Source organism: Typopeltis vanoorti, chromosome 5 (genome assembly GCF_054136105.1).
Source record: "Typopeltis vanoorti isolate ZY-2024b chromosome 5, IOZ_Tvanoo_1.0, whole genome shotgun sequence".
In the NCBI taxonomy this organism is placed as follows: Eukaryota; Metazoa; Arthropoda; class Arachnida; order Uropygi; family Thelyphonidae; genus Typopeltis; species Typopeltis vanoorti.
Window position 1 is genome coordinate 81,432,070 of NC_143553.1, and position 543,309 is coordinate 81,975,378.

Consider the following 543,309-nt stretch of genomic DNA (forward strand, 5'->3'; position numbering starts at 1 on the left):
TACATGCCAACTGTCGGATTCAAATGCACGAATTATTGGTTAGAAGGCAGAAGCGCTATTCACCCAGCAGCAAATATAAATCCTAAATTCATCTGCCTGTAGAATATTGGGTGTCATACCAAAAACTCTTAAATACTGCATGCAGTCCAGAAGATAACATTCTTGTTAATTGATAACGTGCCTCTCACGTAATTCCAAATATTTTCAAGAATAATCTGTGTGAAATTTCTACTTTGTCTCTTCTATTGGTATTTTCATTGACACTGTTCTGCTGAACTGATTACCATCATTTCTCCTGTTTACTTTAAGCCCGTCGAAACGCCAATACCGATACATATAATAAAATCTGAAGTACATACAGGCCCTTAAGACTACAACGCGGCCAGATAAGGTGGTTACACCTAAACATACATTCTATGTGTAAATTGCCTTTGTTCTCCTGACCAGCTTGCTATGCTACGGGACAAATACACGATTTTCTGGGAGTAGGAAACCCCCTACAACTTCGTATGAGATAGCATCAATTGAAAAGCCCTGATAAGGATTTGCCTTCTAGATGGGATTTAAGCACAGACCTTTCCAGCCCAAGGACCTCTTCGAAATCGACTGACGTACAGAACCGCTATGTCATATGCTAATAGCAGAAGGAATCAGCTATAAATCAGTGGCGTAGCTAGAGCTTTTGCCACACAAGGCGGTCCCTGAGTTTCCCCCCCCCTCTCAATACACGCCAAAAATACTACAAAAAGTCAAAACGACGTATAGGGAAAGAAATTAAAACACCATGTTTATTTTTGAAGTAAAACTCTAATTTCAAAATTCTAAAATGTTATTTTCTTGCTTTTCTGTTAGCAAAATCGCCGATGACATTGGCGAAGTCCATTTCATAGTAATGTAGGTAATTCTTAATCAATTTTATTTAGAAAAACTCCTCTCACAACTAGCAACACTTACAGCAATTGTGAGGAAAATTCGCAGTAGTTTTACAATATTTGGAACTGAGTTCTCGAGACTGTATTTTAGAATTAACTGCAAAAGTTCAAAAAGGTTCAAAATGTCGCCCGGGGCGGACCCTCCCCCTTTCCCTAGCTACGCCACGCTACTGCTATAAATCCAATAAAGGTTTTATTAAAATTTAAACCTGTCTATTTAAATTATACATATTTGGTCATAAAATACTTAAAAAACGAGACTTTTTTGCGGTTATGAGACCACAGGTTCTCTAATAATACATATATTAGTATAATCCCGCCTACTAGTTTCAATACTTGTAGGCGGGATTATACTAATATATGTATTATTAAATAACCTATGGCCTCATAACCACAAAAAGTCTCGTTTTTTAAAATTAAACCTCCTTGTGGCAACATATGCCATTAATTCCCATAACGAGTGAAGTACATACTGAGAAAGAATTCTTAGAATTGTGCTATGGAGAAGCATAAAACTAGAATAAAAATTCCAATGCAAAATGTTATTGAAATTGAAACGGTAGTAGAGAAGATTATCAAAAAATATAGCACGTTTGATCATATATCGATAGATATTCAATACGTCAAACAGTGACCACTCAATTTTTTTATTGCACATATGATATTAAAAGTTTGTGTGTATGAACGTCAGCCTTTTTCCGAAATAATAATAGTAATAATAATGTAATAAAAATAATAATAATAATTTGTTTGAATATGAATTTTAAATTTGTTTGAAAATGTAATTTAATTGGGATAAATGTGCAATTAAATGAATACCTAGGAATATTAGAAGGCAGTGATATTCTGCACTCGAAAGTTAAACAACAAGCAGCAGCAGCTGTGGTCATCAAAAAAGTCAGGCACATTCTAAGAACAAAACTTAATGGTCTGAATACATTTCGAGCAAGAGCAACGAACTCTTGGACTAAACCAGTTAGCCGATACACAGCTGTCATAATAGATTGGACAAAAGAAGACCTGTAAAAATGCGACCGCCAAACTCCAGAATTAATGACTTCAATCAGGCATTACAGCCACGAGGTGATGTTGACCGGCTGTATCTACTAAGAAGAATGGGTTGAGCGGGTCTGCTGCAAGTGAGACAAACTGTAAACAACAAGAAGAAAAATTTAATTAAAAAAATTACATCGAAATAGCACTGAGCAAATGCTTCAAATCGTTTCAAAAGAATACCTTCTAAAAGCAAATAGGAAATAAATCCCATTACAAAAAGAACAATAAAATAACCGATGCGTGCGCTGGAAAAATAAACCAATGCGTGGTCATTTTGCAAGACACGAAGGAGAAATTTTAAATCACGAAGACGTGGTAATGGCCACAATATGGGTATATTAAAGAAACAAACAGAAAATTTTATTCTAGCTGCTCAAGAACAAGCGTTACAAACTAATGTAATTAAAGCAAAAATTGAGAGCATTAGTAATAACAGTAAATGCATATTATGCGATCTGAAAGATGAAACTCTACAGCATCTGATCAGTTTCTTCAGCAAGATAACCCATATCGATTAAAAATACTGTCATGACAAGTAGTTAAGATAATTTATTGACATCTATACAAAAAAATATGGTTTTCCTATTTCTGATAACTGATGGCAGCATAAAATCGAGACTACTGGAAAACAAAACAGCTAAAATTATCTGGGACTTTAGAATACAAATTGATTGGCGTTTGTACTACAATAAGCCTAATATGACAGTTATTGAATATCGACAAGTTTGTAGTATTGACATTGCAGTATCCTGTCATAACAACATCAGCAACAAAGAATTGGGGGGGGGGGATACACTAAGAGATGTGGACAATCGAAGTTGGCTGGCTGTGGCTTAAACAGACCAAAGTCATCATATTTGTTATCGGTGCAGTTTCTAACTATTTACAATAATTAAACATCTACGAGTTAATCACGTATGAATAGCGTTCATATACATCCCATATTTTACGGGATCGTCCCTTATTACGAGTTTGTGTCCTGGCGTCCCGATAAAACTCTTCAGGACGCAGAATTGTCCCGTAATTTGTGGATTTGTGTTTAACATTCCCATTCTTAAACATAAAACATGTAATTGCCAAAAAATCGATATTAGTTATTGATCATAAAATTGTCTTATCAATTGACAATACTGACATGTTGCGAGAATAATGCAACTACCGGGCTTGTAATAACTAAGCACGGCTTATTTTTAATATGACACAGATCTGTTATGAAACGTAATTAGTTTTATTATTTTATATGCCTTTAAAATGCCGAAGAGAAAATGTGTTCTCACAGAAAAGCTAAGGACTGAATACCCTTTTATTATACAAGTAATTGTGATGGCAAAGTCGACGAGAAAGTGAAATGTACACAATGTAATGCAATATTCAGCATACAACACGGCGGTCGGTCAAACATCACGCAGCAAATCGCTACGAAGAGACACAAATTAGCAGAAAATGCAAGTGTAAGTAGTAAAGTGTCAGATTATTTTTCTAAAAAAACAATGGGTGAAATGGAAAGAAATCTTGCAGCTGATGAAGCTATATTTGCATATCATGTATGCATGCACAACCAGAGTTTCAGTTCGATGGACTGCACGTCGAAAATAATCCGGAAACTATATGACAAAAAGTTCACTTGCAGTCAAAAGAAGACTCAAGCTAAATAATCCGGAAACTATATGACAAAAAGTTCACTTGCAGTCAAAAGAAGACTCAAGCTATAGTTGTGAGTGTATTAGCACCTTATGCAATGGCTAAAAGCGGCCATCAAAACTATGGTTCTAGAGTTTTTAGATTTACCGTGTGAAACTGCAGACTAACTTACAGAATATGTGTGGCAACTAGTGACAAAGTGGAACATTGAAAAGAAAGTTGTTGCCTTGTCAGCAGATAATACTAATACAGATTTTGGTGGAAGTTCCAGAAGAGGAAAGAACAATGTTTTTCATAATTCGAAATCAATATTGAATCGTACATTGATAGGAGTTGGTTGTTCATCCCATATCATAAATAATGCTATACAATGTGCAGCTGATACATTGCCCATGGATTCAAGCTGTCATTGAAAAATTATATCAGCATTTTTATATCTATACTGTTAGAGTGCATACACTCAAAGGTTTTTGTGACTTTTTAAATACTGAGTACAATATTGTTAGGGCACTCAAAAACGCGATGGTTGTCTCTGTACCTTGCTCTCGAAAGAAGGAATGAGATGTACGAAGTTCTCAATTCATGTGTTCTTTCACTTGATAAACCACCATTGCTTCTAAACATTTTCTTTAGTAATCCAGTTTCAGAGCTAATAGTCACATTTCTAGCATGCCGATATGAAATGTTTCATGCAACAATTTGTGCAATTGAAGGTGAGAAAGTCACTCTTGCTGAAGCAAAATCCATTATTGAAAGCCTCTTAGAGAAACTTCAGCAGAGACGAGATAATGATTTTGCAACAGGGAAAGAACAGTCCTTACTGAAGGCATTAATTGAAGATGGACTGAGAAGAATTATGGTAATTATAAAAATGAATTTTATAACACCTGTATAGAATACATCCAAGAATGGTCTTCTGACACTCTTACTTTTGAAAGTTTGTCTTGGATTTTATTGAAGAATCCAGAAGCCAGTCTCAGTTGGAAAAGTGTGCAAAAAAAGTGAAACAACTATTGAAGAGGTCTGCCCAAACACAAAAATCAATGAAACTGAACTGTTTGATGAGGTGATGATCTTGAAAAAAGGCAATTACAGAGAAGAAAGAAGAAATTAAAGCAAAATCTACAGGAGAAATTTGGTATGACAGGCGTAGACTTCTGTGGCTAATTGTTTCAAAAGATATATTTCGGCGATTACACCACATTTTTTTATTCAGTTATTCAGTTATATAAAACACTGAAATAATAGTTCCCGACGAGTTTCGTAAATCGTCGGATTTACATCTTCAGGGGTTAAATAGTATAACTTAAAATTTAAACAAGAGAATTAATAAATACAAATCATAACCGTCTGGCTATTCATAAAACTCAAATAACAGAATGCAGATATATACCGTTATTGACGTTGAACAATACTGGACGATGTCACGTGTTCTTGTTCTCGTTCATACAGTCCGAGCTCAGATTGAGGTAGATTTTTTATTAGAGCTGACCACACTTGACGGAGAATTAAACCTTGATTTTTATTGCATTGGGTTGGGTTTTTTAACATATTAGCAGCTTCTTTAAATTTTCTTATATAACTGTTGTTTTCTATGTATGACATCGTGGTTTTTTTGCCAGAGTACATCGTGTCCAGTGAAAGTGGTATGGAAAGCAAGACCTGTTTTTTGTTCTCTTTTGTATTGTACGTCTTTTTGGTGTTCAGCCATGCGTATTTCTCCAGATCTTCCTGTCTGTCCTACGTAGCAAATCCCGCAAGAGCAATGGATTTTGTGGACTCCTGGTTTTTTAAGAGGATGATGAGGTGGTTTTGGTGGATGTAGGAATCTTGAGATTTTTTCCATAGGAAGAAAGGCTACTTTTATGTTGTGTTTGTTCATTAATTTGGCTAGCTTATCTGTAACATTTTTGATATAAGGAAGCGAGATTGCGTTTTTGTAATCCTGTTTTATTGTGTTGTTAGCTGGAGGCATTTTGAGGATTCTCTTGATGGTTTTTGCTTCATATCCATTCTGTTGGAAGATTTGTGTTAAGTATTTTAGTTCTTCATTACATCTTTCTTGTGTGCTGGAGATATTGTATGCTCTGTCTCGAAGAGTTTTAATTAAGCTTATTTTTTGTGAAGGATGGTGGTGTGAGGTTGCATTTAGAAATCTTCCAGTGTTTGTCGGCTTCCTATATACTGAGAAGGAGAGTTTACTTTCTTCATTAACTTCTAATAGAATATCCAGAAAAGGAATTATCACCGGTATTAGCAAGCCTATTTATGGAAAATTTTGAAAACAATTCTCTTAAGAATTACCATAAAAAACCAAAAATATGGCTACGCTATGTGGACGATATTTTCATCATATTCAGTGGAACAACGGATGAACTTATCAATTTCAAAGATTATCACAACAATTTGCACAACACCATAAAATTCACTTTAGAACAAGAAAAAAATAAAAAACTTCCTTTTCTGGATATTCTATTAGAAGTTAATGAAGAAAGTAAACTCTCCTTCTCAGTATAGAGGAAGCCGACAAACACTGGAAGATTTCTAAATGCAACTTCACACCACCATCCTTCACAAAAAAATAAGCTTAATTAAAACTCTTCGAGACAGAGCATACAATATCTCCAGCACACAAGAAAGATGTAATGAAGAACTAAAATACTTAACACAAATCTTCCAACAGAATGGATATGAAGCAAAAACCATCAAGAGAATCCTCAAAATGCCTCCAGCTAACAACACAATAAAACAGGATTACAAAAACGCAATCTCGCTTCCTTATATCAAAAATGTTACAGATAAGCTAGCCAAATTAATGAACAAACACAACATAAAAGTAGCCTTTCTTCCTATGGAAAAAATCTCAAGATTCCTACATCCACCAAAACCACCTCATCATCCTCTTAAAAAACCAGGAGTCTACAAAATCCATTGCTCTTGCGGGATTTGCTACGTAGGACAGACAGGAAGATCTGGAGAAATACGTATGGCTGAACACCAAAAAGATGTACAATACAAAAGAGAACAAAAAACAGGTCTTGCTTTCCATACCACTTTCACTGGACACGATGTACTCTGGCAAAAAAACCACGATGTCATACATAGAAAACAACAATTATATAAGAAAATTTAAACAAGCTGCTAATATGTTAAAAAACCCAACCCAATGCAATAAAAATCAAGGTTTAATTCTCCATCAAGTGTGGTCAGCTCTAATAAAAAATCTACCTCAATCTGAGCTCGGACTGTATGAACGAGAACAAGAACACGTGACATCGTCCAGTATTGTTCAACGTCAATAACGTTATATATCTGCATTCTGTTATTTGAGTTTTATGAATAGCCAGACGGTTATGATTTATATTTATTAATTCTCTTGTTTAAACTTTAAGTTATACTATTTAACCCCTGGAGATGTAAATCCTACGATTTACGAAACTTGTCGAGAACTATCATTTCAGTGTTTTATATAACTGAATAACTGAATAAAAAAATGTGATGTAATCGCCGAAATATATCTTTTGGTATGAATTATTTAACAGTGTTGGAGTAAATGAATTAATAAATTTGAAGAAGATTGTTGAGTTCTGCTGTATTCCTGGCACAAATGCTAGTATTGAAAGACTGTTTTCCCGGATGAGCTCTTTATGGACAAACGAAAAGAATAGGTTATCTGTAGAAACTGTGAAAGCTATGCTCATTGTTAAAGTGTTTTTCAATAAGGACTGTGTGGAATTTCATAACTTGGTAAAACATAATCATTCTTTACTTGAGAAAATACAGTCATCTGAGAAGTATATCACAGGCAAAGATCAATGATTTAGTATTGTTTAAAATTCAATTTTGAGATTGCTATAATTAATTAAATTCTTTTTCCTTTGCTGATGTTCGTAAGTAAGAAAAGCAAAAATAAAAACATTTTGTTGGTTTATTCAAACTGAAAGTGTCCCGTATTTTTTTTTTCAAAAATATATGAACCCTACATATGAATGACAAACAAAAACCACCATTACTTGGAACAGTTCATATTTTACGACGCTGACTCACAGACAATTCTTAGATAGAATTTGAATTGCACTGTATCACCAGTCAAATTGTTGCTTGAACGATATCTTATTTTTGCTGTATTTCATTTGTGATGATGATGATAATATGTTCTCAGTTGTGCCTTGTATGAATCACAAAATGTTGGCAATAAGGAATTTTTAAAAAAAAGTTTGTATATAAACTTTGCTAAACACCAACATCTGACTTAATATATCAAGACAATGAAACATTCAAAATATGAAGATAAATCTGGTTTCATAATTTGGAAATATTAGTGCAGAAAAGAATGCCACTTCTTAATTAATACTTTCATTTACTATATAATTTGATTATTGCTGCAAAAAAGGGGGAGAAAGTTAGATACAGTATTATACTGAGTAATATTCGATTTTCGATTGCTAAAGGATTTAAAATGCAGAATAAAATTCTAGGCATCCTTGACTTATATGGACTACTTTGTGAGCGAAAGAGTTCATAGGGATCTAAACGCTATCTACACAGATGAATCTAATTACTATAATATTAATAACTAAAACATAGATACAGTACTTAAGCAATCATTCACGTACGGTTTCATTATTTTCTAATAATAAAAAAAAACTAATTCCTAAGAATTCTTCGGTTCGATTCTATTATGAATTTCAGCTGAGAAGGATCGTCTACCTTATAAACAGTGTAGGTTTAAGTAAGAACTGCACATGCTATTTTGTTGGAAAGTCCTGGGAGTTTGAAACTAGTTTATAAACAAGAAACATTTATAAGTGCTTTCCACGTCATAAGTTAACAGACTTCATACGGACATGACAGTCTTCAGAGTTCTCTTTAAAACTTGGATTTTTATTCCTGTACGACATAAGGTGACTTGAGGACATGCGTATCTTTTTTCGAAATCCATTTCTTTCCATTCTTAAACTGTCGGGTAAGTTATCGCTCCATATATATGGTGGATGCAAATGATCATTATGATACATATTTACAAATATCAACAATTTGATCTAACAAATAATAAATGCAATTATTTTCTAATTAGATAGAAGATGGAATTTTATCGCAGACAATCTGCAGCTCAGCAGATACAACATTAGCAAGTTTCTTTTTCTCTGAGCATCGTACCCATCCCCCATTTTGGTCTCTAGCATATTATTATGTGCTATAGGCTGAACACTCTCATATAGGATTGCCATAGAACAAACAAAAAATGCATTGCATTTGTAGATTGAAGTCAAAACTGACTTAATGCTTTAATAAATTTCGAAAAGCGTATTATATTATCTGGTATTTTGCCGAAAGTTGTTATATTTCAGTTCAAATTGGAAAGTGTGAAAACGAATTTATGCAGAATTTTAAAGTAAAATGATTTTTTAATCGAGAAATATTACAGAATAAATTAAAAATAACATCAATCCCTAGTGTCTTTTTAATTTCCCAGAGGGGCAGTACGCAGAATGCTTTTAACCCTAACGTTGGTAATCGACGGGCAACCAGTCTTCATTTTTTATCCATGAAAAATAGCTGAGTTCATGGTTATTTGCTGATTTACAAGGAAACGCGGGAGAGACACAGCAGACAACTGCCATCATTTCGTAATTCCGTTCTCCAGTCACGATCATTTTTTTTTCTTGTTTTGACTTTCACATCTAGCCTATTTTGGCATTAAGACATCATATCCATATCCTACTCAACCTCCAAAGCTAGTGGTGATCACTTTCATTGAAAGCGCTACTTCACTTTTATAACTCCTAACACTTTATAAATCCGTAAAAAATATACGGCGGTTAGAATACTGATCTCGCTTTCGAGGTGATGTGCCAGAAACTTTCCTAACAATGAATGCTCGACGCTATCCGAAGAGGACAATCCACTTACTAGATGGTCCCTCCTTACAATCGCTTCATCACCAATACTCTCTGTTTGCATTATGTTTTTTTTTTAAAGGTGTTTTCATGGGGCAGCTTCAGGGGCGCGCCGGCCATATGTGCGACGGTAGTAAAGGCGCCAAAAGGAAATACTTAAAAAAACCGTTTTTTTAAAGTGATTTTTTTTATTGGAGCGAGGGGATAGGGGCGCCAACTAAAGTTTTGCATAGGCGCCGGACACTACTGGCGCGCCCCTGGGCTGCTTCACCTAATTGGCCAGCAGCATTCCTTTCATTCTACTTTAATCACATAAGAACATCCATACACATTTCAGTTCTTCACCAACTTCTTATCTTTTTCATTTCATCTACGTCTGCTGTTTGGGAATAGCTCTTCCCCTACCATGTGCCTCATTGAATATGATCTCCAGTTCTTCCAAAAACTCACCTAAAGATTATTTTCTAATTATTTGCGTGTGCATGACTATTGTGGTATAGTTTATCGTTACTTTTCGTGTGTAGAACTGGCATACATAGTTTAATATTTATTAATTTAGTATAGCTGTTACGATGAATTTTATATTTGAATTTTTCAATGGAGGAGCGTAGCGCCAACACCGCTTAGTGGTGTGAACTTAGAGCTCCCAATCATGTGTTTTCTTAAGTTGTGCTGCTAGTATGTCGTAGATTCATTTTAGGCAGTATAATTAATTTATCTTGGGTAATATAGTTTTAAACGTGTTTTGTGTTTTTCATTGTATTCGCTTAAAGATGCCTGAACCGAAAACGAGTCCGCTTAAGAACTTTTTTGCCGGTGGATTTGGTGGGATGTGTTTGGTAGCCGCTGGTCATCCACTGGACACTATTAAGGTCAGTCTCTCAGGAATAATTATTTTGTTTTAAAAACTGTAGAAGTGTTTTTTTTTTTTTTTTGACTTAGTGTTAAATCTTGCTTGTGTGAATCACATTAATTGAAAGAGCCGCTTGAACTAGCGAGAGTCCATATGCATTTGGTATCTGATGGACAAATACGAAAAAGTAATACATTGAACAGCAGAATCGTGGAGAAAGTGACTAGTGATGTGATGCAGGGCTCTCTGTTTTGACCGCTACTGTTCAATTTGCGCATAAATGTTAGAAAATGATTTGAAAGGAAATAGTCAGTTGTTTGTTGATGGTGCAAAATTAGGTAGAGTAATCAAGATGATATGGAGAGCTTTGTAGGATGATTTAAATAGGCGATCACTATGAACAAAATATAATGGGGTGTTAGTTTAATGTGGAGAAATGTGAAGTATGCATTTTGGGATAAATAGATTACAAGCTGTATACCCCTTGAATGAACTGTACTCCAGGAAATTGATGAAGCTAGGGATTTTTCTGGAGTGGCAGTAGATAGAGCTGAAGTTTAGAGGGCATATTGCTAATGTTGCCAAGGTTGCTCATATGATTACTTGGTTCTTGAAGAACACAGCAACAGGCAGAGATTTATAAGGCCTTAATACATCCACACCTAGTTACTGTGCTCAGGTCTGTTCAGCTGGGTTTCTTGGAGATGAGGAAGTAGTGGAGAGGATCCAGGTTACTTCTTGGTAAGTGACCAAGGTGGTGAGGGGGACTGTGGAATGCTCTCTGTGAGATTAGATAAAAATTTGGTTGATAGGCAAAAAAGAGTGAATATGATATGAACATTTAAGTTGCTTAAAGGGTTTTACAGGCTGGATGCAGGGAATGTTTCAGCACTTGGCTAAAGGGACAGAACTAGGTGTCATTCTTGTAACTTGAGTAAGAGTGTGGTTAGTAAGTATGAGGACTAGATTTTTTACTTGGAGACTATGAATGAATGGGTTGCCAGAATGTAAGTGCGTCATCTGTTAAAGAGATACAATAGATTGTGTGGATAATTTGGGTCATCAAATGATGAGTCTTCAGGCCTCATGGAAGTGCCCTCCCATAATAATAATAATAATAATTTGTTTGTACATCAACATAAGTTACACTATTTCATAATAACCCAGTAGTATTATAGAGTGACTTCTTAAGCATTAGTTCAGTAAAAGTATTAACATTTACGTTATTTTTAGATGTCAATACTGTATATCATTTCTTTCTATATCTATGCATACTAGATCTTTGGTGCACTAATTATCACCTATTTTGTTCTTGAGCATAATTTCTTGACATTATTATGCTGTTCACAGCAAAACCTAGACCAATATCATCCAGCTAGAATATGAAGAAAGGATCCAATTTTCCATGGATGTATGCCACATTTTAGCCATAAAATTATATTTTAAAAAATTATCTCATTGTAGCATGTTCAGAAACTCTAATGTTAAAGAAAAAGTATATGCAGATTCCATTCCAGATGATTTACAAATTTGCGTCACAACTTTTAAGCAGTTATATGCTTTAACCCCCCAACTGGCCACAACGTCTATAGACGTTCAGCTAAATCTGGATATGAAGTTCTAAAAACCCATTGAATAACACAGATAAGAAGTGCAATTTGGTGTCACTATTTCATCCACATCGGCCGGTAGGGAGGTTAATATATAGTTTATATTAAGATTCTGTATGATATACTATATTGACATATGTATAACTGAAACAATATTTGTACTAAGAAACTGCTTAGTTTCTTAGTACAAATTTCACTTAGTCAGGTTCATAGTATAAATATTGTTTTTCTTATTATTTTGACGGCTATTTTTGCCTGTTTTCGTTTAGGAGTGTCCCTTATTTTAAAAACATTGGCTTTTTACTCAGGAATTCTTAGGGCATTGAAAGTGTATTTTAAAGGTAAATATATGCAGGCTAATAGAGGAAGAAATTTTGCACATGCCTTGTTTGGATGTTAGGTTGTCTTGGTTCTCCATACTTCTGCTGTTAGGCTGTTAAAAGGGGGAGGTTAGGAAACGTGGGGGGGGGGTTGAAGCAAGGTGGAAAAATTAATTAGAAAACCCGGGCCTTTTTAAAATAATATATATATATATACACATTATTATATTTAAGGGCACTTCTTTGGGGAAGGGTTTTATGTGAAACAGGGGCAGGTGGTAGTTTTTCTTATGTTCTTTCACCTACCTTGGCTACTGTAGCTGCTTGTTTTTGTCAGACAGCAGCCTTCATATCTCAGCTGTTATGTTCTGTTTTGGACAGTATCTGATGTCTTGTGCATTTAGATACATACCCTCAGAGTATGTACACACACACCAGTTGTACTCAAAAGATCAATAGTCATTCTATAGTACATCAAAAGCAGTCATAGCAATCATTTGCCATCCTTTTGAGCTAGTGACATACCTGAAAATGACTGTTTTTCTGTTTATCACACTGTTTTTGATATATCTGAGACACTTATATAAGATTATACTGTCAAAGCATTAGTTTTGAAATACTTTCACTAGCTTGTCTGACTTAAATCGTCATCCTCTGTTCCATCACTCAGATCATGACTCTGTGGGTTGTCCATTTACCAGTAAGATAACTTGTTATGACAGGTAAAAAAAAAAAAAAGTTTTGTGTGTGTGTGTAAAGCTCAAAATTAATACATGTTCAGGGCTGGCTCTACCGATGGTGCATTTGCACGGGGCGGCAAAATTGGCATAAACTATACAAAAAATAAAGAGGAAGGGGTGGTAAAATTTCTAGGGGCAGCCCTGTACATGTTGTGTTTATTATTGTGTTTCTGTATTTCACTTAAGTGACTCCATCATTTTTTTTTTTTTTAATGTACAGATGTAGAGGCAGAAGCAATGGAGAAGTCATATTTATCTATATGAGTTGCCAAAAGGTGTTTCACCTTATTATTAAATTTCTCTGGATTCAGAGAAAGATGTTGGAAGTTTTTTCCTACTTGATTAGACTATAATAAATTTAGTTTAATCCTTTATCTAAGTGTAAGCAAATTAAGTTTGCACCTGAAGTATCTTCAGGACTGAGGCAACTCATGGTAAAGGTGGACCAAGCTCTCATCACTCCCTGTCTTAGTATCTCCCATAATGCAAAACACATCTCCTTGCGGATATGTATAATGCTATGCATTAAATTTCTATGCATCTACCCAGACCAGTTTCGACCTTTATTGAGGTCTCGTCTAGATGTTATAAGGTATAATGTTGGAAATAAGTTCTTGTGAAGGGGAATTACTGTGCTGAAAAGTTTTTTTTTCAATCTCAGATGGATATGGCCTCATTTGAATAAGATGCAAGTTTCCCACTTTTAGCTCTTTCAAAATCCGTTTTGGATGAGTTGAAAATTTTCGTATAGTATTCCATGCTTAGTATAAGCAGCAAAGGAAGATGGAGTTTTGGATGAAAGTCAGGTGTGGTATGCTCACAGTAAAAGTTTAATGGATTGAAACAGCACTAGGAAACCATTAAAAATAGTATTTAATTCTTCCAATATTTCATCTCAATTACAGAAACATCGTCAGGGAGTACAAAATGAGACTTATAATACACATACACAAAGGAAGCACAACAACTAACAGGCATGTGGATGAAAGACTAAAGTAGTGAAAATAGTAAAGAATAGTCAATTAATGAAAGACTTCTATGGATACCTGTTAGAGCCTAGGATGTAAACTGGGATCTCAAAGTATTAGTGTTTTCCATATTTTGGGAAGTTTTATGCAATCACATTTATTCAAGTTAGGCTGATTGTTAAGAGCAGCAGCAGATTGTAAAAACAGTCTTTCTCTTCTAAATTAATGTGATGGAGCATGATGGTCCTTTTGCATTTGATTCCGTGAGCTTATCCAAAGCATGGTCTGCAAGGCCAGATTGACCATAGTCATTACTGCAGATGTATTTTTCATGTTCTTCCATTCAGATGAGAGCTGGTCCTCCTGCATAGGCCAATCTTCTTCCTAGAAGAGTTCCTTCTAGGAAGAAGGAACTCTATATACACCTGAAATTGAGGGGGAGGAGTTTGTCTTTAGTGGAGCAGATAAGGATAGCTAGTTTTAAGTAGGCTTAAAGGTGGTACAAAGGTTGTATTTCTCTAAGATTCTGGACTTTCATCTGATGCGCCTCGGACATAGGAATTTTGGTGATAGCATCACTAAAATCCCTCTGTGAAGAGAGGGTCATGGATTGGGGGAAGGACTGACCATTTTCTGACACTGTGCTAACCACAGCCATTATATAGAAAAGTATGTGGTTCATGTGATTGAGCCTCACTGCAAGTTAGGTCTCATTGAAATAAAGGTTATAAGCTCTATGGGTTAGTGTTTTTATGACAGCACACTGTCGAGCGTGGGGGGGGGGGATTGGAAAGTCTGTGAATGCATCTGCTTGTGTGAGTGGGTTTCCTGTATACTGAATATACTGAAGCCTTAAAGTACAAGCCATTAGGAAAAAGAAAACCAGGACGTCCTCTTAAACGATTCAACGATGACTTCTAAGGCCGGAACAGGCCATACTAGGCCTAAATCCTTGATACGTATGATGATGAAAAGGATAGGTTATCATCAGATAGGTGTGTGACTAAGGTGTGTGTCCATTGTAAACTGGATTCCAGAGTGAAGACCATTGAGATGAGAGAAAAGTATTATCATTATTATTACGGGCTACTTCCAAGACATCCTTAGACATATCAAGAGAGAGGTCCTAAACATCATGTCAAGAACTATCCAACATTTGTGCAGTATCTATCATACTTTGCTTTGAACTCATTCACAGTTATGGCACCCACATCAAACCCTATTCCATTCATTCACTACTCTCCAAGCAAAAAAACCACTAGTCACAGGCCTTCTTTTGGACTCTACTCCTGAATACACTACTCTGATATCTCTCCATCAACCACCTTCCTACCATCTCATCAACCCTATATCCATCACCATGTGCTGCAGTTTACTGATTAGAATTCCATGTGGTATCCTGTCAAAGGTCTTTGTAAAGTCCAGCAGTATCACTGTAAACCCATTACCATTATCCAACTGAGCTGTCACTGTATTATAAAACACGAACAAGTTACTGAGGCACGACCTACCCGTCACAGAACCATGCTGCTCCCCATACAGTATCCTATTTCCATCTACCTATTCCTGTATTTTTCTCTTGACCAACTTCTCCAGTACTTTGACAACAACTCCTGATATGCTGATCGGTCGGTAATTTGCTATATCAGTCTTGGAGCCACCTTTATGCAATGGAACTATTTTCCGTTCTAAGCACATAGTAAAGTATCCAATGTGTCTGGGCCATGAGACTAAATAGAAAGGATATCATCTGCATATCCCAACCAGATAGAAGGCTTGAGAGGCACCAAGTCAAGAGCTTGTCTTTCAAAATCTTCCATTAAAAAAAAAAAAAGTAATCTGGGATGAAAGGGGAGACCCCATAGAGGTACCATCTGCCTGTGTATAAATTCTGTTTCCCCCCCCCCCCTCCCAAGAGAAATAACCAGAATAAATAGCAAAGGAAAAGAGGTCAGTGATATTAAGGGGAAAAACTCTTTTTAAAACCAGTAAGGTTTCCCTTTGGTGATACCTTACTGGTTTTAAAAAGAGTTTTGACATCTCATTGTTCACTAACAATGAGATGTCAAAACTCACTAGGATATCAGTATTATTAACAGTTATATTTGCAATGAAGCTTTTAAAATGGAAAGAATTTTTTATGTATGATTTGGCATGACTAGTAATGGGCAAAAGATTTTGCTAACCATTTGGATAATTTATAGAAGTTGCAAAGATCACCCCACTTGGCATTTTTATAATGTCAACACTCTGGTAAGAGTAGCTATATGCATGTTGGTCCATGGGGAAAGAGATCAGTACTAAATTATGGTGTGAATTACCTGATGAACAAGTAATAATCACAGAGTAGTTAGAAGGTCGCTATTAAGGAAGAGGTCCAGAGTGTTTGGAGAATGGTTAGTGTTATATGGTATTTGAGCAGGTGTGTGAACTATTTGCATAAAGTCATTCATGATAGGAAATGTCCTAGCATCTCAACTTGTTTGATCTCTGTAGTTAGAATAGAAAAAACAGTTGGTGTTGTGAACATTAAAATCCCCAAGGAAAATGACCTTGTTAGGAAAATTGGGGTGAAGAAAATTGATAATTAATGAGAGGAAATCAAAAAAGTTTGAAATGATTAATGACATTAGGAGAACAACAGAGACAACAGGTCAGTTTGATATAATGTGCTTCCTGTTGGAGGCTTAATGGATTTTTTACAACACTCAAAAAGAATTAAAATAGAATTTAATACTTCCTATATTTCGTCCTAGTCACTAGGACATCTACAGGGATTACAAAAACAATTAATGTAACATATGCACAAATAACTCTTTAATTAATTCTTTTTGAGTGTTGTAAAAAATCCATTAAGCCTCCAACAGGATGTCCTCACAGCACTTAAGCCTCTACACACGTATTGATATAATGTGGTAGAGATTTTCAACCAGAGGAGTTCAAAATTGAGAGATTCTAAGTTGGTCTTGACATGTTATATAAGAGAAAACATATGCACATGTTCTACCTTTGAGTCAAAGAGTGCATAATTAGAAAAGTTGAGATAAGCAGTGCTTATCTCAGGGAACTGCAATTTGAGTTTCTATTAGGAAAATTAGGTGAGATTTTGCAGACCAGAGATGATAATGGACATTGTAGTAATAGTATGGAAACAGCAAATTTTTTTGAAGCATAAGCAGCATGTGATGGAGAATGTGATCTTGAGGTGGCCAAGCAGGGGATGGTTATTGTCAAGAAAGAATATAAGTGGCATTGTATGTTGCAAGTGGCTGTGGAAAGCTCAATACCATTAGTTGTGATGAGCTGTGGGAGAAAAGAAATAAAAGTATGGGAATTGATTGGTTGATTCATCTGACACAACAGTGTATAACTGTATACCAAGAGTTAAATCAGTAAGTCAGTAGGAGTGAAAAGGATGAACAATGAAATCAAGAGCAGTGTGAGAAAAGCTGTTATGGAGCAGATTCAAGAAGATGGTGTTCAGATGCTTGAGGTTTATAAAACATAGGCTAGAAAAAGTGATAAGCATGGTAAAGAAACAGAAAGTGAGAGGAGATTATTTATTATTATTACGTGACACCTCCAAGTAGTCCAGAGACTCATCGAGGGAGGGGACCCACTCTACAGTTCTGTCTCTATCACTCAGTCCACCAACTACAGCGAACCGCATCATCTACACTAACACCATCTACTGCCTACTACCACCACCACCAGTATTTTCACGGACAATCACAAACATCCATTCCCATGGCAGGATTCGAACTCACAACCTTTTGGCTGGAGAGTGGATATGCTAGTAATTGGTGTCAGTCCAAGGAAAATCCAAGGAATTCTTCTCTTATGTGGTAAGAGGAAGAATAATTACCAAAGGATATTGGTGAATGGTTATGTTAGGATGACCATAGCAAAGGATGTAGTGGAATTATTTAATGAGCACTTTGGCAGTGTATATCATACTACTGGCATAAGTTATGCTATGCAGTACCTAGATGGAAGGCAAATCATTGAGGGAATAGAGGTGAAAGAATCAAAGGTATATTGAATGAGTTGGATGTTAATAAGATAGTGAGAATAACTGACACATTCATACGTTTTTAGGAAATATGCAAAAGAGCCTGGGTTTTATTCAAGTCTTGAGATGGGAAGAAATAGAAAGAAGACAAACTAGTGCCAGTACACAAGCATGGTTCCAGGACAAAAGTTGTAGATCAGTATGCCTATACTGATCATCAGTTCTTATTAACCTTTTGAGCAGTAATGCTGCATGCGTGCGTGCACACACACATAAAGTTACCAAAGGTACTTGAAATCTGCTATAAAAATACTTGCAGAAGAAAGAAGCCTAGACTTGTGGGAAGAAGAATGGAAACTATCAAAAAAAAAAAGGATCATCAATAAAAGAATTCTTTCCTAGCATCAGAAGCAAACTCCGGCTGAAAAAACATGCTATTTCTTCAGGTGTTTAACCATGCTACTAACAGGACATGGAAAACTAAGACACTACTTACACAGATTCCATATCCTGTAATCACCATGTATTTGTAGTTCACAACTTCAACAGACTGTTGACCACATACTTTACGACTGCCAGCTACTGGACTCCATATGGATGCCCCTAATGCAACACGTCATTACTTCTGGAGGCAAGTGGCCAGTGTCAAAACAGAGACTTATTGAAAAGTATTACTCAGAACCAATTAAATTTGCCAATAAGATCAACTACCAGTCGCTGTAAAGTAACATAAATTATTGATATTGTATGGATTATGTAGTGTAAATATATGTATATATAAAAATATAAATATGGATGTAAAAGTTGGAATATGTACATATAGATGTAAAAATATAAATGTAAATATGAATATTAATACAAAATTGGAAATGTAAATAATATTAATACAAAATTGGAAATGTAAATATGAATATTGATACAAAATTAGAAATGTAAATGTTAATCAATATTTGGAAGCTACATGTAATATATGCATTGTATGCGGTGGAGCATGTAGGAATAAATTACCTCCTGGTAGGGTTATTATTGGGAGGAAAATGCAGAAAACACACACACACACACACACAATTTGGAGACTCAGAACTTTTTTCAAGTGCTTGAAAAAAAGTTCCATGTTTGGTCTCTAGAGCAGGGTTTCTGGATTATATAGAAACTAAATTAAAAATAATAATAAAAAAAAAAACATGCATCTATTCCCAAAACAGTGTCAACATATACTGTATTTATAGTATTTGGACACCTAGCTATGGTCAAAAAATGCATTTTAATTACATTTCTAGTACTGAATGGGACCTCTTTTGGCCTGAATGACAGCAACTACCCTTCAGGGCATGCTTTCAACCAATTTCTGATACATCGCAACAGGAATATTCTTTCATTGCTGATGGTGGCTTCTGTGGTCTGGAGCAAATTCATCCCAAAGGTGTTTGAGGAGTTGAGGTCAGGCAGTCAGCCAGTCCAACGCTTTGTTTTGTTCAAACCAGTCTCGTACACACAATTCTGTATGGCATGGAGCTTTGTTGTGCTGAAACATGCAAGAGTCGCTGCCGAAATATTTCCACAGCATCAGAAGCATGAAGATGTCCAGGTAGTGATAAGATGTCATAGTTTTGGGCATGTTCACCCACAGACCAATCCCCATCCATCTGAAACACCCCCATACCATTACTGAGCCTTCACCAAAGTTGACAGTTGGAATGATTCAGTCTTGCTGGAACTATTCTCTGGGTAATCTCCAGATCCAATTGACCATCAGAGTTAAACATTTGGAAGCATGATTCATTGCTCCACAGAAATTATGGTAACCTAAGACATTATGGTAATCTGTCATGGTAACCTAAGGCATACAACTCTCTGTAGACAGTTCTAGTGCTGACAGATTTTACTGCAGCATTTTCCAAATCAACTGGAAAGCTGTTGGAAGTTTATTTTGCACTTGGTTAGACTATAATAAATTTAGTTTAATCCTTTATCCAAGTGTAGGCAAACAAAGTTTGCGCCTGAAAATATCTTCAGGACTGAGGCAAGGTAGTACATCTGTTGGCCACTCATAGCAAAGGTGGACCAAGCTCTCATCTCTCCTTGTCTTAGTATCTACCTCAGTCCTGAAGATATTTTCAGGCACAAACTTTGTTTGCCTACACTTGGATAAAGGATTAAACTAAAAATTTATATACTATAAATTTATTATAGTCTGACCAAGTGCAAAATAAACTTCCAAAATCTTTCTCTAAATCCAGAGTAATTTAATAATAAGGTGGTACACCCTCTGGCAACTCGTACAGGTAAATATGACCTCTCTATTGCTTCTGCCTTGGTATCACCACTTCTGGGTCTGCCTCCCACTGACAAGACCTCAATAAAGGTCGAAACTGGTCTGGGTAGTGACTCTTCCCTTAATGCATAACATTATTCATGTCCACAAGGAGATGTGCTTTGCATTATGGGAGATACTAAGACAAAGAGAGATGAGAGCTTGGCGTGTGGAAAGAAAACACCCTCCTGGGGTATTTTCTTTCTTTGCTACGAGTGGCCAACAGATGTACCACCTTGCCTCAGTCCTGAAGATATTTTCAGGTGCAAACTTTGTTTGCCTACACTTGGATAAAGGATTAAACTAAATTTATTACAAATGGAAAGCAAGGGCTGCTTCTTATGAGGTGCAGGATTCTTGAACATTCTGAGACACAGCTCATCAATCTCAGTCAGTGAGTGTCAGTGGCCTCCTGGGGTGTTTTCTTTCTGTGGTAGCACCATCAGCTTTCCATCTAGATTTCAGTATACTGAGATGATTAGCAATGGCACGAACAGACTTACGTGACATTACTGACTACCATCCCGTGTTGGTAGTCTATCAGTTTAGCTGAATGTGGCATCTTGACATTGAGTAAAGCGCAAAACTTGCAGCACATCCTTTTATTACCAGACTTAAGCAAACACTTCCTGGATGGGATTCTCTTTAATGATCAGCATGGGTTTGTGAAGTATGGAGTTTGCTTTTAGCAGTCTGCCTTTATTTTATGATAAGGTGATGAATGCATTGGTTAAGGTAGATGCACTTATAATGATATTCTTGGCTTTTGCAAAGGTATTTTAAAGTTTTATTTTTATTGCAAAATGACAACTAGTGTACAAGCTGGAGAAGATAGGGATGGATAATAGATTGAGTAGATGGATTGATGATCAGCTCTCTGAACGATGCCAACAAGGGTGTTTGAGGAAAAAAAATAACCAATTGAGTGCTGCAGGGTTCTGTTCTTGTTCTCTGCTGTTTAACTTATTCATTAATATTTCATTTAGATTTATAGGGGATCTTCAGTTGTTTATCATGATGTGAAGTTAGGGAAAATTTTAAGAAGAGATGATGCATTAACTCCTTTTTGGGAAAATTTAATTGATCTTTTAGTTTGGATGAATGAATGGGATTATGGCTGAATGTTAGAAACTCTAAGGCATTATACTTTACTTTGTATTGCTTCAGTATAGTACAGTACAGTACACAATGCTGTATGTACTGTATTTGTGGAACTGAAGATTGACTCTGAACAATCCAGCAACTTAGTGTATGGGAAGGGAGGGAGTGTTCCAGGAAAAAAAAAAAAAGGTAACTAGTAGTGTACTACAAGGTTCTAGTCTTGATCTCTGCTGTGCTTCAGTAGATGGGTGAGATTTGAGATCTGGAAATGATAGTCGAGAGCATCCAGAAGTTCAGAGGGCATATTACAAGTGTTGCAAAAACTGTGCTATGAGCAACAATGTACTCTACATTGTTGCTCTAAGGATTGCGTTGTCAAGTGGATTAGGGAGCTGGTTGTGCTTCTATATGAAGCATTGGACAGATCACACATACTGTTGTGTTCAGATTTGGTTGCTTAGTTTCCGTTATAATGTGGAAACTCTGGAGAGTATCCAAATGCTAGATAATTAAAGCAGTATCAGACTCTGGCATGTTTGTTAATGGGAAAGGTTGAGAGAATGTATATTTCAGAGATTAGTGGATAGGCAGAAAAGAGGTGATATGATAGAAACATTTTATTTATTACTATAATATTTTATATTATAATATTATATAATATTAGAGAGGTTAGTAAGAACTCACATACAGAAATGGGTTGTCAAACAAGTTATACTTTGCAAGGAGCAACATGGATATACTAAAGGAAGGTCATCTTTTGGCAATTTGCTCATATTTTATAACTGTTATGGCTGAGTTGAATAAAGGGAATGGATACACTATGATAATGTTGGATTTTGCTAAGGCATTTGATAGGATACCACACAAAAGGCTGTTGCATAAACTGGAGAATATGGGATTGGAATGTAAACTCTTGACTTGGATCAGTGGAGGTTGACAGAGATATCAAAAACTGGTATATATATTATGTATATATATATATATTTATATGTTGGGTGTGAAGCTGCCAGATTTAAGGTAATCAGTGATGTATCTCAGGGTTCAGTCCTTGGGTCACTGTTGTTCAATCTATACATTAATGACAGTAGAAAGGGTCTAACAAGAGATGTACAATTGTTTGCTGATGATACAAAGGTAGGCAAAGCAATCAGGGATGCTATTGATATCCAGCACTTACAAAATGATTTGAATAGGCTGGAAATTTGGGCAAATGAAAATGACTGCCAGTTTAATGCAAGTAAGTGTAAAGTTATGCACTTTGGCATGATGAGATTTTCAGCGGAATATTACGTTAGTAGGGTTATGCTACAAGAAACTGAGACTAGGGATCTTGGTGTAATGGTGGATAGGAATTTGAAATTCAAAGATCACATAGCAAAAGTTGCAAATGCAAGTCTGAGAATAATTGCGGTGTTGAAGCGAACCTTGACAGGTAAGGATTAGGAAGTCATTTTACCCCTTTATTAAGCCTTGATAAGATCAACTTGGATTATTCTGTGCAGATTTGGTCTCCCGAGTTCCAAGGGGGATAAAGAAGCTGTGGAAAAGATGTAGAAAGAGTTACAAAGATTATATCTGGATTATGGGATTTTGATTATGAGGACAGATTACAAGTATGTGGATTATAGACTCTGTCAACAGGAGAAAGAGGAGGTGATATGATAGAGGTCTATAAACTTTTGAATGGATGTTATAGGATATTGTCTGATGAAATTTTTCGTTATATGGAAGGAGAGAACACGGGAGGGGGGGGGGAAGAGATCCATAGAAGTTAAGTTTGTTTGCAGTCAAGAAAGAGTTAAGAGCTAGGTTTTTCTCTCATAGAGCAGTGAGTGAACAGAATAGTTTGCTTTTAGGGGTAGTGAATGTATATAGTGCGAATGAATTTAAGAGAAAGTGTGACAGCTGGTAGCCTCTCTCAATGAGCCCTTGACTCCCTGGATGTCTCAAATAATATTTTATGGAGGATGATGATGGAGTACTACTTTCTGATGTTATATTAATGATGGAGTACTAGTTTATAATTAAGTGTCCATCACTATTAAATTATTTCAGGAATTTACAACATATACTAGAATATTAATTAAAAGAAACTTTAATAAATACTTCTATATTTTGGCAATATCACATCGGCATCTTCATGGGAACATAAAACTATGACACGTGCACGCAGGCACTATAAAGAGTAAATGAGGCAGAAGAGAGAAAACTACTGTTGTTCCTAAAGTCCTAAAGGTGCTCCCTAGCAGGCTATATTGGGTTGTCTTGGCTGTTGGGCTGAAGTTCTCAAGATGCAAGCCTCCCAAATTTGGGGCAGTCTCATGCACCCAATTTGTTGAGATGTGGAAAGTTTTTAGAGCTGAGGCTGATTCCATGAACAATCTTTCATATTTAAATTTGCTGCAGTGTAATAACGTGGCTTTCTTCCAGCGTATTTTGTGGCGAGTATACAGAGCATGGTCTGCAAGCCCAGAGTGGCTGTATTGGTGAAACCGCATGTAGTCTTTGTGGTCAGATATCCTGATGATTTGCTGTCCTGCCTGTTTGACCAAAGTAGGACTGTTTATAGCTGCAAGGGACCAGGTAGGTCTAGGGGAAATGGCTGGTCTTTGGGGGGAGCAGATAAGGGATGCCAATTTCTTATATGGTTTGTAACAAAGTCAGGTCATATTTTTTTAAGATTTTAGTTAACTTTTCAGAGGTGCCTCAGATATAGGGAATGGTGATGGTTTTACTATTTTTTTGGATTGTTTGGGAGTTGAGTTGTAGCTATTGGCTAAGAAAGTGTTAAGGATGTGGTTTAGTTCGGTGGTTAGGTCATTGTCATCTGAACAGAATAAGTTTGCCCTGTTATATAGTGTTTTTATAACCCCATATTGTTATGAGGGGGTGGTGGGATTGTTGTTGGTCAATGTATCTGCCTGTATAGGTAAGTTTTCTGTAAACAGAGAAAGCCAAGGATCCATCAGGCGAGTGATTACAGTGTCTAGGAAAGGGAGACTGTTGTTTTCTTCTTTTTCCAAGGTGAACTGAATTCTGGGGTTGGTTGTTTAAGTGTGTTAAGGAGTAGAGTGCATCTGAGCCACATGGCCAAATAGCGAACACATCATCAACGTAGTGTAGCCAAACAGTGGGTTTTTGTGGGAGCTTTCTCTTCAGAAGTCTCCATAAAGAAGTTGGCCAGGGGTGGGTAGAGTGGTGAACCCATGGCTCTCCCTTCTATCTGTTTGTAGAATTTTTCTTGCCAAACGAAATAGCCTGAGTTCATTGTGAAATGAAATAGGGCTGAGATATCGGGAGGAAATTTGGCTTGGATGAACTCTAATGTTTCCTTGAGTGGGACATTTGTGAATAAGGAGGAGATGTCAAAACTGACCATTACATCAGTATGTTGGAGTGAGAGGTTTTCTATACCGGCTTTGAGGTGGGCTGAGTTTTTTGTGTGAGATGCTTGCACATGTCATAGTTTTATGTTCCCATGAAGATGGTGATGTGACATTGCCAAAATATAGGAAGTATTTATTAAAGTTTCTTTTAATTAATATTCCAGTATACATTGTAAATTCCTGAAATAATTTAATAGTCATGTGTTACCAACTACAAGAATTAAGTGTCCAGTTGGCAAAGATGACTGATTTGTAATATAAGCCAGTAAATGTGTGTGTGACCCAATATGAGTTGCCGAATAATATTATGTACCAAAATTTTAAAATGTTTGGAATTTTCTAGGTTCGTTTACAAACAATGCCAAAACCATTACCTGGGCAGTTGCCAATGTATTCAGGAACCTTTGACTGTGCACGCACCACAATAGTTAAAGAGGTGAGTCATTGTTTTTGTGCTTTGAATGGTAGTATTTGCTTATGAAAGCAGTTTTGATTATGATGCATACATTGTTTTATTTTTTGAGCCAAGATACACAAAAACTTGCTTGGTTGTTTGGTGGTGGAGACTTATATAATTTTGTAAAAGCACTAATGTAAATAAAAATAAGCTGTTCATTTATTATTTGTTTCTGTACATTTTTATATTATGACTATTTTGTGAAATCAGATATTCACCTGAGAAAACAATTTTGCTATGTGAATGAACACAACTCATTCTTTTCTGCATCAATGTTGAGTTCAAGTGACCTGGCTTGATACTTTGAGAATGCTTGAATATCAAGAATCAACCAATATTATTTTAACTAAGAAAGCAAAATTACTATGTAGCAAGCTTCATAATTTATAGATCATCAGTAAGTGATTTTCTTTAAGGCTATTTCCAAATACAGGTGTTCCTCACTTTACACAGTTTTGAATAATGTGTTTTTTAAATTAACATGGTTAATAAATTGATACCGCAGTTTATTTAACATGGGTTAAAAATCCACTTAACATGTTCCATTCATGAAATACATTTGTTAACATCCTCTTATTTTCAGTTTGCAGAAAATGTCTTTGGAGTGCAGAAACCAAGTGATTTATGTAAAGCAGTTTTCAATAGCAAATAAAGATTTATATATATGTATACTTGAAATCAGAATTGCATATGCGATTTTCTATATCATTAAGACAGTTTACAAATAAAGTAATCAAAACCATTTAAACTAGAATGCTGTATACTTTATATTGAAAATGTAAGAATGCATCCTACACATATTGGCCACTGAATTAGAAACTTTTATTTTATGTATAGGCATGCAACTGCCAATACTGATCCTCTTCAATTCCTTGCACATATTTCAGTGAAATGTGTTGGGAACAGTCTTCAGTAAATGTTTCGATCAATTGTCGCACACAGGAAGTTCTGTTTGTTTATACAAGGCTTCTCATATAATGGCAATCTTATTCCCTGATAGTCTGTCTTAGGAGCTTAGTTTACGCCCCTTAGACAGCAATGTGGGTTATTTTCCTACTGATTAAACACCTGGGATATCTCAGCTTTTGAGAAACCAGTCTGCTCTGCTGTTTTCAAAATCGTGTCGCCAGCCAGATAGCTCACAGTAAGCTCTTTATCAAACTATGAAAGATCCTTTGTTTTTCCCATTGTGATCAACATTATTGACAATTACTGGCCAGTAGCATTCCTAAATAGTTGCCTAGAACACGTGGTGATGCACACGACCAAGTATTTTGCACATATATTGCATAAGTGACATTTACGTATATCTGCATAAAGGTTTCTAACTCAGTGGCTGATACATCTATGTAGAAGGGACATAATATGCTATCAAGGAAATTCCTGCTTCAAGAAAAACATGGGGAAGCGCTGCCCCATCATGAACCAATTCATAGTGTTTTTTCCAAGAGTTGCTTTATAATTTCAAATGACAAGATTTTGTAACGGAGTGTGAACATACATACTGTATATATGTACTGTAAGTATTGCGGTTCAAGCCACCATTAAATAAGCCCATGTTGACTAATTGTCTACTGCCTTGTTGTAAACATTTTTGATATTAAATTATCTTTCAACATAAAAGGAAGAGTGAAATAATGAATCTCAGTGATAAAAAAAGAATTGAAAAGTTATCACTTTAAACCAAAAATTTGAATTAAGTAGTGATAAGAAATTAAAAATGGCATGCAATTTTAGACTGAATGAAACAACAGTGTGAACTCTTGCATCATTCAGTAATTGTTAAACTTGCATTCAGAAGAACTGAGTGATAATAACCACATTAACATTGAACAAAATGTGTATGAAGTACAAGGTGACTGTGATACAGAAGAAAATGCACCAACAAAAAGACATAACTTTAAAATAATTTGAATCATTGTTTTGAGCTGTAAAAACTTTAAAAACTTATGGATATTGGCTTTAACCTCACAGTATGCAGGTCTGCTGGAATGAGCTGTTACCATGAAACATACAGAAAAGGAAACAGCGAATTACCTTATTTAAATATTTCTCGTAATTTTCTCTTAAATACAAGTTATTTTTTAAATCTTTTAAAAACATTTTATTATATTTTATAGTTATATTAGCCAACCTAGCTGACTGAGTGGTTAGCATATCCGCTCTCCAGCCAAAAGGCTGCGGGTTCGAATCCCGCTGTGGGCATGGATGTTTGTGATTGTCTTTGGAAATAGGTAGGTGGTGGTGGTGGTGGTTGGTATTGGTGTAGTTGGTGGACTGAGTGGCGGAGACAGAGTTGTAGGGCAGGTGCCCTCCCTCGATGAGTCTTTGGACTCCCTGGAGGTGTCTAATAATAATAATAATAAAAAAAACAAATGTATTTAAAAAAAACTAGTAAAGATTTCGAAAGCCTATGGATGAGTTACAATTTTTTTCATTGCTTATATTTGATAAACATGGTTTCACTTAGCATGCCATTTTCGTGGGATACATTAACTGTGTAAAACAAGGGATTTGTGTAAATATGGTTAAGATACAGATTATATCCAGATCTTGGAAAAATTTTGTGCTGGGTCACCCACCATTCAGGCAAATATCTCGCTTGTCAGCCTGGGTGGACTCTACCATGTTTGCCACAAGTACTAATGTTGAAGCAAATATGTTAAATAATATTAGTGTGTTTATCAGTTCTGTGAAGAAAACTTTCATGCATTTTATATCATATAAGATCATTTATCATATTTTTTTATTAATAATACAATTTTTCCTTTATATTTTTGTTTCTAACACTTTTGTCTTGAATTTCTTTTATAAAAAAAAGCAATTTCTTCTCTGCCATTATAAAGTAAATGTTTAGAAACATTCAGCGTCATAAAAACTCAGTAAAATAAAATGCACATACAACTACATTAGTCCATTTCTGAATTCTGATTGGTTCTGAAACATTGTCAGTTGGACAGGGTTAGTGATGTCATATGGGGGCAACTTGAAAAAGAATTTTAAAAAAAATGAGGTGAGAATTAACATAATGAAATATTTTTTGAGAAAAAATAATTTTTTTTTTCAAGTTTTAATAATCCATTACTGACTATCAAATTCTGCATGTTCCATCATCAGTTGAGAAATAAACTAATTACTGATCTCTGCTACATATCTGTTTTAGGTTGCTGTGTTGCAATTAACTGGTGACCTCACGGTATGCATGGTGTGCTCTTTTAAGAAAAATGGTACATACGTATCCTATCCTCTTCAGTCATGTTTTATTGCTACAAAATCAATGATAATCGACAAAACAGATATTTGTAATGACCAGCATTTCCCAATAGATGTGATAAGTAAATATGCTAAAAACTAATTTTAAAAACTAAACACAAGGAGAGGGAATTTGTTGAGTTTCTGCAGGTAACTATCTAAAGCAGCATGCGATGCAAGTAACACGAGGTTTATCAGTGTTACATTTGGCGATATCCTCACAGGATGTAGTTGTGAATGAGGTATCAACACTGCCACCTGTTGGTGAAAATGAACATGAGGTATTGGTTTGGAATGTAGTCAAACAGGAAAATGTTATCAAGAAGGTCTATATGTGGAACTATAAGGTGGGTGATTATCAGAAGCTCTGTAGCCAACTAATATCAATACATTGGGTTGATGAATAGTGCAGAAAAAAATTGTTGACAGTGCATGGGAAATGATAAGGCACTATCTGACACAAGCAATGCATAATTGCATATCAAGAGTTAAGCAAATAAAGTAGGAGTGAGGTGGATGAATGTGAAATCAAGCAAGCAGTGTTACAAAAGAAGTTTTGGAGGAAGTACAAGACAGTTCGTAGTGAACAGATGCATGAAGAATATAAAGTGCAGGCCAGAAAAGTGACAAGCATAGTTAAAAAAGAAAAAGTAGAATATGAGAGGAGATTGGCCAGTCATGTCAAAGCTAATCCAAGGGAATTTTTTTGCTACATGGCAAGCAAGAGGGAAAAATAATAATGGCAGGTTGATACTGGTGGATAGTTACGGTAGCAGAGTAACCATAGCAAATGATATAGTGGAATTATTTAACAAACACTTCATCAGTGTATATTGTGGTGTGAATGATTCTGTGCAACATGTACAAGGGAGGCAAAAATTTGGAGAATTAAAGGTGAAAGAATCAGAGGTGTATCAAGTGTTTCTTGGATTAGATGTTAATGAGGCAGTGGGAATGGATGACATCGCTACGTATTTTTAAAGAATGTGCAAAAGTGTTAGGCATGCCCTTGTCCTGGTTATTTAATGAAAGTCTTGCAGTGGGGAAGATTCCTAAGGAGTGCAACGAAGGCAAAATAATACCTCTCGACAAGCATGGTTTGAGACAGGGTTGCCAGATTGGCCATTTTATGGCCAAATTTCAAAAATTTGGCACTTTTTTGAACTCTGGGGCCATGAAAAAATCAGTTTGGCCATTTATGCAAATATGGCCACTAATTTGACCATTTTTACAAAGATTTCAAATCATATGAATTATTTACTTAGTTTAATATTGGTGTCGCATTGTTAGGCTAGCTGTTGGTACCCCTTTATCCGGCATTTGGTTGGCGGTGACGCGCTTGATGCAAATTGACTGTTACTGAAAAGGTTTGTTCGATAATGTCATAATGAGCCTTTGGTAGCTGACTTATAGTTTGTTACTATGACTCCCTCAATAACACCAAGCATGCTTGAGCTTCATTCTGTACTTGTATAAAACAAGTACACAAAGCTCCCGCTCACTATTGTTGCTATAAACTTGATCCAGTTCTGTTGATAAATACCACCAAACACGATGCAGCTTTGTTTTGTACTCGTATAAAACACGTACGCAACAGCCATACCAGCTTGGGTCCATGTCTGTTTTGATCATCTCTAGTTAGTTATGGCATAGACTTTGTGTTGCAAGTGTTGTTCCGTTGCGTGATATCAGACATTTGGTGCTCTCTGGTGATAGTTCTATCAAAATATTCCAGTATAAGCTTTCATACTGGAATATTTTGCATAAACTTTACCTGCATTGTGACAATATGCAAGGAATATGTTCAATTTCGTAAGAATGGTAATTAAGTGATTTTAGTATAATTAATGAATATTTTTTAATATCGTTTATAGACTCGATCTTTATCTTGCTTATATTTTTGTTATTTTACCTTTACCAGATTGGTGTTTGCTGTGCCAGATTAGTATTTGTACTTCAAATTCTGTAGTACTATTATCTATAATTTTTTTTTTGTTTCTTCATTTTCTGAATTGAGATATTTTGTTTTTTTCAAGCCTTTTAAAATGCCTAAGTACAAAAGTGATAATAGAGGTGGAGGAAAATATATAAAAGAGTGGGAAGTAAAATATTTGTGGCTGAAATCTTCTGATGATGGACAACATGCATATTGCACGTATTTCAAAACTAACGTAATGCCAAAACTTTATAACGTATCTGTTCACGAAAAATCAAAGAAACACCAATATAAATCTCCCAGTACATCACAAACAACTCTAGATAAAGTTATCAAATCATCCATGAATGACCAGGAAAAACAAGAGAAATAGAACTTAGCCTTGCAATAGCATGTCATTCCTCAATTCGTGCTGTAGATCACGTAGTTGAAGTAGTTAAGAAACATTGCCAAAATAGTGTTCTTGGTGGCATTAAACTGCACAGAACCAAATGTATTGCAATTATAGAACATGTAATTGCTGTTTCATTGAAAGAGCAACTGAAGCATGATTTAGAAGGTGTAAAAAGTATGTATTACTAGTAGATGAATCAACAGATATTGCAATACAAAAGCATTTGTGCATAGTTCTTAGATTTTTTTGCAATGAAACAAATAAAATTCACTCAGCTTTCTTGGATCTTATACCTGTTGTAGAGACAACAGCGGAGGTTTTATTTAATAAAATTTCAGAAGTGTTAGCTTCATATAATCAAACTCTTAAGAACTGTGTTGGGTTTCTAGTGATGGTACTGCTGCTATGGTTGGAAGTAACAATTCCCTGTGGACTAGGATTAGAAATGAAAATCCGAACTGTATTCAAACGAAGTGCATTTGCCACTCTCTGGCAATTTGTATACAGCATGCATTTTCAAAGCTGCCATCCAATGTTGGATTCATTTTGACTGAAATTTCTTCATGGTTTTCAAATAGCAATATGAGAAGAGAAGATTTTAAGGCTCTTTTTAAAGTGATGAATTCAGCAGTTGAAGATGACCAGGAACGAGATATACCTCTTCCATTTATGAAATTGTCCAAGACAAGGTGGTTAGTGAGAGGTAAAGTCTTCAATAATATACTGCTAAATTGGGAAGAATTAATTGCCTACTTCACCTGCTGTGAACAATCTGGAGGTCAGGATACAAGGTATAAGGCATGGTTGATAAAAGAGATGCTACAAGATAGGATGAATTATTTTTACTTTGTATTTGCTACTCCCATTGTTAAAGAGTTCGAAAGACTTAATGTTTTGTTCTAGCTTATCCTTACGATCTTGCCAAAGAACTGCGCGCACACAGAGATAGTCTTTATCAAAGGCTGTACAATGAAGATGGAACATTCAAAATAGTAGAAAATGTAGACTTTGGAATTAAATTTGATCAAGAAATTAGGACGTACTTGATCAGCTTTAGCACTTCTCCTAATATGGAACAAGAAAATAATAAAATAAAGTCTGTGAAATTTAGGTGCCAAGCCATGCTTCAAGAATCATTGAATCAAGTGAACAAGCGGCTCTCTGAGTCAGCTGATATATTTAAAGGTCTGTCACTTTTAAATCCTACTGTTATTCTAAGCCAAACAGAAAAGGGAAAATTTTCTGATCTGCCATTTTTCTACCTAATAAACGATGTTGATGTAGTCGAAGACCAATACAGAAAAATTAGCCTTGTTGCATGGAATGAAGAAGAAAACTTCAAACAAGTTGGAATCCCTAAGGAAGCTTTAGAATTTTGGCAAGCAGTATCCAAACACAATAATTTTAAAGAACTGTGTTTAAAGTGCCAGCAAGTAATGCAATAGTTGAACGAATTTTTTCTTATGTAACATCTATCAAAACTAAACCCAGAAACAGGATGCAAAATAAACTGCTGGATTCAATTGTAAGAATCCGTTCATTCTTAAGTGATAACAATATGTGCTGCCAAAACTTTAAATGTACTCCCAAAATGCTACAAATGCACAACAACAAAACTCTTTACGACTTGACTGCAGAAAAAGAAGAACAAGATATTCAGTATCTTGAGGAAGTGCTGTCAAATTAACAGCTGAGTTTCACTGTAAGTATTTTAAGTTTAATTAAAAGTATTTTTGATATGTAATCGAATATATAGGCATAATTTATGCATACTTAATTGTTGGCAAGTTAATTCACACAATTCAATCATTTTATATCTTTGGCCATATTTTTGGCCTAATACTTTTCCAAAGTGGCCATATTTTCTTTAAATTTTGGCCATAAGCTGTTGTGTTCATCTGGCAACCCTGGTTTGAGAACAGAAGTTTCCAATTATAGACCAGTCTGTATATCTGTAGTTGTTATCAAAGTGTTGGAAAAACTGGTTAGAAATAGAATACAGGATTGGGTTGATCGACATAAGATTCTCTATGATGGTCAGCATGAGTTTGTGAAGGGCAGGTCTTGTTTTAGCATTCTGCTTATGTTTTATGATAAGGTGACAAATGTGTTGGATAAAGGAGAATTATATACAGTGATATTCTTGGACTTCGCAAAAGCATTTGATAGATTGCCATAGATAAATTGGTGTACAAGCTTCAGAGGATAGAAATAGATAGTATATTGGTTAGATGGATTGGAGATTGGCTCTGAATAATACCGACAAGTTGTGTATGACAGAGCAGAGTCTCAAAAAAAGGAGGATAGCCAGTGTGGCATGCCCCAAGGTTCTGTTCTTAAGCTCCTGCTGTTTAACTTGTTCGTAAATGATATATTATGTGGGCTGACTGGAGATCTTCAGTTGTTTGCTGATGATGCAAAGTTAGATAGATAGAATTATCAGGAGTAGTGCTGATGTTAATTCTCTTCAGGAAGATTTGAATAGACTTTTGACTTGAACAAAGGAGTGAGGTTGTAGTTTTAATATTAATAAATGCAAGATGTTACTTTGGGATACAGAGATATAAGGCTACATACTGTACTGGTGGAGCAGTACTTCAGGAAGTGGATGGGATTCGGGATCTTGGAATGATGGTAGACAGTGAAATGAAGTTCTTGTGGGGGGGGGGGGGGTGCAGTCTTTGCAACTCATGCGATGAGTTGCAAAGACTGCACATTGTATTGCTGCTATGATAAAAAGTACATTGATATGTAGGGATAAGGAGGTAGTGGTGCCTTTTTATAAGCATTGGTCAGATCACATATGGACTAGTGTGCTCAGATTTGGTCATCTAGTTTTCATTGTGAAGTGGAAACACTAGAGAGCATCCAAAGATGAATAACCAAAGTGTTATTCATCTTTGGATGCTCTGGACTCTGGACTCCAGAGTCCAGATATCTGGACTCTGGAGTGTTGGTTATGAAGAGTGTTTGAGAAAATGTAGATTACAGAGGTTGGTGGATAAGAGGAAAAGAGGAGATATGATAGACCTTCAAGTTAGTTAAGGGATTCTATGAGATTAATACCAAAGAAATTGTAAAAAGAATGAATATTAAGATGGCAAGAATGAGAGGTCATCTCTGGAAGTTGTATAAAGATGTGAAGAAGGCTGTGAGGAGTAAATTTTTTACATGCAGAGTTGTGAGTGGAATTCATTGCCTGAGTGCAGGTAGTGTAAATAACTTCAAAGCACATTATGATAGACATGTTGCTGGTTGAGTGGGCCACCCATAATGAGTCTGTTGACTCCATGGAGGTTACCAAATAATTATTAAAATATAATAATTATAATGAATGAAATAGTTAGCATTACTAAAATAGTTGATTAAAATCCTTCTGATTTTTTTTTTACTTGTCAACTAAAAATCTTCTAGTCACAGACAAGCAGATCAGTGCATTCTTCTTCAACTGTAACTGATTTGAGAATGGAATGTTAAGTAATTGACATATGTATCAAAAGATAATAGAAGGACCTACCTTCAGAGATTGTAGTAGCATTGGTCAGATCACAGGTGGCCACCACTATTGCCACTCGGAACTTGCTGACCACACTTTGGGTATCTGCCATAGGATATTATTATCTGAGATATCCATAGAGTCAAGAACTTGTCGAGGGGAGGCTATACATCACCTAAACTAGCTATCATACCTTCCCTTAAATCCATTCACACTAGATACACTCCTAGGTTTTTCTCTCACTGCCCTGTGAGAGAAAAACCTAGTCTTAATTGCAAATAAACTTAACTTTGATGCATGTCTTTGTTTCTCTCTCCATCCTCCATATAATGAAAAATTTCATCAGATATCTTATAACACACATTCAGAAGCTCCACCAAAGACCAACCACTTCCCCTAGACCTACGTGGGGTATACCAGGTCCCTTGCAGCTGTAAACTGTCCTACTTTGGCCAAACAGGCAGGACAGCAAATGTCAGGATTTCGGAACACAAAGACTACATCCGGTTTCACCAGTACAGCCACTCTGGGCTTGCAGACCATGCTCTGGATACCCACCACAGAGTACATTGGAAGAAAGCCACGTTAATACACTGAAGTAAATTTAAATATGAAAGATTGTTCATGGAATCTGCTTCAGCTCTAAAAAAAACTTTCCAAACCTCATCAAATTTGGGTGCATGAGACTGCCCCAAATTTGGGAAGCTTGCATCTTGAGAACTTCAGCCCAACAGCCAAGACAACCCAATATAGCCGGCTAGGGGGCATCTTTAGGACTCTAGGAACAGCAGTAGTTTTCTCTCTTCTGCTCATTTGCTTTTTGTAGTGCCTGCGTGCACGTGTCATTGTTGAATGTTCTCATGAAGATGGCAATGTGACATTGCCGAAATACAGGAGGTATTTATTAACGTTTCTTTTAATTAATATTCCAGTATACATTTTTAATTCCTTAAATAATTTAATGGCCTATCTACAAGAAACACATTTAGAAGTTTATAAACTTGTCATATCACCTCTTTTTCCTGTTAACCAGCGTCTGTAGTCCACATCCTCAGTCTCCTCATGATTTAAATTCCATAATCCCGATATAATCTTTGTAACTCTTCTTTGCAGGAGATGAAATCTATGCTTAGTAGTCCAGGTGTAGTCTTATCAAGGTCTTGTAAAGAAGCAAAATGACTTCCTGATCCTTATGTATCAAGGTTCACTTCAACATTGCAATTATCCTCCGAATTGTATTTGTAATTTTTGCTATGTAACGTTTGAACTTGAAATTCCTATCCACAATTATGTCAAGATCCCTAGCTTCCATCAGTTTTTTTTTTGTAGCATATCCCCCCCCCCTCCCCCCCAATATCATATACTGTTATATGCTGGAAAAAAGCATCTTACTGCGTTGTAACACATACAGATATACAAGAGAGGCTATTCTTGAAATTTGCTGCAGCATTAAAATTGCAGAAATTACCTCTAATTTGGGAAGCACTCATCCATAGAACTTCAGCTCAGCAGTGAAAAACCTGACTCAGTCCACTATTTAAGACTTTAGGTCCACACTTAATTGCCATACTTTGTCAGTTTCCCAATATAGTTTTTATGTGCATGCAAATGCACATACAAATTAATGTATATTTGCATGCACATATTAGTTTGTATATTCTGACTGCAAAAATATCAGAAGTATTAATTATTCTAATTAATATATATTTTACATGATGACTGGATTATTCTGTATCATTTATTAAATTGTGGTTTATTCTACTTGATATTGTTAATTTTTCTTTACCTTATATGTATAACTGCATGGTTTTTATGTTCATGGTCTATTACTATCCAACTCAAAACAGAATAAACAATAAGAACTGATCATAACTACTACAATTTCTGAAAGTAGGTCCTTTATTGTGTTATCCTTTGATTTATATATTAATGATTCAGCCAATCCAATCTCAAATGCTTATTAATACTTAGTTATGACTTATGCCTTAATCATGTCCATTTGAAAGTAGTCTTAAGGAAGATTACTTTGCTAAATTATTAATCTTGCTATATATTGTGTAGAAGTAAGTAGGAGCAACATGAACTTCATGTCCTAAAAACAAGGCATAATTAATTTAGACAGTGTTTGCATAACTAACCTACTATCATATATATCATTTTTCATTCAGCACTGGGTTGCAGTGTTTTTTATGTGGAAAGTATTCTCATAAATGTTAAGTCAAGGAACTAGATGTAACACATAGTAAATACCTAACAGAGAGATGCTGCACTGTCATATAAACTTAGGATCACATCCATACAATAGAGTTAAACTCTTATCCTTAACATTTAGCCTCCTCGTCTCTCTCTCTCTCAACATTAAATGTATTCTTCAAACTCCTTAATAACCAAAACAACAAGTATATTCATTTACATTAGAAATCAAGAAATGTATGTACATTTCCCTTTTTGCCATCCTTTTCCTGTAATATAATAATTGTGGATATGCATGAAGCAAAATCTAAGGACAAATGAAGAAATATCCAGATTCACTGTAAAGGAAGAATAACTGTTGTCCATCATTTGAATCAGATAATTCAGAGTTAAGAGCAGTTACTACTTGGTGCATCTATTACATACACAGTTCATTGTTTTGATTAGCCTCTAGGCAGTTGATGGTATAGTTTAGATCAGCTGTGCTGTATGGATTAAAAAAAAAAAAAAATTCAGAACCTCATGCAAAATGAGTCCCTGGTTATTGTTCAAACTACCATTTGAAAACTACTTTGCTGGACTCTTTGAACCATTGAGACTGGAAACCATTGTTGTCATAAAGCAGAAATGCTGTCATAGAAATTGTGACCCAATCTCTTTTTATGGTTATATATGGAAGCATGCAGTTAGGTCTGACTTATTTCTTCAGTTTTGAGTGGCATCACTGCAGTTTCACTCTCCTAATTCCATAATTCCATCACTCTCCTCTTTCCTTTCTATATAAGCTTCCTATGTAGTATGTCTTGGGTTATTTCTTTTTAATGGTATTAACTTGCAGCAACATATGAGAACAAAATAAATTGTGCAATCTCTATTACCTTCACTTTCCTCTTAATGTGTTAAGGACCAATGGCATGTCACAGCCAAGCAGTATAGCTTCCTGAACAGTTGTTCCAGCATAGTCTGTCCTGTTGCAACAGTTGATGATGATGATGTTAAGCAGATCAAAATTTCCACATCTCTTTCTCTCCTCTTATGTTCTTTTTTTCCTGAGCCTTATTCCAGTTAAAATGTCTTATTTTTTTTAAAAAAAATCTTCTCTCTTATCTAGTCTTGGCATCTTTTCTGTAGTCTTCCTCTTTTTTATCCCCACCCTTACATTATTTCTGGTATTCTTTCTAAATTTATTCTTTTTACATGTCCATATGACATCAATTGAGAATTGACAAACATTTCTTCAATACTTAAGTATAAAGAGCTAATAAGCTTCATTTCGGCAATGAAAACATTACTAAAATTAAGGGGATACTAAATCCCACATAGGAAATGTGTTTTTACATTATGGAAAATACCTAAGAATAGCGATCTGAACTTTACTCACCTTTGCAACGAGTTGCCCAAGATTGTACTACGTACTAGGATCACTTGCATTGGCTAACGCTAGTGTTCGCCGATACTTTATAGTTTACTATATTCGGCAAGAAACTCTCTGATTCCAATCTTTGAGTTTCTTATTCGGTTTTAAAACTATGTGGGATTTAGTATCCCCTTAATTTTAGTAATTTCTTCAATATTTTCTAGTTCAAATACTTTCCCAATGTCCATACTTTTTATTCTATTTTTTGCAAGTATTGTCTTCAAAACTTTCATTTCCATTGCCTATATTCTATTTTTATCTTTTTTGCCCAACTTTATGGGCCAGAGTGACATAAAATAAAAATAAAAACTGTTCTTAACTTTATTATCAACTCCTGTGATTTACAGTGGTCTAGTATGTATTCACAAAGTTTAAACTTGTGTTACAGATACTATGTTGAAAGTTTATTTTTCACTTGGTTAGAGTATAATAAATTTAGTTTAATCCTTTATCCAAGTGTGAGCAAACAAAGTTTGTGCCTGAAAGTATCTTCAGGACTGGGGTAAGGTGATCCTTACCCCAGTCCTGAAGATACTTTCAGGCGCAAACTTTGTTTGCTCACACTTGGATAAAGGATTAAACTAAATTTATTATACAGATACTATGATGCTATCTTTCATTGCATTATTTCATTAGACCAAACATATAGTAGCTGTGTTCTTCAAACTGGAAGAACTCTTCATGACTTATTTTTCACTGTATTAACAACACCACACAATTTTATCAACGCGATGTTTTATTAACGCTTATATTTTGCTGATTTTCAACTCAGCATCATCAGCGCACAACACACTTGTGCACGCGACAGTGAGTGAAACAATATAATTGCAAAAGACAAAAGATCTAAAGTCCTATTTTGGCACCCTCTAATGGAAAAAAATAATTTTTTTTAAAATAAAAAAATAAAAAACAACTATGCAGGAGTTTTTCTTAGGATAACAGTCTCCCAAATTAATGCAACCATATTTGTTAAGGTGGGGAGAATTCTTCAAAGCCATTGCTGACTCAAAAAATAATCTTTCAGATCTATAATGACTCCTAAATAGCACATTCATTTTCCTCCATCTAATCCTGTGTGAAGGAGTGTCCAAAGAGTGGTCTGCCAGTCCCGACTTGCCATAGTAATAGTAGTGAATGTATCTTTCATGTTCTTCCAGGTGGATGTTCACTGATCTTCCTGTTTGCCCATAATAGGCCAAGTCACAGTCACAAGGAACTTCATACACTCCTGGGTGTGCTAAAGGGTAAAGTTTATCCTTAGGCGAGCGGATCAGAGTTGCCAGCTTGACATGAGGTTTGAAAGTGGTGCGAAGGCCATGTTTCAACAATACTTTGGCTATCTTTTCTGATGTACTTCTGATTATAGGGAATAGAAATGGTCATGTTGTATTCTTGTGTATTAGGGGAGGGCAGAGTAGTGGGCCTATGTAGTATTTTATCTATTTTGTAGGGATTATAGCTGTTGGCTAAGAACATATGGTGCAGATATTGGAGTTCTATGGTCAGAGCTGTATCATTAGAACAAATAGCTCTGGCTCTGTGTGTAAGTGTTTTTAAAATGCCATACTGTTGGACTGGATGATGATGATGTGATTGTTTATGTAGGTGTCTTCCTGTGTGTGTGTAGGCTTTCTGTAAATAGAAAAAGATAGTGATCCATCTGAAAGGCTGGTGACTAATATGTCAAGAAATGGTAAACAGTTATTTGATTCTTTTTCTACTGTGAAGTGGATTTTGGGGAGTTGGCTGTTTAGGTAGGTGACAAATGCATCCAAAGTGTCTTGTCCATGGGGCCAGATGGCAAACACATCATCTACATAACGTAACCACACTTGTGGCCTGTATATAGCTGTGGTAAGTACTTTGTTTTTAAAGTGTTCCATGTAAAAATTTGCTAATGTGGAGGAGAGGGGAGGGGAACCCATAGCAGTCCCATTAATCTGTTTGTAGAATTTTCCTCCCCATGTAAAGTAAGCTGCATTCATGGTAAATTTAAATAATTCAAAAATATCAGGGGGAAATTTAGACTTGATTAAATCAAGAGTGTCTATAAGTGGTACATTGGTAAATAAGGGGGGTGACATCGAAACTAACCATTATGTCTGAATCTTTTAGGATTAGATTTTTAATCAGTGTTTTGAAATGGACTGAATTTTTTACAAAAGTAGAAGAATTGCCAGTAAGGGGGGCAAGCGACTTGGCTAAATGCCGGGCCAGTTTATATGTGAGACTATCTATGCTATTGACTATGGGACGTAAGGGGATATTAGTTTTGTGGATTTTTGGTAATCCATAAATACAGGGTGGTTTAACATGAATTGGTTTTATTTTCCTGATAGCCAAAGTATTGTTGAAACATGGCCTTCACACCACTTTCAAACCTCATGTCAAGCTGGCAACTCTGATCCGCTCGCCTAAGGATAAACTTCACCCTTTAGCACACCCAGGAGTGTATGAAGTTCCTTGTGACTGTGACTTGGCCTATTATGGGCAAACAGGAAGAACATAAAAGATACTTTCACTACTATTACTATGGCAAGTCGGGACTGGCAGACCACTCTTTGGACACTCCTTCACACAGGATTAGATGGAGGAAAACGAATGTGCTATTTAGGAGTCGTTATAGATCTGAAAGATTATTTTTTGAGTCAGCAATGGCTTTGAAGAATTCTCCCAACCTTAACAAATATGGTTGCATTAATTTGGGAGACTGTTATCCTAAGAAAAACTCCTGCATAGTTGTTTTTTATTTATTTTATTTTATTTTTTTATGTTTATTTTTCCATTAGAGGGCACCAAAAATAGGACTTCAGATCTTTTGTCTTTTGCAATTATATTGTTTCACTCACTCACTGTCGCATGTACAAGTGTGTTGTGCTCTGATGATGCTGAGTTGAAAATCAGTGAAATATAAGTGTTAATAAAACATCTCTTTGATAAAATTGTGTGGTGTTGTTAATACCATGAAAAATAAGTCATGAATAACCATCAACACCTAAGCTTATCTGTTAGATGGAAGAACTCTATCTGATTGTCAGGCTTATGATGGCAAAGTCAATTGCCATCATCAGTGAACAATGTTGGAAGTTTTTCCACTTGGTTATACTATAAAATAAAGATGCCAAGAAATTATATTCTTGGTTTAATCCTTTATCCAAGTACAAGCAAACAAAGTTTGCACCTGAAGTAACTTGAGGACTGGGCAACTCGTATATAGAAGCTAATGACTTCACATCACTTGCCTAAGTCTCCCATAATGCAAAGCACATATCCTTATGGATGTGTACAATATTATTCATTATGGGAAGGATCACTACCCTGCCCATAATTGGAAAAACTTCCAACAACTGTCTCTAATCCAGAGTATTTTAGTAGTAAGGTATGACACCTTTTGGTTACTCGTATATGGAAATATGACTTCTGCATTACTTCAACTTTGGTATCACTTCTGGGTCTGGCTCCCACTGATGAGACCTCAGTAAAGGTTGCGGTGTGGGTAGTGACCCTTCTCATGATGCATACCATTATACATGTCCATAAGGATGTGTTTTGTATTATGTGATAGTAAGGCAAGTGATGTGAAGTCATTAGCTTCTATATATGAGTTGCCGAGTCCTGAAGTTACTTCAGGTGCAAACTTTGTTTGCTTGCACTTGGATAAAGGATTAAACCAAGAATATAATTTCTTGGCATCTTTAATTTATATTTATATTGGGAACAATGTACAGAAAGGTACATGCAGGTAGGCCTCAAGTCCTAAATAGCTTACTTAGCTGATGATCTGAGGATGAGTGTTTCCCATATTTCAGGAAGTTTTGTACATCCAAATTTGTTGAGTTTTGGATAGTTTTTTTAAAGCAGAGACAAATTCATTCCAGTTCATATTTGTATTTGCTGTGGTGAAGTAAGGTGGCCTTTTTCCAGTGCATCTTGTGGCAGGTGCTCAAAGCATGGTCTTCAAGTTCTGAGTGATCAAAGTGGTTGAAGTTTGGATGTAGTCCTTATGTTTCTGATGTTGAGATTCCTATGTTGGCTGTGCCTCTTTGCCCATAATAGACCATCTTACAAATGGGAACTGAAATGTCAAAGCAGTAAATGACATAAATCTAAGAGCTCTGTTAATGATAAAGTCAGAACAAAGCAAATTGATGTGGTCTTCTTCAGTACTGGTCTTCTTGTCTGACATATGCTGTTCTGTGGAGTGGTCAGTATCTAGTACTCTGGCCCTTTCCTTAAGAAATTGCATTTCAAACATTTGTGAGACAACTTTACCACAAAAACTGAGATCATTTCAATGCTATATATATATATATATATATAGATAGATAGATTTGAACAACTCAACTTTCTCTTTCTATATATAATATATATATAGAAAGAGAAACAAAACAAGGGTCTCTCTCTCAGAGCGAGAGAGACCCTTGTTTTGTTTTATAGTCCATGTGTGAAAGACAGAAGAGCCTATAGCAAACAGATGGCATGTGAGGGATGGGGTAGACTAGATTATGCATATGTGAAATATAAAGCTTCTATTTCTAATGGGCAAACTACAAAATATTGAACAGATTTTACCATAAACATCTTTGTTATCAGTGAGTTTCGATGGCAGGTCCTAGAGATTACTATACTTCAGCATACTAAGGTGGAAGTGAGCATAAAACTGGGACAGAAATAGTAATGAACAGTTATTACACTTCAAATTCTTAAAAAGTTTCTTAGTCCATCTCAGAACATAATTATAGTAATCCCTCAATTATCAAACCATGGCAGGAAAGCTATTTGCTGGTTAGATAATTGAAGGATTGGATAACTGAAGGTACAATTGAACAGAAAGTCATTAATACAATTAATTTTTTTTAAAAAAGATAAAAAAAAAATACAAACCTAAAGACACTGTTCCAGAAGTTATTTGACAGATTGCTCATTCAAAGGTTAATAATTTAATAATTGGTTAATTGAAAGTTCATTCATTAGCATCTTGTCAGATGTCATCTCCTTTCGGGAGATTGACCACCATGTACAGTTTTTGTGCTTCTCTTTTACATTCTTCATGGGACAAAAAGGTCCAGTCCTTAATATTTCCCATCCAATCTGTTCTTTGTCTTCCTTTTCTTCTTTTTCCTTGTATCATTCCTTCTAAAAGTATTTTTTTGTAGGGATTCATGTCTTGGTATGTGACCAAGGTGGGTGGTTTTCCTTTTCTTAATGGTTTTCAACAGAGTCCTATCTTCTCCAATCATCTCTAATATATCTAAATGAGTTTTTTTGGCAGTCCATGGGACTCTAAGAATTCTTATGAGGATCCACATCTCAAAGGCTTTTAGTTTATTTTCACAATATTTTGATATTGTCCAGGTTTCTGCTCCATATAGCAGTGTTGACCATACATAGCATTTGGACAGCCTAATTCTTGTTTTTGTGTGAATTTCCCTTGAGGTCAAAATGCTTTTCATGCTAATGAAGGTTGATTTAGCAATTTCTATTCTTTTTAATATTTCCTTATCACACTTTCCATTCTCTGTAATTAGTTCACACAAATATATATACCTCTCTACTTGATCTAAAGTATTTCCTCTGATCTTAATATTTATATTGGGTATTTTCCCTTTTTCTCTTGTTACCAGCATGGTTTTGGTTTTTTTGAAGTTGAAATTAAGTCCATATTTTTACTTAGTTTCAATATATCTTCTAGTAGGTTTTGAAGATCTTTTTTTATTTTCAGCTAGCAGTACTGTATCATCTGCATATCTTAAGTTGTTTATATTTCTCTCTCCTATTCTGACTCCTTTAAATTCTTCTAATTGCTGGAAGATATTTTCAGAATAAAGGTTGAACACAGTCTTGTCTGACACTCTTCTTTACTGGGAATTCATCCGAGGTTTCTCCTGATATTTTTATTGAGGTAGTTTGCTCCTAATAGAGATTTATCAGTAATCTGGTATCTTTACCATCTACTCCTAATTTTCTGATGCAGTTGATTAGTTGTTCATGTTGTATATTGTCAAAGGCCTTTGTGTAGTCAATAAAACATAAGTAGACTTCTTTCTGCTTCTTCAGATATCTTTCTATAATAGTTCTAATGTTGAAGAGTCCTTCTCTAGTTTCTTTATTTTCCTGTTAATTTCCAATTTGATTTTATGTTTATTTCTTTCTAGGATGATATATAACATAACTTTTGCTATCTGACTGATCAGACTGATTGTTCTGTACTCTTCACATTTGATTGTCTTCGATTTTTTAGTTATTGGTAGGGATGTCGAGTGCTTAAAATCTTTTGGCAGGTGTCCAGTTTTGTATATTTTGTTACGTGTCAATTAGTGATCTTATAGCCTTATCATCTAAAGCCTTTAGATATTCTGCCATAATTCCATCCATTCATTAGTGGTCAGATAAAATCACTGTATTGTAATCATAATCATACAGAAGACCATACCATTCAGTTTATGTGTATTACAAAAATATGTCCCTACTTCAGATCTTCCAGATTATAAAAGCTGTAAAAAAAAAAAAAAAAGATACAGGGAGTATAAAAGCAAATAAAATCAGTTAAGTTTCTTGTAGTAATGCTGACACAAAAGGCAAATTAAGCAATGAATGATATGAAAATATAGTGAGATTTGGACTAGAGAAAAGAAAGGATATGCTAAACTGAACTTTTGCAAAGAAAGTGATTAATAATTGGTTTATGAATCATTATGTAGTTCATATGTCATTAAGATGACTTACTTTATACATAGAATAGCCTGGAGGGGGGGGGCTGACAAGGAGTCAGATTGATTTTGTAATGATTGCAGGATAATGACTTAAAAAGAGAAGTTAAAACTGATGTTGACTGCAAGCCTAATAGTCAAAATAGAAATAAAATTGATGTTAACTATTTGTTACTATTTTTTTTTTACTTTGTTACTATTTGTACTATTTATTAATTATTTGTATTAACAAAAAGTTAAGGCTAATTGGTTTAATAAGCAGGCTTCGGATAAGTTTACACTAGAAACGGTTAATTAATTTAGTAAATTGCTTCATTGCAAAAATGTCGAACTGGAAAATGAGGGAAGGTACTATAATGAAGATTCGGAATAATTTCAGGAAATAATCAGAATATCAGAAGATGTAATACCAAAGAAGAGAAATAAAGAAATGAATGGATGACTAATGAAATTATACAATTCATTTTTTTTTAAAAAAGATAAAAAAAAAAAAAACCAACACAGAAACTAAACATAGAAAATTAAAGGAACAGCATGAAAATCTAACAAGACAAAGGTGACATAGGTGAAGTAAATGTGAAGCAATTAAAGACTTAGAAATTTTCCATTTTGTCAAATATGATGAGATACAGGAGTTCACAGGCAAGAAAAAATAGGTAATTCAAATGGTATAATGTGATAAAGATGTATTCTTTAAAGAGACACTCCTCCTGTTGTTCCAGCAGACATTCCTTACACCGCTGGCAAAATTAGACCTATGTTGAACAATAGAAAAGACATAGATCTTCTCTAAAACAGAATAAAAAGAAAAAATAGTGTTTCAGTCTTAATTGGAGAAGTAAGAAAAGCACATATTATTATTATTATGTGACACCTCCAGGGAGTCCAAACACTCATCAAGGGAGGGCTCTACAAACTCTGTCTCTACTACTCAATCCACCACCACCATCTACTGCTCACCACCACTCCTAGTATTTCCACAGACAATCACAAACATCCGTGCCACGGCGGGATTCGAACCTCCAACCTTTTGGCTGGAGAGCAGATCAACTAGGCCAGCTGAAATATTATAAAAAATATATTAAGAAAATTTAAAGAGAATATTAAAAAAAGAAAAAAAAGATTAGCTACCAATTAAATGTTGAAAAAAAATTAGGATATAAAGGTATAATTTGTTTAAAAAAATTGACTCAAAATATGATAATATTTTGTTTAAAACAATAGAAAATCTGATAATCATCCTTATACTGAAAAATCATTTACTTGCTGTTTTGATTATAGAGAAATTGGCCTAATGAGCAGTGACATGAAATTATTTCTTAAAATAATATTGAATAGAGGTCATAATCTGATAAATAATAATAACTAAAAATAATATGCCTTCAGAAGTGGGGAAAGCCAAGCATTATTGCACTTCAGAATTTTGTGAGAAAGATTAATTGCTATAAAAAAATGAATGAATAAAAATAAAACTGGTCTACCTCTGTTTCATAATTTTGAAAAAGTATTTGATATTGTTTCTTATAACCTTATAAAAAGCTATGTTACATTAACCTCTCCTCAAGGAATTTAAGAATAACATATATTGGAATCAAGTATTTGCAATAGAAAAAGCACACTTTCACAATATATAGATTTCACAATATAAAAGGAGTCCTGCAAGAATGTGTGTTAAAATTGTTTTGCATCATTTCAGATCTTCTTAGAAATGTTCAAGAAAATGAACATATTGACAGCTCAGTTGGTGGAAGAAACATAAATCACCTAAAATATGCAGATGACATCCTTTTCATCACTGAGAATAAAGTAGATCTGTGAGGTACACCTAATAAACTTATCATAGCTATGAAAAATTAAAAAAAAAATTACCCAGAAAACAAAAACAGTCATAATCAAAGGAATAGATGAAATATTTCCACATGACAAAGTAGTAGTTAAATTGGAACAGATGGAGTTGGATAGTACATTAGTGCATTGAATTGAAGATTGGCTGTCTGATAGGTCAACGGGTTGTGTATTGGGGAGTGATATCCCAGAAGAGGAAAGTCATTAGTGGCATGCCCCAGGGATATGTTTTGGGGCTATTGCTGTTTAATTTGTATATAAATTACATTGGAAAGGGCTTAAATGGTGATATACAGTTGTTTGCAGATGATGCAAAGTTGGGGTTAGTTATGAAAAGTAGAGCAGATGTTGTAGCCTTGCAAGAGGAATTGAATATTTAGATATGGGGAGAACGAGAGGCCATCTCTGGAAGCTGTATAAGATGGGTGTGAGCAAGGGGACAAGGAGTAGATTTAGATTTTTTTGCATGGAGAGTGGTGGGTGATTGGAATGTATTTCCTGAAAATGTGTTCAGTGCAGAGACAGTGAGTGCATTTAAGTCAAGTAAATGAGCTGTGCATGTGAGAGTGTGACCTCCCAAAATGAGTCTTTTTACTCCATGGAGGTCTGTTGATAATAATAATAGTAATAAAAACTAAACATAATTTTAAAAGGCCAAATAGAATAAGTAGATAGATTTATTGATCTGGAAAGTCTAATCACTTGTAATGGAAAATGGGAACGAGAAATAAAAAGAATACAAATAGCCAGTACAGTTTTTCTTCATATGTACAAAATACTAACAGAAAAATTAATATAAATACATGATTGCAACTGCTAACTTGTTCTATGTTGGAAGTTTTTCCCTTGGTTATACTATAAATTAATGATGTCAAGCAATTATATTCTTGCTTTAATCTGATATCCAAGTGTAAGCAAACAAAATTTGTGCCTGAAGTAATTTCAGGACTGGGAAACTCGTATTGAGAGTAATGACTTCACATCACTTGCCTTAGTATCCCATAATGCAAAGCACATATCCCTACGGCATGTATAATGCTATGCATTATACGAAGGATCACTATCCAGACTGTTTTTTTTTTTTTTGAGGTATGTTTAAGTGCAGGTATACTTCTCCAAAAACTCATGTGATCTCTCAGCTCGCCCAGTAGTGAGTGACCCAAAGGAGCATTTAACTCAGTGGTAGTTCCACTCAGTGACAGCTCACCCCCACCAACAAGAAGAACCATCAGTGGTGGCACTGCCCAATAGCAGGCTCACCCCACCACTGAGCACAGCTGCTCAGGGAAAGCAACCACTTCAGCACAAAAGTATATCAGTGGATGCCAGACCCAGAAGTAATACCAAGGTTGAAGTAATGCAGAAGTCATATTTCTATATATGAGTAGCCAACAGGTGTCTTACCTTATTACTAAAATACTCTGGATTAGAGATAGAGTTGGAAGATTTTCCACTTGGTTATACTATAAATTAAAGATGCTAAGAAATTATATTATTTTTTAATTATAAAGTTTGCACCTGAAGTAATTTCAGGACTGGGCAACTTCTATATATGGAAGCTAATGACTTCATAATAATGCATAGCATTATACATGTCCATAATGATATGTGCTTTGCATTGTGGGATACTAAGGCAAGTGATGTGAAGTTATTGCCTTCTATATATACGACGACTTGCCCAGGCCTCAAATTACTTCAGGTTCAAACTTTGTTTACACTTGGATAAAGAATTATGCCAAGAATATAATTTCTTAGCATTTTTAATTTATAACTTATTCTATCTATTCATTGTTAATATAGTGAACAAGCAGAGATGTGCACTGTTAACAAATGAGTGGAAAAAGAGACTGAGGACTCTAGATATATGGTTAGTAAAGAAGAATGATGGATGATCAGTTGAATAGAAAAAGTGGTATAAATCTATAAGTACCTGAAAGAGTCAAAAAAAAAAAAAAAAAAAAAAAAAAGAAGAAGCTTACTGAATGAAATTGTAAGTAGTAAATTAAATTCTTGGTGCATGTATTATGAGAAAAAGTTAGAACTACAAGAAGAAAAAAAGATGATCTAGACATCATTATATAGACATAGAGCACTGCTCAGGCACAGTATTGTCCATTTCTTTACAGATATATATATATATATGATGATGATAATGAGAAATTATCCATGGTTGCCAACTTCCGTGTCAAGATCACTTGATTGAGCTACAGAAATATGCTAAATATCTGTGCTTATTAATATGATAAATAAGAAGTGATTATGTCATTGTTTCTATATATTTTATTTATTTATTCATTTTCTTAAATATATGAATAATAGAAATTCTTACTTCCAGGGAGTTTTAGGACTATATAAAGGCATGGCAGCACCATTGGCAGGGGTATCTCCAATGTTTGCTGTCTGTTTTTTTGGTTTTGGAGTGGGTAAACGTCTTCAGCAGAAAACTCCAGACGAGGAGCTGACGTAAGTTTAAACTAAATACAGTATTTATTTACATAGTAAAAGGGTCATTATAAAATGGCCATTTCATATAAAAAAAAACAAACTTTGATTTAAGCATAGAAATAAATGCAAGGTATTTTAAAGGTCCAACTACTTATTTTTGATAAAATCAAAAATTACTGGAATATATATAGATGATTGTTTGGAATATATTTTACTTTTAATTATGCTTAATTTAATGACACTTTACTACCTGATAAAAACTCTTTGGATGATTTTTATATATATGTGTGTGTGTGTGTGTTTACTCACAATGATTGAAGTAAACCACCTCATGAATATCTGATCTGTTTTATGCGTCTAATACACAAAATAGCCACAAAACCTAATAGTATTTTAATGGTTGGGGGGGGGGGGGGCAAGAGACTAAGAAAAAAATCTGCCGATGTCTTTCTTGGAAGAACAATGTTGTAGTCTCTTGGGAAGACAAAGTAAGAGAAACTGTTCCAAATTACAGAATGAAAGAGGAGGAGAAACGGTGAGTTCAGTAAGTTTTTAAGATATCATCATCATCATCATCAAATTCCTGCCATGTACCCTCAAGGGGTGTACAGGATATGACACAAAAAAGTTTTTAAGATATCATCATCATCATCATCAAAATCCTGCCATGTACCCTCAAGGGGTGTACAGGATATGACAGTACTACATGAAAAAATTACATCATTACTAACTTCCTATCTACAATTTTCCTCCAAATCAGTCTGTTACTTGTCAAGACTCCAACATTATCAGATCTTATATTTCTATCGTCTAAGGCACTTTGTACCGTATCAATCCACCTATATCTTGGTCTTCCTCTGGGTCGTTTTCCTGCCAACCTGGCAGAGAACACTTGTTTTGCTAATCTTTCCTCTCCCATTCTATTTAAGTGACCATACCATCTGAGATTAGCTCTGCTAACGCATTCCTGGATGCTGACAATGTCAAGTTCTTTCCTAATATCCTCATTTTTAATATGATATTGCCATTGATGCCATCTGTTCACGCGTCTAATTTTTCTCAGGACTCTCATATCTGCGGTCTCTAGTCTTTGGTCAAGTGTTTTACTTCTGACCCAGCTCTCAGATCCATAAGTTAAAATTGGTTTGAACACAGTCTTGTATACAGCTAATTTAGTGTTCCGACTAATTTCTTTCTTATTCCATATGAATTTATTCAATTGACTTCCCACGATACCAGCTTTGCTGATTCTGTTGTCTATTTCTATATTTAATTTACCATCTTCAGTAAAAATTGTGCCTAAGTAGCTGAAATGTTTTACTTGTTCCACAGGTTCTCCATTCACAACACAGTTGACATTTTCAATGATTCTGCCTATTTTCATTGTCTTTGTCTTTTTATTGCTGACCTTCATACCATATCTATTACAACAGCTATTCAATTTAGTCAGAGAATCTTGCAGACTTGTAGCGGATTTATTTAGAAGTATAACATCATCCGCATAAAGCAAAGAGCTGACATTAACATCTCCAATTTTGATATCAGGTTTAATACCACATTCCTTCATAATGTGATCCATATAGATAATGAATAACAGAGGGGATAATGTACATCCTTGTCTCACACCAGATTTAACATTAAACCATCTTCCTGTACTTCCTTCAATTCTAACTGCTGACTCACAACTCAAATAAAGACTAAGTATTGCTTGATATAATGCCCCATTGACACCATATAACTGCAGCGTATTGAATAGCTTCTCTCTTGGCACCTTGTCATATGCCTTTTCCAAATCGACAAAACTTAAATACAGATCTTTGTTATATTCCCATGCTTTCTCGACTATTTGTCGTAAAGTGAAGATCTGATCCTGACAGCCTCTATTTGGCCTGAATCCAGCTTGTTCTTCACCAAGCTTTTCTTCCACAATTCTTCTCAACCGTTTCTCAAGTATACTTGCATAGATCTTGCCAGGAACACTCAGTAGGGAAATACCTCTGTAATTCTCACATTCAGTTTTATTTCCCTTTTTATATATGGGTACTATGAGAGCTCTACTCCAATCATCGGGAATTCGTCCCTCTGTCCAGGCTTTCTGAACTATGCAGTGCAGCCACTGTAAGACTCTTATACCACCATACTTCAGCATTTCTGGTCGAATATCATCTACTCCTGCTGCTTTTCCACATTTCAAGCCTTTGATGGCTTTTTCTACTTCAAGTATGGATATGTATTCCTGACTGCATGCCTGGTCAGTGTTTTTTATCACTGTGCTGTCATCACTGCTTGTTTCATTTAGCAGCTTTTCAAAGTAATTACTCCATACTTCAAGGATATCTTTTTCTCCTGTTTTCATTTCACCTTTATCATCTCTAATTCCTTTTATAGCACTCTTTCCTCCATTCCTAAGCTTCTTCAACAACCTCCAGAATATTTTGCAACCTTCTTGATATTTATTTTCTATATTCTTGCCAAAATCCTCCCATGACTTTTGTTTAGCTAGTTTTACACACTGTTTAGCTTTCTTACATTTGTCTCTGTATTCTGTAAGATAAAAGCTGACTTATTTGCCAGGAACTTTTGATATGCTTTCTTCTTTTCCTTCACTGCCTCTTTAACTTCCTGTGTCCACCAGGGAGTTCTGATTTTTTTATCCTTACAGACAACCTCACCACATGCCTCTCTGGCAGAATCAATCAATGTTTTCTTCAGAGTTTGCCACTGAATCTCCAAGGTTTGATTCCTGTTCTCAAACTCTTTCATTTTTTCTTCAATAATCTTTGTGTATTTTAGCCTACAGTTCACATCTGAGAGCTGCTCAACTTTTATTCGCTTTAAAACTTTCTTACATGTTATTCTTTTCAATGTGAAATTCAATTTTATCCTGCTCAAGACTAAATAGTGATCACTTCCAATTTCAAATCCTCTGTACACTCTGGTGTCCTGCACCAGGGAGAAAACATCACTATCAACAATAACATAGTCAATGAGACTTTTCTTATTCCTAGCCTCTTCTCTCCATGTGAATTTGTGCACATTTTTATGTTGGAACATGGTGTTAGTAATAACCAGTCCATGTCCTGAGCAGAAATCCAACAGATATTTGCCATTATTATTAGCTTTGCTCTTTTCTCCAAATTTTCCCCAAATATTTTTGTATGTCTCACAATCATTTCCTACTCTGCTATTTAGATACCCAACAAGGACCAACTTTTCATTTTTCATTGTGTCAGTTGCTTTTTCTAAAGCCTCAAAAAATTCCTCCACTTCTACCTTAGTAGAACCTTCTGTGGGACCATAGGCACAAATAAGTCTCATTGTCCAGTTCCCCATTCTCATATTTGCCCACATTACTCTACTTGAGACTGACTGCCATTCAAGAAGATTAACCTCGTATTTTGTGTTGAATACTATGGCTACTCCTTCTTTTCCTTGATTGTCATTGCCTGAATATAACATTTTGTATTTATTGCTCAGAAAGAGCTCACCAGTTTTGGTCTTTTTTGTTTCAGTCACCCCTATTATGTCGATCTGGTACTTATCTAATTCCTCAGCTAGCTCCATTTCTTTGCCATTCAGGCTTCTTACGTTGATAGTACCGATCTTTAACTCTGGTGATGTTGAGTTGGGGTTTGTTTTCAGATTTGTTCCAGTAGCTGACTTTTCGCTGTTCGCCCTGGTTCCCTGGCGAAAACAACGGGGGGGCCTTGTTTAACCGGGCGACGCCCCAGCCGGCATGAAATTTTCTCATGTTGTACCATCATTCTATATTTTGGTTAACCAGTAAGAATACAGTTTGGTCGGCTAAATCCCAAATTGCCAGCCCATCCTCGTCTGTTCAGTATCTAAGTAGATACCCAACAGGGTGCACCACGAGAAGGTGAGGATTGGACATTAGGTCAGAAGCCCTGGTCGGTTCTCCGCATTCCTTTAAAGGCTATGTGGAGGTCTCCTCTCAGTTATACAGCTTTGACCCTTAAGCACCCCGATATTATTATTATTATTATTATTATTATTATTATTATTATTATTATTATTATTATTATTATTATCTGAGACCTCCAGGGAGGCTGTAAATTACCCAACCCAGCTATCATACCTTCCCTCAAATTCATTTACACTAGATGCACTCACTACCCCTAAGGGCAAATTATTCCACTCACTCACTGCTCTCTGAGCAACATCTATTAAATGGATGTTGCCCATGTTTTTACACTTATGGAAGAATGCAGAGGAATAATGGCCTTTTTTTCATAACATAAGGAAGAAACAAAACACCATGAGAGTGATTGGATTGAATTTGTGTGAGATAGAGGTTATCGATTAGCATCAAGTACTGTTGGAGAGGTTTTAAATGCATCATCCCAAATGTGTGAGAAGCATTCAAGATTAACCAAATTTGATATTTATACAGTGTTAGCAGCTGTAGTGAGAAGTAGTCTTGAGAAGAAAAGTACAGCCTAGTTTTTAAGGGTCTGAAGAAGCTATGGCTGATAAGGATTTGTGTCAGGAAAGGCTGGCATAATCAGCCCATGAAAAAGAAATCTTATTCTGTTTGAATATTCATGACTTATTTTTCACGGTATTAACAACACCACAAACACTTTTATCAACAAAGATGTTTTATTAACGCTTATATTTCGCTGATTTTCAACTCAGCATCATTAGAGCACAACCCACATGTAAACGCGACAGTGAGTGAGTGAAACAATACAATTGCAAAAGACAAAAGATCTAAAGTCCTATTTTTTGGTGCCCTCTAACGGGAAAAAAAACAAAAAAAAAAACAGCAGCTATCCAGGAGTTTTTCTTAGGATAACCGTCTCCCAAATTTTTGGCAAATTAATGCAACCATATTTGTTAAGGTTGGGAGAATTCTTCAAAGCCTTTGCTGACTCAAAAAATAATCTTTCAGATCTATAACGACTCCTAAATAGCACATTCGTTTTAGAGGGCGCCAAAAAATAGGACTTTAGATCTTTTGTCTTTTGCAATTATATTGTTTCACTCACTCACTGTCGCGTTTACATGTGTGTTGTGCTCTGTTGATGCTGAGTTGAAAATCAGTGAAATATAAGCGTTAATAAAATATCTTTGTTGATAAAAGTGTTTGTGGTGTTGTTAATACCGTGAAAAATAAGTCATGAATAACCATCAACACCTAAGCTTATCTGTTAGATTAATGATTCTGTTTGAATATTTTGATATTATCAAGAGTAAGGGGGGGGATCAACTCACTAAGAATGTCATGGAGAACACAGTTTAAAGTATTATTATGGAATTTGGCTAATGATTGTACAGTGATCAGCATAACTGTGGATAGGATTTGAAATCAGTAAATGAAGGTCAGTTACATATAGGAGGAAGAAAGTGGATGAAAGTACAGAGCCTTGGGGATACTAACTCAAGCAGTGCTGGGGAAAGCTGAGGAAAGAAAGCCATCACGTATGTGTAGTGAACCAAACTACCAGAAAGGAAGCAGGCAATTTAATAAGGCAATTCAGTTCAATTCAGAAAGATAGAAGGTACACCATAAAATGATAGTTTGCAGAGCAGGTCTCTATGCTAGATCTATCAGGTGCCCTATAAATATCAAGAACAACCACTTTGAGTTTCTTCAAACCTAATCATGGCTATGAAATTGGCTGTGGATCAAGAGTGGTGAGTCTGTATTACTGGTCACTGATTAGTTGGTGGACCTACAAATGAAGTTGTCTGGTTGATCATCATCATATTTGTGAGAAATGAAGTAAGAGCAGTTAGATTATAAATTGTTATCACCCTTTATCACCTTTTTGGAAAGGACTGAATTTCCATATTGCAGGAAATGTGGTGGTGTCTAAGCTATTCACAATTTTTCTGATTTTTTCTCTTATGAAACATTTGAGGTGGTGGTGGGGGGATATGAATGAGCTGTTCTTGGCTAAGTTTCAGTTGGCTAATTGTCATCAATTGTAGGCATTGGAAGAGAAGATATTGCCTGCAGGTCAGCCTTGTTTTTGAGTGATGTTTACAATAGCAGTACCATCTGGATGTGAGAGAAGCAGAAATATGTATGGCCAAAAATTACGCCCAATGTTCTGTGCAAGGGAACAGAAAGCTTGTTTTCTGCATTTGGTCTTTTCGTGATCAGATTCAGATATAATGATGGATTTTTTGCTGAATTTGCATGTTGTATTATAGGTTAGTGTGAAGCTGGAGTTTTGTTCTTAATCCATTGCAATGTGTTGAATGTTTTTCTCAGACTGCCTTGATACTAATGATGCTAGAGTCAGTTCACACCAATTCATAAGAACTTGTCTTTTGAATTTGTGATGATTCATTGAAAACTTCAGATTTTTGAAGGTTCACTGAATTACTGAAAAAATGTTAATTGTTATGCACTGACTGGCCACTTGTACTCTGTTCTTATAATTTGTGCTTTTACCAACTGGGCAATCCAAAGTTAGATTTGCTATCCCATTGTTGAGATATTAAGTTTATACATTCTTGGTACACATGAAAACCAAGGGCTAAGATAGTGGCCAGGAGTTTTGGGTGGAATGGGGGATAAAAGCCTTCATTCATGTAAGAATTCTTTCGTTATTTGGTTTTGGCTGATGTTTAGATGAAGTAATCATCTAAAGAAAAGGAAGAACAGATGTCATCCAAAGGATGTGAGTTGAAATGCTGAATGAAGGGTGTTCTGTAATAAAGGAGACTTAGATGAGGTTATGGTCTGAATTATCAAGAGGAGATCTGACACTTGCAGTGTACTTGGAAGGAGAGCTAGTCAGTGGTGACCAGCAAAAATTTTAAATGGGGGTGCTGCATATACAAAATAAGAAAAATAATTCATTTATTCCTAATCAGTAACCAATTTATTAATAAATAAATTTACATATTAAAAAAATTGCTTTATTAAAAATATTTCACCCTCACCACGAACACACACCAATAAGTTTCGTATACAAATAACACGCGCAAGCATACAATTTATCTGTAGCAACACTGCTCCATGAGCAGTGTCTGATTCACTTGTTACGTGCAGTGACAAATGCAAACAAATATCGGCAAGTCTAGCTGCAATTGGCCGAACGTGATAATTTCGATACTGCATTAGATTGCAGTGCATTTGTTTTGTGTAACGATAATTGAGAAAATATAATTCTTTTCATATTTTCAACAGTGACGCTCATCATAATTCAGTCTTGTATCTATAATAAATAAATAATTATATGTTATTTTAACAGAATAAAATAAGATTTACCAAAAATATTTCACCCTCACCACAAACACACAATAATAAAAGTTTCGTATACAGAAATAATGTACACAAGCATACAATTTATCTGTAACGGCACTACTCCACGAGCAGTGTCGGATTCACTTATGTGCGGTGACAGGTGCAAACTAATATCAGCGAGTCTAGCTGTTGTTAGGATTGTTATTATTTATAAACACAAATAAAATTTAATTTTTTCATTTTTTTCCTTGGGGACGTTGCAGTGTCACAGTACTTATGTACAAGCCACACTGGAGCTAGTTAAGAAATGGTTAAGAGTGTTAGCAGGATGATAAGGGTTATCTGACATGTGATGGAATATCTATGTTAAGCCACTGTTGATGGTAGATTTCTTGGCATCCCTACTAGATTGATCAGGAGGATTGGAGAAGGGAAGTGAGTTTGAATAGTGGATGTTGAAGTCCTCAAGGTAGATGATCTCACTTTTTGAGTATTTCAGTTGCAGAAACTTTAGAAATAGGTTATCAAAGGATTCAGAGTGGTTATCAGAATTTAGAGAGATAGAGACATTGAATGAAACAAAGGTTGATATGGAAATTTTTGTGATGTGCAGTAAAATTGAATTTAAATATTGTCCTTCATTGTTGTTGGGGAGAAAGAGTTAGAGTAGTGGCATGCAATTGGAGATGAGAGATTCATGAATACTGAGGAGTCCAGTCTCTTCTCCATGGCCTCAACAGTTCTTTCCTGCATGTCACCATATTTGGACTTTCTGTCTTTACGCACAGTCTAGTCAAGTGCCAGTAGGATTAGAATATACAATAGCTGGTCTTTGTATTCATTACTGTGGAACTGTTTTACTGCTGTATCCTTACATGAGAGGAGAGTCTCTATTCCTACAGTGTTTTTGGCATATCCTTGAAGAGTTACTTGCATTATGGAAGAATGGAAAACAAACTAGAGCCTTGCTTTGAAGATCAAACATGGCAGCAAAAACCACTTTAGGCCTCTAAGCAGAAATCGTAGTGTTTCCCTGGTGGTCATCTATCACCTAGAGACCTAGTTAGTGTTTGCATCTTCCCTCCAACTAGGGAAGATGCAAACATTTATGTTTTAGATGTTAAATGTAATATTAATTTGCGATTGTAAGTTTCTGTGGTTTAGCAGTTCTGTGGGAAGTTTTCAATATTGAGACCACATTATGATGTAAATAAAGAGTTTAATAAAAAATAAGCAATCAAACCCCAACAAGTTTTATAAGTCATAAGATATCATCAGGGGTACTGGTATAGAAAAGTTTTGCAAAACAAAAGCCCATTAACAGTTAATTGCACATTGGATGTTTTGATAACTTCACAACTGTTACATATAATTGATAAATCAGAATACAAATGGTAAATTCATTACTGTATGCACGTTGGAACATTGCTAGTTGTTGCTATCATGTTCTGTGGTATCATGCATGTTATATCCTAGATCCATGGCAGTTAAATTTTTCATGAAAGCAGATCATACTCGTTGTAAAATTAATCCTTGAGTTTTATTGCATTATGTAGGAATCCTAAGCATTTGCAAGGCTTCTTTAAATTTTCTTGTAAAACAGTTACGACCAGTATATGACATTTTTGTTTGTTGCCAAAGTATTTGATGGCCTGTAAGTAGTTGTGTGAGATGCCATGCCTAATTTATACTCTCTTCTTTTTTCGACATCTTTTGTGTTCAGATATGTGAATCTCTCCCAACCTTCCTGTCTGGCCTACATAACAAATGCCATGAGAGCAATGAATCTCATAAATGCCTGGTTTTTTCCAGAAATTTTTGTATCCAGAAATGACATAGTGGATGTACTTGTAAATCTTTTCCCACCAGACACTGTAGGACTATTCGAAACTGTATGGAAAACACTTTCTTTTTCATATTTCAAGACAATTATTGGGAACAAAAAGAAGGGTTTGCCCTGGGTTCCCCTTTCTCCAACCTGTTTATGGCAAATTTCGAAACTAATGTGTTAAAAAACTGTCAGAAGAAACTAAATATGGTTATTGTGTTACATTGATATTTTCGTTATTTGATCAGGAATGGATAGAACTCTGAAGAAGTCATTGACTGATTCAGCTAGGGAGGTATGTGATGAAGTTGTCTGCAAGGAAAGAAAAATAAGAACACTATAGTGGACACAAGAAGTTAAAGAAGCAGTCCTGCAGATGCCCTAAAAGAATACAGAGAAAAATGTAAAAGAGCTAAGCTGTGTGTAAAAGTAGCTAAACAAAACTCATGGAAAGACTTTGGTAAGAATATAGAAAATAAATATCAAGAAGGTGGCAAAATGTTCTGGAGGCTATTGAAGAAGCTTAGAAATTCAGGAAAGAGTACTGTAAAAGGAATCAAAGATGATAAAGGTAACATGAAAACTAAAGATAAGAATATCCTGGATGTCTGGAGTAATTAAAAAAAAGAAGATAAAAGAAATTTTTCTTAGAAAATAACATGTTTTGTAAAATGTCTTCCAAAATTCAAGTACTTGCTTATTTTACTATATTTATAATCAGTAAGAAAATTTGTTAAAACATAAATACTTATAAAAACTTAATTTCTCTTGAGTGTGTCAGAAGAGACATTCCCTATTACTTTGCACTACTACCATGATGTATGAGTGGAACTCATCATCATCAAATTCCTGCCATGTACCTTCAAGGGGTGTACAGGATATGATAGTACTACATGAAAAAAAAAAATACATCATTACTAACTTCCTATCTACAATTTTCCTCCAAATCAGTCTGTTACTTGTCAAGACTCCAACATTATCAGATCTTATATTTCTATCGTCTAAGGCACTTTGTACCGTATCAATCCACCTATATCTTGGTCTTCCTCTGGGTTGTTTTGCTGCCAACCTGGCAGAGAACACTTGTTTTGCTAATCTTTCTTCACCCATTCTGTTTAAGTGACCATACCACTTGAGATTAGCTCTGCTAACGCATTCCTGGATGCTGACAATGTCCAGTTCTTTCCTAATATCCTCTTTAATATGACATTGCCATTGATGCCATCTGTTCACGCCTATAATCTTTCTCAGCACTCTCATATTTGCGGTCTCTAGTCTTTGGTCAAGTGTTTTACTTCTGACCCAGCTCTCAGATCCATAAGTTAAAACTGGTTTGAACACTGTCTTGTATACAGCTAATTTAGTGTTCCGACTAATTTCTCTCTCATTCCATATGAATTTATTCAATTGACTTCCCACCATACCAGCTTTGCTGATTCTGTTGTCTATTTCTATATTTAATTTACCATCTTCACTGAAAGTCGTGCCTAAGTAGCTGAAATGTTTTACTTGTTCCACAGGTTCTCCATTCACAACACAGTTGACATTTTCAATGATTCTGCCTATTTTCATAGTCTTTGTCTTTTTATTGCTGACCTTCGTACCATATCTATTACAACAGTTATTCAATTTAGTCAGAGAATCTTGCAGACTTGTAGCGGATTTATTTAGAAGTATAACATTATCCGCATAAAGCAAAGAGCTGACATTAACATCATCCAATTTTGATATCATGTTTAATACCACTTTCCTTCATAATGTGATCCATATAGATAACGAATAACAGAGGTGATAATGTACATCCTTGTCTCTCACCAGATTTAACATTAAACCATCTTCCTGTATTTCCTTCAATTCTAACTGTTGACTTACAACTCAAATAAAGACTAAGTATTGCTCAATGTAATGCCCCATTGACACCATATAACCGTGGCATATTGAATAGCTTCTCTCTTGGCACCTTGTCATATGCCTTTTCCAAATCAACAAAACTTAAATACAGACCTTTGTTATATTCCCATGCTTTCTCAGTTATATGTCGTAAAGTGACGATCTGATTCTGACAGCCTCTATTTGGCCAGAAGCCAGCTTGTTCTTCAACAAGCTTTTGTTTCACAATTTTTCTCAACCGTTTCTCAAGTATATTTGCATAGATCTTGCCAGGAACACTCAGTAGGGAAATACCTCTGTAATTCTCGCATTCAGTTTTATTTCCCTTTTTATATATGGATACTATGAGAGCTCTACTCCAATCATTGGGAATTCGTCCCTCCGTCCAGGCGTTCTGAACTATGTAGTGCAGCCACTGTAAGACTTTTATAGCACCACACTTCACCATTTCTGGTCGAATATCATCTACTCCTGCTGCCTTTCCACATTTCAAGTCTTTGATGACTTTTTCTACTTCAAGTATGGATATGTATTCCTGACTGTATGCCTGGTCAGTGTTTTTTTACCACTGTGCTGCCATCACTGCTTGTTTCATTTAGCAGTTTTTCAAAGTAATTACTCCATACTTCAAGGATATCTTTTCCTCCCGTTTTCATGTCACCTTTATCATATCTAACTCCTTTTACAGCACTCTTTCCTCCATTCCTAAGCTTCTTCAACAACCTCGAGAATATTTTGCCACCTTCTTGATATTTATTTTCTATATTCTTGCCAAAGTCCTCCTATGGCTTTTGTTTAGCTAGTTTTACACAGTGTTTAGCATTCTTGCATTTGTCTTTGTATTCTCTAAGAGCACAAGCCGACTTATTTGCCAGGAACTTTTGATATGCTTTCTTCTTTTCCTTCACTGCCTCTTTAACTTCCTGTGTTCACAATGGAGTTTTAATTTTTCTATCCTTGCAGACAACTTCATCATATGCCTCTCTAGCTGAATCAATCAGGGCTTTCTTCAAGGCTTGCCACTGAATCTCCAAGGTTTGATTCCTGTTCTCAAACCCTTTCATTTTTTCTTCATTTTTTTGCATGATGGTATTCTCTCCTGGAATTCCTTCATTTTCAGGAAGAAGTCCAAGAGAGAATGAATTTTTCTGTGACATTGTGATCATTGATCTGTTATATTAGAATAAGGTTAGAATAATATATTCATAATTAAAGGTAAAAATTAGATACAAATATTTTGGTGTTTCTTAAGACACTATGAACAAAGGAATTATTATTACTTACAGCATCTCCATGGAGTCTGGAGACTATCACAGGAGTCACAAATCAACCATCATTCGCACAAATCCTATCATGCCTCTTCTGCAATCTATTCGCCATTGGGAACTCGTAACAAATTCAGGCAATCCATTCCACTCGCCAGTCTCCGTGCAAAACATTTGGTCTGCACACCCTTACTAACCACATTCTTACACAACTTCTGGATGGCCTCTAATTCTCTGACTATTTGACATATATTACAAAATTTCACTTGCGTGAATTTTATAAAAACCCCTTTGATATCTTAAAAGTTTTTTCTATCATGTTCCCTCTTTTCCACGTATCAACTAAACTTTGTAACCCACAGACAGTGGTGAGTGAATGGAATGGATTGCCTTGCCTTCAACCTGTCTTCGTAGGAAGTGTTCCACAAACCTGTCACCATCTTGGTCACTTGTCTCTGATTCTTTTCGACCACCTCTTAGTCCCCAAGAAACTCTGCACAGTAGTCAAGAAGTGGTTGAATCATAGCAATATTAAGAGGAATAATAACTTCCTTATCTTTGCTTGTTAGCATGTTTTTCAACATTCAAGTAATTGGTTGAGTTATTTTACTAACTTTTGCAATAAGCCCTCTGAACTTTAACTTTGTCCACCATTATCCCCAAGTCCCTGCTGTCCAATCACAGATGCAAGAACATTGGCCTGGCACAATGCCAAGAAGAGTCAATTCATGTTGAAGTGGAGAAAGGAATAAAGTGATGTACGAATTTGTCACCAGCACATGAAATCACATACTTTGTATGTAAAATTTTCCAACCATTGTAAAAGCAAAATAGTTACCACTTTAAAAACTAGAATTTTAATAAAAGGAAAGCTAATTTTCCGACGTATAATAAGTTGAAGCCTGACTGACCTTCAGGCTTCAACTCCCTGAAGGTCAGTCACTCCACACACACACACACACACACACACACACCATTCATCCATCTCATTGATGGTCTATCCCTTCCTATTATCAGAATGGATTCGCCTTCTGCCATATGCACAACTGTTGAGGGGGCCTCACATCTGTGGTCAGACAGTAGCCTCATCAATTTCTTGCAAACCATTATTATCCATATGTTCACCAGGCATTCACAGATTCCATATGGTCACTCCAATGTTTGGTGATGTACTGCACCAGGCCTTGCCATCTGGTCCTGTTGTATGCTTTTCTGGAGGCTTCAACTCCCTGAAGGTCAGTCACTCCACACACACACCATCAATCCATCTCATTGATGGTCTATCCCTTCCTCATTTTTCCAGGAACTTTACCTTCTATTACTGTTCTGAGTCATACTTTCAATGTGTCCATAATATTTTAACTTTCTTCTGTCAATATCCTTAAGGAGCCCTAAAGTTCTACTGATCTTTTCTAACCCATTCATTTGTACCTTTCAGCATATGATATCCTCAACAGCCTTCTGTAACACCACATCTCCAAAGCAGCTATCCTTTTCTTATCTGACTTCTTTAGGTTCCTAGTCTCACATCCATAAATCGCTGTTGAAAAAACAACCACATCCAAAATACTCAATTTTTCATGTGGAGATAGATCCATCCCAGATTTTAGACAAGTCTCTGACTTATTTTAGCCATTCTTAATCTTCTGATGTCTTTTGAACAGCAATTCTTCACATTAATAATGGATCCCAGGTACTCAAACTTGCTGACTTCCTCAATTCTTTTTCCATTAAGATATACTTGTTTCTCAAGAGCTTCCCTGTTTGTATTTCGTTTGAGAACCATAATCTTTGTCTTGCTAGGATTGAGTTGAAGTTCTCTGTTATAACTGATCTCGTTAACTTTGTCAAGAATTTGTCCTAGTTCTTCTTTGTCCTCCAAACCAATATCATCAATATGATACACCATATGCAAACTTTTCAACCCAAAGCATAACCTTACATTTTGTAACATTAACACTTATTATCCTTTGCCCACAATCCAATTTATTTAAATCATCTTGCAGAATATCTACATCACCTTTATCAACTATTGCTCTCCCCAGTTTTGCATCATCAGCAAACAATGAATATCCCCTCTTAAATCTTTCCCTATGTTATTGATATACAAATTAAAAAGTAGTGGCCCTAGTACTGAACTCTGAAGTACTCCACTAGTCATAATCATTCTCCTAGACTCCACTCCACCATATACTACTCTGGTGTCTGTCTGTCAGCCATGCCCCTATCCATACTACTAGTCTCATATTCCCATTCTCTCCAGTTTTTATAAGTTTTCCATGTGGTATTCTGTCAAATGCCTTGGCAAAGTCAATCAGTATCCTGGTGTAACCATTACCTTTATCCAATTCTGCTATCACATTTATAAAATGTGAATAAGTTACTAAGAACAGGACCTACTCTTTACAAAGCCATGCTGCCCACTATAGAGTATCCACCTACTGTTGTAATTTACCTTCCACCAACTTTTCTAATACTTTAACAACTGCTCCTGATATATTAATTGGTCTGTAGTTTGCCATCTCTGTCTTGGAGCCACCTTTATGTTGTACTATCTTACCCTCTTTCTACTCCCTTGGAACCCTGCCAAAGCTGACTTAGATTTGAACAACTTTGTCAGAGGCAATGCCAATTCTCTTGCACATTCACATAGTACACAGGCTGATATGCCATTCAGTCCCACTGCTGTGTTCACATTCATTTTTTTTTAATATGCTGCACACCACCTGTTCATATACCTCAATGTTGATATGCATCTCTGTAAATCAGAAACTGTAAAATCACCACCTGGACGATACATCTTTGCAAAATGATCACTCAGCAGCTCAACTATTCTTTTTGGTACAGTCACTTTCCTATCATGAGCATTGTTTCAAGTCATTCTACCATAGTCATTTTCCTCTTGCTGCATAATAAAAAAACTCTTTTGGGTTAAATTGGGCCTGTTTGGCTAATTCTCTCTCATAGTCTGATTTGGCCTTCCTTACCATACTAGTCACACTTCTTACTTGTACTTTGTACTGCTCATGGGTATGCTGATCACTCTTTTCTTTATATTTCCTCCAAAATGTTTTTTTTTTCTTTCCTTTCTTTCCTTTTCAGCTCTTGCTTTATATTCCTACTCATCCACTTAATTCCAACTTGGTTTATCTTCCTGACCTTGGGTATGCAGTCTGATACTGCTACTCGCAAGCAATTTCTGACTACTTGTCATGCACTACTGACATTCTTTCCTTTTAGCTTCTCAAGCCATTGCACTGTTCCATGACTCCTTAATCTCTCATAATCACCAGCCTTGTAGTTGAACATAAACCCTTTCTTGACAGAGAACTCTATGTGTTTAGCTACTTTCCAGAACAAGACCACATGGTCACTTTCCCCCAATTGGAGGCAGAATGTCTACCTTGGTTATTGATATATCTTCTGATGCTGCTGTCAGATCCAACACTCTCAAACCCCTTGTCCCCTCTTTAAGATGTTGTTTCATATAATTATCTCTTAGCAACTGTATAAATCCCGTTTCCATCTTGCCATGCCCCATTTCCTCCCTCCAATCAACGTCCTCATATTAAAGTCTCCCATAATAGTTTGGCCTACACTCATTGTGCTGATTTGCCAATACATGGCATCTTTCTGTGAATCTCTTGGTCTATAGCAGCACCCAACAACATATTTTGAACTAAGAAGAACCATCTCCCTCAGACCTAATATCCTCTTTAACTTCTAATTTTATTGGTTGCAATTCTGCAAATACAATACCCTTTACATTCTATCCTTATAACTATATCATTTTTAGTCAACTAGGTCTCACTGTTGTCTATAATTTTTGGCCAAGTTGAGCTTACCAATGCCAAAAACTCCTCGCCCTTATTCTTGATACTTCTTGCATTCACGTACATGCATTTCAACTTCCTTTTGTACCCATAGTTGATTGATTGATTGATCTCATCCATCCCTTTAGGATGGGTAGAGTCCCCTAATGAGGGGTTCATGATGAAATTAATACGGTTGGTTCGTCACTCCTTGCTGCATCCCTTAAGGGTAGTGTTCGTGACTGTAATCTGTGTGCGTGTGTGTTCATGGGGCTGGTTTGCCTGCTTGCAGGATAAAAAAAACTCAGATAAGCTGGCGGAAAAAACCCTGCTGTCCACACCTAGGATCGGCTGACTTGGCTATGGCTGAGGAAAATCCTTGAGCTCCTCACGTTCGTAATGTCATTACGAACCCATTTAAATTGGAGACCTGTGAAATCCCATTCGGCATTCCATAATCATTGTACCCATGCTTGTTTATCACAGGCATGGTCAGACACATGCTTGATTTTATCTTTCTTGATATCTGTAGTTTCTCTGGTTTTGCACTATTACAACAACACTTTCTCCAAACATCTAACTCCAAAATCATTTAAATCTAGTCCTTCAGGCATATAGAAGTCCTTTTGTGCATTAAATTCACTCCATACATCAATAAGCTGCACACCATTCTTCCTGCACTGCACAATCTTATTGGCAATTATGGCTCTTCTTCTCAGTTCTGTCCTATCCTATCATACCGAGGCAGCAGACTCACAATCTTTACTTTTGAATAATTGAAAATTCAAAAACAACAATGCAAGTGCATGAAGAAAGTATCTTTCTCTGTGTAATTACAACAGCACTAAATTACAATTGTACTATTAAGATCCTCTATACACACACACACACACACACTAAAAAGCATTAAAAAATATAATTTTTAATAAGTTTTCCATATTTTTGGCATAGGAAATCCATCTTTAAGATTTGGATGATGATGAACTTCATACTTTACTGGAAAAGTCATTCAAATATGTATGTTGCTTCTATGTAGAAGTTTAACATTATTCTTATGGTTTGTGTTATTAATTCCATGTTCTGTAAGGCTTTACTTATAATGCTTGTTTAGTTCAAATAGGATTGATGTTCAGAAAACATATATATGGATGATATTTTCACCATCTGAGAACACTCACATCAAGAACTAGAAACCTGCTTCTCTATTCGGAACTCTGACAAAATTTATTTATTTTAGCTGCGCCAGCCAGAGTCCTAGTACAGAAGAGTTCTTGTACAAAGAAACCTTCCCAGAGTTTTAAGTATTATCTAATCTTATTAAAGTATTAAGTGCCTATAGAAACTTCAACATTGCAGTCATGGCCTAAACTTTCTTTTCTTTCCGCTTATTCACAGATTCGAACTTTAGCGAGTGGTAATTTCAATCTCATGCTCAGACAGACTCAGACTTACATAGGAAAAACATGTTTATTAATTATCAAGATTACATACATTAAGCTTCCACACATCAAAGATATGTCATATCAATATTCTAATTTACTAGCTAAACAATAACGAACATTCTAATTATCAAAATACTCTAATCTTACATCTCTAGGTTAAATAAGTACACATTCATCATAAAACACTAGTTCAAATCCTAAATAAAACTTGCTAACAAAGATCAATTCACATTCAACTAAGTGTTGCATGCTCTCATGTTTTCAGACTACTAGATCAATATGACTAACACGTATATTCAAAGCTAATCAAGATCAATAATAAAAATCAGGTAAAGCAAGGCAGTGGTAATTAAACAGGCAAGTTATTTATACACTCTCATGATTCATCTAAATCACAAACATGGTTCCCGATATCAAATTAAATTAGTGCTACTAATGACCCATACACATTAACTAGGGTTTAGACAATCTAAGAACGTAGACTACCAGTCCAATTCAATCAACTTAACACATGAAACTGTCTCTAAATTTTCACTATCTTCTTTTCTAATCTCTGTCCATTTTTTTACACTCATCACTAATAGATAATACAAAAAAATGAAGATTTTGTACGTTACCACCTTGTTAGGCGATTTCTCGATCCTTCCGTCTGTTCTTTGTTATGGATTGTCCCTCTGTACGGTGATCTGCCGCCACGTGGAGTCACATGCTCATCCCGATTTTTTTTCTTTTGTTTCTTCTGGGCTTACGAACTTTTCGCAACGCTGCTTTTAACACAAATTATCTTCAAAGGGATTCCTTTGCTGCTTTCTCATTGGTTAGAACCAGACCGATGGTTGAAACTCGAAACAATGTCGTCATCTCGTGCTCAACTTCTTCGATTTGCGCCACTTAGCAACTAGAAACATGTTGCCGCCATGCCATCTTATCGGATATCAGCCATGCTGACCTGCCTCGGAACTACGAGCAATAAGCTCGCTGCTGCCCTGCCATCTTATCAGATATCAGCCGTGCTGACCCGCTTTGGAATTACAAACCATAAACTCGCTGCCGCCATACCGTCTTATCAGATATCACCGTGCTGACCTGCTTCGGAATTACAAACCATAAACTCGCTGCTGCCATGCCGTCTTATCAGATATCAGCCGTGCTGACCCGCTTTGGAACTATGAGCCAGTAACCCATGGTGGGGGGGGGGGGGGGCACACCACAGGAACCAAAACCAGAAACGTAGAAGGAGCCAAGAGAGAGCCTCCAGCCCCGTGAGTTTGTTTTTAAACTCTTCTATAGCGCCCTCTTCCGTACTCCAAGCTTGTCTATGATGCTTTCCAATTGGCTGTCTCCTCCTCGCTGAACGAGGATCGCTCTCTTCGGGGAATGCGAAATTCGAGCGCCTTCCACGAATGCCTACCCATCGTTTGTTACGTCATCTTTGGTGGTCACACAGCAACCTTTGTACTTTTGTTCGCACGACAATACGCAATTTTATACATGGCATAGTTTAATATTGGTGCTTTTGAAAGTTTAAGATTTCCATCTATTTTAGACAATACTCTAACCTCCCAACCGGCTAATGTGGATGATATAGTCAGCTCTCCCTAGCTTTTTTCATGGATCAAAACTTCGTCGGCATTGTACCTTTTATCATGCCATTATCTTCCTCCGCCGTTAATCTCGTTACGGCTATTCTATAGCCATTAGTGGATTAACTGTTGCTGAGTGACCTTTGTGTCCCCCTGTCTTTACGTCTATTGTGTTGCTTAGAATTTCATTTACTGTCCTAAGTTATTTGACCTTTCTTGCCTCTAAAATGATTTATTGTGTCTCTTCCCAAAAATTGAAACGAATTTCACATATGTGAAAAAAATCAATCCTGAAATGACCACTGATCAGCTTTTGCAATGAATCTATTTAGCGATAGTAAATTTTGTGTATTTTATTCTACAAATCAGTGCACCGGAAGAGTTGCACTGATTGTTCTTTCACTTTACATATAAAATTGAATAATTTTTTTTCGAATTTCAGAATTTTCAAATGTTTGCTTTGAAAATATTATGTCAAATATTTATTGAAATAAATATGTTCTTTTGCTTTCGTTTCTAGCCAAATAGCATTATATGGATCATCATATTTCAGTTTTAGAAACGATTTTTTGTTATTCATAAAGACAAAATAAAAACAAAATGTTAAAATGCTAAATTGCATTACTCGGTTTCCAATTGTGTCTTTTTGGTATCAAAAATTTATATCAAATGATATTTTAGCAGTGATTCTTCGCCTTGGTCTTTTATTTATTTATTTATTTGTATTATGCATATTACAATAATATCTAATGCATATCCTCGTAGATATGTTGAAAATATGTGAAAAATATCATATACGGAATGATTCAAAATTTTTGCTCATTTTGAAGATTTTCTAATGCTCCCCCCCCCCCCCTCCTTATTCTCTCCCGGAACTCAATTGCATAACTACTCTAAATTTCTATACAGGTTTGAAAGCTTTTCTAGGCAGTATTCAAAATCAATTACTTCATTTTACCATTTTGACAAAAGATATACGGCAATCAGATTGTACCGTGAAGCTTCTAATTCTGTTCTATTTATTTGCAATCTAAAACCAGCTGTTCTACTGTCCGCTGAAATTATGTGAAATTTTAGAAATAATATGCTATATTTTCACCATACAAAATTGTTTATATGCATACCACACAAAAGAAACTTCAGTAGTATTATTTTTGTTATGTGAAATTTTAGAAATAATATGCTATATTTTCACCATACAAAATTGTTTATATGCATACCACACAAAAGAAAGTTCAGTTGTATTATTTTTGTTTGTTTTTCTTTAAAAAAATCTAAATATTACTTCTGCTGCTGGAAGCTATTTCTGAAATAATCTACGTCTTATAAATACTTGGTAATATCCTCTTAGCTGGAGGAAAAGTTGAAGGCTTATTACTCTCAGTGCTATTGAGAAGAAAGGGGGAGAACACTAAAGTGCCTTAGGCTGTAGTGCAGAATATGTCAAGATCTTGTTTCCTTTTCAATTGTTGATTACCTATATCCTAACAGAAATACTGACATTTCGTTTACATGCTTATACATTATTGATGCCAAAATAATTGCTTAATTTATAATGATCAGTTTCACTTTTATTATCGAAAAATTAGAAATTAAATCAAACAATTATCTTGAAAAAGAGGATTTGAATTATTTTCAAAGAAAAGGTGCATATGCGTTTCATAATCTTCTTTTTTTGGGGAGGGGGGGATATAGACCTAATCAATCTGCGGATATTTCAGATAATTTATTTCATAAATCGTTCGCAAGACAGCTGTTACAAACGTAAATCACTTGGGGAACATACCCATTCATTTTAGTGTAAAATAGTAGCAAAGGTTCAGTTACTTTAGATATGTAATCTAGAAGAAAATGTTATGTCTGCTGAGATTAGAATCTTATGTGAATAATTTTTCTGACATGATTTCTCTATTCGTTATAATGTAACCAATTTCCAGATTTTTTCCCTCATACAGACTCCATGTTATATGCAGTGATTTCTTCTTTGTACTACAAGAAAAAAAAAATCAGATAACAGAAGAAAAATATGTAGTATTTTCTTTTCCACTGGCTGAATTTACAATGTTCTTTCTTTGTGTTTTGAAGAGAAAGTGCAAATGACTTTTTTCTTACTATTTTTGCCATTATAACATCTCATATAATTATAAGAGTGACATTTTTACCGTTTTTCTCCCACATGAGAAACAGAAATAAGGTAGCAATAATATTGTTGATTATGTCAAACTTCATTGTAGCAGAACTTTTTATTACAAAACTTTGTAATATATATCTCCGAAACAAGAAATTTGGAACCCATATCACATCAATGTTGAGTGTTGGCAAGGTGAAAATGTTCCCATTATTATTTATATATTTCATTTAACTAAGGGGGGCTATGCCCAACCCCCCCGTGTTCCGGTCTGGTAGGCCAGTTCTCCTTCAATTGTGATAACTCGAAAGGGGGTTCTGCCCCTGAATTCTGATGACTCGAAATTTGAAGACTCGAAACTCAGGGTAGCCCCTGAGTTTCAAAATGTTTCGAAAAACATGACATAAAAAGGCTTATCATTTTATATGTATATAGGGTAGATTTTATTTACTTATTTTTTATTGTTTTGGTGAAATACTTTACCTGGAATACTCTTATATTTTATTCCTTCGAAAATATCATTCTGTGTCATAAAAAGAACTTAAAAATTCGCCTTCAAGATGAAAAGGAAACAGTTCATTCAGGTATCCCTCTATCAATATTTGTAGTCCTGAAAACGACTGTTTTGATGGCCTTGAAAACAAACATTTTTTATTTCATACTGTTCAGAATTTAAAATTCTTGAACAGTGTGGAACACCTTGAAGCAAGGGTAAACACACAAAGCAGTTTTACACTCAAGGCACCAGATTTTTGTTTCCTTTCTGATATTTTTTTATTACATACATAACATTTGCGTGCAGGTTTTTTTTTATTAGCTGTTGGTGGTAGATTTTCGGGAAAATGGTTGGAGTTAGCAGCGTTCAGCCTCAGATGTCTGGCAGGATTTCCTGTTTTTCTGCTTGCTGAAGAAGGCGCATGTGCATGCAGCAATGCTTTCGCAATTTCTATTCTGTATTCTAGATATGTTATGGTAGACAAACATTTTTCTTGTGCAGGAGGAAACTGTTCCAAATAACAAAATCTAATACATGTCCAAACACTTTTTTGTAATATTTTTTTATGCTGTTTCCTCATTACAGAGTAGAATGATAGCTGCTGATTGCACCTGTCGACTCCACCCTTAGTGTCGTTCTATGCACACACAGCAGTGGATTTTTCTTTCTTCAAACCATGCTTCTCCACGGATTCCGTTGATGGATTGTGCAGTGAAGACAGCAGAAAAACATCTTTTTTGTCTTTCCATCGTAGTGCAAAGACTTTCCCTCACTGATAAGCTCGAATTTCCCCTTTCGATAGCTTTCCTGAAGCCAGATCTGGAGGCATATCTCGCCTTTTTGCATTTACAGTACCATAACTATCTGTGCAATGCTGTAAAAGCAAATCAGGGAGTTCAGGACACATAGTAATTATCCATTGCAATGCAGTAACCTTTCCCCAGTAAAGGGTCTCTCAATATCAGACAATATACATAAATAATATGTATATTGTCTGATTTATAATTTGCTAATTTATAATAATCATCACATAGTTTTAGTATCGAAAAATTAAAGTTATGTGGAATAATTACTAGAGAAAAATAACGAATTAAATAAAAACTGTACCTATGTTTCATAACAGTTTTCGGGTGTGTGATAGTAATGCCACGGGGGGGTTAAACTATCAGAGGCGAAATAAAGTTCAATTCTATTGTGAAAGGAAATGAAATTTTGATATACATATTTTGAATGATAACAATAAGCAAATGTATCGCTTACTTTAAAAATTGGAGAATTAATTTCATTCTGTAATGACCAATTATACAAGGAAACCGAGAAAGTGAAAGTACAAAGAACAGTAAGATCACTATACAACATGAAGAAAAAATTTAGTAATATGATTAAAGAATTTCATGATATTCTCTATAAAGCAAGGTTGCTCAAGCGTGTCCTAAAGGAAATCTGTGAAGTATTATTTGATTTCGAAGGTTTTGTACAAAAATAAAAATAATATAAACTGAAACGTCTGCAGCCGGTTTTCTTTTCTTTTTTTAAAAGAATATTTCAAATAATTATCGTGAATTAATTTCTTCAAGAACAAAGAAAAATCTTTTGTCTAGTAAGCGATTAGAAAAAAATTAGTGCAAAAAAATAAAAAATTAAATTGGTTCTCCAAGGTAAGGCTTTGTTCACTTAAATATTTTTAAGTGAACAAATTATACAAGATCTTTATTTTGTCCAGACATTAAAATTCTATTGTACAATAAAAAGAGAAAACAAAAATATAAATAATTTCTCTATTTTTAGTCTATCCTATATAACTAAAATCCAGTTGACCAGCATGGAACAAGGAAGTGCGTTTCTTGTTATAGGCAACTGAGAGGCAGCTACGAACGTGAGATAATCCGATTAACCGTTCTCTTCAGCATGAGGGTTTATCACACTTTCTAATGGACATGACAGTCAAATTGCACTTCTTATCCAGGTTCTTTAAACAGGTGGGCTGAAACATGTCCAGATTTAGTTGGACGTCTATAGACGTCCTAGCCGTTTGGGAGGTTAAACATAGTACAATCTAATACTTATTTCCTTCTTCAATTTCATTTTAATTTAGGATTCAGTTTCTTCCTTTATATTTTAATTCCCTTCTTAAGCAAAGTTAACATCTGCATTTTTACATATTATGTCTGGTTTGCCAAGAATACAAATGTGCTTTTGCTTGATATGGTTGTTCTTGTTAAATCTTGAATGGAGCAGTTCTATTCTTGATAGAACCATCATTCAAGGTCTAACACCACCATCCTTTTCAGGAAAATACGATATTATCAAATCCTTAATGTCAAGAGCCTACATAGTGTGTTCTTCAGTAGCACTATAAAAATCTTACGTAATCGTGATTCACTTATGTTTATTTTTTAGAATAGTATATAAATTGTTTGTAAATTTCATAAGGAATAAGCTTTAAGTAGATGCTAAAACATGTTTCCCCCCCTCCCTCCATTTAATTGCTTGTATTTATTAATGTAATTGTACTCCTTAAGATTACCAGAACCACAGTGTGGTTAAGCAGTGGCATAACAAAAGTGAACTCAAATATATTTTAAGCAGTCTTATTCACCTTGATGTAATCCTAAGAAAATTACATAAACATGATGTTGTATGTATATTATTTTGTTTATTTATATGAGTTTTCCTGTGCAATATACTATTGTAAGATGCAGTTAGGGTATACTAATGGCAGCCATTTTGTCACTTAAGTTTCACTTTGAATCTTGGTAATAGGCTTGTGCACATTAGTTTTTTGAAAATAGTTGTTGCTGGGAACACCATCCAGCAAGCAAGAGAGAAAAGAGAAAAAAGAGCGTGAAAGAGAAAAAAAAAAGAAAAAGACAATACAGTGTATCAAGCCTTTGTATAACAGTGAGCATGTTATGTACGCAATTGGGAAGCAAGAGGCACTTAAGTATATAATGTAGAATCTGCATTACAGTTATTTTTCTTGAAAGTTCATATCAATGTTATGCATATCAATTATAAATGTTCATCAGAACTATCCTCAATAATACTCCCTACCTTCTACCAAATCCATTGAAATGCATGCAGCTTCCGCCCATTATCCCTTCACAGTCAAACTCCATACTCATAGAACAAATTTCCCTTCCTCATTCCTACTGCTGATTTATTGTGGAACAGCCTTCCCTCCCATGTGTTTCCCAAAGAATATAATGCACAGGCCTTCAAATCCAATGTGAACAAGTTCCTCATTTTCCAATTCTCTTTCGATACATAGTACTAATAAATACTGTAGGTTGACCAACCAACCTCTCCTGTATAGGCTCAACATAAAAATAAAAAAAAAACTGCTTAATTAAATATACTCTATTGTCCAAGCAATTATTCTTCATGCTTGCTTAAGGAAATGAAAAAAAAAATTTTTTTTTTTCATTAAACCTGCTTTCTTAGAAGTAGATGTATTCAAAGATAATAATAAATTGAGTTTACTCCTTTATCCAAGTGTAAGAAACAAAGTTTCCGCCTGAAGTATCTTCAGGACTGAGGCAACTCATGGTAAAGGTGGACCAATCTCTCATCACTCCTTGTCTTAGTATCTCCCATAATGCAAACCATATCTCCTTGCAGACATGTATAATGCTATGCATTAAGGGAAGGGCCACTACCCAGACCAGTTTCGACCCTTATTGAGGTCTGATCAGTGGGAGCCAGACCCAGAGGTGGTGATACTAAGGTGGAAGCAATGATGAAGTCATATTTACCAATATGAGTTGCTAAAAGGTGTTTCACTTTATTATTAAATTACTCTGGATTTAGAGAAAGATGTTGGAAGTTTTTTCCCACTTGGTTAGACTATAATAAATTTAGTTTAATCCCTTATCAAAGTATGCAAAGATAATAGTGGAGTGAGATCTTTAACTCTTTTTGTATTCCAAGCAATTTGAGAAATAAGACAGTGAATGAATGAATAAGTGGAAATAATTTTAAAAATATATAAAATTAAGGAAAATAGAGGACAGTGCTGAGATAAATGCTGCATCCCATGTAGGCTAGTGAAACTATAGAACTTTCATCTAAATGCTGTATTCATTTTTTTGTGTGTTTGAAGTTATCCCTCAGAATTAAATTTCATTGTGAGAATCAGATTGGGAAAGCATTTTTTGAGCTCATATATCTTTTGTGTGTAATAAGAATTTATATATAAAGAATATTAGAAAATTATTTTTTTTTTTTTTCAGATTTCATTAAGAAGACAAAAATGAACAACTTAACATACTGAATTATATCTATTTGTATATGTTTAGTAAAGATTTTTATTTTTTTTTATATTGATCCCATACACTAGAGGTCAAGAGACCTATAAGCACATCAGTGTCATGTGTGGGGGTGTAGATGAGGACTGATGTAGAAGTTTATTGGTGTCTTTTTTGAAGAGCTGCAGGGTGTAGTTTGGGAATACTGCATGAGAAAGGCTGTTCCAGAGGACAGAGGAAGAGTAGAAGTAGGTTCGGTGTGTTTGCAGTTGCCCAATAAAGGAATGCTTGGCAGCTGCTGTTCTTATATTAACAGGTGCAACAGAAAGTGGAGAAATTATTGTTTCCAATTCACTGGAACAATGATCATGAAAGTACCTGTAGAATAGACACAGTGCTGAAACACTGCATCTATGCGATAGAGGCTGAAGTGAATCTGTAAGATATGATCATAAATGAGCCTAATTGTTCACTCTGGACAACATTAAGGATTTTAAGGAAGTTTTAGATGTGCCACCCCAAACATGTGAACAGTATTCTAAGCATGGGCAGATTTGGGATTTGTAAATAGTTAGGAATTGATTGAGTGTAAAGCCTCTTGAATAAAAGAGAGTGCCTGGTTTTTTAGATGCCGAGGACGCTATTGATGTATGTATGCCAGGAGAGACTAGAAATAAATGTTAGTCCAAGAAGAGATCTAACCTTGTCTGGTGATTTAGGTATTACTGAGGGTAAGGGTAGGTAAACTGAGATCTCTTTTGCAAGAGAAAAGGCAAAACTATGTTTTGGTGTTATTGAACATCACAAGGTTGTCCTTGCCTCATTGAAAGATAGTATGGAGATCAATGTTTAAGGCACTGGTTGTAGATGATTTTGTAGCCTGGGATATCAGGGTACTGCATGTTTTGTCAAATGAGTAGGATGAGTGGAAACTACTATCATTTGCAAAGCGGTGGATAGGGTTAGTGGTGATTGAGTAGGTCATTTATGAACAAAGGAAAGAGAGTAGGCAATAGGACAAAGCCTTGAAGTACTCCAGCATTGAAAGTAAAGCTCGAAGAGAGGGAACTATCTACCATGACTTGCAGATAACAACCAGAGAGAAAGCTGGCTACCTAATTATAGAGGGTGGCAGGGAGACCAAAGGATGGCAATTTGTTAAGGCCTCAATGTTGGAAATGTTGAGGGCGACAGCACAAGTTTCTCGGAACCTTTTCACGGCACTTTTCCAGTAGTGGGTGATGTAAACTACAGGGTCAGCTGTGGATCTTGAATGGCAGAATCCATACTGGTCACTTATTAATTGGTGGGCCTCTAAGTAGTGGAACAGTTGGCTATTGATGACTTTCTCCTTTATTTTGGAGAGGACTGAAGTAATGGCAATTTGTTGGTAGTTTCAAAGTAGACTTCTATGACCCCTTTTTTGGACTAGCATGGATATGAGATTGCATCCATGCATTAGAATAAGTACCAGATATATATAATAGATTGTAGATGATGCAGGGCAGGTGTTAACTCTGGAGCACAGTACTTGAGAACAATTGGACGGATGCCATCAGGACCAGAAGACGTTTTAGTATCTGAATTATTTAGCAGTTTTTCTGAGTTATTTTTGACGAAAGACTAAAGGAGGCATACAGTACTTGGATTGCAGTATGGTAGGAGGTGATTTTCCTTGGTTGTCTATGTGGGAGTTTGAGGAAAAGAGAGATGCCAGGTGATTAGTTTTTTTCTTCAGGATAAGAGAGAAGTGGAAGTGCAGGAGAGCAGAAGTTGTGTCCAATGGCCTTAGCGAGGGAGACCAAAAGGCCCAGCTTCCATTTGGACAGGAGGCATGTTTTTTGCTTTATGAAATGAGATTTGAATCTGCTGATGACTGACTGATTTGCATATATTGCATGCTTTGGTATATGCAGAGTATGGAGCTGAAGTTCTTGAAACGAGCTACATGTGGTAAGCTAAATTTTTTCTTTGACTGCTTTGATACACTTTTAGTTGAATTAGGGCTTTGAAAACAGATGAAGATGATGGGTTGAATTGGGGATGAAGGTCTTCATGCCAGTGAGAATAATTTCTGTAACTTGTTTGCAACAGGTGTTAGGGTCAGATGAGTGGAAATAATAGTCAGACCAAGGAAAAGGAGTATAAATTCTGGAGGTCATCCCAATTGACTTCTTTGTGACACTAGAGCATGCAAGGTTGGGAGTGGTTGGAAGAGGGGAAATTCTGTGAGAAAGGAGAACTGTACAAGATTGTGGTCCAAGTTGCTGAGGGGAGAGGTAACTTCTCTATGGTATATCTGGAAGGAGAACTGGTCAAAAAAGAGATTAGAGCATTTGGAAAGTGAAGTAGATTATCAGGAAGAGTAGTTAGATGTATGATTAACCTTAGGTTGTTACTTATAGCAGAGATTCTGCTTCTTCTCCAGCTTGGTTGGTGTTGTAATAGAGGAGCCTGTTGGAATTATGGACATCAAAGTCTCCCAGGAAGATGACCTCACTATTCAGATAGCTTGATTGCAGATGGTCATGCTTCGTGGAAAGGAATGTGAATAAATCTGAATGGTTATCTGTGTTTGGAGAGCAGTAAATGCAACAAATGAAGTTACTAAATGGAGCAAGGAAACAAACCTTGAGCAAAAGCAGAGGATTCTAAATTAGCCATTCTCAGGCAGTTATGTCGGATTTCACGAAGGCACAGGTACCATTCCTGTGGCAAAAAAGAATCATAAAGTGTGTACTGTCCTACCACAGATTCGAGACCCTAGTCTGGCAACTTGCCAAGAAGAGTCAATTCATGTTGAAGGGGAAAAAGAAATAAGCTGATGTATGAATTGGTCACCAACACGCAAAACCATGTGCTTTATACGTAAAATTTTCCAACTGTTATACAAGCAAAATAGTTACCACTTTAAAAACTACAATGTTCATAAAAGAAAAGTTAATTTTCCGACATGTAATAATAAACAACATATCCCACAAGACGGATTGATTACCCTATTATCAGAATGGATTTTCCTTCTTTTGACATGCGCAGAAGTGTCGAAGGGTCTTTTATCTGTGGGCGTACAGTAGTTTGGGCATTAGATGTGGACAGTAGTACATGAAGCTGCAATCTGTGTTTCTGTCAGGAATAAGATGTCTGGTCTGGAAGACTGCAAGTGGTGGTGAATGTCATTTATGTTTGTGTTAATGCCACAGATGTTAGTAAAGTGGATATGAAAGTGAGAATTTTGTGAAGGGATTCTGGCATGGTTTGTATATTGCATCTGTGATGTGACTTTTTTTCATGGGATTGGTTTATGAGAGAGATTCAGTTTTGTTGCATACTACTGTCATGATCTTCGTTCTTTGAAATTCACAACATGCTGATCCTTGAAGTCAATGCACAAATCTGAAAGTACAAATCTAAAATATTCTAACGAACTAGTAAACAAAAATAAAATTATCAGCTGCCTTCTCTAAAGCTTTGAAATATTCCTCCACTTCTTCCTTAGCAGAACCCTTCTGTGGGTCCATAAGCAAAAATAAGTTTCGTTGTCCGAATTATCTATAAATATTTAGATAATTTAGACAATGAAACTTATTTGTGCTTATGGACCCACAGAAGGTTCTGCTAAGGAAGAAGTGGAGGAATATTTCGAGGCTTTAGAGAAGACAGCTGACACAGCGAGAAAGGAAAAGCTGGTCCTTGTTGGAGATCTGAACAGCAGGGTAGGAAATGATTACTCGACATTCGAAATTATTTAGGAAAATTTGGAGTAAAGAGAAAAGCTAATAGTAATGGCAAGTACCTGCTGGATTTCTGTTCAGGACATGGATTAGTTGTTACTAAACTATGTTCAAACATAAAAATGGGGCACAAATCCATAGGGAGAGGTAGGTACAAGAAATAAGTCTCGTTGACTATATTATTGTGGATAGTAATATCTTCACATTAATTCAGGACACGAGTATACAAACGATTCGAAATTGAAAGTGATTACCATTTAGTTTTGAGTAGCATGAATATCATATTGAAAAGAGCAATACATAAGAAAGCTTTAAAATGAATTAAAATTGATCACTTTTCAGAGGTGAACTGTATGCTCAAATACACAAACATCATTCAGGGAGAAATGAGACTTGAAGAAAAAGAAAGAAAAAGAAACAAGCCGTGAAGATTCAGTGGCCAACACTGAAGAAAATATTGCTTGATTCATGTGCTGAGGTTGTCTGCAAGGATAGAAAACTCAGAACTCCATGTTAGACTCAGGAAGTTAGAGAGCAGTCAAAGAAAAGAAGAAAGCATATCGAAAGTTCCTGGCAAATAAGTCAGGTTGTGCTCTTAGAGAATACAGAGAAAAATGTAAGAAAGCAAGGCACTGTTGAAAAAAGCTTAGAAATGGAGGAACGAGTATGGTAAAAGAAATCAGAGCTAAAGGTGACGTGAAAATTGAAGATATTCTACATGTCTGGAGTAATTTCTTTGAAAGGTTGCTGAATGAAACAAGCAGTGACACCATGGTGGTAGAAAACAATCAAGGGGAATGCTTCAAGTATGTAAACGCCATTGAAAACCTGAAATGCGGAATGGCAACTGGAGAAGTAGATGATAAAATCGAAGAATATTCAACCAGAAATGCTCAAATATGGAGATATAAAAGTTATACACCTGTTGTACTGCATAATTCAGATAGGCTAGTCACATGGTCAAATTCCAGATGATTGGAATAGAGCTCTCATAGTACCTATCTATAAAAAAAAAATGCAAATAAAACAAAGTGAAATCATTGAGCAGTTGCCAGAACACTCAGTTTCACTACCTGAGTAGTGAAACTGAGTGTTCTGGCAAGATTTAGGCAAAGTATACTTGAGAAAAAGCTGAGAAAAATTGTGGACAGGAAACAAAACTGGATTCAGGTAGTATTGGAAGATGGTTTGATGTTAAATCAGGTGTTAGACAAAGGTGCACTGTATATGGATCATATTATGAAGGAAAGTGGCATTAAACCTGATATCAAAATTAGATATGCTAATCTCAGCTCTTTACTGTATGCAGATATTACTACTTAAAGTCTGCAGGATTCCTTACTAAATTAAATAAGTGCTATAACAAATTTGGTATGAAAATAGGTAGAAACATTGAAAACATGAACTGCATCTTAAATGGAGATCCTATAGAACAAGTAAAACATTTCAGCTATTTTAACACACATGTTTAGTGAAGATGGCAATAGACAACAGAATGAGCAGAACTGGGTTGTCATGATTATTAAGTACTTAAGGAATTGACAGCATATACTAGAAATATAAATTAAATCAAACTTTAATATATACTTTCCAATGGGGCACCATCAGGACTTTAGGAAAACTGTAGCTTCTTCGCTTCGTTTCTCATTTGCTGTTGTGTAGTACTTGCTTGCACATGTCTTTATCTTAAGTTCCCATGAAGATGGCAATGTGACATTGCCGAAATATTGGAAAGTATATATTAAAGTTTGATTTAATTTATATTTCTAGTGTATGCTGTCAATTCCTTAAGTATTTAATAATCATGTTTAACCAGCGTATAAGCCTTTCTACAAGAACTGGGAAGTCGATTGAATAAATTTATATGGAATAAGTGAGAAATTAGTCATAACACTAGCTGTATAGAAGGCATTATTCAAATAAATTTCAACTTATTGACCTGAGAACTTGGCTAGAAATAAAGCATTTGATCAAAGATTGGAAACCACAGATATGAGAATTCTGCAAAAGATTATGGGAGTGAACAGATGGCAGTATCATATTAAAAATGAGGATATTGAGAAAGAACAATATCAAGTGGTACTGTCACTTAAAGAAAATGGGAGAGAGTAAGCTAGCAAACAGGTGTTCTTTACCAGAATGGCTATGAAGAAAGACCAAAATCTAGGTGAATTGATATCTTAAGAAGTGCCTTAGAAAAGAAAAATATAATATTCATTTGGTTGATAGGAAGTAAGCAATGATGTAGTACTACCATGATATCCTGTACACCACCTCAGGGTACATGTCAGGAATATAATAATGATGGCGATAAACATATAGTTCCTCTTCACAACTGACTTAACATAAAATGTTGGATATAGACAATGGTGAATTAGGCATCTTTTGAAACAGCAAATCTCCATCATCAAGATAACTTCTCTAAATGGCTATGGCTGCAACTCCAGAAGTAGACAAAATCATCAATCACTTTTCTTCCAATTCTGCAAGATCACTTGCCTACTACAGCAAGTGATGTGAAGTCATTAGCTCTACATACGAGTTGTCCAGTTGTGAAGTTACTTCATGCGCAAACTTTGTTTGCTTAAACTTGGGTAAAGGATTAAACCAAGAATATAATTTCTTTGCATCTTTAATTTATAGTATAACCAAGTACAAAATTATCACAAAAAAATCATAAATATTATTAATTGGAATTTTGCTGCAAGTAGTTATTGAAGTTGAAAACAAAGGGATAGTGGTATATATTGAGTTGAAGTTTAGAAACCGATTGCCAAGGTAGTTAAAACATCAATTTTGGATAACTGCAACGTTGAAAAGAATGCTAACTTGTTGGAATAAGGAAATGATTCTCCCATTTTACAAGGCCTGGATAAGATTGCTCAGATACAATCACCTGGATTCCATGAGGTTGGGGAAACACTGGAATATGTCCAGCACTGCTTAACCTGAAGCATATCTGGTTTGTAGACATTTGAATATGAAGACAAAGTAAAGGAGTGGCCTTCAAAGTTTTGGTAATGGAAGCAGTGAAAGATATATTATAGAAACATACAAGCTAGTAAGGGATCTTACAGTATAGATTCTTCCTTCTCTCTCTATTCTGTTTTATGCTTGTATATAGATTGTACCATGCTGAAACTAGATCTGATGAATAGGGAGAGGGATTAATCCTTATTCCAATTGTTTCCTATGTCTATTGTGTATGTATGTTCTGGCTGGTTTGCCTGTTTTTTTTAGGATGAATAACCTATGTTTCAGGGAGAAAAAACCCTGCCATCTTTGTATGAGACTAACTTGCCTTAAGATGAAAAGCCTGTACAGTTCTTCATGTCCTAGATGCAATTCAAACCCAGGTCTTTCCATCCAAAGGGCATCATCAAAACCTACTGAGCTATGGATAAAGATGAAATTCTACAGCTTATGGCAGGTGAAGTAGAACTTTGGGGCAGGGCATCCTTGGAAGCTGAGTAAGGGTGTAGTCAGGATAAGAATATAAGGGCCAGGTTGTTCACATGACTTTTAGTGAGTGAATGGAATAAACTTCCAGTAGACATTCTTCAGTGAATGTTTTTAAGGAGTGGTATCAAGGAATTACACCTTCCAAGTGTAATGCTTATTTTCTGTAGTGTACTGATTTTGAATTTTTCTCTACTCTGTCTTTTTATGTGAATCCCACCCACACATATCTTTGGTACCATTAGTACCTTGGATAGGTTAATTGCTAGACAATCTAGTAGCTGTACTCTGGATATTAAACCTAGAACTTTTTTTGAAGCCATTTCATGTCTACTAAGAAGAATGATCTCACACCAGGTGATAAAATTCATCTGTCACCTGAAGACATTTATAAACATCCATGTTGTGTTGGGATTTGAACTCATGACCTGCTGGTTGGAGAACAGAGATATTATCCACTTTCCACTAGTCAACCAGCCAGGCAAATCCTGGAGAATGAAAAATTGCCTGCAACAATTCTTTGCCTTTTGTTGTACTGATTAAAAAATAAGAAATATCAGAAAAAAATGAATATTGATTAGTTTTATGCATTTATCTGATCATCACTATCTGGTTTATGCAGAGAGATTAACATGTTCTCAGACTTTTCTTTTTTTAATGTTTTGTCTGTAAACATCACCTAGCACATTCTAATTTTTAGTTTACACAAAGTTTTCATACTACCTTTGATATATTTTCTTTTCTTTTAGGCTAATAATGATTCTTTTGCATTTTAGATTAGTCCAACTTTTCAATGCTGGGATGTTGTCAGGGGTGTTTACAACAGCTATAATGACTCCTGGAGAAAGGATAAAATGCTTATTACAGGTACTGAATATTGTGATATTTCACAAAAATTATGTGATAACATGTTGATATACACTGAATAGTTAATTTATTAGGTATTCCCCAGCACCTACACAATCAACTGATTATAGACTTACAGATTAAATTGCTGGCTAGAGAATAAACATTATTACCAATAATATACTTTAATTCTTCTGCCTCCATGTTGAAGCCATCTTCAGAAATATATGTGCAGATCCATAAGCTTAGATTTTGGATCTGTACATCCTGGATCATGACTGTAGACTGTGAGAATTCCATTCATCATTGTATATTCATACAACAAGCCTGCCTCCTGAGAGCGAAAATTTTTTAGTTTAAAATTGGACTCCTAAAAAAAAAAAAGCTTAGTATATAAATTAAATAATATCATCATCATCAAATTCCTGCCATGTACCCTCAAGGGATGTACAGGGTATGATAGTACTACATGAAAAAAATTACATCATTACTAACTTCCTATCTACAATTTTCCTCCAAATCAGTCTGTTACTCGTTAAGACTCCAACATTATCAGATCTTATATTTCTATCGTCTAAGGCACTTTGTACCATATCAATCCACCTATATCTTGGTCTTCCTCTGGGTCGTTCTGCTGCCAACCTGGCAGAGAACACTTGTTTTGCTAATCTTTCTTCACCCATTCTGTTTAAGTGACCATACCACCTGAGATTAGCTCTGCTAATGCATTCCTGGATGCTGACAATGTCCAGTTCTTTCCTAATATCCTCGTTTTTAATATGATATTGCCATTGATGCCATCTGTTCATGCTTATAATCCTTCTCAGGACTCTCATATCTGCGTCTCCAGTCTTTGGTCAAGTGTTTTACTTCTAACCCAGCTCTCAGATCCATAAGTTAAAACTGGTTTGAACACTGTCTTTTATACAGTGTTCAAACCAGTTTTAAGCTAATTTAGTGTTCTGACTAATTTCTCTCTTATTCCATATGAATTTATTCAATTGACTTCCCACCATACCAGCTTTGCTGATTCTGTTGTCTATTTCTATATTTAATTTACTATCTTCACTAAAAATCGTGCCTAAGTAGCTGAAATGTTTTACTTGTTCCACAGGTTCTCCATTCACAACAATGTTGACATTTTCAATGATTCTGCCTATTTCCATTGTCTTTGTCTTTTTAATGCTGACCTTCATACCATATCTATTACAACAGTTATTCAATTTAGTCAGAGAATCTTGCAGACTTGTAATGGATTTATTTAGAAGTATAACATCATCTGCATAAAGCAAAGAGCTGACATTAACATCTCTAATTTTGATATCATGTTTAATACCACTTTCCTTCATAATGTGATCCATATAGATAATGAATTACAGAGGGGATAATGTACATCCTTGTCTCTCACCAGATTTAACATTAAACCATCTTCCTGTATTTCCTTCAATTCTAACTGTTGACTTACAACTCAAATAAAGACTAAGTATTGCTCGATGTAATGCCCCATTGACACCATATAACCATGGCGTATTGAATAGCTTCTCTCTTGGCACCTTGTCACATGCCTTTTCCAAATCAACAAAACTTAAATACAGGCCTTTGTTATATTCCCATGCTTTCTCATCTATTTGTCGTAAAGTGAAGATCTGATCCTGACAGCCTCTATTTGGCCTGAATCCAGCTTGTTCTTCACCAAGCTTTTCTTCCACAATTCCTCTCAACCGTTTCTCAAGTATACTTGCATAGATCTTGCCAGGAACACTCAGTAGGGAAATACCTCTGTAATTCTCGCATTCAGTTTTATTTCCCTTTTTATATATGGATACTATGAGAGCTCTTCTCCAATCATCGGGAATTCGTCCCTCTGTCCAGGCATTCTGAACTATGCAGTGCAGCCACTGTAAGACTTTTATACCACCACACTTCAGCATTTCTGGTCGAATATCATCTACTCCTGCTGCCTTTCCATATTTCAAGTCTTTGATGACTTTTTCTACTTCAAGTATGGATATGTATTCCTGACTGTATACCTGGTCAGTGTTTTTTACCACTGTGCTGTCATCACTGCTTGTTTCATTTAGCAGTTTTTCAAAGTAATTACTCCATACTTCAAGGATATCTTTTCCTCCCATTTTCATGTCACCTTTATCATATCTAACTCCTTTTACAGCACTCTTTCCTCCATTCCTAAGCTTCTTCAACAGCCTCCAGAATATTTTGCCACCTTCTTGATATTTAATTTCTATATTCTTGCCAAAGTCCTCCTATGGCTTTTGTTTAGCTAGTTTTACACAGTGTTTAGCATTCTTGCATTTGTCTTTGTATTCTCTAAGAGCACAAGCCGACTTATTTGCCAGGAACTTTTGATATGCTTTTTTCTTTTCCTTCACTGCCTCTTTAACTTCCTGTGTCCACAATGGAGTTTTAATTTTTCTATCCTTGCAGACAACTTCACGATATGCCTCTCTAGCTGAATCAATCAGGGCTTTCTTCAAGGCTTGCCACTGAATCTCCAAGGTTTGATTCCTGTTCTCAAACCCTTTCATTTTTTCTTCATTTTTTTGCATGATGGTATTCTCTCCTGGAATTCCTTCATTTTCAGGAAGAAGTCCAAGAGAGAATGAATTTTTCTGTGACATTGTGATCATTGATCTGTTATATTAGAATAAGGTTAGAATAATATATTAATAATAAAGAAGTTTAGTTAAAGGTAAAAATTAGATACAAATATTTTGTGTTTCTTAAGACACTATGAACAAAGGAATTATTATTACTTACAGCATCTCCATGGAGTCTGGAGACTATCACAGGAGACACAAATCAACCATCATATACACAAATCCTATCATGCCTCTTCTGCAATCTATTCGCCATTGGGAACTTTGACCAATTCTGGCAATCCATTCCACTCGCCAGTCTCCGTGCAAAATATTTGGTCTGCACACCCTTACTAACGACATTCTTACACAACTTCTGGATGGCCTCTAGTTCTCTGACTATTTGTCATATATTGCAAAATTTCGCTTACATGAATTTTATAAAAAAACCCTTTGATATCTTAAAAGTTTCTATTATGTTCCCTCTTTTCCACGTATCAACTAAACTTTGTAACCAACAGACAGTGGTGAGTGAATGGAATGGATTGCCTTGCCTTCAACCTATCTTCGTAGGAAGTATTCCACAAACCTGTCACCATCTTGGTCACTTGTCTCTGATCCTTTTCGACCACCTCTTAGTCCCCAAGAAACTCTGCACAGTATTCAAGAAGTGGTTGAATCATAGCAATATTAAGAGGAATAATAACCCCCTTATCTTTGCTTGTTAGCATGTTTTTCAACATTCAAGTAATTGGTTGAGTTATTTTACCAACTTTTGCACTTGCCAGGAACACTCAGAAGGGAAATACCTCTGTAATTCTCACATTCAGTTTTATTTCCCTTTTTATATATGGGTACTATGAGAGCTCTCTCCAATCATCGGAATTTCGTCCCTCTGCCCAGGGTTTCTAAACTATGCAGTGCAGTCACTGTAAGACTCTTATACCACCATACTTCAGCATTTCTGGTCGAATATCATCTACTCCTGCTGCCTTTCCACATTTCAAGCCTTTGATGGCTTTTTTTTTCTACTTCAAGTATGGATATGTATTCCTGACTGCATGCCTGGTCAGTGTTTTTTACCACTGTGCTGTCATCACTGATTGTTTCATTAAATAATATTGATTCCTGAATTGGTTTGTGAAGAACCTTGCTTTCAGCAGTTGTGGTTCCAAACCCATACCTGATTGATGTTTGAACCTAAAGATATAATTTTAGCAATTTGCACTGCCACTTGAAAGCAGTGGATAAGGATAAACTTAAGGTGGCAAATTGAGCACTTGTTAAAGAAGAATATTTTTGTAACATAGTTCTACAATATAAGTATGTGTTGCATCTGAAATATTTTCAGGAGTGGGGCAACTTGTGGTAAAGGTGGTATGACTTCACAACACTTGCCTTATTGTCCCATAATGCAAAGAAGCACATCTCCTTCTGGGCATGTATAATGCTGTGCATTATGGGAAGGATCACTACCCAGACTGGTGTCGACCTTTATTGGGGTCTCTTCAGTGAGAGCCAAACCCAGTGGTGATACCAAGGTTGAAGTAATGCAGAAGTCATATTTTTCTATACCATTTGCCAAAAGGTGTCAAACCTTGTTATTAAATTACTCTGGATTAGAGAAAGGTTGTTGGAAGTTTTTTCACTTGGTTATACTATAAATTAAAGATACCAAGAAATTACATACTTGGTTTAATCCTTTACCCAGGCAAGTGAAATGATATAAAGTCAAGTGATGTGAAGTCATACCACCTTTACCACAAATTGTCCCAGTCCTGAAAATACTTCAGGTGTAAACTTTGTTTGCTTACACTTGGGTAAAGGATTAAACCAAGTATATAATTTTCTGGTATCTTTAATTGATAGTATAACCAAGTGAAAAAACTTCCAACAACCTTTCTCTAATCCAGAGTAATTTAATAATAAGGTGTGACACCTTGGTATTACCACTGGGTCTGGCGCCAACTGAAGAGACCTCAATAAATGTCAAAACCGGTCTGGATAGTGACTCTTACCATAATGCTATGCATTATACATGTCTGGAAGGAGATGTGCTTCTTTGCATTATGGGACACTAAGGCAAATGATGTGAAGTCAATACCACCTTTACCACAAGTTGCCCCAGTACTGAAAATACTTCAGGCACAAACTTTGCTTACACTTGGGTAAAGGATTAAACATAAATAGGTGTTATCGGAGCCTAAACTGTGAGGAACAAAGCACTTTCTGAAGTATACTGTTGAAGATGAAAATATTTACTTAATAAGTATCCTTATCAATTCTTGAAGTATTATGCTGGTTAGGTCTTGTGGTATATAGCACTGGTGAAGATAAGTATGTGAAAATTTAGTATCTAAATTTTCAAATCTTGAGAGTGTCACGTTTATTAAAGTTGGGAAAATTGTTAATGACCTCACAATTTTCTTAAACTGCCATATCAGAACGTCATATGGTGTAACAGTTGAGTTTCTTACCAGTCAGTCATGTGGTTAGCATCAATTGCATTGTCTGACAATCTTGATTTTCCTAGGTGGAGATATCTGATATGGCATTTGTGTTCCTTTTGTTGGGCTGTTGGGATAAAGAGTGACTTATGCATGGTATGACAATCATTGTTAACTTTGCAGTGCAGGCATTGCAGGTATTGTTGGAGTGTTCATGCATACAGTAGGTTTTATAACCTTTCATGCATGGGATAGTTATTTAAAAATTATTGACATTCACTAGTTGGTCTCATAAATCCTTAGGTTATAGAGATAGCACGTGAATCAATAGACCTATCATGTCTGGTGACTGTGGCAGTCATACATTACAGGTGAGGAATCTTTTCATGATGCTAGTAGAGTGATGTAAGAATCCCTTAATCTTTTTTATTTTATTTATTTTATTTTATTTTTTTTTAATATCAGCTTCATATATGAGAGGTCCCAAGACTTTTGATGACATGACAGTGCTGTGTGTTGTTAAGTGATTAGAGAGAAGAAAAGAATTTGTTGATGTGTTTCTTGAAGAGCTGATGGTTATAATCATTTGGGGAAATGGTATAGGGAAGACTCTTTCAAAGAGTGGAGGTGTTAGTGAATGAAGGAGGATGAGAAGTTGGTTTGATAAACTTGGAGCATACTGTACTGTATATGGTTGTTGACCAGCAACTCTTGTGTTTGTACATGATTTAAGGAGAGTGGAGGAATAATGTGGTCAATTCATTGGAGCAGTATCCATGAGAATACTACTTATAGAAAATGGAAAAATGACTACAGGAAGGGAGTGAGAGAGAGAAAGAAAGAAAGAAGAGGAGTCATTGTTTAAGCAAATAGCTCACTTCTGAATGTACAAATACTCTGAGGGATATCCTAGGTGAACAACTCCAATTGTGAGAACAATATTCTAAGATTGGATAGGTTTGAGATTTAATAAAGTGTTGTTATATATATATATATATATAGAGAGAGAGAGAGAGAGAGAGAGAGTTGAGCATGAGAAAAGTATTGTTTAGAACAAAAAAAGAATACCAACCTCTTTGGAGGCCGAACAGGTTATGAACTTCATATTTGTACCACTACAGGCTCTAGCTAGATGAAAGTCAACCCATCCAATCCTGGTCAGCAAGCAGAATATTGCCAGAAGTGAGGGACGATGAAGCATGGTCTTTCTTCTGGGATATGAGATAAGATTAACCCCCCCAACTGGCCACGACGTCTATAGACGTCGAGATAAATCTGGATACGAAGCTCTAAAACCCATTGAATAACATGGATAAGGATAAGTTTCCAAGTTTGGGTAGATGTCAGATGATTATGACAGCTTGAAGAGGCAATACAAGATGGGTGTTATTTCAGGCATACAAGCTTTTAGCTTGAAGAATACTATTCAGTCCAGGAGATTTATTGGTATCAAGGCTATTGAGTATTTTTCTGATTTCCTGTTGGCAAAAGGTCTGAGGAGTCATATTGTGGATAATTCTTGCAAAAAACTGATGCTAAGAGGTCATTCTTATATTTAGGAGATGTTACATTATACTCTCTGGATGTGAGAGGTGGAAACATGGAAGGGAAGAAGTGGAAGGTTTTTTGTTTATTTTATTTTACGAGGATGGTCTGAAAAGTTCTCGGCCTAACAATGAAAGAGCGAATTTATAATTTCAAACTTATTTTTATTTTTCAACATAATCTCCCTTAAGACTAATACATGTATTTCAGCGATGAAATACATGTATCCTGTCCCTATAGTGGTTCTCAGTAAGATCTGCAAAATACCCCTCTACAGCTGCAATCACCTTTTGATTCGAAGACAAATGCTGACAGCGAGGAAGAGTTTTAGTTTTGGGAAGAGATAGAAGTCAGAGGGAGCCAAATCTAGGGAATAGGGTGGATGTTCCAACAATTCATAGTGTAGATCCCTTAATTTTCCCATTGCCAAAACACTTGTGGGCAAATGCATTGTCCTGATGAAAGATGATTTTTTTTTCTTCTACAAACCGGGTCTTTTCTGACGAATTTTTTCATGTAGTGTGGTTAAAAGATTGGAATAATATTCCCCGGTTATTGTTTTACCTTTTTCAAGATAATTAATAAACAAAATGCCTTCAGCATCTCAAAACACTGATGCCAACACCTTTCCTGCTGATGGAACCAACTTTGTCTTCTTTGCCAGCTGAACAACTGGCTTCTGTCCACTGTTTTGACTGCTGTTTGGATTCTGATGTGTACTGGTGAATCTAAGTTTCATCCATAGTAATAAATCAGTGCACAAAATCAGTTTTTATTCTTGTTAAAACGCTCCAAGCACTGTTCACAGATTTTCATGCGAATGCATTTTTGATCTTCTGTGAGCAAGTACGGCACCCATCTTGCGCAATGCTTTTACATATGCAATTCTTCATGCAAAATATATCCTACACTTTCTTTTGAAATGCCTGTAGTCTCAGCAATTTCACACACTTTGACTCGCCAGTCATCCAGTACCATATCGTGCACTTGATCAATGATTTCTGGTGTTATTTCACTTTTTGAATGTCCTTCACGTGGATCATCTTCAAGGCTGGTACGGCGACGTTTAAACATGGCAGCAAATTTCTAAATTGTCGAAAAACAAAGGAGAAAAGTGCCCATAAACTTTTATGAACTTGGAATGAATTTCTTTTGGCATTAAACCTTCTTTTACAAAGAATTTTATAACCGAACAATTCAGTTTTATCCATTTCAAGGGATACAGACAACACTTTTGCTTCAGACAGTTGTATAAAACAAACTACTTGATTGAATGACCTGCAATTTCACATGTATGCTTATGACAGATGTACCAACTTAGAAAAAAAAAAATTTGCTGTCTATGTTCGAGACTGAGAACTTTTCAGACTACCCTCGTATTTTGTTCTGAAAGAATGAAAATATAATTATCAGTAACATAGTCAGTAAGACTTTTCTTATCTCTTGTATCCTCCCTCTCTCCATGGGAATTTATACACATCTTTATGTTCAAACACTATATTTGTAATGAGTTGTCCATGTCCTAAACAGATAGTAGGTAATTACCAGTATTGTTAACTTTGCCTGTTTCTAGAAATTTTCCCAAAACATTTCTATATGTCTGGTATTCATTTCTTATTTAGATTGTGATATTTAGATCATTACAGGGACAAGAATTTTTATTTTTTTACATATGTTAAGTGTTCTGTCTTTTGACTTGAAAAAAATCATCTTTTTTTCAGTAGAACTTATGCGACTGTAAGCAAAAATTAGTCTCATTGTCCAATATACCTTTCGGAATTCTTCAGATTTCTTGCCTCAGATTCCAAACCTCAGCTTGCACAATCGGCCAACAGCCAAATCCCAACACAACAGACTACTTATAGCCTTCCTGAGCATAAAAAGAAAAGAGAGGAAGTTTGCATAATCATGTTGATGCTGAGTTTGTACCTCAACTTCTTGTCTTCTGTGCCTGATTCACCTCAGTCTGTTATGAATACTTTTAGATCGTTTTATTATCTCGATATTATTTACTCTGATTGTTCTTGGGTGACCTTCTAACTGTTGTTCTGCATCACCTTGGTCAATTACCAACTTAACGCTTGATATTTGGGGTGTCTCATATTGATCATTCTCATTGGAGGTAGAAGCCTTTTCAGAATTAATCTGATTGTTAGCGGAACTCTCACTAGCTCCATTATTCTGCACTATGTTGCTTTCACATTGCATTCCTTCTCCATGTGAGTCTTCATTTTTATCTCTGCAATGAAAATTTTGACTCCTTCTACCAGATTGTTTTCTTCCTATAAGAAATATCTCATTTTGTGAGTAGTCACATGAAAACTTGTATTTTTCTAGAAAGTCATTTCCAAAAATTACAGGAACGTGTGGGCGAGATGTCTTAGGTAGGACCAACAACTCATGCCAAACACACCCATCAAATTCCAGTAGGTACAATTTCACTCTAACCTTTTTGGTCGCATAAATTTTAGATGTTGATAATCCCGACAATCTGATCAGTCTCCTTAGATTAGAAATGCCTTGCCATACACGGGATCTTATTTCTTGAAAATAATCTGTTATGACAGAGGCCTGAGAACCAGTATCTAACAGGATGTCACAATGAGATCCTTGTACCCTTCCCTTAATAATCATTTTAGACTTTCTTTGTTGTTTATGATCCCACTGTCTTCTCTTCCATGGTTTACCTTCATAATCATGAGGAGTCTGCCCATAACTCGTCTTATATCTACTTCTTCTATAGGAGGGTCTTTTGTTCTTAAAACAGTTGTGAGCTATATGTCTAATCTCATTGCAACTGAAACATTTAGGAGGCTCTCTTCTGGTCTTTATATCATTAGTCTCCTCAGTTTGCAGTATGGTTGACTCAGAAGTCTTTTCTGTAACTGCCGCCAGTTGTTTCAGTACAGTTTCAATACGGCTCACCATCGGTTGTTGTAATCTTTCGACTTCTTTTCTTATTATCTCATCAGTCTTCTCTGTTTGAGTTATAGTTGTTTGAGAGGTCCATTCAGTTATTGCCGCCAGCTGCTTAAGTGCGGCATCAAGACTGTCCATTATGGGCGGTTGTAATCATTCAACTTCTTGTTTAATCATTGAACGTACTTCTTCAATATCAGATACCCCTACTTGTTTTGGGTTGCACATTTCGCAGTCAGTCACTAGATTGACGTTGACTGATCCTTGTCTATCTTCTTCACTATTCCTCTGATCGTTAGTCCTTCCTTCATACATGCTAGGTTCATTGTTAGTCTTATTCTCACTAGCAGAATTATTCGCCTCCTTAATCACGTTAATATAATTGGCTGCAGATGCGGGATGAATGTCTCCGAGCACCTGTTCCTTCTCTTTCACTGCGACATAACATTCCTCAAGATTTGTGATCTTTTTCTTGTAGGCGGTTTCTTTTAACTCTTGCTTCACACCTTGCCTAAATTGATGAAACACTGCCCAGTCGAGGTGAGGTTTATCCTCGTTAGAAACGCTCGGTCTGTTTGCAATGGTCAACAATCTATTGTAGTAATCAGTCACGTTCTCCCTATCCTTTTGAGTACTTCTCTGTAATTTCCAGATGTTAGGGCCTAAACTTCTTACTCTAGAGAACTGAGAGATGAGGACTTCCTTAAATTTTTCGTAGTCTAGGGTCTCCTTTAGTATGGGGGAAGAGTAGAGGAAGTTCTTAGCTTTTCCTACCAACTTACTACGCAACAATATTAGGAGTTGGAAGTCCGTCCACCTGCCTACTTTCTTCAACTCCTCGATGTAGCTAAAAAAGCTTAAAACGTCATCATTCTCCTCTCCAGAAAACTGCGGAATAACCTGTTGAGGGTTGATGGTCCTGAAAAACTCATCATCATTGATACTTGTATATATAGGCTTACAAAATTACTATCTTAATTTCACACACAATACTGCTAAATTAATTCCTGCACCAAAATTGTCTGCTTTCAAGCCAAAACCATCTCACCTTGATATACTAACTTAATTTACTTTTTGTTTAATTCAGTAAATCCAATCCTGTCTGCTGCGTCATTGTAACGTCATTGGTTTCCTATATATATGTTGTTACTTATTGATCAACTCTATTCTATTCCTTAATTATTCTTACCTATCGAAATCTTGTCTTGTTACTACTCGAATTAGGTTCTTATCCGCTGCGCTTTTTCTATACCCCCCCCCTGTGGCCTATCCTTCAAAATTTTGAAATGTGTGCAAAACTCAAACAAAGAGAATGCTTCAAGTTAGAGCCAAATTCTCCCTGATTGAAAATCCGAGGTCAAACCCTTTTCGGAATTAAGAAAATTTATTTGTTTTGCTGCGCCATCTTAATTCCTATGCAAGAGATTTGACTTACAGACTATCACGTTTTCAAAATCTAACAAAATAAATAAATCCTTACTATACTTATTTCAGACTACATTGCAGTCATAGCCCATTCTTATCTTAAACTCCCACACTTCAACTTATTCAGGTTCTAATTTTTTTTAGCAATAGGTGCATTGACTTGAAATATCAGACACACATTTTGGGTAAATAAAACAGGAATGTTTATTATCACTAAGGCATGATACATGTTAATCAAACTAAATGCTAGGTCCCAAAAATACAATACTACACAAGCAGACAAAGTCTATTTTACAATCAGCATATTATGTTGAAAGACATTAGCAGAGACAAGCAATCTTATTCCCATTCACTTAATTCAACCTCATAGATCATTATCTTTCTCTCCTCTTAGATGTTAAAATATGACACTCTAGATTTGACTATTAACAATATCAGGAACAATTTACTTCTAGAATTAACACAATTCCTTACTGGAGGATTAATCTCTAAAGTCCTAAGATATATCAACAGGTTCCGATTATTAGAAATTTAGCACTTTCATTCACAGTGGTCTAAGAATACAATACAAGGATATAAAAACTTAACATTGCCGACCAGCTTAGACATTCAAGAGACTCCTCTTATCTGATCCTATTTCAGGCTTTCTTCGAGTAGGTGCCTTGTCTTGAGATCGGTCGTCCTCCGTTTTGACTTTCCTGTGAATATGGTCACGATTCACTTAAACCTCTCGTGCTGAAAATTTTCTAATGGAGCTTTGCGGACTTTGGCGTTCGCTGGTCATCTCGTTGCATTGAAGAAAATTCTTGGACGGAACTGCTATTAGATTATCGTCGGCGCTAACCATTTTTGCCCCCTCTACAACCCACACTTGAACCCGAACTTCTAAAAAAACTAGAGAGAGAGAGCCCTCTCTGCTCGCATCGCCAATTCCTTTTATACTCCTCGCATCTGCTCTCCCTATTACGTCATCGCTTGCAGAGACGTTACTTAAGCATTTTCTGCACACAGCACCTTCTCCGTTCACTAGCATCCTGCACGTGTCCCAACTTCGCACGCCGATTGCCTGGGGTTATGTTTACAATTCGATTACATTTATCTATACTTTGCTCTAACTTTCGTAATACAACACAATCTAAACAATGTTTTGTTTTCTGCCTGCTGTTTATAGGACCATTTATGAAATAATACGTAGAAAAATACCAAAATTATTATTAGCATATTTATAATTACAAGCATTTACAAGCATTTTTTCTTTTGAAATTTTGCAACTCAGTTAAATCCTGAATGAAATGCTTAAGAATAAATTAAGCCCTTCATTCCAGATTTAACAGCTCTTTGTTTAAACAAAGAACTCAGGGCAGATATTGTCCAATTAAATAAAGCTAAATGTGAAGGCAATGCCCAAACAAATATTGTGATATAACGTGATGAGATGAAATGTAATAACGTTATATCACCATATTTGTTTGTGGTTTAAACCAATATAGAATTCAGGTTGTTCAGCTAAGTTTGAAATTGTTAGCCCATTCTCTTTCATTCAGTATCTGAGCAGATACCTAATAATGGGGCATGACATATGAAGATCAACACTGGACATCAGAAGTGGTTAGCCTCTCTGCATTTCTTAGACACTGTGTGACTATCTCCTCCCATTTATCTAGCTTTGACTCACAACTGGACTACTGCATGCAGATCTGGTCACCTGGATTCTATGATCCTGTGGGTATGAAGTGGTGGAAAGGATCCAGAGGCAAGTAACAAAGGTTGTGGCAGATCTTTGGAATGCTTTCTCTATGAGAATAGATTGAAGATCTGTGGGCTTCAAAAACTAGCCAATAGGTAAAAAAAAAGAGAAGATACAAAAGCATATAAGTTATTAAAGGGGTTTTATGAGATTATTGATGTTGAAGACTTTTTTTTTTTTTTCAGTACATGGCAGAAAGGGAGAGAAGAGGCATCACTTGTGGAAATTGTGTGAAAGTGTGGTTAGCAAGGTGTTAGGACAAGATATTTTGCATGGAAAGTAATGAATGGGTGGAATGAGTTGCCATAGGTAGTTAAGTACTTCGCCAGTCAATGAGTTTAAAGAGAGGTATGATAGGTATTGTGTGAATAAGATCTTCTGCGATAAGTCTTCTGACTCCATGGAGATACCTGTATAATAATAATAATTAACTATATGTAACTCAAATTTTATGTAAGTCAGTTTTAACCCCCCTTCACCCATTAATCACTCCGATGCTCGGTGATGTGCCACACAGTCCTCACCATGTAGTCCTGTTGTATGCTTTTCTGGAGGCTTCAATTCTCTGAAGATCAGTCACTCCACACATACCATCCATCCATCCATCCATCCATCTCATTGACGGTCTACTCCTTTCAGTGTGTCCAAAATATTTCATATTTCTTTTGTCAATATCCTTAAGTAGCCTTAAAGTTCTACTGATCCTTTCTAGCACCCATCTATTTGTCTGCCTTTCAGTATATGATATTTTCAACAACCTTCTGTAAGCAGCTATCCTTTTCTTATTTGACTTCTTTAGGCTCCAAGTCTTATCCATAAATCACTGTTTAAAAAACCACTGCATCCAAAATATTCAATTTTGTTCATGTGGAGATAGATCCATTCCACATTTTAGACAAGTTGCTAACTGTTATTTTAGCTATTCCTGATCTTCTTCTGACATCTTTTGAACAGCAATTCTTCACATTAATAATGGATCCCAGGTACTCAAACTTGCTGACTTCCTCAATTCTTTCTCCATTAAGGCACACTTGTTTCTCAAGAGGTTCCCTGTCTGTATTTCTTTTGAGAACCATAATCTTTGTCCTGCTAGGATTGAGCTGAAGTCTTCTATTATTATTACTGATTTTGTTAACTTTATCAAGAATATGTCCTAGTTCTTCCTTGCCATTACAGAGGAGTACAGTATCATCAGCATACCTCAGATTTCTGATCAATCTACCACCTATATTAATTCCTGTCTTGAGTTCATCCAATGCTTCATGCTTGATGTCCTCAGCATAGATACTAAACAATAAAGTAAACATCCTTGCCTAACTCCCTTTCCAACCTGAAACCAATCAGTTAATCCAACACCCTGTTCTTACCATGGCTTCTTGCTCCCTGGACACATTAGCTATCAACCTGATAGTGTGTTGAGGAAAACCCATTCTTTTCATTACTTCCCACGGTTTCACATGCTGAACACAGTCAAAAGCTTTAGAGTAGTCTAAGAAACACATTACCATAGAGAGTCTAAATTCTTTATACTGTACTTTTCTATGAGATGTCTAAGGCAAAGTATCCAATCTCTGATACTCTTACCTTTTCTAAAACCTGCTTGTTCCTTGGGCATCTCTGCTTCAACTTTGGCATTAATCCTATTTAGCATGATCTTCCATAAAATCTTGCTTGCATGAGTGTTATAGTTCTTGCAATATAGTTAAAACAATAGTGCTATAGTTTTTGCAATCCTTATCTCCCTTCTTATGTAGTGATATGAAAACTGATTTTTTCCAGTCTTTAGGCCATGATGCTGTCTCCCATATCCTTGTAATCAACCTATGAAACACTCTTATCCCTCCATCTCCTGTGACCTTAATTAACTCTGCTGGTATTCCATCTGCACCTGGGGGCCTTATTGCTGTTAAGCTGCTTAACTGCTCTTTCAACTTCAATCCTAGGAGGAGGTTCCAAATAGAAATTTTCCTGAGAGGACTCTTCCAAATTTTCTTTATCCACTCTGTTGTACAGTTCCTCACAGCATTCTTTCTATCTGTTTTTGATTTCCAATTCTTCTGTTATTAGTGCTCCATTCCTCTCTTTGATGACATTCAATTTGGTCTTAAACTTGTGCTTTAGGTCATGAACTAAATGAAACATACTTTTATAATTGTGCCTCCTCATCTGAAACTCTATCTCTTCACATTTATTAGTACAAAACTTTTCCTTGTCCTGCTTGATGGCTCTTCTGACTTCTCTGTGTAATCTCTTATATTCTTCAGTCCCTGTCTCTTTGTTTTTCCATCCTTCTTTTGATTAGTTCTCATGTTGAATCTGATATCTATGGATCTCTTGATCTTCTTATTGGGCCAAGATACTTCTTAGCTGTATCCTGTATTATCATCTTGACTCCTTCCCAAAGCATTAGTCTCCAAAAAATCATCCAACCAAATTGATGCTTCTTCTGTGAATCCACTAGGAATTACTCTAGTGGGTGTGCCTGACTTGGAAGTTTTCAGAGTCTTAGTCTTACTTTGGCTTTTACTAGCTGATGGTCTGTACCACAGTGTGCTCCAGAACAAGTATGCACATCAGAGATGCTTATCTTCCACTGCTGGAGAGCCAGAATGTAATCAATCTGGTGCCTTGACCTATCACTGTACACTATATACATAAATACATGTATATAGTAGTAATTATCATGTGTCAAAGGTTGTTTCTGTTAGATTCAGATACAGAATTCACACAAAAATTGGATTTCAGTATGTAATTATTAGTGCAAAGTAATGTAATACAGTATAAATAGTATGAGAAAATAGAATAATTTAAACAAAAATTCAATTTGGCTGTTCAACCTTATGAAATTTGACAATTGTCAAGAGATGACTGAACAGTAGCTTCTTCTTCTTTTCATAAATCCCTCCATAAAAGGTTAATGTGTCAATTATTTATGTGTTTAAAGCACTGGGAGAAACTCATGTTAGAAGTTTGATGGAGTGAAACAGCACTAGAAAAGGATTAAAAATTAATGTATTAAATTCTTTCAATATTTCTGTCCATCCATAGTGGACATACAAGAAAATCAGCTACCATCCGCATGCAAGAACATAAGAAATACATCTGCATCATGACAATGGTCATTCGTGTCTTGCACACCTTGCTTTGTATACGGCTCAAAGAATCAATTGGAAAAAGACTACCATGCTCCATCACAGAAAATTTAGAAGAGAAAGACTGTTTTTAGAATCTGCTGCTGCTCTTAAAAATCAGCCTAATTTGAATAAATATGATTGCCTAAACTTCCCAAAATATGGGAAACACTAATACTTTGAGATCCCAGTTTACATTGGAGGTTGCCCCATCTCATTAGGATTCTAGGCTTTCATCCATGTGTTTCACTTAGTTTTTGTGTTGCCTTTGTGTGTATGTGTTATAATTCTTATATTGAAGAATTAAATATTATTTTTAATTCTTTCCCAGTGCTCTTTCACTCCATTAAAGTTCTAACATGACTTCTAACTTCTATTTCTCTTTGAACTTTTAAGAACCATGAGGCATTTGGATCCATGCAAACACTACAAATATGCATCACTATAAACATAGCACTCATGTTGAAAGCAAGACTGAGAAAAGTGTGGGCTATGTGCGGTTCGCCACAAGAACCTTGTGGCGAACCGCTGTTAAATGGCATGCAAATAATGTAATCAGTTTCATTAAAATTTATATAATTCACCATTTTTCTAGTTCTTACTAGTCCTTTCACATTAATTTGCTTAAGTCTATATTTATGTAAGTCAAATTTACATTGGTTGGGAACTGCCTGTATATTATCAATGTAATATACAGTCAGATTACTGCAGCCTTTGCACAAATAAGAAATTTCTACTTATACACAGAAAGTTGCTTTTATGATTTTCATTGATAAAATTTTACAGTATGTTGTTTGTCACAATTGTGTTTCAAAATTAACTTATTTTTTTTTTAGATTCAGCAGGCTGCTGGAGGATCAAAAGAAGCCAAATATGCAGGTCCTGTTGATTGTACTAAAAAACTATACAAAGAAGGTGGAATAAGAAGCATTTATAAGGGAACTGCTGCTACTTTGCTAAGAGGTGTGATGATTCATTTTTATTATTTTTTAATGGAAAAATCATTGTTTTTTTAATAACACTCCCATGTATGCAAGAGGCCTGGGATCTAGTAAACAAATATCATGTGGAGGACATTTACCTGAATAGTTCAGTTTATTTCATTCACTTTTGTGAATATAGCTATCATTTTTCATGCTACTGTACTTTTCAAAATGCATAAGCACTTGTTAAATTTATATTGTCTATCTGTCCAGATGCAAGCTGTTCTTGTACTCTGAAATTCTGTATTTCAGTAACACTGTTCTGGCTGAATGGAATTCAGTAAAATTTGGGATTTAGGATTTACATACAAACATGTCTATGTCATTGGTTTCAGTAAGATCATTTTAAAAAATTTTAAAAAATTTCACACTGGCTGTGGAATTTCAGCTATCAGTTGAATTGCATAATCAATTGAATGAAGTTTAGTAATTAGAATCTCAAATCAAATTTGTTGTAATCATTTCAGTTATAGTTTTGATTGAACTATTTGTTGCAGCAAAATTAGGCAATACAAAATTCTGCAATGCATATCTAAAAACTTTCGACTTTCATGAAATGCTATAAAACTTTCGACTTTCATGAAATGCTATAAAACTTTCAACATGCTCATTGAATGTTGTTCATGTTCTTGTGAAAATGAATAGAAGTGCCAGTCAAAAATTCAACTGAACAAAGTATGTCAAGGAGTTAAGAGCTGGCTAGCTAAGTGTATATTTGGTCACATGCACATGCATAGTAAGTTTCAGCCTTATGCCAAATCTTATGACAAGATTTTTGCTGGATTTGGACTTTTTGTTGGCAAAACAACTCAAAATAATAATAGTAATCCCTGTCTGGTCTGAGGAAATGTAATGACATTTAGTATTTAGGATCTGTATTAAAAGTTGTCCAGTCATTCCAATTTTATTTTCATCAGGTTTGATTGTTTTAGTAGCAGAATTATGCAAAACAAAATTCAAAAGTGGCATTGATTTGTTGACTTGAATGGTCTCACTATACAAGAATGCTATTACTGCTCTTTTTTTATGATTTCTGCAATTATTTCCTTATTTGTTTTTATTATCAATGTCTTTATAAATTCTTTTTGAGCTTTGATTTCCCATGCAAGTGCTAGATATGTAGTAAACTACATACCTTATTGCCAAAACATCTGGCAGCTCTTATACTGCAGAATTAAGCAAAATCTGGGATGTCAAATCCTTAATTGATAGAGCACATAAATTTGCTCTTCTCCTTCATTCTTACAACAAGAGCTTCTCACTTTCAAAACTTTAATAGAATCAAATGACTATAACTTTTATCAAATTCAACAGGTAATTGATTCCTGCCCTAAAGGATACTTCAGTAGAACATAGGGTTCCAATTCCATGTGTTTCTGGTATCCCTGAACTTATTATAGAGAACTTAATTTCACTTCATATGTACATGTTTTCTTATTGAAAAATTTTTTAATCTTCTACAAAATATAAACTTTTGCCTCTGTCTCTTAGTTGGTGTGTACCAAATTTCTTATTAATGTAATCTAACACATTTTGGACAATAGAGGCTATTCTGTGAAAAAAAAAAAAAAAAAGAATTAGCAAACATCAAACACTACATTGAATATCTTAAACCTCAAATGTCTAGTTTTGCACAATAGTATTGATAAACTTTCATATTTCATATTTGGTATCAATAGTATTAATACCAAATAACACAGGATCCTTTGGAATGAGTCTTGCCTTCTCCATAGAAGCAGTCTTAAATATGAAAGTCTCTTCAAAGAAAGTTCTGAAGCCCTATGTAGCAGGGCTTCAGAACGTTCTTTGAAGAGACTTTCATATTTAAGACTTTGATATATTTCATATTTAAGACAGAATGCTTGCCTTTCTCCTGAAAGTTTGTTTTGGAGATTCTTATCATATGCAAATATTCAAAATGATTTTTTTACTTTGACCCTTCTAGTACACAGCAACTATTTCATTGGTTAATTGATTGTCATATTTAGTTTGTATTCTGTCTCATTGAATTACTTGTTGTTCCATATATACACTTATGACAGACTGTTAATTTCATTATGAAATATTTGTGATATTTTCATTGAAGTTATTTACTGTGTCTAGCATATTTGCTTTTCATATGTTATCTGCTAGTCATGTCTACTACGGGATTGTGTTTACTATACTTTGCCATTAGTGAACAATTGAAGATAACTGCAGAATTGGAAGTGATTGGAAATTGTGCTAATTGTGTAACCTAAAGCAAAATACAAAACTGGAAAAGAAAAAAGTATATTGTTGCTGTAAATGCACTGGTAGTGAGACAGTTTTTTGTAGCCAGAAACGTAAATATCTCAAAATTTAAAAAAAAAAAAAAAAAAAAAAAAGAAGTGAATAGGTGAGTGGGAAGTGACAATTCAGTTGTGCAGTTTGAAAAATATGCCAGTTATTGGCATTAGCAAAAGAATAGAAAAATAAGTACTCAAATACTCTTATGTACGTGCATACATTTATATCCGTGAACATACTTTTTTCCTGATTTTTTCTCTTAAGATAGGTGTGCTGATTATTCATTGTTATATAATATTTGAACTCATTTATAATACAGGGTGTCTACATTGGACCTCCCTAGTTTCAAAGTGTTAGTACTACTTAAGTGTATGGACCATTATGTCGAAATTGTACAAATGAGAAGGAATACTCACCAAATTTTTGTAAAAAAAAAAAAAAAAAAAATCAGTACACTTCCATGTGTGCTCCTTTAGTAGTAGCATGCACAATGTCGAGTCGATAGTCTATCTCTGATCAGGTTCTCTGAAGCATGTCAAGGAACACAGCAGCAGCAAGAATGTGATGTTTCAGGTTCTCTAGACTGTCCACTTTAGTTGCATAGACCATGTCTTTCTCATACCCCCACAAGAAAAAATTAAGTGGGGGTAAGATCCGGTGATCGGGGTGGCCAGGGAATCGGTCCTCCATGTCCGATCCACTGCTGAAGGAAGACCCTGTCAAGAGTTGCATGGACCTCCAAAAATGCCAGTGGGGTTGATGCACTATCCTGTTGAAAGACGATGTGCAGTTGAGTCTTCAAGTTGTAGAAAGATGAAATTTTTCAGCATGTTGAGGTAAATCATTCTGCTGATATTGCTTTCCATGAAAAAAAAAGGCTGTTTTTAAAACTATGACAGCCCTGTCCAGCATTGCCACCGCATCACGACATAGGAAAAAATTCTGGATGAAACTTGTAGAGTCTCTGGAATGTTTGAACAACCCAAACTTTACATATTTCTGCATTTCAATTTTTTACCATTCTTTGAAACTAGGGGGTTCCAATTCAAACAACCAGTACTTTTTCCAAATTAGATTATTTCATTTTATTTTTTTAACAAGAGGTTGGAAGCAGTCCTACCCATGAAAGGTTAGGAAACCACCCAGAGTACTATATGAACTTAAGTTCATATAGTACTCTGGGTGGCTAAGAGTTAGATAATCAAAGAACATTATTCATCATTATTATCAAATTCCTGATATGTACAGTGTGCAGTTGTCAGATGTGATACCACTACATGAAAGTTTAGAAACTTCCTATCAGCAGTTTTCTCTCCACACTAGTATCTGTCAGAACTTCAGTATTGTCAAATCTTATATATCAGTCTTCTAGGGCACTTCTAATTGCATCAGTCCACATAAATCCTGATCATCCTCTGAATTTTTCCCTGCTATCCTGGCATCAAACACCTGGTTTTGTTATTATTTATTATCAACCTCTAGGATGTCGAGAACTGTTGAGAGAAACTACACCTTCTCTTAAATTCATTCACCTTAGACTCTCACTTTCAACAGGCAAACTGTTTTTCCATTCACTCACTGCTCTGAGAGAGAAATATCTCACTCTTTTCTTAACTGCACACAAGCTCAGCTTCCATGAATGTCACTGTGTCCTCTCTCCACCATCAACTGATACCTTATAACACCCTTTCACAAGTTTATAAGCCTCTATCATATCATCTCTCTTTCTCCCATTTATCAGGTGTTCAGTCCATATGCTCTTAATCTTTTTTTTTTTTTTTTTTTATATTTTCATGTTGGGCCCATACACGAGAGGTTGGTTGTTCAACCTATAGTACATTAGTACTGTATGTGAGTAGTAAGTTGGAAAAGGAGAAACTTGTTTGCATTTGATTTAAAAGCCTGTATATTGTATTCCTTAGGAAATAAACCAGGGGAAGAGGGAAGATTGTTCCCTCATCCTTGCTGCTGTACAGCAACAGCAAGGATGAAGATTGAGGAAAAGAAACTTGTTTTGCGAGTTTCAAGGTGTACTGTGAAAGGATGTTGGGTAGCAATTGTACATGTTCCAATGGGCTTAGTACTGAGTGGGAAAATTATTGATGCTATTTCAGATGAACATTTGCCGTGGAAATATTTATAGAATACACATGTCGCAGAGACCAAACGTGTGTGAAAGTGGGAAGGGAGTGAGTTGGTAAGAGATGGGTCATTTATCAATCTAATTGCTCTCCTCTATATTGAGTCAAGTATTTTGAGGGACCTTTTAGGAGCCCACCCCAAATGTGAGAGCAGTATTTGATAGCTGGGCAGATTTGTGACTTGTATAAGGCTAACAGCTGTTCAGAAGTGAAGTAACATCTTGAGTGAAGGAGAAATCCTAGTTTTTTGGAAGCTGAGGATGCAATGGTTGTGATGTGTTTATGCCAGGAGATGCTTGATGTCAGGGTAATTCCAAGAAGAGAAATCTCATCTTGTCTGGAAATTTGAGTGTTATCAAAAATAATACTGTGAGAAATAAGACAGAATTGGGTTTTACTAGCATTGAAATTGACGAGATTATCTGAACCCCATTGGAGGATGGCTTGGAGATCAGAATTGGTGGCAGTGGTGGTTTTAATGTTCTGTAGGTTGAGGTGAGTTGTGTGGAGTAAGATTTATCAAAAGAAAGAGAGGAGTGCAATGTGCTGTCATCTGCAAAACTGTGTATTGGGTTGGAGGTTGATATACAGAAGGAAAAGGATTGGTGAAAGAACAGAGCCTTATAGAACCCTGGCATCAATTGGATGGTGAGAGGATAAGGAACCGTCTACCATCACACACACACACTGTGCATCCAGAGAGGAAAGCTGGCAATTCAACTGCAGAAGTCCTGAGACAGTCCAAATGATAGGAGTTTGCTTGGCAAGTCTTTGTGCCAGACCCAGTCAAAAGCTTGGAGATATCAAGTGCAACCACTTGAAATTCACCAAATTTCTCCATGGCATTTATCCAGAGATGGGTGATATATGAGAGTGGATCTGTTATTGGCAAACTGTGTATTGAGTTGGAGGTCACTGATATACAGAAGGAAGAGGGTTGGTGAAAGAACAGAGCCTTGTAGAACCCTGGCATCAGTGACAGAATCCATACTGGTGGTCACTTAATAGCTGGGTGCCTCCAAGGTAGTGTAGGAGTTGGGAATTGATGATTTTTTCCATCACTTTAGATAGGACTGAGGTGAGTGAGTGAGTGAGATAGAGCAGTAGTCAGATGGCAGTAATTTGTCGCTCTTCTTGGGAATGGGTTGAATATAGGCCAATTTACAGTTTCTGTGGGATAGATACCAGTGGTACATACTCTCTTGCTCCACTGGTATCTATCCCACAGAAACTGTAAATCGACCTATATTTAACCCATTCCAAGAAGAGTGACAAACAGTGCCTCATTCTCTATTCTATATCTGGCAGTATAGAATAGGAGTCACTTCTGTTGTACAGACCTTCAGGACAATTGGAGGAATGCCATCTGGACCAGGAGAGAATAGAGAATTTTTTGTGTCTAATTTAGACAATAGGTTTCTGATCTCTTTCTGGCAAAAGGATATAGGGGCATTGTATGTTGGGCAGCTGGAATGGTGGAGGAGCATTTACCATTGTCAGTTGTGTGCATTGGAGGCAAAGTGTGAATCCAGAAGATTGGCTTTTTCTGTGGGTGATGATGCAATAGAGCCATCTCGATATGATGGGGGGGGGATAGTGTTGGGCAAAAGTTATGACCAGTTGCTTTGGTAGGAGACCAAAAGGCACAGCTGTCATTTGGGCAGGCTGTTTTTTTTTTGCCCATTCAAATTGGTATAAGTTGAAGGATGGAGTTCTTGATGTAAACCAGTTGTGCTATACTTGATTTTTCATTTGTACAGCCTTGGCACATCTTTTGGAGAACCAGGGTTTAGTTAGGGGACAGCAGTTCAGAGAAGTGTGGGGAATGTATGTTTCCGTGCCAGTGAGGATTACTTTGGTGATACGTGGGATAGATACCAGTGGATACCAGTTCAGTGCATAAACTGGTATCCACTGTGTTATGCACATATGTTTGGATTGGACTGGAAACAATAGTCCAACCATGGGAATGAGGCATAGTAGAAGTCATCATGAGACACTGTTATAATGCCAAACTACTCTTGTATGGGAGTGGGTGTATAAGTTGCATGGGGGGGAGGAGATGAGCACTAGATTGTGGTTGGAATTACCTAGAGGCTCATTACATTCACTGTGTATTTGGAAGGATCAATGGTGAGGAAGAGATGTAGGATGTTTGGGGAGTTGTTTGAGTTATCTGGTATTCTGGTTGGCATGTGAACAAGCTGTGTAAGTTCAATGGTGATGGCATATGTTTCAGCACCTCTGCCTGCAAGATCTGTACAACTGGAGAAGGAAAGCCAATTGGTGTTGTAGACAAAATGATTTTGCTGTTAGGAGAGTGGAACTGGAGAAACTCAGTTTTTAAGGAGAGAAAATTAAAAAGCTCAGAGTGGTTGGCAGCATTAGGAGAGTGATAGAGACAGCAAATGACTTTAACTGAGTGAGGAAGGGATATTTTCAACCAAAGAAGGTCAAAGTTGGATGATTCTAGGTTAGGTGCTCTCTTGCAAGGTATGTCAGGGCAGATATATGCGCAAGCGCCACCCTTGTTAAAGAGTGTGTAGTGTGGAAGGTTGAGATGGGTAGTGCTCTGGGAAGGTGAATTTGAGTTTATGCTAAAAAGAGTTGGTGTGGTTTGGTGGACTGAAGATGGTAGTGGACACTATTAAGGTTGGAGTTGAGGCCACGGATGTTGGTGAAGTAGATGTGCAAGGTTCTGTGGGGCATATATTTGACCACAAGGGTCTTGCACATTTCCTGTGCAGTGCCTGCATACTGGTCTCCATGGTGACTGCTAGTGGTGTCACTTGATTTTTGCACTAATTTAACTTGTTTGTAGTCGATGATCCAATCCAACTGTTGTCTCCATTTTGTTGTTTTTCTTCAAGTTGTCTTTGAAGATGGCGTCCTTGTTCCCTCTGGGAAAATATTAAGTCAGGTCAAGCAGTATGCACGATTAAGGGGAAAGTGTCCTTGAACTTGTTACTTATCACTATTATTAATTTGGATGTGCTTGTCGGTGTGTCACAGATCACTTTCACAAGACGTGGAAAGTTCTTTCCGTCCTTTCTTTTATTTATGGGTCCAAAACAATATCATCTGATGATATTTCTGGTATCGAAGTTGCCTTCTCCTGCTAATTTGGTGATGTTTTGTTTAATGATTTACCATTTTCCATTGGAAAGTTCAAAATAGCGGAATTGAGTCTCCTGTTTTCAGCCTTGATCAAGTCATGTACCATTGATGTGATTAGGTCATGGAGTTCATTAGTGGACAAGGATGCACTTGAGATGCATTGCTGATCATCTAACACCTCGAGCTTAGTTTCCAGCATCCAGATTTTGGAAGAGAAAGTTTGAATCATAGTATTAAGGTGTTGCTCAGGTTTTCGATTTATTTGCTTAAGTTTAGAAGCTGTTTTATGGAAAGGAGGCACAGTGAACAGAAAAAAAGCTGGTTGAGATCGATAAAAAGCTTGTGTGCCTATTCATCTATTTTTGTACAGGAATCATGTAGCCAGTGGCAACAGAAATCACACAATATACCCTTATTTATCAGTAACTTCAGTTTTATGGCTGCAGCACTTCATATTGTCATTGGGTTTGTTGGTGATCTACAGCACTACACTGACGAGACTTGAGATGCTCTTTCATCATTGATCTTTGTTGCCGCCATCTTTACTTTGTACGTTATGCATAGTTGGTGCTTGCACATGGCTGTTTTTTAATTGTATGGATAACTGATTGATGGACTGCAGGTACTCAGGTTGTGCAGAAGTAATCGGCACCTTAGTATCTACTGTTAGTTCTCTGTTTATGGATTATTTTGCATGAAAAACACTTATTATAACGATAAAATGTGGGGACACAAGTTTAGAGTAGCTTATTCACAGGGCACTACCTGGTATCCGCAGTTCAAAAATTATTGAATTATTGCCAGCAGCACCCAGGGTTCCCAGGTGGGCTCTGGTGCACCTCTTCATATTTGGATCCATCTCCAACATCCAATACTTTATTCAAAAGTGGTCTGGATGATGTGGAAACTTCAAGTGTTTAGGCTTAGGTGCTGGTTTACATTCATGGTGCACTTTAATGGAATAATCATGGTTAGCTTTGATGTTTCCTCAAATATCCCCCTTTCTGACACACTAAATTTACTGAAAAATGCTTTCCCCTCCTTGACATTATTGATCTATTTAATTTTGTTATCCATACTGATTACTTCTAGAAGAGCACCTTATATAAACAGATAGAAGATACTTCCATGGACTCTTGTCCCCTCTGCTAATTTCTATATGGAGCATTTTGAAAAAAAAAAAAAATGGTTTTGATACTACCAGTCTCAAACCCTTCTGTTTAGTTAAGATATATTGATGATATATTCTCTATTTGGTAACATAGCTCAGACACATTACTGTTTTTTCCTCCACCTCAACAGTCCGCACCCCAGAATCCAGTTCACTATTGAAAAAGGGAGAAAAAAACAGCTTGCCTTTTTTAGATACTGTAATCACACATCTTCCCAATGGTATCCTTTCTTTCTCAGTTTACAGAAACACCACCAACACAGGTAGATATATACATAAACATTATCTTCCCCCTTCTCAATAATATGGGGGTTATCAAAACCCTTGTCAACGGTCTCCAACCTCTGTTCTACTAAAGCTTCCCTTACAGCAAACCTTCCTGCCCAATGGTTTTAATGCCAAAAAAATCTACAAATTATCTGTCCCTTCTACCTCCCCACATCCCTCCCAGCATAAAGAATACAGTAATGCCATTACTATTCCCTATATCCAGAGTACTTCAGAAAAAATAGCCAGAACTTTGAAAACATAATCTATGCACTACTTTCAAACCTCATTTGAAGCTGGCTTCCCTTCTCTGCTTTCTCTCTTTATTCCAGGCATTTACTAGGTTCTTTGTTCTTGCAAAGTATCATATTATGGTCAGACTGGAAGATCTGCAAACACCCTCTTAGAAGAACACAAAAAATACATCTGTTGCCACAACTATGGTCAATCAGTTCTAGTGACCATGCCTTGGTCACTAGAACTATACAGAATCAGATGGAAGAAAACCACCATGCTCTTTATAGCAAATGCACACTTGAAAAACTTTTTTAGAGTATACAGCAAACTTAAAAAAACAGCCTAATCTAAATAAATATGGTTGTATTAAACTTCCAAAAATTGGGGAAATTTTAATTCTCAAGCCTCTCACCCAACAACTAAGGCTAGCCAACAGAACCCACAGAGGGTACCCCTTATAGTATTTTAGTCTTTATTCTATTTTTTCCACTTATTGTTTCTTGTGTGTTATTACAATTTTAACACTGTATTCCTGGTGATGTCTCTGTGACTGAAACGAAATATTGCAATCCTTTAAACCTGTTTAATTATTTCTCTTTGTTCTGCAAGTTATTTCATTAAAGTGCAACATGAATGTGGAAACTTCCTTTAAAGATTTGTTGTTAAATTCTGGTCTGACAACTTTAATCACTTCGCATTTAGATTATTTTGGTTTTCACTCAACCTTGTCACTGATTCATCTCCTTTGATGAGCTTGTCAGCATGAGATTATGACAAACATTCATCATTTCCTGCATGTCTGTTACCTCTTTTTCAAAGTTCCTTGTCTTTTATTCCTTTCAAGATTTTACAATCTAAGCTACTGCATTATTCATATTTTGAGATTCTTATATTATTATTAACCACTTTGGACCAAAATTTTTGTCAGTACTCATTAATGGTAGATTATTTTCCTTCTGTAACCAGCAATGTTATATTTCTTCCAGCTTCAGCCTTACAGTTGAGCTTTTTCCCTTTTTCATTTCATGTAGTAGACTGGTGAAGGTTTTCCTGATGTATCCTAAATATGACTACAAATAAAATTGTCTGTAAATATTGACTGATTTTGCCTTTTCAGTCATTTCCAACCATAGGTGACTTCGTAGGCATTGCCCACAAAGTATTCCTGGTGGGACTTTTACAGGGTAGTTCACCATTGCCAACATAAAAATGTGCACAAATTCACATGGAGAGAAGAGGCTAGGAATAAGAAAAGTCTCATTGACTATGTTATTGTTGATAGTGATATTTTCTCCCTGGTGCAGGACACCAGAGTGTACAGAGGATTTGAAATTGGAAGTGATCACTATTTAGTCTTGAGCAGGATAAAATTGAATTTCATATTGAAAAGAATAACATATAAGAAAGTTTTAAAGCGAATAAAAGTTGAGCAGCTCTCAGATGTGAACTGTAGACTAAAATACAGAAAGATTATTGAAAAGAAAATGAAAGAGTTTGAGAACAGGAATCAAACCTTGGAGATTCAGTGGCAAACTCTGAAGAAAACATTGATTGATTCTGCCAGAGAGGCATGTGGTGAGGTTGTGTGCAAGGATAAAAAAATCAGAACTCCCTGGTGGACACAGGAAGTTAAAGAGGCAGTGAAGGAAAAGAAGAAAGCATATCAAAAGTTCCTGGCAAATAAGTCAGCTTTTGCTCTTAGAGAATACAGAGACAAATGTAAGAAAGCTAAACAGTGTGTAAAACTAGCTAAACAAAAGTAATGGGAGGACTTTGGCAAGAATATACAAAATAAATATCAAGAAGGTGGCAAAATATTCTGGAGGTTGTTGAAGAAGCTTAGGAATGGAGGAAAGAGTGCTGTAAAAGGAATTAGAGATGATAAAGGTGGCATGAAAACAGGAGAAAAAGATATCCTTGAAGTATGGAGTAATTACTTTGAAAAACTGCTAAATGAAACAAGCAGTGATGACAGCACAGTGATAAAAAAACACTGACCAGGCATGCAGTCAGGAATACATATCCATACTTGAAGTGGAAAAAGCCATCAAAGGCTTGAAATGTGGAAAGGCAGCAGGAGTAGATGATATTCGACCAGAAATGCTGAAGTATGGTTGTATAAGAGTCTTACAGTGGCTGCACTGCATAGTTCAGAAAGCCTGGACAGAGGGACGAATTCCCGATGATTGGAGTAGAGCTCTCATAGTACCCATATATAAAAAGGGAAATAAAACTGAATGTGAGAATTACAGAGGTATTTCCCTACTGAGTGTTCCTGGCAAGATCTATGCAAGTATACTTGAGAAACGGTTGAGAAGAATTGTGGAAGAAAAGCTTGGTGAAGAACAAGCTGGATTCAGGCCAAATAGAGGCTGTTAGGATCATATCTTCACTTTACAACAAATAGTTGAGAAAGCATGGGAATATAACAAAGGTCTGTATTTAAGTTTTGTCGATTTCGAAAAGGCATATGACAAGGTGCCAAGAGAGAAGCTATTCAATACGCTGCAGTTATATGGTGTCAATGGGGCATTATATCAAGCAATACTTACAACTGACTTACAACTCTTTATTTGAGTTGTAAGTCAGCAGTTAGAATTGAAGGAAGTATAGGAAGATGGTTTAATGTTAAATCTGGTGTGAGACAAGGATGTACATTATCCCCTCTGTTATTCATTATCTATATGGATCACATTATGAAGGAATGTGGTATTAAACCTGATATCAAAATTGGAGATGTTAATGTCAGCTCTTTGCTTTATGCTGATGATGTTATACTTCTAAATAAATCCGCTACAAGTCTGCAAGATTCTCTGACTAAATTGAATAGCTGTTGTAATAGATATGGTATGAAGGTCAGCAATAAAAAGACAAAGACTATGAAAATAGGTAGAATCATTGAAAATGTCAACTGTGTTGTGAATGGAGAACCTGTGGAACAAGTAAAACATTTCAGCTACTTAGGCACAATTTTTACTGAAGATGGTAAATTAAATATAGAAATAGACAACAGAATCAGCAAAGCTGGTATGGTGGGAAGTCAATTGAATAAATTCATATGGAATGAGAGAGAAATTAGTCGGAACACTAAATTAGCTGTATACAAGACAGTGTTGAAACCAGTTTTAACTTATGGATCTGAGAGCTGGGTCAGAAGTAAAACACTTGACCAAAGACGAGAGACCGTAGATATGAGAGTCCTGAGAAAGATTATAGGCGTGAACAGATGGCATCAATGGCAATATCATATTAAAAATGAGGATATTAGGAAAGAACTTGACATTGTCAGCATCCAGGAATGCTTTAGCAGAGCTAATCTAAGGTGGTATGGTCACTTAAATAGAATGAGAGAGGAAAGATTAGCAAAACAAGTGTTCTCTGCCAGGTTGGCAGGAAAACGACCCAGAGGAAGACCAAGATATAGGTGGATTGATACGGTACAAAGTGCCTTAGACGATAGAAATATGAGATCTGATAATGTTGGAGTCTTGACAAGTAACAGACTGATTTGGAGGAAAATTGTAGATAGGAAGTTTGTAATGATGTAATTTTTTCATGTAGTACTGTCATATCCTGTACACCCCTTGAGGGTACATGGCAGGAATTTGATGATGATGATGTTCACCATTGCTTTCCCCAACCCTCCCAATTTTATCCAGGCTCGGGACTGGAATATGGCTGGGATGTATTCATGGTCAGGGGGCCTGTTTTCGGGAGAAAAAACCTCAGATAAACTGTGGAGAAAACCCTGCTGTCCACGTCCAGGACCGGCTAACTTGGTTATGTCTGAAAAAGACACTTAAGCTCCTCACGTTGGTGACGGGAATTGAACTCAGGACACTCCTTTCCCAGGCATATAGTTGCTAAGCACATAGCCACTAGACTAACCACGTGGACTGCAAATAGTGAACAATTTCTATATCTTTAACATTGTCATTCAAAGTAAATAGTTTGTTCTAATGAATACTTATTTGCCTGGATCCTTATTTACTTCTTTTTTTTATTAGCTTCTTCTCAACTGTAAATAAATCTTATCCTGAAACATTGAGTAGGTAAATTATTCTATAATTCTCACATTTAGTTTTATTTCCTTTTTTTTTTTTTTTTTATAATTGGATACTAATGAGAGTTCTAGTGATGTGGGTTTTGACCTTTTGATATGACTTGAATAATTCATTGTAACACTAGAGAAATCATAAAAATTATCTTCTCTTAGCTGCCTTTCCTACTTTTCTGATTTCTGCTAGCATTTTATATCTTCAATATGGAAATATATTTATGATTGCATTTCTTCTGGATATTTTCAACCATTATTCTGTTGATACTTATTTCATTTAACTTTTCAGAATAATTATTTCAGACATCCAGAATTTCTTTATCTTCATTTTTTATGTCATCTTTGATTCCTCTTGTAGTACTTGCTTCTTTATTAAAAATATAGCAAAGCTTATTTAATTGAATGAAACTGCCCTTATGTAGCCTGTTTATAAGCTACATGTTAATGGCATGTTACTGAAAATAAATTACTTTAAAGAAATAGTCATTAATTGAATTTTATATATTAGAAAGCATAAGGTAGAACACACCTGAATTTTTTGATATAAAGATGATGCTCATTTGGTACTGAATTTGATAATGATGCATAAAATAGTATTAGATTGGAAACAATGTAAAGATATGGAACCAATAAGAAGTTAAAATGGTAAAATTGTGTTGGTTTGAGAGTAATGGGGAGTAATTTATCTTATTTAATTGCTGTGAGGGCAAGATTAGATGGGGGTTTTTGTGTTTATAGTGTATTGGTTTTGTTCTTTTAGCAGTACATTCATAGCAGTAATTTGCTTTTGTTATCTTAGAAATCAATAATAGTGACCTCTATTTGAGGGGTGTGCTTTGATTGTATAGCATGTAACAATATTTCAGTGGTGGGATATTTGTTTATATTGTTTTCTTTATTTTATTTGTATTTTATCTTTGTTATTGCATATAAATAGGGATAGATATTTACAATTGTGATAATGTTCAATTAAGTGTGATTTAAAAAAAACAGATGGTGGAACAATGTAAGAAATGTCATAGCTAGATTGACAGTGAAATTTATATACGACTTTATGCCATAATAATAGATTAGATGCTGTTGTATATGCTTTAATAAGTTTTGTAATTTATTACTAGTGGTAAAGACATTTGTAATTTGAATATGTGAAAATGTGTTTAATAGCTTTGTAGATACTTTGTTTAATGGAAATTTTAAGACTGTACATATTTTTGATATTTTGTTTTGGGACGATGGGACATGGTTTTGAGATAGCATAGTTTGTTAGTTGTTGAGGATTATTTATTTATGTTATTTGCTGTCTTGCCATTTTATCTTCTTATTGTTTCCATATCTTCACATTATTTCCAATGTAATACTATTTTCAGCATCATTATCAAATTCAATACCAAGTGAACATCATCTATATCTCTAAAAATTCAAGCATGTTCTAACTTATTATGCTTTCTAATATGTAAAATTCAAATTAATGATTATTGCTTTAGTGTTAATTTATATTCCATAACAAGCTATATTAACATGTATCCAATACATGTTATTTTTGGCAACTTTATTCCATTTAAATTTGCTTTGTTATGTTTTTATATCTAATTTTTGGTGCTACATGAAATGTTTTTCAGAATCTTACATACCTGTTTCTCTATTTTTGCACTTCCTTATTAAGGTCTCAGAGTTTCCTACTGGTTCATCACTTAACCAACTTAGCTTTCTACATTTCTCTCTCGATTACAGCTCTCTCGATTTCACAACATGCTTTCCTGACTGAGTTAATATATTCTTCAGATTTTACCACATTTATTACCAGTCAAACTCTTTCACTTTTCCCTCACAATAATATTTGTATGTTTCAGTCTACAGTTTACACTGATAATTGTTTTACTTTGATTTTTGTGAAAATTTTCAGTGCTCCTTTTTCTTTTTAAGTAATATTCAATTTTCATCCTATTCAATTCCATTTTCAAATTCAAGATTGTTTTATGCAACTGTAACAAAAAAACTAAGTTTATGGTACAATAGTAAGTTTGTAAGCTAAGGATTAGATAATCCAGTTTCTACTACTGTGAAGACCAAATATGGAACTTTTTCCATGTTCTGTTTCTAGATATCTCTTTCCTATAGGCAAAATGGTGATCTGGCACAAGGGAGAAAAATATTCTCCTACATAAAGACTCATATGCAACTGTGCAACAGTAGTATGCATACACTAGAGTATTAGTATTATTTCATGGCATCACATGACTCCTTGTAGGTGGCCAACATCTGTAGACCACAGTGCATATTATACCTTGCCTTGAAGATATTCAGTAGTGGAGCATTCTCCACTCACTCTGCCAATGCATTCTATTCATTCACCACTCTTCATGCAAAAATTCTTTCACAGATGATCCAAGGATGATCTCTCAATTCTCCACTGCCTCTTACATTATGTAGTGTCTATCCTAGGCTCTTCTCAACTGAGGGAGTGTTCTCTGTAGAGCTATATGATGCAGACATATAAGTTGGCAGAGAACACTCCCTCAGTTTGTCATATTCAATGTTATACAATCTGGTGACAATCTTAATTACTCCCCTCTGGACTTTACCTGTTTCTTTATCACCCAGATTCAGTGTCCTATACAATTCACTGTCAAGAAATGGAATGGGGTGTACTGTACTGTATTGTATTGGTGGATAGTGAAGCTCAGGTGATACATTGCAAAGGTTGTAAAATTACTCAATTTTACAACCTTTGCAATGTATCACAACAATCAGAAAATTGCCATAATGTGAAGGACAGTGATAGATAGAAATGACAATTTTCTGAGTAATTTTACAACTTTTGCAGTGTGTCTCCTGAACTTCAACTCACTATCCACCAAACTCCAAGATCTCTCACCAATACAATATACAGTACACCCTATTCTATCTCCATTCATCTTCTCAATAGCATTAACCTATTCAGATTCTCTTGTAGCAAAGCACATCATCTCTGTCACTAAACTGGGGAGTTTAGTGCATTATCTACAAAAAGCAGAATATCTCCTCTCTCACCATGAGCTATATCATCGATGCATAAAATAAACAATGCCCCCAGAATGTAACCCTGCAGTAAACACTTGTCGCCACTCTTTGAGATATTACACTCTCTCTCTCTCTCTCTCTCTCTCACACACACACGCGTGCGTGCACACACACACACACACACACACACACACACACACACACACACACACACACAACTCATTGGCTTCTGTTAGCCAGCCATCCTTGTATCTATGTTACCAATTGATTCTCCATCCCTGTCCTTTTTAGTTTCAACAATAGTTTGCCATTTGTATTTTATGAAATGCCTTGCAAAAGCTAGAAAAGTCATTGTATATATAAGCACCCCCCCCCCCCTTCGATACAGTTGTCACCCTATTATAAAATATGAGTTTTTTAAACAACTTCCCCTGAACAAATACACATGGAACTACTCTTTGGAAAAATTCCTCTTCTCAAGAATCCAGGTTTGTATTCTATCTTTAACCAGGTATAAACTGGTTAAAGGATTACAATATATAAGTGATAAATAGTTTATCACTATTTGTTTGCATGCTCCTTTTATGTGGCATTAATTTTCTCCTTCCTCAGGACTGTTTTCCTGTTCCTAGACCTCTTATTATACAACCAAGTCAAGGGCACTGGTATCCTCCTTTGCATATTTCCTTAATGCGTATGGTGATATATTATATCATCCAGGTAACCCTTCTTGTTTGAGATGCCCTCTAAAGGATGTTTCCAGAATTCCAAACACTTCACTTTCATGAACTGCCAACTCTGTTCTTTCTTCACAATGTGCATTCAAGTGCCTACTTGAACTTAAAATACACTGACAAACTACTCACTGAACATTATTATATCTTTGCAGATACCAGTCACATTTATGATCTTGAGCAACTGAAGTCACTCTTCTATATATTTGCTCTTTCTTTGCTTAGCCATATACTTGCACAATTCTTCTCTAGGATGTTGCTTTCCTGCCTCATCAAATTTCCTTTTATATGCCAGTTTTTTTTTTTTTTAATCATCGTTATCACCTTCATGGTCTATGCTTTATACTCTTCATGCAGGTAATCATTATTGTTTTCTTTATTCCTCTACCATAACATCATCTGCAGCTCCTGCATAATCTTTTAAGTCATCCATTTCACTCTCCTTATTTATCCTTTTACTACAGTAATATAATCTAACACTGCCATCAGTTAGCTGATCACAAATTGAGAGCTAAGGCACTTCTGAATTTCCTCCCCTTTAAGTGGTTATGCCACAGAAAGTCACTTTCACTAGTGTTTCACTACTCTTCTTTCACTTTCACTAGTCTCTTTCCTAAGTTTGTCATATTCTCCTGCTTTGAATTTCTACATTTTTTTTATTTATTTATTATTTTTTTTTTATGAACCTTTTACTTGCCTGACATCATCCCATATCAAAATAACACAATCATTTTCACCTATTGTGGTATCATGGTGACTTCTTAACAGTATGTTGAGACATGTATTGTTACTCACTTCATCCATTATGTGGAAGTAATTATCACTTAACTCAATAGAATTAATTTACCTTATTCGTGTGATGTGTTCTTTGCTTCCAATTAACCACACTACTGGCCAAGACATCTATAGATGTCAAAGTTATCATGGATGCAAAGTGCAAAAAAATTGTAATACCATTGATATTACATTGAAATATATGATGGATACAAAGCATATGAGGATGTGTATTTGATCCATAATGCCGGTAAGGTGGCTAGAAAACATTAGCCGGTAAGGTGGCTAATGTTTTCTAGTTCCATTATTATCATGTGTCTCTCATCTGCATGATGTTATTTGAGATCATGTCTACAAGACCAGTGTATTGTCTTTTAATTCTTTGGGTTCTTCTGGCTGGTTTGTTTTGTGGGATGAAGAACCTAAGTTTCTGGAAAGAAAAACTTTAACATCACTGTAAGAGACTAATTCAATTTCACTTGAAAGCTTTGATAAAGATTTTCAAGTGCTACATCCATTATATGCTATTCCAATCAGTTACTCATCCATCACCCTTGTCTTGCTGACACCATTGACTTGAAGAAACCAAATTTGGTCACAACACACACTCTATTTATTCTTAAATATTCCTCACATTGCTATGTCATGCACAATAGCATGTTTCTAGTTCCATCCTTCCTGCATCCATCCTGTCATTTCACAAGGCCCTTTGACTTGCTACTTCTATTGAGGCCATCTCTGCAGTTCTATTTTTCATTTCACCATTATTTCATCTCGGTCTATTCTGATGAGTTATAAAATTTTCCCCACTTAATATACTATTTTAATATTATTGCAGTGATAAAAGTTGATCAACTTGCTTTGTTTCTTTGTACAAACGTATTTATAAAAATAACTCTGGAATGTGTTTAGATACATGTTGTGTGTGTTAGTAATCATTGAGTATTGATGATGAAATTTATGTGCTTTAAGGACTGTTATTATAAAAATCCGTTTTTTTTTTTTTTTTAATGTTTCTAAAACATCTATTTAAAACAAAATTGCTGTTACAAAACTCATTAGCAGCAAACACATTAAAAATATTATGCGAAGGCATATTCATATAGAAAGATGAGGAATGTCTGAATATATTTATTATGGATATAAGGCATTGTCATTCTAGTATTTTCCTTTATATATATATTATAGTTTTTTTTCTTAGTGAAATAAATTGTAAACACCACACTTTTCAGCAGTAGAATATTTCTTGGAATATGCAGTTAGCTCACTATGGTGAACTCACTGGAAGCAAAGGAATAGTTTGCTATAATGAATTTCCCTCAGAATGGTGTTTACTTCAGTGAACATTAACTGTATTTAGTTTTACTTCATTTACTGTAGCAGGATTTAATAGTTACTAGTCTTAAATATATAGTAGTATCCCCTTATCCATGGGGAATACATTCCAAGATCCCCAGTGGATACCTGAAACCGCAGATAGTACCGAACCTATATATACTATGTTTTTTCCTATACATACCCATGATAAAGTTTAATTTATAAATTAGGCACAGTAAGAGATTAACAACAATAACTAATCATAAAATAGAACAATTATAACAATATACTGTAATTAAAGTTATGTGAATGGAATATTAGCAGCCTCGTCATATGATTTTTTTTCTTTCCTTATGAAGTCAAGAACTTTAACCTTCTCACTTAAAGGAAGCACATTATGGCTTCTCTTTGGCATATCCAAATTGCCATCAACACTACTCTTGCACTTTGGGGACATTATTAAGTAAAATAAGGGTTACTTGAACACAAGCACTGTGATACTGCAACAGTCAACCTGATAACTGAGAACTACTCAGAACAGCGCAATTTAAAACTTATGAATTGTTTATTTCTGGAATTTTCCGTTTAATATTTTTGGACCTGAAACTGTGGAAAGCAAATCTGTGGATAAGGGGGATGTGGAACTACTGCACTGATATCCTTTGATAAATGTGAAAGCTGTTTTAAATAAACAACCTAGTACATTCTGCTGTATATTATTGCCATCATCATTGGTATCCAGACTGTTTGAGTGCACAGATCCATTGTGGAAGATATTAAATATACCTATCAAGCAGGACCGTTAATTCAGTCTATTTAAGTTTACTATTTGTTATTATTACAGCCAACTTCCATGCAGTTAGAATTGAATCACATGGATTCATCGTGGAAGGCCAACTCAACAAGCAACATGTCTTATATTGAACTTTGAAATCATTTACACTCCCTGCATTCACAGTACACTCAAACTGTGTACTGTCTGAGTGTACTCAGTGTAGAAGTACACAGAGTGTACTCTCCATGTAAAAAAAACTTCTCACAATCCTCTTCACCACATCTTTATACAACTTCCAAGAATGGCCTCTTGTTCTTCTCATCTTACCACCCACTCCTTTTATAATCTTCTCTTTTTCCTCTTCAGTGTTTCCACATCACATTGAAAACTAGGTAACCAAATTTGAGCACAATATTTGTGTGGGTTTGACTAATTATGTGTAATTAGAAACACTAATAGCTTTTAGTTATGTAAACCTTCAGGATAAGGTATTTATAACTAAGCAAGGATATGTATATAAATATGGTATGTGAGCAGCCAGTATGTAGATGAAGAGAATACAAGTTAAGCATCTTGTAAAGACTTGCTGGCTATAATTTGAAGGTATAAAGTAATTTTCAGGCCAAACGTTTTTGAAGATTTTATTTCACATGATCATTATATAACTAGGATATGTAAATAACAACAATGAAAAATTACTTTGCTGAGCATGTTATTTTTGAAAATGTGTTCTTTAAAGTGTATAATATATGTAAATATTTTTACTTTGGAAGAAATAGATATTTATATGCCATTATCATTTAGAAGATAGCATAATCCATAATGCTTAAGTTTCATTAATAATAGTAAAATTGGGGACTCTAACTTGTATAAGTGATTTCCACATTAAACTATTGTAATTTGGGTAGGAATTGTACACAGAGTATAAATTGTCACATTAAAGAATAGTTTAATATCTAGATTGTGAGGAGAAGTTTTTTTACATGGAAAGTAGTAGTTGGTGAGTGGAACATATCGCTGAGTGTACTGTGAATGCAGGGAGTGTAAATAATTTTGGATGTAGGTTGTAATTTCTAGTTTAATCTGGAATTGTTTTTAAACACTTATGTTATATAACATTATCAAATTCCTGATATGTAACCTCAGGGTGTATGGGATATTATGGTAGCATGAAAAGTTTATATCATATAAATGCAATGTTATATATAACCCAAATGTATATTTTATGTTGAAGGGTGCATTCATAAAGGTTTCATTTTTAGAAATTAAATTTTTCAATAGTTACTGTCCTTATTTTAAGTAATAATCAGTTTTGAATGTATTTACAGTTACATAGGATGTCTTTCCAGTATCTCTATTAAAACTAATTTATATTGAGCTTTTTCTTTTAAAGATGAAACGCAGTGTCCCTTTCTTTTCTCTTTTTTCCTTTAATTGAAACAAATAAAGCATATTAGCAATATTTATCTGGCAGTGCTCATGTTGTATTTCTGTAGTTTACAGAAGAAATTATTTCCATTAGGAAGTAGTTAATCAAACTTCCTGTTTTGTGGTTTCCTATAGTACTACTAAATTTCCTGTGTAATCACTTCTTCCTTAGTGTGCCAGTAAGTCATCATGAGGTCAGGGTAAAATATTAGTATTTTTTCAGTTTCTGATACTTTATCTTAATTTTTTTTTCTTCACTCTAATATTTTTTGCAGAAGTTTATTAAAATCATAATTAAAATTTACAGAGTTAGTATGCTTATTGGCAATATATATATATATATATATATATATATTGCCAATAAACATACATACATATATATTATTATTATTTTCAAGAATTCTGTTGTCTAGCACTGCATCTCTCTTATCAAAAAGTATTTTAATGCAATTGTGAAATACTTGGAGATTCTAGTAATATGGAATTATATCAAACAAGCATTTCAGATTTCAGCAAATTTTATCCTATGATAGGATATTTATGTTAACATGCTCTTCTGATGCAAATATTTATATAATTGGATTTGAATTATTATATGATTTGTTATGAGATACTGTAATTCGTTATTATATGACATTCTTACCTGTCAGTGCTTGGGTAGCACCTCATGGTTCTGTACCATCACACATTCTTCCTGATATACATCAATCCACTTTTCTCACTTAGCCTCAAATCCTGTCCATAGTTTTTGCTGATAACAATACACATCATTCCTCTTCGTCATTCAAGAAATACTATAATGCTCGAATGACTTAAGTTTCAAGATCTTCTTAAACCATTACCTTAAAACTGATTTTTTTGCCATTCTCAAGCAGTGTGAATACAGTCTATGAATTTCATTCCTATCAAATCAAACATTCCTGTCTTATTTGTCTAAGCTGTCATTATTGTTTAAAATTGATCATATTTCAATCACCACTCAAAATTACTTTTTTTCTTATATTAATTTTCACATCTAGCCTTTCCTGACACAAATACAACACATCCATACATTAGTGTTGGCTATTCATAACAGTGCTTCATGGTATAAACAACACCAAAAGAAGCAATATCATTAATTTATTAACTTGCTAATATTTTGCTGGTTTTCTACACAGCACTCAACTATACAGTTGAAGAAACAATTCAAATTGTAACTGAAAGAGAACTGATGTCCTAACAAGGTGCCCTACAGGGGAGGGGTAAGATAAACATCTGGATCTCCAAATCACCTTTAGAGTTCAGAAAATGGCTGCCTCCCAGTTCTTTGGCAAATTAATGCAACCATACTTGTAGTTGGGGGGAGTGTTTCATAGTTGATGCTAGTTTTAAAAATAGTTTCTTAGACCTATACTTATACTGACTTCTGTGCAGTAAAGATGCCTTCCCCCATTTAAATTTGTATAACAATACACATCATTCCTCTTCGTCATTCAAGAAATACTATAATGCTCGAATGACTTAAGTTTCAAGATCTTCTTAAACCATTACCTTCAAATTTTTTTGATTTTTTTGCCATTCTCAAACAGTATGAATACAGTCTATGAATTTCATTCCTAATTCATGGTCTGCCAATCCTAACCAGCCATACATATGATCATGGATGTCATGTTTGTGTGTTAAGGCAGATGTTAACTGATCTACCAGTCTGTCCAAAGTAGGATGAACTGCAGGCATAAGAACCTTTACAAGAGAATGAAGTTGATCCTAGGGAGAATGGATGTAGGTAGCTAGCTGAATAATTGATTTGAAAGTGGCATGGAGATTATATTTGTGGAGAACTTTAGCTATCTTATTTGCTGTATCCTGAAATATAAGAGATGAGAATAATTTTGCTGTGATCTTGTGTGTTATTTGCAGGATGAATTGGGGTTTGTGTAGTATTTTATAAGGGTTGTAGCCATTGGCTGAAAACTGTCGCAATAGTACCTGAACTCAGTTTCAAGGGCTGTGTCATTTTAACAGATAGCCGTGGTTCTATGTTTAAGTGTTTTGAGGATGCTATTGGAATGGGTAGAGGGTAGTGGTGTATACCTTTGCAAGAGGTATACACCACTTTGCAAGAGACCCTTAACATCCCCCCCTCCTCTCTGACAAATTTGAATTATTTGGATTCATCATTTAATCCAGTTATTTTTCATGGAAAGGAAAAATGTGCAACCAGCTAGATGGTACTACAATGGGATCACCTCTTTCCCCCTCTCCCTACTAGCCACTTTCTGTATGGAATACTTTGAAAACCAAGCACTCAATGCAGCTACACATAAAACAATAATTTGGCTATGCTGTGTTTTTTATGTAGCCTCATAGTCTAGACACATTGGATGCATTTTTAGCGCATCTAAATAACATCCAAAAATACGCTTCACAATAGAAAAAGTAACAGTTGTATCCTTCCTAGACACACTACCGACATGACTTCTTAATAATTCATTATCCTTGTCCATTTATAGAAAACTCACACATGTGCAAAGGTACTTACATAAGCAATCACACCCATCCCAACAGTATGGCATTCTCAGAATAGTTACATGGAGCCCAGGCTATTTCTTCAAATAACTCAGCCCTTGAAACTGAGCTCAAGGTACCTTCACAATAATTTTTTTAGCCAATGACAGACTGTTGATCGCTTAACATCTACCTTGAATAACACAAAAATTACATCCTATAATCATCTTTATTACTATTACTATTATTACGGGCAACTCCAGGGAGTCATTAGACTCATCGAGGGAGGCCCCAAATCATATTCATCACAACTATTTCACATTCATACAGTATCTATCATACCTCGCCTTAAACTCATTCACTGTCACAGCATCCACTACAGACTCAGGGAGCGCATTCCACTCATTCACTACTCTAAAAGTAAAGAACCCAGCTCTAACACCTTTACTAACCACACTTTTGCCCAGTTTCCATGGATGTAAATTTATGACATTTATGACAGATCATGCTCTGGATATTTTGTCATACATGATTAAATGGAAGAAGAAGGAGACATCTTTACTACATAGAAGCCACTATAGATCTGAGGGACTCTTTTTAGAATCGGTATTGATTATGAACCCCCCCCCCCCCCCCGATGTCAACAAGGATAGCTAAATCAATTTGCAAAAGATCTGGGAGACAATCATTCTAAGACCAAATATAGCTTGACTTTTCCAAATTAACTATGGTTATCCAACCCCTAGAGGGCACCTTGTTAGGACATTAGTTCTCTTTCAGTTACAATTTGAATTGTTTCCAAACTATTTAGTTGAGTGCTGTGTGCTTGTTACAGTTGTAATTTATGCTCTGAAAATGTTATGTAGAAAACCATCAAAATATCAATAAGTTCAATACACTAATTATAATTTTTCTCTTGGTGTTATGTCATGAAGCATCCACAACCTCCTCAGCCTACAAAAAAAAAAAAAAAACTTGGCGTCATTTTCATTCAAAACATTATTTTTCTTCCGTGCAGTTCTTAGTGCTTTATAAATGTGCCCAAAACTTCCTTCAGAATGCTCAGTTATATCTGAAAGAAAATCAACTTAATAGATGATTCCTCTCATGAACTCTTCCAGTTTATATCATGGGTGCTGCTCCACCAAACTGGCCACCACTGTTTCTCCTCGTTTCTCTAATCATTCAAGAATGCAGTTAGCCACTGGTCATCATTCATGCACAGTCAAACCTTAGCGAACAAACTTTTCATCCTTTTCCTTCATTCTGCTGCTGTTTGTTGGAACAGCCTTCTCCATTCCATTTTCTCCAGTGAATATAACTTCCAACTCTTAAGAAGCACATTAACAGATTCTTTCTTGCTCCCTAACCTACTAACTGCCTACTAACCACTGTTATAAGTTTTGTGCTCTCTTCTACATGTGGTTTTGATATTAAAAAAAAACTTCATTAACTAGCACTCTTAATTGTATCAACCTTGTTAATGAACCGAATTAACAGCAGGGTGAATACAATTAATAGCACTAGACTGAAATGTAGGTAATAAATTTCAGTTACACAAGTTGTTTACATTCTTTAATTACTTTGACTACACCTTACATTCTGCTCAAAACTCAGCCCCCCCCCCCCAACCATTCCATCATTCTGTGTGCAACCCCATTGTTTATCTGACTGACTGCTAGCTCAGCTGACAGTGAGCGAGTTCAAGGCAAGGTATGATAGATACTGTGAGAGTGTTGAATATTTGTATGAACATGATGAGTCTAAGGACTCCCTGGAGTAGCCCGTAGTAATAATAATAATAATAATGATATAATTTCTTGCCAAGTTTTTTTTTTTTTTTTTTTTTTTTTTTGCATGAACTAATTTCCAGTCTTTGATAAACTTGGAAATTTAAGTGGTTGCCTTGTATATGTATGGCATTTAATTGAATCTGACATTTACAAAAAGCTTTCCTTTCTGGTTATACATTTAAATGTGATTGCTGACAGATCCATGTACTCAAACTTTGCAACTGATACTGGTGTACCACATTTCAGGGTTCATTTCTTTCATACACTTTCTCTAACTATAAATGTAATCCAGTTTTGCTGATATGTTGTTTAATTTTGACAGTATAAATCAAAACACAGAATTATAAGTAAATAATTATTTATTGACTTATTGCTGATATTTTGCTGGTGTTATAACCAGTATCTTCAGAGCACAAACACATAGTTTGTCACAGTATGCGAGACTACAACAACATGGTGTAACAAAGGGACTAGTTTAAAAAAAAAATTGTAGCAACAACACAAACTAAAGTCCTAATTAGGCACCCTCTATCTAAAAAAAAAAAAAAAAAAAAAAAAAAAAAAAAACAGAGAGAGAAATCAGGTGCTAGTTATGTCTTATGACTGTCTCCCAAATCTTAGGCAAATATATAATATATACAGCCATATTTGTTGAGATTCGGAGTATGTTTCAAGGCTTCTGTTGCTTCTAAGAACGATCTCTCTGACTTGTAAAAGCTTCTGTACAGTACTTTTTTTTTTTTTTTTTTTAGATAGAGGATGCCTAATTAGGACTTTAGTCTTTGTGTTATTGCTACAATTTTTTTTTTTTTTAAACTAGTCCCTTTGTTACACCATGTTGTTATAGTCTCGCGTACTGTGACAAACTGTGTTTTTGTGCTCTGAAGATTGTGGTTATAACACCAGTGAAACATCACCAATAAGTGAATCATCAATAAATAATAATTATTATTATTATTACGGGCAACTCCAAGGAGTCCTTAGACTCATTGAGGGAGGCCCTAACATCATGTCAAGAACAACTATTCGACATTCACACAGTATCTATCATACCTCGCCTTGAACTCATTCACAGTCATGGCACCCACAACAGACTCTGGCAGCTTATTCAACTCATTCACCACTCTCCAAGTAAAAAACCTAGCTGTAACACTCTTGCCCAGCTTCCACGTATGGCCCGTAATTAATCTTATAGAAACCCTTTTGTAATTTGAATGTCTTAATCATATCACCCCTTTTCTGCCTATCAACCTATTTCTGCTACCCACAAATCTTCAACCTGTTCTCATAAGGTTCATTCCATAGACCTGCTATCATCTTGGTCACTTGTCTCTGAATCCTCTCCGCCTCCTCCCCATCAAGAAGAAACCCTGGCGCCCAAATCTGGGCACAGTAGTCTAGATGGGGTCTTATCAAGGCTCGATACAGAGGAACAATAACCTGTTTGTCTCCTTGTTAAAGTATTTTTCAGCAATCAAGTGATTTGATGAGCTGATTTAGCTCACTTTTGCGATGTGCCCCCTAAACTTCAACTCCCTATCCACCAATACTCCCAAATCCCTGGCCTCGTCAATCTCCTGGAGTACAGTTCCACCAATGTGGTATACTGCTGTTAATCTTTTCACCCCAAAATGCATAACCTTACACTTTGCCACATTAAATTGACATCCATTCTCCTTAGCCCAGTCCTCCAAACTATCCAAATCATCTTGCAAAATTTTGATATCTTGTGCACTCACTATTGCTCTACCCAACTTTGCATCATCAGCAAACAAATGAACACTTCCTCTCAGATCCTTTCCTATATCGTTAATGAACAAATTGAAAAGTAGTGGTCCAAGAACAGAACCTTGCGGCACTCCACTAGTCACAGGCCGTCTTTTGGGCTCTACTTCTGAATAAACCACTCTTTGATATCTCTCCATCAACCACCACATATTCATCTCACCAACCCTATATCCATCCCCATATGCTGCAGTTTACTGATTAGAATTCCATGTGGTATCCTGTCAAAGGCCTTAGCAAGGTCCAGTAGAATCACTGTAAACCTATTACCCTTATTCAGTTCAGCCGTCACTGTGTTATAAAATGGGAGCAAGTTACTGAAGCATGATCTACCCTTCATAAAACCATGCTGTCCCCCCATACAGTATCTACCCAATCCTGTATTTTTTTTCTTGACTATTTTCTCCAAAACCTTGACAACGATTTCTGATATGCTGATCGGTCGGTAATTTACAACAGCAGTCTTGGAACCTCCTTTATATAGCGGAACTATTTTCCCCTCTTTCCACCCCCTCGGGACTATCCCAGACTCAAATTAAACAAAATGGTCAAGGGCACTGACAATTCTTTAGCCGCTTCACGTACGACATGAGCTGGTATACCATCTAATCCCACAGATGTATTGACATTGAGGTTTTGTAATAGACTATTCACCTCCACTTCATTCACCACAATTCCCGTATAAGCAGTAATGAATGAACCAATTCCCGTATTGGTTCATTCATTTCTGCAATGTCACCACCTGGAAATTTATTTACTTATAATTTACTCATTATTTACTTATAATTCTCTGTTCTGGTATATACCGTCAAAATTAAACAACATATACGACGAACACATAAGCCTTTCTACAAGTTTTACTGATAATATGCACTTTCTTATTTGACAACCCTTGCACACAAATACAGTGAAGTTTTTAGATTCTGATAACTTCATTAACTTCAATTCTAGTAAAACAATTCTCTTATCCCACTCTTACTATTGATAATACTCAAATGAATAGGTGTCACCTCTTCAGCATCCAGGAAACTAAGCTTTTTATTTTTCTTCAGCTGTTGTTTTAGTTTTGAACAACTGTTAATCATGTTCAAATTACAAATCTTACTATTCAATACCATTCTCACATCTAGAATGGAGCTTCTAAGCTCTGTCAACATTGCACATGAGAATAATCAGTACATGAAAGAGTTGTAGTCAGACCAAAGGAGAAGATGTTTTAGACAAACATATAAGTTTGTAAGGGAGTTTATAATATAGATGCAAAGTAGATTGACGGATCTCTTACACATATGCTTTGTTTCTGCACTTGTATTTTCTACAGATATTCCATGTTTCCTTGTTTAAAAAGACAGTTAACCATTTTCTCTCTGAGTTTAGATGAAGTAAAACTACTTATATTAATTTATATGGAAAATTGGAGCTGGTTAGGAATTATTTATTTACAACAATTATTTATCTTTCCTTTTCAACACGTAAATTTTGCAATTTTTTGCTATATAATTAAATAATTAAAGTATTGTTTATAATTTTGTCTTTTAATTTGAAAATATGTTGTTCATATATAGCGAAGCTATTAAAGATCCATCATCTTTTTAGCCAAATACAATTAAATTTTAAAAAGTTTCAAATTTTTACCAGAGCTTATGAGAATATAATCTTTGACATAGGAGTTGTTTTGGCTTGCATTACTTAGACATGGATTCCGCTCAGCAGTGAGTCCATATATTTGCAATTTTTTATTTATTTATTTTTTTTATATATATTTTTTATTTATTATTTTTATTTTTTAGTGCATTGAAAGATCAGGCAGAAACTCAAGAGGGCAAAGACCCTCTATTCAATACCATGGATGTCCCATATCAGAGAGTTATATTCTTCACGTGACCTCTCAGTAGGTACATAAGTGCAATATTATGTATAATAGTATAAGTTGAATATTATATCCATGTACCTATCCATAGTTCACTTATGAACAGTATAACTCTCTGATATGGGACATCTATGGTATTGGATAGAGTTTTACTATTATACTATGTGTAATAGATAAGTATCGTATTTGAGAGGATTCTGTAGAGTTTTTTGTCCTCTTAGGTTTCTGTCTCATCTTTGATGAGAACCAACTGTTCTAAACAGCTGCCAGGCCAGTAAAACCTGTATGATGCTGTGCTGTTAGATGAACATATGGGCTCATGGGCAGAGGTGCCAGTTTGTTGACATTTTAAGTAGTGGAAGCCAAGGCAATTCCTGTGGTGAGGGTTACATTCCCATAAACACTCTGGTAAAAATTTGAAATTTCTTAAGTTTAATTTTATTTGCATATAAAACGATTATGGATCTTTAATATCTCATTGAGCGTTACTTAATTTGCCAGATTTGAAAAGCCTTTATGGTTCTATATCCTCATATATTGTTCATCGTATCAGTAATGAACAACATAATGATGAGATTTCTAATTTAACTTGATTGGCATTTATTGATCTTGTCTGCTAAAAATAAAATTTAAAAAAAATTAAGAATTCTAATTTTTTTATCTTTATTTCTATTATTTGAATAAAGGTAAAAGTAAAAACCAGATTTAATGAATACAAATTGATTATCTCTTCTTTTATAAACTCTGGTAAAAATTTGATTTATTTAGTAAAAATCTGATTTGTTATATATAAATTGAAATGCTCAAGAAATGTTTCATCTTATATTTTGTATTTACAGTTAATGAGAGATATAAAATAATCATGTGGGAATAATTCATTTTAAATTATTTAATGTTCTATAATTGCAATAATTCTTAGACAATTATTTCACAGATTATCTTTTTAAAAGAAGTGGTTAAGGATAGGCAGTGCAATCCAGTACATTTAGACTTCTTCCCTACTAGAGATATTCACATATTGAAGTTAGTTGTACATTTTCAGAATATATCATTTGACTTGAAGGCGAACAGTATTACCATTTTTCAGCCACATTATTCCATGTGCTACATTCCAGTATATTTCTGGTCACTTCAAATACTCCCCTACCCCGAAATCGTAGAGGGTATTCACATCGTGGAGTTACTCGCAGATCTTCAGAATACATTGTTCGATATTCAGAGCAGACTGCATTTCCTTTTGCTGGACAGGGACTTGGGATTACTTGAGGCATTTTTAAAATAATATCTTTATCCCAAATGGCCATTTCACATGTACAGTTCCATGGATTTGCATCTAATCTCATGGCTTTCAGCATGACTAGTGTGTGAAATACTGTATCTGGGAGAGTGTGGAATCGGTTTTCACTAAGTATCAGTTCATGTAGGTCATGTATCGGCTCAAAAACATCCTCTGGAATTTGTGTGAGATAATTAGATGAAAGATCTAGAGAAATTAGATGGCCAAGGCTGTGAAAAGCATCTTCATGAATTTTTTGTAATTTACAGTCATGTAAGACTAACTTTTGCAAAACATGATGAGCACCATAAAAAGCCCATTTATCTAGAACCAGGATGCGACCTTGCAAACTTAAGTGTAAAAGCGATTGAAGTCCATAAAACATATTCTTGATCAAAGCATCATTATCAACATTTGGCAAGTGTAAAAATAATAGTGAATTCAAGCCCATGAAACTATATTTCATCAGATGTACTGATTGATGAGCATGACCAATAGTTAATCGCTGAGTTCCATTCAAATACAGAAATGAGTAGGGAAAGAGAACATGAATTGGGTTGTTCTTGAGTTCAAGCCATTTGAGGCGAGGAAGCGGTGGAAATGTGATGCTTGATATGTGATCTAAATGATTATTGCTGAGGTCTAGATATTCCATTCTGACTAAACCAAGAAATGCACTTGCTTCAATAAACTGTAAAAGATTGTGTGATAATATGAGACGACGTAAATTTGGTGTTCCATAGAATGCAAAATCTCCAATGGACTTGATTCCACTTTGAACTACATAGAGTTCCTTAAGTGAATTCATACCATTAAACATTTCCCATGTAAGATTACCCATATTTGTATTAACAAGCTGAAGAATTTCCAGTGAATTTAACTGTGCAAAAAGTTTTGCAGGATTTATAAACTCAACACGCTGCAGAGATAGGTACTGCAGTTTATTTAACTTGTGGAACGTATCAGTGCCAAATGATAACCTAGATTTTCCAGTAATGCCTTGCACATCAATGCTTATAACATTCTGTAAATCATTTAACTGTACACTTGAAATGTTAAATTTTGGAGTTTGAGGTGCTTGTAGAATAGTCAAGACTTCACTATCATTTGGAAGCTTTGAAAATAGATGTTGAAGTTTGGTGTCCCTTTGAAAAACACAGAGAGCTGCTTGAACATTTTCATGGCTTGAAACCCACCTTGATAACAGTGTCTGTGACATACTTATTTCTTGACAGTGGCACTCTGATGGACACTGATTTCCCCATTTAGATGATGTCAGATCAGCCTAGAAGGCAAAGAAATAATTAGCTAAATTTGTAAACAATTCATGCATCTTGAATATTTATATATGCATGAATATATTCAATAATATATTCATGCATATATTATAAATTATATAATATATGCATGAATGTTTACAAATGTACTTTGCATAAGTTAAGTAAATTTCTTAAATTATTGACAAATATTAAAGAAGTTTGATTCAACTGTAGAGTTGAAATTTAGGGACCACATTGTTAAGCCAATAAATTCATGAGAACAACTTTTGTAGAAATAAAGAGACATTGGAAGAGGTCTAGAGGAAATATCGAGTAATATTGGTTTTGTTGATTATGGAGATAGATTGAGGGAATATAGGCTTCAAAATTGCTTAGTCAAATTGAATTGCAATCTATCCCACTCATTCAAAGTCATGAAAAAAAAAACCTAGACCTTACATTCTTATTCAGCTTTGAGGGATAACCCCATCTCTTCTTCACACACTGAAAAATCTACTTTGCATCTACGCTACAAACCATGAAGGATATGGATCCACTGAATAGCTGGGTAACTAGTAAGGGCAGACATTATTTTCCTTTTCACTTGTGAAATGGATTTTTCAAGTGCTGGTTGTTGATGTGTGCTAAGTATTTCCAACGTATCCCAGCCATGTGGCCAAATGGGGAATATGTTGCTAGCATAACATTGTGGATTTGAGAGGGTGAAGTTTAGGGCCTATTTTCAAAATGTTCCAGAAGGAGATTATGGAGGAAAGAGAGATAGCCCATACCTGTGGTACATGATGACACCTCCAGTGCGTCCAAGGACTCATCAAGGGAGGGTACCTACTCTATAGCTCTGTCTCCACCACTCAATCCACCAATACAACAACGAACCACAACTACCATCATCATCTACACCAATGGCATCTACTCCCCCCCCCCCCCAACCGCCAGCAGTATTTTCACAGACAATTGCAAACGTCTATGCCCATGGTGGGATTCGAACCTGCAGCCTTTTGGCTGGAGAGCGGATACGTTAACCATTTAGCCAACCAGGCCAGCCTTCACTGATAAGTAGAAATTGAAGAAATATAAGAACTTTGATGACATTGGATATGAAAACATTGCAGATTTCAAGAATTATCGTTAGGAAATATATGAGGGAAAGAACAGCCATAGGAATGAAAAAGTGACAAGAAATTTTGTGTGTGTGTGTGTGTGTGTGTGTGTGTGTGTGTGTGTGTGTGTGTGTGTGTGTGTGTGTGTGTGTGTGTGTGTGTGTTAATTTAGTGTTGAACTGTGAAGAAATGGTGTTGACTAGCCACTTGAACATGTTTTAACAGATTTATAGGAGAGTGGAACAATACCAGTCTGCTGCTTGCATTTTCTACAAATTCAGCATGCAGAAACTGAATGACTAGGTGAAATAAAGTATAGTGAATCGGCAAGAGATAATTAATCCTGCAAGATTCAGTACAGAGTCAAGGATTTTAATGGAGATCTTAAAGACACTGCCCAAATGTGAAATGTATTCATTGGTTGATTGGACAGATTTCATCATCATCAAATTCCTGACATGTTCCCTCAAGGGGTGTACAGGATATGATAGTACAGATTTGTGCTTGATTAATATTTAAAGCTAAAGTAAACAAACTGGATAGGAGCTTACTTAACAGGCCTTTATTTCAATCCCAGTTAAGTGTAAGATATTAAAAGCAACTTAGTTTCGTCTAGTTTTATCAATGCATTTGTCTAAAGATAGGTAGCATAAGCAAAGAAGTCTTCTGTTAATTAGCAACAGCAGAATTCATACTGTTGGTTGTTCATTCGTTGAGAAATTTCTGGATAGAATATCAGTTGTTTGTTAAAAAAATTTTCTCCATTACTTCAGAAAGAATTGAAGTGAAAGCAGCTGTGTGATAATTTAAGATTACATGTTTATTTTCCATCCTATGAATAAGTTGGATGTGGACTATATCCAAGCTGTAAGATAGATGTCAGTGGAATAGTAGAGTAATGCTGAACAAAACAGGAAGTTAACTCTTGGAACATCAGATTGGACATAATTTTGTTGAACTTCTTGTGAATAGTTAGAGGTGAATATTGAATGTTATGAATTTGGAATGGTAGAAAGACATATACCAAGATCATCAGTAAGCAGCCAGGAGATTAGCTTTATTTCTAGGTAATGATGTAGGAACCATTCTGGAACAAAAAAAAAAAAAAAACGCATTCTATGTAGCCTCAGGTGGTGTACAGGATATTATAATAGTACTGCATTAAAAGTTTACATTATTACTACTTCCTATTCACAATTTTCCTCCATATTAATCTTGTCTGCTAGGACTCCAATATTATCAGATCTTATAATTTTCTCTTTTAAGGCAGCACTTCTTACTATATTAATCCACAATCTTGGTCTTTCTCTTCAACTTTTTTCCTGCCATCTTGGCAAAAACACTTCTTTGGCTAATATTTTCTTCACTGTTCTCTTTAAGTGACCAGTAGCATCTTAGATTAGCTCTGCTGGTGCATTCCTAAATGCTAACAATGTCAAGTTCCTTCTTAATATCCTCATTTTTAATATGATTCTGCTGTTGATGCTATCTGCTTGCTCTCATAAGTTAAAATTGGTTTGAACAATGTCTTGTATACTGCTAATTTAGTGTTTTGACTAATTTCTTTCTTATTCCATATAAATTTATTTACTCCCTATGATATACTAGCTTTGCTAATCCTGTTGTCTATTTCCATATTTAGTTTGCCATCTTCACTAAAAATTGTGCCTAAATAGCCAAAATCTTTTACTTGTTCTATAAGTTCTCTAATTGAGGATTCAGTTGATGTTTTCATACAGAAAATCTCTTTTTTTTAGGGAGTCTTGCAGACCTCAACTGGATTTCTTTAGGCATATATTTGCATAAAGTAAGGGGATGAGTTGAATATCTGCAATTTTTTAATTTGCGGATATTCAACTTTTTAATCTCTTTTAGTTAGGGAATCTTGCAGACTTCAATTGGATTTCTTTAGGCATACATTTGCATAAAGTAAGGGGATGAGTTGAATATCTGCAATTTTGATATCAGTCCTAATGCCACTTTCCTTTATAATGTGATCCATATACATAAATGAACTATGCAGATAATCTGCTCTCCTTTCTCAAACATGATTTAACATCAAACCATCCTGCACCTCCTTCAATTTTAACTGCTGACTTAGCAACTCAAAGTAGATTGTATTGCATTGTATAATGTACCATTTACATAGTTAGCATTTTGAACAGCTTTACTCTTGGTACCTTGTTATGCCTTTTCCAGATCTACAAAACTCAAATACAAGATCCTTGTTATATTTCTGTGATTTCTCAACTTTGTCTTAAAATGAAAATCTGAAAGCAGGTTGGTTTTGACTCCATGAAATGATTATACTAAATTTACATATAATAAAAACCTTTTAACTAAATATATATATATATATATATATATATATATATATATATATATATATATATATATATATATATATATATATATATATAAAATCATTAAGTGGATGTTTGCAATGTGTTTCACAAGTATTGAATGGTATTTCAAAAGTATTGAATTATTTCATATATTACAATATAAAAATATTAGTTGTATTAAATGGTGACTATCAGATATAATTATTGTATAATAATCAGAATTGTTGGGACTGTTAGTTTATTAATTACACTGATTGCTCACTATGTCATTCTTTATTTTCATTTTTAATCATATTAAAAAATAATAGAAGAGGTAGGGGTATACTGAAAAATAATTATTGGTTTTAAATTAAAAATACCAAGAAATTATATTCTTGATTTAATCCTTTGGAAGCAAAGTTTGCATGTGAAATTACTTCATGACTAGGCTACTTGTATATAGAGGCTAATGAATTCACATTAATTGCCTTAGTATACCATAATGCAAAACACACATCCTTTTGGGTGTATATATAATACTATGCATTATGGAAAGGGCCACTAATCAGACCAGTATTATCTTTATTGAGGTCTCATCTGTGGAAGCCAGACAAGGTTGAAGTAATGCAGAATTCATATATATCCCATATACAGGTAGTGAAAAGGTGTAACGTAACTCCATTTGAGTTTTTTCACTTGGTTATAAATTAAATTAAAAATGCCAAGAAATTGATATTCTTGATTTATCTTTATCCATGTATAAGCACAACTAGGCTACTTGATCAAAACTGGTCTTGGTAGTGGCCTTTCCCCATAATGCATAGCATTATAAACACCAGAAAGGATGGGTGCTTTACATTATGTGATACTAAGTTCAATTAATGTGAAGTCATTAGCCTCCATATATACAAGTAGCCTAGTCGTGAAGAAACTTCACATGCAAACTTTGTTTGTTTACATTTGGATAAAGGATGGAACAAGAATGATAATTTCTTGGCATTTTTAATTTAATTTATAACTAAAAATTCACACCTATGCCATGGTAATTAACTTTTTAATAATATGCAAATGTGTAATTCCTATTGTTTTAATAACTGTACTGATGATGTCTTATGATACTTAAGACGAAATATTTACATATTATTAAAAAATTAATTACTGTGGCATACGTGTGAATTTTTAGTTACGAATACTCCACAGGTTTCACTATATATATATATATATATATATATATATATATATATAAGAAACAATTTATAACTGATAATTCTAGCAACCGCAGGTTGCTATAATTATTAGTTTTTTTGTTTTTTTTTAGCATTTCCTGTTTTTTTTTAATCATCATTTAATTTTTAATTTTTCTTAAGGATATTTATTTTAATTTTATTTGAATTATAATTCGAGAAATGTATATATGTCTTTTTGGTTATTTAACTGAAATTTTACATATTTTCCTCTGATCTCTGGGGAAGTGTTGTCCCTATTTCACCTTCCTGGATATACCACTGTTAATTGTATCTGAAATATTGAATTTGTAAATTGCAGTTATGGCTAGCATGCTAACTTATCAAGATTATTTTTGTGAATGTTTTACTGTACTTTAGTGACAACTTTTTGCACTTTTAAGCCACATTGCATCTAGCTTCATAATGAATAGAAAGAAAAAAAAAAGTAGTTATTAGATGTTAAACTGATAATGTTAGGTAACAGGGTCAGTATAAATCTATAAAAAGTTTCATATTAGATATTGAAATTATTAAGAAAATTCTAGGTTTAGAGTGTGATTTTCAAGGATGAATATCCTATGTGAATCTGTGATACAGTTTTAAACTCAATGTAGAAATATATGCATGTAATAATGCATCCATAAGCTGTAAATTAAAAATTAAAAGAGTAATAACTTAGTCTATTAAGTCAATTTTAATAAGAATAATTCTCGAGTCTATTCAGTAAAAATATTAAACATAATAAAAACTAACTAGAAAATACTCTAATAGGTTTTATACACAGTTCAAGCAGACTTCATTTTTCTTTTCCACTTGTTTGAAAAATACTGGGTTCTGCAGGCCACTAATAGTTGTCATATAGTATAGATATATCGATAATATAGTGTAGAAAAAATTAGGAAAAAACACAAATATAGATGTACAGAAAAAGAAGGCAGAAAATATATATACATAAGGGGGAAAAAGTTGAGAAATGTATAATTTAAAAAATAAATGGTTCTAAAAATAAATGTCATATAATTTACTTATTTTACTAATAACTATATTATTGCATAAATATAATTCGTTTTCTTTATGCTATTATTATTATTTTGTTTGTTTCTGGCCAGACAAAATGTTTGTTTTCCTCTTAATTTATACTAAAATTAAAGGAAATATTGATTACTATGAAGTATTGATTTGACATAACAAGTAATATAAATATTTACTTATATTCAAATATAAATAAATCTCATACTCTCACCCCCCCCCCCCAAAAAAAAAGACGAAAGAAAAGTTTTTTTGGGAAAGAATAATATGAATATCTTTTCATTGATAAAATTTTAAATTGAGGTCTACATAGGGAGAGGGGAAGGAATAAGTCAGAGGGATGAGGCATGAAAAGTGTACTTACCAAGACCAAACAAGAAGCTATAATGTAGTAGTAAGGGTTCCATTTTTGGTTGCATGCCATTTCTGCTTAATCAGCACCACTGTAACTTAATTATTATTATTATTATTTTTTTGCTGTGAACTATTTATGTATAAATATCATATCACTCTGAATTATGATGGTAAGCCATAATTCATGTTTATAGCAATTGCTTTCCTCATGCAATTATTTGTTTCTTCTGGCCAAAGAAGTAATATCATCATGTTCATGTTGCTTTGTCTGCAAAAGATATCTGTTCATTAGTCACATGGTATGATTCTAGCCAAAACAAATGCTAAAGAAGAATTCATCTTTTATTTCAAAGAATGCAGACTTTACACATTACAGAGTACTTGTAAATGTTTGTCCTTTTGGTAAGCCCAATTAAATGTCACGCCTCCTTCCTGCTTCTGCTGATTGGTACCTACTATCTACAGCTGTACTACCCTCTATTTCTGGGGGGGGGGAATAGTACTAGAAATATTGTAGAATGGCTTGCTTAATTATCTAATTAGAACAGCAGGCAGTAATAATTGGAAAAATGATTAAAGAAGCCTTGCAGAGTTACTGAAGTTTACCCTTCTTATCATCTATTAATCTAGTTTATAATTCTTAAGTGGGCGGCAGTTCTTAATAAGAAAGAACATTGGAGGTATTAAAAAAAATGTACATAATGTTCATTACATTATCTGCATCATGGGTACAATCCTTCAGTTGTTTTGGAAGGTCAAAGTTCATGTATAAGATGACAGAGATAGATTTTGTAAGTAAACAGGCTAGATAATTAGTGGCCTTGGTAGTTGAATTTTTATAGTACAATTAAAATCAGTTCTTAATATCTGCTCAAAATGTCTGTTATTTTTCAAGTGGCTTACTAGAAAATGATTAATAATGACAAAACATTTGAGTAGTGCATATTTTTAATTTCAGTATAGTTTAACCTTAGGAACCACATGGTTTTTCATTTGACTGTATGATCCTTTTTCAATTATATTTAGAGTATAAACTGTATTTGAAAAGGAAATTATACATTCTTCTATGTATGCCACTACAAACTAAATTCATATTTTAGTAGTTAAAATTTTGAGACTTAAAAAATAAATATTTTAATTGTAAATATAACAATTGATTCTAATTGCATACTTGTTTTGCCTTAGCTTACTAGACTTTGACTGCGCTAAAGGTAATGAAAAAATTTACAAATTTTTATTAAGAATAAGATTATGTGAAATTTTGCCATGAAATTCTCTGTGGTTTTCTCTTTTCAAAATTATTATAATTGATGAATAAATAGATAATAACCATTTTGAATGCATCCTTGTAACCTTATAACTGTTTATTATAGCTCCAATTATATAATGCTACTAGAGTACAGATACTATATATGCAGAGAACGAATATGAATAATATGAGTGAATAATAATCTATATTTGAGCAGACATTAACAGTATATGATTCAGATAAAGTTTACATTGAAATCTGTCTTAGATCTTGCCAGCCTGATTTGTTGAGCAGTTGCTTTCTCCAACCAACAGGCTGTGCATTCAAATTCCAATGTTGGGCTTGATATTTGTGAATGTCTTTAGGTGGATAGATGAGTATAGATTATCATCCTTTCCTGGATGGAATTCTCATAAAAAATGTAATAAATACAGTTTATAAAACTGGGTTACGTAAACCATTATGAACTTTTGTGAACCTTTACGTTTGTGTTGTGCTTATTCAGAACTGAAGGTAATTGCACTAAATCTATAAGATTTCATTCAGTGTTGTTTTGTTATTAATTTTCTGGATTTCTGGCCAGAGAACAGCATATCAGTCTGTCCAGATAGCAAATCTACTATCTATGGATGATATTCATACTAATTTCCTGCTCATCATCCCTCCCAAAATGATAGAATAATTAAATCTTTGTTAACAGAAGCTCACAACATATGCCCTTCTGAATTACTTCAACAGGAAACTTCAATTCTTAAACCTTTTCTCTCAAATGACTGCTGCCCAAAGGTGACTGAAAAAACTATTGATCATCTATTTCTCTACATCCTTCAAACCAAGATGAAATGTAGAATTCCTAATGTACATAAGTGTGTATAAGTGAAAGGTGCCTCCAAATATGTTGAGGGTTCCCAGACATTTTAGCTCATTACCACATGCAAACCTATCATTCAGATCTGCCAGTTGTTGACTTCTTGCCACTACAGATATTTACCATATCCCATGCCTTTATGGCTTAACCTGCTTTGATCAAATAGACCATTCAGTTGAGAAATTCTGAACTTCATAGATTTTTATTAGTTTATTGTGGAGATGTAACATATCTATAATTCGTTGGCTGTGTTATTGCTATATCCTTACTTTCATATAATGTTATTTCGTAAGTCGTAAGTTCAATCTTATTATACATTAATTTACTGTCTCTAGAATCTATCCTTTTGCTTACTCAAAACTGTGTACAATCAAAGTCCTACCGGCTACTCTATTGTTATGTCGCTATCTCTCTATATTATATCTTATTCTACCTCTATAACAACTCTCCTTCTAATCTATTGTCGTGCTCCTAAAATACCAATTCAGATTTGTTTCCTCTTCGGATATTGGCAAAATTTATATTTCGCTGTGCCAGCCAATGTCCTATAACAGAAGAGACTCTTGTTCAGGGAAATAATTCAAAATTTAAAAGGATACACACAATAATTTATCTCATGCTAGTGCTGTGCAGATTCAGTTAGCAGTCATAGACCGAATCTCACTTAAACAATTATATCTAAATTCCTTCCAGCCAAAAGGGTTCAATTTCATAAGTGGTGGTTTGAATTCGTAATCAGGCATAACTCAGGTATAAGGTACAAAGCATGTTTATTGGAAAAACATAAAACATTTTACAGTTATTTAAGTTTAAATACTCAATGGATCAAAATTCACTCTAAGTTAAGGGTTATACTAAATCACAATGAATCAGAGCAAGTTAAATCCTTCAATTATGAAAGGACAAGATTAGGTTTAAGCAAAATACTACTACTATATAATTCCTTTCACAAGTTACTCACAGAATACTTATTGAACACTTTCATTAATACTCTATCAATGATTACCTTAATTCTAAATTTCATTTAAGCAAGCCTAGCCATTCACAAATCACTGCCTATTTAACAACTCTTCTTTGTTCCACAAGGGCTTAATTAATTCAGTCAAATTCTCACTAAAAGTTCTCTACTAGTGTCCTTTAGTTACAACACACACACAAATTTCTTGTTCTTCTAAACAAATTTTTAACATAGAACAAAAACTCTTACATTACCGGATCCTTTCAGATTTCATGCCGCCATCTCATGTAGGTCTGGATTACCGTACTGCACATTCTTGGGCTGTCTATGCACCTGGCGATGTGCTACGCTTTTTCTTCTAATCGTTTCCGACTGCTGCGTGCTGTCTACTGCTCCGCAGGAAACTTTCTCCAATGGGACATTCTGCTAAGGCTCGATTCCACATAGGCCGTCATATCACGATCAGCTCCGCTTGAAAATCTTCAAGCATTCTCAAGAAAAGAACCTGCCATCCATCATTACTGTAGCCGACCCACCGCTCTCTCCCGAATCCTCCGACAACCCCCCCTAAAAACTCGAATCTGGCACTCGAAGATCAAAAGGCCCCCTAAAACGGTGTGCTTCGTCTTTTATTCGCCATATTTGGGCGCCCTCTATTCAATACGGTTTTCACCCACGAACCCCATCGTTCATGCCCCTTGGGTGATCCTACACTCTCGCTAACCTGTCCGGTTACATTATTCTAGGAAGGCGCTCTGACGTCATATTTCCGCATAGGTATAGCCTCCATCGCTACGCTCGACTCGCACCGATTATACGCGATTATTCCGGATTACTATTATAAACTTTTCTCGGAATTTCGCAAAGTACTAGACAGCTTACTTGGGAATTACAAATAACTTAGCAATAACTCTCACTATATCGCACACATGGACCATACATTATTACAAGACATAAAACAACACTTTATAATTATTAGCTGATGTGCAGATATCTCCTTAATAAGTATTAGTTTGTCATGTTAAATCCTGAATAAAGAATTTACTTGTAAAGCTCGGCATTCAGGATCTAACAAAAGTCTCCCATAACAAAAAAATTTTTTTGTAAGATAAAATTTTCTTTAAGCAACTCTTATTGTAAGATTGTTTTCTAATTTTCTATAATAACTCCCTTTTGTCTCTCTCTCAATTCTCTGGGGATGAACCTTCCATTCTTTCTGGGCCTTAGTACGTATCTTGGTTCATGAGACTGTATTGTTTCCTCATGATATGACTCAGCTTGCTCATTCTCATGATGTATATTCGGTGCTTCTTTTAACGTATTGGATCTATTTATTCTCCATTATTTTTACTCATAAAGCTTGCACAATCAGTTAGTAAGTGTGCACCCTTTGTAGCAGTTGCTAAATTCCAACACAACAAACCACTTATAGCCTTTCTAAGCACAAAAAGAAAACAGAGGAAGTTTGCATAATCAAACTGCCGTTGATGTTGTATAATAACTTCATATTTTCTGTACTTGTTCCGTCTCGGTCTGTTATAGGAATTTCTAGTTCTATTAACTATCTCAGTGTAGTTTACCCTGATTGTTGTTGGACAATCCTCCCCTAAATTTTCTTCTGTAACACCTTGGTCATTTGTTAATTTTACACTTGATTTTTGGTAAGTCTCAGATTGACTGTTCACTTCTGAAGTTGAAGCTAATTCAGAATTAGTCTGGACATCTGGAGACACTTCATTAACTCTGTCAGTTGGCATGACATTTCCTCTTCCCTGCATTCTTTCTTCAGGAGATCTCTCATTTCTATTTCTAACCTTAAAATTTTCGTTCCCTCTTCTGAACCGTTTATTTCCCATTAGGATTATCTCATTTCTAGAGAAGTTGCAAGAGAACTTATGCCTTTCTAGAAAGTTAGTTCCTAAAATTATCTGAACGTGTGGGCGAGATGTCCTAGGGAGGACCAACAACTCCTGCCAAACACACATGTTAAACTCAGGTAAGTATAATTTTACTCTAACACTTTTTGTTGCACAAACTTTAGATGTCGATAACCCTGATAATCTGATCGGTCTCCTTAGATTAGAAATGCCTAGCCATACATGGGATTTTATTCCTTGAAAATAATCTTCCGTTATGACAGAGGCCTGGGAACCAGTATCTAACAACACGTCACAATGTGTTCCCTGAATCTTACCCTTGATTATCATTTTATTTCTTCCTTGTTGTCGTGACTTCTTTGTCTACCTTCATAATTATGAGGAGTTTGCCCAAACTTCGACTCATTTCTGTTATTTCTTGTGGAGGGTCTCCTGTTACTAAAACAATTACAAGCTAAATGCCCACTCTTGTTACAATTAAAACATCTAGGAGGCTCCCTTCTGTCTCCTTACTCATTATTTCTCTGCGATTGAGGTAAAGACACCTCGGGTTTCCATTCTGACACTGCCGCCAACCTTTGCATTACTTCTTCCAGACGGTTCAGCATAGGCTGTTGAAGCCTTTCTATTTCTAGTCTAATTAATTCATTAGTCTTCTCTGGTTGAGGGATAGATGATCTTGAAGTCTTATCTGTGACTGCCGCCAGCTGTTTCAGTACAGTATCAAGACGTTCCATTACGGGCTGTTGAAGTCGTTCAACTTCTTGCTTAATTATAGAACGTACTTTTTCCATATTTGATAGCCCTACTTGTTTTGGGATGTTCAATTCATTTTCAGTTACTTGACCAACGTTGACTGACATTTCTCTTTCACTATCCTTTTGATCATTAGTTTTTCCTTTGCTTGTGCTAAATTCCTTCTCAGTTCTATTCTCGCTAGCGGAATTATTCACCTCTTTTATCACGTTAACATAGCTGGCATTCGATGCGGGACAAATGTCTCTGAGCATCTGTTCCTTTTCTTTTACAGCAAGCAAACATTCCTCAAGATTTGATATATCCTTTCCGTATGCTGTCTCCTTAAGATCTTGTTTCAATCCTGCCCTAAAGTGCTGGAAGACGGCCCAGTTTAGATGGTGCCTGTCATTGTCCGAAACACTTAGTGTGTTGGTAAGATCTAACAGCCTGTTATAGTAATCGGACACGCTTTCTTTGTCCTTCTGTACCATTCTTTGGAGCTTCCACATATTCGGTCCCAGGTTCTTTACCCTTGAGAACTGTGAAATAAGGACTTCTCTAAATTTTACATAACTCCGGGTGTCTTTCAGAACCGGTGAGGAATGGAAATAGGTCTTAGCCTTTCCAACTAGCTTGCTACGTAGCAGAATGAGCAGTTAGAATTCACTCCACCGACCAATTCTTTTCAATTCCTCAATGTACTCAAAGAATGCAATCACGTCATCAGATTCATCACCCGAAAACTGAGGGAATACCTGTTGGGGATTAATCGTTTTAAAAAACTCTGAGTCATCTAACGTTGAGTTTGTAGGTAGGGACATATCTGCATTCATCTTACAATTCAACACAATGTAATCTTCTTAAATTCTAATTATTCCAATAAATGCCTGATTGCCTCATACGATATCAAAAACCAACTTACAGTGATTAAGGATGTGTCAACTTTAATTCTAGGGCCCCTAATCACATCCTGTCAGCTGCGCCATTGTTATATCCTTACTTTCATATAATGTTATTTCGTAAGTCGTAAGTTCAATCTTATTATACATTAATTTACTGTCTCTAGAATCTGTCCTTTTGCTTACTCAAAACTGTGTACAATCAAAGTCCTACCGGCTACTCTATTGTTATGTCGCTATCTCTCTATATTATATCTTATTCTACCTCTATAATAACTCTCCTTCTAATCTATTGTCGTGCTCCTAAAATACCAATTCAGATTTGTTTCCTCTTCGGATATTGGCAAAATTTATATTTCGCTGTGCCAGCCAATGTCCTATAACAGAAGAGACTCTTGTTCAGGGAAATAATTCAAAATTTAAAAGGATACACACAATAATTTATCTCATGCTAGTGCTGTGCAGATTCAGTTAGCAGTCATAGACCGAATCTCACTTAAACAATTATATCTAAATTCCTTCCCGCCAAAAGGGTTCAATTTCATAAGTGGTGGTTTGAATTCGTAATCAGGCATAACTCAGGTATAAGGTACAAAGCATGTTTATTGGAAAAACATAAAACATTTTACAGTTATTTAAGTTTAAATACTCAATGGATCAAAATTCACTCTAAGTTAAGGGTTATACTAAATCACAATGAATCAGAGCAAGTTAAATCCTTCAATTATGAAAGGACAAGATTAGGTTTAAGCAAAATACTATATATATAATACTACTATATAATTCCTTTCACAAGTTACTCACAGAATACTTATTGAACACTTTCATTAATACTCTATCAATGATTACCTTAATTCTAAATTTCATTTAAGCAAGCCTAGCCATTCACAAATCACTGCCTATTTAACAACTCTTCTTTGTTCCACAAGGGCTTAATTAATTCAGTCAAATTCTCACTAAAAGTTCTCTACTAGTGTCCTTTAGTTACAACACACACAAATTTCTTGTTCTTCTAAACAAATTTTTAACATAGAACGAAAACTCTTACATTACAGGATCCTTTCAGATTTCATGCCGCCATCTCATGTAGGTCTGGATTACCGTACTGCATATTCTTCGGCTGTCTATGCACCTGGCGATGTACTACGCTTTTTCTTCTAATCGTTTCCGACTGCTGCGTGCTGTCTACCGCTCCGCAGGAAACTTTCTCCGATGGGACATTCTGCTAAGGCTCGATTCCACATAGGCCGTCATATCGCGATCAGCTCCGCTTGAAAATCTTCAAGCATTCTCAAGAAAAGAACCTGCCGTCTGTCATTACTGTAGCCGACCCACCGCTCTCTCCCGAATCCTCCGACAAACCCCCCTAAAAACTCGAATCTGGCACTCGAAGATCAAAAGGTCCCCTAAAACGGCGTGCTTCGTCTTTTATTCGCCCTATTCGGGCACCCTCTATTCAATGCGGTTTTCACCCACGAATCCTATCGTTCATGCCCCTTGGGTGATCCTACACTCTCGCTAACCTGTCCGGTTACATTATTCTAGGAAGTCGCTCTGACATATTTCCGCATAGGTATAGCCTCCATCGCTACGCTCGACTCGCACCGATTATACGCGATTATTCCGGATTACTATTATAAACTTTTCTCAGAATTTCGCAAAGTACTAGACAGCTTACTTGGGAATTACAAATAACCTAGCAATAACTCCCGCTATATCGCACACATGGACCATACATTATTACAAGGCATAAAACAACACTTTATAATTATTAGCCGATGTGCAGATATCTCCTTAATAAGTATTAGTTTGTCATGTTAAATCCTGAATAAAGAATTTACTTGTAAAGCTCTGCATTCAGGAACTAACAAGATGATGCTTGTTGTATACAGTATCTTTTGGAATAACACCAAATTGCATCATCAAAATATCTTCAAATATAAGCAGCTGTTCAAAGAAAGCTCTGAAGCCTTGTTACATCATTTTGGATCTGTATATTGTCATACATTATAGGTTGGGTCACGACCGAGACTGGTTTTGACCTTTACACATCAGTGGAAGCCAGGCATGTGGATAGAGTATGTTAAAATACTCTGAATGAGATAGTTGTAGCAAGTTTTTTTTTATGCCTGGTTAGAGAGTAAGTAATGCTTAACAAAAATCAAAAGTATATCTTCTTGTTTTTATCTTTCACTCAGGAATGAGTGAAAACAAAAGTTTGCATATGAATTAACTTCACATCTAGGTTACTCTGACTAGACTATTAGTGATGAAGTTACATCTAGTAACCTAGATACAACTTCACATTTTCCATTTTCCTACTTATGTATAGAAATATGACTTCTGCCATTGATTTATCTCTCAATATCTGCATAGCCCATACCATACCATAATAAAGGGTCAAAACCAGTCTGGGTAGTAGCTCTTTCCATAATGCATGATAAGTTCAAAAAGAAGTGTACTATGCATTATAAGATAATGCATAAGACAGCTTGATATGCAGTCATCAGCCTCTGTGAACAACTAGCTAGTCATAAAGTTACTTCATATGCAACATTTTGTATGCTTACACATGCATGGAGTAAAAATAAAATCAAGTAAAAAAAACCTCACTGTACATAAAAAATTAGTTTGGTCATTTCATTGTTGCACCTTGTAGATGCACTAATAGATTAGCCTAAAAGAACAGCTGCTTATTCAAAATATATTTAGCATTTTTTAAGCTAGCAACAAGGACTACTAATCTACTACTCTTTCTTATGGAATGTTGTGATATGTTATCATTTTTTTAATTATTATTATTATGTGTGGTTCCCACCCATGAAAGGTTATAAATCTGCAGTACATTTTTTTGTACTGTGGGTGAGCTGAGGATTTTTTTATTTTTGCCATTTTTATCAATTTTACATATCTGTCTCTGTGTGTGTGTGTTATTTTTGCAATTATTTATTTTTACATAGTAATCTGGAAACCTTGCTCTAGAGACCAAACATTGAACTTTTTCAAGCCACTTCATGCCTCCAATAAGGGAGGGGGGGGGGTCTCACACCAGGCACTGAAATTGATATCCCACCTAAATATAGATTAGTAGATAATATCCTATCCTATGATAAGTTGAATATGTTGGCTTGGTTTGACTCAGTGGATAGTCCTTCCACTCTCTAATCAAATGGTTGTGGGTTTAAATCCCACCAGAGATGTGGAGATTTGAATGTCTTTAGATGGTAGATGAATTTCATCACCTACTATAAGACCACCACCCTGTTTATCAGATACCTAAAGCAGATCAATAAAGTTCAAAGTTTGATCTTGAGAGAGGATTTCCAGATCATCTAATCCCTACCTATGGTACTGATATATAATGGCAATACAACCTTTATTTAAAAAATATTTTTTAAAAAGTGTATTTTTTGTATCACAGAATATAGAATTTGGATCCTGATACTATTAGTAGTGCGACTCTTTTTGAATGTTTATACAGTGTCTTCATAGATGCTTTAGCATAATAATGGTTTCTGAAGACAGTTGACAGGACATTGTCTATTAGAGTTACTTTGCAAAAATGATTAGTGTCATAAATTTGTGGATTTTTCTACAGAGTGCTGATGCACTGAGTCAGGTTATTGGCTGAAGGAGAGTTCCTGTTCTCAAGTCAAGTAATGACTTTGCTCCACCCATGTGATAAGGACAGATGTCTTCCAGTAGCAATAGCAAGTGATGCCTAAGTTTTTTTTTTTTTTTTTTTTGAGCAATAAATACAGTACACAAATTTCATTTTATTTATGCTTTTCTGCCAAAAATCTAAATATAAATCTTTTTTTCTCTCAGTATTTTCCAATCATACAGTGTGCAGATTATTGGAATTGTATAAATATGACATTTTAAATTTGTTTTTATGGGTTCTCTTAGTTATTGTCTGACCACAGATGCAAGAACCCTGGCTGGCACATTGCCAAGAAGAGTCTATTCATATTGAAGGGAAGAAAGGAATAAGACAATGTATAAATTCATCACCAACAAATGAAATCACTTGCTTTATACGTAAAATTTTTGTACAAGCAAAATAGTATAACCACTTTAAAACTAGAATTTTCATAAAAGAAATGCTAATTTTCCAACATATAATAATAAACACTCATCCCATGAAACACATTGATTACCCTATTATTGGAATGGATTCACCTTCTTCTGCCATATGCAAAAGTGTCGAGGGGTCTTGCATCGGACAGTAATGCTATATTTCACAATTTCTGAAGAGTATTTTTATCTCTGCTTGTCATTTGTTTGTGCATTTCACATTAGTCCTCTGTATAATGTTAGAATCTAATCTTTGAAAGCAAATGAAAATGCTGTTGTTCTTTTCCATCTGTAAAGAGAAAAATGTAAAACTAACTGTTGAAAAAATTCAGCTTAATATCTCAATTTGATCTTTCATAGCAAAACCTCATTTCAAAAAGTTGATTTTGTCTTACTGAAAAAATTGGTCATAAATAGGCTATACACATTAGAAATAGAAAAAAAAATTGAAGGGAGAAATATGTTTATTTATCATTTATATGTATATATATGTATATATATATATATATATAATTAAAAAAAAAAAAAACTCCGACAAAAAAAATCATAAAAATGCTTCCGTGTAATCCTGAAAGTAATTGATTTTCAACTGAAAATGTATGGCTTTCAGTTATTTTCTTCCAGTCCAAACTAATAAAACAGTAATATCATCTTTGAAGATTTTGGTGTGTTCATAATTCAGACTGGTTTCCCCTTCTCCAACTTTCAGAGATCAAGCTGGAAGGGAGGCTGAATTATTTGCTGTTGGTAATGATCTGACATTAAATTGTTCACCTACCATCCAGAATACCACAAATACCTTGCAACTATTCTTAACCAGTTCTCTCTCCAAATATTCCATTTGTGTTGGTTCTGCTCTTTTCTGTTCTACCATAGTAGTGCCAGGTGGGATGACTTCTGGGATTTCTGTGCCTCTTTTCCTGTGAAGGGAGAAATATGTTTATTTATCATTTATTTATATATATATAATTAAAAATGGAATCAATAATTAATCATTATTGATTCCATTCTCCTGATCCAGACAGCTGCTATGAGCAGATAAGTGAAACAGTTATCCTTGCCAGAGTGAGGGCCTTCTTTATCCACTCCACACAATCCCCCTCCCCAACTACTATCCAAGCTTTGATTTGTCAACAAGTATGCTAAAGCAATCCAGGATTAAAGTTCGGCATTCCTTTAATGACTCAAGTCAAAAATCTAAGCTTCACACCTAGTCTACACTATGGTCCACGATATCTGTAAAAAAATCATCAATAAATCCAAAGCAGATTGTAAATGCAAACTTGCCTCTTACTCAAAATGCCACTAAGGCTATTGGATGTAACTTCTCTGCTGTTTCTGCTATTCAGGTAGTAACATTATAAGGCTGACCTCTTAGCATCAATCTTTCTCTCAAGTTCTTATATACATGACCAAGGAAAATCACTACTTTACTATGAACAGTTCACTGCATTCCTCCCCAAATCTTTTGTCTTTTAGAAAGATATTAGAAAAATCTTCAATCTAGATAATGATAAATCTCCTGATATTAGATGGTATCCTTCCATTTGCACCAAAATCCTATGTTCCAAAATTAATTCCTATCCTGTGCATGGCCTTTAGAAGCTTTGACTGGAAAGGTCTAGATACACATCTCATCTAATATGGGAAGAACCTTTATAACAGCATTTCAGTTGAAGATGAGTTAGCCAGTTTTATATGGTGGTGGTAATTTTTCATCTCAACTTAAACCCAGTCTTACTTCAGGCAGGGTTCAGGTAAGTTGTGATGAAAAATAGCTCCATTGCTTTAGTTGCTTGGTTCTTATCTGGTATCTACTCAACAACATGGAATCAAACCTTTAGACTGCCTAAATCTTTCTCGAAATCCCGAGTAATGTAATAATAAGGTGGTACACTGGTTGTTAACTCGTATAGGTGAATATGACCTCTCTCCTTTGCTTCTGGCTTAGTATTGCCACTCTAGGTCTGCCTCCCACTGACGAGACCTCAATAAAGGTCGAAACCGGTCTGAGTAGTGGCCCTTCCCTTAATGCATAGCAGTATACATGTCCACAAGGAGATGTGCTTTGCATTATGAGAGATACTAAGACAAGGAGTGATGAGAGTTTGATCTACCTTTGCTACGAGTTGCCAAGGGATGTACCATCTTATCTCGGTCCTGAATATATTTTCAGGTGCAAACTTTGTTTGCTTACACGTGGATAAAGAAGTAAACTGAATTTATTATAGGCTAACCAAGTGCAAAAGAAACTTCCAACATTTTCAGGCAATATTTGGCCATCTGTCCTCATTCATTCATTCTTTCTACATTGTTTTCCAGTTTTTTCTGTAGTTTGTGATGTCTTCTGTTATGTGTTATGTTAATTATGGATAATTGTTTTCTTTTTCGCTGCCATATTTCAGAATTAGTTTGGCTATTGTTTTATATAGTTTTGTTTGGGTTGTTCTAGACATCTGTTTTCTGAAGTGTCTGTTCAAAGTTCCAATGACTGCTAGGAATTTTTGTTTTTTATTTGCAATGTCAATTTCTCCATTGGAGCTTATATAATTTTCTAGGTATTTAAATGTATTCACTTGTTCTATTACTTTGTTGTGGGTGACCAGGTTTGCATCTTTTAATTTCTTTACCTTTGTTAGATCCTGAATGAAGGAATCTTGCAAAGAAATCATTCATTCAGGGTCTAACATACTAAACTACACAGGCAAAGAGAAATACCTGCACATCAGCTGAAATTAAAGTGAAACTTCTTCGCATATGTATAAAATTGCATTAATTTTATGTACCATCTACTTTAATTTCTTGTGATCATACCAAAATCGAATTAGAGAATGTCTTAAAAGAGGAATTTGTTAATATTATTTTAGCCTCGCTTTAGCTGTATAGAATGATTGTGAATCACCAGGTAGATATTAAGTCACAATTCATAGAAGGTATACAACTACATGTATCCACCGGAGGCAGGAGCTTACACGGAAGGTACGTTGACGCGAATTCCATGAATACAAGAGTATAACAGCAAAAGGGAGAGCTAGGGATGAACCCAAGGGGAGTAAAGATATAGGTCGTGTGCAATGGGGACTCTGAAAAAGGGGACGCTTGAACGAAGAATATCAGGGAATGAGCGCCGTATCGGCTCGCTCTTGTCTTATCGTCTTCCTGGTTCCTGTTCACAAGTTAGCTGGTGGTTCAAGTAAGTGGGGGGTGAAGTGTCAGTGCTACGATGTCGGACGGCGAGCTTTCCTGAGAATAGGGTAGGATTCCACGCAGAGCTGAAGGCGAAATTTCCAGTCCTAGCAGAATCGAGCCCTCGCTGAAAAGTCCCATCGAGAGGAATAGAGATGTTTCCTGAGATGCAAAGAATTGAGTCCATGTTTGGCAGTAATTATGAAGATAGCATAGCCCCTACACTGGCATAAGGATAGCCAATAGACAAGAGGTAACCAGACGTACATTACATGTGGTGTTGAAGGACATCGGAAAAGGTTCGGTAAAGTAGAATTACTCTATTTTGTGTTTAGAATTCCTTAGAAGAGAGAAAATTATTTGTGAATGTAAATTATGAACATTATTCTAAAGACTTTGTGGACAGACTCTAATTAGATAGTTAGCCTCTTTTTGAGAATAAGAAGAATTATTTGGAAGAGATCTTTTGTGTTGTATGTGATTGATTTAACATAACGAGACTGGGATTGAAGATTTATAGTAACTGAATAACATTAAATGTTTTGTATATTATCTTATGAATTGCTTGCAGAAAAGACTTTTGGTTAAACACCATATCATTTGCTATCTATCCCAATTATCAGTTACTGTTTATTATATGCTTTATAAGCTTTGATTTAAACTTAAAGTGTATTGATCTTTTAACTTGAGTTTCCTTATTTAGTATTGAGATGAATTGAATTTGAATGCATGAAATTTTAGTGTATTTTGCTCTGATATTCCAATAAACATGATTTATTTGCCTAAACCTGACTATGATTCCGAATTACCACTTATAAAAATAGAACTTCTTTTGGCGGGAAGGAATTAGAAAGTGTATATAATCATAGATTTAGGTCACGACTGCAGTCTGAATCTATACAGCCGTATTAAAGTAAAACATTGTGTAGGAGAGCCTCAGAATCTAGTATTGTCTCCCTGAGTAAGGATATTTTCTGCTATAGGATACTGGCTGGCGCAGCATAATATAAATTTGCCAGTATCCGAAGAGGAAACAATCCTAGATGTAAATATATTAGGCCCGATATCTGAAGAAGTAAAATAGCGATTGAAAGATAGAAAGAAAAGATATAAATAAGAAAAACGACATAGCACCTTATAATGCTATTAATTTAGTTTTATTTATTGAGATTTTCATGTCATACTGTTCTGTTGTTTTGTTCAATATGTGTAGATTTTTCTGTAATTGGTCTCCATTTTCAGCAAAAATAACTTGATCATCAGCATACAAAAGGCTGGTTAATTCTTTATTTCCTATTTTAATTCCTATGATTTAATTTTTCTTCCACTTTCTTGAAATTTTTTCCATATATATATATATATATATATTGAAGAGTATTGGTGATAATCCACTTACTTGAATGAGACCTGTATTGGTTTTAATTTTTTCGGTTATTTCATTATTAATTTTAATTTTAATATAGCTTTCTTCCATTATATTTGTTATTGCTTTGGTGGTTTGAGGTTGAGTTTCAATTCACTCAGTATATTAATTAATTTTGTTCTGTTAATTTTGAAAGTTTTTTTCACTTGGTTAGACTATAATAAATTTAGTTTAATCCTTTATCCAAGTGTGAGCAAACAAAGTTTGCGCCTGAAAATATCTTCAGGACTGGGGTAAGGTAGTACAACACCAGGCAACTCGCAGCAAAGGTGGAGCAAGCTAACATCACTCCTATCTCAGTATCTCCCATAATGCACAACACATCTCCTTGTGGATATGTATAATGTTATGCATTAAGGGAAGGGCCACTACCCAGACTAGCTTCAACCTTTATTGAGGTCTCTTCAGTGGGAGCCAGGCCCAGAGATGGAGATACCAGGCAGAAGCAATGGCAGGTCATCTTTACCTATAGGAGTTGCCAAATGGTGCGCCACCTTTTTTTTAAAAAACTCTGGATTTAGAGAAAGATGTTGAAAGTTTATTTTTCACTTGGTTAGACTATAATAAATTTAGTTTAATCCTTTATCCAAGTGTGAGCAAACAAAGTTTGCGCCTGAAAATATCTTCAAGACTGGGGTAAGGTAGTACAACACCAGGCAACTCGCAGCAAAGGTGGACCAAGCTAACATCACTCCTATCTCGGTATCTCCCATAATGCACAACACATCTCCTTGTATAATGTTATGCATTAAGGGAAGGGCCACTACCCAGACTAGTTTCGAACTTTATTGAGGTTTAGAGTATTTGTATGGTTCTAAATTTATTCTGTCTTCTCCTGTAGCTTTTAATTTTTTAGTTTTTCCAATATTTTCTTTAAATCATTAAACTGTATTAGTTCATTTGTTTCTTGACTTATTACTTGTTTTATGTCCATTTGATTTTTATTGTTTAGAAGCTGGGTGTAGTGATTGGTCCATTCTTTTGTGAGGGGCCTTCTAATTGTAGATTATCCTTTGTTTCTTGAGTCATTTTTTTATAGTTGAAGTCCAGTTATGTCATGCTCTAATCTTGATACAAATTTTTCTCAGTCTTGTCTTCTGATTTTCCTGGTTTCTCTTCTTGTTATTGCTCTAATTGTTTTATATTCTATTTCATTTCATATGGTTCTGTCATTTAACCTTTTAAGCTGTGTTTCTTTTTTTTCCTTTTTTCTTATTGAAGATTCTATTTCTGGGTTCTGAGTCCTTTTTCTTCACAGTTTTGTTCCTATGGCTTCATATGATACTTGTTTTACTATTTGTTTAATGTTTTGCTATTCATTTTCTGTATCTGTTTCTTCATTTATTTTCTTTGTGGGATTGGCAAGTCTTCTTTGATATAGTTCTAATGCTGTAATAAATTTAGTTTAATCCTTTATCCAAGTGTGAGCAAACAAAGTTTGTGCCTGAAAGTATCTTCAGGACTGGGGTAAGGTGGTGCAACACCAGGCGACTCCTTGCAAAGGTGGAGCAAGATACTATCACTCCTATCTCAGTATCTCCCATATAATGCAAAACACATCTCCTTGCAGATATGTCTAATGTTATGCATTAAGGGAAGGGCCACTACTCAGACTAGTTTCGACCTTTATTGAGGTAGAATGGGAGTTCATGCCTTTCATCACTGGCCTCTTTAGATTTAAAAAAAAAAAGTTGTGCTGAGAGTCAGCCTGATAGTGAGAGAGGAGAGGAAAGGTAGAGTGGATAGTAGTAGATAGTTAAAAGAGGCCTCAGTCGATCTACTTGGCCTGACTTAAATGTCAGCACCAAGCAGATCTCCGACATTATCTCCCTCCATCCGTTCTTTTCAGCTTTCCCCGGTCAGTCACCTCTTCAGGTGTCTGCCCGAGGAAAGTGGGGAAAAACAAATGAAAGAAGCACCACATGAAAAAGAGGAACTAGTAAATAACATTAAAAATTACATATAACAATTTGTGAGAAACTAGGTAAATTCTGAAATTTCAACCTGAATGACCAGTTTAATACTGAGAAGAGCGGAGGAAGAGCCTGGCCTGGGTGATGCAGCCCACAAGGAGCTGCACCGCCTCGGTGTAAGCCTTCGCAGCCCAGGTTCTCAGGATACCCCCTCCTGTGTGGAATAGACAGACCTTTTTTACAACAAAAATTCTAATCTGAAAGAGGACAAAAAGAAGAAAAAACAAACCAGAATTTTTTTTTTATTTTTATTTTATTTTTTTTTTTCCCCGCTCTGGCAGATCGATACTAGGAGTCGACTGACTTGTTAGGCGAGGTTTAACTCCTCCTGCTGTCTATTGTTATGGGTTTTAATGATGAGATCTGCTAATTTGTCTCCACGGACGTGGTTTAGCATGTAGAGGCCTCTGTGCAGTGCTAGTCCCACGTCGTCCTCTGCATCGATAAGACCAATGATCTTTTCAGGAGTGATTTCATTTATATTATCGACAAACACATCGTTCCATTTTGCACTGACGACTCTTGGCCCGTTTTGTCCTGTGAGTATCAGTTGAATGTCTCCGAATGTTTCTATTGCTTTTCGTAGTCTCGCCGCCTCCTCGGGGAAATCTTTTAAGAGATGCAATATAGGTGCATTGGCCTTTGCATGAGGGAACTTTGTGGGTTCTGAAGTTGACTTTATATTTCCAACTTGTGCCGGACTTCCTTGTTTCGATTTTTTAATATTTACTTCTTCGGGGCTGGCTGGCCTCTTTTGTGTGGTTTCTGCATTGTTGATTTCCATATCTACTGCCTCCATGTCCTCGTCTATTGTGACTGCAGTGATAGTTCCGTTTTGTTGGTGCTGCTGGTTATTTTCGGTTGCTACGTCTGTAGTGGCGGTTTGATCGGTGGCCAGTTCCTCCTGCCCTTCATCTCTCCTGGTTGCAGGCTTCTCCATTGGTGTACTTGGCAGTGTTTCGGAGGTGGCGGCATGATTCTTTGTTGTTCCCTCATGCGCGGCCTTCAGGGTGGGGAAATCATTCGGCTCTGCGCCGATAACATTTTGGGCTGTTGTTTCCTTGTTGGACGTAATAGTGCCTCCCAATTTTTTGGCCAGATTTCTGTCCGGACAGGTGTCTATTTTATGGCTGTTAATGCCGCATTTTAGGCATGCCGATTGGCACTGTGCTAGTGTATGACCCGCTGTTAGGCAGTTCTTACACTTTAACTTCGGGCACTGGGCCCCGAGATGAGTCAGGGCTCCACATTTAAAACATTGCCTCTTCACTCCCGGGTAACTCACCATTACCCTGGCCGATCCGATCATTACAAAATTCGGAACTTCTGTTTTCATCGTTAACGAGAACGTGACTTCCCCCGACATCCATTCAGGGTAGTCAGCGTCTTTGCCTACTTGGACATCTCGTACGGTTCCCCATTTCGAAAAGACTTGATTAATTATGTCGTTGCCTCCTTCTAGGTATTCCAGAGGGAATCGCTCTATTCTCATCTTTTTAGAGATGCTACCAACGACAAAAGGATGGCAAAGTTTCCCTTGACACTCGACCCCTTTGAGTAGTTTCTCCCTTGTTGTTGTATTTTTACAAACTACTTGATATCTGCCACCCCCATAGGGGGTAAAGCCAGAAATATTATCTGCCCCTACGTAGTCAATTAGCGCTTTCGCAAACGTCCTCTTGTGTACACTTGCGTCGATTTCAAACCCGGGGGTTCTTACTCTCGGTAGAGCCGAAGACATACTTCAAAAAAAAAGGGGGGGGAGAGTAGACCCTTGTACGATCCAAGTCCACAAAAGGACAGACCTGTAGAAAAGGCCAAGCTTTCCCTGTTTGCAGATAAGAAAAACCTGTTAAACTTAGGTACAGGGGGAACACAAAGAACCAAAGAAGAAAAAAAAAGACAAAGGGTTCTTACCAAGGCAGCAGGACTGTAATAGGAGCTCTCTCTCGGGGTCTGGAAACTGGAATCTAAGGCTGGGATACTTTCACTGCAGAGCTGGAACATGGAGCTTTCTCTCGGGGTCTCATCGGTGAGTAGTGAGTAGCTAGACCTAGTTCTCTTCAGTGGGAGCCAGGCCCAAGTGGAGATACCAGCCAGAAGCATTAGCAAGGTCATCTCTACCTATAGGAGTTGCCAAATGGTGTGCCACCTTTTTAATAAATTACTCTGGATTTAGAGAAAGATGTTGAAAGTTTATTTTTCACTTGGTTAGAATATAATAAATTTAGTTTAATCCTTTATCCAAGTGTGAGCAAACAAAGTTTGCGCCTGAAAGTATCTTCAGGACTGGGTAAAGTGGTGCAACACCAGGGCGACTCCTTGCAAAGGTGGAGCAAGATACTATCACTCCTATCTCAGTATCTCCCATATAATGCAAAACACATCTCCTTGCAGATATGTCTAATGTTATGCATTAAGGGAAGGGCCACTACCCAGACTAATTTCGACCTTTATTGAGGTCTCTTTAGTTGGAGCCAGGCCCAAGTGGAGATACCAGCCAGAAGCAAAGGTCGAAACTAGTCTGATTTTTTGGAGGCTCTTACTAACCCTTCTTCACACATTATGTATCATACTTCTCCTTTATCTTGTTCATTGATGAAGCACAACTGCCTCTGGCAACCCATTCACCACCCCTCTAACAAAAAATCTAGACCTTACACACCCTTTCCTGTGTGCACTCTTTCCCATTTTCCGTGGGTGACCTCTTGTTAGCATTTAATAAGAGGTTCTTGTCATAAAAGATCAAATTGTTGACACACACACACACAGAGAGAAATATGTTATCCATAAATTATTCACATGTTGTTATACATTTTCTTAATATTTTCATTAGTCCTTAAACATGACCGTGTTCAAATGTTATTATAATTTTCTGCAGTGAATTATATTTATCCCTTTTGTACCCCATTAGATGTACCTGCAAGTGGTATGTACTTCATGTCATATGAATGGCTACAGAGGACACTAACACCTGAAGGAAAGAGGTATTCTTTATTAAATAAAATAAATCCAAGAATTTTGTTTGCACAGTATTCCATTTTAATATTCCATTCTATGAATATAGAATGAAATATCAGAATGCAAGCTTAGACCCCTCCCTCCATATGAGTGATATTCTCTGCAGTTCCTACTTGCACTATTTTTATGTGCTTCTATGAAGTTGTAAAGCTTTCTTCTTTAAATACATTGGTGTATGGCAGAGTTTCATATTTATTGCAATAAACTTCTTTTTAAAAATGTTATCCCTGAACTATGAGAACCACTTTGAAAATAAGCATAATAAACTTTTTTTATTATTTATTTATTTATTTTTGCTGTTGGTGTTACTTCAGTATGGAAGAGAAATGGTTAGCAGGAAAAAGACCAATAGGAAGGCCAAGATCTATGTGGATTAATTCAGTCAGGAGTGCTGACAAGTAGTGATAATATACTAATTTGGCAGAAAACTATTGATAGATGATTAGTAATAATGTAAACTTGATCATGTGTTATTGCCATAGTAGCCTGTATATCTCCTTTTTTGAGGGTATACCAGAAAATTGATGATCATGGTTACTTCGGTAATCACTGTGAAATTTAGGATTTTTTTTAAAAAAAAAAATCTGTAATGATTATTCCAACTTCACATATTAATCCGAATGGCCTGTTACTGAGAAATTACTTTGCCTTTAAATAAATTCTAAATTAAATTCTAATTCTAGTTATGATAGGACAGTTAATTCTATTCCTATAGTCTGTTGTGTTGTTGTGTTCGGTGCTGATTTGTCTGTATCCCCCCCCCCCCCCAAAAAAAAGAAGTTTCCAGAAAGAAAAACTTTTGGCTTCTTATTAAACTAGTTAACTCATTTTCAGCTAAGTCCTTATAAATATTTTGTACTAAATGGCAAGTTCCCTACCACCACCACCACCACTAGGGCTTCAGACATTTGTCCACGTTCTTCCTCCTATGTGCTGTCTTGACATTTGTAAATATCAGATCTTATATTTCTGTTTTCGAAGGCACTTTTTACTCTCTCAGTCCACCTAGATCGTGGTCCTCCTCTGTGTCTTTTTCCTGCCATCTTAGCAAAGAGTACTTGTTTTCCCTCTGTCTCTTTCTGTTTAGGTGTCTTGTCATTTGGCAGTATTATCAGATCTTACATTTCTATTTTCTAAGACACTTCTGACTGCATCAATCTACCCTCATCTTGGTATTCCTTAGGTCTTTTTCCTGTCATCTTGGCAAAGGATCTTATTTCAGAACTTCTCAAAGTGTGGTGTATATATCAAAGCTTACATGATCAGGATATTCTATAAACCTCAGGATGTTTGTAGAAGGGATTGTGATTTTTAGGAGAGCTAATTAGACTCCGTATAGTAAAAATAGCCTATTTATTTGCACAGCATTTGTTTGATATTAGCTCTTCTGCCTTTCATGTGTGGGAGAAATATAAAATAAGTCACCCTAATATGAGGTTTGTGGAGACCAGGAATCTTGATTTAAAGTTGCCATTAATTACTGATGTAACTAATAGCAACTGAGTCTTTGTAGTGAATATCACAATTTTGTTGTGGAGTAGGATTAAAGAAAAGCAATATTTGGGTGAGTTTTTTTGATTGTCTGCTCTGAGTTAGTTGCTGAAGTAGAATTGTATCTCTTCATTAATTTTCTCCTCATATATTTTCAACAGCACTTACACACATAAAGGTAGGGAAAAAAAGTCATAAGTGCTGTTTTTGCTTAAATGTTGTTGGTGTTTTCTTTAATATAGCAATCAATAAAGCAATCAGTTGATCCTTTTCTATAAACAATTATAGCAGTAAAGTCTGATACTGATATTTTATTTATTTCATTGATATTTGCACTTTTTTGGGGGAATACTTTTTACAGCATTATACATATATTCACAAGTATGTAATGTTTTCTTCTGCTCTAAAGGACAAGTTATTTAGTGATTATTAACTTTTATATAGTTAATGTACTTGGATAACATCACATGTTTATATACAATTTAAAATCTGGCTTAGTTGTTGAAGTTGTTCTGCTGTCCAATCAATAATCCATGGATTGAAATGTCACTGCAGTCACAGTTTGTGTCTTTTTAGGTGGTAGATAAATTTCATTGTATGGTAATCAAGTGGCTTGGAAAAGTGAAACAGGGTTTCCAGATTATCTATCGTTAGCCCTTTCTCCATGAAGGGGTTAAGGGTAGGTAATCTGGTAGATAAAGTTTGTAGCTTTTCTTGGGCGAGATCTGTTAAAAAAAAATACATAATTGAATGCTTGTTTTCCATAACAAATTAAAAAAGATTTAAAAGTTGCATAAAAGAAATTGTTGTAAGGTTGTAAAGATATTCTCATTCAGTTAATGAGACAAAATTTCTCAGTTTCTTTGAAGTCATGACATTATAATAAAGTAGCTTTCAATCCATTATACAAGGAAGATAAATTTCATTGCCTGGCGTGAAACCATCATTCCTCACTTATTAGAGGCCTGATGTGGCTTGGCTTGAAAAAATTCCATATTTGGTCTCTAGAGCAGGGTTTCCAGACTATGTAAACAAAATAAAAATACAAAAAAAATTTTAATTAATTAAAAAAATAGAAAAAAATCCCTAGCCCACCTACAGTGTTTACCATAGGTTTAATACTATACTATAGGTTTACCAAATAACTTTTCATAGGTGGAAGCCACAAAAAAAAATACAGGATCTTCAGATTCTTATGGCCTCTGAAATCCTCCCCCCCCCCCAAGAAACCTCACCTGTTCATGTAGTATGTTCTATATTTGTCAAACAGGGTGTTTCAGTGAAATCCACATCAGAACATTTTAAAGATTTTGAAAAAAAAATGCTGTATATTGAACTGTTTTGTTATGAAATTTAAAGAAGCTTCTGAAATGCTATGCACTCCTGCTTAATGCTGTAAGAACTAAGGCAATTGTCCTGCATTAAGTTTGATCTTCATCCATCAGAAATCTTACATTTATAAATCTTGTCTATGATGCTTCTTATTGTAGAACAAGACAACAGCATCTGGTACACCTACTTTCAAGCATTGTTTAATTTTCATTTACGAGGGTGGTCTGAAGAATTCTTGGCCTCGACCATAGATGGCAACACCATCAGCAAGATTTTTTTTTTTTTTCTAAGTTTGTACATCTGTCATAAGCATCCATATGAAATTGCAAGTCATTTTATCAAGTAGTTTGTTGTATACAGCTGTCTGTATAAAACAAACAGTATTGTCTATATTCCTAGAAATGAGTAAAATTGAGTATCGTGCGGTTATAAAATTCTTTGTAAAAGAAGGTTTAACACCAAAAGAAATTCATTCGAAGTTCATAAAAGTTTATGGGCACTCTTCTCCTTCATTTTCCACAATTAAGAAATGGACTGCCGGGTTTAAACATGGCCTTACCAGCTTTGAAGATGATCCACGTGAAGGACATCCAAAAAGTGTAACAACACCAGAAATCATTGATCAAGTGCACGATATGGTATTGGATGACTGGTGAGTTAAAGTGCATGAAATTGCTGAGACTATAGGCATTTCAAAATAACGTAGGATATATTTTGCATGAAGAATTGCAAACGAAAAAGCTTTGCACAAGATGGGTGCCGCTCTTGCTCATAGCAGGTCAAAAACGCACTCACATGAAAATCTCTGAACAGTGCTTGGAGCATTTTAACAAGAATAAAACTGATTTTGTTCATCTATTTATTACTATGGATGAGACTTGGATTCACCATTACACATCAGAATCTAAACAGCAGTCAAAACAGTGGACAGAAGCAGGTTGTTCAGCACCAAAGAAGACAAAGTCAGTTCCATCAGCAGGAAACATCATGGCATCTGTGTTTTGGGATGCTAAAGCATTTTGTTTATTAATTATCTGAAAAGGGTAAAACAATAACTGGGGAATATTATTCCGATCTTTTAACCAGACTAGATGAAAAAATTAGTGAGAAAAGACCCAGTTTGCAGAAGAAAAAAAAATCATCTTTCAGGACAATGCACCTGCCCACATAGGTGTTTTGGCAATGGGAAAATTAACGGATCTGCACTATGAATTGTTGGAACATCCACCCTATTCCCCAGATTTGGCTCCCTCTGACTTCTTTCTCTTCCCAAAACTAAAACTCTTCCTCGCTGGTCAGCAGTTTTCTTCGAATCAGGAGGTGATTGCAGCTGTTGAGGGGTATTTTGCAGATCTTACTGAGAACCACTACAGGGACAGGATAATGGCACTGGAGCATTGCTGGAATAAATGTATTAGTCTTAAGGGAGATTATGTTGAAAAATAAAAATAATTTTGAAATTATAAATTCGTTTTTTCATTGTTAGAACGTTTCAGATCGCCCTCGTATTGTATTATTTTCTTGCTTATACTTCTTGGCACATGAAACTAGTCAAGCATTTTAGGTTTAATAAGGTGTTTTATATTAATTCTCTCAACATGCAGACTAATTATTGATGAATGCAGCTGGTTCAACATGAACTTATATAAATATCAGCAACATAAGCTATACAAGCATAGCTAAAGTCCACAGTAAAAAAAAAAAATCTCATTGATAAGAGTCCTAAGGTTTCACATTTGCTTTTATACTTTTAAGGTTGCAAATTATCATGCAATAGAAGAATGTTCCTAAATCAGGTCAACCTCATGTTAGGTTGCAAACAATGAACTGTCTTTAGAACCATAATAAATTTAGTTTAATCCTTTATCCAAGTGTGAGCAAACAAACTTTGCTCCTGAAAATATCTTCAGCACTGGGGTAAGGTAGTACAACACCGGGCAACTCGTAGCAAAGATGGACCAAGCTAACATCACTCCTATCTCAGTATCTCCCATAATGTAAAACACATCTCCTTGCAGATATGTATAATGTTATGCATTAAGGGAAGGACCACTACCCAGAATAGTTTCGACCTTTATTGAGGTCTCTTCAGTGGGAGCCTGGCTCAGAAGTGAAGATACCAGGCAGAAGCAATGGCGAGGTCATCTTTATCCATAGGAGTTGCCAAAAGGCGTGCCACCTTTTTACTAAATTACTCTGGATTTAGAGAAAGATGTTGAAAGTTTATTTTTCACTTGGTTAGACTATAATAAAATATTTTTAGGTGCAAACTTTGTTTGCTCACACTTGGATAAAGGATTAAACTAAATTTATTGTAGTCTAACCAAGTGAAAAATAAACTTTCAACACAATGTGTTTAAAACCATTGGACTCGGTGCTGGAGACGGTTTCCTAAACTTGTTTTTACTGATTGCCGTCTGATTTCTTGTTAGAATAATGGACGTGCATTGCAGATATAAAAGAGAAATATTTATCTGCTATCACTTTTTATGTCTCAGAAAGTTAAAAAAAAAAAAAAAACTTTTCATTTTGCAGTAAATATATCACAATCATATCGCATATTCTTACCTTTACTTCCTTATCTCTAGATGTCTTTATTGACATGTAGAGATAAGGAAGTGGTTGTATTACTATACAGCTGATCAGACCATACTTGGACTACTGTGCTCAGATTTGGTGTCGTGTCGACTTTCCCTTAAAATTACCTATTCTTAATTTTCACTAACCCTTATGGCCGTACCTTTGATAAGAATGAAGCTGAGGTCTTGTGAGACAAAGAATTGCTAATGGCGGATGCCAACTTCTTTGTCTCAGCTCTGGTACTATCTCCCCTTTTTAAACTCAAAGAAATTTATTTGTTCGAGCTGCACCACTTTGAGTCCTAGGATAAATTGAAATGAAAACCAGGGAGTTAGAAACCAGTGAGCATTCGCTCTTCTCAATAAAATTTTTGTACTTTGCAATTGACCTGATCCTTAACTGTTTCCTGCCATTACTAGGTTCGTTTAACTTTTATGAACAGGTGCAGTAGCTCTATACATAAGGAAAACTAACTTCATTGTATTAAGCAAAACAATTTAATTTCACTGAATGAATCATACAAGTCATTTATGTAAACTTAGTCAATCTTTCATTCAGAATACACACATATATATTATCTCACTCTTGTACACATATTTAAACAAAATACTTGAAAATTCATGTTTAAGAATACCAATTCTAAATTATATATCACAGAAATACAATACTTTAAAGCTCATGTCACTGAATACCAAGGTTAAATCTAAGTTACTTAGTTTTCTCTCTCTCTTAAATACGCTAGAATTCAGTCAAAACTTTCCTTAATAGTCCTATCCAATTTAACATTTTTATCTCTTTTCCAAGATGTGAGTAACATAAATAATTCTCTTACACATACATAACACAAAAAAATGTCATATTCCTTTGCTTTATATTCGGCCACAGTTCTAGGATTGTCTTTCTCCACACACTTCAGATCCTCACTATAACTTCACTAAATAGGAAATACAAAGTTCACCTTACCGATTCACTGCATTAATTCTCTGGGCCACTTCAGAATTATTTCATCAGACTAATACCTTGACTTTCCCTCTGATATTTCAACTGGAACTCCTCATTCTTGTTTTCCACCATTAGGTCTGCTGGGCTTTCTTTGTCTCCGACTGGTAGTTTCCTTTGTCATAAGATTATACTTTCCGCTAACGAAGGGAGCCACGTGGAAGCTTCCTACCAGTCGGATGATCCATCGCATAGCAGCAGGAAAACTTCTCCGAAAAAAAAAAGCCTTGAACGTAGCGATGTACTCGCTTTTAAACTACCTTCATTTCCCACTGTCGTTGAACGCTCATGCATGATACTCTCCTTGCGTTTCTCCCAGCACATGGCACCACTCGCGGCAACCTAACCAAACTCTTGTACTTTCCATAAAATGAAGGGGGGGGGGGAAGCACAGTTCTTCACAACAGACTTACTGAAGTTGGCCATACACATTTGGTATATTATTTTGATTTCTTTTCTAACAAAATGATTAGTTGTTCGAATACAAAATTTCCGACTAAGTAGCTATTATATATTTTATACACTGAAATTTCACAATACTAAATTAAGATTATACAATACTATATTACAAAATTATACATAAAAGTTCACTTCTGGTAGATTATTAATTTCTTATTTTAAACAATAATGTTATGTCTTCTGACATAACATTGGTTACCTGGTTTTCATTGTGATGCAGAAACATTGGAGAATTTCCAGAGATGAGTAACAAAAGACAATATCAGGACTCTGGAGTGTTGGCTATAGAGAGCAGTTAAGGGAATGTTAATTATGGAACTTAGTGGATAAAAGGAAAAAAAGATGATCTGATAGATAACCTTTTCATGATCACCTTGCATTCACAATCTGATTTGATTGTGAATGTAAGGATTTTAAGGTTCAGTATGATAAATATGTCGTCAGTTGAATATAATGTTGTCCAGTCTGCTGACTTCATGGAGGGTGTGACAATACTAATATCATAAACTTTTTTGTTTCAAGCAAGATTTTCTGGTGACTATGCACACTTTAGCAGAGATTCTTCTTCTTATTATTTTATTAGTCTAGCTAACAGCCTTTCAGGGAAGATTGCTGTACCATTGGTGTATTTTTAATGGATTGTAAAATAGTACTCTTTTACATGCTCATTGCTTCATTCAGCAGTAGCAAGAAGGGTGACCAGCATGGTGACTAAAGCCAAATCAGATAGAGAGGAAATTAGTTGAGCAGGCTAGAAGTCCTTTTGCTGATATGGTGAGTAAAAGGAAGAATAACTATGGAAGGATAACTTTAATGAGCACTAATGGTAGTGAATGACAGAAGCAGACAAAACAGTTTAGGTACTACTGAATAACCACTTTTCAAAGTCCATCATCCAATTGAAGATATTGCTGTGATTGACATAGAATTTGATGGATTGGAGGTACTTAGCATATCGCTGATTCTCAATGCAAATAATAATACAAATAGTGGGATTAAATGGGATAATAGCTTGCATATTAAAAGAATGTGCAAACGGATTGTTGTTACCTGTGACTTGGTTATTTAAATTCTTTATGAAGGATAAGTCATGCATGGCTTAGTAATTTAGTAATTTTTTTTTATAATAGAAGTATTGAGTTGGGTAAAAAAAAAAAAAAACTCCATGTTGATACAACTAGATTTTGCAAAGGCATTTGACAGATACCACATGGAACTCTGTTACACAGGCTGGATATGAAGCTGATATGGATACAAAGGGGCTAATAGACAGTTAATAAACAGCAGTATATGGAGGAGCAAAATCCAGATGAAAACAGGTGACGACTAGTGATATCCTGCAGGATATAAATGATATAGGAAATGATTTGAAGGAAAATATTCAGTTGTTTGTTGATTATGTAGAACATAGTAGCATAAATTTAAAGTGATTTATAGAGAGCTTGAAGAAGTTAAAGTTATGCAATTTAGGATGAAAAGATTACAAGGCTGTGCATTGCACTGATGGAACTATACTCCATGAAACTAGAAATTGTGGGTGTTTGTAAATAAAGGAAGTTCAGAAAGCATATTGTAAAAGTGTCCTAGGCAGCTCATAAGATTACTTGGTTATTGAAGAACACACAAGCAGAGAATAGAAAGTTATCAGGCCCCCTTTATAAGGCTGTGCTGTAGCTGCATCTAAATCACTGATCTGATCAACTGGGTTTCTTAGGAGAGTGGAGAAGAGGATCTGGGGTGAACATCCAAGATCATGGGTCATCTGTGAGATGCTCCTTACTTGGTAAGGGTCAGAACAAGTAGTAATCACTGGAAATTTAGAGTATCATTAGCAAGGACTAGATTTTTCACATGGAGAGTGGTGAATGAGTGGTAGGGATTGCAGAGTCTATTATGATTGCTTTGTTGGTTAATGCATTCAAGGAGAAATATTGTATATATTGTATGTGTACATGTAAAGGATACACAAAGATAAAATGAAGAAACTATTTTTTTAACTACTATCTTGATTTCTTCATAGTAAGATAACACCTAGCAAAGCAAGTTTTTTTTTTTTTATTATTATTACTTTTAGTGTAAGATGGCAGAATTTATTTGATTCCCCCTTCCTTCAGTATTTCTCTTTATGGAGAGTTGCAAAGTTGAATTTGAGACTTGGAAAATTTTGGGATGAGCACTTAACATGGTGAAATGTTTGTCATAAAACATAGTAGCTGATCATTAGGACAATCAGAGCAATTAATAAAATCAAGCATAACTGAATTTTACAAATATTTTGTTAGGCTTTGCATTCTTACATTACTTAGATTGATGAATTCTCAAAAAGCAGCTGCTTGGATTATTCATAGAATGATAGGAAACATTTTATTGCACTCACAAAAAATAAATAAAATAAAATGTAAATTATTGGTGATGTTTATGGAAATAATAAATAATTTTGGAGACTGGAATTTACTGTTATTTGGAAAGGCTGATTATACTAACAAGCATGAAAATATTCATCGTAGTCTATATATATTTTTCAATTGGAGCCTTAGTCATTCAGAGCATGGGATCACAGTAGACCGTGAAGTCTACTGAGATCCCACCATGAAACGACAATCTTGTCATGGCATTTGTAGTTCTTTGGGTAATTCTATCAAGCGATATTCTTTTATTAACTAATTAATTGGGAATTACTGTGTAGTGTTTTTTTGTTGACAGACGAATGGCAGTAGCTTTTTTCATCATCATCATCAAATTCCTGACATATACCCTCAAGGGGTGTTCAGGATATGATAGTACTACATGAAAATTTACATCATTACTAACTTCCTATCTACAATTTTTCCTCCAAATCAGTCTGTTACTTGTCAAGACTCCAACATTATCAGATCTTATATTTCTAGCTTCTAAGGCACTTTTTACTGTATCAATCCATCTATATCTTGGTCTTCCTCTGGGTCGTTTTCCTGCCAAATTGGCAGAGAACACTTGTTTTGGTAATCTTTCCTCACCCATTCTGTTTAAGTGACCATACCACCTGAGATTAGCTCTGCTAATGCATTCCTGGATGCTGACAAGGTCAAGTTTTTTCCTAATATCCCTGTTTTTAATATGATATTGCCATTGATGCCATCTGTTTGTGCCCTAATCTTTCTCAGGACTCTCATATCTGCAGTCTCTAGTCTTTGGTCAAGTGTATTACTTTTGAACCAGCTCTCAGATCCATAAGTTAAAACTGGTTTGAACACTGTCTTTTATACAGCTAATTTAGTTTTCCGACTAATTTCTCTCTTATTCCATATGAATTTATTCAATTGACTTCCTACAATGCCAGCTTTGTTGATTCTGTTGTCTATTTCCATATTTAATTTACCATCTTCACTAAAAATTGTGCCTAAGTAGCTGAAATCTTTTACTTGTTCGACAGGTTCTCTATTCACAATGCAGTTCGCATTTTCAATGCTTCTGTCTATTTTCATTGTCTTGTTATTGCTGACCTTCACACCATATCCATTACAACAGTTATTCAATTTAGTCAGGAAATCTTGCAGACTTGTAGCGGATTTTTTTAGAGGTATAACATTGTCCGCATTAAGCAAAGAGCTGACATTAACATCTCCAATTTTGATATCAGGTTTAATACCACTTTCCTTCATAATGCAATCCATATAGATAATAAATAACAGAGGGGATAATGTACTTCCTTCTCTGACACCAAATTTAACATCAAACCATCTTCCTTACTTCCTTCAATTCTAACTACTGACTCACAACTGAAATAAAGATTAAAAAAGTATTACTTGATAAAATGCCCCATTGACACCATATAACTGTAGCGTTTTGAATAGCTTCTCTCTTGTCATATGCCTTTTCCAGATCTACGAAAATTATATACAGATCTTTGTTATATTCCCATGATTTCTCAACTATTTGTCATAAAGTGAAGATCTGATCCTGACAGCTTGTGTTTGACTTGAATCCAGCCTGTTCTTCCCCAAGCTTTTCTTCCACAATTCTTCTCAACCGTTTCTCAAGTATACTTGCATAAATCTTACCAGGAACACTCAGTAGGGAAATACCTCTCTAATTTTCACATTCAGTTTTATTCCCCTTTTTATATATGGGTACTCTGAGAGCTTTACTCCAATCATTGGGAATATGTCCCTCTGTTCAGGCCTTTTGAACTATGCAGTGCAGCCACTGTAAGACTTCTATGCCTCCATACTTCAGCATTTCTGGTCGAATATCATCTACTCCAGCTTCCTTTCCACATTTCAAGCCTTTGATGGCTTTTTCTACTTCAAGTATGGATATGTATTCCTGACTGTATGCCTGTTGAGTGTTTTTTACCACTGTGCTATTACTACTTGTTTCATTTAGAAATTTTTTGAAGTAATTACTCCATGTTTCAAGGATATCTTTTTCTCCATTTTTCATGTCACCTTTATCATCTCTAATTCCTTTTACAGCACTCTTTCCTCCATTTCTAAGCTTCTTCAACAACCTCCAGAATATCTTACCACCTTCTTGATATTTATTTTCTATGTTCTTACCAAAGTCTTTCCATAACTTTTGTTTAGCTAGTTTTACACAATGTTTAGCTTTCTTACATTTGTCTCTGTATTCTCTAAGAGCACTAGCTGACTTATTTGCCAGGAACTTTTGATATGGTTTCTTCTTTTCCTTAACTGCCTCTTTAACTTCCTGTGTGCCACCATAAAGTTCTGATTTTTCTATCCTTGCAGTCACGACGTTCCTTTCTGGCTGAATCAATCAGGGTTTTCTTCAAGGCTTGCCACAGAATCTGCAAGGTTTGTTTCCTGTTCTCAAACTCTTATTTTTTTCTTCAATAATCTTTGTGTATTTTAGTCTACAGTTCACATCTGAGAGCTGTTCAACTTTTATTTGCTTTAAAATTTTCTTACATGTTCTTCTTTTTAAAATGAAATTCAGTTTTATCCTGCTGAAGACTAAATAGTGATCGCTTCCAATTTCAAATCCTCTGTATACTCTGGTGTCCTGCACCAGGGAAAAACATCACTATCAACAATAACATAGTCAATGAGACTTTTCTTATTCCTTTCCTCTTCTCTCCATGTGAATTTGTGCACATTTTTATGTTTGAACATGGTGTTAGTAATAACCAGTCCATGTCCTGAGCAGAAATCCAACAAGCATTTGTCATTATTATTAGCTTTGCTCTTTTCTCCAAATTTTCCCAAAATATTTTTGTATGTCTGACAATCATTTCCTACTCTGCTATGTAGATCCCCAACAAGGACCAACTTTTCCTTTTTCATTGTGTCAGTTGCTTTCTCTAAAGCCTCAAAAAATTCCTCTATGTGTAGCTCAGTAGAACCTTCTGTCGGACCATAGGCACAAATAAGTCTCATTGTCCCGTGCAAGTTGCCCACATCATTCTACTTGAGACTGCCCGCCATTCAAGAAGATTAACCTCATATTTAGTGCTGAATACTATGGCTACTCCTTCTTTTCCTTGATTGTCATTGCCTGAGTATAACATTTTGTATTTATTGCTCAGAAAGATCTCACCAATTTTTGTCTTTTTTGTTTCAGTCACACCTATTATGTCGATCTGGTACTTATCTAATTCCTCAGCTAGCTCCATTTCTTTGCCATTCAGGCTTTTTAATGTTGATAGTACCGATCTTTAACTCTGGTGATGTTTTCAGATTTGTTCCGGTAGCTGACTTTTCGCTGTTTGTCTTGCTTCCCTGGTGAAAACAACAGGGGCCTTGTTTAACCGGGCGACGCCCCAGCCGACATGAAATTCTGTAATGTTGTACCACCATTTTGCATTTTGGTTTAAGCCAATAAGAATACAATTTGGTCGGCTAAATCCTAAATTGCCAGCCCATCCTCGTTCGTACAGTATCCAGGTAGATACCTAACAGGGTGCACCACGAGAAGGTGAGGATTAGACATTAGGTCAGAAACCCTGGTCGGTTCTCTGCATTTGTTTAAAGGCTATGTGGAGGTCTCCTCTCAGTTATACAGCTTTGACCTTTAAGCACCCCCAGTATTTTTTCCCCTCCAAAATTGAATTGAATCTGTTCTTTTGTTTGAGTGTTCTTGATGATGCTAATAAAACATTTCTTGGCTAAAAACCAGTGGCAACTTTTCTTTGCAAGTCCCACCAAACTACCCATTTTTGGGTGGTTTGGTGGGACTATATTGGCGTATTGGTGCTATGAGTGGGCTAATGGTTAGACACTCCGAAACCTTGCTTTAAAGAACAAATGTAGAACTTTTTTGAGACACTTCTGGCCTTACAGAGTGAGTGGCACTCTAACATTAGCAGTGAAATTCACCTATTATCTAAAGACAGTCATGCCCCCACACATTGAATGGAGCAGAAGAGACACTATCCACTGAGCCAGCCAGGCTTGATAGGGGATGATAGGTTGCCATTTCTTGCAGTAAAAGGGTTTGAGGGCAGATGATCCAAGATTTTTTTTGTCCTTTTATAAGTTTGTCCAAGGGAACACTCATCCGGTTGGACATTTCATCCAAGAAGGCATGTTATATCTTGTTCGTTCTGCCTCTGTTCCTCCTTCAGGAAATCGATGAACCTCCAAAGTGATGGATGGTACACTGCCATCAACTTTAATCAACATCAATTTGTCTTATTGGTCATTTTGTCCAACCTCAATTTGTCACTATATATATATATCACACTTGTATATCACTATGTCCAACCTAGATTTCTCCACTCAGCAGTGAAAACGCAAGAGTGATTCTGAGCTACTTGTTTTAATTTATGCAAATTTCTACAAGATATGTATGTGAGCATTTAATTCTAACAAATCAAATAAGGAAACAAAAGAATTAATTCGGAAATTGATGCGAAACGTTTAGTGAAAACGAGATAATGGATTTTGAAATCTGCAGAGTTTGGATAATTTAGTCTTCCTCAGCTGGGTTCACCTTCAAATGATAAGCGATTGACCACAGGTACGTGTTGAGTGTGTTTTCAGCCCTGTACTGAGGATATTGCTATACTAGAGAGAAAATGTGTTCTTGGTTATGTAGGTATCGGCTATTCACAGGAGTCCTGATGTTTCTTTGACCTCCAAGAAGGCGTGTTATATCTTGTTCGTTCTGCCTCTGTTCCTCCTTCAGGGAATCGATGAACCTCCAAAGTGATGGATGGTGCACCACCATCAGCTTTTGGAATTTGTTATGTCAACCTTCTACAGAATTGTTGGTTCTCTGTGTCCCAATAATGACCAAATCATGGACATTCCATACCTTGGGTGGAAAGTGAGGGTTTTCCATCCCCCTACACCCTCTAGCTCGATGCCCTCTGATGTGAACAAGTTCAACATACTCTATTATTCCTTCCAGGTCTTCTGAAACACTTTGCAATGTAGTCAAATACCTCGAGTAAGTCGTCGATCGGCATGAATGGCAAGCCGAACAGCATTGATTCTTCTTCACGTATAGGACTTCTGCAACTTTATACTGCTGTGACAGATCCAATGGTGCCATATGTCGCCAAAGGGCCTGAGAAAAGTGAAATAGACAACACTTTATCCTTTCTTTTAAGCTTATACGGTGATCCGAATGCATTTTTAAAAATTATGGAGACAACCACCGTGTTTGAATAAAAACTTTAGTTTAATATAACTAAAATCTACATTCAACGTTTCGACCTTTATGTCAAGGTCATCTTATGGAGCATACAACTATACACAGAAAACAAGCTACACTACAATCAAACTGGTTCGTTAAAGATACTGACCAACCACTACAACAATTGTTGGCCTTTTTTTTTTTTTTTCCACCAGAGGTCAGGCCAACAATTGTTGTAGCAGTTGGTCAGTATCTTTAACAAACCAGTTTAATTGTAGTGTAGCTTGTTTCTGTGTATAGTTGTATACTCCAGAAGATGACCTTGACATAAAGGTCGAAACGTCGAATGTAGATTTTAGTTATATTAAACTAAAGTTTTTATTCAAACACGGTAGTTGTCTCCTTAATTTTCAAAAATGCAGACAACACTTTATATTTGCATTACGAAATATCTCCCGTGCAACATTCATATTCGCCAGCTCGAAATACATCATAACAGTATGTGGATTCACGATTCCTGCTTGTTTTGTGGTGTTGACAACATGCTGGTATATTGACCGATATGTAGTCTCAGTTTATGCAGGAATTAGAGCGTATATCAGAGGCATCACATGCTCTCAAAATATTCCATGCATAGTAAACAACTGAGCAAATTATCAGGGCACAGTTTTAAATGTGCCATCGGAGAAGATAATGTCACTTGCTCCAAGTCATCTTAAGTTCTCCATTGTGGCAAAAACAAGAAGACGATCCTCGTCCTGTACACAGAATCATAAAAAAGAAATCTGTCATGATTTAACGTTGCTTGATATTCTTCCGGTATCTCAACGCCAACCAATCTTGCGAGAGTACAAGGCCTCGCAGTATTCTGCCATCTATTGACTTGCTTCCGTAAACTATTCCTTTCCGGCAACATAAATAATACTTCATCTTGCTGAACTTGTCCTATAACCATACGCATAGCATGTGAGGGTGGACCATGCATATTGTCTTGCGCCCTTCTCTTTAGATTATTTTTAGCTTTCCTAACCTCTCCGTCCATGCCTGATTCATGTTGGTGATCGTCTTTGTACACCACGATATTATCTAAACTGGCAGTTGTGATGCACCTAGCATTGCAATTGTCATGAACCTCACATCGCCAATACTGCCTAGTCTTATTATTATTATTATGTGACACCTCCAGGGAGTCCAAAGACTCATCGAGGGAGTGTGTGCCAATAGCATCGAATGATTGATTCCCTTCCAACTACTAACCGTGCTCAAACTTGCTTAACTTTTTGCGAGCCATTAGTAGCAGAGTCTTATTCTTGTTATAAAAGTGAAAATGATAACAATAATTTTGTAGATAAAGTATTGGTTTACCCCTGTCACTCATCACAATTTCCACCATATTCGGCACTGAAATTATTTTCAATTGTACAAATAGCATTGGACGAATAAGATTAGACGAAATGTCCTACTGGACGAGAAAAGTAATGGACGAAAATAATTGAATGAACTGCCCTGAAACCAGTAAAAGAGTTGCACTGCATCCGTGAAAACATTCCATAAGGACAGACGTTATTAAGAACAGTTTTTGTTTTTTGTTTTTTTTTACTGTATCAGCCAACAATGCATGTTCAGCTCTGTTGACCCAAGTGTGTCATTTCGAGGGGATGCCTTCAGCTTAAAATGTTTGCAAACATCTTATGCATGAAATTAGAATGCCTTACATGATAGCTATTTAAGAACTGATCATATGTATTGAGACCTGACAAGCAGTAGATCAATTTAGGGTGGTGGGGGAGAAGTGTTGATAGGATATCAATAACGACTCCTTTTGTTTAATTATCACAATATACAGTAAAACCCCTTTTTTACACTTTCCAGGGAACTGATGGGAAAAAAGTGTAAATAGCAGGAAATGTAAAAAAACATTTAAAAAAGGCTGAAAGATGACTTACTGCTAGTATGTGACTCTACATACTAGATTACAAAATTTAATAACTGAAAATAAATGAATTTACAATTACTTACATTTATCTATTTAAAAAAATCTTTAATCATTGATTGTTTTTGCTTTTTCTGCACGCTTATTAAAAGTTCCACCTACCTCTCCACAGTGTATAAGGCATTAAATGCCCTATTGTCTCCTGATGCACTTGCAATATACCTCCACAAAACAGAGATAGCTTCCATTGCTTCTTTACTAGTAGGGACGGCAGGTTCTTGATCACAGTCTTCTTCAACCATTCTTCTTCATGAAGGTCGTTGGAAAGGATGTCTTCTACACTTGGTACCATTGATCTGATCACACCAGCATCAACATAGTCTTGAAATGAGGAAGCCTCATCCATCACATAACAGTTGTTAGGCTCTGACATATCTTCTTCCTCCTCCTGTAGTTGTTCCTCCTCTTCCACAAACGTAACTCCTGCCTTCCGGAAATAGTTGGATATGGTTTCAGGAGTAACATGCAGCCATGCTTTGGCCACATAATGCATGACATCAAGGATTGATTATGGCCATTTGTTTTGGATCCATACCATTATCATGCATAAATACAGCTTTTTCAACAAGCATTTTTTTATATTTCTGTATTTGCTTTGCATTGAGTTCAGTGCTTGACCTGTTTTTTTACTAACATGTTCAAAGTGAACATGGAGAGGCCAAGATCTTTTGCTAACTACACACATGTTCTGACATGCCAATCTACACATCGCAGAATTGCCATATTTTCTTCTACCAAAATACATTTTCTGTCTTTTTTCTCCATGTTACTAACATGGATCATCCACCACCACAACTTGAAAGCAACTATCACATGCTAAATTACGTAGCAGAAATTCTGCAAAAGTTGAAATGCTTCTGAATTGCAACTACAAACACCAACACTGCAAGCAAGTGAAGTGATATTTCACGAACTGTGGTTTCTTCATTGATATCTAATATTCACAAGTAACAACTGTTACTTGGTAGAAGTGTGAATGTGATTTCACAATTTGTGTATGATCCTTGTTCATGATTTCAATACAGCACTGTGAATGTGAAATCGCATCACAACATATTACGGGTGCCACGAGCTACTGACAGTTTAAAATTACTGATATGAAGACTTCACGGTATTAATTCATACTGATTGAAAAATCACAGTATCACTACATCACTGCTGCAAGCATGCAAGTCACCATGATGGCAGAAATGAAACTACAGCCGAAAGCAATGCCATCTGAGAACAGAAATGCGCTGAAATCGATTTGAATTAGAGGAAATCGATCGAAAATCAGTGTTGCCAACCTAGAAAAAAACGCAAATCACGGGAAATAACATTCACATCAAGTTGTTAATGTATATCATAAGAATAGGCCTTAAGATGGGACCAACAGAAAATGACGTGAATGGCAGAAAAACGTAAAAATGGGGTTTTACTATAGATGGTGATGATGATCATAAAACTTGCAATTGAGCTTATTCTGGAATTCTTGCGAAAGTATTTGGCTAATCAGCTAGTTATGCATGGTGGATAAAATAAAATCACCACCACCATGCTTTTAAAGTTTGTATATTGTAATAAACATTTATTTATAGGTATATCAAATAGGTATGTGCACAAATTCACATGAAGAGAAGATGCAAGAAATAAAAGTCTCATTGACTATGTTATAGTTGGGAAAAGCAATCTTTTTCCACTGGTTCAGGACACAAGCGTATACAGAGGATTTGAAATAGGATGTGATAGCTGTTTAGTTTTGAGCAAAATAAAATTCAATTGCATTTTGGAAAGAAGAGCATGTAAGAAAGTTTTAAAATGAATCAAAGTTTAAGCAGCTTTCAGAGGTGAACTGCAGACTCAAACTCAAATACTAACGTTTTTAGGACATAAAAACCAAACTTTGGAAATTCAGTAACATACCTGAAGAAAACATTGACTGATTCAGGCAGAGAGGCATGTGGTGAGGTTTCTGTAAGGATAGAAAAATCAGAACTTTATGGTGGACTCAGGAAGTTAAAGAGGCAATCAAGGAAAAGAAGAAAGCATATCAAAAGTTCCTAGCAAGTAAGTCAGCTTGTACTCTTAAAGAATATGGAGAAAAATGTAAGAAAGCATAGCACTGTGTAAAACTAGTTAAACAAAAGTCATTGGAAGACTTTCATAAGAACATAAATAAATATTTTGGAGGCTATTGAAAAAACTTGGAAATGGAAGAAAGAGTACTGAAAGAAATCAGAGATGATAAAGGTGACACAAAAACTGAAGATAAAAATATTCTAGATGTCTGGAGGAGTAATTATTTTGAAAGGCTGCTAAATTGAAACAAGCAATGACAGCATGATGGTAGAAAACTCCCAACAGCAATACAGTCAGAAATACATATTACTTGAAGTAGAAAAGCCATAAAAAACTTGAAATATGTCAAAACAGCTGGAGTAGATGTTATTTAAACAGAAATGCTGACATCCGGAGGTATAAAAGATTTGCAGTGGCTGCTCTGCATACTTCAAAAGACCTGGTCAGCAGATTGAATTTTGGTGATTGGAGTAGTGTTCTTGGTATACTTGATATATATTTATGCAAGTATACTTGAGAAATGGCTGAGAAAAATTTTGGAGAGAAAGCATCTTAAAAAGTAAGCTGGATTCATGCCAAATAGAGGCAGGTTGTCAGGATCAGATTTTCACATTAAAACAAATTGTGGAGAAGTCATTGGAATATAACAAAGATCTGCATATAAGTTTGTGGAAAGAAGAATCCAGTTCGATTCACTTGGAAAAAGGCATATGACACAGTACCAAGAGGAAAGTTGTTTTTTTTTTCAAAATGCTACAGTTATATGGTGTAAATGGGACATTATATTGAGCAATACAAAGTCTGTATTTGAGCTGTAAATCAGCTGTTAGAATTGAAGGAGTTACATAAATCAAGTGTGTGACAAGGGTGCACATTATCTCCACTTATTCATTAGCTATATGGATCACATTATGAAGGAAAGTGGTATTAAATCTAATATCATTGGCCATGTTAATTTTAGCTCTTTACTTTATGCAGGTGATGTTATACTTCTAAATAAATTCTATTTATAAATTCTAAAATAAATAAGAAAGAAATTATCCAAACACTAAATTAGTGGTATGCAAGACATTATGCAAATCAGCTTTAACTTATGGATCTGAGAGCTGGATTAAAAATTAAATACTTGATCAAAAAATTGAGACCACAGATATGAAAGTTCTGAGAAAGATTAAGGGAATGAACAAATGGAATCAATGGTAGTATCATATTGAAAATGAGGATATTAGAAAAGAATTTGCCATTGTTAGCATTCAGAAATGTGTTAGCAGAGCTGGGAGGAAAGATTAGCAAAACAAGTGTTCTGTGCCAGGTTGTCAGGAAAAAGACCCAGAGGAAGATCAAGATATAAGTGGTTTGACACAGTAAAAAGTGTCTTAGAAGACAGAAATATAAGATCTAATAATGTTAGTCTTGACTGATATCTGAATTTGGAGGAAAATTGTTGATTTTTCTCCTACTCTTTCATATAGTACTATCATAATATCTTGTACATTCCCTGAGGTACATATGAGAAATTTGATGATAAGGTATATTGAATGTAATTAATGTGGATACATCCATCTAATGTAAAATGTAATTGTATTCACAGATAATAAAACAAGATAATTGATTATCATGTTTTGGTCATAAAAAGATTATTTAATAGATTAAAAACTTGATGTTAGCAGAGGGCTATTATGCTTTTCAACTGCAAACAATGGCAATTTCTACCAAATGGGCATTCCTCCAAATATCTAGTTGGGCCTAGGTTTCAACTACAGCACACTAAACAAAAAAAACCTAAACTTTTACATTGCTCAAAAAAACTTCACTAATTTATGAAACAGAATTTGTTTTTTTCTATTTAAGTGTTACATTTTATATATATATATATATATCTTATCACTGCCATTATGCTGAATTCACTCACTTATAACTAATTACGAAAAATTTCAGCCATCTCACGTCATTAGTACCATTCTCAAGGAAATTCATTGTAAAAAACCTTCTTTTGTAACAAATATCTTAATATGTAAATTACCCTTTCTACCCATATGTTGAGGCTTAAGTGCTGTGAGGACATCATGTTGGAGGCTTAATGGAATGTATACAGCACTTGGACCCCCCCCCCCCCCAAACCCTTGAAGTTTTTGACCAAATTTCTTAAGCCCCGATTTCAAGGTGACTAATGTGACAACGGCATCCAATTTTCCAATGAACAGTCATAGAAAGAAATCAACCAATGCTACTGCATCTCGGACTGTAGTCTGGGCTCCTGATGATAAATATGCTACAAGGACTCATATTAACATTTTGCAACTCAATATCAATGGTACTCAGAGAAAAATGGATGAACTTGAATACATGCTTTACAAAAACAATATCCATATTGCTTATCTACAAGAAACAAAACTGAACAAAAATCTAAACTTCAGCATCAAAAGATACACAGTTCTTAGGAAGGATAGAGAGGAAAGAGCAGGTGGCAGGCTTGCTATCTTTTGAAGACCCCAGAAATCAAATTCAAAGAAATTATTCTCAATCAATATTTAAATAATAACAGTTCAACGGAAGCTCAAGCTGTTGAAATACACCTACCAAACCATTCTATTTCAATCACAAACATCTACCACCCTGATAATACAGATAGTGATACAGACATCATTGAAAAGCTTAGCAAAGCTCCAACTGATACAACCATCATACTTGGTGACCTAAATACAAAAAGCCCAATGTGGGGGCTCCCCCGATTTAGACCATAAAGGTCAACAATTGGAAGACCTCTTTACACATTTGGAACTCACAACAATTAACAATGGACAGAGCACCTATCTCTCTAAAACTACGAGAACTGAATCTGCTATTGACATCACAGCTATTAATTATAGCATTGCATCGAGTGCACAATGGAAAATTTTGGGAAATGCCATCAGTGACCACAGACCCATAATAACAACACTAAACTTCAAGATTGATCAAGAACAGCAAATCAAAAGGACATGGAACTTCAGAAAAGCTGACTGGACAAGGTTTACTCAAATCCTGGAGAACCTCTGTCAAGATGAACCTGTCTCTGGGAACCTTGACAGAAAATTATAAATCCTTACTTCACACATCAATAAAGCTGCCAAAGCAACGATACCAAGGGGCAAATGGAAAAATACCTGGATACCATATTGGAACGATCACAATATTGATTCAGTGATTACAGAAAGAGACAATATCAACGAATAATTCAGAATTAATAAAAGTGATGGACGTAACACACAAAATCGAGCAGGAAATTTGGAAATGCAAACAAGAGAAATAGGCAGAGCTTTGCAGTAACCTGGGCCCAAGAAAAGACAGCCAACAGTGGAACATTATTAGAATCCTAGACAACAATAACAATATCAAAGACGAGAACCAACAGAAAACAAACTTCATCATAAATGCAGGGAAACAAGCTATTACAGATCAAGAAATTGCAAACACACTGGCAAAAACCTATTCAAACAACTGCAAACTTCAGTATAACAGAGAGAGGACAAGACCCTCAATAAACTCGAGTAAAATACTAAAACAAGCAAAAACATACCAAACTAATGACATCTTCTCCGAAGAATTTACACTAAGTGAACTAAATTCATCAATCGAGAAAACTGCACCTAATAAATCTCCTGGTAATGATCTTATCTTTGGTCATATGATCAAACATCTTAGAAAAAATGCCAAACAACTTCTGGACATTCTCAATACCTCTTGGCGAACAGGCAAACTTCCAAAAGAATGGAAAAAATCAGTTACCCATCCTGAAACCTGACAAAAATGCTGCAGAATGTCAAAGCTATAGACCTATCTCATTAACTAGCATACTCTGTAAAATTACTGAAAGAATCATACACTCCAGGCTCATGCACTGGCTGACAAAAAATAAGAAAATTAACTACTACCAAACTGCCTATAGAGCCCATCATTCGACAACAGATCAATTATTCCACTTCTGTCAAACAATAATAGATTCATTTCAGGAAAAAACCATAAAAAAAGACAACTGCCATATTCTTTGATATGATTGCTGTTTTTGATCGTGTTTGGATCAAACAATTAATACAAACAGTACATGATATTGGAATTAGAGGAAACGCTTTAATCTGGATTGCTGATTTCATTAGAGGAAGAAAGATCAAGGTTAGAATCAATGCAGCAATATCAAAAGAGCTGAGAACCTGGGCTGGTGTTCCCCAGGGCTCAGTCTCTTACTATTACTTTTATATGTCAATAAAATTTATTCCTACCTTATAGAAGACACAAAAGTAGTTTGCTATGCAGATGATATAGCCATCTGGCACACTAGTACTAAAATCAAAGAATCAGAGGAGATTCTAAACAAATCCATGAGAGGATTAGAAAAATGGTCAGATGAACTTAAACTCAAAATCAACCCAGACAAAACAACACTAAGCACTTTTAGTAAAGACAGGGAAAATAGACATTCCTACAATCCCAAAGTCATTATCAACAACAAGCTAATTGAAAAAGTTGCAAATCCAAAATACCTTGGTATTATGCTTGATCAGGAATTACGTTTTGTACAACACATCTCTAACACTTCCAACAGAGCTCTAAAAAATTAAATATACCGAAAAGGCTTTGTGGAACAAATTGGGGCACAAAGCCAAAAATCCTCAAAACTACTAACACTACACTAATAAGGCCAATAATGGAATATGTAGCACCTATCTAGTCACCTTCGGCCTCATCGGTAAAGGAAAAATTAGACAAAAATACAAGGAAAAGCATCCAAGATTGGTGCAGTCTCATCCACTAACAACATCAGAGCCTAACAGGGATGTGGACTTGACCTGCTGGAGGACAGATGAAAATTTGCCACCATAAAATTCATAAATAATATCAGAAGCTTTTTTTTTTTAAGTTAAGGGGATAATAAATTCCTCATTATTTTCAGAAGCTACCAAAGCGATCATATCTACCTAAAAACTTATGAACATTGGAATCAAAAATGCAGACTTCACAGATCATCAACTTTACAATATGATGACACTTCTTCAACCTTTTGGTTCTGTCCACTGCTGGACGAAGGTCTCCCCCATGGTTTTTCAGATCACTCAGTTTTCTGCCTCTCCCATCCATCTCACTCCTGCAATTTGTTCCGGTTCATCTTTCCACCTTTTTCTTGGTCTTCCTCTTTGTCTTGCTCCATCCATTGGTCTCCACTCTGTTGTTTTTCTAGTCCATATCCCATCACTGCATCTGGCAATGTGGCCAGCCCATCTCCACTTAGCCTGTTTAATGTGTTTGAGATCTTATCCAGGTATTTGTCTTCCTATCTCTTAATGTTATTTTTAGCATACTTCTTTCCATGCGATGTTGTGTTGTTCTCAGCTTTTTGTTTAAGGCTTCTGTTAAAGTCCATGTTTCTCCTCCATATGTTAGGACAGGAAGTATGCACTGGTCGAAAGCTTTCCTTTTTAGACTCATAGGGATATCACTTCTGAATATGTCTCTCATTTTCCCATAAGCCATCCATCCAAGGTGAATTCTTCGTTCAATCTCTTTTCTTTGGCACGCCTCAAAGGATAACAATTGGCCCAATTCTATTTCATGGTTTTCAACTTTGACAGTTCTATGGTTAATATATTTATTCATCATTATTTTTGTTTTTTCTCTAATTGTTTTTAATTCAATTACTCTGGAGGCTTCATTTAGCTGATTTAGCCTTTCTTCCAGATCTTCAAGATTATTTGCTATTAGGACAATATCATCTGCAAATTTCAGATGATGCAGCCTTTCTCCATTTATGTTTATTCCTTTTGTTTCCCAGTCAAGACTTCTAAAGACTTCCTCTAGTGCAGCTGTAAATAATTTGGGAGATATGGTGTCGCCTTGCCGGATGCCTTTTTGTATTGGGAACCTTTCACCGTTTTTATATAATTTAATTACAGAAGTTGCATAATTGTAAGTATGTTTTAGTGTTTAAGTATATGATTTCTCATTCCCCTGGGTTTCAAGTGCTTTTAGTGTTGCAGATGTTTTAACTGAATCAAATGGTTTTTTGTAGTCTATATAGGCCAGACATAAGGGTTTATTGTATTCAATTGATTTTTCACTGAGCTATTTTAATGTGTGAATATGGTCTGAAGTATTGTAATTCTTTCTAAATCCAACTTATTCACCGGATTGCATTCCCTCTAGTTTAGATTTTATTCTATTATTTATAATTTTTGTGAAAACTTTATATATGGTGGGGAGTAGGCTTATAGTCTGTAGTTTTTAATTTCTTCCTTATTGCCCTTTTTAAAAATTAATATTAGAAGTGAATTGTTCCAATTTTTTGGAATTTTTCTCTGTTTTAGGCATTTATTAAAGAGTTTAGTCAGCTGTTTGATGACAGGGCTTCCTCCCAGTTTTAAGAAGTCTACCATAATTCCATCTTCTCCTGGGGCCTTTCCATTCTTCATTTCTCGCAGTGCCATTTCCACTTCGCCTTGTAAGATCTCAGGGGCATCATGTTCTTCCTCACTCGAGTTATCCATAGATGATTCTTGGATGTCATCATGATAATGACACTATCAGGAAGGAAATAGGTCTTGATCAGCTAAATGCCCACATAAACAAAGAACCTCTATTTTCCAGTCCTTTACCTCCAAATACCTCCATAAATCCAAACCTTATCAAACTCTGTACAAAAAAAGAATCAAAAGAAATGCTCCAAGAAAAGGCCTAAATGCTATCAACCTTCTTTCATCCTCCAAGCAGGTTATTTGTTATACCGATGGATCGTCAGACACCAATATGATTAATGGAGGCACTGGTGTTCTCCTTCTACTCCCTAAAGGTGAAAAACTTTCAATAAAAGTTGGATCTGGGAGAATTGCTTCCAATTTTACGAACTTTATGCAATAAATAAAGCACTCGAAGTCTACTTAAAATTATCATCATCTCAACAATCTGAGGGAATTATAATTTAAAGTGACTCAAGATCAGCTATGGAGGCAATCAAAAATGGCAATACCAAGCTCACACAAGACATCCATAAACTCTTAAATCAACTAAAGTGTTTAGGAAAAAGTTGCATTTTACAATGGATTCCTGCTCATGTAGGCATTGATTATAATGAAGCAGCTGATAAATTAGCAAAAGAGGCCAGAGAACTCAACCAAGAAACTCATGTGATAACTCTTGCTGATGCTAACGCACTAGCAAAAGCTAAACTAATTCGACTGAAATCAGTGATACAACATCAAATTCCCGAAATCAGTGCTGACAGAAAGACCTCCACCACGATAGCAAGACTACAAACAGGACATTATAGAGGAATGAAGATCAATACAGATGATACGAGAACATATAGAAACTGCAACAACTGCCCCAATACTGAACTGACACCCACTCACATCTTTACCTGTTTAGCAATTGCAGCAGCCTTGCAAGAAATAGATCCTAATCCTGAACAACAGCTCTATACAAACAAAATCATCGACATAGCAGTTCAAGGAGCACATAGAAACTCGAAGACTCTTCAAAGGACAAGACAACAACAGCAGCACTCGGAAAGGATTAAAACAGATTTTAATACTTCCAATATTTCGTCTCGGTCAGTGGCGCACCGAGGATTTAATCTTGGGGGGCGAGTTGAATGGATAAAATTATTTTTAATACAATGAATTTGCATTAATAATATTTTTATCTGTTCAACTAAAATTCGTTAAATTTCATTCGTTCAATAAAATTCATTAGGTGATTATAAAAATTTATAAAATCCAGTTTTTTATTTTTACAAAGCACTTGAATTATTTCAGTAGTGGTTACATTAATCTCTCTCTATGTGTATATATATGTATAGCAAAGTCAGTCCGTTCAATCGTGATTGTGTCATGATAGATCTTGAATAGGTTTTTAAAAGGCGTAAGTTAGAAAATGACCTTTCACTGACACATGCTGTTACCGGAAGCGTTGCAAATATTTTTAATAAGTTATAGATGTTAGGATATATCATTTTGTCACACTTTGAAACTGCATCAACGGCATTTTTGCATGGAGCTATTGCAAACTTTTTCAAATTTCGTATACCACAACTTGAATTCGGCGTTCAAAATTGCTGGATTTGTATAAGGCAAATCACCTGCATAAAATTCACATAATTGACGAAAATCTTCCATTGCGCTTGCTCTTGGAGCATCTTTTCCATTTGGTAGAAGAGAAAAAAAATATATTTCAAAATGTTGCGGTGCCGAGTGAAACGTTTATGAAGTTGAGTCAATATTTGGTCAATAAATGGAATGAAATAGTTCTCCTGAAATACACTTCTTTTTTATATCTACGAGTTCTTTAATAAAAAATAATGATTGCTGATTTAAGCCTTATTGGTCTCACTTGATCTGTAGTCATTAGAATATGATGCAGACAGAAGACTTCAAATGTGTGAAATCTTTAAATCACAAGGGAGATTCAGCATTGATGTTCAAGAATATATGGTCTGACGAAGTCTCATTTAAATTTAGTAGCAAAGTCAACTAGTGCATTTCTTTGTATTACTCCTTAGACTATCTCCAGTATATTACAGGAGAACAAAAATTAAACCAGCCAGGAGTGAATAATTGGACAGTTTTTTTTAAGGACACACCTATGGCATAAACCCACTGTTACATGTTGTACATGTTGGAGTCTTACCTTTTCTCAGCACTAAAAAGTCAGCAGGACTGTAACTCGTCAATCATTATGCAGGACAGCACACCACCTCACCATGTTGTCAAAGTATATTTCTTGCTTGACACTTTGTCAGAAGGTTGAATTGGTAGGCAACATCCATTTGAGTGAACACTTTGTTCCCAACTTTATCCTGTGCATTTCTGTGTCTGGAGAATGCTGAGGAATGAAGTTTACAAGGCAAAGCCTAGGACACTTATTATTATTATTATTATTATTATTACGGACGACTCCAAGGAGTCCTTAGGCTCATCAAGGGAGGCCCTAAACATCATGTCCATCACAACTATTTCACATTCACACAGTATCTATCATACTTTGCCTTGAACTCATTCACTGGCATAGCACCCGCAACACTCAGGCAGCTTATTCCACTCATTCACCACTCTAAAAGTAAAAAACCCAGCTCTAACACCCTTACTAACCATACTCTTGCCCAGCTTCCATGGATGTCCCCTGGTCCTCCCACCACCAGTCCTGTTCTCAAAAATATCCTCTGAATTAATCCTATAGAAACCCTTCAGCAATTTGAATGTGTCAATCATATCTCCCCTTTTCCGCCTATCGACCAATTTCTGCAACCCACAAATCTTCAACCTGTTTTCATAAGGTTCATTCCATAGACCTGCTATCATCTTGGTCACTCGTCTCTGGATCCTCTCCACCTCCTCCCCATCAAGAAGAAACCTAGGTGACCAGATCTGGGCACAGTAATTAAGATGGGGGTCTTATCAAGGCTCGATACAGAGGAACAATAACTTGCTTATCTCTGCTCGTCAAAGTATTCTTCAGCATCCAAGTGATTTGATGAGCTGATTTAGCCACTTTTGCGATATGCCCCCTAAACTTCAACTCCCTATCCACCAACACTCCCAAGTCCCTGGCCACATCAATCTCCTGAAGTACAGTTCCACCAGTGTGATATACTGCTGCTAATCTTTTCACCGCAAAATGCATAACCTTACATTTTGCCACATTAAATTGACATCCATTCTCCTTAGCCCAGATCTCCAATCTATCCAAATCATCCTGCAAAATCTTGACATCTTCTGCATTCACTATTGCCCTACCCAACCTTAGCATCATCAGCGAACAAATGAACCGTTCCTCTGAGATTCTTTAATCTCATTAATGAATCTATATTAACCTATATCATTAATGAATAAATTAAACAGCAGTGGTCCAAGAACAGAATCCTGCATCACACCACTAGTTACAGGCCGTCTTTTGGACTCTACTCCTGAGTAAACTACTTTCTGGTATCTCTCCATCTCACCAACCGTATATCCATTCCCATATATTGCAGTTTACGGATTAGACTTCCATGTGGTATCCTGTCAAAGGCCATAGCCAGGTTCAGCAGTATCACTGTAAACACATTACCCTTATCCAGTTCAGCCGTCACTGTGTTATAAAACCTGAGCAAGTTACTGAGGCATGATCTACCCTTCACAAAACCATGCTGTCCCCCATACAGTATCTCATTTTCATCAATTCATTCCTGTATTTTTCCCTTGAAAAATACAGGAATGAATTGCATATCAGGAGTCAATTATCACTAATTGACTCCTGATATGCTGATCAGTCAGTAATTTGCAACAGTAGTCTTGGATCCTTCTTTATGCAGTGGAACTATTTTCCCTTCTTTCCATCCCTTTGGGACTAAACCAGACCCAAGACTCAGATTAAACAATAAGATCAAGGGCACTGACAATTCTTTAGCCACTTCATGTAAGACCTGTGCTGATATACCACCCAATAGCACAGATGTATTCACATTAAGGTTCTGTAATAGACTATTCACCTCCACTTCATTCACAAAAATTCCCATATAAACTAATGGTTCCTTCATTCCTTCAGCGTCACCACCTGGATGATATACTCTTGCAAAGTGCTCACTCAGTAATTCCACTATATCAACTGATTCAGTGACTTCCCTACCATCAGCGTTCCTTAAAATCATTCTGCCATGTACAGTGTTTCTTTTTCTTTAGCATATTGAAAGAACTGTTTGGGATTCTTTTTAGCTTGCATGGCTAATTTCCTTTCATAGTCCGTTTTTGCTTTATGGAATATGGTATTAAGTAAAAAAAAAAAAAATAGAAAAACTGTGTTAAGGTGGAAGGCTTACATTTTGAATATCTTCTTTAGGCTAGTCATTTTAAGGTGCAATTTTAATTTAGTTTTTTGTTCAATGACATGATCAATAAATTTAATATAAATGTTTTAAAATATCTTCGTTTGATAAATCTGACATTTTCAAGATTTATTAATGAATAAATTCATTAAATTTAATGTCATTTAATGTGACTTTTGGCCACCCCATGTGTGTGTGTGTGAGCGTGCGCTCGTTCGTTCGTTATCAAATGTGGTCAATTTATGATCTTTTATTAGCCCCCCCCCCCTAGTGTGTGTGTGTGTGTGTGTGTGTGTGTGTGTGTGTGTGTGTGTGTGTGTGTGTGTGTGTGTGTATTTTTTTTTAATGAAATTAAATAAAACTATTTGGATCCAAGGCCTAAAAAAATATACTTGGAGATCTCCTTTATCTTTGGAGGATAAATTCATTCTCTCACAGACTCATTCTATTATTTGTTCGTTTAAATGCATTTAAGCAGTGTTCTTTGGAGTCCTTTTTTATCAAGCCTTATCTCAAAATATAAAACTTTCTAACTTCTGTGGGAGTGTGCAGTATTTTGTTATTTAGCATATATCATTCCAATCATCCTCACTGTTTCATTGAGTGTAAATATTCTTGCCTCAGGCAATTTAATTACAAGAAGCACAAACCACAATTTCTTTACCTTGAGACAAAAAAAAAAAAAAAAAAAAGTTTTTCATTTAGCATTTCTTCAAACATTTAAATAGCATGTCTACTTATCTCCTTGTCTGAGTTCTCAAGCTTCCATTCCCTCTTCTTGTTGTTTTCTCTCATTACCAAACTTTCTTCGTCAGCTATCAATCACCCATCAGTCTCCTGGGTGAGCATGCACACCTGTTCCACTATGTAAAAAGCCAGTAATAGCTGACATGTTTACAGATATGCCATATGATGAAATTCGCTGTGAAATGGTGGTTCCAGACCACTGTTGTAATGTGTTGTCTGACTGGGGTAATGCCTGTATAAAGAAAGTATATCACTCAAGAAAATTAAAAAGATATCTATAATGCTTCTCTCTGAACTTTCCAAGTTTTCATAGCTATTATTAATAGTTCAAATTCTGCATATTCTGTCAACAGTTATGAAATAAGCCAATTACTGCTGTCTGTTACACTTCTGTTTTTAGGTTACCCACTGGCTACTTTGTGATATGCCTGAATGCTTTCTGAAAATAAGATGATGCAAGAGTATTTTATCTTCTTATGGTTGTCATTTCATTATAACAAAATCAGTGATAATTGACATAAACAGGCATTTATAATGACCACTATGCCAAAATAGTTTTGATAATTAAGTAAAAATACGAAAACTATTCAGCTTAAAACAATTCTCTACATAATGCCAATTCCATAAATAAATTAAACTGAAGGGCCCTTACCTCCTTATTTTAGTTATTTTTTTGCATTACTCATCAATTAAAAAAAATTCTCACTTATCAAGGACGAGCACATTTTTCCACCCCTGTATATGATCAATAAATTTAATATAAATGCTTAATAAATTTTTGTTTGATAAATGACATTTTTAAGATTTATTACTGAATAAATTCATTAAATTTAATGTCATATAATGTGACTTTTGGCCATCTTGTGTGTGCGTGTGTGTGTACATAGGGCTTGAAAAATGTGTTGGCTCACTAGTCAGGCAAATATGTGACACCACAGTCACTTAGTATTATAATTAGGTAACATTACTGGAGTTGAGCTGGCCTAGTTGGCTGTGTATGTGTGGTTTATATTTTCTGTTTCTCCTACCCATTATGAATATAAATTTAATGAACTCTGTATGCCATAAGACTCATGCGGGAGTAGCTTTCAGGAACAAGGAACATATCACTTCTCTGTTCATTTTCCTGACCTAAACTCTATTGAACATTTATGTGATGAACATAGAATTTTAGCAGTCAAGTACTGTATATTGATTTATCCTTATAACTGTATTCTAGTTCAGAGATAATATTTTTCTTCATGGGCTAGCATTTCTGCAGAATGTTTCATCATTTTGTGAGACTCGAGATAAAATGTTATAGTTTTGAGAAGTTACCAGGGTTCTATTTGATATCAGGCAGGTGTTCTTAATAAAGTGAATATATCACTACTTTATTAACAGTTTAAAAATGGGGCGAAGATATTAAAACTCTCATTTTGTTTCCCTTTTTTTCCTTCGTAGTAATTTTGAAGTTCACTAATAGGTACTGAAAAAATATGGATCATGGAGAGGTGCATATATAGAAATATTAAAAGAATTTCCTTTCAAGAAAAGTATATTTTTTTACTATCTCTAGTAGATGTGGTAGTATTACCTGGAATAACAGCAAGCTACCAAACATGGCATTTCCCATAGAAGCTGTTTACATGCTGACAAAGTTTGTGTTACATAAAAATAGCAACTTTCATTTTTCTTCAGATTTTCATTTAGCAGTTAATTTTCAAAGAGATAAATATAAATTCTAGTTATTGGCAGTGAGTCTTTTATTAAAAGTTCAATTTGACAATCAGATTCTGATCATAATCACTGAAAACATTGCAGATGTCAACTCATTTGTCACATTTGCAGGTTTTCATTTTATGAATAAGCCTTATTTTTTAAGCAACTTACATTTATATATTAATAAATCAACAAACTACTAATTTCTTAATTCTTATCTTTTATAGTCGAAGTGATTTAAGTGCTTGGAGAACAATTCTTGCAGGGGGAACTGCAGGTATCTGTAACTGGTTGGTTGCTATTCCTCCTGATGTCCTGAAATCACGTTTGCAGACTGGTAAGATATTGGGTTTAAAAGTATGGAAAAATTCTTATAAGAAATCTATATTATAATAAAGCACAGTTGCATTTATCAGGAGATTTGCTAACGTGGTTGGCTGAGTGGATAATATATATGCTCTTCGACTCTTCACCTAACAGACTGATTTCAAGTCCCACTATGTCCATGGTTTTTTTAATATTTTTAGATAATAGATATATAACTTTACTTATGTGATACTACCCTGTTTACTGGAAGTCTAAAGTGACTTAAAAAGTTCTGTGTTTTATCTCTACAGCAGAGTGAATTATCTACTCCTTAGCTCACCCTCAGTAATATGGGATTTATATAAGATCGTTAGTGGGTAGGATTTTTTTTTTAACCCTTTGATTTAAACAGAACTTACCACAGTTTATGTTGGAAGTTTTTTCCACTTGCTTAGACTATAATAAATTTAGTTTAATCCTTTATCCAAGTGTAAGCAAACAAAGTTTGCGCCTGAAGTATCTTCAGGACTGAGGCAACTCGTGGTAAAGGTGGACCAAGCTCTCATCACTCCTTGTCTTAGTATCTCCCATAATGCAAAGCACATCTCCTTGCAGACATGTATAAATGCTCTGAATTAAGGGAAGGGCCACTACCCAGACTGGTTTCGACCTTTATTGAGGTCTCGTCAGTGGGAGCCAGACCCAGAAGTGGTGATACCATGGTGGAAGCAATGGAGAAGTCATATTTACCTATACGAGTTGCCAAAAGGTGTCTCACCTTAATGCAGAGCATTATACATGTCTGCAAGGAGATGTGTTTTGCATTATGGGAGATACTAAGACAAGAAGTGATGAGAGCTTGGTCCACCTTTACCACGAGTTGCCTCAGTCCTGAAGATACATCAGGTGCAAACTTTGTTAGCTTACACTTGGATAAAGGATTAAACTAAATTTATTTTACCACAGTTTAATTGACTTAGTATTCAAGGATCATGAAGTCTGTAAATAAATCCAGTATGATTTGGAGATCCTAAATTTTACTTATTATCCAAGTTCTGAGACTCCTCTTCTTACAGACTATTATAACTTTCTTTAACTCTTCCTCCTCTTATTGCATCTAAGAATAGGAGTCTCAGAATCTGGATAATTCTTTCTTGGTTCCAGCTGCAGACATAGCCAAAATACCTCACTCTCCATATATGCTGGATATAGCATAATATAATTTTTTCCCTTAGTATATGGGATTCTTGGAAAAGTAAAAGATTTGATGATGATAAATAAAAGCCACCAGTTAAATAAAAAAAATTAATGAAATACATATATGCTACCAATACCAAAAACTGTTCAGAGAGTTTCCATCAGAAAAAATATTGAAACAATTGCAGATGGAGCCTGCTTTCAAGGAAATTAACTCTTCCCTACTCTGTCATGATTGTAACATTTTGATTTTTTTTTTCTCCAGAGCATCAGTATCAGTACTTTTTTTTATCAGACTTTTGAGTTTGTTTTTACTTATTAACTGTGTATTTTTATTGCGTTTGTATGAAAGAAAGTTGTCACCAAAAATGCACTATCTCATACACTACAGAATAACATGCTTGTAAATTTTGAATACTTGATACATATATATATAATATACATACGTGTGTGTGTGTGTGTGTGAGAGAGAGAGAGAGAGAGAGAGAGAGAATGCCAATAATCAACATTTCAGGTATTGTCAGTAGTGCACTCAGTAAATCTCATATAAGAATGAGATATAACAAAGTGATTTGAACTATTAATCCATAATAATTAATCTGAGCATGATCAAGTTGAATATAGGAATTTAACCAGTTCTTTAAAACAGTGTTATTGATTTGTTTTTTTGTTCCTTAAGAGGACATGGGCAAGAAAAATTTCAAAATTATAATATGAAACTGTTATCCATTCACTTTAGGAATTAGCTGGAATCTAGTAAAGAAAAGTACAAAATGATCCTTGATAAATACTCATGCCATGAAAGAGCTAGGACATGACAAATCTTTATCAAGACTTTTTAACTGAATGTGACTTAGGTGATCTCATATGGAGGTGGCAGGAGTTTTTTCCTTCTAGAAACCCAAACAAACTTTTCTTTCCACAGAACATGTTAATGGTTGTTTCTATGGTCAGTTTATCTGGCCATAGAAACACACGATTAACAGGCATAATACACTTCCCTCATAACCTGAGATGTTTTGGCTGTAATGCAGAAATAATCTAATCCAACCATGATAATCTTTGCTAGTTCAAGCTAGTAGAGATTGCCCATTGTATCAGGAGTCTGATTAGCTCTTTCTTATGTTGACTACATGTTGCTCTGTACTTTTCATGAAGAAGGGAGGATTCTGAAGATCTTGGTGACTAAGAAGTAAAAACTATGTTCTTTTTGTCATCTTGTTTCCATGAATGACAAATTTGTCTTATAAATACACTACCTTTTCAATAGAAAAAGGGTTTGGTGAAAAGAATAACAAATGACTGTAATCTATTTTTTTGTTAATGGATTATGTTGAAATCAACTGTTACCCCTGACACTTCTTCAGTGCATTTAATTAATGCACTGATATTGGCAGATAAGAAAGTGGTTGGAGCTAACATTCCAAAAGTACTTAGTGTCATTTACTGTCACTTGAATTAACAAGACCAGAAATAGCTCATATTTCAAACACCCATGTCATATTTATCCAGCCTTGTAAACCACATCTCACTATGACAAACTCATAGGTACAGAAATAGTCTATCAAATAGCGGGCTACAGTAAATTCTGTTTAGCATAGTATCATACCTATAGGGCATTGGTTGGGTCTTGTCAGTAATTCGTTAGTGAATGGATTTGGTATAGCATAATTCATTTCCACCTATTGATTATTCCATGAACTATGCAGTTATGTTATTTCATAAACTAACTTTATTTCCCTTAATTCCTTTAATTTAATTTCATTTCACTTTACATTCATTTCTTTTATCATAACAGACATAAATGAGACTGGATCTGATGCCAAAATAACTTAAATGCAAAGTTCACTTAGGTTGATACAATAATGAATATTTGAATGTGAGACATCTAGAATATTTAAAGTGAAGCATTTATTGAACATATGGAAAATTCATTGGACACATAATATTTATCATTGTATATTATTCAAAGAAATGTTAGTGTCATTATTGAAGTTACAGCTATTCGCTGTTTCAGTATTAATATATTTACAATTTGAAGAATGGTTATAAGGAGTCATTAAATTATTTGCTTCTTTTACTGTATTTTACAAGTAGTTCCTAATTACTTTTCAAAGAGATATTTGTATAGAAAGTAGCTCTCTCTCTCTTTTCAGCACCAGAAGGTAGTTATCCTAATGGAATTCGTGATGTGTTTCGCCAGGCTATACGAGAAGAAGGAATAAGAGCTCTCTACAAAGGAGCAACACCTGTTATGCTAAGAGCATTTCCTGCTAATGCTGTAAGTTTAACTTTTATGAAATGTAGCACTTATGGATCATTAAATAAAATTTATATAACATTCAATAAATGTTTCTGCTACTATGTTTTTTTTTTTTAAAATAAGAATATTACATTCATCTCTCACTATAGTGACTAGGACTCCAGAAATCCACTTGCCGTAGGCAAGTTACCAGAGACAAGTGGCAAGTGGATTTTAGTTTCATTCTAAATGCATTCAAAATATATTATTTTCTTTGCATAATTTATGCTTTTTTTTTTTAAACATCTCCTTCACTGTCAGGTTATTTTATCATCGCTGACTGCCAGTGAATTTATTAGAGAGGTTTTATTTCCATAGAGTTGGAAATAAAACTTCTGGATCTGAAACTCTTAAAGAAGTCATCTTCACTTTCTTTTATCTCCTTTAAGGTTCAGAACTTTATTTTTCTTTCTATATAAAAGACTAAGAAAAAAAAAAACCGAACAGTTATTAAACACTTAACCTGTCATATCTTTTAACAACAGTTCTCCTGTTGTCTTTGTTGACAGAACTCTTGTAACATATGTACTTCAGCCATAACATAACTCATAAATATCTGCTGCTGAGTTTTAAAAATCTCCCTCATTTCTCTCTCATATTATAGTATTATAGTGTTCTTTTTACTCTATGCATGCTCCACTATGCATCACACTTCCAGTTTTCATTTCAGTTGTAAAACAAGAAAAATGAGCTGCCATTACATGTTACTACATCGCTTTAATTGAAAGCAGTATAATAAATTTAGTTTAATCCTTTATCCAAGTGTATGCAAACAAAGTTTGCACCTGAAAGTATCTTCAGGACTGGGGTAAAGTGGTACAACACCGGGCGACTCCTTGCAAAGGTGGAGCAAGATACCAACACTCCTATCTCAGTATCTCCCATAATGCAAAACACATCTCCTTGCGGATATGTATAATGTTATGCATTAAGAGAGGGGCCACTACCCAGACTAGTTTCGACCTTTATTGAGGTCTCTTCAGTGGGAGCCAGGCCCAAGTGGAGATACCAAGGCAGAAGCATTAGCAAGGTCATCTCCTCCTATATTAAACTAAATTTATTATAGTCTGACCAAGTGAAAAATAAACTTCCAACATCTTTCTCCAAATCCAGAGTAATTTAATAAAAAGGTGGCACACCGTTTGGCAGCTCCTATAGGAGGAGATGACCTTGCTAATGCTTCTGCCTTGATATCTCCACTTGGGCCTGGCTCCCACTGAAGAGACCTCAATAAAGGTCGAAACTAGTCTGGATAGTGGCCCCTCTCTTAATGCATAACATTATACATATCCCCAAAGAGTTGTGTTTTGCATTATGGGAGATACTGAGATAGGAGTGTTGGTAGCTTGCTCCACCTTTGCAAGGAGTCGCCTGGTGTCGTACCACTTTACCCCAGCCCTGAAGATACTTTTAGGTGCAAACTTTGTTTGCACACACTTGGATAAAGGATTAAACTAAATTTATTATAGTCTGACCAAGTGAAAAAAGAAAAAAAAAAAAATTTGAAAGCAGTATATTTTGCATACTTGGTGTGAAAGAAAACAAGTAAGTTTTTCATGTATCATGAATATATTTAAATTAAATGACAGTTATCGTTTCCAATAAATGAATTTTATAATCAAATCAATGCATATACAGTAAGCACTACATATGTAATAGACATTTTTTTTTTTTAAAAAAAGTGTGCTTTTCTCACAATATAATTTCATTAACAAAATAAACCAGTAATTATAACACAAATCAAAATTGGCACAATCTAATCAAATACTGTATTTGATTAGATTATGTATTACGTCTACACATCATATTTCTTGTTTTATTCATCTTGCACCAGTTTTTAATTTATTATTATTATTTTTTGTACATATTTATACACAGACGTAACAGTACCATTGTGTACACCACTGCTAAATTAGATAACCATTATACATATATTTTGCTTTAACCTATCATCTAGCCATTTCACCTAACTAATTCTGCCTTAGATAATTCACCACTTCTATAACCCTTTAGGAAAGTCCACCTTTCATACCCTGGTAAAAAGAAAAAAATGTACTTCATATATTTATTCTAATGCTCTTGACTATCTTTTTATTATGCCCTTTGGTAGGGCCTGGTTCAGCCAAATGCAGCAGGCTGTGTATGGGCCTTGAACTAACTTATAAACTTCAATTAAATCTCTTCTCAATCTCTTGTTATGTAAACTCATCTGATTGCAACTAGCCAATCAATTCTCATAATTACCATGATACAATTCCTCTACACTCTTAGTGTCAATCTTCTGTGAATATCCTTGATTTTCTTCACATCCATTAACCACCTTAAACGTGTTGCTGGATAAAATATATGTCATTTTAAACTTTGTATCCATGTTATTCCAATGGAATATCAATGGTATTCATAATACAATAATGGCCTGACTAAAGACTTTATCTAACAATATCATTACTTCCTTTCTCTGTAAGATTTCAAATTTTAAGTACTGCACTTATTTTGCTCAGAAAATATAAAAAACTTGCAATTTTCTGTATAATAAAACTTTCAGTTAAGGAAATTTTTTCCTTGCCTGAAAATTTATTTAAATTTTCAGGTAAGGAAAAGAACTTAATAAGCTCTCCTGTTTGTACAAGGAGAGCTTAGTAAGTTTTATCAGCAGTGTGAAGTGAGTTCATGCATATTTAGACATTCAGTTAGCTGGTAACTGAATGAAATAGAATTGAGGGAGTAAAAATTTATGGAATGGAACATAGAGCAATAAATTTATCTGAAAAATGGTGAACAACTGCCAGAAGATAAAAAAATCTAAAGAAAGCCTCTCAAATATTTTAAAGGATAACTGTAGTATATTTGAAAGTTTATTTTTCACTTGGTTAGACTATAATGAATTTAGTTTAATCCTTTGTCCAAGTGCGAGCAAACAAAGTTTGCACCTGAAAATATCTTCAGGACTGGGGTAAGGTAGTACAACACCAGGCAACTTGCAGCAAAGGTGGATCAAGCTCTCAGTATCTCCCATAATGCAAAGCACATCTCCTTGCGGACATGTATACTGCTATGCATTAACTTTGTTTGTTCACACTTGGACAAAGGATTAAACTAAATTTATTATAGTGTAACCAAGTGAAAAATAAACTTTCAAATATCTTTCTCTAAATCCAGAGTAATTTAATAATAAGGTGGCACACCTTTTGGCAACTCCTACAGGTAAGGATGACCTCTCCTATTGCTTCTGCCTTAGTATCTCTCCACTCTGTGCCTGGCTCCCACTGACGAGACCGCAATAAAGGTCGAAACTGGTATGGGTAGTAGCCCTTCCCTTAATGCATAGACGTATACATGTCCGCAAGGAGATCTGCTGTGCATTATGGAGATACTGAGACAAGGAGCTGAGAGCTTGATCCACCTTTGCTGCGAGTTGCCCGGTGTTGTACTACTTTACCCCAGTCCTGAAGATATTTTCAGGCATAAACTTTGTTTGCTCACACTTGGACAAAGAATTAAACTAAACTGTAGTATAGTTTGGAGAAAATTACACACCAAAATACTTTTGGACTTTGACAGAATACAACATGAAAGACAGTTGGAAGATATGGGATTAGATTATAATCTATTAGCTTGGGTAAGAGGATGGCTGACTGACAGATATCAAAAAGTGGTTGTTGAGGAAGGTCAGTTTGTAGTATTTAAGGTGACCAGTAGTGTATCGCAGGAATCAGTTCTTGATCAGTTGTTATGTGATCTTTACATTAAAGATATTGGAAAAGATTTGACTGTTAACCTAGAGCTGTTTGCTGATGATGCAAAGACAGGTAAGGTAATTGTAATGTGACTAATTTGCAGCATGATGTGAACAGGTCAGGCTATGGATCGTGGAGTTAGGAAGCTGAAGTTCAGGCCCATTTATAAAGATTGTAAATACAACTCAGGATAATTACAATGCTGCAAAACATTGGCATGTATGAATGAGGAAGCAATTTTTCCCCTTTACAGAATATTGTGCACAAATCTGTTTTCCTGGTTTTAGTAGTGATGCAAATACAGTGGAAAGGTACAAAAGAGAGTGTTAAAGATGATATCAGGAATGTGGATTATGAGGATCGATCAAGAATTTGTGGGCTGCAGACACTAACAATGAGATATCCCATGGCATATTAGGTTGGTGGGATTATGCTGAAAGAAACCGATTAGACTATTAAACATGAAATTTTATTATTAATTTGTTAATGAATAAATCTTAGTATTAATTTGGTCTAGCTACTCACTGATGAGATCTCAATAAAGATCGAAACCAGTCTGGGTAGTGACCTCCCACCATAATGTATAACATCACCCATCTCCTAGGAGATGGGTTTTACATTATGGGAAATACTAAGAATAGCGATCAGAACTTTCCCCACCTTTGCTACGAGTTGCCCTAGTTTATACTACGTACTTGGACTACGTGCTTTAGCTTACACTAATAGTCGCCGATACTTTTATAGTTGACTATATTCGGCATGAAACTCTTTGATTCCGATCTTTGAGTTTCTTATTCGGTTTTGAAACAATGTGGGATTCAATATCCCCTTAATTTAAATAATGAAATTCTAGTAAATAGGAAGTTGAAGTTCATGTGCCATATAGCAAAGATGATAGCAAAAACAGGAAAAAGAGGTGTGATATGATAGAAACCTACAAACTTCTGAAAGGGTCATATACAATACTATCAGTAGATGGTATTTTTAATTTTATGGAGGGCAGGAAGTAGAGAATTAGTATAGTCAAAAAGGTGAGAGCTAGATTTTTTTTCTGAAAGAGGAGTGTGCAATTGGAATGGCTTGCCTTTGGATGGTGTTGAGTGCTGGTAATATGAATGGACTCAAGAAAAGGTAAGACAGTTGGTGTGGGTGATGTGGCCTTCCTCAGTAAGTCCATGACTCTGGAGGTCTCTGATAATAATAATAATATCTCACTTGCGGATACTCTGCAGTTCCTCCTACAAGATTTTCTCCTCAAGGTAGTGAGATAACAAAAATCAACAGTTATCTACTCTCATTACCTGGTAAAGCAAAATACCAGGTGTATGAGCAGAAGGCATAGCAGTGGATACATCTCCATACTCTGGGGAAATTATTTTATGGAATGTGAAAGAAATGTTTTCTGCTATCTTTCCTCAACCTTGCCTTTCCTTTTGGTTGTGCTATAGGGGGGGGGGGATCTAATTGCTGACTACCTTATTTTTTTTTAACACGCACTAATCAACCATAAATAAGGTTGGATGACTTTTCTTTATGTCATAAACCAGTTTATTATACATATATTTTATAAATACTCACATCATCATCATTCTAAAGGTGGGCATTGTGAAAATCTTGGTACATTGAGCAGGCATGATCTATTCTTAAGGCCATTCTATACAGTGAGATCAGATTTACCAATAAATCATTATGAATAGCACTAGATGCAATCCTTCAAGTATTTGACACATCATTCTTCAACTGGACTTTCTTTCAAAAGTAATGCCAGAACACACACATTTAAAGTTTTCAAAAATTTACTTTATTAATTCAAATTCAAACCAGTACAAAAATTACCTCTCTGCTTCCTTTGATCAAGGAAAAGTTGCGATGTATATCTAACATCTCTTGTTTGTATTGTTTCCTCTAGTGTTTTGGATGGTTAGTTAAACATGCTGGATCCTGGTTAGCATGCTGTTTCCAATAAGCAGAGAGCCTATTGGAACTACACAAAAATTTGTATGGTTCCAATTTACTACTCCTCTTAATAACTTTAAAATTTATTACACTGTTAGAATAATAAATGTTAGTTACTAAGAGGAGCAGTAAAGAGGAGTAAAGTACTAAAAGGAATAGAGAGTAGAAAGAAATAATAATCCATTACATCCAAATGAGTTAAATACTTGTGAACTCTCAACTCAGTTGTTTTTGTTAAGGAGTGTCTTTTGAAAACTACTGTTATGTAAGCTATCCTGTTTTGTATGGATTCTCATAGGACACACTTTACTAATACAATTGAGTTGAGAGTTCACAAATATTTAACTCATTTGGATATAATGGATTATTATTTCTTTCTACTCTGAGGACTCAGTGATATACTGTCATTAAAATTATTTGTAATTATTAATTATTAAAGAGAAGAATTTAAGTTTTCTAGGTTATTTACAAAAATTCAGAAATTTAAATATATAGGTCATTGATTCTTAGGATGCTATTAATAATTGCTCTTTTTATTTTATTATTTTTAGGCTTGTTTCCTTGGCTATGAAGTGGCAATGAAATTTCTAAATTGGGCTGCACCTAATCTTTGATGATATATGTCAGTAGTTCTGTCCATTTTAAGTTTAAAAGTTGTTGCAGAAGTGCTATATTATACTTTTCCCATTTGTTAAATCTGTTTAATACTCTCATGTGCCTTAATGTCATTGCAAAATTACTTAATCATGTACTATATAGGTTGACCTTCTGACATTTATGAAGTCTTTTAAAGTAAAAAGCATGCCATTGTTAAAGGTGCCATGTTAGTGAAAGGGAGAGGAATGCTATCTGTGACATTTATTTGCAAATGGATTTCAGTGGAATAAGATATCTTTAGAGTTAATCAATAGAGAATTCTAAGTTTTATCCAGTGGTACTAAACAGAAAATGATGATATGCTGGATGTTTTGTGAAGACCTGGCTGATTATAAATTCTCTCTCTCTAATTTTAGGGATAGTAAACAGTTGAAGTACCATTTAACAGAGACAAATGCTTTTCATTCTATGTGCTTAACTTAAAGGATTCTCTATGTACAACTTTAATGACACACGAAATACCAGTCTGAATTATACTTCAGAAGAAATTATATTGTTTTAATTCTTTACCCAAACAAAATTTTGTGCATGAAATATCCTCACATCTAGGCAACTTGTATGCAGACTGCTACTTCAGATCACATTGTGTACATTATGAGATACAGAACAAGTCCCTTCCCCTTGTTTTGAGACAACAGCCCGTACCTACAAGTAGCCTGTCATGAAGATGTTTCACATGCGAACTTTTTGTTTGTTCATAATTAGGTAAAGGATTAATACAAGAATATCATTTCCTGTTGAGTACAATTTACTTTCTGACACAATCCTACCACAATCCACATTTTCCGATGCAGCAGTTTACAAATACTCATTCACATAGCCTCACATGAAGTGTGGTCAGGAAGTCTCAAAGGCCAAGGAATTTGTCCTATTCTCCAGTGTTTTATCAAGAAACTTCGCACTACTACATTTTGATATTGAGAAGAGGCTATATAGTCCTTAGAGTGAGCAGATTTGGCACAAACTAAGCACTCCATGACAGGAAACCTTCTATTTATATATTGTTCTCTGTATTATAGATATCTTCAAAGAAAAATTTCTTGCACCTTCTACCTTGCACAGACCTCGCACAACACATTTTCCTTTCTTACTCCATCCCCACAGAAGGCTTTGTGCTTTGTAGGGCCTAAATGATAGTATTGATATGGTACAGTTTTGTGGTCTTTCACATGTGGGATTAATATTTAAAATGGTTTACTGAAAACTTGTGAAATGTGTGAAGGCCTCCCTCACTTGTTACACATTCATGCCACTGTATCTTATTCATTCATCCACATTTCTTGTACAGACAAGTGTACCATCTAAGCTATAAAGTAATCCCACAAATTTTTTTCTTGAGGATTAGCCATTTTGCTTGAAGTTTTACAACCTTCAAGCAAAATGGCTAAAATCTCACACTGGAAAAACTGCTGCTATATTGAGAAATACACTTCATGTGACAAATCAAATGTCATATGTAAGTGCTTAGAGATATAAATATTTATAACCAGTTAGGTCGCCATGAAATATGCTGTATTTTGAGATGTTAGAGAGAGAAAGAGATGAATACTGAATAAACAAGATTGTAAAAACACCTGAAAATAGTGTAGTGCAATTAAAATAACAGCATTCTCAGTGATACAGTAGCCTTTCTAGACATTATAATATGTGTAAGTAATTATATAATTGTCTTAGCTCTAAGGCCATTTTGGTTACCTGCAGTTACCAATATGTTACATTAATTAGAGCACAATGATAAATTATTAAATTTATCATTGTGCTCAAAAGTAATGCTTTAAAGACCAAAAACATATAGTAGGACCTTACCATTTGCAATTTGTTTTGTCAGTATTTTCATTATGTCTTCATTCTGCAGTATGGTACCAAAAAAAAAAAAAAAGCTGAACTTCACCTGCTTACTTCATAAACATATGTTGTAGTTATTCAGTAGTTTTTTTTTGTTTTTTTTTCCCACCGTACTGTACATTAAGTTTTCACACATGGCTATTTTTGATACCCTGTTTTGAAGATTGTGGTGGCACTTCTGGGGAAAAGTAGTCTGTGTTGTAGCTGAATGGTGTGTAGAAATATGGGCATATTCTTTCACATCTAACTTCTTTGGTCTACATTTTATAAAGACTACATCAGCATTTCACATTTGAAAAGATAGGATGTTGGCTGGGTAATTTTGAATTTTTAATGGTGTTCAGCAATAAATTCTTCCAATCCATGTCAGGAAAAAAACATGTTTTTCATCCATATTTATATAGCTAACAAAAGCTTCAATTAGAACATTTACTTATAATACTTAGTTTTGAACTAATACAGTAAGTGCAAGAAAGAAACACTTACATTCAAAGGCTTGTAGTCTTCATAATCAAAGAAATAGCAAGTATGGCCACAGTGAAACATTAAATTGATTTACTCAAATACTTTTGCAGGCCCTGTTTTCTACTTCAGGAATATGAATTACAAAAAAAACACTTAAAAGATGTCAAATAACAGAGCAAAACTACATATTCAAAAAGTAACAAATGTTAAGAACCTAATTGTAAAAATTCAACATTAGATTTCATGTGCTTATCATATTTTAACTCTGCAATATAAGACAGTTGTAATTTTACTACATGTGATTGAGAATACAGCCACCATCAAATGATTAACCCAGTTTGACTCAGACTTTTTATTCATTAAAACATTTCTCTGACATATTTTGCTGTCTATGGCTGACAGCATTTTCAGAAAAATGAAATATTTCCCATGCATCATAGGCTTTTTATTTTAATAATTCAAACATAAAATAAAAAGCCTATGAGACAAACCAAGTTTTATTATTATACGGGCACCTTCATGGAGTCCAAAGACTCATCGTGTTTGGACTTCTATCATACTTCTCCTTGAACCCATTTAGAGACAAAGCACTCACACCCCTACTAACCACACCTTTATTCAACTTCCAGGGATTGACCCCTTGTTCTGGTCCCTCTATCCAAGTGCTGAAATATTTCTCCTACATCTATCCTATAAAATCCTTTAAGCAACTTAAATGTTTCTATCGCATCTCCTCTCTTTCTCCTATCAACCAACTTCTGCATTTCTGTCTTCATAAAGAACATGCCACTCATCATCTTGGTCATTCGCCTCTGAATCCTCTCCACCGCTTCCTCATCCCCGAGAAACCCAGGGGACCAGACTTGAGCATAGTAGTCCAGATGTGGGCATATCAAGGCCTTATAAAGAGGAATAACAACTTCCTTATCTCTACTTGTTAATGTGTTCTTCAATAGCCAAGTAATCTTATGGGCTACCTTAGCAATATGTCCTCTTAACTTTAGCTCTGTATCTACTACCATCCCTAAATCTCTATTTTCATCTATTTCCTGCAGTATAATTCCATCAATGTGGTACACAGCTTATAATCTATCCCAAAATGCATATCTTTACATTTCTCAACATTAAACTGACACCCATTAATTTTTGTACATACTGACAGCCTATTTAAACTGTCTTGCAAGTTCTCCACATTGCACTATTACTCTACTCATTTTGCATCATCAGCAAACAACTGAATATTTCCTTTCAAGTTATTTCCTATGTCATTTATATATAAATTAAACAGCAGTGGTCCCAGCACTGAACCTTGTGATACACCACTAGTCACCTGTTTTCACATTGATTCTGTCCCTCCATATACCACTTTTTGATATCTGTCCAGCCACCCTCTTATCCACTTTAACCAGTGTCATATCCATCCCAATTTTTTCTAATTAGCGTAACAGATTTCCATGTGGTATTCTGTCAAATGCCTTTGCAAAATCATCATATAGCAATTTCCTTTATCTAACTCAGCTGTTACTCTATAAAAAGTTAGTAAATTTAATCATTCAAGATTTGATATAAACTACTTGTAGTGAATTACTTAAAGAAAAGGTGTCTTTGTTGCAGTGCATGGGTGAATGAATCATTTCCAAAAACTTTCTTAAGCCTGTGACTGTATAACCCATTATATGCAGTGTACAGCATTTTGGTTTACTACTAAATAACAATGTTTCTCATTTGTTTTGTGGGAATCTAGAATTTATTTATATGCTCTTTTCTTCTGTATGTCTGATATGTTCACTTATATGGATTTTTGCAAATAGAAGCAGTGGGCTCATCAGTTTTTACCATAGATTGCTAATATTTATATGGAATATTTCAAAAAGATGGACCTTGGGAAGTTACCACATAAAACCTAAATGCAGAACCTGCATACTGCATCCCACTACCGCAGCATAAAAACATAGCATCATTAGAACCATGATGAAGAGAGCATATGACAGGTTAAATGATGAGAGGAACCAAGAGCTTGAATGTCTGAGAGATATTAACAAAAAATGCTTCTAATGTGCATGTCCGACAGTTCATCGCGGGAAAATCGATCGCTGACAATTCATTGCGGAGAGTAATCATTGGGGAGGAAAATTTATCGCTGGAAATTTATTTAATCATGGGGAAAATTAATCACACAAAAATTCATCGCGGATATGTGTGGAAAAAAAATTCCCATATAAGAAAAATTTTAAAAAAAATTTACGTATAAAGTTATTCATATTCTTTCTTACTACAGGCTCTGTAGATGGAATATTAATTGTTACAGAACTGGGATAGGATGGTGAGGGAGAAAGAGCACCATATTTAAGAATATTTAGGGAGAATAGTTATATCCAACTAATATCGTGGCAATCTTAAGACGTAGCTTTTAGCCTATTGATTACTGTCTAGTAACCAGAAAGGATTATTAAAGATCTGATTTCTGACAACAATCAGCAGTTGTAATAATGGAGACTTATTTTTAGGGTGTAAAAGAACACTGTAAATGATATTATACATGAAAAGATAACATGAAATCTATTAGTGAAAATTAAAATTATTTGAACTGTTTGTTATCTAAAAACACGTTAAAACAAGTATTGTGCACCTAGAAGGCATGAATGTTGTGATGGTTCTCTGTTTTTATTGTATTCCTTCAAAATTGTATTATTAGCCACTTCGAAGGAACAATTATTATTCTGTTGTTATTAAAATAACTTAAAAATTTCTCTTCAAGAGGAACTGGAATCAGTACAATCAAGCATCTCTCTATCAATATTTGTAGTCCTGAAAAGGAACTGTTTTGATGATCATGAAAAGGAACACTTTTTATTTCATACTGTTCAAAATATAGGCGGAACAATTAAATTACTTAACGAATTTGGTGGTACCTGTCCTGCTTGATTTCGGGTTCTTCAAATAGACTTTTTACAGAGGCATTGCTTGGCATTTGGCCGATGACAGCAAGAGATATTTTTGTGTATGCTTCCATGATAATTCAATGAATCCCATCATTAGTTGTATGGGCTTGATCTTTAATCTCATTAAGTAGCTTCGCTGCTTCAACCCATACCATGTTACCTGCATGATTATGTTGGTTAATTCATTTGATAATGTTGTCGGCAGGTGTATGAATACGCGCATGCAATGCGTTTTGCCAATAATATCACATAATTTAATGATTTATATTTATCAGGAAATAATATAAACGAGAAAATATACAAAATTTGCTCATTTTTAATAATCACAATTTAATTTCAGTATCGGAATATTAAAAGTTATCTGGTACAATTGCCGGCCTGGTTGGCGAAGTTAGCTTGTCCGTTCTCCAGCCAAGAGGCTGCAGGTTCGAATCCTGCCATGAGCATGGATGTGTGTGTGATTGTCCTACAAACTTTGTGTGGAAAGGGAATCTGTGACGCTAACAGATTCTGCTAGGGTCTGTGACCCTATTCTAGCAGAAGACATCATTGCCAAAACCATGTGAGGTAAGGCAGTGACCATACGGCGTTTACGGATGTCAAATGTGAAAGAAAAAAAAGTACAATTACTTTGGAAAAATAATGAATTCAAATAAAAAGGTGCACACGTGTTACCTAGCAGTATTTGTGTGTGATGGTTTGGAAGGGTGGGGGAGAGGTGAGCCATCAAAGACGAAATACAATTTTAATTCTGTTATGAAAATTTTGACGCATGCACCTATGCATGTTCTGAATGATGAACTGTAGGGAAAGTATCGCTACTCCAAAATTAGCAGAAAATATGTACATAATAGTTTACTTCATAATAGCCATTCATTTCAATATGAAATGAGCGATTCCAGGAAACCAAGAAAGTTGAAGTGCAAAGAACTACAGATTACGTTATAAATATTATACATTATGTGATATGATTAAAGATTTACGTATGATTATCTATAAGGTAATATCTTAAAAGTTCACGCAATTTGTGAACTAATTTTCTAACTAAGATTATGAATAAAAAATAAAGAAAACAATTTGTAACAGATGGAGGCTGTATTTATTTTAAGATTTGGATTTTTATGAATTTATAAAATAATTGTTTGACAAAAATAATTATCTTGAATCAAGTTCTGGGAGAATAAAATGTATTGTTGGCTAAGATAATTAGCAAAAAAAATAAAAAAATGATAGTGGCATTGTTCTCCAGAGTGATACAATCTTAAGTGAAGAAATATGAAAGGATCTCTTATTTGCACTGGCATTTAAAAACTATAATTATATGATAAAGCAAGTAGCAAAAACAAATGTAACTTGTAGGTAAAAAAAATTCGGTAACTGGAATCTAATATAATTTAGATTCCAGTTACCGAGCAAACAGCAAGCAACTGCGTTTCTGGTAATAGGTAACTGAACATAGCTACATACGCGAGGTAATCTGGTTAATTGTTCTCGTCAGCATGAAGGATTATCGCACCTTCTGATGGATATGACAGTCAAATGCACTTGATTTTTTCAACCATGTTTTTTCAACAGGTGATCTGACTTGTATCCAGGATTTGCTGGACGTCCTGGCCGGTTGGGAGGTTAATCCTGCAGAGGTCGTGGTCAAAAAAATTGCAGCTTAGGTCGCGTGTATCTGAGAAATACATTCATTACTAGTATATGCTGAAATGTGATAAAACTTAAAAAAAAACACTACAAATATGATACGTGATGGTTTATTTTCAGTTATAATCTAGAAATTACTGAAAAAAAGAAACAAATAAAAAAAAAAAAAAAAACTAAATTAATACTATACCGACATCAGAGTTCACAGTATCTCTCAGATACAATTTACTATCAAATATCACTTTCGCATTCAACTCCATCATTCTCATCATCGGACTTGGGTAACATTCGCTGAATCTCTTTAACATCTGATGGATTATCCTGTCGATATATTTTTCCAGCCATTTTCAATGGTAAATAAAAAAAAACTAAAACAATACTATACAGACATCGGAGTTTGCGGTATCTCTCAGATACAATTTACTATCAAATATCACACACCTCTACCTGAATTTAGGCAATATGTGAAAAACTGGTGTATTACTTGCCATGACTCGGTATTATACTATATCTGTAGCCCTTACTCCATGCTTTCTTGTTTGGTAATTTTTAAATGTCTGAAAAAGGATCATTTAAATGGAGAAAAGTATAAGTTTAAGGCACACAGAAATAAGTTTATTTAGAACTTCAAGAGTGAATCTTATTCCCCAATAAAACTATCTTCTCAGATTCAATTTCTCAAATTATCTTTGAAATATCTTTAACGGCATGTTAGCACATTATATTGGGGATTTTTTTTTTTTTTTTTTTTTTTGTTATTTTGGAAAACTCTGACATCTTATTTTCAGCAGCAAATATGGCAATTGTGCATCAATTAGTGAATAATTCAATTTCTTGAATAATATATCACCTTAAAATTTGGTGCCTGATTAGCTAACTATTTTAAACAGCATGAGAGAAATGTGATGATAGCAGATATTATCAGAACAGATACATGCTCCAGAAACTGCAGGCTTATATAAACCATGCTAACTAAACATATCGTGAAAAATTATAGAAGATAGCCTACCATGTTGATGATATTTACTAGTCTCAAAATCCTTTTCATACATCTGATACCAGAAATGGAGGAGATAGCATATGAATTTTTATGAAAAACAGCATCAGTAATGCATTTCTTGATTAGATTAATTATCATGTTTGTGTTTCTGAATGATCAAAAAGAGATATCAAATATGTGCATTGAAAATGCACATCTTCTAACTGGAATTGGAAGCTATTCTCATTAAAAAAAAAAAAAAAAATTAGGCTTCTAATTTGAGTGTCTATTGCTACAAAATTATGCTTTAGATGAATTGTAAATGAGGAGGGGAACCCTGTATTACAAGAATTCCTTTAACATGCCATTTCATGATTATAGAATTTGATACTTATCATAATTCTGGCCAGAAGGAATATTCTGAGTGGTTTTGTGTCAAGTTTAAATGATGAATTCTATTCCTAGGTTTCATTTTGCAGAACTGTACTAACAAGAATAGCCTGTTCAAAGATATGCTGAAAACAGTGTTGTTCCAGAATTAGTAGTATTCTAAGTTTCCATAGATTATTGTATCTTTTAGTAAACACGTAATCTGGGTACAAATTATTTTTTTAATTAAAACTGAAGCTACAATTTGTTTCTTAGCACCATATTAATATTCTTAGATTTGAATTTTTTACTGTTCTATTTGTCTACTTGAAACAGACTTCATTCCAGGAACATGCTTCTTTTTTAAGAACTATTTTATAAACTACTTTCACATAATCCTCCCCCCTTCCCCACACACACGCATGTAAAGCTTTCATTTGTTGAAAATAGTTGTGTATTCTTGTTGTAAAAAAAAAAAAAAAAAAAAGAAGCTAACTGCAGTTCACTGAACAAGCCCTCACAAATAAGAAATTTCTTGTATCTTGGTTTCATAGCAATATTCAGAAAATTCAAAATTCATCACACCTCCAAAACAAAGCTAAATATTTATAGTAGATAGATTCATTCAGTTTGTTAAGGTGATCTTAACTGCACTATATTTTTGGCAATTAGATAAATATGCACATTATCCAGCAACAACATGTCAGAAGACGGGTGTAAATTTTACTATTTCATTTTGGTAGAGAGATGGACTTCTTTAAACTTTTTTGCTCTTATCTCTGTCTCTCTTTTTACTGATTTAGCCATGCTCATGCTATTTTCTACAATGTTTTTTTTTTTTTCTCTCTCCTCTAGTTCTTATCTTAGCAACATCATAACTCAGCTACTTCCAAAACATTCCATATCAGAGGCTCTTGCATCACATATGTGGGCACTACAGTGTTCATGTGTAGTTTTTGGTATGAGAAATGGTTATGTTTTCAATATTGAGTGGTAATTTGTTCTTCCTTTAATAAGCTGTTCCATTGAATGCAATACTGCGTAGAATTCAAACAATTCTAAAAGTAAATATAATTTAATAGATGTATTTAGATGAAACAGATGTATATAATTGTTTTCAGAAGTTGTTAATTAACCTTCTTAGGATTAATATATAATTATTACAATATATATTGTGAAACTAAATTTTCTCCAATGAATATTGACATATGGTAATAAATAAAACAAACTATATATATATAGATTTATTATTATTTTATTTGATAAATTAAAATTATTCCAGTACATTATCATTTTCACATGAATGTATTTGACATTTTGGAAGACAGAAAAGTATTTTGCCAAAGTTGATGAACTTATTCCTCTCACTTTTTTTGTTTTGGTCTTATCTTTGTATATGATGGAGATTTTGAGGAAGATAAATATCTTTGAACAAGGTCCTACTTGCTATATTTTAAAAGCATGCTTTTTTTATTTAGAATTTAGTTTATCTAAATGAAAAAGGATATGACTGTGGAAAAATTGATGCTGTTTTGCTTAGATAACTTTCATGTATCTCTCAATCTGCTTTTTCATAAATTAGTACTGGGATACTGTTGTTTTTTAACTATAGTATTTATTCATTTCTAATTTGAAATGTCTTAACATTAACAGGGGTTTCCAAACTGGATTTGCAATTTTTGTACAGCCCATATCTAAAGAAATTTTCAGTTTTGCCCCATTCACAGAAATTCTATACATTACTATGTTACATTGTTACTATTTTTTTCTACACCATTGTGCAGATTTTGATTGCCTTTCTATTAAACCTCAAGACGAATTCAACTCAGTGTCTCTCGTCTTAATACATTCACACCTTAAATTTTGAGCCTAGTCTAAGTATATTATAAATATCGTTATGTGGGGAAAACATGCTTCACATAAAGAAGTTCATGACTTCATAGTTTTATTACTTTCACTAGAAACAAAAACATATATTGCAAAATTTGGAGACTTCAAAAAATAAAAAGTTAGCATACTAATGAGATTCCTGCAAGATCAGCAACTGCTTAATAATGTAAGGTGCATTCAAGTAGTTATTCTATGCATACTGTGTTGGATTAATACTACTTAACTAAAGCAATTATAGTATGGACCTCAAACTTAGATTGTTAACAGTAAAATATAGTACCTACAACATAAAATACATCTATTTTTCTGCATGCTGTTTCCATCCTATCATATTCTTAACTTTTATGACCTAATATGTATTCTTGAATTCTAATTTTGTAGTTATTTCTTTTATTTAAAATATATTATTGCAGTGTAGAGACGTATAAGCCCAATTTGATTCTTCGTTTTTAATTATGTAAGTAAATATCAGGCATCATAATAAAGTCAGCAGTATCTGGAATTATGTGGTGTTGGTTAATTAACACATATTTTATGGACTAATCAAACATTATTTATCATTCTGTTGTTTGCAGAGGTGCGGGGGGTGTTTCATTATGCAAATAAATTTCTAAGTTTCTTTTTTAAAATATTTAAGTTTTTGACCAGGCTAATAGCCAAATCCATATTTATTATTAAATATCATTTATGGGTTTTGAATCCTTAACCATTTCAAAAATATGAATCAGATATTCTTTATTATTCTATGAGCAGAGGTTACTTATTCTATATAATATTTATTGATATAAAAGATTAAAAACCTGTGTTTGCATATGTACATACATGCACTCTCCATTGTGTGTGTGTATATATATCTATATATAAGTGAAACATATTATTCTTTTATAGATTTACATAGATTTTAACAGTTGAATTTCTAGTAGGAGCAACAATATTTCACTGATTTCTTATGTTTTGCTTATAAGTGGAAATTCAGTGTTAATTTCTTTTTTATATATACACATTTACCATTCTCTGAATCATATAATTAAAATTTAGTATTAGCGTAAGGTGGGATAGTTACTGTATTGCTATCATGACACTAGAATTTTGCTTATGATAATGCTAATAAGGAATAGAACAGTTTATATAACTGAATTGTAACAGCAGTTAAGCAGACAATCATTTTCTAATTATTTGGAATGAAATTTCTGGGGGATATAAAACTTGGATCATTAAACACAAGAAACATGTAATACAAATTCTTTTTATGGTGTTATAAGTTGTATAATTTATTCTTATTCTTTTCCCAAAATGTGCCATTAGATATTGTATATAAATATATATACTCGCTTTTATTTTACTTACATAAGAATATTATATATTACAGTGTTTCTCAAACTATGAATCGTTAAGGGTCTGCATGTTCTATATATTTATAAATGATAGTTTATTTTTGGTGCAGAAAGTTAATATTAACTGTTTTATTACTTTCAAGATTACATGACCCTGAAATCAGGGACTCAGCATATGTCAAAGGATGATGTTTAGAGTGATCTCCAGTGTAATGTGTTTAAAAGTTGTAGATTCTCTCTCTCTCTACATATATATTACAATAAATGAAATTGTATTACTTGTTTAATAGAAATGAAACTATTATACTTAGGTTTTCCTCAAGTTACTGAAGTTTGAGAAACTCTGTTTTAATTGATATTTGCTCAATATCTCAAAGTTTGAAAAAGTCAATATTTTAAGTTTTATGATCATTATGTTGTGCTGTTATATAAATAATGCATTGTGCACATTTCATAAATGTGTAAGTGATTTCATTTGTGAAATACAAATATGTTATTTCACAAATTTGTATTTTATGTTCACAATATTTGTACTGAATACAAATATATTTTTGCCAATAAACTTTTTTTTAATAAAATAATTTCAGAGTATTGTGCACTACTACAATTGCAAAATTTTAAAGGAATTATTAGCATCAAAAAATTGTCCAGTAAAGCAATAAGCATGTCTTAAAATTTGTATTTGATATCATGTAAGAGATAATGAAATGTTTTGTTTTCAGATATATATGATTATAATAAAAATGTTATGAAATACTGGTATGCAGATTATGTTTAGTAATTTATTAGTTTCAATGGCTAGATAGTCGAACACAATTATTTCATGACCAGTTTTCTTCATCACTGATTTGACCAGTTCTTGTTTTTCTGTTTTCTAAATCTCTTTGAATTGTATTAACCTACCTCCATCTTAATCTTTCTCTGGCCTTTTTCCTGACTATCCCCCCCCAAAAAACACTTATTTTGTTTTGCTAATCTTTCATTTCTCATTTTGTTTGAATAAACCATATATTGCTTAGGTTTGCTTATAGGTTCTTGAATGGTATTATTTTTAATAAGGTTCTGCCAATCATGCTCTCTCTCTCTTCGCTCAATTTTTTTAGTACTTCCATCTGATGTTTTATTTTTTAACTCAGATCTCTATTTTAAAATTGGTTTGAACAATGTCTTATATAACATTTGGTATTTTAACTGGAATCAGGTCTGTCTTATTAGACCTGCCCTTTCTCCAATTTTCCCCATTTTTGGCATTGATTTTCAGTTGTGCTATTTGGGTCTTCAATGAGAATGGCCTTTCCTTTTTACGTTGACCCAAGTTCTACTGCTTACCTATTAGAATCTTCAGTGGGACCAAAGACACAAATAATCCTCGTATCCCAATTTTCTATTTTAAACTTTGCCCATACCACTCTATGTGAAAATTGGTTTCCATTATTTTTACATTTTTTCTCTGATTCACTATTATTATCTGAGACCTCCAGGAGTCAAGGACTCATTGAGGGAGGCTATAAATCACCCAAACTAGCTGTCATACCTTCCCTTAAATTCATTCATACTAGATGTACTCACTACCCCAAAGGCAAACTCTGGGAGAAAAACCTAACTCTTACCCCTTTCTTGACTGTGAACAAACTTAACTTCCATGGATGCCCCCATGTTCTCTCCCACCTTCCATATAATGAAAAATTTAATCAGATGATATCCTATAACACCCATTCAAAAGTTTATAGACCTCTATCATATCAGCCCTCTTTCTCCTGTTAACTGGAGTCTGCAATCTACATACTCAAAATCTGTCCTCATTATCTAAATCCCATAATCTAGATATAATCTTCATAACTCTTCTTTGCACCCTTTCCACAGCTTCTTGGAAGGGGGACTTCTTCAGAACAGTAATAGAAGGTAAAGTTCCTGGAAAAAGAGGAAGGGGGTAGACCATCAATGAGATGGGTAGATGGTGTGTGGAGTGACTGATCTTCAGAGAGTTGAAGGCTCCAGAAAAGCAAACAGGACTACATGGCGAGGCCTGGTGTGGCCCATCACTGAGCATCAGAGTGACTCTACGGCATCTGTGGATGCCCAGTGAACTCACTCTTTATCCCCTTGAAATCTGGGAGACCAAATCTGCACACAGTAATCTAGGTGTTGTCTTATCAAAGCCTTATAAAGAGGCAAAATGACCTCCTTATCCTTACATGTCAAGGTTTGCTTTGACGTCGCAATTGTCCCCTGAGTAGTATTTGCAACTTTTGCTAGGTGATCTTTGAACTTCAAATTCCTACCCACCAATATGCCAAGATCCTTTGCCTCCTCAGTTTGTTGTAGCATAACCCTGCTAATATAATATGCTGCTAGAACTTTAATCACACCAAAGTGCATAACTTTACACTTACTAAGATTAAACTGACAACCATTTTTGTTTGCCCAAATTTCAGCCTATTCAAATCATTTTGTAAGTGCTAAATATCAGTAGCATCCGTGATTGCCTTACCTGTCTTCACATCTGATGTCATTAATGTATAGATTGAGCATAATGGCCCAAGGACTGAGCTCTGAGGTACACCACTGGCCACCTTAAAGCTGGCAGATTCACACCCACCATATACCACTTTTTGATATCTGTCAACCATCCCCTGATTCAAGTCAAGAGTTTATATTCCAATCCTATATTCTCCAAGTTATGCAACAGCTCTTCAACCTTGTTTTCATGAACCTCTAACTGTTCATCCAATGTAGTAGCATTCTGCACATGTTACATACACCTGGTTGATATATCTTAGCAAGAGCACTCATTAACTGTACAACCTCATTAGTTTCCGACACTCTAGTACCATCTGCATTCAATAAAGTTATTCTTTTGCTTGTTTTGTAGCATCATAATAAAATTCTTTGGATTGCCTTTAGCTTGCATGGCCAATTTCTTTTCATACTCTGATTTAGCTTTATGTATTTCATAACTCTGCTCACTCTTATTCCCATGATCTTCTTGTGGATTTCTTGCTTAATAAGGTTGCACATCCATTTCACTCCCAACCTATTTATTCTTCGAACACTAGGGATAAATTCAGATACCGCCTCATTTCAAAGATTTCATGCATTGCTGACATTTTTCCCATTCAGTAACTGATACCATGAGACCAAAGATAGTATTCCCCTAAGTTGATCATAATTTCCAGCTTTGTAATTCAGCATATAACCTGTTTTAATCAGAGCATCAATACAATTAGATACTCCCCAAGAAAGCACAGCATGATCACTGTCACCAATTGGTGGTAAAATATATTCTTAACAGAGACCCTCCTTCTGATGCCATGAGCAAATACAACACTCTTTGATGCCGAGTTCCTTTTTTCACGTGCTGCTTGAGAAAGTTGTCTTACAACAATTCAATAGATTTCTCTTCTACCCAATCAATGTTTGGAAAATTAAAGTCGCCCATAATGATCACTCGTTTGGTACCCATAAGGCTAAATTAGCGACGCATTTCTTTGTTCCCTGCAACTGAGCCGCCAGGTCTGTAGCAACATCTCACCATATATTTCATGCTGTTAACCTCCACTTCACACTCACTGCTACACCCTCTGTACAAAAAGAAACCGAACTTTTGATAGAAAATAAAACACAGGCCAATTATAATTATTCAAATAATTTATTTCAATCAATATACTCTCCCTCAGCTTCGATATAGTGTTTGGCATGGTCAATTAATTCGTTAATTGTTTGCTCACACTTGGATAAAGGATTAAACTAAATTTATTATAGTCAAACCAAGTGGAAAAAAATAAATAAACTTTCAACAGTTATTATATTGGGAAGGCAGAAATTTTATTTTCTCTTTTTATCAGTCTAAAGGTCTTCATTTTGGCAATGTAAATTGCCAAAGGAAATAGGAGATGTTAAAGATGCATATTAAAGATTCATAGCTGAATATACTTACACACACATATATATATATATATTCAGCTATAATATATGGATTGATCTAATTATTTTAAAATGCTGAAATGAATACATTTCTGTTCTGATTTGTTAATTACTCTTTCTCACCAACCACTGTTCACTTATAAAAAATACAACTCTCTGAAACACTACTTGGGTATTGAATGAGGATTCTTGCCATTTTAAGATCTCTGATAAGAACCAGCAGTTTGAAACAGCTGTCTGGCCAGCGCAACTTGAACCACGTCGGCATCAATGTGGATAAAATACATCACTCCTCTACACTTCGTATCCATCATATATTTCAATGTAATATCAATGGTATTACAATTTTAATATGCACTTTGCATCCATGGTAACCTGGACGTATATATACGTCTTGGGTGGTTAATCAAAAGAACTAATAACAAATTTCAAACTCAGTATTCAGTGCTTTGGCCAAATCCTGGATTGGTGCATCCCTACTTCATACCAGCTGTCCATGTTCTGTGAACAAGTCTGTGTTCAATATATAATGCACAAACCCATATGGTAAATGCCCTGGACCAGCTAGGAAAATCGGATGTGATAAAAACCTTTTGGTAGCAAGCCTATCTTTTCAGAGCACTCGAGGTCGGCTATTTGATTATGGGAGCTCTGTACTACAATCATGGTAGCCCACATCTCACTAGAAGCTGATTAACATTACTCTCATACCATGCTCCATTTCTAGTATATTCTTTATATCTTACTAAAGTATGTAATGTCTTGTAGCATTCAGAATAAATGGAAATATAAGTTTTGCAACATAATGTATGTTGATTTAATTTCAGTGCTCTTTCTATCTTTGAGAGGAGACTGCATATAACCTATAAAGAATGCGATTTCATCCAGCAGATGAGACTATTCTGTTCATCCAACAGAATTGCATCGAACAAAATTGTATTCTGTATTGGCTTAAAACAATATGGTTCATCACGATATTTTATTCTTGGCTGGGGGTTTTGTCTAGCAGTTAAGCAACCCCCCCCCATTCCCCCTATTGTTTTCATCAAAGAACCAGAGCAAAAGGTGAAAACTGCTACTGAAACAAACTTGAACTCAGCACCAGCAGAACTAAAGTAGGCACCATGAATGTAATAAATATCAATGAAAATGGATTAGCTATTAAATTGGCAGAAGAGATAGAAAAGTATACAACTTGGAAGGAAGTCAGCGGACACCTCCATGGGCAAGGTGCATCATGCCATGTAATGAGTCGTGCTTGTAGCTGGTATAAATGGAGGAATATGACGTTCCAAAGTTGAATTCAGAGTACTTACTGTAACATGAATCTGCACAAAAACTTTTTCCCGGTTTAGCCTCCGACCTCTGCAATGCCACAAACATTGAACTCTGAGAGGTCTGAACATTCTGGACAGTGCAATGCTTCCAACTTTGTGATGCTTCTATGGAAATGACTTGTTTCTTTCAGCAAGACAATGTACTATGTCATAAGGCTGCTGCTGTAACTGCGTCATTTGGGGGACATTAACGTCACTACACTTCACTGGCCTACACAGAACGCTGATCTGAACACTACTGAACATGTTTTAATCAAATTTAACCTATGGTTGCAGCAACCTCAGGAGACAATTGATGACAGGACATCATAGGCTTCCACCTTGCTGTTAGCAGCCTGTTCAGGTTGATCCTTACACGATCCTGGCCATCTCTTGTAAAGATTTCTGTATCCTGAAATTGCATCCATAGTATCGAGACACTCTGTGACACATTAAGCCAGCATGCCAGCTTCTAGTCATCCAAACAATGATGACTTGCCATCCTAAAGGTATTGGAGATGTGGCTAACCCACACAAAATTGGGAATGAAGTCACATGGTTGAAACCCATTTTGTTATAGGTAAATTAAAGATGCCAAAGAAATTACATTCTTGTTTATCCAAATATAAGCAAACAAAGTTTGCTTACATTTTGGATAATCAATCTCAATCACCCATTTTCTGCCTATCAACCAGTTTCTGTAACTCACAAATGTTCAACCTGTTCTCGTAAGGTTCATTCCATAGACCTGCAGCCATCTTTGTCACTCGCCTCTGGATCGTCTCCTCCTCATCACCAATCTCTGCTCTTCAAAGTATTCTTCAGTAACCAAGTGATCTGATGAGCTGCTTTGGCCACTGTTGTTATGTGTCCCCTAAAGTTTAACTCCCTACCCACTAACACTCCCAAGTCTCTGGCTTTGTCAATTTCCTGGAGTACAGTACCACATTGGTGGAACTGTATGCATAAATGTAAGGTTATGCAAAATGCATAACCTTACATTTTGTCACATTAAACTGACAAACATTCTCCTTTGTTCAGTCTGCCAAATCATCCTGCAAAATTTTGACATCATCTGTATAACTATTGCTCTACCCAACTTTGCATCATCAGCAAATAACTGAACAGTTCCTCTCAGATCCTTTTATATTGTTAATGAACAAATTAAACAGTAGTGGTTCCAAGAACAGAACCCTATGGCATGTCACCAGTCACAAGCCTTCTTTTGGACTCTACTCCTGAGTATACTACTCTCTGATATCTCTCCATCAATCACCATCTTGCCAACCCTATATCCATCCCCATGTGCTGCAGTTTACTGATTAGAATTCCATGTGGTATCCTGTCAAAGGCCTTTGCAATGTCCAGCAGTATCACTGTAAACTCATTACCTTTATCCATCTCAGCTGTCACTGTATTATAAAACGTCAACAGGTTACTGAAACATGACCTACGTTCACAAAACCATGCTGTCCCCCCCCCCCCTCACCCATATAGTATCCAATTTTCATCTATCCCTTCCTGTATTTTGCTCTTGACCAACTTTTCCAGTACTTTGACGATGACTCCTGATATGCTGATTGGTCGGTAATTTGCTACATCAGTCTTGGAGCCTCCTTTATGCAATGGAACTATTTCCCCCTTTTTTTATCCCCTCGGGACAAACCCAGACCTGAGACTTGGATTAAACAATATGGTCAAGGCACTGATAATTCCCTTGCCGCTTCACATAAAACTCGAGCTGGTATACCATCCAATCCCACAGCTGTATTCACATTGAGGTTCTTGAATATGCTATGTACCTCCATTTCCTTTACCTCAGTTCCTGTATAAGCCATGGGTTTAATGCTCAAAAAGTTTGCCTCTAATATTTCATTACTTGTTACAAGGATCATCTAAAATGATATAATATGGAATGATTAAAAAAAAAACTAAAAATGCCGTACGTCACATCTTTGACGAATTCTTTTAACAAGTGACAAAAAAAAAAAAATTAAATATAAATCTTTTTTACGTGCATTAAATCATTTGATTTTAACAAGATATAATGAATTGAAGGGCTTGCAAACATGTCTCCCATACGTGTTTGCAATGGGAGACATGCATATACTTGCAATATGGGAGATATCTCCACATTGATGTCAGGAGAGCATCGACTCTCCTGACATCAATGTGGATTGACAATGCTTCCCTCCAGGAAGGATGGGAAAGCATCTAATACATTACTAACAGGCTTGGTCCTGTGCACTATCAGCAGCCGCCCTTCCACAATATTGGCAATGCATGCAGGAAGAACAGAAGACAAAAACTACAGGCCCTTCACAGGATACAAAACATGGTATTTCGTGAAGAGCCATCAGGCAGGAAAAAGAAAATTTTTATGCTAATAAATGTGAAAGAGTTCCAGATAAGGAGGAGGCACAATTAGTTCATAAGTTTAAGCCTAGATTGAATGTCATCAAAGACAGGAATGGAGCAGTACTAACAGAAGATCTGGAAATCAAAAACAGGTGGAAAGAATACTGTGAGGAACTGTACAGAAGAGGATAAGGAAAATTTGGATTTGGAACCTCCTCCTAGGCATGAAGTTGAAAGAGCAGTTAAACAGCTTAATAACAATAAGGCCCAGGTGCAGATAAAGGTATTAAAGATCAGATCATAGAAAATTATGAAGAATTTATACTCCCTATGGCAGGGGTTCCCAACCTTTTTGTTTCCTAGAGCACATTCTAAAATACTGATAAGGCAACGGGCACCATTTTTTCAAACAAATTTTTTGAATTTGTTTGGTAAATGAATACATACAAAGTTTACATTATATAAAAATTTAAATATATATATATGTAAGTTAGCATGATCTTTGGCATTGCATTTCATTGGCCAGTGCTTCATAATTAGGAGAATATGATGATATTCCAGTTCTTAAACTGGAATGAACAACTTCGAATGAGCATCTACTTTACAATGTATGCATTTAATCCTCGTCATGTGTCATTAATGCATGCGTCATATAGCATGCCATGAATTGTTGCGTGATTATTTCAAACTATACAGCACACGGTTGAACAGCGGCGGGCACACACAAATTGGTCGACGGGCGCCATGTGCCCGCGGGCATAGGGTAGGGAACCCTTGCCCTATGGTAATGTGTTTTTTGCATTATGAAGAATTTATACTCCTTATGGTAATGTGTTTTTTGCAGACTACTTTAAGGCTTTTGACGGTGTTTCAAACTATACAGCACACGGTTGAACAGCGACGGGCGCCATGTGCCCGCGGGCATAGGGTTGGGAACCCCTACCCTATGGTAATGTGTTTTTTGCATTATGAAGAATTTATACTCCTTATGGTAATGTGTTTTTTGCAGACTACTTTAAGGCTTTTGACGGTGTTCAGCATGCAAAACTGTGGGAAGTAATGAAAATAATGGGTTTTCCTCACCATATTATCAGGATGATAGTTAACTTGTACAGTGAGCAAGAAGCCACAGTAAGAACAGGTGTTGGATTGATTGATTGGCTTCAAGTTGGAAACAGAGTTAGGTAAAGATTCCTACTTTCTCCTCACCTTTTTGGTATCTATGCTGAGGACATCATGCATGTAGCATTGAACTAGCTTAACACAGGAATTAGGATAGGTGATATCAGTTATATGAGATATGTTGATGATACAGTACTCCTTTGTAATGACAAATTCTTGACAAAGTTAATGAGATCAGTAAGAACAGAAGACTTCAGCTCAATCCTAGCAAAACAGAGATAATGGTTCTCAAAGGATATACAGACAAGGAAGCTTCTGAGAAACAAGTGTACCTTAATGGAAAAAGAATTGAAGTCAGCACATTTGAGTACCTGGGATCCATTATTAATGTGAAGAATTGTTCAGAAGATAAAGAATGGCTAAAACAAGCGTCAGAGACTTGTCTAAAATTAGGAGGATAGGTCTATTTCCCCACAGGAACAAAGTTGAGGATTCTGGATGTGAGACTTGGATAGCTGCTTTTGAGATGTAATGTTACAGTCGTTGAGGATATCATATACTGAAAGGCAGACAAACAGTTAGGTACTAGAAAGGATCAAAAGAACTTTAAGGCTCCTTAAGGATATTGAAGCTTGGACACACTGAAAAGAGAACTTCTCAAAACAGTAATAAAAGGTGTCAAGTTCCTGGAAAAAGAGGAAGGGATAGATAGTCTGGAGTGACTAATCTTCAGAGAGTTGAAGCCTCCAGAAAAGCATACAACAGGACCACCTGGTGATGACTAGTGTGGCACGGCATCTGATGATGTCCAATGAATAGATGAGTCTCTAGTGGGAAATGCAGTGTTTCACTACAATGAAGGCCATTTATCATACAGTAGTAAATGGTATTTCATCTCAAGACACATTGGCTAGCACAGGCTTGGCTGAAGAAGATATATTGTGCATCATGATTCTGTTAGCAATAGTGTAGGAAATAGTAATATAAATACATGGATTTCCTTTCCCTTATGATTTAAAAAATGTAAGCAAAATTTCTTCACTCATTTTGTCATGAATTAATAGTAAACCATTTTTTAAATTTCTAAAAGTGGCAGAAAACAAAGTGTCAATTCTTAAGTAATCATTGAGAATTATCTCACAATTTGGAAACCACACCTTTTACATCATGAAGTATCCTATAAAATAAATGTCAATAGGAGGATGAAATTTATTTGAAAAGATATTTTTTCTCTCATAATCTGAGCCTGCATAATGCTGCAAATAATTATTCATCTGCAGTAATATGCAGGTAAGATGTAAACTCTTATGCCATTAATTAAATTCATTTACTTTGCAAAATATAAAATAGGAATGTTAGGATTATGGTAAATTGTATATTATCTGGTTATTCAGTAGTCATGCAACAAACCAGCCAAGTGGCTCTGCTCTCCAGTCAACAGGATGAGTTGTGTACTGTGGCATAAATGTTATTTATGTGGTTTTCACCCTTAAAAGGTTATTAGACCACTGCCTCCAGTCAGCAGGGCACTGGTCTTGTACTAGAGGATGAAATTCATTTCCCATCTGAAGACAATAACGTGCCTCCAATCAACAGGCTGCAAGACCTGCAACTTGATGGTTGGAGAGCAGGTATGCTAACCACATGGCCAACCAGGTAGGAGATGATTTTGATGCCAAGTGCGAGACCAGAACTCTTAGCTTAATGGAAGCTCAAGTGATATGAAAAGCAACCGTGTTTGATCAATTACTAAAACGGGGAGCTAGATTCTTTAGTCCTCCCTCAGTTTTAAAATGTACAACCTTTTTTACTGAAAAGAGCATTTAAGAAAGTTTTAAAGTGAATAAAAGTTGCGCAGCTTTCAGATGTGAACTGCAGACTGACATACACAAACATTATTCAAGAAAAAATGAAAGAGTTTGAGAATAGGAACCAAAACTTGGAGATTCAGTGGAAAGCCCTGAAGAAAACATTGACTGATTCAGCCAGAGAGACATGTGATGTCTGCAAGGATAGAAAAATCAGAACTCCATGGTAAACACAGGAAGTTAAAGAGGCAATGAAGGAAACAAAGAAAACATATCAAAAGCTCCTGGCAAATAAGGCTTGTGCTCTTAGAGAATACAGAGACAAATGTAAGAAAGCTAAAAACTGTGTAACTAGCTAAACAAAAAGTCATGGAAAGACTTTGAAAAGAACATCAAAAATAAATATGTGAAAGGTGGAAAAATATTCTGGAGCTGAAAAAGCTCAGAAATAAGGAAAGAGTTCTGTAAAATGAATTAGAGATGATAAAGGTGACATGAAAAACTGGAGAAAAAGATATTGTTGACGTATGCAGTAATTACTTTGAGAAATTGCCAAATGAAACAAGCAGTGACAGCACAGTGGCAAAAAAAATACTCAACAGGCATGCAGTCAGGAATACATATCCATGCTTGAAATGTGGAAAGGCAGTGGTGGTAGAAATTTGACCAGAAATGCTCAAGTACAAAGGTATAAAAGTCTTGAAGTGGCTGCACTGTACAGTTCAGAAGGGCGAATTCCAGATTGGAGTAGAGCTCTCATAATACCATATATATATATATATATATATATATGGGAATAAATTTTTAACTTGGGTATATTGTATATTAGGATAACCAAGCAATTTATATATATATATATATATATATATATAAAGGAAATAAAACAATGTGAGAATTAGAGATATTTCCCTACTGAGTGCTCCAGGTAAGATTTATGCAAGTATACTTGAAAAATGGTTGAGGATTGTGGAAGAGAAGAACAAACTGGATTCAGGCCAAATAGAGGCTGTCAGGATCAGATTTCACTTTAAGACAAATAGTTGAGAAATTGTGGGAATATAACAAAGATCTGTATTTAAGTTTTGTAGACCTGCAAAAGCTATTCAAAACGCTACAGTTATATGGTGTCAATGGGGAATTATATCAAGCAATACTTAGTCTTTATTTGAGTTATATGTCAGCAGTTAAAATTGAAGTACAGGAAGATGGTTTGAGGTTAAATCTGGTGTCAGACAGGGATGTTCATTATCTATATGGATCACATTATGAAGGAAAGCGGTATTAAACCTGGAGATGTTAATCTCAGCACTTTACCTTATGCAGATGATGATATACTTAACTGAATAAATTTATATGAAATAAGAGAGAAATTAGTCAAAACACTAAATTAGCTGTATACAAGATAGTGTTCAAACCAATTTTAACTTATGGATTTGAGAGCTGGGTTAGAAATAACACTTGACCAAAGACTAGAGACCACAGATATGAGAAAGATTAGAGGTGCAAACAGATGGCATCAATAGTCCAGGAATGTGTTAGCAGCTCAGGTGGTATGGTCACTTAAACAGAATATGAGGGGAAAGATTAGCAAAAACAACTGTTCTCTGTCAGGTTGGCAGGAAAAAGACCCAGAGGGAGACCGAGATATAGGTAAATTCACACAGTTAAAAGTGCCTTAGAAGGCAGAAATATAAGATTTGATAATGTCGTAATCTTGACAGATTGATTTGGAGGAAAATTGTTGACAGGAAGTTAGTAATGATGTAAGTTTGAGATGTAATACTATCATATTATCCTGTACACACCAGGAATTTGATGAACCTTTTTATAAGTAGAATTGATATGCATTATGACAAAATAGAAGAAACTAGCAGCTATGGTTTGTTCATGAAGGTGGTGTTTCAATATTCCTTCCACAAAATCTCAAAAAACGTGCTAATTAAGAGAATGTATGAAAAAATCTGTAGTTTTCAACAGAGAGGTAGTGGGTATGAATTCACACTTATTGTTTCTTTTTCTTGCTCTTCCACTAAGTATTTTGTGTAGGGATTACTACCCAAAAAAACAAGAAAACAGTCATTTTTCAAAGGCAATATTTACTCCAGTTTGTAATGACCCACAACACATGCCACAATAAACTTTAGAGATTAAACTTCATTTATCCTACAATGATATCACAGATTCATCACTTGAAGTTGCAATCAATACAATTTTCACTAGCAGATTATTTAAGAACCTTACCCTCATGAATCATACAAATGGGCTCATGCATGGTCTCAAAGTGGCATTATTTAAGAACCTTACCCTCATGAATCATAGAAATGGGCTCATGCATGGTCTCAAAGTGGCATTATTGTGAAAGCTTCCAAAAATGATGAATGTGATAATTGCAATTAAAACATGCAAATATGTCCGCAATGAGGAAGTGATATTTTAAGCATTGACATATTTTAAACACAACACAAAAGCAGATCAGCTTAAAGAAAAAAAAAAATATATAGGGCATTTTTTTTTTTTTCAATTGTATCTATTTAACAGCTTAAACTTTTAAGAAAAGACCAACTTAATTAAATGAAAAAAATATAACAAAGTTATTTATTAATAAGATATTTTCATGATTCAACAATACATCATTAGTTTGGTCCTATTATACAAAAACTGGAAATGACTAAGGTCACATATGAATGTTCATGGTGAATGAAGTATTTTCTTTGCTCACATCAACCACTTTTTGTTTTACAGCAAACAAGAACACCCATGGAAACATTCAACAATATAATTTCCTAAAGTTGGCAGTTGTAGATTTTTTTTAATTCCTCTTCAAGTCAGAACTATTCAGGGGTGGAAAAGTATAAATTAATCAACATAAAAAAGATGCATGTCATAATTACAATTAAAAAGAGAAGTAATAATAATAAATATATTGCTAACATAACACTGGTTTTACAAAGATTCATATAACTTTCACAGTGAGCCTGTGGATTGCAAGTTTTCTTTAGTGTATTTAAAAAAAAGTAAACATGGAAGAAACTTCACTGGTTTCTTCTATGGCTTGCATTTCTTTATAAAAAGTTCTAAAAGCATACATTTTTCTATTTAGTTCTTTCAGTGTCATAAAGGAATGCAAAAATAAATCACAGTGGTGGCAATCAGGACATTTTTGAAATGATTATAATATATTTACAATCACCAGTATATCTGCATTACAAATTTTAGTTTTATCACATCATTTTATTTTTCCCCATTATAAAATAATTTCCTTTAATCTGAATTTCATTTAATTGGTATTGGCAGTGAGGTGCTGCCTGGAGTACTTTGGTAGTTGGCTGTTATTTCACTAATTAGTGGGTTTGCTATAATGTGTTTCCTCTTGCTATAATTTAAAGCAAGAGGCCAACAGAGGTGTTACAAGAAAAGTGATTAACAGGGGATCAATTAGTCAAATACCAAATTGGTCAACATCAAAGAAAGAAAGATGTACTAATTATTGAAAGAGAGTGAATGCCAAAGTTGGACTAGAAAATGATGGTTGGGAAAGCATGGTTTTGGGGGAAGAAATGAATGAGGTGTATGCTAATTTGCTGTGGACCATGAGATGATGCAACAAAAGGAGAGTTGAAAAAGCAATCAAATGATGGGAAAACCAAGAACATGAATGATATGATTATAATTAAAAGAAGGTGGATAACATCAGTGTCAAACTTTTCAAGGAGCAGATATAGATTCAGTGATTGCAAACTTCTTCTTCCTAACATGGAATATAGGCCATGTGGCCTGTTCCGGTCTCATGCCATCTCTTTCTTGGTCTTCCGATTCTTCTTTTTCCACTTATTTTGTATCTGTATAATATTTTTGGTAGTCTGCTGTTGTCCATTCGATTTAAATGTTCTAGCCATTTTTGTTTATACTGTCTTATGTAGTAATTAATTGGTTTGATTTTTAGGGATTGTAAGATTTCTTCATTTGTTTTGTGGTCCCACTTGGTATATCCAGCTGTTTTTCTGAGGAACTTCATTTCTGCTGTTTGAATTCGTTTTTCATCTTTCCTTTTCGTGGTCCATGTTTCGCTTCCGTATAGTACAGTTGGTTTTGACAAGACATTATATAGTCTGATTCTAGTGTGTTTTTGTACCAGGGATGGCTTAAATATACTGTTTATTATGCCATTTACTTTGACAAAGTTTGATATTTTAGTGTCTATGTCTTTTTCTTCTTCGTATGATAGATCACATCCCAAGTATCTGAAAGTGTTTACTTGTTCTAGTATTTTATTATCTATCACTATTTTACTTCTTATTGGGTTTTCTCCTTTGAATGCCATTATTTTTGTTTTTTCTTTGGATATTGTCATATTATATTGCTTTGAGATATCATTTAATGATCTTTGTAAGTCATCTTCTGATGTAGCTAATACTATTTGATCATCTGCAAATAGTAGTGTATCTATCTTCATTTGCGGGGTCATTTGTATACCAAATGGGTTATGCTGTTTCCAGATTGTTAATATTTCATTTATATATATATTGAAAAGCAGAGGTGAGAGGGTACATCCTTGTCGTACTCCTCTTGATATATCTTTCCATTCTGAGGCGTGTTCTAATTTAACTGCTATTTTATTTCCTGTATATATTTCTTGAATAGATTGTAAAAGTTGGTTTGGTATGTTTAAATTGGTTAATATTTTAAACAATTTTTGTCGACTAATTTTGTCAAAAGTGATTGCAAACATCAAGTTGAAATTAAAAAGAAAATATAAACCCCATTATCAGAAACTAAGAGATACAGAACAGCGTTACAGGAGAAACTAAAACATGTGGACAAAGAAAAAAATTCGAATCTAAGAGTGAAAGGAGTAATGAAGCTGATAGAGGACATAGTTGAAGAAACATACCAGAAATAGAGGATTAGACAGGAAACGCTGAAGTTAGTACAGGATAAAAGAAAATATAATGAGGTGAAAAAAGCAGTCAGAATGGATAAGATGAAATAGAAGCTGAATGCAATAATATAGACCAGCACTATGGAGAGCATAAAACTAGGGAGGTATACAAAATGATCAGAACCATCAATAGAAGGTGGCAACCAAAACAGATTACAATTAAAGATGAAAAAAGCAAAGTATTGATGAATAAAGATAAAATTGTACAGCGATGGACAAGATACTTTAATCAGTCCTATGAAGAAAAACTAGATGGAAAACTAATTGAAGCAGATATCACCACCAGGTAATGAATATGGCATGGACATTTTAAGAGAAGAGGTAGAAATGATTAAATATGGTGGCAAAAGTATGCTTATAGAAATGCACCAACTATGTAATATGGTATGGAAGGAAAGGAAAATGCCAGACGAGTGAATGAAATCAATACAAGAAAGGAAATAAGCTAGAATGTAAAAATTATAGAAAATTATAACGGAATTTATGAAGGACAAGAATTACCAGAGGAGTTTAGAAGATCAATTTTTATCCCCATTCCAAAAAAGACGGGAGTTTTAGACTGTGACAATTTTAGAACGATAAGTCTTATAACTCACACAGTAAAAATTCTGGTGCAAATAATTTTAGAGAGAATTAGGAATAAAATAGAAAAAGAAATGAATGAGGAACAGTTTGGATTCAGAACCAACAGAGGCTATAACTTGTCTAAGAATTATTGGGGAGAAAACACTAAACCATGGTGGAAAGTTGTTTTGAAAAGGCATTTGATACAGTGAAACATGAAAGGCTTTTTGACATTCTAGAAAATACTGATATTGACTCTTATGACTTGGAAATTTTAAAGAGATTATATTGGTCACAAATAGCGTCAGTATGTGTAAATGGAGAGGAAACAGGAGAATTCCCAGTGGAGAGAGGAGTCAGGCAAGGATGCAAGTTATCACCATTATTGTTTAACTTTTATAGTGAACAAATGTTTAGAGAGGCACTTGAGGATGTAGAAGAAGGAATAAAAATAAACGGAAGAATCATTAATAACTTAAGATATGCGGATGATGTAGTAGTGATGGCAGAAAGTGAAAATGGGTTACAACAAATTATTCAAAGAATTGAAAATTCTTGTAAAGAGTATGGACTAAGAATTAACACAAAAAAGACCAAGATAATGATAACGGGTAGAAAAATAGGAGATAATGTAAAAATAAGATGTAGAGGAAAGATTTTAATATTTAGGTAGCTGGATCTCAGAGAAAGGAACTTCAGAGTTGGACATTAGAAATAGAATAGGTAAAGTTAAATCGGCATTTATGGAAATGAAGAGAATTTTAATAAACAAGAACACTAAAATAGGCGTTAAAATTGGAATAGTTAAAGCAACAGTGTGGAGTATTGCAAGTTATGGAAGTGAGTCATGGACACTAAGAAAGAGAGATATGGAAAGAATTAATGCATTGGAAATGTGGTGTTATAGAAAGATGGAAAAGATTAGCTATACAGAAAGAATATCAAATCAAGAAGTTTTAAGACGAGTTGGGATGGAAAGAACACTGTTAAAGAATATTATGCAAAGAAAGACTAGATTTGCAGGACATCTTCTGAGAGGTTCTTCGGGACACCTGACAAGAACTATATTACAAGGGAAAGAGAAGACGTGGAAGACCAACTAGAGAGTGGTTTAATGACATCGTGGAATGGACTGGTTTAAGAATGACGGAAGCGACAGACAGAGAGAAATGGAGAAGAGCTGCTCATCTGCTGCAACCCTCTTGCTAGAGGATGCTACTGGACGACGATATAGAAATTGCCTTGACAGGTCACCTTGGTAATGTGATGATATTGACAAAAAGATTGAGAACACAATTGGAAGCATACCTTGCAGGATTTAAGAAAGATAGAAGTACAATTCAATTTCTTTAGTTCTCTGCTATTAACAGATAATGCCAGGAGAAAAAACAAAAACATATATACTTGCTTTGTTGATATTCAGAAGGCATTTGACAGTATTGACCAGAAAGTAACATTATTAATGCTAGAATCATGGAATTGACAAAAAACTAATAGCTATATGTTAAAAAAAACCTATAAGAATGAGTGATGATTTGGGGAAATGGTTTAGAACAAGCAGGGGGACCTAATATCACCAAGCATTTTCATCGCACATTTAGAAAGATGTAAAAGGAATATCAGTACACAGGATGAGAGTTAACAATCTGAGATTCGCAGATGACATTGTTATTACTAAAGAAGACAAAAGAGAACTACAAAAAAACATTGAAACTCTTAAATGAGGAAGGGATGAGACTTGGACAAGATAATGATATTTGGTGAGAAGAACATGAAACAAAAGATACAGGTGGATGTAATTGATATAGAAAATAAAGAACAATGACATGATTTAGACTGTAAAAAAAGAAATAAAGATCAGAACATAGTTGAAGGCCATGGATAACATCTGGAAAAGTATAGTAATCAGCCTGCAAACGAAATTAAGAGTACTAGGGAAAAAAGCATCTTTAGCAGTGTATTCTATAGAAGAATATTGTATGGGTCTGAAACGTATGTAAGGAATCAAGAAAAAGAATTTTGGCATTTGAAAGAACTTATTACAGGAAAATTCTAAGAATTTTCCTGTAACAGAAAATCATAAATGAAGAGCTCTATCAGAAGATACAACCCAAAAGAGAATTTAATGCAGAAGATTATATAACAGAAGCTGCATTTATTTGGACACATCTGCAGAATGAGCGAGGACCAGAAGAGATAAACCATACAGAGAATGGATAGACAACATAAAGGACTGGTGTGGAATGGGTTTACAGAAACTCCAACACTGCACTGGACACCAATGGGCAGTGTGCCCATGGCTTGTTGAAATGGAACACACCAGTTAGCTGAAGTATTATATTCTGATATGCAATTTTGCCAGTTACCAAATCTGTGTTTTGTGACATGCCATATTCTTCTACTAGAAAGAACTGTTACTAGATGGAAAAGGAATGCATCTGATAAGTGTTCAAGCAGGCTGTAGTGTCTTGTTTGGGAGCAGGAGGGAAGCCAAACATATACCAAGAAGACATCCCCACACCATCACAGGTCTGCAGTCTAATCAGTGAATCTATCATTCCATATTGATAGGCTCACTGATTCTCTAATTTAACTTTTGGGTCTAGCATTATAACTTTGGCTCATTTGAACCAGGTTTCATTAGACCATGCAAGCTTTTTTTCATTCCTTGAGTGTCTATTGCTTTCTTTTAAGTGATAGGAGGGTACAGCTTTTGAAAGCATCTGCTGCTTCAAACCATCATAGATGGAGTATAGCAGCAGATGCTTTCAAAAGCTGCACCCTCTTATCACTTAAAAGAAAGCAATAGACACTCAAGGAATGAAAAAAAGATTGTTTGGCTTAATGAATCCTGGTTCAAATGAGCCCGGGCTAATGCTAGAGCCAGAAGTTAAACCTATCAATGACCTGTGATAGTGTGAGGATATCTTCGGCTTCCCTCCTGCTCCTAAACAAGACACTATAGCCTGCTTGAACACTGTTATCAGATGCATTCCTTTTCCATCTGGTAACAGTTCTTTCCAGTGGAAGAATATGCTGTGTCACAAAACACAGATTTGGGAACTGGTCTCAAAGAGAGGAGAAATTCTATCATGTCACTTACTGAATCACTGGATTTCAATCCAATGTAATTTTCTTTCTCCCACTGCCATTTTTTATTTTTATTTTATTGAAGTCCTAGTAAATGCCATATAGGACTAAAGACAGAAGAGAGCCAATAACCTAACCTTGTCGATGACTGAAAGTGATCTTATAATTGTCTTCCAAATTTTGAATAATGAATGTGGCCAATACTTGCTGAGATTAGGAATAATCTTTATTGTTGTTGAACTGCAAAAATAGCCTTTCAGATTTGTACAAGGAATTTCTGAAAAAGTATAACACTTTTTTTCTTCTTCTCAAGGATGTTTAATAATAGAAAGCTGAAATTATACAAGAAATAAGTGAACATACACTACTTCTCCACAAAGTCTCCAGATTTATTGATGCACTTGTCCCAAGGATAGATCAGTTTATCAATTGAAGAAATCCTGTACTGATGCACTTCCTCATCTGTAGCAAAATACCTCCGGAAAGGAGTTTCTTGAGGGAGCCAAACAAATTGAAGTTTGTGCTTAGGGAGAATGTGGCAGAGTTTCCCAACAATTACAATGCAACTACTCACCAGTGGTGTGAAGTAGCGTTGTTGTTGTACACCAAAATCACGCTGCTTGTCAGCAGTCTTGGTTATTTGCTTTCAGTTTGTCCAACATTGCTCTGCACTGATTGTTCTTCCCTCAGAAAGAAGTTCACCAACAGAATGCCTTAGCAATCCCAGAACAGTGTGGGCATGACTTTTCAGACCGTGGAAACAGTTTTAATATTGCCAAGATGAAGACGACTAAAATAACAGGTAAAAGAAACTGCAGAAAGGACAGAGTAGCAACTTGAAAATGGAAGCCAATTTTGAGCAGAAAACATGCAAATTAAAGAAAAGGTAGTCGATGTAAGATTCTTCTTGGAGGGTGAAATAGAAGGGAGAAGGGTGAGAAACAAAAATATGGAGAAGAATATAGAGCTAATAATGATTTAAGATTTCTGTTCAGGCCATAGACTAGTATGTGCTAACATCATATTTCAACATAAAAATGTGCAAAAATTAATATACACAGAGAACACAAAACAAACAGTCATCATGATTACAATATGGTTTGATAGTGATGCCTTCAGATTTCTCTAGGATGGAAGACTGTGCATCCCAAAAAAAAATTAGCAGGATGAAACTGAATATCACTAAAAAGAAAAATAAGCTGAAGTCAGAAAAGTATCAAAGTTCAACAACTCTCAACTCAAATATACAAACAGCATTGGGGAAAAGAAAATTTCTTCAAAAAGAAGATACAGAATGAGTGAAAGAAATAAGAAAATACTGACTAATCTAAAAACATTCAATGAGGTAGCTATGATTCTTGGCTTTATATTGCAGCAAGCTTTAGAATCATATCATTTCAACTGGTGATTTATCTGTTCTTCCACCATACAATACAAGTTTCATTATTGATATCTGGCAATGGAGACCCGAACAGCAGAGTAGGAAATGAATCTCACCATATATATAGGAACATTTTGGGAAAATCTGGAGAAAAGGACAAAGCTAATAATAATGGTAAGTATTTGCTGGACTTCTGCTCAGGATACGATTAGTCATTACTAACACCATGTTTCAACATAAAGATGTACACATGGAGAGAAGACACAAGAAATAAGAAAAGCCTCATTAATTATGTTTGTTGATAGTGATATCATAAAGCTTGTTCAGGATACAAGAATGTACAGAGGATTCAAAATTGGAAGTGACCATCACTTAGTACTAAGCAGGATAAAAATGGATATCACATTGAACAGTACGTAAGAAAGTTTTAAAAAGAATTAAAATTGAGCAGTTTTTACGGGTAAATTGTAGACTCAACTATGCAAATATTATTGAAGAAAATTTTCAGTAATTTGAAAACAAGAACCAAACATTGGAGTCGTAGTGGAAAACTGAAAAATACATTGACCGATTGAGCTAGGAAGGTATATGGTGAAGCTGTATGCAAGGATAGAAAAATAAGAACACCATGGTGGACACAAGAAGTTAAAGAAGCAGTCCAGGAAAAGAAGAAAGCATACCAAAAGTTTCTAGCAAATTATTGTGTGTGTAAAAGTAGCTAAAGCAAAGTCATGGGAAGACTTTGGTAAGAGTATGGAAAATAAATATCAGGAAGGTGGCAAAATGTTCTGGAGGCTATTGAGGAAGCTTAGAAATGAAGGAAAGAATACTATAAAAGGAATCCAAGATAAAGATGACATGAAAACTGAAGATAAGGATATCCTAGATGTCTGGAGTAATTACTTCTTTGAAAGACTGATAAATGAACCAAGCAGTGACAGAACTGTACTAGAAAAATTTTTTAAGAGGAATGCGAATAGGAGTACATATCAATATTTGAGGTAGAAAAAGCCGTTAACTTGAAATGTGAAAAGGCAGCTGGAGTAGATGATATTTGACCACAAATGCTTAAGTATGTAGGTATGAAAGTTTTGCAGTGGCTACACTACATAATTCAGAGGGCTTGGTCAGAAAATCGAATTCCGGATTGGAGCAGAGCTCTCATAGTACCCATCTATAAAAATGGAAAGCTGAATGTGAGAATTAGAGGTATCTTTCTCCTGAGTGTTCCTGGTAAGATTTTATGCAAGTATACTTGAGAAATGGCTAAGAAAAATTGTGGAATAGAAGCTTGGTGAAGAACAAGCTGAATTCAGTCCAAAAGATTTTCACATTAAGACAAACAGTTGAGAAATTTTTGGAACATGATAAGGATTTGTATTTAAATTGTGTTGATCTGGAAAAGGTGCCAAGAGGAAAGCTTTTCAAAATACTACAATTATATGGGGTGAATGGAACATTATACAGAAGAATCCATAGTCTATATTTAAGTTGTCAGTCAGCAATTAGAATTGAAATAAATACAGGAAGATAGTTTGATGTAAAATCAGGGATAAGACAAATTACCTACACTCTTATTTATCATCTATATGGATCACATTATGAAAAAAAGTGGCATCAAGCCTGATATTAGAATTGGAGATGTCAAACTTAGCTCTTTGCTTTATGCAGATGATTTTGCACTCCTAAACACATCTAGTGCAAGTCTCCGGGATTCTCTAAGTTGAATAACGGCTGTAAACAAATTTGGCATGAAAATCAGTAATAAAAAGACCAAAACTATGAAAAAAAAGCAGGAACATAGAAAACTTCAGCTGCATTCTGAATGGAGATCATATAGAACAAGTAAAATATTTCAGGCCCAGTTTTTTACTGAAGATGGCAGGTTAAACCTGGAAATAGACAACAGAATAAGCAATAAATATATATATATATATATATATATATATCTGAGAATTGGGTTAGAAACAAAGTAGTTGATCAAAGAACAGAGACCACAGATATGAAGATCCTGAGAAAACATTCGAGAATATGTCAGCAGAGCTAATCTAAGGTGGTATGGCCACTTAAATAGAATGGGTGAGGAAAGGTTAGTAAAACAGGTGTTTGATGCCAATATGTCAGGAAAGAAACCCAGAGGAAGACCAAGGTCTAAGTGAATTGATTTAGTCAGAACTGCCTTAGAAGAACGAAATGTTAGATATGACAATATCAGAGTGCTTACAAGTAAGAGGAAATAATTTGGAGGAAAGTTGTGGATAGGGGATTAATAATAATGTAAACTTAATCATGTAGTGCTGTTATAGTAACCTGATCGGTGTATATCAGGAAATTGATGATGATGATCAAGTACTTTCAACTTTGAATAACAAAGGGCTAAACTACATTCCTTGTCACCTTGGAATATCATATTTTGTATTATTCTTTCAGACTTCTCTACTGATATACAGCATAAATCTGATAGACTGTGAATCAACTTAAACATGAAAGTATCAAAACTGTGTTAGCTACCATATAATATAAATAATATAATCTAGTATAGAAAGTTTTTTACCTTGAGTATAATATATGTTAAAAGATGCCAAGCTATTTTAAACCTGATTTTACTCCATTTCCCAACTAAGCAAACAGACAAATACATCAAGTTTGCACTGCACGTATTGCAAGTCTAGGCAACTCGTGGTAAAGGTGGAATAAGCTCTGATCACTATTCTTAATATTTACCCTTAATGCAAAGCCGATCTCCTTGAGGAGATGTATGATGCTATGCATTAAAGGCAAGGGGCCACTACCCAGCTTTGCATTAAGGGTAAATATTAAGAATAGTGATCAGAGCTTATTCCACCTTTACCAGGAGTTGCCTAGACTTGCAATAGGCGCAAACGTGACGTATTTGTCTGTTTGCTTACTTGGGAAATGGAGTAAAACCAGGTTTAAAATAGCTTGGCATCTTTAACATATATTATACCCAAGGTAAAAAACTTTCTACATCTATCTCTCATCCTGAGATATTTATTTAATAAGGTCAAAGCACCTTATGGTAACTTGTTTTGGTAAAATACTTATAGGCTCTGTATTACTTAACCTTGGTATTTCTAAGCCTGGCTTCCACTGATGAGACCTCAATAAAGGTCGAAACCGGTCTGGGTAGTGGCCCCTTGCCTTTAATGCATAGCATCATACATCTTCTCAAGGAGATGGGCTTTGCATTACGGGTAAATATTAAGAATAGTGATCAGAGCTTATTCCACCTTTACCACAAGTTGCACTACATTGCGGGTCACCTAGACTTGCAATATGTGCAGGCGCAAACTTGACGTATTTGTCTGTTTGCTTACTTGGGAAATGCAGTAAAACCAGGTTTAAAATAGCTTGACATCTTTAACATATAATCTAGTATTTTACACCCAAGAAGGCAAAGTCCAACATCACATTCTTCTACTAATGAGTGATAATCATAAAATATAAGTTTGGGAATAAAACTGAGGACAAAACAAAAAAGGAATTGTGGGAAATTGCATATCAAGGATAGTACACAATGAACACAAAAGAAAAACATGAAAAAAAATTCAAACAATGGGAGAAATAAAAGAGAACTAGAAGAGTATGAAATTATAAAGATGAAAATCCAATTCTGAAATATTATGACAGCTCAAATTAATTTCACTCATTCAAAATCTTAATAATGAGCTAAATATGTGAGATTTTTTTTTTTTTTTTTTTTTTTTTATTTTGGTTTAACCAATAAGAATACAATTTAGTCGGCTAAATCCCAAATTGCCAGCCCATCCTCGTTCGTTCAGTATCAAAGTAGATACCAAACAGGGTGCACCACGAGAAGGTGAGGATTGGACATTAGGTCAGAAGCCCTGGTCGGTTCTCCGCATTCCTTTAAAGGCTATGTGGAGGTCTCCTCTCAGTTATACAGCTTTGACCCGGTCACTTAAATAGAATGGGAGAGGAAAGATTAGCAAAACAAGTGTTCTCTGCCAGGTTGGCAGGAAAACGACCCAGAGGAAGACCAAGATATAGGTGGATTGATACGGTACAAAGTGCCTTAGACGATAGAAATATAAGATCTGATAATGTTGGAGTCTTGACAAGTAACAGACTGATTTGGAGGAAAATTGTAGATAGGAAGTTAGTAATGATGTAATTTTTTCATGTAGTACTGTCATATCCTGTACACCCCTTGAGGGTACATGGCAGGAATTTGATGATGATATGTGAGATTTGTTCCATTGAGACTTGAAATTGTATTTCAACTTGCAAGCCATCACTAAAGAAACAGACAATCTTTTTGTTTCTTGAATACTGATAAAACAGACAGAGTTTGGAGAATTGATGTCCACTAATTATCTCCTGTGGAACTCCAATCATGGCAGATGTGCAGACCACCTTTACAAATGAGGTGTGACTGTGGATCACCCCACCAGACAATCAATCATATTACAGCAGAATGTGTCCAATGTGCATACAGTGGAAACCTGTCAGACTTCATCCATTCTACACCAAGTGCAATTGACTGGATAATCAACCTAGACATACAGTTATAGCCTATTCTTGAGTGTCTCTTTTATGACTGTATTATGTCTTATTATTCTACATATGTCTTTCATATGTCCATATATATTAAGGATTAATGTAATGTAACTTTTCATGTATGAGCCATATGCTAAATAAATAAATAAATGTGGAACTCCATTAGTAGATATTCACTTGGGTGTTTAATGAATCAGGATGAGATAAAAATCTGAGATTTAGCCAACTAACTGTATTCTTAAACCAAAATGATGAACCACTGTGCTGCATGAGGAAGCACAGTGGTTCATCTGTTAATAAGGACACTGCTGTTTTCATTCGGAAAACCATGGTAAACAGTGAAAAGTCAGTTGATGGAACAAACTGAAAACGATTTCCTGCTATGTATCCTTTGGGGGGGGGATATTATAATAGCATTACAATCTCCCTACCAGATTTGCTAATTCTGGTGTCTATTTTCATATTCATTCATCTTCACTAAAAACAGCCTCGATTGCTGAAATGTTTTACTTGTTCCAAGGCACTGTATCAATCATCCACTTAGATCTCAGTACTCCTTTGGATCTTTTTCCTGCCATCCCAGCAACAAATACTTGTTTTGCTAACCTTTTCTCTCCCATTCTATTTAACTAACCATACCATCCCTTAAACACCTTCCTGCACATTAAAAATGCTCTTGTATACACTTGGTTTAATGTTTTGATTATTTCTTTTATTTCATATATTCAGTTGACTCGCCCACAACACCAACTTCGCTCATACTGCTGTTTATTTCCACATTTAATCTGCCACCTTCACTAAAAATTATGCATAAAGAGCTGAAATATTTTACTTGTTCTATAGGTTTTCCTATTCAGGATGTAGCTGTTTCTATCTATTTTCATAGCCTTGATCTTCTTATTGCTGATTTTCATTATTACAGCAGTTATTATCCTGCAAGCTTATACTGGATTTATTTAAGAATATAATATCTACATAAAGTAAAGAACTAATCTGATATCTCTAATTTTCATATTAGGCCTAATGCGACTTTTGTTGACAATATGATCCATAGAGATGATATATAACAGGAGATAATGTGCACTCTTTTTGTAATTTAAAAGTATGTTAGGTTTTTATTTTCCCCCTATACATAAGGTGAAACAAAACAAATTCTTGTGGATTTTATCAAAACACTTTCAACTTTTAATTTGGCTCTGTACCCAGGGAATAAAGCAAAATGCTAGCAGATTTTATATAAGCAAAAATAAAAATATATTAAAAAAAAATTACTACTTTCAAATTTGGTATATAACCATCTCTTATTATAGCTTACATCACCTTTCTGTCTGGCTCCCACTGATGAGACCTCATAAAGGTCGAAACCAGTCTGGATAGTGGCCCTTCCCATAATGCATACTATTATACACAACCATAAGGATATGTGATTTGCATTATGGGATACTAAGGCAATCAATGTGAAGTCATTAGACTCTATATGCAAGTAGCCCAGTCGTGAAGTTACTTCATGCACAAACCGTGTTTGCTTACACTTAGATAAAGGATGTACCAAGAATAAAATTTTTTGGCATCTTTAATTTATATTATAACAAAGTGAAAAAAACTTTCAACATTTATCTCTAATCCAGAGTATTTTAGATATGTTTTAGTTTCTAGTGTTAATATTTAACAGTATTACTTCTAACAATATTACTCAGAACATATATTCTGGCTGTTGATTTTCAAAAGCTAATCAGTGTTAACATTAGACGGAGCTACAGTCACTACTCAGTGCCCTCTACTCACACATATTTACTGCCTTGACAACACAGCTATTAGATGCTGCAGTGTGATGTATAGATTAAATTAAAAATGTCCATGTCAGCAAATGAAAATTTTAGAGCATGGATTGTAATGTTATTTGCAAGGAAATTTGGTTCGTTGTAGTGAATAATTTGCACTTTCATTGTTTTTAATAGAGCTTAAAATTGGTTCTATAAGAATAAGGAATCGACTTTTGCGCAGTTTGTCACAGCACATCATTTCATTACAGTAGTAGTGTTACTATAGAGCATGTTGAGCATATGCAGTCAAGATTACCTGCAGCTTTGATCACTTCAGTAAACCTGAAGGCAGTGCTTTCCAAACTTTTCATGTTGGTGACACACTTTTTAGACAACCATAATTTCGCAGCACAGTAATTCAGTCTGATTTGCTCTCATGGGTCACGTGGCCAGATCAGATGTAGTTTAAGTATATGGTTTTAAAATATTTTGTATAACTTTTAAAAGGTTTATTTAAAAATCTCTTCCTGTTCATCTGATACTGGGTTAATAAAAATTCACTATTTATATTAAGTGATTAATCACTTACTCCTTTTAAAACTGATCCCATCATTACTATAACAAGCAACTCCTTTTGATATTTGATAAGATCAAATATCATATAACTCCTTTAAAGGTTGCGTGATATAGTTAGACTACACTTTTGTCTTGAGGGCATGACACAGTCTATTAGCAAACCAGAGGTTAGACTTGTTTCACGACACAACCTATCTCATGAAAACCTTTCATTTTTATTAAAAATATATAATACAATATGATCGAATAAAAGACACATCAAGTGAGCTGAAATGATTCTTTCTTCATAATTTTTCAATGTATTTATTAATATAGGGAAAACAGATTTCATAGCTCGCTTGTTGAATTTTTTCGATCATACTGTATTTTTATATATAATAAAATATATAAAATAAAAATATATAATATATTTATATTTATTTCAAAGATTAATGTCATTGTTATAAGAAATAGAAAGAAATATATAATAATAGAATTTTAATGAGCTATATGAGCTTCATGGAATGAACACAGCTTTTCAATATTTGGTGGAATAGTAGATAAAGACACTCGTATTTCGTCATCAAGCATTCTGAAGCTTCCACATTTCAATGTCTTCAAGTTTGCCATCGTTGAAAAGGATACTTCACACGTGTGTAGTGGAAAACTGCAAAAGAATTTTTAATGCTTTTTTACCTATGTTTGGATGCATTTTTGAAACACGAATCCAAAAGTTGTCTAAATCACCCGCTTCATACATCATTAACAGACTTCAATCATTTTTTATTTCAGCTAATTCTTCTTCAATAAGTGACAAGTTAATCGTTGCAGTTGAAAAAAATGGATTTCTGATCCAATCATAGTCTTGTATTTCAATATCTGGGAAGTAGTGATGAATTTTCTTTCCATGCATTGTTAAATGGTCAACAATTAGTGAGCTGATATCACATTTTAGTTCACAGTCGGCAGTTTTGGAAAACATTTCAAAATTTCCTTCTTTCACTTTCCTTTTCCAAATTTCTATCTTGTCTCTCATAGCACAAACTTTATTCATTGCTGTTAAGATATTTTCTCCTTTTCCTTGCATACTGGTGTTTATTTTATTCAAATGTTCAAATATGTCAGCAAGATATGCCAATTTTGCACCATAATTTGTTTTGAATTAGATCACAGAATTCATTTTGTTGATTTTCCTCAAAAGGTTTAAGCATCATTTCCCTCAATTCATATACACGACAAAGCACTCAACCTCTTGACAGCCAACGAACTTCTGAGTGTAGTATAAGTTTTTTAAATTTTGCCCCCATATCTTCACAAATTTTAGCAAATAATCTTGATTTAAGAGGTCTACTTTTAATGTAATTGACCATTTGAACAACTTTGTCCATAACCTTTTTTAATTCATTACCAGTGGTTTGTGCGACTAGTGCTTCGCAATGTAAAAAGCAATGAGTAATTATAATATTTTCATTCTCTTTCTTTGCTAAAGATGTGAGACCTTTTGTTGAACCAACCATTGAAGGAGTACCATCTGTGCATATTCCTACACAATTTAACCATAGCAAATTATTTTCCTTCATGAGGCAATCTACTGTTTTAAATATATCTTCACCTCTAGTTTTCTTTGGAAGTTCTAGACAACACAAGAATTGCTCAATAATTCTGTTAGTATGAATGAAACGTATAAAAACGAGTAATTGCATTAACCCACTGACATCTCTTGATTCATCTAACTGCAATGTAAAAATCATATTATCGTCTTGAAAAATATCTTTTATTTGCAGCTTAATGTCAGCAGACATGTTTTGAATACGTCTTCCAATCGTGTAATCTGCCAAACAGATTTTATTAACTTCTATCTTCTAAATTCGGGCCCAAACATTGTTCGAACAATAGCAAAGCAAGATTCCTTTATAGTGGCTTCGGCAATAGTGTGTGTGGCTCCTTGTTTTTGGCAATTATTTGAGCAACCAAGTAACTTGCCTTTTGAGCTTTCTCTGATGTCTTCATTCTCTTGGTGAACGATGTAGACCTTCTTTATGGATTTTGAAAGTTCAATGAAGTATTCTACTGGCTTTTCTGACAAATGACTGTGTTTTGAGGTAAAATGGCACTTAATTTGTTTGGTACCATACTTTCATTGCAAGTATCACCCACAAACTAAACACTGGGGACAAGGATAGTTTTCATTACCAGAAAATGTGAACCCCAATTTCATATAATCTTTATTGTATAAACGAGGCGTGGAAAATTTTCCTTTACACTTTTTCCGTATTAATGCAGACCGTTCAACAGTTGATTCTTGTGTAATTTCCTCTATAGTCGATACATTTTATTCATCACAAAATTTACTGTTATTGTAAAACAATAACAGTAACTAAACATAAAATAAAAGCACCAGCTCTTCGTTTATTCACATTGCAGTTAGAATAAACATGAATAAGTGGGGCACTTTATTTTTATTGGTCGAACGATAATAAAACCGAGTGACTACTACGTGATAAAACCACAGGGATGAATTCGCTGCATTTATTTTCCATTATTTATCGAAATATATTGATTTAAATATTCTTAAAGGTTAAAAATAATTAAAAGAAAGTTTGTATATATAATTTTGAAAGTGAAATTTAAATTCTAGAACGTAAAACATCTTGCAATTACATTCTATTTAAAGTAGAGTATTTTTGGGACTCCTTAATGCGGCTCTGCACAATTTAGCGTCACTCATACTTGAATGAACTATAGAAAACGAAACTGACGGTGATGGTTGCATTAAAGTCGGTATAGACTCAGGGAAGGGGTTCCGAGCGGTTGACCAAATATCTTCTTTAACAGCGCTAACTAAAAGTCGTACCGGTACTTTGCGAAATGGATTCCGCTGTGGAAATTTTCAGCGATTATTCTGTTTAACACTTTATGTTCACACGACACACCTTCACACTGCAGCCGACACACTAACGAGTCGTGACACAGTTTGGAAAGCTCTGCCTGAAGGGATCAGAGAAACAGTTAGTTATAGCAGAAGGTTTGCTAGAATGAAATAAGCATGCAGTATATATCTCTTTCATCATCATTTTCCCTCCTAACCTGTGCAAGTGAATGAAGACAATAATTGGCCCACAATGCCATCCTTCAGATTTCAGCATTTCAAGTATTGGTTGTTAAGTGATTATGGATGTAGTTATTTAAGCTCCAAATATATTAGGGCTAAGCTCTGAAATGCCCCTGTTGGTGACCGGGGTTAAAAAATAGTCCCAACATGCCTGGGGGGTATAGCAGGGCCACCCTGTCTCCAGAGGACAAAAATTTGGAGGGGTTTGGCAATGGGCTAACAACCCATTCCTGTAAAAAATCTCTTGTTAAGGCTAAACAATTGAAAGCTGGACTGACTTCAAGGAAATAACACATGAAAAGGAAAAGGTTAATGGATTTTGGAACATAGAATGTTAGAACAATGTTACAGGTAGGGAAAATGCAAAGTATAGTAGAAGAGTTAAAGAAATATAAATTGGATATTACAGCATTACAGGAGATAAGATGAAGAGGAAAAGGAAGAATAAACAAAAAAAGATCATCATGCCTATCAAGGATTTAGGCCTAGAGTGGCCTGCCCCGGCCTTAGAAGTCATCGTTGAATCTCTTAAGAGGATGTCCTGGTTTTCTGTTTTCATTCTTTCAATGTGTTCCATCCACTCATGTTTATATTTTTTAATTTTTTTCTATTACTGATTCCCAGTTTAATTCTTTCATAATTTCTTCATTTCTTTTGTGATCAAATAGAGTATACTTTGCAGTTTTTCTCATAAACTTCATTTCAGCTGTTATTAATCTTTCGTAGACAGGCTTATACGTTGGTTATGCATTATTAAAACACTTAAGGAATAGAACAACGTAGTTAAGGATATAAATTAAATTAAACTTTCATAAATATTTTCCAATATTTCGGCAATGTCACATTGCCATCTTCTAAAGGAACTTACAAAAAAAGCACGTGCACGTAGGCACTACAAACACAGTAACTGGGAATGAAGAGATGAAGCTATTGTTCTCCTAAAAGTCCTGATGGTGCCCTCTAGCGGGCTAAGTAGGTGTTCTTGGCCGCTGGGCTGAAGGTCTGCTGATGTAAGCCTCCCAAATTTGGGGCAGTCGCATACAACCAAATTTGTTGAGGTTTGGAGAATTTCTTAGGGCTGAGGCTGATTCCATAAATAGTCTTTCGTATTTGTATTTGCTATGGTGTATCACTGTAGCTTTCTTCCACCGTATTCTGTGGTGTGTATCCAGAGCATGGTCTGCAAGACCAGAATGGCTGTACTTGTGAAACTGGATGTAGTCCTTATGTTCAGAAATTCTGATATTCGCTGTCCTGCTGTTTGGCCAAAGAAAGACAGATTACAACTGCAAGGGACCTGGTATACACCAGGTAGGTCTAGGGGAAGTGGTTGGTCTTTAGTGGAGCGGATAAGGGATGCCAATTTTCTGTAAGGTTTGTAACAGAAGGTTAGGTCATGCTTTTTTAAGATTTTGGTAATCTTTTCCGAGGTACCTCGGATGTAGGGAATGGTGGTGGATTTAGAGTAATCCTTGTTGTGGAGGAGGGGGAGGGGATCTGTGGTTTGTAGGTTCTAATATTTTTTGGACTTTTTTGGGGGGGTAGCCATTGGCTGAGAAAGTGCTGAGGATGTGATTTAGTTCAGTGTTTAGGGCCAAGTCGTTTGAACAGATTAGTTTTGCCCTGTTGTATAGTGTTTTCACTACTCCATATTGTTGTGTGTGTGTGTGGGGGGGGGGGATTGTTGGTGAATGTATCTGCCTGTATGGGTGGGTTTTCTGTAAACTGAGAAAACCAAGGTTCCATTAGGCTGGCGGGTGACTAGTGTGTCTAAGAAAGGGAGGCTGTTTTTTTCCTCTTTTTCCAGGGTGAATTTGATTCTGGGGTGTTGGTTGTTTAAGTGTGTTAAGAAGGAGAGAAGTGTTTCAGAGCCATGTGGCCAAATAGCGAACACATCATCAACGTAGCGAAGCCATATGGTTGGTTTTTGTGGGGTAGATGCTAAGGCTTTTTCTTCAAAGGTCTCCATAAAGAAATTGGCCAAGGGTGGGGAGAGTGGTGAACCCATGGCTGTCCCCTCTATTTGTTTGTAGAATTTTCCTTGCCAAACGAAATAGCCTGAGTTCATTGTGAACTGAAATAAGGCTGAGATATCGGGAGAAAATTTAGCTTAGATTAGCTCTAGAGTTTCCTTGAGTGGGACATTTGTGAATAAAGAGGAGACGTCAAAGCTGACCATTATGTCAGTATGTTGGAGTGTAAGGTTTTCTATGCTGGCTTTGGAATGGGCTGAGTTTTTTGTGTGTGATGGTGTGTTGCCAGTATAGTGTGTGAGCTCTTTGGCCAAATGTTTAGCTAATTTGTATGTGGGGGAATCAATGCCATCCACTATGGGACGTAATGGCACATTTTCTTTATGTATTTTTGGGAGTCCGTAAATACAGGGGGGGGGGGTATAGAGTTAAATGGCTTTAATCTGTTGGTAACTTCTACAGGCCAAGAAGTGACTCTCTTAAGGAGCCTGTGAAGTTTTCTAATTTGAGAGTTGGTGGGATTGTAATTGATGGGGAGGTAAGTAACCCGATCTAAGAGAAGAGCATTCAGCTTACCTGTGTAGTCCTTTTGGTTAAGGACTACAGTTGCGTTTCCCTTATCCACTTTGGTGATAACTATTTCTTTATTATTCTTCATTTCCTGTAGAGCTTTATATTCCTTGTTGGATATGTTGGATTTTGGTGGGAATGCTTTGGAAAGGACACAAGCTGGAAACCAACTCACCAACAATCCCCCCCCCCCCACACACACACACAACAATATGGAGTAGTGAAAACACTATACAACAAGGCAAAACTAATCTGTTCAAAAGACTTGGCCCTAAACACTGAACTAATCACATCCTCAACACTTTCTCAGCCAATGGCTACCCCCCCAAAAAAGTCCAAAAAATATTAGAACCTACAAACCACAGATCCCCCCCCCCCTCCACAACAAGGATTACTCTAAATCCATCACCATTCCCTACATCCGAGGCACCTCGGAAAAGATTACCAAAATCTTAAAAAAGCATGACCTAACCTCCTGTTACAAACCTTACAGAAAATTTGCATCCCTTATCCGCTCCACTAAAGACCAACCACTTCTCTAGACCGACCTGGTGTATACCAGGTCCCATGCAGTTGTAATCTGTCTTACTTTGGCCAAACAGGCAGGACAGCGAATATCAGAATTTCTGAACACAAGGACTACATCCGGTTTCACAAGTACAGCCATTCTGGTCTTGCGGACCATGATCTGGATACACGCCACAGAATACGGTGGAAGAAAGCTACAGTAATACACCGTAGCAAATACAAATACAAAAGACTATTTATGGAATCAGCCTCAGCCCTAAGAAATTCTCCAAACCTCAACAAATTTGGTTGTATGCGACTGCCCCAAATTTGGGAGGCTTACATCAGCAGACCTTCAGCCCAATGGCCAAGAACACCTACTTAGCCCGCTAGAGGGCACCATCAGGACTTTTAGGAGAACAATAGCTTCATCTCTTCATTCCCAGTTACTGTGTTTGTAGTGCCTACATGCACGTGCTTTATTTGTAAGTTCCTTTAGAAGATGGCAATGTGCCATTGCCGAAATATCGGAAAATATTTATTAAAGTTTAATTTATATCCTTAACTATGTTGTTCTATTCCTTAAGTGTTTTAATAAGTTATTAATCTTTGTTTGTCTTTTTTGTTTTATTGTTCAGATTTCACTTCCATACAATAGGACTGGTAGGGCTAATATATTGTATACTTTTTAGTCTGGTTTGTTTTTGTGCTAGGTTTGATTTAAATATAGAATTAATTACACCTGTTATTTTTAAATATTTGGTTTATATCTTTTTCATTTTCATATGCAATCATACATCCTAGGTAGTTAAATGAATTCAAATGTTCTAAAATCTTGTTATCTATTATTATTTTAGTTCTTACTGCTTTAAAGGCCATCGTTTTTGATTTTTCTGTTGATATTATCATTCCGTAATCTGGCTATTTCATTTAAATTTAAAATACCTTTCTGTAAGTTATCTTCAGAATTTGTAATTATTTTGGGTCATCAGCACCGATCAGCATATCAGGAGTCGTTGTCAAGGTCTTGGAGAAAGTAGTCAAGGGAAAAATACAGGAATGGATTGATGAAAATGAGATACTGTACAGAGGACAGCATGGCTTTGTGAAGGGTAGATCATGCCTCAGTAACTTGCTCAAGTTTTTTGACGGCTGAACTGGATAAGGGAAATGGGTTTACAGTGATACTGCTGGACCTGGCAAAGGCGTTTGACAGGATACCACATGGAATTCTAATCCGTAAACTACAACATATGGGAATGGATATAGGGTTGGTGAGATGGATAGCTGGGTGGTTGATGGAGAGATATCAAAGAGTAGTTTATTCAGGAGTAGAGTCCAAAAAACGGCCTGTGACTAGTGGTGTGCCACAGGGTTCTGTTCTTGGACCACTGCTGTTTAATCTGTTCATTAACGATATAGGGAAGGGTCTAAGTGGGACAGTTCATTTGTTCGCTGATGATGCAAAGTTGGGTAGGGCGATAGTGAATGCAGAAGATGTCAAAGTCTTGCAAGATGACTTAGACAGATTGGAGTTCTGGACTAAGGAGAATGGATGTCAATTTAATGTGACAAAATGTAAGGTTATGCATTTCGGAGTGAAAAGATTAGCAGCAGTATACCACATTGGTGGAACTGTACTCCAAGAGATTGATGAGGCCAGGGACTTGGGAGTGTTGGTGGATAGGGAGATGAAGTTTAGGGGGCACATTGCGAAAGTAGCTAAATCAGCTCATCAACTCACTTGGTTGTTGAAAAATACCTTAACGAGCAGAGACAAACAGGTTATTGTTCCTCTGTATCGAGCCTTGATAAGACCCCATCTAGACTACTGTGCCCAGATATGGGTGCCAGGGTTTCTTCTTGATGGGGAGGAGGTGGAGAGGATCCAGAGACGAGTGACCAAGATGATAGCAGGTGTATGGAATGAACCTTATGAAAGTTTGAGATTTGTGGGTTGCAGAAATTGGTTGATAGGCGGAAAAGGAGTGATATGATTGAGGCATTCAAATTGCTGAAGGGTTTCTATAAGATTAATTCAGAAGATATTGTTGAGAATAGGACTGGTGGTGGGAGGACTAGGGGGCCATACATGGAAGCTGGGCAAGAGCGTGGTTAGCAGGGGTGTTAGAGCTGGGTTCTTTACTTTTAGAGTGGTAAATGAGTGGAATAAGCTGCCAGAGTCTGTTGTGGGTGCTATGACAGTGAGCGAGTTCAAGGGAAGGTATGATAGATACTGTGAGAATGTTGAACAGCTGCGTGAACATGATGTTTAGGGCCTCCCTCGATGAGTCTAAGGACTCCTGGAGTAGCCCGTGGTAATAATAATAATAATAGTAATAATAATAATCAGCAAAAAAGAGTGTGTTTAAGTTCACAGTCGGAGAAAGTTTAATACCTTGATGAAAATTTTTATTCCATTTTATTATTATTTCATTTAGATAATATTAAAAAGAGTTGCTGAAAGGGGACATCCCTGTCAGACTCCTTGGTTTATCTCTTTCGTATATGATAGCTCATGATTTAATCTTATTTATATTTGATTATTTTCATATATACTTATGACAACTTTTAGAATATTATTTGGTATTTGTCTTTCTTTTAATATGTTAAATAAAATGCTTCTTTTAACTTTGTCAAATGCTTTTTCAAAGTCAAAGTAGGATTTATTATTAGAAAGAAGAAGATAAAATCAATTTTAGGATTCATGCCAATAAATGAAAGAATTTGCAAGTTATGAATTAAAGGGAAATTCCATAATATTACTTTTATTAAAGTATATGCCCCAACTGAAAATGCTGGCGAGATTGTGATAGATCAATTTTATGAGGATTTCCAAGAAATGTGAAAAAATAAATAAAAATGATGCCATGATAATATTCGAGGATTTTAATGTAAAAATATGGAAAGAGGGCATATTCCATGAAGAAATCAATAAAAACAGAAATAGACTCATACAATTAGCAATATCAAATAAACTTAGAATAATGAGTACATGTTTTCAACATAAGAAGATACATTTGGGAATCTGGATTATTCCAACAACCAAAGAATGTAATCAAATAGATCATTTCGAAAAGATGGGCAAAGTCAGTCAATGTCAATGATGTACGAACATATAGAGGTGCAAATTGTGACTCTGATCATATATTAGTTAAAATTAAATTTATATACAGAATATCAAATGTAGACACAAAAGAAAACTGAAAAGATAAAGAAATGAAACACTGAAGCATTCCAAACTAGAAAAATAATTGATAAATATCAGAAGAAAATAAAAGATAATATTAACACAATAGAAAAAGGAAAGAATATAGAAGAAAAATGGGACTTAATCCAACAAACATTCATAAATGCAGCTGAAGAAGAAGAAATAGGATGGTATAGGAAAAATAGAAATGAATGACTTGATAAAGAATGTAAGGAAATAATTTAATTGAAAAACAAAGCAAGGAAAAAAGTATTTACAAAGGAACACAAGAAATAATAGAGAAGAATATGAAGAGAAAAGAAAGCTGACAAATAAAATTTGTAAAAAGAAAGAAATGATGGAGAAGAAAGTAAACAAATAGTGCAGTATAGTGAGAAAAGAGAATGTAGAAAATTTTATAAAGAATTAAAACAGTTATTATTATGAGAGACCTCCAGGGAGTCAGAGACTCATTGAGGGAGGCCACATACTACACACCAGCTATCATACTCATTCTTGAATTCATTCACACTGCTTGCACTCACAACATTCAATGGCAGTCCATTCCAATCAAGCACCACCCTCTGAGAGAAAAATCTAGCCCTCACACCCTTCTTGGTGGCTTTCATTCTCAGCTTCTAAGGATGCCCTCTTGTCCTTTCCCCACCCTCCATAAATTGAAATCCTGTATGACCCTTTCAGAAGTTTGTAAGTCTCAATCATATCACCCTGCTTTCTCCTGTTTGCTAGTGTCTGCAGTCTACAAATTCTCAATGTCTTCATAATCAATATTCCACAATCCTGATATCATTTTTAACACTCTCCTTTGCACTCTCTCCAATATATCAGAATCCCAACGGAAACCAGGACACAATAGTCCAAGTGAGGTCTTATCAAGGCCTTGTAAAGAGGCAAAATAACATCCTATCTTTACATGTGAACGTTCGTTTCAGCATTGCAATTATCTTTTGAGTTGTATTTGCAATCTTTGCCACATGGCCCCTAAACTTCAACTTCCTATCTATTAACACTCCAAGATCCCTAGCCTCATCAGTTTCTTCTAGCCTAATCCCACCAATATAATATGACATTGGATATCTAATCATGATGAAGTGAATGACTTTACATTTACTGACATTATAATATGACATTGGATATCTAATCATGCCGAAGTGAATGACTTTACATTTACTGACATTAAACTGACACCCATTTTCCCATGCCTTGAATTCCAGCCTATACAAATCATTCTGCAAAGACTGCATATTAGCGGCATTCCTGATTACCCTACCTATCTTTGCATCATCAACAAATAACTGTATGTCACTTGTCAAATCCTTCCCAATATCATTAATGTACAGATTGAATAACAGTGGACCAAGCACTGATCCTTGTGGTACACCACTTGTTACCTTAAACCTTGCAGACTCAGATCCCCCATATACCACTTTTTGATATCTGTCAGTCAGCCATCCTCTTATCCATGATAATATTGTATAACCCAAACCTATTTTCTCCAATTTATGCAGTAGTCTGCCATGCTGTATTCTGTCAAAAACCTTAGCAAAATCCAAAAGTATCATGGTGTATCCATTCCCCTTGTCTAGTTCAATGGTAACATTGTTACAGAATGTGAGCAAGTTGCTAAAACATGACCTTCCCTTAGTAAACCCATGTTGTTCATTGCACAGTAGAGATTCACTGTCCCTAACCAATTTTTCCAAAATCTTCACCACCACTCCTGAGGTACTAATTGGTCAATACGTTGAATACATAGGGCGTTGCACCACCCCTTGTGCAATGGAATTACCATACATTCCTTTCATTCCTGCAGAATCTTCCCTGTTCTGAGACTCATATTAAACATCCTGGTCAAAGGAATGGCCAGTTCAGCTGAACACTCTTTTAGCACACATGCTGATATTCCATCAGTCCCTATTGCTGAATTCTTATTCAGTTTGTGCAACAGCTCTAATATCTCGGCCTCACACACCTGGATAATTTGGATAATTATCCAGGTGTTGATTACTCTATGATTATGATTACTCTTTTCACGCTCGTCTTTTCTATTTGGTGATGCATTTCTTCATCACCAGCAACCAATCCACCAGGTCTGTAACAACACCCCACTATGTAATTTGTCTTTTTAGATTCCACCTCACAGCAGATGGCTTCAAACTCACTGCCACATGAAATATTGTTAGTAGTATTACTACATTCATAGATCTCAACTCTAACTGGATTTAAGTCATCCAATATCATTAGCAGTATGTCCCCTCCTCTCCTATCCACTCTATCCTTCCTAAAAATACTGTACCCAGGTCTCACCAATTCCTACAATCTGAAGTCACAACATATTGACTAAGGCAACAAACTCTATCCCTTTGTTTCTGATACGCCTACCATTTGTGTACAGACATAATAATCTACCTGCATGTTCTTTTGTAAACTCTTGTTTGCAGTGTGCCTGACACAGTTGGATATCTTGCAGATCTCTATTCTTCTCTAATGCCTTACACATGTAGACATCTTTGCACACATATGAGTCCAACCCAGACAAACACGAACTCGTTCTCACCTCATCAACATTTCCATGACAAAGCCCATTCCCGTCATTATACAACAAGGATTATTCTAAATCCATCAACATTCCCTACATCCATGACACCTCGGAAAAAACTACCAAAATCTTAAAAAAACATGACTTGACCTCTTGTTACAGACCTTATAGAAAATTGGCATCCCTTATCTGCTCGACTAAAGACCCCCCCCCCGCTAGACCTACCTGGTGTATACCAGGTCCCTTGCAGCTGTAAGTTGTCCTACTTTGGCCAAACAGGCAGGACAGCGAATATCAGAACACAAGGACTACATCCGGTTTCACCAGTACAGCCACTCTGGTCTTGCAGACCATGGTCTGGATACATGTCACAGAATACAGTGGAAGAAAGCCAATAATACACCGTAACAAGTTCAAATTTGAAAGATTATTCATGGAATCAGCCTCAGCCCTAAGAAACGCGCCAAACTTCAACAAATTTGGTTGCATGAGACTGCCCCAAATTTGGGAAGCTTACATCAGGAAATCTTCAGCCCAACCAAGAATACCTACATAGCCTGCTAGGGGGCAGCATCAGGACTTTTAGGAAAACCATAGCTTCTTTGCTTTGATCTCATTTACTGTGTTTAGTGCCTGCATGCATGTGTCTTTATTGTAAGTTCCTTTGAAGATGGCAACGTGATTACCAAAATATTGGAATTATATTGAAGTTTAATTTAATGTATATTCTATTGTACGTTGTAATTTCCTTAAGTTATTTAGTAAGCATGTACAACAAAAATTTAAGCCTGTCTACGAGAATGCAATACTGAAAGAATAGTTTTTGAAAAATCATCATCAAATTCCTGACATGTACCCTCAAGGGGTGTATTAGGATATAATAGTACTACATGAAAAATTTACATCATTACTAACTTCCGATCTAAATTATCCTCCAAATCAGTCTGTTACTTGTCAAGCCTCTTTTGATTACTCGTAGACAGGCTTAAACGATTAGTGCCTGCATGCATGTGTCTTTATTGTAAGTTCCTTTGAAGATGGCAATGTGATTGCTGAAATATTGGAAATATATTGAAGTTTAATTTAATATATATTCTATTGTACGTTGTAATTTCCTTAAGTTATTTAGTAAGCATGTACAACCAACGTCTACAAGAATGCAATACTGAAAGAATAGTTTTTGAAAAATCATCATCATCAAATTCCTGACATGTACCCTCAAGGGGGTGTATAGGATATAATAGTACTACATGAAAAAATTTACATCATTACTAATTTCCTATCTATAATTATCCTCCAAATCAGTCTGTTACTTGTCAAGACTCAAACATTATCAGATCTTATATTTCTATCGTCTAATGCACTTTGTACCGTATCAATCCACCTATATCTTAGTCTTCCTCTGGGTCGTTTTCCTGCCAACCTGGCAGAGAACACTTGTTTTGCCAATCTTTCCTTGCCCATTCTGTTTAAGTGACCATATCACCTGAGATTAGCTCTGCTAATGCATTCTTGGATGCTGACAATGTTATGTTCTTTCCTAATATCCTCGTTTTTAATATGATATCGCCATTGATGCCATCTGTTCTTGCCTCTAATCTATCTCAGGACTCTCATAACTGCGGTCTCTAGTCTTTGGTCAAGTGTTTTACTTCTGACCCAGCTCTCAGATCCATAAGTTAAAACTGGTTTGAGCACTGTCTTGTATACAACTAATTTAGTGTTCCGACTAATTTCTCTCTAATTCCATATGAATTTTTGCACATTTGCCTGCATGCATGTGTCTTTATTCAATTGACTTCCTACAATACTAGCTTTGTTGATTCTGTTGTCTATTTCCATATTTAATTTACCATCTTCACTAAAAATCATGCCTAAGTAGCCGAAATGTTTTACTTGTTCCACAGGTTCCCCGTTCACAACACAGTTGATATTTTCAACAATTCTACCTATTTTCATTGTCTTTGTCTCTTTAATGCTGACCTTCATACCACATCTATTCCACAGTTATTCAATTTAGTCAGGGAATCTTGCAAACTTGTAGCAGATTTATTTAGAAGTATAACATTGTCCGCATAACATCTCCAATTTTGATATCGGGTTTAATACCACTTTCCTTCATAATGCAATCCATATAGATAATAAATAACAGAGGGGATAATATACTTCCTTGTCTGACACCAGATTTAACATTAAACCATCTTCCTGTACTTCCTTCAATTCTAACTGCTGACTCACAAATCAAATAAAGACTAAGTATTGCTTGATATAATGCCCCATTGACACCATATAACTGTAGCGTATTGAATAGCTTCTCTCTTGGCACATTGTCATATGCCTTTTCCAGATCGACAAAACTTAAATACAGATCTTTGTTATATTCCCATGCTTTCTCAATTATATGTCGTAAAGTGACAATCTGATCCTGACAGCCTCTATTTGGCCAGAATCCAGCTTGTTCTTCAACAAGCTTTTCTTTCACAATTCTTCTCAACCGTTTCTCAAGTTTACTGGCATAAATCTTGCCTAGAACGCTCAATAGGGAAATACCGCTGTAATTCTCACATTCAGTTTTATTTCCCTTTTTATATATGGGTACTATTAGAGCTCTACTCCAATCATCAGGAATTCGTCCCTCTGTCCAGGCATTCTGAAAACTATGCAGTGCAGCCACTGTAAGACTTTTATACCACCATACTTCAGCATTTCTGGTCGAATATCATCTACTCCTGCTGCCTTTCCACATTTCAAGCGTTTGATGGCTTTTTCTATTTCAAGTATGGTATGTATTCCTGACTGTAGGCCTGTTGAGTGTTTCTTACCACTGTGCTGTCACTGCTTGTTTCATTTAGCAATTTTTCAAAGTAATTACTCCATACTTGAAGGATATCTTTTTCTCACGTTTTCATGTCACCTTTATCATCTCTAACTCCTTTTACAGCACTCTTTCCTCCATTTCTAAGCTTCTTCAACAACCTCCAGAATATCTTACCACCTTCTTGATATTTATTTTCTATGTTCTTGCCAAAGTCCTCCCATGACTTTTGTTTAGCTAGTGTTTGACTAGTGTTTAGCTTTCTTACATTTGTCTCTGTATTCTCTAAGAGCACAAGCTGACTTATTTGCCAGGAACTTTTGATATGCTTTCTTCTTTTCCTTCACTGCCTCTTTAACTTCCTGTGTCCACCATGGAGTTCTGATTTTTCTATCCTTGCAAACAACTTCACCACATGCCTCTCTAGCTGAACCAATCAGGGCTTTCTTCAAGGCTTGCCACTGAATCTCCAAGGTTTGATTCCTGTTCTCAAACTCTTTCATTTTTTCTTCAATAATCTTTGTGTATTTTAGTCTACAGTTCACATCTGAGAGCTGCTTGACTTTTATTTGCTTTAAAACTTTCTTACACGTTATTCTTTTTGAAATGAAATTCAATTTTATCCTGCTCAAGACTAAATAGTGATCGCTTCCAATTTCAAATCCTCTGTATACTCTGGTGTCCTGCACCAGGGAAAAACATCACTATCAACAATAACATAGTCAATGAGACTTTTCTTATTCCTTGCCTCTTCTCTCCATGTGAATTTTTGCACATTTTTATGTTGGAACATGGTGTTAGTAATAACCAGTCCATGACCTGAGCAGAAATCCAACAAGTATTTGCCATTATTATTGGCTTTGCTCTTTTCTCCAAATTTTCCCAAAATATTTTTGTATGTCTGATAATCATTTCCTACTCTGCTATTTAGATCCCCAACAAGGACCAACTTTTCCTTTTTCATTGTGTCAGTTGCTTTTTATAAAGCATCAAAAAATTCCTCCACTTCTACCTTAGTAGAACCTTCTGTGGGACCATAGGCACAAATAAGTCTCACTATCCAATTCCCCATTCTGATATTTGCCCACATCACTCTACTTGAGACTGCCTGCCATTCAAGAAGATTAGTCTCGTATTTTGTGTTGAATACTATGGCTACTCCTTCTTTACTAGTCAATTATTTGACACAGTGAGGATACATAGGCTGGATGAATACTTACGAATTGGATATTTAACTGGTATGTTAGAAGCATAATATATCACCCTCCCATTGTTATATTATGCTTTTAACATACCAGTTATTAGTGAAAGTTGGTTAATAAAGAAAAGATATCCTTACAGAAACAATGTGATGGGTGCAGCATATTCAGGAAGGACAGAGAGATTAGTAGGTGGCGAAGTATTGCTAATGATATGATTATTTTTATTTATGAAGCACCCACAACCACCTGTGGCAACCCATTCACCACCCTCCAAGCAAAAAATCTAGTTCTAAAACCTTGCTAACCACACTCTTACGCAACTTCCACTGGTGACCCCCTTGTTCTCTCCCTTCTTGCTCTGTACTGGAAAAAAAAGTCTTCAGTATCAATCCAATAAAACATCTTTAAATAACTTAAATGCTACTTCTATCATGTTTCCTGTTTTGTGCCTATCAGCTAATTTTTGAAGCCAAAAATCAACTATCAATCTATTCTCGTAGACAGCATTCCACAGACCTACTACAATCTTTATCACTCATCTCTGGATTCTCTGCACAACTTCTTCATCCCCACAGAATCCAGGAGTCCAGATGTGTCCTTATTAAAGCCTTATATCAGAGAACAATAACCTCTTTATCCCTGATTGCTAGTATGTTCTTCAACAACCATGTATTCTGATGGGCTGTTTTGGTTACCTTCACAATATGCTCTCTAAACTTCAACTCCCTGTCCACAGTCACACACCCAAGAGTAATTAAATCCATCTAGAACAAAACGGCAACATGAGTCCTTCAGATCTGTTTAGTGCAAGGGGGGGGGGATCAAAGTGAACAGGACAAAATATGCTGTGGGGATGTGAATCTCAGAAAATGACAACAAACTACATAGATAGGCCAAACTTAATGGGAATGAAATGCATGAGGGAATTTATGGAGAAAAAAAAATTATGACCATAAATGAAGTGACTGCCCTATAAGAAGCTGTAGCTCAGTTGGAAATCTCAGAAACACAGGTTTTCCATCTCTCAAAATATGCAGCTGTCTAGAAGAACACACATAATATACAGACATAGGACACTATGGAAATAAGGATTAACCACCCTACATTGTTTGGAATGTCTGCACAGGAAAGTGTGAGTCTACGTGTGGGTGCTAATCAAAAGATAGCATAAGGCAGCAGATTATGATAAACTTAGAAGACAGCTTGATGATGTGCCTTGGTTTGAAAACTTCAAAGTTAAGGAGCCAGCAGTGCATGGAGAACATTCAAAGGATGTTTTGCATATCGGATCATATTCCCAGAGTTCTTTCTTTTATAATGCAACCTAAATCTAGAGCACATATTATGAAAATTAGGAACGGATTCAATTGTCTGTTAGAGTGAAGGTATGTTAGCCATATTGTCAGTTAATTTTGGATTGCTAAATTGCCACACCATACATTATATTATTTAATGTTAAAGTCACTGAGTAGCCATGCTGAATGCCAAGTTGCTTAAAGCTAAGTTAAATTCAATTTCTGTTAATTATTCTATTAAGCATTGTATATTATTTGTTATCACCATTAAGGCATGTTTGTTCAAAGATTTTCAGTCTTTCGGAAATCTAAACAAAGACTCTCTGTTATTTGCCTAATAAGAAACTCTCTTTACATTAAATAGAAGATAAATCTTTCATTAACTACTCAGCTCAAACTGAGTTTAAGACAGACTATCCTCTTACATTGGAAGAAATATTCCAATCCACAAATCGCTATGGTTTCAAAAAGCACAAAGACAAATTTACCTGTTTTCTGCAACATATCCCAATATCAGATTGCTCCCACAGTGATGGTTGCAAATGGCAACTATAAGGTTGCAAGCAGCTTTAAAAGGGTGTGGTAAACATTGAGAAGAATTATTTAAAATATAAAATTAGTAAATTTAAGGACTTGGATTTTTTTTAATATAAATCTCATTCTAACTCAAAGGAGTGGTAAGTAGTAAGTAATTGCAAGCCCTACAGTAGAAAGCACAAGCTACTGGGACGGCACTATATATGGGGTTGCAATATCACAAAAAGTCTGCACAGAACTGTCTAAACTTGCAGCGACAGTTCTACCTGAATCAGATTAATTTAATTCCTGATGGAAGGATGCTGCATATTACAATTTTGATACAAGGTCCCAAAAATGTAATATGCAACATTACTTCAGTTGTTCTTATAACTGGTTCCAATACCAACTCCAAAGGTATTCAGATATAGATATAATAAGAAAATCAAGGAATAACAATACAAGCACTCACCCTTTTCAGAAATTCCTCAGCACATATCCTAGCTCTTGCATTCAAAGCTAACTTCATCTCACTGATTTCTTTATCTATTTCTTCCATAAAGTGAATCACAAAGTCAACCAGTTTGTGTTTGTACATTTGTTCTGTATGGAAATTAGTGATTAAAAATGATATATCATATCCCTGCAAAAAAGGAAGAAAATTGTGATGTTAATAAAATGTAAAACAATTTTTAATATGCAACTTAAAAAATTTTATTAAAAGTAATCAGGTAAAATAATCAAACATTTTAGTTCCTCATTGATAAATGATTTAACTACAAAAAAAAAATGTATTTATTATAATACATTTAAAATATACATTTTAAAATGCATACATTAACAATCATATCACTTGAAAAATATGCCTAATTATAATATATTTTTATTATTCATTAAAAAAAAAATCAGAACTTAAAACCTACAGAATATTCTCCAATCAACTTATATGTTGAAGTTAAAGACACTGAACTTTTCACCAAAGAAAGATTTTTAATATGACATTTAAATGTCAGTATTTTGTAGACTATTTTATGATGTAATCTCAATAGTAACCAGTATGCTCACTAAGCTATTAACTGTTTGAACAAAAAAAATTATGCAACTTTTCAGCAGTGTATCAAATGTGCGATTTGTATGGTTTACTGCAATCAGTATGTCATTTATTTTTAAAACTGTTTGCTGCTTAGCCTTGAAGTTAGAGTGGCCTAGTAATAACATGCCATCTTGTTTTATACCTATTCCTCCACTACAATTTAGAATACAGTGGTGTATGATCGAAGTTGTATTTTTCATGTTATTGCATACACTAGACTAAGTGTTTGACATGTTTGTTGGAGCATACAAAAAACAGCACATGCAACATAATCAAATTTTCAAGCACAAAATTAGAGTGCTACTGAATTGTATGGTGAAAGGGACAACTATAAATTGATAAAGCGATGTGAAGACTTTGAGAAAGCTGAAACAATGAATTTACGGTGTTTGTACATGACAACAGAATGCTGCACATGAGTGCATCATTTCAATGGCAACTGAAGAGATCAAATTTGAAGTTAGGGAACATCCTCCATACAGTTCAGACCTAGCTTCCCCAGACTTTTGGTTATTTCCTAACTGAAGGAGCATTTTAAGAGTATTCATTCTGAAAATGATGAATAGGTGTCAAAAGCAGAAGTGAAAAAAAAAAAAAAAAAAAAAAAAAGTTCCATAAACAACCTTAAGAGTTTTATAATGGCAACTTTAAAGGGAAAAAACTTGCCATGCTGTGGAGAAAACAAAAAAAGGGAGATATATTATGTTGAGAAACAGTATATAAAAATAAAGCAAAGAATTCAAACTCTCTTTTTTCAATTTCACTGCCACATCTCTTTTAGATGAGAAGCTATTAAAATGGATGCATTACATTTGGGAACACATCATATGTATAACATAAAACTGCAGAGACATTTGTGATATTAAGATATGTTACAGGGGTGCTCAAGGGTCAAAGCTGTATAACTGAGAGGAGACCTCCACATAGCCTTTAAACAAATGCAGAGAACCGACCAGGGCTTCTGAACTAATGTCCAATCCTCACCTTTGTGTGGTGCACCCTGTTGGGTATCTAACTGGATACTGAACGAACGAGGATGGGCTGGCAATTTGGGATTTAGCTGACCAAATTGTATTCTTATTGGCTTAAAACAATATACAAAATGATGGTGCAACATGACAAAATTTCATTCTGGCTGGAGCGTCGCCCGGTTAAACAAGGCCCCCATTGTTTTAGCCACGAAACCAGGGCGAACAGCAAAAAGTCAGCTACTGGAACAAATCTGAAAGCACATCTCAACTCAACATCACCAGAGTAAAAGATTGGTACTATCAACATAAGAAGCCTGAATGGCAAAGAAATGGAGCTAGCTGAGGAATTAGATGAGTACCAGATCGACATAACAGGGGTGACTGAAACAAAAAAGACAAAAACTGGTGAGATCTTTCTGAGCAATAAATACAAAATGTTATATTCAGGCAATGACAATCAAGGAAAAGAAGGGATAGCCATAGTATTCAACACTAAATATGAGGCTAATCATCTTGAATGGCAGGCAATCTCAAGTAGTGTGATGTGGGCAAATATCAGAATGTGGAACTGGACAACGAGACTTATTTGTGCCTATGGAGGAATTTTTTGTGGCTCTAGAGAAAGCCACTGACACAATGAAAAAGGAAAGTTGGTCCTTGTTGGGGATCTAAATAGCAGGGTAGGAAGTGATTGTCAGACATAAAAATATTTTGGGAAAATTTGGAGAAAAGAGCAAAGCCAATAATAATGGCAAATACCTGCTGGATTTCTGCTCAGGACATGGACTGGTTATTACTAACACCATGTTCCAACATAAAAATGTGCACAAATTCACATGGAGAGAAGAGGCAAGGAATAAGAAAAGTTTCATTGGCTATGTTATTGTTGATAGCGATGTTTTCTCTCTGGTGCAGGACACAAGAGTGTACAGAGGATTTGAAATTGGAAGCGATCACTATTTAGTCTTGAGCAGGATAAAATTGAATTTCATATCGAAAAGAATAACATATAAGAAAGTCTTAAAGCAAATAAAAGTCAAGCAGCTCTAAGATGTGAACTGTAGACTAAAATACACAAAGATTATTGAAGAAAAAATGAAGCAGTTTGAGAGCAAGAATCATAGCTTGAAGATTCAGTGGCAAACCTTGAAGAAAACCTTGATTGATTCTGCCGCCAGAGAGGCATGTGGTGAGGTTGTCTGCAAGGATAGAAAAATCAGAACTCCATGGTGAACACAGGAAGTTAAAGAGGCAGCAAAGGAAAAGAAGAAAGCATATCAAAAGTTCCTGGCAAATAAGTCAGCTTGTGCTTTTAGAGATTACAGAAACAAATGTAAGAAAGCTAAACACAAGTCATGGGAGGACTTTGGCAAGAACATAGAAAATAAATATCAAGAAGTAAAACACTTGACCAAAGACTAGAGACTGCAGATATGAGAGTCCTGAGAAAAATTAGAGGCATGAACAGATGGCATCAATGGCAATATCATATTAAAAACAAGGACATTAGAAAAGAACTTGACATTGTCAGCATCCAGGAATGCTTTAGCAGAGCTAATCTCAGGTGGTATGGTCACTTAAACAGAATGGGCGAGGAAAGATTAGCAAAACAAGTATTCTCTGCCAGGTTGGCAGGAAAACGACCCAGCAGAAGACCAAGATATAGGTGGATTGACATGGTACAAAGTGCCTTAGACGATAGAAATATAAGATCTAATAATTCTGGTAGACAGGCTTTTACGTTGGTTATGCATTATTAAATTACCGAAGGAATTGAATACCGTAGATACAAATAGAAATTAATGGAAAATGGGGAAAACAACAGCCTACCTTTCCTAGACACACTAGTCACCCGCCAGCCTGATGGAACCTTGGTTTTCTCAGTTTATAGAAAACCCACCCATACAGGCAGATACATTCACCAACAACCCCCCCCCCCTCACAACAATATGGAGTGGTGAAATACAACAGGGCTAAACTAATCTGTTCTAACGACATGGCCCTAAACTCTGAAGTAAATCACATCCTCAACACTTTCTCAGCCAATGGCTAAACCCCCCCCCCCCAAAAAAAATATTAAAACCTACAAACCACTGTCCCCCCCTCCACAATAAGGATTACTCTAAATCCATCACCTTTCTCTACATCCGAGGCACCTCGGAAAAAACATCACCAAAATTTTAAAAAAACATGACCTGACCTCCTGTTACAGGCTATACAGAAAATTGGCATCTCTTATCCGCTCCACTAAAGACCAACCACTTTCCCTAGACCTACCTGGTGTATACCAGGTCCATTGCAGCTGTAAACTGTCTTACTTTGGTCAAAGGGGCAGGACAGCGAATACCAGAATTTCTGAACACAAGGACTACATCTGTTTTCACAAGTACAGCCATTCTGGTCTTGCAGACCATGCTCTGGATACACACCACAGAATACGGTGGAAGAAAGCTACAGTAATATACCGTAGCAAATACATATTCGAAAGACTATTTATGGAATCAGCCTCAGCCCTATGAAACTCTCCAAATCTCAACAAATCTGGATGTATGCGACTGCCCCAAATTTGGGAGGTTTATATCAGCAGACCTTCTGATTCGTATCCACACCACAGATTCGTATTCTGTGGTGTGGATACAAACCACAGAATACGGTGGAAGAAAGCTACAGTAATATACCGTAGCAAATATATATTCGAAAGACTATTTATGGAATCAGCCTCAGCCCTATGAAACTCTCCAAATCTCAACAAATTTGGATGTATGCAACTGCCCCAAATTTGGGAGGTTTATATCAGCAGACCTTCAGCCCAACGGCCAAGAACACCTACTTAGCCTGCTAGAGGGCACCATCAGGACTTTTAGGAGAATAATAGCTTCATCTCTGCATTCTCAGTTACCGTGTTGTAGTGCCTACGTGCACGTGCCTTTTTTTGTAAGTTCCTTTTGAAAATGGCAACGTGACATTGCCGAAATATGGGAAATATTTAGTAAAGCGTAATTTAATTTATATTCGTATCTACGTTGTTCAATTCCTTAAGTAATTTAATAATAAGATCTGATAATGTTGGAGTCTTGACAAGTAACAGACTGATTTGGAGGAAAATTGTAGATAGGAAGTTAGTAATGATGTAAATTGGGACCAATCGTTCGATGCTGTTGGCACACTCTCCCTCGATGAGTCTTTGGACTCCCTGGAGGTGTCTAATAATAATAATAATAATAATAAATTTTTCATGTAGTACTATCATATCCTGTACACCCCTTGAGGGTACATGTCAGGAATTTGATGATGATGAACTTGTCATAAATATTTTAAATATGAAATTTCTTCAAAATCAGCTCATATGTTCTCAAGTTGTTCCATGCAGATGGATAATGAAACTTGACAAAAATTGGCAGATACTGTTTGCCTGCAAATGTACATAAGGATGACATTTCTTGTCCAGGCAATGCCAATTTACGTTTTTCTTCAATAAAATTCAGCGTATATTAAATTGAGAGCAATACTAATTAGCGATAATATAATGATGTAATTGCTATGAAGCATATGTTTGAAATCTGTTAGCTGTTTACTGGCTTAAAGAAGGGGGGGTCGGGTTACGTGAAATCAAAATAATATCAACATGATCCAGGGCAAAAGTAAAGACATAACTATCTTGGACACCTAATCAGAGAAGATACCAAAGCCAAATATAGATGCCATTATAATACACAGTATATAATGAACATGGTAATTTATTATTTGTCCAAGGATCCAAGACCTCACACTAAAACTAGTTATCAGATCCTGGCTTTAGAGACTCAATTTTAAATATAAGGATCTGATAACTAGTTTTAGTATGAGGTCTTGGAATTCTGCAAGCTTAATTAGCTGCAGATCCCCCACAAGAAATGTTGTGGCTGTTAAAAAATAAACCACATGTATAATTAAAATCAGACATACATAATTAAAAAAAAAAAAAAAAAAGTCAAACTGTATTACATAATTAAAAGATCTAAAAATGTGTATAAAATATTTGCAATTAATTTGCTTTGGCCTTTGTTATTAAATATTTTAATATTTTTAAGTTAAATAGTCAAACAAATGCTTTTTTCATTTTAAAAGTTTGTGTATTTGCATGACAGAAGCATTTACGAAGTAGTGCAGCAAAAGTAGGTGCAGATGTGTGCTAATACCTACATCTACCAGCAAGCATAATTGTTTAATTTTATTGACAGCAATTCTTTAAACCACAAGAACAGCCATGTGAATGAACCTATATCAAATAATTTATGTTTTGTATCCATGTTATTTCAAAAAGTATCCAAATTTTATTTCAATGGATACGCTAAGTTTATTAAATATTAAAACTTTAAAGCTAATATTTCTGTAGTTTAACATCAGCACTGTCAAAGCAAAAGTGAAAGAGCAGACAGTTAGTGAACTGTTTGACAACAAGGAGCAAATATCGCTGTTTGCTCTGTCAAAGCAAAATATTAGAGAAATATTAGCCGCAAAGCTATACCTGTGTATATAATAGTAAGATCTTACAGTAACTTTGAGTTATTTAATGTCCCCCACCCTCAAATTTTATACCATGAAAAGAATGTAACAGCAAACATGTAAGCTTAAACTATAGTCAACTAACATGTATCTTTATGCCTGATGGAAGTCAATTTATGACTGTGGCCTTGTGAGTAGCAGACTTGAGAGACTTCTGTTGTCTAGTAATATGAACCAAAAGAATAAACTATAACAGGAAAAAAATATTAGAGCTGTGCTGCTGCTGCTGGTATTGATGCTTAGCAATGTATCAACGGAAACTACTGTGAGTAGTATAGTAATGCAATACCACAACTAAGTGGTATTCAAGTCTTCTAAAAACTTAAAAGAACAGGACTTACTTAAAAAGTATTCAAAATGCTGAGTTATATTGCTTCATTCAAGAAAAATACTTCAAATAGCCAAAATTGTCTAGGAATTCTGCCTAGTTGGCCCACTGAATTGTCTTCTTCAAACCAACAGCTGTAGGTTGTCATATTCCACTGTAGCTTTGTGCAAAAATTTTATACTGTATGTTTCATAAACACATCGTAATCTATGAGGATCACCATCTCACATGACCTTAAAGGGTTTCTAGAGCAAGATTTACTAAATTATTTAATCCTTAGTTCCAACCATGATACTAACGGATTTGACCCTTTGTGTGAGCAAGATCCCCAAAACTGCGCACAGCATTCAAAAATAATTTTTATTCAAGTTTAGTACATAAATATGAACTTAACACTGAAATGAATGTTAGAAATAAAACAACAAGAAACATTCGGAAACATACAGTCAAACATAAAAAAATTACTTTAATAAATTAACAAGTTACACTTTGCAAAAGAATATGATATGATCTACAGAAAAGATGACATGCTTGGAACTGAAGGTATGTGTGTCTAATAAGTTCCTGTGCTTAGCAAATGACTATAGAGAGGTGGCATATTCGTTGAAGTAATAACATTGATCAGATGATTCATCTAGGTGCGGCATGAATTATGCGTGTTGATGGTAGTTGTAAACTAGCAATTCTGCACAATCTGTAGTGCTTGTTATTTGTATCTCATCACTATTTTTTAAATTTATATTTTGCTATTTTGTTTTCTAAGAAGAACTTTCTTTTATGATTGTTATGATCAATGTTTTTTTTTACACAATAAATTTTGAATATACTAATATCTTGTTGCAAATCACCAGACACAGTCCTTTTCTTGTAAAACATAGGATTCATTTTTAACAGCAACAAACAGATTTTTACTAACTATGTCAATTCTTTCTGAAGAACGAAAGGAAAATGTCCCGGTACAGTGAAAAAAAAAAAAAAAAAAAAACATTCCCTTAATCCAGAGACATCATACTGTACAGTTGCAAGAAAAACAAAGGCATGCTGGCCTCTGTGCAGTTCGGTGCCTGAAATAAAATAACAGGATTATTTTACAATATTTGGTAAAATATATGTCCCTATAAAACAGTTCACAAATGCTAATTTTACAAATAAAATGCTACTGAAATAATTGACTGAAGATCTGAATAATATCAAAATAAGAGGAGATAAAGTGAGAAATAACACAGGACTGTGTTTTGATGCTATTATCTTCATGCCACTGGAGAATGGCAAGAAGACCAAGTTTTGGTTATGGACGATCTAGAAGCTTAAAATAGTTGAGCACTACAAGGGTTCTTCTTGAATGAAGAGGAGAACTGAGTATTATGTTATCAGCAAAATGAACAGGATTTGAGTCAGTAAGAGATGATCAATGTGTAGGAAGAAGAATGTGGGTAAATATATATAGCCTGGATGTTGTACTCTGGCACTGATAAAGAAATATGAAAAGAGGAAATTAGCTAGCAAGTGATAGTAGTTTGCTAAGAAGGCCTTTTTACCTTATCAAATGTCCTGGAAATGTCATGAGCAACCAATCTCTAACCCCTTTCAAGCCGTGTATTCAAAGATGCATAAGGTGATAGGAGAATGATGGAATCTATATTGGTAAATGTTAATGGACCTTCTAGTAGTGAAAAAGTTGGCAGAGCTGTTGATGACCTTCTGCATTTTTGATAGAATTTAGATGAGATAATTGAATGACAGCTTGATGGGCAGCTGACTTTTATTTCTAACCAAAGGAGACATGGAGTATTATTAGGCTGAATACGAGCTTGGTTCCTTCCGGAAGCTTAATGCAACCGTATTTATTGAGATTTGGTTGGTTTTTGAGATAAGCCCCACCGCAAACTTGCTACCCTTATCCGTTCTACGAAAGATCAGCTCCCTCCTCTCTCTCTGCCTGGAGTTTACAAAGTACCCTGTTCCTGTAAGCTGGCAGATCAGCATCCATCCGTCTAGAGGAACACACGTCGCACATCTTCAAACACAACTATGGCCATTCAGGCTTGGCTGACCCTGTTTTGGACACCACCCACAGGATATCATGGAAGAAAACCACCATGCTCCACCACAGCAAATTCAAGAAAGAGAGACTTTTCTTAGAAGCAGCAGCAGCTCTCAAAAACCAACCAAATCTCAATAAATACGGTTGCATTAAGCTTCCGAAGATTTGGGAAACACTCATCACCAGAGTTCCCACCTTACATTCCAGGCCACCTACTACTGCCCTTAGAGGGCGCTCTACCTAGATAGGACTTTAGTGTCACCCACGTGGTTGGGCTTAGTATTGTTTGTTATTTCTGTATATGTTACATTAATTGTTTTTGTAATCCCCGTAGATGTCCTAGTGACTAGGACGAAATATAGGAAGTATTAAATTCTATTTTAATTCTTTTTGAGTGGTGTAAAAAATCCATTAAGCCTCCAACATGATGTCCTCACAGCACTTAAGCCTCTACACACGTATTCAAACCCCTAGTATTTTCTATTACATGCTGTCTCAGATAGTTATCCCTTAATAACTGAATAAAATCCAGTTCCTTCCTCACATGTGTCCTCTCCTCCTCAATGTTACCATAGTTGAAATCCCCCATAATAATTACCCTCCTTCCACTCATTTCATCAATTTGTTTATGATCTCCACCATCTATTCCATCACTTGGTCTATAGCAGCACCCAACTGTATATTTTGTTCTGCTAGTCACAATCTCACACCGAATAGCCTCAAATGAGCTCTTTTCACTATCCTGCAATACAACTCCAATTCTCCTTGGCTGCAGTTCATCAGCTATCATCAATAACACTCCCCCACCCCATTTTATTCTCTGTCCCTCCTAAACACACTATAACCTACACATTCTATCCCACTAACTATATCCTCTTCTGTCAGCCATGTTTCACTAATGCCAATAACCTGTGGCCAGGAAGAACCAACCAAGGCCAAAAATTCTTCCTTCTTGTTCCTAATACTCCTGGCATTAGTATACATGAAATGCAGAGGTTCCTTTGTCCCACCCCTATCCTGATGCATTATTCTAACTATCCCATTCCAATTACTTGTCTTTAGTACTGGCTCCAGTACATTATATACATTCTTATACTCAACTGTCTCACTGATGTCCGCATATATACCCCCCCCCTCCTTGGTAGTTCTAGTTTCCCTGGTTCTGCACATCCATTTTCACTTCATTCAGCAACACTTTTTCCAGTCTCTGCACACCAAATCCATTCAAATGAACGCCATCCATCTTGTATAAATCCTTTCACCCATCAAACTCATTCCACATGTCCACAAATTCCTATACTCCAGGAAATCGATAAAACTAGGAAATTTGGGGATAATAGTGGATAGAGAGTTGAAGTTTAGAGACATACTACTGAAGTTGCAAAGGTAGCTCATAGGATTACTTAGTTACTGAAGAACACACTAACAAGCAGAGATAAGGAAGTTGTCATTTCTCTTTATACGGCCTTGATACATCCACATATGGATTACTGTGTTCAGGACTGGTCACCTGGGGATAAGGAAGTAGTGGAGAGGGTCCAGAGAAGAGTGGCCAAAATGGTGAGTGACCTGTGGAATGCTCCGAATGATGACAGATTGAGAGTTTGTAGATTATAAAAGTTAGTTGATAGGCAAAAGAGGAGATATGACAGAAACATTTAAAATTAAAATGTTATAGGATTGATAGGAAATGAGTCAGCACCCGGCTAGAGAGGGACAGGACAAGACATCATCCCTGGAAGTTGAGTAAGTGTTGTTAGTAAGGGTGTGAGGACCAGATTTTTTGCATGAGGAAGTGGGGAATGAATGGAATGGGTTGCCAGTCATGAGTGCTCTGCCTGTTAATTGGTTCAAGGGGAAACAAGATATATATTGTAAAGAGTTTGGATCCCCAATGTTCAATCTTCAGACAGAGAGAGAGAGAGGTGCAAATATTATTATTATTATTATATGACATCTCCAGGGAATCCAAAGACTCATCGAGGGAGGGTACCTATCCACAACTCTCCGTCTCCACCACTCTATCCACCAACTACAACTACTTTCATCATCTATACCAACGCCATCTGCTGCTGACCACCACTACTAGTATTTTCACAGACAATCACAAACATCCATGCTCACGGCGAGATTCGAACCTGCAACCTTTTGGCTGAGAGCAGATATGCTAACCACTTGATCAACCAGGCCGGCATAGAAGAGCAAAAGTGTATCCAAGCTGAGGAAGGGACCATAAGACTTGATTGAAGTTTGAGTGGAAAGCAATTTTTTTATGAATTTAGTCCTTTCTGAATTGTATTTTTTTTATTCATTTTTTTTTAATACAGATATTGCAGTATAGGCTGAGTTATTACAAAGCTTGGAGTTTATGAATGAGCCATTTGAGAAATTAATTTTTATCTTGGACTGCTTTGGAAACTTGTTAGAGAATTATAGGGTCTTATATATTACATAAATAAAAACTAAATATTTTTATTTATGTTAAATAATTACAAATATTACATAAATTTATTTTATTGTCTGTATATTATTATTAACTGCTATTAATATGGCTTATGGTATTACAAAACAAACCTCTACTGGTTTTCTCCTTAATACAATAAAATTTTCTGCTCTCATCATCATAAAACGCATAAACTTATGACAAAGTATCCTTTCTATCTCATCTGCTTGCTTCACAGCAATGCTGATACGGAGGGAATTGACTGAACCTTCAATTAGTACTTTCTCCTTTTCATTACGACTTATTACAACTGGAGTAAGAAGCAATTCTCTACTACTTCTGAAAAATGAGCAAAATAAACAAACAAAAATTACAGTCTTTATGTCATTCAAATAATAAGTTGCATTTATATAGTCAATTTATAAATATCATGTGTCATTTCATGTGAAATCAAATTTTCAATTTAGAAAACATTAAACTTTCAATTCTGGTTAAAATTAGAAGGAATGTTTATAACAGTAAACTCTCTTAACTGGCTATCCAGTTAAACTACTTTTACCAAGAAATTATGACACGATAATTTGCAACCAATTTTTATACACTAACATACCAAAAGTCATGGAATATCAAGTTCTCCCAATGAAGAAGTAGAGGAATTTTTGAGTCACCAGAGAAGGCAGCTGACAAAAAGAAAATGGAAAAACTAGTCTATACAGCAGAGTAGGAAACCAATCCCAGGGCATATAGAATTGTTTTGGAAAAATTTATAGAAAGGAGTAAGGTCAATAATAATGGTAAGTACCTACTGGATTTTTGTTCAGGATATGGACTAGTCATTATTAATATGACTATGCTCCAACATAAAGATGTGCACAATCTATGTTATTGTCAATAATATTGTCATGCTAGTTCAGGATACATGTATGTATATGTGTATTTAATGCAATGGATTTACTCAGCTATACTGACATAATTGAAGAAATTTAATGACTAGAAGCTAAGACATACCAAAAGATGCCAAATAAGAAAAACTATTTTAAAAGCACAACTAGTTATGTCTTCTTAGAAGACTTCATCGAGCATAACATGAACAGAGAAATAGAGAAAATATACATTACAAGACAACAACAGCTATAAATTATCAGGGCAACTCATATATATATATATATATATATATATATATATATATATATATATATACGAGTTGCCCTGACCTGAAGTTATTTCAGGTGAAAACAAACCTTGTTTGCTTACACTTGGATAAAGGATTAAACCAAGAATATGATTTCTTGGCATCTTTAATTTATATTAACAGCTATAAATTAAGTTGCAAATGTACTGCTGATATCTGAAGGCATTCTGGATGCCACAGTATTGTTGGGCACGTTCACGCAGGCATGATCTCATGTAAGCCAAAGTTGAATAGCTGAAGCTTGATGATCAGATAGGCAATAGCTAACGTCAGTATTAAGATGGACTGAATTGAGGATTAGATCAAGCTCATCATAGCATCTAAAAACGTTTTCTGATTTGTTCAAGATCATTGGATGAGTGACAGAATCTTCATCGTTAGAGTGGGCAGAATTAAGAACATCATTCGATAGTGCACTGCTCTAGTTAGACATGTGTGATGTCTCTCATGCAATGTCATGTTTTTCTTTGCATTAGTGTGTAAGAGGTAGATATGGCTTTGTGTGCTACTCCAAAGCTAAGAGTGCTATTTCTAAAAGATCAGATCTTTCTACAATTTTTGCAGTTCAAAAAGATATTCTATGCTCCACAAGCTAAGAACAGCAGAGAATCACCATATTATTGGTGGTGTATGGAGGAGCAGAGTCCAGGATGAGGCAGCTGACCAGTGGTGTGCCTCAAGGCTCTGTGCTTGGGTCATTGTTGTTTAATTTGTACATAAATGACATAGGAAATGGCTTAAAGAGAGATATTCAGTTATTTGCTGATGATGCAAAGTTGGGTAGTGCAATAAAAAATCAAGCTGATGTTGAGAGTTTGCAGGATGATTTAAATAAGCTGGTAAAATGGGCAAAAGGAAATGGATGTCAGTTCAATTTGAAAAAGTGGAAAGTTATGCATTTTGGGATTAAAAGATTACCAGCTGTGTACTACATTGATGGAACAGTACTCCAAGAGATTGATGAGGCTAGGGACTTAGGGGTGTTGGTAGACAGGGAGATGAAGTTCAAGGGACACATTGCTAAGGTGTCCAAGATTGCACACACGATTACTTGGTTATTGAGAAATACACTAAAATCCCGAAATAAAGAGGTTATTCCCCTTTATAGAGCATTGATACTTCCACATTTGGATTAATGTGCTCAGGTCTGGTCACATGGATTCCTTGGAGATGAGGAGGTTGTGGAAAGGGTTCAGAGGAGAGTGACTAAGTTGGTGAGTGATGTAAAAAATGCTCCCTACATTGATGGATTGCAGAGGTTGGTTGATTGGTGGAGAAGAGGGGATATGATAGAATCATTTAAATTACAAAAAGGTTTTTATAAGATTGATGCAGGGGAAATGTTTCAGCTGTATGATAGTGATGGAAGAACAAGAGGTCATCCCTGGAATTTAAGGAAAAGTGTGGTTAACAAGGGTGTGAGAACGAGGTTTTTTTGCCTGGAGGATGGTGAATGAGTGGAATGCATTGCCTGCCTCAGCTGTGAGTTCTTCGTCTGTAAATGAATTCAAGAACAGATATGATAGATAGTTTTGTTAGTTTGGATCTCCTGTGATGAGTCTACTGACTCCATGGAGATACCCGTAATAATAATAATTATTATCACCCCCAAAATTCTGAACCTAACTTAATCTTAAAAGTTGGCTGTGACCAGAGCTAATCTAAAGTTGTCTAGCCACTTAGGAAAATAACAAAGAAAAGGTTAGTAAAAGAAGTGTTTGATAGCAAGAAAAAGACCCAAAATATAAATGACTGATGAAGTTATAAATACACCCGCTGTCCAAAAAGAAACCAAACTTTTCGAAATAGAAAAAACTAGTGGTGCCACCTGTTGTATCTTTTTGTTGTCGAAAGCAGCTGCCTTCCTTAGTGTTGTGTCAACTGTTTATGACATTTGTTTCATTAGAAGCTGAGTTATAGTGCCAAGAGTGACAGTGTGTTTTGACAAACAGTCGGAAAATTAGTTTTAAACACAGAGCTGCGATTGGCTTTTGTGTTAAAAGGCTTCAAAAAGCATAAGGTGATGAATGCTTATCCCATACTCAAGTTTACGCATGGTTTAAGTGATTTCAAAGTGGTCGTGAGATGCTTGAGGACGAAGAAAAGCCAGGCCATTCAAAAACTGGACTAAGCGAAATTAACATCCAAAAAGTGCATGATTTCATCAAAGAAAACCTAAAATCGTCCATGAGATTGATTGAAGATGAATTGGGGATTCCAAAATGAACTGTGCACAACATTTTGACCAAGAGTTTGGGCCTTCGCAAATTGAATTTGCGATGTTTCCCCCACAAGTTGACTGACGACCAAAAAATGTATTGAATTGAACACTGCAAGGGCCCCCATTAAAACCGCTCGAAGGACTCAGACTTCCTTGAAACGATCGTTACTGGTGACAAAACGTGGTGTTTTGTGTATGAGCCCAAAACAAATGCCAGAGTACTGAGTGGAGGCCACCAGAAGAGGGGCATCCAAAAAAAAAGTAGCTTGGAGAAGTCAAAAGTAAAGACAATGCTGATTTGTTTCTACGATTCCAAGGGCATTATTCCAAAGAATTCGTTCCGCCTGGCCAAACAGTCAATGGCGAGTTTTATCTCAAAGTTTTGAAGCGAATGATAGCGAGAATTTGTCGTGTACTCTTGGCACTATAACTCGGCTTCTAATGAATGCCAACAGTTAACACAACACTAATGAAGGTTGCCGCTTTCGACAACAAAAAGATACAACAGGTGGCGCCACTAGTTTCTTCTATTTTCGAAAAGTTCAGTTTCTTTTTGGACAGAGGATGTATATTAGAAGAATAAAATATAAGACCTGACAATATTAGATCCCTAACAAATAAAAGATTAATTAAGAGGAAAATTGATGATAGGAAGCTAGCTATAATGTGTACGTAATCATGTAATACTATCACAGTATCCCCCTTTGAAAATATACAGTCATACCTCGACTTATGCTATCCCGACTTACGTGGTTTCATATATGTACGTATTCCCGTCCCACTTCACGCCCCACTACTAGTCATATCTTTCGGGGGCTGGCCACATTCGCCAGTGTCGCACATGCTGTGAACAAGTACTGACGTGTTTCACACAGTCTGCATTCATACACGATTTTTATAGTCTACAAACCTTGCGATTGTTTAATGTTATGTTCTTGATAAAAATTTTATCACATAAAAAATAATAATGTCATCCAAAAGAAGCAAGTCCAATTCTTCTACAGCTAGCAAGAAAAGAAAAACATTGATTATGGAAACAAAACTCAACATTATTAAGGATTTTGAAGGAGGAATGAAAATTCGTGAGCTAGCAAAGAAGTTCGATCTACAGGAATCCACAGTAAGAACAATCATAAAAGAAAGGTTTACAGATTTTGGAGGACATAGATTCTAACGAGGAACGAATTGTAGCCAGAAGGTAAGGAATAAAAAAATCATTAGCTTGGTATGAAGAATTTTGCGTGACAAGAAAAAGACATTATGCTGTCAAACGAATCTATTAGATTTTATGAAACCATCAACATAACTTTCTTTTTTTTATGTACGAAAAACTACAATTATGATTATATTTCTTAAAAAATATAGGTGTTTTTGTAAACCTTTGGTCCCAATTGTATGTTTGTATATATAAATTACATGCAAAATTATACCCCCGAGTTACGCGAATCAACTTATGTGCTTTTGTTGGTCCCACCTACTGCATAACTTCGGGGTTTTACTGTATATATATATATATATATATATATATATATATATCAGGAATTAGATGAGGTTTTTTTTTTCTTTTTCTTCTCACCCCCTAGAATTTAATATGTTAGGTAGCAGTAGAACTATACAATTAGATACAGTAGAGTTATGACCATCAGTTTTAAAACTATGTTATACAATTTGACCTGGAGAATAAAATAAATATATGTGCACTGTATCACGGAAATTATAATAAAGCTACTCAGGTATGCCATTCATGTATATGCAAGCATGTGTTTACACACACAGGTTGGAAAAAATAATGGAAATAAAATACTAAGATATTTGGGAATAGAATCTGTGTTGGCTATGATGAAAAAACTTGTGGCACTCAATGTTCTTTTTTTTTACACTCTGTAGTTCTCATGAAAGTGCATTAGTGATTATACCAAGTGATAATTCATGTTAAAAAAATCAGAAAACGGACACCTGTCCAACTCGGAAGGAGGACTTAGCTGAAGCATCAGTGACAAAAACTGCCACATTATTAAGTGTATTGAGATCAACAGTTTCTAAGGTTATGTCAGCATACACAGATCATTGCAAGACAGCATCATTAAAGAGAAACAGTGGGTGAAAATCAAAAATGACAGAAAGAGATAATTAGACATTGAGAAGGATTGTTTCAAAAAATCACAGAACTACTGCAGCACAGGTAACAGCAGAACTGAATATTCATCTTGTAGAACCTGTTTCCAAAAAAAAAAAACTGTCTAACATGAGATTCATAAATTTAATATTCACAGTAGAGCTGCAATTGTTAAACTTCTGATTACTGAAAAGAATGCTCAGATGCATAAAGGATGGTGTCACAAGTGCCAAACTTGGACACCAGAAAATTGGAAACATGATATGGTCAGATATGTCAACCTTCATGCTGTTTTCTACATCACGGTGAATTTAAGTTTGGAGATTACTCAGAGAAGCCTACAATCCAGAATGTGTAGTTCTAACATTAAAACATGGGGGTGGTTCTATGATGTTCTGGGCAGCAATATTCCGCCAGTCCTATTATTACTCTTTGTGTCAGAATTACTGCAAGCGATTTGGACATTTTGGGTAATCAAGTGTTTCTCATGATCCAAATGTTATTTCCAAACAACAATGTCCCCATTCACACAGCTTGGACTATACAGTTGTGATTTAAACAGCATGAAGGTGAACTTCAACATCTTTCCTGGCCAGCACAATCACTAGATTTGAACATTATTGAACCACTCTGATCAGTTTTGGAGCTAGAATAAGAAATAGATTCCAACCTCTAATGTCTTTAAAACAACCTTGAAGATGTTCAAGAAGAAGAATGGTGCAAAATCCTAGCAGAAACTATTCAAAACTTATTTGAGTCCATTTCGTGAGGAATTTAGGCTGTACTGAAGGCAAAAGGTGGTCGAATACTATATTAATAAAGAAATATGTATGAATAACAAGTGTTTCCATTATTTTGTCTGACTCTTGTATATATATATATATATATATAGCATCATACATTCTTGTATATGTGAGCATGTGTTTATACACACACACACACCCTCATGAGCTAAAACATTATGACCACCTACCTAGTAGCAAATTGGGACTCCTTTGGCTGAGATAACCCCCCTGACTAGTGGAGTCAATGTCTTAGCACTGACTCACTAGACCATGGAATGTGTCCTGAGGGTATTCTTTATCAACCAGCAGATATAGTCCACATGAACCCCCAAATGTTCAATGGGAATCAAATCAGGAGAATTAGTCAAGATGGTTTTTCTTACTTCTAATTTTTTTAGGGAATGGCAATGTAAACTATATTAATAATATAGTTGACATTGCCATTTCCTAAAAAAATTAGAAGTACAGTTACACCCCGAGCTACGTAAATAATACATTCTATAAACCTTTACATAACTCGAATTTGTAAATTACATACATACAATAAAATGTTCAATGGCTACTCATACCGCTTCTTACATTAATTTTTTTGCCATTAATCAGATATTTTCCATTTTTAATATTTTTCATTTTTGGGGCAATTAAAAAAATCAATTATAAAAAAATTTATCAATTGTATTTGAATAATATATATTCTGTAAATATGGAAAATACATAATATAAAAACAAACTGAAATATTCACTTTTCAAATAAAAAATGTCTTGTGATGGCTAAGTTGGCTGTTCTCCATCTCTGATATCGGGCCCAGCCTCTTCTTGGTAATAATTGTGCCCTTCAACACTACTATGCACCTTTCGTACTTTCAACAATGCAAACTTTATCCTTCACAATTGTACTCACTGTCGAAATAGGTCAATTTATTTCCCGAACTATTGATAAAATTTTCCCACCTTCATACATATGAATTATTTTCAACTTTTCTTCTAAAGTAATTGCAGACCTTTGTTTTTTAGATTTATTACCAGCGCATTTGGTTTTGGACAAGATGAAAAAAGTGGCCAGATGTGTGAAGCAAGAAGAAAAGATACCTCCTCTTAGTATGTTACAAAAATAACAATATCCTTACTTTTCTTGAATCCCATGTACTGGAATAAAACAGAACACAGCAAATTATATATTCAAGGGAATGCATGCTAAATTCCTTGGTGGCCTGGTTGGCTAAATGGTTAGCATACCTGCTCTCTCCAACCAAAAAAAAAAAAAAAAAAAAAAAAAGGCTGCAAGTTCAAATCGCATCATGGGCATAGGTGTTTGTGAATATCTTCAGATGAAAGATGAATTTCACCACTTCACTTATTGGAGGCCTGAAATCGCTGGAAAAAGTTCCTTGTCTGGTCTCTACAGCAGTTTCTGGAGTATGTAAATATAAATTTTAAATACAAAAAAAATATATATAAAATTGATAAAAAAAAATGGGGAAGAAATCGTTAGCTCACCCACAGTATAAAATACACTATACACCCTCTGTCCAAAAAGAAATCGAACTTTTTGAAACTAGTGGCGCCACCTGTTGTATCTTTTTGTTGTCGAAAGCAGCAACCTTCGTTAGTGTTGTGTCAACTGTTTATGACATTTGTTTCATTAGAAGCAAAGTTATAGTGCCAAGAATGACAGTGTGTGTTTGATGAACGGTGGGAAAATGAGTTTCAAACAGAGAGCTGCGATTGACTTTTGTGTTAAACTTGGTAAACGTTTTACTGAAATGCATCAAATGCTTCAAAAAGCATATGGTGATGAATGTTTATCCCATACTCAAGTTCACGAGTGGTTTAAGTGATTTCAAAGTGGTCGTGAGACACTTGAGGACAATGAAAAGCTGTTCCATCCAAAAACTGAACCGAGTGAAGTTAAAATCCAAAAAGTGTGTGATTTCATCAAAGAAAACCCAAAATTGTCCGTGAGATTGATTGAAGATGAATTGGAGATTCCAAAATCAACTGTGCACAACATTTTGATCAAGAGTTTGGGCCTTCGTAAATTGAATTTGCGATTTGTTTCCCCACCGACCAAAAAATGTATCGAATTGAACACTGCAAGGACCTCATTAAAACCACTCGTAAGGACCCAAACTTCCTTGAAACAATTGCCTAATTTAGCACCCTGTGACTTCTTTTTCTTCCCCCGACTTCATTTGCTGATAAAAGGAAAGCAATACGACACCATTGAAAACGTTCAAGCGGCAGTAACCATGACCCTCAACAGTATCCCAAAAACTGATGTAAAAACTCATTTAATGAATTAATCGACTGTGCCAAACACTGTATCGATGCTGAGGGAGAGTATATTGATTGAAATAAATGATTTGAATAATTATAATTGGCCTGTGTTTTATTTTCTATCAAAAGTTCAGTTTCTTTTTGGATAGAGGGTTTAGGTTAGCAAATAATCTTTAGTGGGTGGGAGCAACATAAAAAAAATGACTGCAGTTGTACACCATTTAGGAAATAGGTGTGTGATTTAAACTACCACATCAGTCATTATGCAGTCCATGCAACATTAAGCAAACATTCAAAACTAAGACTGCAAAATTATCGAAAAGGTGAAGCAAGTGCTACAATGGATTATGCATTTCTTCTAACACATCAGTAGATTCATTCAACCAGAAGTTCAGGACATCCACAGTGGAAGAAGTTTGAACTCCATAACCTCGGTTTTCACCAAGTATTGCAATGTACAACATACACAGTATGTCCATTAAGTAATGAGATTGATTTTTTTTACAGAACAGTCCTTTGAATAAAAGTAACAAAATGTGTTTATAGTTTTGACCACTAGAGTGCTGTGATTGCAGGTGCAACTTTCAAGTCAGGTGATGCAGCAGTTTTTGTGTGGTAACTGTTGAACTAATAGTGTGTGAGCGGAGAGTGTCAGAAGTTGTGTCATGGAGCAAAGAGCTGTGATATAAATTAGGAAAAACTGCTACAGAAGTTTATGTTGATGACTGTCTGAGCTGTGCAGAGATGATCATCGACAGCAGAACTTCTCCCCGCAAAGAAAGTCAGGTTGCAAAAATCGTGTGTCAAGACGATAGTCTTTTTCTTTTTTTTTGACATTGCTGGAATTATCCAAGCAAATTTGTTAATGAGGGCACTATAGTGAACACTCAGTATTATTTAGGAGTAATGCAATGTCTTTATGCCCGTATGCAACGTATTAGGAAAGAACTGTTCCACAACAACAATTGGTTGCTATTGCATGACAAACACACCCGAGCACTGTGCATTGCCTGTGATGCAGTTTCTGGCTTTCAAAACCGATCTGTGTGAATTGAACATCCCCTATTTGCTAGCTTTAGCTCCTGCAACTTTTCCACTTCCCAAACAAAGATGAGGCGAGCCTTGAAAGGGTGGCCTTCAGCGACATTGAGGACATCCAACGTGTGACCCCCCGACACTGAAGGAGGTTCCCATTCAGGACTTTCCATGCCTTCAAACACCTGTACAAGATGTAAAACGTTACGTGGAGTTGGAGGGAGATCATTTTGAATCTGTGTAATTTACAATTCCAAATATAGCTCTCTGTTTTGATATAATAATTGTTGTCTCATTACTTAATGGGCACACTGTGTATACATATGATTTTTTTACAATGGTGCAGTTGACAACAGGATTAGAATAAAATTGCTAAGATAATTCAAAGAAATAATTAAGAAGACTGAGTTATCAAACATAATTTTAGTTTATAAAATAAAATATTATGATAAACTGACAAATCTATTATACAGTTTCAGGACTGATGAAATTAATTTTGAGCACGTTGAGAGAACACTTTTCTTTCAGTTTAGAAATGGTTTGAAATCTGAACCGAAAAGGGCTGTTTATAAACCTGGTGCTATTAGTATTGAAAAAGGATTGCAAGCTGTTCAAATGAAAGAATAGTTAATTCAAAGTCTGAGTAACCTAATTCACCAAGGTCTGTTCAAGTTATTGAAGACATGAATAACTCTTAAACTAATGAAGAAAACTGACTAAATCAGAAAGGTTTCCTCAGACTATGCTTAATAATAAAATTTCATAGAAAAATATTTTTAATGAACAGGTTGAAAAGCTTAAAAATGCTCTAGAAAAAAAAAACGATAATGGTCTAGCTTTTACTAAAACAGAAGATGAAATTTCAAATTCTATTCTGAATATTTAGTCTCACTTCTTTATATACTTATATACAATAAAGAATCAAAAGTTTAAAGGTAAAGGATCATTTGCAGGAAGAAATTAAGGTGAAAGAAAAAAAAAATGTACATGTTATTAGATGTTTAGGAAAAGAAATACATTGCTAGGAATTGCCCCACAAATTTATCTAGAATCACTAAGTCATTTATAAAGGCCTATTCTTTGAAAAACTACTGTTCACGTTGTACCAGATATGGGTAAGAAACCTTTTTTTTTTAGAGTTTTGTTAGCTCTCCTAGTAAGACTAAGTATCCTAGATGAATCCCAGTCCTGAAAATACTTCAGGCGAAAACTTTGTTTGTTTACACTTGGATAAAGGATTAAACCAAGTATTAATATCTTGGTATCTTTAATTTATAGTATAACCAAGTGGAAAAAGTTTCAACAACCAGCTATCTCTAATCCAGAGTATTATAATAATAAGGTGTGACACCTTTTGGTAACTCGTATATGAAAATATGACTTCTGCATTACTTCAACCTTGGTATCACCTCTGGGTCTGGCTCCCACAGATGAAACCTCAATAAAGGTTGAAACCGGTCTGGGTAGTGATCACAAGAATCTGTGAAAAGAGCAACAATGTTAGATAACTGTGTTAATGATGGGAATGATTATGAAGAGAGAACGATTCTGTTTTCATCCATTTCTGACCTATCAAGCATGTATAATGATTTCTGCATAAGTAAGGAACCAGATAAGAACAGAGATCTGCAATTTGTTGAACTATGTCATGCAGGCCACAGACAAGTGTATACAAAAGAGTATACAAGTAATTTATTTATGTCTGTACACGAATGCTAGGAGTATCAGAAACAAAGTAGAGTTTGTTGCCTTTGTTAATATATTGGGATCTCATATTATAGGCATTAGTGATACCCAGCTATCAGAAACAGATGTACTAACTGGGATAGAGTGCAAAGGGGTACAGTATTTTTAGGAAGGACAGATAGGAGAGGAGGGGCATGCTGCTAATGATATTAGATGACCTGAATCCAGTCAGAGTTGAGACGTATGACTGCAATACTAGTAACAGTTTTTTTATGTGGCAGTGAGTTTGAAGCCATCTGATGTGAAGTGGAGTCTAACAAAATTAAATACATACTGTAGTCCCTCCCCTTATCCATGGGTTCGCTTTCCATAGTTTCAGTTACCCAAGGTCAAATCCAGTTTAAAAATATTCAATGAAAAATTCCAGAAATAAACAATTCATAAGTTTTAAATTGCATGCCGTTCTGAATAGTCTGATGAAATCTCACACTGTCCTGTCAAGGATGTAAATCCCTTTGTCCAGTGCATCCACACTGTACAGTATACGCTACATACCCATTAGTCACATGGTAGCCATCTCCGTTATCAGATCAACTATCACAGCGCTTGTGTTCAAGTAACCTTTATTTTACTTAATAATGACCCCAAAGCACAAGAATGCTGACAATTTGGATATGCCAAAGAGAAGCAGTAAAGTGCTTCCTTTAAGTGAAAGGTGGAAGTTCTCGACTTCATAAGGAAACAAAACAAACATATGATGAGGTTGCTAAGATTCCATTCATATAAACTTTTATTACAGTATATTGTTACAACTGTTCAATTTTATTCTTACTTATTGTTGTTAATCGCTTACTGGGTCTAATTTATAAATTAAACTTTATCATAAGTACATATGTATAGGGAAAAAAACCAGTATATATAGGGTTTGGTACTATCTGCGGTTTCAGGTATCCACTGGAGGTCTTGGCACGTACCCCCCCCCCATGGATCGGGGGGGGGGGGATACTGTGACAACCTCATGGATCAGCTGCTGGCGACAAAGAAATGCATCACCAAATAAATACGATAGGTGCAAGAAGAGTAATCATAATGAGGGACTTTAATTATCTGAACATTGATTGGGTAACTATGAAATTGCATGAGAAGAATGAAACTGAATTTATTTAGCTGTTACAAGACAATTTCCTCAAGCAGCATGTGACAGAAGGAACTTGTGGACAAAGGGTGTTAGATCAGATTATAGTGTCAGACGAGGTTTCAGTTAAAGATGTAACTATTCTGACTCCGGTTGGTGACAATAATCATGCGGTACTCGCCTGTTAAGTGGCTAACTTTATGAATGTTCCGTTCAGAAAAGGTTACATGATGAACTACAAAGCAGGGAAATTATGACCACCTGACAGATATGCTAGGTTCTGTAACATGGCATCAGTTATAGGATAGGTAGGATTGACAGTGTATGGGAAGTGTTTATAAAATACTTAAATGATGTGATATCAGAATGTGTCCCTAGAGTTCAAAGAATAAATAGAGTATCCTTTCTTTCGTGCTTACACGGTGATCAGAATACATTATAAAAAAAAATTATGGAGACAACTACCGTATCAGAATAAAACTTTAGTTTAATATAAACCAAAATGAACATTCGACATTCCTATCTTCATATCAAGATCATCATCTGGAGCATACACATATATACAAAGAAACAAGCTGCACTACAATCTACATGGTTTGCTAAAGTTACTGACCAACCATTACAACAATTATTGGTCTGACCTCTGGTGAGAAAAAAACTACATCAAAGCTAGAGTCCTATTATTATTATGTTGCTCTCCAGCCCAATTTAATTTTGTAACCTAATAGATAATAATAATAGGACTCTAGCTTTGATGTAGTAAAGGTTTTTGTTTTCTCACCAGAGGTGATGATGACCTTGATATGAAGGTCGAAACATAGAGTGTTCATTTTGGATTATATTAAACTAAAGTTTTTTATAATAAATAGAGTAGAATTGAAATGTATGTATAATCTAATTAAGCAAGAGATTCATAAGAAAAAGATCATGTGGAAAGAATATCATATGCATAAGGATGATGTCAGTTATGATAATTATAAGCAGCAGGCCAAAACTATATGGTAAGTTAAAGATAACCTAAAAGAATTCTATCGTTATGCTGCAAGTAAAAGAAAGAATGAATTTGAAAGAATAACTCTACTGAATTACAGGACAATAAATTACCTAAATTAATTAAAGCAATAAAAAGTCTATACAGAGAAACAAAAATTCGCATTTGAAGATGGAACATTATCAGAACCAATAACTATAAATAAAGGAGTAAGACGAGGTTGCGGTTTATCCCCAAATCCTATTCAACACTTATATAAACAGAATCCTAAAAGAATGGAAAACAACTGTCCAAGATAGAATTAAACTAACAAATAATAAACAGCTAAATACAATACTTTATGCAGATGATCAAGTACTAATTTCAAATTCAGAAGATAAACTCCAAATTGCAACAACTATCTAAATGAAATAGCAAAAAAATTTTAAATGAAAATATCTGAAACAAAAACAAAAGATATGGTAATATGTGGAAACACCATTCAAAATGTCAAAATTATGCTTAATAATAAAATAATAGAACAAGTTACGGAATTCAAATACTTCATCATCATCAAATTCCTGACATGCACCCTCAAGGGGTGTACAGGATATGATAGTACTACATGAAAAATTTACATCATTACAAACTTCACATCTACAATTTTCCTCCAAATCAGTCTGTTACTTGTCAAGACTCCAACATTATCAGATCTTATATTTCTATCATCTAAGGCACTTTGTACCATGTCAATCCACCTATATCTTGGTCTACTGCTGAGTCGTTTTCCTGCCAACCTGGCAGAGAATACTTGTTTTGCTAATCTTTCCTCGCCCATTCTGTTTAAGTGACCATACCACCTGAGATTAGCTCCGCTAACACATTCCTGGATGCTGACAATGTCAAGTTCTTTCCTAATATCCTCGGTTTTAATATGATATTGCCATTGATGCCATCTGTTCACGCTTCTAATCTTTCTCAGAACTCTCATATCTGCAGTCTCTAGTCTTTGGTCAAGTGTTTTACTTCTGACCCAGCTCTCAGATCAATAAGTTAAAACTGGTGTGAACACTGTCTTGTATACAGCTAATTTAGTGTTCTGACTAATTTCTCTCTTATTCCATATGAATTTATTCAATTGACTTCCTACCATACCAGCATTGTTGATTCTGTTGTTCTATTTCCATATTTAATTTACCAAATCTTCACTAAAAATCATGCCTAAGTAGCTGAAATGTTTTACTTGTTCCACAGATTCCCCGTTCACAACACAGTTGGCATTTTCAACAATTCTACCTATTTTCATTGTCTTTGTCTTTTTAATGCTCACCTTTCATACCATATCTATTACAAAAGTTATTCAATTTAGTCAGGGAATCTTGCAAACTTGTAGCGGATTTATTTAGAAGTATAACATCGTCTGCATAAAGCAATGAGCTGACATTAACATCTCCAATTTGATATCAGGTTTAATACCGCTTTCCGTCATAATGTGATTCATATAGATAATGAATAACAGAGGGGATAACGTACATCCTTGTCTCACACCAGATTTAACATTAAACCATCTTCTTGTACTTCCTTCAATTCTAACTGCTGACTTACAACTCAAATAAAGACTAAGTATTGCTTGATATAATGCCCCATTGATACCATATAACGGTAGCGTATTGAATAGCTTCTCTCTTGGCACCTTATCATATGCCTTTTCCAGATTGACAAAACTTAAATACAGATCTTTGTTATATTCAAATGCTTTCTCAACTATTTGTTGTCGTGAAGTGAAGATCTGATCCTGAAAGTCTCTATTTGGCTTGAATCCAGCTTGTTCTTCGCCAAGCTTTTCTTTCACAATTCTTCTCAACCGTTTCTCAAGTATGCTTACATAGATTTTTATTTTTTTTTATTTTTTAGATCTTGCCAGGAACATTCAGTAGGGAAATACCTCTGTAATTATCACATTCAGTTTTATTTCCCTTTTTATATATGGGTACTATTAGAGCTCTACTCCAATCATCAGGAATTCGTCCCTCTGTCCAGGCATTCTGAACTATGCAGTGCAGCCACTGTAAGACTTTTATACCACCATACTTCAGCATTTCTGGTCGAATATCATCTACTCCTGCTGCCTTTCCACATTTCAAGACTTTGATGGCTTTTTCTACTTCAAGTATGGATATGTATTCCTGACTGTATGCCTGGTCACTGTTTTTTTACCACTGTGCTGTCATCACTGCTTGTTTCATTTAGCAGTTTTTCAAAGTAATTACTCCATACTTCAAGGATATGTTTTTCTTCTGTTTTCATGTAATCTTTATCATCTCTAACTCCTTTTACAGCACTCTTTCCTTCATTTTAAAGCTTCTTCAACAACCTCCAGAATATCTTACCACCTTCTTGATATTTATTTTCTATGTTCTTGCCAAAATCCTCCCATGACTTTTGTTTAGCTAGTTTTACACAGTGTTTAGCTTTCTTACATTTGTTTCTGTATTCTCTAAGAGCACAAGCTGACTTATTTGCCAGGAACTTTTGATATGCTTTCTTCTTTTCCTTTGCTGCCTCTTTAACTTCCTGTGTTCACCATGGAGTTCTGATTTTTCTATCCTTGCAGACAACCTCACCACATGCCTCTCTGGCGGCAGAATCAATCAAGGTTTTCTTCAAGGTTTGCCACTGAATCTTCAAGCTATGATTCTTGCTCTCAAACTGCTTCATTTTTTCTTCAATAATCTTTGTGTATTTTAGTCTACAGTTCACATCTGAGAGTTGCTCGACTTTTATTTGCTTTAAGACTTTCTTATATGTTATTCTTTTCAATATGAAATTCAATTTTATCCTGCTCAAGACTAAATAGTGATCGCTTCCAATTTCAAATCCTCTGTATACTCTGGTGTCCTGCACCAGGGAAAAACATCACTATCAACAATAACATAGTCAATGAGACTTTTCTTATTCCTTGCCTCTTCTCTCCATGTGAATTTTTGCACATTTTTATGTTGGAACATGGTGTTAGTAATAACCAGTCCATGACCTGAGCAGAAATCCAACAGGTATTTGCCATTATTATTGGCTTTGCTCTTTTCTCCAAATTTTCCCAAAATAAATATTTTTGTATGTCTGACAATCATTTCCTACTCTGCTATTTAGATCCCCAACAAGGACCAACTTTTCCTTTTTCATTGTGTCAGTTGCTTTTTATAAAGCATCAAAAAATTCCTCCACTTCTACCTTAGTAGAACCTTCTGTGAGACCATAGGCACAAATAAGTCTCACTATCCAATTTCCCATTCTGATATTTGCCCACATCACTCTACTTGAGACTGCCTGCCATTCAAGAAGATTAGCCTTGTGTTTTTATTATTATTATTATTATTATTGTTCCAGGCAACTCCAAGGAGTCGACAGACTCATCGAGGGAGGCCCTAACATCATGTCAAGAACAACTATTCGACATTCGCACAGTATCTATCATACCTTGCCTTGAACTCATTCACGGTCGTAGCACCCACAACAGACTCTGGAAGCTTATTCCACTCATTCCCCACTCTCCAAGTAAAAAACCTAGCTCTAACACCTTTGTCAACCACGCTCTTGCCCAGCTTCCATGGATGTCCCCTAGTCCTCCCACCACCAGTCATATTTTCAAAAATATCTTCTGGATCAATCTTATAGAAACCCTTCAGTAATTTGAATGTCTGAATCATATCACCCCTCCTTCGCCTATCGACCAATTTCTGCAACCCACAAATCTTCAACCTATTCTCATAAGGTTCATTCCACAGACCTGCTATCATCTTGGTCACTTGTCTCTGGATCCTCTCCACTTCCTCCCCATCACGAAGAAACCCTGGTGCGCATAACTGGGCACAGTAGTCCAGATGGGGTCTTATCAAGGCTCGATACAGAGGAACAACAACTTGTTTGTCTCTGCATTTTAAAGTATTTTTCAGAAGCCAAGTGATTTGGTGAGCTGTTTTAGTCACTTTTGCAATGTGCCCCCTAAACTTCAATTCCCTATCCACCAACACTCCCATATCCCTGGCCTCATCAATCTTCTGGAGTACGGTTCCACCAATGCGATATACTGCTGCTATTCTCTTCACCCCAAAATGCATAACCTTACACTTTGCCACATTAAATTGACATCCATTTTTCCTAGTCCAGTCCTCCAAACTATCCAAATCATCCTGTAAAATTTTGACATCCTGTGCACTCATAATTGCTCTACCCAACTTTGCATCATCAGCAAACAAGTGAACACTTCCTCTCAAATCCTTTCCTATATCATTGATGAACAAATTGAAAAGCAGTGGTCCAAGAACAGAGCCCTGCAGCACTCCACTAGTCACAAGCTGTCTTTTAGACTCCACTCCTGAATAAACCACTTTCTGGTATCTCTCCTTCAACCACCCTCCTATCCATCTCACCAACCCTATATCTATCCCCATCTGCTCCAGTTTACTGATTAGGGTTCCATGTGGTATCCTATCAAAAGCCTTGGCAAGGTCCAGTAGTATAATAATAAAATTAGTTTAATCCTTTATCCAAGTGTGAGCAAACAAAGTTTTCGCCTGAAAGTATCTTCAGGACTGGGGTAAGGTGGTAGACCACCAGGGCAACTCGTTGCAAAGGTGGAGCAAGCTACCAACACTCCTATCTCAGTATCTCCTATAATGCAAAACACATCTCCTTGCGGATATGTCTAATGTTATGCATTAAGAGAAGGGCCACTACCGACTTGCGCAAACTTTGTTTGCTCACACTTGGATAAAGGATTAAACTAATTTTATTATACTCTAACCAAGTGAAAAATAAACTTTCAAAATCCCTTTATATAATTAAAAGAAACACACGTAGTAACCACAGTGAAACTTATTTAATTGTAAATATTTCATCCTAAGTATCTTAGGACATCATCAGTACAGTGGTTTAAAATAATGATACGAATAACATATGTATGTATGTTATTCCTATTATTATTTTAAACCACTGTACTGATTATGTCCTAAGATACTTAGGATGAAATATTTACAATTAAATAATTTTCACTGTGGTTAATGTGTGTGTTTCTTTTAATTACGATCGCAACACAGGTTTCGTTATTTAAAAAAAAAAAAATCCCTTTATATATGCGGCAAGAGTTGTAATTAACGCACCTTTAAATGTACCAAAATTCCACCAAATACAACATTATCGATACAACCCACGGACATGGGTGTCATGGCAACTTTCAAAGCCTATTTTCTTAAAAAGAAATTCTCAAAGGCAGTAGAAACAATAATGAAAGAAAATGAAGTTTTTCTCATTAAACACGCAATTGAAACATTCATGACTCATGGCAACAAGTGTCTTCTAACTGCATGAAGGCTGTTTGGAAAAACCTTTTGCCAGAATGTGCTAATGACTTAGGTGGTTTTCAAAATCCTGTGAACAACGTGGTTAAAGAAATCGTTGCAATTGGAAGACTTTGGTTCTGATGGTGTTGTTGAAGATGTTAAAGAATTATTGGATTCAAATTCAAAACATTTCAGTGACAACAATCTTCTTGAAATTGAACAACAATGCGCATATGAAGACAACAAACAAATGGAATGTGAAGATGAGGTTCCAAAGGAGATAACCAAACTGGATGGAATATTTTGCAGTTTAGAATCACTTAAGCAGCAAGTAATGGATATGCATCCAGATGTTAATCAAAGAATGCTTGTTTGCCGAGGTTGAGAGAGTTTTTGCTTATTATCTTAGAATTTATTCTGATAGGAAAAAAACTAAAACTGTAATTTTCTTTCTTGACTACTTGTGTAAGAAACTATAACACATTTTAGGAATGTTAGTTAAGTAGGTAATATTTATTACCCTACTAGTTTCACCGATTTTTGCTATCAGCATCTTCAGGGATACAATTGGTAAGCGATATGAAGGTAACAGACTAGGTTTTAACTGACAGTTCTAATTCATACAAAATTAGTACAGTGTGAGACGATGCGTGTGTTTCAGAAACATGATTTATTTGTTGCGAGACATGGAATGACTATTACGTTGAATGACAAACTGGTCTGTAGACTTGATAAGAAAGCTAAAATCCATGCACCCGTTGACTCCAAGATTGTAGGTGTTCCTAAAATATATAAAGAAGGTACACCATTACGTCCAATAGTTGATGGAATCTATTCTCCAACTTACCAACTGTCTAAATATCTAGCCAAGATTCTACAACAACAACACATTCACAACTCGGATACTTATATCAAAAACTCACAACATTTTATTGAAAAATTAAAAAACATCCCTATCTCTGAAGATGATATACTAGCAACCCTTGACGTCACATCTCTGTTTACAAACATTCCAGTTGTAGAAGTCATCAACATCTTAGACAACTTGTTCCCAAGAAACATCACTACGTTGTTCAATCATTGTTTAACTTCGAACTATTTCGGTTGGCAAAAAACCGTCTACAAACAACTTACCGAATTAGCCATGGGTAGCCCCCTCTCTCCTTCTTGTGCTGACTTATTCATGGAAGACCTAGAAGATAAAATCTTATCTCAAAAAACCTAAAACTTGGTACAGATATGTAGATGACATCTTTATCATTTGGAATCAGACAAAAGAAGAACTAATGGATTATCTCAACCAAATCAATAGTTTCCACCATACCATCAAATTCACATTAGAAATTGAAAAAGATGAAAAACTTCCATTCCTAGACATCCTAATAAAGAAACAAACCAATAACAGTATCAACCTGTCTGTGTATAGAAAACTTACGAATACTGGATGTTACCTCCATTTCAACTCGTCACATCATATATCCCAGAAACTTAGCATTATCCATATGCTTAAGAAAAGAGCTATCCAGTACACCACCGATCAAGATGACTTACAAGAAGAATTAACTACAATATCCAGAGCGCTATCCTTAAATGGTTATCCAAAAAGACTCTGCAACAAGATTCTCTTTTCGGATATACCACAAAGACAACGTGATGACACCCAATACATCAGTACTATAACTATTCCATTTGTCAGCAGCATTTCCAAAAAAATTAGCTATCCTTCTAAAACCACACAATATTAGAGTAGCATTCAATCCAGTCAATACTACTCAGGAAATTTTTAAGATCACTGAAAGACTCTCACCATTCTTCAAGTAGTCTGGAGTATATAATATACCTTGTTTCTTGGTGTTAATTACATTGGTCAGACTTCTAGACACTTCGAAACAAGACAGAAGGAGCACACAGGCTATGTTAGAAACAACAGACAAGATATCTCAGGCCTTTCTTCCCACTTTGCCTCCACCAACCATCTTATTGAGTGGGATAAGAGTCATATGCCCTATATAGAAGAGAACTACCATTCCAGAACCTTCAAGGAGGCTGCTATGGTAGCCGTTCAACAGGAAACATAAATAAGAATCACAGTCTAATCCTACCGGAAATTTGGAAAACTTTAATTAGATCACCAAACATCAAAGAAATGAACTTTCACGCCAATTTCATTATGTCCTGCAACAAATAAATCCTGTTCCCGAGACACGCGCATTGTCTCACACTGTACTAATTTTGTATGAATTAGAACTGTCAGTTAAAACCTAGTCTGTTACCTTCATATCGCTTACCAATTGTATCCCTGATGATGCCAATAGCAAAAATCGATGAAACTAGTAGGGTAATAAATATTACCTACTGCTCTTGATAACTTTTTTGATAAAAAAATTGCAATAACTAACGTAGGTACAAGCATTTACACTGCATTCATTTTTTATCTTTCCTAAAAGAGTACCATATAAAACGAATTATTAATACAGTAACCAATCATGGATGAATTGTAATTTTTACCATTGATTATTATATTTGATTAATGTGATTTTAATATACGCGGTAACATCGAGGGATTAATTAATCGCATTAATCAAGGGATACCTGTAGTCTTCTTTCAGTAACAATAATGTCCTATTTTTAACATTACAATTGTTATTTAAGATTTAGAATTCTGGATTATCTACAGTCCTGTTTATAGTTAACTCTTAGAGAGAAAGGTTCCATGGGTAGGATATGTGCCTTCCACATCGGAAATTAAAAGAGTTATTTTAATTTTAATTAAAAGAGTTATAAATATAACACGGCTGTAAAGTCCATAATTTCTAAAATGAAATGTTTTGTTTAATAAGATTACCTTCCAAAGGAATTTTCTTTTGAGTGCAATGTTCTATCCAAATCATTAAAGATTTCTCCATTTTTTCCATTAGAATATCGCGTACGAGCAATGCGCTTTGCACTTACCCAGCAATAAAACTTTCTCGGATTTTATGTTCATTTTGCTCAAATTGTTGATTCATATAAATTCAAAATCCCTGCAATAATTCCTAGTTTTTCTCTATTTTCCAACCAATCAAAGATTTTAATTTTTTCTTCAAGAAAAATGAATTTTCTTTTCAATGTTGTTTTTTTTTCCCTTTTGTTGCAGTTTTAGTGACCATTACTATAAAAATAATTTTTTACATAAAAAAAGCATTACATATTAATTATGTAACTCACTAAAAAATAAAGTGCTCAGCTTGAGATTAGCACACTTATGATTTTTAATGGGCTTTCCTAGCAGAAAACTCTTCATTTTCAAAGACAAATTTCAATAATAAACACTTTATATGCTAAACAACTGACGTGCATGCGTGCCAAAGGGTATTTCCACTAATATAAATTCTCTACTTATAACTACATGCACAATAATAAACACTTTATACGATAAACAATTGACTCTACAAACAGGAATAATGGTTGCCAAGTCACTGAAGCAGTGATCATGCCTATAGAATGGTTACTAAAACTGCAACAACAACGACAACAAAAAACAAAAAAAAAAAAATGCATGTTTGCTAAAGAGTATTTCACCTAATATAAATTCGATGCTTATGACTATATGTGCAATACAGGTAGACAAATATTTAATGAAGATAAAATTTTATTTTTAAGTCGCACGGTGAAAAAGATATGAAAAGATAAAGGGTTACTACAGTTTGTAGACCGTGTTATATCGAAACCGCGTTATACAAGGGTTACCTGTACTTCATGAGGAAGGCTGTTCCAGAGGACAGAGGCAGATGGAATAAAATAGGAAGAGGAGAAATAGGTTTGGTGTGTTTGCAGTTGCATAGTAAAGAGGTGTTGGGATGCTGCTGGTCTTGTATTAACAGGCACAATAGGAATAATGGTTGCCAAGTCACTGAAGCAGTGATCATGCCTTTAGAATAGACAAATGCTGAAACACCACCTCTGTGAGACAGAGGGTGGAATGAATCTGTAAGAGAGGGAGGGGAGGGTCATCTATGAGCCTAATTGCTTGCCTCTGGACAGCATCAAGGATTTTGAGGAAAGTTTTAGGTGCACCACTCCAAACACGTGAGCAGTATTCTAAGCAGGGCATATTTGAGATTGTATGTATATAGTTAAGAATTGGTTGGGTGTAAAACAGCATCCTGAATGAAAAAGTGTCCAGTTTTTTGGATGCTGAGTAGACTATCAATGTGATGTGTTTATTCCAGGAGAGACTGGAGGTAACCATTGGTTCAAGTAAAGAGATCCAATCTTGTCTGGTGATTTGTATTAGTGTATTACTGAGGGTAAGGGTAGGGAGCTGAGATCGCTTTTGAGGGGTTAGGGACTTTGTGGCAAAAAAAAATCGTGAAGTGTGTAGTTTGGGCATTGGAGATGGATAGTAGTAGATGCAGCTGTAATTTTGATTTCTGTCAGAAATAAGATGTCTGGTCTAGAAAACTGTAAGTGATCGTGAATGCCATTTCTGTTTGTGTTAATGCCATGGATGTGAAAGTGATTTTTTAGTATAGAGATCCTGACTTGGCTTGTATGTTGAGACTAAATGTTACCAGACTTTCTTGAGAGAATTAGTTTATAAGGAAGACTTACTTTTGTTGCAGTGTCACTGTCATGGTTTGTAAGAGTCTCCATAAGTTCAATCATGATTAGATGGAATGATATCATGGGAATGTGAAGTAAGAGAAGATACTCTTGGACATGACACCCATACAGAGAGCAACCAGTCTCCATGCCATGAATTAGCCTTAACAGTGCCCTCTTCCCCATACACACACACACATACCACTACTCGGACTCACTCTCTACCTGGTAGTACATACGCACAACCTGGAGAGGGAGTCTAAACAATGCAATTGTGCACAAATTGAGTGGGAAGTCTCCTGACTGGCTGCCAGTCTACAGCACCACCATTTAAACTGATGTATCATCAGAAATGGAGGAGGCTATGGATCTTTGAATATGTTTGTAATGGCCTTTGATGTTGAAAGTTTATTTTTCACTTGGTTAGAGTATAATAAATTTAGTTTAATCCTTTATCCAAGTGTGAGCAAACAAAGTTTGCGCCTGAAAGTATCTTCAGGACTGGGGTAAGGTGATACAACACCAGGGCAACTCGTTGCAAAGGTGGAGCAAGCTACCTGGTAGCTTGCTCCACCTTTGCAACGAGTTGCCCTGGTGTTGTATCACCTTACCCCAGTCCTGAAGATACTTTCAGGCGCAAACTTTGTTTGCTCACACTTGGATAAAGGATTAAACTAAATTTATTATGTAATGGCCTTGAAGGGTGCATGGAGAAGAGGAAGGCACAGAAACCAGAATTTCTGTTCTGGAGACCAAACATGGTATATGCCACCTCAGACCTCCAATAAGCCAGGCAATGAAGGAAATTACCACCTACTAGGCCATCTACTACCTATTTGGCATAAACACAGCTTGTTCTTCTCCTTTCTCGTTTCAAGTATGCTTGCACAAATCTCATCTAGAACACTCAGTGAAATTCTTTTGTAATTCTTATATTCACTCTTATTCCCCTTTTGAAAGATAGGAACTATGAGAGCCCTACTCCAATCATCGGGAATTCAACCTTCTGACTAATCTTTTTGAATTATGTAATACACCCACTAAAAACTTTTATATCTCCATTCATAACAGTATTATACCAAACAAACTAAATTATAAAAAGCTCTTTATTAACTGGCTTATATTTCACTGGATTTCAAACCAGCATCTTTAGAACAAACAACATGTTACAGTTTACAAGCAACAATGAGTAAGCGAAACAATTTAAATTGTAATGGACAAAAGATCCAAAGGCCTAACTTGGCATGTTCTAATGTTGTAAAAAATAAGTATTACAGTTGCTTAGGAGTTGATCTTAAGATAAGTCTCCCAAATTTTTTTGTAAATTAATATAGCCATACCTGTTAAGGTTAAGAAAATGCTTCATATTTGAGCATTATAACAATGGCAAGTGGGACCTCTAAGACCTGTATTTCTTTTTATTTTGAGATTACTGTTTCCATTTCCACTCTCATGATTCAAGTACTTCATCTGATAGATTCCAGAAATCATCATCTATCCATAAAGCCCTTTATTCCATACTCTATTCAAAATTCTTGTCCAATATCTTTGGTTTTCCAATAACTGTGGCAAAGACAGTCAAGGGAAAAAAAACGACAAAAGCCAAAAGTTCCAGGGAAGCAGATGCCTTTGCTTATGATATTTCCAGGGCAATCAGGTCTTGTCCATGCATAATTCTCATGTTATTATCTTATGGTTTAAGTTCCACAATATGATAATCAGTTTCCTCTCTGGTTATTCACTACATCATGATGGATGGTTTCCTGTCTTTACATTTCCATCCCAATAGCAGATATTTTTTATTTTATTTATTTAATTAATTTTTTTTAATATCTGATCCACACAATAAAGGTCACAAGACCTGTAACACATCAGTGCCATGTGTGGGCAAGAGGAATAAAAGAAAGGAGGAATCTGTTCACATTTTACTTGAAAAGCTAAAGTTTATAATATTTAGAGAAAGCAGAGTGGGAAAGATTATTCCAAAAAAACACAAGTAGATGGAATGAAAGAGGCAGTGAAGTTGGTTCAGTGAATTTCAAGATGAGCTATAAAAGGATGTTGGTTACAGTGGCTGTTGTTTTAATGATTTTGGAGGAGAGTGGAGGAATAATAGTGGCCAATTCAGAGGGGCAATGTCCATGAAAATATCTGTAGAAGACACACAAAAAGCAGAAACTGAACATCTCATAGACATTCAGCATTCAGTTCAGAGGAACTGAAGTGGATATGAAAAGATATGGGGGTCATTAATTAGAAGGATTGCCTTCTTGTGGATAGAATCGAGCAATCTTAGAGAGGATTTTGGTGCACCACCACCCCAAATATGGGAGCAATATTCCAAGGTTGGACAGATTTGGGATTTGTATACAATAAGCAGCTGTGAAAGCATGAAACAGTGTCTTGTGTGATAAAGTAGACCAAGTTTTTTAGCAGCTGTAGAAGCTATAGTTGAAATATGGTTGTGCCAGGAAAGATCAGATATAGGTCAGTCCAAGAAGAAAAATCTGATCATGTTTGGATATCTCAGTTTTACAGAAGGTAAGGGGAAGGGATATGAGCTCTTTCTTATGAGAAATCAGACAGGACTAAGCTTTGGTGGCACCGAAGTCTACAAGGTTGTCCAAACCACATTGGGATTAGCTAGATCAGGGTTCAGGCCACTGGACGTAGTGAATCTTTAGGATTCTAATACTTGAGCACAACAAGATTTTTTTTCAAATGAAAAGGAGGAATGGAGTAATGTCATCGGTAAAGCTATGTATAGAATTGGAAGTCGGTGAGAGCAGATCATTTATTATTATTATTATTGCACAGGCACCTGCACGGAGTGCAAAAACTCAATGCGGGAGATCTAATTTATCCACACAATCTATCATACCTCTACTTGAACCCCTTAACAAAGCATTCACAACTGACTCTGGCAACCCATTCCACTCATTCACAACTTCCCAAGCAAAAATCTAGTCCTCACCCCTCTACTAACTACACCTTTATTCAACTTGCAGGGATGACCACTTGTTCTGGCCCCCTCTAACCAGGTATTGAAACATTTCCCCTGCATCAATAAGTCTTTTCTTATTTCTTCTCTCCATGTGAATTTGTGTGCATCATTATGATGAAATGTGGCATTAGTCCATGGTTAAACAGAAATATAGCAGGAACTTACCATTACTATTATTAAGTTTGCTCTTTTCTCCAAATTTTTCCCAAACATTCCTATATGTCTGCTAGTCATTTGCTAACCTATTGTTTTAGATCTGCAACACAGACAAACTTTTATTTATTCTTTATTTCAAAAGATTCCTCCATTTCTTTCTTAGTAAAAACCTTCTACGTGATTATATATACAAATAAATTTCATTGTCCAATTCCCCATTTTGATGTTTACTCATATCACTATACTTCATATTGCTTGCCATTCAAGAAGATTTATCTTCCTATTTTGTGCTGGAAAATATGTGAAAAACATTATTCCTAATACTGAGAATATTAAAAAAAAAAAGCATAATCCCAGTATATAATAACAAACATTCAATTTAAATACATATATTATATATATATGTGTGTGTGTGTGTGTGTGTGTGTGTGTGTGTGTGTGTGTGTGTGTGTGTGTGTGTGTGTGTGTGAATAATAATGCTTACCTGACTTCTACTTCAGGTTTATTATGTCTTTCGACTACTTGTGAAGAAAAATTCTCCAAGCACATTGCAGCATTCAATGTATGTCTGACAGCAGTCAAATATGGGCGAAGAGTTGCTGCCTAAAATAAATAAATAAATAAAATAACACTGAAATGAAAAATATTAAAATTAAACATATCTAAAGAACATTATGGAATATATTATAAATATGAAAATAATTTCTTGCAACTCAGATTCTGTTTGTTAGTAATGACTATAATTTATTATACACACATCTGTTAAACACAATACACTACAAATCATGTGCATTTCAATTTTAAAAATAAATCACTACTAACTAACAAAGAATTTTTACATAAATCATACAGTAAACGATTACAGAACAGGGTGAATGTCTTTTTTGTAACCTGTAAGTGATTTGCATGGAAACATTAATTTTGTAAGCAAAGTGACCTGTTTATTGCTAAAGCCAAAATTAAAGATGAAAATAATAATAATAATGGCTGCAGAAAATAAATGATAAAGAAAAATCTCTGTATCTCTGTAGTAGCAAAGTAAATAACCACAGAGAAATTGAAAATTATACCCAGAGATATAATTCTTTTGATTTATTTGAATATTGAAGAAAATGCATAAAATGCTTTAGCTTGAATGATGAATTTGTTTCCATAAAAAGTAACCAATGATGTAAAATCAGACTTTCAACAGCTAAGCATTAACTAGTGGTTAGCCTTATCCTACCAATAATAATTACAAACAAGAAGCCTGGTGACTTTACATTAATACTCCAAAACCTTATTTCTGAGAGCACTCTATGGCTATGAACTATATACATTATTTATTAACTGGCATGTGTATTGTTTGACATTTGTTCATTTTTGCATGAAGAAAAATGCTGCCACTTCTCAGAAGTCTTTAAATATCCCTGCACTCTAGATCAAGTAATTTATGTCGCATTTCTAAGAACAGATTGTTCTAACTGTTCTGATGACTAAAATCTCAGTCAGAATGTCATATAAATGTGGTCGCAGAGCAAGGCATAGATATTGCCTCTTTCAAAGATTACAAAATAGGTACATATAGAATGTTATAATTTGAACATAAACTTATTTCAATGTATTAGGCTTCAAACATCATTAAAAACAAAAATTGACTAGGCTGCTGACTCCAAGCTAGTGTTATCAGCATCAGCAACGAACCACTTCCATAATCTTAACAATTCTGGCTGCAATAATTCACCTAACATCATCACCATCATCAAATAACTGAATGTATACATATGGTCCTCTAGGATACATTTACAGAGCAGTTATTTTTATTGTTTATTATTATTTAAAGTGTTTTCACGACTACCTGACCATAAGAAACTTAAGTGCATGCACTAGAGCAAATGGGAATGGATGTGAAACTGGTGACATGGATAAGTAAGTAGCTGATGGACAGTCAACAATGTTTAATTCATCAGACAGATATCAGAAAACTATATAATAGCCTTGATACTAGAAGTCCAGTGGTCTGGATGGTATCCAGCAATTGTGGTAAAGAATTTTACTCCAAAATTAGCACCCAACTTGCATTGCCTATACAAGGTGTAAGAAATGCTAATCTAGCATCTACCCAGCAGCATGGAAGCCAGCCTAAATTCAGTCAGTCCTTAAAAGGGAGAAAAGATAGCCATCAAACTAGTGTCTAATGACCCTTAGCTCAATACTCTGGAAAGTAATACAGAAAGAAGTCATTAACTATCAGCTTCTTAACTACATTGCTAATTAACACATCAGTTAATTAGCAGTGAATGCAATTAAAAACATCTGAATCAGAGTTAGTGTAAAAAGTTTTTCCCATTTGGTTATAAAGTAAATTATGCTATACAAGAAATTATATTCTTGTTTAATTCCTTTACCCAAGTGTTAGCAAATAAGATTTGCACATGAAGTATCTTTAGAAGTAAACTTTAGAAGTAAACCAGACCAGTTTCAACCTTTATTGAAGTCTTAACAGTGGGAGCTAAACTTAGGAAGATACTAAAGTTAAATCAATGCAGAAGCCCATACACTTTCCACACACAAGTATTATACTGGTGTATCATCATATTTTTAAAATACTCTCACCTCTATAAATAAGTAGCCTAGTTGTGAAGTTATTCATATGCAAATTAAATGTAAAATATTTAACAAATGTAAAATATGTGATATACAAAATAAATAAAAGGCCAACTAAGGTAAAAATGTACTACTATAGCTTTACAAATAACCTTTCATGAGTGGGTGCCACAAAAAAAAAACTTCATTTGTTTACACTTGAGTAAAGGATTAAAGCAAGATTGTTTGTATGATTTTTATGGCACAAGGACATCAAAGGTCATGATGTCTGTACAAGTAAGAAACTAGATAAGAACAGAGATCTGCAAGTTGCTGAGCTGTGTCATGCAGACCATAGACAACTGTATACAAAAGAGCATGCAGGTAATTTATTGTCTGTACACGAATGCTAGGAGCATCAGAAACAAAGGAGTAGAGTTGTTGTCCTAATCAATATGTTCAGACCTGAGATTGTAGGCATTAGTGAGACCTGGCTATCAGAATTAGACATACTAACTGGTATTGAGTGTAGAGGGTACAGTATTTTTAGAAAGGACAGAGAAGAGGAGGCATGCTGCTAATGATATCAGATGACTTGAATTCAGTTAGAGTTGAGACTTATGATAGTAGTTCTACTACTAACAGTATTTCATGTGGCAGTGAGTTTGAAGCCATCTGAATTGAATGTGAGGTGGAATCTAACTAGATCAATTACATAATGGGATGTTCTTACAGACCTGGTGGATCAGTTACTAGTGAAGAAGAAATGCATCACTAAATAAATATGATGGGTGCGAAAGAGTAATCATAATGGGGGACATTAATTATCTGAACATTGATTGGTAACTATGAAATTGCATGAGAAGAATGAAACTGAATTTACTGATATGTGAGAAGACAACTTCTTCAAGCAGCATGTGACAGAAGGAACTTGTGGCCAAACAGTGTTAGATCTGATTATAGTGTTAGAGGAGGTTTCAGTTAAAGACACAACTATTCTACTTCTGGTTGGTGACAGTGATCATACAGTACTCACTTGGGAAGTGGCTAAGTTTATGAATGTTCCATTCAGAAAAGGTTACATTCTGAACTACAAGCAGGAAATTAACCATCTAAGGGAAATGCTAGGTTCTGTAACATGGTAGCAGTTATTGGATGAGAAGGATATCAGCAACGTGTGGGAAGTGTTTAAAAAATACTTAAATTATGTGATATCAGAATGTATCCCTAGAGTTCAAAGAATAAATAGAGTAGAATTGAAATGGATGTATAATCTAATTAAGCAAGAGATTCATAAGAAAAAGATCATGTGGAAGGAATATCACATGCATAAGGATCATGACAGTTATGATAATTATAAGTAGCAGGCCAGGAGAGTCAGAATTGTTGTACGGAAAGCTAAGTAGTCCGTGTATGAAAAAAAAAACTGGCTCTGCAAGCTAAAAATAACCCAAAAGAATTCTAATTTTTGGGTTATCTTTTCAGCCAGTTCAGCTGAGAGTGCTCAGCTGAACTGGCTATTCCCTTGACCATGCTATATAATTTGAGTCTCAGAACAGGGAAGATTCCACAGCTGTGAAAAGAATGTATGGTAATCCCATTGCTCAAGGGTGGTGTAAAGACTGAATTATCTAACTATCAAAATCTGTATCCCAAGATCGGTGGTGAAGATTTTGGAAAAGTTGGTTAGGGCTCACATTCAGAAATTGGTTGAGAGAATCTCTACTTTGCAACAAACAGTATGGGTTTACTAAAGAAAGGTCATGTTTTAGCAACTTGCTCACATTCTATAATGTTACCACTCAGACAAGGGGAAAGGATACACTATGATATTTTGGATTTCGCTAAGGCTTTTGACAGAATACAGCATGAATACTGTTGCATAAATTGGAGAATATGGGATTATATTATTAACTATTGGCATGGATAAGAGGATGGCTGACTGACAGACATTAAAAAGTCGTATGGTGTGTGTGTGGGGGGGGTGAATCTGCAAGATTCAAAGTAACCAGTGATGCCTCGAAGATCAGTCCTTGGTTCATTGTTATTCAATCTATACATTAATAAGATTAGAAAGGACTTGACATGTGACATACAGCGATTTGCTGATGATGCAAAGATAGATAGAGTGATCAGGACTGCTGCTGATATGCAGAATGATTTGAATAGACTGGAACTGTGGGCATATGAAAATGGATGTCATTTCAATATTAATCAATGTAAGGTCATGCAGTTTGGTGTGATTACATATCCAATGTTGTTCTGAGTGTTCCTGGTAAGATTTATGCAAGTATACTTGAGAAATGGTTGAGAATGATTGTGTAAAGAAAGTTAGGTGAAGAGCAAGCTGGATTCAGGCCAAATAAAGGAAAATCTGTCAGGAGTAGATTTTCACTCTACAACAAATAGTTGAGAAATCATGGGAATATAACAAAGATCTGTATTTAAGTTTTGTAGATCTGGAAAAGGCATATAACAAGATGCCATGAGAAAAGCTATTCAGAACACTAGTTTTATGGTGCCAATGGGGATTATATCAAGCAATACTTTGTCTTTGTTTGATTTGTAAGTCAGCAGTTAGAATTAAAGGAAGATGGTTTGATGTTAAAACTAGTGTCAGACAAGTATGGACATTATCCTTTCTGTTATTCTTATCTATATGGATCAACATTATGAAGGAAAGTAGTATTAAACCTGATATCAAAATTAGAAATGTTAATCTCAGCTCTTTACTTTATGTATATGATGTTATACTTCTAAATAAATCCAGTACAAGTCTGCAAGATTCCCTAACTAAATTGAATAACTGCTATAATAAATATGGTATGAAGGTCAGCAATAACAAGTCAAAGACAATGAAAATAAGCAGAAGCATTGAAAATATCAACTGCATTGTGAATGGAGAACCTATAGAACAAGTAAAACATTTCAGTTGCTTAGACACAATTTTTAGTGAAGATGGTAAATTAAATATGGAAATAGAAAACAAAATCAACAAAGCTAGTATGGTAGGAAGTCAACTGAATAAATTTATATGGAATAAGAGAGAAATTAGTCAAAACACTAAATTGGCTGAACAAGACAGTGTTCAAACCAATTTTAACTTATGGATCTGAGAGCTTGGTTCCTGAGAAAGATTAGGGGCATGAACAGATGGCATCAATGGCAATATCATATTAAAAATGAGGATATCAGAAAAGAACTTGACATTATTAGCATCCAGGAATATGTTGTCAGAGCTGATCTCAGGTGGTATGTTCACTTAAACAGAATGGGACAGGAAAGATTAGCAAAAACAAGTGTTCTCTGCCAGGTTGGCAGGAAAAAAGACCCAGAGGAAGACCAAGATATAGGTGGACTGATACAGTAAAAAGCCTTAGAAAACAGAAATATAAGATCTGATAATGTTGGAGTCAGAAATATAAGGTCTGATAATGTTGGAGTCTTGACAGGTAACAGATTGATTTGGAAGAAAACTGTAGATAGGAAGTGAGTGGTGATATAAGGTTTTCATGTGGTACTATCATATCCTGTACAACCCTTGAAGGTACATGTCAGGAATTTGATGATGATGATGTTGTATTATATGCTTGAAGAAACTGATGAGGCTAGGGATCTTGGAGTTTTAGTGGACAGGAAGTTGAGGTTCGAGGGTCATATAGCAAAAATTGTATATACAACTCAGAGAATAATGGCAATGCTGAAACGAACCTGAACAAGATAAGGATATCATTTTGCCTCTTTACAAGTCCTTGATAAGACTTCACTTGGAGTACTGTGTGTATGGGTCTGGTCTCCTTGTTTCTGTGGTGATTCTGATACAGTGGAAAGAGTACAAAAGTAAGTATCCGAAATGATATACAGATTGTGGAATACTGATTATATCAAATACCATACGCCAAAGGTGGAACCCATAATCTAGGGAAAAGAATGAACTCTTGAAAACGAATGAACCTATTGATATTTTACCCTGATAAGCTAGAAGTTGTAGTTTATGAGGATCACATCCAAGGAAAGCTGTGCCAAAGAAGAGATGAAGCTGGAATAAAAGAGGAAGAGGAGAAGCAGATTTGATGAGTTTGCAGTCAAAAAAAAAAAAAAAAGGATGGCGACAGCAGTTCCACTGAACTCAATGCGAGTTTCGTGGAAATTTTATTATTTTTTATTGTTATCCAAGATTATTATCATATAATAATCTTGGATAACAATCTCAGCCATTGGGACTTTGTAATCATTTATTCACCAGTGAGAGGTGAAAACTTAGGTAGTATCAGAGAAGATCTATACATTATTATTATTATTATTATGTGACACCTCCAAGGAGTCCAAAGACTCATCGAGGGAGGGCACCTACTCTACAATTCTCCATCTCTCAATCCACCAACTACAACGAACTGCAGCTACCATCATCTACACCAACGCCATCTGCCACCCACCACCACTAGTATTTTCACAGACAATCACAAACATCCATGCCCAAGCAGGATTCAAACTACAGCCTTTTGGCTGGAGGGCACATACATTAACCACTTCACCAACCAGGCTGGCAAAATAAAGTTCCTCTAGTCAGCGACTAAACTTGCACTTAAGTCTGACTTTGGGAGGTTTTAGTGCTGACGGGCGCAAACACTTCTACTGAGCAACACAGGCTCTTCTGATTGGTCTGTATTATTTTGTGGATTTTTGAGGCTGTAGTTACTTACATTGCAGAATTTGATAGTTAAAGAAATTTTTCTTTTATTATTATATGGATTTATTATGACTTTTTCTTGCCATCAGTGACATCTGTAATATTAATTATGTACAGCTGAGCAGATTATGATTTTAAGTCCTTTGAATTTAAAATTAAAGTGGCCTGATTTTCTGCTCTTTTAAGTTTTTATAATAAATTTAGTTTAATCCTTTATCCAAGTGTGTGCAAACAAAGTTTGCGCCTGAAAGTATCTTCAGGACTGGGGTAAAGTGATACAACACCGGACAACTCCTTGCAAAGGTGGAGCAAGCTACCAACACTCCTATCGCAGTATCTCCCATAATGCAAAACACATCTCCATGCGGATATGTATAATGTTATGCATTAAGGGAAGGGCCACCACCCAGACTAGTTTCGACCTTTATTGAGGTCTCTTCAGTGGGAGCCAGGCCCAAGTGGAGATACCAATTTTTATGTTTAAGTTCTGGAACAGGCGGTATTGGTTAGCTAGAAAAGGGAATTCCAGATATGGTGAGATTACCTCTCTCTCTTTCCCTCTTGGGGGTTAATCCAAAGGAAATGTTTCTGAGATTTCATCTTTCATATATGTTTGAAATTTTCTTGTCAGCATTTGCAGTTGTTCAGTGACTGCTGAATTTTTTTTCATACATATTATCTTGCATATTCTAATACATTATTTTCCTTCATTGTTGAGAGAATTGTTATCACTTGCACAACATACATTTGATATAATTTTTTTTATTTGAATCGGCATCAGTACTATCAGATGCACTGATAATCCAAAGTATTGAAATTATGGGATGGCAACTGAAAAAAAAAAAAGTATCAGTTTCGGAAAAAATGTATATAAATTATATATTTCCCTGCAGATATATAATAACAGTATGTGCAAGCAAAATAACTAAGTGAAGTAGTAACACGTGTGATATATTAGAAAACTTTCGTTTCCTAATATATAACACGTGTATATTATGAATCAAACATGAAACATTTCATGCATCGTTTTCATGCGTGTGCACATGAAAACGTAGAAATGGAATCTGATTATACAGTAGATCAAAAGCTGCAACTATTAACATTCGTATGTGATTCCACCATCCCCTCTCCTGCAATAAAGTTTTTTTTTTTTTTTTAAAGAACTCCTAGTTTAATGCAGGATTGTTTACAAATAAATGTTACTAGCAATAATCAAATTACTTCTATTTCTTGATTGTATTCACATTTTCTTTACATCAAAATACCATTCTGCTACAAAAACAAGTATTAACCGTAACCGCAAGAATACCAAAAAAAATGGTTTGAATAAAATTAAAATTCACAGAATTCGCTGATATCTGAAGACATATTTCCGGCACTTAAATAGATGGTCTTAAAAAAAACAAACGAAACCTTTCTTTTTTTTCTGACAAGATATTTTTATGTATTTTATCAGTTTTACTAAGTATATTAATCCCTACAATTTTCATATCCAGCAAAAATCGCATTTTAATTTTTTCATATGAAAAAATCAAACTCCTCACCATTTTTATTGATGACGCCCTCTTGTCAGCCTCGCGTTCAATAAACAATTATCCGACAGATGTCGCCACATTGAGCAATTATGATCAGATACCAGGATTTCTAAACTATATCTCAATAACTAATTTGATAAATCAAAGCAAAACTGCCTGAATCTGTCATTGTCTTCAGAGGTGTTAAAAAAATAAGTAATAAAACTTGAAGATAAAATATAAAGCAAATATCATAAGATCTTCACTAATTTAACCTAGATGTTAATGATGTCAGGCATGACCATTATGCCTGACAATCAAGTTGATTGGAAACATCCTGCTATTTGCCCATAGCTCTAAGCTGCCGAAAATGAATTGGAGATAGAGAGAAAGCTATGTATCAAATAAAAAAGTGGACAAAAGAACATTAGTTTCCAGTTTAAAGGTGGAGAGTGTAAGATATTTAAGACCAAAAAGATTGAAATTGGATAGTACATTTCCTGCAGAACAAAGAAACTAATATGGCAAGGCTTAAAATAATATCAATTATTTTCATATCAATATCAATCAAAATAATATAAATTATTTTAAGTGACATTCGGGATGAAGAGTATACTCAATTTCAGCCACACCGTATTCCCAAATAATATATATTATTGTCTGAAATAGTGTAATTCAATGGGCTATTTTCTTGATTTTCATCACGGTATAAAGAAACTCAGTTTCCTCGAGGGGAAAAGAAAAAAAAATGTTCCTTGCCAGTTGTTTGTTATCTAGTATTCATTCAGCATTTTTTAAGTTCAGAAATAAAATTTAATAGTTGATTTCAACTCGATTTTTAATTGAACAAAGATGTGTATGTGCACCAGATGTCCAAAAGATTGAACAAAATCAATAGTTACCCCATCTACAAAAAAGGATACAAATCTGATTCTAACAATTATCGTGGCATCAGCTTACTTAGTACCTGTTATAAAGTATATGCAAAAATCTTGGCATATAAACTTAACCTATAGTAGACCGAAAATTAATAGAACAAAATGGATTCAGAAAAGGCAGGTCTTGCATAGACTCCAGATTTATGTTGAAATTACTAATCGAAAAACACAGAGAAATGAACATAGACATACACATAGCTTTTATAGATTACACCAAAGCATTTGATAAAATTATCAGAAAAAACTACGGGAAATCCTGAAAGAATATGAAATACTAAACCAACTCTTTAGAGCCTTATTTAATATATATCAAGATAATAAAATATCTGTGAAGTACAATAATTTAACATAAAACTGGAAACCAATAACTAGAGGAGCATGTCAGGGTTACCCTCTCTCTCTGGTTTTATATAATATATTCTTAGATAAAATGATAAAAGAATGGAAGATAACTAATGAACGAAGATTCAAGATTAGGTACTCTACTTTTTGCTGATGAACAAATAATCCTTGGAAAAAAACTAAGACGAACTATGAAAATTATTATGTACTCTAAATAATATGATAAAACATATCAGATTATTTACGATATGGAAATATCAATACACCAAACTTAAGTCACGGCCTTCAAAGGTGCTAATCCAATAAGAAGCAAAATAGTAATAAACAGCAACATAATAGATCAAGTAAATACATTCAAATATTTTAGATGCACAATGACATATGAAAATAAACCTGATATATATAAACGAAGCTATCAAACTTTTTAAAAGTAACAGGCATTATAAATATAATTAAGTTTGAGCACGGTTAGTAGTTGGAAGGGGATCAATCGTTCGATGCTGTTGGCACACTCTCCCTCGATGAGTCTTTGGACTCCCTGGAGGTGTCAAATAATAATAATAATAATTTTCAAATCTAATTATGTACAAAAACACACATGAATAAGAATGGCATTGAGATATGGACAATAGAAAAGCAGATGAAGGAAGAATTGAAACATCTCAAATGAAAGTTCTGTGCAGAAATAAAGGAGTCGCAATAATTGATAAAATGAGAAGCAGCGAAATCATTAACAAACTCCCTAAATGAAACAGCTATTTGCTATAGAGAAGATTGTAAAGACCATTTACTGAGAATGAATAGAAGCAGAATTCTAAACGAGTTCTAACTTACTACTTAAAAGGTACCTGATACAGAGGAAGACCTTTAAAACGATGGAATTAAGTCCGGAAAAGGCCATTTGGAAGTTGCCTGGAATAAACCTGGAAATGAAGAAGAAGAAGAAGACGTGCACAAGATTAATGCATTCAATATTATTGTAAATTTTTCGATTTGCTCAAATAGCTTAGTTCTCACCATCACTCCCAACTAGTAATTTGTGTGTAATAGATATACTGTAGGCCTGTATAGCTCAGTGGAAGTTGCGCTGGCATCACCTGCACTAGGCCACACGAAGATAGACTTTAGTTCAAGTCTAGTCGCCGACTGAAGAAACTTTTTCTAAGCCTTTCTTCGAACGGTTATGGATCTCTGGCGCGGGTCAGCGGGTTTTTAATATGGAAACTCAAATTTTTCGTCCTGTAAACTCAAGAAAATTGACCGTAGAACTCACATTACTTCAAAGATATCCTGTTATTGTTAGGTAGCAAGAGATAACAGCACTTCTTTCCCCATCTCTTTATCAGCTGCTGCTTATAATTAGTGACAGTCATGGGCAAGCTATCTCTGATTTGCTACCAGTGGGAATTGAACTGCCCACTCAATCTCCTAAAGCTAAATAGGGTTGAAAGCCTCGCCATAAGAGATAAAAGGAGTGTATTGCTTTCTAATTTATTTTCAATACATATACTGTATACTAAGGTAAAAACCTAAGACCGAACACTATTTCTGAAGATTTCAGGCGAAAATTCAGACGAATCAGCTTGTCAGTTTTTATAACTGACGATTTCGAGTAGAAAGCGGATACACATTCAAATTTCGAATACCACATGTGAGTGCACTCTTTGCGCTCGGTTATCCTGTTGAGTACATTCAACAGCATAAAAGGGCAAAAGGCTGCACAAAGCGAATTATGTTTGAAGGAATCAAGCTGCAAATAAAAACTTGATGCCTTGTAATGTCTCAAAGACATCATCTAGGTGATTCCATGCTAGGAAGAATTATCGGAAAGGGGGAAGGTCACAGAGTTACTGATATTGCAGAGAGTTTAGAATCTGACATAGCGTGGAATCTAGGCTTTGGGCAGTGTTTCGAACCAATGGAGTATGTTGCAGACGTTTGCTGAAAGGTTGTCTACCACGGAGCATGAAGACAAAATTTGGATCATAACAACAAAACGTAATCAGCGCATAGCAGATCAGTTTGTAAGTCGGCTCCATTCTAGCACAGGTATGTTGATGCTGATGACTCGACAAACTCTGGCAAGAAGTCTGTAGCAAGTAGACCTTTGCGTTCAAAGTCCTGTAGTCTGGGTCTCTTTATCCACAGCTAATTGTAGAGCACGGTTTCAGTGGTGGTGGTGGTGTTGTTGTACCCATAAAATCAGACAAGACACAAATGATCTAAAATACTCTTTACAGGTGAAAGTCCTCTTCTTTCCTCTTGTTGCTTGCCATTTCAAGAATGTTCTTCAAAGGGAAATATACGGCACTGCTTGGTTTATGACGTGGGATCGGCATTACGCTTAATGGACGCACCGAGCTACAAGTGCTGAAAAAACGGGACTATGGCTGATGTTGCTCCGTGGTACTGTAGGTGAGAAACCATTTTTATGTATGCCAATGCCACAAGACGTCGTACACAAGCAATGGAGATACTTCTGGAGTTTGATGATATTAATAGAATCGAGTGGCCAGAAAGTTCCTTAGATCTCAACCCTATAGAACATATTTGTGATGCAATAGGTGTACAAATTGCTGTTCAAAATTCCTCTTCAGAAAACAAACAAGGCCTCATCCTTTCTCTGAAGGAGAAGCAGGACAGTTTGTCTCAAGAACTCCAGAATCATTTGGTCAGCATGATACGATTGTTTTCTATTAGCACTGTACATTAATTCGTGAACTATGTCCTTAGGAAATTGGTAAGTTTTTTCCAGAAACGTATTGCAATTTTATTTGTTCGAAATTTATAACATTTGCTGGATGTAAAGATTACACAATGCTGATGGACTGTACTTAAATGGATTCGTAGTGTGAAAGCGCAAAGTCAGGAAACTAAAGAAATTAGGACAGATGTAAACGATTGTGTGTGAAGGCACCTATGAAGCAAATAAGTGTGAGAATTTCGAACAAGTGCAGAATCTAATCACTCAAGAAAAAAAAAATTAAATAGGGTAGTCAACTGAGGAAGCAAAGGTTGCTGACTTAAATAGATGCTGCAGTTTCTGTATACCGATGCCAGAAGTATAAGGAACAAGAGGGAGGAATTTTTGGAATTAGTTTGTGCAACCTCCCTAAACGTTATTGGCATTAGTGAGACTTTGCTAACAGCAAATGATATGGTTATAGGGAGAGAATGTGATGGATTTAGAATTTTCAGGGATAAGGTGGTAGACACAGAACGGGGAGGGGGGGGGATTACTAGATAGTTTTATGCAACAATGTTTAATCAAATTAGGCTTATTTTTAAGAACACCAGCCGATTCTAAAAACAGCCATCCTCTTCTAAATACACAGCGATGGAGCATCAAGATATTTTTCAATTGATTCCGTGAGCCGTATCCAAAGCATGATCTGCAAGGCCAGAATGACCATAGTTATGATTGAAGATCTATTTTTTTTGTGTTCTTCCATGCGGATGGTAGCTGTTCTTTCAGTCTGTTCCTAGCATGGCAACTTGCAGGAACAAGATACTCTATAGACACCAGGAACTGAGAGAGGATGGGAGTTTGTCTTTACTGGAGCTGATAAGTGTCTAGTTTTAAGTGCAGCTTTAAAGTAGTTCAAAGATTGCATTTCTGTAAGATTATCAGGGCCGGTTTTATCATTAGGTGAACCTAGGCAATTGCCTAGGGGAGTTAAGAAAATATCCACATGTGTAGGTGTACGTGTGCTTGTGTATGACAAAATATATATAGCGAGACAATGCATAGGGGTGCCTAAACTTTCTTTGCCAAGGGGCATCAGATACTCATAGACCGGCCCTGAAGATTATGGATATTTTTATGATGTGCCCAGGATGTAGAGAATGGTGATGGCATCACTAAAATCTTTCTGAAGAAAAGATCATGAATTGGGGATGAATTGATTGTTTTTTTAATTTGTGGGAACTGAAGTCATTCGATATAAGCAATAGAAGTCTCATTGTAACAAAGGTTGTAAGATCTATGAGTTAGCGTTTTATGACCCATATTCTTGAGAGGTGGGTGATGGGAAAGTTTGTGAACAGATCTGCCTGTGTGATCCATTCTACAGTCATACCTGAAAAGGAAACGTCATTATTAGCTAGGCTAGAAAATCCAGACTGTTATTGGTTTTCATTGTAAATTCGATTCTAGGATGAAGACTATTGAGCTGGCAGAGACAAGTGTCCAATGTGTGTATGTGGGCCATGAAACGAAATAGTACATATCTTAATGAGATAGAAGGTTTGAGAGGTAGTGAGTGAAGCAATTGTTTTTGAAATCTTCCATAAAAAAAGATTGAGACCCCATAGAGGTACCTCTATTTCTTTACAAATTTTGTTCCAAGAGAAATAACCAGAAAGGAAAACAGGTCAATAATATCAAGGGAAAAAACTTTTAAAAGCAATAAGGTGTCGTTTATGGGAATGTTAGTGAAAAATGAGGTGATATCAAAGGTCACTAGGATATCAGTATCATTAACAATTATATTTTAAAAGAACCTTTTAAAATGGAAAGCGTTTTATATATATATATATATGTTATGGCATGACCAGTAAGGGAGGACAAGAAATTTTGCTAACTGAATAATTTATACCAGGGAGAATCTGTAGTATCTACTATGGGTATCAGTGAGGAACTGGGTTTATGAAATTTAGGCAAGTCATATATCCGGGGGAGGGGACAGCAACATAAGTGTTTGAGTTTTTTGTGAACTCAGCGATCAGGTCTCCTACTACTAACACTGAACAAGGGAGAAGTAATGCAGAAATCGTATATTAGCCATATACAAGCAGTAAAAATCACCTTATTATAAAATTAAAGATGCCAAGAAACTGTTCTTGATTTAATCCTTTATCCAAGTGTAAGCAAAGAAAGTCTGCAAATGAAATATCTTAACGACTGGATTACTTAAATATATAGTTTCTAATGACTTCACATCAACTGTCTAAGTAATTCAATTATCAAAGTATTATTAAGTAATCAAAATTAACTAATCAAAACTGAATATGTAATGATCAACTTGTTTAATTTCCTCATGATTATTATTTTCTGAACATAACTTGAGTCTTTAGGTTTATCTTTAAGCCAGCCATTTCGCTGGCAATTTGCAGTTCATGGATACAAGTCTGTAATTCATGCGCAGTTGAATTAAAGATAACTATGTCATCTACAAAGCAAAAATATCTTCCATTATCTTCAAACCTTTCCCCTCCCAACCAAGAAGTTTGAATATTTCTTCGACACGCTGTGAAAAATTTTGGAGATGCCACCTTGTCTTATACCTCTCTGTATTTCCACATAGAAATGTTTCCACTGAAATGAATTGCTGCTATGTCATTGGTGTATGTGATTTGATGGTTCTGATGTATGGTTTTCCTCCACTTGTTGGTTTCGTAATGCTTTAAGTATTGCACAAGTTTTTAGTGAATCAAAGACTCTTATAGTCAATAAAACCAACACATAGTGGTAATTGATATTCATTACACCGTCTATCTTGGCTGCCTCATGATAGACATAGTTCAACTCTAGTCACTGACTGGAGAAACTTTTTTTTCTAAGCCTTTCTTCGATCGGTTCCCAAGTTAGATGATCTCTGGCACAGCAAGCTGGTTTTTTCTCTCGGAAACTCAGGTCTTTCATCCCAAAAACTCAAGAAAATCATCCATAGAACCCACACTATTTCAGACAATAACTTATTGTCAGGATTAGATACTAAGAGATGGCAACACTTGTTTGTTGGTCTCTTTAATGGTTGCCACCTATATAAGTAGTGATCGACTAAGGGCCCTGTTGAAAGAAAGCCTCAGAACCTTATTCTAGTAGGCAAGAATTGAAATTGTCTTTGTTCCGACAGATTGGAGATATAGAAGCAAACACAATTTCCACACAGCTATACAGACACTTCTATTATTATGACGACTTTATTCGCACAATTCAAACAGACTAATAAAGATATCACCCAACCTAGTGATACAGAGTAATTCAGATTCTAACAGAGAATCTAAGAAGAGTCTGTCTGGTAGTGTCGTCATAAAATATGGACTATCTCAAATAATGGGGAGTGAGGCAAGTCCACGTCCACATCGTGCTCCCTGGGACCTTCCGTAGGGTACACTCCCTACAAGGATGCTAACGGACCTCTGTGAAGAACAACGGAAAAATCAGTGGAAGAGGATTTGTATCCCAACAGTGAAATGTGCGGAAGAATCTTCAGAGGAGCAGACCTCTATAAACAACCCGGGCTCCGGCTGTCAGTACCCGGTTAGGGCCCCTACCTAGGGTTACAAGAAAAAATAAAGGATTCAATCCTCTGGCAAAGGGAAGCAGCTTTGTCAGTACTGACACAAGGTTGAAGTCTCATGATGACGGTAAAACTAGTGATTAGAAAATTGCAGATGGCAATACAGTTTGTGTATGTCTGTAATACTGCAGAGCAGAAAGCAAATGGAGAAACTACTGCTCTATTCTCTCTCCAGACTAACCACCATGGCGAGCAAATCTACACAAATGGCCCCGAGTTACCGGCGTCCCTTAAATGGGACAGGGGTGCAAAGAATCCCCAGGCTCAACATGGTGCGCTCAGTAAAACTAGGAACCTGGAATGTCAGAACCTTGTATGAAGCAGGTAAGCTAAGAAATGCTATCCAAGAAATGAAAAGACTTGAAATTGGAATTTTAGGAATGAGTGAAGTTAGGTGGCCAGGATCAGGCAAAACTCGAGTCAATGACATGACAATGTATCACTCTGGAAGTTGTGAAAACAACCATCAAAACGGAGTTGGAATAATAATAAACAAAGAGATCAATAAGTCACTGTTGAGCTTCATCCCTTACTCAGATAGGATGATGTTATTAAAACTGAAAGGACAACCACTAGATGTTAATCTTATACAAGTCTATGCCCCTACTGCTGACAAGAGTGATACCGAGATTGAAGAATTTTATGATCTATATACTCTGGATGTCAGTAAAGCTGTGGGACTGGATGGTATTTTGCCACGAGTTTTGAGAGAATGTGCTAGGGAATTGACAGTACCTTTAACGTGGCTTTTCAATGAAAGTCTGGCTTTGGCAAAGGTGCCCAGGGAATGGAAGGAAGGTAAGATAGTGCCATTGCATAAGGGTGGTAACAGACTGGAAGTGTCTAATTATAGGCCAGTCTGTGTGTCATCAGTAGTTGTTAAGATCTTGGAGAAAGTAGTGAGGGACCGTGTACAGCATTGGGCAGATGAGGATAATGTTATCTGTGAGAATCAACATGGATTTGTGAAAGGACGCTCTTGTTTTAGCAATATGCTAGCCTTTTATAATAAAGTTACAAGAACATTAGATGAGGGAAAGGCATATACTGCAATTTTCTTAGACTTGGCGAAGGCATTTGACAGGGAGCCACATGATAAGCTGATATTTAAGTTGCAGCACATGGGTCTGGATGTCAGATTGGTCAACTGGATTCAGGATTGGCTGTCTGATAGGTATCAGAGAGTTGTGTATGGTGGAGCAGTTTCCAGGAGGCAGAGGGTTACAAGTGGGGTCCCACAGGGCTCAGTACTAGGACCTATATTGTTTAACCTTTATATCAATGACATAGCCAGTGGATTGCAGGGGGATATTCAGTTATTTGCAGATGATGCGAAGCTGGGAAGGATTATTAGTAATAGTGCAGATGTGGTAGCCCTGCAAGAGGATTTAAATAAGCTAGATAGATGGGCAAATGAATGGAGGTGTCAGTTTAATGCAGCAAAATGTAAGGTCTTGAGGTTTGGGAAACATCGATGGGATGCTGCATACTCTATGGGAGGAGTTATACTGGAGGAAGTAGGGGAGACAAGAGATCTGGGGTTGATGATTGATAGAAACCTGAAGTTTAGGGGACATATTGCAAAGGTGGTGAAGGTAACACAGAGGATTGCTGCTATTATGAGGACACTGACCTCCAGAGATAAGAGGGTTATCATTCCGTTGTATAAGTCTCTGATCAGACCACACTTGGACTATTGTTCTCAGATTTGGTCCCCAGGATTTGAAGGGGATAAATTAACTGTGGAAAGGATACAAAGACGGATGACAAAGATGGTTTCAGGACTGTACAAGGATAGTTATGAGGATCGGCTGAGAGAATGTGGACTGCAGAGTTTGGTGGATAGAAGAAGGAGAGGTGATATGATTGAGACTTTTAAACTGTTGAGAGGTGGTTACAGGGTTGACACTGGGGAGTTCTTTCGCTTGGTTGATCAGCGGGAAGGAGTGATGACAAGAGGCCATCCCTGGAAGTTACGAAAGGAAACTGTGAGCAAGAGGGTAAGGAGTGGTTTCTTTGTGTAGAGGGTGGTTGAGCCGTGGAATGCATTGCCTGATGGAGTGGTGGGAGCGAGAACGGTCAGTGAGTTTAAAGAGTGGTATGATAGACTTTGTGTTTCTCAGGGAGGGGACCTCCCCTCAGTGAGTCTTGACAGACTTTATGTCTTAGGAAGGACCTCCCTTGAAGAGTCTTTTGACTCTTTGGAGGCCTGAATAATAATAATAATAATAATAATAATATTAAAAGAACTAATGAAAAATACAAAAAAGCATGATATTAACATAGTCATGGGTGATTTCAATGCTAAAGTTGGGAAAGGTAGAAGTGGAGATGTAGTTGGCGAACATGGACTGGGCACAAGAAATGAGAGAGGTGACCGTCTTTTTCAATTCTGCCAGGAAGAGGAGCTAATAATCACAAACACATGGTTTAAGCTACCACCTCGAAGATTGTATACTTGGCGATCACCACAGGATAATAATGGGAATATAGTCAGAAACCAAATTGATTACTTACTAATTAATCAACGATTTCGAAGTTCTATAAAGAGTACAAAAACCTATCCTAGTGCAGATATTGCTTCTGATCATAACCTATTGGTGGCAGAGTTACAACTTAGACTGAAAGCTATGCTTAAGAAACATCAACAAAAAAAGTTTGATTTGGAAAAATTAAAAAACACAGAGATAAGAAGCGAATTGAGTCAAGATCTGAATCAAGAGCTAGCACTTATCAAGAATGATGACATCATGAGGGTTGATGAATCGTGGGACAAATTGAAATCTGTCTTCATAGAGAAATTTACCAATACCTTATGTCCTAATAAAGCATTAAAAAAGAACGATTGGATGACTGATGAAATTCTTTCTCTCATGGATCAACGCAGATCATATAAAAATCATAATCCAACAAAATATACAGAGGTTCAGAAAATTATTAAACACAAGATCAAAAAAGCAAAAGAAATTTGGATGAATGAAAAATGTAAAGAAATAGAGATTCTACAGGAAAAACATGACAATTTTAATCTACACAAAAAGATGAAAGAGACCTCAGGTATATATAAGAAAAAACAATTGTATCCTTCGAAACAAAAAGGGAGAAATTATATCCAAAAAAGGATGACAAAATACAAGAATGGGTGAAATATATAGAAGAACTCTTTACTGATGACAGACAGAACCCAGAAAATACTTATGAACATATGGAAGGTCCATGCATTCTAAAATCAGAGGTAGAATGTGCATTGAACTCAGCTAAAAATGGTAAAGCTCTAGGACCAGATAGAATACCGGCAGAAATAGTAAAATTATTAGAAGGTGACAACATTAACATATTAGTAAAGCTATTTAATAAGATCTACGATACAGGCATAATCCCTCAAGACTGGTTGCAGTCAACCTTCATCATGCTACCTAAAAAAGTAAATGCGAAAACTTGTAATGACTATAGAATGATCAGCCTAATGAGTCACGTTCTCAAAATGTTTCTGAAAATAATTCAAAAAATAATATACAAAAAATGTGAAGACACCATCAGTGATACCCAACTCGGCTTTAGAAACGGCTTGGGAACAAGAGAGGCCCTTTTCTGTTTTCAGATCTTATTTCAAAAAATGTATTGACCAAAACAAGGTAATATTCATTTGCTTCATCAACTTCGAGAAAGCATTTGACAAAGTCCAACATGCTAAAATGATTGTACTATTAAAAAGAATTGGATTAGACGGTAAAGACATCAGGATCATTGAAAACTTATATTGGAACCAAAAGGCATCTGTTCAAGTTGATGACATTATTACAGACTCCATTAACATCAAACGAGGAGTAAGGCAAGGATGTGTGCTGTCACCTTTTCTTTTTAACATCTACTCAGAAGCCATATTTCAAAAAGTCTTGGAAGGAAGAAAGGAAGGGATTAGTGTAAATGGTGAAATCATCAGTAACATCCGATATGCCGATGATACAGCTCTTCTGGCTGACAATATTCAGGATCTTCAAAATCTTTTGGAGCTAATAAATGCAGAGAGTGAAAAAATGGGATTAAAAATAAATATCACCAAAACTAAATTCATGGTCATAAGTAAGAAACCAATTCTTAATTTAGCACTTTCTTTAAATAGGAAACAAATAGAAAGAGTGGCAAAGTTTAAATATCTCGGATGCTGGTTAAATGAAGATTGCAATCCAGAAATGGAAAGAAAAAATTTTCTCTTGATGAAATCAACACTGTGTAACTGCAGTTTAAACTTAGAGCTTAGAATACGCATGATTAAATGCTATGTATGGTCTGTACTGCTGTACGGTGCAGAAACTTGGACCTTGAAGACAACATCAATAAAAAGACTTGAAGCCTTTGAGATGTGGTTATACAGACGAATGTTAAAAATCCCATGGACAGCAAAAACGTCCAATCAGGAAGTACTGAAACAAATGGGGAAATCACGTGAACTTTTAGATACCATAAAAAGAAGGAAAACTGCATATCTTGGTCACCTACTTCGTAATGAAAAATATAAGATACTTCAATTGATTATAAAAGGGAAGATAAATGGAAGAAGAGGACAAGGAAGACGAAGAAAATCTTGGCTGGTAGATATCAGACAGTGGACTGGTATGAACTCTGAGAGACTGCTCAGAATAGATGAGAATCGCTCAAAATTTGCAAAGGTGGTCGCCGACCTCCGATAGGAGATGGCACTCAAAGAAGATCTCAAATAATGTAGTTTTGTAGATCATGTGATTAAATCGTTCATCTTTAATTCTTGAAAAGAGCTGGATAGCTTTGAAATTGCATCAAGTGCATCATAAGAATTGGGAGGAGTGTGTTTAAGCTAATGTGTTTAAGCTACAGCTGACCAACATCGATTACCAGATCTAGATATTAAAAAAAATTTTTTTCCAGTTGATGTCAATAATGGAAATTTGTTGATGTTCAATAATTGTGTTATCAGGTCTATTGTGTTCCAAAGGCCGTTCATTTTGTATTTTAAAGTCCCAGAGAAATTTTTGTTTCATTTTCCAATATCCCTCTTTTTTTATGCAGCCTCCAGTTACCATTTCTCAGGTGTAAGAAAAACATATTTTTTGCATACAAGCCAAAATAATTTTACCCACTTGATGATGATGGTATTTATGAGTTTGGGCTTCTTGCTGTGGTGGCCACCAACCAGGTGTTCTATAGTTTCACATATGTGATTGATAAAAGGCATTTACTGTTTTCAATTTTTGCTTTCATTGCATTAGTTTATTATTATGGTGGATAGAGATTTAAAATTCAGATGATATATTGCAAGAGTTGGCAAAATAGCTCACTAAAGATTACTTGGATATTGAACACATTTAAGTAATGATTGGGAGGATATTATCCCTATTCATAAAGCTATATGTTGACCACTGTACACAGATTTGATCACCTGCATTTCTAGGGAGACTGGGCAGTGGTGGAGAGGATTCAGAGATGAGTGATCAAGCTCATGACAGGTCTATGGAATGTTCCCTATGAGGGATAGGTTGGAGGTGTGTGGGTTGCAGTTTAGCTGAGGTGGGAGAGGGAGAATATGATAGAAACAAACATGAGGAAAAAGTTGTGATAATCACCAGGAAGGAATTGAGATAGACCCATGTAACTTACATATTATTCTACATAATCCCAATGAAGTGTTATACACTTGTTGCAACACAGCTGCATCATTTGCAATCCACTGAGAAAAAAAGTCTTTTCCTTATTGCACAAACCAGTCCTCAGCTGCAGATATGACTTCATCATCTGTGATAAATTTTGTTCCTTTCAAGTGTTTCTTTAAATCTAGGAATAGGAAATAGATGTGGCCAGGTCTGGTGAATTGGTGAGACAGATATTGGAAGCCCAAGTTATTTATTGTCTGTTGAGCTTCATGAGCAGTGTAAGCTGATGCATTGTCCTGCAAAAATAGTGCATACAGCTTCCTGTTGAGGTTTTTTTTTTTTTTTCAGTACTTCCTTCAATTCTTTCAGAGCTGTTGGATAAACTACTGCTGTAATAGATTCACCTTTTTTGAGATACTTGGTAAGGATTACACCATCCATTTCCCAAAAGACAATGGCAAGAAGCTTCACTGCTGACTTTTGGATTTGGAACCTTTTTTGGCCATGGAGAACCTTTGTCTCCACTCCATTGACTATTGTTTGGTCTCTGGGTTATAGTAATGAAACCATGTTTCATCAACAGTCATAATATGAACCAAAAATTGATACTTGATTTCTCAAAATGACCCAAAATCCCTTGAGATGACAACAGCACACGTTCTCTCTCTCTCTCTTTTGGTCAGCATTCAAACGTTTGGGGACCCACTTTGTTGAGAGCTTCTGCATGACTAGATGCTGGTGGATAATGACCCTAACTCATTCCCAGGATATCCCTAGTCTTTGCAATGTTTTTGGCTGGTATTCATCTATCATTGAGGATCATGGCATGCAGTGCATCGATAATTTCAGGTGTGGAATTTCACTATGGAAGGTCTTCCTGATCTAGGGAGAGGGGGCATCTATTGTCTCACACAAAGTCTGGTAAATCTCAGTTGCACTTTCTTGCAGCACAAAAAAATTGACGGCCTGCACCTCTGTGTCTTCGAATTTTTTCAAAACCACTGTTATGTCTTCTTATATATCCTAAAAGAAAAAGAACAAATTATTACAATTTGATGAAACATGGGGGTTTAAGGGTTTCAAGATATGCTCTTTCTTGTGGTTATCAGTTGCTTTAATATAATTTTTGTTCTAGGTATTTATCAAAACTTTTCAGTCCCTCCCCCCCCTCACAGAAAGGCTCTTTGACTCAAATCTCATCTCCAAGGGAGTTGAAAGAGAATAAAATAATTCCCTTGCATAAGGGAGGTTCTATGGCTGCAAATTATAGACCAATCAGTATCTCAGGAGGGGTTGTAAAAGTACTGGAAAAATTAGTCAAAAAGAGAATTCAAGAATGAGTGGATAAGAATATGATGCATTATGAGGGACAACATGGCTTTGTGAAGGTCATTCATGCCTTATAATTTACTAACTTTTAATAAGAGTAACAGTTGCGTTGAATGAAGGAAATGGCTACATGATGATTCTGCTGGATTTTGCAAAACCATTTGACAGAATACCGCATGGAACTCTGTTATGCAAATTAGAACAAATGGGGTTGGATATGACACTAGTTATGTGGATAGAGGGTGGTTGCTGGACAGATATCGAAAACCAGTATATATATATATAGAGAGAGAGAGAGAGACTGAATCAAAGCAAAAACAGGTAAGTAGTGTTGTGCGCAAGGTTTAATGCTTGGACCACTACTGTTTATCATGTATATAAAATGATATAGGAAATAACCTGAAAGGAAATATTCATTTTTGCTGATGCAAAATTAGGTAGAGTAGTAGTTAATCAACGTCATGTGGAGAGCTTGCAGGATGATTTAAATAGGTTATCATTATGGATTAATGGATGTCAGTTTAATGTGGAGAAATTTATCCAAGTGTAAGCAAACAAAGTTTGGTCACTTCACGAATAGTATGGAGTAGATGTTGAAAAAACTTTCAACATCTACTCCATACTGAAAATGTTTTAAGAGGGGAAAAATGAAAATTTTGTAATAAAAAGCATGAATCTTTATTTTTTCTATTTGTCTGCATTTTTAAATCAAATTTAATATGAATAAATATTAATAAGCTTTATAATCTGAAATATAATTAAGTGCTCATGGTGGTTTTAAGTGCATACAGTAAAACAATGCAACAGTTTATTCAAGAAAAGGACATTTCAGTAATATCATACAAAAGTATATATATATACACAATTCTATACACAGTTGACTCAGGTATGTATATATTTGTTAAACATTGAAGTTAATTTCAAGAACTATTAAAATATACCATATTTAAAAATATCTCATTAAAAAGTTAACTATTGCTACTACTGTACATTAGTTTTTTTCTTTTTTTCTTTTATTAACTGCAAGCTAATTAAATTACACTCCTTCAATCTCATAATAGCATTTGTCTATCATTATATAAAAATATGTAGCAATGAAAAAGAACCAGAAGCAAACAATACTCTTAATTGGAGTATTATTTATATGTAACGAAAAAACATTTACATTGTAGAGCAATTTAAACTGGAAAGAAAAATGCTTAGTGTATGGTGCGTAAGCCATGCACTAAGCATTTTTCAATCTAATATATTAGATCGAAATTTTACCATTCTCTCCCCCCCCCCAAAATAAAAATAAAAATTAGTAGGATTAAAATTAACTGGCACAACAAATTCTAGAATGGTCTCCAGAAATTCACATTAAAAGAAATGCAATTTCTTAAAGCTTGCATAAGAAGGAGGGGAAGTAATACAAAAGAAATACAAAACACAAACACACAGTAGCTATCTAGTAATGTACAAATGCACACAAAGTTCACCTTAATATACGTTAATATCACAATAAATATATGTGAACACTGATACAGAACACAGTGCCACCTTTTCAAAAATTGTGCAAATTGTTGTTAAAAATAAGCACCTTAAATTGAGTATAATAGTTAAGTATTAAGTAGTGGCAGTAGCAGCAAAACACATCTGTAGCTATATACAATTTTTCATTATTAACATCATATATAACAGTAGAGTAACCAAGCCCATGGGCTTGGGTGTATATGTATGTCCACAAACCCATTTTATAGCTTTATGCTATCTTTAAAATGTAAAATATAAAGTCATCAACATTAGTTGATGACTTTATATTTTACAATATAGCACAAAGGCAAGGAAAATATTTTTTGCTAGTTGATGGATTTAAATGACTTAGGAGTGAGTGAACTCGAGAAACTGTTGCTAGATGGAAGTGCACTGTATAATGCAAGCAAGAGATCAGTAGTAACAGGTGAAGTGAAAGATCAGCAGAGTGGTATTGAAGAGAGACTGAAGTGAAACTGAAAAGACTGAACAGGAATGCAAGATGAACAAGGAAAGGAATGGGCGGAGCTTAGGTGGACAGAGTGACATGACATGGGGAGAGTTGATGTTGGAAATGGTAGTGAATGGGATGATTAGCATAGAAATGGAATAGATCGGGATGTGAGTAGGGTAACTGAGACTAAGCGGATATATGTGGTAAGCAGAAATAAAGGTGACTGACCAAGGGCAGGTGTGGTGGGAAAATCACAACCGCCAAGTTCCTTGGGTAGAGCTGGTTACAGGACCTAAAAGCAAACTGCTGTGTTTATTTACAAATGCCAGGAATAACAGAAATAAGGGAGGTGAAATTGTTTCACTAATTGAGTTAATATGTCCCACAATTGTTGGAATAAGTGAAACAATGTTGAACGAGGATAATTTCCTAATGGGAATAGATATGGAAGGGCACAGTGTTTTTCATGGGGGATAGGAAAGACAGGAAGGGGCGGGGAGTATTACTGATGATAGGAGAGGAATTATGTCCAAATAAGATAAACACAAAAGAGGGAAACAGAGGAAATGGTTTTGAGGCAGTGTGGTGTGAGGTGGAGGTTGATAGGAAGAGAAATTAGTTGGATGTTGCTATAGGTCAGAGAATTGGGAAGGTGATGACGAAGAAATGTATATGCAACTTCGGTTAGTGAACAAGGGAAGAGTGATTTTAATTATCACTGTATAGATTGGAAGGAAGAGATAGCATTTGGGAATAAGGAAAATGAATTTCTTGAGAGACAACTATCTTAGGCAGTATATACAGGATGATGATTGAGAGTTTTAGATCTGATCATTTCATAAGAGGATGTAATTGTGAGTGAGGTTTTGCACTTTACTCCAGTTGGTGAAAATGATCATGACATGATCACATGAGTTGTGACTAGCCATTTGAAGACTTCTGTGAGAAAAGAATATATGTGGAAGTACAAGGTTGGTGATTATAACAAATGTAGGAGACAACTTGGAACTATAGCATGAAATGAGGAGTTGAGGGGTAAGGAAATAAATAGTGCTTGGGAACTGACAAAGAAACATATAATGGCATCAATGTGTGAATGTGTTCCAAAGGTGAAAAGACTGAATAAGGTAGGTGTAAAATGGATGGATGGAAGAGGGAATTAAGCATGAAATCTGGAAGAAGGTACTTTGAAGGCAGCACAAGGTGAATAATGGTAATAATCAGTTGCATGACAAGTATAATGAGCAGATTAGGAGAGTTCTCAGTTGGTAAGGAAGCAAAAGTGCAGTATAAGCAGAAATTAACAAATCAGGCGAAGAAAAACTCTCGAGTTTTTTCGATATGTGGCAAGTAGAAAGAAGAACGATTATGGTAAGATGTTAATGGATGAGAGTGGGAGATTGGTAACTGCTACAGAGGACATAGCCAAGGTGTTTCATCCTCATTGTGAAATCAGAAGCTCAAGTATAGAGAGTGAAATGAGAGAAGACTTGCTGGTGAGTGGGCAAGAGGTAAATGAGGAATTAATAAACAAAATGTCAATAAGACTTGATGATGTATCTAGCTGTTTAACAAGAGTCTTGCAGCAGCACAAGTCCCACAGGAGTGGAAGGAAGGCAAAATTATTTCACTTCACAAAGGTGGTGATAAGGCTAAGGCAACAAATTATATAATGATATGTATATCTAGAGTTCTAGTTAAGGTATTAGAAAGGTTAGTGAGAAGTAGGATACAAAGGTGGGTTGATAATAATGGAATTCTTTTTGCTTGTCAGCATGGATTTGTTAAAGGGAGGTCATGTTTTACAAACTGGCTTATCTATTATAACAAGGTGAAGCCGAGGCAAATGGGATTGGATGATAGACTAGTGAGTTAGATAGGTGAATGGCTATCAGATAGGTATCAGCAAGTTGCGTATGGGTGGAAACTATTTCGAAAGAGGAAAGTCACTAGTGGTGTGGCGCATGGATCAGTTTTGGGACCATTGCTATTTAATTTGTATATTAATGATATTGGGATAAGCTTAACTGGTGATATACACCTTTTTGCAGATGATGCAAACCTGAGGAGGGTGATGAGGAATCAAACAGGTGTGGCTTTTCAGGAGGACCTGAACATATTGTACGAGTGGGCAACAGTAAGGAAATATCAATTCAATGTTGCAAAGTATAAGGTTCTGAAATTTGGAAGGCAACAATGGTATGCAAAGTATACACTTGGCATGGAAATTGTGGAGGAAGTTGAGGAGATAAAGAGAACTTAGAGTGGTGGTGGTGGATAACGATCTATAGTCCAGTGGTTACATTGCTTGAGTTGTGAAGACATCATATCAGATTATGACTGATACGGAGCACCTTAACTTTTAGAAATAAAGAAGTTCTGGTTTCATAGTATAGGGCCTATTAGGCCTCTTATGAATTATTGTGCACAGATTTGGTCCCCCTGGTTGTAATAGTGATGAGGATATATTGGAAAGGATCCAGAGAAGAGAGACTAAGGTTGTAATTGGTCTTTATGTGAGGACAAATTGAGGGAATGCATTTTGCAAAGACTTGTGAATAGGAGGAAAAGAGGGATATGATTGAGACATTTAAATTGATAAAGGGTCGTTAGGTTAATGTGGAAGAAATTTTTCATAGAATGGGAGAATACCTGGAAATTGTATAAGGAGGGTGTGAACAGGGACATAAGGGATAGGATCTTTGCATGGAGAGTGGAAGGTGTTTGAAATGCTTTGCCTGATGTAAATACAGATACATTGAATGAGTTTAAATGACAGTTTGTATGTAACAGTGTTTGCCTCCTGTGATGAATCTTTTCGCTCCATGGAGGCCTGAGGTTTCATAACAATAATAATTATATATATATATATATATATATTAGTATAACTCACAAAAATAGTTTCCCTGACTTGATGCCAGATTGTAAAATATAGTCACCAATAGTATTAAAGTTAGGTTAAAGTTATAAAATTGCTTTTTGGATATATAACCATTATGTTATTTTTATGATATATATATACAACATTACAGCTTAACTCTGCATAATGACATTGCTAAATGCTTTATTTTCCAGTATTCTGATGGCTTTACTTTTTCAAACATTTCTTTCTCTCTCAACTACTGGTATTAATTTGTTTGAATAAATATTATACATTTTGGATTTTATGAATTTAGCATCTGATTGATGCAAGTCACTCTCCAGTGATATAAAAGCATATACTTAAAAAAAAAAAAAAAAAACAGATTAACCTATATATTAACCATATGGCAATTAACATATTTAAGGCACTAACAGTTTATTTTAATTTTAAAAATGTTTATTGAGTGGAATTATAGAGATCGAATGATAAATGAAAGCACAGATAATAATTATTGCTCCAAACTAATAATTTGTTTAATTTCCTGAATGTTCTCTGAAAAGAAATGGCAATTTCATAATAATAGTTTACAATCGATAAAATAGAAACTAGAGACTTTAAAAGTTTTCAAAAATCTATTATCTAGAAATACAACTGTCTAATGGTAATTCGTATCAAGTATATTATTACTACATTTAGAAGGGCAGTCAGAAAACACAGTTTATATGCTGAAGACAGACTTCTTTAAGCTGAATAATTTGGCACTTTCTGTAGAGTTCTAACAAGAAAAATATTTGAGCAATCACATAAATGATGAATTTTCTCTAAACCAATATCCACATTTCACAAATGAATAGGACTAAATTCTCAGAAGAATAATCACAACTAATTGCTCTTCATTATTCTGATCTATTAGATAACTTAATGCTATTATAAAATTGCTATTTATGTATTGCTGTATATGTATATACATGCAACCAGCAAAATAATTTTTAATATTGATTTGGTTGACAGCAGACTGAAGTTCAGAGGGCACATTGCTAGTGTTGTAAAGGCTGCACATTAGTGCTGCTATGATGAGAGATACTCTAACATGTAGGATAAGGAAGTATATAAAACACCGGTCAGACCACATTTGGACTATTGTGCTCAAATTTGGTCACCTGGTTTTCAGTGTGATGTGAAGACATTGGAGAGGGTCCAGAGGCGAGTGACTAAGACAATATCTGAACTCTGGACCTGCTGGCTATGGAAAGAGGTTGAAAAAATGTGGATTGCAGAGCTTGGTGGATATGATAGAGACATTTAAGTTAGTGAGAAGATTTTATCAGATTAATTCAGACGAGATTATAAAAAGAGTAGAAGGTGAGAGGGAAAAAAACAGAGGTCATCCCTAGAAGTTATGTAAGTGTGGTGAAGATGGGTGTGAGGAGTAGATTTTTTACATGGAGAATTGTTAGTGAATGGAACACATTACCAGAATGTGTTGTTAATGCAAGGAGTGTTAAGAATTTTAAGATCTAGTATAATAAATATGTTGTCAGTTGAATGAATCTTCCATAATGAGTCTGCTGACTCCATGGAGGGTGCAATAATAATAACAATAATAATAATATGGTTTTTTTTAAAATACATATCTATAAACAATAAATTACATAATAACCAGAGTAATTAACTTTAATGAAATGAAAGTCAGATATTACGTACTGAAAATAACAGTACATCATGCACAGAAATAAGCAAATCAAAGAAGCAGGAATACAAGGTACATAACAACAATCAGTTTACCAATTAAAAATCGTTGCCATTTGCTAGAAATTAATACATTAAAAAATAATATTAAAACTATTTTTAATGCTTACATAGAATGAGAATCTCCCAAACTTTTGGGAGAGAGAGAGCAATCGTAATGATTCAGGTTTGGCCAATGTAAAAGGGTTTCACAACTTTCTTTGAAAAGCTGTTCATATTTAAAACTGCTTCTATGGAGAAGATGAACTTCATCCCACCTGATACTGTGTTTAGTGTCAATACCAAGTTTGACAGACCAGACTTTCGAGGTTTCATGTATTCAATATAATATTGATATTCATAAATTCTTTTTCCACAGAATGGTCTGTCTGTCCAAAATATGTCAAATTACATTCGCCAGGTATCTGGTCAACACCAGCTAATGATAGAGGTGACAGTTTGTCTTTTGTAGATGGCAAACAGATGAGAAATTTTGTTGATAGAAAAATATGTGGGAATAAGGTGATATTTCTTCAAAATTCTAGACAATAGGTTCAGAGATACAAGAAATATTAAGGATTGTATCTGGTGGGATGAAGCTCTTCTCCACAGAACAGTTTTAAATATGAATTCCTTTTCAAAGAAAGTTGCGAAGCCTTTTTACAATGGCCAAACCCGAATCGGAATGATTGTGTGTCTCTCTCTATCTCTCCTTAAAGTTTGGGAGATTCTTATTCTAAGTAAATATCAAAAATAGTTTTAATATTATTTATTAATATATTAATTTCTAGCACACAGCAACCATTTTTAATTGGTAAACCGATTGTTGTATGTATCTTGTATTCCAGCTTCTTTGATTTGCTTATTTCTATGCACTGATGATGTATATTATTTGTAATACGAAATATCTGTACATTCATTTCATTAAAGCTAATTACTGTGGTTATTATGTAATTTGTTGTTTATAGTTATGCCACATGTACCTTTAAAGATTAAAATACACATCTGTTTATACACTTGTATAGAGAGATGTGTGTATTTAAAGAAATTACTTTTATTTATTGAATTTTATTAGTCAAGAAGAGTTCAGTTAAGCAAGGCATAGGTTTGTAGATATTTCAGCTGTGCATAATGGTAAGAAGGAAGATGCAATGCAATATATTCATATATCTGTCAAAAGAAGGAACTGTTTTAAAAGGAAAATTCAAATATGTAAATTATAGATATTTTATTTTAGCAGTTGCTGAAATTTAACATTTCAGCAACTGCTAAAAATGATTGTGAAAATTTATTATTATTTTTTTTTTTGAAAAAAATATATTTTACAATGTACGATAATTAGATAACTGGTCTCAGGTTAGAAAACATTTAAACAATGAATATGCAGAATATTTTATAACCAAAAAGATGGAAAGTTGGCAACATAATAATTAAATTATCTAAATATTAACAGTAATTAATTCTCCTCTATACCTTACAGAAAATAAAATGAAATCCATTATCCCATATATTTCTATTTGGAGAAGGGAATGAAAGCAAAGTTCAGGTATCAGAGAAACATGCCCAAACAGCATTTTAAAAATATTGATGAAAAAGTACTGTCTTGATAGTTGAGTTTCATGGTTGAGGTTGTAAATCTGTTGGGAAAAAATCCTTCCACTTCCGCATCAGACTGGCTAACTCAAAGTAATTTAAAAAGCCCTTATAATGTCCTCATATCCTAAACAAAGAGGAATAGGTGAATGAAGATCAATAGAGGAGCATGTAAGTAACTGTTTACCAAAGATCTAGGTTCCTTAACCACTGAACTAGCCTTGATGTGTCCACACACCAATAATTACATGAATGTGAAGTGTCCACTGAAGTTAGCAGAACACTTGGATATCAATGAACTAATGTGGATATAAAGTTTATATTTTTGATATGTTTTATCTGTGTGGCCACTTGGGTGGTTAAATTAACTTCTCATTACTAACCTTCCCTTACCTACCTTCATGCATCCACTATATTCTCCCCATCTTTAAAATCAATAATAATAATAATAATAAAAATTTTACAATCCCATGAAATGCTCTCTAAAACATGGTAAGTTACTTTTATTCCTATATGACCCACTAAAGCAGCACTTCCCAAACTATGGGCTAAGGACCCTTTGGGGCCATAAGTTTTGTTGAGGTGGCTCATGAAGTGAAAACAAATTTCAAATGTTTTAAGACTAAGTAGATTTTTTTTTAATCTTAAAAGAAATGTATTTAATTTTTATTATTTCTTTTTTGTTATTTTTTATATTTTAATGGAAAAAAATCAAGCATTGGTGTTGGTTCACAAATTTTGCTTCCTGCATAATATTAGTAAATATATGCTTATTCATATAAGTTTTATTTCAAAGGTATAAGAAGCACCAAAAAGCTTATAGATTATATGTTTGTATTACGCAAAAAAAAAGATTATATGTCTATATTACGATTTTTTTTTCGATGGGGGCCATGAAATATTTTAATTTTTCCAAAGAGAACCTTGACATCCATAAGTTTGGAAATAACTGCACTAAAGGATCTCTAATGCCATACAAACCATTTTATCTTAAATTCTTGCAGAATATTTTAACAGTATACATATTTTACACATGAGTATCTAATGTTTATTTATGAACGTGTAGAACGTTTTGTATAAGAAGTGTGGCCAGTAAGTGGAATTAGTCTAATTTCATTTCTTCCATTTATTGTTTCTTGTTTTTGTGCATGTTAGTACTATTGTATTCCTGAAAATATTTCTGTGACAAAGATGAAATTTTGAAACGATTAAAACTGCTGTTTAATTAAGGCATAAGGTTTAATATAAGGCATCAAGGTAGGGTTGCGGCTAATGGGGGTCTTAAATTCATGTACACTAATACCAGGAGTATTAGGAACAAGAAGGAAGAGTTTTTGGCCATGGTTGGCACTTCCAGACCACAGGTTATAGGTATTAGTGAAACATGGCTGACTGTAGATGATATAACTAGTGGGATTGAATGTGATGGGTATAGTGTGTTCAGGAATGACAGAGAGAATAAAATGGGGGGAGGAGTATTGTTGATGATAGCTGATGAGCTCCAGCCAAGGAGAATAGAAGTTGAATTGCAGGATAGAGAAAAGAGCACATTTGAGGCCATTTGGTGTGAGATTGTGGCTAGCAGAACTAAATATACAATTGGGTGCTGCTATAGACCAGGTGATGGAAAAGATGGTGGTGACAGTATGCACAAGCAAATAGAAGAAATGGGTGGAAGGAGGGTGATTATTATGGGAGATTTCAACTATGGTCGCATTGATTGGAGTGAGGAGAGGACACACGGGAGGAAGGAACTGGATTTTATGCGGTTATTAAGGGATAACTATCTGCGACAGCATGTAATGGAAAATACTAGGGGTCAGAGAGTGCTTGACCTAGTAATTACATCTGAGGATTTGGCTGTAACAAATATGACCACGTTGCCATCAATCGGTGAGAGTGATCATAGGGTCTTAACTTGGGAGGTGGCTAAAGGTGTAGAATTTTCAATTAAGACAGGGTACATGTGGAATTATCGGGCTGGAAAGTATGACAAGCTTAGGAGTTTGATTGGTTCAGTGCCATGGCATGTACAACTGCAAGGACTAGAAGTTGATAGTGCATGGGAGGTAGTTAAGAAGTGCTTGCATAAAGCAATGGCTGACTGTATACCTAGAGTCCGAATAATAAATCAAGTAGGGGTTAAATGGATGAATAACACCAATAAGCTTGAGTTGCAAAAAAAGAAACAACTATGGAGGGAATTTAAGGAGAAGGGTGACCGGCAGGCACATGAACGGTATAAAGCACATTCCAGAAGGGTGACGAGTGTGGTAAGAAAAGCAAAAAAGGATTACGAAAGAACATTGGCCATGCAGGCTAAAGAGAATCCTAAACAGTTTTTTAGATATGTAGCAAGTAAAAGGAAAAATGTACATGGCAGATTGATTTTAAAGAATGCCGATGGTAGGGAGGTAACTGAATCAGTTGAGATAGTTGAGTTACTGAGTGAGCACTTTGCAAAAGTATATCATCCAGGTGGTGACATTGCAGAAACGAATAAACCAGTAGATTATATGGGAATTGTGGTTAATGAAGTGGAGGTGAGTAGTCTATTGCATAACCTCAATGTCAATACAGCTGTGGGATTGGATGGTATACCAGCTCGTGTTGTACGAGAAGCAGCTAAAGAATTGTCAGTACCCTTGACCATTTTGTTTAATTTGAGTCTCGGGTCTGGGTTAGTCCCGAGCGGGTGGAAAGAGGGGAAAATAGTTCCACTGCATAAAGGTGGTTCCAAGACTGTTGTTGTAAATTACCAACCGATTAGCATATTAGGAATCATTGTCAAGGTCTTAGAGAAATTAGTCAAGAAAAGAATACAGGATTGGATAGATGAAAATGGGATATTGTATGGGGGACAACATGGTTTTGTGAAGGGTAGATCATGCCTCAGTAACTTGCTCACGTTTTATAACACAGTGACGGCTGAACTGGATAGGGGTAATGGATTTACAGTGATACTACTGGACCTTGCCAAGGCCTTTGATAGGATACCACATGGAACCCTAATCAGTAAACTGGAGCAGATGGGTATAGATATAGGGTTGGTGAGATGGATAAGAGGGTGGTTGAAGGAGAGATATCAAAGAGTGGTTTATTCAGGAGTGGAGTCTAAAAGACGTCTTGTGACTAGTGGAGTGCCACAGGGCTCTGTTCTTGGACCACTGCTTTTCAATTTGTTCATCTATGATATTGGAAAGGATCTGAGAGGAAGTGTTCACTTGTTTGCTGATGATGCAAAGTTGGGTAGAGCAATTGTGAGTGCACAGGATGTCAAAATTTTACAGGATGATTTGGATAGTTTGGAGGACTGGACTAGGAAAAATGGATGTCAATTTAATGTGGCAAAGTGTAAGGTTATGCACTTTGGGGTGAAAAGAATAGCAGCAGTATATCGCATTGGTGGAACCATACTCCAGGAGATTGATGAGGCCAGGGATTTGAGAGTGTTGGTGGATAGGGAATTGAAGTTTAGGGGGCACATTGCAAAAGTAACTAAAACAGCTCACCAAATCACTTGGCTTCTGAAAAATACTTTAAAATGCAGAGACGAACAAGTTGTTGTTCCTCTGTATCGAGCCTTGATAAGACCCCATCTGGACTTCTGTGCCCAGCTATGGGCACCAGGGTTTCTTCGTGATGGGGAGGAAGTGGAGAGGGTCCAGAGACGAGTGACCAAGATGATAGCAGGTCTGTGGAATGAACTTTATGAGAATAGGTTGAAGATTTGTGGGTTGCAGAAATTGGACGATAGGCGAAGGAGGGGTGATATGATTGAGACATTCAAATTACTGAAGGGTTTTTATAAGATTGATCCAGAAGATATTTTTGAAAATATGACTGGTGGTGGGAGGACTAGGGGCCATGCATGGAAGCTGGGCAAGAGCGTGGTTGACAAGGGTGTTAGAGCTAGGTTCTTTACTTGGAGAGTGGTAAATGAGTGGAATAAGCTTCCAGAGTCTGTTGTGGGTGCTACGACCGTGAATGAGTTCAAGGCAAGGTATGATAGATACTGTGTGAATGTCGAATAGTTGTTCTTGACATGATGTTAGGGTCTCCCTCGATGAGTCTGTCGACTCCTTGGAGTTTCCCGGAACAATAATAATAATTAATAATAATAATGTGCTGTAGTTATTCCATTAAATTGTATTTTGGTGTAAACCAGCATCTAAGCCTAAATATGCAGCTTGGAAAAAAAGATTCCGATTTGGTCTATAGAGCAAGGTTCCATATTATCTTATCCTCAGTCAACTGACAGTACTGATGTATGACAGGTTTACAACGTTTATCACAAGGATTTGATTAAAAAAATTGAAAAGGAAACTTATAAAAATAATTCTTGTTGAAGAAGCCAATGATATTAAATGAAATGTACCTTGGGTAAATTACACTTTAACATCATAACTAATACTGGAAGTTGCACTTGAATATGCTGAAGTACTTTGATTATGTTATCAAAATCAATATTACATTGATTATGTAATTATTATTACATGACACCTCCAGGAAATCCAAAGACTCATTGAGGGAGGACACCTACTCTACAACTCTCTCTCCACCAACACCATCTACCATCCGCCACCACCACCACTAGTATTTCCACAGACAATCACAAACATCCATGCTCACAACAGGATTTGACCCCGCAACCTTTTGGCTGGAGAGTGGATACGCTAACCGCTCGGCCAACCAGACCAGCGATAATAATCATTACATTATCACTAATGTCTCAGAATACTAAGCATAAGAATTAAAACCCATTAGTAAATGAGGAAAGCAAGAGAAGAAAGCATCTTACTTTGAAATTTTAGTGATTCTTGGTAGCTACTAAGAATCACCAAAGTAAGTAATCAAAATAATATAAATCAGTTATACTTGAACTGGAAAGAGTAACTAAGGGACAGAGAGAGAAAACAGAACTAGATTAGGGGAGAGAGAGAGTTAAAGAATTAAATTATAGCAGGAGTGAATATGACTACACCCATAAAATAAACATTTCATGTTTTATAACTGCTATTTCATTTTTTTTTTAGATGCAAATGTTGATAGGTTGTGGTACATGCACTGAGGATTTGGTTATGACAAGTGAGGGTAAGCAAGGGAAGTTAATTGAGCTACTAGTTTCAGATCTGAGGAAGAACTGAAAAACAGCTTTTACAGAAAAAACTGTAAAAGCTGTTGAATTTGTTATGGAGATAGTCAATGGGGAATTGTAGGCTGATGACAAGGATGTCACTAATAGATGACAATTTTATCAACAGATATCATCTATTAGTATGCAGGTTCCTACTGGAGATCAGCAATGCTTAGGGAGAATATATAGTTTCACTAATTATATATACTCGTTTTTCATTCCATGCTGATGATATCTTAACAAGATATCATCAGCGTGGAAACCACTTACCAAGTCACTTGGTAAGTGGTTTCTAGTGACGAAACCACTTGGTAAGTGGTTTCAGTCAGTAGAAAATACACAAAAACAAGACTAAACATAATATCCTAAGGGTACAATGATTTATTGTGATTATCTGTGTTAAATAATTTAAAAATTAAGTAAATGTAAATAATATATGCAGATTATTGCATAGCATTACTGAGTATATAATCAAAGCTGGGAAGATGATTATTTTACTGGTCACAGTAAAATATTCATCTTCCCAGCTTTGATTATATTGCAACTCATCATCCCAAATGAGTTGTAATATTTGGTTATATAATTCAGGGTGATGTACATTTTGCAACTAGAGTCTCAGCACTTTGTGCTCCATAGACTCTTATAGAAACATCAAAAATTTCAGAAGCAGCATCTATTAGATCAAACCTGATACTGAAAGGAAGTCGTTCAAAAATCAACAATGCATTGCAATTTAGATTTTTTTTTTAAAAAAATTAAAGGATATGGTACAGCTTATATTAGGCATGCTAAAATTCTCAACCCACATGAAAAATGATTTCAGTTTCCATCATACTATGAAAGAGGAATATTTATGACTTAGGATTGTAAAAGAAAAGCTTGGTGAAAACATGCTGGATTCAGGCCAAATAGAAGCTGTCAGCATCAGATTTTCACTTTGCAACAAATAGTTGAGAAATCATGAGAATATAACAAATATCTGTATTTAAGTTTTGTAGATCTGGAAAAGGCATATGATAAGACGCCAAGAGAGAGAAGCTATTCAAAATGCTACAGTTATATGGTATCAATGAGGCATTATATCAAGCAATACTTAGTCTTTATTTGAGTTGTAAGTCAGCAGTTAGAATTGAAGGAAGTACAGGAAGATGGTTTAATGTTAAATCTGGTATCAGATAAGGATGTACATTATTCCCTCTGTTATTCATTATCTATATGGATCACAATATGAAGGAAAGTGGTATTAAACCTCATTGGAGATGTTAATCTCAGCTCTTTACTTTATGTGAAAGATGTTGTACTTCTAAATAAATCCGCTACACGTTTGCAAGATTCCCTGACTAAATTGAATAACTGTTGTAATAGATATGATATGAAGGTCAGCAATAACAAGACAATGAAAATAGGCAGAAGTATTGAAAATATCAACTGCATTGTAAATGGAGAACCTATAGAACAAGTAAAATATTTCAGCTACTTAGGCATGATTTTTAGTGAAGATGGTAAATTAAATATGGAATAGACAACAGAATCAACAAAGCTGGTATGGTAGGAAGTCAACTGAATAAATTTATATGGAATAAGAGAGAGAAATTAGTCAAAACACTAAATTAGCTGTATAAAAGACGGTGTTCAAACCAATTTTAACTTACAGATCTGAGAGCTGGGTCAGAAGTAAAACACTTGACCAAAGGCTACAGACCGCAGATATGAGAGTAAGGAGAAAGATTAGGGGCATGAACAGATGGCATCAATGGCAATATCATATTAAAAACGAGGATATTAGGAAAGAACTTGACATTGTCAGCATCCAGGAATGCATTAGCAGAGCTAATCTCAGGTGGTATGGTCACTTAAACAGAATGGGAGAGGAAAGATTACCAAAATTACCAAGACTGGTACGGTAAAAAGTGCCTTAGAAGATAGAAATATAAGATCTTGTAATGTCAGAGTCTTGACAAGTAACAGAATGATTTGGAGGAAAATTGTAAATAGGAAGTTAGTAATGATGTAAATTTTCATGTAGTACTATCATATCGTGTACATGGCAAGAATTTGATGATGATATTTATGACTTCAACTAAAGGTGAATCAGCTGGTTTCATATGGAGGTGGGAGAGTAATTTCCTGCTAGAATCTCAAGTCTTTCATTCTATATACAAACAAATGAACACACATAATTTACAAACAATGTATAGTGTATCTGGAGACTTCTGTGGTTACTGTCCATTGCTTATAAGAGAAATGACATAGCATATGATGGGATGACAATATCAATAAATATTTTGCTAGTTTCACTGGTACTGCAACTTTTCACTAGTTTCATTTGGTATAATACATTAACTCCATCTATTTCAGACTTATCTGAGTGGTATATGTCCAAAGATACATTTACTCTTGAAATGAAAATAGGCAGATCTTTCCCTCATACTTTGGTATCAGTTTCTAATCATACTAAATTAGTATAAGAAGAAATTTACAGGAAGAAGACAGATACAAAGAGGCACCTACATACTGCATAATACCACCATTACCTTCCCCAAAAACTAGCATAATCAAAACTCTCAGGGACGGTCTATTGTTATTCAAGATCAGGTTGTAATCCAAGATCAGTATGCAAAATATTAAAACAGGAACCAATATATAAGATTATTCAACACAGATTGGTGCTTCTAACATGCGATGACAAATGCAACAGAGAGGAAGTTGCAGAGTGCTGAGAGAGTGTGGATGCAAGGGATAGAGAGATGAGAGAAAGGAGGTAGAGAAACAAGAGAGAGACTGGAAGCTGCAAGACTCAGGGATGCCAGTGAGAGAATGATGAATGAATCTGTTTGGCATGTCATGTGTGGAGATTTGATGATTTGGCAATAAGGAAAGATATTATTGTGTTTATTTCATGATAATACTATTTTTTCAGTTTGCGCAATTTGAAGTGGTAATTTTTTTTTTTTTTTAATATGTGCTATTTTGTTAGGATTTTACTATCTCAGTATTGTCTCCACATGTATTGAATGTATTCAAACATGGCAAAAGTTTTAGCACTACACCTAGTCCCCTGACATTTAAAGACCATGCTATTTGTAGCATAGTTGATGATTTTGTAGCTTGCTATGCATGTGGTACATACATATGAAATGTAAGCAGCAGGAGGCACTGGGAAACATAAATGCCTCAATCTTGGGGATGTAGTGGCAGCAGAAATAGCGCTTCAGAAATGGGTGATTTTCAGTTTGCTAGTAGTTTTGGGCAGTTTAATGGACGCAGATGGTTTATCTGATGGCAACGATTTTGTGTGTGAATGTAAATTGAAAGCAGAATGTATGGAGAGAAACAGAACTGCCAAGAAAGAAGATGAAAGGAACTACTCGGTTGAGGAGAGTGAATTAAGATCTTAGAAGGATAGAGAGATTAGCTAGTGTCAGAGGAATGAGAGTAGGTGTAAGAGAATGGCATCAGCAAGCAAGGGAGAGAGGAAGTTGCAGAGTGCTGAGAGAGTGTGGATGCAAGGGATAGAGAGATGAGAGGAAGGAGGTAGAGAAACAAGAGAGAGACTGGAAGCTGTAAGACTCAGGGATGCCAGTGAGAGAATGATGAATGAATCTGTTTGGCATGTCATGTGTGGAGATTTGATGATTTGGCAAGTGCAGAGTAGAGTGCCAGAGGAGTGAAAGGGTACAGGAAATAATAGTAATGGTTGGGACGAATGACCCGAGAGGTAGCATGAATCATGTAACATGAAATTTGAGATTGATGTAAAAGACAGTGAAGCAGAAATGTGTCTGAGGAAGGATAGTGCTGCCCTGGTATGATAATGCAGAGTGAAGAAGACCAGTGGTGGTGGTGAAAAATGAGATGCGCAGGAAAAGAGGTCTGGAATGAATGTGGATGTGTGGAGTACGTTTGAGGATAGAAGAGAGAGCTGTATGCAAGAGATGGATTACATTTGAATGGAGAAGGACACAGACATTTGGAGAGAGTGCTGTTTTCTGGGGAAATGAGTGTTTCGGGAGAGGCGAAACTAGAATTGCACAGGTGGAATGATGCAAGGATGGCCTTGTGGAGATAATGGCTTGAGAAATGAAGGGGTGTACAGCATATTACAGAGCCAGGTAGAGTATGAGGGAAGTAATAATGGCTATAAGAATACTGGGAATTTGTGGCATTGACTCAGTCTCAAAGGTTGTTGGTATCAGTAAAACTTGGTTAACTCGACGATATTCTAATAGGGATAGAAATTGAAAAGGATAAGCATATTTTGGCAGGTTAGGTAAATGTGGTATGGAGTGTTACTCATGATAAGAGATGAATTGTGTGCTCCTCTGGGTGGAGAATTTCAGTGGAAATAGCACTAATGGCTTTGAGAATATATAGTGTGAGATAGATATTTATAAGACAAGATATTTAGTGGGATGTTGCTACAGACCAGGGAATATAAATGGTAAGGAGCAGGAAATATTTAGGCAAATTAATTTGGCAAGTGCAAAGCAAGCGATCATTATAGAGGTCAACTATAGTGATATAAATTGGGCTAAAGAGACAGCTTGCAGTAATAAGGGAACTGAATTTTTGAATTTCTTAAGGGGAAAAATATCTTATGCAGCATGTGGTTGAGAGAACACAAGGATAAAGTGTTTTGAATTTGGTCCAAGTATCAGAGGATCTGAATGTCACTGATGTCATCCTAGTCAGTGAGAGTGACAATGTAGTCCTGACTTGGAGGATGAATAATCATGTGGAGATATCAAAACATAGGGAAGTTATGTGGAATTATAAGTGCATGGGAGATGCTTAAGAAAAAAACTGTTGACAGTGATGACAGATTGTATACCTTGAGTGAAGAAGATAAAGCAATTTGGAGTCAAATGGATGACAAAAGGAATAAAAGAGGAATTGCAGAAGAAAAAGAGATTATGGAAGGCATATAAAGAGAGAAAAAGAGGGGAGGGGAGAACAGTTGCATGAGGAATATAAGGCTCAGGCTAAAAAAGTGACTAGTATTGTTAGGAGAGAAAAATTAGAATATAAGAGAAGACTGGCCTTACAATTCAATGAGAATCCCAAGGAGTTTTTTCAATACATGACAAGTAGGAGGAAAAATGATAGCAGATGGGATTACCTTGCTGGATGGAGATGGGAATCGGGCGATTGATGCAGATAATATAGTTGAGCTATTTAATGATCACTTTATTAGAGTGTTTCATCCTAGTAGTACTGACTTTATTCCTAGAAGGATAATTGGAGAAATGTTAGAGGTGAATGAGGAGGATGAATTCCAAATACTGAGTATGCCACATGTCAATAAAGCAGGGGGGACTAGATGGAATTTCATGTTTCAAGGGAATGTGCTATGGAGCTGAGTGTGCCATTAACTTGGCTGTTTAATGAAAGTCTTGCAATGGAGCAGGTTCTTGGAGAGTGGAAGGAGGGTAAGATAGTACCAGTGCATAAGAGGTGGTAGTAGAATGGAGGTGTCAAACTATACGCTATTTTTGTATTTCTTCTGTAGTTGTTAAGATTTTGGAAAAAATGGTAAGAACTCATATACAGAATTGGGCAGATGAGGGTAATATTATTTATGTAGGCTAGCATTGATTTGTTAAAAGGTGCTCTTGTTTTAGTAATCTGGTTATCTTTTACAATAAAGTAACAAGAGAAGTGGATGAGGGTAAAGCATATCCTGTCATTTTTTGGGATTTTCCCAAAGCATTTGACATGATTGGGGATGTCAGTTTAATGCAACTAAATGTAAGGTTGTAAGGTTCTAAAATATGAGGTCCACAGATGGATGCTTCGTACTCACTTGGTGAAGTTATACTGGAAGAAGTGGGGGAAGCAACTACATCATATAGGTTGGGATAGTTAGTGGATTGGATTGGTTCTTATACAGCATATCAGGGAGTGGGAAGGTTACATGTGGAGTTCAACAGGGTTCAGTCCTGGAACCATTACTGTTCAACTTTCATGTTCAATGATATTGTCACACGACTACAAGGAGATGTTCAGTTGTTTGCAGATGATGTGAAGCTTGGGAGGATTATTAGAAATGGTGCTGATGTTTTAGCTTTTCAACAGGGTTTAAATAAGCTGGAAAAATGGGAAAATAAATGGAGATGTTTGCTTAATGCAACTAAATGTAGGGTTTTAAAATTTGAGGTCCACAGACAGGATACTTCATACTCACTTGGTGGAGTGATATTGGAAGTGGAGGAAGCAAGGGATCTTGGAGTAATTTTGGATACAGATCTGAAGTTCCGAGGACATACTGCAAAAGTTGTGAAGACATCTCAGAAAATTACGGCAATGTTAAGGAGAACATTGACCACGAGAGATAAAAATGTGCTAGTCCCATTGTATGAAGCTTTGATCAGACCATACCTGGATTTCTGTGCTCTGATCTGGTCACTAGTATCTGAAGGGGATAAAAGTAACCTTGGAGAGGATGCAGAGACAGATAATAAAAATGATATCAGGACCAAACAACATTGATTTTGAGAATAGACTGAGGGCATGCAGAATCAGAGTTTGGTGGATAGAAGGTAAAGGGGATGGGTATGATCAAGACATGGAAACTGTTGAAGGATTATTATTGTACTGAGGAGATTTTTCATATGGTAAAATGAGGGAAAGGAGCAAAGACAAGGACTATCCCTGTAAGTTGCGAAAGAAGCTGGTGAGTAAAAAGTAAGTTTTTTGCATGGAGTGGTAGGAGCATGGAATGCATTACCTGAGAGGGTGGTGAACATGTAGACTGTGGATGAGTTTAAGGAGTGGTATGATGAACTTTGTGTTAACTAGTATTGGCCTCCCACGATGACTCCATGATGGAGGTCAGGAAAAAAAATATTGCTTTAATATCATTTTGTTCTCGGTGTTTATCAGAACTTTCCAGACCCCCCCCGTGTGTGTGTGTGTGTGTGTGTGTGTGTGTGTGTGTGTGTGTGTGTGTGTGTGTGTGTGTGTGTGTGTGTGTGTGCCATCTACCAATAATTGTCCAGACACCCCTGTAATTTGAAGTTATGGAACATTCCAGATTTGTTAATAACATAAAAACTGGTGCAGATTATTTCATCGTAGCAGTTAAATAGAGGTGGTATGGCAACACAACATGAACTCATTGACTGCAAGGGAGGCATCATTGTGGGTTGTCACATTGGTGGCATGTCCACACATGCCATTGCTGTTCAACTGGAGCATCCAAAATCAATGGTTAGCAATGTGGTCAACAAATGGAGATGTTCTGACATCACTAATGCAGAAAAAAAACACCCAGGATGGCCACTGAAAATGACTGACAGGGACAGGAGGATATTAAAACAGGTAGCATGCAAAAACTGGCTACAATCAGCACAAACCATCCGTGATGAGTTTCAGAGTGCCAGTAACACCTAATACTGTACGAAAAGAACTCCTTTACTGGGTTTCCATGGAAGAGCAGTGGCACACAAACTGAACATCACAACAATGAACAAGGCAACTTGTCTGGCCAGGTGCAAAGAGCATGTAAACTGGACAACTGACCAGTGCAAAATGGTACTCTGGAACAATGAATCCAGGTTCACCTGTTTCCAGTCTGAGTCTGATGGCAGGGTGTGTAGGCAGTCTGGTGAATGCTTGTTACCACAGTGTGTTGTACCCACAGTAAAGTTTAGTGGTGGAGGAATAATGGTGTGGGGTACATTCAGCTGGTTTGGAGTGGGACCACTGGTCACTGTCTGTGGTTCCATGTAGGTAGCTCAGTACCTTGATATTCTGGATAATCAGGTGCTGCCTACACTGTGGAGATTTTATGGAATGGACCCATATCAAGACAACAATGCCCAATGCCACAAAGCTGCATCTGTTATGGAATGGTATGAAGAGATGAGTGTTAAACGACTGCCCTGGCCTGCACAGAGTCCTAACCTCAACCCCATCGAACACCTGTAGGACGAACTGGAGTGGCAATTGAGGTCCAGAGAAGCACATCCTCGATCTGTCGCTGAACTCAGTGCTGCTTTGATGGAAGGATGGAGACGAATTTCACCTAATATGGAAAACCTTGCTCAAAGTGTGCAGGAGGTGATCAAAGTCAAAGGTGGGCATACCCAATATTAGGGTTTGCCTGCTGGTATCAATTGTAAATGGCTAAATTGTCCAGACAATTATTTGTAGATAGTGTGTGTGTGTGTGTGTGTGTGTGTGTGTGTGTGTGTGTGTGTGTGTGTGTGTGTGTGTGTGTGTGTGTGTGTGTGTGTTTACATATACACAAGTCTTATATAATTATATACAAGTCAGTCAGTTGATTAGGAGAAATAAGGCAATATGAACATGCAAAAGGTGTTGAAAAAAGAAGGGCAAATAAGTCAGGTTTAGCCTCCCAATGAAAGAGTCTGTTATTAGGGTCAAGAAAATGCCATATAATTATTATTAAGGCTATATATACCACAATTTGAGGAAGCCACAACGAGATAATGAGGCTCCTACTGAAGTCAACAAAAACTAAGGCATGATTCTTAACTATGTGTGGACTGTTTCGATAAAAAAGCTTTAGTCTTAGGTACATGGGATATGAATCTCACAAACATATTGCATGTTGGTCCATACTAAGTAACTGAACCAAAAAAACAAACATATTCTCTCTCAGTTAAATGATGTTTTGACATTAAGATACTTATAGATGTTGCAGTAACTTATCTTATTATTAAAAATAATGGTCATAGTAGTTTATAAAAACAAAACTAGCAGATTAGTTCTGGATAAATTTATGTTTGCACATAACTATGTGCAAACACGAAACATAATTTTTTTGGGGGGGGGGGGGGATGGAGACAGCCATGCCTCCCTGTCAGTAGTGTGCCCCGATCTCGGGATGCACATAAAGCTAATGTCTCCAACATGATGTCCAAAGGGTATTATCCCTCCTGGACTTCTTTTTACTCAGGTATGTATTGTCTTGCTACTCAACCGCATACCGCATGCTGGCTCGAACATCACCTGGAACAAAAAAGGGTCACGTGGCCTGCTTGAGCGGATGGAAGACCATGAAAAGTGTACTACAGTCCCCCACATCAACCAAACCTTAGGATCTGCTCCCTGAACACTGAAGGTCTCTCAAAATCCAAAGCTGAAATCATTGGAAAAATATCTCAGAATAACAGCATCGATGTCCTGTTACTTCAAGAGAACCATGTGCCTGACACTGCTGCAAATAGACTTAAGATCCCTGGCCTCATCTTAGTGGTCCCCATATTCCATCCCAGTCATGGTTTGGCCAATAACATGTACCCAGGTCTGCTTAACTCGACTCAGTCATTATCTGACCTGGAATATGTCACTGGAATAAAGGAGGACAATCTTAAAATCTACAATGTCTACAAAACCTCTATCTCAACCATGGTCAAACCAGATGTTAAGTCCCCCCCCCCCCACATACTTCCAGGAGATTTCAATTCTCACCACTCCATGTGGGGTACTAATCTGTTGACCTTAATGGAGATCGTTGGCCAATTGGATGGATATCCACAATCTTCACCTGATCTTTGATGCCAAACAACTAGGAACCTTTCACTCTGCAGATGGAGAAAGGCATATACTCCCAACCTATGCATAGTCTCTAGAGACACTGACAACCACCCTACCAATAAACAGATCTATCCTGGGCAGCTTTTCAAACAACCAACATTGCCCTTTCCTTCTGGATATAGATTTATCTATTCTACTTATTAAAACTGTTCCAATTCTTAGATGGAACCTTTGAAAAGCCAATTAGAGGGAGTTTGGTGAAAAAATTGATCAAACCATCAATACCCTCCTGCCTGTGTCCAAACTGCACCAGATTTGTCAAACTGGTAAAAACAGTAGCCAAAGCAACATCCCTCATGGTTTCTGGCCCCATTATACACCATACTGGAACAAAGAGCTTGAAGATTTGCTAGCTCTGCACGAGGAATCTGGTGACATCCATTAGTGGCTAAAGAACTAATAAAGCTCCTGGACAACAGAAGAGAGAGAGAGAGAGAGAGAGAGAGAGATATCTATCAGCCATGGAGGGACTCAAGTTCTCTAAATCTAATCAGAAAAGCAGGCTCCTACTGAGAAAACTTGGAGGAGCAGAACTTACAACAAAAAAAAAAGTTCTAGAAGTGGCTCCAGACCAAGTTGCATCCCATTTATTTTTAACATCTAAAATCAATCCAAAGACTCCAGAAAAAAGGACATACAAACTACTCTGAGACACAATTTAGTTTTAAGCTCTGAAACTTAAGACCTCTGTAGCCCAATCACAACAGAAGAAATCCAGGGAGCCCTATCACTTACCAAGAATGGCAAGGCCACTGAAGCCAATGGCCTCCTCTCTGAGTTCCTTGAACACCTTGGAAAGGCATGGCTGTGAATCCTGTTCTCCACCATCATCTCTACTGGAGAACTACCAGCCCTCTGGTGAGAATCTAAGATAACTGCAAGCCAGGGAAAGACCCTAGCTCCATTGGAAACCTTTGTCCAATTGTCCTTCTATGCTCAGCCTACACTCTTGGAAACAATCACACTGAAAAAGGATCTCCCCACTCATCAAGATGGCTCTCCCTATAGAGAAAGCTAACTTTAGGCCTGACAGAAACTGCTCTGATCAAGTCGTAGCTTTAACATCTCAAATTGAGGCCAGCTTCCAAAATAAATTAAAATCTGGAGCTGTCTTCATTGACTTGACATTGGCCTATGATACACTCTGGATCAGAGGCTTGCTCTCAAAGCTCAGTTTCATCATAAAATGCAAAACAACCTTACACTTCCTAGAATCCATGCTCACGAACAGAAAAATCCAGGTCCATATTGGTTGAAGGAAAAGCAGACTCAGATTCCTTCAGAATGACTTGGCCCAGATCTCTGTTTTGGCTCCAACTCTTTTTAACATCTGCATCTCACATTCCCTCAACAAGATTAAGCAAATATATGTATGCAGATGACATGGCAATATATGCAGGAGATACTGAAGTGTCAAAGGAGGCTCTAGAGTGGCTTCCAACACTGGACATTGAACTCTAGCTGAACTCTGCCAAAAGAATGCATATATAGATACTTATATAATTTCTTTTATGAATAATAATACATTCATATCATAGTTGCTGTGCCAGCTGTTTTCCTGGACCAGAAATGCCAAATTTTTACTTAGAATTCTAACTCTGTTCTGGCACATGCCACATTTCAGATGCTTATTCTAAATGAAGTTATATGTACTATATGTATGGAATTTAATGAAACAACAATTTTCTTTCACATCAGTTTCTGGTTCTATGAAGGACAGGTGCTGATACTGTAATTGTTAGGTCCATTCTGCCTGTCTGGAGTTGTGTTCGAGGTGTTGGGAGAAGCTAATGAGGACAAGGTTTCAGAACTAGGTTGATAGCAGCAGAATCCTCTTTAATGGACAGCATGGGTTTGCTACAGAAAGACTGTGTTTTAGCAATATGCTTACTTATTATATCAAAGTGATGGATAGCTTGGACAAGGGGGGGGGGGAGGTGAATATACAGTAGTATTTAGATTTTGCAAAGGCTTTTGATAAATTACCACATGACAAGCTAATAGTTAACTGGCACACCAATGGCCTCCTCTCTGTATCAGCAGGTTGTGTATGGCCAAGTGATATCTAGAAGAGAAAAGTCACTAGTAACTTTCCTCTCTTGGGATGCCTCAGGAGTCTGTTTTGTGGCCATGATTGTTTAATTTGTATGTAAATGACATTAGAAAGGACTTAAATGGTGATATACAGATGTTTGCAGATGATGCAAAGTTGGGAATAGTTATGAGAAGTAGAGCAGATGTTGTAGCCTTGCAAAAGGAATTGAATAGACTGTCTGAATGGATGAATGTGTGGGGATATCAGTTTAATGTAGCAAAGTGTACAGTTTTAAAATTTGGGAAACAAATACGAGATGCAGCGTATAGGATGGGTGGGGATATGAAAGGTTATCCCCACCATATGAAAGAAATTTCATGGACATTTTATTAAAATTGTGAGGACAATGCAGTGGATTATGGGAATGATGCAGAGACAACTGATATCTATAAGTTAGGATTATGATTCCATTGTACAAGGTTTTGATCAGACTGCATGTGCACAGATTTGGTGACTAGTTTTCAAAAGAATGAAGAGTTGTTGGAGAAGGTTTGGAGACAATTCACTAAGTTGGTTTCTAGTCTCTGGAGTGGAGTATGAGGACAGATTGAGAGAATGCAAACGGCAGAGCTTGGTAAATAGAAAGGAAAACGGTGGGCATGATTGAGACATATATAAGACATATAACATATAATTACCCCTTACTAACAAGACAGGGGGAAGAACAAGAGGCCAACCCTGGAAGCTGTATAAGAAGGGGTGTGAGCATGGAGATGAGGTGCAGATTTTTTGCATGGAGAGTATGAATACAAATACACAGCACATCAACATTCAACAAAGCGAGACCAAGAAAGGCACAGGCATGAACCATGTGAGCTGCATGCTTGTGGAAAACTACAAAACTGTTGGATGGCATGTGAGTAATGTAGGTATATTCAATAAAATTTCTATAACTCAGTTTTTTTCCATAGTCCTCAGGATGAAATGTGTAAGTCTAAATTTACATAAAGGAGGATCTGCCTGTACACACACATCTGCAAAGAATTATAAATATCATGCCTTCATTTTTAACTCAGTTTAAAAGAATCAGAGATTCTTTTGAACTAAGGAATGTGAAGGATGAAATAAGTAATATGTGCATTGTGCAATTAAGTGCTAGTTAATCCTTATAGAGCTGTGGACTGTAGTTGCAAATTACAAGTTACTCTGATTTTTCTGCATTCAATAAAAAATTCTATTCAGCTTTCATTATTGTATGGATGGTTTTCCATGATGAGTCTTCAGGTTCCATAGAGTCTGAAGACTTATTGTCAAAGCCCCACACTATCCACACAGTATCTAACATACCTCTCCTATGTATTCACTGACAAAGTACCAACAGACTCTGGCAGCCTATTCCATCTATTTAATTTCCAGAAATGACTCTTGTTCTGCCCTTTCTAGCTAAATGCTCAATTATTTCCTCCACATTAATCTTATAAATCCTTTTTAGTAATATAAATATTTCTATTATATCATCCTCCTGCCCTTTCCACATTATCAACCAATTTCTGCAACCTGCAAACCATCAATCTATCATTGTAGGGAGTATCTGCACACAACTCACTTTAGACAGGATCCATGATCACTTGCTTTTGGATCCTCTTCACCACTTCCTCATTTTCAAGAAACCTAAAAAACTTGACCTGCACAACATAATCCACATGTGGCCATAGAAATCCTTATAAAGAGGAAGAATAATGGGAGAATCACTTAAAATTACTTATTTTTAAATGAATTAACACAAAAAAATAATCATGCAAGAACAATGGATCTCACTAACCTCCACACAACACTTAATTCATATTAGATTTGCTATTGTTCTTGTATTTACCGGTGACCATAATGGGTTGTAGGTTTCTTATAAACTGCTGATATCATTAACACAGTCATAAAACATTGACTGTACTATAATTAAGTTACTCATTATAAAGGTTTAATGGAATAAATACAGCACATATAAATAATTAAACATATCTAATCAATCCTATACTTCATCTCAGTCACTGAGACATCATCAGGAAAAAGATCTTAAAATTGCAAAAAAACATACAAATTTCACAAAACAATAAGCAGAAAAAATTAGATTGAAAGCCAGCCTCTCAGAGACAAAATATAAGATTAATTAAATGTGTTTAAATTATGTGCTGTATTTATTCCATTAAATCGTATAATAAGTTCAACCATTGCACATAAGTCTAAATAGGGTTTGCTAATTAATTTATATTTATTCATCACTGATCTTCAAAAATTCAAATCAAATGAACAGACAATTAAATATAAATGTACAGTACATTTATTATTAAATAATATAATAATTATTATTATATTATTATTTTAATTATTTAAATATAATTAATTAATTATTATTTTTGTTAATTTCAGGTTATGCACTAGCTTTTGCAAGATATATGTTTACAGCATTACTTTATCTATTGTAAATCTAGAAGATTTAACTCATTATAAAAATATAGTTTGTTTTTATTTACACTTTCACAAAGAAAATTTTAAGGCTATGTGGCTTTTACAAGGCACTTTTCAATATTATTTTATGCTAAAATCTGTAAAATTTCAACAATTATATAAATAAATACTATTTTACCATTTTTCCTTCCATTTATACATTTTTAAAACTTTTCATCCTTTAAACCCAATTTTTAATAAATTACTTCCATAACTATGAATAAGCTATTATGTAAAAACATTTCTAGTATAAAATAGCATTCTACGTTTAAATAAGCAAACTGAAATAAAATGATTAAGCAGGTATTTACCTGCTTAATCATGTGCAGTATTTACAATGGTAAAAGTAAAATATTTTATCAATAAGAAATTACAGTGCCATATCTACCATAAATGCAGCTTATTAATATTGTATAATACAAATATTAAATTGTTCAAAAGTTAATTCAACAGCAAAATGCAATAACACAACTCAAAAATAAATAAGTTTATGTGTTGTATATAAGTACCATAAAACTTAGCAACAAACAAAACAGTGATAAGAACAGATAAAAGCAAAATACTGTACAACAACAACAACAACTGCAAAAACTATTAATGAGTTTGCAGTTTTCACTATTAAAACTATTCAGTAATGAAACCTAAAAATGTTTTGCTACTGAAATATTTTCATTCAATTTCATTCATTTCTTTTGGTTAAGTTTTACTATCTCTTTCTCTTCTGCCTTGACGCCTCGGAATAGCAACTTTGGACAGAGTTCTGAAAGGATTTTTTTCTGAATCTGTAGATTCTTCAGCCTTGGTGGTCCCTAAAGATCATTAAAAATGAATAACTATATTTTAATCAACTTGTATCAAATCAGATCATGTATAAGAATATATGAGTATAAGAGAAAGGTTTCATTTTCATTAAATGTGTATGCGTGTATGTGGAAAAAGTATTTATGTCTTAAAACCAAAATAAGCATCACTTTTAAATCAGTCTATGGAATAATAAGATTCATTATGCAAAAGATTATGTTGATGAACACAGTCAATCATTGCAGAGCCAGATTTATGCATAAGCTAGAGAAGCCACAGCTTAGGGCCTCTTCTTCAGTATAGATAACCAAAAATTTCAACAGAAGAAAGAGACTATTAAAAGTTATAATTTAGGGGCCACAAACAAATATATATCTAATCCTGACTCACTGAGTACAGGACAAGTAGTCATTATGATTAGTATGGAAACAAAGACAGGTAGGAGGAAAGGATAGCACATGGAAGGAAGTAAATGAAATTTATGCTGCTATGGAGAGAGATAATTACCTAAAACAGAATGCAATAAAAGGAACCTGAGGTTTAGAGTGATGCATCTAGTGACAAAAGTCTATTATTCCTTTATGCATTTCTACATGCTTTTAATTTTATCAGCACTCAGATTCTTTAATCCTCAAACAGTTCAAAGACTGAAATTAAACTCATTCATAATTAATGAATGATGATACAATTAGAAAAATCACACCAATCCACTAATTTTTTTTAAATATCTACACAATCGTATAATTTTCATTATGTAAATTGTATTAGTTCCATAAAACTATTAATGTAGTCTGCCTACAGCTGATTTTAAAAATGCCAAAATTTAAATAATTCATATAAAATTTATTTATTAATCAGTAGTAAATTCTCTTTCAGAACATCAGAACATTAAAAAAATATGGATTATACATAAACCTGCAAAAAACAAAAACAACGATAACCTCAAAATCAGACATTGCACCCTTAAAGATACAAACTGACAATAAACAAATTGAGAATGTAAATAAGTTCACTTATCTAGGAACACGCTGAGTCAAGATGGTCGCTCAAAAACTGATTAACTACTGAATTGCTAAGGCAACTGTGGCCCTACAGAAGTTAAAACCATTGTGTGGAGATAACAGAATATCAATCGCAACTAGACTAAGACTAATTGACACCTTGGTGAATTCTATCCTCTTGTATGGTTGTGAGGTGTGGACTTTATTGAGGGAAGATGAGAGAAGATTCCTGTCTTCTCTCATCTTTTGAAATGAAAACTTACAGAAGACTTTTGAGAATTCCCTATACTGCTCACGAAACCAATGAAAATGTCCGAAAACTGATTGATTCAATAGATGGGAAAAAAAAGGGAAAATATTCTGACAGTCATCAGAAAAAGACAAATGAAATGGTTCAGTCATGTGGAGAGGGCTAATGGCATTCTAAAGCAAGCACTAGAGGGATTCGTTCCAGGATCAAGGGCCGACCTCAATTAAAATGGACTGATAACATCAAAAAATAGAGAAATTCCTCCCTTTCTCAACTGACATCAAGAACAAGAGACCGAGATGATTGGAGGCGGCTAACAAAGAACATCATCTACCAGCCATGAGTGACTCAATGGTCCATTTAGGACTATGGGAGAGAAGAAGTAGTAAATTCTCTAACTGTTTTTAACAATTAATTTTTCTGTCATTATTATTATATGAGTACATATAATAAATAAGACTGAAACATATTTTTTTCTACATCCATGTATCCTACAATGTATTTTTTAAATATATATTGATCACACACACAAGAAGTTGAAGGCCCTATAGGCACATCAGTGCATGTGTGGGGTGCAGATGAAGACAGATAGAAGTTTATCCATTTTTTTTTTTTTTGCAAAGTTGTAGATTGTAGTTGTTTGGGAATACTTCTTAAGGAAGGCTTTTGTTCCAGAAGACACAGGTGGATAGAATAAAAGAGGATGAATAGAAGCAGGTGTTTGGTGTGTGCTTGCAGTAGCACAGTAAAGGGACACTGGGCAGCTGCAGCTCTTGTATATTAACAAGTACAACAGAAAGTGGAGGAATGTTGGTTACCAATTCACTGAAGAAGTGACCATGGAAGTACCTGTAGAACCGACTATTCTACAGGCACAGTGCTAAAACACTACGCTGTCAGATGGAGGTTCAAGTGAGTCTGTAAGAGGGATCATCTATGAGCCTTATTGCATGCTTCTGGATGGTGTCAAGGATTTTAAGAGAAGTTGTAGGTGCACCACCCCAAACATGGGAGCAGTATTCTAAACATGAATGGATTTGGTATTTGTATATAGTGAAGGGTTGGTTAGGTATAAAATTGCATTTTGAATGAAAGAGAATGTCTAGCTTTTGGATGCTGAGGAAACTACTGTTGTGATATTTATGCCAGGAAAGCCTAGAGGTAAACATTAGTCCAAGCAAAGAGATCTGATCTTGTCTAGCAATTTTTGTATTACTGAGGGCAAGAATAGGTGAGCTAGGATCTCTTTTGCATGAGAAAAGGCAAGACTGTTTTGGTGGCATTGAACATAAGGTTGTCTTTGCCCCATTGGAGGATAGTATATAGATCGATGTTTAAGGCACTAGTTGTAGACGATCTTGTAGCCTGGGATGTCAGGGTACTGCATGGTGTGTCAAATGAGTAGGATGAGTGACGAGTACTATTGTCTGCAAAGCTGTGGATGGGATTAGTGGTTATTGTGCATAGGTCATTTATGTACAGAAGAAAAGAGTTGGTGATAGGACAGAGCCTAGAGGAACTCCAGCATTGGTGATGAAGCTCGACGAGAGGAAGCCATCTACCATGACTCACAGAGAATGACCAGAGAAAGCTGGCTAACCAATTACAGAGAGTGGCAGGAGGACCAAAGGATATCAATTTGTTTAGTAGGCCTCGATACTACATATGGTCAAATGCTTTGGAAATGTCAAGGGCAACAGCACAAGTTTCTCTGAACCTTTTCATGATACATATCCAGTGATGGGTGATGTAAGCTAGAAGATTAGCTATGGATCTTGAATGGTATAATCCGTACTGGTGGTCGCTCAATAAATCTTGGGCCTCTAAGTAGTGAAGGAGTTGGCCATTGATGGCTTTTTCCATTATTTTGGAAAGAATAGAGGTGATTGGTCAGCATTTGACAGTAGATTTCTATCACTTTTTTGGAACAAGATGGATATGAGATTGCTTCCAAGCATTGGGCTAGATACCATATATGTATAATAAATTATAGAGTCAATGCAAAAGATGGATGTTAGCTCTGGAGCACAATGTTTGAGAACAATTGGGGAGATGCCATTGGGACCAGAAGAGTTTTTAGTATCCAATGTTATTTAGTAGTTTTCTGATGACTTTTTGTCAAAAAAACTATAGGAGACATATGGTGCTTGGATTCTGGTATGGTATAGTAGGAGATACTTTCCCTTGGTCATCTATGTAGGAGTTTGAGGAAAAAGAGTGATGCCAGGAGGTCAGCTTTATCCATGGGTGAAGTAACAGTAGTGTCATCAGGAAGAGACAGAGGTGGAAGTGCAGGAGAGCAGAAGTTGCATCCAATGCCTTAGCAAGTGACCAGAAGGCACGGCTTTCAGTGCATTTTTATAGTAATTATTATACATTTAAATCCATCACTAGCTCTGTTTTTTTTTTGTTTTTTTTGTGGGGATTCAGTTTTGCTTTGATTCCATTTAATAGAGAATAAAATTTACCACTGTTTATATATGATTCACCACATAATTATAATCCTTTCAATTATTTCTTTAATAAAATTTATCATTAGTACTTTCCTACCATCTTTTCATTCTTTTATATATGAAGTGGTGAAGAGTGAATTATTTATCTAAAACTTTGTTTGATGTTTTAATATTTTGTTCTGTTAAAATGTGATTAAACTGTAATGGAAAATATACATTAAGGGTGATGTAATCTTAAAATTACAATAAGTTATAAGAGGTGGTGACTGCATAATATTATGAAGGCTCTAACTTCATGGTATAATAACATACAGCCTCTTCAACTCAAATATCAATCTCGCCCTCTTGTCATAATTATCACAAAAGAGGCTCTGATGACCAAGTATCAGGGGTATAACCTAAACATCTGCATGGGAGGAAATACTTGTCTGTTAAATGAATGTCTGGATGTTGTAAAAGGTAACAGCCCTATGGACTGACAAGTCACAAGTTTCTGAAAATTTAAACATTGTTTCCAAGTCAGATAAAAGCAGAAATAGGATGGATTCCTTGGTGATGAATAAAGCTTGGAAATTAAAGACACGAATTGGCCAGTAGAATGTTAAAACATGAAAACTAGTACAATTAAGAAAAAAGATGAAAAATATTAGACAATATTGTTTGGGGTTAGTGAGGTATGATGGAATGGTACTGGTAGAAAATAATTTACTCCAATAGGATTGTGTTTCTTTATTCAGGAATGCCTAATATAACAGATACACTTCAACAAGGAGTGGAATCCTCATGAGAAAGAGATTTAGTCAGGCAATGATTGGATGGGAACCAATTTTAGAATGAATAATAACATCAAAATTTGGAAGGCTAAGAGTTGTCGGTGCTATGTTCTGACTGAGAATTCATCTTCTGTAGAAGAGTTTTATAGTATGCTTGATAAGACCTTGATGGTGGTGAATGGTAAGGAGGATGATATGCTTCTCACAGGTGACTTTAATGTTAAAGTTGGTATAAATAATCAGAGAACATAATGGGTAAGCATGGTTTGGGAGAGAGAAATGGAAATGGTGAATTACTAGTGGGACTGTATGGTAAATATAACTTAATAATAGGTGGTACAATCTTCCGGTATAAGAGAATATATAAAGTAATCTGAGTGTCATCAGATAGTTACACAACCACACAGATCATATTGTCATCAGCCAAAAGTGCACAAAAATGATGTTAGATCAGATCATCATCTAATAACTGAATCTATGCAGTTATTCAAAAAAAATCAACAAGAGAAAACAATTTATTAATAAACAAAAATATGAGATTAACTAAATTACAAAATGCTAAAGTCTGTAAACAGTTTATGAGTAAGAGTAAATTTCACAGAGAAAAGAATATCAGGAATGATGATAGAGAGGCTGGATGGAATAAAAGCAAAAGTTCCTGATGATATTGCAGAACATGATATCCTAAAAGGAACACTCCATGTTCCTTTTTGTTCTTTATGTTCTCATAAAAAGCACTGCACCCTTCCATTTCTATTTTCATCAGGATATCATCCTCATTCAACCATGTTTCATTTATTCCAACAATTTTTGGGTAAGTAAACCAAATTAGTGAAACAATTTTATCTCCCTTATTTCTGATGCTCCTGGCATTTGTAAATAAATACAGCAGTTCACTTTTAGGTCTATCACCAGTCCTATCCAAGCCACCTATTAGTTGTGATTTCTCCAGCACATCTTTCTTTGCTCAGTCACCTTTATCACCATTTATTCCATATACATGGTTTCAACTGTATCCCACACACTACAATCCATTCCTATGCTGATCATTCACAAACACGCATTCACTACTCTTGCAACATCCAAACCCCCCATGTCACACTTCCTGTCTACCCTGATGCCCCCCTCCCTTGTTTCTCTGTTCCTCTTGAATTTCCATTCTCTTTTCATCTCTCACACTACTACTTTTTCGATTAAGAAGCATTTCAATCTCATCTGTTCCACTCCTGATCTTTCAATACACCTCTTACTTCCACTGATATCTTTGTTTGCATCACTCACTGCACTTCCTTCTGGCAACAGTTTCTCCAGTTCACGCATTCCAAAACCATCCAATGCAATCTGCCACATCTGTACCACAAATCCATGCCACACATCTACAAACTACACTCCCTTCTCCATACATACGCAGCTCTGCCGGCATACCATTCATAATTCTTGTTCTCTATCTCAACTCATCACTGTCATGCCTCGGCAACACACTGACAATCTTTCATACTATATTGTTATATTTCACTCTCCTCAACTAAATCATTTGTTCTCATAACTACCATTAACTCTCTTTTGCTCGTTTCCTTCTTATATCCAAAACATGAATTATCTCGAAGATGAATGACTACTCATATTAAAAAGGAGGGTTCAGAAATGAAGCATCAAGGTTACTCAGGATACCATATTGGATACCACGGCAAGCTTTTGACCCAATCTCAGGGCCACAGGGAAAGAGATTTGCTGTAACACCATTGACTCTTGCAGGTTAGACCACTAGCTGAAACAGGGGGCTAAAGCAGTGCATACACTACAGTCCATGGAATTTCAAAAAAAAAAAAAAAAAAGAGCTCCTGCTGTCAGTGATTAGTGGTCTGGAAGATAGCAGAGTAAAAAAAAAAAAAAAAAAAAAAAAAAAAAAAAAAAAAAAAACTCAGAAGAAATAGTGAAGGATACGGGAAAAAAAAATCAGCAACAGAATTAGAATGAAATGGGCTAATACTATCATTAAGAGGTCTCCCTACCATGAACAGGTAACTCACATGAAAGAAATGCAACTAGTCACCCAGATGGCATGTTTCTGCTTCATATCTTTTCTAAAAGTACCTCCAGAGGGACTATTCCAATGACTGACATCCATCAGTTTTTCCCACAACTTTCCTCTCCCATTCCACTTTCATTTCACCTACCACTGTTTTCTAGAACAGCCTTCTTTACTATTGCTTGGGAATCTCTATGGAGTCATCAAAAATTGTCATTTGAGACCTACTAACCATTATTACCATAATGCCTATCATACTTCACACTGAACTCATTCAGTAACAGAGAATTCATGATCCTCTCTCATTCTATTTCACTTATGTCTTATCTATGTATCTGTTAAACTTGGAAGCAAAATTTAACTAGTTTACAGATAGGACAATTAATGGCATCTACAATTATGTGCCACAGGGCTCTCAGTTTGTGAGAGCAACACACTTGAGTTTCTTAAAACCTCTCCAGGGCTAAAAAACTGAACGTCTATGAGTAGGCAGTGATGGCCAGTATACTACCAAGGGAATTCTTTATTTTCTTGTTTGATAATTACATTTCCAGTATCTACCTTAACAATTGATATGTTACAATGTTTAGTTAGATTTCAAAATTTAAGATTATTTTCTCTTTTTTTTTGGATATGTATTTTCAAGCAGTATTCAGGCTTCAATCTAACCATATTTATCCTTGTAGCAGTCCTCTAACTGCATAACTGATGTTTACCATTATGTACAAGGGAATTCTTGAAGATGCAATGCCAAAACTCAAACCTTACAAAAGTCTGTTTCATTCTCATAAACCACATGGTCCAAAAAGCTGTGGATAACTATCTATCAGAAATTTCTTGGGTTTTTATTTAGCAAACAGGTTGTTAAATTACCTGATTAAAAGTGATCTTTAGCTATTTTTTAGTTTTTGCAGGCGTAGACTTCTGTGGCTAATTGGTTCAAAAGATATATTTCGGTATTACACCACATTTTTTATTATTCAGTTATACAAAATACTGAAATAATAGTTCCCGACAAGTTTTGTAAATCGTAGGATTTACATCTTCAGGGGGTAAATAGTATAAGTTAAAGTTTAAACAAGAGAATTAATAAATACAAATCATAACCGTCTGGCTATTCATAAAACTCAAATAACAGAATGCAGATATAAAACGTTATTGACGTTGAACAATACTGGACGATGTCACGTGTTCTTGTTCTCGTTCATACAGTCCGAGCTCAGACTGAGGTAGATTTTTTATTAGTGCTGACCACACTTGATGGAGAATTAAACCTTGATTTTTACTGCATTGGGTTGGGTTTTTTAGTATATTAGCAGCTTCTTTAAATTTTCTTATATAACTGTTGTTTTCTATGTATGACATCATTTTTTTTGCCAGAGTACATCGTGTCCAGTGGAAGTGATATGGAAAGCAAGACCCATTTTTTGTTCTCTTTTGTATTGTACGTCTTTTTGGTGTTCAGCCATGCGTATTTCTCCAGATCTTCCTGTCTGTTCTACATAGCAAATCCTGCAAGAGCAATGGATTTTGTAGGCTCCTGGTTTTTTAAGAGGATGATGAGGTGATTTTGGTGGATGTAGGAATCTTGAGATTTTTTCCATAGGAAGGAAGGCTACTTTTATGTTGTGTTTGTTCATTAATTTGGCTAGCTTATCTGTAACATTTTTGATATAAGGAAGCGAGATTGGTTTTTGTAATCCTCTTTTATTGTGTTCTTAGCTGGAGGCGTTTTAAGGATTCTCTTGATGGTTTTTGTTTCATATCCATTCTGTTGGAGGATTTGTGTTAAGTATTTTAGTTCTTCATTACATCTTTCTTGTGTGCTGGAGATATTGTATGCTCTGTCTCGAAGAGTTTTAATTAAGCTTATTTTTTTTGTGAAGGATGGTGGTGTGAGGTTGCATTTAGAAATCTTCCAGTGTTTGTCGGCTTCCTATATACTGAGAAGGAGAGTTTACTTTCTTCATTAACTTCTAATAAAATATCCAGAAAAGGAAGGTTTTTATTTTCTTCTTGTTCTAAAGTGAATTTTATGGTGTTGTGCAAATTGTTGAGATAATCTTTGAAATTGATAAGTTCATCTGTTGTTCCATTGAATATGATGAAAATATCTTCCACATAGCGTAGCCATATTTTTGGTTTTTTATGGTAATTCTTAAGAGCATTGTTTTCAAATTTTTCCATAAATAGGTTTGCTAATACCAGTGATAATGATGAACCCATAGAGAGTCCTTCTTTTTGTTCCCAGATTCTGTCTTTATAGGTGAAAAAAGTATTGTTTATACAACGTTTAATAAGATTCAAGATGTCCGGAGGGAAGAGGTCTTCTAGGAGATTCAAAATTTCTTGACTCGGGATGTTTGTAAACAAGCTGATAATGTCTAGACTTGCTAAGATGTCTGTTGGACCAATATGTATATCTTTCACTTTTTCTATGAATGTTTACTATTTTTTATGAAGGAAGATGTTTTTCCTATATGTTGTGAGATTATGTTGGTGAAGTATTTCGCCAAGTTGGAAGTCAGTGAATCTCTTCCATCTATTATTGGTCTTAAAGGTATATCTGTCTTATGGATCTTTGGAACACCACACATTCTTGGTATCAAAGGATGTTTTGATTATAAGTATTTTTTAAGTTCTTCCGTCCAGAGAGGCACTTTTTTTTATTAGATCATTTGTTTTTTTGTGTGTATGCCAAGTCGAACAGAAGAAACATACATTAATTCATAAGTTCAACTTACTCCTTCAGAAGAAAGAAATACATAAAAAACAACTAGATCATTCAAAAGTAGTTATTAATCTTTCTTCGAGAGTCCTAACAAAAGAGGAGAATAACCTTTTACTTAAAGGTTTTAACTTCACCTTAACCCCACGTTTCCTACCAAAAATTGATATCATAGCACAAATAGAAAAAAGGAATTATAAATCCACTGGACAACATAGCAGATCTTATCCGTATAGAAAGCACAGCTTTACTATTAAAAAGCAGATTACCTCATAGTAGGAATCTACCTTGCAATGAATATGTTTGCCTTAAAAAGTTAAAGGATGACAAAAATATTGTCATAATAAAAGCGGATAAAGGCAACGCAACTGTCGTTTTAAATGCTACAGAATATGATAACAAAATGAAAAGTCTCCTGGAAGATACAAACACCTACAAACCAATAGACAGAGACCTGACTTGGCATACACACAAAAAAACAAATGATCTAATAAAAAAAGTGCCTCTCTGGACGGAAGAAATTAAAAAATACTTACAATCAAAACATCCTTTGATACCAAGAATATATCGTGTTCCAAAGATCCATAAGACAGACATACCTTTAAGACCAATAGTAGATGGAAGAGATTCACCGACTTCCAACTTGGCGAAATACCTCACCAACATGATCTCACAACATATAGGAAAAACATCTTCCTTCATAAAAAATAGTAAACATTTCATAGAAAAAGTGAAAGATATACATATTGGTCCAACAGACATCTTAGCAAGTCTAGACATTATCAGCTTGTTTACAAACATCCCGAGTCAAGAAATTTTGAATCTCCTAGAAGACCTCTTCCCTCCGGACATCTTGAATCTTATTAAACATTGTATAAACAATACTTTTTTCACCTATAAAGACAGAATCTGGGAACAAAAAGAAGGACTCTCTATGGGTTCATCATTATCACTGGTATTAGCAAACCTATTTATGGAAAAATTTGAAAACAATGCTCTTAAGAATTACCATAAAAAACCAAAAATATGGCTACGCTATGTGGAAGATATTTTCATCATATTCAATGGAACAACAGATGAACTTATCAATTTCAAAGATTATCTCAACAATTTGCACAACACCATAAAATTCACTTTAGAACAAGAAGAAAATAAAAACCTTCCTTTTCTGGATACTCTATTAGAAGTTAACGAAGAAAGTAAACTCTCCTTCTCAGTATATAGGAAGCCGACAAACACTGGAAGATTTCTAAATGCAACCTCACACCACCATCCTTCACAAAAAAAATAAGCTTAATTAAAACTCTTCGAGACAGAGCATACAATATCTCCAGCACACAAGAAAGATGTAATGAAGAACTAAAATACTTAACACAAATCCTCCAACAGAATGGATATGAAACAAAAACCATCAAGAGAATCCTTAAAATGCCTCCAGCTAAGAACACAATAAAAGAGGATTACAAAAACCAATCTCGCTTCCTTATATCAAAAATGTTACAGATAAGCTAGCCAAATTAATGAACAAACACAACATAAAAGTAGCCTTCCTTCCTATGGAAAAAATCTCAAGATTCCTACATCCACCAAAATCACCTCATCATCCTCTTAAAAAACCAGAGTCTACAAAATCCATTGCTCTTGCAGGATTTACTATGTAGGACAGACAGGAAGATCTGGAGAAATATGCATGGCTGAATGCCAAAAAGATGTACAATACAAAAGAGAACAAAAAACGGGTCTTGCTTTCCATACCACTTCCACTGGACACGATGTACTCTGGCAAAAAAAATGATGTCATACATAGAAAACAACAGTTATATAAGAAAATTTAAAGAAGCTGCTAATATGCTAAAAAACCCAACCCAATGCAGTAAAAATCAAGGTTTAATTCTCCATCAAGTGTGGTCAGCACTAATAAAAAATCTACCTCAGTCTGAGCTCGGACTGTATGAACGAGAACAAGAACACGTGACATCGTCCAGTATTGTTCAACGTCAATAACGTTTTATATCTGCATTCTGTTATTTGAGTTTTATGAATAGCCAGACGGTTATGATTTGTATTTATTAATTCTCTTGTTTAAACTTTAACTTATACTATTTACCCCCTGAAGATGTAAATCCTACGATTTACAAAACTTGTCGGGAACTATTATTTCAGTATTTTGTATAACTGAATAATAAAAAATGTGGTGTAATACCGAAATATATTTTTTAGTTTGTTTTTGGCCAAGAGGCCATCTATGAGAATAGAAATTCGATGGTCTGACCAACTTGGAAAATTTTAAATAAACTTTAGTTTCTTTTAACAACACTAATTGTCCTACAATTCTGTATTTGTTTCCTTAATAGAGCTGAATTGACTTCGCTGTGAATGCTGATACTTGAGCTGAAGAGAGGTTCTGCTTTACCTTCAAACAAGCAGGGATTAAACCAATGTCTTGATAATGTTGAAGGAAAGTAAGTCTGTTCAGGAATTTAATACATACCTCGATGAAGAGTTTTCTATATTTGCTAGCTGCTTTTCCATAAAGGTGCTCTATGTCTTTGTAGAGCAAATGTATCTTAGTACCTAATAATGCTAGCATGAAATAGCAAAATACTGGTTCAGCACATTTTTGCATTTTGTCTTGCAACATTATTTTCTAGGTAGTGTTTCATCTGCCCCTACCAGGAAGCTTTGACATAAATGTTACTTAACTATAAAAATCAGAATATGCAGATACATCTATGAGAACAAATTTAAATATCTATCTATCAATGAAAATCAATTTCATGATATTGTAAATGTAATGAAAGAATATCCAACTGGCTAGGCCTTTGATATGTTTGTATAATTTGAGTCTTAGCTCAGGAAGGATCCCACAGGACTGCACAGGAATAGCAAGAATGCCCATTGCATAAGGGTGGTGCAAAAACTGATGTGTCTAACTATCAACTTAACGGTATCTCTGAAGTAATTCAAGATTTTAGAGAAGTTGGTAAGAATTCACATGCAGAAATATGTGGACAAACAAGATAGACTCCACAAGGAACAGCATAGGTTTACTAAAGGGAGATCATGTCTGAACAATATGTTCATATTTTATAATAATGTTATGGTTCAGTTGGATAAAGGGAATCGATATACTATTATACTGTTGGACTTTATTCAGGCATTTGATAGGATACCACATGAAAGGTTGCATCAACCAGAGCAGGATTTTTTTCCACAGAACACAGTTTGGGAAACTGTTCTGCGGAACACCAGTGTTCCGCAGAAGGTGAATAAGTGTTCTGTGAGAAGTTCTCCTGTTATTTTAGTTTTCTAAACATTTTTCATAAATAAATATTTTTTAGTGGAAATATTCTCAGGAGAATAATATTCGTGAATATGTCAAAAAGCTCAGATCCAGAACGCCTAATAACATCTGTGTAGCAAATGTTAGTGACAAGCTGTGTATTTTTAAATGTGGAAGTATTCATGAATTATCGTTAATTTTCACACATCGAAACCTTTCAACATTTGGGAAAGGGAATGCCGCTGTTTATGACTGGTCATAAAAATTGCCTGCAAGCAGATTATAACAATGGGCAGCGTATCCTCTATTCTCAAAATTGAAGGAAATGACATCTGTGTAGCAAATATCAGCGACCAAGCGGCATATTTTTAAACATGGAAATATTCATGAATTATAATTAATTTTCACACATCGAAATCTTTCAACAATTGGGAAAGAGAATACTGCTGACCGATCATAAAAATGGCCTGCAATCCGATTACAATAATGGGCGGCGTATCCTCTGTTCTCAAAACTGAAAAAAAATAAGTATAAAGAAAATTTTTCCACTAAAATTGAAGATCAAGGTAGTCTGTATCCGGTTCTCAAATCTAGTAATACTGAATACTTTCTTCGCAAGTTCGTATTGTAGGGTGAAAGTTTCGAAACCGTAGTGCCATGATTTTTTAAAAGTAATAGGCCTGCAGATTTAAATTTTAATATGAATAAGAGACAAGGGACTTTGTTTAATTCTGGTATTAAGAAATCTCTTATTGAAGCTGTTTGTGACGCAACAGATAGTGAGTCATTCACCACCAGCCTACAAAGCGATCTCCAGGTGTACAAAAGGAGGGGAAAACTACCAGCACACAGGAGTAAAAGTCTGCATTCACTCGTAAGTACTTATAATAATATTATAAATTTTTGGTGATCAGAATGGGATATGTCAATGAAATATCAGCAGCAGAAATTAATTTAATGATGTTTATGTTTAATTAATTATCAATTAATAATAATAAAAAATCAGCAAAATTAACAATTAATTAATACAGGAGTCCTCGACCTACATCGTTTCGACTTTAAGGAAGTAATTCCATAAATAATTTAAAAAATAAATTTCGACTTGAAGCAGCACAATGTAAAATTCAAACGTCACGGGCGAACTTGTTTGTGAGTGCGGCGGAAGAATACGCTGTTACATGGCATTTGTTTGGGAGAGGTAGCGTCGCTTGGGTTCCCACCATACACTCTTTGGGTACCGCGTGCTTTGTTTACATCCACTCTCTCTCACTTTTGTGTTTTTTGCGACTTTTTACTCTTCAATATGGCTCCCAAACGTAAGGCAGACTCATCCGATGGCAGTGTGTCGAAGAAAAGGAAAGCCATTACATTAGAAGTGAAATTAGACATTATTAAAAGGGCAAAAATTTAGGTCATACCACAGTCAGGACTATTATCAAGGATAAAGTTTGCATCCTTGAGCATGTGAAAGGATTGGAGCCCGTGAAATTGACTGTGATTACAAAAAACATAGTAGGCTCATTATTGAGATCGAAAGGCTTCTTGTTCTTTGGCTGGAAGATGGCCTAGTTCTGTTTCTTGATATATATGTATGACTTTAGGTGTTTTAGGTTAAGTAAGTAACTTAGGCTATGGTAATTCCGACTTGCATTGAAAATCGCCTTATGTCGGTCCGTAGGAACGGATCTCCGATGTAACTCAAGGACCCCCCCCCCGTACATTACAAAATAACCAAGGTGTTCCACGAAAATTTCAGGATTTGTGAAGTGTTCCGTCATAGGAAAAGTTTGGGAAATGCTGAACTAGAGGATATGGGACTGGAATATAAACTATTGGACAGGTATCAGAAAGTGATATTGATATATGCAAGATGTGAATCTGCCAGATTAAAGGACCAGTGGTGTGCTTAAGGGATCAATCCTTGGATCATTGTTGTTTAATCTATACATTAATGATATTGGAAAGAGACTGATAGGAGATCTTCAATTGTTTGCTGATGATGTAAAGACAGGTAGGGCAATCAGATTCTACTAAATATACAGTATTTACAGGGAGATGTATATTTGTAAATATACAGTATTTACAAATGATAACAATTATCATATGTAAATGTGGACAAATGATAATTGTTATCAATTTAATGTTAGTAAATGTAAAGTTATGCACTTTTGGCATCATGCAATATTCGACATATTATATTTGTGAGATTATGCTTGGAGTAATGGATGAGGTTAGAGATCTCGTAGTTACAGTGGATAGAAAATTGAAGTTCAAAGGTCACATAGCAAAAATTGCTTATACAACTCAAATGATAACTGCAATGTTGAAACAAAAATTGACATGTAAGGATATAGAAGTCATTTTGCTTCATTACAAGGCCTTGATATATGTGCATATATTTGGATTCCAAAGGGATAAAGAAGCTGTGGAAAGGCTGCAAAAAAGAATTACAAAGATGATATTGGAATTATGGATGAAATATGGGTGATGCATGGCCTAACTTGCTGAATCCTTGATTCCCTGGAGGTCTAATAATAATAATATCGTTCCACCACAAAAAGGAGGCTCCAAGACAGAAGTAGCATATTATAGGCCAATCAGAATCTCAGAAGTGGTGGTTAATGTATTGGAGAAATTGATAAAAGACAGAATTCAGAACTAGGTAGATAGGAATATAATACTTTATAAGGGGACAACATGGTCTTGTGAAGAGTAGGCCTTGCCCTAGTAATTTGCTTACTTTTTATAATAAAATGACAATGGAGTTTCATAAGGGGAATGGTTACTCAGTGATACTGCTGGACTTTGCAAAGGCAACTGACAGGATTCCACATGGAACTCTGTTGTATAAATTGGAGCAAAGGGAGATGGATATGAATCTGGTGATTTGGTTTAGAGAGTGGCTGATGGACATGTCAAAAAGTGGTTTATGGAGGAGTTAAGTCCAGCAGAAGGCAGCTGGTTAGTAGTGTACTACTACTACAGGGCACAGGACTTGGTCCTCTGTTGTTTAGTTTGTACATAAATGATATTGGGAAATGATTTGACAGGAAATATTCAGTTACTTGATGATGATGCAAAACTGAAGGATGATTTAAATAGACTAACAGTATGAACAAAGGTAAATGGCTGTCCGTTTAATATGGTCAAGTGTAAGGTGTTGCACTTTGGGAAGAAATTACAAGCAGTGTACTAAGCTGATGGAATTGAATTGAGAGGACACTGATGAGGCCAAATACTTTGAAGGTTGTTGTGGACGGGGTGTTGAAGTTTAGAGGATGTTGATATATTGCAAAAGTAGCCAAAAAGCACATCTGATTATGAGGTTGCTGAAAAAGACAGACATGCTTTAATAAAGTTTTATAAAGTTATTGTTCCCCTCTATAAGGCTTTATTAAGGCCAGATCTGGATTACTGCATGCAGATCTGGTCACCTGGATCTGTGGGGATGAAGTAGTGGTGGAGGGGATTCAGAGGTGAGTGACAAAAGTTCTGGTGGGCTATGGAATTTTCCCTCTGAGAATAGATTAAAGGTCTATGTCCTTCAAAATCTAGCTGATAGGCAAAAAAATAGGAGATAAGATGGAAGTATATAAGTTATTAAAAGGATTTTATACAACTGACAATGAAGACTTTTTTTTTTTTCAGTGCATGGCAGGAATGGAGAGATCGAGGGATCCATGAAAATTGTGTAAGACTGCGGTTAACAAGGGTGTCAGGACAAGATTTTTTGCTTGAAGGGTGGAGAATAGATGTAATAAGTTGCCAGAAGTGGTTGCGAGCGTTTTGTCAGTCAATGAGTTTAATGATTGTGTGAATAATGGATCTACTGCAGTGAGTCTTCTGACTCCATGGAGATAACTCTACAATAATAATCTTATTCTGATCTGATATTATAAAAATTTTAAGTTAAATATTATTAAATTCATTCTTCATTCATTCTTGCAATATATAAAATCCTTTAAGAAGAAAATTAAACAAAGTTTTAAAAATAAAAAGAAAGAAAAAAGAAAAGGTTGGTAATTAACATTTCCAACTTACCTAAAGTATCTTGGGATGCTACCGATAATAATGACTGTTTGGGGCTTCTCTGATCACTTCGCGTACTAAATTGTAGACGTGCAGGCTGTAAAAAATAATTTTTAAAGAAGTTGAAAATTTATTTATCACTAGGTTAGACTATAATAGATTTAGTTTAATCCTTTATCCCAGTGAGAGCAAACAAAGTTTGCGCCTGAAAATATCTTCAGGACTAAATATAGTGTTGTACTATCTTATCTTATCCAGTAAGTAGTGCAACACCAAGGCAACTCGTGGCAAAGGTGGAGCAAGCTACCAAGTGCCTGGTAGCTTGCTCCACCTTTGCCACGAGTTGCCTTGGTGTTGCACTACTTACTGGATAAGATAAGATAGTACAACACTATATTTAGTCCTGAAGATATTTTCAGGCGCAAACTTTGTTTGCTCTCACTGGGATAAAGGATTAAACTAAATCTATTATAATTTTTAAAGAAGTTCACTAAAATTCAGTATAAGAATTTACTAAAATAAAGATCCAAAAGGCTTCAGTTCGAAGATGTAAAATTATATAAGTCAAGCTACTACATTTGGCTTTGAAATAATGTTGGATTTAACATCCATTTGACTTATATAACAGTATAAGAATTACTAAAATTCACATGAAGTGTATATTTTTGGAATAATTAATCAAATTTATCATCAAATAAGTATGACAATATAAAACAATAATAATGCACAGAGATTAGTCAGCATAATAATTATGCTAAGTAAACCTGCTTCTGGATTCAGCATATCACTAAAGCACATCAAACTTTTTTTTTTTACCCTGATGTTGGGAGTTGTGTGAGAAAAACTAACATCACAACATTCCATACCATCACAGGAATAAAGTTGTGATGGTAGGAAAGTGAAGTATCACAAAAATGGTAACTATGTATAGGCATTTAGTCTAGAATAGGTTGGTAAGTTTTAACCTCCAGAACCAAAAGAAAAACTTGACTATCCCAACAAGTTCATTGTTTCTGTATTCATAAAGGATGTCCAGTTCATAGAGGGAAGCAGCACGCTAAACTCTAGGTATCCAACTAGTTGATGTAACTGGTTTTACTTTATTTTTATTTATTTATTTAAATTGTATTCAACAGAGGATAGGCAAGCATCTATAGATGTAATCTACAGATGCTTTTAAAAGCAATTCTAAAAACAATTAATATTTATAATACTAACTGCTGACAGAAGTCATATAAAATATTGTTTATTTATAGAAGTTTTGACTATGTTTAACAGCCATTTGCAATAAATCACAGGAATATAACAGCAATTAAATTGAAAGTGCAGGATATTATCTGCACTATGGACTACAGGAGAATAACTCAATCTGCATTAACAGATATCAAAAAAGAAATTAAAATAAAGATAAAATATTTTTAAATTTAAACAATTAATTAATTACAATTTATGAAACACAAGAATGATGAGTATTAATTAGGATACCTTCCCAAAATTGAGAAAATTTAAGGCAATCATTTTTGTTAACTTTGAGATTGTGAATGTGCACTTCACAGCTTTCTTTGTACAGTCTTTTCAGAAGAAAATAGCTTTTATGTAATATTTTGGTATTGTTCCACTGATTTCTGTGTTTTGTAGATAATGTGTGGTTGGCTAAACTGGATGTATTGGGCTCCTTAAGTGAAATATATTCTTGATGCTCTTCAAGATGAATTTGTGCAGAATGACCAGTCTGGCAATACTAACATAAGCTGCAAGAGCAGGGGATTCTGTAAACTGCAGGATAAGAAACAGGAGGATATCTGTCATTTAGATGGATAAGGAAGGTATTTACTTTATGAACTGGATAGAAAGAGACAATTCACAATCTGGCAAAGAAGTCTTTCTATTTTTTCTGAGAAGCAATGTGAAAGAGCAGGAGAGATTGAAGTGGTACTTAGGAATGGAGAAATGGATAGTACGAGTGTAGAGAATGAGAGAACAAGTGTGCAAGACAAACATGGAGACTCAGGGAAGACAGGGAAACACAGCATGAGAAATGTTAATGCTCAAAGAGGAAGTGGATGTGTGTAGACAAGAAGGGAATGTGATGACCTGGAATGTAGGGAAAACAGTTGGATATGAAGAAGGTTCTGGGATGGGTAAGGAGAAAAAAAAATAGCTCAAGGAAGGTATGGATAAGTCACATCTAATAAGTGGTATCAGTGAACAAGGGAAATGAAATGGTTGCAGTGATGGAGTTTGTTCACCCAAAAATTGTTGGAATAAGTGAGATTTGGTTGGATGAGGACGACATCCTGAGGCATAGAGATGGAAGAGTGTGATGTGTATCCACCAGAATAGTGTGATAGGAAAGGTAGCAAGCGTGTTGCCCAGGTATGACAGTGGTGAGATGAGACAGAGCAAGGATTATGAATGATATCTTAGCAGAAATGTGCGAGGAGAAAGGAGTGCAGTTTATTAATGTGTGGAATGAGTTTGAAGTGAACTGTATTAGGAACGATGGACTGCATTTGAGTGGTTTTGTTGTGAATCGCTTGGAGAGACTGCTGCTGCTGGAAGGTAGAGAAGTGAGTGCAGAGAGTGAATCTGATCAAGTGGAAAGCGATGTGGAAGAACGAGAGCGTAAGACAGGAGAGACTGAAGAGGCGGTTATGAATGAAGAAGTGAGCGGCATGAGTATAGAGAATGAGAGAACAGGTGTGCAAGACAGACAGGGAAACAGGGAGGCTCAGGGTGGACAGAGGAACACAGCATGAGAAAGGCAGATGCTCCAAGAGGATGTGAATGCAAGTGTAGAAAAAAGGGATGGAGATTACATGGGATCAAGAGAAAACAGTTGGATTTAAAGAAGGAATAAGGAGAAAAATAAATGGTTCTAGTTAAGCACGGAGAAGTGACATCAAATAAGTGGTATCAGTGGAACTAACTATAGATCCATGAATAAGCTGCTGTGTTTGTATACAAATGCTAAAAGTCTAAGAAGCAAGGCAAATGAAATGGTTGCATTAATTGAGTCTGTTCACCCAAAAATTGCTGGAATAAGTGAGACATGGTTGGATGAGGACGACATCCTGACAGGAATAGAAACGGAAGGGTGTGATGTGTTTCATGAGGATAGAAAGGGTAAAAGCGGAGGGGGGGGGGGGAGTACTATTGATGATAGATAAAGAGTTATGTCCATACAAAGTAGAGATGCAAGAGGGAAATAGTGCCAGTGGTTTTGAGGCAGTATGGTGTGAGATAGAGGTGAATAGAATGAAATACTTGGTTGGATGTTGTTATAAACCTGGTAATGTGGATGGTAGTGACTATGAAATGTATTATCAAATCAGCCAAGCAAATAAGAAAAGATTGATCATTATGGGTGATTTTAATTGTGGCAATATAGACTGGGATGATGCGATAGCAACTGGAAGTAAAGAAAATGAGTTTCTTGAGTTTTTGAGGGACAACTACCTCAGACAGTATGTAACAGAGGGCACACAAGGATTGAGGGGTCTGGATTTGATCATCTCATCAGAGGATGTAATTATAAATGAGAATTCAAATCACCCTCCATGATTATGAGGAGCTCAGGAGAGCTCCTCATAATCATGGAATGAGGAGTTAGCTGGAAAAGAGATCAATGCAGCTTGGGGGGATATTCAAGAACTACCTAGTAGAAGCAATGTTTTAATGCATTTCCAAGGGTCACAAGGTTAATGGATGAACGAAGAGATTAAGCATACAATACAGAGAAAAAAAGGCATTATGGAGGCAGCATAAGAGGAGTAGTAATAACCATTTCTATGAGGATTACAAAGACCAGGCAAGGAGGATGACTTGGTTGGTATGGGTAGCAAAAGTCAAGTATGAGCAGCAGTTAGCTAATAAAGCCAAAAAGAATCCTAGGGGGTTTCTTTGATATGTAGCCAGCATAAAAAAATAAAAAAAAAAAAAATTAGAGAAAATGATATAACAAAAACTGCTTTGGAAGTGGAGATAATTAATGAGCAGTTCATAAAGGTCTTTCATTCTTGTGAATGTGACATCATGGAGAGATTGCAAGCAGCTAATGATAAGGGAGGAGAGACCAACTGCAAGTGAGCAAGAGGTGTATGGGGAATTGAGCAAACTTGATGTTAATAAGGCTGTGGGACTTGATAATATATCACCACGTATTATGAAGGAATGTGCCAGGGAGTTGACATCTGTCCCGACATATTTTTTTAATATGAGTCTTGCACTGGGTCGAGTTCCAAAGCAGTGGAAGGAGGGCAAGATTCTCAAGTATCAAATTATAGGCCTATCTGTGTGTCAGGTGTTGTGGTTAAGTTGGTAGAGAAGCTGGTGAGAACTAGGATCCAGAATTGAGTTGACAACAGTGGTATTGCTAAAGGGAGGTCATGTTTTAGTAATCTACTTACTTATTACAAAAAGGTGACGGCTTCCTTGGACAGAAGAGAGGGATAGTATACTTAGATTTTGCAAAGCCTTTTGATAGATTACCACATGATAAGTTGATAGTCAAACTAGAGTGGATCGGGTTGGATATTAGATTAGCACATGGATTGGAGACTGGTCTGATAGGTATCAGCAAACTGTGTATGGGGGGGGGGGGAGCAATATCCCAGAAGAGGAAAGTCATCACTAGTGGTGTGCCTCAGGGGTCTGTTTCAGGGTCATTGGTGTTTAACCTGTATGTTAATGATATTGGTGAAGATTTGAATGGGGATATTTCATTGATTGCAGATGATGCACAGTTATGACGAACTATGAAGAGTACAGAGGATGCTGTGGCATTACAAGAAGACTTGAATAAATTGAGTGAATGGGCACAGGAATGGGGGGATGCGAGTTCAATGTTGCAAAATGTAAGGTTTTAAAATTTTGGAAACAAAGATGAGATGTAGAATTCATGCTTGGTGGAGATATATTGTTGAAGGTGGAGGAAATAAGAGATTTTGGGATGATAGTGGATAAGAATCTGAAATTTTGGGGATACATTGCCAAAACTGTGAGTTAAACATAAATCTCAGAAAGAATTCTGGGAATGATACGGAGGACAGTGACTTGTAGAAATAAGGAGATTCTTATACAATCCTTATACAATGGATTGTTCCATTGTATAAGGATTTGATTAGGCCATACATGCTCTACTGTGCACAGATTTGGTCACCTGGGTTTCAAAAGAATGAAGAGATGTGGAGAGTATCCAGAGGGGACTGACTGATCTCTAGAATGTTGAATATGAGGAAAGGCATATTCTCAACATTTCCTCATATTCAACATTCCAGAGGTGACTGACTAAGGTAGTTTCTGATCTCTAGAATGTTGAATATGAGGAAAGGCATATTCTCAACATTTCCTCATATTCAACATTCCAGAGGTGACTGACTAAGGTAGTTTCTGATCTCTGGAATGTCGAATATGAGGAAAGGTTGAGAAGATGCAATTTACAGAGTCTAGTGGATAGGAGGAAGAGGGGGTGATATGATAGAGACCTACAAGTTAGTAAGAGGTTGTTATAGGATCAATGTTGGAGAGGTTTTACAGAAAACGGTGTCAGATCAGGGGAGAACCAGAGGTCATCCATGGAAGCTGTATAAGGAGGATGTGAGCAGGGGAGTGAGAAGCAGGTTTTTTGCATGCAGAGTTGTGAATGATTGGAATGCCTTACCTGAGAGAGTGGTGTCTGCAGAGAATTTATTATTATTATTATTATTATTATTATGTGACACCTCCAGGGAGTCCAAAGACTCATCGAGGGAGAGCGTGCCAACAGCATCGAACGATTGATCCCCCTTCCAACTACTAACCGCGCTCAAACTTGTTTTTAACTTTTTGCATGAGCCATTAGTAGCAGAGGCTCTACCAATCGACCAATCGTTTAAGTGTGTTTAAGGCACGATATGATGAGTTGTGTGTATGACAAAAGGACCTCCTAGATGAGTCTTTGACTCTATGGGGTCTCGGAATAATAATAATAATAATGTGGGGTCATCCCTGGAAGCTATATAAGGAGAGTTGATCAAGGGAGTAAGAAGCAGGTTTTCTGCATGGAGAATTGTGAATGATTGGAATGCATTGCCTGAGAGTGTGTGTGGTGTCTGTAGAGAATTCGAATGTATTTAAGGCACTGTATGATGAGTTATGTGTATGACAAAGGGACCTCCTACAATAAGTCTTTGACTATGATCATGGGGGTCTTGAGATGATGATAATAATATTTCTGGCAAGGGTAACAAATAACACTAATGCATACAATTCACAATTGAGACTGCAAATCAGAACACACTTCCGTTTCTAGATACACTTGTCACACGTCTTCCTTCTGGCAGTTTTTCCTTCACTGTTTACCAGAAACTGACACATACTGGCCAATATATACACAAAAACTCCTACCACCACCCAACACAAAAACTAGGATTTAAAACAAGCACTTAAAGATGAATTAAAAGTTATCAACAATACCTTCTTTAAAAATGTTACAGCCAAAATACTATCAACAAAATTCTGTACAAGACCTCACTTAAAAACAAAAATAAACAATAAAACTACAAATAAAAAACTACAATAAAACTGTAACCATTCCATACATTAAAGGGATATCAGACAAAATAAACAGAATACAGGAATACCTCGATTATCGAGATTCTCGATTTATCACGGTTTATAATTTGATACCAAAATTCCAATTATTGCAGCCAGGAGATGTAGCCCACTACATATGCAACCAGTTCGAGTCACCACTCTCCAGGTATCACTCTCTTGTAGCACTACGTTTTTATCCGACGGTGCCTGCTCACCACTCACCAGTAACTGTCCGCCTTTGCCTGAAGTACAGTGGATATTTATTTCTCTTCTTATTTACCCCTACAATGAATGCTAAAAGAAACATAGAGTGATCCACTTAGAAGATAAGTTGCATATGATAAATAAGTATGAAGCAGGCATAACCAAAGCCAAAATTGCAAGAGAGTATGGCTTAATGAATCAACTGTTCACCATATTTTAGACCACACTGCAAACTATAAGCAACTAGGACAAAGTGCATCGACCTCGTTTGAGTCCCAAACTACTAAAAACAGAAGCCATCTTATGATTGAAATGGAAACGCTATTGTCAGTATGGATAGAAGATTGTAACCAAAAGAGAATTCCTCTTAGTCAAATGACTATAAAAACAAAACCATTGAATTTGATTGAAACTTTAAAAAGAAAACAATTAGAAAGCGAAAATGATTCGGCATCAGTAGTGGAAAAAACTTTCTCTGCAAGTTCAGAGTGGTTTGATTGGTTCAAAAAGCGATCGAGCATTCATGGTGTTCGTGTACAAGGTGCAATTGCAAGTGCTGATGAAAAAGCAGCAGCTAGTTTTCCTGGTGAAATGCAACAGACCATTGAAGAAGGAAATTATACCGATGATCAGATATTTAATGCTGACGAAACAGGCTTATTATGGAAAAAAATGCCTACTAAAACATTTTTAGCAATGAAAAATCACAGCCTGGCTACATGGTTTCGAAGGAGCATGTAACACTTTTATTATGTGGCAATGCTTCTGGAGATTACAAGATGAAGAAGCCTCTCTTTATTTATCGTTCACAAAAACCTCGCCCGCTTAAAAGTTTAGATAAAAAATTTTCTCCCTGTTCATTGGAGATTCAATAGAAAAGCTTGAATGACAAAAGCTATTTTTGAGGATTGGTTTAAAAACTGTTTTTATCCTGAAGCTGAAAGGTACTGCAAGTCATTAAATCTTGATTTTAAAATCTTGTTGATATTAGAAAATGCACCTCGTCATCCAACAACACTGAATGATTTGTGCGAAAATGTAAAAGTTATTTATTTACCACCTAATACCACTTCCATCATCCAGCCAATGGATCATGGTGTCATCGCATCCTTTAAAGCATATTATCTATGAAGAACTTTTTCACAAGCAATAGAAAAGACTACAGGAGATGAAGCTATGACTCTGACAGAATTCTGGAAGGCATTCAATATCAAAAATTGCATTGCGAATGTCAAGGAAGCATGGAGTGATATAACGTCTAGCAACCTGAGAGCAATGCGGCAAAAGATTATTCCTCATTGTGCAAATGATTTTAAAGGATTTGAAATTGAAGTAACCTGTGTTATCAATGACATTACTAAACTTGGCTTTGATCTAAGACTAAAAGAAAGTGAAAAAGGTGATGTTCAAGACCTGCTTCAGTCACATGATAAGGAGCTGGATGATGAAGACCTAATTAACCTTGAGAGAGAACGTCCTTACGATGCTCAAATCGATGATAATGACAAACAAATTGATATGGCACCGAAGGAATTTACCCTCAAAGAAATGGACGAAATGTTTAGAATTGCTGAAAATTTTAAAGAAAAAATCTTGAACGGCGATCCTAATCTCGAGCGATCAATGAAAGTTCGTCAGGAAATTGAAAATTCGATCCATTGCTACTGAGTTTTATACGAAGAAAAAAGAAAGAAAAAATTCCACTAGACAACTCTACATCAATTTTTATCCAAGAAAGAATAATCTTGTTTTTCTAAATGAACCTTCATTTTTTACTTAACATGTTTAACACATTTCTTTTTTACTTCATATATAAAATTTAATTAATAGATTTGAAAAATCCTTGGCAATGATCACTCATTTTACACGCATTATTTATCCCAATTATCGTGGTAGTTTTCGTGGCAACAATAACCGCGATAATCAAGGTATTCCTGTACTACAAAAATACAACCTTAAAGCCACATTCAAACTTCCTGCAATATTAAAGAACTTATTCAACTCATCCAAGAATTCACTCCCTCCATTGGCCCACCCTGGAGCATAACGTATCTTTGCACCTGTAATTTGCCCTATACAGGGTGTCCCTGAATTCATGGCCCAAACATGAGGGGATGGTAGTACACACCGAAACCACCAACATTCATCATAGAATATGCGGCCGCAAACGCAGTGAAGAGTCGGAAATGAAGGACAGACACAGGTTTCCAGAGTGACATTTATTGCAGATCATTACAACAAATGCTCAAACGTCCACCCACCAATGTTGATACACGTGGCACAATGGCAAAGTAGCGATTGGCATACCTGCTCGTAAACACTGGGCTTGTCGCGCACATTGCCGGCTGTGACAGACAGTTGAGCTACCAGATCCTCCGCTGACTACATGGGCGTCTCGTACACAACACTCTTCAAATGTCCCCACGGAAAGAAATCGAGACAAGAAAAAATCGGGCGATCTGAGGGGGGGGGGGAACGGGAATGGACCACCGCGCTCAATCCATCGGTTCCCAAATGTGGCATTAAGATGCTGACTCATGTCCATGCTGAAATGGGGGCGGGTGCCCCATCATGCTGGAACCACATACGGGAGCAGATGGCAACTTGAACATCATGAAGCAATTCCTGCAAAACCCATTGCAGAAAAATATGGTACGTTCGTCTATCGAGGAGGTCCAGCAGTAGGTAGGGTCTAATTAAGTAGTTATGCATGATCTCTGCCCAGACATTGACGGCAAACCATTGCTGGTTCGACTGTGGACATGAACCATGGGAGTTCTGGGCCAAATGCACATTATGGACATTGACTACACCTTCACATGAGAAAGTCGATTCATCCATAAAGAGCACATGAGCAGGGAAATTGGGCTGTACGACACTTTGCTGCAGGAACCACTGGACGAAATCCATGCGCAGGGGATTATCAACAGCTGTCAATGCCTGCACTCACTGCAAGTGATAGGAACTAGTTTGCCAGACACTGTTCCGATGCACACTCAGACTCGGGCGGCGGATCACATGCTTGTACCTGGGTTATCTGTCACCATACACAAGATGTCCTCACTCACAGCTGGCGTTCTGACCATCCGTGCTCGTCTGACATGATGTTGACTGACGTGGAAGGTGCCTGCCTCACACAGCTGAAGGTGTAGTCATGCAAACATTTTATGATAAGACACACGGCGCATATGATATCGCTCATGGTGCATTCTTTGCGCATCTCTACCATTGCCCCTGGCTACGCCATACATCAGGTGCATGTCTACTTTCTCTGCGTTCATAAACTGCTCCATCTCATGTCCGGTCGATGCTGAGAATACTGGGGTTTGGCTGATCCAGCGCTTTTAAGCCGTGCCACCTCATATGCGTCCCCTACCGACAACGGGCTGCATTTGCAGCCGCATATTTTATGACGAATATTGGTGGTTTCGTTTATAATTTTATAGTTTCTATAAAATGTTATATAAACTTTTATAGTTTCTATATTCGGCATGAAACTCATGTAGTTTCTATATTCGGCATGAAACTCATGTAGTTTCTCTATTCGGCTTTGAAATAATGTTGGATTCAATATCCACTTAATTTGAATCATTAAAGATATCTTCTTTTTTCTAAATCATTTGCTCATGCTTGGCACTATTGCATTATAGGTTTTGTGACTTCTCATATATGGGGTTCATAAAAAGATATTTTGTCATAGTAAAATATCTTTTTTATAAGAGGTAGTTCATCTTATAGTGCAATTTATATCATGGATAGGAAGAAAGTTAAGAAAAAACATTAAGACTGGATTTGAAAACCTGTAGATTCTTTAGAAAATACACAAGAAGAACTCTGTTCCACAGGACAATATTAGAAAGAAGGAATGAATGAAGAAAATTTTTTTTCTATGAGTTCCAAAGTTGAACAGTAATGAGGTGATGAGTATCACTACACATTTTAAGATTTAGAGGAGGATGGAGGAACTACATATGCTTAATTCTAATGAACAGTGACTGTGGAAATATGAAGAAAATGCATGAAGCAGCAAAAAGTTGTGCGAAAGAGACTAGTAGTGAGAAATGAACTGGCCATTAATTAACCAAAATGCTCTCGTCTTCTGATGAATCAAAGATTTTTATAAAACTTTTTTTAAAGATGGAAGGATGGCTGGATGGATTTGTACAGTATTAATAATTACTGGCCTTTTGGTCAAGTTTAATTTTTGGTCTCTAGAGAATAAAAATATATATACATATATATGGTGATATAGAACAGGGCTTGAAATGTAAAGAAACAAAAGATATAATTATAATACAAGGCGATATGAATGCAAAAATCGGAAGAGGAAGATATTGTTGGGATATTTGGATTGGGAGTGAGAAATGAAAGAGGAGATATGTTGTTGGATTTCTGTAGAAAGCATGATTTAGCAATTATGAACACTTGGTTTAAGAAACATCCAAGAAGATTGTACACATGGAAAGTCCCAGAGGAGGATATAAATAGTAGAAGAAATCAGATCGATTATATTTTGATAAACAAAAGATTTAGAAACATTATAAAAGATGTGACAACATATCCAGGAGCAGACAGTGATACAGATCACATATTGTTGTCAACTAAGATAAGGATTAATCTAAAAAAAAGGTAACTACAGGGAAATGGAACAAATCATGGAACATGGAGCGGCTGAAGATAACAAATACGGCGAATGAATTCTCAAAGAAAGTAGAGGAAGAAATGAACGAGAGATATATACAAGAAAATGATGATGCAAGTGAAAAATGGAAGATTCTGAAGGAAAGCATAATTACTGCTACAGAATTACATTTAGCTAAAAAAGAGAAGGAAAGAGAGAAAAGAAAGAAACCATGGATGACAGAAAATATTTTGAGGAAAATAACACAAAGAAGAACATTAGTTAATAGTAAAACAGAGGAGAAAAAAAAGCAGCATAAAGACTTGAGTAGGGAGATACAAAGAGAGATAAGAAGGAAAAAGGAAGAGTGGTTAGATGAAATAAGTAAAGATACAACAGCAAAGGCAGAAAGAAAGGACATAAAAGGTGTTTATAAAAACATTAATATGATGACAGGAAGGAGAAAGATGCTAAGGACTGGAGCAATCAAGAATGAAAGAGGTGAAATTCTGATAGAAAAAGAGAAGATATTACAGAGATGGGAAGAATATGTAAGTAAACTTTACGAAGACAGGGAAAGAGGAGAAAATCAAAGGAAAGAACATAGTGGGCAGAGACTGTGCATCATGAGGGAGGAATTGAATCTAGCAATTCAAAAGATTAAAGAAGGAAAATCCCCTGGAATAGATGGTATACAGATAGAACTTATAAGGAATATAGGTGAAAAAGGTATGGAAGTGTTATGGCAAATTAACGGAATTTATGAAGGACAAGAATTACCAGAGGAGTTTAGAAAATCAATTTTTATCCCCATTCCAAAAAAAAGACGGGAATTTTAGACTGTAACAATTTTAGAACGATAAGTCTTATAACTCACACAGCAAAAATTCTGGTGCAAATAATTTTAGAGGGAATTAGGAATAAAATAGAAAAAGAAATGAACGAGGAACAGTTTGGATTCAGAACCAACAGAGGAACTAGAGAGGCTATAACTTGTCTAAGAATTATTGGGGAGAAAATACTAAACAATGGTAGAAAGTTGTTTTTGGGATTTCTGGATTTTGAAAAGGCATTTGATACAGTGAAACATGAAAGGTTTTTTGACATTCTAGAAAATACTGATATTGACTCTTATGATTTGGAAATTTTAAAGAGATTATATTGGTCACAAATAGTGTCAGTGTGTGTAAATGGAGAGGAAACAGAATTCCCAGTGGAGAGATGAGTCAGACAAGGATGCAAGTTATCACCATTATTGTTTAACTTTTATAGTAAACAAATGTTTAGAGAGGCACTTGAGGATGTAGAAGAAGGAATAAAAATAAACGGAAGAATCATTAATAACTTAAGATATGCAGATGATGTAGTAGTGATGGCAGAAAGTGAAAATGGGTTACAACAAATTATTCAACGAATTGAAAACTCTTGTAAAGAGTATGGACTAAGAATTAACATAAAAAAGACTAAGATAATGATAATGGGTAGAAAAATAGGAGATAATGTAAAAATAAGATGTGGAGGAAAGATTTTAGAAGAAGTGGAAAGATTTCAATATTTAGGTAGCTGGATCTCAGAGAAAGGAACTTCAGAGTTGGACATTAGAAATAGAATAGGCAAAGCTAAATCGGCATTTATGGAAATGAAGAGAATTCTAATAAACAAGAACATTAAAATAGGCGTTAGAATTGGAATAGTTAAAGCAACAGTTTGGAGTATTGCAAGTTATGGAAGTGAGTCATGGACACTAAGAAAGAGAGATATGGAAAGAATTAATGCATTGGAAATGTGGTGTTATAGAAAGATGGAAAAGATTAGCTATACAGAAAGAATATCAAATCAAGAAGTTTTAAGACGAGTTGGGATGGAAAGAACACTGTTAAAGAATATTATGCAAAGAAAGACTAGATTTGCAGGACATCTTCTGAGAGGTTCTTCAGGACACCTGACAAGAACTATATTACAAGGGAAAGTTGAGGGGAAGAGAAGACGTGGAAGACCAACTAGAGAGTGGTTTAATGACATCGTGGAATGGACTGGTTTAAGAATGACGGAAGCGACAGACAGAGAGAAATGGAGAAGAGCTGCTCATCTGCTGCAACCCTCTTGCTAGAGGATGCTACCGGACGACGATGACATATATATATAATTAATATATTAAAAAGTCCTTAGCCCACCTATGGTACTAATGTACTATAGATTCGAAATCTTTCATGGGTGGAAGTCACATAAAAAAAAGTTGGTCAGAGATAAATAATGCCTTGAGGCATTATTTATCATTATTTATTATTTATCAGCACTCAAATTTAATTATTTGAGTGCTGAAGAGAAAATACTTACAATATGTTCATGTCAAGAAAGATTAGAGGTTAAGGTTAATCCAAAAGACATACTTCATCTTGCTCAAAGATTTCGCTATCATAAAAAAGGAACGGAAATAGAAGTGGTTCTTCTTTTAAGAGAAACAGGACTGAGTAGAGATGAAGTCAATAAGGTTTTCCAATCAACAATGAAGAAAAGTTTGGATATCAGAATTTAGAGTTGAAGAAATAGATATTATAGAAGTTTTGGTGATTTTAGTGTAAGGTTTTACAAAAGAGAAACAGGAATGCAATGAAATGACATGAGCAAAACTGGAAACTGGATTTCTAATCAAACTGGAAAAGGACAGTGGCAAAAAAGGAAGAAAACAGATGAAAGAACAGATTCCTGTGGTGCATTACTATTAGTTGCAAAGTTTGAGAATAAAGAGACATACACCACACTTAAAAGAGAACCAAAAAAAAAGCTGGCATGAATCTGTAAAAGTCAAAAACAGATGGGAATTAGTTTAAGCATTTGTGTCAAACAAATGCCTTAGAGGTTAAAAAGAGCAATTCCTTGAGTTACTTCAAACTTTTCCATGGCTCTTGCCCAAAAATAAGTAAATAAGCAAGAAGTTCTGTGTTGATCAAAAGTGGTGAATCCATATTGGTTAATGTTTATCAGTTCAGAGATTTTTGGATAACATAGAAGCTGAATATTCATGGATTTCTATATTACTTTAGAAATAATTGAAGTGACAAGAAATGAATGGTGATTTGATGTAAAGATTTATCCTGTTTTAAGGAATAGATTGAATATGAGCTAATTTGCATGCTGCAGAATAACTACTATGAGAACAAGAAAATATAAAAAAAGCTAAAACAAAAACAGAAGCCAATGCCAGATCAAAAAGTCATCAGAACAATCAGTGGAATAGTATCAGGTCTGGTATCCAGTTTTACAAATTCATCTGAACTCTTTCTATCAAAAAATCAAAGTAGATATTTGATGTTGAAAGTGTGAACTGGTAGGGAAACATTTACAGAGATCATCAATGCAAGAATTCAAGAAAAAAGAAGAAACCAGGAAATTGGCTTTTTTGTGGGTAATGATGCAACAGTATGTTTGGTACAATATGGATGGTCATACTGTATCAAACACACTGTTAAACATATTACAAAATATTTCTGTGTTGGAAAGTATTTTATTTGCTATCCCCTGGAAAATCATAGTATTGCTCCTCTGTAATGAATAAAATACTTTATATATAGCAAATACGTAGTTTCTTATTTTCTCCGACTACTGATTTTTTTTTTTTATCAAATGACAAGAAAATTTGATAAGTTCATTTGTTATCAATTAGATAACCAAATGAACTACACATATATATATATATAAGAAAGTACAGCAAAAGTATAGTAGGGTCTGTCTTCTGCTTTCAACAGAATTCAATAAATCATTTGGGGGGGGGGGGACTTAGAAGAAATGAACTTTTGGATCACCATACCTAATCATGGAGAAGATTAATAGCTCACTTCACACCATACTATTTCAACAATATCATCCATTATATAATAACTATACAGTAAGAATGAGGTTGGATGAAATTACAGTAAAGAAAAAAAAAAAAAACAGGCCAATATATTATGCTTGTTAAGTTCTCTGTTAGGTTTGTTTCTGTTTTATGGGGGAAAAATTCCTCACTACATTCACATGAAAATTGAGAGGAATGCACAGAGTATGAATAACACTGTGTTACACGAAACAAATTACCATTGCTAGAGAAGAAAGTTTTCCAAAAGCTTTAGATAATGCGCCACCTAATCCTTTATGATTTCCTTCAATTCCACATTCTTGGTCCAGTTCTTTTCTTGCAGGGTTTCCTAAAGTAGAAGCTGAAAAAGATATATTAGTTAAGTACAAGCACACCTATATATAAATGTATAAGTACTGTTATACAGAAATAAACTGATTTTTAATAAATGCTAGATGAGCAATTAAATAACTTAAGTTAAATATTATATCCTTTCTTTTAGGCTTGCACGGTGATCCGAATGCATTTTTGGAAATTATGGAGACAACTACCATGTTTGAATAAAAACTTTAGTTTAATATTACTAAAATTTTACAATTCGACGTTTCGACCTTTATGTCAAGGTCATCTTCTGGAGCGTACAAATATACACAAGAAACAGGCTATACTACAATCATACTGGTTCGTTAAAGACACTGACTAACCGCTACCACAATTGTTGGCCTGACCTCTGGTGAAAAAACCAGCCACCGACAACCAAGAACCATGTGATTAACATATCAAGCCACACCCTGAACAACGGCGAACTCACGCTGCTGAATAAAGGACTGAACTACGCAATAGCGCCGAAAAAGGTAAACAAATTGGATTTTATCTACCACATTGAAAGAGGCATCAGATCCCTACCTAACAACATAGCAGACAAAATACGACTAGAAACCAGTAATGTCCTAAATACCAAGAAAACCATACAGAACAACCTGACTAAAACAGAATTAGCAGCAATTAAATCATTAAAAGCCAAACAAAACATAATAATAACAAAAGCTGATAAAGGCAGTGCCACTGTTGTCCTTGACAGGTCAACATACATACTGCAAATGAACCAACTAGTAGCCGATAACAACACATATAAAATGGTAAATTATAACCCAACAAAAAGGATAAAGGACAAAACAGAAAAACTACTAAAGTCTGTCACTTCTTGGCCACCAGACACAGTTAAAAAACTCAAACCCCACTACACCAGCCCCCCCAGAATATATGGGGTTCCGAAAATACACAAACAAAATGTGCCCCTTCGACCAATAGTAGAAGGAATAGACAGTCCCAATTACCACCTAGCCAAGAAATTAGCGGCAACACTCAAGGAGTTGGTAGGCCATTCCCCCTCCTACATAAAAAACACACAACACTTTATAAACAAAATCAAAAACATAACACTCGACAAAGATGACTTATTAGTCAGTTTTGACGTTTCTGCCCTTTTCACTAATGTCCCCATCAATGACACAATTCTCCTACTACAGAACAAATTTCCACCCGACATTACGGCCCTCTTTGCCCACGTACTAAAGTCCGGTTACTTCGTGTGGCAAAACAAATTCTACCTACAAAAGGAAGGTACAGCCATGGGCTCACCATTATCCCCCCAAATCGCGAACTTCTATATGGAAACCTTTGAGCAAAGGGCTCTTGATTCCGCCACGGTTCGACCGACAATTTGGCTCAGATACGTTGACGACGTGTTCGCGATCTGGCTGCACGGGCGACAAACGCTAAACACATTCCTCAGCCACCTAAACAAACAACACGAACGCATACAATTTACCATTGAAATCGAAAACCAAAATTCACTCCCGTTCCTAGACACACTAGTTACACGTCTTCCTTCAGGCAGTCTATCCTTCACGGTCTACCGAAAACTGACACACACGGGCCAATACATACATGCGAATTCATACCACCACCCAGCACAAAAATATGGAGTCATAAACACCCTTAAAAACAGAGCCACAACTATTTGCTCTAACCAGTAAGCCCTGAAACAAGAACTAAAAATCATTAGTGACACATTCATAAACAATGGCTATAACAAAAATACTGTCAATAAAATACTCTATAAAACCACAACAAAAACGAATCTAGATTACAGTAAAACCATAGCCATCCCATACATTAAAGGGTTATCAGAAAAAATCAAGAGAATCCTACAACATTATAACCTCAATGCCACCTTTAAACCACCCACTAAACTTAAAACCATATTCAGCTCCTCTAAGGATCCTCTCCCATTAGCACATCCTGGAGTCTATTGCATCCGCTGCACCTGTAACTTACCGTACATTGGTGAAACAGGACGGACAATCCCTATACGCAAGAAAGAACACATTAGACACATTAAATATACCATTATGGTGAAGCATGCCTCTCAGACCATGCACTTAACACCTTACACCAAATCAACTGGAAAAGCACCTGCTCCTTACACCGCACAAAAACATGGTATGAAAGAAAATTTAAAGAATCCTGCGAAATCCTGATAAACCACCCAAATATCAACAATAAAGATGGTATGAAAATTCCAAGGATCTGGATGGCACACATTCAGCCAACCTAACATTGAAAGATTCAACATAAGTCAGGACTCTAGCCAATCCGCTAGTATTAGAAACCATTCCACTCCAACTGGCTGGAATGATGTTAATATATGTATATAGTAGACAACACAAATAATAGGACTCTAGCGCTGATGTATAATTTTTTTTTTTTTTTTTTTTTTTTTTCCACCAGAGGTCAGGCCAACAATTGTGGTAGCGGTTAGTCAGTGTCTTTAACGAACCAGTATGATTGTAGTATAGCTTGTTTCTTGTGTATATTTGTACGCTCCAGAAGATGACCTTGACATAAAGGTCGAAACGTCAAATTGTAAATTTTAGTAATATTAAACTAAAGTTTTTATTCAAACACGGTAGCTGTCTCCATAATTTCCAAAAATGCATTAAATATTATATCATTACATTAAACATTCGACCATTTAAATTCTGATGAATGAAAAGAGCTTAAAAATTATCAATAGGTGCTGAAAATAATTAAAAGAAAGGATAAAAGAACTGTTGAAGTAATACCAAACATCTTTGGTTGCACTGCCACATCTTCTAATCAATCCAATGAGATTATTAAAAAAAGACAAGCCTTTGTATATGTATCAAAAGCACAGGTGTTGTTGCTTATTCATATTACTGCTTCAAGGTATAAACAACATCAAGAGATGAAAAAATAAATTAATTTATTGAACTTACTAATATTCTACTGGTTTTCTACCCAATATCATCAGAGCATAAATTATAACTATGACAAGCACTACACTAAATTTAAAAACAATTCAATGTGCCCTCTATGGACCACATAAAAGGTTAATTTGAAGTAGTTTAGGCCATTTGGTCTCATAATGATTGTCTCCCAGATCTTTGAAAAGTTAATGCAATCATACTTGTTCAGGTTAGGAGCGCTTCATAGCAGATGCAGAATCTAAAAATAGTCTTTCACTAAATTAATGTTTTAGTGCAGTGATTGTCACAATTATAATTCATGCTTTAATGATGATAGGTAGAAAACCACTGAAATATCAGTAACTTCGATAAATTATTTTTTCATCTCTTTGGGATTGTTTATGCTGTAGAACACAAATAAAAGACAAGCCTTATAAGCACAAGGAACTATACAAGCTCATCCAGAGCAGGCTTTTACAAATATCCATACCCAAGGTGGGATTCCAATTCATAACTTGTTGGTTGGAGAGGGTCTGCTATACACTCGGCCAACTAGGTTAGCATTAATTTATATCATCATCATCAATTTCCTGATATGTACCCCGATGAAGTGTTCAGGTTACTATGACAGCACTACATAATTAAATTTACATTATTATTAATCTTCCATCAACAATTTTCCTCCAAATCAATCTATTATTTGTGAAGATGCCAATATTGTCATATCTAACACTTCATGCTTCTAAGGCAGTTCTGAGTGAATCAATCCACCTAGACTATGATCTTCCTCTGGATCTCTTTTCTGCCATCTTGGCATCAAACACCGGTTTTGCTAACTTTTCTTCACCCATTCTATTTAAGTGGCCATACTACCTTAGATTAGTCCTGCTGACACATTCTTGAATGCTTTATGTCAGCTACCTGTTCTAATGACAAAAAATTAAGGTGTCCCCATTTTGAAGTTTTATATTTATTTACTAAAATAAAGAGCCAAAAGACTTCATTTCGACGATGCAAAATTATATAAATAAAGCAGATATTAAATCCAGCATTATTTATGGCAGGTTACAGGAATACACTCGGACAAGTGTATTCTAGTAAGCTCTCTGGTCAAATTTCATACAAAGCTTTTATAGTTTCTGTATTCGGCTTTGAAATAATGCTGGATTTAATATCCACTTGATTTATATAATTTTGCATTGTCGAAATGAAATCTTTTGGCTCTTTATTTCAGTAAATACTTTACGCACCAGAGTTCACTTACGAAAAACACACCTTTCCGACACTTCAAGTTCCTTAGTACTGAACAAGAGTTTTTGCTCTCTTAAGGTTTCTGCCTGGTCTCTGAGGAGAACCAATTAGTTCGAAACAGCTGTCAGGCCAGTGAAACCTTATCATGGACCAATAGGAGGCGAATATATAGATGCTTGGGCAAAGCAATCATGTCTCCTATAAGGTCTGGCTAGGGCAACTCATAAATGCCGGCGAGTATATTCCCGTAAGCTCTCTGGTTAAATTTCGTATGAAACTTTTATAGTTTCTGTATTCAACTTTGAAACTTTGAACAAATTAAACAGCAGTGGTCCACGAACAGATCCTTGTGGCACACCACTAGTCACAGGCCGTCTTGTGGACTCTACTCCTGAATAAAGCACTCTCTGATATCTCTCCTTCAACCACTCCCCTATCCATCTCGCCAACCCTATATCCATCCCCATATGCTGCATTTTACTGATTAGAATTCCATGTGGTATCCTGTCAAAGGCCTTAGCAAGGTCCAGTAGAATCACTGTAAACCCGTTACCCTTATCCAGTTCAGCCGTCAGTGTGTTATAATACGTGAGCAAGTTAGTGAGGCATAACCTACCCTTCACAAAACCATGCTGTCCCCGATACAGTATCCCATTTTCATCTATCCAATCTTGTATTTTCTTCTTGACTATTTTCTCCAAGACCTTGATAACGATTCCTGTTATGCTGATTGGCCAGTAATTTTCAACAGCAACCTTGGAACCACCTTTATGCAGCGGAACTATTTTCCCCTCTTTCCACCCCCTTGGGACTGACCCAGATCTGTGGCTCAAATTAAACAAAATGGTCAAGGGCACTGACAATTCTTTAGCCGCTTCTCGTATGACATGAGCTGGTATACCATCCAATCCCACAGATGTATTGACATGGAGGTTCTGTAATAGACTATTTACCTCTACTTCATTCATCACAATTCCAGTATAAGCTGTTGGTTCTTCCATTCCTGCATGTCACCACCCGGATGATATACGCTTGCAAAGTGCTCACTCAGTAATTCCACTATATCGACTGATTCGGTTACCTCCCTACCCTCAGCATTTTTTAAAATCATTCTGCCATGAACATTTTTCCTTTTACTTGCAACATATTGATAAAACTGTTTGGGATTCTCTTTAGCCTGCATGGCCAATTTTCTTTTATAATCTGCTTTTGCTTTTCTTACCACCCTTGTTACTTTTCTGACCTGAGCTTTAAACTGTTCCTGCACCTGCTGGTCACCTTTCTCCTTAAATTCCCTCTACAATTGTTTCTTTTTTTGCAGCTCAAGCTTAATAGTGTTATTCATCCATGTAACCCCTACTTGATTTATTATTCGGCCTCTTGGTATACAGTCAACCATTGCCTCCTGCAAACACTTCTTAACCACCTCCCATGCACTATCAACATCCAGCCCTTGCAGTTTTACATGCTATGGCACTGAGCCAAGCACAATCCTAAGCTTGCCATACTTACCAGCCTTGTAATTCCACATGTACCCTGCCTTAATTATAAATTCCACTCCTTTAGTGGAATTTATAACCTCCTAAGTCATGACCTTATGATCACTCTCACCAATTGGTGGCAACATGGTCATGTTCGTTACGCCCACAATCTTAGATGCGATTACTAGGTCAAGCACTCTCTGCCCCCTAGTATTTTCCACTACATGCTGTAGCAGATAGTTGTCCCGTAATAACCGCATAAAATCCAATTTCTTCCTCCCATGTGCCCTCTCCTCCTTCCAGTCAATGTTACCATAATTGAAATCACCCATAATAATTACCCTCCTTCCAGTCAATTTTACCATAATTGAAATCACCCATAATAATTGCCCTCCTTCCACTCATTTCTTCTATTTGCCTATGCATACTATCCCGACCATCTATTCCATCACCTGGTCTATAGCAGCACCCAATTGTATATTTCGTTCTGCTAGCCTCTATCTCACACCAAATAGCCTCAGATGTGCTTTTTTCTCTATCCTGCAGTTCAACTTCTATACTCCTTGGCTGCAACTCATCAGCTATACTAATACCAACAACATGTGGCCTGGAAGTGCCAACCAAGGCCAAAAACTCCTTCTTGTTCCTAATACTCCTGGCATTAGTGTACATGAATTGCAGAAGCCGATTTGTCCCATCCCTATTTTGATGCCTTATGCTAACTATCCCATTCTGATTTGTGGTCGTTCCTACTCGCTTGGGCATATTACACACATTCACACACTCAACTGTCTCCCTAAAGTCTGCATATCTACTCCCCCCCCCCAATAACTCTAGTTTCCCTGATTCTGCACATTCACTTCCACTACATTCGACAACACCTTTTCAAGTCTCCGTACACCAAATCCATTCAAATGTAAACCATCCATTTTATATAAATCCTTTCACCCATCAAACTCATTCCACACATCCACAAATTCCATACCACTCATACTGCATAATTCACACATAAAGTCATTAGCAATTATGGCCCTTCTTCTATACTCTTCACTGTCATACTGCAAAACAGACTCACCATCCTAACTCTCTCACTCTTCTCTTTTGCTACCTCAAGTAATTCCCTCACATCCTCTATCATTTCCATTTTGTCTTCTTTCAAATCATTTGATCCTACCACGACTATCATTTCTTTCACCCTCTGTTTTTGCACTCAAATAGACTCGCTGACGTCCTTTATGTTCGCACTCGGTTGGTACGATTTCGTCAAACTCTCAACTATCACACCTCCTAATAACGAATCTCCGTACAGCACTCACTCCTTCATTTATTTATGTTTACGAACATTCTGTTATTTTTCGTATCAGACTTTCACCGTTTATTAGTTGGTACATTCGGTACACATTTTTGCATACGCTCCAGTTGCTGCTTTGCTCTGTGTATCGCTCTGCTCACCCGTCCGATTTCACTACTTGCATCTATCTCACCATTTTCATTATCATTTAAATCATCCATTCATTCTGTATTTCTACCTTCATTTACACTTTCAACGACGCTCTCACACCTATCTGGTACTACCTCGCAATTCCTTATCACATCACTATTTTCTATATTCTGACTTTCTTTAACGATATCACTCTCGCCACTATTATCTCCACTATCACCATCTAACCAGACTCCAACCGCTCTTCGCAAAGCATACATCTCACAGACAGCGCATTGCATAAACTCTTTTATATCAAAACTCTTAAACGAACATGGTGACCTGGCTGCCATTTTTTTCTTTTTTTAATCGGTGCCATATGGATGCTATCTTATCTTAAAAATAATAATTAAAATAACACAGAAAACACACCAAAATCGCACAGACGCACTAAGAAACAAAAAGCAAACAATACTACGTAAAATTCTAGTAAAATTGCCAATGATAACATAAAATACTACTGATCTTTTCAGGAGCTCTCGACAAGCCAACGATCATATCAGTGCAACACAATATATTTGAATTCAAGTTATATATTTATACTGAGTGTTTGAATTTGAATTATATATTTATATCGAATATATTTATTCATTTATTACAAGAATATCATAAGGCATGTGATGGCTATATATCTAATAGTGAGCATGCAATTTTCTTTATGTTATTTCATTCTGCATGTATGTAAAGGATCTGTATAGGCAGACTCTTGTGCTGCAAAAACACATATTTTAGACACTGACTGCATTACAGAAGGTTATTTTGGTCTTTTTTAAATGTAGACACACATACACACACCTTTCTACTACTGAAAATAACCACTTATTGTGACTTATTGCTACTTCCAGAATATCAATGCTACATACAGGGAGTTCCAAAGTGTACAGAGACATTGGCAATATCAATACACTACAGCTACCCAAAATTGAAAACTTCTTTGATTTCTACCCAGATATTTATGTATGGTGTATGAAATTAGCTCTGTTTTTATAAACAGAGCTAATATATAAAAACAGTTTATTTTATAATATATTTTTAATTAATATGTGTGCACACCTTTTGAGCACTATAAAGAATATTTTTCATACACAATTTTGTTTATTTCAGTCTTATATGTTAAAAATGCACATCATAAAATTATTATTCATAACATGAATAAAGTTGCAATCCTTACAATTCTCAAGGACAAGATTACTCACAGGTAAAAATGATGGGAGAAAAAGATGAAGGAATTATATTTTTCTTTTTTAAATGTAAGTATGAAATTATCTCCATTCTGACTGAAACTTGAATGATTGGTAGAAAAATCACCAGATAATACTCTCCATTCCTGTTACAATTGATGTTATTGATTTTAGGCAGAGACATAGTTGAGCGTTTATCTATAGAAGAGGAGAAATAGGTGGATATCTTGTTAATAGGAATATAAGTGGTTGTTAAATCATATTTCTTCAGAATTCTGGTGTGTATCAAGTTCCTTGTAACTGCAATCTGTCCTACTTTGGACAAACAGGACGCTCTATAGAAAAAAGAATTCAAGAACATCAATCATACATTCAGCACAACAAATCCGATTAGTCTGGATTGGCTCAGCACGGGATAGAGACAAGCCACAACATCCTCTGGTCCAAGACTTGCCTTCTACACAGATGTTGCTATAAATTTGAACGCCTATTTAAAGAGAGTGCTGAAGCCTTACTTCAATGCCCTAACTTGAATCGAAATGACTGTATTTCCTTATCAAAAATATGGGAAAGTTTAATCAGGATGACACATCAATTTTTTTTTTTTTTTTTAAATTGAGACTTGTAATTCTGACATTAGTCTAATGTTATTTATAAATTAAGATTATTACATGAAATTGTGAATGAATACCTATAGTTTAATCATCACTCTGATGAAATTTTTCCTCTCTTTAATACTTAGCAATGTAACATCACGTGGCTCGTTCTACTTTTGAATGATCAATTGTTGATATTCCACCTTGTAAAAAACTATTCCTATGTAGCCACTGAAGACAGTCTGTTATTTCTAGACTGAAATATTTGGCAAATAGTAAAATAATCTTGTGTTTACATGGCTATAATTCTTAATCATAATGTCATAAGTGTCGCTAAAGAGTAGACATTCACCTGTTGAGCACATAATCAAAAAGATAGTGTATTTGTAGGTGTCCAATGTTCTTTTTTTTTTTTTTTTTTTTTTAATTTCTGTCGGTTGATGCAGAAATGATTTCTTTGCCAAGATGGGATTAGCTGAGGTCTCCTGATAAATTTAAGGATGAAAGACTTATTCTCCCTCCATATGAGAATGAGTCTTTCATCCTCAAGTTTATCAGGGGGACCTCAACAACCTCAACCCAGTAATGACAGTGAATTGCTTTTGTCAAATAGTGGATGCTCACTATCTTGCAAAAAACAATGACTGCACTCAGAAGTAAAATACTAGGCTATCCCAGAGATACCATATCAGCACCACAGTTAGCCTTGGGTTCTGTCGCTATACATACAGTAAACAATCTCTAAACACGCTTGCAACCAAGCCCATTAGCTAATTTATTATGGCAAGGCCATACAAGACAACCCATATTGTCAAAAGAGCGATAGTGCAAAACTATCAAGATTCCTTTTGTGGTGTGTCCAAAGGGACACACCACATGGCAAACACAGTGGCAGGATATTAGATCCTAGTGGTGGTGGTGGTCTGGAAAATAGGACAGTAAAAGATGCAGGAAAAGCATAGCAAAGAAAAGAGGAACTTCCTAGTAATAAGAAAAAATTCTCATCACTGGTGAAAGTTTATTGAAAGTTTATTTTGGTATTTCCACTATCCACTAGGGCCTGGCTCCCACTGAAGAGACCTCAATAAAGGTCGAAACTAGTCTGGGTAGTGGCCCTTCCTTTAATGCATAACATTAGACATATCCGCAAGGAGATGTGTTTTGCATTATAGGAGATACTGAGTTAGGAGTGTTGGTAGCTTTCTCCACCTTTGCAACGAGTTGCCCTGGTGTTGTATCACTTTACCCTAGTCCTGAAGATACTTCAGGTGCAAACTTTGTTTGCTCACACTTGGATAAAGGATTAAACTAATTTTATTATATCTCATCACTGGGTTCATTCAACTTTTTTAATCTTTATTTATTTATTAACCAAATGTAGAACATCTGTAAACCATCCTATTTGGTCAAATGGTCAAAGTACACACTCTTCAATCAACAGGCTGCAAGTTCAAATCCTATCATGATGAGCATGAATGTATGTGATTGTCTTTACTTGGAAAATGAATTTCGTCACCTGGTATGAGATCACCACCTACTTATTAGAAGTATGGAGTAACCTAAAAAAGTTTCATGTTTGGTCTCTAGAGCAGAGTTTCAAACTATGCAAAAAGTCAATAAAAAATATAAAAATAATTTTAAAAAATCTTTATCCTGCTACAGCATTAATGTGTTGTAGGTTTACAACCTTTTATGGGCAAGAGTCACATATATATATAAAAATAAATAAATATTTATTTTTATATATTTATAAAGTCTTACCTCAGAAGGGATAGGAGCTAGATCATGATAATTAACATCAAAGTATTACACAATGAGTTGTCTCTGTCCTTGATATAGAATAAAAGATCACACTACTAACCATTTCTGAAAACTTGGCCAGAACATGTTTGACTGAAATAAATTTGAATCAATAAGTCTGCTGAGTGCAGAGACAGTGAATGCATTTAAGTCACGGTATGATGAGCTGTGTATGTGGGAGGACCTCCAGTAATAAGTATTTTGACTCCATAGAGGTCTGATGATGATGATGATAATATGTGGCTAGAAACAGAGAGTTTTAGCCAACCTAAGCTGGACTTTTATTAGCACACCAAGCAATCAAATCCTCAGTGAAAAGATTTTAATTTCTAAATAGTGCTTATGGAAATCCCAACTGTTATCAGTATCATGATACTGATAAAACTGGAGATCCAAGAGTTATTCCCCATCCCCTTAAAAAAAAAAATAGGTGACAATATTTACCTGATATCAAGGCTTTACAAAAGTAATCTTACTGCAGGTGGGCATGCACTAGAAACTCTTCAGAAGAGTAAGAAAATTATGATAAGTATCATAAGGTAAATGCAGTGTACTAATGAAACATAATGAAGGAGCTACTTTAGACAACAGAAAAAGTCAACTCTATTCAGTTTAGCATATCTCATATCAATTATTATTATTATTAATTTCCAGGCCTCCATGGAGTCAGGAGACTCATCACAAGAGAACAAGCACTCAGAGACCACAATAACTTTGCCTTGAAAACATTCAGCATTTGAGCATTCACCACCTATTCCATTAATCCACTCCACTCATTCGTTACACACACACACATGCAAAAAAAGACTCTAAGATAACCTCTCATTTTCCCATCACCTATAACTGTGTGTAATAATTTCCTGTATATCTATCTGATAAACTCCTCTCACCAAGCTCTGCAGACCACATTCCCTTAATCTGTCCTTGCCTTCACTATTACACTCATTATGCATACTATCTTTTTTTTCCTTCTTTCCACTCTTCTGGGACTGCTTCTGTTCCAGATTCTTGTCGAACAACCAAGTCAAGCACACTGCTAGCACTTCCATTCCCAACTACTAAGGAGGTAGTCCATATTCATTCTTTTTTCTACTAGTAGCATAACTCTAGAATTCTTAAGGGTTTTGCTTTGCTGCTTCAACCAATCTCCCTTCATATGTCAATTTCTCTTTCCTGCTTTCAATTTTTCATCATTTTCCTATCATTAACTACTCTTATCTGTCCCACTAAAGATTAAGCACCCCTGTTCTTTAGGTTTCCTCCATAACAACCCTTTTCTCAGTGGTTCATACATAATTCCATGATTTATCCATTTCACCTCTAATTTATTTATCCTCCTAACCTTAGGAATACAATCTGAGATTGCCTTTAAGTAACTGATTTCAAACCAAGTCTGACACTGATGGTTTTTCTCCTTTCAAGTGATCAAGCAATGGCACATCATCAATCTGTTTCTTCTTAATTTATCATAGTCTCCTGCTCTGTAACACATCTCTTTGGTTACATGAAGTTTGCATCTGTCTAATGACTTCCCATGTCAAAACTACATGATCAATTAGTCTATTAGATCAAATGTCAAAACAAATTAGTAGCATTGGGATGACATCTATTATTATTGTTTTGAATCCAGTGCTTGTTTCTTATGTGCTTCTTCAATTACATTCTACATAAGATAGTTATTTCTAAATAGCTCAAGCAATTCTATCTCCTCACTCACACATTATTTCTGGCTTCCAACTCATTATGATCACCTTCCTATCATTCACTAGTCTCATCTGCCTAAACATTTCAAAATTATCATCTTCTACATTCCCTGATCTACAGCAACATCTTACTAAATATCTAAAATTTGTGCTCATCCCAACTCATACCAAATGTCCTCAAACCTATTATCACTATTGCTTTCTTTAAGTTTCACATGGAGAGAACACGACTCTTCAGAGATCATCAGTATCTCTGAAGAGTCTCCTCTTCTATCTTTTTTTTTTTTTTTGTAGAATGCTATCACCATCATATTCTATTCTATTCCTGAGAGCACATCATTCACATCATTAGTGTCAGTGAGACATTACCATGTCTCACTGACACTAATGATTTACAGAATGATAATTTTATCAAGGCTACAAAAACCTTTATTCCCAATACTCCTTGCCTTTGTGTATAAGATCCTTTGCCATCTCACATAAGCAGCCAATTTATGTACCAAATCTCACCTCTCTAATCTTCCTTCTTACAACCATATGCTACTATTCATCGAGTCAATGTTGTCAACTTAAAAATTCACACCACATTCTCACCCACTGTAATAATTCATCTTCAACTTCTTTACCACTGCCACCTTGCTGCTTACATTGTCCACAACCAATCTCTTCTCTAAATGCCTATCTTGCTCTGCACCTCAACCTCACCATTTCTTTTCTAATATCTTTACTCATATTTATATATATCATACCAACTTCATTACTATTCTCTTTCATTTCTCTACAGTTCCATTATCTTTCAATTCTTCTTCTGTTGCCACTGTGCTGTTTACTGCATCATATCACATTTGGTCTGCCCACATGCTTATGACATTCACAATGACTTCTTGTGCAAGATTACTTGTCCAGTTTTTTTTTATAACTATCTTCCATTCCTTTATTGCTCTTTCACATTATCATTCTTCACTAACACACAATCACTTATTCTTCTCATTACTTTCTCGTTATGCTAACCCGAGTCATTAATATGTTACTGCCCATCAACTCTGTACATATACTCCTCTTCTATCTGCTTTAAAAATTCACAACTTGTTTCACAAGGTTAAAATCAAAATGCAATTCAAAAAGAGACAAAAACAGTTGCTTTCAATGCCTACGAATACATGTTGCTCTGCCTTGAAATAGTTTGGAATAAAACTAAAATAAACATTATAAAGCACACAGCTTTTACAACTCTCAGACATAAACACATCAAAAAAACTATAGTTAATTAATCAAAAAAACCTTATTTGAAGTTGCAATTTCCTTAATCATGACTTCATCCAAAGCATCCTCTTATGAACTCTTAAACCAGAGAATTTATAATTCAATAATTCACTAATAAATCATTGAATAAACAAACAAAAGTGGTATCTTAGCCAACAAAACAGTGAATCTATGCCCTTACTTTCCAGTCATGTACCCCTCCTCAAACATATGGGTTGTTGAAATTTAAAGGAAACAACATGCATTACTGCAGTTCACAATCAATATTAAAAAATAATGGCACATACAAGTCAGCTAGATATTCAGCACAAACACTGGCAAAATACATTGAACACATCTCAACATGTGTTCAATGTATTTTGCCAGTTCAATGTATTAAAAAATCAATCTACTTGAAAACATTAACAGAAGTATTATTAAAACACTTAAGGAATTGAACAACGTAGTTAAGGATATAAATTAAATTAAACTTTAATAAATATTTTCCGATATTTTGGCAATGTCACGTTGCCATCTTCTAAAGGAACTTACAAAAAAAGTTACGTGCACGTAGGCACTACAACACAGAAACTGGGAATGAAGAGATGAAGCTATTGTTCTCCTAACAGTCCTGATGGTGCCCTCTAGCGGGCTAAGTAGGTGTTCTTGGCCGTTAGGCTGAAGGTCTGCTGATGAAGGCCTCCCAAATTTGGGGCAGTCGCATACAACCAAATTTGTTGAGGTTTGGAGAATTTCTTAGGGCTGAGGCTGATTCCATAAAGAGTCTTTCAAATTTGTATTTGCTACGGTGTATCACTGTAGCTTTCTTCCACCGTATTCTGTGGCATGTATCCAGAGCATGGTCCGCAAGCCCAGAATGACTGTATTTGTGAAAACGGATGTAGTCCTTGTGTTCCGAAATTCTGATATTCGCTGTCCTGCCTGTTTAGCCAAAGTAAGACAGTTTACAACTGCAAGGGACCTGGTAAACACCAGGTAGGTCTAGGGGAAGTGGTTGGTCTTTAGAGGAGCGGATAAGGGATGCCAATTTTCTGTAAGGTTTGTAACAGGAGGTCAGGTCATGTTTTTTTAAGATTTTGGTAATCTTTTCCGAGGTGCCTCGGATGTAGGAAATGGTGATGGATTTAGTGATCCTTTTTGTGGAGGGGGGGGGAGGAATTGGGGGGGGGAGACAACAAGGATTACTCTAAATCCATCACCATTCCCTACATCCGAGACACCTCGGAAAAGATTACCAAAATCTTAAAAAAACATGACCTGACCTCCTGTTACAAACCTTACAGAAAATTGGCATCCCTTATCCACTCCACTAAAGACCAACCACTTCCCCTAGACCTACCTGGTGTTTACCAGGTCCCTTGCAGTTGTAAACTGTCTTACTTTGGCCAAACAGGCAGGACAGCGAATATCAGAATTTCGGAACACAAGGACTACATCCGTTTTCACAAATACAGTCATTCTGGGCTTGCGAACGATGCTCTGGATACACGCCACAGAATACGGTGGAAGAAAGCTACAGTGATACACCGTAGCAAATACAAATTTGAAAGACTCTTTATGGAATCAGCCTCAGCCCTAAGAAATTCTCCAAACCTCAACAAATTTGGTTGTATGCGACTGCCCCAAATTTGGGAGGCCTACATCAGCAGACCTTCAGCCCAACGGCCAAGAACACCTACTTAGCCCGCTAGAGGGCACCATCAGGACTGTTAGGAGAACAATAGCTTCATCTCTTCATTCCCAGTTTCTGTGTTGTAGTGCCTACGTGCACGTAACTTTTTTTGTAAGTTCCTTTAGAAGATGGCAACGTGACGTTGCCGAAATATCGGAAAATATTTATTAAAGTTTAATTTAATTTATATCCTTAACTACGTTGTTCAATTCCTTAAGTGTTTTAATAATGCATAACCAACGTATAAGCTTGTCTACGAGAATTAACAGAAGTAACCATTGTTAAAACTAATATTCTGACATACTAGTGGGTTCTAATATCACATCATTGTTTATGAACACCCATTCACCCAACCTAAAAGAAATATTAATATGAATCAGGGAAAAAAAATCTTGTATGACACTAGTACACTATTTATATCTGTAATACAACATGATATTTCTTATAGCATAAAAACATATACTCCTAAATCAGAAGCATGGCCATAGGCTTATTTCTTCTTCACTCCCCAAATATCTTCATATAGAAGATAGTGCACGTGCACATATATATTTATGTGGCTCTAGCTCACAAAAGGTTTTTAGATTTTTTTTTATTTATTTTTTGCATAATCATCAAACATGGAAAGTTTTCAAGTCACTTCAGGTCTCTAATAGGCAAGATAGAGGTCTCACACCTGGCAACAAAATTTATCTCACACCTACAGGATATTCACAAACATCCATGTCCACAGCACGATTTAAAACTTAAAGCCAGGTTGTTAGTTGGGGCAGTTGAGTAATAAAAAATACCCAACACATTTAATGGGTAAACCATTTTTATCCCATATTCAAATTAACTTCCTTTAACCATTTAATGAAGATAAAATCCACCCAAGAATATATATATAAAAATAAATTTAACTGACTAGAACCCGAGAAAGCATAACAAAAATCTTTGATACATCACGACTAATTTCATCGGTGCTCTGACTTCTTCAGGTGAGAAATAAAAAACATAAGATATAAAAATAACAAGGTAAAAAACATGGACTTTCCAGCTTAATAAAAAGCAGAATAGTAACAGTCATATTTGAATAGGTGACCGCGTGCAATATATATATATATATATATATATTGGAACCACTGTCAGTGCAATGCTTATTATGGGTGATCTGGAAAACATGCAGAAAAGATATCACAGAAACAGAAATATGAATTTATACAGAAAAAGTGGATTAGCAGAACATGTCTAACACTCTTGGAGCAGTGAAATGAAGACTACAATTTTAAAAAGAAGTCATTTAAAAATGAAAGACTATTTCAGGAATCAGTATATACTATTCAAATTAAGTGGATATTGAATCCAACATTATTTTAAAGCCGAATAGAGAAACTACAAGAGTTTCATGCCGAATATAGAACTATAAAAGTTTCGGCAGATCCAAGCGTAAGCAAACCTTTCATGACAGGGGCAACTAGTAGTAAGGGTGGAGCAAGCTCCGATCACTCTCCTTAGTATTTCCCATAATGTAAAACACATCTCCCAGTGGACATATATGATGTTATGCATTATGGGGGGGGGTCACTACCCAGACCAGTTTCGACCTTTTTTTGAGGTCTCGTCAGTGGGAGCCAGCCCCAGATGTATGTAAATACTCAGGTTGTAGTGATGCAGGGCTTATACTTTACATACGAGTTGTCAAAAAAGGTGTCACATCACAAAAGGCACCAAGAGTTACTGAAACAAGAGAGCCAAAAGGCTTCACTTCGGCAATACACAATTATTCAAATTAAGTGGGTATTGAATCCAACATTATTTTAAAGACAAATAGAGAAACTACAAGAGTTTCATGCCGAATTTCGTGCCAAATATAGAATTCGGCACAAAACTCACCAGGGTACAATCAGGACACCAGCTCGAGTATTTTGGACTCTTACTCATTTCTCTATTGTATGTTTTTGATGCTCTTGTGATCTCTTTACTTTTAGAATGGAAGTATACACTTCAAAAAGAGTATGTACTTTCTCAAAATATTGTTAATAAAGTGCATACTTTTTTTTAGCTACTATGTTGTAACTTCCATTCAACCATCCAAGTAATATCTATCAACAGCACACATCTAAACAGATTAGGCTTGAAATCATTGGATGGGTTTTGATTAAAAATTTAAGCTCATGCAGATACATGTCTCTCTAGGCGTTTAGATAATGTAAACTTAAGATAGCAAACTGTCAACTTGTATATACAGTGAGTTACAAAACATTTGACATCGTTGGTTAAAGGGAATGGTGACTGTAGCAATAAGCTGTTACAGAGGGGCTGACAAGTAAACCCAAGACTGCTCCTCGGGAAGTCCAAAAATTCATTGAGGGGAGGATGCACTTGGACATTTGTACTTAAATAACTATCATATACTAACAACAGCATCATTCTCTTTGATGGGTAACATGGGCAAAGGAAAATTGGTTTCAGTAATTTACTTATTTATCACAACAAGATGATGCATTGTACACAGTTTGTACATTGTGGAAAAGAAGATGCATACACAGTAGTATATTTAGATTTTCCAAAATACACCTTCTAAATGATGGACTGTTAATTAACCTGGAACAATGAGGCAGGAGAGCAGATTAGTGAACTGGATTGGAGACTGGCTGTCTGACAGCATCAGTAATTGTGTATGGGGAGCAATATCCCAAAAGACAAAAGTCACAAATGGGAGGATGTATGTCCCCCCCCCCTCCCCCCTCCCAGGGTCCATTTTAGAGCCATTGTTGTTTAACTTGTATGTTGATGATATGGAAAAAGGTTCAAATGGTGATACACATCTGTTTGCAGATGATGTGAGGTTGGGAAGACCTATGATGAATAAAGCAGATGCAGCTTAGCAAGAGGACTTGAACGGGGTGAATTGGCTGGGTGACTGGGCAAGAGAGTGAGATTACTGCAGAGTATATTTACAGGAGGTGAATATGAGAGATCTGGGGGATGATGATGGATAAGGACCTAAAATTTCAGGGAAACATTGCTAAAATTGTGCAGATAGTACAGCAGATTATGATGCAGAGGACACTGACATGTAGAAGTAAAGCTGTTACAGTCCCTTTTATAAGCCTATGATCAGGCTGCATACAGATTATTGTGAACAGGTGTAGTCACCTGGCTTTCAAAAGGATGAAGAGATATAAGAAAATTTTCAGAAACAAGTGACTAAGGTGGTTTCTGGTCTCTGAATGCTGAGTATGAAGACAGATTGTGCAAATAAAACTTGCAGTCTTGAGAATATGAGGAGGAGAGAAAGGGGGAATATGACTAAAAAATATCAGTTGGTAAGGAATTATTATTTGATTAATATGGTTGAAGTTTTTCATAGAATGGGGAAGGGAAACAGGTGGGGAACAAGAGGCCATCCCTGGAGGGTGTAAGTGGGAGAGGGCTATGAGGAGTAAATTTTTCACATGGAGGGTGGTGGTAGTCTGAAAGCATCATGAGTGCAGAGATGGTGCATGCATTTAAGGCATAGTATGATGATTCTTTCAATTCCATGGAATTTAATGATAATATCGCTATCTCTGTAAACACATTCACTGAAGATGCACTAACAACATCCAATGGTAGCCCAAGAAGAATCTGGACATGCTTTCTAGCCAAATTCAAAGCCAGATTCCATGGATGACCTTGAGTGCTATCTCAATCATCCGTAAGCTACAAAATCATAAGTGTCTATATTATATGATTCCCTTACAAATGTTTCTATCTCCTCTTTTTTCATCTGTTCCCCAATCTCTGAAGAACACATTGCCTCAATCAGTCCTCATATGTACAATTTCACAGATCTTGGTTATTCACCTCTGGATCTTTTCAACTATCTCACCAGATATCAAAACAGTGGTATGTGGGTTGAAAACCTAAAAGGAAATATTCAGTTATTTGCTGATGGTGTGAAATTAGGTAGAGTTATGTGAATCAAAGTGATGTGGAGAGCTTGAAGAATGATTTAAACAGGCTGCCAGTACAGGCAAAAAATAATGGATATCAGTTTAATGCAGAGAAATGTTATACAAGTTATACATACTGGGATAAATAGATTACAAGCTGTGTACCATTGATGAAACTGTACTCCACGAAACAGAGATGAAGCTAGGAAATTAGAGAGTGGTAGACAGAGAGTTGAAGTTTAGAGGACATATCGCTAAAGTTGCTCATAAGATGACGTGGCTGTTGAAGAATTTTCTCAGGGCCTCACATTGGTGAGTATGGGCATGGCAAACCCGAGATACCCAAGCTAGACCTGATCTTACTTCATACAATATATACTTGGTATATCATATCTGGAGACTGGTCTTCTACTCTTCTTTCCCTCTACTCTCTCTCTTTCTTACTTCTTACACTCCCCCCCCGCAGTGCTATTAGAGCAATTCGAGGGCGAGGGGGTGACTCTTTCCTCTCAAACTAGTTTCCACTATCTACTAAAAAAGGCAAGCCTAGTTGTCTTAAAGTGACAGCCCCATCACTTGGATAACTATCGTCATGCTAGTCACTTGACATAGGGAAACACATATTACTTTCAAGTCTCAATGATCCCCAAACCATACAGAAAACATGGGAAATGACCGCAAACTGGAAAAGGTTAAAAATCTTTGGAAAAAGAAAAAAAGTGGTGAAATATGCTACATGGAACATTAGAAGCATAGCACATAAAGAAGAAGAATTAGATAAAATTTGAAATTACGAAAATATAGAAATTGCAGTTCTTATAGAAACAAAAGAAACAGCTAACTACAGTATCATATATGGTGGAGTTAACAAGCAAATACATGGAAAAGCTGGTGTAATGTTGTGTCCTGAATGATCAAAATTTGGATAAAAGATTAATTCATTCAGGATCTAACAATTCTTAATTGTAGGAAGAGAAACTTGTACTTTGGCAAGGAAATAAAAATGTATATTATAACTTTAAAGCAGAACTGAAGAAATGTTTAATTTAGAAATGTGAAACTTAACCTATTTTGTACAGAGTCAAAAAGGGAATTTATATAAAATTATAGTTAAATTAGAATATCCCATTCTATGTAGTGTATGAGAGTAAGTTGAATGTAGACTGAGGTCCAAAGGTCATGCTGTAGCCACCCAGTATAACTTATGGCCTAAGGGAAGGAGAATTTATATGGAACGTGAAGCTTGAACGCAATCTCGGAAAAACGCTACGCGCGATAGATGAGTGCCGTGCGGTAAAAACGTAGCTTGAGAGGTCGCCAAAGGAGGTGGTATAAAAGAGTTTTGTCCCCCTCTCTCGCAGTCTTTTTGGTTCCTGTTTCCTGCGCTCTTAGACGTTGGCTCTCCCTCCGCCATCAGGGTGATTCCCGATCGGCCGTAGATTAGTTGTCTACCGTAGCTTGCAAGTCAAGGCTAGCTAACTCTTCATAGCAAGAGTAGCTAAGCAATATCGAGTGACCAATAATACAGATGAATGCCAGCGGTACCAGAGAGAGAGAGACCAGAGTGCCACATCACCTTATTGACTTGGGGAGACCGGGCCGTGAAGTCATCGTAAGTGACCTCATGGACGATAGCCTACAAAATTGCCTTGATGTCTAGACAAAGCTGCTGATAGAACAGAAAGTCATTCCTTGGGATGGTAATGTAGAATGTTTAAATCTTATTTCCAGTTAGAGATATGAACGGACTCTATATGTTAATTTATGTATGGACATTTGATAGAGAACTTTAGAGATTATCGCATTTGGCAGTGACCTGTCCCTATTTGAAGAATGTCTCCCAGGAAGGAATCTGTATGTGAATTAACTGTGATATATTGTGAGATATGATCAATGACTTGAGTGTGATTAAAATCTAATAATTTAAGCTAGTAGTTTGTACATTTAATGGATAACTCCATGGAGCAAGTTATTATTCATGTCCTATTGTGTTAGTGTTAGTAATGATATCTGAATTTTACTAGGAAAGTGATTAAGTTAACCATGTGTTTGTTATATTTCTCATGTATGATTCTTAGACCTCAATAAATATGTCTTATTTCATTTGCCTGAAATCAGCCTGTGATATGAATTTGAATTACCACTCATAAAAAGATTACAGAACCTAGCGGAAGGGACACAGGATTATAGTTAGAATTTGCAGGCCACGACTGCATGTAAAAGCAAAGTGAAAGAGGTGAATTGAATTAGTGAGTACAATGAGTTAAGTAAGAGTGTTAGAACATCCATTACTGTGTATTATTCTGAGAGAGCCACCTTGGATAAGAGTCTCACCTATCCTCTGTATTGGCTGGCACAGCATAAAATAAATTCGTCAATATTTAACAGGAAGACTGTCACAGAAGGTAAAATTAAGGGCCTTGTCCCAAATTTAGACAAAGCCTCTAATGAATGAATAAAAGAAATACACGTGACTAAACTTAGGAATGGCCAGAATGATAGCTTGTTTAAGGAAAAGAGAGTGATAGCTGAATTACTGATTTTGATTGACAAATTATTACAGAAGCCAGAAGGGAAATAACTGTATGAGTGAGTAGTAAAACATTTAAAGTAAATAGGAAAAGTAACGACATAACAGTAATGATTTGGATCCATAAATCAATTAAAGCAAAAATAACTCATTATACATACTGGAATGAAAAATATTAGAAGTGCTATTAAAATTAAATAAAGAAAATTTAACAGTTGTTGGAGTGTATGCCCCTGAAGAAGGAAAAGAAAAAGAAAATGATTACTTTTACAAAGAGTTAAAAGGAATACATGAAAAATTAATAAAACAGACCATATAAGTATAGCTGGAGATCTTAATGCTAGAATAGAATGAAAAAAAATTAACAATAATATACAAAAATTTGGAGAACCAACAGTAAACAAAAATGGAAAGCGACTCATTGATTATACAATATATAATAATTTAAAAATAATGAATACATTTTACAAACATAAAAATATACATAAATATACATGGTGTGCAAGAGGACAAAAATCAATAATAGATTACTTTATAGCAAATGAAAGAGCAGCAAACCTCTTCCTAGATGTTCAAGTTAGAAGAGGGCTAGAAATTGACACAGATCATTATTTAGTACAGGCAAAACTAAGATTTCTACCAAACTGGCTACAAAAAAGACAAAAATAAAAAAACTAGAGAAACAAAATCTAATTACAAAGTAAGACTACTACATCATTCAAGTATAAGAAATTTATACCAACAGAGGATTAATAACTACTTAGAAAAAATACAGAAAATGAAGACATTGAGAAAGAATGGAATAATATAAAAGAAATTATCGCATCAGCAGCATATGAAAGTCTAGGAACACACAAAAAATATCATAAAAATAAAAAAATTACATATATGGGACAATGAAATAAAAACACTTGAAAATAAAAAGCTGGCTTTTAAAAGATGGTTAATTAGCAAAAAACAAGAAGATGAAATTGAATATAAAAAAACGAGCAATAGCCAAAAGAGAAACCAGAAAGAGAGACAGAGAAAGATGGGAAAAATTTGTATCATATCTAGAAAATGACATATAACAAAATAAGACTCAGTGCTTACAAAATACTAAAACACATGAATGCAGATATAAAAGAAACTGCAAATATAAATTGTGAAATAGATGTAAAAGAATTCTTGGATTACTTTACAGATCTTTGAACAGATAATACTGGCATCAAAAATAGTTACACCAGAAACTTTCAAAATACCTTAAATGATATGATAACAATGAAAGAATTAAAGGACAATCTAAATAAAATAAAAAATGGCAAATCAGCAGGAGAAGATGGGATAAACTCCGAACTGTATAAATTTGGAGGAAAAAAATTTCATCAAAGATTAATAAAATTTTTAAATAAAATATATACAAATGGACAAATACCAATAGAATGAAATACAAGCATGGTAATACCTATATTTAAAAAAGGGGACAATTACGTCAGAAACTTACAAAATACCTTAAATGATATGATAACAATGAAAGAATTAAAGGACAACCTAAATAAAATAAAAAATGGCAAATCAGCAGGAGAAGATGGTATAATATAATAAATTTAGTTTAATCCTTTATCCAAGTGTGAGCAAACAAAGTTTGCACCTGAAAGTATCTTCAGTACTAGGGTAAGGTGGTACAACACCGGGCAACTCGTTGCAAAGGTGGAGCAAGCTAACATCACTCCTAACTCAGTATCTCCCATAATGCAAAACACATCTCCTTGTGGATATGTATAATGTTATGCATTAAGGGAAGGGGCCACTACTCAGACTAGTTTTGACCTTTATTGAGGTCTCTTCAGTGGGAGCCAGGCCCAAGTGGAGATACCAGGCAGAAGCATTAGCAAGGTCATCTCTACCTATAGGAGTTGCCAAACGGTGTGCCACCTTTTTATTAAATTACTCTGGATTTAGAGAAATTTAGAGTACCACCCTACCCCAGTATTGAAGATACTTTCAGGTGCAAACTTTGTTTGCTCACACTTGGATAAAGGATTAAACTAAATTTATTATAGTCTAACCAAGTATAAATGTAGAACTGTATAAATTTGCTGTTCTACAGATCTTTGGACAGATAATACTGGCATCAAAAATAATTACACCAGAAACTTACAAAATACCTTAAATAATATGATAACAATGAAAGAATTAAAGGACAACCTAAATAAAATAAAAAATGGCAAATCAGCAGGAGAAGATGGGATAAACTCCGAACTGTATAAATTTGCTGGAAAAAAATTTCATCAAAGATTACTAAAATTTTTAAATAAAATATATACAAATACCAATGGAATGAAATACAAGCATGGTAATACCTATATTTAAAAAAGGGGATAAAACAAAACCTGCTAACTACAGAGGTATTAGTTTATTGAATACATGCTACAAAATATATAGCAGAATACTTAATGAAAAAACTAAAATACAGTGAAAAAATATTATTAGAATGTCAAAATGGATTTAGAAAAGGACGCTCTACAATGGATGCAGCTTTCTGTTTAAAACTACTTATAGTAAAAAGAAGAGAATTTAATTTGGAAACTCATCTTTTGTTTATAGATTACAAAAAAGCATTTGACAAAGTAAAAAGATATATACTGTTTGATATATTACAAAGAATAAACATACCTAATATTTTATTACATGCAATATTGAATATATACAAAGATAATGAAATAAAAATAAATAAAAAGTTGTCTGAAAAACAATCTATAAACCAAGGAGTAAGACAGGGATGCGCTCTGTCTCTGACACTTTTCAATATTTACATTAATGAAATATTCATACAGTGGAACACCTTAAACAATCAAGGTATAGAAATTTCCCAGAATAACAAAATAAATAAGCTATTATTTGCAGATGATTAGGTAATAATATCAGATAAGGAAGACAATTTACAAAGAGCAATATATAATTTAAACATTATAGTAGAACAGTTTGGAATGAAAATTTCCATAGATAAAACTAAAACAATGCCATTTTGTGGACAAACTCCAGTTAGAAGCAAAATAGTTATTAATAATAAAATAATAGAACAGATAAATACTTTCAGTTATCTTGGATGAGAAATATCATATGAAGGAGAAAAAGACAAAATTAAAAACTTCAAAATTTTTACAGATTATAGGCCTGATAAATAGAACACTCAACCCAAATATAGTACAAAAAGAAACACGCTTTAAAATATACAATACTTTAGCAGTGCCCACATTATTATATGGCAGTGAAATCTGGTCATTAAAAAAAGAAGATAAACAAAGAATAAAAAGTGAAATGAGATTTATGAGAAGAACTGCAAAATACACATTATTAGATCAAAAAAGGAATGAAGACATTTTAAAAGAACTAAAAACAAAATCAACAGAAGAAAAACTAAACAATTATAAACAAAAATGGATTGAACATGTAAACCAAATGGCCAACACCCGACATCCTAAACAAATACTAAAATATACGCCAATTGGAAAGAGAAGGCAGGGTAGACCTCAAAAAAGAATATTGGATGGATAATGAGACTGGAACAGACCAATATGGTCTATACCCATAATTAGTATTATGATGATGATGCTGTTGAAGAACACAATAACAAGCAGAAATAAGCAAGTTGTTATTTCTCTTTATAAGGTCTTGATACAACCACATCTGGATTATGTGTTCAGGTCTGGTCTCTTGGGTTTCTTGGGAATGAAGAAGTGGTGGAGATGATTCAGAGGCGAGTAACTGATGGTGAGTGGTCTGTGGAACATTATTCATTGTAGCCACTCTTCTAGCCTGCTCTTTTTAAGTGTCCATACATCACACTTCTCATGATATTGAATCCACAACATTCCCTTTTTAAGCAGCTCTTGCTTTAAGACATTTAAAGCAAGATTTTGCTGAACTATCAGCAAAACTTTAGAACAGAGGTAGTGCTATCCAGCACTACCTCTGTTCTAAAATTAAAGATAACCCTTTCTGGTTATCCAGCCTTCCCATAATGGGAAGGCTGGATAACCAGAAAGTCAGTTTTCAGGAGGTCAAATGGCATGCAATATACTGGATTTAGTTAGTTATTAAATTAATCATTACATTTCCATGTAGATACTTTTCAAAATCTGATGAGTACTGAAATTAAGTATTTTTTCATCTAAAGTAATGTATGCTAGTTATTTTCGTATTATATAAAAATAAACTAGAAAATATCGGAAAATAATTTATGTAACTACATATAAAATTTCTTTTACAACATAACATTTAGCAATTCCACTATTAACCTTTTCTCCGAAATTCTTCAGGGATTTCATATGTTTCCTTTGTTTTCAGAGGTATTGCAGGGGGATCAACATCACTGCTACTACTACTACTGCTATCATCTGACAAATCCTTGAGCTGTTAAGAAAAAAAGTATTGCAAAATTTTAAAAGTGTAATTCTTTTCATTAGAAACATTTTGTATAAAGTTATTTAGCCATTAAGTTATCCATTTCACACTAAAGATAATATTCCCTTCAGTGGCTGCTATTACAAAAGTCAAGTAACATAATAAAGCAATCTAAACCAAACAGAATAAAGTAATGCAAAGCAAACTGTGGGTTGAAATCCCATTGCAGCTGGGAAGTTTGTAAAAACACTTTTCAACTTTGAAAAGTCTTTAATTTTTTTTATAATTGCAAACATATAACAGGATATAATAAATTTAGTTTAATCCTTTATCCAAGTATAAGCAAACAAAGTTTGTGCCTGAAGTATCTTCAGGACTGAGGCAACTCGTGGTAAAGGTGGACCAAGCTCTCATCACTCTTGTCTCAGTATCTCCCATAATGCAAAGCACATCTCCTTGCAGACATGTATAATGCTATACATTAAGCGAAGAGCCACTACGGGCCAAAACTTCCAATATAACAGGTTATTCAACCCATACAGTACACTAGCACTATAGATAAACAAGTTAAAAAAAAGCACAACTTGCTAACAAGGGATTAAAAGACCTAATAATTTTAAAATCATTAGGTTTTCTAATCCACAGAATGCAAAAATTTCAGTCCACAAAGGCCTTTGCTATGTGTGTGTGTGTCTAAATGCTCAGATGCTGGAAGGGAACATAAGTGCAGAGAATGAATCTGAGCAAGTAAAAGCAATGTGAAAGAGGAGGAGAGCAAGGAATGAGAGACTGAAGTGGTGCTTATGAATAGAGAAGTGGGCAGAATGAGCATAGAGAATAAGAGAACAAGTGTGCAAGACAAACAGGGAAACACAGTATGAGAAAGGTTGATGCTGCAAGAGGATGTGAATGCATGTGTGGACAAAAAAAGGGAAGGGGATGACTTGAGATGTAGGGAAAGCAGCTGGATATGAAGAAGGTTCTGGGATGAATATGGAGAAAAAGAAATGGCTCAAGGAAAGTATAGAGAAATCACATCTAACAGGGGTATCAGTGAAATTGGTTATAGATCCAAGAATGAGCTGTTAATTTTGTATATGAATGCTAGAAGTATAAGAAACAAGGTAAATGAAATGGCTGAATTGATTAAGTTTGTTATGGTTGGATGAGGATGACATCCTGGCAGAAATAGAGATGGAAGGATATGATTTATTTTGTGAAGATAGAAAGGATAAAAAGAAGGATGGAGTGCTATTGATGATATGGGGAGGGCTGAAAAGTTCTGATAAACACCTACAACAAAAATTATATTAAAGCAGCTGATATAACCACAAGAAACTTACTTATCTTAAAACCCTTTAACCACCCCATGTTTCATCAAATTGTAATAACTTGTTCTTTTTCTTTTAGGTTATAGAAGAAGACAAACATCACAAATTTTGAAGAAATTCAAAGACACAGAGGAGAGTGGGTTATCATACATTTTTTTGGGCTGCAAAAAAAAAAAAAAAAGTCTGCAAATGAGATTCACCAAACTTTGCATGAAACTTTAGAAGACTATGCGTAGTATATCTAACAGTTGCCAGATGGATGGCTGAGTTTAAAACTGGGCATCCTGAGACAACATATGCTCCCAGGTCATGAAAGCCTTTCGCAGTGATCACACCTGAAATATCGATGCAGTGCATGCCACGATCCTTGATGATAGATGAATACCAGCCAGAGAGAATGTGTGCTGTTGTCATCTCAAGGGATTTTGGGTCATTTTGAGAAATTATGTACAAATGTTTTGGCTCATATTGTAACTGTTGACGAAACATGGCTTCATCATTATGACCCAGAGACCAAACAACAGTCAACAGAGTGGAGACACAAATGTTCTCAATGGCCAAAGAAGTTCTGAACTCAAAAGTTAGAAGCAAAGATTCTTGCCATTCTCTTTTGGGGATATGGATGGTGTAATCCTTACCAAGTATCTCAAAAAAGGTGAAACTGTTACAGCAGCAATTTATTCAACAGCTCTGAAGGAAATGAAGAAAAAATGCCACAGGAAACTGAGCAGAGGTTTGTTGCTTTTGCAGGACAATGCATCTGCTCATACTGCTTATGAAACCCAACAGACAATACACAACTTGGGCTTTCAATATCTGCCTCAACTCACCATATTCACCAGACCTGGTCCCATCTAACTATTTCCTATTCTCAAATTTAAAGAAACACTTGAAAGGAACAAAATTTATCTAGATAATGAAGCTATATCTGCAGATGAGGACTGGTTTTTGCACAAACCAATAGTTGTCTCTCAAAAACTATCTCAGGAAGTATGTACCAGAGGGTACACAAGGATTGAGGGTCTTGGATTTGATCATCTCATCAGAGGATGTTTTCATAAAGGAAATGTCAAATCACTTTTCATATGGTGAGAGTGACCATGAAATGATTACATGGGTGGTTGCCAACACCATATGAGAACTTTCATGAGGAAAGGGTATATATGGAACTACAAGGCTGGTGATCATGAGAAACTCATCAGACAGCTTGCAGCTGTAACATAAAATATTGCTGCTTGGATGATATTCAAGAACTGTTTAGTAGAAGCAATGTCTAAATGTATTCCAAAGGTCAGAAGGTTAAATAAGGTAGGTGTGAAATGGATGAATGAAGAGATTAAGCATGCAACACAGAGAAAAAAGGCATTATGGAGACAATACAAGGAGTGGTAATAATCAATTCCATGAAGAATGCAAAGAACAGGCAAAGAGAGTTACTCAGTTGGTAAGGATAACAAATTACTTAAGTATAAAGAGCTAATAAGTTTCATTTCGGCAATGAAAACATTACTAAAATTAAGGGGATATTAAATCCCACATAGTTTTAAAACCGAATAAGAAACTCAAAGATTGGAATCAGAGAGTTTCTTGCCGAATATAGTAAACTATAAAGTATCGGCGACACTAGCATTAGCCAATGCAAGTGATCCTAGTACGTAGTACAATCTCGGGCAACTCGTTGCAAAGGTGAGTAAAGTTCAGATCGCTATTCTTAGGTATTTTCCATAATGTAAAAACACATTTCCTAGGAAATGTATGCTGTTATTACATTATGGAGGGAGGTCACTACCCAGACCGGTTTCAGCCTTTTTTGAGGTCTAGCTACTCACTGATGAAGCCTCAAAAAAGGCTGAAACTGGTCTGGGTAGTGACCTCCCTCCATAATGTAATAACAGCATACATTTCCTAGGAAATGTGTTTTTACATTATGGAAAATACCTAAGAATAGCGATCTGAACTTTACTCACCTTTGCAACGAGTTGCCCGAGATTGTACTACGTACTAGGATCACTTGCATTGGCTAATGCTAGTGTCGCCGATACTTTATAGTTTACTATATTCGGCAAGAAACTCTCTGATTCCAATCTTTGAGCTTCTTATTCGGTTTTAAAACTATGTGGGATTTAATATCCCCTTAATTTTAGTAATGTTTTCATTGCCGAAATGAAGCTTATTAGCTCTTTATACTTAAGTAACTTAATGGTTGCACCTACTTGGAAAACTCGTTCGCAGAGTATATAAGTTCTTTTCGCTATACACTTCGGTATTAGGTCTAGCTACTCACTGATGAAGCCTCAAAAAAGGCTGAAACCGGTCTGGGTAATGACCTCCCTCCATAATGTAATAACAGCATACATTTCCTAGGAAATGTGTTTTTACATTATGGAAAATACCTAAGAATAGCGCTCTGAACTTTACTCACCTTTGCAACGAGTTACCCGAGATTGTACTACGTACTAGGATCACTTGCATTGGCTAATGCTAGTGTCGCCGATACTTTATAGTTTACTATATTCGGCAAGAAACTCTCTGATTCCAATGTTTGAGTTTCTTATTCGGTTTTAAAACTATGTAGGATAATAAATGTTCAGTACAGTTGGCTAAAAAAAAAAAAAAAAAAATCCTAGGGAGTTCTTTAAATATGTAGCCAGCAAAAATAGCAATGATTATGGTAGGATGGAATTGATTGGAGAAAATGGTCTGCTCTCAAACTCTCCATGATGTCTCATTCACAAGGAAGAAAGACCTTCATGGACTAATCATTAAGGATATAGTTGATATATTTAATGAGCAGGTCATAAAGGTCTTTCATTCTTGTGAATGCAACATCATGGAGAGTTTGAGAGCGGTGGATGATGAGGAGGAGAGACTGATGGTCAGTGAGGAAGAGGTATATGGGGAATTAAGCAAACTTGATATTAATAAGACTGTGGGACTTGATGATATATCGCTGCGTATTTGGAAGAAATGTGCCAGAGAGTTGGCATCTGCCTTGACATATTTGTTTAATAAGAGTCTTGCAGTGGGTCAAGTTCCAAAGGAGTGAAAGGAAGGCAAGATTGTACTGTTTCATAAAGGAGGTGATAAAATTCAAGCATCAAATTATAGGCCAATCTGTGTGTGTGTGTGTGTGTGTGTGTGTGTGTGTGTGTGTGTGTGTGTGTGTGTGTGTGTGTGTGTGTGTGTGTGTGTGTGTGTGTGTGTGTGTGTGTCAAGTGATGTGATTAAAGTGTTGGAAAGACTGGTGAGAATCAGGATCCAGAATTGGGTTGACAACGATGGTATTATCTTTGATGAAAGGCACGGATTTGCTAAAGGGGACCATGTTTCAGTAATCTACTTACTTATTACAATAAAGTGACAGCAGCAGCAGCAGTGGATGTGTGAGATGCATATTAATAAGGCTTTGGGATTTGATGATATAATCACTGTGTATTTTGAAGGAATGTGCCAGCGAGTTGACATCTGCCTTGGCATACCTGTGCCCTTGACCATATTGTTTAATCTAAGTCTCAGCTCTGGGTTAGTCTTGAGGGGAAAATAGTTCCATTGCATAAAGGAGACTTCAAGAGTGACGTAGCAAGTTATTGACTGATTAGCATATTAGGAGTTATTTGTTGTCAAAGTAATGGAGAAGTTGATCAAGAGCAAAATACAGAAATGGATAGATGGAAATGGGATACTGTCTGGAGGTAGCATGATTTTATGAAGGGTAGGTCACGCCTCAGTAACTTGCTCATGTTTTATAATACAGTGACAGATGAGTTGGATAAAGGTAATGGATTTACATTGATACTGCTGGACTTTGCAAAAGCCTTTGACAGGAATTCTAATCAGTAAACTGCAGCACACGGAGATGGGTATAGGGTTAGTGAGATGGACAGGAGGGTGGTTGATGGAGAGATATCAGAGAGTAGTTCATTCAGGAGTAGAGTCCAAAAGAAGGCCTGTGACTAGTGGCATGCTACAGGGTTCTGTTCTTGGACTGCTACTGTTTAATTTGTTTATTAACAATATAGGAAAGGATCTGAGAGGAACTATTCAGTTATTTGCTGATGATGCAAAGTTGGGTAGAGCAATAGTTAATACATATGATGTCAAAATTTTGTAGGATGATTTGAATAGATTGGCAGACTGGGCAAGGAGAATGGAGGGCAGTTTAATGTGGCAAAATGTAAAGTTATGCATTTTGGGGGGTGAAAAAGATTACTAGCTGTATACCACATTGGTGGAACCGTACTCCAGGAAATTGATGCCAGACTTGGGAGTGTTAGCAGATAGGGAATTAAAGTTTAGGGAGGAGAACATAGCAAAAGTGGCTAAAGAAGCTCATCAGATCACTTGGCTACTGAAGAATACTTTGACAAACTGAGACAAGTAGGTTATTGTTCCTCTTTATCGAGCTTTGATAAGACCCCATCTTGACTACTGTGTGGGCACCAGGGTTTCTTGGTGATGAGGAGGAGGTGTAGAGGATCCAGAGGCAAGTGATCACGATGATAGTAAGTCTATGGAATGAACCTTACAAGAACAGGTTGAAGATTTGTGGGTTACAGAAACTGGTTGATAGGTGGAAAAGGGGTGATATGATTGAGGCATTCAAATTGCTGAAGGGATTTTACAAGATTACAGAAAAAACTTTTCAGAACAGATCTGGTGGTGGGAGAACTACGGGATCCATCCATGTAAACTGAATAAGAGTGTAGTTAGCAAGTGTGTTAGGACTAGTTATTTTGCTTGGAGAGTAGTAAATGAGTGGAATAAGTTGCCAGAGTCTGTTGTGGGTGCCATTACTGTGAATGAGTTCAAAGTAAAGTATGACAGATATTGCGCAAATGTTGGATAGTTCTTGACATGATGATTAGATCCTCTCTCGATGAGTCTAAGGACTTCTTATTATTATTACTACCCATAATAATAATAATATACAGTAGTATACTTAGACTTTGCAAAGGCTTTTGATAGATTACCACCTGTTAAGTTGATGATCAAACTAGAGCAGATGGGATTAGATATAAGACTAGTGTATTGGATTGGAGATTGGCTGTCTGATAGATATCAACAAGTTGTGTAAGAGGGAGCAATATCCCAGAAGAGGAAAGTCACTAGTGCTTGCCTGAGGGGGTCTATTTAAGGACAATTGCTGTTTAACCTATATGTTAATGACATTGGGGAAGATTTGCATGGGGATATACAATTGTTTACAGATGATGCAAAGTTGGGATGAACTATGAGGAGTAGAGCAGATGTTGTAACCTTACAAAGACTTGAATAGACTGGGTGAATGGGCATGAGAGTGGGGGGTTCCATGTTGTGAAATGTAAGATTTTAAAAATTTGGAACACAAAGATGGAATGTAGAATTTACTCTTGGTGGGAATATATTGGGGAGGTGGAGGTAATAAGAGATCTTGGGATGATGGTAGATAAGGATCTAAAATTTAGAGGACATGTCAAAATTGTGAGGAAACACAATGAATTTTGGAAATGATGATTCTGGTTCTATTGTATAAGGCTCTGATTAGGCCACACATGGACTACTGTGCACAGATTTGGTCACCTGATTTTCAAAAGGACAAAGAGATATTGGAAAGGGTCCAGAGAAGATCGACTGAAATAGTTTCTGATTTCTAGAATGTTGAACATGAAGAGAGGTTGAGATGATGCAATTTGCAGCGTCTAGTGGATAGGAAGAAAATGGGGGGTAATATGATCAAGATGTACAAGTTGGTAAGGAATTGTTATAGGATTAATGTTGAAGATGTTTATCATAAAATGGTGTGAGATGAGGGAAGAACAAAAGGTCATCTCTGGAAGCTGTATAAGGAGGGTGTGAGCAAGAGAGTAAGAAGTAGGTTTTTTTGCATGGACAATTTTGAATGATTGGAATGCATTGACTGAGAGTGTGGTGTCTGCAGAGAATTTGAATGTATTTGAGGCAAGGAACCTTCTAGATGAGTCTGTGACTCCATGAGGTCTTTGGATGATGATGATAATAATAATATAAGCTTAAGCTATTTGACCATCTGTTTGTGCAAATGACAAACAGCATGCAATTCATGCATTTTTTTTAAATTTTATTTTTTTATTTTTTTATGTTACTCCCACAGATGAGAGGCAGATGGTCCTATAACAAATAAATGCGTGTTTGGGAAGGGGTAATGAGCAGAGTAATCTGTTCATATTCTTCTAAACTTACAAAAGTTGTAGTCTTTTGAAAATGCTTTACAGAGAAGGCCATAATATTGAGGTGGATGAAATGAAAGATGACTGAGAATAAGTAGCAGGTTTGATAATTATGCAATCAACAGTAAAGGGATCTTGAGTAGCTGTTGCTCAAATTTCTGTAGATCTGGCAAAAAAATGTGAGGTATGATAGATGCTAGTTCTACTCAACAGTAGCCATGGAAATATATGTAGAAAAGACAATACAGAAACTAACCTTCTATGAGAAAGTGGCTGAAGAGAGTCTGTAAAGAAATGTGTCATTAATCAACCAGCCCTTTTCCGAAACAGCATCAAAATTTTTAGGAAGTTTTTAGGTACACCACCTTAAACATGAGAGCAGTATTTCAAGGTTGGCCAGATTTGGGAAGTAAGTAACTGGTCAAAAGAGAAATAGCATCTTGAGCAGAAAATGATGCCAAGTTTTTTGGAAGCTGATGATACCACAAAAGTGATATGATTATGCCAGGAAAGATGTGGAGTAAGAGTCAGTTTGAGAAAAGAGATTTGCTTTTGACTGCTGAGCTGAGCATTATGAAAAGTAAGACCTCAGACAAGATCAGAGGTCTGTTTTGAGAAAAATAGCAAAACTGTGTTTTAGAAGCATTGAAGTTGACTAGGTAGAAATGACAGAGTCCTGATGGACACCTGCATTGACAGAAAAGTCTGAAGAGAGAACACCACCCACCATTATATGTATGGATCATTCTGAGAGAAAACTGGCAATCTGATTAAGCAAGGATGAAGCAATCCATACATGATGATAATTTGTTGGGAAGCCCTCGATGTCAGATCCTATCAAAAGCCCTTGAGATGTCAAGTGCAATGGCACATGTTCCTAAAAATCTTTCAAATGAATGAATAAGTCCAGAGGGGCATGAAATATGCCTAGAGATCTCCTGTGGATCTAGACTGGTGAAATCCATACTACCTAAATCCATACTGGTGGTCACTAATTAGATGGTAGTTCTCCAAGTGCTGAAGAAGTTGACCATTTATAATCTTCTCCATTATTTTGGAGAAAATTGATTTGAGACATATATCACTTTTTTTTGGGAACTGGCTATATATGAGCTTTTGTGCAGTAGGGTGCTAGCTGAGTAATAGGTAGGTTTCCAAGTTTTTCCAGATTTTCTAGCAGAAGGTCAGAGGAAGCATGAGATACAATGTTCTAAGTAAAGCATGAGATAATTTGCCATGGTCATCTATGGAGGAGTTGCAAGAGAAGAATGTATTCAGGATGTCAGCCTTGTTTTTAGGTAATGATAATAATACCCTCATTAAGATGAGTTAGAGAGGCAGCACAGATAGACAAAACTTGCACATAACAGCTTTGGTGAGAACCAGAATGCATGACTACCAGTTGCACAATCAGCAAGTTTTCTACATTTATCCTTGTTGAATTTAGACTTAGCCCTTTTAATGATGGCTTTACAAGTGCTAGGGACAACTGAGTAGGCTGCAAAGAAAGCAGTTGTTTTGGTCTCACTCCACTTGTGATAGGCTGTTTGATTTTCTTGAACTGCCTTGGCACATTTCTCAGACAACCATGGTTTAGATAAAGAGAGGGAATTTTGAACAGAGTGAGAAATGAAAGCTTCCATTCCAATATGGATTATTTTTGTAACAAGATCACAGCAAGTATCTGAATCTGAAGAATGAAAACAGTAGTCTGACCATGAAAAGGAGGAGTAAAGCATTCCCACTTGACACTGTTGCAATGATGGAGTACATGGGGTTGTGAATGGTTGACAGAAGGATGTTCCACTAAAGATGAAACTTGGATGAGATTGTGATCTGAATTACGAAGAGGAGCAGTCACCTTAACAGAGCACCTGGAAGGAAAAACTAGTTAAAAAGAGATCCAGATTACTGGGTTAGTGAAGAATATTGTCAGGAATTCTGGTAGGGAAATGAATGATCTGTTTTAAGCCATTGCTTATAGCTAAAATCTCTGCTACTACTCCTCCATTGTGGTCAGTTAAATTCGAAAAAGGGGACCAATTAGGATTACACTGTAGACATTCACCAAGAAAGATGACTTCACAGTTTGGAAATTTGGACTGAATGAAATTGAGCTGTGAAGATAGGAAGTCAATGAGGTCATAATGATTTTCACAAATGGGAGAACTGTAGAGGCAACAGATGAATGAAACAAAATGTAGCAAAGAAATCTTGAGCCATAAGAGGTCAAAAAATTTGAGATTCAAGATTAGATATCTTTTAGCAAGGGATATCAGATTGCACAAAGGCATAAGCACCTCCCTTATGATGGAAGGAATCATACATAGTGCAATTTGGATGGTTAAGATGGGCTGTGGTTGATGTAGCAGAAATTTTAGGTTCAATTACAAACTTCAGGTTAGATGCCTGAAAGTGATAATGTACATCATTCAAGTTATTGTTGATACCACAGATGTTGGTAAAGTGAATATAAAAGTTTTTTTTATGAGATTTTTAAGTGTTTTTTTTTAATTTGGAGGGAGTTTTATTTTTAGTTTAACTGCAAAGACATTATAATTATTTGGGCTAACTTTCATATTTAATATTTTAAAAGGTGAATTAAAAATGAGAAGGGGCACATGCAGTGGGAGAAAAATACTCTTGAACATGTCATCCATACAGAGGGCATCTAGTCTCCAAACTATAATGTGGCCTGGACAGTGCCCCTATACTGTTACACAGCCTTCCTCCAGGCACGACCTGGCAGTGCAAATAGCACTGAGATTATGTGCCAGCTGATCAGGAAGTCTTGTAAAATTTTCAGTCTGTAGAACTGCTTTACTGGAGTTTAACTGAAGATGGAGGGGGGTGGGGTACTACAATATATTTGGCATGAACTCAATGGTCACTCTTACTGCATGTAGAAGGTAGGGGGGGGGGAGGACAGAAACTAGAAGCCTTGTCCTAGTCTAGGAAAAAAAAATGATAACAGCCAATTCAGGTCCCCAACAATGTTTAGGTCTTGTTCTGTGCGTTTTTATGACCAAACTTGTAGATTGCGCACAGTGCAAAAATATTCAGGCAACAAGATTCTTTTTTAATATCTCAAAGTCAGTTATATAGTGAAATGTCAGCTTAATATCAACCTGTTAGTGAAGTGGGTTGTGTACTCTCTTTCCAACTAATAGGCTGTGGATGTGAATCCTATTATGGAAATGAATATATGTGAATGTCTTTAGGTGGGTGAGGAATTTCATCACCCAGCACCATCCTACTTTTGGAAGGACTGAAGTGCCTTGGAAAAGTTCCATGTCTGTTTTAAAAAATTTTATGACTCACACATATAACAAAAGTATACAGAATTTTATTCAAAAATTCCAATATATTTCATCCAACATTAAGTGGTCATCATCAGGGAGACAAACCGTTAACTACATTCCAAAGCTGAATCAAATAATGAGTCAAAGCATGCATAAACTATCTCATTGTCTCGGTCACAGTTGAAGTATATGATTACATCACTAGACTTCAAAGAAACAATTGCAAGAGGTGCAGAGATGAAAAATAATTTAAATTAATTATCAATTTAAAAAAAATTATGAACAATGGTTGAGGTTTGGACGATTTCAGAGATTTTCAAATGTTTCAAGGAAAAGATGATCAAATGAAGAAGCTTGGTTTGTCTGGTTCCAAAGAACTCTGTGGCTAGTGCCAATAGTGTGAGAAGCAAAGCCAGGCTTGATGGATTCCAAAAATGTAATATAGTCTTGATATTCTTAAATTCTAATCAAGGCAGAATTGGTTCAGCTGTACAAAATAGTAAAGATGTAAGGAAAGAGGTGGTAACATATCTTTTGTAGACAGTAAGAAGAAAGACAGTTTCCGAGATGATTTGAAGGAAGTGTATAGACTGAATATTATTTGTAATATTATTGCAAATAATATCTTTGCAATGCATAGTAAAGAATCCATGCTATTTGTTCAGAGATTCCCTTAAGGGAACCTCTGAACAAATAGCATGTTTTTAAAATATGAAAGTTTAAAGAATATTTAAAATATGAAAGTTTTTAAAATATGTTTAGTACACATGTTCCATTAAAACTATTTATTAGTTCCATGTATGGACTCCAGAGAGTGGGCAAATCACCAATGCATACCAAATTCTGAAGAAAAGCAACCATGGAAATATCAGTAGAAAACACATGCAATGGAAACTAAACTTCTGTATGCAAACTGGGCGGTTGTTTCAGATTTACAGAAAATGAGACCAAGGCTTTGAGGCAAGTGTATTTTGTCTGTATACTGCACGTGTTCTTGTGGCAAGTCTGCCTGTTCTGTGGGATGAAAAACATGAGTTTCCAGGAGGAAAAAACCCTGCAACCTTCATTTATTTAGAGCTTTATGGCACAAGGATTACTATGGTCAGACTGCACCGGTAAGGGTCAAAGCAGCATACAAGGTAAAAATAACTTGATAAACAAAATCATAAACAGGTATAGATAAGAATGTATAAAAAGATAGGTGTATGAGTATATACAGAAACAAGTGCAAAAATGTTTGTAAAATAGAAATAAAAATAACAAATAGTCTATATATGGCTAAAAATATTAATTTTCTGTAAAAATTTACAAATGAGACACGCAGTGAGTCCGATAAAATCTGCCTGAGTGTATAGGACTCAGATTACAAATACAGCTAAAATAATGATTGTGCTCATTAGCAAAATGAGGGAAGTCAATTAAAATGACTGATGGTTAGTCTGTTACCACAGAACTAATACACAAGCATGTCATCACACCTCAACAGAAAGGAGTGTGAGGGATGACTATGATCTATGCAGAGTCAAGCAAGAACAACTCCCCTCTTTACAGATCCTGCATGGACTGGACTGCCAACAATTTAATTTCAGGTTTGATTCAATGGAGTTTATCAGCCTTTTTAGGCAGATGGATGGTGGAAGCTTGAGAAACGAGCTGACCTAGCTGCAGTATCTGCAGCCCTGTTTCCCTTAATCCCAATGTAGCTTGAAATCCAACATAAGTACGCATTCAAGTGTAGCTTCCATAACTGAGAAAGATCATGTTGGATCCGAGAGAGAGAGAGAACACAGTTTGTTTCTGTAGTTCTAGATTTCTTATCGTCTGTAGGATGTAGTTCAATGTAAGCTATATAGCATAAAACTAAGCAATAAGGTTGTTACATTCTAGTGGAATTGGGAAGACAGCAGAAGATCCCACGAGAGCTTCAAATTTCAAACCATCAGTGTAAACAAAAAAAAAAAAAATCAGAATATTCAACTCTGTGAGCTTCAAAGAGTTGCTGGCAGTCTTTTACAGGAGGGATGGAAAATTTGTATAGCCTGCAGAAAGAAAAGCTGCATGGGAGTATATATATGGTTGCTATGGTGGAAGTGTATTTAGTGGCACATATGTACTATGTTTCTACTCTAATATATACAGATGGTAAGAGAACTTTTATTTGTAAATGAAAGAGTCATATGGTAGTCTGATGGTGTTGTACAAATTCTCTCACCTTTGGCAAAAAAACAGTTGGCCACGTGAGATGGTCTCACAAGGATTTTAATTTTGTGGTGTATGATATAGACAGCTGTTGCCATTTAAATGGCAAAGGTTCATTTGCCTCAATATATAGACTAGGGATTTTTTTATTTTTATTTATTTATTTTTAATTTGTGGATTCTTGTGTAATGGGATCTTTTTTGGCATGTCCTCAGGAATGAACCCATATCAATTTTTCTCTTTTATGTGTTAAAGAAAGACAACAAGGAAACCATAACATTCAAGGATGTTATAGTTATGAGAAGACATATTCAATGTGTCAACATCTTTATCAATACTTTCTTTATAGCTGCTTTCTTCACTGCCTTCTTGGCATAAAAGGATTTACCAGATGTTGTTGCTACTTTTGCAGTATACTGCCTCTTCACCTTTTGATAAATGATGCACTTTTATTTTTTGGATCTCCTTTTCATCCTTCCATCTTTGGTATGCTCGGGAGAATGCTGGATGGTCTCCCTCAATTAGGGCATTTTGATGTTTTGCTCTTACAGTGTTTGTTTTCAAGATCTCTAGAGCCACATCAGGCACAGATCACAGAGCCATGATATGCAGTTTGGAAATGACCATATACCTGACATTTAAAGCATCATTAAAAATCCCTATAGCAAAGAGTTTGGGATGTAGAACCTACTAGACAGATGAGATAACCTGCTTTGACAGATGCTGGTGGGAATCAGATGCCCATCACTATGAGGATTCTCCTTGTGGCAGTTACTCCTTGGTACTTCAGTTTTGAGAAGATCTCCTGATTGGGAACATCAAAGAGGTCACACTCTGATATTACACCTTCTTCTGCATTAATTTAGACATTCAAGACATATCCAACTGAAGTAAATGTAAATTTTAACATCAGGCAGTCTAATGATGCAACAGATTTAATGTTATGAAGATGAAACATTTTTCTCAATTCTTATGTTATGGCAAGCTTTATTCAGTACACTAATTTTTGCTTACAATTTTTTTTTTTATGTGAAACACTCAAATATTTCAATAGGTTACCAAACCCAATCCTCACTATATGCAACAGAGTTATAGTGAACTTACTATAACAAACTACTATAAAATCCTGGCCAAAGCTACGGCATCACTGGTATTCTAAAGGAAATTCAGTTGAGCAAATTTCTACTATGGCAAGCCATTTTAAAATCCCATACATTCATAACGTAAGTTGAGTGTATCAATTAGATCCATTTTTTTATGTCAATTCAACTCACAACTGGTTGGAAACCTAAGGCACATTTAAGTATCACGTGAACCAAGTTAATCCAGTAACTTTGACCTAGAGACAAAACACAGAATTTTTTTCCAAGTCCCTTTAGGCCTCCAATAAGTGGAGAGGTTATCTTGTACTGTACAAAAATTCATCTATGTGCCATGTAAAGTTACACACACAAACATATCATATCACGGTGAGATTAAATCTATATAGCCTGTTGGTTGGAAGCAGGCAATTTGTTTGCATGCAAATCTCATTTCTTTTTTGGTGAAACAGTGCTGAGTTTATTAAAGATATGATGCTTAATGTTAATGTAAGGATATATTATATCTTATTTCATTACTACTATAAAACAAGTATAAACATTTATTATACAAATGTTTTTTATTTATATTTTTTCAATTTTTAAGTAATTATTTTTACTCATAAAGATACATACTTTTTTATCCTGGCAAGTTGGGAAGTGTGAGAATGACATATTAATATCTGCAGAGAGAGTGCATACATAAATAAATAATTTGATATATAACCATATTTATAAAGAAAACTGAGATACTATTTCAAAGTTTTTACTTATGAAATAAAGACTAATTACATGATACACAAGTCATACACACTACATATCAAAACAAATCTTCAATATGTTTGGGAAGTGAGAGATGAAAATGGGCATTGGTGCTACTAGCACACAGCAAAAGCATATTTTCTTATAAAATATAAGTTGATATTAGTGATTATTTGAGTGTATCAGTGATATCTAGTACACAATTGATCAGTATAAGTGAATATAGTATAGTATACTATAGTATATATGTTTTGAAGATTGTTAAGGATGTATATATTGAGAGGTTGGATAAGTAGAATCAAAGAGTGTAGCTTTGTAGAAAGTTTGATATTTACTAGATTCTGATTTTTATTATTATTTTTTTAATGAATGATTATAAACAGAAGACAAAAAGAAAGTGCTGTACAGAGCCGAATGCTTTTAGCAGCAGATGAATACCAATAGACAAGTGAATAAAAGTGATGATAAACAAGTGAATGCAATTAGGTGAATTATCAGCAAGGGTGCACTGACAAATCTATAACTGGTTAGCTGGGGAAAAAAAAGTAACAGGGTCTTCTTTTGTGAGAATTACAATATGCCAAAATTATAAATGAATTCCATTATCAGCAAATATTCACTTAATTTTGCCTGGATCGCTTCTTCTTTGTGCTAAGGGTAATGACCAAATTAGGTTTGCGTTAATTCTAGAAACACTTAATCTTTTCATTTCTAGAACTGAATATATGTTTGTTAAAAAATAATATTCCTGTAAAACTGCTCATGGCAATAATCCCTATACAGGCTGCTGTGTATATTAAGCAGGAAAAGAAGCATTGGGATTAGCGAAATAAGCATTTTTCATTTCCGTATATGAACTTATCATTGATGGCCATTGTGGACTGAAATGCCACTCTACAGTTTACAGACATGTCGGTTTAACAACCTACTCATAAAATTCACGAAGATTTAACAATTGGCTGGTGTGAGCCAGCTCCAGCACATCATCGGGTGTATGTAGCATGGGATTAAACAACTGGTAGATGGAAACAGAAGGGTGCAAAACAATCATGTGAAAGATAGCAAGGAAAAAAGAGGTAAATGCAGATTCGATAGTCACAATGTATGGAGATTCTATTATTAAAGGTGTGGTGAAAGAGAGAATGTGCAAAATCTGTTTTTCCTAAAAGGGAGGGTGAGTAGAGTAATTGAATCCTGGATAAGTATGCAAGTATAAGAAGTAGTGGGGGATGCAGGAACAAATGATTTGGTAAACAGAAGGAAAATGTGAAGATGGATATTAGAGGGATACTGTTAAGATGAAAGATAATAAGAAAGTGATTGATGTGTTCCCAGAAATGACAGCAATGATTGTGTAGTGAGAAAAGATAACAAATGATACACTGAGAGAGTTATGTGAACCAAAAGGATTACAATAGTTTTAACATGTGTGGGGGGATAAATGGGAGAGAGAGAGAGTTAAAAAGATGAAAGATCTGAGGAAGTAAAGGAGATATTGAAGAGCAAGAGAGTAAGACTTAGAGAATGATGACTGCAACAAGAGAAAAGAGCAATGACAGCCTAGCAGAAAGCAAGGTGAAAATGGATTTGCAACATGGACAGGAAGCAAAGGCATAGCTGTGTGTGCAGTGAATGTGTGTGGGAGGATGGTCATCATGGAAAGACTAGCTTCAAATGCATGGGATTGGTTTGGTTCCAGAAAGACATTGCAGTTGTGATAAAGGGTCTGGGGAGGAAGCGTTAGAACTGAGAGATGGCATAGGTCACAGTATTAAAAAAAAAAAAAAAAAAAAAAATCATGAATATTCCAAATGCCATGACTATTCATGGGGCATAAATAAGAATAACAAGGAAAGAATTTGTAGCACTGAGTGAATTGATCTGCACAAAATTATTGGCATAAGTGAAACACGATTGGATAAGGATGATCTACTAAATGGAAATAGAGAAGGAAGGGGGATTGTTTTTCCATTAGGACAAGACAGGCAAGAGAAGGATAGAAGAATTCAGTCTGAACAAAGGGGAGAAATGGGGGAAGGGAGAGAGGTTTTAAGGCAATATGACGTGATGTGCGAGTAGATAAAATGAAACATTTAGCAGGATAATATAAAAGGCTTGAAATATATAGGGTAATGATGACAAAGCAAACGTTTAGGAAAACTGGTCTAGAGAATAATCATTATGGGTAAGAAATACTGATGGAAATGAAGAGATAATTATTTGTTTTTGGATAAAGCCAATAGAGAATACAGTTTAGTCAGCTAGGTCTCAAATTGTGAGCTCATCCTTAATTATTATTATTATTATTATTATTATTGCATGAGAATTTCCATGGAGTCCAAAGACTCATTGCACAAGACTTATGCTACCCACATCAAAACACATCTATCATACTTTTCCTTAAATACACTGTCTGACAAAGCATTCAAAACAGACTTGGGCAACAATTTCAATTCATTAGTCACTCACCACAAGAAAAATCTAATCCTCACACATTTGCTAACACTCTTATTCATTTTCCACGGAAATTGGGTATCCTGTAGAATTTCCTCTGCATCGATCCTATAAAAACTGGATCCTGTCCACAACTTTCACATTACAAGAAACGGCTGTGACCAGACTTGTGCATAGTAATCCATATGCCCACATCAAGGTCTTATTAAGAGGAAAGATGTCCTTATTTCTGCTTGTTAGTGCATTCTCCATGAACCAAGTAACCCTATGAGCTGCTTTGCCACATTTGCAATATGCCCTCTGAACTTCGGCTTCCTATCCACACCAAAACCTTCAAATCCCTAATTTCAGCAATTACTTGGAGTACAAATCCATTAACGTGGTACATAGATTATAATTTTTTCATCCCAAAATGAACAGCTTTAAACTATTCTCATTAAATTGGCACTCGTTTTCTTTTGCCCACTCTATGAACCAACTTAAATCATCCTCCAAGATCTACATCATCTTGCTTAACTTTTACACTATCCATAGCATCATCAGCAAACAACTGAATATATCCTTCAAGTCAGTTCCTATATCATTTAGCACGGCAAACCATGTTTTTATAAAGAGGAAAGATGGGAATGGTGGTAAAGGTATCAGAAAAGTTAGTCAAAAACAGATTCATCTCTTTTTTATTGTTGTTGCAATATCATGAAAAAGAGATGAATCTGTCTTTGACCAACTTTTCTGATACTTTTATCACCATTCCCAAGGTACTGATTGGTCTATAATTTGATACTGCACTTTTGGAGATGGTTACGGCAATGCTGCCAAATATTATATCCATTACTGAGACTTCAGAGAGGATAGTGAGAATACGATGTGGGAGGGGAATAGCTGCTGATGATAGCAGATGAATTGCAGCCAAAAAAGAGTAGATCATCAGGGAGACAGCAATGTGGAAATAGTTAATTTGAGACTGATGTGAAATAGGTCAATAGGAAGTGTTTGAAAAATTTTGTGCTGGCTCAACCAGCAAATATCTCTCTTGTCAGATGTTAGCCTGGGTCTACCACAGTCACCTAATATATCATAGTCATGTATTTATTCTTGGATATGGTAATATATAAGCTTTTGTTAGCGCTGTGGCTAATGTTAACCCTGTAAAACTACCAGTGTTGAAGCAAATATTATTATTATTATTACTATTATTACGTGACACCCCCAGGAAGTCCAAGGACTCGTCGTGGGAGGGCACACTACTCTACTTTGCTAAATACATCTCATCCTCTCCACTACTACTTAATTCTCCAACCACCATAAACGCCATCTATCGCGTTTTACACGATAGATGTAATTAAACTCACCGACAGTATTTTTTTGTCTGTAAATTGCATGTATTGTGAAGGTCAATTTGTTTGTATAGGAGATGAAAAAACCCGAGTTTCTGGGAGAAAAAAACCCTGCTGCCACTGTATAAGATCGGCTAACTCACCTTTAACTGAAAAAGCCGATATAAGGATTTCCCTCGTCACGACAAGAATCAAACCCAGGTCTTTTCCAACTGAAGAGCATAATGTTCCACTGTTCTTCCAATTGCTCTATGGCTGTTAACAAACATGTTAACTACTTACATGTTAGTGTGTTTATTGGTGTGTGAAGAAAAAAATTCATGCATTTTATAAGTAATACAAGACCATTTATTATTATTTTTATTAATAATATCGTTTTTCACTAGCTTTTTGTTTCCAACACTTCACAGGCCATGACATCACAGGCCTTGTCCATCCAGTTATGCTTTGGAGCCAATCAGAATTCCTCTTATAAGAAAAAAAAGCAAACAGTTTCTTCTCTGCCATTATCATTTATGATAGTGAATGTTTTGCACATTCAGTATCATAAAAACTCTCAATAAAATTAAAACCTTAAGTCTATACATATAACTATATTAGTGCACTTTTTTTTTAAATTCAGATTACTCAAAAACATTTTCAGATGAACAAATTTGGTGACAGCACATGACATGACATGATGGGAACTCAGAAAACAATTGAAAAACATCTAGGTTAGCATATGAAATATTTTAAGAAAATAAATACTTCTTTCTCTTCTAAGTTTTAATATCCAATATTAAGAAATGGTAAGAAATGACTAATTACTGCTGTTTGCTACATATCTATTGCCATGCTGCAATTAACTGGTTACCTCAAACATGTGACTGAGTGTTCTCTAAAGATAAAATGATGTGTGCATATCCTATCTTCTAATTAACAAAATAGGGATTGATAATGAAAGCATTTCCCAATAGTTGCAGTAACCATACAAAAAACTGTTCACAACACAAAAACATGAAACAGATTTATCATTACATAAATCAAACTGATGATTAAACCAAAATACTCCTCTTCTGATTTTATTTTATTTTATTTTAACTCATGCAAGTTGAATAGAGAACTTCAACTATGGGAACATAGATGGGAAAGAAACGGAATTTTTTTCCTTCAAAGAGATAATTACTTGAAACAGCATGTAATGGAGGAGACTAGGTATAAGGATCTCCTCTATTTGGTCATAGGATCAGAAGGATCATAGGATATTTCCATAGCCAAGGTAGCCATGTTGCTTCTGATTGGGGAAGTGACAGGGACCATGCAGTCTCGACTTGGGAGTTTGCCAAACATGAATTTTCGCTTAAGAAGAGGGAGTGTATATGGAACTAGAGAAGAGGTGATTATGACACGCTTAGGAAGCAGCTCAAAGCAATACCATGGTATAAGAGTCTGCAAGAGAATGATGCCAGCAGTGCATGGGAGTGGTCAAGGAATATCTGAAGGAAGCAGTATCAGACTGTATATTCAAGGTAGGAGGACAAATCAGACAGGAGCTGCAGAAAGAGAAAATGTTATGAAAGTTATAAGGAGAAAGATCATCCACAAACTGTTGGGCAGTACAAATCACAGGCAAGAAAGGTGACAAGTGGTAAAGAAGGCAAAATCAGTTTATTATTATTATTGCTATTATTACATGACACTTCCAGGAAGTCCAAGGACTCATCTCGGGAGGACTTTGTTATACATATCTCACTGTCTCCCATACTACTTAATTCTCCAAATATACACAACAAAACTACTACTACCATCAATGACATCTACTATCAACAACAGTATTTTTTTGTGTGTAAATTGGTGTGTTCTCATGGCCAATTTTGTCTGTATATGGGATGAAAAATCTGAGTTTCTGGGAGAAACAACCCTGCTGCCTCCATATGAGATCAGCTAACTCACCTTCCATTGAAAAAGCCCATATAAAAATTCCTCTTATCATGATGGGAATCGAATGCAGGTCTTTTCCAATTGAAGGATGCAACATTCCATTTTCATGAATCCATAACACAAATAATCAATTGTGTTATGGATTCATTTTATGGCAAGAAATTAGCTGAGTAGGCCAAAGGAAATCCCAAAGAGTTATTTCACTTTGTGGCAAATAAAGAGAAGAAGAATAACTATGAAAGGGTAGCTTGAACAAGTTCTGATGGCAGCGAGGCAGCAGAAATAGACAAAATAGTTTTGTATTAATTTATTTTATTATCATTCCATGGTATTATTACACCAGATCATAGTGGTCATATTCATGTATTTTATACAGCACCTTTTCTGGGTTGTTATAAAGTTCACATTTAGAAATATTCATACAATTTAGTAAATGCACTGGTGATGTTTCCTCAATGTTGCAGATTTTGCAGATGGAGAAGACTTTTATGCCACTGCTAAACTTGATTGGTCTTGCGTGCCAGTCTTGAGGCGAGAGATCATAGTAGTGACACAGCGATTAAACTTGGAGTTGATGGTAGCTCCTGGTTTTTTTTGCTGAATACCAGTGGTGAGTCATGTCCCAGAGAATCATTCTTTTTATGTTTTCTTTTTGAGTAGTTTTAAAGAGATCAAAATCTGTGGCACCATTTGATGTTGCAGCCATTGAGTGAACAAAAGGAACTGGCACTGCCTCTGACTAAGGTGTTTAACTTAAGTGTCAGCTATGGTAAAGCCCCAAGGGAGTGGGATGAAGGCAAAATGGTTCCATTACATTCAATTTTGTAATGATGTTGAATTATTGAGTGACCGCTTTGCAAGGGACTGTCATGCAAGTGAAGACATTGTTTTGAATAGATATGACAGGAACTGATGTAGGAATAGAGGTTGATGAATTGGAAGTATTACAAAATCTCAGTGCAAGATAAGACATTGGATTAGGTGGGATATTAGCTCACATATTACAAGAATGTGCAAAGGAATTGGCATTGCCTCTGCCTAAAGTGTTTAACTTAAGTGTCAGCTATGGTAAAGCCCCAAGGGAGTGGGATGAAAGCAAAATGGTTCCATTACATTCAATTTTGTCATTTGATAGGCCTAATTAGGCATTTTTTGGCCATTCTCACAATCACTTGCCTCATGGGTTCTTGCTCACACAATTGCACACCACCCCATATCCAGTTTTAGTGATTCTGTACCTCCACACTCTCGACAAACAATATTTCTTGAAACTCTTAATACATTTAAGTGCAACCCATCAGCACTACATAAGTCCTTCTGTCCATCAAGTTCAGTTCATAGTTTTACAAATTGTATACCATTCCTTCAGCACAATGCATGCATTGATTCATCTGCAATCATTACCTTCCTTTTTTCTATTAAACCGTAGCACAGATTCTCAATTTTTACTCTCTCTCTCTCTCTCTCTCCCCCACCACTTTTTTCAATAGCTCTTTTATATTTAACTTATTATTTTATTATTTAACTTAGTATTTTCACGATATGTTTCATAGAATACTACATGGCAGCAATGCGACATAAGATAATGGCGTCCAAAAATACGACGTCTTTGTTCAAAAACTGTAATGTGAGGGAGTTTGTCCAATGTGATGTGTGCGGGATGTATGCTTTCCCGAAGAAGGCTTACAATGGAACTAACATGCTGGCAAGTATGACAAGCTTAGGAGATTGCTTGGATCAGTGCCATGACATGTACAACTGCAAGGGCTGGAAGTCAATAGAGCATGGGAAGTGGTCAAGGAGCAATTACAGGAGGTTATGGCTGATTGTATACCTAGGGTCCGAATAGTAAAACAAGCAGGGGTCAAATGGATGAATAACACCATTAAGCTTGAGCTGCAAAAAAAAGAAACAACTGTGGAGGGAATTTAAAGAGAAAGGCAACCTGCAAGCACACGAATGGTATAAAGTGTAGGCCAGAAGGGTAACGAGTGTGGTAAAAAAAGCAAAAGCGGATTATGAAAGGAAACTAGCTATGCAAGCTACAGAGAATCCCAAACAGTTCTTTCAATATGCTGCAAGCAAAAAAAAAAAAAAAAAAAAAAACTGTACACGGCAGAATGATTTTAAGGAATGCCGATGGTAAGGAGGTCATAGAATCAGTCGATATAGTGGAATTACTGAGCGAGCACTTTGCAAGAGTATATCATCCAGGTGGCGACATTGAAAAAATGAAGGAACCATTAATTTATATGGAAATTGTGATGAATGAAGTGGAGGTGAATAGTCTATTACAGAACCTTAATGTGAATACATCTGTGGGATTGGATGGTATACTGGCACGGGTTTTACGTGAAGCAGCTAAAGAATTATCAGTGCCCTTGACTATGTTGTTTAATCTGACTCACGGGTCTGGTTTAGTCCCAAAGGTGTGGAAAGAGGGGAAAATAGTTCCACTGCATAAAGGAGAATCCAAGACTACTGTTGCAAATTACCGACCGATCAGCATATCAGGAGTTGTTGTCAAGGTCTTGGAGAAATTAGTCAAGGGAAAAATACAGGAATGGATTGATGAAAATGAGATACTGTAAGGGGGGACAGCATATCTTTGTGAAGGGTAGATCATGCCTCAGTAACTTGCTCAAGTTTTATAACACAGTGACGACTGAACTGGATAAGGGGAATGGGTTTACAGTGATACTGTTGGACCTTGCTAAGGCATTTCACAGGATACCACATGGAATTCTAATCAGTAAACTGCAACATATGGGAATGGATATAGGGTTGGTGAGATGGATAGGTGGGTGGTTGATGGAGAGATATCAGAGAGTAGTTTATTCAGGAGTAGAGTTCAAAAGATGGCGTGTGACTAGTGGTGTGCCACAAGGATCTGTTCGTGGACCACTGCTGTTTAATTTGTTCATTAATGATATAGGGAAGGATCTAGGAGGAACAGTTCATTTGTTTGCTGATGATGCAAAGTTGGGTAGGGCAATAGTGAATGCAGAAGATGTCAAAATCTTGCAGGACGACTTGGATAGATTGGAGTTCTGGGCTAAGGAGAATGGATGTCAATTTAATGTGACAAAATGTAAGGTTATGCATTTTGGGGTGAAAAGATTAGAAGCAGTATACCACATTGGTGGAACTGTACTCCAGGAGTATAATAAATTTAGTTTAATTCTTTATCCCAGTGAGAGCAAACAAAGTTTGCGCCTGAAAATATCTTCAGGACTGAACATAGTGTTGCACTATCTTACCTAGGTAAGTAGTGCAACACCAGGGCAACTCTTAGCAAAGGTGGAGCAAGCTACCAACACTCCTATCCCAGTATCTCCCATAATGCAAAACACATCTCCTTGTGGATATGTATACTGTTATGCATTAAGGGATTGGCCACTACCCAGACTAGTTTCTGAAGATATTTTCAGGCACAAACTTTGTTTGCTCTCACTGGGATAAAGGATTAAACTAAATTTATTATAGTCTAACCTAGTGAAAAATAAACTTTCAATGTACTCCAGGAGATTGATGAGGCCAAGAACTTGGGAGTGTTGGTGGATAGGGAGATGAAGTTTAGGGGACACATTGCAAAAGTGGCTAAATCAGCTCATCAACTCACTTGGTTGTTGAAAAATACTTTGATGAGCAGAGACAAGCAAGTTATTGTACCTCTGTACAATAACTTGCTTGTCTCTGCAATTGTCGAGATGAGGTCTTATCGAGCCTTGATAAGACCTCATCTCGACTACTGTGCCCAGATTTGGTCACCTAGGTTTCTTCTTGATGGGGAGGAGGTGGAGAGGATTCAGAGGCGAGTGACCAAGATGATAGCAGGTCTATGGAATGAACCTTATGAGAACAGGTTGAAGATTTGTGGGTTGCAGAAATTAGTTGATAGGCAGAAAAGGGGAGATATGATTGAGACATTCAAATTGCTAAAGTGTTTCCATAGGATTAATTCAGAGGATATTTTTGAGATCAAGACTGGTGGTGGGAGGACTAGGGTCCATACATGGATACTGGGCAAGGGTGTGGTTAGCAAGGGTGTTAGAGCTGGGTTCTTTACTTTAAGAGTGGTGAATGAGTGGAATAAGTTGCCAGAGTCTGTTCGGGGGTGCTATGACAGTGAGTGAGTCCAAGGCAAGGTATGATGATACTGTGAAAATGTCGTATAGTTGTGTGGACATGATGTTTAGAGCCTCCCTCAATGAGTCTAAGGACTCCCTGGAGTTGCCCGTAATAATAATAATAATAATAATAATAATATACATTTATTATATACATTCACCTTTCAAGTGACTGGCACCTGCCAAAACAATCAATTCTTTCTGTGTGCGAAGGTTTCTGTGGTTCAGTAGTTTGAGAGATAGAATCCGGTATTGAGACACATGTTTATTAGATACGAACAGATACGTGAAAATCCGACAATTTCGTAAGTTGTATGACTTACATCATGAGAGGCATTGGTATGTATATATATATATATATATATATAAAAAAGAAGACACACTAACACTAACAAAGATTAAATTCATAGTCCATTAGATGTTTCTATAACATTGAAAAAATTGAAACATTTGTTTGTTGGAACATTGTTATTTGTTTTCATGTTCTGTGCTTCACATGTGTTATGTCCAAGATCTGAGGAAGTGAGATTTTTTACGAATCAAACCTTGGTTTTTGTTGCACTTATGAAACTTGTCAGGTTTTCGCGTATCCTGTTCGTATTTAATAAACATGTGGTCTCAATACCGGAATCTATCTCTCGAATCAATTCTTTCACTTTACCTTTTTGGCATTTCGACAGCTTCACTAACATTATTAATATTTGCAGCACAAAACAATATTTAACTGCACTCCAATTATGTTCTATCTTATTGCAGAATCATCATAAAAGTCTTCCTTATATCACTTATCTTTTTTGTCTTACATTCCTATTTTTACCTTTACCTCTTGTTTCTCTTCTCAGCTATATCCAGAACTCCAGAAATCCACTCACCTTTGATTTACGAGAGTTTTCAGTCTCATTCTAAATGTACTGCATTATCTTCTTTGCATAATTCACACTTTTTTTTTTTTCATTTTAAAACATCATCTTATTCAGTGTCAAGTTATCTGATCATGAGTGGTCTCTAATTTTCAACCAGGAGATAGTATCTTATGTAATTAATTTTTGTAGGCTCTTTCCCCTTCCCCTTCTAAAAGTTTATTCTCAAAGCTGTACATTGCTGCTGTTTCCAAAATGCAAAGAAATTCATATATATTACTATTATTATCATCCGATCTCCATAGATTCAAAAGGACTCATCAAAGGAGGTCTATACTCACTCATGCCAAAAGATCATAAACCGTGCCTTGAACCCATTCACAGTTTCTGCACTCGCCACACTTTCAGGCAATGCATTCCACTCACTAATCACTCTCCATGCAAAGAACCTGTTTTTCACTCCCCCACTCAAAGCTTCCATGGATGGCCACTAGTTCTACCCTTGTGTCCCTCTACTCTATGAAATATCTTCTCCACATTAATCTGGTAACAACCTCCTCACCAACTTATATGTCTCAATCATGTCCCCTCATCTTCTATTCACAAGGCTCTGTACATTGCATTCCCTCAATCTCTCCTCGTATCTTACATTACATAGACCTTATCAGGTCTATAGAATGTCAGATAGCCCAGACATTCAGTCGTCTCCATGAAAACCAGGTGACCAAATCTGTGCACAGTAGTCCATGTATGTGGCCTGATCCAAGCCTTATACAAGTGAACCATAACCTTTTTGCTTCCAGCAATCTGGAATAAAAAGATTAAGGTAATCATGTTCCAGCAATCTGCTTTATGCAAAAAGCAGATTGATTGGAACATGACCTCTCCCTAACAAACCCATGCTGACCATCATAAGAAATACTGCTATTTTCAACCCACTTCTGTATCCTAGTCCTCACCAACTTCTCTAATACCTCAACAACAATCCCAGACGCACAGATTGGCCTATAAGTTGTACCCCTCCCCCTTTTGAAATGGAATAAATTTTCCCACCTTTCATTCCTTTTGGGGCTCGCTGTGTTGCAAGAATAATGTTCAGTGGGGCATTCCCTCAAGACATACAGTGATATACTGTCAAATCATACTGCCTTAGTAACATCAAGTTTACTTAATTCTTCATATACTTCCTGTCATTCACCATCGGTCCCTCCTCCGTCATACAGTCCACACACTCCAGTTTCTCCCAATGTTAACTTCACAAGGATGAAATACACTGATAAACTGATCATTGAATGATTCAACTATATCCTGTGGGCTGTGTAGCTCAGTAGAAGTGGCATTTGCACTCGATGATGCTTGACCGCACGAAGAAAGACTTATAAGTTTGAGTCTATTCACCAACTGGAGGAACATTTTTCTAAGCCTTTTTTGAGAGCCTGTGTTGCTCGGTGATGTGGATTGAAGAGTCCCATGGACTGCCAAAAAAACTAATTTAGAAATATTAGATATGATTGGATAAGATAGGAATCTGTTGAAAAACATTAAGAAAAGGAAAACCACCTACCTTGGTCACACACTAAGGCATGAATCCCTACAAAAAAACTTCTAGAAGGAATGATACAAGGAAAAAGAAGAGAAAGACAAAGAACAGATTGAATGAGAAATTAAGGACTGGATCTTTTTTTGTCCTATGAAGAATGCAAAAGAGAAGCACAAAACCACACATGGTGGAAGCTCATGGTAGTCAACCTCCTGGAAGGAGATTACATCTGACAAGACAAGAGCAGCTCAGTGGATGTGGCATTTGCTCACCACAGCGCTTGACTGCACGAAGGAAGACTTCGTTTCAAATCTAGTCGGTGACTAGAGGTAATTTTGTCGGCCTGGTTGGCAAAATGGTTAGCATATCCACTCTCCGGCCAAACGACTGTGGGTTCAAATCCCGCTGTGGGCATGGATGTTTGTGATTATCTGTGAAAATACTAGTGGTGGTGGTGGTAGATCGTGTTGGTGTAGATGATGATGGTAGTTGCAGTTCGTTGTAGTTGATGGATTGAGTGGTGGAGACAGAGAGCTGTAGAGAAGGTGCCCTCCCTCGATGAGTCTTTGGACTCCCTGGAGGGATCACGTAATAATAATAATAATAATCCTCCATATTGGTTACCAATCTGGCAGTGTCATCAACTATGCCATATATTGAAAGAACTCACTAGGATTTTTCTTAGCTAGATTAGATAATTTCTTCTCATATTCCACTTTTGCTGCCCTCACCAATTGAGTCATCCTCCTGGCCTGCCCCCATGTACTCCTCATGCAACTGATACCAACGTTCATGTTGTGTTGTCTCCACAGTTACCTTCTTCTTCTAGATTTCATGCTTAATCTCTTCATCCATCCATTTTATTCCTACCGTGTTTAGCCTTTTCACTTTTGGAATACATTCACACTGCTGCTGTTAAATAATTCTTGATCAATGCCCACACAGCATTTATATCCTTTCCACTCAACTCCTCTTTCCACACTACAGCCCCCAATTGCTCCTAATCTTTCCATAATCACCAGCCTTTTAGGTCCACATATATATATATACCTTCTTTATAGAAGTTCTCATGTGACTGGCTGCAACCCATATGATCACTTCATGGTCACTCACACTCTCTAACCAGGGGAAGATTAGAGACTCTCCATTCACAACCACATCCTCTGATGATATAACCAGAACTAAGACTCTTAACCCTTGTGTGCTGTCTATTATGTACTGCCTAAGACTGTTGTCCCTTAAAAACTGAAGAAATTCATTCTCCTTATTCCTTGATACTATCTCTTCATTTCAATCAATATTACTGTAGTTGATACCATCCATAATGATCACCCCTTTGCTTGCTCATTAAGCCAAGTTGCCTATACATTTCTTTGTCTCCACATTCCATGGCCTGTACCAATACCCCCACCAAATATCTCATTCTATCAACTTCCACTTGGCCTGATAATATCTATACTGCTTCAATATCACTGCCAATTTTTTCTCCTTGTATCTCAACCTTGCACAGACATAATTCACCTGCTATCATCAGCAGCACCTCCCCCCCCCCATTCTTGCCTTTCTTATCTCCATGAAAAACATCATATTCCTCCTTTTCTATTCTTGTCAACATGTCATTCTCATTCAACCATGTTTCATTTATTCCAACTATTTTTGGGCACATAAACTCAAACAATGCAACAATTTCATCTCCCTTATTTCTGACACTCCTACATAAACATAACAATTCATTTCTTGGTCTATAGTCAGTCCTATTCATGCTGTCTCCTGTCTATGATTTCTCCTCACCTGCTCATCTTTTATCTCACATAGCCTCCTAGATTCCACTCCCAATGAATTACTGGCCATTCCATTCCTACACTGACCATCCACATAAGTACATTCATTACCACTTCTGAATCCACTCTCCTTACACCATGTCCCTCTGACTCATCTCATTTTCCTCTTCCTGTTGTCTCATTCTCTTCTCCATTCACAACCACATCAGTATAGTCCACTCTCCTGCTCATTCACATCATCTTTGACTTCCACTGATACCTTCCCAAACGACAGACTCCAAAACCATTCAGATGCAGTCCATCGCTCTTATACAGCTCCGTTCATCCTTCAAACTTGTCCTACACGTTCACAAACTGCTCTCCTTTATCTTCACACATTTCCACTAACATTCCATTCAAGATCTTTGCTCTCTGCCACAACTCATCATTGTCGACCTAGGCAACACACAAACTACCCTTCCTACCACACTGTTGTCTTTCACTCTCTCTTCAATAATCTGCTGATATTCAATCTCACATTCTTCTTATGCCCAACCAAATCATTCGTCACAACTACAACTACTAACTCCCTTGTGCACTTACTTCTCATATCTAGTGCCTCAATCACCCTGTTCATCCTTCCTCCTTGGAAACATGGCTTGTGCACCCTGTGATCTACCACCTTTTATGATAGAATCTCCATATAGTTTTATTCTTGACTGTTCACTATTTCTTTCTCTTCACTATCTTCTTTTTATTCTTTTGCACTCCTCCATTCTTATCTGCATAAGTCTAATTTCATTCTGTACATGCCTCATTTTATTCCTCATCTTAATCATTTCATTCTTCAACTCTTATATTCCAGCAATTGCTCCCACCATTGCTTCAGCAGTCTGCCTTCCTTCCATTTCCACAGTCATTCCAGCTCTTGCTTCATCAGTCAGGCACACTTCCATTTCCGTAATTATGCCCAGTTTTCCGTTTTTAATTATTTCCGTATTCATAATCACATTCTCCACACTCATATTCTCGTGCTCACTCTTCTGGCTATCATTCTTAGTTTTACATCCATCACTGGCATAACCACATCAGTCTATCCACTCTCCTGCTTCTTCACATCATCTTTGACTTTTTTTTGGTATTCTTCACTTCCGGTTCCTGACTTTCATCCAAATCATCGCAATCCATTAATATATCAAATTTTCTACAAACCCTCACTCTCTTGCTTTTCTTGTTTAATCTCTCAACAAATACATCTGCCACATTCACCCATGCATATATATTACATTCCCAGCAACAAATCATCTTAGGTAAAATTCACACCACTCAACACACTTGACATTTGTGGCATGCATCTGGATGACCTTGTTCTTACCACCATTGTTAACTGTTATTCTGAAATAGTGCTTCAAATTGATTAACTTCAAAATGCAAACACACCTCACTCAATTACAACAAAACAAGACTAAATTTATGGTAAAATTACACTAAAGTTATAATACATCATTACCAATTAATAACAAAATGTATCTTTTTTTTTGCAGACCATACATCACAGGAGACTGAAGATCTATGACAACAGGTAGCACTATTTATTTCTCACCTTCTGTTATAAACTAAAAATCACCCTGCATCTGCGGATTAATTTAGAACTAACTGCATAACTGCACGTCATCATGATTCTTATAAAAATCAGAGATAATATTAAACATAAAAATTAAATTTAAGAAGACTGATTTTCATTTGTTGCACTGCTAATTGCAATTCTCCCTCTTTAAACCTTAAGTTATGTAGTTGTAATGGAGTAACTTCATTGAAGTGTGGAATATTTTCTGTTGTTTTTTAAACTAAAATAAAGAGCCAAAAGGCTTCACTTCAGCAATGCAAAATTTATAAAAATTAAGTGGATATTAAATGCAACATTATTTCAAAGTCGAATACAAAAACTATAAAAGTTTTGTATGAAATTTGACCAGAGAGCTTACGAGAATACATTCGCCGGCGTTTACGAGTTATCCTAGCTGGACCTAATAGTATAATAAATTTAGTTTAATCTTTTATCCAAGTGTGAGCAAACAAAGTTTGCGCTTGAAAATATCTTCAGGACTGGGGTAAGGTGGTACAACACCAGGACACTCCTTGCAAAGGTGGAGCAAGCTACCAACACTCCTATCTCAGTATCTCCCATAATGCAAAACACATCTCCTTGCGGATATGTCTAATGTTATGCATTAAGGGAAGGGCCACAACCCAGACTTGTTTCGACCTTTATTGAGGTCTCTTCAGTGGGAGCCAGGCCCAAGTGGAGATACCAGGCAGAAGCATTAGCAGGTCATCTCTACCTATAGGAGTTGCCAAATGGTGTGCCATCCTTTTTTAATAAATTACTCTGGATTTAGAGAAAGATGTTGAAAGTTTATTTTTCACTTGGTTAGAGTATAATAAATTTAGTTTAATCCTTTATCCAAGTGTGAGCAAACAAAGTTTGTGCCTGAAAGTATCTTCAGGACTGGGGTAAGGTGGTACAACACCTGGGGCCCTTCCCTTAATGCATAACATTAGACATATCCGCAAGGAGATGTGTTTTGCATTATGGGAGATACTGAGATAGGAGTGTTGGTAGCTTGCTCCACCTTTGCAAGGAGTGCCCTGGTGTTGTACCACCTTACCCCAGTCCTGAAGATACTTTCAGGCGCAAACTTTGTTTGCTCACACTTGGATAAAGGATTAAACTAAATTTATTATACTCTAACCAAGTGAAAAATAAACTTTCAACGGACCTAATAGGTGATGACGACCACTATCAAGCATCCATATATTTGCCTCCTATTGGTCCATTTTGATAAGGTTTCATTTCACTGGCATGACAGCTGTTTCGAACTTATTGGTTCATCCTCAGTGACCAGACAAAGACAGCAAAAACTCCCTTGCAATACTAAGGAACTTCAAGCGTTGGAGAATGTATTCCCGTAAACTCTTTGGTCAAATTCATATGAAACTTTTATAGTTTCTATATTCAACTTTGAAATAATGTTGGATTTAATATCCACTTAATTTTTATAAGTTTTTTAAACTGATTTGTTTTTCCTATTGAATTATTTTTATGGAAAATTTATATGAATTCAGCCTTCATTATGTACAATAAATAAAAGGAAGTTCAAACTACACTTTCAGTTTTGTGAAGTAGTAAAGGGAAGAGTCCAGGAAAAATGAGAAACACTGGAGAAAAAGTGGAGACATTTAGGTTTCATGAGACATCCAATTTTTCACAAAAAATGCTGTGCCGTAGACCTGACCAGAAATCCCCTGGAAAAATACATGAACATATAAGTTTCTATGGTTTAGCAGATCTGTAGATAGCTTCCAGTATCGAGACCACATTTTAAGATAAATAAAATATAACCTTACAAGTTTCATAAGTCATCAGGCTTACATTTTCAGAAGTAATAGAAAACGTTGTACAGAGAAGAGACTAGAAACAATTAATTACACATATTAGATGTTATTAAAACTTCACAATTTGTTATTCCTATTAACTGACATACTGGATGCCTTGTATGCTCTATCTCATAATATTTTAATCATGCCTATCTTTATTTTTGCGTCGCTGAAGGCTTCACTTCAGCGACGCAAAATTTATAAAAATTAAGTGGATATTAAATCCAACATTATTTCAAAGCCTTTGTACAATCCAAATGATCAAGACAACCCAATTTAGCCTGCCCAGGGATGGGGGAAACCCTTCAGATTCTAGGACCAACTTCAATTGCCTTTCTTCATGTATAGCTTCATGTAAGCTCTGTATAACTGCAGTTGTGGATAAGATGTTGGAGAGATTAGTTAGGAACAGAATACAGGATTGGATTGATAGACATAGCATTCTTTATGATGGTCAGCATGGATTTGTAAAGGGTAGGTTCTGTTTTAGCAATTTACTTGCATTTTATATGGTAACGGGTGTGTGTTAGATAAGGGAGAATCATATACAGTGATATTTTTGGACTTTGCAAAAGTGTTTGATAGATTACCATACAATAAGTTGGTATACAAGCCGCAGAGGATGGGGATAGTATAGTAAAAGTGGAATAAGGAAGTGGTTGGTTAGATGGATCGGAGATTGGATCTCTGAATGATATCAGCAGATTATGTATGATTGAGCAGTGTCTCAAAATAGGAGGGTAACCTCTGGCATAACCCATGGTTCTGTTCTTGGAGCCCCAACTGTTTAACTTCTTTGTAAATGATATATCATGTGAATTGACTGGGGATCTTCAGATGTTTGCTGATGATGCAAAGTTGGGAAGAATTATAAGTAGCACTGCTTATGTTAATTCCCTTCAGGAAGATTTGAATAGACTTTTGAAGTCTATTCAAATCTTAACTTGGACAAAGCAGTGAGGTTGTAGTTTTAATATCAATAAGTGCAAGGTATTGCATTTTGGAGTGCAGAGATATAAGGCCATGTGCTATATCAATGGTGCTGCACTGCAGGAAGTGGATGAGATTTGAGATTTGGGAGTGATGGTTGACAGTAGACTGAAGTTTAGAGCGTATATTGCTAATATTGCAAAGGCTGCACATTGTGGTGCTGCTATGATAAGAAGTACTCTAACATGTAGGGATAAGGAAGTGGTTGTGCCACTGTATAAAGCACTGGTCATGTCACACTTGGACTATTGTGCTCAAATCTGGTCATCTGGTTTTCAGTGTGATGTGAAGACAATGGAGAGGATCCAGAGGTGAGTGACTAAGACAATGTCAGGAATTTGGACTGCTGACTATGGAGAAAGACAGAGAGAGAGAGGTTAAAAAATGTAGATTGCAGAGTTAAGTGGAGAGAAAGAAAAGAGGTGATATTTAAGTTAGTGAGATGATTTTATTGGATTAATCCAGATGAGATTATAAAAAGATAGAAGGCGAGAGGGAGGGGACTAGAGGTCATCCCTGGAAGTTATGTAAGAGTTTCGTGAAGGGAGGAGGGGTGAGGAGTAGACATTTTACATGGAGAATTGTCAGTGAATGCAATGCATTACCAGAATATGTTGGTAATGAAAGGAGTGTTAAGGATTTTAAGATTCAGTATGATAAATTTGTTGTTAATATATATTGTTGTTGATAAATATCCAATTCAACAAATATGTTGTTAGTTGAATAAACCTCCCACATTGCCAACTCCATGGAGGGTGTAATAATAATAATAATTCTACCCTCACTCATACTTTTTTTTGAATTAAAAGTGTAATTTTTTTTCTTTCCAGTGTTATTGCAAATTTTCCATACACATTAGCCATCCTGCCTAGTTGAGTGAATAACATCTCTAGCCAGCATGTCAGAAATTCAAATCCTACTGTGGCATTGATGTTTGTGAATGCCTTAAGTGACAGAAATTTCATTACCCACTGTGCAATTAAGGCCTCTAGTATTGCTTATTGGAGGCTTGAAATGGCTAAAGAAGTTACATGTTTGGTCTCAAAGCAAGGTTTCCAGATTATCTAAGATTTGACCTATCCAGAGTACTAAATATATGATAGATTTACAACCTTTTGTGGGTGACATGATTCACATTAACACAATAAAAATAAAAGTCGGGGTTACACATTTCCAAAACTTTCTTGTTTTTACAGTTATTACAATGATTTCACTACTATTTCAACAAAGCAACTGAAATAACAGATATAAAAAAATGCAAATGAGGAGAAATGACAAAGCATGTTATGTGGTACCATTAAAAAAATGGACCGATAATTGATAATACAGATTGATAACAGTGCATTTTCCACTTACTTTGTGTGACAAGTAGGTGAAAAATTTTTGTTTTCCAAAGAAAAGATTATAAGGTGCTATTTATTTCATTTAATTTTAAGAGTGAATGCCAGTTGGGTGAAGAGAACAAAGCATGTGATAGTAGAGTAGACAGTACTGACAGTAGAAACTAGAAAATGTTAATATTGGAATTAATATTGAACGTGCAATGGTGGAGGATCAGGAGAATGTGTCAGTGACATTTCTGATGAAATGCATTGGTATTGGAAACTTAAGAGAATGAAGAAGACCTTGTGAAAGAAATAAATGGAGTCCTTCACAGGACAAATGTGAAATCAAATAATTGCAGAAATGTTAGATGTATAGCTAAGGGCCCCAGAAATACCATTTAAATCTACTGGTCATCACAAAAAAATGTTACTCGTCCATAGCATGCATTGTGGTAAAAAGGTGCGCGTGTGTGTGTATATATATATATATACACATCTTTAAGGTCATAGCAACTTGTATAGGTAAAATTTATAAGTTCTGCATTACTTCAACCTTGGCATCTCAGGGTCTGGCTCCCACTGACGAGACAACAATAAAGGTCGAAACTCGGTAGCAGCTCTTCCCTTAATGCATAGCATCATACATGTCAGAAAGGAGATGTATGATGCTATACTATACATACATATGGACCATCAAACATGTCAACAAGGAGATGTGTTTTGCATTATGGGAGATACCAAGGAAAGTAATCAGAGCTTACTCCACCTTTACCACAAGTTGCCTCAGACCTGAAAATACTTCAGGTGCAAACTTGACTTACCTCCTTGTTTGCTTACTTGGATAAAAGGATTAAAACCAAGTTTATAAAATTGCTTGGTATCTTCTGACCTGAATTTTTTTTCCCAAGTGAAAAAAAGTTTTCTTTCTATTTATTTTGTCTTTAGGTCTAAAAAAGCAAGAGTATCAGTATTATTCTGAAAAATACATTTCAGGATAGGAATTCTGAAATGATCCATTTTTAATGAATCATTTCAGAATTGGAATCATTCAATTCGCCACGCAATATGGGCTATGAAAGCCAAGAAAGTTAGTGATTCCAATTGGAATCACTAGGGTAGAAAGGGTGTATAGTATAGGAAAGGTAAAAAAACTTTCTACACACACACACACATATACATATGTATATATTTACCATGGAAGCAAAATCAGAAAGAGCTTATGTACTTCATGCTATGCATGAAGTATGTAAGCTCTTTCTCCAATGTTCATTGTCGTGGAAACTTTAGACACCTGAGTAGGCTGCAGTGTGGAGGATATCGTGTTACATTCTCATCTTGTGAAGGGAGGATGTACAATGGTATGAAAATATGCAGGATGTGTGTTAATTTGTTGATAAAACAGCCATGCTACCATAGGCCGCTATCAGATTACCACGTGTGATTTTTTGATTACGTGTGGTAAACTGCTCCTAAAGCTTTAACTTTTTAAAAGAAATCGTTAAACTAAGACAATTCCTTAAACAAAACAATAAACTGTGCCCTTTCATTTCCTATTAAAGCTAGATAAGAGTGGACATGATTTAATTCTTGTATTGAAAAAGCATCTGCTTCATTAGCCTAGCAGTTACGCACTTCGCAACCATATGCCTGGGGAAGTGTCCTGGGTTCAATTCCTGTCGACGACGTGAGGAGCTCAAGGATCTTCCTCAGCAGGGTTTTCCCCTCCAGTTTATCTGGGGTTTTTCATCCTGCAAGCAGGCAAATCGGCAATGTGAACACACAGGCTACAGTCACAGGATACCTCCAGGAATAAGGAGCATCCAACCTATTCTGTAAGATTTCGGTTCCGAATGCCTACACGGTAAAAAGTGTAGGTCTACGCATGAGCGTAAAATTAGAATTAGGATAGAAATATTTACCATACATATGTGGTAAATATATATCACATATATTTGGTGGTAAATATACAGGGTGTTCGGGATAAATTTGACAGTTTCGTAAGGAAAAAGAAAATCTTCTTTGTATCTATTAAATTTAATGAATTGACAAAAAAACATTACAGGCAGAGTTAATTACAATACTATCAACAAGATTTACTCAAAATAACCACCATTAGCATCGATCACAGCTTCAATTCTGCTTCGGAACCTCGAACAAGCTGATGCTACAGTCTCCCTGGGAAGGGCCGCAAAAACTGTTTTAATTTTATCCATTAACTGGGCTTTTGTATTACTGGAAGTGCGATTGGTGTCTTTTTCAACTGCGCCCCATACAAAATAATCCATGAGGTTAAGGTCTGGGGAGTTTGGAGGCCAAACATTTGGACTGGTGAAGTCGTAGAAATTTTCAGACAACCATTTTTGACTTTTCCCAGAGGTGTGGCAAGGGGCCGAATCCTGCTGCCATACATAAGGCCTACCATTGGCTACCCTTGTTATCCAGGGCTTGATTACAGTTAGCAACTCCACGAACAAAGCCCGAATTCCAATGCCAGGGTTCTTCAACACCTGTTCCTGCAGATTTGCGAGGAATTCTGCTGTACGAACGCAATCAGATTGTCTGCTAGGGATCTTTCTTCTTGCTACATCCTCGTAGTCACCATTGCAAGTCTCTAGTTCATGCCTGATTGTTTTTACTGTATTCAGGGAGCATTGGGCAGCAGTCGTAATATCCTTATTTTGATGGCGGGCACGAATCATCATGATACAAGTTATTCTCTTCCATGATTCAGGTGGGTTCCAGCTATCCATCCTTTCTGACATCTTGTATATGAATGAAGAAGGGTCCAAACTTTTAAATGAAGAGAAGTGTGTGTTAATACATGTAACTTACGGAAAAATATAATTAATTATAACTATGTCAAATTTATCCCGAACACCCTGTATATGTATATATATTTACCACCATTTCCATTTCAGTACATTTTTAAGAAAATTGAAAAACAGCCAAATTCACATGCAATATTTGTAAGATTTGGCATGTTTGTAAGATTTAATTTTGCCACTAGCCCATTGTTTTTTCCCAGTATGCTACATACTGCTTCTGTTTTACTCCCTGCTAATCAGTTACCAGTCTTCTATGACAAGAACTTGTTCATATTGCTTTCTTATTTATCAAAGTACACTGCATCTAAGTATATATTTTGAAGAGGAATTATGTAAATAAATGCTTCTTCCAATTATCTATGCATTCTCATGTAATGGACGAATTTCTCCTCATCTGAAATATTTGAAGAAGCATCTAAAAGAAGACTCACTATCAGAATCTTTGATTTCCTTAACTAATTTTAGCTTAATGATGTCAACAGTAACCAATACAAATTCTTTAAATTTCATATAATTTTGTTACTGTTCTGCTACTGGGCCTAAATTTTTGAAGACATTAAATGATTTATTGAATTTAACTTTATAATAAGCTGTATTATTATTATTATTTTATTATTATTATTTTTTTTTATAAAAAGGCACTTGTTTCTTCAAATATTTTAGAACCCATCTTTCTTTGAAAAGCAACTAGAGGGTGTGTTTTATAGATAGTTTCTGATATTGAAACCACATTTTAAGACAAATATTAAAACACAACCCTACATTTTATACAACTTAAAAATTGTGTATGGTGCAATATCAAAATGTAAGACATAATAAGTATGTGAAAATAAGTATTGAATCATCAAGGAATTCTCAACATTAAGTTTATGATTTAGTTAAGGCAGTATTAGTTAAGCTCAGATATTGGCTTAGCACACATAGCTATGCTTAATAAGTATTCAGTATTTTAATAATTTTAACAAATAGATTTTTAATAATAAATTTTTAATAAATGTTAATAATTTTAATAATTAAGCATATTATTAAAATTTGAATTGTGTTATTCATTTCTTAATTAAATTAAAGATAAAAAATTCTCGATGCTGCAAGGTAAAAAAAAAAAAAAAGGAAGATAAAAATTCAAAAATGTTGTCTTTTGACAACATTTTTGAATTTTTCTTGAAATGCAATGCTTAGCCGACTCCTCATGGTCCTGAACAGGTTAAGCCCCTTATGTTATTATATTGACTTTCACAAACTATGTTTCTCAACACAAATGTTAGTTTGCCTTCCTGGCATAAACTTGATATTTTATCATTTAAAAATAGTTCTAAATACCAAGATGAAGTACTTTAAGCAAAATGATAATTCCAACCTCCATACAAAACATTATATCAGCAACATAAATTCCAACATGAGCTAATATCTTGTGATCATAAGGCACTCTGAACCACAATGACCTGGAGAGTTATACTGGCAGAAGCTTAAGCCCCAGGACTGGAGTCATCCAAACCAGATTGGCCAAAGGGTAGGAACCAGACAGAGTATAGCACACCCACACACAAAATAGGCAAATAGACCTACCCTTTCTACATCAAGCCAAGAAACCAATACTCTCCTACTGGCTTGGCCATCATCCACAATAACAAGGGTTGTGTGTGTGTAAGTGGCTTAGACAGAGAGCCAGTCAATGAATGCTAGTTTCTAAAAGCTAGCGTAAATGGTGAGAAAAGGATGGCATAAAATTACCAAGGCAAAATCTCTGAAAATACCTGTATCAACTTTAATTATAAGAATACTCATAACAGATTACAGAAAGTGGAGAACATAATCAAAACTGTGAAATGAGACATCTTAAGCTTTGCAGAAATAAAGAGAAACTAAGAACAGATAACTGATTTGTATAGTGGAAATTTCCTCAATCATAGTGGAGAAACCAAGGATCGGTATGGAATGAGATTCTTGATTAAAAAAAAAAAAAAAATAGCAGAACTGAATGGGTACTCTGAACACATAGCCTTGTTGAAAAATAAAGTGCCAAAAGGTGCAGATATGATCATAATCCAGAGCAACATGAACATGATATTGTGATACCAAAATTGATGGCATCTACAACACAGTAAATGCTACAATAAATGAAGGCAATAACAATCACAATTAGTGGTTATGGGAAGATGGGAATTATGCCTTGATGGACAGGAGGATTCCATTTGAAGAGGCAGTAATAACTAGACAATATGATTTTGTATTTCAAAACAGAAGAGAAAGGTTAGTTCAGTTTGTACAAATACATCCCTGGCAGTGACAAATTCCTTCTTCAAGAGGAAACTAGCATGGATATGATGTTCTCCAAATAACTTGACAGCTGAAAGAGATTACATATTACTCCACAATCTAAAAATTGTTCAGAAAACAGAGATAATAAATAATTTTAACATTCATACAGATCAAAAATTAGCTAGAAGCACTATTCAATCCTGCCTAAACAAAACAGAAATATGTGATTTATGATAAAATATGACCTCAGTAATTCAGAATAATATTTACATATAACAACACTAATCTCAACAAGGAATAACAAAATATCTCTGTGGAGACACCTGCCTACTATGTAGCCTAATGGAAAGAGCAATTAAAGCTATAAGTAAACCAATCATTAATAAATAACTAAGCTAAAGAAAGAAACTATTAAGAAAAAGAGAAATATTGTCCAAGAGTAGAAAGAGTTAACTAGGAATAACAGCTAAGAATAAAACTGAATATGCTGACTCAACAAACTCATAAAGATCAAAAAAGGGAAAACAGACTGCTGCCACTGCATCAATAAAGGAAGCCTTGAAAAATAATACCAGCATAAAAACAGCAAAAGATGGAATGTCTACTGGTATGAGATTAATCAATTAAACTAAAAATGAAATGGAAGAACTCACAAACAGAAACAAAGAAGGCTTAAAATTAGCAAGTAATTTCTATAAGAAAGTTTATTAACTCCATTCAACTTACTAGTACCAATAATAATAATAATATTATTATTATTATTATTATTGTGCAGGCACTTCCATAGTTCAAAATCAAAATCCCAATATTCATTACAGGGACTCAGTTTCCATTCCTTACACTGGTAGCCTCTTCAAAGCTCATGATATTAGGGGTGGTTTATAAATTCCCCTAAAGACCACAAATCCTTTTACACACATCCTAGGATATACAGAATTCCATACTGCTGTGGCCTTGTATATATAGGCCAGACTTCAATAAGTTGAAATAAGACAAGAGTGAAAAAAACATATCAGAAATATTCGCAACAACACAGGCTTGGCTTAGCTACCATTCCCCCCCCCCCCACACACACCAGGAAAATGAGTGTAACAAGACCTTGATGCTTTACACAGAAGATAACTTTATCACTCGCAACAAGAACCTACTACAGTCATCTCTTAACACAGCACACTTAATAGGAACAAAGAGATGACCCTGTATGATATTTGGAAATTGCTTATCAAATCTTTTCACATGTCGAACTTCAACTTTTTAGCCAACCATCTGTAAAAAATTCTAAACAATAGCAAACTCACCTCCCATGTTTTAAGTGTTTCTATGATTTATTATTATTACGTGACACCTCCAGGGAGTCCAAAGACTCATTGAGGGAGGGAACCCACTCTACAACTCTCTGCATCCACCACTCAAATTCACCAACTACAACGAACCGCAACTATCATCATCATCATCTACCGATCACCACCACTATTTTCACAGACAATCACAAACATCCATGCCCATGGTGTGATTCGAACCCACAGCCTTTTGGCAAGAGAGTGGATATGCTAAACACTCGGGCAACTAGGCCTATTTATATTGTAGCAGTTTCCTACATAGCTTTGCATAGTAATGTTTTAGTTTATGTTTGCAAACTTTACATTTATTTTTATGTATTTACTCAGAAGATGCCAAGAGATTTAGTAACAAAACTAGTAGGTTCATTTACTGTACTTATTTAGAACCATTAAAAAATACCCAGTTTTTCAGAGTTATACCTATTGGTAGAAAGTCTCCTTTCTACCAATAGGTATAACTTTACACTTTTACTCAAATAGTAAACTTCCTTTAGAATAATATTGTGCCTATGGAGCTTTTGTTGGGATTACCATTATAATAAACTAGTAGTTTGTTATAATGGTGTCTTCTCCCCCATTGTTTAGAACAGAGCAAAATAATAATAATAATCTGTACAGTACAAACCATTGTGTCCTCTTTCCAAATAAGTTTATTACAGAGACTGCAATGCAGCTTCTTTTGGGTATTTCAATGGTATACCAACAAATATTGCCTTGCTAAGGCTTTTGACACGATACCCCATGGAATACTGTTGCACAAATTGGTGATGTGGATAAGAGAATGGCTCAGGGAAAGATACCACAAAGTGGTGTATGAAGGAGCAGAGTCCAGGATGAAGCAGGTGACAAGTGGTGTGCCTTAGGGCTCTGTGCTTGGGTCGTTATTGTTTAATTTGTACATAAATGATATAGGAAATGGCTTGAAGGGTGATATTCAGTTATTTGCTGATGATGCAAAGTTGGGTAGTGCAATAAAAAATCAAGCTGATGTTGAGAGTTTGCAGAATGATTTAAATAAGCTGGCAAAATGGGCAAAAGGTAATGGTAAAGTTATGCATTTTGGGATTAAAAGATTACCAGCTGTGTACTACATTGATGAAACAGTACTCCAAAGGATCAATGACACTAGGGACTTGGGGTGTTGGTGGATAGGGAGATGGAGTTCAGAGGACACATTGCTAAGGTGTCCACAATTGCACATAGGATTACTTGGTTATTGAAGAACACACTAACATCCAGAGATAAAGAGGTTATTATTCCTCTTTATAAGTTGTTGATACTTCCACATTTGGATTACTGTGCTCAAATCTGGTCGCCTAGGTTCCTTGGAGATGAGGAGGTTGTGGAGAGGGTTCAGAGGAGAGTGACTAAGTTGGTAAGTGATGTAAAAATGCTTCCTACATTGATAGATTGAGAGCTTGTGGATTGCAGAGGTTGGTTGATAGGTGGAGAAGAGGGGGATATGATAGAAACATTTAAATTACTAAAAGGTTGTTATAAGATTGATGCAGGGGAAATATTTCAGCTGCGTGATAGTGATGGAAGAACAAGAGATCATCCCTGGAAATTAAGGAAAAGTGTGGTTAACAAGAGTGTGAGATTTTTCTCCTGGATGGTGGTGAATGAGTGGAATGCATTGCCTGACTCAGTTGTGAGTTCTTCTTCTGTAAATGAATTCAAGAACAGATATGATAGATATTGTTTTGATAGTTTGGGTCTCCTGCAATGAGTCTACTGACTCCATGGAGATACCTGTAATAATAATAATAATGTTCTACAGATCTGTTATTACCGCCTTAGAGGATGATAACAACGTATCCTTTGTACATTGTATCTTCTACTACAGCAGTAATTAAAGAAGTAATAATTACTTCTTTAATGCTATCGACATAATAAGTGTTACCAGAACAAAGACAACAAAATTAGGTGAGATCTTTCTATCTAACAAATACAAGATGTTATATGCAGGCAATAACAATCAAAGAAAAGTAGCTATAGTAATACTAAATACAGTAAGTAGCTATAGTAATACTAAATATGAGGATAATCTTCCTGAATGGCAAGCATTATCAAGTAGAATGAGGATGAGGACAATGAAAATTATTTGTGCTTATGGTCTCACAGACAGTTCCACTAAGAGACATCAGAGAAGGCAGCTGACATAACAAAAAAGGTAAAATTGGTCATTTTTGGAGATTTAAAAAGCAGAGTAGGAAATGATTATCAGACATATAAAAATGTTTTGAGAAAATGGATAATAGAACACAGCCAATAACAATAGTAAGTAGATGCTGGATTTCTATTTAGGACATGAACTATGTTATTATTCACAATGATGTTTTCTCAATGGTTCAGAACACAAGAGTATACAGTGGATTTAAAATTGGAAGTGATCAAATAGTGCTGAGTAGGATACAGTTGAATTTCATGCTGAAAACAAGAATGTGTAAGAAAGTTTTAAAGCGAATCAAAGCAGCTTTCTGAGATTAGCAGTAGACTCAAATACACAAACATTATTCAAGAAAAAATGAAAGCAGTTGAAAACAAGAAGCAAACCTTGGGGATTCAGTGCCAAATGCTGAAGAAAGTGTTGATTGATTCAGCCAGAGAGGCATATGGTAAGGGTTGGCAAGGATAGAAAAATTAGAACTCCATGGTGGACTCAGGAAGTTAAAGAGGCAGTCAAGGAAAAGAAGAAAGCATACTAGTTTTACACAAGCTGACTTCTTGGCAAGTAAGTCAGCTTGTGCTTTTAGAGAATACAGAGAAAAATGTAAGAAAGGGAAGCATTGTGTAAAACTAGCTAAACAAAAGTCATGGGAAGACTGATAACAATGTAGAAAATAAATATCAGGAAAGTGGCAAATATTCTGGAGGCTATTGAAAAAGTTTAGAATTGGAGGAAAGAATACTATAAAAGGAATCAGAGATGATAAAGGTGACATGAAAACCAGAGATAAAGATATCCTTAATTTCTGGAGTAATTATTTTGAAAGGCTGCTAAATTGAAACCAGGGGCGACAACATGGTGGTAGATTGCAATAGATATGCAATCAGGAATACATACCAGTCCTTGAAGTCCAAAAAAGCAATCAAAAACCTGAAATGTGGAAAGCTGGAGTATAGATATTTGACCAGAAATGCTCAAATAAGGAAGTATTAAAATTTTATAGTGGCTACACTGCATAATTCAGAAGGCCTGGTCATAGGGTCGAATTCCAGATGATTGCAGTAGAGCTCTCATAGTACTCTATAAAAAAAGGAAATTTTATTTATTTATTTCAAATGATGATACAACAGCCTTGAGTCCCTTTTACAGGGAAGTGTGGCACCATCTCAATCCCCAATTTTTATCTGGGCTTTGGACTGGCATAGCAACTGAGCTATGGAGGCTCTTAAAAAGGAAATAAAACTAAATGTAAGAATTACAGAGGAATTTCCCTCCTGAGTGTTCCTAGTAAGATTTATGCAAGTATACTTGAGAAACAGTTATGAAAAATAGTGGAATGACTTGGAGAAGAACAAGCTGGATGATTCAGGCCAAATAGAGGTTGTCAGGATCAAACTGTCACTTTTAGACATATAGTTGTGAAATCATGAGAATATAACAAAGATCTGTATTTATATTTCATAGATCTCAAAAAGGCATATGACAAGGCACCAATAGAAAAGTTGTTCATAACACTACACTTATATGGTGTTAATGGGACATTATATCAAGCAATACTTAGTCTATATTTGAGTTGTAAGTCAGCAGTTAGAATTGAAGGAGGTACACAAAGATGGTTTGATGTTAAATCAGACAAGTATGTACACTTATCTCCACTATTATTCATCAACTGTATGGATCACATTATGAAGGAAAGTGGCATTAAACCTAAAATCAAAATGTAAGATGTTAATCTCAGTGCTTTACTTTTGATAGTTTGAGAATATAACACATGATGTTATACTTCTAAATAAATCCAGTACAAGTCAGCAGGATTCCTTGACTAAATTGAATACTCGCTGTTACAAATTTGGTATGAAAATCAGCAACAAAAAGACAAAGACAATGAAAATAGACAAAAATGTTAAAGAAATCAATTGTTCTATATAGAGAATCTATAAAACAAGTAAAACATTTCAGATATTTAGGCACAATTCCATAACTTTATATGTAATAGGAGAAAAATTAGTCCCTACACTAAACTAGCTGTATACAAGATAGTTTTTAAACTAACTTTAATTTACGGATCATAGAGCTGGGTCAGAAATAAAACAAAATAAATAAAAAATTATACACTTTTTAGTGTATAAAGTAATGAAAACTATTTGCAAAGAAAATTTTTCCTCCTTTCTCGTGATTAGGAATCAAGATGGTAAATCAATCATTTGATGCAGAATGTAAAATGTATACTTTATTAAATTTGTAACAAAAGTAAAAACTTACCTTTCATTCCATTAATACTAATTTCCATTGTGTTTCTTCTTCTTGATCTTGGAGGCGCCACTGGTAATATTCTTCTGGTTTTTGGTACTTGGTGATAGTTTGTTTCCTTCGCTAACTGGATCAAATTTACTTCTTTAATACTACCATTACTGCTTGAGCTGCTACTATCCTCTGAATTATCACATGTTTCTGGTTTTGATATTGGATTCTTTTGATTATTTTGTGCCTGAGGACGAATTTGTTTACCTCCTAATGGCCTTTTTTTTTTACTTCCTCTAAGGGCTAAAAATACACTTGCATCTGAATGCGAATGCTGCAGTCCATGTCCTTGGCGTTGCCTTGGGACTTGGATTTTGGCATATTGATCATTTACTGTTTTCGTATCTGCAGATTTCACAACCGAAGATTGAACAGCTTTATCAGCATCAGATAGATTTTCAAACAAGGCACATAATTTTTTTGTTTGTGCCTGATTCTGATGTTTAGTTGCTTGTGGTGCTCTTGGGATCCATATTTCTTCTGATGGTTTTCTAACTTTTGAAGATAATGGAAGGGGTGTAACTGGCATTTTTCTGGAATCTTTTGCTATTACAGAAAGTGATACAGGTTTTGGATGGATACTTGGATTTGAAAAATCTACTAATGATGAGGAATGAGACACCTGTACAGATTCAATTTCATTTTCAGAATTAGAAGATAACAGTTTCCTTGGCCTTAGAAGTGGTGATGGTGGAAAAGCAACAATGGAATTTACTTTTGTTCTAGTAGAATTCTGAGATGTGTTAACAGATGACTGGTGCTGCTTCTGGGTATTTTTTATAAACTTTGCACTGAAGCTACCATGGTATGTAACGTCCCCTCTTTGGATTCCGCTAGCCTTAACTGGGGAATATAGTGCTTTAGTTGCAGAAGATGAATTTTCAACTGCAGTTAGTGCAGAGTTTTCTTTGGTTACAGAAATTGGCACATTGTTAACATTCTTACCTGGACAATTTCCATGATTTGATGGTATTTTTTCTGTTAATGACTTATGACGAACAGAAATGCTTTTCACTTGGTTAGCAGTATTTTGTTTTATAGATGTTTGTTTATTAGATTGCTTGATGACATGCTTATCTGACAATACTTCCACAGGATAAATACATTCATATCCTGAATTTTTCTCTGCTGAATTTTTTGTCTTCTCTTCAAGGTTATTCCTTTGATCTTGAGTCCCACATAACTGTTCACATGAAAAAGTACGTGATTCAGCCTTTAAATCTGAAGCAGCTTGAGCAACTGACATATAACAGGAAATATTTTTTATCTGGAAATCAGACAAAGTCTGTGATTTACTTAGGACATTTTCATAAGGTCTAGAATTACTGATTTCTTTTTGCTGTGCTAATGACTGGCAGGAAGTCGAGCGTTTCAGTGTACCAAGAAATTCCTGAAAATCACCATATGGTTTCTTTTTCAATGGTAATGGAGGATCAAAAGTTTTAGAGCACTGCTGAAGAGATGTAGAATTCTTAACCATGTTATCCTTTGATTTAACTTCCAATTCACAAACTTTTGTGAAATTTGATAAACTGACAGTGTTATCATGAGGAAATAATGTTTCCATCTTCATCATCCAAGAAGCAACTTTATCCTCTGGGTTAATGACATTGGTAGCTGCTGAAACTTCTTTCTTGGAAATTTCATTTTGTCGAGTCTGTTCTAAATACAAACATTCTTGTTTACTTTTTGATAACTCACTCAACTGTACTGTAGGTAAAATAGAGTTGGGATTGTCAACAAATTGTTCTGTTTGATTATCTAATTTAGTCGATTTCTGACAAAGTTCCCTAGATGATTCAGACAAATCTAACTTATTTGAGATTATTGAAGATGTCAAAGGAAGAGAACTGGATGGACTATTATGGGATTTTGGCATGGGATCAGCTGCTTCAGCAAGAGTTCTAGTAGTTAGTTGGTCTAAAAGAGAAGTCAATTCTGCAACTGCTTCATTGACTAGAGTCTCAGTTGAATCACAATCTGCATCAGCAAGATTGCTTTCAAAAAAGGACTTATTTCTGTCAAGTTCTGACCAATCAAGAGAAATACAAGACCGTGATTTTGATACAGGAAATAACATATGTGGTTGCTTTCTTCTTAATGGAGGGCTGTAGCATACATTTTTGTTTTTATATACAGGTTTTTTACTCTCCATTACAAAAGATCTGAGCACAGCCTTTTCTTTTTCAAAATCTGAGATATGCAATGTTTCTGATTTTGCATTATCTCTAATATTATCCTTTTTATCAGTTATGATGGTATTTTCAGGCCATATTACTTCATAGCCCATGTTTTTCACATCTAGTTTACTTCTTTCAACATTTTTATTTTCTTCTGGTTTCTGTAATTCTCGACTTCTTTCATTAGATATGTATGAATCTCTTGAAGTCAAATCAATGATAGCACCTCTGGGATGTTGATGTAGAGTATTTTCAATTTGTTTAATATTTCTCTTTGCAGTAATATTAACATTCATATAAACATCAGCTTTTACTTGACATGATATATGTGGCACATGCATTCTACTTTCATCACCACTGCTCAGCCTTCTAAAATGTGCTCTATTTTCACTTCTGTTACCAGATAGAGCAGTTTCTAAGTTTATCTTGGAATAATCACATGCTGTCTCTTTGGGATATACCTGTATTGAAATTTTATTTTTACCAATTACTGTCTTTTTTGGTAGTTCTGGAGGCACATCCCCTAAATGACTAAAAAATTTACTAGTATACTTTTTATTATCTTCAGATTTTTTCAAGGATTGTTCCTCTTTCTCTGGTAATCTACTTTCAGTACTCACATTTGTTATCACACTGGTTTCAAAATTCTGCTCCTTGCCAATAACAGGTCTTAATATTGACTTATCTTTGTGAGAAGTTTTTACAAGAACATAATCTCCATAATCATCTCCACAAGTGAAACCTTTTTCCTGTATTTTATATTCCTCATTATCACATTCATTAGAATTATGAGATTTTGGAACACTTATTGGAGGCCAAAACTGTGAATTACCGCAAACTGTTATTGGTAATGATTCTTTTGAATTCTGACTAAATGTTTGCAAAAACTTTTTTTTTAATGGTAGCTCTGGCGGTTTGTCTTCTTGCAGAGATTTATCAGCTAAGAATGGTGAAGGTGCTATTGCATCAGGAGATCTTCTCATGTTAGATTCCACTTTGCTTGAACACTGTGTATGGACAATAATTGAGTTTTTTGTACTTTTGCAATCCTGGGCAACTTCATGAAGAGGTATATGACTAACAACAGAATCTGTGTTGTTTATAGACTGGCACTCTTGTACTGGGATTGATGAAGAGGTAATAGAAGAGTTGTTCATACTATTTAGTACTGTTTGTTTATTAATATCTGGTTTACCACATTCTTTAGATCCTGAAATTAAAACCTGACTTTCATTTTTAGATTTCATAAGATCATTTTCACTTTCATTTATATAAAAAGAACTGGATTTAATAACAGCTTCTGTACCATTTAGTTTCTGGAATTTTTGGAGAGCATTAAAAGGAGTGACATTAGTTTGGTTACAAATTTTTGAATTTTCAGTTGTTGAAGCCCTTTGAAAAGGTTTGTTTGAAATGGGTGCTAAAGAGTAGTTTGCTGTTTCATTTTCTAATGTATCAAAAGATTTAATTTTATTTTCAATTTTTGTAATCTGTTCACTTGCTAATGAACTGTTTTCTTCTAGTTTGTCAGAAGTTACCTCTGAATTAAAATTTTCAGCTAGTGGACTATACCACTTTGTTGTACAAATGTTTTGTTTTGCTTCACCACCACATATGGCTAATTTCCATGGATGGATATCAAAGCAACCCAATTCTGGTGCATCCTCAAAAGAGCTGTTTTTATCATTTTTTGCACCTTGTGTTATATTATCTGAATTATTTAGTTCATGATTTTTATTTTTTGGTTTTGTCTTTTCTTTTTCTGAGATGGATTCACTTTTTTCCATGGATTGGGGAATTATTTTGGAAGCCAATATCTTATTTTTAAGTTCTGAAAGGTCACTTGTGGATGGAACGAATGAATGTAACAGACCAGTATCATTTTTTTCATTATTATTCAAATTGCTATTTTCATTGTACCAAGTTGTTCCCCTTCCTATTAACATAGATGGTTCTATAACACTTAGAATTTTAGTTTTCAATGAAGACTCAATCATTTTCTCTTTTTTATCATGTGAAACTTCAAGTTTGCTTTTCTCATCCACATTTTCATTAGGTATTTCTTTATGATACCATTTTGTCCCACTTTTATTAGGATGCATATCGGATGGTATAGATTTTGACTGCAATTTTGCGATATTATCTTTTACATGAAAAATATCATCTAAATTATCATTTTTTGAGGTATCTATATTAGCCGATGCTGCACATTCTGAAAAGTGAGGATGTATATTTTGACTTACATTTTCTAGTAGAGAAACTTTTTGACCTTCTTGGGATATGCCACTTTGACTTAGATCAGGTGGGGCAGATCCTGCTCGTGGAACATAGGGCTGAATTCTAGAATATGATTTATTATCCTTTCTAAAATTAACTGAGGATTTTTCAAACAGAGCTTTTAGCTTTGAAATGCTTGGTTTCTTTGTTAGAATTGATTTATTAGTAATTTTCATTGGTTTTGTTTTGCATACAGCATTATTATCAATAGCTGTAAGTTCAAATGGTGAGCAAGTTTTATCTACTGAAATGCCATCATCATTTCTATGTAAACATGGCTCTGAAATACTTAAGCTTTGAATTACAGCTCCTTTTGTAAGGCATTTCTCTTCACGTTCATGTATCTCATTAACTGATCCTTCAGCAGATGAATTTAACTGTTTTTGATCTACCGATTTCAATATAGTTCCTACATCATCAACTAAATTTTCAATATTATTCTTATTTACAGTTAGTTCCTCTGGGTACTCTATTTTGTTTATTGATTCACAGATATGATCTTCAGTCCTTCCAATGTTTTCTATAATACTTTTAGTGGCATTGTTACTTTCATGACTAGATACATCCTCTTCTTCTGGCCTTGGAATGGGAAAATTAAACTCAAGATTGGAATCAAGTTCAGAATCAGGAATATCTTCATCTGTACTCGATAATTTATCCACAAAAGGATCAAAGCATTCAATCAGTTTTGAAATACTATCACATCTTGGTAAATTTAGATAATCTCTTCCATTTGGTGCTCTGTTCTGTCCCACAGCTTCTTCTTCTTCTGTAGTACTTTTCTTCACAAAAGTACTATCTTTTGCAAAAGAAGCTAACAAAGGTTCTTCAATGTACAAATCAATATCTTCTAGTTTTAAAGTGTAATCATTCTTTGTACTCTCAAGAGCTGAAATGGGGAATAAAATTAAAGTTAATATATGATATTTCATTTAACTCTTAAAAAATGCATTCAATCATGTGAATATATATATAAAAGTGGTCATATACATGAGCACACTTGCAAGATCTGCTTAAAATTACTTTTAATATAGATGCATCACTTGGACTGGGTTATATGTTAAAGATACTAAGAAATTATATACAGGTATCCCTTGATTAATGTGATTAATTAATCCCTCGATGTTACTGCATATATCAAAATCAAGTTAATCAAATATAATAATCAATGGTAAAAATTACAATTCGTCCATGATCGATTATTGTGCTAAAAATTCGTTTTATATGGTACTCTTTTAGGAAAGATAAAAAATGAATGCAAAGTAAATGTTTAATAAATACTTGTACCTACATTAGTTACTGTAATTTTTTTTTATCAAAAAAATTATCAAGAGTCGTTTGAACAATTTTAGTTTTTTTTGTTATCAGCAAAAACTCTATGATAACAAGCAGAATGACTCTCCAGCACGGCTGCGTGGGAGGAATGATGTCATCATGCTCATGCCTCGAGGCTTTCATGTTTTTGCATGGTAAATTTAAAGGCACATTAATTAAAACTCTTGCTGCATATATTCAAGGGACTGTCACAATTAATTTCGCTGCGTTAATCAAATCCTGCATTAAGCAAGGGATACCTGCACTTGGTTTTTTTAATCCTTTTCTCAAGGAAGTAAAACAATGTTTTGCACATGAAATATATTCATGCCTGAGTTACTTGTATGTAGAGACTAATGACTTCACATCACTTGCCTTAGTATGTATTCCATAATGCAAAGCACACCCTCTTTTGGAGGACATGTATAATGCTATGCATAAAGGGAAGGGCCACTACCCAGACCGGTATCAACCTTTATTGAGGTCTCATCAGTGGGAGCTAGACCCAGGAAATATACCAAGGTCAAATTTGACCATTGACGTTACTGACAGGATGGGTGAAGCACAAGTGCTTTTCATATTCCCCTTTATCTGTAATGAGTTATTTGGAAATGGGAGATTTGTGAGCAATTAAGCTCGCCCTCTGAGGGCAGTAGTGTTAGCTATGATCAGTTGAGAGAAGAATAGCCTTCGGTCTTTTGTGTTTGTAGTAATCAGTCTCATTGTAATTGACAGCTTGCACGATTAGTAGGTTTGAATGTGAACTTGACTTCACGAAGAATTTTTCTGCAAGATCACGAAGAAGAGAGGAGATGTATGGAGTGCCAGTTTCTCGGTGAATTTGTGAATTTCTGATGAACCACGGTGATCATCCTAAGGCATTTGTTTTGGATTCTCTGTAATTTTGAAATGTTTGATCTTGAAGTGTGACTCCATGCTGGTGAGGCATAGGTAATGACTGGACGTATTACCATCTGGTAAAGAAGCAATTTATTATGTAGGTTCAATTTGCTCTTGCGGTTGATCAATGGGTAGAGCTGAGCTATGACTTTGGAAGATTTGGAACAAACGAGATTGATGTGTTTGTTGAAAAGGAGTTTAAGGTCAAATTAATGCAGACATTATATATATATATATCTCATATACAAGTAGCCAAAAGGTGCTCAAACTTATTAATAAAAATTTCTGGATGAGAGAAAGATATTGAAAGTTTTTGCCTTGGGTTTATTATACATTAAAGATACCAAGAAATTTTATACTTGGTTTTTTATCCTTTCCCCAAGGAAGCAAAACTTTGTTTTGTGTGTGAAATACATTCACATCTGAGCTACTTGTATATAGAAGCTGATGACTTCATATCACTTGCTCTCCTGGGTCTGGCTCCCACTGATGAGACCTGACAAAAAGAGATAAGTAGGTTATTAATAGGTTATTATATCTCTTTATAAGACTCCATCTAGACTAATGTGCACAGATCTGGTCACCTGGGTTTCTTAGAGATGTGGAGGTCAACTGTGGGACATTAAAAATAATGCATTTGAGGCCATCTGGTGTGTGAAATAGAGAGAGACCAACCAGACAAAACATACAGTTGGTTGTTACTATATATCAACGGTGGGCAAACTGCGGCTCCCAAGACAATATTGATTTTCTTTGCTATTTTTCCTAAATTTTTATATTAATACTCTATAGTAGTATAGTATATTAATATAAAAATTTAGGAAAAATAGCAATGAAAATCAATATTGTCTTGGGAGCCGCAGTTTGCCCACCATTGATATATATAGTAACAACCAACTGTATGTTTCATCTGGTTGGTCTCTCTCTATTTCACACACCAGATGGCCTCAAATGCATTATTTTTAAAGTCCCACAGTTGACCTCCACATCTCTAAGAAACCCAGTTGACCAGATCTGTGCACACTAGTCTAGATGGAGTCTTATAAAGAGATATAATAACCTACTTATCTCTTTTTGTTAGGTCTCATCAGTGGGAGCCAGACCCATAAAATAAAATATTCTAGGATACCAATCCTAGAATATTTTATTTTATAAATGCTTTAAAGATAAGTAAAAAACCAATATTTTGAAATTTTAAATTTTTCGCTTTTAAATGGTACGGGTCAAAAGGGTTGTTAACATGGATTTTATTATCGTATTTGGTTGGCAAAAAGTGTTTTGACATTTAATGGTCTATATCACTCCTGCCAAAATTAGAGTATATCATCCAGGTGGAGATACTGCAGTAACAAGGGAGGAAAGAGCTAATATGGAAATAGGGGTAGATAAACTACAACTATGGGATTAGATGGTATACCAGCTCGAGTGTTAAGAGAAGTTGCTGGGAATCAGCAATGCCATTGACTGCATTGTTTAATTCAAGTCTGAACTCTAGGTTGAGCCCAAGAGAATGGAAAGAAGGGGAAATAGTTCCATTGTATAAAGGAGGCTCCAAGACTCAAATAGCAAACTATCAAGTGATAAGCATCTCAGCAGTGGTATTGGAGATAAATAAATTGCAGCACATAGGGATGGATATCAAATTGGTAAAGTAGATAAGAGGGCAACTGATAAAATGATACCCAAGTTTATTCAGAAGTAGAATCCAGTAGAAGGCCTGTAACTAGCAGTGTGCCACAGGCTCTGAAATTGGGCCACTGCTATTTAATTTGTATATTAATGATATAGGAAGTGATCTGAGAGGAAATATTCAGTTGTTTGCTGATGATGCAAAATTAGATAGAGCAATAGTCAATAAAAACAATGTTAAAATTTTGCAGGATGATTTTCAGAGACTAGCAGTATGAGTAAAGGAAAACAAATGTCAGTTTAATGCAGGAATGTGTAAGGTTATGCATTTTGGGGCGATAATATTACCAGCTGTGTGTACCATATTCATGGAACGATACTCCAGGAAACTGATGATGCCAGAGATTTGGGAGTACTAGTAGATAGGGAGTTGAAGTTTAGAGAACATATGGCAAAAAAGTGGCTAAAACAGCTCATCTGATTACTTGGTTACTAAAGAAACACTCTGATGATTGTTCTTCAGTAACCAATAACATACCAGGTTATTATACTTCTTTATAGAGCCTTGATAAGACCTTGACTACCTTGCACACATATGATCAACTGGGTTTCTTGGGGATGAGGAGGAGGTAGAGAGGATCTAGAGATGAGTAACCAAGATAGTGGCAAATCTATGGAATATACTATATGATGATGATAGGTTAAAGAATTGTGGATTACAAAAATTGGGGTTAGTTAGTTATTCGCATGATGTCATTTTGATGTTGCATGGGCATTCCCATACCTCATTGGATTTTGGGAGTAAAGCCTTCTACTAGACGAAGTGGTAGAATCACAGATGCCCTTTTCACAAAGAGTAGTAAGGCAATCACAAACATCCATGCCCTGGCAGGATTTGAACCCACAGCCACATAGCTGGAGAGTGGATATGCTAACCATTCAGCCAACTAGAAATTGGTTGATAAGTGAAAAAGGAGTGATATGATCATCATATATACAAATTACTGAAAGTTCTTTAGAGGATTAATACAGAGGAAATTTTTCTGAACAGGTTTAGTGGTGGGAGAACTAGGACTATCTTTGGAAACTGAGCAAGAGTATGGATAGCAAGGGTGTGACAACTGGGTTTTTTGCTTGGAGAGAGTGGTGATTGAATGGAATAGGTTGCTAAAGTCTGTTATGAGTGTGAATGAGTTCAAAGCAAAGTATGATAGATATTTCACAAATATTGGATAGTGCTTGGTATAATACAAGGGTGTGCTGAGAAGTTGCGATAATCACCATGAAGAAATTGAGGTAGACCCATATAACTTACACAGTATTCTACATATTCCCCACAAAGCATTATGCACTTGTTACAATGCCGAGAAAAAAAGTCTTTCCCTTGTTGCACAAACCAGTCATTTTTGTTCTAGGTGTTTATCAGAACTTTACAGCAACCCCCCCCCCCTCATATTTAGGGACTCCCTCAATGATTTTACAGACTCCATGGAGTTGCCTATTTAATAATAATAACACATTATTATTATCACATCTTTCATGGAGTCAGCAGACTGTGGGAGATTCATCCAACTGACAACACATTTAGCACACTGAAAATACATCTTAAAATACTTAACACTAACTGCAATAACAACATATTCTGGTAATGCATTCAATTCACTTGCAATTCTTCATGTAAAAAATCTACTCCTCATACCCCCTCTTTACTACTCTCTTACATAGCTTCCAGGGATGGCCTCTGGTTCTTCTCCTCTTGCCTTCTACTCCTTTTATAATCCCTTCTGTAATCCAATAAAATTTCTTTACTAACTTAAACATCCCTGTCATTTCACCTCTTTTCCTCCTATCCACCAAGCTCTGCAAATCCACATTCCTCAACCTCTCCCCCTCTCTCCATAGCCAACATTCCAGAGCCCTGCTGAAGAATGTTGCATCGAGTGAAAGTGGGCTTTCAATACTCTGATGTAATTAAATCACCTGATGGTGAGTGGATGAGAAGAATGTCTAGAAAGAATAATTTGTTTTCTCTTTCAATTTCTATAGTGAATTTAGTATGTGGATACAAATTATTTATGGTAGCTAAAAACGCTGGTAAAGTTTCTTTATTATGAGGCCACACAGCAAAAATGTCATTAATATACCAAACCCAAAACAAAGGTTGAGGATGTATGGATGAGAAAAGGATATCTTCTAGATGCTCTAAATTAAAGTTGGCTAGAGCAGGTGAGGGCAGACAGAGAGCATGGCAATTTCTTCCACTTGGCTATAGAATTTTTTTTAACAAAGTGTCCGGAATGCATTATGAAGTTGAATAGTTTTACTATATCTTGTGGAAATGATTCAGAAAGTAGCTGCAATTGTCCATATGAGATACATTGGCAAATAGGGATTCTATATCGAAGCTCGCCATAAGATCAGTGGATTGTATGGAAACATTTTTTATTGATGACATTTTTGCTGTGTGTCCTCACAATAAAGAAACTTCATCAACATTTATTGTTAGCAAAAATACTTTGCATCCACGTATTAAATTCACTATGGAAATTGAAAGAGACAACAAATTATCCTTTTCAGACATTCTTCTCATCTGCTCACCATCAGGTGATTTAACTACACAGTGTACTGAAAGCCTACATTCATCTACATTCATCAGCAATCTGTTTACACTCCTCAAAAGACAGCAATTATAAAATCTTTATTTCAGCATGCTAACACTATTTGTTCAACTCCTCATCAATTACAGGAAGAACTCTTAAATATCATATGATATATCAAATTAGGCTTCCAGAATGGATTACACAACATCTGTTTAACTCCTACAAACCTGACTACACAACAAGGAAACAGTATGTTTAATTCCAGTTGCATATATTTCAGGCATTTCAGAACTGATTTCCAGAATTCTGATGAAATACAATTGAGTGACTACTTTTATAACTATCAATAAACTCTCAACTTGTTTTCCCCCTCTTCAAAAGATAAACACTCACTGATGTCTCTCCTTGGTGTATATCAAGTTCCTTGTGACTGCCATCTATCCTACTTCGGACCAACTGGACACTCAATAGAAAAGAGAATACAAGAGCATCCATTGCATATTTGCCACAGGAAATCTAATAAATATGGCTTAGCTCAACACGGAATAGACATAGACAATAATATTCTTTGGCCTAAAACATGCCTACTACATCATTGTCAGTACAAATTTGAGCATTTGTTTTTAAAAAAAAAAGAGAGTGCTGAAGCCCTGCTTCACAACCCAAACTTGAATCAAAATGACTGCCTATCTTTATTGAAAATATGGGAAAATCTGATTAGAATAACACATCATTATTGTTATTTTTTTTTAACAGTTATGATTAACCTTTTTTTCAGTTATAACATTATGCTGTTATAAGAATAACATCATGTGGCTCTATCTGATTCACATCAATTCAATGTTTGCATTCTATCTTGTATTCAACTATCACTGGCACCAAAGACGGTCTGTAAATTTTAGACTGAAATATATGGCCTTCTAATCAAATAAATAGTATTACCTATGCCTCGTGTTTTTGTGTAAATAAGTAATATAACTAGGGCACAAATTTCTCTAAAAGAACTATAATATTCAGTCTTTGCAACATTTGCAATATAGAGTCGAGAGTACAGTGCCATCAATATGGCACTGTACATTCCACTCCAAAATTCAACACCTTGCACTTATTAATATCAAAACTAATTTCTTAAAAGTAATAGGAGATGTTTAGACAGCTAAGTTTGGCAAGTGCAAGAAGAATGATTGTTATGGGAGATTTTAACTTCAGTAGTATAAATTGGAGAGAAGAAGATGCATGTAGCAATAGGGGAATGAAATTTCTAGAATTCTTGAGGGACAAATGTCTTAGGCAACATGTAACAGAGGGAACAAGAGGTTCAAAAGTTTTGGATTTGGTTATAGCATCAGAAGAGTTGATAATAACTGAGTTGACGTCTCTCCCACCAGTTGGAGAGAGTGACCATATGGTGTTGACTTGGAAAATGAATAGACAAGCAGGAGTATCAAAGAGACGGGAACTTACGTGGAATTATAAGGCAGGTGATTATAATAGTCTTAGAAGTCAACTTCGGGAAGTTTCATGGAGGGAGGAATTGGAAGGCCGGGATATCACCAGTGCGTGGGAAATTGTGAAAGAATATTTGTTATCAGCAATGGTAAGTTGTATACCACGAGTGAAGAAGAGGACGCAATTTGGAGTAAAGTGGATGACAAACAATATTAAACAGGAATTGCATGTGAAAAAGAGGCTATGGAAGAGATATAAGGAGACAGGTGAAGAGATGCATGAGGAATATAAGACACAGGCCAGAAGAGTGACTAGTGTGGTAAGGAAAGCGAAACTGGAATATGAGAGGAGACTGGCCCTAAGATCCAAAGAAAATCCTAGGGAATTTTTTAGCTATGTGGCCAGTAGGAGGAGAAATGGCTGTGGAAGAATGATATTGTGGGATAAAAATGGGAATAGAGTGACTGATGCAGAGGACATAGTGGAATTGTTCAATGAACACTTTATTGGAGTATTTCATCCTAGAGGAGTCAGTTTTAATGCTAGAGGGATAGGACTGGTTCGAGGTCTGGAGGTACAGGAGGAGAGTGTGTTTCAGATACTGAGTACTCTGGATGTCAGTAAAGCTGTGGGACTGGATGGTATTTCACCATGAGTTTTGAGAGAATGTGCTAGGGAATTGACAGTGCCTTCAACGTGGCTTTTCAATGAAAGTCTGGCTTTGGCAAAGGTGCCCAGGGAATGGAAGGAAGGTAAGATAGTGCCATTGCATAAGGGTGGTAACAGACTGGAAGTGTCTAATTATAGGCCAGTCTGTGTGTCATCAGTAGTTGTTAAGATCTTGGAGAAAGTAGTGAGGGACCGTATACAGCATTGGGCAGATGAGGGTAATGTTATCTGTGAGAATCAACATGGATTTGTGAAAGGACGCTCTTGTTTTAGCAATATGCTAGCCTTTTATAATAAAGTTACAAGAACATTAGATGAGGGAGACGCATATACTGCAATTTTCTTAGACTTGGCGAAGGCATTTGACAGGGTGCCACATGATAAGCTGATATTTAAGTTGCAGCACATTGGTCTGGATGTCAACTGGATTCAGAATTGGCTGTCTGATGGGTATCAGAGAGTTGTGTATGGTGGAGCAGTTTCCAGGAGGCAGAGGGTTACAAGTGGGGTCCCACAGGGCTCAGTACTAGGACCTATATTGTTTAAACTTTATATCAATGACATAGCCAGTGGATTGCAGAGAGATATTCAGTTGTTTGCGGATGATGCGAAGCTGGGAAGGATTATTAGTAATAGTGCAGATGTGGTAGCCCTGCAAGAGGATTTAAATAAGCTAGATAGATGGGCAAATGAATGGGGGTGTCAGTTTAATGCAGCGAAATGTAAGGTCTTGAGGTTTGGGAAACATCAATGGGATGCTGCATACTCTATGGGAGGAGTTATACTGGAGGAAGTAGGGGAGACAAGAGATCTGGGGTTGATGATTGATAGAAACCTGAAGTTTAGGGGACATATTGCAAAGGTGGTGAAGGTAACACAGAGGATTGCTGCTATTATGAGAAAGACACTAACCTGCAGAGATAAGAGGGTTATCATTCCGTTGTATAAGTCTCTGATCAGACCACACTTGGACTATTGTTCTCAGATTTGGTCCCCAGGATTTGAAGGGGATAAATTAACTGTGGAAAGGATACAAAGACGGATGACAAAGATGGTTTCAGGACTGTACAAGGATAGTTATGAGGATCGGCTGAGAGAATGTGGACTGCAGAGTTTGGTGGATAGAAGAAGGAGAGGTGATATGATTGAGACTTTTAAACTGTTGAGAGGTGGTTACAGGGTTGACACTGGGGAGTTCTTTCGCTTGGTTGATCAGCGGGAGGGAGTGATGACAAGAGGCCATCCCTGGAAGTTACGAAAGGAAACTGTGAGCAAGAGGGGTAAGGAGTGGTTTCTTTGTGTGGAGGGTGGTTGAGCCGTGGAATGCATTGCCTGATGGTGTGGTGGGAGCGAGAACGGTCAGTGAGTTTAAAGAGTGGTATGATAGACTTTGTGTTTCTCAGGGGGGGACCTCCCCTCGATGAGGCTTGACAGACTTTATGTCTTAGGAAGGACCTCCCTCGATGAGTCTTTTGACTCCTTGGAGGCCTGAATAATAATAATAATAATAATAATAATAATAATAATAATAATAATAATAATACAGTATAGTGGGGGAAAAAAAAGTACTGAATAATGCTATAACGATACATGTCATGGAGTAAACGGGTTTATTAATAAAGAAATATACGTCTACACCAGACGATATGCACATTCATAATTATTGGTGGAATAAAGCATTTACGATGATAGATTACATGCTTGAAATGGGCCTTGTCTTTCAAGACAGGTTTCATAGTGAATGCAAAGATTCTCTGTCATCTTGGAAAACAAGGATTGGGAAATCTGCTGGATATATCGTGTAATTTTATCTCTTACTTCATCAAGGTTTAAAGGCAGGTCATGGTGGAATACTCATTCCTTCAATGTACATACCCAAAATAAGGCGTCAAGAGAACATAAAGGGTATGGGAATTCTGTGAACCTCAAAATGAGTCGACCCGGGAAGTGTTCTGATAAACAGGCTATAGAATGTGATGTGTGACTGGTTGCTCTGTCCTGTTAGAATATGTGTGCATGAAATGGGATGTTTTTTGCATGACACATCTTATGCAAATCCTGAGTGAACAGAACCAACACATTCTCGATGTAGCATTCATGACTCAAGGTGACAGTTCCACCACCCTCTTCACAATAAAGAAGGGCTCAATTATGCCATGATCAGAAACCACATACCATGCAGTAACCTTCTCACTGTGAAGAGGTTTCTCTTGGACAAATTCAGGTCTCGAGAAATCAAGAAACCTGTGGATTTGTCTGTTTACATAACCACTTAGATGGAAATGTGCTTCATCTGAGAACCAGATATTATGGAGGAAGGACAGATCTTCATAGATATAGGCTAGCACATGTGCATAGTATTCCCACCATGCATCATGATCTGTTGCTGTTAAATACTGATCCACCTGAATGATGTATAAAAAGACACCCAGCTCCTTAAGAATTCTCTGTAGTGACCATCTCAATATCCCAAGTTTTACTGCTGTTCAGTGTTTACTGCGTTTTGGTGACCGTAACACTTGCTCAAGCACACGCCTGTGATTCTCATTTGTGTTAACAGTCCACGGTCTCTCGAATGCCCTTTGCATTGTTGCAGAACACTCCCGGTACCTCAGAACCTCTCGATTAAGGAAAGGATGACACTATTGCTTGGGGCACGCTTACAGAAAAGATGAACAAACTGCTCACAAAGATGTCATAGGCTTGGCATTTTTGTGAGCAGCTACCAACTCTGTATGAATGAAAATAATGCCCAACAATAAACATGATTTCTTCCAACGTCAACACCATTGCTACAGCTAAATATAATGGCATAGACTCTACATATGCTCTTCTATTAATGTGCATGCAGTTGAACACCATATCTTATACCGCATGTACTGAAGGGGGATCTGAAAGTTCAGTACTATTTTTTTATTATTTATTATATGGTATGTTGCACCATACCATAACTGTGTGTGTGTGTGTGTGTGTGTGTGTGTGTGTGTGTGTGTGTGTGTGTGTGTGTGTGTGTGTGTGTGTGTGTGTGTGTGTGTGTAATGGCATTTATTTATTTATTTTAATGTGAATCCTACCCATAAAAGGTTGTAAACCTATTGTACATTTTAGTGATATGGTCGGCCTAAATATTGATGGTATTATTAGTACTGTTCCAGTATCTCCACAGTGTCTGAACTCTCATCACATATGGTGCATACAAACCATTATTCACACTTTTTCTACCAAGTAAACAAAGCACACAATCACCTCTGGCGCTTTCTGCTTGCTAAGCAAAAAATTTAGTCTACAAATCCTAAACAACCATTACCTAATCTTATTTCTCTTCAGTGTTTTTTTTTTCCCCAACCTTCACTGGAATCATTCGGATATTTTATCCTTTTCTGCAATATGTTCTCTCATTTCCTGTCAACCATCATCTAAACTTCTAGCCTGATCAATTTCTTACAATACAGTCCAATCAATATAATGCACAACTAATCTTTTAAGTCCAAAGAACATAATTTTACACTCTGATGATGAACTGGTTACCACTGCCTGTTACACAAGCTGTCAGTCAAATATTTTCCTACAGGATTTCTATAGATCACGTTTACTAACAACTATTTTCTAAAGTGTGACATTAGACAACTGGGTATTTCCCTTCAAATCATTCTCAATAACATCATCAAATTCCTGCCATGTACCCTCAAGGGGTGTACAGGATATGATAGTACTACAAGAAAAATCTGCATCATTACTAACTTCCTATCTACAATTTTCCTCCAAATCAGTCTATTACCTATCACGACTCAAACATTACAAGATCTTATATTTCTATCCTCTAAGGACTTTTTTACCATATCAATCCATTTATATTGGTCTTTCTCTGGGTCTTTTTCCTGCCAACCTAGCAGAGAACACTTGTTTGGTAATCTTTCCTCTCCCATTCTGTTTAAGTGATCATACCACCTGAGATTAGCTCTGCTAATGCATTCCTAGGTGCTGACAATGTCAAGTTCTTACCTAATATCCACATTTTTAATATATAATGCCACTGATGCCATTTGTTCATGCCCTTAATCTTTCTCAAAACTCTCATATCTGCAGTCTCTAGTCTTTGGTCAAGTGTTTAACTTCTGACCCAACTCTCAGATCTGCACATTAAAATTGGATTGAACACTGTCTTGTATACAGCTAATTCAGAGTTTTAACTAATTTCGCTCTTATTCCATATGAATTTATTCAATTGACTTCCCACCATACCAGCTTTGTTAAGTCTGCTGTCTATTTTCATATTTAATTTACCATCTTCACTAAAAATCTGGTCTAAGTAGCTGAAATGTTTTACTTGTTCTAAAGGTTCACCATTCACAATGCAGTTGATATTTTCAATACTTCTATCCATTTTCATTGTCTTTGTCTTGTTAAGCTTCATACCATATCTATTACAAAAGTTATTCAATTTAGTCAGGGAATCTTGCAGAGTTCTAGATGATTTATTTAGAAGTATAACATAGTCCACATAAAGCACAGAGCTGAGATTAACATCTCCAATTTTGATATCAGGTTTCATACCACTTTCCTTCATAATGTAATCCATATAGATAATGAATAACACAGAAGATAATGTACATCCTTGTCTGACACCAGATTTAATATTAAACCATCTTCCTGTACTTCCTTCAATTCTAACTGCTGACTTACAACTCAAATAAAGACTAAGCATTGCTTGATATAATGCCCCATTGACACCATATAACTGTAGCATTTTGAATAGCTTCTCTCTTGGCACCTTGTCATATGCCTTTTCCAGATCTACAAAACTTAAATACAGATCTTTGTTATATTCCCATGATTTCTCAATTATGTCTCATAATGTCATCTGACAGCCTTTATTTGTTCTGAAACCAGCTTGTTCTTCGCCAAGTTTTTCTTCCACAATTCTTCTCAACCGTTTCTCAAGTATACTTGCATAAATCTTACCAGGAACACTCAGGTGATATATATTTCTGTAATTCTCACATTCAGTTTTATTTCCCTTTTTATATATGGGTACAATGAGACCTCTACTCCAATCATCCGGAATTCATCCCTTTGTCCAGGCCTTCTGAACTATACAGTGCAGCCACTGTAAGACTTTTATACCTCCATACTTGAGCATTTCTGGTTGAATATCATCTACTCCTGCTGCCTTTCCAGATTCAGGCCTTTGATGTCTTTTTCTACTTCAAGTATGGATATGTATACCTGACTGCATCTCTGTTGAGTGTTTTTTTTTATCAGTGTGCTATGACTGCTTGTTTCATTTAGCACTTTTTTGAAGTAATTAGTTCATACTTCAAGGATATCTTTTTCTCCAGTTTTCATGTCACCTTTATCATCTCTATTTCGTTTTAGAACACTCTTTCCTCCATTTCTGAGCTTCTTCAACAACTTGCAGAATATCTTGCCACTTCTTGATATTTGTTTTCAATGTTCTTGCCAAAGTCTTCCCATGACTTTTGTTTAGCTAGTTTTACACAGTGTTTAGCTTACTTACATTTGTCTCTGTATTCTTTAAGAGCACAAGCTGACTTATTTGCCAGGAAATTTTGATATGCTTTCCTTTTTTCCTTCACTGCCTCTTTAACTTCTTGTATCCACCATGGAGTTCTGATTTTTTTTATCCTTGCAGACAACCTCACCACATGCCGCTCTGGCTGAATCAATCAATGTTTTCTACAGGACTTGCCACTGAATCTCCTAGGTTTGGTTCCTATTCTCAAACTCTTTCATTTTTTCTTATTTTTTTTTTACAAAAAAATGATACAAGGGCTAGAGCATACCCCTTAAGCGATGCACAGCCACATCGCCCTACAGCTGCGAGAAGTGGACAAGGACTACCACATCAAGGGCAGGTGCGGTTAAAGAAGCGAGCCCAGCAAGTGGAGAGAATGTTGCAAGTGGAACATTGAGTGTTGGAAGCATGACTGGAAAGGGAAGAGAGATGGCAGACATGATGAGGAAGAGGAAGTTGGGCATTTTATGCATGCAGGAGACAAGTTGGAATGGGGGGGGGGGGGGGGAATAAGAGACAGGCTTAAAATGTTGTACTCTGGAGCGAATAAACAGGGAAGAATTGTGGTGTGTGGCAGAATGAAGGGCAAAGTACTGGAAGTGGGTAGGAGGAACGACAGGATCATGCAAATGAAACTGGGTCTTGGAGAAGAGCAACTGGTCGTCTTATGTGTATACACCCCACAAGTTGGCTATACAGCAGAAGAGAAAGATGAATTCTGGAACGTGCTATATGAAGAAATGAGGGAACTGGAAGAAAATGAGATGGTGATTGTCAGAGGAAACTTGAACGGACACATAGGGACTGTGAAAGGGTGCATGGTAGCCATGGAGTAGAAATGATGAACCAGGAAGGAGAGAGGATTTTGGACTTTGCAGTAGCGTTTGATCTGGCAACTGTGAACTCCATTTTCTGTAAGAGGGAAGAGCATTTGATACCATATAGTCAATCTGTGAACAATAGTTCACAGATTGACTACATTTTGATTAGAGGAAAATATCTCAAGGCAATAACAAAATTTAAGGTAATCCCAACAGATCAAGTGGTGCAGCAACACTGGCTGCTGTGTGCAAACTTTAAAATAAAGTCAAAGATAAGAACCTTTGGAGGCCATGGTTGGAAGAAAATTAAGTGGTTTTGCTTAAAAGAAGAGAGTGTGAGGAACCGTTTTAGGAAGAAGGTGTTAGGATTTCGGATGGACTAGAAAGCTTACAAGACTGGTGGAGACATAATTCAAAAGTAATTCTAAGCTGTACAATTGAGGTGCTTGGTGAAACATCTGGAAAGATTAGAGAGCAGAAGGAGAGTTGGTGGTGAAATAATAATGTACAAGAAGCAGTGATGACTAAGAGGAAGGAAAAGCAGAAGTGGGATGAGTCAAGAGTGGAAGAGAACAGAGAGGAGTACAGAGAGAAAAAGCGAGAAGTCAAGAGAGTTGTTGCACAGGTGAAGGCCATGGCATATCAAGACCTTTATGATCAATTAGAAACAAAGGAATGACAGGGAAAGATTTATCAATTGGCAAAATGTAAAAATAAGGTATTAAAGGACATCGTACATGTGAGGCAGATCAAAGACTCTGGAGGAAGGGTATTAAGAGGGATGTGGATATAAGAAACAGATGGAGAATATATTTGGAAGGGCTTTTGAATGAATAAAATGCAAGGACTCAGAGAGAAGATGGGGAGTCTAATGAGGGGGATGGTGCAGAACATTAGTAGAGTGGAAGTGAAGGAAGCCATAAAGAGGATGAAGAATGGAAAATCGGTTGGCCCTGACAGGATCCCAGTAGAGGCAGAAGGCACTTGGGGAAGAGGGGAATTGACCTGCTGTGGGACCTGTTAATAAGAGTTTGTCAACAGGAAAATATATCCGAGGAACTGGGGGGGGGGTACTTTTGTCACCATCTACAAGAGTAAACGGGATGCACAAGACTGTAAGAATTACAGAGGAATAAAGTTGATGTTCCACCCAATGAAAATCCTAGCGAGGGTTCTTGATGGAAGACTGAGGAAGGAGGTAGAGATTGCAAAAGAGCAATTTGGCTTCATACCTGGTCGATTGATGACAGATGATGGAAAAGTTTCGAAAGAAGCAACAGGAGCTTCTGGTATTTATTGATCTGGAAAAAGCGTATGATAGAGTGCCAAGGCAAGAAGTCTGTGTCTGAGGGAGAAGAATATACCGGAGAAATATGTCAGGTTGGTGTAGGAAATGTACAGAAATGTGAAGACAAGAGTTCGGACCTGCCTAGGAGAGACAGAGAGTTTTCCAGTGACAGTTGGCTTGCATCAAGGGGTCAGCATTAAGTCCGTTCCTGTTTAATATAGTGATGGAGGTGAGAGAAGACATGCCTTGGACTACGTTGTATGCAGATAACATCGTGCAGTGTGCAGAATCAAGAGACGCAGTGGCAGCTAAACTGGAAAGTTGGAGGAAAGTACTGAAAGAGAGAGGTAGGAGACTGAGCAGAAGTAAGACAGAGTATATGTGTTGCAAAGTGGATGGCAGCCAGGAGACAGATATGGAGCTGAAAGGAAATGTCATCAGGAAGGTCAGTGACTTTAGATACTTAGGTTCAACAATGAAAGAGGATGGTGAGGGTGAGAAGCAAGTGAGATGCAGGATGGAGGAACTGGAGAGAGAGAAATGGCTGCAGCGCTATGCAATAAGCAGGTGCCGATCAATCTAAAAAGCAAAATCTACAGGACAGTAGTGAGACCAGCTATGGCGTATGCTATGGAAACTGTGGCCCTGAGGAAAAATAACATCAGCAGGATGGAGGTAGCGGAGATGAGAATGCTTAGGTGGATGTGCGGTGTGACCAGAAAGGATTGTCTGAGAAATGACTATGTAAGGGGAACGGTGAAAGCTACGAACTTGGGAGCAAAGATACAGGAAGCAAGGTTGAGATGGTTTGGTCATGTGATGAGGAGGGAGGAAGAGTATGTGGAAAGAAAGGCCATGCAGATGGATGTGCAGGGGAGGAAGAAGCGCAGACAGCCAAAGAAGAGATGGAGAGAGATGGTAGAGAAGGACTTGTGGCTACAGCCCAAGACAGGAGGTTGTGGAGGAGACTCACCACAAACAGCGACCCTACTTAAGTGGGAAAAGCTGCAGAAGAAGAAGCAGATTTTTTTACAAAAAAATAATAGGAAGGAACTTGACATTATTTGCAATCAAAAATTTGTGAGTAGAGCTAATCTAAAGTGATATTTGTTACTTAAACAGAATAAAAGAAAATGTAAAAAAAAAAGACGTAGGTGTTGTTCATTACTACAATTACTTGGTTTAGTGCTATCACAGTTATCAATGTGCTCTGATGATGCTGGGTAGAAAGCCAGCAAAATATTAGTGAGTTTAACAAACGTGTCTTTTTCCTCTTAGTGTTGTTTATACCGATAAGCATTATTATGAGAATGGGAGAAGGAAGAGTAGCAAAACAGGTGTTTGATACCTAGATGACAGATCAAAAGACCTAGAGGAAGACTAAGATCTAAGTGGATTGATTCAGTCAGAAGTGCTTTAGAAGAACAAAGAAGAAGAACGAATCTCCAAGGTTTGGTTCCTGGTCTCAAACTCTTTCATTTTTTCTTGCATAATGTTTGTGTATTTTAGACTATTTATTCAATTGACAGTTCACATCTGAGAGGTTTCTCAACTTTTATTCACTTTAAAACTTTCTTACATGTTCTTCTTTTCAATATGAAATTCAATTTTCTTCTGCTCAAGATTATATGGTGATCACTTCCAATTTCAAATCCTCTGTATACCCTGGTGTCCTGCACCAGGGAGAAAACATCAGTACCGAATAACATAGTCAATGAGACATTTCTTATTACTTGCCTCTTCTCTCCATGTGAATTTGTGCATATTTTTATGTTGGAACATGGTGTTAGTAATAACCAGTCCATGTCCAGGGCAGATATCCAACAGGTATTTTTCATTATTATTAGCTTTGCTCTTTTCTCCAAATCTTCCCAAAATATTTTTGTATGTCTGACAATCATTTCCTACTTTGCTATTTAGATCCCCAACAAGGACCAACTTTTCCTTTTTCATTGTGTCAGTTGCTTTCTCTAAAGCCTCAAAAAATTCCTCCACTTCTTAGTAAAACTTCTGTGGGACCATAGGCACCTACAGTCCCACAGAATGTTCTACTAAGGGTGATCAGAAAAGTTCTCGGCCTCGACCATAGATGGCAACACTATCGGCAAGATTTTTTTTTTTTTAAGTTGGTACATCTGTCATAAGCATCCATGTAAAATTGCAAGGCATTCTATCATGTAGTTTGTTTTATACAGCTGTCTGAAGCAAAAGTGTTGTCTGTATCCCTGGAAATGGAAAAATTGAGTATGGTGAGGTGAAAAAATTCTTTTACAAAGAATTTTATAACCTTTATGGGCACTCTTCTTCTTTGTTTTCGACAATTAAGAAATGGGCTGCAGAGTTTAAACATGGCCGTACCAGCCTTGAAGATGATCCATGTGAAGGACGTCCAAAAAGTGTAACAACCCAGATATCATTAATCAAGTGCACGATATGGTATTGGATGACCAGCAAGTCAACGTGTGTATTGAAATTGCTGAGACTATAGGCATTTCAAAAGAACGTGTAGGATATGTTTTGCATGAAGAATGCAAAATATTCTTCATGTTTTGCATTCTTTTTAATCCAAATGAATAATCCAAATGAAAATTCTTTGAGCAAGATGGGTTTGCTCACAGCTGATCAAAAAAGGACTCACATGAAAATCTCTGAACAGTGCTTGGAACGTTTTAACAAGAATAAAACTGATTTTGTGTGTCGATTTATTACTATGAATGAGACTTGGATTCACCATTACACAACCAGAATCCAAAAAGCAGTCAAAACAGTGGACAGAAGCTGGTTGTTCAGCACCATATCAGACAAATTCGATTCTATAAGCAGGAAAGGTCATAGCATCAGTGTTTTGGGATGCTAAAGGCATTTTGTTTATTAATTATCTTGAAAAGTGTAAAGCAATAACCGGGGGAATATTATTCCGATCTTTTAACCAGACTAGACGAAAAAATTTGTGAGAAAAAACCTGGTTTGCAAAAGAAAAAAATCATTTTTCATCAGGACAATGCATCTGCCCACAAAGGCGTTTTGGGCAGATGCAACATGAAACAAAAAAAAAAAAAAATTAAAATTTTTTTTTTTTTTTTTCATGTTGGGCCCATATATGTTGCACCCTTTGATTAGAAAAGGCCTAAGTTTGATTCTCGTCACGACGGGAGGAATCTTTATATGGACTTTTTCAATTGAAGGTGAGTTAGCTGAACTCATACGGAAGTAGCAGGGTTTTTTCTCCCAGAAACTCGGGTTTTTCATCCCGCATACAGACAAATTGGCCCTTCAGAATGCACCCAATTTACAGAGAAAAAAATACTAGCTGTGGTGTGGTGGGTACCAAGGTAGATGGCATTGGTGTATATGATTGGTAGTAGAAGTGGGGAGTTGTGCAGTGGGTGTCCTCCCGTGATGAGTCTTTGGACTCCTTGGAGGTGTCGCGAATAATAATAATAATAATATACGAGAGTTGGCTGGTCAACCTATAGTACTTTAGTACTGTATATATATGGGTAGTGGGATGGGCAAGGAGAAACTTGTTTCCATTTGATTTAAAAGCCTGTATATTGTATTCCTTGGGAAATACATCAGGGGGAAGACTGTTCCACAGTACAGCAGTAGCAGGGATGAAGGAGGAAGAAACTTGTTCTGTGGGTTTCAAGGTGTACTGTGAAAGGATGTTGGGCAGTGGCTGTATGTGTACCAATGGGCTTAGTACAGACTGGAGGAATTATTGATGCTGTTTGAGATGAACATTTTCCATGGAAATATTTATAGAATATACAAATTGCAGAGACTAAACATCTATGTGAAAGTGGGAGGAGTGAGTTGTTAAAAGATGGATCATTTATCAGCCTAATTGCTCTCCTCTGTATTGAGTCAAGCATTTTGAGGGAGCTTTTAGGAGCCTCACTCCAAATGTGAGAACAGAATTCGATAGCTGGGCAGATTTGTGATTTGTATAAGGTTAACAACTGTTTTGAGGTGAAGTAATATCTTGAGCGAGAGAAAGCCTAGTTTTTTTGGAAGCTGAGGATGCAATGGTTGTGATGTGTTTATGCCAGGAGTGGCCTGATGAGCCGAGAAGAGAAATGTCATTTTGTCTGGGAATTTGAGTGTTATCAAAAATAATACTGGGGGAAAATGGTTCTTTTTTGTGCAAAATAAGACAGAATTTGGTTTTACTAGCGTTGGAGTTGACGAGGTGATCTGAGCCCCACTGGAGAATGGCTTGTAGATCCAAATTAAGGGAAGTTGTGGTTGATGATCTGTAGGTTGAAGTGAGTTGTGTAGATTAAGGTTTATCAAATGAAAGGGAGGAATGCAATGTGCTGTCATCTACAAAACTGTGTATTGGAATGGAGGTCAACTGAAGTAGATCATTGATATACAAAAGGAAGAGGTTCGGTGAGAGAACTGAACCTTGTGGGACCCCACAATTAGTTGGATGGTGGGAGGATACGGAGCCATCTACCATCACACATAGTGTGCATCCAGATAGAAAGCTGGCAATCCATCTATAGAAGTCCTGAGACAGTCCAAATGATGGACGTTTGCTTAGTAAGCCTTTGTACCAGACCCAGTCAAAGGCTTTAGAGATATCAAGTAAAACTACTTGGGATTCGCCAAATTTTTCCATGCCACATGTCCAGAGATGGGTGATATGTGAGAGCAGGTCACCTGTTGATCAGCATCAACGGAATCTGTACTGGTGGTCATTTAATAGCTGGGTACCTTCAAGGTAGAGTAGGATTTCAGAATTGATGGTTTTCTCCACCACTTAGATAGGATTGAGGTGAGTGAGATAGGGCAGTAGTTAGATGGCAGCGATTTGCAACCCTTTTTAGGAATGGGTTGAATATTGGCCAATTCCAGGCTTTGGGATAAATACCAGTGGAATCTGCACTACGAATTGTTGGAACATCCACCCTATTCCCCAGATTTGGCTCCCTCTGACTTCTATCTCTTCCCAAAACTATAACTCTTCCTTGCTTCTCAGCATTTTTCTTCAAATCAAGAGGTGATTGTAGCTACAGAGGGGTAGTTTGCAAATCTTACTGAGAACCACTACAGGGACGGGATAATGGCACTGGAGCATTGCTGGAATAAATGTATTATTAGTCTTAAGGGAGATTATGTTGAAAAATAAAAATAATTTTGAAATTATAAATTTGTTTTTTCATTGTTAGGCCGAGAACTTTTCAGACCACCCTCGTAAGTTTCATTGTTCAGTTCCCAATTCTGATATTTGCCCACATCACTCTACTTGATACTACTGCCTATCATTCAAGAAAATTAACCTCGTATTTAGTGTTGAATACTATGGATACTCCTTCTTTTCCTTGATTGTCACCTGAATATAACATTTTGTATTTATTGCTCAGAAAGATCTCACCAGTTTTTGTCTTTTTTGTTTTAGTCACCCCTATTATGTTGATCTGGTACTTATCCAATTCCTCAGCTAGCTCCATTTCTTTGCCATTCAGGCTTCTTATGTTGACAGTACCGATCTTGAACTCTGGTGATGCTGAGTTGGGGGGTGCATTTTAAGATTTGTTCCAGTAGCTGACTTTTCACTGTTTGCTCTGGTTCCCTGGCAAAAACAATGGGGAACTTGTTTTACCGGGCCAGCATGAAATTTTTCATGTACCATCATTCTATATTTTGATTTAAGCCAATAAGAATACAATTTGGTCAGCTAAATCCCAAATTGCCGGCCCATCCTCGTTCGTTCAGTATCCAGGTCACCTGCTCCTGGTGCACCCTGTTAGTTACCTAACAGGGTGCACCAGGAGCAGGTGAGGATTGGACATTGGTCAGAAGCCCTGGTCGGTTCTCCACATTCCTTTAAAGGTTATGTGAAGGTCTCCTCTCAGTTATACAGCTTTGAACCTTAAGCACTCCATTAATATTAATGTATAAATTATATAGCAATGGACTACAAAGCTCTGAGGCACATTAATGTCACCTGATTTTCCTTAATTCTGTTTCCCATAAACTATTCTTGGATGTCTGTCTATCTCTATGAATTACCCACTTATGCACATCACCAGCTTAATACACATCCTGGTTTGTTCCAATTTATGTAACAGATTTCTGTAAATTGAAACAAACATTTCATTGATTATCCTGTCAAATGTCTATGCAGAGCCAAGCAACAGTTGTTTTCTTTTATCTAACTCAAGTGTCATTATTATAGAAAGTGAGATACATTACTAATGCAAGGCCTAGCTTTCACAGAGCCATGGTATCCCATAAGTATCATATTTATATATTCTAATATATTAACTACCACTAATGACATACTAACATACACTTGCTACCTCCAATCTGGAGCATCCTTTATTCATTCTTTATTTTATCATGGAGTTTCCTCCATATCATTTAATGTTCAAGTTATTTAACTGTGTCCTTATAATGTTGATTCCTTTGATATATAAGTATCCCTAAATATGATGCCAATACATGCATTGAAACACAATGTATAATTAACTTTAATTAAGCCATTTATAATTTCTTAAGTGTAAATTATATAAAATTCCAAAGATATGCCAGTTGCATTCTGAAGTTGAAACATTCTTTTTAAACCACTTATCAAACTAGCAACCCTCATCTACTCTCCTAAGGAGAAAGCTAAACCTTCGATCTGTTTCATTATTATTATTAACAGTAGAATCTTCTGGAGGACTACACAGGAACATAAGTTTCAATGAATGCCCAATCCCCATTTTGATGCTTGCTGCACATCACTTAAATTATCTGCTTTAGCTACTCTTTTTCCCTCAATTTGACTTGAATAGAGCCTCCATAGCTCAGTCAGTATAGACGAAGCCCTGGCTCAATTGCCATCAGTGACATGAGGAACCTTTATCTGGTTTCTTTCAACTAAAGATGAGTTAGCCGGTCTCATACCGAGGCAGGGTTTTTTTCACCTGGAAACTCGGGTTTTTCGTCCCCCAGAACAGGCAAACCAGTCCCATGAACACACACACATAGATTACAGGCATGAATACGTCCCAGTCGTATGGCGGTCCTGAGCTTGGAAAAAATTAGGGGGGGGGGGAAGCAATGGTGAACTATCCTGCGAAAATCTCACCAGGAATACTTTGTGGGAAATGTCTACAAAGTCACCTATGGTCAGAAACGACTGAAAGGGAAAAACCAGAACATCTGAGCTCCATGGAGCCAGAGTCTCATCTTGGGAGGTACATACCATCACACACACACACACACACACACAAAACTCATCCAACCATGCTTTAAGCTGATTCAATGTGTCTACATTCACAACACATTCAGGCAATGCATTACCAACCACTCACCAACCACTCTCCACGCAAAAGAACCTTCTCCTCATTCCTCTGCTCACACCCTCTTTATAGTTTCCAGGGATGGCCTCTTGTTCTACCGATTCTATGAAAAATTTCTTCCATGTTAACCTGATATCAACCCTTGACTAATTTATATGTCTCAATCACAATCCCCTCCTGCCTGGTTGGCAGAGTGGTTAGTATATCTGCTCTCCAACCAAGATGCTGCAGGTTCGAATCCCGCAAAAGGCATGGATGTTTGTAATTGTCCCACTAACTATTTACCATATGTACTGCTGTAATCTGTGTCCTGGCACAGTATGACCTTTGATGTCTGTGCACCACTAAAAAAATCATATCCCCCCTCCTCCTATTTACAAGGATTTACAATTTACATTCTTTCAATGTCTTCATACTCCACATTCCAAAGACCACTTACTACCCTTGTGAATCTTCTCTGGTCCCATTCTAACATAATCCTCATCACATGAAAACCAAATGACCAAACTGGTGCATAATAATGCATTTGAGGCCTGATACTAGGAGTCATAACCTCTTTATTTTTGCACATCAAGGTCCTCTGCATCATTGCCACTATCTGATGTGATGACTTCACAAACAAAGTTTGTGCCTAAAGTAGTTCAGGACTGAGGCAACTCGTAGCAAAGGTGGACCAAGCTCTCATCACTCCTTGTCTCAGCATCTCCCATAATGCAAAGCACATCTCCTTGCAGACATGTATAATACTATGTATTAAGGGAAGGACCATAGTATAATGCACAGCATTATACATGTCCACAAGGAGATGTGCTTTGCATTATGGGGGATGCTGAGACAAGGAGTGATGAGAACTTGGTCCACCTTTGCTACGAGTTGCCTCGGTCCTGAACTACTTCAGGCACAAACTTTGTTTGCCTACACTTGGGTAAAGGATTAAACTAAATTTATTATAGTCTAACCAAGTGGAAAATAAACTTCCATTGCTTACCAAATTTCAAAACCTTACACTTTGCAACAACTGTTCTATACTGTTACAATCTATACTCATAGAGAATCGAGTGTAGAGAATGACTCTGCATTGCTGTCCCCCAACTTTACATCATTTAGAATGAGTCTGAAGGAAGAATTGAACTATATAAGAGTGATGGGCTGCATTTGAGTAGTTTTGATGTGAGTGATTTGGTGAGACTGCTGCTGGAAGGATGAGTAATGCGTGCGGAGAATGAATCCAAGCAAGTAAGAAATGATGTGAAAGAGCATGAGAGAGCAAGGAATGAGAGATTGAAGTGGTGCTTATGAATGGAGAAGTGGGCATCATGAGAGTGTAGAGAATGAGAGAACAAGTGTGCAAGATAAACAGGGAAAAGAGCATACTCAGGGTGGACAGGGGAAACACAGTGTGAGAAAGATTGATGCTTCAAGAGGATGTGAATGTGTGTGTGTGTGTGTGTGTGTGTGTGTGTGTGTGTGTGTGTGTGTGTGTGTGTGTGTGTGTGTGTGTAGAGAAAAAAAGTAAAGGGAAGACATGGGATGTAGTGAAAGCAGTTGAATTTGAAGAAAGTTTTGGGACAAGTAAAGAGAAAAAGGAGAACCCAGGAGACTGGCTATCTGATAGGTATCAACAAGTTGTGTATGGGGGTGCAATATCCAGGAAAAGGAAAGTCACTAGTGGAGTGCCTCAGGGGTCTGTTTTAGGGCCATTACTATTTAACTTATATATTAATGATATTGGTGAAGATTTGGATGGAGATATTCAATTGTTTGCAGATGATGCAAAGTTGGGACGAACCATAAAGAGTAGTGAAGATGTTGTGGCCTTGCAAGAAGACTTGAATAAATTGAGTGATTGGGCAAGCAAATGGGGATGTGAGTTCAATGTTGCAAAATGTAAAGTTTTAAAATTTGGAAAACAAAGATGGGATGCAGAATTTATGCTTGGTGAGAATATATTGTTGGAAGTAGAGGAAATAAGAGATCTGGGGGTGATAGTGGATAAGGATCTAAAATTTAGGGGACACATTGCCAAAATTGTGAAGACAACACAAAGACTTCTGGGAATGATGCGGAGGACACTGACATGTAGAAGTAGGGAGATACTTGTTCCAATGTATAAGGCTTTGATTAGGCCACACTTGGACTATTGTGCCCAGATTTGGTCACCGGGTTTTCAGAAGGATGAAGAGATGTTGGAAAGGGTCCAAAGGCGACTGACTAAGATAGTTTCTGACCTCTGGAATGTTGAGTATGAGGAAAGATTGAAAAGATGTAATTTGCAGAGTCTCGTGGAGAGAAGGAAGAGGGGAGATATGATAGAGACCTACAAGTTGGTAAGGGGTTGTTATAGGATCAATGGTGGAGAAGTTCTACAGAGAATAGGGGGAGATCAGGGGAGAACCAGAGGTCATCCCTGGAAACTGTATAAGGAGGGTGTGAGTAAGGGAGTGAGAGGCAGGTTTTTTTCGTGCAGAGTTGTGAGTGATTGGAATGCCTTGCCTGAGAGCGTGGTGTCTGCAAGTAGTTTGAATGTGTTTAAGACACGGTATGATGAGATGTGTGTGTAAGATAAAAGGACCTCCTAGATGAGTCTTTGACTCCATGAGGTCTTGTTTAATAATAATAATAAAAAAAAAATAATAATAATAATTGTTTAGCCAGCATTCATTGAGCTAATCTGCTGATATATGGCATCTACATCTTCCTGTGGAATCTTTGGTTTATAGGAGCAACCAACAACATATTTCATCCTATTGGCCTCTATCTCACACCAGACAGCCATCCCCCCCCCCCCCCCCCCCCCGCCAAGAACTAAAATGCTCTTTAATTTCTAATTTTGTTGGTTGTAGTTCTTCAGTTATCATCAGCAATATCCCATCTTCTGTCCTAAAATCTCTATCCTTCCTGAAAATACAATACCCTTTACATTTCTGGCCCTGTAATAACTAAATTATTTCTGTCAACTAAGTGTCACAGATGCATATATTTTTGGTCAAGTTGAGCTGAACAATGCCAAACATACCTCTCCCTTCTGATACTTCTGGCATTTGTGTACATGCATTTCAACATCCCTTGGACCCACAATTACTCGTGTAATGTCATTACCAAAACTTGCATAATCATTTCTGCACACAGAGACTCATTTTCCTAGGGGTGGCCATACACATCTTGTTTGCATCCCCCTTCCTAATATCTCTAGTTTCCCTGATTGTGCACTTCCAAACTCTCACCAAACAACACTTTGTCTAGACATCTAACTTCATAATCATTCAAATGTAGTCCATCAGGCATATGCATATATCCTTTTGTCCATCAAATTCACTCCATGCATCTATAAAAAGTGCACAATCTTCTCACTGACTCATTGTAGCAATCATGGTCCTTCTTCTCAATTCTGTCCTTTATACCAAGGCAGCAGACTCAAAATCTTTACTTCCTTACTCTTCATTTTCACTTCTTTGAACAACTTTTTCATATCCTCTCTCATTGCATATTTTGTCCCATTCCAGTTATTTGTTCCAGTCAAAACAATCAACTCTTTCACTTCTCCCTTCTACAAACTAACAGCATTACTAACATCCTTGAACTTTGCAGCTGGGAAACATATTTTCATCAGTTTCTCATGATAAGATGATACATCTTTTAACTATTTGTAAATGGGAAATATATAACTTCTGCATTAATTCAAGCTTCTGTTGGCTCTGGCTCTCACTGATAGAATTTAATAATGTTTGTCTTTGGGCTTGCTTCCTGGGGAGTGGAGCTGTTCCTTAGTAGTGGGTTTTTGCCAGTCACTGAAGTGGAGCCACTGCTGAGTTTCCTGTCTATGGGTGGTAAGTTTATTTGTGATCCTTCAGGGTTGCTCAGTGATATTTAGAGTGATTTTGTAGCTTACTCAGCTTTTCGAAATGTACCCCTGCACTTTAACAGTACTTTCATAAAGATCATACAGAAATAGCAAATACTTACCATTATTATTTGCATTGCTCTTTTCTTCAAATTTCCCCAACATACTGGTATCATGCTGTTTAGATCTCCAACAAGGATCAATCCTTTTTCCTTATGTCAGCTGCCTTCTCTTGAAAAATTTCTTGAAATGATTTGAAAAATTTCTCCACTTCTTCCTTACTAGCACTTTTTTTGTTGGATCATAGGCACAAATAAGTTTCATTCTCCAATTTCCCATTTTGATGTTTGTCTACATCATTCTAGTTGATACCATCTGTCATTCAAGAAGATTATCTTTATGTCTTCTGGTGTTGGAGACTATTTTTGTCTTCTTTGATTCTGTAATATCAATTATGTTGACATGGCACTTCTCTAATTCTTCTATCAGTTACTCATTGGCTCTTCCATGTTTTTTCTATTGACGCTTCTTGTATTCATGGAGCCTATCTCGAATTCTGTTGATTTTGAGTTTGTTCCAAAACCTGACATTTTGGTGTTCATCCTAGTTCTGTAACAAAAACAGTGGGGCTTTGTTTAACTAGGTGATACCCCAGCCAACATGACTTTCATTTTGCTGTAGTAACACTGTCTTTTGGTTTAAGCCAATACAGAATACAATTTGGGTAGCTAAACCCCAGACTGCTAGCCATTCCTCATTTGTTTGGTATCTGCACTGCGAGAAGGTGAGCTCTGAAGATTAGGTCAGAAGCCCAGTCGGTTCTCTGCATTCCATAAAAGGATATGTGGAGGTTTTCATCCAGTCATCTAATTTTGACCATTTAGTGTTGTCTTAAATTTTTTAGCTTCTAAAAATCCAGTTTTACAGATGTAGTGTTTATAAATTTATATTTTCACTGGCTCTTCCATGTCTTTTCCATTGACACTTCTTATATTCATGGTGCCTATCTAGAATTCTGTTGATTTTGAGTTTGTTCCAACAGCTGATTTGAAAGGAGAAAGTATGGTATGAAGGATGAGATGAAAGAGTTACTGAAAGTAGCAAAACAAATTGCTACTTTCAGTAACTATCTTTCAGTAATTGTCTCTTACTACAGTATGACAGAACTGAGCTGAGAAGGAATGCCATAATAGCGAATGAGTCAATGTGTTGGTTATGCAGGAGGAATGACGTGGAATTTGTGGATGTGTTGAGTGAGTTTGATGGACAAAAGGACTTATACAGGAAGGATGGTTTGCATCTAAATGAATTTAGTTCAGAGTCTGGAAAAAGTGTTGTTGAATGAAGTGAAAGTGGATGTGCAAAATCAGGGAAACTAGAGCTTTTAGGGGGGAAGCTGATGAGCCAGTACACAGATAACAGTGAGGTAGCTGGGTGTAAGAATGTGCATAAAAATGCCTAAGTTAGTATCACAGGTAACCAACTCACCAGAATGGGAGAATGAGTACAGCATCAGAACAGCAGTGGACTTAATGGACTTTTGCACTTTATGTGTACTAATGCCAGGAGCATTCGGAACAAGGATAATGATGATGATGATTTATGGTTTTAATGGTGCAAGGACAGCAAAGGTCATACTGTACCAAATCAAAGGTTATAGCAATACATAAGATAAGACAATTACAAACATCCATGCCCACAGTAGCATTTGAACCTGCAGTCTGCTGGATGAAGAATGAATACACTAACCACTCAGCCAAACAAGCCAGCCTGGAACAAGGGGAAGGAGTTTTTGGCATCAGTTATTTCATCTTGGTCAAAGGTTATTGACATTAGTAAGACATGGCTGACAGAAGATGATACAATTAGGGGACAGAATGCGAAGAGTATAGTGTGTTCAGGGAAGATAGAGAGAAAAGAATGGGAGAATAAGCATTATTGATGATAGCTGATGAACTGCAATCAAAGAGAGTAGAAGTTCAACTGCAGGTCAGGGAAAATAGCACATTTGAAGCCAAATAAGCCGAAAGAGTGGAGGGGCAGGTAATTATTAAGGGTGACTTCAACTATGGGAACATAAATTGGAAGGAAGAGAGGACACATGAGAAGAAGGAAATGGAATTTACAGTTACTAAGGAATAATTACTTAAGGCAGCACATGATGGAAAGTACTAGGGGTTTGAGAATACTACATCTAATAACTGCATCAGAGAATTTGTCTATAATCAATATGATCACATTGCCACCAACTGGTGAGAATGATCATATGGTCTTGACATCTTGACCTGAGAGGTAACTCAATGTGTGGAATTTTCAGTTCTTCTTCTTTTGACACTACAGCCCCCATGCCTTCCATTTTTGGGTTTCATAACTCACTACGAGGTGGAGTTGTTACCCCCATGCTCAACCATGTGTAATGCAATTGTCTGTTCAGCGTTGTGTTCTTAAGAGCGATTTGCCTGCTTTGCAGGAGGGAATAACCCTGCAGTCGAAGCCAAAGACCAGCTAACTTGGCTATGTCTGAGAAAGATCCTTAGCTCCTCACATCAGCAACGAGAATCGAACACTTCTTTCCCAGGCATATGGTTGCAAAGTGTGTAACCACTCGGCTAACAGTGCAGATGGAATTTTCAGTTAAGATATATATATATATATGGAATTACAAGACTGGTAAGCATGACAAGTTCAGGAAATTGCTTGAATCAGTGCCATGGCATGTGAACTGCAAGGACTGAGTTTTGATAGTGCATGGGAAGTATGTGTTTGATGTGTGTTTAAAGGGTTTGAGAGAAGTAATAGCAGACTGCATACCTAAAGTCAGGAGAATAAATTAAGTGGGAGTTAAATGGATGAATACCATCAATAAGCAAGAGGTACAAAAAAAATAATAATTTGTGAAGGAAATTCAAGCCAGAATTTCCAGTGCAATAACCACTGCAGTAACCAGTGCAGTAAGAATTACAAAAGCAGAATATGAAAGGAAATTAGTAGTGCGGGCCAAAGATAACCCCCAAAGAGTTCTTTCGGTATGCTGCAAGTAAAAGGAAGAATGTTTATGGCAGAATGATTTTAATGAATGCTGATGGTAAGGAGGTAACTGAATCAGGCAAAATAGTAGAATTACTAAGTGAACACTTTGCAAGAGTATATCATCGAGGTGGAGACATTGCAATAACAAGAGAGGCAAAGATTTATATGGAAACTGAGGTAAATGAACTGGAGGTGCAAACATATTACTGAACCTTGATGTGAATACAGTTATGGGATTAAATGGTATACCAGCTCAAATTTTATGAGAAGGTGCTAGGGAATTGGCAGTGCCTTTGACTATGTTGTTTAATATAAGTCTTAGCTGTGGGTTAGTCCCAAGGGGGTGGAAGGAGGGGAAAATAATTCCACTGCATAAAGAAGGCTCCAAGACTGATCTAGCAAATTACTAACCAGTCAGCATATCAAGAATCATTATCAAGGTACTGGAGAAGTTGGTTCAAGAGCAAAATACAGGAATGGATAGATAGAAATGAGATACTATACAGGGGGGAAAAACATGGTTTTGTGAATGGTAGGTTGTGTCTCAATAACTCGCTCAGGTTTTATAATAAAGTGACAGGCTGAGTTCGATAAAGGTAATAGGTTTACAGTGATACTGTTGAATTTTGCAAAAACTTTTGACAAGATACCACATGGAATTCTAATCAGTAAATTCCAGCACATGGGGATGGATATAATGCTGGTGAAGTAGATAACAGGATGGCTGATGGAAAGATATCAGAGAGTTTCTTCAGAAGTAGAGTCCTGTGACTAGTCGCATGCCACAGGGGTCTGTTCTAGGGCCACTACTGTTTAACTTGTTCATTAACAATACAGGAAAAGATCTGAGAGGAACTATTCGTTTGTTTGCTGATGATGCAAAATTGTGTAGAGTAATGGTTAATTATGTATGATGTTAACATTTTGCAGAATGATTCGGAAAGACTGGGAGTCTGGGCAAAGGAGAATGAATATCAGTCTAATGTGGCAAAGTGTAAGGTTATGCATTTTGGGGTGAAAAAATTACCAGTTGTGTACCACACTGATAGAACTGTACTCCAGGAAAGTGATGAAGCCATTGATTTGAGGGAATTAGTGGATAGGGAGTTAAAGTTCAGAGGGCATATTGTAAAAGTGGCTAAAGCTGCTCATTGGATTACTTGGTTATTGAAGAATATCCTGATGAGCAGAGACAAGCAAATTACTATACTTCTTTATAGAGCCAAGGTAAGACCCCCCCCCCATCTTGCCAGCAAAGGTTGGTCGACTGGCAGAGCCTCTGCAAAAAGTTAAGCAAGTTTGAGTGTGGTTAGTAGTTGGAAGGGACCAATCGTTCGATGCTGTTGGCACACTCTCCCTTGATGAGTCTTTGGACTCCCTGGAGATGTCAAATAATAATAATAATCTTAACTATTGTGCACAGATCTGGTCACCTGGACTTCTTGGGGATGATGAGGAGGAGGAGGTGGAGAGGATCCAGAGGCAAGTTACCAAGATGGTATCAGATCTATAGAATAAACCTTATGAGGATGAGGGAAAGATTTATGGCTTACAAAAATTGGTTGACAGGCAGAAAGGGGGTGATATGATTGAGACATACAAATTACTGAAAGTTTTTTTTACAAGGTTAATACAGAGGAAATTTTTCAGAGCAGGTCTCGCAGTGGGAGAATTAGGGGCCATCTTTGGAAATTGAGTAAGAGTATAGGTGGCAAGGGTGTCAGAACTATATTTTTTTCTTGTAGAGTGGTGAATGAGTGGAATAGGTTGCCAGAGTTTGTTGTGGGTGCCATGACTGTGAATGAGTTCAAAGCAAAGTATGACAGATACTGGGCGAATGTTGAATAGTGCTTGGCATGATATTTAGGGCTTCCCCTGATGAGTCTAAGGATCCCATGGAGTAGCCAATAATAATAATATCTTGTTGGAAGCAGATTACTGTTTTTGAAAATGTTTATGTTTCCTAATACAATGTGCTTGTTTTCATGTTTTACAAATTTTCATTTTAATATTGTCTGAAAAGCCATGCAAACCTCTTTTTTTTTTTCTTTTCTTTTTTTTAAATTACCTTACATAGAATCATAGGAAAGATATGCACAAAGAGAACTTTAGATGCAAAAATGAATTCATTCCAATAGCAAATAGTATTGAAAAATTAAAGTGTTTTCATTATTTGAAATATTCATATTAAAACATTATTTTTTATGACAGTTTTCTAGGAATGAAAACCATTAAGGTAGTTCTAAAACACTGATTTACACTTATAATGAATGTTTATTTTCTTGATCATCTAACTAGAGTAATTATTTGGACAATGGATCAAGTGTTAACTAATAAATATTTATTAAACTTACTAGTTTCACCAAACTTTAGCTGTTGGCATCTTCAGGATACATGTACTTTGGTTAAAAAAACATTACACAAATATGAATAACTGTAAAATTCTAACGATTATAGTTGCAAACTGAAATAGCATTGAACGTGAGTGATACACGTAACACATGTACATGATTAACTAGTTGTTGCTAAGGAACATTCTGTAGGTTGCATTGAAGTTCATTTCCTATGTGTTAAGAGATCTAATTAGGGTTTTCCATATCTCTGGGAGGATTAAACCTTGGTTCCTGTTAAGGTTATCAACAGAGCGAGCGACTGTAGCTGTGTTGGATTCTGATTATGTAGAAATTAGAATAAATGTTATTTGATTCAGAATCCAACATGATTTTCTGTCACAAGAGCTACATTTGTAAATATTATTTAATGTAAATAACATAAATTATAATTTGATATCATATAAATACCTTAATTATATCAAATATTTAATTATTTAATCAAAGGAATGTGTTAATGATAATAAGATTCTGTATTAAATATTATTAAGCTATTTTATTTATTGTTATGTCAATATTATAAGGAACAGAGCATGGGCTAAATAGAGAAGAGAAAATATATAGGAGGTAAAAGAGTTGGGACAGAAACTTGGAAGTGAAAGGAAGCAAGGGGAAAAACTAGAGAAGTAGAAGTAAATAAAAGGTTCTTAAGGGTAGGAGTTAAGTGGATAATTTTTATAAGTGAGCAAGGACGAAACGAATTTTATAGCTAGCTGAAAGTGAAATCAGCAGTAATAATAGAAGGGAAATTAATGCTACAATCGGATAAAATAAAAAGCTGGACATTTAAGGAAGAATTCTGAATAAACCCAGCTGGTCTAGAATTGCAGCTTATTTCCAATTTGCCCTAAAAAGAACCTCACAGTGTTTTAATTAGTTTATGAGTGGTAACAAGGATAGTTGAAGTGCCCTGTAATTGATGTCTAGAATTCTGAAGTGCGATTGATAGTGCTTTAAGTATAACTGTGGATAAGTCTTGTAGATGTGTTTTTTTTAAGTAAGATAAATAAATTCCAAAAGTTTGCTCACAACATAATTGATGTACTAGGAACTATTTCCGGTAAGGTCTATCATAGTGTATTATTTCAATGCTTGAAGAATTGTGTGTTAATTACGCTATGCTTAACCTAACTTTAACTGTGGAAACTCTTCGTGATTGAGAGTTGGAGATAAGAATTGTTTGAAAGATATTTTCAACTATTAGTGCCTGTGATATTTTGAACTTATAGCATGACTGAGAAATGTGTGAAAACTGATTAGATTGGATGTTCTATTATATTTATTTAAGTGTAGAAACTTTGTAACCCAGAAGCTGAGAAAGTGCATGTGAAGACTTGGAAGATTGTGCTAATGTGATTAACTTGACTTAATGTTTGACTTGTTTCTACTTTTAAAAATTAGAAGTAAAATTTATGTATGTGTTATATGACCTATATTAAATGCTTCATTTGTTAATCTAACTATTGTATTTGCCTGAATTTCTTTTTACTGCACCGTTCACAAAAATTCGAATCTAGCGGGAATCCCAGAAAGAAAATAAATACTTCGGCCTGAATGAATGAAAAGACTGCTAACTAACTTTGAATTGATCCTACTATTTCATATAGACTTATCTAAGGATAGAGTGGCGCAGTATAATAGAAATTTCTCTACCCTTGGATTAGTGATCAATTTACAATTAGTTGTGTTTTATTCTATGAAAGTGACTTGTAACAAGATGGCGGATTCGAACACAACATGAAGAAAACAACGTCACGACAGCTGCTTCTTTAAACATTTGGGAGTGGTAGTCTTCTTCTATGTAAGGGGAACAGCTTTTATCCCACTCAATGACATGGTTAATTACAGAAAAATGAGATGACAGGCCTGATATGTCCTGTCTGTTGTTTTTGACATAACCAATGTGCTCCTTCTGTCTAATTTCGAGGCTTCTTGATGTCTGTCTGATGTAACTTGAACCACATGAGCATGGAATATTGTAAACTCCAGCATATTTATAGAAAGGATGGTTATCTTTTGGAGATTTTAGTAGTTTATAAATTGTTTCTATAGGTTTGAATGTCACTCTTATTTTGTGTGGTTTGAGGAGACTAGCTAGCTTGTTGGAGATGCCACTCACATACAGAATTCCGTATGTGAGTGGCATCTCCAACAAGCTAGCTAGTCTCCTCAAACCACACAAAATAAGAGTGACATTCAAACCTACAGAAACAATTTATAAACTACTAAAATCTCCAAAAGATAACCATCCTTTCTATAAATATGCTGGAGTTTACAATATTCCATGCTCATGTGGTTCAAGTTACATCAGGCAGACATCAAGAAGCCTCGAAATTAGACAGAAGGAGCACATTGGTTATGTCAAAAACAACAGACAGGACATATCAGGCCTGTCATCTCATTTTTCTATAACTAACAATGTCATTGAGTGGGATAAAAGCTGTTCCCCTTACACAGAAGAAGACTACCACTCCCAAATGTTTAAAGAAGCAGCTACAGTTGCTCGCTCTGTTGATAACCTTAACAGGAACCAAGGTTTAATACTCCCAGAGATATGGAAAACCCTAACTAGATCTCTTAACACACAGGAAATGAACTTCAATGCAACCTACAGAACGTTCCTTAGCAACAGCTAGTTAATCATGTATAAATGTATACATGATTAACTAGTTCATATATACGTGTATCGCATATATATGAACGTGTATCACTCACGTTCATGGCTATTTCAGTTTGCAACTTTAATTGTTAGAATTTTACAGTTATTCATATTTGTGTAATGTTTTTTAACCTAAGTGCTTGTACCCTGAAGATACCAACAGCTAAAGTTTGGTGAAACTAGTAGGTTTAAGAAATATTTACTAGTTAACACTTGATCCACTTTCCAAATAATTACTCATTTACATTTGTTTTTACTAGTTTTTAAGTTCTACTGAAAAAAAAAAAAAAACCTCACTGATGTCCTATAAATGCTGACACATTTGCTATAAATGAGTCTGCCTGATGCAAAGTGATATGTAGTACAGCAAGCTCTCATTCTCTCTCTAGATATGCAACATGTGTAACATACAACCAAATTTTCTGTTTCTTGTTTCTATTTTTCTTCTAGCAGAAGTACAGCAATTGGTTTGGTATAATGAATATCAATTTCTATATGAAATGTAATGCAATGCACAACTCTCCCCAATTTTTTTTTTTTTTAACTCTATATTACATATTAATTTCACCTACTTCTAGTACGGCAATACTCTGAAGTAGATAAAAAAAAAGGTTCAGATAATAAAAATGACCTTCTCCCCAAACAAGACCCATTCAAAGAAAACTAACATTTAACATAGATTATCTATAAATTAAAAGAAAATTATATTGAAGGTCAGAAGAAGATTTATTTTATTAAAAATAGCACCCACTACTTGGTTCTTTAACATGTTATGAATAGGACACCACCTCAGGCCTGTAAATAAGCAAGATGGTGGTGGTGGTCTCATCGGTGATGAAAATCATCTGTAGCCTAAGAATTTTTATATCCATATCACAATAGGATTTAAATTCATAGCATGTAGGTTGGAGAGTGGAGATACTAATTATAGTGGGTCTTTTTAGACCCACTATAATTAGTATTTGTAGTAGCATTAATTGTTCCAGGTTTTATTTTAATGTAATTTTTATTACATTAAAATAAAACTTAGAACAATTAATTAAAGAAGATAATAATTACAGGTTTTGCACTACTTTTTTCTCTCATATATCAACATTATTCTTTCAAAAAATAAGATAAACAACTTACCACTTTCCTCTTTTTCACATAGAATATTATGTGCTTCTTCTGCATTTGAAACACCTTCGATAGGAATACTTGCCTTCCAAAAAAAAAAAAAAAAAAAAAAAAGACTGCTTTATAACCCATGGTTTAAACAAATCTTATTGCAATTATATCATATAACATACAACTTAAAACACATATATTGTTAATTTCTGCAATCAAGATTTTCTAGTCAACAGAAGACCTTTATTCAGGATTGCACTACCAGGTTAAAAGTCACTGATCATTTTCCAAGTACTGGGCAATACAGTACTTGCAAAATTGGAAATGGAGTCTTTGCTTCACCCATTACATGAATATGTGATATCTTGTAAAAATAATCTTAAGAACTAAAGAGTATCATTACACCTTCATTTAAAAGTATTTTTTACTCTTTTATATAGTAATCAATAAATTATCCAACCATAGCAGGAGAGTTTTACTGATTGGATAACTGAAGATACAATTTACCTGATGTGTGTGTGTGTGTGTGTATACCAGAAATCAGACAACAAAACATGCTAACCCATTTAAGAGTTAATTGATAGTTCAGTAATTTGAAGGTCAGATAATTGAGAGATTATTATTATTATTATTATGTGACACCTCCAGGGAATCCAAAGACTCTTCGAGGAAGAGTGTGCCAACAGCATCGAACGACTGGTCTCCTTCCAACTACTAACTGTGCTCAAACTTGCTTAACTTTTTGTGTGAGCCATTAGTAGCAGAGGCTCTACCAATCGACCAAAATCATACACATATCGGCCAGTGAATTAGAAACCTTTATGCTGATGTATATAAACATCACTTAAGCAGTGTATATGCAAAAGCATATACACTGCTTAAGTGATGTTGCATATATATTTCTAGGCAAGTATTTAAAAATGCTGCTGGTCAGTAATAATCAACATGTTGATTTGAATGGGAAAAACAAAGATCTTTCAGAGTTTGATAAAGGGCTTATTGTCAGTGCCCATATGGCTTGTGTCATGATTTTAAAAACAGCAGAGCTGAATGGTTTTACAAAAGGTGAGACATGCTGGGTGTTTAATCAGTGGAAAAATAATCCACATTGCTCGTCTAAGAGGCTTAACTGTGGTTATGAAGACAAGGAACAAGACGGCTGTCATCTGAGAAGGCTTGTACTTGAAGAGAACTTCCTGTGTACACCAATTGACCGAAGCATTTAATGAAGGCTGTTCCCAATCCACATCTCATCCAACTATATGCAGGGAATTGAAGAGGATCAGTATTGGCAGTCGCATGCCTATATGGAAACTGATTTCTGTGAAGAACCAGAAAGTTCATATACAGTGGTGTCAGGAACACTGTGACTGGACGCTGGAAGAAAGTCATGTGTTATGATGAGTCACAGTACATGTTGTTCTGGATTGATGGTAGGCAGAGAGTTTGGCAGGAGTCCCATAAAGCAATGAACCTAGATTGTCTTGCAATCACAACTGAAGGTTCTGGAGATGGTGTCGTGGTGTAGGGCATGTTCTGTCGGTATAGAACGGGTCCCCTGATATTGCTGGAAGTGTCCTCTATAGAATATCTGAACATTGTTGCTGATCAAGTCTATCCTGCAATGTTGACTTTTTATTCAGCAGATGACATTCCTACTGTCCATCAGGCAAGAATTGTTCAGCAGTGGTTCAGCGAGCATGGCAGCAACTTCCACCATATTCCTTGGCCACCACAAAGCCTGAATCTGAACTGCATTGAGTAAATGCATGGGACATGTTAGGAAAAACAGATCCAGGTGCAAAGTCCTCTTCTATCAAATCTGAGCCAGTTAAAGGATTGTCTGGTGAATTCTTGATATGCTATGGATGTAGATGCAATTCAACACCAGATGGAATCTATGCCAACCTGCAAATGTGCTGTAATTAAGGCTAAATTAAGTCCAATACAGTATTAAAGAAAAGTTTCTCATTCAGTGAGTGGCTGGTATGTGTATTTCATTCATATTTGTTATAGTTCTGTTTTTATACCAATGCTTCTGGATATTTTCACAGCAATCTCACCCACAAAATTTACAAATTATAGTGAATTAATTAAATACACATCAGCTACAAGTTAAACAGGAGAGATTTGCCCTGAATGATTGCAGATTGCAGTTTCAAAGAAATATGGATAAAGAGAAATTATTCCATAAAACAGGATGCATGAAGAGGAGTAGCAGTTTGCATGATGAGCTGAAAGTTATATTATACTGCAAATAGATGGTGACTAACTATCATGTGCTTATAAACATTGAAGGGAAGAGATTCATAAGCATCCTTTCCTTCATGCTTTCCCGATGATCAGAATACATCATGAAAATTATGGAAACAACTGTGTTAGAGTAAAACTTTAGTTTAATATAAACCAAAATAAACACACTCGATGTTGCGATCTTCACATTAAAGGCATCATCCGGAGTATACACATATATACAAAGAAACAAGCTGCACTACAATCTACATGGCATGCTAAAGTTACTGACCAACCATTACAACTATTGGCCTGACCTCTGGTGAAAAAAAAAAAAACCTTACTACATCAAAGCTAGAGCCCTATTATTATTGTTGTTATCTATTAGGTTACAAAATTAAATTAAGCTGGAGAGCAACATGTTTACAAAAAGGAAAAAATTAATAAATAATAAATAAAAATAAAAGATTACTTATATAATTATACATATAAATAACCAACTGGTATGGATAGTGGCCAATAAAAGCTGAAAAATTGCTTAGAGTCCTAAAGTCAGGGTTTGCTGGAAACTAAGTGGGCTGAATGTATGCCATCCAAATTTTTGGTTTTTTATGCCACCATTTTAAGATTAGGGTGGTTAATCAAAATATCACAGGCTTCTTTAAATTTCCATTCATACCAGGTTTTTGTATGATGTAACGAGCAAGTACTTTTCCAATCAATTTGATGTAGGGTGTATACCAGAAATCAGATAACACGATAACCCATCACGTTCTTAACATCCTGCATCAAATTGACTGGAAATGACCTTAATGTGAAGGTCGAAACATTGAGTGTTTATTTTGGTTTATATTAAACTAAAGTTTTACTCTAACACGGTGTTTATTTCCATAATTTTCATGATAGATTGATAAGCAGTTTTAATGATAATATAATAAAGTACTATGGACAGTTTTTAGATGCATGGAGTGAATTTGATGGATAAAAGGATGTGCACAGAACTGATGGACTACATTTTGATGTTTTTTAGTTAGATGATTGGAAAGAGTGTTGTTTAGTGAGAAAGTGGAAGTGCAAAATCAGGGAACTAAAAATACCAGGTGGGGAATGTAGTCAAGTGTGGGTTCAGCCACCCCGGGATAAATGAATGTGTGTGTGTTTACAGATTTCAGATTTGAATTGTTTGGTAATGACATTACACAAGGGTAACTGTGGGTTCCAAGGGGATGTTGAAATGCATATACACAAATGCTAGAAGTATTAGAAATAAAGGAGAGGAGTTTTTTGGCATTGGTCAGCTAGATTTCACCAAAAATTATAAGCATCAGTGAGACCTGGTTGATAGAAAATGATAGAGCTGCAGAGATAGAGCATAAATGGTATTGTATTTTGAGGGGGCTGCTGATGAGTGCTGAAGAACTTCAACCAACAAAACTAAAAGTTAAGGAGGATTTAGGTCTGGCCTAGATGTTTCGTTTAAGGCTATCTGGTATGAGATAGAGGCCATTAGGACAAAATATACTGTTTGTTACTGCTATAGATCAAGGGAGGGGGGGGGGTCCACAGGAAGTTGTGGATATCTCGCATCAGCACATTAGCATAATGAGTGCATGCTGATCAATTTTTACGGGGTCTTCAACATTTTATAATAGCGTGACAGCAGAATTAGATAAGGGAAATAGTTACATCATGATACTGCTGGACTATGAAAAGGCATTTGACAGAATACCACATGGAAAACTATTACAAAAGTTGAAGCAAATAGGAATAGATATAAAGTTGGTGGTATGGATAGGGAGAGCTGACTGACAGACACCAGAGTAGTAAATGATAAAGTGGAATCTAGGAGAACAAGGTTGACTAGTGAGTGCCTTGGCACTCTGTACTAGGGTCACAGCTCTTAATTTGTATATTAATAATATAGGGAATGATTTTAGAAAGGGGATATTCAGTTTTTTGATGATGATGATGATACAAAACTGCGTATGGCAATAGTTAATAATGTTCTGATCTCCAATCAAGATCAGTTTTCTCTTCTTAGGTTCACTTTCACATCTAGTTTATATTGGCACAAGAACATCATCACATCCAAGCCTCTTAGCCTCCTAAAAACTTTGTATTCTTTTTCATTCAAAACACTACTTCTCTCCTGCTCAATTACTAAGAGTTTATAAATCTTAAATTCAACCAACCTAATTTACAAAACTGCTAGAATGCAATTTCTCACGTACCTAAACCAAATTATTTGTACAAGAAAAGGTATAAAAATACTTACGTGAAACTGCTGTTTTATTGGAGCAACAATAATTTGCTTTGTGTGTAATCCGTGTAAGTAAGGTATCAACTAGGTATCGAATTTGCACTAAAATTTTTATGCACTACTACTTGTCACACAATTCAGAAACAATCTAAAACTAATTTCATATGTCTCATGTATTTATAGTATTATGCGGTGAACAAGCCATTACATGCACATGTTCCTGCTGATGCGTACTGGACTTGGAAAATCCCGATCATTGAAAAAGTGCGTACTTGCCAACACTTTGCTTGTTAAGACCTATCGTTGGACTTAAACGCCGATCAGCTGTAACTTGCATTTTGTGCATTTCCTTGGAAAATAAAGCAACCATTATGACCTTTACTTACATTATACAACAGTTATATCATCAATTTGTTGATAATTTTTTTCCAGCACCTAATTTTTGTCCTTTATGCTTTCACCACCCCCCTTACTTCAATACAATGCCCCTTTTGCTCATGAGGCCACTACTCCACCCCCCCCCTCCCCGATCATTCCACTAACCACTGGTCTACAGTGGTTAATGTAACAGGAACCACTGGGTTATATCCATTTATATGCTGATCATGCTAAGTTGGAGTAAGTAGTAAGAGACATATTGAATATCCTGAAGGCTGACTTGAACAGATTAATTCTATAGGTAAATATTAATAAGTAAAAGTATCAGATTAATGTTTCTAAGTGCAAGGTTATGCTATAAATTAAAGATGCCAAGAAATTATATTCTTGGTTTCATCCTTTAACCAAGTGTAAGCATGCAAAGTTTGTATGCGAAGTCACTTCATGACTGGGCTACTTGAATATAGAGTCTAATGGCTTCACATCAATTGCCTTAGTATCCCATAATGCAACGTACTTATCCTTATGGACAAGTATAATGCTATGCACTATGGGAAGGGCAACTAGCCAGACTGGTTTCAACTTTTCTTGAGGTGAAAAGTAAAGGGGTGCTCATCATAGTCCTAGAGTAGTTAGTATAGGGATGCAAGAGAGCCTGATAGTATTAAGAGAAAGAAAAGACATAGATAGCATGCGAGATAGAGAAAAGGCCTCAGCTCTTTTATATCATCATATAGCCAAACGCTATCAGTTTTCCTTTTTTCATAAGTCTCATGCAGATGAACAACCAAAAGATCAATCGAAACTAAAGTGCAAAGATTACTGATACCCAGATGGTTAGCTTTATCTGAGTTAATTGCCTTGAGTTGGCCTTCTCTGCCTGGGATTGCTCTCCAGTCATATCTGCAATTGACCATAAGACCACATTGAACTAAGAGGATAGAACCATTAAAAAAAAAAAAAAAAAAACCCTCTCATAGTAAAAACAGGCAGAATTTTATTTCCCCCTGGTGAATATTGCATAATGTGGGGGTCTACACAACCTAGATAAAATTTGATATCTCCTAGAATGCTTATTTCTAAATACAAAAATCGTCTGACTGAACAATAAAACTTCCACAATGCAATATTACAAAGCATGTATGTGTCATACGGCTTGTTTTCAAATCCATATTTCTTTTTAACCTTCCATAAATGGTATTTTAATTCATTAATTATAAAAATCAAAATTCTTTTTCCATTGTTGACAGGTGGTGGTGGGTACTGATAAAAAAAAAAAAAAAAAAAAGAACCTGTTCTAAGTAATGAAATGCCCAAACCCACTGCATAATCTGTTCCAAATATGCAGGGCAAGAGGGTAGCTGTAGAATTGCATGTTCTACTGTTTCCAATTGAAAACAGATGTCACAGATTGGATCTCTGATGTTAAGCGTGTGGAAAGGCTTATGTGTTCGTCACACATGTTGATTGGATTTTAACGGTATAGATGCGAACACAGATTGATAAGAAAATAACTATTTATTAACTTAAATGCTAATATTTCACTGGTATTATATCTAGCATCTTCAGAGCATATAAACAAAGTTTGTTACAGTAGCGAGACAACTGCAATCCGGTGTAACAGTGGGACTGATATGAGTAATTATAGCGTGCAACACAAAGACTGAAGTCCTAATTAGGCACCATCTAAGTTAAAAAAAAAAAAAGTTAGATAGTATATCACGTAGTGCACTGATGGAAGAAGTTATTTTTGATAGTTCTCGGCAAGTATTGTATAACTGTTCCCGTAATATTGCTAAACTTGTTATTTTATAAATATGTTGGGCTTTGGACGAGTGAAACTTGTTCTTAACCCTAGACTGCTCACCCTTTTTTAAACATCATCACTGCTCATATCTGGGGTATGCTGTCACTCCACGACATTTCTTCTCCCCCTCCCTCCCCTATAGATAATTGAAATTGTTATTGTGTTTAGATAGCCCAAGCTATTAACAGATTTTACCTACTACGATATTTTGAAAAGAGAAAAAGAAGGGAAAATAAAAAATAAAATACATTATGTAATTTAAAATTTTTACTGATATTTACCAAGTGTCATACTTTCTAACGAAAACAAAAAAAAAAAAAAGAAAAAAGAATATATCCTAATTTTTCTTGTGCAAATGTGTTGTTAGGTTTCAGTTAAAATGTACATGAATAAAAAAAATACCTTACACTACAAATGACAAGCTTATTTACACAAAACAAACAATGAGTATCAAAAATTGATGTTTGCTTTAGTAATATATTACACAAAAATAAAACATTTTTCTACCATGTGAATGATTTGTAGTTGGTAAATCTAATAAAAGTTTAAAATGCATCAAAATCAGTTTATAAACCATGTAGAACGTTAATTCTTTCTAGCACATTCATCACAAATATCTTTCCTGTGATCCGCACATATACAAAAATGTCACAGACTGAACAATGGACTTTGGTTTTCCGATCCTTGGCTCGTGGACAGATCTAACATCTAGCTTGATTCTTCACTTTTGGTTCTGGAGGTCTCTCAGCCTCAGCAGGACCAGCATTGCTGTCTTCATCGCTCTGGATGTTCAGAACTTTCTTTATGATATTTGTAAGTTCTCTAGACAGTGGCTGAGCCAGTCTCCTTTTCATGTGTGGTGTGATTCAAGCCCAAATTCTTCAAGTATTGGTGCCTGATCATCTTTTTCTTCCTTGCTGATTGGAGAATTATCTGCGAGTTGATGCCTGCTTGATCCAGCATCCCATAAAAATAGCGCGGAGGCCATCTTCTGGTTTTGGGGCTTTTTGTATAGTTGTGAGCCATCTGGTCAAAACTGTCAACACCACCTTTTGTGTTGTTATAAAAAAGTATAACTTCTGGTTGCTTAGAGACCTAATCAACTTTCTTGTCACTGTGCATTAATAGAAATAGCTGTGGTGCCTAACATAAATTTAGCACACACTAATGCTCACCGGGGTATGCTATCACCCCCAACGGTCTTACAGAATGACACATACTTCATGAACTACACGCATTCATTCACTGATGTTGAGAACAATTGTTGGTTAGAGTATAGCTGGGTGGGGGAAGCGATATGCAAATCTGCAACTAATGTTCAGAAGAAAATGGAGTCACCTGGGGTAACGCATTACCATGGGGAGCATTGCAGGGTTAATATCATATGCAAGGCACGACAATACGGTAAGTGAAAGTAAAATTGGTGAGGTAACTGAACAGGTTAGCCTTCTTAAAAAGATGCCGAGATACCAATTTAATACTAAACTGTATAAAAATTAAGAACAAGTTTCACTCGGCCAAAGCTTAATGTATTTATAAAAGAGCAAGTTTAGCACTATTATGGGAACAGTTATACGCTACTCCCGAGAATTATCAAAAATAAATTCTTCCATCAGTTCAGTGCACTACGTGATATATCTAATGTTTTGAACCCGGAATTATGGGATATTCTGGATAGCATCTCCGACTCTACAGCCAACAAAGAATTTGCCCAAGTTAAAAACCGGTACCAGAAGAAATTTAATATCCTCCAACAACGCATTGCTACACAGCAGCCACAATTACATCAAGATGGCATCGTTGTGAACTTATCATTGGAAACCTTAACCATGAGTGCATTAAGTCGGGGACATAAATTTGCCATTACCCCTAAAGAAGTTTCAAAAGCCAAAATAAGGGCTTCCATTGAACGTGGGATATATGACCTGCCTCCAGCAATAGCCAATATTATTCGATTAGACGTGGCCAACATCCTAATCCATTCTAAGCCTCCCAAAAATAGTATCCCACATAAAGAAATCATGGCTCTAAAAGAGCTACGCAATAATAATCACATTATCATAACCAAATCAGACAAAGGGAATGCAACTATAGTGATGGATACAACAGAATATGAACACAAAATGCATGCACTTCTCCAAGACCAGTCAACATATCAAATTATAGATAGAGATCCCACCAACTCGCAAAAGAATAAGGTGTGCAAGTTATTGAACAAAGTCACTTCCTGCCCAAAAGAAACAGTCAACAAACTATAAACCCCTCCACGTTAAAACACCCAAGGATATATGGAGCTCCAAAAATTCATAAACAAGGTACTCCTTTATGCCCTCTATTGTAGATAGTATAAACAATCCCACATATAAACTTGCTAAACATTTAGCCAAACTACTAGCCACTTGCACAAACAATTCTCCCTCTTTTGTTAAAAATTCTATCCACCTAAAAAGTATTTTAGAAAACCACACCTTAAAAAGTTCAGACTTAATGGTGAGTTTTGATATCACCTCATTATTCACCAATGTACCATTAACTGAAACTCTTAACTTACTAAATTCACAATTTCCTCCTGATATATTTCAGCTATTTAAATTCACAGTACAGGCAGGTTATTTTACATGGAAAAGGAAAATATACAAACAATTAGATAGGACAGCTATGGAATCCCCCCCCCCCCTAGCCAACTTCTACATAGAACAGCTGGAAAAGCTAGCTATCAACACAGCCACTCTCAGACCTAGTCTCTGGCTATGCTATATTGATGATGTGTTTGCTATTTGGCCACATGGCCCAGACACATTGAATACATTTTTAGTGCATCTAAATAGCCAACACCCTAAAATCCGCTTTACATTGGAACTAGAAGCCAATGACTGTCTACCCTTCCTGGACACACTTATCACACATCTTCCAGAAGGTTCCTTATCATTCTTGGTTTATAGCAAACCCACACATACAGGGAGATATTTACACAAACAATTACACCATCACCCCTTCTCAACAATATGGTATCTTAAAAACACTAACCCATAGAGCTAGAGCAATTTGTTCCAATGACATTGCTCTCACTGCTGAACTTTCTCACCTACATCACACCTTCCTGACGACCAATGGTTATAATCCCCCATAGGATAGATAGAATATTAAATGCTCCCCAAAAATCCCCCCCCCCACTATCTACCACAGAAGACTACAACAAAACTATTACCATCCCATACATTAAAGGCATATCTGAAAAGATATCTAGGGTGCTTAACAAACACCAACTATGCACTGTATTTAAACCTTATGTGAAATTGGCAACTCTCATCCGTTCATCTAAGGACAGATTTTCTCTCCTTTATCGCATCCAGGAGTGTATGAAGTGCCCTGTTCCTGTCATCGAGCCTACTATGGACAGATATGAAGAACTGCAGACATCTTCCTCGGTAAACACAAAAAATATATCCGGCACTTCTTTGGCTATGGAAAGTTGGGTCTGGCAGACCATGCTTTGGATACCCCTGCACACAGGATCAATTGGAAAAAAAGCAAAAGTACTACACAGAGCTTTTACAAGTCAGAGAGGTTGTTCCTGGAATCAACAGAAGCCCTGAAACATACTCCAAACCTCAACAAGTATGGCTGTATAAATCTACCAAAGATTTGGGAGACAATCATCCTAAGACCAAATTAATATATATATATTTTTTTAAAAAAAACTTAGATGGTGCCTAATTAGGACTTTAGTCTTTGTGTTGTATGCTACAATTACTCATACTAGTCCCACTGTTACACCGGATTGCGGTTGTCTCGTTATTGTAACAAACTTTGTTTGTATGCTCTGAAGATGCTGTATATAATACTAGCAAAATATCAGTGTTTAAGTTAATAAATAGTTATTTTCTTATCAATCTGTGTTCGCATCTATACTGTTAAAATCCAATCAATATCTGATGTTAAATGCTTCCATTTGATGGTACTGACTGGAAGGTGACTATATGCAATTCTCCAAGCAAGATCCCTTCTGTTAGAGTATCCTTGGAACTTCAATAAGTTATGAAACAAAGTGTTGTTGTCAGTACCCAACTGCAGGAGTTTGAGGCAAAAGAGATTAATGATTGCTTTACATCAAATTTTACTTATTTTTTTTTAATGGAAAGAATGTCAATGTCAGAATGTGACCATCTGAAAATGTTCAAGGGAAACAAAAACAGAAATGATATGAAAAAGTTTTGAATGGATTCCAAATACCAAATTTGAATAAAATCCACCAAGACCAAATATCATAATAACTTGCGAATTGATAGATGGATATACAATATGAATCTAATAATGCAGACATTTTGCAAAATGCACCTAATAAAGATATCAAAAAAGAAGTGGTCATAATTATTTTTCAGGAGTGTGTGAGCAGAGCTAATCTAAGGTGACATGCCACGTACAGTGTGAAAGATTAGAAAAACAGATATATGAATCAAAAATAGCAGAGAAAATACCCAGAAGAGGACTAAAATCTAGATGGATAAATGGATGGGGAATATAGTTAGAAATGTCTCAAAAAGCAGATATAATATCTGATCACATCAAATCTGACAAATAATACATCAATTTGAAAGAAAATGGTAGTTGAGTTCCAATTAGTAATAGTGAAATTTTAATTAGTTTGGAGTATTGTATACATATACTTACATATTACTACAGTACAGAGCCAAAAGGCTTCAGTTTGGTGTAAGATATTAAAATGGAGGCTATTATGAATCTTTCCATATTTTATAGCCTGGGCTTCTGAAAAGAGTTTGTCTCTTAAGCAGTGCAAAGTAAGGCAACTCTGATGGCAAAGATTATATTCTTAAAAATTCTCTCTGGTAAATTGTCAAAACTTTTAAAATTTCTTTCTGTTTGGCCATAAAATATAGATAGAATCATAATATCCTCAATTTTCATATAATACTTGGGTAATATATATATATATATATATATATATATATATATACATGAAAGAAAATAACGATAATCTAATATACTGAAAACAAATATTGCACAATTATTATTAAAAAAATACTGGGAGTAAGGATTATTGATCATATTTATTATTATTACTTGGACATCACCATGAAGTCTAGAGACTCAATGGAGAAGGATCGTGCCAACCATTATTCACATAATGCCCATTATACTTCACTTTAAACACCTTCACCAAGAACCCATTCATGCTCACTTCTAGTAGCTAATACAAGACCCCCCCCACACACACACACACTGACCTTTACTTTACCTTCACTCACCTTTACTGGCATCTGAAAAACTGTCATTAAGTGAGCCATCATAAATTGAACCTGAATTTCCATAGGCTCTGTATTGTGAAATAGGGTTAAATTTTTAGAAACACAGCCTGAACTATAACAACATAACAAAGTTTTTGTTTATTCTTTAACACGTTCATTGCCAAGCTGAAAATTGGAATTTCGTGTAGTGGCCAAATTTAGAAACTTGATGGTGAAGTTCACGCGATAACGCGTGATCGTCCATCTGGTGAGAACTCGCATCGCGCGATATCGTGTGATTGGCAATGAACGTGTTAAGCCAGTGCTTATTATGGAATGAAATAACTGAAAATTGGAGGCACACTCCATCACTTTCATTCTGGATTCATGAGGGGGGGGGGGGGCACTAAAAAGTTCAATTTTTCTCTTCTAATGTTATTGTGTTTCACTTTGTTTCACTTTTTTCCTCTTTCCTAACATTTTTGGGGGCACATCTATGGCTGTCAAAGTGGGAGTCTAGCATACCGCTCATTCATCATTCTTTAGACAAAAAAATCTGGTGCTCACGTCCTTGATAACTATACCTTTACATAACACAGAGATGACCCTTTGTTCTCTTTCTCTAATCCAATCGTACTAAATATTCTGTAGCATCTCTCTGCAAAGCTCTTCAGTAAATATTACAAACTCTCTTCAACCTATAGCTTAAACTTTGTAAACCCCAAGCTTTCCAAAGAGCAATCCACAGATCAGTCACCATTTTGTTTAATTGCCTCTGGAACCTCTATATCCACAAAATTAAAGCAATTAAATTTGCAAAGCGAACTCTTAAATTCAACGGTGTTCACCATCACCCTCGTTTCGTCAATATTTTGCAGCTCAGTTCCATCTCTGTAATACAAAACTTGTAGTTTTTTTTTTTTTTTTCTATTCATCCCATAGCTTTATACTCTGACACACTGAACTGACAACCGTTATCCACTGAACAAATTGCAAGCCTATTTAAATCACCCTGCAGGATCATTACTTCATCTTCATTAACTCCCGTCTTTTTAAATTTAAGAAGAAAATAGTCTTTTAAATTTAAGAAGCTAATAGTCTTTTTAAATTTAGAGGACAATAATATCAATATCATATTATTCAGTCATTAACTAACTTTTCTAATACCTTAAACCAAAGTGATTACTCTTGTTACTGAAAAGATCTCTGACAATTATTACCAAATTCACCACTATGTTAGAGAGCAAACAGAGAAATGTTACTGTAACCTGATTTCAGAAAAAGATAAGATGCATTTTGTTTTATAGTTAGGGATATTCTGTATATTATAGATTTAGTCTGTAATATAGTTTTAATTTGGTGAGCAGTGTTTCAGTTTGTGTGTTTTACAAGCTTAATTTTTCATCATCAAATTCCTGATATGCCATCAAGGATATTATGTCAGAACTATATGATTAAGTTTCCATTATTACTCATGTCCTATTGACAATTTTGCTTCAAATTATTCTATCCCTTATCAGTGCTCCAATATTATCAATTTCTATATTTCTCTCTTCTAGAACAGTTCTAACTGCATCAATCTGCCTAGATCTTGTTCTTTATCTGTTTTTTTTTTTTTTCCTGGTCATCTTGACATCAAACACCTGTATTAATAATCTTTCACACACACACACACCTGCTTACACATTCTTGAATGCTTACAATGTCAAGTTCCTTCTTAATATCTTCATTTTTAATATGATCCTGCCACTGATGCTATCTGTTCAGGCCCCTACTTTTTCTCAGAACTCTCATATCTGTGGTGTCCAGTCTCTGATTAGGTGTTTTATTTCTAACTCAATTCAATCAAGAAATTAAAAAACTGTTTGAACACTGTCTTGTATACCAGAAGTTTAGTATTTTACTAATTTCTCTTAAGTTACATAAAAACTTTATTCAGTTGACTCTCTACCATACCAGATTTTCTTATTATGTTATCAATTTCCATATTTAATTTGCCATCTTCACTAAAAATTGTACATAATAGTTGAAATATTTTACTTGTTCTACAGGTTCTACATTGAGAATGGACTTAAAAGTTTTCCATGTTCATGCTTATTTTCACAGTTTTGTTCTTTTTATTGCTCATTTTCATGCCAAATTTGTTGCAGTTGTTACTGATTTTAGCTAAAGAATCCAGGAGATGATGTATTCCACACCAGATTTGTTTAGGAGTATAACATCATTTGCATAACTTACAACTTAAATATAGACTATATAATTGCTCTACGTAATGTTCCATTAACTCCATATAACTGTAGTGTTCTGAACAGCTGATTTTTAGATGTTTTGGCAGCCAAGACATCCTATTCAAGAAATTCACTAGTGAGATGCAATGAGATGTGCAATGCATTCTACTCAAAATGTGAGGTATGCAGGTGATAAATGAAAATGGTTACAAAATGTGTTAGAAAGTACAAGAGTAAGTGTCAGAAGTATTCATGTTAAAACTGAGGAAGCTGGTTGGTGATGCCTGTGAAAAAAGGACAAAACTTCAACAGTTATTCAGATAAAAGTAAGGAATGCCAAACTGAGTGAAGGTGAAAGAATTAGGATGAAAAAACGCCAGCTGGAAGAAATAACACAAAACAGTTCGTGAAGGTTGAGACCATAATGAAAGAAATACACTTATGAGTATTTCACAGGAATAAAGCAAGGGCCAGAATGAGTGAAGAAGCACTTGGCAATGTATAACAAAGAACAGTAAGAAAGAGAGGTAAGGGGGAATATTAATGAATGAAAAAGTTAGACTAAGGAGACAATGTTGTACAGCAATTCATGATTAGGGATGTGCTTTGTATGCGTGTGTGCGTGCATGTGCACGCATGCTGTGTGTGTATGTATGTATATAAGTGCACAAAAGCTGAGCTTTCCTCAATTAAACATTCACATGTGACATAGTAGAAAATAACATTTATTTTATAAATATTTGGAAACATCGTCAGTTTGGTATCTCCAATTCTGATATCAGGCCACTTTTATAATATTTGTATTGATGCTGAGGATATCTCATCCTACTTGGATCATTATTTCTTCTGCAAGAATTTTCTTTGGTACTAGTGCATAGTTGTGGCCACAAGTGAGTACAATAATTGCTTTCAGTTTCAAGGTGAAAGATGATAAGTTTACAATGGTGTTTGCTTTTTACACTAGAAAAAGAAACATCAAGTGGAATTTCCTTTCTGGATGTTCATATCTAATGAAACCCAGATAGAATGCTTTCTACTTCTGTCTACCAAAAGCTGACTTTACAGGACACTATATTCACAATACATCAGCACACCACCCATCTCAAAAATATGGCATCGTAAAATCCTTCATGATAAGAGCACAGAGAATTTGTTCTTCCAAAGGGTTGCTCAAACAGGAATTCAAAACATCAAACAAATAGCTCTACTAATGAATTCGACCCAAGAACAACACAAAAAATAGACTCCAAGACAACATCCAAGAGAAGAAGTAGAACTCGACAGGACTCCAATACCTTACATCAAAGGCATCTCTGAACAAGCAGCTAAGATTATAAAAAAATACCAACTTATCACTACCTTCAAATCCATTAACCAAATTCATAATCTGTTGCCTTCTCCAAGAAGACAAACTCTTTAACAATGATGCTACCTAATCTTTAAAGGTACCTGTGGCATGATTATAAATAACAAATTACATGATAACCACAGTAATTAACTTTAATGAAATGAGAGTACAGATATTTCATACTGAAAATAACAGTACATCATCAGTGTGTAGAAACAAGCAATCAAAGGAACTGGATTACAAAGCACATACAGCAGTCAGTGGTTTACTAATTAAAAACTGTTGCCGCGTGCTAGAAATTAGTATTAATAAATAATATTACTAAAAAATTATTAAACAACTATTTTTGATGGTTACATAAGTCTGTAACAACAATTGCCTCTCTCTCCCAAACTTTTGGGACAGAGACAATTGTTCCAATTCAGATTTGGCCAATGTAAAAGAGCTTCACAACTTTCTTTGAAAAGGCATTCGTATTTAAGCACGAGCTTTATCCCACTGGATAATGTGTTTAGTGTCACTACTATGTTGTGCCAAACCAGACTTTTGAGGTTTCATGTATTCAATATAATAGTGATGTTCTTTAATTCTTTTTTCTACAGAACGGCCTGTTTGCCCAAAGTATATTAGATTACATTCACATGGTATCTGGTAAATGCCAGCTAATGATAGAGGTGCCAGTTAGTCTTTTGTAGATGGCAACAAATGACAAATTTTGTTGATTGGAAAATATGTGGGAATGAGATGATACTTATTCAAAATTCTACCAATCGGTTCCAGGATGCCAGAAATATAAGGGATTGGAACCCGCAGTCTGCTGAAGAATCCTGAGGTTGGAACATAGAAGTCCATTATCTGCTGGATTTGATTAGGGTTGCATTGTAACCATTAATTCCATTAACTTTTTTGATAGTGAGAACTTCTTGTTGTAAGCTTGAGGGAGAGGAGCACACCTTATGTGCTCTATTAATTAAGGATTTGTTAAAACCAATTTTTTTTTTTTTTGAGAGGTGTGATGAGCAGACTTTTGATGAATGTATCCACCAGTAAAGGTAGGTTTTCCAATAAACACTAGTTGATAACTTACCACTTTCCTACAACAGATCAATAGCCTTCACCCATGCATTCAGTTCACCATGGAAAAAGAAAAAGCTGGTAGTTTATCATTCTTGGACATCTGCCTTACACGCACAGCCTCCAGTAATTTATCAACCAGTGTTTATCAAAAACCTTCCTATTTTAGACAAACAGGAAAAATCACTAATATCTGTCTATAGGAACATGAAAGCCCGCACAGTTAGCCTAGCGGCTGTGCACTTCTCAACCATATGCCTGGGGAAGGAGTGTCCTAGGTTCGATTCCTGTCGGAGACGTGAGGAACTGAGGGATCTTCCTCAGCCATAGCCAAGTTAGCCGGTCTTGGGCATGGACAGTAGGGGTTTTTATCCTGCAAAGCTGGCAAATCGGTCTTGAGAACTCAACACTATGGACATAGGATACACTGGGGCATAGGGCTGACCACCTTATCCTGTGAATGGTTTGAGGTCTGATGATTAATAAAACCCTCGACACTGCAAGGTAAAGATGTTGAAAGTTTATTTTTTTTTTTTTTTTTTTCACTTGGTTAGAGTATAATAAAATTAGTTTAATCCTTTATCCAAGTGTGAGCAAACAAAGTTTGCGCCTGAAGTATCTTCAGGACTAGGGTAAAGTGATACAACACCAGGGCAACTCGTTGCAAAGGTGGAGAAAGCTACCAACACTCCTAACTCAGTATCTCCTATAATGTAATGCAAAACACATCTCCTTGCGGATATGTCTAATGTTATGCATTAAAGGAAGGGCCACTACCCAGACTAGTTTCGACCTTTATTGAGGTCTCTTCAGTGGGAGACAGGCCCTAGTGGAAATACCAGGCAGAAGCATGGTATTTCCACTATCTCACACTTGATATTTGCTCACGTTTGCTCACACTTGGATGCAGAAGCATCCAAGTGTGAGCAAACAAAGTTTGCACCTGAAGTATCTTCAGGACTAGGGTAAAGTGATACAACACCAGGGCAACTCGTTGCAAAGGTGAAGAAAGCTACCAACACTCCTAACTCAGTATCTCCTATAATGCAATAATGCAAAACACATCTCCTTGCGGATATGTCTAATGTTATGCATTAAAGGAAGGGCCACTACCCAGACTAGTTTCAACCTTTATTGAGGTCTCTTCAGTGGGAGCCAGGCCCTAGTGGAAATAGTGGAAATACCAGGCAGAAGCATTAGCAGGTCATCTCTACCTATAGGAGTTGCCAAATGGTGTGCCACCCTTTTTTAATAAATTACTCTGGATTTAGAGAAAGATGTTGAAAGTTTATTTTTTCACTTGGTTAGAGTATAATAAAATTAGTTTAATCCTTTATCCAAGTGTGAGCAAACAAAGTTTGCGCCTGAAGTATCTTCAGGACTAGGGTAAAGTGATACAACACCAGGGCAACTCGTTGCAAAGGTGGAGAAAGCTACCAACACTCCTAACTCAGTATCTCCTATAATGCAAAACACATCTCCTTGCGGATATGTCTAATGTTATGCATTAAAGGAAGGCCCACTACCCAGACTAGTTTCGACCTTTATTGAGGTCTCTTCAGTGGGAGCCAGGCCCTAGTGGAAATAGTGGAAATAGTGGAAATACCAGGCAGAAGCATTAGCAGGTCATCTCTACCCTGGTGTTGTATCACTTTACCCTAGTCCTGAAGATACTTCAGGCGCAAACTTTGTTTGCTCACACTTGGATAAAGGATTAAACTAATTTTATTATACTGCAAGGTAAAAGAGGGTAAAAGGAAGATAAGATGAGGAATATGAAAGCTATGTCCATTACATGTTTCAGAGAAGCACACCATGCCATGGATAAAAATCACTAGATCCAATCACTAGATCCAGAAGGTGGTACCATAACATCTCAGTACCTGTTGATCCTGTCTTAAATACTCTACCTTTGCCTTCCTACTAGTGTATGCCTGCATGCATGTGCTCAGTTGTATTTCTTCATGCTCACAAAGATGCCTGGTGACCAATGCAAAATATTGGCATAATAATTTATTAGCTAAATCAATTTAAGTAGTAATTATTATTTCTAGATGTGTGTTTTCTTCATTAAACTTCAGCAGAAGCATCGAGTTCACTGATGAAAGGAGAAGTAAGCTTAAAATGAATATACTGTGTTGAGTAATACAGTAAATTTCACAGTCTCTTGCATACTTACCTTTAGAGGAAGATAGAGCTTATTCTCACCAGCAAACTTGGAGAGACCAAAGGAAGACAGACACTGGAAAGTTTATTATATTGAATTTCTTTTAACATACCATTATTGCTATTGGGCTTTGCATGGGACTTTTTTGAACTCTGTTATAGTGAATGAATTTTCCATAATTCCCAAAATTAAAGCAGCATATGATGATGAAGGGGACTAGGGGGGGGGGAAGTATTGGACATGGTCATAGGATGAGAAGAGCTATCCTTAACCAAGTTGACAACATTGCCTCCAATTGGTGAAACTGTCCATGCAGTCTTGACTTAGGAGATTGTAAAACATGACAAATATTCTATCAAGAAGGGATATTTGTGGAATTACAAGTCAGGTGATTGTGACATCTTAGGAAGAAGCTTAAATCTGTACCATGGTATAAAACACTGCAAGGTAAGGATATTAGTAGTGCACAGGATATAGTTGAGGATCACCTAGAGGAAGAAGTATTAAATTGTATACCTAGGGTAAGAAGGGTTAATTGAGTAAGAGTTAGATAGATAAGTAATATCATTAAGCACGAGCTGCAGAAGAAGAAAATGCTGTGGAGGGTATACAAAGAGAAAAGTGACCACCATGGCAAGGAAGTTAAAATGAGACTGTGAGCAGAATCTAGCCGAGCAGGCCAAAGGAAATCCCAAAGAGTTCTTTTGTTACATGGCAAGTAAGATAAAGAATGACTACAGAAATTAACCTTAATGAGTGATGATAGTCACAAGGAGACAAAAGTGGATAAAATAGTTGAATTACCGAGTGACCACTTTGTAAGGATATATCACCCTAGTGAGGTTACTGCTTTAACCTATGTGACAGACACTAAAGTGGGAACAGAAGTGGATGAATTGGAGGTTCTTAGGATATTGCAGAATCTTGATGTAAATACAGCTGTGGGATTAGATGGGATATCAGCTAGGGTTTCACAAGAATGTGCAAGGGAACTGGCAGTACCTTTGACTAGGCTGTTTAAGTCTCAGCTTCCTTTCTTTTAGTGCTGCCCAGTGATCAACATTCATTTTAGATATTATGGACTTTACAACGTTTATAAATAACTCTTTTTCCCGATGTTTCGATCTTCATGTTAAGATCATCATCTGGAGTATATACAAATGTATAAGGACAAGCTGAGTTACATTACACACAGTAAACTAAAGAAACAATGATTTGATCACTGATTATTCTACTGGCATGACCTCTAGCAAAAAAAAAAAAAAATTACAAATAAATTAATTATTTAGAAACTACATCAAAGCTAAATTCTATTTAAGATAACATGGGAAAAATATTCCTTCTTATAGATAGTCTTCTTTCAGTAACAAAGATGTCCTATTTTTAATATTACAATTGTTATTTTAGATTTAGGATTCTGGATTATCTACAGTCCTGTTTATAGTTCTCTTAGAGAAAAAAGTTCTGTGGGTAGGATATGTGTGCCTTCCCCATATGCTTGGGATTTTTAGACCATCATTATTGTTCAGATTGGGGTGGTTGATAAGAATCATAGACTATGTTTTCTTTTTTATTCTATTGGTTGGGTCATAGTTAACAAGATGATATGTACTGTTGTTCAAGACTAGCAGATTCATTTTTTCTAAATATGTGGTTCGATTTAAAATAACGGTGACACTGCCGTTATCAGCTCTAGATATTATGATGTCAGATTTCATTTTAGTGATTTCACCGCTGTTAAATCGTGTTTTGTTGTTGCTTGTTATTGTTTTCTTATAATTTACATTTAAAATGTTGGCAGTTTCTAAACGTATTTTATCTGCTTTGGTAGTATGGATGAATCATAAGCCTCTTTCAATATTATAAATAAAATCCAGTTTGTTAAACGGCAAAGTTCAAGCCTTTGCTGAGTAGTGACAGTTCATCTTTGTTTAAGGAATGGTTCGATAGGTTGACTACATTACCGTTAACTGAAGGCAATTGGTGGCGCCTGTTATTTCTTGCTTCTTGGTTGTCGTTATCAAAAAAGTTATCTAAAAGATTGACAAAACCAATGGACATATTTGAATTTCTCTGCAGTGAATGTTAACAACCAATTACAAGCGGGTGATAACAACAATCAGCCAGAAGCAAGAAACAGGAGCCACCAATTGCCTTCAGGTAACAGTAACATAGTCAACCTAAAACGAATGCTGATCACCATGTAGCACTAAAAGAAAGGATGAAGATAAGTCATATAAACTTGTTTGCTAACATTTGTTTAGTGCAGTTCTGTCTTGACCACCAACATTTCTCCAATTTCCCTTCAGCATGTGAAAAACACAAGCTGTTTCTGGTCAACATTCATATACAATTCTGGTTCAAGCTTAGTAAACCAGCTTCTCATCCTTCTTTTTTTATTCCATTTACTTTCTGTTCTTCGGAACAGCTTTCTTCACACTGTTTTTCAGTACAAAGAGATGCATTCTTGTTCAAGGGTTTGACAGGAATGAAACATTAATATTTAAAGTCTGTATTTCTTTGGCAAGGGGAGTAGATGATTGAGATTTGGCTTATCACAATCTATTCTATGCATCAAACTATGGCAATTCCCCCCCCCCATCCCCCCACACACATTTAGACAGGCACATAATTCTAGTTGTCATCATGTAATCTTCCTTATACCTTCTTTTACCTTGCGGTGTCGAGGGTCCATTGATCATCTGACCTCACTCCGTTTACAGGATAAGGTGGTCAGCCTTATGCCCCGGTGTATCCTATGGCCTGTAGTGTTGAGTTCTCAAGGCCAGTTTGCCTGCTTTGCGGGATGAAAAACCCCAGAATAAACTGGGGAAAAAACCCTGCTGTCCACGCCCAAGACTGGCTAACTCGGCTATGGCTGAGGAAGATCCTTCAGCTCCTCACGTCACCGACGGGAATCGAGCCTAGGACACTCCTTCCCCAGGCATATGGTTGCGAAGCGCATAGCCACTAGGCTAACCGCGTGGACATTAATAATATAACATAATTCTAGTTATGTTATATTATTAATGTAGGTTCAATATACTCATATGTACAGTGAGTGAGATGAAATTAATTTTTTTAGCTATATATAATTAGAGACAGTTAAATAAACTGCCTTTGTTCTTTAAATTATAGACTGTTAAACATTTTGTGTATATTTACGAGAGTGTTCTGAAAAGTTCTTGGCATAACAATGAAAAAATGAATTTATAATTTCAAAATTATTTTTATTTTTCAACATAATCTCCCTTAACACTAATACATTTATTCCAGCGATGCTCCAACACCATCCTGTCTCTGTAGTGGTTCTCAGTAAGATCTGCAAAATACTCCTCTACAGCTGCAATCACCTATAAATTCGAAGAAAAACGCTGACCAGTGAGGAAGAGTTTTAGTTTTGGAAGAGATAGAAGTCAGAGAGAGTCAAATCTGGGAAATAGGGTGGATGTTCCAACAATTCATAGTGCAGATCCCTGAATTTTCCCATTGCCAAAACACCTTTGTGGGCAGGTGCATTGTCCTGATGAAAGATGTTTATTTTCTTTGCAAACCGGGTCTTTTCTCACGAAACTTTTTTTTGTCTAATCTGGTTAAAAGATCAGAATAATATTCCCTGGTTATTGTTTTACCTTTTTCAAGATAATTAATAAACAAAATGCCTTTAGTATCCCAAAACACTGATGCCATGACCTTTCCTGCTGATGGAACTGACTTTGTCTTCTTTGGAGCTAACCGGCTGTTGTCCACTGTTTTGACTGCTGTTTGGATTCTGGTGTGTAATGGTGAATCCAAGTCTCACCCCATAGTAATAAATTGATGCACAAAATCAGTTTTATTCTTGTTAAAACACTCCAAGCACTGTTCAGAGATTTTCATGCGAGTACGTTTTTGATCTGTGGTGGGCAAGATTGGCAGCCATCTTGCGCAAAGCTTTTTCATTTGCAATTCTTCATGCAAAATATATCCTATACGTTCTTTTGAAATGACTATAGTCTCAGCAATTTCACGCACTTTGACTGGCCAGTCATCCAATACCATATTGTGCACTTGATCAATGATTTCTGGTGTTACACTTTTTGGAAGTCCTTCACGTGGATCATCTTCAAGGCTGGTACGGCCAAGTTTAAACTTGGCAGCCCATTTCTTAATTGTCAAAAATGAGGAGAAGAGTGCCCATGAACTTTTATGAACTTCAAATAAATTTCTTTTGCCGTTAAACCTTCTTTTACAAAGAATTTTATAACTGCACGATACTTAATTTTACCCATTTCAAGGGATATAGACAACGCTTTTGCTTCAGACAGCTGTATAAAAAAACTACTTGATAGAATGACTTGCAATTTCAAATGGATGCTTATAACAGATGTACCAACTTAGAAAAAAAAAAACAAATCTTGCCAATAGTGTTGCCATCTATTGTCGAGGTTGAGAACTTTTCAGACCACCCTTGTATATTCTATGTTTTATCACTCAAATAACAATTATTGATTACGTTATGCAAATTATAACTGCACATACCTCTTGCAACTCTTTCCATATCAGTGGTTCTCCATCTTCATCCAGATTCTCATATGTGTGGCAATCTATAACTCGCAGTTGTTGCTCAAACATACTTGCAACTGCTCTATGAACTAACATGTATTGTTCCTATAAAAAAAAAAAAAAAGCACATTTTAAATTTATATCATTGAATTGTATTAATTTTTGTGTACACATTACTTGCATGACAAAGAAGAGTCAGCCATTCTCAGAGTTAATAATAAGGTTTATAAATTCTGAGTGTAGGATTAGCAGTGGCCATTTATAAAAGTAAAGAAAGTCCCAGAATATTTCCAAGAATGCAGGTTTTTCCCTCCCTTATTTAATGATAAGATCATTAAATATATAAATATACAATAAATAAATAAATAAAATAAATAAATGTACAATCACCATAGTGAACTCATTCAGTACCAAAAGAATGCATGGTTCTATAGTGGAAGATCTGCTATAGTGATTTTTATCTTATTTTTATTAATTTATTTTTTAATAGCACTAATGCCATAGAACTGGAGCAGGCATTTCAAGTGTTTGATAAGAGTGCTATAACAATGTTTACTATAGTGAATGTTTGAAAGATAGAAGGAACCTATTAATTGAATTTCTAAAAATAATTTTAGAAATATAAACAGAGAAGGGGGGGGAGTTTGTCAGCATGGTAATAATTCAGCTTCCATAACATTAGCCTCCAGAAGAAGTCTAGATTCAATTGTAGTCACCAACCACAGGAACTTTTCCTAGGCCTTTTTTTCAGCCAGTTCATTAGTCAAAGAGCTGGCTAATTCGTTTTGATTCTTTCAGTCTTTGGCACAGGCATGCAGGAGTTTTTCCTCCAATAAATTCAGGATTTTAATCCTCAACTCAGGTAAAAAAAAAAAAAGCCACAGAACTCTATTTCAAACATTAATATACCAGTTAGGGTTCCAAGTATTAGTAGTTATGGATGAAGCATTTTAAAGTATTTTATTTCCTTGAATTAATATTATTTCAGTTATTAAAAAAAAAAAAATTAATAAATAAAAAAAAAAAAAACCTCAAGGAAATTACCAGTCTTCATTTTTGGAGATCTGTCTCAACAGATATATAAATATAAATTTAATTAATACTCCAAATAAATTTTTATCAGCTATAATAAGAGATGAAAGAAATTAAGAGGGAGTAGGAAGGAAGTATTTAAAATAAACCAATATGCAACACAATCATCAATGCTTGAAAAAATAAAATGAAAAGAAATCATAACAAATGTCCATTGATATTTTACAACCAAAAAGAGTGAAGTCTAAGCCATCATGTCTTCTATTGAGGAATGAAAACAATAACACAAGAACAGATGGGGAGGGAATACAGAAGATATTAAACAGAGGAACTGGTTGGAAACCATTAACTTCCATACTGGATGAGGTGGATGAAATAGTGAGACCAAATTACACTTCTTATCCATGTTATTCAATGGATGTTACAGAATAGTATCGAGATTTAGCTGGATGTCTATAGACATCATAGCTGGTTGGGAGTCAATGAGGCAGAATATGCAACATGGAAAATACTGAAAACAGCAAGGACAATATATAAAAAAAGAACAAATTCAAACAATAATGAAAGAAATGAAGAGAACTAAATAAAAAAAGAAAATTCAGAAGAAATGATGTTCAAGTTTCCAAATTATATCAGAGTTAATTTAAAACATCACTTACCTAGGTGATGTTTTAAATTATTGTATTTGCCAGCATATAAGATGCACTTTTTTCTTTGAAAATAGTTCTGAAAAACAGGGTGCGTCTTATACACTGATACTCAGTTTTTTATTACTTTCATTTCTGGAAGTTTACTCTGTTCCAAGTTATGCGATTTCTTTCTTGCTTCCTTGTGGTGTGTGAGAGCATTCCAGTTACATAGAGTTCAGTGGATGCGCATGCGCTGTCATCGACGATCGCAGCTGTGTTCCTGTCGTTTAAACTTTCCAGTTGTTGTCACGGTTGTTGAATGGTGATAAATTTCTGCCGTTAAATTTTCTCTAAATTTCTTAGCAAATTATGGCTGAAAAACGTAGGCATTGCTACAATATTGCATACAAGCTACATGATTGTGTATGATAAAGAACATGGAAACAGCGCTCCAGAGATTCCTTAAACGTGTAGAAAGACTTATGTGTTCGTCGTACATGTTGTTTATTTTTTGACGGTATATATTAGAACACAGAATAATAAGTAAATAATTATTTATTGACTTATTGCTGATATTTCGCTGGTGTTATAACCAGCATCTTCAGACCACAAAAACACAGTTTGTCACAATACACGAGACTATAACAACATGGTGTAATCAACAGACTAGTTAAACAAAATCGTAGCAGCAACACAAAGACTAAAGTCCTAATTTGGCGCCCTCTACCTGAAAAAAAAAAAAAAAAAATTTGCAGCTACCACACAAGACTAGAGTCCTAAAAAAGATAAAAAAGAAAAAACCTGTACTAGTTTTTTCTTAAGATGACTGCCTCCCAGATTTTAGGCAAATTTATACAGCCATATTTGTTGAGATTTGATGTGTGCTTCAGGGCTTCTGTTGCCTCTAAGAACAATCTCTCTGACTTGTAAGAGCTTCTGTGCAGTACTTTTGTTTTCTTCCAGTTGATCCTGTGTGCAAGGGTATCCAAAGCATGGTCTGCTAGGCCCGACTTGCCATAGTGATAATACGAGATGTATCTTTTATGTTCACTGATGCGGATGTTCACAGTTCTAACTGTTTGACCGTAATAGGCTTGATTACATGAGCAGGGTACTTCGTAGACTCCTGGATGTGATAAAGGAGGAATGCTGTCCTTGGGTGAACGGATAAGAGTTGCTAATTTGACACGGTTTGTATACGGTGCGTAGTTCATGTTTATTAAGAATTCTAGAAATCTTTTCGGAAGTGCCTTTAATGTATGGGATGGTGATTGTTTTGTTGTAGTTCTCTCTGTGGTGGTTAGTGGGAGGGATTTCTTAGGAGTGTCTAGTATTTTGTTTATTTTATTGGGATTATAGCAGCCATTGGCCAAGAAGGTGTGGCGTAAGTGAGCCAGTTCAGCAGCAAGAGCATTGTCATTGGAACAGATTGTTCTTGCTCTGTGGGTTAGCATTTTTAAAATACCATACTGTTGAGAAAGGTGATGGTGTGATTGTTTGTGTAAATATCTCCCTGTATGTATGGGTTTTCTAAAAACTGAAAACACTTATCACACATCTGGAAGACGTGTGATAAGTGTATCCAGGAAGGGCAGACAGTTATTAATCCACTTTACAATCCACTTTCCAAAAATCCACTTTACAATGGAACTGGAAGCTAATAACTGTCTGCCCTTCCTGGATACACTTATCACACGTCTTCCAGATGTTTTCAGTTTTTAGAAAATCCACACACATACAGGGAGATATTTACACAAACAATCACACCATCACCCTTCTCAACAGTATGGTATTTTAAAAATGCTAACCCACAGAGCAAGAGCAATGTGTTCCAATGACAATGCTCTTGCTGCTGAACTGGCTCACTTACGCCACACCTTCTTGGCCAATGGCTATAATCCCCATAAAATAAACAAAATACTAACGCTCCTAAGAAATCCCTCCCACTATCCACCACAGAGAACTACAACAAAACAGTCACCATCCCATACATTAAAGGCACATCCAAAAAGATTTCTAGAATTCTTAAAAAATATGAACTATGCACCATGTACAAACCCTGTCAAATTAGCAACTCTTATCCATTCACCCAAGGACAGCATCCAGGAGTCTACAAAGTACTCTGCTCGTGTAATCAAGCCTACTATGGTCAAACAGGAAGAACTGTGAACATCCGCATCAGTGAACATAAAAGATACATCTCGTATTATCACTATAGCAAGTCGGGCCTAGCAAACCATGTTTTGGATACCCGTGAACACAGGATCAACTGGAAGAAAACAAAAGTACTGCACAGAAGCTCTTACAAGTCAGAGAGATTGTTCTTAGAGGCAACAGAAGCCCTGAAACACACATCAAATCTCAACAAATATGGCTGTATAAATTTGCTTAAAATCTGGGAGACAGTTATCTTAAGAAAAAACTAGTACTGTTTTTTCTTTTTTTATCTTTTTTAGGACTCTAGTCTTGTGTGGTAGCTGCAATTTTTTTTTTTTTCAGATAGAGGGCACCAAATTAGGACTTCAGTCTTTGTATTGCTGCTACGGTTTTGTTTAACTAGTCCGTTGATTACACCATGTTGTTATAGTCTAGTGTATTGTGACAAACTATGTTTTTTGTGGTCTGAAGATGCAGGTTATAACACCAGTGAAATATCAGCAATAAGTCAATAAATAATTATTTACTTATTATTCTGTGTTCTAATATATACCGTCAAAAAATAAACAACAGGGCTGAAGAGAGGCATTTCAGGCCACCCCCAACTGAGAAAATGATAAGAACTTGGCAGAATCAGGAAAAGGATCTAAAAAAAAGCTACCCAAAAAAAACTGCTTAAAGGAGTGTTTGTACATGTTCACGCAAAAGACTGGATGGATGGAGGAGAATGAAGTTATAGATAGATAAAATTTGGTCTAGGAAAGTTGACTCTAGTTGAAAGTAGACCTATTTATTATTTTATATTTGAAATACTATAAATTCATTATAATATTCAGTGATAAAGTTTTTTTCCTAAAAAATGTGCTATCAAATATGATATATAAAATATATCAAATATATATTTTATATTTGATATATCAAATATAAAATGTGCTATCAAATATTTGATAGTGATGCTATCAAATATGATAGCATCACTTAGCCTTTCATAATGAACTAAATGTTAGGTTATTTTTCTTTTTATGGAACAGATCACTGTTCCATAAAAAGAAAAATAACCTAACTTTCAAAAAAAAAAAAAAAAAAAAAAAAAATGAAATAAATAAATAAAATAAACAATCAGACTTAAAAATTCATGCCAACTTCACCAATCAGTTGGAATATCGCTTCAATTTTTTTCCACTGAAAAAAAATGAACCTAAAGAAAATCCCATCCTAGTAGGTGAAGATCATGGTATTATTGATAGTGAAGTGAGAAGAAAAATGCTAAACTTTGTTATTAATTATTTGAGAATGTATTCTAAATATGGATGTGTCTTGCTCAGATTGATCATTATTGAGCATGGAGAGTTTTCATTTTGAAGTTCCTAGTGTTTCAAGTATTTTTCTGGTACACTATATCTCTGTATATTGCAATGTCTTTTTACTTTCAATAATGGTAGTCACTGTGCATCAGTCAACCGATAGCATGCCATCGTTTAAGGCAAGGGAGGCCAACCTTTTGTGTTCCATGTGCCAATATTTTCACGTATAAGTTCAGACAAGCAATACAACTCTTGTACCCTTAAAAATTCCTGTAAAAACGTTAATATAGACATATTTAATATATACATGATATAGTGATTTAATATAAAAACAAGATAAACATTACTTATCTTAATGATACTTTTTGAGTCCATTTTGATTTTGCCAAGCTTTTAATGTTTCAAGTTAAATTAGTTACTGAGAGCAGCAGAGAATTATTCAAATTTGAATTAGTCAATTTCAACCTCATTTTGTTTTTAATCAATTTCATGGCTGAAAATGCTTCTTCACAACTGTTGTTCTGAAACGACAAATATAACTCCGGGAAAATTTTCTTAATTCTGGAAAATGCTCACAGAAATTAATATAATGATCACCAGAAATTAATCATCTCAGAAGCATTTGGGACTGAGGGAAGCTCATAAATTTCATGTTTAGTAATAAATTTGTTTTCAAGTCAATAATTTCCATTTGTATATTACTAGGTATCCTCATATTTTGTGTTCACTAAGTGAAAATGGGTTTATAAATGCAAGTATGCAGTTCCTCTTCTTTAGCAAATTCATGAAAACGACTTTCAACTGACGCTTGCAATAACCTGATTTTTTAGATGTATTTTGTAAAATTATCGTTATCTTCAACACATTCACTGTGCTCTTTTAAGTGTGGAAACTGGCTCAAATCCTCATTTTCTAACTGAGAACTATAAACAGTTTTAACTTCATCTTCAATGCATTGATATCATTTACTAAGCTAGGAAATTATTTGTTCTTGCCTTGCAGTTTCAAATTTAACTCGCTGAGATGGCTGGTAACATCAACTAAAAATGCTAAATAAAACAGCCAATTGTTATCACATAAAAGGGCTCTTTCCTCAGGCATCTCATTTTCCTCCTCTAGAAAATTATGAACAGTATTTTTCAGTATCCAAAATCTGCTCAGAACCTATGCTCTAAAACAGGGGTCGGGAACCGGCGGCTCCGGAGACGCATGCAGCTCTTGGCTGAAAAACGTGCGGCTCTTTTATATTGAATTAAAAGATACATGATCAATACAAACAACTAAATATTGTTTTTTGATACGGCCTGTTCGTGGCGCTAGATATTATGCGTGACACGTGTTACGCATGGCTAAGGTAACTAGCACCAAGGTGAAAATTTGAACTAATTGATCAGCTGTCCTGTCAAACACCACGGTTTTTAGATACATATGGATTTTAACTGTCAAAATAAATATTCTGTTAGTTAACTTATTTATTGTGGTACTAAACTGGTGTTTAATTTAGTGTCAGGTAATGTTACGCACAAATTAATTTTTATTATGTTATTATGTTGAATTTGTGTTTTTACTTGCAGGTAAATTTGTGATAATAACCTTCCTAATATGAGTTCAAGAAAAAATAATAATAATCGAAGAAAACGGAGGATTCAATAAAATGTGGAGAGAGAAATTTGCATATATAGAAATAAATGGAAATCCGCAATGTTTAATTTGCCATCTACGACTTCAAAATAACAAATCAAGTAATGTTGAACGACATTTTCGAGGAAAACATTTAGACTTCAGTAAAAAATATCCTGAGGGCGAATAATAGAAAAAAAGCTATTGAAGAATTACAAAAGAAAACATTGCTTCAGCAAAGAAATTTGTCAGCTTGGACGAAATCTTCGTCGAATACTACTGAAGCAAGTTTTTTGTTATCCCTTGAAATAGCAAAAGTGGGAAAACCTTTTTCCAATGGTGAATTTCTAAAAAAATGCATGCTCTTTCAGCTAGAACTGTCAAGGAACAGATTGTAACAATTTCTACAGAAGTTTCAAATATGCAAATTATGGATATTAATTCTGCCGATTTTATATCTATTGCAGTTGATGAATCAAATGATATTTCCGATATGGCGCAATGCTGTGTGATGGCTGAATATATCACATCTTCTGGCACTCGAGAAGAACTTGATCTGCTAATACTTAAAGGACACACTACAGGTCAAGATATTTCAGAAAAACCTTCTAACCAGTTTACAGAATAAAAATATAAAATTAATAATACAGTATGCATTGCGACCGATGGCACGCCTTTTATGACTGAGAAAAATAAGGGGTTTGTTAAATTATTCTCCACTCATATTCCACATGGAGTTATTTCATTTCATTGCATTTGCATCAAGAAGCTTTAGTTGCAAATTCTTTGGGATTATTACCACAACTAAAAAGAGTGATGGATTTTGTTGTGCCAATGATCAATTTCATTCGATTTCAGGCATTGAATCACAGACTTTTTCACACATTTTTAGAAGAACTAGGTAGTCAACATAAAGATTTAGTGACATTTACATCTGTACAATGGTTATCAAGAGGAAAAGCATTAAAACGTTTTTTTTTTCAGTGCTTAAAAGAAGTAACAGTTTGCTTAACCACTAAAAATTATAACGTAAATCATGTGGAACTTCTCAGTAATCCCGAATGGATACAAAATTTTTGTTTTTTGCTTGATATGACAGAACATTTTAATAAGCTGAATTTGAAGTTGCAACGGAAGGGAAACACAGCCTTACAATTACTAGAGGAAGTCCTTACCTTTGAACAAAAACTAAGAGTGTTTTTCGAAGATGTTACTGAAGAAAAATTTATATATTTTGAAATCTAAAAAATTATAGATTGAATTTAAATCGAGAAAAAGTTGATTGCAAAGTATTCGCTGAAATGATTACTGTAATTTTAGATTCATTTACAAGCAAATTTCATGATTTTAAAAAACATCAGGAGATATATTACATCCGTTAAATTGCAATTTAAAATTCATAGATATTGAAGCTTTTTCCAGAATATCAATGGCAGAACTACAAATGGAGCTTCTGGAAATTCAGAATAAAAGCATCTGGGTACAAAAACTTCAGGAAATGGTAGCACAAATTGAAGAAAATGAGGAAACTATGGAAGAAACACCACAGGAAATTATATTTAAATGTTGGAATTCTTTCCCAACTAATTATTCAAATGCCAGGCAACTTGCATTTTGGAGTTTTGACACGTTTCCGTAGAATTGAGAACAATTTTTCTCTTCAATGAATTACATTAAAAATAATTATAGGTACAAATTGACTGATTAAAGTTTGAAAGCCGAATTACTATTAAAGTGTGCACGACATACAATCCAGATTTAAGTAAATTGGCTGAGAAGATGCAAAATCAAAAGTCTCATTAGTAAATTTTAAATTAAACAATCAAATATCTATTAATATATATATAATATTGTATTTTTGTTCGAACTGATTCTTTTTGCAATACAAATTCTCACTTTTTTGCAATATTTTACTTACTTAAAAATGTTTTGTGATTAAAAACTTAATCAAACTTAATGTTTTTTTATTTATTTATTGAACATATAAAAAATTTATATGCAAACATAAAAGTGGTATTTGATATCTGGAAGTGCTCAATTAAAAACAAATTTACCTAAGTTTGAACTAACGGCACTTTTGAGTCACCAGGAAAAATCGAATTGAAGTTGCCACTCCCAAAATTTTGTTTTAATTAATTTTTTTGGTGGAATGGCTCTTTGGTTCAAAAAGGTTCCTGATCCCTGCTCTAGAAAGCCAGCAAACCTCACAATGAAGAACAAGATCACTATATTCCAAATTTAGCATTTTACAATATTCTCCAAATTGTCTTCTGTTTAATCCATCTGCTCTAATTTTATTCACACATTTCACAACCAGCAACATAACAATTTGCAAATTTAACGTTTTTCCACACAGTGACTCTTGGTGCGCAATGCAGTGATATTTTAGTCAAGGACAGCAGAAAAAGTTTTCAAGCAAAGTTGTAGTCCTAGTGGCTTTACCTATCATTGATGGCACTCCATCAGTACAAAATCTGATGAGGTTACTAAAATCTACTTGTAAATTTTCTAGGCATGAATTCACTTTCTCAATACGTCTGATCCTCTTGTTTTTCCATTAAGCAATTCAAGGCCGATAAGGTCCTCAAAAATGTTAAAATTATCATCAATTCCTTTTATAAAAACGCTTAAATGGGCAACATCACATATGTCAACAAATACATCCAAAGCTAAAGAAAATAAAGTACAAGCACGGACAAGGTCTTTCAGTTGCTCAGATAGATCATGAGAGAGTTCTTCGGTGTGTTGTACAACTGTTTGCTTTTACAGAGCAATTTTGTCTACTTTCCTTTTGATATTTTTATCACCAAGACATCTTTTGCAAATATTTGGAGACAAGGCTTAACAATTTCTTCTCTATCAGAGAAAGACTTCTGCCATCGCCAGACTTTCATAACTTTTTTTAACAAACATATTTCGTTTTCTTTTCATTCCTTTTTCTTAATCACATATTCTCTTCATAACTCACACCAAATCACTAGTTTCAGTTTCTTTCCTCCTATTTCTGTCTGATATACAGAGAGGAATGATAGTGTGTGTGTTGCCTAGGTATGATAATGACGAGCTGAGCAGAAGAGCAGTAATACTGAATGACATAATAGCTAGAATCTGTGACGAGAGGACTGGAATATGTGGATGCTTAGAGTGCATTTGAGGACAGAAAGGAACTGTATGCAAGAGAGAGACCGCCTACATTTGAATGAGGAAGGACGTAGGCATCTGGAGAGATTGCTGTTCTGAAAGTTAGTGTGTCCCAGGGAGGATGGTAGCAGGGGTGGCCTCTTTATGGAAATGGGTGCTTGGGAGAAGGGGGATGACATCAGCTAACACTGAGTCCAGTGGAGTCTAGAGGGGATAATGCTGGGTATAGAAACAACGACATTTATATGCTTTATACTAATGCCAGGAGTATCCAGAATAAAGGAGAGGAATTGGTGGTGCAGATAGCATCAGCCTGGCCAAAAATTATTGGGATCACTGAGACGTGGTTGACAGAAGAGGATATAATGACAGAAATAGAAGTCACTGGGTACAGCATTTTTCGGCAGGATAGGAAGGAAAAGCGTGGTGGTGGAGTACTGCTTATGATAAGTGACGACACATGTCCTCTAAGAGTGGAGACTTTGGAAAGCAGTGGCACTAATGATTTTGAAAGCATATGGTGTGAGGTAGAGGTGAGCAAGACAGGATATTTAGTGGGGTGTTGCTACAGACCCAGGAGCACAGAGGGTGGGGACCAGGAAATGTTCAGACAGTTGAGTTTGGAAACTGCAAGAAGAATGATTGTTATGGGAGATTTTAACTACAGTAGTATAAACTGGGGAGAGGAAGATGCATGTAGCAATAAGGGAATGGAATTTCTAGAATTCTTGAGGGACAAATGTCTTAGGCAACATGTAATAGAGGGAACAAGAGGTTTCAAGAGTTTTGGATTTGGTTATAGCATCAGAAGAGTTGATAATAACTGAGATGACATCTCTCCCACCAGTTGGAGAGAGTGACAATATGGTTTTGACTTGGAAAATGAATAGACATGCAGGAGTATCAAAGAGACAGGAATGTATGTAGAATTATAAGGCAGGTGATTATAATAGTTTAAGACGTCAACCTGGGGAACTTTCATGGAGGGAGGAATTGGAAGGTAGGGATATCATTAGTGCATGGGAAATTATGAAAGAATATTTGTTAGCAACAATGGTAAGTTGTATACCACGAGTGAACAAGAGGAGACACAATTTGGAGTAAATGGATGACAAACAATATTAAAAAGGAATTGCATGTGAAAAAGAGGCTATGGAAGAGATATAAGGAGACAGGTGAAGAGAAGATGCATGAAGAGTATAAGACAGGCCAGAAGAGTAACTAGTATGGTAAGGAAGACGAAACTGGAATGTGAGCGGAGATTGGCCTTAAGATGCAAAGAAAATCCTAGGGAATTTTTTAGGTATGTGGCCAGTAGGAGGAGAAATGACTGTGGAAGAATGATATTGTGGATAAAAATGGGAATAGAGTGATGCAGAGGACATAGTGGAATTGTTGAATGAACACTTTATCGGAGTATTTCATCCTGGAGGAGTCAGTTTTAATGCTAGAGGGATAGGGTAGGTTCGAGGTTTAGAGGTACAGGAGGAGAGTGTGTTTCAGATACTGAGTACTCTGGATGTCAGTAAAGCTTTGGGACTGGATGGTATTTCAACATGAGTTTTGAGAGAATGTGCTAGGGAACCGACAGTGCCTTTAACCTGGCTTTTCAATGAAAGTCTGGCTGCGGGAAAGGTGCCCATGGAATGGAAGGAAGGTAAGACAGTGGCATTGCATAAGGGCAGTAGCAGACTGGAAGTGTCTAATTATAGGCCAGTTTGTGTGTCATCATAGTTAGTAAGATCTTGGATAAAGTAGTGAAGGACCGCATACAGCATTGGGCAGTTGAGGGTAATGTTATCTGTGAGAGTCAACATGGATTTGTGAAGGAGCGCTCTTGTTTTAGCAATATGCTAGCCTTTTATGATAAAGTTACAAGAGCATTAGATGAGGGAAAGGCATATACTGCCATTTTCTTAGACTTAGGCGACGGCATTTGACAGGGTGCAACATGATAAGCTGATATTTAAGTTGCAGCACATGGGTCTGGATGTCAGATTGGTCAACTGGATTCAGGATTGGCTGTCCGATAGGCATCAGAGAGTTGTGTATGGTGAGGCAGTTTCAAGGAAGCAAAGGGTTACAAGTGGGGTCCACAGGGCTCAGTACTGGGACCTATATTGTTTAACTTTTATATCAATGACATTTTCAGTGGATTGCAAGAGGATATTCAGTTGTTTGTAGATGATGCGAAGCAGGGAAGGATTATTAGTAATAGTGCAGATGTGGCAGCCTTGCATGAGAATTTGAATAAGCTAGATAGATGGGCAAATGAATGGGGGTGTCGGTTTAATGCAGCAAAATGTGAGGTCTTGGTTTTTGGGAAACATCGATGGGACACTGCATACTCTATGGGAGGAGTTATACTGAAGGAAGTAGGGGGAGATAAGAGATCTGGGGTTGATGATTGATAGAAACCTGAAATTTAGGGGATATACTGCAAAGGTGGTGAAGGTAACACAGAGGATTGCTGCAATAATGAGAAGGACGATGACCTGCAGAGATATAACAGTTATCATTCCATTGTGTAAGACCCTGATCAGACCACAGTTGCACTATAGTTCTCAGATTTGGTCCCCAGAATTTGAAGGAGATAAATTAACTGTGGAAAGGGTACAAAGGCGGATAACAAAGATGGTTTCAGGACTATACAATGATAGTTATAAGGATTGGCTAAGGGAATGTGGACTGCAGAGTTTAATGGATAGAAGAAGGAGAGGCGATATGATTGAAACTTTTAAACTGTTGAGAGGTGGTTACAGGGTTGACACTGGGGAGTTCTTACACTTGGATGAACAGTGGGAAGAAGGAGTGATGACAAGAAGCCATCTCTGTAAGTTAGAAAGGAATCTGTGAGCAAGAGGGTGAGGAGTGGTTTCTTTGTATGGAGGGTGGTTGAACCATGGAGAGCAATAGTGTCCATTCACTATTGCTCATGGAGAACATAATGTCCATTCACTATTGCTCTCCATGGTTGAACCATGGAGAGCAATAGTGAATGGACATTATGTCAAAATTTTGCAGGATGATTTGGATAGATTGGAGGACTGGGCTAAGGAGAATGGATGTCAATTTAATGTGGCAAAGTGTAAGGTTATGCATTTTGGGGTGTGTTGGATTCTGAATGAAGAGAAATGGAAATTGTTAATACATCATTCAGAGTTCAACATAATCTACCATTCCCTGAACAATTTTTTTTTTTTTTTAAAAAACTAATAGTCTCATGTTCATAATATGCTATTTATGTAATTTCTTCCAAGTTATGTTAATCAATATTTATTTATTTATATTTTTTTTGGATAAATTACAGTTATGAAAAGCTGTGTATTAAAAATATCAATTATTTTGTGAATTTAATTCCTTTAATAGAATGTTAAAAACTGTAATATGTGCATTTTTGATGTATCCAGGAAATTCCTTGGGATAACACTTGATTGGCTGCTATAAGAAATTATGTTACTTTTAGCTAGCGCATGCCTTAGCACATGTTACTGTACATGACCCATGAAGCCAGTTGGACATAAATAAAAACGAGCTAGAACCAGATTTTGGCGGGAAAGGAGAGTAGGATTTGATAAGCAGTACATGAAAAAGTAAGACACACAGGAGTAGGGAAGCAGGCAAGGAAGGTGGCTGATTAACATGGCGTAAACAGAATAAGGACTGAGAATCGCTTGGCACTTTGACTTACCTTTTTCGAAGTTCTAATCCTATTGTAATTTCCTATCGCCTTGCCATGGAATAATGCAAGACAAGGGATAATAAGAATAAGAAAAGAAAGAAATTGGAAGTTAAGTTGAACCAGTGCAAAAGGATATATTCTCCCAAGTCTATTAATCAGTTACAGAAACAGAAGGTTCTTTTAAGTTTGTGTAGTCTCAAAGTGAAAGTCAACAAGAATTTAATTGTGTTCATAGGATTCTCGATGTGAAAAAGCTATACTGCTTAAGCCAGTAAGATTATCTTTTCTATGCCTAGTGTGAAGTAGCGAACATATTTCCGGCAAACATGATTTAATCCTTATTGCTGTATTTAACTATTCAAGATCGAATGTGTGATGTAGTGAGACATTTCCATCTTGACGTCCCAAATATTGTACCATTTGGATTAATAGTTCAAGACTGAAAGTGTGATATAGAGAAACCTGTTGTAAAAAACTTAATGTAATATTGGAAACTGAAAATTCTGCGAACTATTTTGCTAGGTTGATAGAACTTTGAAATCTTCAAATGAATGTCTGATGGTTTATATTTTATAACTGTTCTGAATGGTTAAACTGAGTTGATACTTAAAATGGGAAGACCTGGGTGATCTTGTAACCTGTTTTAGCAGACAGCAGTTACATCAAATATGAGCAAATGCCAGCAGAGAGATAAATACAGTGACTGAGGGTTAAGAAGGCTAACATCACATGGAAATGGATATAGCATTATGAAGTGTGACTGAGGATTTAGTAGAATTGAAAGACTGTGTTGACTGGGCAGGTGAGGGTCAAGCAAGGGTTGGATGCTTGGAGAGAGAGAGAGAGGCACAGAGTGGAAGAGAAAGGTATGAAAACTAAAATGAGGAGCATGAAAGGAGAGATTATGAGACTTAAAAGGTTATCTGGTGTGAGGCAAACAAGAGTAGGAATAAGAGAGAGAATAGGAAAACCAGGATAAGAGTAGAAAGGAGAGGAAGTCAAACAAGTATAGCAGCAAGAGATATGAGAGAGAGAGCAATCCAGGTAAGCAAGGAATGAACAGATATGTGAGAGATATTATGTACAGGGATTCAATTATTCGTGGTGTGCAGAATAGAATGCTAGAAAAGTGCTTGTCTGGAGAAATGACAGAATAGATGAGAAAACAGTGATGGCTAGAACAAATGACCTAAGAGGTAGTGTGAATTGGGTAGTGAAAGATCACAGGTTAATGTTATATAATGTGCATATTATCATATTATCCAGATATGGTAGTGTGTAGAGTTGAGGAGAATGGGCAGCAATAATGAATAACATGATAGTGAGAATGTGGCAAAAGAGAGGTCTGGAATAGATGCTTGGAGTGCATTTCTGTCATGAAATGCACTCCAAGCATCTACATATTCCAGACCTCTCATGTGAGAAATGGGCTACATTTGGGCATGGAAGAACACACACATTTAGAGAGAGACTGTTGTTCTCTGAGCAAGTGAGTGTTAAGCAGGGAAACTAGAGTTTCCAACATAGGAATAATTATAATGCACTCACGCTTCTCTGTACAAATGCTAGGAATATCAGGAATAAACCGAATGAAATGGTGACATTAATAGTCAGTCTATTCAAGGATTGTTGGAATCAATGAAACATGATTAACAGAAGATGGTCTACTAACAAGAACAGAGTAAACATGTTTTGGCATGATAGGAAGGGCAGTATATTTTAATTACTATGGAAGTCAATAAGGCACTGGATGGGATTTCACCACATTTTAAGAGAATGGATTAAGGAATTGACAGAGCTACTGATCTGGCTATTCAGTGAGTCCAGCTATGAGAAAGGTGGACAAGGAGTGGAAGGAGGGTAAAGTGCCCATTCACAAGGGTGGTGGCAGAATGGAGTTGTCAAACTATAAACCAGTTTGTGCTTCTTCTACAGTTGTTAAGATTTTGGTGAAGTTAGTGAAAGATTGTATATAATTGGGTAGATACGGATAACTATCTGTGTGGATCAATAGATTTAATGAGACATTCTTGTCTCAGTAATCTGATTGCCTTTTATAATAAATTGACAAGAAGTTGATGAAAGGCAAATACTACCTTTTCTTTTTTTTTGAGGTATTTGACAGGATGTCAAAGGATGGTTGGTAAGTTGATATTTAAGCTGCAATATATTGATTGTCTGATAGATATCAGAAGTTTGTTCACAGTGGAAGAAGAAGTGAGATTCCACAAGACTCAGTACTAGGAATTCTACTGTTTAACCTTTATGTCAGTGGATTGCAGAAGGATATTCAGTTGTTTGCAAAAGATGTGAAACTGGGATCAGTTATTAGTGACAATGTTATGCCCCTTCAGGAGGATTGGAATAAGCCAGACACATGGGCAAATGAATGGGGATCTCAGTTTAATGCAACTAAGTGTAAGGTCTGGAAATTTGGAATCCATCAATAAAAATAGGATGTTGTAATCTTGGAAAGGATATAGAGGCAATAACAAAAATGATATGAGGACTGTACAAAGTCAGTCATGAGAACAGACTGAGGGTATGCAAAGTTTTGGTGCATAGAAGATGAAGCCTCTACTGCCAAACTTTGTAGTTACAGGCTTGACATTTGGGGAGAACTTTTGTATGGTTGAGTAAGGGGCCCATCATTATAAGTTGTGAATGAAAGTGGTGAATGGTGATTACAAGAGCGAGAAGTGGTTTTCTTGCATGAAGGGTGGCTGGTCAGTGGAATGCAGTGCCCAACAAGGTGGCAAGCAAAGAATGCAATGAGTTTAAGGAATGCATGATGGACTGTGTTGTTTAAGGTGGTCCTTGCACAATGAATCATGTGACTCCATGGAGGTCCTGAATAATAATAATAATCCTATACTGCAACAGCTGACTTTGATCATACAGGGAAGGGGCCAATAATGGCTAACTATATGCATAAGCCATAGTCCCAATTCATAACCTTAATCATACAGAAAAGAGCACAAATAACAGATAGCTAATAAACATAAATCAGTCTCCTAATTGGTGGTGGTCTTCATAATGTATGGAGGGGAGAATCAGTGATGGGTAGCTCGTATGCATTTATCAGCCTCAATCACACACAGGAGAGACAAGTGAAGATAGTATAGTGAAAACATATATGCACAGTAAACAATGTTTAATAAATTATAATTAATTAAAACAGATATTTTAGTTTTTAGTATTTTAAACTATCATCAGTGTTAAGAAGTGAGTGGGAAATTCAAAAACAACAATGCAAGAACAGGAATAATTGCATCTTTTTGCATGCAGTCATGAGAATGCCAAGTAAGCATTATACTATTAGGATCCGACATAGGTTGTTTGTCTATGCATGTGATTAAGAAAAAAAAAATTAAGTGATACAGTTATTGCTAACAATTTCCCAAATTTTTGGTAGACAGTCCATTTTGGTTACAAGAAACCAAAGATTCTAATGTGATTGAAAAGATATTAGGATTCCTGCTTTGGTAGTAATTTGGTTTCATTACGGGATCTAATGGCTAGCAGCAAATTCCATGTTCAGCAAGGCCAGATTTGTCACACAAAAAAAATCAGCTAACGCCTTTTTATTCCCGTATATAGGGAGTAGGCGAGACCATTTAGCCCTATCTAACTTTTGGAAACTAAGTGGGCAGTTCAATCTCCACTGGTACCAATCAGAGATAGCTGGCCCAAGGCTATCGCTAATTAAGTGGCACACAGTGAAGATAGAAGGCTCAACAAGTGCCACCATCTCGTGGTCCCTAACCCTAACACTCGTATTTTTTAATGTCTGAAATAATGTGGTTTCTACAGTCGATTTTCTTGAGTTTACAGGACGAAAAACCCTAGTTTCCAGGAGAAAAAACCCACTTGCTCGTGCCAGAGATCAACTAACTCGGGAACTGGTCGAAAAAAAGGCTTACAAAAATTTCTTCTAGTCACCGACTAGAATTGAAACCAAGAAGTCTTCCTTCATGCAGTCAAGTGCCGTGGTGTGCAAACACCACATCCACTGAGCTACACAAGCCAGATTTGTAATTATTATTATTTATTTATTTTATTATTGTTACTTTTATTTATTTATTTATTATTTTTTTTTGAGAAGACAGTAAAGAGCTATTTGGTTGATAGGCTGCCAGATAAAATTTCTTTAGGACACAAGCAACACATTGAAAGGCATCTAACACTCATGATGGTTTCAGATACTTAAAATTGAAATATCTGTGTAATTAATTACAATTTATTAAATATTTTTTATTGTTCATACATTTTACTATACTTTTTTATGGATGTTACATCTCTTCATCACAGAAGAGAACAGCAGGCTAACCTAAGTTGATACTGTTCTCTAAGAACTAATTTAAAAAAAATGCAATATACAAAATTTGTGCAATTCAAAAAAAGAAGAAACGAACTCTCTTTTGTTGAGTTTTTAATGACACTTGTGACATAATAAGGTTTATTAGACACATGTATTCACAAGAATATGATAATTTTATTACTGCAAATATTTCAACCAGCAACTAACTCGTCATCATCAATGCAAAAAACTTACTTTTTTTTTGTTTGAGAAAACTTAATTTACTTTCTTATGAAAATAAAGTATTTTAGTTTCTTATTTAGATTTGTTCCAGTAGCTGACTTTTCGCTGTTCGCCCTGGTTCCCTGGCGAAAACAACGGGGGCCTTGTTTAACCGGGCGACGCCCCAGCTGGCATGAAATTTTGTCATGTTGTACCATCATTTTTTATTTTGGTTTAACCAATAAGAATACAATTTGGTCGGCTAAATCCCAAATTGCCAGCCCATCCTCGTTCATTCAGTATCAAAGTAGATACCCAACAGGGTGCACCACGAGAAGGTGAGGATTGGACATTAGGTCAGAAGCCCTGGTCGGTTCTCCGCATTCCTTTAAAGGCTATGTGGAGGTCTCCTCTCAGTTATACAGCTTTGACCCTTAAGCACCCCCTAGGAAGTTAGTAATGATGTAATTTTTTCATGTAGTACTGTCATATCCTGTACACCCCTTGAGGGTACATGGCAGGAATTTGATGATGATGATGATAGTTTCTTATTTTTGATGTTCTACAACAAAAAGTGCAAAATAAAAGTACTCAACCTGTTGAGCTTTTGATATGGATTATTTTAAAGACAAATAAAAATTTTTCCATGAATAATTGTGAATATTTTCTGCTAGAAGAGAAACCTAGACTAAGTTATGGACATGGCCACCAATAAAGCTTTAAAAGCTGCAAAAGAAACTATTGTATGGTACTGTAAGACTTCCCTACAATAATGTTCACTTTTAGCCATTTAAAATTCAAAATCAAGTCTTCTATTATGCAACTGCCTCTAGGGTTATATGAGCACTTTCAAGATGGGAAACTGACAATGATACTGACAATGATTTGTCCTTATGACCACAAAGAAGGGTCTAAAATTAAAATAAATAAAAACTTTTGTATATGTATGTATATGTATATATATATAATATAATTATTAGTATTATGTGTCCCCCCCCCAAGGAGTCCAAGGACACATATATATCTGACCCATAGGTCCCAAGACCTATAGCAGATTAGTGCAGTGTGTGAGCAAGAGGATAAGAAGAAAAGCAGAATCTGTTAACTTTTCTTTTGAACTTAGGGCTGTATTCTTTGGCAAAGGCAGAGTAGGAGATGCTGTTCCAAAGAACAGAAGTAGATGGAATGAAAGAAGAATCAACGAAGTTAGTTTGATAAGTTTCAAGATGAACTGCAAAAGGGTGTTGGCTAGGTAGCTCTTGTTCTAAGGATTTTGGAGGAATAATAGTTGCCAATCAGCATTGTCCATGGCAGACATTGGATGTCTGAGAGAGGGATCATTAAATAATCGAATTGCCCTCTTCTGAATAGAATCAAGCAATCTTAGAGAGGATTTTGGTGAACCATCCCAAATATGGGAATAATATTCCATGGATGGGCTTGTTTGGGATTTGTATAGAGTTAGCAGCTGTGAAATAGTGTTTCATGTGATACACAAAGTTTTTTGGCAGCTATAGAAGCTATGGCTGAAATTTGTTTGTGTCGGGAAAAGTTAGAGGTATAGGTCATTTGAAGAAGATGAATCTGATTGTGTTTTGATATCTGGGTATTAGTGAAAATAAGGGAGAGGGATGCAAGCTCATTTTCACGAGAGATCAGAGAGGACCGAGTTTTGGTGGCATTGAAATCTATAAGGTTGTTCTTGTCCCACTGAGACATAGCTAGGAAAATGGAGTTCACAATACTGGTCATAAAAAATCTTGAGGATTTTAATACTCAAGCACTACACTGTTTGACCAATCAGAAGAAGGAATGAAGTGTACTGTCATCAGCAAAGGCAATGGATAAGATTGGAAGTCGGTGAGAGCAGGTAATTTATATACAAAAGGAGATTGGGCGAAAGAACGGAACTCTGTGGTACTCCATCACTGGTGGTGAAATTTAAAGAAAGGAAGCCATCCACAACGACACGAAGTGAGTGACCTGAGAAAAAGTTGGCAATTCAGTTGCAGAGTGTGGAAGGCAGAGCATAGGATGGCAGTTTGCTAAGTAGGCCTCTGTGCTAAACTTGATCAAATGTCATGGAAATGTCGAGAGCAACTATGTAAGTTTATCCGAATTTTTCCATATCTTGAGTCCAGAGGCAAGTGAAGAAAGCTAGAAGATTAGCTGTAGATTGTAAGTGACAGAATCTGTATTGCTGGTCACTGATTATATGGTAGGGCTGTAGACTGTTCAAGAATTGATTATTGCTTGTTGATGATATTCTTCATAATTTTAAATAGAACAGAAGTGAGAGCAATTAGATGGTAATATTTTGTTGGTTGATATTTATCACCTTTCTTTGGGATGGGCTGGATGTGGGCCTGTTTCCATAGTGTAGGGTAGATGCCAGTTGAATAGGATAAATTGAAAAGACAATACTGAACATGTGTTCAGTATTGTCTGAACACATGTTCAGACAATAAGGATCTGAAACATTTGTGCCCTAGAACTAACATAGTTCTAGGGCACAAATGTTTAACACAATAGGTGGATACCATCAGGACCAGATGACTCGTATGTGTTCAGGTTATTAAGGATTCTTCAGATTTCTTTCTGGCAGAAGAATATGGGTGACATGAAGGGAGTAAGCACTTCTTGTTGAAATGGAGGGAACTTTGTAAAGGTCATCAATGCAGGAATCGGAAGAAAATGGGATGAACTATGAAGAGTAGAGAAGATAGTGTGGCCTTACAAGAAAACTTGAATAAATTGAGTGAATGGGCATGGAAATGGGGATGCAAGTTCAATGTTGCAAAATATAAGGTTTTAAAATTCACAAATTGCAAATTTATGCTTGGTGGAGGATATATTGTTGGAGGTGGAGGAAATAAGGTATCTTGGGGTGATAGTGGATAAGGATCTGAAATTTAGGGGACACATTGCCAATTTTGTGAGGACAACACAAAGAATTCTGGGAATGATGTGGAGGACAGTGACCTTGTAGAGGTGGGGAGATTCTTGTTCCATTGTGTAAGGCTTTGATTGGGCCACACATGGACTGCTATGCCTGGATTTGATCACCTGGTTTTTAGGGGGGATGGAGAGATATTGGAGGGGGTTCCAGAGGCGACTGATTAGGGTAGTTTCTGATCTCTGGAATGTCGAATATGAGGAGAGTTGAGAAGATGCTTACAGAGTCTAGTGGATAGGAGGAAGAGGGGTGATATGATAGAGACCTACAAGTTGGTAAGGGGTTGTTATAGAATCAATGTTGGAGGGGGTTATACAGAAAACAGTGGGAGATTAAGGGAGAACTAGAGATCCTTATACAGCTTCCATAAGCTGTATAAGTAAGGAGAGTGTGAGCAGGGGGGGCTGAGAAGCAGGTTTTTTTGCGTACAGAGTTGTGAATGATTGGAATGCCTTGCCTGAGAGTCTGGTGTCTGCAGAGAATTTGAATGTGTTGAAGGTGCGGTATGATGAGCTGTGTGTGTGTGTGTGTGTGTGTGTGTGTGTGTGTGTGTGTGTGTGTGTGTGTGTGTGTGTGTGCGCGTGTGTGTGTGTGTGACCTACTAGATGAGTCTTTGACTCTATGGGGTCTTGGGATAATAATAATAATAAAAAAGAGCGATACCAGTAAGTCAGCCTTATCTTTGGATGAGGTGACTAGTACCATTCAGATGTTAGAGTGGAGGAAACTTGGGTGGGAAAACTTGCACCCAATGACCTTGACAAAGGACCAGAAGGAGAGAGACCCATTTGGAGAGGCGACAAGTTTGATTGTGAATTTCAGCTGTTGCAAGCTTCAGTATAGGCAGAGTGAGCAGATGAAGTTTGATCTTGAACCCATTCATGATATGTAGAGAGTTTTCTTTTAGTGCATTTGTACACTTTTTTCAGAGCCAGCTTGGATGGTGGCTGTGAATTTGAGGTGAGATGAGGTCTGAAGGCCTTCATTCCTGTGAGAATGATTTCTGTTATTTGGATCAGAACTAAAGCAGCATTTGGATGGGAGTTGAAGTTCTGATAAGAATAGTAATTCTGGTTTGGATGTCTATAGGTGGTGGTATACATCGTTTATATTACGGTTTAGGATGTTGGTGAAATGGATGCTTTTTTTTTTGGGTAAGAATTAATGTTGGTGGGTTTTGGGGATTTTTTTTTTGGTTTCATTTTTGATGTTCTTTTATTAATTTCATTTTTGTCACTGTTTTATGTTTTTTTAGTTGATTTTTATGTTTTTTTTTAAACTACTTTTTGCAGGATAATTCTTTTTGCAGAATCACATTTCTTTGGATTGTGATCCATTATATGTGGGGAGGAAGAGATAAAAGGAAATGAGGCATATGATGACAGGTGAGAGGCTCACAAACATACACATACTGTCCACATAGAGGGAACCTGGTCTCCTGTCCATATGTGGCCTTGAGAGTTCCTCCTGCAGCCAATATACTTGATTTCCCTCCAGTCACAAATTGCAAATAAATAAAGTTAAGGGGATAATAAATCCCTCATTATTTTATTTTAAAGCCGGATACGAAACTCGGAGATCGAAATCAAAGAGTTTCATGTTGAAGAACTATCGGCGAGTCCAGGCGAAAGCGATCACCTGGGTAGTATAACACTAGGGCAACTCATTGCAAAGGTGGAGCAAGATCCTTCACTATTCTTAATATTTTCTCATAATGTAAAACGCAGTTCCTAGGAGATGTATTACTGTTTTACATTATGAGGAGAGGTCACTACCCAGACTGGTTTCGACCTTTATTGAGGTCTCATCAGTGAGTAGGTAGACCTGGAATACCAAGGTTTGAGTGAACCGAACTTACATAAACCCCAACTAACAAATTGGCAGAGCGGTTTAAAATAAAATAATGAGGGATTTATTATTCCCTTAACTTAATTTACGCGGCCGGAAAAATAGCCTCTTGGCTCTTTAACGTAGTTGCAAATAAATAGTTGCAGGTTTGATGCTGATCAGGAAGCCCCCAGATTCATTATAAACTGGTTCAGTCTCATGCAGTAACCAGTGGCTGGCCTGCAGAACTGTTTTACTGCTCAAGCTACAAATTGGGAGAGTCTGGGCCCACCTACAGTATGACTGGCATGTCACTGAGGATATCATTCACACTGCATATGGGAAGAGAGGGGGGGGGAACAGAAACCAGAACCCTTGCTTTACTGACAAAACATGGCTTTTGCCACTTTGGGCCTTTAATAAGCAAGATGGTGGTATTTCACCAGGCAATGAAAACATCTATCACCATGAGGTCTATTCAGCATTTACTTCAACTAGGGAAGGTGGGGATGAAACTATATACAGCCCTGAGAGGGTAGCCGAAAAAACGCCATCTTATTGGAGACTTAAACAACAGAGTAGAGAAAGAATGTCTAGCATATCGAAAATGTTATGGGAATATTGGATGAATTTATGCACATAAGGATGTGCATAAATTTACATGAAAGAATACATAAGGTAAGTCTTACTGGCTACAGTATTGTTGATAAAAACATCATCATATTGGTTCAGGAAAAGAGTATACAAGAGATCTGAAATTTGACTACCAATTAGTTTTGACAGAGATAAAATGAGTACTCAGTTGAAAAGAAAAATATGAATACAAAAGTAGCATCCAACATGAACTGTAGTCTCAAATATAGAAATATCATCAACAGCTTTCTTCAGTCCAATGCTGGACATATACTTTTCCATGCCTATGTCCAGCCACTTCCATTTTGGCCAATTTTGTATATCTCTCTACCATAATTTCCATAACAGAGAAAAATTTCATAATTTGTTACTGAATCTCTGAACCTTGGAGATTTCAGTGACAAAATCTATAAAAAAAAAACAATTCAGCAAGTAAAGGATGCGGTGAAGATGTTTGCAAGGATTTTAAAAAATTCAGAATTTTAAAGCAGAGTCGTGGTTTGTCCTGGAAAAGAAGAAATCATTTCAAAAGTTCCTAGCAAGCAAGTTAGCTGATTTATTTATTTCGTATCCAAGCACAAGTGGTACAATAGTAAGTAAGTGGTACAACATTATTTACAACAAATTAGGATACATTACAAATGAGAACAGCTTAAATTTGATAGGTAAATTATAGGGAATAATAAGTAAAATATGAAGAAAGAAACTATACATAAGATGTATATGGTCAGATGTTCCTCTAGTATCTTGTGCAATCAACTGCTCTTTCTGTGCAGGATATAAGGTCCTCTTTTGTGCAAGGTGATTGAAGAAAGGGACAAGAAAGGAACTTTTTTTTTCTTTTCCAGGAATGACACTGCTTTAAAATTCTGAATTTTTAAATCCTTGCAAACATCTTCACTGCATCCTTCACTTGCTGAATTAGTTTTTTTTACAGATTTTGTCACTGAAATCTCCAAGGTTCAGAGATTCAGTAACAGATTATGAAATTTTTCTCTATTATGGAAATTATGGTAGAGAGATACACAAAATTGGCCAAAATGGAAGTGGCATGGAGAAGTATATGTCCAGCAATGGACCGAAGAAAGCTGTTGATGATATTTCTATATTTGAGGTGTTCCATGGACTGGGCTGTCCTACACTCACAATTATCTGGTTCAGTGAGGTAGCCCCCATTTGATGAGGTTTTGCTTGCAGCGTCCTGTTGTTCAAAGTCTGTTGAAGCTTTTCCAAGTATTCCAGTCCAAGTGGGCACCACATGGAAGATGTTCGGCTGTTGGAACACCAGTATTATTCTCAGAGTATAGTGTAAGCCATTGTTGAAGATTTGTCTCTAGAGGGTTTTTAGTGGTTCAACAGTTGCTAGGAAGCTATGTCGGGATCTTAGTCTTTGGGGAACTATTTGGTCTTGCCGAATAGTGGGTGGCATTCATCATTCATTTGTCTGCTTCTTTCGTCAGCTGAGAATGCAGATCTTTGAATTGAAGGGGGGGGGGGGGGATGCAATACCAGCCAAAGTATACAGGTCTTTTAGTTAGCTGATGGCCTCATGGAATATCGCAAAAAATGTAAGAAAGCTAAGCTGTGTGTAAAAGTTGGCAAACAAAGATAGAAGATAAATATCATGAAGTTGGCAAATATTCTGGAGGCTATTGAAGACACAAAAGCTTTGAAATAGAGGAAAGAGTACTGTACAAGGAATTTATTTAATTCATATGGGTTCCCCCTTTCCTTCCCAATCTCTCAGGATGGGTTGAGGCGAAGAATGTTGAAAAGAGTTGCTGTTTTGATATGGCCAAAATCTCCCTTGATATTCTGGTTTGGAGTGGAAAGAATGCGAAAGCAGAGGACCCATTACAAGGGTCACTAATAGAGTTTCTGTGATACTGAAGTCGGTGTTATTTCTGACATTTTATTGACGTGTTATTTGACATTTTCTGATGTTATTACTTACTTGAATGTGACAGTTTATGAGAGTCTCCCATACAGTTTTACTGGATACTGAAGTAGGTGATATTTCTGACTTGCTTTCTTTAAAACATCAACCATCTTTATTTCTACCCAAATCAAGCCCATTGGAAGTTTTGCAAACGAATGAGGGATTAAGCATGTATTTTATGACTAGATCCATGTGGGTTCACGGGGTCGGTTTGCCATTGTACAAGAAATCAGAGAGGATAAGGATAACAAAAAATTAAAATAAAGATTCTGAATGTGTGGATTCTCGATGGAGTAATCGCTTTGAGAGATTGTTAAATGAAACAGGCAGTGACAGAACAGTAATATAAAAGATATTTGAGAGGAATGCTACCAGATTTAAATAGCTGAAATAGAAAAGAAACATGAAATAGAAAGGCAAGTGATATTTGATGACATGGCACTAGATGTGAATAGATGACATTTAACCAAATCATATACTCCAAAGGCTCAAATATAGAGATAAATCAAATATACAAATTTACAGTGGCTACACAGCATAATTCAGAAAGACAGGTCAGAAGAACAGAGCTGATATGGGAACCCATATCAGGTCTATTCCACAAAACTGGAACAGAGCTAATAGCACTTATCTATAAAATGGAGAAATAAACCAATATGAGAATTACAGATATTTCCATATTGAGTATTCCAGGTATAATTTACAAGCATATAGAAAAGATAACAAGAAAAATTGGAAGAGACTTGGGAGAAGCAGAAGCTGGATTACCTAACAAAGACAAGTATTGGTTGTGAGGATTAAATTTTCACTTTAAAAAAATAGCTGAGAGATTATAGAAGTATAACAATGTTCTGTATAAAAGTTTTGTGGATCTGGAAAAGGCATGTGACAAGATGCCAAGAGAAAAGCTGTTCACTAGAATTATATTATAAATGAACATTATAAATTTTTTTTAAATAAAAATAAATAAATCTGTTAATGCCTTTTATTCCCCTTATAGGGAGTAAGCAAGACCATATTAACTCTATCTAGATGTTGGAGAGTGAATGGACAGTTCAATCTCCAAGACTATCAATAATTTTAAGCAGCATCCAGTGAAGAGACAGCAGAGAAGCATCACCATCCTGCAGTCCTTAACATTGACACAATATGTTATTGTCTGAAAGAGCATGGGTCCTATGGTCAATTTTCTTGAGTTTAAAGAAAATTCTTATAAACTCAATGAGCAATACAAGCTTGTCTGGAGCAGGCTTTTGCAAACATCCATCCCCATAGTGGGATTTTATATAGACTATACTTAAATTGTAATCAGCTGTTAGACTTGAATGGTACTGGATTTTTTGATGAAACTGTATGCAAGACAAGTGTACACTATCTCTACTGTTATTCATGTTCCTTATGGATGATATTACACAGTGTGTCTGTTAAGAAATGAAATTGATTTTTTACAGGAACAGCACCTTAAATAAAAGTAAAAACGTGCTTGTAGTTTTGACTGCTAGAATGTGTTGTAATCCCAGGTGCAACTTCCGAGTTGGGTGACACAGAAGTTTTTGTGTGGCACCCATTGAAGTATGAGTGTGTCAGAAGTTGCATCATGGAGCAAAGAGCTGTGATACAATTTTACTGTAAATTAGGAAAAACTGCTACAGAAATGTCCCAAGACCTAAAAAAAAGCTTAGCTTATGGTAATGAGTGTCTGAGTCATGCACAGGTGATTTGCTGATTTTCAATGTTTAAAGAAGGAAGGGAGTCCGATGAGAATTTTTAAAAAATTTTTTTTTATGGCACAAAGACATCAAAGGTCATACTGTGCAAGGATACAAGTCTCAGCAGCCACAGCAATACATATGGTAATTGGTTAATAGGACAATTACAAACATCCATGTCCTTGGCAGGATTCAAACCTGCAGCCTCTTGGCTGGAGAGTGGATATGCTAACCACTTGCCGACAAGGCTGTCGTCCCTGGAGGATGAATACACTGTGGATGGTCAGTTTCTGCACTGAAAAATGAAAATGTCATGAAAGCTAGGGAAATTGTTGCTCATGACAGGCAAATAACTACTAGGCTACTCACTGTATAGCTTGGTGTCAGTAAGGAAATGACCAGATTAATCTTAGAAAAAGATTTGCACAAGAGGAAGATTTGTTTGAGGTTTATGCTGCACACATTGACATGCAAACAAAGAGAGAGAACACTAGGTTGCATGCTGTCAAAATTTCATCCATGCAGTTGATCAAGATCATGATGTGTTGCAAAGAATTGTCACTGGTGATGAAAGTTGTTGGTTTCAGTTTGATCCAGAAATAAAACTTCAATGCATGAAATGGTATGGAACATCTTTTTCCAGGCAGAAGAAAGTCAGGTTGCAAAGCTGCTGGAATTATCCACTATGAATTTATTCCCAAGGGCACCACTATGAATGGTCAGTATTATTTAGGAGTAATGCAACATCTGTACACTAGCATGCAATGTGGCAGGAAAGAACTGTTCCACAACAACAACAATTGGTTTCTGTTGCATTACAATGTGCTTGTGCACATTGTAATGCATAGATTTGGCTTCTGGAGACTATCCTCTTTCCAAAGATGAAGTGTGTCTTGAAAGGGAAGCACTTCAGTGACAGTGAGGACATCCAACATGGTGTGATCCAGACACTGAAGGAGGTTTCTGTTCAGGACTTCCACCATGCCTTCGAAACACCTGTATGACAGATGTAAACAGTGTGTGGAGTTAGAGGGAGATTATATTGAATCTGTGTAGTTAACAATTCCAAATACAGTTCTTTGTTGTGATATAATAATTGTTGTCTCATTACTTAATGGGCATACTATGTATTAGGGAAAGTAGAATTAATCATGTTATGAAAACTGGAATTCAACTCAGCTATTTACTTTATGCTGATGATACACTCCTAAATAAATCCAGTACAAGTCCTCAGAACTCTTAACAAAATTGAGTAATAATAACAAGTTTGGTATAAAAACGAGCAATATAAAAGACAAAAAATAATAATAACAATAGTCAGAAAAACAAGGAAAATATCAACTGCATTTTCAATGCAAACCTATAGAACATGTAAAATATTTCAGCTATTTATGTATAAATTTTAATCTAGATAGAAAATTAAATTTTGAAATACCGGGTGATTATAAAATAATGTCAAGTGTTCAGAGCCCTCTAGCGAGTAATGTATTGGACGAAACGCACCAATATTCGGTAGACGTACACAGTGGAACATGGGGATTCGATTTAACAAAAAAAATAGTACCAAAAGTCGCCATCAGGGGAAATTTTGGCGCTGTTTACCGAGTAAAATTTGCATTCTTGCGTTTCTTGTGAGCGATCATGCAATAAAAGGAAAGCATGTGAGATTTCTTATCATTCGTAGACGAATTGCTTTTCGATGCCTCTTACCTTACGTGAGCGTGCTTTGTTAGTCAAACTCTATTATCAGCGGAAAATAATGCCAGTGCTTGTCTTCGTGATTTTCGGAGTAGGAAAAATTTACGAAAAGGACCGATTAGCGTAACAAACTTACGAAAACTGATTCGGCGATTTGAAACTACTGGAACTCTAGCAGTGCAGTAGGCAGGGGACGCAAACCAATCAATCACCAACAAGTTGAACAAGTTGCAACTGCTATTGTGGAACAGGAGATGACGAATGTGCAGGGTACCAGCTGTGCATGAGCAATATCCCAGCAAATGGTGAATGCATACACAACGGTGTGGAAAATCCTACATCAAATGTTGAAGTTTTACCCCTATAAAATCAGTCATGTTCAAGAATTGCACCCTGGTGATGCGACCACACGAATCAACTTATCTTTGAGATTCTTAGCGCACATGGAAGTGAATGATGCATGGCCGTGGCAGATTTTATGTTGTGACGAAGCGCACTTTTATTTGAACGGCGATATTAACACACGCAACTGTCGCATTTGGGCTGCAACTAATCCGCATGTGTGTCTGCAGATGCCTATCCACTCGCCCAAAGTCAGTGTGGTGTGGATTTACAGCATCTTTTATCATCGGTCCAT

At 35.7% G+C, this 543,309-nt stretch overlaps 3 protein-coding genes across 3 annotated transcripts; 1 reads left to right on the plus strand and 2 right to left on the minus strand.

The window, feature by feature from the left end:
* Positions 1-10,224: 10,224 nt before the first annotated feature.
* colt (carnitine/acylcarnitine carrier protein colt, mitochondrial) lies at positions 10,225-211,959 on the plus strand. The gene is made up of 9 exons (XM_090393217.1): positions 10,225-10,401; positions 25,177-25,269; positions 48,869-48,996; positions 82,861-82,951; positions 99,578-99,704; positions 157,697-157,769; positions 189,800-189,909; positions 193,232-193,356; positions 199,622-211,959. The coding sequence occupies exons 1-9, from the start codon at positions 10,303-10,305 to the stop codon at positions 199,682-199,684; spliced, it is 909 nt and encodes a 302-aa protein (XP_090249343.1). The 5' UTR covers positions 10,225-10,302; the 3' UTR covers positions 199,685-211,959.
* LOC150106597 (uncharacterized) lies at positions 129,760-137,881 on the minus strand. Its single transcript, XM_090393216.1, has 2 exons — positions 137,545-137,881; positions 129,760-131,506 (listed from the first exon to the last, which is right to left on the minus strand). The coding sequence occupies exons 1-2, from the start codon at positions 137,602-137,604 to the stop codon at positions 130,019-130,021; spliced, it is 1,548 nt and encodes a 515-aa protein (XP_090249342.1). The 5' UTR covers positions 137,605-137,881; the 3' UTR covers positions 129,760-130,018.
* A 12,337-nt stretch (positions 211,960-224,296) lies between the features above and the next one.
* Positions 224,297-303,050, minus strand: Arpc4 (Actin-related protein 2/3 complex, subunit 4). The gene is made up of 5 exons (XM_090392562.1): positions 303,027-303,050; positions 294,712-294,830; positions 267,859-268,066; positions 256,776-256,946; positions 224,297-224,560 (listed from the first exon to the last, which is right to left on the minus strand). Exons 1-5 carry the CDS (start codon positions 303,027-303,029, stop codon positions 224,555-224,557), a joined length of 507 nt encoding a protein of 168 aa, XP_090248688.1. The 5' UTR covers positions 303,030-303,050; the 3' UTR covers positions 224,297-224,554.
* Between the last annotated feature and the right edge of the window lie 240,259 nt (positions 303,051-543,309).

What these genes read in the sequence shown, in the direction of transcription:
- Arpc4 (XM_090392562.1), bottom strand. An exon ending in AAACCTGAAGTAGAAGTCAG is followed by an intron (nt 268,067 to 294,711) that starts GTAAGCATTATT and finishes CTCATTTTTCAG; the next exon opens with AAGTAGTAGAGAATTGCTTC. An exon ending in TAAGGAGAAAACCAGTAGAG is followed by an intron (nt 256,947 to 267,858) that starts GTTTGTTTTGTA and finishes CCTTTTTTGCAG; the next exon opens with GGATATGATATATCATTTTT.
- colt (XM_090393217.1), top strand. Translation starts at nt 10,303, where the DNA reads ATGCCTGAACCGAAAACGAGTCCGCTTAAGAACTTTTTTGCCGGTGGA. An exon ending in ATCCACTGGACACTATTAAG is followed by an intron (nt 10,402 to 25,176) that starts GTCAGTCTCTCA and finishes GGAATTTTCTAG; the next exon opens with GTTCGTTTACAAACAATGCC. An exon ending in GGATAAAATGCTTATTACAG is followed by an intron (nt 82,952 to 99,577) that starts GTACTGAATATT and finishes TTTTTTTTTTAG; the next exon opens with ATTCAGCAGGCTGCTGGAGG.
- LOC150106597 (XM_090393216.1), bottom strand. Translation starts at nt 137,604, where the DNA reads ATGGCATGCAACCAAAAATGGAACCCTTACTACTACATTATAGCTTCT. An exon ending in TAGCTTCTTGTTTGGTCTTG is followed by an intron (nt 131,507 to 137,544) that starts GTAAGTACACTT and finishes TTTGCCTTCTAG; the next exon opens with GCTGATCTGACATCATCTAA.